At 41.4% G+C, this 576,716-nt stretch overlaps 2 protein-coding genes across 11 annotated transcripts; both read left to right on the top strand.

Moving 5' to 3' along the window:
- The first annotated feature begins 36,822 nt into the window (after positions 1–36,822).
- Positions 36,823–140,804, top strand: CREB3L2 (cAMP responsive element binding protein 3 like 2). Its single transcript, XM_036905516.2, has 12 exons — positions 36,823–37,314; positions 96,958–97,174; positions 112,570–112,745; positions 114,140–114,227; positions 117,800–117,984; positions 118,901–119,047; positions 120,031–120,089; positions 121,269–121,337; positions 131,844–131,943; positions 132,224–132,350; positions 133,719–133,935; positions 135,542–140,804. The coding sequence occupies exons 1-12, from the start codon at positions 37,213–37,215 to the stop codon at positions 135,615–135,617; spliced, it is 1,563 nt and encodes a 520-aa protein (XP_036761411.2). The 5' UTR covers positions 36,823–37,212; the 3' UTR covers positions 135,618–140,804.
- A 24,135-nt stretch (positions 140,805–164,939) lies between these two features.
- Positions 164,940–560,899, top strand: DGKI (diacylglycerol kinase iota). Of its 10 annotated transcripts, none has more exons than XM_057504796.1 (34): positions 164,945–165,527; positions 297,676–297,784; positions 311,289–311,384; positions 336,177–336,251; positions 337,610–337,666; positions 345,789–345,854; positions 363,084–363,155; positions 366,478–366,579; positions 376,908–376,982; positions 377,499–377,594; positions 387,371–387,453; positions 389,321–389,381; positions 398,357–398,470; positions 399,766–399,903; positions 402,900–402,978; positions 407,847–407,902; positions 408,758–408,820; positions 412,519–412,592; positions 414,038–414,149; positions 426,538–426,737; positions 431,946–432,008; positions 452,301–452,401; positions 481,611–481,690; positions 483,903–483,947; positions 494,573–494,642; positions 496,752–496,792; positions 497,759–497,886; positions 499,882–500,004; positions 518,844–518,869; positions 541,021–541,058; positions 544,834–544,954; positions 554,543–554,579; positions 556,218–556,317; positions 560,237–560,899. In XM_057504796.1, exons 1-34 carry the CDS (start codon positions 165,124–165,126, stop codon positions 560,351–560,353), a joined length of 3,222 nt encoding a protein of 1,073 aa, XP_057360779.1. In that variant the 5' UTR covers positions 164,945–165,123; the 3' UTR covers positions 560,354–560,899. The 10 variants fall into 10 exon arrangements, 9 of the variants coding, with proteins under 9 accessions (XP_057360782.1, XP_057360779.1, XP_057360781.1 ...); XM_057504795.1 differs by having other exon boundaries at positions 164,947–165,527; positions 377,496–377,594; XM_057504794.1 differs by having other exon boundaries at positions 164,947–165,527; positions 366,478–366,594.
- The last annotated feature ends 15,817 nt before the right edge of the window (positions 560,900–576,716 follow it).

The following is a 576,716-nucleotide window of genomic DNA, read 5'->3' as shown; positions in this document are numbered from 1 at the left end:
AAATGTAGATGATCAGGTGTGTGCCTGTAGACTATGTGTTAATCCAAGCTAGACAAGGGCAATAAAACATCCACGTATGCAGAAGATTTCTCTCAGAACAGGGGGGGTGAGGTTCTAAGCCTCACCTCTGTTGATCCCCAATTTCTCACCTGATGGCCCCCCTGCGACTGTGCCTGTCTTAGGTTGTTCCTCCCTTGAGGAATCTTACCCGTCTCTGGCTAACCAGTCATCTTCCGGGGCCATACAGGGAAATGTGAAGTTGGTAAGTGAGAGAGAAGCCTTACTGTTTGAAAAGGTTAGCTTTTTACTTCTTTGCATATTAATGCCCTGTGGCTTCTATGCCCTGCATTTGTCTTGAGGTATCTTTACCACTTGGAAGAATTTTGATACTCGGTAACTTTGATATGAGGCACGAATTCTATTTAAGGGTTGTAATTAGGAAGGAAGAAGAAAAGCTATAGAAGTAGCAGGCGGAAGAAAACATGGGAAGATTGATTATTTCTTTGACATATCTTCTTGTAGAGTAACTTCAGCATGTATAGGTTTTAAACTACTAATTAAATTGCGCACACACATTAACATAATAGGAGTATAGTTACATAACCAAAGCATACCTGTAATAACCAGCCATCTCCAGTGAAACCAAGAAAACCAGTTAGGCACCTTAGGCATTTGTGAAAACTTATCTATGATATGGTGGATATTGTCCATCTGAACTTGAACAGTCTGAGAGAAATCAGACAAATTAAAACAACCCATTCCTGGGGAATGTTCACATCCCTTATGTTCTTTTAACAGTAAATAGTCTATAGTTGTAAGATTTTGGAGCGCTACAATTTGCACTTCTCCTAATTCTTGGTTGAGTTCCAACAGTATAGATCCAGTCAAATTTGTTGTTTTACTGTATGCACAGGCCAGCTTAGATATCTCCTTCCTCATTCCCATGGCAAGTCCAGGAGCTGGTGGGATGAGTGCATCTACAGCTGTAGCAGTGCGTGGATCGTTGTTGGGGTTTTTTGATGATCATCTTCTGGCATGAGTCTTCCAGAGAGTGCTGATGTTGGAAGTTCTCTTTCATATCGTATCCTCCATTCTTTATATGCTAGATGTTTTATTCTGTGCTCTTTTGTGTTTCCTTTGACTGCTTTTGTGAGTAGTTGATTTTATTTTTTGCCTTTAATTAGTATTTGGTTGGTTTACTTTCTTTGCTGTGATTTTATTTTCTCTGGTGACATCTATTTAGCCTTAGGAGTGCTCCCATCTAGAGCAGTCCCTCTAAGATACTCTGCAGAGGTGGTTTGTGGGAGGCAAATTCCCTCAACTTTTGCTTGTCTGGGAATTATTTAATCCCTCCTTCATATTTAAATGATAATTGTGTTGGATACAGTATCCTTGGTTCAAGGCCCTTCTGTTTCATCGCATTGAATATATCATGCCATTCTCTTCTGGCCAGTAAGGCTTCTGTTGAGAAGTCTGATGATAGCTTGATGGATTTTCCTTTGTAGGTGACATTTTTCCTCTCTCTAGCTGCCTTTAAAACTCTGTCCTTGTCCTTGATCATTGCCATTTTAGTTATTATGTGTCTTGGTGTTGTCCTCCTTGGGTCCTTTCTGTTTGGAGTTCTGTGTGCTTCCGTGGTCTGAGCGACTATTTCCTCCCCCAGTTTGGGGAAGTTTTCAGCAATTATTTCTTCAAATATACTTTCTATCCCTTTTTCTCTCTCTTCTTCTTCTGGTACCCCTATAATGTGGATATTGTTCCTTTTGGATTGGTCACACAGTTCTCTTAATATTGTTTCATTTCTGGAGATCCTTTTATCTTTCTCTGTGTCAGCTTCTATGCGTTCCTGTTCTCTGGTTTCTATTCCATTAATGGCCTCTTGCATCCTATCCATTCTGCTTTTAAGTCATTCCAGAGATTGTTTTATTTCTGTAGTCTCCCTCCCTACTTTGTCTGTTAGCTCTTTCATTTTTCTCTGCAGCTCCATCAGCATGGTTATGACCTTTATTTTGAATTCTTTTTCAGGAAGATTGGTTAGGTCTATCTCCCCAGGCTCCCTCTTGGGGAGGATGTCTGCATGATTCTGGTCTGGATCAAATTCTTCTGCCTTTTCATGGTGATGGATGTAGTTGTGTGGAGTTGATAAGTGTGTCCGCTGGGAGAACGTCCCTTCTTGATAGTTTGTGGCCTTCCTCTCCTATGCGAATGGCAACCTCTAGTGGCTTTTACTGGGCAGCTGAGTGCAGATGGCATCTCTGATTCTTGACCAGGCTGCTGTGGGCATGGCCGGCCTCAGGCTGCTGCTCCACTGTGGTGGGGCTGTGCCAGAGGGGGAACAGGCAGGAGGCTGTTTATCACTGTAAGGGACCTCTGAGCTGCACTGCCACCCAGGGGGTTAGGTCACCCCGAGTTTCCTGTGATTCCCAGCTGCTGGGCTAAGTGTGCCAGGATGCTTCCATCCAGCTGTGAGGCCCCTGTCCCCTTAAGACTTTCAAAAAGCACTCGCTTTTCTTTTGACCCCAGGTTGCCGGCTGTGGGGACCCGCTAGCAGGTTTTACTGTCCAGTTTCCCTAGTATCCAGCACACCATGCACTGTGTGTCTGCGCTCCCAGTGTGGATGGCTAGGGCTGGGTATTCAGAGGTCCTGGGCTCTCTCTCCCTCCCCACTTGGACTCCTCTCCTCCCGCCAGGGAGCTGAGGTGAGGGATACTTGCGTCCTGCTGGGCTGCAGCTTGTATCTTACCCCCTTCATGAGGTGCTGGGTTCTCACAGATGTAGATGTAGTCTGGCTGTTGTACTGTACCTTCTGTTGTCTCTTTTAGGAATAGTTGTATTTGTTATATTTTCAAAAATACATGTGGTTTTGGGAGGAGATTTCTGCTGCTCTACTCATGCCACCATCTTGACTCCTCCCCCTCTCTATTTTTTTTATTTGTTTATATGGCTTCTGAAGAGAAGTCCAAGGTAATTCTTATGCTTGCTATTCTATAGGTAAGTTTCCCCTTTTCCCAATCTCTGGGGATTCTCTCAAGATTTCCTTTTTATCTTTGATATTTTGTAGTTTGAATACAATATGCCTAAGAGTAGCTTTATTGGTATTTATCTTGCTTGATGTTCTCTGAGCTTCCTAGGTCTATAGTTTGTCATTTGTCATTAACTTTGTGAAACTTTCATTCATTATTCCTTCAAAAATTTTTATCTCCATCTTCATTATATTTTTTGTATTGTCCCATTATTCTTGAATATTCTGTTTTCTGTGTCTTTTTTCCACTTTACATTTCAGTTCTGGAAGTTTCTATCAACATTTCTTCAAACTCACTGATTTTTTTCTTTGCCTGTGTCCAGTCTACTGATGAGCCCATCAAAGACATTCTTCATTCATGTTGCACTGTTTTTGAGTTATAGCATTTCCTTTTATTTTTTTTTAGAGTTTCCATATGTTGTAACTTTGTTAAATGGACATTTGTTAAGTAGAGTCCTGGGGTATTGGGGAGGGTGAGCCATAGTCCAACAAAAGACCACAAAGGAAGGTGAAATACAGAAGTTTTTTACTCATGAGTCCTGGAGGGGGAATACCACATCTCTTTTTGGGACACAGCTCAAGTAGATACATGAGGAGGTCAAGGCAGAGTGCAGGCAGAGAGTGGGATGGGACCTGGAGTACATGCCTTTATTAGGGTCCATGGGTAGAGTGCTTTGGGGTTCCCAGACTAAGGATAGATTGGTCAATTTAAACCAAAAAGAATAAGGATATGGTTAGCTTCACAGGGTCTTATCTGAGGATGCATTAGGGGAGGCCCTGGGAGGCAGGGAGAATGCTTATCACAAAGGGTGGTTGGGGGAGTCATATCAGGGACTTATATTTATTTGTGACTCTACTGGTTTTAATTTGGGCCATGTGCTCTTGGGAGGGACTAGTGTCAGTTCAAGGTGCCTGCTGCCACTTGGTCATACAAAATGGATGCAAAGGCAGCAATATCATGGAGTAGTTTAGCTTAACTCTTTGTGCCATCTCTTTACATACATTACAAACTGGTTCTTCATCTTATACATTTTTCCTTTAGAACATTTAGCATGTTAATCATAGCTGTTTTAAACTCTTGGTTTCATCATTCTCATATCTCTGTCATGTATGATTCTGATGCTTGCTCTGTGCTTTCAAAATGTTTTTTCTCTTTTGTATGCCTTGTAATTATTTGTTTAAATTTGGACATGATGTACTGGGCTAAAGGAATGGAAGTAAGTAGTCTTTTACTGTGAGATTTTAGGTTTATCTGGTTAGGGTCCGACTGTATTTGCTGTTTATTGTACCTGTAGGTGTCCTTGTTTTTGCTTGACCTATTGTATTCTGGGTTCCCTAGATATTTCTCCTTAAATAAAGCCTGAGACTTGCAGTTCAGTTATAATCCTGTTACTAAATAGGAATCCTATTGATGTGTTGATAAGGTGTATGGGACAGGGAAGCATTCAATAGTCTATGAATCTGATCTCAATTTTTTAGTGAGTCTGTGCCCCTGGGCCATGACCTTCAATTGCTTCTCAGTCTTCTCTGGCCCTTCGGTGAGACAGGAAGGCTAGAGGGGACTGGACTTGGGTACTTCCCTTCCCCCAACTCAGCTGGACTCTTGTAAAATCTTAGGCTCTGGTAAAATAGTTTCTTTTGAGGTCAGGCCTTGTTAAGGAGAATAGGCTATCCCCTCTTCCTACCAGAAGCATGAGAACTTGGTTGAGCTCTTGGAGGTAAAACTGGTGAAATTATGGGGACTTCCCTAAGTATCCCCCTCCGCAAAGATTTCATTCTCAAATTTGTCTCTACTGAGCCTCTAGCAATTCATTAGTTACAGTTTTGGTTTTCCTACCCCAGTACTAGTTCCTGAGGAAGTTTTTACTCTGTTAATTTGTGGTTGTCTGTATCTACCTATCAGTTTTTGGGACAGCAGTTTGCCCTGTTACCTATATTCTCTGGATGTAAGAAGAATTGTTAATTTTCAGTTTGTTTAGCTTTTTCTTAGATGGATGAGAATGGGGACTTTTAAGCTCCTTATATGCTGGACTGGAAATGAGAAGGCTCTGTACAATTTTTTACCAAAGTAGAACATTACAGATATTTCAACTAAGCCATGCATACAAAACATATCAAAGTATATAGGATACATTTACAGCAGTGCCAAAAGGGGAAAAAATACCTTTAATACAGTTATTTAAAAGAAGAAATATTTCTAATTAATGATGCAAGCTTCTATTCAAGGAGGGTCTTTCAGTAGTAGAGCAGCTTGGAAAAAAAGTCTGTGTGAAAAAAAGTCAACCTTGATCTCTATATCAGATCATACAGAAAATTTATTTTGAAATGTATTATAGACTTAAATGTGAAAGGTAGAATTATAAGGCTTCTAGAAGAAATAGGAAAATGACTTCATTACCTAGGGGTAAGCAAAGAGATCTTAGATAGGATATAAAAAATGCTAACCCTAAGTGAAAAGGTGACAATGAACTTAACCAAAATTTAAAATTTCCACTGATGACAATTAACCATTAAATAAATGAAAAGGCTAGCCACACACTGGGAGAAAATAGTCACATTGCATGTCACAATACATGCATTTATTGACGAAGGACTTACATGTAGACTATATGAAGTACTCCTATATGTATCAGTAATGGGAAGATAAACATCCCAATTAAAAATGGACAGAAAACTTGAAAAAGTACTTCACAAAGAAATATATGCAAATGGTCAATAAATGTATATGTAACATCATTAATCATTAGGGAAATACAAATTAAAACCACCAGTGCATACCCACCAGGATTAATAGAATTAAAAAGTCTGTCAGTAACAGGTGTTGGTGAAGATGTGAAGCAAGTGAAACTCTTATATTGCTGATTAGAGCATAAAATGGTAAACCACTTTGAAAACTGTTTGTAAGTTTCTAATAAAGCTGATCATGTTCAATAGCACAGTAATTTCATGCCTAGACATATAAATGTGTGTGTATATATATATATATGAGAAATGTGTATATATTCCACAAAACAGCTTGTCCAAGAATGTATGTAGAAGCTTAATTCATAGTATCTTTAATAAGAAAACAACCCCAAATTCCATCTATAGGTGAATAAATAAGCAAATAGTGCTATATATATATACAACAAAATATTGCACAACAATTAAAAAAAACAGTACAGACAAAATTGGTCATTATTTGTGGATTCTGTATTTGAGAACTTTCCTATCTGCTATTGTAAGCCCAAAGTCAGTATGGCATTTGCATGGTCACTCATGGACTTGCGCTGATGAAAATTTTCAATTGCCTGAAGTACATGTTTCCAGTGAGGATAAATAAGGACATGCTCTTCCTTCTTGTTTCAGCTCTTACAGAATAAACATGCATGATTTTTGTGGTCTATTTAGTGCTACATTTTTCATATTTTTATGCCTTCTAATGGTGACTTCACTGTTTAAAATGGCCACCAAGTACAGTGTAAAATGCTCTCTGGTGTTCCGAAGGGCAAGAAGGCTGTGATGAGCCATACAGGGAAAATATGTGTTGGATAAGCTTCTTTCAGGCATGTAGCTCACGAAGTGCTGTTGGCAGTGAGTTAAGTGTTAATGAATCAACAATATATATTTAAGTGTCTTTAAATAGAAACATATAGCAAAGTTTTGATTTTGCTTGTTTACACATATTTGTCAGTTTATATGCATTCACATATAGGTATGTTTTTAAAATTTTTCTTTTAGAGAAGTATAGTTGATATACAACAATACATTGGTTCCAAGTATATAACATAGTAAGTTGACAGTTATATACATTATTAAATGCTCACCCAAGCTAGTTTAGTTACTATATGTCAATATAGAAAGATGTTATAGAACTATTGACTGTATTCTCCATGCTGTACTTTCATCCCTGTGACTAATTTATATTAGAATCAAGATTTTGTGTCTCTTTATCCCCTTTGCCTATTTCACCCACCAACCCCAGCTCCTCTCCCATGGTAACCACCAGTCACTTGGTGTCTATGAGTCTTCTGCTGTTTTGTTCATTTTATTTTGGTTTTAGATTCCACATATAAGTGAAATCATACAGTATTTGTCTTTCTCCACCTGGCTTATTTCACTTAACACAATACCCTCCAAATCCAACCATATTGGTGCAAAGATTTCTTTCTTTTTTTATGGATGAAAAATATTCCATTGTATGTATCTACAACTTCTTTATCCACTCACTTATTGATAAATACTTTGGTTGCTTCCATATCTTGACTATTATAAATAATGCAGCAGTAAACATAGAGCTGCATATTTTGAATCAGAGATTTTTTTTTTTCCTTCAGGCAAATTCCTGGAAGTGGAATTACTTGGTCATATGGCATTTCTATTTTTAGTTTTTTGAGGAACCTCCATACTGCTTTCCATAGTGATTGCACCAATCACATTCCCAACAACAGTGAAGGAATGTTCCCTTTTTTTTTTCACATCTTCACCTATTGTTATTTCTTACCTTTTGGATAGTGGCCATTCTTATTGGTGTGAGGTAATACACCACTATGGTTTTGATTGGCATTTCTCTGATGATTAGGGATGTAGAGAATCTGTTAATGTGCCTAGTGGCCATCTTTATGTCTTTGGAAAATGTCTATTCAGGTACTCCACCGATTTTTTAAAAATTTTTTTATTAAGGTATGATTGATATACACTCTTATGAAGGTTTCACATGAAAAAACAATGTGGTTATTACATTTACCCATATTATCAAGTCCCCACACACACCCCAATGCAGTCACTGTCCATCAGTGCAGCAAGATGCCACAGATCCACTGTGTGCCTTCTGTGTGCTACACTGTTCTCCCAGTGATCCCCCACACCATGTGTACTAAACATAATACCCCTCAATCCCCTTCTCCCTCCCTCCCCACCCACCCTCCCACACCCTTCCCCTTTGGTAACCACTAATCCCTTCTTGGAGTCTCTGAGTCTGCTGCTATTTTATTCCTTCAGTTTTGCTTCACTGTTACACTCCACAAATGAGGAAAATCATTTGGCATTTGTCTTTCTCCACCTGGTTTATCTCACTGGGCATAATATCCTCCAGCTCCATCCATGTTGTTGCAAATGGTAGGATTTGTTTCTTTCTTATGGCTGAATAGTATTCCATTGTGTATATGTACCACATCTTCTTTATCCATTCATTTACTGATGGACACTTAGGTTGCTTCCATATCTTGGCTATTGTAAAAAGTGCTGCAATAAACATAGGGGTGCATATCTTTTTGAATCTAAGAAGTTGTATTCTTTGGGTAAATTCCAAGGTGTAGGATTCCCAGGTCAGATGGTATTTCTATTTTTAGTTTTTTTGAGGAACCTCCATATTGCTTTCCACAGTGGTTGAACTAGCTTACATTCCTACCAGCAGTGTAGGAGTTTTTCCCTCTCTCCTCATCCTCACCAGCATTTGTTGTTCTTTGTCTTTTTGATGCTGGCCATCCTCACTGGTGTGAGGTGACATCTCATTGTGGTTTTAATTTGCATTTCCCTGATGATTAGTGATGTGGAGCATCTTCTCATGTGTCTGTTGGCCATCTGAATTTCTTCTTTGGAGAACTGTCTCTTCATATCCTCTGCCCATTTATTAATCGGGTTGTTTGCTTTTTGGGTTTTGAGGTGTGTAAGTTCTTTATATATTTTGGATGTTAACCCCTTGTTGGATATGTCATTTACAAATATATTCTCCCTTACTGTAGGATGCCTTTTTGTCCTGTTGATGGTGTCCTTTGCCGTACAGAAACTTTTTAGTTTGATGTAGTCCTATGAGTTCATTTTTGTTTTCCTTGCTCGAGGAGATGCGTTCAGGAAGAAGTTGCTCATGCTTATATTCAGGGTATGTTTGCCTATGTTGTCTTCTAAGTGTTTTATGGTTTCGTGACTCACATTCAGGTCTTTGATCCATTTCGAGTTTACTTTTGTGTATGGGGTTAAACAGTAATCCAGTTTCATTATCTTGCATGTAGCCGTCCAGTTTTGCCAACACCAGCTGTTGAAGAGGCTGTACTTTCCCCATTGTATATCCATGGCTCCTTTATCATATATTAATTGACCATATATGGTTGGGTTTATATCAGGGCTCTCTAGTCTGTTTCATTGGTCTGTGGGTCTGTTCTTGTGCCAGTACCAAATTGTCTTGATTACTGTGGCTTTGTAGTAGAGCTTGAAGTTGGGGGGCATAATGCCCCCAGCTTTATTCTTCCTTCTCAAAATTGCTTTGGCTATCCTAAGTCTTTTGTGGTTCCATATGAATTTTAGAATGATTTTCTCTAGTTTGTTGAAGAATGCTGTTGGTATTTTGATAGGAATTGCATTGACTTTATGGATTGCTTTAGGCAGGATGGCCATTTTGACAATATTAATTCTTCCTATCTGTGAGCATGGGATGAGTTTCCATTTATTGGTATCTTCCTTAATTTTTCTTAAGAGTGTCTTGTAGTTTTCAGGGTATAGGTCTTTCACTTCCTTGGTTAGATTTATTCCTAGGTATTTTATTCTTTATGATGCAACTGTGAATGGAATTGTTTTCCTGATTTCTCTCTCTGCTAGTTCATTGTTAGTGTATAGGAATGCCACAGATTACTGTGTATTAATTTTGTATCCTACAACTTTGCTAAATTCAGATATTAGATCTAGTAGTTTTGGAGTGGATTCTTTAGGGGTTTTTATGTACAATATTATGTCATCTGCAAACAGGGATAATTTAACTTCTTCCTTGCCAATCTGAATGCCTTTTATTTCTTAGTGTTGTCTGTTTGCCGTGGCTAGAACCTCCAGTACTATGTTGAATAGAAGCCTCCACTGATTTTTTAATTGGGTTATTTGTTTTTTTTTAGTGTTGAGTTGTATGAGTTCTTTATATACTTTGGATGTTAACCCCTTATTAGATATATCATATGCAAATATATTCTCCCATACTGTAAGCTACCTTTTTGTTTTGCTGATGGTTTCCTTTGCAGTACAGAAGCTTTTTAGTTTAATGTAGTTTCATGTGTATTTTTTTTGCTTTTGTTTCCCTTGCATGCTTAGAAAAAGAATTACTCATGCTTATGTTCAAGAGATTTTTGCCTACATTTTCTTTTAAGAGTTTTATGATTTCATATCTTATATATTCAGATCTTTAATCCAACTCACGTTTACTTTTGTACATGGTGTTAGGATGTAATCCAGTTTCATTCTCTTATGTAGCTTTCCGGTTTTCCCAACACCATTTATTGAAGAGTCTATCTTTTCCCCATTGTATATTCTTGCATCCTTTGTCATATGTTAACTGACCATATATGTGTGGGTTTATTTCTGGGCTCTCTGTTCTGTTCCATTGATCTATGTGTTTGTTCTTATGCCAGTAACATACTGTTTTGATTACCGCAGCTTAGCAGCATAGCTTGAGATCAGGGAGAGCTTTGTTTTTCTTTCTCAAGATTGCTTTGGCTATTTGGGTTCTTTTGTGGTTCATATGAATTTTAGGATTTTTTGCTCTGGTTCATTGAAAAATACCATTGGTATTTTGATACAGATTGCATTGAATCTGTAAATTACTTTGGAAAGGGTGGCCATTTTGATAATATTGACTCTTTCTATCCATGAGTATGAGGTAGATTTCCATTTATTTGTGTCTTCCTTAGTTTCTTTCATCAATGTGCTATAGTTTTTAGAGGACAGGTATTTCACCTCCTTAGTTAGGTTTGTTCCTAGGTATTGTATTCTTTTTGATCCAATTGTAAATGGAATTGTTTCTTTGTTTGTTTTTACTTTTCTTTCTGCTAGTTTGTTGTTAGTGTTGTGCCCCATTTCCTTGAGTCCCCCGTGTGGAGTTGCAGCCACCAGGCTCAGTCACGAGATACAAGAGCAAAACAGGACTTTATTGCTAGTTCGAACTAGGGTCTCAGTGGCCCGTCAGAACACAGGACTCAATCTGAGACCCTGAACAAAGTTCCCTGTTTGCTTTTATACTTTTGGAACAGTTAGGGGCTTTCCAAGGGGGGTGGTTCATTGTGACCTTAGCTGATTGGCTGAGGAGGGTCAGGGTCTTGTTGCACAGGTTGCTGGGCATGGTTTCGGTGGGAATGGGCGTGGCTTGAGTGGGAAACTTCTTACTCAAGATGGAGGACACAGAACAAAATGGAGGCAGGGGTCATGTAGGGGACATAGTTATTCAAGATGGAGGGCACAAAATGGAGGCAGGGGGTCCCACATTCCCCCCTTTTCTTTTGTGCCTGAGTTGGCATTCTTGTCCCACTATGGGTCTGCATTCAGTTGGTGACATTGGTGGCAATGCAGCTTCAGCTTAAGGGGGTTCTGCTGGTGCGCTTTCACTGTCCACTGTTCCTCAGCAGGTGTGGGTGTCTTCTCTGGGTTGGCTCACCAGATGTGTGAGTAATGGATCCACAGCCCAATGCCTTCTACCTTAAGGGCTGTAGGGGTAGTAAGGAGTACAACATAGGGCTTTCCACCTAGGTTCTAAAGTTTTGGAATGGTGACGTTTCACCCACACCTCTTCCCCTGGTTCAGTGTCATATTGTGCTTCCTGGTGGGTGGGGCTCCCCCCAATAGCTTATAAGAGGGTCCACACCTTTCAGTGTACTTCTTGAAGCCTCTTTAAGGCCTCCAGAAGGGCCGGGGGGTCCCAGGGATTCAGGAGTTGGGGCTGAGTGAAGTAGGATAGGAGGGGGGGGCCCAAACATGATCTCAAAAGGGGTCAATCCTAACCGATAAGGCATGTTCCGAGCCTGGAACAGGGTGAAGGGAAGGAGGGTCACCCAATCTCTGCCAGTCTCTAGTGCCAATTTAGTGAAGGTCTCCTTTAAGCTCTGATTCATCCTCTCTACCTGTCCTGAACTCTGGGGGTTGTACTCATAATGCAATTTCCAATCTACCCCCATGTGGGCAGCCACCCTCTGTATAGCCTCTGTGGAGAACGCTGGTCCATTGTCTGATCCTATGGTTGAGGGCAGGCCATACCTAGGCATGATCTCTTCTAGTAATTTCTTACCCATTACTAGTGCTGTTTCTCTTTTGGTGCCCCGGGTTGTGGACTACTGCTACCATCCGGGGTTCATGTACAGCAGCCAGCAGATGGAGGATATCATCTTGGTTCTTGATGTTCTTTCCCTCTGCTGTACGGAACCCCCACTCCTTGTATATGGGCCCATGCACATGGAGGGTCCTGAAGGCATAGTGGTTATTGGTGAAAACTGTCAGTCACTTCCCTCTTCCTCTTTCTAGTGCCTCCACCAGAGCTATTAGTTCTGTTCATTGGGCTGACGTGCCTTGGGGCAGAGTCCCAGACCCCCTCAGTTGCTGTCTTCTCCTGCATACATCACCCAACGTCTAGGGGCCTCTTCAGGTTTTTGCCCTTCTCGCGGGGTGTGAGGACGACGCCGGTGGGGGCACTCATTCTTCCAGTGCCCCATTTCTTTGCAGTAGGCACACTGGGTGGGTCCTAGTTTTCCAGGGAAAGGCCCTACTTTTTCTCTATTCCAAAATAAGCTGCCATTTCCTGGGCAGGTGCAGGAGTAAACCCCTCTTCCTTTCTCCTGTCTCTCTCCCTTTAAGGGGCCCGAGGAGCCGCGGGGCAGACGGCCGACCTGGGCCCCCAAGTGGAAGATGCGGGCTAGTTCCTTTTGATTTTTTCGGTTTTCTTCTACTCTAACTTTCCTCTCTTCCATCAGGATCCTGTCCTCTCTTTCTTCGGGGGTTTCTCAGTTGTTGTAGACCCACTCTGCTATTCAGAGTAGGTCTTGTATAAGTCTGCTCCCTGAGTCTATCTATCTTCTGTGGTTTTCTCCTGATATCAGGGGCGGCCTGGTTAACAAAAGCTAAGACTAAGGCGGCTCTTGTCTCATCTGCTGAAGGGTCTAGGGGAGTGTATTGTCTAAATGCTTCCATTATCCTTTCGATGAAAGCAGCTGGGCTCTCGTGGGGCTCCTGTCTAATGGAATTTACATTGGCCAAATTAGTGGGCTTCCTGGTGGCCTCCCGGAGACCAGCCATCAGAGTCTGGCGGTAGATTCAGAGACACTCCCTACCTTCTGCTGTTTTGAAATCCCAGTCGGGGCATGTTAAGGGGCATCCTTCATCAATGAGGTGAGGCTGTATGGTGGGTCGGCCATCTATGCCTGGCACCAGTTTGCAAGGCTCTGTCAAGGTTCTCTCCCTTTCCTCTTTGGTGAAATCCTCCCAAGTAGGACTGTGGGTAAAGGGGAAAGATTCTACCACGTCAATAAGACTCTGGGGTTTCTTGGAAAAGAAGGGGCATTTTGTGTTTTCCAATTATAGAGATCACAAGAGGAGAAAGGCCAGTATTGATAGTTATGACCCCCATCAGGCCTCCAGAGCCCAATTGCTTGGAGCGGAAGGGCTTGGACGTTGGAGTCATCGAATCTGTGTCCATGGAGGCAGAGGATTTGCTAGTCTGGTGTCTACCCCTGGTGCCAAAAGCCAGCCCCCCAGTAGCCATCCCTGGGTGGAGTGAGCCTGATTGGGCTCAGGGTCTTCTGGAGGCAGACTGCTGGCCCACGGATATGGGGGAGGGAGAGGCGGTAATGCTGGTGCAGTGGGTTGGACTGATTCGGCCTCCAAATCAAGAGCACTACGATAGGGGTCTGACTCTGAGAGGAACTTGGAGCCTGCCAGCTTCTTGTCATCCAAGGTGGTTGCTATCATGGCTCAGACTGCTGGGGGTGGTGGCCCTGGAGGGGTAGGTATCATGGGAGTGGGTGGAAAGAGAAAAGGTTTTAGCCAGCGAGGGGGGTTCTTAACAAGATACTGCCAGGTGAGTATGTAGGGGGCCTGGTTGGGGTGGCCTCCGGGCCCTGGGTCCATGACTCTGTCTCAAACTGCCTGAATCACAGAGAGGGTGAAAGATCCCTCTCGGGGCCATCCCACACCTGAGACGGGCCATTCTGTGGAACAAAAGGTTATGAGTTTGCTCTTCCGGATTTCCAAACTAAGATTGAACTGAGCCTCGGTTCTGAAATCAGAAAAAATGGTCAGTCATGAGGGTCAGTGATGAAGATTGCCCTTGCCCCATAGTTGGATGATGACTGTGAGAGTAAGAGTGATAGAGGGAAAAAGTCAAAACTGGCCAGACAACAACGACAACACAAAACAGGACAATAAGACTAACAAAAGTAAATAATGACAACACAAATCAGGACAATAAGACTAACAAAACCAGCCAAAAAAAAACCCAAAAAACAAATCCTCCCAGAAGTCTGGCAGAAATATCTTTCAGTTAGTCTTCTCTAGAGAAGACTGACCCCAGAGACCCATGAACCATTCGCTATGGTCCTGAGCCTGCAACAGCCTCCCGGCGCATCCGCCGGCCCCGGTCTTACGTTGCCCTGTACCAGACGGAGGCAGATCCTGCTAGGACTTCTGCCCCCTCTATTCCAGCCAGCCTGCGGGGGGCATGACTGATTCAATAAAGACCTTACTCGGTGGCTGGGGCTGCTGCTCCTCACGGAGATCCCGGACGAGCCCCCAAATGTTGTGTCCCGTTTCCTTGAGTCCCCCATGTGGGGCCACAGCCACCAGGCTCAGTCACAAGATGCAAGAGCAAAACAGGACTTTATTGCTAGTTTGAACTAGGGTCTCAGTGGCCCGTCAGAACACAGGACTCGGTCTGAGACCCTGAACAAAGTTCCCTTTTTGCTTTTATACTTTTGGAACAGTTAGGGGCTTTCCAAGGGGGGTGGTTCATTGTGACCTTAGCTGATTGGCTGAGGAGGGTCAGGGTCTTGTTGCACAGGTTGCTGGGCATGGTTTCGGTGGGAATGGGCGTGGCTTGAGTGGGAAACTTCTTACTCAAGATGGAGGACACAGAACAAAATGGAGGCAGGGGTCATGTAGGGGACATAGTTATTCAAGATGGAGGGCACAAAATGGAAGCAGGGGGTCCCACAGTTAGTATATAGGAATGCAACAGATTTCTGTGTATTGATTATGTATCTTGCAGCTTTGCTGAATTCAATTATTAGTTGTAGTAGTTTTTTGGTGCAGTCTTTAGGGTTTTCTATAAACAGTAGCATGTCATCTGCAAATAGTGACAATTTTTCTTCTTTCTTACTAATTTGGGTGACTTTTATCTCTTTTTCTTATTTGATTCCTGTGGCTGGGACTTCCAGTACAATGATGAATAAAAGTGGTGAGAGTGGGAATCCTTGTCTTTTTCCCAATTAGAGGAAAGCTTTCAGTTTTTTGCCATCAAGTATGATGTTAGCTGTAGATTTGTATATGTGGCCTTTATTATGTTGGGATACATCTCTCTATACCCATTTTGTTGAGAATTTTTATTATGAATGGATGCTGAATTTTGTCGAATGCTTTTTTAGCATCTGTTGAGATGGTCATATGGTGTTTATCCTTCCTTTTGTCAATGTGGGATATCACATTGATTGATTTACAAATATTGTACCATCTTTGTGTCCCTGGAATAAATCCCACTTGGTCATGATGGATTATCCTTTTGATGTATTTTTTAATTTAGTTTGCTAATATTGTATTGATAATTTTTGCATCTATATTCATCAGGGATATTAGTCTGTAGTTTTCTTTTATTGTATTGTCTTCATTTAGTAGTTATTAGAGTGATGCTGGTTTATAGAATGAGTTTGGGAGTATTCCCTCCTCTTCTACTTTTTGGAATACTTTAAGAAAGATGGGTATTAGTTCTTTAAATGTTTGGTAGAATTCAGCTGTGAAATCATCTGGTTATAGATTTTTGTTTGGAATTTTTTTATTACAAATTTAATTTCATTGCTGGTAATTCATCTGTTCTAATTTTCTGTTTCTTCCTTGGTCAGTCTTTGAAGATTGTGCATTTCTAGGAATTCATCCCTTTCATCTAGGTTGTCCAATTTATTGGCATGTATTTTTTCATAGAATTCTCTTATAATTCTTTGAATTTCTGTGGTGTCAGTTATAACTTCTCTTTTTTCATGTCTGATTTTGTTTATATGTGTCCTCTTTTTTTCTCAATTAATCTGGCTTGGGGTTTGTCTATTTTGTTTACTTCTCAATTAATGAGCTCTTGGTTTCACTGACATTTTTCTATTGTTCTCTTTTTCTCTATTTTATTTATTCCTGCTCTGATCTTTATTATGTCCTTCCTTCTACTAACTTGGGGCTTTTTTCTTTTTTTAGTTCCTTTAGTTGTGAGGTTAGATTGTTTATTTGGGAGTGTTCTTGTTTCTTGAGGTAGTGTTGCCATGTATGCCAGGCACTTCCCTCTTAAAACAGTTTTTGTTGCCTCCTACATATTTTTACCATTGTGTTTCTGTTTTTATTGTCTCCATGTATTGTTTTATTTCCTCTTGGTTGTGTTCATTGATCCACTGATTGTTTAGAAGCATACTGTTTAGCCTCCATGTTTTGTTGTTGTTGTTTTTTGTTTCTTCATGTAATTGATTTCTAGTTTTATACTATGGTAATTTGAAAAGATGCTCGGTATAGTTGCAATATTTTTTAATTTATTGAGGCTCTTTTTCTGTCCTAATATGTGACCTACTCTGGAGAATGTTCCATGTGCACTTGAGAAAAGTGTGTATCCTGCTGCTCTTGAGTGGAATGTTCTATATGTATATGTTAAGTCCTTCTGGTCTAATGTGTCTTTGAATGCCTCTGTTTCCTTATTTATTTTCTGTGTGGATGATCTGTTGATGTAAGTGGCGTATTTTAAAAAACCCTAATATTGTTGTGTTTCTGTCTATTTCTCCTTTTAGGTCTGTTAGTATTTGTTTTGTATATTTAGGTGCTCCTATGTTGGGTGCATAGATATTTACAATTGTTATATCCTCTTTTGGAATAATCTCCTTATCATTATGTAATATCCTTCTTGGTCTCATTACTTTCTTTGTTTTGAAGTCTATTTTTTCTGATGTAAATACTTTTACTCCTGTTTTTTTTCTCCCTTTTATTTGCATGAGATATCCTTTTTCATCTCTTCACTTTTAGTCTATATATATCTTTGGGTCTGAAATGAGTCTTCTGTAGGCAGCATATACATAGGTCTTGCTTCTTTGTCCAATCTGCGACTCTATGTCTTTTGATTGGTGCGCTTAGTCCATTTACATTTAAGGTGATTATTGATAGGTAATTACCTTTTGCCAATTTAGTAATTGTGTTTTGGTTCTTTTTTTAGTTCCTTTGTGTTCCTTTCTTTCTCATACTTTTGTGATTTAAGGTTTTCTTTAGTGTTATACTTGGATTCTTTAAAAAAAATTTTTTTGCATATCTATTATAGGCTTTAGGTTTGTGATTTAGGTAGGTTTATTTATATGTATTGATAAGTTGATGGATTGTTGATAACAGGGACTTACAAGAACCTGCTCCTGTATTTCTCCTAGGAGCAATGGTTCAGTATTCACTAATGCAGTGTTCGTGGAGACTTAGACCACAACTACTGTGAATAATGAGGATTGGCTGTGTAAGCAACAGCATGGATGAAATGCAAAGACATTGTGAGCCACAGACAAGAGTATGTACTGTAGTTTACCATTTATGTCATGTTCAAAGCAGCCAATCTATTGGAAGTCGGAAAAGTGATGACTTGGGGCATTGATTGGAAAGTTACATTTTTTTTGGTTGATAGAATGTTTATATCTTGACTTGGGAGATGGAAATTTAGATAGAGCAGGAGAACTGGTTCTGTTTAATGACTGCTTAGCTCTTCCAACCTATCACTTTGGGTTTGTTAGCTGCAATGTTCTGAAGCCACTTGGTGGCAGTGTTGTAGAAGTGACCAAAATTCTGAGTGAAACTTAAGTTCCTGTTCTTTGTACTTCAGATGGTTAGTTTCAAGTTATATCTTCCATTCTACTTTAAGTAACTTTGATTTCCACTACTTCTCTTGTAATGTAGTGCAAACAAAATCCTAAGGTGAGGGTCTTCCACTGGTCTGAGGCAAAATTGCGGCATGGCAAAATCTATCCTCTGTCCCTTCCTAATCCCTTCAAGACATTTCAGTTCCCTATTCCTTTCAGTGTTTTACTTCTAACATCCCATCATGACACCCACTAGGTGTCAAATGTAATAGCTGGAGCTTAATTTTCCATTACTGGGAGAAGGTCACCTATAGGGAAATTCAAAAGAGAAAAGCATATTATCTTATGTCATAAAATTGATATTTCTAAAAATAAAATCTGGAAACAGGAAATGTTTGTCATTTAGGGAATAAAAAGTGCTTTATTCCATTAAAGACAAGAAAACAGGCCAAAAATGGAGTTGCTTATACAATCCCCACATTACCAAACCAAGACTTACTATACTTTCAGCTCTCCCAGAAGTGGAGTCTTAAACCAGTCAATCCAGAATCACCTGATTGACACTAGTTAGGTAATCTGTTTGATAAATCCCTGCCATCCTTTAAAGGAAAGTAACTTTGCTATAACCAACCTGCTTTTTGCCTACTATAACTTCTGAATTCCTGCTCCATTCTGCCTTTAAAAGTCTTTCATTTTGAACAGTTCCTTGGATTTCCTCTCTTATCTGCTTGATTGGATGCTACCTGATTTGAGTTGATTTTTTTCTCAAAGAAACTCAAAAAATTTAATGTGCCTCAGTTCATCTTTCAATGGTCCTTTTTTTCAGTCAGTCATTAACAAGAATGCATTACATCTATATTGGAGGACTTGTGGGATTGTCAGGATCTACTGTTAAGTGAGAAAAGCAAAATGCAGGGAAGTATGCGTAATGTAACAATGACCATGCTCCCCCATATTATTTGTGTGCATTTGTATAGAATTTTGTGGGCATAAAGAAAGTACGGAAGGAAAACTCATAAGGTAATGTTGATGATGACTTGATAGGTATGGGTTGAATTATGTCTCCTGAAAAGATACACTGAAGTCAACCCCCAGTACTTGAGAATGTGACCTTATTTGGAAATAGGATCATTACAAATCTAATTAGCTAAGATAAGGCCACACTCAGCAGGGTGGGTCCTTTATTCAATGTGATTGGTATCCCTTAAAAGAAGAGGTGAGAGACCACATGCAAGGAGGAGAATGCCACGTGAAGATATAGACACCTCAGGGGAGGATACCGTGTGATGATGGAGGCAGAGGCTGGACTGATGTTTCTGCAAGCCAAGGAATGCTAAGGATCAATGGCCACCACCAGGAGCTAAAAATGTCTCTGTAGAGTCTCAAAAGGAGTATGGCCCTGCTGACACCTTGGTTTCAGACTTTTGGCTCTAGAACTGTGAGATGATTAATTTCTGTTGTTTTAAGCCATGCAGTTTGTGGTATTTTATTAGGAAATAAACTGGATTGGTCACCCATTTTGTGATGCCATTCTTTCTTGGCCTGTGCCTCCCCCTCACATAGTTCTCACTGTTTGGTGATGGAGACATTTACAAGCCAGTTGCTGCCCAGTCTCACACATATTCTCTGGTCTACAACTTCACTTGTGAAGACTATGTCTTCAAGGCTTGTGTCATGTGTCAGTGTCAGAATATAGCTCTAGGGATGCTTTGGCCTATTATTTTACACAGATTTTTCATGTTGGCTTAGGCAGAATTTTCCTCAAGAACAATGGCAACAGGCTTGCCCTGAGCTTTTATCTCAGTCCCTGGGTTAAATGCACTGAATCTCCTGGAAAGATTCCAGTTGAGGGCAGAGAACCAAGACAATCATATCTTTCTATCACCAACTTCAATTTCCTTGATTGCGATGATACTCATCTACTGTCTAAGCCTTGAAGTCAAAGTTAATCTCTTACACCAAGAAAGCCTGAGAAACACCAGACCGGAACACACCTGACTTTTTGCTGTTGGGTTCCACATCTTCATACCTGAAGTGAGCATGCTATTTTCCTCCCCTAACCATCAGTCTAGGAAAGTGGTGAGTGGCAAGATTCTACTTCTTTATTTAAGAGAGTTTTATATCTCGAAAATGTGGACATAGTGTGTCTGGAATTCACCAGGTTATGTAACAAATCCTGTGGATAAGCTGAAGGAATTGTAGGATATAAACAAGGAAAATGCAGTATGTTAATATTTGTTGAACAGTCAAATCGAACGCATGTGGATGCATGGAGCCATGACATATTTATTGGAAGAGGATTCTGCTTTCATGATTTGGAAATTTGTCCAGTGCCCAGTTCTACATACAATTTGTCTTAATCATTAGGATGAAGTTATAGAAAATATGTGGAGAAAATTTGTATATAGATTGTCACATGGAAAGATAGCAAATAATATCACTCCCAAAATCAGAAAAAGAATATCTTGTTGGCTCATGTATCTGATTTTAGTTTTGGGAAAATATGACCCCCAGTCATGCAGTTGCCATTTATCCAGAACTGACAGGGGAAGGCTCTGGTTCAAGGCAGCAACATACAGGGATCCTGAACTCACCTCCTACTGTGGACACACTGAATTTACAGCTACATACAGAACAATTACTCTGAAAGAAACCCAAAAAGTAACTCAGTGACTCTTCTATATTGGGTGAATGAGAAAAACATCCACATCAAAATGGGTTCCACATCTTCATACCTGAAGTGAACATGCTATTTTCCTCCCCTAACCATCAGTCTAGGAAAATGGTGAGTGGCAAGATTCTACTTCTTTATTTAAGAGAGTTTTATATCTCGAAAATGTGGACATTTCGAGGACAGGCTGAAACACAATCTTGCTGTAAACCCACACCTGATGTGGCAACCCACAATGGAAGTGAAACCATAACCCAAGCTTCTCTCTGAGGAGTGAAAGACTTGAACCCGACACCTGGCACCCCAGTTTTTGAGACCTGAACTGGAGAGAAGAATTCCCCAAACATTTAGCTTTGAAAGTCAATGGGGCTTGCATCCACAAGACCCACAAGGCTATAGCAAACTGTGAAGTGGTTCTTAGATGACTCATATGGACACATCTGGCCATTCTCCAGGGCCCAGTGCAAAAACACCTAACTGAAACACATCAGGTCTTTCTGTGAAAGAGGCCTATTTGCTTATCTTAAAGCTTCGGAATGAGGGGAAGACATTTAAATTAATATACATCTAGGGGCCTACTGAAATACTTTCTAGAGATGGAGGCCAGCAGGCACCATATTTCCATTCTCCCTATGCCTCACTCCAGGTTGCCAGTATCTCCTGCAAAGGAGCTTGTGAATTTGTCTGGCTCCCTAATTTTTGAAGCCAGTGCCCAGGAGACACCTCTTAATCATCTGGCTCTGGTGGCCAGTGGGGCTTATACTCACTGGTCCCACAGGACTATACCAAATGGAGAAAGAGTTCTTAACAGGATAACCACCTTTGCCCACCTACTGCCCCCAAAGAGGGCACAGTGCAAAAACAGTAGACTGAGACACACCTCAGTCTTTCTGTGAAAAAGGCCTAGTTTACCTTCATAGCTGTGACTGAGAAGCAGGTTTTTTTTAATTATGCACATCTAGGAACTTACTACAATCCTCTCCAGAAACCAGGAAGGCCAGTAGTAGTGCCATCTTCATGCTTTCTTCTGCCCCACCCCAGGTTATCAGTGTCTCTGAGCAAGGAGCTTGTGCACATCTGGTGCATTCACTTTTGTGGCTGCTGCCCAGAGAACACATCCCTTGGTAGCCTGGTTCTGGTTGCTAGTGGGGCTTGTGTTCATGGGTTCAGTGGGATGGTAGCAAAGAAACGGTTCTTCACTGGTTATCACACCAGGGCTCAGAGAAGAGGAAACAGAATAAATGCCCATTTCCCAGTTTTTCCATGAAAGCATTGTATTTGCATACTTTAAAAGCTGCTTCCTGAGGACCTGGATATCAGAGACCTTAAATCTAGGTGCTGAGTGGGATCCTCCCCTTTGGAACACTGACAGGTCATGGCACACCATAAAGAATAAAGTACACTGTTTGGACAAAGTTTCAGAGAATACAGAGCTACGGCAGAGTTGAACAACAACCCTCCAGTCCATCAAGACTGGAGAAGTGTTTTGTCTAATGCATAGAAACCAACACAGAGAACCAAGGAAAATGAGGAAGAAGAATATGTTTCAAATGAAAGAATAAGACAAAACCTCAGAAAAAGATCTTAATGAAATGGAGATAAGTGATTTACCTTGCAGAGTTCAAAATAATGTTCATAAGATGATTGCTGAGCTCAGAAGAATGGATGAATGATGTGAGAATTTCAACAAAGTGATAGTATGAAGGTTAAAAAAGCAAATTAGTAAAAATAACCTGAACTACAGTAAATTGCTAATGGATACACAATATTAAAAGATGTAAATTGTGACATCAAAAACATAAATTGTGTGTATGTGTGAGGACTAAAAGTCTAGAGGTCTAGAGTGCATTCAAACTTAAGTTGTTATCAACTTAAAACAGACTATTATAAACACAGGTGTTTTAGGTAAGCATTATAGTGACCACAAAGGAGAAGCCTTATAGTAGATACACAAAAGAGAAAAAGAAAGGAATCTAAGCATAACACTACAGCAAATTATGAAACTATAATGGAAGAGAATAAGAGAAGAAAGGAAAAAAGGAATTACAAAATAACCAAAAAAACAATCAACAAAATGGCAATAAGTACATATGTATCAATAATTACTTTTAGGTGTAGAAGGAATAAATTCTCCTATGAAAAGACATAGAGTGACTGATTGAATACAAAAACATGACCCATTTATATGACCTATCTACACAAGAGACTCACTTCAGATGTAAGGAACAATTATAGGCCGACAAATTGGATAACCAAGAAGTAATGGGCAAATTCCTAGAAACATATAATCTCCCAAGGCTGAATCATAAAGAGAAAATCTGAAAAAGTAGGCCACTAGTAAGGAGACTGAATCAGTAATCAAAACCTCTTAACAAACAGAAGTACAGAACTAGGTGGCTTCATGGTTGACTTCTACTAAACATTTAAATTAGAATTAATGTCAATCCTTAAACTTTTCCAGAGAATAGAAAGGATGGAACACATCCAAAGTCATTTTCCAGGTCAGCATTTCCCTGGTAGGTATCAAAGCCAAACAAGGACACAAGAAAAGAAAATGACAGGCAATATCCCTGAATGAATATAGATGTAGAAATTCTCAATAAAACATTAGCAAACCTTATGAACCAAGATGGCGGCTTGAGTAGAAGGGCGGAAATCTCCTCCCAAAACCATATATATTTTTGAAAATACAACAACTACAACTAATCCTAAAAGAGAGACCAGAAGACACAGGACAACAGCCAGACTACATCCACACCTGTGAGAACCCAGTGCCTGGCAAAGGGGGTAAAATATAAGCCACAGCCTGGTGGGACCCAAGCGCCTCTCACTCCAGCTCCTGGCAGGAGGAGAGGAGTTGGAGCGGGAGGGAGAGGGAGCCCAGGACTGCTAAACACCCAGCCCTAGCCATCCACACTGGAGCGCAGACACACAGAACGTGCATGGGGTGCTGGAAACTAGGGTAACAGGACAGTAAGACCTGTGAGCGGGTCCCCACAGCCGGCACACCCGGGACAAAGAAAAGCAAGTGATTTTTGAAAGTCTTAAAGGGACAGGGACGCCACAGCTGGACAGAAGCGCCCTGGGACACTTAGCCCAGCAGCTGCGAATTCCGGGGAACTCTGGGTGCCCGAACCCCCACAGCATAGCTCGGAGGCCCCTCACCATGATAAACAGCCTCCCACCTGTTCCCCCTCTGACGCGGCTCCGCCATATTGGAGCAGGAGCCTGAGGCCGGCCACGCCCACAGCAACTGCAGAGCTAAATAAACTCCACAGTGGCCAGGCAAGATCAGAAGCCCAGTCTGCACGCAGCTGCCCAGCACAAGCCGCTAGAGGCTGCTGTTCTCCCAGGAGAGGAAGGCCATAAACTGGCAAGAAGAGACTTTCTCTTACCCAACACATGCACCAGCTCCCCACAAATATATCTATCACCATGTAAAGGCAGAAGAAATTGATACAGACCAAGATCACAGAGGCAAACCCTGAGAAGGAGATAGACCTAACCAGTCTTCCTGAAAAAGAATTAAAAATAAAGCTCATAACCATGCTGATGGAGCTGCAGAGAAATATGCAAGAGCAAAGGGATGAAGTCCTGAGGGAGATTACAGACATCTGGAGGGAGATTACAGAAATGAAACAATCTCTGGAAGGATTTATAAAGAGAACGGATAAGATGCAAGAGGCCATTGATGGAATAGAAACCAGAGAACAGGAACACATAGAAGCTGACACAGAGAGAGATAAAAGGATCTCCAGGAATGAAACAATATTAAGAGAACTGTGTGACCAATCCAAAAGGAACAATATCTACATTTTGGGGTACCAGAAGAAGAGAGAAAGGGATAGAAGGAGTATTTGAAGAAATAATTGCTGAAAACTTCCCCAAACTGGGGGAGGAAATAATCGATCAGACCATGGAAGTGTACAGAACTCCCAACAGAAAGGACCCAAGGAGGACAACACCAAGACACATAATAATTAAAATGGCAAAGGTCAAGGACAAGGACAGAGTTTTAAAGGCAGCTACAGAAAGGAAAAAGGTCACCTACAAAGGAAAACCCATCAGGCTATCATCAGACTTCTCAACAGAAACCTTACAGGCCAGAAGAGAATGGCATGATATATTTAATGCAATGAAAGAGAAGAGCCTTGAACCAAGAATACTGTATCCAGCATGACTATCATTTAAATATGAAGGATGGATTAAATAATTCCCAGGCAAGCAAAAGTTGAGGGAATTTGCCTCTCACAAACCACCTCTACAGGATATTTTAGAGGGACTGCTCTAGATGGGAGTACTTCTAAGACTAAATAGATGTCACCAGAGAAAATAAAATTACAGCAAAGAAAGCAGACCAACCAAATACTAACTAAAGGCAAAAAATAAAATCAACTACCCACAAAAGCAGTTAAAGGAAGCACAAAAGAGCACAGAATAAAACAACCAACATATAAAGAATGGAGGAGAAGGGATAAAAATAAAGAATGACCAGACAGTGTTTAAAATAGCTCAATAAGTGAGTTAGGTAGGCAGTAAGATACTAAAGAAGCTAACCTTGAACCTTTGGCAACCACGAATCTAAACCTGCAATGGCAATAATTACATATCTTTCAATAATCACCCTAAATGTAAATAGACTGAATGTACCAATCAAAAGACACAGAATAATAGAATGGATAAAAAAGCAAGACCCATCTCTATGCTGCTTACAAGAAACTCACCTCAAACCCAAAGACTATAGGAACAAAGAAAGACTGAAGGAACAAAACAGCAGCAGAATCATAGAACCTAAGAATGGACTAACAGTTACCAAAGAGAAAGGGACTGGGGAGAAAGGGAGGGAAGGGAGGGATAAGGGTGGGGAAAAAGAAAGGGGACATTACGATTAGCATGTATAATGTGGGGGGCACGGGGAGGGCTGTGCAACACAGAGAAGACAAGTAGTGATTCTATAGCATCTTACTACGCTGATGGGAAGTGACTGTAATGGGGTTTGTGGGGGGGATTTGGTGAAGGGGGGACCCTAGTAAACATAATACTCTTCATGTAATTGTAGATTAATGACAACAAAATAAATAAATTAATTAATTAAAAAAAACATTAGCAAACCAAACGTAACAATATATTAAAAGGATAATATACCATGACCAAGTAAGCTTATTACAGAGATGCTAGGATGGTTCAACAATTATCCACAAATCAATCAATGTAATACATCTCAGTAACAAAATGAAGGATTAAAATCATATAATGATCTCAACAGATGCAGAAAAACATTTGGCAAAACTCAACATCCATTTATGATAAACTCTCAACAAAGTGGATATAGAGGTAATGCACCTCAAAATAATAAAAACCATATATGACAAGTTCACAGCTAAGATCATATTCAATGGTGAAAAGCTGAAGCTTACCCTTTAAGATCAGGAATAAAACAGGGATGCTCACTTTCACTTTTACTCAAAATAGTATTGGAAGTCCTAGCCAGAGCAACAGATAACATGAAAAGAAATAAAAGGCATCCAGCTAAGAAAGGAAGAAGTAAAACTGTCACTATTTGCAGATGACATGATAGTATACATAGAAAACCCTAAAGACTTCAGCAAAAAAAAAATTAAGAGCTAATATATGAATTAAGTAAAGTTGCAAGATACAAAAACCAATATACAAAATCGATTGCATTTCTAAATACTAATAATGCAATATCAGAAAGGGAAATTAAGAAAAGAATCCCATACACATCAAAAAGAATAAAATATTTAGGAATAACAATCCCATACACATAAAAAGAATAAAATACCTAGGAATAAATTTAACCAAGGAAGATAAAGACCTGTACAGTGAAAACTGTATGACACTGATGAAAGAAATAGAAGATACAAATAAATGGAAAGATATTCCATGCTCATGGATCCTAAAATTTATATGGAAGCACAAAAGATCCTAGATAGCCAAAGCAGTCTTGAGAAAGAACAAAGCTGGAGGTATCATGCTTCCAGAGTTTAAGCTACATTAAAAAGGTAAAGTAGGGGTGGAGCCAAGATGGCGGCATGAGTAGTTCAGTGGAAATCTGCTCCCAAAAATATATATATTTATGAAAATACAATAAATACAACTATTCCTAAAAGAGACACCAGTGGATACAGTACAACAGACAGGCTACATCTACATCTGCAAGAACTCAGCATCATATGAAGGGGGTAAGATACAAGCCGCAGCCCAGGGGGGACCCGAACACCACCCCACCCCAGAACCTGGTGGGAAGAAAGGAGTCAGAATGGGGAGGGAGTGAAAGTCCAGGACTGCTAAACAACCAGCTCTAGAAATCCGCACCCAGAGTGCAGACACACGGTGCATGGGGTCTGGATATTAGAGAAATGGAACAGCAAAACCTGTGGGCAGGTCCCCGCAACTGGTGCCCCTGAGACAAAAGAAAAGCAAGTGCTTTTTGCAAGTCTTAAAGAGACAGGGACCCCACAGCTGGATGAAGTCGTCCCGGCACACATAGCCAGCAGCTGGGAATCCCGGGGAAGTTTAGGCACCCTAACCCCTTCTGTGCAGCTCTGAAGCCCCTCATGGCAATAAGCAGCCTGCCAGTCATTCCCCCAACTGGCGTGGACCCCGACACACTGGCTCAGTAGTGGGAGAGCGGCAGCGTGCACTGGGGGCAGCGGCGCCAGAGGAGACCGGGTGCGGCCTGTGTGCACCAGTGGCTGCAGTGCCAGAGGGACCCGGGAGAGGCCCCGCAAGCCCATGGTGGCGGCGACTGAGTGGCCTGGGAGCGGTCCACATGCACCAGTGGCCACGGTGCCAGAGGGGCCCGGAAGCGGTCCTTGCGTGCCAGTGGCAGCAGTGCCATAGGGACACAGGAGAGGCCTGTGCACACCTGCGGTGGCACCAGAGGGACCTGAGTGGGGCCTGTGCACGTCGGCAGTGGCGGCGCCAGAGGGGCTTGGGAGCAGCCCACGGGAGCCGGCGGCTGCGGTGGAGGAACAGCCCAGTAGCAGCCACACCCCCAGCAGCCATCCGGAATCCCAGCCTGATGCACAGCTGCCCGGGCCAGACCCAAAGGCGGCTGCTGGTACACAGCTGCACAGCAGGGGCACTGCTATCACGGAGGAGCGCACCCGGTGTGCCTGACACTCCCTGCAGGGCTCTGTGCTACTCTGATGGAGACCCCACCCACAGAAGCTTAGGGGATTAACCCAGTGGCTGCCCCAGGAGTGGCGGGTAACCGACACAGTCAGTGCAGAAGGGCAAGGCGTCCAGCAAGCAGGAAAGGACTTTCTTCTCCCAGCTGACACACCCACAACCTGCCTACAGCCACTGTTATCACCATGAAAAGGCAGAAGAATTTAGTCCAGTCCAAAATAGTCCAGACAAGCCCTGAGAGAGGACCTGAGGAGATAGACCTAACCAGTCTCCCTGGAAAAGAATTCAAAATAAAAATCATAAACATGCTAATGGATCTGCAGAGAAATATGCAAGAGCTAAAGGAGCAAGTACAGAGGGAGACTACAGAAATAAAACAATCTCTGGAGGGACTTAAAAGCAGAATGGATGGGATGCAAGATGCCATTAATGGAATAGAAACCAGAGAACAGGAACGCATAGAAGCTGATGCAGAGAAAGATAAAAGGATCTCCAGAAATGAAACAATATTAAGAGAACTGTGCAACCAATCCAAAAGAAACAATATCCGCATTATAGGGGTACCAGAAGAAGAAGAGAGAGAAAAAGGGATAGAAAGTGTCTTTGAAAAAATAATTGCTGAAAACTTCCCCAAACTGGGGAAGGAAATAGTTGCTCAGACTACGGAGACACACAGAACTCCTGAGAGACAGGACCCAAAGAGGACAACACCAAGACACATAATAATTAAAATGGCAAAGATCAAGGACAAGGACAGAGTATTAAAGACAGCCAGAGAGAGAAAAAGGATCACATACAAAGGAAAACCCATCAGGCTATCATCAGACTTCTCAACAGAAACCTTACAGGCCAGAAGAGAATGGCTGATATATTTAATGCAATGAAACAGAAGGGCCTTGAATCAAGGATTCTGTATCCAGCACGATTATCATTTAAATATGAAGGAGGGATTAAATAATTCCCAGACAAGCAAAAGTTGAAGGAATTTGCTTCCCACAAACCACTTCTACAGGGTATCTTAGAGGGACTGCTCTAGATGGGAGCACTCCTAAAAAGAGCACAGAACAAAACACACAACATATGAAGAATGGAGGAGGAGGAATAAGAAGGGAGAGAAATAATCATCAGACTGTGTTTATAATAGCTCAATAAGAGAGTTAAGTTAGACAGTAAGGTAGTAAAGAAGCTAACCTTGAACCCTTGGTAACCACGAATCTAAAGCCTGCAGTGGCAATAAGTACATATCTTTCAATAATCACCCTAAATGTAAATGGACTGAATGCACCAATCAAAAGACACAGAGTAATAGAATGGATAAAAAAGCAAGACCCATCTATATGCTGCTTACAAGAGACTCACCTCAAACCCAAAGACATGCACAGACTAAAAGTCAAGGGATGGAAAAAGATATTTCATGCAAACAACAGGGAGAAAAAAGCTCCTGTTGCAATACTAGTATCAGACAAAATAGACTTCAAAACAAAGAAAGTAACAAGAGTAAAGAAGGCTATTACATAATGATAAAGGGCTCAGTCAACAAGATGATATAACCATTATAAACATATATGTACGCAATACAGGAGCACCAACATATGTGAAACAAATACTAACAGAATTAAAGGAGGAAATAGAATGCAATGCATTCATTTTAGGAGACTTCAACACACCACTCACTCCAAAGGACAGATCCACCAGACAGAAAATAAGTAAGCACACTGAGGCACTGAACAACACACTAGAACAGATGGACCTAATAGACATCTATAGAACTCTACATCCAAAAGCAACAGGACACACATTCTTCTCAAGTGCACATGTAACATTCTCCAATATAGACCACATACCAGGCCACAAAAAGAACCTCAGTAAATTCCAAAAGATTGAAATTCTACCAACCAACTTTTCAGACCACAAAGGTATAAAACTAGAAATAAATTGTACAAAGAAAGCAAAAAGGCTCACAAACACATGGAGGCTTAACAACATGCTCCTAAATAATCAATGGATCAATGACCAAATTAAAATGGAGATCCAGCAATATATGGAAACAAATGACAACAACAACACTAAGCCCCAACTTCTGTGGGATGCAGTGAAAGCAGTCTTAAGAGGAAAGTATATAGCAATCCAAGCATATTTAAAGAAGCAAGAAGAATCCCAAATGAATAGTATAATGTCACAATTATCAAAATTGGAAAAAGAAGAACAAATGAGGCCTAAGGTCAGCAGAAGGAGGGACATAATAAAGATCAGAGAAGAAATAAATAAAATTGAGAAGAATAAAACAATAGAAAAAATCAATGGAACCAAGAGCTGGTTCTTTGAGAAAATAAACAAAATAGATAAGCCTCTAGCCAGACTTATTAAGAGAAAAAGAGAATCAACACACCTCAACAGAATCAGAAACGAGAAAGGAAAAATCACAATGGAACCCACAGAAATACAAAGAATTATTAGAGACTACTATGAAAACCTATATGCTAACAAGCTGGAAAACCTAGAAGAAATGGACAACTTCCTAGAAAAATACAACCTTCCAAGGCTGACCCAGAAAGAACAGAAAATCTAAACAGAACCAATTATCAGCAACGAAACTGAAACGGTAATCAAAATCTACCCAAGAACAAAACCCCCAGGCCAGATGGATTTACCTTGGAATTTTATCAGACATACAGAGAAGACATAATACTCATTCTCCTTAAAGTTTTCCAAAAATAGAAGAGGAGGGAATACTCCCAAACTCATTCTATGAAGCCAACATCACCCTAATACCAAAACCAGGCAAAGACCCCACCAAAAAATAAAACTACAGACCAATATCCCTGATGAATGTAGATGCAAAAATACTCAACAAAATATTAGCAAACCGAATTCAAAAATACATCAAAAGGATCATACACCATGGCCAAGTGGGATTCATCCCAGGGATGCAAGGATGGTACAACATTCAAAAATCCATCAACATCATCCACCACATCAACAAAAAGAAGGACAAAAACCACATGATCATCTCCATAGATGCTGAAAAAGCATTTGACAAAATACAACATCCATTCATGATAAAAACTCTCAAGAAAATGGGTATAGAGGGCAAGTACCTAAACATAATAAAGGCCGTATATGATAAACCCACAGCTAACATCATACTGAACAGCGAGAGGCTGAAAGCTTTTCCTCTGAGATTGGAAACAAGACAGGGATGCCCACTCTCGCCACTGTTATTCAACATAGTACTGGAGGTCCGAGCCATGGCAATCAGACAAAACAAAGAAATACAAGGAATCCAGATTGGTAAAGAAGAAGTTAAACTGTCACGATTTGCAGATGACATGATATTGTACCTAAAAAACCCTAAAGAATTCACTCCAAAACTTCTAGAACTAATATCAGTATTCAGCAAACTTGCAGGATACAAAATTAACACACAGAAATCTGTGGCTTTCCTATACACTAACAATGAACTAATAGAAAGTGAAATCAGGAAAACAATTCCATTCACAATAGCATCAAAAAGAATAAAATACGTAGGAATAAACCTAACCAAGGAAGTGAAAGACCTATATACCCTGACAACTACAAGACACTCTTAAGAGAAATTAAAGAGGATGCTAACAAATGGAAACTCATCCCATCTCCTGGCTAGGAAGAATTAATATCGTCAAAATGGCCATCCTGCTCAAAGCAATCTACAGATTCAATGCAATCCCTATCAAATTACCAACAGTATTCTTCAATGAACTGGAACAAATAGTTCAAAAATTCATATGGAAACACCAAAGACCCCGAATAGCCAAAGCAATCCTGAGACGGAAGAATAAAGTAGGGGGGATCTCACTCCCCAACTTCAAGCTCTACTACAAAGCCACAGTAATGAAGACAATTTGCACTGGCACAAGAACAGAGCCACAGACCAGTGGAACAAAATAGAGCCTCCAAACATTAACCCAAACATATATGGTCAATTAATATCCAATAAAGGAGCCATGGACATACAATGGGGAAATGACAGTCTCCTCAACAGATGGAGCTGGCAAAACTGGACAGCTACATGTAAGATAATGAAAATGGACCACTGTCTAACCCCATACACAAAAGTAAATTCGAAATGGATCAAAGACCTGAATGTAAGTCATGAAACCATAAAACTCTTAGAAAAAAACATAGGCAAAAATCTCTTATACATAAACATGAGTGACTTCTTCATGAACATATCTTCCCCAGACAAGGGAAACAAAAGCAAAAATGAACAAGTGGGACTATATCAAGCTGAAAAGCTTCTGTACAGCAAAGGACACCATCAATAGAACCAAAGCCATCCTACAGTATGGGAGAATATATTCATAAATGACAGATCCGATAAAGGGTTGACATCCAAAATATATAAAGAGTTCACACACCTCAACAAACAAAAAGCAAATAATCCAATTAAAAAATGGGCAGAGGAGCTGAATAGACAGCTCTCTAAAGGAGAACTTCAGACGGTTAACAGACACATGAAAAGATGCTTCACATCGCTTGTCATTAGAGAAATGCAAATTAAAACCACAATGAGATATCACCTTACAGCAGCAAGGATCACCACCATCCAAAGGACAAACAATAACAAATGTTGTCAAGGTTGTGGAGAAAGAGGAACCTCCTACCCTGTTGGTGGGAATGTAAATTAGTTCAACCATTGTGTAAAGCAGTATGGAGGTTCCTCAAAATGCATAAAATAGAAATACCATTTGATCCAGGGATTCCACTTCTAGGAATTTACCCTAAGAATGCAGCAGCCCAGTTTGAAAAAGACAGATGCACCCCTGTGTTTATTGCAGCACTATTTACAATAGCCAAGAAATGGAAGCAACCTAAATGTCCATCAGTAGATGAATGGCTAAAGAAGAGGTGGTACATATACACAATGGAATATTATTCAGCCATAAGAAGAAAACAAATCCTACCATTTGCAACAACATGGATGGAGCTAGAGGGTATTATGCTCAGTGAAATAAGCCAGGCGGAGAAAGACAATTACCAAATGATTTCACTCATATGTGGAGGATAAGAACAAAGAAAAACTGAAGGAACAAACAGCAGCAGAATCACAGAACCCACGAATGGACTAACAGCAAAGGGAAAGGGACTGGGGCGGATGGGTGGGAAGGGAGGGATAAATGCGGGGAAAAAGAAAGGGGGCATTACAGTTAGCATGTATAATGTGGGGGTGTATGGGGTAGCCTTACAACACAGAGAAGACAAGTAGTGATTTTAAAACATGTTACTATGCTGATGGACAGTGACTGTGATGGTGTGTGTATGGGGGACTTGGTGAAAGGGGGAGCCTAGTAAACATAATTTTCTTCATGTAATTATAGATTAATGATAGCAAAAAAAAAAAAGGTAAAGTAGTTAAAACAGAACAATATTGGCAGAAAAATGACACACAGATCAATGGAATAGCACATGGAACCCAGACGTACATCCATGCTTATGTAGCCAATAATTTTATGACAAAGGAGTCACAGATATACAATAGGGAAAGGGCTTTCTCTTTAATAAATGGTGTTGGGAAAACTGGACAGCCACATGCAAAAGAGTGAAACTGGACCACTGTCTTATACTGCACACAAAAATGGACTCAAATTGCTTTAAAGCTTTGAGTGTAAGTCCTGAAATCTTTAAACTCCTAGAAGAAAACACAGGCAATAAGCTTCTTGATGTTGGTCTTGGTGATGATTTTTTATATTTAACATGAAAACCACAGGCAACAAAACTAAAAATAAGGCAGATTACATTAAACTAAAAAGCTTTTCTGCAGCAAAGGAAATAATCCACAAAATGAAAAGGCAACCTACCAGTAGTGAGAAAATATTTGCAAATTATATGTCTGACATGGATTTAATATGCAAAATATATAAAGAACTCATATAATTTAATAGCAACAAACCAATTAAAAAACGTGCCATGGATCGGAATAGACATTTTTCCCAAAGAAGACGTACAGATGGCCAACATGTGCATGAAAAGGTGCTCAACATAAGAGATCATGAGGGAAATGCAAGGAAAACTGCAATGAGATATCACCTCACTCTTGTTAGAATGGCTATTATAAAAAAGACAAGAAATAACAAGTTGGTAAGGATGTGGAGAAAAGGGAACCCTTGTGTACTTTGGGTGAGAGTATAAATTGATGTGGCCACCATGAAAAACAGTATGCAGATCCCTAAAAAAAAAAAAGTACCAAATGATGCAGCAATTCCACTTTGGGGTATCTATCTGAAGGAAATGAAAACGCTAAGTCAAAAAGATATCTGCATCCCCATTTTCACTGAAGCATATTTACACTAGACAAGACATGGAAGCAACCTAAGTGTCCATCAATAGATGAATGGATAAAGAAAATGCCCATGCTAATGACATTACGCTAAGTGAAATAAGTGAGACAGAGAGAGACAAATGCTGTATTCTCTGACTTAACACATGGAGTATACAAACAAAAACAAAAAAACTGGACTTGTAGATACAGAGAACAGATGGGTGGTTGCCCGAAGCAGGGAATGGGTAGGTGAGTGAAATGTTGGGGATGAAGGGCATCAAAAGTTAAAAACATCCAGTTATAAAACAACAAAGTCCTGGGGATGTAATGTACAGCATGTTGATTAAAACTAGACATTGTGGTGCTCACTTTGCATTCTATACAAATATCAAATTATGTTGTACCCCTGAAACTAATATAGTGTTAGGTGTCAATTATATCTCAAAAAAGAAAAAAAAAGAACAGACAGGAGAGCAGGTGCTGCTCCTTTTTAAAGGAAGCCAGATGAGCTGGAATAAAAAGACAACTGAATTGCTAAGTCCTCAGAATAAGAGGTGAGGGGACAGACTCTAGACTCAAGGTATAGAAGGAGAAATCTACTGGTGAAGAGTGTTGTGTACGCAGAATGGGAGCCGGATACAGGAAACAAAGGAGGCTGAAGAAACAGCATTAGGGATTGTGACCTTATGATTGGAAGGCAGATAAATTAAGTCAGCATTTAGGGTACCAATTATTACATTATTTATTTTATGAAGGAAAGTCCTAGTGGCTTAAAACAACATACATTAATTACCCTTAGTTTCTGAGGGCCACGAATCTGGGTGCAGCTTAGCTGAGTCCTCTGGCTCCACGTCTGTCCCAGTGCTGCAGTCATCACAGGGCTGGACTTGGGAGGATCTGCTTCCACACTTGCTCACATGGCTATTAGGAGGACTCAGGTGCTAATGGGTTGTTGGACTGAGGGGTTCAGTTCCTTGTTGGCTGTTGGCTGGACACCGTCCTCAGTTCTTTGCTCTATGGGCCTCTCCATGGTGCAGCCCACAGCATGGCAGCCAGTTTTCCTCAGAGCGAGCAAGGAGGAGAGCAAGAGGAAGTCAGGAACCAGAATCTCTTTTGTCGGTTCATCACTTTTCCATATTGTTTGTTAGAAGGAAGTCCCCAAGTCCAGCCCACACTCATGGAGGAAAGCACATGAGGGTGTGTAAACCAGGAGCTAGGATCACTCGCGCCATCTCAGAAACTGCCTATCATATGGGCCATAACCAGTAGCTGACTTTGTCCAGAGCAGAAACGTTTGACAGGTAAATGTTTGTATTTCATTACTCAGGGGGTCTGTGCCTGTTTCTTACCTCACTTGCTCACCTTGAGTGTTATGCTAAAAAAAATAGGAAAGGTCTTTAGACATTGAAAAGGTGACCTAGGAGAAGGGTGTGATGAAGGAGGTAACAGATTGGAAAATAAAAACCAAGGATCAAGAGAAAAATGAGAACCTATTATATGAGGAAAGGTGTGTGTATGTAAATTAGAATTTCTACTTAAGCATTAAAATATTCTCAAAAGACTCAAGAGATAGGATGAGACAAATGGAATTGTTTACATATTATTTTATAAATTTTAAGTTCTGCTTAAATACAACATAGAGTTCCAAGACATCTGACTGACCCTGCCCACCAAAAAATATTTGCGAAGTGGATAAAGTAATAACTAACACCTGAATGTACCATTGTAAGAAACTCCGAGACAATCGCTAAAGACTCTTTTACATTTAAAATGAGCAAACTGTATTTCCAAGGACTTATTTCCTTAAAAAGGAGGAGTCTAAAAGAGGAAGAGAAATCACAATGTTGGGGAAAATACTTCGATGATATCTCCCCTAATCTAGGCAGGCTCCTGCCCCTTTCCCATCACTTACTGCCTGGCACACCATGCTGCCCCGCACTGGTCTCTCCATCAGCCAGCAACACACCACCTCTCCACACCTCATTTCATTCATCAGTGTGCTCAGACGTCACCTTCCCAGAAAGAACACCCCTGACTGCTCTCTAAAATAGCATTGTTCCATCATTTTACCTTCTGTTTTTCTTTACAGCAGTTACAAGTTACCAAAATTATATTATGCCTTTATTTCCTTACTGCTTGATTCCTTCACTGAGATAAAAGCTCTTATGAGTTCAAGGCCTGTAGCTCACTGCTCCAGGACCTGGAAAAGCAAGCATTGGCTGTGCGTAGAGTATGCTGAGTAACAGAAGAAAATAGAATCAGTGAAGCCCATAAAAAACATGTCAACAGGAGAGCGTTAAGAGAGGGCCGAAAACGTGAAGACCTAGCAATGACAATTTGTTAGAATTGTGCTAATGCCAATTCATGCACAATGGGGACTGTTTACATTTGTGTGTAATATGTAATTCATTTTTTAAAAATCCCCAAAGACCCAAACGAGCTAATGTACTTGAAAATATTTAAGGCAGCATATAAACCCGCCCGCACAGCAACTCTCTTCCTCCTGATTTGCACCCTAGTTTCTGTGGCGTCTCAGCAAGGCGACGGAGTTTACCCTCCCCCTTTAATAAAAGTGTATTCTTGTCCCTATCTGATTGGCTGTCTCTCCCAGGTCCCCTTTATCAGTAGTAGAGCCCCCAGTCCATCACGCCTAATCGCAAGCACCCCATTGGTCCGCTGCCTCAGAGATCCGCAGCTGGGCGGGACACGTCCCCCGCTGACGTCAAAGGCGCTCCCCGCCCACATTCCAAAACCTGGCGGGGGGAGTGGGCGGGTTGCCGCGGCTCTTGCCTCTGGGGACGGGACATAGCGGAAAGCAGACTTCTGATTGGGTAGAATGGGCGATGTGCTTATCCGATTGGTCACTGCCCTGGACGGAGGTGGAGTTGTAGCTGGGTCGTGGAGCAGAGCGGAGGAGCTCTGGGGAGTCTCAAAAGTTTGTGTCTGAAGCTGTAGTGGCAAATTGGCTTATTGCGAAGGGATTTTCTTGAGATGAGAGCAGACCTGTCTTTATTTCGGATACACATCCTGCTCTAACCCCTTCACCCGTCGGCCGGATCCCTGGACAGCCTGTCTCCCCCGGAGATTCCCAGATCTCCGAGGACGCCGGACGCGAGCAGTTGGCACCTCTCTCAGGCAGAGCAGCGGACGTTTTCCTTTCCAAGTGTATAAGCTACACGCACACGCACACGCGCCGAGCCAGATCGCGTCTCCGAGGCGGCCGTGCCCCCTACCCTCCCGCCCTCAGCATCCTCGGCCCAGCGCGCCTCGGACCGCCATGGAGGTGCTGGAGAGCGGGGAGCAGAGCGTCCTGCAGTGGGACCGCAAGCTGAGCGAGCTGTCAGAGCCCGGGGACACCGAGGCTCTCCTGTATCACACGGTGAGGACTCGGTGGGGCGGGCAAGGGGCGTCTGGAAAGGGGGAAGCGCTGTCTTCCAAGGAACAGCTTGGGACACGGAACTGGGAAGGGGAAGTGTTTGGGAAGAGGAATGCCTAGAATGAAGAGATTTGGAAAGAGGTGTGGGTTTTTTATCTGAACATGTAGGGGTGGGCAGAAGGCCCTTTTAAACTTTTAATAATAGTAATGACACTTTGCATTTCTTTAGCAACCTGCACTATTTTCCCCCGAGGCCTTTTCACATATATAATACCCTTTCCTATTGCTGTGAGTACTGTAAAGCGGGACAGGGAGTAGGTGTTTGGAGAATAATATTTAGTTTGCTTCTATTTAGTTTGCTAATTTTTGTGGGAAGGTTTTTTAAAAAAGAAACAAAATAATGTAGGATTTTCTGGCCTTCGCTGTCATATTCTCTCTTTCTCCCTTTACTTTCTTATTTATATTTCAAGATAAATATATGCAACCTGCGTGTGCGTGTGTGTATGTGTTGAAAAGGTCCCTTCACATTAGAAGGAAGACTACTTTATTTGGCTTCTTTAACTGTCCAGCCAGGAAATTTGCTTCCTCCCTCTTCAGAGGAAAGATCAGCAGAAGAGTATGGAAAATCTGAGGCAGCTGCATATTTCCGAAAGGCTTTGGCCAAGGTGGGACAGCTCACTGGTTCCTTGTTCAGCTTTATCCTCAGAGACCTGTTTGGGGATTAAGTCATCACAGAGGATACACATCTTTTAAAGTTTCCAATTTCACTTTTTTAATATTAAATTTGCAAAATGAAAGTTTGTTTCCAACAGCCAGCACTGATAATATAAGTTAATGTGAGGTCTCTTTGTTTCTTTTTTATAAATGCAGAAGTTTGTAATTAGGGAGGGAGAGACCACTAAAGAGAAAAGGAGAGGCTTGACTGTTTCCACTTCACGATTCTTTTAATGGGGTTTGTACCAGCATATTTGAAACTTTTGCAAAATGGCCCACAGGCTCCACCTCTTTGGCCTTTCCTCTGGCTGACGTTATTTTATTTTGGGTAAAGGGATGAGGGCCCCCCTGTGTTTCCCACCAAAGTGTTTGCGGTGGCTGAGAATGGCTTGTTTAAAAAAAAAAAAAAAGAGTGCAGGAATGAGAGGGAGTGGTAGTTCATGCTGGGGCAAACGCCAGATGAGTTTTGCGATCTGCCAGGATTTGCAAGCCGGACCTGCTCCCCAGGAGACCGTGTGGGCTGCATTTGGACTGGGGACCAGATGTGTTTCCTGATGTCTGTACAGAACTTAGAGTGTGCTGACCCTCAGTATCTTCTGATAATTGGTGCTCCCGATGTGTCTACCGATGCGGGTTGCATTGAACCATTTGAGAGGGGCAGCTTTTCTCTTTTGTTCCTAACCATACTGTAAAAATGTCACCCAGCAGCTGTACGCCACAGCTTTGGGGTTGTCTTTAATCTGGGGGGATGACTTATGCAAGGGGTCTACATTCCCGTTCTTCGTCCTTGTGACTTGCATTTGCCTGAGATAACGGGCCAGGGTTTCAGATGCTACCTGTGACTCTGACATCAACTCCAGGCAGAACACCTTGGACTGGCTCTAGTTAACATCTTTATACACAGTTTCACTAGCAGAGACCTTCCATTCCTCTTGGTATTAAGGGCTCAGTTCTTCTATGTTATTGATGTGAAGCAGTGATACATGGTTACTTTTCTTCTGATTTTATATTTTTAAGAATAACTTTTATTCTTACCATTTAGGAATGTGTTTTTCTTCTGGGCACTTGCTCATATAAAATGCTACTCATTATTGCTGCAAGACATTGCCAACAAACTGTGTATATGAATTAGCATTGAAAGAGGTATTGGATTTAGTAGCACAGATGATTGGATTATATTCCTTCTAAACTAAGGGGAGTTTTGCAGAGATTTGAAAATAGATAACTTTCCCATCTGGTTCTCGAACTCTGTTGGGTATCCAGTTGCAAAGCTGGTTATTATTGCCATTCTCCCATCATGTGGAATGGTCTGACCTTCAGGTCTAAATATGGATTTAGTTACCACATGCATGACTGCTAATGCCCTGTTTCAGCAAACCTGCCACCTAACTGATTTTAAAAACATAGAAGGTTCAATTTGCCTGAGGCTGGGATTGCAGTGGCTCTCAGCTTCTTTCTGTGAGCCATCAGGAGCAATATTTTTCAGGTTTGGTTAGATATAAAGAAGACTTCTTGGTCCAGAAAAACAAAGGCTTAGAGGAAACAGGTTCAAAGACTACAAAATAATGAGGCCCATATATAGAGTGAATATGGACTTCTCATATGATCCTAAATTGGTAGAGCTTTGAGCTTCTTCTTGAAGCTTAAAAAATAGTTCCCATAAAATGATAAATCTTATTTTAAATCAGTGAATACTGCTTTTATGAAAGCTGTCACTTCTAGAGCAGATACAGGCTAAAAGTGTGTTCAGAAAAGATGGCAGATCTAAAAATGAGGAGTGTGTCTCTTTGGTTTGAAATCATTGTGAGAAACCTTGTCCCTTCCTCTAAACTTTGCCAAATGTTGAACATTTCAAACGTATATGTTGTGTTCCTATAAGATTCTATGCAAATTACATATCTGGGACTTCACTATGGGATTTTGCAATTTAAAGAGCAAAACAGTCTATGAATTTTGTCTGTGTGTACTATATATGCACAGATTATATCTGGAAGGCTGCTCAAGAAATGGGTAATTGTTTCTGGGGGCTTGAGGGACTGGACATCAAGAGAGGGAAGGAGAAAGAGTGAATTACTTACATACTATGTCTTTTGTGTCCCGAATGTATTTAGAAAATGAAAAACTCCAACTTAAAGGCACCATGTAAAACTGGATTAGATGTGATATTAGCCTGAGTTTCCTCGGGGATCAGTGTTTTCTGTTAAAGCTCCACACCACTCCAGTCAGTGGGGCCTCGTGTGAAGAAGGAAAAGCAGGGGGACTCTCAGGGGGGGATTAACAGAGGGTTTGTATATATCGTGATAACTTTCTTACAGTCTTGGTAACTCACTTCAGCAATCTGGAAAATAGGGATGTTTATCAATTTTTGAAACAATTTGATCTTTTTAAAAATATGCAATAGGAACTACTAAGTCTTTGCAACGGTAACAGAAGTTCCTCTTGTTTTCAGTGCTATAGTCATATAAATCCAGTGCTTTGTAAAATTATTTGGTGGTTATGCTACTAAAATTTGATATCCAGTGGTTTTTAAGGTGAAATGACTGATCCCAGACAGTGGTAGGTAGAGAGTTACAGGAATGTTCAGCCAGTCTGGTGCCCTGATGTGAAGGCCATCTGGCTTCTGCATCTATGACTGATTGCCAGATGGAGTTGGCTAGTCGCACAGGTTGATGGTTTGCCTGCCTCCTGGCTGGCGCAGAGACTGATACAGCTCCAACAGGGTGTAGATGCATTTGGGTTGATTGAGCTGCCATTCTACCTTGGCGGCATCTCCTCTTGTCGGACCCTGGCTAGGTTCTGAGGGGAAACCTGGGTTCTTGTGGCTTGAGAATATCGTTACTTATGGTCACCTGACCTCCACAAGTTGAATAAAGGCAATGAGTTCTGGTAGGAGGATTGCACAGTAGAAGATATCTTGTCTGCAAGGCCCTTCCTTCACCTTCTTTCACCTTCATGCTTTTTGTGTTTCCCTTCCTTCTTGGGTTCTTAGTGCTCACTGTAATGATAGTCTCTTTCCAACCCCCGCCCCCTCTTAAATTTTGCTCTCAGGAAAGATTTGATGAGCTTACACCGAAGATTTAATGTTAGTAAGGCTTAACAAATGACCCCTCAATGGGCATTTACATTTAATAATAATTACTTTAGCTCAGAAGGCTGAATCTCTTCAGTGGGGTAAAGCCCTCACTGCCCTTCAAGTGTTCCATACATGTGGCTCTTAAACTTAAGGCGGCCCTGCACAAATGTTGATAATTTATCCATGATCTGAAGGATTGGCTTGGTGAAGTTTATTTGACCCATTAGAGTATTATCTCTGAAGTTGCTCACATGGTATTAACATGGGTTGGGGGAAGGTGGACTTGGGCATGGGTAGTATTATTTGGTACTTGCCCTTTTTCTTGAAAGATCTCTGAATGATAATGTTCTGTGGAAGCAGGGAGGTCTAATATGAAGTTGCTCTTTCAAGAGAAATGAGGTACAGCATTTAGATTAATAATTGAGTTAAATTATAATGTTAGCAGCTGCAAGGAACTGAACACAGACTCAGATTGCTTATACAATAAGTAAATTATTGTGTTGTGTTACAGGAGCCTAGAAGTTTGGCTCCTTGTTTGACTGATTCATCAAGTCCCAGTGTTATCATGGACCTAGATTCCATCCATGTATATACAGAATTTATCTTCAGGTTGGATACAATCTGAAGACCGTTCACCTCCATATGATTTCAGATGTTCAATTCAAAACGACAACATCCAGATGGAGAAGAGAGGTTGTGTCTTCCTGTATCCCTTTTTAAGGTGGAAGGAACTGTTTTTCAGAAGCCCACCAAGCCCATTTCTCTCTGAGTTTTATTGGCAAGGATTGGGTCACATGACCATTTCTAAACCAATGGCAGGAAAGGGATTTACATGCTTGGCTAGTCTTTTGAGAATGGAGAGAGATTGGCGGCTCAACCAGCACAACCATTGCAATGATCAGTAAAACAGTCTAGTTGGCAGTGCTTTCCTAGCCAAAAAGTGTGTTTGTTTAACCAGTGGCCGTTTTTCTCACAACAGTGAACTAGCAAATGGAAGATGTTCTAAAATCCACAGTAATTAGCCTTGGTAGCAAAAGATCAAACCAAGTTCTGTGCCACTTCCAAAGCTCTAAGAGCATTACTTAGTTGTGCTAATAGGACCCAGTGCAGGAAGACTAAAAAGACAGGGATGGCCTCTCTGAAATGCGGGCAAAGGCTAGGAGGGAGGGAGTACTGCTGTGACTCAGCTCACCAGCTAGGAAATGTAGAATTAACTGTATTATCTGATCTCTCTGCATCAGGGTCAAATATCAGGGCTGGAGGTAACTAGCTGAGCCTGTAATCATGCTTCCTGTGCAAGACGAGAATGACTAGTTCCGTTTGAGCTCCACACAATCTCACATCAGCAGGTGGAAAGCTGAGTGTCATTTTTCAAAGAAACTGTTTTTCCAGTTGCATATGGCTATTCAAATATTGATAAGGCCATGTGTGCCTGTTTGCTCTTGAACTGTCAGCCTCAGCCATCCTGGACTCTCTGCTGACTATCTTGGGGTAAATGACCCTAGGCCTAGGTTAGGCATTTGATAGGGTTGAGGCTCTGTGGCTGCAAGACACCTTAATTGTCCAAGTGAGTGATTTTATGAATGAGGGGAGTAATGTCCACATTCCCTTCTCTGTAGAGTCTGGATTGAAAGGAACGATAAGACCAACAGCGTTTGGGTCAGTTTTGACCTACTCCTGATTCTCGCTTCTCATCATGTGCTCTTGGGCTTGAAGTTCTAAGTGACCTGGATTCTACCTGAATCAAATTGTGTAGGTCACCCATGAGGCACATAAGAGGTGACAGTTTGTTTTATCTCTGGAGTATCTGAGGCCTAGGGAGCAATAGAAATTGGATCAGCTGGAACACAAGCTCCTTAAGGCTAAGTGGACATGTATTATCTTTTGTACACTCCCATGATACTTAGCTAAGCCCAGATGCTCAGAAATACATAATAACTGCTCAAAGCATAATTAAGTGGAGGGAGGCAGTCTTGGAGAATGAATAAGCATGATGGCCTTGACCTCTTTTGTTAATATATTTTTTAAACTGGATTCCTCTAAAAGTTTCTGCAAATCAGAAAATTTAGTATGAAAGTGACTTGGGTGATTTGGTATCAATATCTTTTCTTGTTTAGAGAACAAGATGGGAGGGCAGGTGGTTGTACAATAGTCCCAGTTTCCATAGAGTAGAGTTGAAGGCAGCACTGTGGAAGGGGTGGGCAGGGCCCCCGGTTCTCTGGTGACCTTGGGCAAGTTAAGTCACCTCTTTGGGTCCTGGTTTCTCCACGTTGCCTGGCTCACGTAGGTATACTTTCCACTTCTCTTAAGTCAAAAGTCATCTCTCCAGGGAGAGACATCCTAACCTCAGGACTCTGATGTTGCTCAGAAAGCACAGGGGGCCTGTAATTATTCTCTCTCATGCATCTTCATTTCCTCTCTTCCCTAGCTTCTACCTTCTACCTTCTACCTTCCCCTAACTCAGTCTTGCTTCGGCTTCCATGACGCTCTGGCAGACTTAGTTTTCGTCCTCCTCTGGCTTCCATACTATCTGTTAAATCTGAACATTTGGAGCTTGGCCCTCTGTTCTCTCTATGCTCCCCTGAGCTCCTCTATCAACTTCAGTACAGTTGGTTCTCAGATTTTTGTATGTGCTATTTGTTGATGGCAGGTAGGAGCTCCTTGGAGTCTGACCCAAGCTGCTTCTGGGCCCTCATTGGCTATAGAACAGCTCTTGCTGGGCTTGAATCTTCATAGTGTGTTACTCTGTGAGGAACTGGGAACACTCTGATTCCTTTCATCACTGCACCCCATTTATCTCAGGGAATTTTTGGTGACTCAGGTCTCTTGTAGTATAAACCAGTGAAAGCTTATAAGGTTGTTACTGGCACACAGCTGCTTCTAGAGTCTGTGTCACCCACCAGATACAGGCTTTGTTTTGTCTGGGCTTTGGTTTGGGAAACCCTTTGTGGTACTATGTCTGACTTTTTCTAGGACTGTGTGGAAGGTCAATACAACAGTCAGACATAACTTCTTGGATTGTGTAGCATGTATTCGTGTGGTGTGTATAGCTGCTGTCTGCTCAGTTACAATTGCCTCATGTCGAACTGCCCGCCTTTGAATTGCTCTATTCTGGCGTAATTTATTTATCTAAACTTTACTGACATTACTGAAGAGCTTTGAATTTTTTTGAAGAGTTGTGATGGGTTACTCTGAATCACCTAAATTCCTATGCCTGCTTCTTGTTAGAAGTATCAGTGTGGCTCTGAGGAGAAAGCTGTTCTTGGGATCATGCATTTTGTTGCATGAACTCACTGTATTTCAGGTTACTTCACCTCCTCAGTCGCAGTTTATCCAGCTGTAAAGTGCTGTGTTGTATCTCATGGTCCTACAAATTCCTTTTAACTCCATGGTTCCCTGCTGAAGATCATGCTCCTATTCTTGAATGTCTCTCATCCTTAGAAAATGGGTGATTTAAAACAGCAAGAAGATTCAATTAATTGCCTATTTTCATTGGGGCAACTTAATTGACACATGCAGTTTTGCATTTTGTAGCCTCTGTTTTCTGACTTAAAACCTTGCCTCAGTGAAACCCAGACAAAATAAAGAATGGAAAAGCAGAGAGGCACAGAGGTAGGAAACCTTTTTTCAACATCAGGAAAAAAAAAAAAGCTTTTCAGACTTCTTGGCAAATAAGAGGAGTCTAGGGGGAAAAAATCCACAAACAGATTCCTAGTTGTCTGAGTGGAAAATCCTGGTTTTTAACATTTCATATCTTGGAAATGTCTCAATAGTTTTTGTTTAAAGGGAAATTCCTTTGGCTGAGAAAGAACCTGCAGGATTCAAGCTGATAGATGATGTTTTTTAGGGAACTTGGAGGAGATAAGGATTTGTGATGAAAATGCTTTCTCACTGGCCAATTGTGTTAAAAAGAAATTTAAATCCAAGGTTACTGATCCTAGGGTTTTAGAGGTTCAACCATTAACTCCTTCCTTCCCCTTGCTTCCTGTTGCTACATCCTGGGGAAACATGTCTCATAGCTGGTCCTTCCTGCAATTTGAGGAACTTAATGAACTGCTTTTCTAAACCTATGAACGTTGTAGGCAAGAGGATACACATTCTTGGCCTGTCCCAGAAGAGTGGGAAGGAAGATATGTAAACAAGTCATTAATTACAAGTCATTAAATACCTGGTGTGCATTTTGTATTAGAGCTATATTCAGAGTATTTCTGGAGCACAGAGGACCAAAGAACAATTCAGAAGGAGAGGAAGAATTTGGTACTTCACAGAGCAGGTGCTATTTGCAGTGGGTTCCGAAGTATGAATAGGAGTTCTCCAGGCAGTGGCAATAGCAGGTATAGAGTAGGAATGTGTAAAATGTCATGGTTGATAATGGGGAACCCAAGTAGTTTTATGTGGTTTGAGAGTAGGGGGCTCTGTGGGGAGTGTTTGGCAAAATGACAAGGTCATAAAAGGTTTGCATACTTTGTTAACCATTTGGACATTCTTTTGTGCACAGTAGGATGGGAGGCTTTTAAGGCTTTAATAAGAGTGGAGCAGAAGCAGAAAAATGTGTCTTAGAAAGGAAATGCTAGTAGTTGTGAAAGATGGTTTGGAGGGCAGCAAAATGATCAGCTGACTGACTATTTCATCCATGAGGTAGAAAAAGACACTATAAGGGCCTGGAACCTGACAGGGAGCACATGAATGCAAGAGAGGGTGGGGAGACTTGGTGTCAGTGGGGGTGAGAGAGGGATATCGGGGACTTCCTGTCGTGGAAGTGGTAGACTGAGTTGGTGGTGTGGTCATTGACCTAGAAAGGGAATATTTGGAGAGGAATGAGTTTGCTCTGAAAGATAATGACTTCGATTTGGGGCACAGTGATTCTGAAGTATTTGTGGAACATTCAGGAGAGGTACTTAAAAGGTAATTTGGGAGTTTCAGTATGGAATTTGGAGAAAGTTCTGGACTGGAGATGTAGACTGGGCGTTCTGAGTCTAGTGGAGATAAGTGAAGCTGGTCACCCAAGTCAGATAGTCCGGGGCGGCCAGGGTGAGAGTGAGGAGTGAGAGAGATGCTGAGGGTGGAGCCTTGGGGCACTCAAGGGTTGGCAGGGGAAGAGGAATCTGCAGATGGAACTCAGAAAGAATAGGCAGGAAGATGTGGAGAAGGTCCAGGAGAATCCCATCACAGGATCCAAAAGAGGGAAGAGTTGCTGCAGACAGCTCAAGATCAGTAAGGGCTGAGTGTGCTCTTCAGCTGACCCCATGCACACCAAGGACTGTGTGCATATGAGCTCAGCGCACTGCCTGTGTCTTGTAGCCACAGAGGCCTTCCTGTGCTCTGTGCATTTCACTTGCTCTGTGGCGTTGTGCCTTGGAAGTGCAGGCTGCCATGGTGACTGTGCAGCTTATGGGGGTCCTTTCTTCATTCTTCCTCCAGGTTTTGTCCATCTCTCACTGGATATCCTTCTAACTGGGGAGAGGGGTTTGTGCATGAGTCATTTATGTTCTCAGGCTTTGGGGCATGCAAAAGGGTGGTCTGTGGACTCGTTATACCCATACAAGAGCAGTGACATTTATCAAATGCCTCAAAGCTTTGAGCTTTTCCTTTCTTTATTTCTACTGACTCTTCCCCGAGAAAGTCAGGAGGACCCTCTGTATGCCAAAGGTAGTTTTGATCATGGAGACATCAGCAATATGCAGATGGTAGAAAAACCCCATTGGCCCCATTTTTGTGTGACATAATAACAGGGGCAGGGAAGGACAAATGGTTTAGTAATAAGAATATGAGCCTGAGGGATTTCCTTTGGAAGGAACGTTAAAATAAGTGATGTAGCTTCGAAGAAAATGTGCAGCTACAAGCAGTGCGTGAGTTTCAGGACCTTCAAAGGGGACTGTGGCCGGATGCCTGTGCCATCCTGTGTCCCCTGGGGATTGGGGCTGGCTTCTATCCTTGTTGCCTGTTCTTTCCTGCACTGTGTCCGGGGTGCTACTTTCTCGGCTCTAGCCTGCCAGGGAGGTGGGGCACAGGCCGGGAGGAAGGGCCATGCAGCCAGGACTGAAATAGGCCTGAGAGTAGGAATTATGCTCCAATTGCACAGGCTGGAGGCAGGCATCCTTCTCAGCCCAGAGCAGGACAGACGCCCATAAGCAGATGTGGAGTTCGGGATTTGCTGCGCAGTTCGGGGGCAGTGTGCTTTCCATGGATCTCTTGGCTGACGGGGAAACAAATGACTTTTTCTCACACAATTTCAATAATGAAAGGTCTTTTAAGTTAGAAGTTTGAAGGAACCAGGTTAGAAACTTAAAAAAAAAAAAACGGACTTAATTTTTTAGAACAGCTGCTGGTTCATAGCAGAATTGAGGAGAAGGTTACAGGGTTCCCTTACCCGCTCTGCCCTCACCCACCTACCACCTACCCCACTGTCAACATCCTGCTATTACAGACTTTTGCAACATGGATTCATAAGCTGGGGATACCTGTGGTAGCTTTTGGGTTTAATTGTTGTTGTTTTTTTTTAATTCGTCACAGACAAGCTTCATGTTGTAGTACAACAAGAATATGTATCCATACCTATGTAGGCCAACAACAATATATATATGTGAATGTGCAGGCTGTATTTTGTCTTGTCTTAATAGAAACTTACTTCAATCAATTTAGGAGCAGACCTATAGATTTTAGTAGGATACAATTAAACACTTAAAATATGTGATTCCCTCAAAAAAAAAGAGCAAATAATCCAATTAAAAAATGGGCAGAGGACCTGAACAGACAGTTCTCCAAAGAAGAAATTCAGATGGCCAACAGGCACATGAAAAGATGCTCCACATTGCTAATCATCAGGGAAATGTAAATTGAAACCGCAGTGAGATATCACCTCACACCAGTAAGGATCGCCACCATCCGAAAGACAAACAACAACATATGTTGGCGAGGTTGTGGAGAAAGGGGAACCCTCCTGCATTGCTGGTGGGAATGTAAGCTAGTTCAACCATTGTGGAAAGCAGTATGGAGGTTCCTCAGAATGCTCAAAATAGAAATACCATTTGACCCAGGAATTCCACTTCTAGGAATTTACCCTAAGAATGCAGCAGCCCAGTTTGAAAAAGACAGATGCACCCCTATGTTTATCGCACTATTTACAATAGCCAAGAAATGGAAGCAACCTAAGTGTCCATCAGTAGATGAATGGGTACAGAAGATGTAGTACATGTATGCAATGGAATATTATTCAGCCATAAGAAGAAAACAAATCCTGCCATTTGCAACAACATGGATGGAGCTAGAGGGTATTATGCTCAGTGAAATAAGCCAGGCGGAGGAAGTACCAAATTATTTCACTCATATGTGGAGTATAAGAACAAAGAAAAAACTGAAGGAACAAAACAGCAGCAGAATCACAGAACCCAAGAATGGACTAACAGTTACCAAAAGGAAAGGGGTGAGGGATGATGGGTGAGATGGAAGGGATAAGAGGGGGGAGAAAGGGGGCATTACGATTACCATGTATAATGTTGGGGGAGGCATGGGGAGGGCTGTGCAACACAGAGAAGACAAGTAGTGAGTCTACAGCATCTTACTACACTGATGGACAGTGACTGTAATGGGGTTTGTAGGGGCGACTTGGTGAAGGGGGGAGCCTAGTAATGTTCCTCATGTAATTGTAAATTAATGATACAAAAAAAAATATGTGATTCCCACTGCTTTCCATTTACAAATCGCTCAGACCCTGGCCACTCTCCTTTGGAAAGAGTGGGGCAAATACTCTTTATTTTGTAACCAGAGAACCAGAATCCGATCCCTGCAGCTGCAACTTTTAACTTCCTACCCTGAGATGGTATTGGTTTCTGAGGCACTGCCAGGAGTTGCTGTTCTAGTTCTACTCTGGATTTGCAAGTTTTCTTTGCAGGGTCTCCTGCGGCTCATGATTTGGGAGCGCTGGAAGGTCTGGGGCTGTGGGCAGAGGAGGCTGAGGAAGCCACCACCAAAATCAGATGGAGACAAACTTGTTTCCTTGGGGCTCCCGGGCATCATGTTCTAACTGAAGGTGCCCAGTGGCCCAGCATTTTCACATATGCACTTTTGTGTGTGGTGAGAAAGAGGCAGAAAAGTAGCCGCCAGAAAACCATTTGGTTTTTCAGCTGTCTTTACATGTTGGGGGACATGAGGTCGGTGGAAACCCAGTGTTTCCTTTTGATTTAAATACAGACTTATAGGAGGAAACGGAAATTAAGGCTGGCTCAGCAGAGAGGTGGGATGGTTTTCAGCTTTCTTATTCCTAGCCTATCTACTTCTGTTGCGGGATTTCTGAACGTCCTGCTGTCTGCTGATTGCTCAACCACTGGGGGAGAGGGTTGGTAGAAAAGGCAGGGATTTAAAGTCAGCACAGACTTCATAGCCCTTATCACCACCAACAGATTATTTCTTCAGTGCTTCCCAGCTCTGTCGACATGGCACTCATAGAAAATGATGGTATTTGCCCCATGCACTGAAGTGATGGATGAGGCTGGTCCCAGCACAGGGACTTTGTTGGTGCCCGCCTCCCTTGGGGTGCTCCACAAACACACTCACTGGGGAGCTATCAGAACAGTGCCGAGCACATCATAATCATCCAATAAAATATTTCTGAACGACTGAATCTTGGTTTACAATCTGGTTCTGGCACTCCCTACCCTGTGTTCCTTTTGAGGCTGTTTCACAAGGTCATGAGAGAGGATGAATGACATGATGTAATTAAGCATCGCCATGCCCAATACATGACCACCACTTAGGAGATATTATGTTCCTGCCCTCCATTTTTCCACTCCAGTAACTTCAGGGATGCATAGGAAGAAAACCTTTGCTGAATTCTAAACTTGGGGATAAAAATTAGTAAATAGAATAAAGCCTCTCTAATGTGACCTAATTTTTCTGTTCTGTTTATCTTCTCCAGTTTTATTGAGATATAATTGATATTTAACACTGTGTAAGTTTAAGGTATACAACATAATGATTTGATACATGCATATGTTAGAAAATAATCACCACTTTGATACATGCATATTTTACAAAATGATCACCACATTAAGTTTAGTTAACATCCATCAGTTCACATAGTTACACATTTTTTTCCCTTGTGATGAGAACTTTTAAGGTTTGCCCTTTTCGCACTTCCAAATACAAGATACAGTATTGTTAACTATAGTCTCCAAGTTGTATATTATATCCCCAGAACTTATTTTCCTTATAACTGGAAGTTTGTACCTTTTGGCTACCTCCACCCTAATGTGGCCTCATTGTGACCAGACATTTATGGGGGGAAAAAAACCCTAAAAGTTTCTTTACTTCCTACCTGAATCTTTTTTTAGGCTCAAGGCCAGGTTTTGATTTGCATGTCTGAATTCACAGTTCAATTCTTCAGGCACCTGCTCCTACAGAACTGAAATTCTTTTTAGGGTTTGAGGTAGGTTGGTGGCAGGTGTCACCATCAAGGCACAAGATGGAAGGCAAGAAGGGGCCAGCCCATTCCCTGTCCCTGCTGTCCCCCGAAACAGCCACCTGTGACTGGACAGTGAGGCTGTTTACATTGTTTTTCTAATATAGAAAACGTTTCAAGGGCTAATTGTGATTTGCTTAGGAATCTATTAACATGAGGTGAGCGTGCATGGATTGGCGAGCCTGGTGTGGAACAGCCCCAGCGGGGCTCTGTGCACAGCATCAGGGAGAAACCTGAAGGCCTTTTTGTTGCTGAGGCTGCTGCAGCTCAGCCTGGTCCCTGGGCCTTCCTAGCAGAGCAGCCTTGAGATCTGTTGATAAACTGCAGCAAAAGGCATTTAGACCACAGACTCCTTCTGACTCACAGCTGTCACTGTATTCGGCCTTCGACCTTCCAAAGTCGTCGTTGTAAGTAGAGTTCAACAAGAGAATCTCCCCCAAGTCTGCTTTCTTGGGAAGCAGAGTTCTAAGTTGGGCTTCTCTGCTTTTATCTGAACCAACCCACATTCTATCTGACAGATGTTCTGTAGAGATTTTGGCATGTGCAGGTGCCCATTTCCATAATGCTTTGTGATTATTTTGGCAATGTCAGTAGGGCTTTGGGAGGGAGCTGTTATAAATCTGTACCAAGACTCCAGCCCCTCTGGAAGTTACACATTTTTATTTGCAACAGACCCAAAAAAAATCATTGCTGATCATGGGGTTGAATGGAAGCTGTTATAAATCTGTACCCAAGACTCCAGCCCCTCTGGAAGTTACACGTTTTTATTTGCAACAGACCCAAAAAAAATCATTGCTGATCATGGGGTTGAATGGTAAAGAGAAAATCCTTAGGTATAGAGGCTAACAAGTTTGAACAAGTTACCTGATGGTTCTTCTCTGTGGAACTATATTACTGTAAGGCAGCTGGCAATTTGGCTAGCCCTACATAGATTTTGCATGAAATGCAGATGACTTTCACAGAGAAGTTTTTTCTTTGATATCTGTCAACAGAAAGAAAAATATCCTGATTTTTCTCCCTCTTTGCCCTTTTCAGAGCTATTACCTCAGCCAAATTTGCTTTTAGAAAAGTGTATAAATAAAACAAAACCAAGAACAGAAGTTTCAGTATTGTAACTGTATGTCACTTGGCTTCAAAATACAGTATGAACCAAGAATTTCTGAGCTAGGCCTTCCAGGACTGGCGTGGCGGCTGTATGGTGCCAGTGGGGCCCAGGATTGTCCCTCCCATTCCATTCTGCCATATTTAGCAGGTAAACCTTTGTCCTCATGGGCATTGCCTCATGACTGCAAGGTGACTGCTTCACCTCCAGCATCACATCAGCCTCCCTGGCAGGAAAAAAGTGGGAGGGCAAAGCAGAAGTGGGTAGTAACTGTATTAGACAAGTCACGGCTTGCCCTGAGGTCCCCAGCAGAAGCCTTCTTAGGTTTCACTGGCCACCCTCGCTTCAAGAGAGATGTGCAAGGTGAGTGCTTTAGCAACCCTGCATAAGATTGGCATGTTGGATAGTGAGGATTGAGGGCACGACGGATGTTGAGTGGTCAAGTAGCAGTGTCCACTCTACCACAAGACAACATTTTCCCAAACTTATAGGATCCTAGGCCTGGTTAGGACCTTTGAGATGGCCAAGCTCAGCCTCTTCATGTCACAGACAGGGAAACTGTTTTGTTACCTTCTATTTTGGCTCAGTGTGCCAAAACCCCAGTTGCACTTTTTGGCATTCCTGGCCTGGGCTGCTCATCCTGTGATGGGGAAACTGTGCCTGGAACATGAGTGGCTGTGAAGAAGTCTCTTTCACCAGAGAGAAGAGTGAGGGACAGGGTGTTGTGTACATGGGCATCAAAGGTCTGATTATGCTTTTTCAGGAAAAGCAGCTGGCCAACAATAATTACTGGGCTGCCTCTGTGTGCAGAACCTGGAATCCAGCCTCCTGGAATGATCACAAAACCATAGATGACCTAGCCCTGCCCTTGAGGAGCAAAACCCGAGCAGGGCCTCCAGAACAATCACATGTGTGCGACAAAGGCGGGATGCATACAAACAGTAAAGAAAGTCCATGGCAGACCATGTGGCCAGGCCAGGAAGGCAAGTTGGAGGAATTGGCTTTGAGCAGGGATTTGTAAAGGTCTGTTATTTAGTGGAGTGCAATGGTGTATAAAATGCTGGTTTGAGAGTAAGCAGCTTTGCTTGGTTGGAGCTATTTAATAACACCAGCCTGAAGCCTGGTGTGTTTTCTTTAGGAGAGCAGCCTTGAGCCGACAGTGTTTGTGGACTCCTTGCTGTGTGCAGAGGGAGTATTAAGTTAGCCAGATTTATTGGAACATGTCTGAAAGACCACAAGCTCTGTTCAATTTCAGTTTCCCACATTCTCTAGGACTGCCTGATAGCCTGACATTTTGCTTCTGTGCTTGCTTCTGTTTGAGATTCCTTCTTTGGGGACCCAACCATTCTCCTCAGTGCTGGACCTGTGTGCCAGGCTGTGCTCTGGGGGCATTCACCATCTTGCCTCAGTGCCACGTGGTTGAGGAGGCAAAAACGAGGGACCAGTGTCTCAGAGGCTCTTACACCCCACAGTGGACCAGATGGACAGTGTTTGGCATCAAGAGTATCTAGGTGTCTTAGTCAACTCAGGCCTCTATCACAAAGTACCATGGACTGGGCGGCTTAAGGAGCAGACACTTATTTCTCAGTCTGGAGGCTGGGAAGTCCAAGTTGAAGGTGCTGGCAAATTCTGTTCCTGTTGAGGGCCTCTTCCTGGCTTTCTTCTCACTGTGTGCTTACATGCTGGGGAGAGAGCGAGCTCTGGTCTCTCTTTTTCTTATTATCAGTGCCCTGATTCCATCATGGGGCCCCAACCTCATGACCTCATCAAACCCTCATTACCTCCCAAAAGCCCCACCTCCAAATACCATCACACTAGGGGTTAGGACTTCAGCATATGAATTTGGGTGGAGGGACATAATTTAGTCTGTAGCTATGGGGGTTCACTAGAGTTTCATGAGTCTCAAGGGACTAGTGGTGGTGACCAGGGCAATGTAATTTTTGGTAGAAGAAATCTTCAAGAGTCGAAGACCTGTAGAGTTGTGTTTCTTAAGCTGGACCCATGGACTCAAGCAGGTCTGGGCACCCCCTGAAATGCTCTCCAGCATATTGAAGTGTAGTGCACATGTGGATTTCTCATCACATTTTCCAAAGGTATTCATGACCCCCAAAATGTTAAGAGCTGGTGTCTTGGAGATTGACTTCTAAAGGGGAGGCTGAGAGGGATCAGGTCTGGACCCAGCAGTGTCCACCACCAGCATCGAGAAGCACAGACAAGGACCCCCATGGGGGGCATTCTTTGTCTTGCTGCCCATCCCCTAGAGTGTCCCAGAGGTGCCCTGCTCCTCGCTGCTGTGCACTAATTAGACCCTGACTGCTGACAGGCGAGCTTACCACCCAAGCACCAAAGGCAGCACCTCACCTTGAAGCTGCACGGTTTGTCCCCTAAACCTAACCCTTGGCCTTCAGTTTTTGGGGGAATAAACTCTTTTTTTGGGAGAATACATATAAAATGAGTGGATTGCATATAAGCCCAAATGAAAATCTTGCTTATTAAAAAACACTTCATAGTATTCTCTAGATACTTACTCAAAGTAGACAAAAGTTGAACTGTTTAGGACTCTGGCCCACATATTTATCCATAACACCCTTGCGAAAGCATAGCTCACCCCTATTTGTTCTCCTCTACTTCCTGAATTCTCCCACATTGCAAATTCTTCTCTACATCTCTTTTGGATTGTATTTGACCTCATACTATGTTTCCTTTAAGCCATTTAAATCATTTTTTGAAACATGGTAACATAAATCAGTATTAAAAGCAGAGACCCTCCTAGAATGTGAGGGGCTTGGCTGAGGACTGGCTCACTCAGATCTGGGCACCATCCCTGAAGGACGCTGGAGGCATTTGCCTGGATTGCCTCCCTTTTCCCCACCTGGGCTTCCTCTTTCTTTTCTCCTTCCTGTCCCTCCTTTTTTGCTTCTCATGTCCTTTGCTCTCCTCTTTCTCTCACCTGGGTCTTTCCTTTCTTCTGTGACCTTGCTGCAGCTCTGCCACTGTTTCTAGAGCTTTGCTCAGCCCTGACAGTGTAATGACCCAACCTGAAGGTTTGGAATCTGTTCTTAGGTTCTCCTGCCTCACTGCAAGGACTTGTGGTCCCCAGCCAGCGGTGGCATTCTGGAGGTTGTCACATTAAAGGTGTGCATCATTAAGGGTCTTTGGGGAGATTGGAAACTGCAGAACTGACTTTTCAAATATATGGAATAGCTGGGGACCCAGAAGGGGTCACATTGTGGATTTACTGGGCCAACATATAAATTCAGAGCAGGAGTAGCCAGGAGAGGGGTGGACACTCCTGCAGGGCCCAGAGGAATTGTACTGCTGAACGGTGGAAAACTTCTTTCCTACTTTGTCTTTCCTGTCCTTCCCTCCCTTTGAAATACTGAGGACTTCCAGCCTATAGTTGGAAGGTTTGGAGCCTGCACGAGCAAGCCCCGTCATGTATTTTAGGGACCAGTCTGCTGGCTGGGGAGATCTGGATCTAGGTTTGCATTCAAGGTGTCTGTACTGCTTTGGGTAAGCCCTGAGCACCAGCAACCCTTCCCACCCCTTTCCCCCGGCCTAGGGGTGTGGCCCACCAGTCTGAGACCTTCGTACCAGGGCCTCCGGTCACTCCTCGGCTGATCCCACCCCTGAGTGGCTCTGGGCCGGGTGAACCCCCGGGAACTGTGAGGCTTCTGCGGTGGGCGTCCTCGCTGCCCAGAGCAACGGCCTTCAGCTTGGCTCACATTATGATTACCTGGGAGCTTAAGAAATACTGATGCCTGGGTCCCAGCCCCAGAGATTCTGATTTAATTGGTTCCAGGATGAGGCCTGGGTAGCAGGAATTTTTAAAAGCTTGTCTAGTGTTTCCAAAATGGGAATAGCTGGGACTTGGGGAAGCACAGACTCGGTGGGGCCCCAACCGCCTGCATCAGCTGCATCACCTCTGCTGTACTAACCCCCGTGGGCCTCCTTGTCATTCTTCATCACTTGGTGGGGACAGCAGTGAATCGGATCACTTGGCTTCCTGCTCCCCAGTGTCCTGCCTCACCGGCTTCCTCCGTTTTTTTGCCTACTCCCCATTATTTGAAAACAGTGTGACCTGACTTACTAACCTTCAGTGGCATCTTGACCATTACTACCTTCCTGGACCACTGGCCTTCATTTTGGTGTGAACTCAGGAGTCTGGCAGGTGAATGAGTGGAGCTGATCAGGGAGATCTTAGGGAGCAGGAGGGACTGGAGAGCCTGGGAGAGCCGGGACCTGTTCAGAGGAAGCAGTAGCCACTCGGCTCCAACACACTGGTGCCAGGCAGGAATTTGGACCCAGTGCTGGCAGATGATCTGGCTTTAAAATAAGCCAGAAATACGGATTTTGGTGTTAATCTCTTGCTTCTTAAAAGTGACCTCCCTACACTCCGCCAGTACATTAAAGGACAAAACGTAGAGTAGATGTCTTCATAGGCCATTCAGGATAAATCATGGACTCTCTGCGAATTCAAAGAAATCTAACCAGTGCTCCAACCCCTGTAAACTGCATTGAAATCACCCAGCCCCAGGCATGGCTCTCCCAGGTTGTAGTTTATCTACAATTCATAAAAAGAGTGCTAAGAGTGCTGTTACTCCTCCTGTCTGAAATGCTTCTGGAATTGGAGCCAGAAATGGTATCAGGACATTTTATTTGCTTTGTCCTGACTGCTTTTCAGGCTCATCTTTTCCACTGTGAAGTATGTTTTAAAAGGGATTATTCTGACCTTGGCTTCAGTTGTTCTGTAAGGTGCTTTCAGATTATAAAAATATGACCAGAAGCCCAGTCATTTTCATCTTGGGCTCATTGAGCTCCATAGTCTCTGATTTAATTTTATTTTACTTGGCCTCATTTGCTTCCTTAGTAAAGTGGAATAATCATACTTACTGATTTCACAGAGTTGGTATGAGGATTAAAAGAGATTATTCATTTGGAATCACTTTAGAAAAGGTTAAGAGTGCTTCCTAATTGCAAGGCATTTAATTCAAATGAAAGGGCACTGTTGGACTCTGCTTCTGCATTTCTTAAACAAAACAAGGCTTATTGGTGGTGTTACATATTAGGATCAATCAATCTCCTTGTTGTCTTCAACATGAAATGAATGTCCAGACTTTTCTGATATTGTTACTAATTATTTGATTAGGTCCCCAGTAGGGCATACAAAGATTTTTTCTGTAGGTACTGTTTGCTATTCCTTTTTCTGAACTCCACAGTTTTCTGTTGAAATGGTTGCGTCGTCGCACAACCACTTCCCACGTGTGCTCTGGTCTCTGTGAGCAGAAATGGAGACGTTGCTGCTTCATGGAAGCATCCTCCTTCTGGATCATCTTCACCTAAAAATGAGGCAGAGTTTATTGCTAATCCTCTTCTCTGTTTTGCTAGATTTTGAGGCGACCTGGCAGTGGGAGGAGGAGGAACCTACAGGGATGCAGGGACGCATCCGGGCAGGGGCGATGCACTAGTGTGTAAGCAGGCTTTGGCTGAATTTCTCTTGCGGCAGCCTCAGCTCCAAGGGAATGAAGGCCAAGCCTCTCCAACCCCACCCCTGCCTCCCAAGAAGACAGCTGTGCAGGCAGTACCTCTTGTGGCTTTCCTTTGTCTTCCGCCTCTGGCCTCTCCCACTCCCGTGGTCAGAGTTCATTGGAAACAGATACATTCTTGATTTTCCCTTTGTCCACACATTTAAGTTACCTGGGAAGAATTTTTTAAATGCTGATGCCTGAGTCCCACTCAGGACTAAGTAAATCAAAATTTCTGAAGATGGGGCATAAGAATTTTTAAATAGTCCCCACATCAAATTTGTATTTATACGAAGGTCTGTGATTTACTATGTAATGCATAAAAAAATGAAATGGAGTGATGGATGAATAGATCGGTGGATAGATTTATGGCAAGGCAAGAATGATAAAATGTTAATGGCAGACTCTAGGTAGGCACAGAGTATTCATTACAGAATTCTTTCTACGTTACTCTGACATTTTTCAAGTTAGAATATTGTGTTGTTTTAAATTGTCTGATTTTTCTCAAACTATTCAAATTCAGTTAGACAATATCCATCATATCATAGATAAGTTTTCACAAATGCCTAGGGTGCCTAACTGGTTTTCTTGGTTTCACTGGAGATGGCTGGTAATTGTAGGTCTGCTTTGGTTATGTAACTGTATTCCTATTATGTTAATGTGGGTGCGCAATTTAATTAGTAGTTTAAAACCTATACATGCTGAAGTTACTCTACAAGAAGATATGTCAAAGAAATAACCAATCTTCCCATGTTTTCTTCCATCTGCTACTTCTGTAGCTTTTCTTCTTCCTTCCTAATTACAACCCTTAAATAGAATTCGTGCCTCATATTGAATTTACCGAGTATCATAATTCTTCCAAGTGGTAAAGATACCTCAAGACAAATGCTGGACATAAAACCCACAGGGCATAAATCTGCAAAGAAGTAAAAAGCCAACCTTTTCAAACAATATGGCTTCTCTCTCACTTACCAACTTTACATTTCCTTGTATGGCCCCGGAAGATGGCTGGTCAGCCAGAGACGGGTAAGATTCCTCAAGGGAGGAACAACCTAAGACAGGCACAGTCGCAGGGGGGCCATCAGGTGAGAAATTGGGGATCAACAGAGGTGAGGCTTAGAACCTCACCCCCCCTGTTTTGAGAGAAATCATCTGCATCCGTGGATGTTTTGTTGCCCTTGTCTAGCTTGGATTAATACTTAGCCTATAGGCACACACCTGATCATCTACATTTGCTTTCTTACAGCACTAAACTATGTTTTCTACCTTTATCTTGCATCTACCTACCACTTCAGTATTTTATTTAAAAAAAAAAAATAATAATAATAATAAGGGAGAAATGTGGGATTCACATATAAATCAAGTATAAAAATCAAACGAATATTCATATTTGACCTGATTATTTATAGTTCATAATGCATGAGCAAAACCGAAAGTTTCTGTGATGACTGCCCTTGTACTGTTCACCATGTAAGAACTTATTCACTATGTAAGAATTTGTTCACCATGTAAGAACTTGTTCGTTGAGCTTCAGAAGATCGGAGACTGATGAGAATTAGGCTTAGGGTGGATTAATGATTGTGCATCGAGTCCCCTGTACAGAATTTTATTGTTGTTAACTGTTAACAACCATTTGATCAATAAATATGAGAGATGCCCTCTCAAAAAAAAAAAGTTCCCACACTTCTCCAGATGATGTAATCTGGGGTTGGTGCCCTGCAAGGCCTAATGGTTGAGATGAGGGGAGAGAGACTGCATCTGTTTTGTAGGAAAAGAGGGTCAGGTCAGCAGGGCTTAGCGCATGCCTGGCGGCTGGGTGGCTATTGTACATTTAGGAGAGGGACCCTAAGAGGGCTCCAGACAGAAAGTAAGTGACATCAAACTCCTGGCTGATAAAGTGTCCATGTTGAATCCCAGACTTGGTTCCCTGGAATTCTCAGTGCCATGGACTCATATCTTAGCATAGAGAAAATAGATATTTTTGAAAGACACTGACTCTTTCATAGAAACATCTGGTTCTGACCTGTGGGAGCAGAATCTTGGAGCTGGAGATACCCTGAAGGGTCATCTGGCCCAGCCTCCCATGCACTGTCTTTCCCAACAGGCTGAACTGAATTGCACTGGATTTGTGCAGCTGAAAAGAATGACTCGAAGGTCACTGTTTCAAGGGTGAAATCACTTTTAATTCCAGTAAATGGATATCGTTTCAAACAGTTTTCCTAAGAGAATAATGAAAGCTGTTTTGTGCAAGCCTTGCTTGCTTCTCTTTCTTGCTATTTTAAAATTGGGTGTCGAGGCAGCGGGAGATGACGGGGCCTCCGGAGAGAGGCTGTATGCAGTGCTTGCATTTCACTTCTCCCTAAGTCACAGGCCCTGGTGCTCCTGGAATGTGCAGAATACGTCTCTTTCTCACTTGCCTGCTCCCCAACTTTATCCCACTTTTAAGGAGTGCAGAAGCAAAGGCCCTTCTGTTCTGCCTGTGGGGCTGGGGAACAAATGACAAAGGCCCTTTAAGGGAGGGAGAGTCTGCAGATGTGAGGTTACAGCATGTCAGCCTAGCCCCTGGGAGCTGCAGCCGGCTTATTGCAGAGGCCTAAGTAAGGGGACTCATTTGTGGGTTCTCAAAAAGAAATATCCTGCTGCTTATGAGTAACTCCAAGACCCCTGCCAGAGCCTCTTAGGCTCACAGAGAACTCAGTCTGTTCTCCTGGACTTTGTGGAGCTTTGATATGGATTAAACTCCTGCCCAGACCTGTCTTTACACTTCATGGCCTTGTCTAGCTAGAGCTGTAACTTTTCTCTCCATTTTTATACCTATCAGATAAAGTATTAGTCTCCAAGCCTTCTTAGCTTTTATAGTAAATAATTTTTATAATGCTTTACAGTTTATAAGATATGTTCATGCACATTATCTCTTTTGAGTGACAGTCTTCTAAAAGGGTTTGAGAGCTGATGCCATTGCTTCCCACTCTGTAAACTTTTCCTTGGGGCAACTTCTGTCATTTCAGTTACCATCCATGTTATGATAGGCCTATAACTCATATCATTAACCTGGATCCTGCTCTGAGACCTGCCTGTCTAGTTGCCAGCTTGCCTCTCCACTGGGCTATCCCAAAGGTTCCTCAGCGAAATGCGTCAGAGACTGAACTGATGATGCATCTCTCTCCCAGGCTCCAGCCAAACCCTGTTCCCTATTGCAGCGAATGGTGCAGTCATCCATCCATCCAGGCAGCCAGGAGCCATCCTCGATGTCATCTCTCCCTCAGCCTTCATATCTAATCTGTCATGCAGCCTCCTATGAACCTTTCCTCCTAAATGTCTTGACTACCCACTTCTTTCCATCTTCTTGGTAGCCTCCTTAGGACAAAGCTACCCCATTTTTTGCCAGGTTTACAGCAGTAAGCTATTAATAACTCTTCACACATCTATTTTATTCTCTGTCTCCTTCCCAATATCTTCCGATTTAGGATAAATCTTTCCAAAATGCAAATCTGATTGGGTCAGGGTCGTTCCTTAAACCCTTCAGTAGCTTTATATTGCTGTTATGCTTTGAGAAAACCCAGTCCTAACAAAGACTACAGCTCCCTCTGTGGTTTGAACTCTGCATAGCTTTTCCCGGGTAATCTGTGCTTCAGCCGTAAGAATCCCTTCCCCCGTTTTAAGTTCTTTAAATATATTCCTTCCTGCCACAAGGCCTTTGCAAAAAGTAGTCCCTTATCTGGAACACTCCCCCCTCCCCACCCACTACTTTGCCCAGTTAACCGCTGCTTATCCTTTAGACTGAGTTCAAGCCTATGGAAAATCTTCCTGCTCTTAGAAATGTGGATGCTGATGCTTTTATTTCAGAGAGATTATAACATTTTATATTTTCTGTTCATTATTTTGATTGATGGACATCTCTCTCATGAGTGTAAGTTTCAGCAGAGCAAGGAACTGTTTGCTTTTCGTCATCATTGCACCTCAGTACTCAGCCCTCAGAAATATTTGTTCAACGAGTTAACCCAATGGAGCAGGTAGAACAAGTGTTTTACACTTTTTTGTACACAGGAGATTGTTTTTTTTAAAAAGGCAGATGCTTGGCATTGTTGCTTTTTTCCTGATTTTATAATATGGATGGTTCTGCTTCTGCTCAGTTCCTTCTTCCATCACTTCTCATCCCAGGTGGATTCCAGCTTCGCCCCAAGCAGAGTCAGTGATGAGCAATCCTTGGTTTGGAAGTGCTCCTCAGAACGTGACAATGCCAACTCATAAAATGTTTTTAGATTGCTAGGAATCTTGTGAAAACTCACATAATTAACTATTAGAGAATTAAAGCGTTACTAGAGATGATGAAAATGAATACAGAAGTGTGAGAGTCTTTAATTAGAAGCTCTGAATGGCTAATTGATAAAACAATGAAAGTAGGTATTTAAGAGGAGGGTTTTAAGACTGAATTGTAAAGCTGTGGCTGACTTGAGACCCCTCTTACCCTTCTCATTTTTTGCCTGCATGGCATTAGGAAAAGTAACCTGTTACTTCTGGCATCTCAAATATATCATATTAAGACTCTGAGCATTAGTAATGTATCTGGTGCCAGATGGGTCCTGTGCTATTACTTCCTTGACTGTAGGACATCTCCTGTTACCTTTTGCCTCTTACTCCCTCTGAGGGACGTAGTAGACTAACTTACTCTGGCTCTATGTTCTTCTAGCTCCAAGGGCTATGTGGCTGTCCCTTGTGTTCAAAGAGAATAAGGGCTACTGTCAAGGAAACTGCTGAGTGGTTCTCGCTGTAGTACTAAACTGATTTAGTAAAAGCTTATGCACGTTGAACACACACCTACCATGAGCTTGTAGATCCAGAAAATAGCCAGGATCTCCAACTCTGGGGACCCAAGTCTTCTGCACAAGGCAAAAAATGGGACTAGGGCTCTCTGTGACTAAGTCCACCATTAGTTGAGGGATTTCACACCATTTCAGTGTTTCATACTTGTCTATTTCTTCAACTTTCTGGTGCAAGTTCTGGGAATGTATGTGTGTGTGTGTCGTTTTCTCTTGGATAAATATTTTTGCAGAGGCTCTAAAGCTTCTATCCCTGTGTTGACATTTGAGGACATTCCCCAAATCAAACAGGAGGACTTTGTTGCCAGGGTGTCTATAGAGGAACTTGCTAGCATAAAAATACTCGCTGTGTTGTTGGGCCACAGTGTATTTATTGGTGAATGTTATGGGAACCTTAGTGCTTAGTTCCCTTAGATGACTATGGAATTCAAAATAAGAATCTGCTCTTATTCTAGAATCATTGTTTTCCTTTCTTTAATCAAGAAAAACTGTTATTGTTCATTATAAATGAATATTACCCCATTACAGAAAGTGAAAAACAAATAAAAAAGACATCTCTCAAAAACTCATTATCTCCCTAAAACTGCTAATGAATTTGTTACATTATATTTCAGACATTTTTCTATAAACATTTCGTTTACATAGCTCTCATTCCTGTTTTTACATAACTTTTGTGTCATGCTTTTTATGGTCGATGATAAACACTCAATGCTCACCTATCACTTTTTAATGTCTGTGTATTATTCATTCTGTGTATGTTTTGTATTTCTTAACTAATATCGAAGTGTTAGAATTTTGACTTTCTTCCATTTTTTTTCTCCTTTAATTAGGTTGACTTAATTTTTAAATAATACTAATAGAAAGCTGAAAAGAGCCAGAAATACATTTTGGCTTTTCATTGTTCTATGGCTTTTTTGTGATTATCCAGGGAAGTCCACGATTAAGGTCAGATAATGTATGATAAGGGTTTGCCATGGGGAAGGAGACCCAGGGGCTTCTAACTACATAGCCTAAGGACTTGAGTTCTGCAGCATCTATTGCTCCCCTTGGTCTCCTGTATATCAACTCCTATGTCTTCTTCCAAAGCTCTTTTTTTTCTGAATAACTTAAATTCTGGGAATTAGTGGGCAACTTTAGGCTTTGTGTAGACTTGATTATTTTCTTTTCAATTTGTGCGTATTTTGGTATTCTTGCACACTTAACTCGGTGACTGCATTCACAGTGATGATGGAAGCACACCATACTTAAGGCTTTTTAAAAAATAGGGATATTCTGAAGGCTCTCACACTGAGGCACACAGTTATAAAGTAAGTGCGGTATAGGTGGATGTGTGCTGCGTAACTGATCTTCTGTAAGCTGGAGAAATAGCTGGAGGAGAAATCTGTTCTTAGAACAAGGCACATGCTGTTGGTTCCAGACATTTGTGCTGAAGGATACAAAAGTGGTGTTTAACGGCCTCGGGCCCCCCCGCCCACTCTCTAGCCCTAAGGAATGTGCTCTGTCTGGGCCACAGCCCGTTAAGGCAGTTAGTGTGGGGAGGGAAGCCAGCCCTCCAGCTCCGTGGCCTGAGCTTTTCCTGCCAAAAGAAGGGATCTGTTTTGACTTTGGGCTTCCCTCCTAGCTCCTGCCCTGCTCCATGACCTGCTGCTTCCAGACGGAGGCTCTTCTTTCTTTCTTACAGTGGCTGTTACTACACTGCAAGTGCTGCCCCCTGAGTGGAAAGTGAAAAAAGAGTTTATAAGAAACTGGTAGAGAGTTGTCACCCCATTCTCCTATTAAAGACGTGAGACATCAATTCCAGTATCTGTAGGTTTTAGTGCAAGCCATCTTTCTGAGATTGTTCCTCTGTGAGTTACCTAAGAGGAAGAGAGAAAAAAAAATCTAAAACAAAAAATAGTTTATTCTTTAGGATTCTATTTGGGCAACTAAACTGGAGACAATGTTATTCTGTCCTTTCTTATATCAACAATTTCTGTGAATTATCTCATTTAACTTCACAATCACCCCTTGAGTTAGGTACTATTTTTGGCTCCATTTTACAGCTGAGGAAACAGTGGTTTGAAAAGGTTAGGTAAGTAGTGCTGCTAGTCCGTGACAGACAGTATCTTAGTACAGCCAGCGTGAATCCAGAGCTGGGTGAGCCTTTAATCCTTGCACAACACTGCCTTCAAATAGGAGGAATTTACTGGGTAAATGGAAATGTCCCGAGGTTTATGGATGTTTTGTTCTTTAGGTGGGTCTAATTCGTAATTTTTTCCCCTATTCTTTTTATTTTGAGAAAGTTCAAACCTGAGAAAAGTTGTAAAGAAAAGTACAGTGAAGAATATATCCTTCAACTAAATTGACTAGTTTTTAATATTTTACCATATTAGCTTATCTCTCTCTCTACGTATGTATGTATGTGTGATCTTTTTTTGCTGACCCTTTGAAAGTTGGGACATTATGATGTTTCATCTCTAAGTACTTTAGCAGGTATCTTTGAAGAACAAAGGCATACTCCTAAATAACCTAAATGAAAGTCGTATTGCTCAAAAAAAAAAATTAACACGGACACATTGCTGTTTTCTGATATGTCCATATTTACATTGCCCTGGTTGTCCCCAAAATGTCCTTTACTGATGGATTTTTCTCTTATCCAGCATCAGATGAAAGATCACACATTGCTTTTATGTTTTGTGACCTGGATAGCATGCACATTGTATTCTCAGACTAGAGATTGTTTGCTTCGTCTAAACTAGGAAGACCAGGGATCTTGCTGCAGTTCCAGCTTTTTCTGGCCCTCCTGACCAAGCAGCCCCACAGATGTCCTTATCTGACACAAGTTGTTTTACTGGGCACCACATCTTCTTTCTTCTTTCTCACTCTTCTTCTCTATGTTTTCTTGATTCTTTTTCCCCTTCCCTTTCTCTTTTTCCTTCCTCATTTTCTTTTTTTCTTTCCTCTCCTTTCTCCTTTTTTCTCCTGACCCCTGTAATGTATATTAATATACAAGACTTGTTCTTATGCACTATAATTATTTTATGCGTCAACTTGGAAATCGATGATGTGGCAGGTGGGAGCTGCCAGGTTGGATTCATTTATGGGTTGGGGCAGAGACCAGTTGATGGGGTTGAAGGGGCATACCAGGGCACTAATCTAGCTGTAGAACCGGGAGAAGGAGGCTCTGTTGTCTTGGCATAGCACGAGGCTAAGAGGTTGTCAGAGTGGCTAGCTCCAGCCCAGGGAAGCCCAGGGAAGTAGAGGATAGGGAAAGGATGGGGTGTGCCAAGAAGGTAGAAATGGCACTGTGGTGCCTTAGAAAGACTGTGGAATTTGAAGTCAAACAGACAGGTTAAAGTAGCGAGTCTTTACTGACTAGCTGTATGATTTAAGCAAAATATTTAGCTTTCTAAGTCTCATGTTCTTCACCCAAAGATGGGAAGAGTAATATCTGCATTACAGCATTGTATGGAGGATTAGGGATAATGCACATTAAAGCAAAGATCCTGACGCACAGTTGGTGCTCAATAAACAGCAGCTCTTAGGTATTTTACACTATGTCCCTGAAAATGCATGGAACACTGCAGGAAAGGAAATCCCAGGTAGGTGGCGGTTCTAAGTTCATGCAGGTGGCCACTGTGAGGCTGATCTGTCAGTGGAAGAAGGTCCTTTGACTAGAGTTCAGGGTAGGCCTCCTGTTACAGGAAGGGAAACTTGTAAGGCAGGTAACAGTGATCAGAGGCAAAACTCCACTGAGAGCTTAGGATCTGGAAGAGAATCCAAGTGCCACAATCAAGCTGTTCCATCAGGTTTAAGTGTGTAACAAGGGTGACTTGCTGCTGAGCCATCGGGAGCATCTCTTGTTTTGGGTTAGCATTGGGGTGGAACTAGTAGGGGTGGAGCCACTGTGGGGGACGGCTGGTACCCAAGCTAAGCCTGGCATTTATTCTCTTTATGTGTCTGCTATTGGTGTGATGACATCATTCATTACTTCAAAGTCTCTTCTCTTCCTGGGTACTTGGCCTAAAATTAGGTAACTTTTCACTAGGTAGATGATACCTTGGTTATGAGCTCAGAGGTCCACGCTGCTGGGCTGATCTACAATCGCTTCCCTTCTGTCTTAGTCAGCTTGAGTTGCCTTAACAATACCGTAGACTGGATGGCTTAAATACCAGAAGCTCACTTCTCCCAGTTCAGAGAGAAAGACTGAGAGAGAGAGAGATTAAGGTCATGGTGAGCTCTCTGCTTCCTCTTCTCAGGGTATTATATTAATCCCATCATGAGGACCCCACCTTACACTGGGGGTTATGGCTTCAATTTTGGGGGGATACAAATATTCAGTCCATAGCACCCTTCTTCCATACCTCCATCCTCAGACTCTTGAGAATCTGTACATATGAGAGATGTTACCTTGAGGACTGTGCTGCTCATTGGTATTATATGGAAGCAGGAAAATAATTCAGAACCACAGTTCTTGCAGCTTGTCAATAAAAGGCCTTTGCAAGAGAGCTCTAAGTAACTGTCACATTATGTGAGTTCCTCCTTTTTACATCCAATTTTTCTTTTTGTAATTTCCTTATTTTTATTATTTGCATCCTAGAGGCATGAAACTGAGACAAAATATGTTACTGTTTGTTCTTTGTGAAATCTCCAGATTGAACTTTCTATAGCTAAAAGTGAGGCATTCTCCCTCATCTCCCCAAAAGACCAGCTTGTTCTAAGCTTTTCCTCATCTATCTGAGCCATGATTAGACTCAACATACGCTTCTTAAATATTCAGATTCAACACCAAAGATAAAGCTTCTCCTTTCTGCTGAGTATTGGTGCATCAACATAGTTCCAGTTTTCCTTGTTGACTAAGTTTTCTTCGTTTTTACCTGCTTTCTGAAAGAGTATTCAATTATAATCTAAGCTTGGTGGGACATAGTTGTGTTTTTGTTTTGTTAGTATTTTAGCAAGATATACAATGAAAATTGCTTGTAGTCTATTTTACAAATTACAAAGTATTATGCATTAGGATATAACTTAAGAAGATGCAGCTAGTTCTGTTGTCACTTTCTGGAAGAATTCCATGGCTGTTCTTTCCTCTGATCTATGTCTTCTTTGGCTTGCCTGCCTTGATTGTCTGGCACTCCTCCCAACTCCCATTTCCTAAATCCCTCATCACATTGCGAACATCAAGTCCCTTCCCTGGAGAGCAGTGGTTCTCAACATCTGTGTCATGGACCAGGAGCAGCATCTGAGAACTGGAGAGTATTGCATATTCCTGGGCCCCACCTGAGACCTTCTGAATTAAAAACTTCTGAATTAAAAAGATTGAGCCATCTGTGTTTTAATAGACCTTCAGGTGATTCTGATACATGCCTGCACTGGACTGAATGCTTATGTCCCTTGAAATTCGTATATTAAAATCCTAACCCCCAATGTAATGTATTTATGGAGGTAGGTCCTTTGGGAGGTGAATGGGATTTAGTGCCTCTATAAAAGAGACCCCAGAGAGGTCCCTGGTGTTTTCCCAACATGTGAGGACGTAGTGAGAAGGCCCAGTCCAAGAGGAAGATGGCTCTCACTAGATACTGAATCTGCCAGCAGCCTGATGTTGGACTTCCCAGCCTCTAGAACGGTGAGGAGTAAATCTCTGTCGTTTGAAGCCATCAGTCTGTAGTATTTTGTTATAGCAGCTGAACGGACTAAGAGTGCTAAAGTTTAAGAATTCCTGCTCTAGACAAGGAGGCTACGTTCAGTGGATTTATCTCCCAATTGACAATTGTGGCATAAATAACAGCACTTTATTTTGCTCTTCCTCAGATGTAGAGTCAGATAACATGAAGTGTAGATCCCCCTGGTTTGTTCATTTTCCTGCAGAGGAGAGCTTGTGACTTGTGCTGGAGCTTTGCAGATAGTGAGCTGCATTATTCAGATGGGAACTCAGCTTCCTGTTGGGCTTCTTGCTCCTGATGTGGGCCATCTTCCTTCTCTAAGACTGTTTATCAGTGCTTTCTGAGGCTAGGATTCTTGGTTAGGCGACCTGAGGAATATTCCAGAAGAACCACTAGCATTGGCCTAATCACCTGTGGGTTCTCCTAACATTTTACTAATACATTCTAGTATTTCAGATGTAGGCTCCGACAACTCAAAATCAAGTGGCTTTTGTCATGGATTTCATTTAATCTAGAAGAGAAGAAATCATGCATTCACTAGCGGAATTCCACATTTTTCTGTCTTTCATGGCATTTGTTCTCTACTGAGTGTAAATATATTTGTGTGTTTGTGTGTGTATGCATGTTTGAGAGCTAGAGGGAGGAGAACACAATTTCTTTTTATGGGAAAATTGTTAGTTATCTGATGAAGGCATGATTGCTGGAGTTGGCTGCAGTTAGCACAGTTGTGGGGCACCATCCTCCACAGTGTCCCTTGACCTAACTCTGGTTTTGGAGATTACTGGATCTCGAATGTCTTCACATAGGCAGTTTCCTCCTCTATCTTATCTCCCCTATTGTATAATCTCTGTAGTGGAACTGGATTGTACTCACTACTGGTTTGTGATTCTCTGTAATCTGAAAGAAAGGGTAGAATTTGAAGAATTTGGAAGCAGTCAGTTTGTCCCCATAATTTAAATGTCCGACCACCTTGCATATAAGAGCTGCCCGCCTCCTTCCCTCCCAGGTGGGAGGAGGGCCCAAAGAAAGCCTTTACCCCAATGATCTGGTTTTTCTGGGTGGCTTAACGTTCTTTTATTGTTGGGTCCACAGCCTTGGGCACTTCAGCATCTGTGCTAAGTGTGTGGGGAGGATACACACCTGAGGGAAACATTCCCTGCAAAATGCATGATTGATTTGGTTGTGACAAGTGTTTCGGGAGCCGGGGTTTAGATTTGTTGGTAGATTAAGTGAGGGTTTCTTGAGCGTGGTCATTTTAAAAGGGTTTAGGGGGTCTATTTAGACTTTCTAGGAATTTGTGTTGAAAATAGGTCGTGATAAATTCTTACTTAGGTGTTTCATCATTTGTTCACATTCATTTATTCTTTCTTCAACAACTATACCAAACACTGAGCAAAATAGGCTATGAAAACCCACAACACTTCACTGAAACTGAGAGGAGATGGACCGTTTTGACCATTTCTATTTTGTTTATAAAAGCAAATCTAGTAACCCCCGAACATAATAGGGAGGAAGATTTCAAAGGATCCAGGAAAAAATTAGGTAAGCTCCATGGCCAAAGAGTCTAATATAAATATAGGCCATGAAGATGGAAGTCAGAAGGAAATTTAAATTCAATCCATTAAAAAAAATGTACAATAAAACAAGGATGGGGGGTAAGGACACCAGAGAGTGACTATAGAATTTTCTGAGAAGCTCAGATTTCAAAAGAACATATCCAGAAGATAGAAGGATTGATGTTCATTTTAGGACAGATATGGAAGTCAAAGATTGATGTTCATTTTAGAACAAACAGGAAAGTCGCATGGGTTGTTGAAATTCACTATAAAGAATACCAAAGTGAAGTATGAGTTGCCAGAAAACTAGAAAGAGGTGAGTTCAAAATAGATTTTTGAAAAGGGGAAAAAGCTTGACATTAATACCTGGAAAACATCTAAAGCTGGTTATTAAACAGATCCTTTGTGAAGAGGGAGAAAGCAGTGCTGGCTAAGTGGCAGCATAAATTGCTAAGAAGTTGTCAATAGAATGCAGACTTGGGCTAAAGCCACAGGACAGGGGAGTCTTTCTGAGGGCTGTGTCTGTTCATCATTCCTATCAGCAGATTGGAAGATGACATAGGCCATATACTTATCATGACTTTCATTGAGGTAGAAGGTTCTGGATCAGGAAGGGGAGTAAAGGAGGGGTCTGGGAGGGAAGGAAGGAAGGAAGGGGAAGTGGCGGTCAGGGAAGACCTCTGAGACTGTGGCATTTGAGCCTGAAGAAGAAGGGTGAAGGAGGTGGTCTCCCACAGCGGGCGCTGGGCCTGGGGAGCGCTGAGCAGGCCAAGTGTGCCCGGAGCAGAATGGGCAAGGGAAAGGCAGAGCTGCCGCCAGAAGGTGGAGGGCAGAGAAAGGAGGCCTAGGAAGCCAGCTCTTCATCTGGGTGAGATTCAGGATTCTGAGGACAAGAGTGACAGGATCTGAGAATCCATGCTCAGTCCTTCTTTATGACAGTCTTCAGCTAAGATCCAGAAGCTGAACCACGGCCATCCAGTGAAGGTTTTGCAGAGACAGCTTGGGGTTCAGTAAATAACAGCTTAGCTATTCTAGCGCAGCAGCCGCCCGAGCCGCCTGGTGAGGTCTTGGTCTTCAGAAGCGCCGGGCGGGGCGTCCTGGCAGTGAGCCTGGCTTTGATTCTAGAAACCTCAGAACCCCTTTTCAGGGTGAGTGTCTCTGTTTCCTCCCCTGTGGAGGACAAGAGTTCCCCGGCCTTGGCCCTGACTTTCTGTGGGGTGGCAGATGGGGAAGCAGAGCAGCGGCGTGCAGGAGTAGGGCACCAGGACAGCGAGCTGAGGGCTGGCGACAGGCTCCTGGGGCCCAGGGGGCCGTCTGCGTACCTCGGAGAGGGGCTCTGGGTGCACAGAAGTTAGAGAGTCTGGCCGAGGTGGGTGGGCGACTGAGCCGTGGGGCATGAGGAGGGCGTCATCCTAAGATGGGCCGAGACGGACCTGGACGTGGGCGGCAGGGCGGGGGTGGGGGTCCTCCAGGAAGCTGCAGAGGATGACTTGGAGAATTTGCAGGCACAGAGCATAGATTTCCAGGGGTCAAGGTGAGAAAGCAGGTCTGTGAGGTGCGCCCATGGGCACGATTAGGAGAAGCTTCAGTTCTCCAGGGCCCGCTTACTGGAGAGGATGGTAGGACCCCTGGCGTGGAGGGGAGCTGTGGCGACGCGACAAGGGAGTGACTCCGAATCACCGCAGCAGGCAGAGGCCTGGGCCCGGACCGCAGGAGCCCGGAGCAGGGCTTGTTATGGTGAAAAGTGGGAAGCCGGGACCTCCTCCAGAGAAGGCCATGTAGGGAATGGCCTTGAGCCCCAGCTTTGGGGCCCGGGGGCGGGGGTGGGAAGTGGCACTTGCATCACCAGAGAGAATGAGACTCAGCTTTGCTGTGGCTGAGGAGGGGGCGGGCCCCCGTGGTGGTGTTCCTACCCCCGTGTTAATACGGGAGACTTACATGCTTTCCCCCAAACTGCTGCTTAATTATATGCTGGCCTGATCTCAAGGACACTGGACAAATTAATTTAAATTGGGAAAATTGGGGATCATCGAAAATTTTTAAAAATCCTCATCTCTCCTCCCCAGTTTATACATTATCTGGAAGAAAGAAATGAATTTAATGCAGGACTGAAAGATTTAATTTAGAAGTTTAAGTTTCTTACTAAAACAGGTGATTTTATTTTGTAAGGCCACATTTCTTTCTGAGTAAAAGAATAATTTACTTTTAAGTTTAAAATAGTTGATAAATAAGATTGTATTAAATAAAACGTGTTTGACTTTAGTAGTGGTTGTATATTGGCAAACTGTTCTCACAAATATGCACACTTAACTTTTTGTGTTTCTATGAATTTTTAGGTAGTTCCCCTCTTAACGTCTTCCCATATGTATGCCTAAGATTCAGAAATAATTGGTCCAGTGATGTCTGTTATTGGATAGTTCCAGGCTAGCATACCATAACCTTACCGTCACTTATTCCTGCTCCCTTCTTTCTAAGTCATGAAAAGGCTTTGGCCAAAAACAAAAAATTCCACTTTTTTGGCAGAACTGCAGTTTGCAAAGCTACATCTTTCTCATATACTCTTTCTCCCCTACATATATATATTTTGCATTTATTTATAGTCATTGTATTTGAAGGTTGTATTCTCATGAGAAGTTTGTTACAAGCTCAGCACTCATTCCTTAGAAGTGGTATTACATAAGGAAAATTCATGAGCTGTGAAATCACACAAATGGGAGTTTAAGTTCTAGCTTGTGCACCTTCAAACCATGTGACCGTAGCAAGTTACTTAACCTCTCCAAGCGTTGGTTTACTGCTCTGTAAAATGGGTCTAATCATATGTACCTAATGGAGTGACTGTGAGAATTCACAACGTAATGTGTAAAAAGTATCTAGTAAAGTACCTCCATAAGTGGAAGTTACTGCTGTTTTGCTGTTTTGCAGAGGACTGCAATGGGGATATGAAGGAAATGGGAATTATGAAACCTGGAGAAGGGGAACATGGAAGACAAGACTTCTGAGAAATATAGGGAAGGGAGTGAAAGTGAAAAGTTATTGCGATGAGTATTTTACTATTCAATTTCCTGCTGCATTGGCAAGCTCAGTAATAAAGTTGCTTATATCTTCTAAATACTGTACCCACTTCCCTCACTGGAAGATAAAGGATACACTTTACCTAGGATAATTTAATATGGCCTTTATTATTTTGATTTTCCATCATGATTTCATTCACCCTAGTTTATACAATATTTAAGAATTCATTGTTCTGGTTCCCTGCGTTCAAGTTGTTGATTGCCATTTGAACATCCTTCTCTTACAAGAAGTTTTAAAGAATGGTATATGAGTTTTTGTTGTGTAACACATCACCTCACAGATTAGTGACTTCACACAATCATCTATTTAGCCCACAATTATGTGGACTGCAATTGGACACTTGACTTGCATGGATGGTTTTCTGCTAATGTCAGCTCGGCTCGCTTATAAGTCTGTGGTCAGTTGCTGATCTTCTAGCAGCTCTGCTTCTGGGGGATGGTTGGCAATCAGCTGAGGTGACAGAGGAAGGGAGAAGTGAGGATGTTGGGCCTCAGGTTCTCATCATCCGACAGGTTAGCTCTGGCTTGTTGACATGGCATCTCAAGTGTCTGAGGGAGTTTGGAAGTGTCAAAGACTCTCGGGTCCAGTTCTGTCCAGTTTCAGAACTTAAACAATGTCACTTCCACCACATTTTGTTGGCCAAAGCAACTCAAAGGCCATTCTAGAATTGCAGAGTAGAGTAATAGAGACCATCTTTTAATGGATGGAGCAGCAATGTGTTGAGGACATTTTTACAATCCCCTACAGATAAGAACTCTATAATCCTTGGTAAGGCAATTCTAGTTCCTTGGAATCAACAGGAACTTTGACTCCATTAGTCTTGGAGTTAGTCTAAGGTAGTCTTTCTTAAGTCTGCCATAGTGTCTTCTGCTTTAGTGTTCATCCTTCCCCTGCCTACCCCCTCACACTGATTGGTATGCTGAAAACTGAAAAGAGATGCTGAAGTTACTAACTTCCCTTACATTGCAGCCAGAGCTCTAGTTCGTAAAGTGCTGGTGCCGGAAGGTGGACCCTGATCCCACTGGAACTTCCTTTGATTTCATTCCTGACCAGATCCATTCGCCCGTATCTAGGTGGTGGCTAGGCAGAGGGGGAGTCACCGGCTGGGGCCTGCCCAAGTGGCCCTGGCTCGAGAGCAGCCTTTTCACCGTCCTTTGATGCAGAAGGTGTGTGGAGAAAAGAGCGCCCCCACTTAAGTAACTGCATCTCTTGGAACATTTAGACATTGCACTGCAGTAAGTGTTAAGCAGCTATGTTAGTTCCTTAAATGAGGCCATTTTGAACTCTTTCTAATCCATCAGATAATCTCAAGTTGCTGGGTTTGTTTTCAGTAGCTAAGGATTTATTTTCTGACCATTTTGAGGGTGTAGAAATTCCAATCGTTTTCCCCAGACAGCAGATTAGAGATGGCAGTGGTTTAAATCCCAAATTTAATAAGATTCTTTTTTTTTTTTGAAAGTACGCATGCTCTTCTCACTTTACACAATGACTGCTTCTTAATTTCATTTCCACTTACTTATAAGCAGGAAGCAGCTCTATGGATAATTACAAGGACTTTTGGGTCTTCCCTGATTTGAAGTTTTATATTCCTGAGGTAAATATTCTTGGCTGTTCAGTCTTGCTACCAAGTACCTGGTGTCTATTAGCCATTGGTGGCTTCAAAACATGATTCTGGGACTTTAGTTAATGTTTTAAGCATCAAATTTAGAATGTTTTCAAGTGGTTGGAAAGGTACCCAGTGAGAGAAAAGAAATTCTACTTGCAGCAAAGAAAGCTAAGATTTGGAAGGTCCCAGAGACTCTCCCTGCGTAGCCTCAGGAAAGTTATTTAATCTTTCTCTTCTGTCAGTTTCCACCTTCCTGTGATAACCACCTCTTTGGGTGGGGTTCTAGTTCATCTGTAAAAATAAAATGTAAAAATAAAACATTTGTAAACTGTTTGATCTGTTTTATCTACAGTTCTTCCTTGGAAATCTGTGGCCAACAGATTTACATTTAAAAAGTCTGGGTGGTGGGTTTCAGGGGTGTGTAGCATTTCAAAGCATTTCCTAGTTAGAACAAAATTTTAACCACAAATTATAAGTGCAAGTGCCAGGATACTCCCATATTTCTAGGCTCAGTAAGTGTTTGAACCTGATGTTTATGTTGGCTTGAGGGCCTTCCAGGGAGATGAGAGAGCAGATGTGCTGAAGAAGAGGCCGTAAAGTAGCCAGTGTCATGCCTACCGTGTGGCTCTCAGCAAACTGGGATGGGACTTGCTTCTCTCCATCAGGCCTCTGCTGCTTGCTTCTCAAAGCAGACGTCTGAAGAAGGCATGCTTTTTCTATGCTGTTGGATGACTTCTTACTTGATAAAGATGGGAAATGGGCAAGGATTTCTAGCGATGCAGTGGTCATGAATTCACTTTCAAAAGGCTTGCCTGGTGAGAAGTAGAGGTCAGGAGAGTACCTGGTTTAGCATGGCCATTGGTTATTTACCTCTAAACGTGGGTAAAATGGTGGAAAAATGGTGTCCCTGCCAGTCACTGTGTCAGAGGCCTGCTGCCCTTTAGAGCTTATTTGATGCTAAATAAGAACCCAGACCCCAGTGTGGGGAGTAGAGTAGGGGAGCTACAACATCACGGACACTGGCTCAGTGCAGCTAGAGAGCAGGGGCACCCCGGAGCAGCACTTCCCCACTCTGGTTCTCCGTGACTAAGTTGAATGACTAAGTACACCCATGCTTAGGCAATGCCTGTGATTTTCTTTCTGCTCCTTTGTAGCTTGAGCCATTGTCCCCATTTGTCTGGGACTAAAGGATTTTCCTAGATGCAGGACTTCCAGTCCTAAAACCAGGATCTGGGGCAAACTGGGCCCCCCCCCTCCCTTCCAGTCCCCCTGCCATCTCTTCTCTTGCCTAATCTCACTGCTCCACAGGACACCAGCATCCCAAACACTTTTGCTCATTGTTCCAGGTGAACCTTGCACACGGTGGGCCTGGGGAGCTTAGCATTTAATAAAATAAATGATTTTTAAAAATAGGGGTGCACCTTAAGTAGTTTAGACTTAAGTGTTGCTGTCTTTGTAGAGGGTGACACCACCCCACAATGTCCTGGTTATTCCTTTGCAGTGCTTTTCCTTTTGCTTGTAAATAGAAAGCTGTGCCATGGTGGTTAGAGCAGGTAGCAAACGGGCACCTCCGAGATGACCCCAAGCCCACAGTTCCCTCCTGGTTCCAGCCTCACTCCCCCTGGGTAGCACCTTCTGTGCTTACCCGGAGGAGCAGGCATAGGTGCAAGCTCTGGATTGTGTCCCTGGGATTTGATTGTAGTTGTTCAGTGCTGTGGGTCATTTCCCAGTTTTGGTTGTCATTTTGTTTATCCTTCAAGCATAAGTGGAACATATACAACCTGTATCTCAAGATCAAAGGGCAGAAATCCCAGACAGAAGCCCCTGCAGGACGCCTCCCAAGATTTTGATCTCTCTGTTAAGAGTGACTGGATTTTTCTCTCCTCGTGATTCATCAAGAAAGTTCCATTTATCCTGCCATGTTTGCTGCTCACAAACCCTTGCTTCTTTCCCCTCCTGGCCCAAGTTACATGACTGTGTGATATGACCAGGCTTGTGAAAAACCCATGACCATATCAGGCATCCAGCAGTTGCCTAGGAACCATCCTGGAAGCAGAATTAGGTAAAATGTTTTTCTGTATTACAGCTGCTTTCTGATTAAGACGTGATGTCAGAAATCACCCAGTGTATACCCCTTCATGGCCTTAAAACATATAAGTGAAAAAAGAATTTTTCAATGAGATAAAATGATTTCTCCATTGTCACATTTCGAGATGGCCATCACCAACGCAAATTTCCCCTCCTCTGCACCCCCATGCACGCCTCCCTTTCAGGAGGGCCATGTGTTGGGGATTGTTGGCCCTTTTTAAAGAACACGAACGTTAACCAACAGCAAATCTCAGATACCATTACTCACCCATCAGTCTCTCAGACTTCAGCCAGACTGGAGTGTGTGTGGAGAAGTTAGAAGGCTGTGGAAGTAATTTGGTCATGAAGAAGGAATGTGTTATGTGGAGTAGCAATTAATCAACTAAGTGATAAGCAGTTTTTCAACAAAACACCGGCAGGGGCTAATCCCACTTTAAATCAACTGCAATGAGTTAGAACTAAATCTCTAACTCTGAACACGGTTGTCTCCCAGGAAATAAATCGGGATGGAGTCAAGGGCCGTTGAGAAGTGGAAATTGAAAGGACTTCCTAAATGACTGATGAATATTCCTTAACTCCACCTAGAATAAGATAGATAGGTAAATAAATGATGATGGATGCTTTGTGGTCAAAGAAGAAAAAGGAATCACAAAAACTTAAAGGTCAGTAAGTCAGCAAATATTTACGGAGCCCCCGCTATCTGACAGCTGGCCCTTCTAGGTGTGGTGGAGGGTGGGGCAGGGTGAGGTGGCTTTGGAAAAATGAATAACATGGACAGCGTATTCTAGTGAGGGGGCAGGGGTCAGGCAATAAAAGGTGGAACAGATGAATAAACAAGATAATTTCAGATAATGGTAAAATGCCACTAAGGTGATAAAACAGGGTCCCTGACTATAGTTGGAGTCATAGGCACTGCCTTTCTGGGGCGACATTTGAGATGAGGGGCTGAGAATCAGAGGGCCTCAGAGCAATGTCCTAATGGCAGTGAGGAAGTAGGAAAGGAGGCTCAGTACATGGGGGTGAGAAGAGAAATCAGAACACAGAAAGATCCATATTAGGAAGGTCATTTCCAAGTTTCTCAGAAAAGTGAATCAGACCTCACAGTCCTCCAGCTGGTTTTAATTACCTCTGGGGGTGTTGCCTAATGTAGTATTAGTCATAGAATTGGCGATAAGGACTTTGTATTTTTCTCACAGATACTAATGGGGGGAGTTATTTTGCATTTAAAATTTATTATCAGATCATGAAAATAACATATTACTAAAGTTGGAGAAAGAAGAAAATAAAAAATCTATAATTTCACTACCATAGTGGCACTGATATCTATTTTGTATATTCCTTCCCAGTCTTTTTTATGTATAAGGTTTTATATAGTTAAAATGTAGCCCTTTAAAAGCATAGCAGGCATTTCCCCACACTTCTTCAAATTTGTATATTCTCTACTTACAAACTTTAATATAGTCAATTCTTGCTTTAGGATTATGTTCTATAAAGTCGCTGGGAACATTAAAGCAGCAAATCCTGAATCATTGTTCTAGGTGAGAAACAGGGTCAAGTTCCTGGGAGCCTCTGGTCACAACATTTTCACCAACTCATCAATACATAACCTTGCTTTATGTGTGTTTCTGCTTAAAGATACCTTATTTAATATAGTTTGTCAATTCATTAACATTGAATTCCCTGCCTCCTGCCCTGTAACTCATGCCTAAAGAAGGCTTACCTAATGCATGCATTTTTTCCATAGAGCACATCACTGCTTTCTTGCACTTTGAAACACTAGTCAGCACTCTGGGGCCATTTTAAACAGCAAATCATAAGCAAAGAGCACAAAAATGTGAAAAATGTGGCACTAAGTAGATCCTAACAAGGACACGTTCACAGTATGAGAGTTGGAGCAAGAAGGCAGAGCTTTCAGTCTCAACTGAGGACGTGCACTTCAGGAAACTCAGATTTTTGTTGCTCTGCATGTATTTGTGAATGACCATGAAAAGAACCACAAGTATTGATTTTTGGGGTGATGAAGCTATTTTAGCAAGCAGGTATATACGCAAATAAGGAATCTGCATCCAATGAGGATCGGCTGTTTGCCATTCTAGTGACTGGCTAGGTCATGATTAACTGGCATAGGGCAGGTACACGGACATGCCTCGGTTCTGCTGTTTGTGGAGACTCCATAATTCCTCCTCCCTCCCCACCCCAAGCAAATTGAATCCTGAGAAAAACATAACTAGGGAGTAGCTCAGAAGGGTGAGAAGCTACCCTCTGTGTCTCTGTGAGGCATAATGGTACTAATTCCACCTCACATTTATGAGGGCTTTTAGCATTTGCGAAGTTCTTTGATGTGGCTTATGGAATTTGATCTTAATATGACCCAGTGAGGGAAACGGAATTGTTAACTTCATTTTCCCAGAAAAAGACACAAATGTGAATTGATGGTAAGCATATCTGACCTTACTTGTTTTTCTGAAATAACTATCAGGCATTTTACTCTCAGCAGAGGCCCAGAATGTGAGTCTTGATCTTTTCTTTGACCAGTGCCTGCTTGGTGAGAATAGATACCCTGCTGGAAAACATGGTACTCTCGTGGGGCTCATGAATGCAGGACATCCACCCACATTTTCACCAAAGACATCAAGAGGCAGACGATGTTGTGGAAAGAGTGTGGCTTTCGCAATTGGAGGAACTAATTTTGATTTCTTGGATCTGCCCGTTCCTTAGCTGTGCAACTTTGGCCAAGTTACAGACCCTCTCTGAGCTTGCATTTTTCCCACTGGTAAAATAGGCATAATAATATTACCTAAGTCATATGTGTGTTGTGAAGATGTAATGAAATAATTTATTTTACCACTTTCCTCAATATACATCTGATAAGAACTATGTTGACAAGTAGCTTATCAATAGATCCTTAGAGAAAATCAATAAGCAATCTTGACAGTGACCTTTGTTTCCTAGCAACTCTGCCTGGAGATTATCACCCTCCATAGCCCCATTATCTAATCAACAATGTGCATTGGCTTCTGATTCAAGAATTTACACATTCACTAATGTCACTGTTCAGCTTTAATCTCCCATAACACAGTATTTTTTCCCCTAGTGTAAGAAGCATAACTGTTTCAATGTAACTATTAATGAAGTCTCCCTTACACTTTTTACTGAACTGAACTGGGATGTTGACAAGCTTTGTGTGCATGTTGGCTGTTTAAAATAAAGAAGTGGAAGAGGTTTGCTGAGTATAACAGACGCAGGTCAAGCAAGTAGTGTGGGAAGAGGCTGGCGCAAAACAGTGCCTGTTTTATTGATGAGAAAAGTGAAAAATAAGAAAGTGACTTGTGCAGTAAGATCCCCAAACTAGGTAAGGCCTTCCCAAGCAGCCAGTCTTTGAATTAACTAGGGCTGGGGTGAACTGCCCTTTCTCCTGAGAATTTTGGAGTTAAATGAGAGTATGTGGGCCCTCAATAAAAGGTTTTGAGATCTAGTTTATACCCATAGGACACAATTTCCCACGTTTTTTAAACTTCTGTGTGCCATTAGAAGAAGATGAAACCCAACTGGTAGAGTGCTTTTTAAGGTCCCCACAATGTCAGGGATGATGGAGTCAGCAACTCAAATGCTAAACTCCAGTTCCAAGTGGCTATTTGTTTCTGAACTTTGATAGCTGGTATCTGCCTGAGAGAAAATGACATTTCTTTTTGTTGGCTTGGCCTTTGAGATTACCCTGAGACCAGTGATCTCTGGACCCTGATGTGCGCTACAGACTCATTTCTCAAGTCGGCAGAGGGGCACCTTCATGTATATTTTGTCTGGGATTTTTCCTGTTCTTTTGTGAATGTTCCATTATATTTCTGATGATTCATCCACAGCCATCCTGAAGCTTGGGACAGAATAATAAAACTGACACGGGCAATTCCCAGTGATCCTGTGGTTTTCACTGTCACCACCAGACCTCACTGGAACGGCCACTGCCACATTATATTGTACAGATCTGAGAACAAAGACCCCTGAGTGCATTTGATATGTTGATTCACCTTCCAGGAGTTTGCAGTCTAAGGCAGATACATGGATGATAATGATTAGCTTAGTTTCATGAGGTTGTTTTTCAGTAATACATTAATATTTATGTTGGTGGATTGGATGGGCAAATTCAAACTAGGGAATTCTTGGCTGAGCCCAGCACACAACTGAATAGTCAAGAGGGCCCTCTTAGAAGTTAATATCTACCACTACTGATTCACACTGGCCAAGGTGAATCCGTGTTCCATTTCCTTCTGTTACTTGCAAGGGGGATCTGCACGTAACAGTGTAATAGTGAGAAGTCTACTAGGGGGATAGAACTTAGACACCAAAATTCTCTGACATTTGTTGTCTTGCAACTTTGTAGGGTATGCTTATAGAGAGAGAAGCTGCAGGTTAGTTTTGGTGCCCACCATGGTGATCCTCTGGGTACTTGTGAGATGAAGGTTAGGCACTAGCCGAGGAAAATAGGTTGACCATGAATTGAGTTTCAACATAATATAGTACGAGCCTTGGTCACGGACTGGCAGGCATTTGGCCGTTCTATTAGACCTTGAGATGTGTGGCAGAATCTCCATATCCACAGAATTCAGCACAGTTGCCTGACACAGAAGGAATTCTTAATATATCTTAGCTGAATTGAAGCCAAAGAGATCAGAGAAGAGGGTAAGACAGAGAACCACAGAGGTCTAAAGACAGTGAGTGGGGCAAACATGTCAACACCCCCAGTATGTTGAAGGAAGAGGAATTATTGAAGTCAGGCGAGGAAGTGTCTGGTTTATTCAAGGAGCCAGAAACCAGAGCCGGAGGAACCTGGGAGGGAAACTGCAGAGAGGCAGGGCCGTGAGGCTCCAGAGCTGGTAAGGTGCCAACGCAAATGCAGTTTGGGCCAGAGGGAGACTGGCCCAGTGGTAAACCTCCTGCAAAGACAAGGCGGGGGAAGGAGGCTGAGGTGGAGGTGAGTGTTCCAGGAGCTCCACCCACCAAGCCAGGCTGAGACTAGCCTCTAGTTCAGTTAGAGCAAGAAAGGTATCCTAGGTAAATTTATCTACTTCTTACATGTCAGAAGTTCCTCCTCCTTCCTCCTCTTAGCTTTCTTGTAAGTTTCTTTAAAAAAAAAAAAGATAACTCAACTTGCTCTTGGCCAGGACATCAGGAAAAAAGAGATTCATCCCAACCTAAATGTGTGCTTTGGGAGGCCAGGTGTGAAGTCGCCGCAGCCATCCTGGCGCGACTTCCCAGAAGGAACGGGCACAGGAGGTGAGGCAAAGCCCCAGGCTCAGGGGTTGGTGGGGGCGCCTCAGACGAGGGGGTGGTGCAAGACTGTGCTCTCCAGTTTGAGGCTGACTAAAGGCTCACAGAGTCTCCAGCCCTCACATTTATCCTCTGGATTCATTTTTCCTCCACATAAACATCCTCAGAGGGCACACAAGAAGAAAAGAAAGTGTGGGTGAGGGAGTGGACACATACACGGCCAGGCAGTGGGTGTGTTTTCTATTGCTACGTAACAGGTTACCACAAACTTCGTTGCTTCACACAGCAACATGTCTCACAGTTGCCCTGTGCCAGTCTGGACACGGCCTAGCCGGGTCCTCTTCTCGGCCTCTCGCCGACCTACATTCGCGTGTCAGCCGGGACTGCAGGCTCCTCTGAGCTTGTGTCCTCTCTCAGGCTCACGTGACTGTGGGCAGAATTGTTTCCTGCAGCTGCAGGACTCTTGGTGGCCTGCTTCTTCCAGACCAGCAGGAGAATCTCAGACTTCCAGGACTTCTTTACAATGGGTTGATTGCCAGATTAGGTCAGGCCCACTCAAGATAATCTCCTTTTGATGAACTCAAAGTCGACTGAACTGGGGCCTCCATTCCTTCTGCCACCCATCGCCTCTGTGGATTGTACAGGCCACACTCGGGAAGAGGGTTTCACTGGGTGTGCACACCAGGGAGCAGGCATCTTCGGGAGGGGCCTCCTCAGAATTCAGCCTCTGCAGTAGGCAAGCGGGAGTGAGCAGCCAGGGCTCCTCCCTTCTCTCTGCTTAGACTGTAATTTGCGAAGTGGGAGGATTGAAAGTACTATTTTTGGTATTTGTGGCTGTAGGACCATTAAATAGAATCTAAGGGTACAAGCTTAATTCTTGAGGCCCAGGGTGGGAATTCTGACTTAGAAAAGTATGGATAGGGCAATTGTTGGGAGATGTTTCCGGCGCGCCCTGATGAGGGGAGGGTGGATGAAGAGGGCCTCGTTTCCAGCTTGTGCAGTTCTACTGCACAGAGGTCCCGGCTGAGGCTGTTTTGAAAACACACCCTTCACGTTCACTTGTGGGTGACCATGCTTATGGGAGGAAGGCCCAGTTGTACGTCCTAATTGCTCTCGACCGGGAGGACAAAATTAGAGGAGATTTCTGTCCAATTAACATTTAAAGTTTCAGAGGAAAAAACAAACCCTGTGAGTTAGGATATTTTTTATTTGAAGTATAGTTGACAAAATATTAGGATAGTTTCAGGTGTACAACACAGTGATTCAACATTTATATACATTACAACAGGCTCATCATTGATAAGCGTAGTTACCATCTGTCACCACACAGTTATTACAATATTATTGACTGTACTCTCAACACTGTACCTTTCATCCCCATGACTTAATTATTTTATAACTAGAAGTTTGTACCTCTTGATCCGCCCTCACCTATTTTGCCCACCCCTCCTCTCTGGCAACCGTCAGTTTGTTTTCTGTATTTATGAGGCTCCTTCTGGACTTTTGTTTGTTCATTTGTTTTATTTTTTAGATTCCACATGTAAGTGAAATCATATGGTATTTTGTTTTTCTCTGTCTGATTTATTTCACTTAACATAATACCCTCTAGGTATTATTGTCCTGCAGAGTGGCCTGTGTTTTGAGCCTGTGCCTGCCAATGGGTTATTTTTTATCAGGAACAAAATAAAGAAAATCTGTCTTCTGGGCAGAAAATGTTTCTAGTCAGCTGTCCTCAGTGTTACTTGTTCCCTGAGGTTTAATCTGGGTCTCACTTAATTTGATTAAATGGTGTCTGTTTTTAAAAAAAAACAAATGCTTTTTCTCCCTATTATAAACTCACAGTTTTTCATGGTAGAAAACACTGATAAGAAAAATTTTCAAAAATCACATCTGCTGTACCATGCAGAAGAACTGTCGCCATTTCTCCAGATACCCATCTGTACATTTCTACGTCAAGCATGTATAGACAATTCCCAATTCTTTTATAAGAATTGTCTTTTATAGGGAACTCAAGAATCTTTTATAGAGAATGCAGTTTTTGTAATATGTTTTCATTTTGATATGTACTGTGAACTTTTTAAAATGTATTTAACAAATAGCTTTCTACAGTAGCATTTTAACAGTTACTTACACATACCTTGACATTATGACAATCTTATATGAGCTATTTTCAGTTTCAGACGGGAGGAGAGACATCAGTGAGGATTATCCACCTTTGATCAGCAGATTTGTCTCAGCTGTTGTGACCCTATTGTTTTTTTGCCCAGTGTTTACCTTATTTATCTGCCTTTGTTTGGCACTCTAATGTTGATAACAGAGCTTGCAACTTGCAAAGGCAAAACGTGTGCTTTCTGTTTGCTTTTCCCCTGGGCCATTCCTAAGGCTACTTGTAGAGTTTTCAAATACCTCTTTTGTGAGCCAGAAGCCCTAATAAACAAACCACTTTGTTGAGACTGGAGTATTAGCACACTTCGCTAACTTGACTGCACGTTGCCAACATCACGAGTCAGCGACGGGGTCCAGTTGCTCCTTCGCTCCTCTACACACAGACTCTGTGTACAGCTTTGTGAGATGCTGTTTTTCTTTCCCTTTGCCTTCTATATGGGCTGCTGGTGGCAAAAACCCGTTTAAACAAAGGTGAGGAAAGGCTCAGTTTGTTATAAGCATAGACTTTACAAGTTGGAAAATTAACCTATTGGAAACCCGAGACTTACAAATGTTGAGATATTAGGATTACTGGGGAAAGGAGCCTCCATATATTTGTGGGAGGATCATTAGGCAGTGGAAGGGGTACAGTTCAGTTACCCAGATAGTCATCAAGAGAACTTCTGGACGTAGTCCTGCATTTCACACAAGTAGTGAAACTGACCCTTGGAAAGACACAAAATTAACATGTAATCCCTCATGATCCAGCTGAGTCTACATATTGGAAGTTCAGTTCTTTGGCTTTTAGAAATACATGGTAGCATTTTTGTTTGTCATTGTGATGGAGAGGGGGAAGCTACTAGCATTTAATGTTCAGAGCCCTGTAATGTGGACAGCCCCAGTCAGTGAAGGATCCTTCTACCTGAAATACCGACTTAGGCTGGTTGAGAACTGCAGCCTACTTCAGAACTTTTGGTTTCTTTTAAAGGCTGAAGCAGAAAACATGAAGCTATGGGCTTGAACATTTCTGGGGCTTCCTAGAAATTGTCTAGTCACCGCCCCCGTCCTCCCCACCACCGCCCCCTTCTACACTGAGTGGTTCTGCATAGCTGAGGCTAGAAGGACACTGGTCCATGTAAGGGGATATGGGTACAGGGAAAGCAGTACAGCACTTTTTAAGTCTGATATTCTTCTCCATCTATACTTGGCCTGCAGAAATTGAGGCACTTTTCCTGATAAACTCCTGTCTTGTTTGTCTCATAGGCCAGCTGTTCAAAGGCGGAAGTCAGCCAGTTCGGCCCAGCTGTTGGCTCAGCCATCGTCAGGGGGACTAATTCTTTGCCAGGAGTCTCAGAAAAGGCCAGAGAGAGGGAGGTGCAGGGAACAGTGACTCAGGCTTAAGATTTGATTTCAGGCTGTGTTATTCCCTTGGTGAGTGGGAGCAGAGGCAGCTGACATCATAACCGGTCTCAGAATGTCGGAGGTGCAGGGGGCCTGGAGACCAGCTGGTCCTACTCCTTTATTTTGTAACCTAAGAGACCCAGAGAGGTTAAATGACTTGCCTGAGGCCACAGAGACAGCCTGTGACAGAGCTAGGTAGAACCCAAATCTTTTGATTCCAAATAGAGAGTTGTTTCCACTACACTCGCAGCTGCCCCATTGACTTCTTTTATTATTTATTAATGATGTTTCTTTCCGAAATATTACCCTACCCCCTTCACAGCATTGCATCATGAGTATATTCAAACTTTATGTGATTTCTGAGACCATTGGCTTCGTGGGTAACAGAAAAGAACCTTTTATGACCAGAAAGCAAATGCTTCCTATTCATGCTACCTATTCAGTAAGTAGGTTATCTATCGACTGCTGTTCAGTCATGAAAAAAAATGTAAAAGCATTGCTTTACATTGCCTTTTGGGAGAAAAATATTCAATTAAGCTATTTAGCAATGAGTATTAACATGTAGTGTTTGCAGGGACTGCAGAATATCTTCAGTTTGCTCATTCTCATGACAGCCCTGAGATCCTTCGATTCCATCTAGGGTTTTTCTTAGAATACTATGGTCTCTTTTTTCACCTTCCTTAGACTTTCTCCAACTCTTCCAAGGTCAAATGAGGAGGAAGGGCAGGGCTGTAGCTAGGTTCCTGCTGGCAAAAGCACACAGAGGGCTCCCCTTCAGAGCACCTGGACCCCACTTCCAGAGCAAGACTTGAGAACCTGAAAATACCCCTCTTTTGGGAAAGATGTGGCTGGCTGCTGCTTAGAACTAGGGTAGGAATTTCTGGACATTTTCCCACAACCAGGTTGCTTTTCTCTTCCTTCCGGCTCGTGCTCTGTCATATGCTCTCAGTTGCCCACTGGGTGATGAGCTCATTCTCCTTACCGGCTTACTTTGGGTTTGGGGGCCTTTTTTTGTCAGAAAAGCCACCAAAGTGGAAGCTTGATAATCCAGTTGCCTGTCACCAATTCTTTTATAAAAGTTTGAGTGTGAGGTTTGCATAAAAATTATAATTGTTGGTTAAAACAAAAGGGCACTAAAGAAACAGACAGATGTGATCCAAGCATTGTTGGTCTATGGAAGAATGGCTGGGAATTGGGGTGTTTGAGACTGGAGATATGGGGTTGGTTTTCAAAAGGGGAAAAGGAAGACTTATCAATTATGAATTGATGAACTGATCACTGAGCCCTTGGGGAGCAAATAGGCAAACTAAAATCTTGTATGAGATCAGTAAGAATAAATGTTACTTAAGGAGCCTCATAATTTTTTATAGGGCTAATAGGCTGATAGATCAGAGAAATGCTTAATAATTTGTCTCAATTTCAGCAAGGCATGTAGTAGTACTAATGACAATAAAATAGCTAACATTTATTAAGCTCTGTAGTGAAAGGAACTCTTCTAAGTGAATAAATGTCAAATTTTGCTTCTTTTTGGGGGGGAGGTGTGGTTTAGCATCTCTTATCTTCCCCTTCTTCATTTAAAATAATAGAGCTCACCTTTCCAATATCTCTCCAACCTCACTGATTAACAAAAAGCTAACCAGTAGTTCTTCACTTCCCACTCCCAAGTATCCTATCCTAACCAGGCTGTTGAGCTCCTGGATTCTAGTGGCATTTGGAAATAGAAGAGGGTTCATTATCTCAGCTGCTTGGGTTTCATAAGAGGAAGGAACATTCAGGAGCAGACAGCCAGCGGCTGCCATGCTCCCAGTATTTGCCATTGCTAACTGGCTAGTGAAAATAGAGGTAAGGAATAACTATGTGGATGACTGTCAAGTAGCTTTCATGTTCTTGGCCTACTACAGGCTCTCTGCCAATTTGCATTTACCATGGTACCATATTTTATCTGGGTCTGACTATCTGTGAATTCATTTGATCTTTATGATAAATTCAAAAGGCAGATTGTGTTTTTGCTAATTTCAGATGGCGTAGAAAGTGTGCGTGATTTGTCCAAGGTTATTGCTGATGATTACAGAGCTGATCTAGAGAATATGTCTTCTGACTCATGACTCCAGTGTGTAAAACACTCCTTGAGATGGTTAAGATCCTCTGGTATGTTCCAGCAGGCCAGCTTTCCAGAGAGGCGGAGCCTGCATGGGAGATCTGAGAGCAAAAGTCTTAGTGGCATTAAGCCAGAACCTGCCTGGGTCTCCCTGTTTGGCAACTTGTGGGATTCCTGTTGCTCTTATCTGGGGGTAAAGGGGTGTCTCCTGGCAGTGAGTCACTCCCTATGCATTTAAGCAAGGCAGATAGTACCTTGCCCTAATGAAGTTTCCCTCCCAGCAGCATAGCATTCTAGGGATGAGATTATCTCAGTAATTCTGAGGACATATCTGGTTCATACATAAAGGATAGGTTTCAGGGGAGTCTGCCATTATTTCCTGAAAACCTTACAGACCTTTTAATTCTTCATTCTTGATATCTTTGGCATTAGATCTTGACTTGGAGACAGAATCGTCCCATTGCAAAATACATGTCCTATTCAGAGAATTCCTTGGAGGAAGTCTATGGGACTTGCTTCATTATCCGTTTGGTGATCCTTATGTTAGTCATCATCTTTCTTGTTACAGAATCTACAGTGTAAAGAGGTTAACACTCAACTTTTTGATTTCCTGTATTACCCTGGACCTCAGTTTTCTCAAATTAGAATGACCAAATAGGCCCAAATGATCTCCAGCATGTGTTCAGTCTTCATCAGTCAATGATTTAGAGCCTGTTCTCTTAATAGAATTTTTTTCTGGAATGGCAAAGGACCAGATTTTAGTTATTTTAGGGTAGGACTCAAGAGGATACAAACAATGACTATCTGAGCTCATGCCTTCCTTGAAGGATGTGAGGGAATGCCCTGGGTGTTTCCTGGTAAAGACAGGTGTTGATAAGAAGGACTGTGATGGGGTGGTGTGTGTGTGTGTGGGGGGGTGTTTTCTGTTTAAGAGGGTGGAAGGAACCTGAGAGGAGCAGGTGATGCTGGTGGAGAGGGCAGGAGACCCAGTTAGAAGAGACTGACAAAAACAAGCCTCCAAGTATTGATATTTAATGAGAACGTAACAGGGTCGAAACTGCAAAGTGAGGGTAAAGGACAGAAGGAGGAGTATCAGCAAGGGATACAATATGAATTAGGAAGAAACTCTACAGAGAATTTGGGATATGGTGAATAAGACATTTAAGTCAATTTTAACTCTAACTGTGGGTAGTTTGGACTTAGATTGAGTTATGTTGGAGTGTGGTAAGTGTGGGCAGGTTAACAGCAAATGCTGTGTTGGCTTTGGCATATGGGATTGAGCAGGTGGAAGTCCCATTGGGTCTCCAGTGCTGCCACGGAGAGTGTGGAGGTGGATTCCGGACTTAGGGATGGAAGTGGAGACAGGCGAGGCAAGAGTTGGTTGTCACAATGGTTGCCTCTCAACGTGCCGGGTCTCTGTGGCTCCACCCTGGATGGAGACAACAGGATGGCAAATTCCTTACTTCCTCAGCTTTGAATGGTTGTCTTGATCATGATTTTGAAGGGCTTTTATTTATTGGGGGAGATTCAGCTGTCTCTTGTGGCGGAAGGAAGAGGCGAGAGAAGGACTCCAGGGGATATGTGAGTTTCTCAGGACAAATCAAAGAGGACCACTCCCTCTGATGTGGATTGTCTGTCATTTATGGGACTGCTCTGCTGCTCTAAAAGGACCTAGGGATGTCCTCTCAATACCAGGAGGTTGCCATGCTTTCGGGCTTAAATTGCAATTCAAAAAGCACTTGACAATCAGGAATCATATTGCTGAGTTCTCTGTGTGAGTGATCAGACTATGCTGAAAGGACATGGGAGTGGGATCCGGAAACCAGGAATCCTGCCCTGCTCTCTCTACTCCACAGTCTCCAACTCCACTCCCTGGATAAGCCTTCATCTTGTCAAGATCAGATGCAATAATGATGCTGAAGTGTTTTGTCACATGTAAAGCACTGTGAGTTGAACATTGAAGATACTATTATTATTATATTTTCTTATCATTTTTTATTGTGGGGACTAGTAAGATGCTGTTAATTCATAGAAGTAGAAGCCTTCTATCAGGCTAAGGTTGCACATTTTGAGGCATTTATATATATATGTATATACCAAGAAGTAGGCAGATTGAATTTCTTTGTGCCAACTAATTGTGAATCTCTTAGCTGTCCTTTGCCAGCAGGAGCCATCCATAGGGTGTTTCTCCCTTAATCTCATTAACTGATTTGTTTGTATAAAATGAAATAATGAATTTTTTTCACATCAAATGTTAAGCTAAGAAGAGCTATAGACCATTCAGGATTGGAGTGCATTCGGAAAAAGTGCATTATTTGTTTTAATGACAAAAAAGTTGACTAGTTTAAAAGGAATTAGTACATGTTCATGCATCTTCCTTGAAGCACATATCCTATAAAAATTCATATTTAATTGTAAGTAAATAAGGGGTGACTCTTTTTACAAAAAATAAAATATACCCTACCAGTGCACTTACAACTGGGTTCCTTTAAATAAGTATCCCCTAACACTTTGTAATTTGATTAACCTATTTCACATACTTCTTTTAAAAAGAGAGGCACATCTGAATACAAGCCAACATATGTATGTTTTGAAATAGGGCTCTTAAAAGAAGTTTCTGCTACTGCTTGCATAATTTCAGTTAAGCATGTATCACTTCACAAATTACGAAAAACAAAAACACAAAAATCCCCTAAGCCTCTTGTGTAATAAAGGGTTCCAAGGCTCAGCCCCAAATGTCTTTCTGTAGAGAAGTACCTAAATTTTGATACCAGAAAAAAAATTGGATCCCCTTGAAATTTTACTGTAGTAGGGTTTCACTTGCAAGCCATTTTGTGTGTGTGTGGTTATTGACAGAGTCCCCTTTTTTCCTCCTAGCAGGCTTCTGGCCCCGTTCTGTGGGGTATGTGTGCAGGGCACACAAGCTCCAGGTCAGGACTGCTCAGGTCTAAGGAGCTCTGCTTGAGGGCAGCCCCTGGGATGGAAGCGGGGAGGGGGTCTCCTCCTCTGTCCTCCCCACTGCCCACCCCTCCCGCCTCTCTCCTCCTGCTCTGTACAGGCCAAGTCTGTTTTGCCGGAGGGTAACCTGGTCTCTAAAGTGAGTTTGAGGTGTTCCCTTACAATTATTTCTCTGCATTTCTTTGAGGGTTGATGGGTTGTCCCCTTGCCCCTACCATGTCCCTTCCATCCATGGCTCCAGTCTTTGGAGCATTCTGTGCTTGGGGCAAGACTCCTAGCTGGATTTTTCACTAAAAACCCTTTGTCCCCGCCTGAGAGAAGCCTTCAGGCAGAGGCCGGTGGCAAAGGCAGTGGATCCCAGGCAGCAGGCGGAGGACTAGGATGTCTATGGGGTGCAGCTGGAGCCCAGGACAGGCCTGGAGCCTGGGCCTGCACAGTGAGCTGCGGGTGCTGCTTTCCAACAGCCCTCCTGGGCCTGCCTGCGTCACGGCCCCTGGCAGGGTAACCACAAAGCCAAACAAACCCACAAGCAGAAAGAGGACGTTTTCCCTCCTCCTTTTCCTAAGTTGAAAAGCTTTTTCATTTTATATTGCCTGCAGCCCTTTAGCAATTGTAGGGTATTACAGATGGATAGGTTATAGCAATGCCCTTTAACTATTCGTGTGTTGTTACTATTATCCCTGCTGGGGGTTTTCAGCCAGAATCCACAGAATCTTCCTCTCCCATCCATGGGCAGGCTTCAGGGGGTGGGTGGGCCACCAGGACGGTGCGCCTTGTGTGTGTGTGTGTGTGTAGTGCCTGTGGGCGTATTTCTGGCAGGAGGGCTCATTAGATTCTCAAAAGGGCCCACTGATCAAAAAAGGTGAGAAACTACTGAATAAATCCAAAGTCCACTCCATCCCTCCCCCAACCCCAACACACACACACACACACACACACACACACACACACACACACACGGGAAACTGAATCCAGAAGGGATGGAGTGACAACCAGTGAAGTGCATGGCTGGCCTCACAGTCTTCAGTTAGCTCGAGCACAAAGGATGCCTGTTGGGCCACCTCAGGAGGGCAGAACTGCTTGGAACATGCTCTATGGCACGTTGGTCCATAGGCGTGCAGGATATCCGTTTCGGATAACTCGGATTGCACACGGGACCATCCTGTCTTTAAAAGATGCCTTTGTTCATCTTCCTGGCTACCCCCTTGCCCAGAGCAGTGCGGCTCTGAGGAGCCGCTCGCTGTATTTGTTGACAGAGTGAACCTCAGTAGTGAGCAGTACAAGGAAGACAGCTTAGGAGCTTTATGCAACCAGTTATTTGAGCTCAAGAATGATGAATGCTTCTCTTTTCTCCTACTTTACCCCCCCTTCTCACTGCCATGACTTCAGTTCTTGGGGCAATTGTTGACAGCAGGAGGCAGCCCGGATCATAAACCACCCCGTGCTTGCAAGCGCCTTTGATTACTAGTTGATGACCTGCAAACGCAAGTGTTGGTGCTTCAGAGCAATGGTAATTTTTATAAAATAAGTAATTACATGCTGCTAACAATTTCCCCTAATTTATCTGATTTGTAAATTTGGGCATATGTTTTAAGCACTTATTTATAGTTGTTGGGAGCCCTAGGCTGTAATTCAGATTTGTTTACTGTTTGGCTAGGATAGTGTAGGATGGTAATAGACTAAGACAGGTGAGAGCATTTGATCCATGATCTGTACTGGGCTCAGAGGGGGTGGATAAAAATGCTTAGATCTGGGCTATAGAGTTTTATAAGGCTTAACAATAAAAGATTTAAATAAGTTGGCAGTGAAAGGAACATCAAAGAAAAGTAAAAAAGTGTAAAATTAAGAGATCTTGACTCTAATGGGCTATCATTGGTCAGGGAAATATAAGATCAATTCAAGCTGTGTCTGTCTAGGATGACTGTAAAAGAAATAGACATATTTTGTTCTAGGTAGTTTCCTGACTGTTGGAGAGGAAAATGAAAGGATATTCTAGGAAGAGCACTTGGAGAAGCCAGTGTGCAAGTAGAAAATGCCAACATTTTATTGTTTAAATGTTTTAATAGGCTTTTGTTTTTCTAGAGAACATTTTAAAAATTCATTGCTATGCCTAGTGAAGTGTTGGGTACATTACATTATATAATTTAATCCTTACACCAGGAAGTTGGCACTATTGTCACATTCACGTCACAGTAGGAACAAATGAAAATTTAGAGAACTGAAGTAGCTTGCTCAGGCTTGCACTGCTAGGAGCCAGGGTGCAAGTTCAGGGCTGTCTGGTTCCAGAGCTATATCCCTACGATTTCACATGGAGTCTATTTGGGTTGGAATGAAAGAATCATGTATTAGGAAAAAGGGAGACCAGACTTCATAGGAAGGATGAGGTCAGGTTGGAAGATATTAAATGTTGCATCTTTAGATAATGTGGAGACGAGACCTTGACACAGACCCTTACAGGAAGTTACCAAGCATCTTCACTGAAGCAGGTAAGGAACATTCATGTTGTGAGGCAGGAGTTTAACACCATCAAGAGTTTCTTCCAACCCAGAGATGCTAGGGTGAGACTTTGAACCCTTTGGCAGAGCCATGCATTAAGGGCAAGGAGATCTCCCTCATCCTCAGTGCTGAGACCCACGGGAGGGAGACCAGCAGCCTCTCTGTCTAACCTTGGCCTGTCTCCACACTTTGGATGTGGAAGACTATGTGTTCATGGTGCATGAGTGGATGGGTTGCCAGTGTGTATTCTGTTTTTTTTTTTTTAAACTCCAGTTTCCTCTACATGTCAGCTTTAGAGGCTGATGTACACGAGGCAGCATGCTGTGGAAGAAGGTGCATGGGCTTTGGACCTGGCAACCCCAACCGTGGCAACATACCTAACTACCCTGAGCCCCAGTTTTCTCATCTATAAATGGGGACGTGTCTACCTTATAGGGAAGCACCTAGCTCATTTTCTGAAGTCTGATGGATCCAGCACTTAGCCCATCATATGAGCCCAGCACCTGATGATCCTATCAACATCATCATCAATGATCATCATCAACATCATGTTTTGTACTTGCTAGAATTTCTCCGTGTAGTTGGATTGTGAAGCTCAAATACCTCTTTCCTTGGTGAAACAATGTTGGAATATGAGGACTCTAGTTCAAGGCCAAGTCCAAACAGTAGGTGACTGAGATCTTGGACAATGAGTAAAGCCAACTTTGTAGGGTTGCTATGGGCACTAATTGAGGGGAAAGCTGTGAAAGTACTTTGTTGAACCCATAAAGCTTGACTGAACTCTTAGGCAGAATGGTAAACTGCTATGATGCCATGTTTTTGAAAGAATTCGACTGAAATTTCATCACCCTTGGGTTCACATGAGTAGTCCTTTGCTAATATGTTTGCAGGACCCAGAAAGCCTCCCTTTGAGGAGGTTCACTTTGCTCCTTCCTCTGGTTTTTGGCCTCCAAGACCGTGTGCACCTCTCCCACTGGCTAGCATGAATTCCGGGCCTGTGGTCCTGGTACCAGCAGTGGGATGGTGGCCTCTCTGCTGAGCTCTGGAGCCCACAGCTGCCAAGGAGGCTCAGCTGGAGCTACTTTGGTCTGAGTCATGGCCTCTGGTTGGAACAAGTTGGACATATCTTCTCAATCACAAGTATCTCCCTGGGACCTGCTCAGTGCTCACCACTTTGCAAGCTGCCAGGGGTGGGTGGTGGTTCAGAACAGTTAGCCCCTTCTCCCGAGGAGGTTATTTTTCCAGTGGGGAGGTTATCATAATGCATTTCATAACAATGTGAGTTCTTCAGGACTGTCTATCATTTAGGGCTTAATTGATTGCTAACATGATAATTACTATAAAATTCAAAGTAGGGGGAGTTCAGAGATGGTTAGCAGATGTAGAGAAGGTTAATTATTGGTTATTCAGGGGATACTCATGAAAACATTCATTAGTGCTGTTCAGGAGAAAGAAAACAGTGTCAGCAGAGTAGCCCCACCTGGCAACTTCATGGAAAGGACAGGCAATCCAAGAGAGCCTTGCCTCAGGACAGAATGGGCTTTCAGAAGTTCATCTGGGTCAGCACAGATGGCCAAAGTTGACATTGTGTCTCCAAAGACAGAGTTGTGGCTTGGAAACTCAGGGTGTGAATTCAACCTCTTGCTTTTGCATTTTACATTCTGTGTTACGTCTTTCTCTTTTTGTTGCCTTAATTTTGGTCCTGAACTCCATCAGACACATGCAGAATATTCACCATTACCCAACCAGTAAATTTGGGGACACACTAAGGGAATCAGACACCGACCTGAGGAACCCTGGGTTCTAATCTTAGCTTGGCAGTGGTTCTGCTCCTTGTTCTTCAAAGTGTGGTCAGTTGATGAGCAGCATTACCCAGGAGCTGGTAAGAAATCCAGAATCTCAGGCCAACCTAGACTTGTGAATCAGCATATAAGACCCCCAGGTGATTCATATGCACATAAAAGTTTGAGAAGCACTGGCCTAAATGGTAAGCTCTGGGAAGGTAAGGGCTTTTAAAAATCTTCTTAACTTACTATTTTGCATCCTTGGTTTCTATTTGAAGTTTAGCACGTGGTAACTGTAAAATCCATGAATCTTCCTTTGACTTCGGCATATCTGAACTTCTAGGGACTTTTTAAACATCTAGGGACTTAACTGTAAGGTCATGTAGGGACGGGAAGATTTATGGCAATGGGGTTGACCTTCAGTGGTTGAAAGATTGAAGCGAGCATTCGAATTACAGGCGGTGATAGTTTTAACGTAGATGCCTTTGACCAGCTAAGTCAAAATCTCTGACGGTCACAGGATTTCTGTGTTTTTAAAAATTTCCCTTGGTGTTCAAGAATGTTTATTCTAGTGTTATATATAATAATAAAATATTTATCCTGCAAGAGGAAATGGGTAAATACAATGGAATACAATTCAGAAATTTAAATGAATGAAATAGAGCAACATGTATAAACATGAATAAATGTAAAAAAAATTTTGAGAAAATAAAGTTGTAGAAGGATGTATGAGGCATGGTACTCTTTATTTGAAGTTCAAAAACATTCAAACATATGTAATGGAAACACATATGTAATAAAAGCGTGAAGACCTATATGGGAATGAAAAGCACCAAGTTCACGGTAGTAGTTAATGTTGAGAGGGAAGAAGGGGAATGGATGGGGCTTTAACATGGTTTATTTCTTGAAAAGGAAAGAAAGGGTAAAGAAAAAAGGTTGCAGCAGGAAGCATGGAAAAATAAGATATTTTTCAAAGGAATGAATACATAATTATTCATGGTACTATTCTGTATAATTTTTCAGAATGCTTAAAATATTTCACTATAAGATGACTAAAACAAAACTCTCCCAGTAATTGTGGTACAGACCGTTGGCATTTGGGAATTCTTGCCTTATGCTCCTAACGACCTTCCATTTGTATATGTGTCTGCATCCAGAGAACTCTCTCCCAGCCACCCTCTCCAGTTCTCATAGCACCTTCACGGACCCTTCTGTTTAGTGGTAGGACTTACTTATGTGAATCCCGAGAGTTTTCATTGCCTACCCTAAACATTACCATTTCCAATCAGTTCTCTCATCTCTGTATCTGCGTTTGTAACTTCCTTTCTATGCCAGAAGCATCCCTAAAGTTTAATTAGTAAGGATGACACCTGTTAGTCTGTGACCTAGGGAACATTAAGTAGCTCCCACAATTGGTGCCAAAATGGGCTTTTAAATTATATTACATCTTCTTCTTATTATTTTTAATATACTCTATAGTAGTGGTTCTAAACCAAGGATGACTTTTTTTCCCCTAGGGACATTTGGCAGTGTCTGGAGATATTTTTGGTTTTCAAAACTAGGGGAGTGTGACTGGCATTGAGTGGGTAGAGGCCAGGAGGGCTGCTAATCCTGTAGTGCATGGAACTGCCCCACGCGCATAAGAAAGAATTATCCCCAAATGCTCAACATGTCCAGAGGGCTACGGGTGTGAAATGCTATCCTACAGATCTTTGTGCCATTCAGATCCCCTGTCACTGAGTGACAGTGGATGGGCCTGCAGCCAAGGTTGTGAAACGCGATCCTGCAGATCTTCGTGCCGTGCAGATCCCCCATCAGTGAGTGACAGTGAATGGGCCTGAAGCCACGGGTGTGAAATGCTATCCTACAGATCTGCATATCATGCATTTCCCCCATCAATGAGCAAGAGTGGACGGGCCTGCAGCCCCTTTGGAAGGGACAGTGGAACAAGGGATATAGGAATCCTGTGTGTATATGTACAGACCATTCCTATAGCACCTTCATGGCATGCTGGGGGCTAGGGAGTTGGTGATGTTGGAGATGGAGGATGAGAAGGGATTAAGGAGATTAAGGAAAAACCGGAGCCAAACAAAATCCAGGGGGTGGGGAGAATGAAGAGAAGCTGCCTCTGATGCCTTTGAACTTGGCATCTTGCCATCAACAGCACTGCCATGCTATAGAAATACCAGACAGCTCATTTAAAAGTATTCCCAATGTAAAATGCAGTAGACAGTTATAGTGATGGCTCCTAGTGAGTCATGCAATCTCTGTCCACATGCATCTGAAGTGTGGTTTTGCCATTCCTCTCTCAAGAGGTGGAGTCCCTTTTCCCGGCCCGTGACTCTGGGCTGGCCTTGTCACTTGCCTTGACCAAAAGAATGTGGAAGGATGGGTGGTGTGCAACTTCTGAGGCCATTTCATTTTGTTTTTTTCACTCCTGGAACACTTCTGCCATCATGTGAGGAATCCCAGCTTGACAGAGCCTCTCTGAGAAAAAGGCCCCTCGGGCCCCGCCCTCATCAGGCCCCGCCCTCATCAGGCCCCGCCCTCATCAGGCCCCGCCCTCAGGCCCAGCCAGCCTTCCAGCTCATTGCGGCTCGGACCGCAAACTCAGATGAAAATCAGCTCACCCACCCAGCCAACCCATGGAGGAATGACAAATAATAAATTGTTGGGTTTTAAACCACTAAACTTCAGGGTGGTTTGCTACACAGCAACAGATCACTAGACATGGCGCGTCAGTGACTTCATTTAAAGCAGCGGGGGGCGTATTGACCTTAGAATATGTATGTAAATATCAGATCATGGCTGAGAGAAACTGAATTCTTCCTCCTTTGTTTCTTGTAGCACTTCTCAGAACTTCTGGATGAGTTTTCCCAGAACGTCCTGGGTCAGCTCCTGAACGACCCTTTCCTCTCGGAGAAGAGTGTGTCAATGGAGGTGGAACCGTCCCCCACATCCCCGGCGCCTCTCATCCAGGCTGAGCACAGCTACTCCCTGTGTGAGGAGCCACGCGCCCAGTCACCATTTGGCCACGTCACCAGCAGTGACAGCTTCCATGACGGTAAAGTCGGAGCAGGGGCAACACCTGGGGCGGTGGTGCCTTTGACTTGAGCTCCTTGAGGGTGTGGAAGGTGTGCTCTGCCGTCGTCGGCGCCTGCTTTACCCACAGAGCTATTCTGTGTAAAGGCTTGAGTTTGGGCTGCGGGCACAGCACCCCCTCTCTACCCTCGGCTGTGTACTCTGGGAATTTGCTGTAACTGAGTGAGAGTAACTGCTTTCTTTGACCCTGTAGAGAGGGCTGCATGCCATCTTTCTGGCCTATTTGGTTGATAATTCCAGTAGGTCCCTTGTTTCATGGGGTCATGTCTTTTTTTCCGGAGACAGAATTTTCATGACCACTTTCTCCATGGAAGCTTCCTGGGTATCCCCTTTACCCCTTTCCAGCATGCTCCATTCAGCCCGTGTCCTAGACTGTCTTGTCGGTGACCTTTTTGTGCCCCTCGTCGGTGCTGTCAGTGTGGTAGTCGTTGAAGGTCTGGTTTTCCTGACTTTAGAGATGTTCAGGTGTTTTGACCATTACTCTTTAGGCCTTAATTGCTGTATGCTCATCTTCTAAACTCACTAATGTAGATACACCTTCTAAGTTTAATTTTGTGTCTTTTGTTTTCCTAAAGGTATAACCAGCTGTTTGTCTTAGTTCCTTGTGTAAGTTTTTAAAAGCATCTTCTCTAATCCTAGTTTAAGGTTATGCTTTCTTCTCGCTGGAGGCTGTGGTGGGGAATGGTCGCTAACTGGACCTCTTCTGGCATGGCCCCGGGGCCGCGTCCCCTCCTCATGCCACTGAACATGGCTGCATCTTTGGGAGGTGGCCGCCTGCAGAACAAGCTCCCTCAGCCTCCTTTAGCTTAAAGGCAAATGCCTGCACCTTCTTCTTCAAATAGGGCATTAGCTTTGTGGGGTCTGCCTCCTCAGTGGGGTCCTTAGGCCTACTACTGGCCTCTGAAAGAACTAACTGTGGGACCAGTAAAACATCCTGTCTTGGGAGAGAAAAAGCTGTAGAGGTCTGTTGAGAAGCTACGCTCTTCCTGAGAAGAGGTGTGCTGATTGGCAGCCCTGGAAATTTTTCCTGATCTCCTCAGTGAAGCGAATGCTGCGAATCTGTGAGTGGACTCTTCCCTGGCTGGACGCTGTGGAGCCTTATGCTCAGCTTTTTCCTGACAAGAGGTTAGGTGCATGACGACTTAAGCCTTCTCTGTAGTTTGTCTACTTCCTCTGCCTCAGACCAGGAGAACAGGGCAGTGGACGTGTCTGGGGAAGGAAGGGAGGAAACACGCCGAAATAATTTGAGGGTGTGTAGCTGTCAGGAGAGCAAATGATGTGATGTGTTTAAAGAACTTAGGACAGTGCCTGCCACATAGCATTTCAATGAATGGGCTTCTCCTCCTCCTCCTTCTTCTGTTGCTGTGGTGTTGTCACCAGAGCATGGCAGCTGCTTCCCAAAGAGTGAGGTGCAGTGGTAAGCATAGCTGCCTTCCAAAGAGTGAGGCACCCCAGAGACCAAGAAAACGAGGCAGAGGCTGGATAACTTTGTGACCTAACCCTGCAGGTTATTCTGTCGGTCACACAGGCAGTCCGGATTCATTGTGGCAGGAGACCATACAAGGATGTGAATACCAGGAGAGGTCCTTGTAATAATGTCTGTAAAGTAACTTTTCCTCATGTGTGAATTCCTTTATCAAGTATTATCAGTTCCTTACAGTGTAGCCATCCCTTCACCTAGTGGTTCTTAAGTTCACCCACAAGACACTGAAGAAAAATAAAGGAAAAAAATCCTTTTTTCTGCATTGCTCTCACAGACCTTATCAGGTGGGGAACATTAGAAATGTATACAACCAACTGTAAAGTGTCAAACTGGTGCTAAGGGTACTGGTTAAGGTTACTCTTTCTGCAGTCAGAGATTGTTTTATATTCTACTTGCTGACCAGCTATGAGCAAATGACTTAACTTCTCCCAGCCACAGGTTCCTCATGTGTAAAAGGGGGATGATAACAGCACCTGTTTCTTCTCTTGTGAGGATTAAGTATGATAATATATCCCAATATCTAGTCCAGGGCCTGACGAGTAGTAAGCATATTCTTAGCTGCTGTTGCAGTTGTTATTATTAAAAAATAATCGCTGTAAGTGGATGGTTGGACCTTAGGTGATCAGGAAGATTTTGTAGAGAGTTGTTCAACTTCCCAACCATGTTCTGCCATGAAATGTGATAGTGGGTCCCTAGCTGTGAAACTGACTGTTGGATTATTTTGTTGTTAGATTGTTCTTTATATGTCTGTTAGATTCCGTGAATCTGCTTTAGATGACAATCTTCCAGAGGGCAGAGACAAACTGTGAATCCAATGGAGCTAGTTTCTTAGGACCAATGAATGGAAATATTTCTTTGAATAGCAGTTAGGTTCTTATAAAGTCAATACTCCAAGCAATTACATGGGGGTAAAGGTATAGAAAGGTTCAAGAAGACTGCTAGCTATTCGACATTGTTTTTATTAGTTCCCCATTACAAAATCTGAAATAGTTCTCTGTTGTTCTGCAGAATGAAACCCACCTCACACTATGGCTTTTGTGGGCTGAGCCGACCTGCCTTCCCCGCCTGGCCTCATGGCTCCCCGTCTGTGTGGCTCTGCATTGCCTTGTCCGCCCCATGCCTTTTCTTACCCTGTTCTCTACGTTGAGTCCTCATTGCCTTCTCTGCACCATCCGCTCACCCCTACTGGTCAGGTCCCCACCTGTTCCTCAGGACTCAGCTGATGTCACACTGTCCCATCTCGAAGACGTCACCCTTTATGTTTTCATAGTACTGTTTTTTTTTTTTTTTGCCATTTGTGTGGAGACTATTACAGTTATCTTTATATTACCCAGCCATCCATTATTTTCTATTCTTCTCTCTATTTTGAGTTGATGGTGAGCAAGTGCAATTGTGTGTTCTTGGTACCTAGCATTGTGCTTGGCACTTTGAAGGTACCTGGTAGACCCTGACTTCATTGACTAAATTGTGCAGTGAGTTGCTAAGGGAGAAGGTATGGAAGGCTGAAGCATGTTCCTAACCTTTGGTGATGGCATCAGAGACAACACCTGCTCTGCTCTCCTATGCGTTGCCTTCCCTCTAACTGCAGACACACTGGGCTGCATGCATTTGATCAGGTGGTACTCCCTGATTTGGATCAGTTGTCTTGTACAGGCCCAAGCACAGTGCTGAGTTGAAGTAGGTATTTTATAACTACTTTATGATTCATTAAAAAAAATTCATTCCAGAGCTATTTATTCAGTACCTACCTTGTGCTTAACTTGCCAGGGACTATGCTAAACACTGGGGTATAAAGGAGTGACCACAATTTACAAAGATCTCTGCCCTTGTGGAGCAGAGATCTAGGAGTGTACATTCTAGGAGATGGGGCAGAGGGGAAGAAAATAAGAAAAACGAAGTCATATGTATAGCTTATGAGATGGCAATCAGTGATATTTTTAAAAAATCAGAAAAAGGGATAGGGAGCTGCTGGAGGCAGGTTTCTTAGTCTGTCTGGGCTACTAGAACAAAATGCTACAGACTGGGGGGCTTATAAACAACAGGCATTTATTGCTTACATTTCTGGAGGCTGGAAGTTTGAGATCAGGGTGACAGCATGGTAGGTGAGAGCCCACTCTGGTTATACACTCCTCCTTATATCCTCACATGGTGGAGGAGACTGGTGAGCATGTAGGGTCTCTTTATAAGGGCATCATCTCCATTCATGAGGGCCCCACCTTCGTGGCCTAAGCACCTCCCAAAAGCCCACCTCCTAATACCATCCCATGGGGCATTAGGATTTCAACATATGAACTTGGGGGACACAAACATTCCAACCATGGTGGCACGTGAGGGGTGGGTGTTGAAATTTTAAGTCGAATAGATAGGGACAGTCCCTCTTTGAAGTTAACTTTTGGGCAAAGGTCAGCTAGAAATGAGGGAGAGAACTAAATGTCTCAGGAAGACGCTTCTAGGCAGAGGAAACAGCAAATGCAGAGGCCCTGTGGCCAGAGTGTGATAACAATATAGCAATCTTATATTGGATTCAGATAGTTACCGTCTGTGAAGTAGTCAGCCATTCTGCAGCCTTGCAATTCTTGACTATGCAGATGAGAGATGGTCTGAACAATATAGGTACACTAACTTTTCCCTTCAGTTCCACATATGTTTGTTGAACACCTGCTGTGTGTCAGGCACCATCCTAGATTCTTGTGGGACACATAGTAAAATTAGATCTCGCTTATAAGTAACTCAGAGTCTCATGAAAATGCTAGGTACCCCAATACTTTATCAGACAGAATGTGAGCAACATCCTAACAGGAAATTAAACTGTAAATTCAGAGCAGAAAGAGTAAACCCACTGAAGAGCATGGGAAAAGTTGCATGAAGTGAGGCAGAATTTATTGGGACCTTGAAATGTTGAGTAGAGTTGAAACAGTGCCAATGGTTAGAGGAAAGCAGGTGGAGGGCAAAGGGCTAGGCCATCTTTTCTTCTAAAACAAGGTCCCTAGTGAAATGATTGCAAATAAGCAGATTTCTGAAAGTTCAGAGTCTCTTTCTCTTCCATGAGGAAATTCCTCCTTTGTTTTTTTAACTCTAATCAACATAAAGGCAACATACAGGAATTCATGGGGCCACCTATGCCCATAGCTTAGTGTGGGGAGAAGTATTAAGCAGATATTTGCCAGGAAGGCTTTCATATCATTAGGCCAAAACACACACCATTCAGTTCCCACAAATGGTGCCTTGTTCTGTTTATAGATCCTGTGCTACAATAGGCCAGGCTAGTACTTTGCTCAGAACAGGTACGACAGGTCAGATATGTTTTACAAAGACTTTCTGATCCACAGTTCATCTTCAAGTAGCGATTTTTCTCTGAGTAAAAACCACCTTCCAATGCCAGCAAAAGCACTTTTATGAGTAGGGGCTACTGAACATGAATGGCAACCCTTCGGGACATATGCAATCAAAGTTAGTGTGTTGAATGGATGGTGACCTTACCCACAAAAGCTTTGTCTAGGTCTTAGCTTCATTGTTTTTCTGAGTTTTGTGTGGATGCATGAATGTTGGGGACATAATTATTTTATTAATTTGAACCCCACTTTGCATCTGCCTTAGGGAGGATCTGTCTGCAAGGATTCCTCTGCAGCCGAGTACTCAGTCAGACAGATCTCTTTCCTCTTGAAGGAGGGTGACAGTTCTTTAGGCAATAATTAAGCCGTAAGAGGCAGCATTTAAAAATTGCTGTTCACATTAAATTTAATGTTCCTTATCTCTTGCATTGGGAAAAAAACTTAAGTAAACCCAGGAGTCCTTATTTTTGGTGACAGTGAGTCCAATTTCCTTGTACCTGGGAAAGCCAATGATTCAGATTGCCTTGTCCAATTTTACTTAAGTGAAATGCAATTCATCTGTGATTGCTTCTAAGCTTGAAAAAAAAAGTGGTAACAAAGAGTTCGGGTAGAGACTCTTTCCTAGTTTATTAGGATTTTTCTCTTTAATTTTCTTCCTCCTCCTCCCCTTTCTCCTCTTCCCTTCTCTTTCAACCTCTTTCTCTTCTTCCCTCCTTGTCTTTCCCTGCTAACTCGCCCTCCTCCTTTCTCCCTCCTCAAATCTCAGGCTAATTATACAAGGCATGTGTAGGTGTCCTCATCCTATTAACCTCTCATGGACTGCAGATGGACTGCATACCCTTAAAATTGTATACAAAATTTTGGGCTATCTACATTTGTCAGTTTTTCTGCTGTGAGCAGTTACAAGTTTTTTTTAGATCTTCAGAAGAGTCTATGGCCCCCAAAAAGGTTGAGAAACACTGGTCTAAGATTACATAGGAGTCATATATCTTCAGGACCAAATTTGACTTCTCTGAAACACTAGAGCTAAATGAACTTCATGTAGTTCAGTAACCACAAAGCCAGTCCTCAGACTGTGGGCTTGGCCTTCAAAACCACCAGAAAGACATCCTATGTCCAGAGCAATCATTTTCCCCATGATTGAGGCTATTAACCAGTGTCTAAGCAGAGTTTTCTGATCTTACAACAACGAAAAAAAGAGGTTATAAAGAGATAAGCAAAACATCCAAGTAAAATGTCTGTGAGTTTTTTATGCTTTGAGAAATAAAAGTTTAATTTGCATGACCAAGTCTTGCGTCTCACCAAATGGAGGGTATCTTTATGAGTTACTCTACTTTAGTCCTGTTCCTTTGTAATTAAATTGTGATGCTGTGTATTCATTTGCTTTCTTCTTTAATTTCCTTCTTCTTCCTAAAGAAGAAACTTAGCAGTGCTGGTGAAGGCTGTTCAGAGAGAACTAGACATGCGCACACTGTCCTCCCAGATGATACAAGAACAGAATTAGAAAATAAATAAAATATCCATAGACTCAGCATAAAATATACTAAATCAGAAGTGACCTAATACAGTATTGGCATCATGCATGAGCCAAGGTGACCTTACTTTGGGTGGAATCAGGGTCTGCAACTGTGGCTGTTCTGTGTCCAGAGAGGGTGGGGCCAGGAATAGAAATAATAATCATCTTCCTTCTGTTTAAGTTAGTGGGGCTTCTAGAGCTAACAGGGGCAACGGATAGCTAGATAGGCTGGCTTACTATGGAAACTCTTAATTTATGGACCTGTTTTCACAGGTGGTAATGAAAACATAGTCTACCGATGGTCAGGTACTGCTGGTGTGAGGCTGCTTGAGGTAAAATGGGACAGCCTGGAGGAAGGCAAAGACTCGGGGTTTGTTGGGACATAGGATCTTAGGAAAGTGAGATGCTGTTTTTTGGAGACTGTAGGAAGGAAATGATGTCTCATGGCTAAAGATTGCCAAGAGGAGGGAAGAGGTGCATGGTAACCGAGGGAGAAGTGGAAAGACGGGTAATATGCATGGCAAAGAAATCCTGAATTTTGAAATGGTCCAATGAAACCCGCAGCGGGATTAGCGCATGGTTGAGTGTGCTGAGTCGAGGGTAGAGGTGAGTCACAGATGACTGAGGTCTGGTTTGCAGTGTTGATGACATCTTGATGTTGAAATAGTCCAGGGAAGTGGGACCTGGAAGAACTCACAGAAAGGCAGGGAATAGCTGTATCTTCATCACACTTCCTTTGAGCTACTGGCAAGAGCATCAGTCTGAGCCAGTGGTAAAGAGGGTAGATTCAGGGGGTAGAGAAAGATGTGTTTATCATCTGCCTACAGAGAAAAAACTGGATCCTCTGACATGCATGGGCTAAAGAAAGAACCTGATTTCAGTTGGGTTGGACGAACAGGGAAGCAGTTGTCCTCTCCAAATCTGAGCTTGGCCTTGTGGTATATGCTTTTTTGGTATATTCATCACCCTTTTTGGTATTATGTTACTTACTTTTTCTAACAGGTAAAAAGATAAAGATATTTCCCCCTTAAAAAAATGAAATAATGACGTTTTTGTCCGCCTAGCCATTACAATGCTGGAATAGTATAAGAAAGCCATGTGTATATCTATTAGCAATTAAAGTTACTTTGGATGTTCATGAGTGAGAGTCATAATTTCACTTAAGGAAAAAAAGCTTGCAAGAGAGTTTTTTATGTGTGTACTAAATAAGTCTTTTAAAATCAACTGTTTGTTTCACAGTTTATACTCTAAACACAGTATCCTACAGGAAGACCTGAAATGCTAAACATGGAATACCGATAATGTACAGTCAAATCAATCTCTAGAGTCAAATTGCCTTGATTTGAATCTGGGCTCAGCCAGTTGCTAATGGTGTGCTCTTGGGCAAGTTGCTCAACTCCTGTGTCTCACTTTCCTGATCCTTAAAATGAGGATGATAATACTACTTACCTCATACTATTATAGGGATTAAATGAGTTCATACATGTTAAGTATTGAGAACAGTGCCTGGCAATTAGTAAGCACTAAACAAATATTAGCTATTATTATGATTGCCTTTATTCAGATTACTATATGATTAAATACATGATTTACCAACTGGCCACAATATGAATGACTGGAGTGAGGGGAAGGTTCTGTATATACAAGCACAGGAAGAACATGGATGGGATTAGGGGTGATATCTGATAGAAACTGTCTTGATCACAGAAGCTTGTCTAACATACATGAAATGTTTACAACAGTGCCTGGCACACAGTGAACACTCACAGTGTTTTAGCTACTGTTCATTGGTTTTAAACTGGGATTTTTTTCACCTCCATTACATTGGATTAGAAGTCTGTTTAGGCCAAGGCGAGAAATATAGAAAGAACCAATATTGTCCTTTTGGCAATGGATAATTATGGGCTCCTGATAACATCCAAATGCTTGAAGAATAATCACTTTTGACTAGAGAGCTATTTTATCATTGATCTCTTGGAAAGCAATATCCTAGAGCGGCAAAGAGTAGAAGCAGTGGAGCTGGTTTGCCTGACTATGAATCCCAGGTAACTTCAGGTGAGTTATTCAGTCTCTCGACTGAATAAAATGGGTTAGTGTCAGTGCATGCCTTACATGGTTACTCTTAGGCTTAAATTAATGTATGTATGTAAAGCACTTAGAACAATGTTTAGCACATCTCTTAGTTCAGTGTTTGCTATTTTAAATATTTTCAACACCTCTTTATGCCACTCATGAGTGAAGGTTACTTCAGGGTTGAAGCACTCAGGGAGGGGACCACGGGCAGACCGGCCTCTAGCTTCCATACAAGTATGTAGTAGGCTGAGGTTTATATGATTCTGACACATTCAAGTGAACTCTTGCCCCTCTGCCAACCTCCACAACTCAGCCTTGGCATTTTTCCTTTAAGAGATTTTGACATAAAAAATCAGTCAGGATTTACCAGCTCCTTTGAAAAATTTTGAAAGGCCATCACAGTTATCAAATGCTGAGGAATAGAGATGAGGCATACTTACTTAATTTATAAAAATTTCTTTTTCACTTTAGACATGTTACATAAATAGCAGATGGATATATATATGTGTGTGTGTATCATATAAATGGTATTTATTCCTATGTGATTTATTTTTAAGGACATGTGCACACACTGTCTATCTGTACATAATTTGTGTGTGTACATGTATGCCTAACATATTTATAAAGATACTGCCTATTCCCAACTTAGAGTTTCATCTTCTTTTGTTCTTTCCTGGGAATCACCATCTATTCAATGCAGTTATTTATGCAGGACATGCAAAAATGATTGAGGGTCTGCATTTTGGTGTTGGCCTTGATTTTGTGTCTTTTCTTAGCCCCTCTGTCCACGCTGCTGTCGTGGTAATCCTGGTGTCTAGCTCCCTTGCTCATAGCAGCCCCATGCCATCCTTGGAAGGACTTGCTCACTGCCATGAGTCAGTGGCTTGTTCTTGTTTTCTTGCTGATGTTGAGTGGTGATGCTGAGGTCATGTGCCAGCTGAGCCTGCCCTTTGCCTGGAAGCTGTTGAAGTAAAATCAGATGATATGGCTGTTGTTTTTCCTACGCCCCCTAGGATGCACTACTGACCTGACTGGGTTGTGTTTTCTTTTGGAAATGAAACTTAAAAGGCATGTAAACACAATTTAGTGGGGGAAAAAGGCTTTTTCACTCAATATCTGAGCTTCAAGTTTTAGAAATTAGAGGGTGTAGAGTGTGTACTGACTCTTGTTCTTTAGTTTAGCCAAACATCTAAGGATAATTCCAGTTCTACCCATGGTGGCTCTACTGATCATTTTGCCAATGAAATAAAACTGTAAAAATAAGGTCATGTGGAAAAATTGTAATACATGTTCCACTCATTCCTTTTAACTCTATACTTTGTTAACCCTTACCTCATAGGTTACATTTGTCGTTTTGTTTTCTCTGATTTGTTATTTATTTCCTTTGAGAGACAGAGTACAAGCCAGCACTTAGTAATCCAGAATGAAAGTTCTTTTCTCTACTGGCAACTGCCACTGTAATACCGATGTAATAGATTTAATTTCTTGTATATACATTCAACTCTATTGTATAGCTGCATAACAAACCACCCCAAAACTCATCAGCTTTAACAACAATCATTTGTTATTATAGCTTATGTGTCTGTGCCTGGCCGGAGGTTGGCTGATTTAGGTGGGGGGCAGCTAGATTCACTCACATGTCTAAGGCAGAGAGTTGGCTGATCATGGCCAAGCTCATTGGAGGGCAACTCTGTTTTATGTGTCTGTCATTCTCCTGGAATCAGTAGGTTGTTCTGGCATATCCTTCTCATTTCTATGGCAAAAGTACTGTGTATAAGTCCAGTTGTGTAAGCACATTTGAAGACTACTTGTGTTAGGAAGCTAACATCCCTTTCACCAAAGCAAGTTGGATGGCCAATCCCGTGGTGGCGATTAGTCCATGGTGGGAGGGCAAGGCAGAATTATATGGCAGACGACATGGATAGAGGGATGAGTGAAGAACTAGGGCCAGTAATGCAATGTATAACATATGTACTTACTGACTCTTGTGAAGTCAAGGGACTCCAAATGGCCTTCTGTCTGATAATTAGTATCATAAGGTATAAAGCAGAGTAGGCAGAAAAGAATCAGGCCATGTCCATGTGTGATCATCGAGGGACAAAAGATTCCCAATATAGGAAATTTAGAAGTAGTATGAAATTCAAAGAAAAACAAGTCGCTCATATTCTGAATTATTGTCCAGAGATATTTTTACTATTTTGACATATCTCCTTTCAGTCTTTTTTCCTATCACTTTTTTCATTAATAGTTTATAAATTTAAATCCAGTTTTTTTCAATATTCTATCATAAATCTGTACCTTTCTATTAAAAAGGCTTTATACATGTAGTACTACTGGCTGCATACATGTTCTGTTGTACATGTTCTGCATACATGATGCATTAAGCTTGCTCTTTAATGTTTTAGTTACTTTCAGTGCTTTGTGATTATAAATAATGCTCCAGTGAACATATTTTATCTACACAGATCTTTATCTACATTTTTAGTTGTTTCTTTAATGGAAAGAATTCTAAACAGACGTGCAGAGATCTGAGTTCTACCACCAGTTTGCTGTGTGATCTCGACTTGCATGTCAGTTTCCTCATATATGAAAAATGTATTTGAGCTTGATGGCCTTAAACTTCTTTCTAATTCAATAAAGACATCGTTCAAGGTAAAATAATAAATTGCTGTGCTGAAGTGGAAGCATGAAGGTGACACCAAGAAAGCTCAAAGGAGGCGAGAGAGCGTCCTGGGGCTTCTCTCCTGGAAGACTTCAGTTGTCTCTGAGAGAGGTTTTGTTTCCTAGTTCAAGTACTGCCATTTGACCTTCAGCCTCCATCCCTGATACAGCAATGATTATATATGTTTAAAAATTCACAATGAAGTGTAGGACACTGAACATTAAAAATATAAACTATCTTGACCTATTTTATGAATCCATGCACCTTGAGAATGGTTTAGCTACACTGGAAGAAATGATTTCACTACCTGTTTTCATTTTGCCTTGTAATTTATTATTACTTATATTATTTTTATTTTCTCAAATGTACATCACAGTGGTTCAACAGTCCCCCTTGCCCCCACCCCTTCCCACTCCCCTCCCTCTTGGAAACCACTAATCGCTTCTCAGTGTCTGTCTAATGCTGTTTTGTTCCTTCTGTTTTGTTTTTATACTCCACAAGCAAGTGAAACCATATGGTATTTGTCTTTCTCTGCCTGGCTTATTTCACTGAACATAATACCCTCTAGCTCCATCCATGTTGTTGCAAATGGCAGAATTTCTTTTCTTTTTATGGTTGAGTATTCCATTGTGTCTATGTACCACCTCTTCTTTTTCCATTCATCTATTGATGGACACTTACAATCTTGGCTATTGTAAATAATGCAGCAATAAACGTAGGGTGCATATGTCTTTTAGAACCAGGGAGGTTGTTTTCTTCAGGTAAATTCCTAGGAGTGGAATTACTGGGTCAAATGGGATTTCTGCTTTTAGTTTTTTTAAGAACCTTCATACTGCTTTCCACAGCTGTTGCACCAATATGTAGTCCCACCAACAGTGTAGGAGGGTTCCTATTTCTCTGCACCCTCACCAGCATTTGTTATTTCTTGTCTTTTTGATAGTGGCCATTCTAACTGTTGTGAGGTGATATCTCACTGTGGTTTTAATTTGCATTTCCCTGATGATTAGTGATGTGGAACATCTTTTCATGTGCCTGTTGGCCATCTGTATTTCTTCTTTGGAGAAGTGTCTGTTCAAATCCTCTGCCCATTTTTTGATCAGGTTATTTGCTGTTTGGGTGTTGAGGCATATGAGTTCTTTATATATTTTGGATGTTAACCCTTTATCAGATAGTCATTTATGAATGTATTCTCCCATACTGTAGGATGCTGACGGTATCCTTTTCTGTACATAGTTTGATATAGTTCTACTTGTTCATTTTTTATTTTATTTCCCTTGCCCAAGGAGATGGGTTCAGGAAAAAGTTGCTCATGTTTATATTCAAGAGATTTTTGTGCCTGTTTTCTTGTAAGAGTTTTATGGTTTCATGACTTATATTCAGGTCTTTGATCCATTTTGAGTTTCCTTGGGTGTGTGGTGTTAGGCAATAATCCAGTTTTTATCTGGCATGTAGCTGTCCAGTTTTGCCAACACCAGCTGTTGAAGAGGCTGTCTTTTCCCCATTGTATATTCATGGCTCCTTTATCATATATTAATTTACCATAGATGTGTGGGTTTATATCTGGGCTCTCTATTCTGTTCCATTGATCTGTGGGTCTGTTCTTGTGCCGATACCAAATTATTTTGATTACTGTAGTTTTGTAGTAGAGCTTGAAGTCAGGGACCATAATTCCTCAGCTTTATTCTTCCTTCTCAGGATTGCTTTGGCTATCTGGGGTCTTTTGTGATTCCATATGAATTTTAGAACTATTTCTTTTAGTTAATTGAAGAATGCTGTTGGTATTTTGATAGGGATTGCATAGAATCTGAAATTGCTTTGGGGAGAATGGCCATTTTGACAATATTAATTCTTCCTGTCCATGAGCATGGGATAGATCTCCATTCTTTGGTATCTTCTTTAATTTCTCTTAAAAGTGTCTTGTAGTTTTCAGAGTATAGATCCTTCACCTCCTTGGTTAGGTTTATTCCTAGGTCTTTTATTCTTTTTGATGCAATTTTAAATGGAGTTGCTTTCCTGATTTCTCTTTCTGTTAGTTCATTTTTTGTATATAGGAATACAACAGATTTCTGTGTATTAATTTTGTATCCTACAACTTTGCTGAATTTGGTTATTAGTTCTAGTAGTTTTTTCGTGGATTCTTTAGGGTTTTCCATGTATAATATCATGTCATCTGCAAATAGAGTTTAACTTCTTCCTTGCCAATTTAGATGCCTTTTATCTCTTTGTGTTGTGTGATTGCTGTGGCTAGGATGTTCTTGCCTTGTAATTTTGTGTTTGCTTTTTTGTTTTGCCTTTTCTATTTTGGCCTCATGAGTTCATTTCATCACAGCAATCATAACTGCATGATCACGGGTCTGGCCTTATCAGAGGGGTCTTACCTTATCTGTTAATTGTGTATGACTTTTTCCTCAGGGATACCTCCTTACTGTTAATATAGATTGAGGCTGTATTTCATCTTACTCTCTCTCTTCCAGCCTCTGCCAGTGATAAATATTGCCCAGTGTGGACAGGCTGTAAGTGTTGACTTCACAAAGTCAAGGTATCAGCATATCACTGCTGAATGGAGAGAATGTGATTCAGTGTGCCCTCTCTGCTTCTCTAGCCCTTTACTGGATTTGTCCTGGGTGTGTCTTCCTTGCAGGTGACAGTCTTCTAGTTCATAAGCTCCTTTTGGGAGAGGCATTAGAATCTTCTTTGGCTCCTCATCCAGTTGCTTCTCTACACCCGTCTGGCAAGCAGAATTCTCCATACAGTGTGGTTTCTCTCTGGCCACCATCAAAAGGCCCTTTGTTCCCTCCCCCTCCCCCTTGGCAGGATGTGGTGCACACCCATGAATGATGGAAATTCCCCCATCACACCATAGCGCTCAGCAGCTCTATACAACTAGTTCTAAAAGCAAAGCATCGTCAACCAATAGAATTCTGACCTGTCTTTATCTGGCCTCAGGAAACAAGTCAGGGCTGGGATACTTAATCAAGCCAATTATAAATTGGATTTAGGGGGAAAATAATTTTCCTTTGTGAATATAAATCCAGCCTTTTCCTGCGTTTCAAGGAAGTAGCTTATGAGATACAATTTTAATGATTATGAGCTTCAGTTTTTAGCTTCTGTGCCCACCCCCAGCCATTCTGAACGATTTTCACATACCTTTTCTTAAGAAAAACTTGGGTCCAATTTTTTAGCGTGAAATAATTTTGTAATGTGAACAACCTTGCTCCCCTGTTCAGTAATGGTTCATGAAGCATGTGGTGTATGTGTATTTAAACATTTTCAGAAAGCAAGGTGCATAGCTTTACTTTATTTAAGCCTCATTTTAGTAAAACTGGTCTCAGGTAAGGGATGCTGACTTTGGGGCTCCCTGACTTGTTTTTCTTGTTCTGCACCTGTTTGCAATCTTGTCTTTTCCTTTCCTACCCTCCTCCCTCCTGTTCCAGGGCTGTGCTGTGGCACTAGCCCTGAAGGAACTTGGTAAGAAACACACAGTACACAATTTTTTCTAGGCTTCTAGAATGTGTGTTAGGAGAAGAGGTGCTTCTACCTGTCAGATCTATTCTGTCTTATTATTTTGTTGCAACCCCCAGGCCTTGTGATAATTGTGAAAGGCCATGGCAAGTGGAGACCCAGACTTGCCAAGATCTAGCACTTTTCTCTGGATGAGCATATAGTTCATTTCAGACATTTGTTACAAACTCTGAAGTTTCAGGTTTAAGACATAAGGGGTATGTGCCTTATAAGCCAACTTAAGGGGTCATAGGAAGACAAAAAAAGGAGTGAGAAGAAAATAAAAAAGGAAACAACTGTCCATTGGAAGAAGGATGGAGATCACCCACCCATTGTCTACGGTCTTCTTCCCTGAGACGCTGGTCGCCAATCATTTGCTTCTTATTTTTAAATATACTTCTTTATTTATTTTTAAATATATAACACTTTCACTTGGTTTGAAAACTAAAAAGTATAAAGCACCACACATTGAAATTCTCCCTCCAATGCTGTCCCACCCAGCCAGTCTCCTTCCTGCTCCACCCAGGAAGCCAAGTGTCCTCCTCTTGCATGTACTCTTCCTGCGTTCCTTCAGGCGCCCTCACACTCCAGCGAAGGCGAGTATAGGTTCTTACTTTGCCATTCACTGCACTTACTGCCTCTTTTACATCCTTACTTTATGTCCTTTTATTATTCTCTCAGGAATTCTTTGTTAGAGCTGTTTTTGAGGAGAAAGATAGGGGTCATTTGTTTTACTCATGGCTGATGCTCTGACCCAGTTTTCATATGTGTGCTTGCCTTTTTCCCATAGATGAAGTGGAAAGTGAGAAATGGTACCTGTCTACAGACTTCTCATCAACAACCATCAAGACAGAGCCAATTACGGATGAGCCACCCCCAGGACTTGTTCCCTCTGTCACTCTGACCATCACAGCCATCTCCACCCCTTTTGAGAAGGAGGAGCCCGCTCTGGAAATGAATACTGGGGTATACTCAGTTTTCTTTCATCTAAACAGACTTGATCAAAAGATATGTAGCTAGGACAACCAGCATTTAACCTTTTTGGAGCCGGTGGCTGTTTGTGTCACTCTGTCTGTATGTGTCTTTGTATCAAGGAAACATTGATTTGGTGTCAGCATGGATTATATCACTTCCTGTAAAAGCATTGCCCAGAAAAACCAGTAGCAAGTCTGATTTCATTTTTTCTGTGGCTGCTTTTTACAAAGTACAAGAATATAGATGGATATCCATGGTAAAAAAAAAAAAATTCTCCCTGGGATTGACTTTTAAGCCAATGCAAAGGGAGCGGCTAAGATAATGATACAGCCCACGGCTTCAGTGCCATGGCCGTCAGAAATGCTGGTGCCTGTGTGATATTTCGCTTTCTTGTGTGATGCTGAGTTGCCCTGACCCAATCTGGTGATCTCCCCTACCAGTCCTTATTGCATTACCCGTGGAAAACATAAGAAATCGGGATTTCTTCCTTGCTCGATTCCTTACCCATAGCAAGTAGAATTTAGTTTTATTCTACCTTCTCTCTGGGTATTTCCAGTGTCTGGAGATGGCCCAGAGTCATACTCGTACATCTTCTTCCAGATGTTGGGAATCCTAAATTCCCTTAAAGTTCAAAGCCACAGGTTATGAACAATGACTCTATTTTAGCTCAGCTCTCCTCCAAGCACGGTGTGGTCTGCCTGTTCAGGAAAAGGTAGCACAGAAGCAGAAGAGCCAGCACAGCTTCTGTGCACACTTGGGCTTTGTGCTCTTACATTCCATCTACACCAAAGATGAGGGCTTGCAGACAGAACACTCTGAGCTGCCCTCTAGAATTCCTTGATCAAACGCTACCCGACCTGTGTATTGGCATGGGCTCCTGGAGTATGTCTGAGTCTCTTTGCTCCACAGATGGTTAGTTCAGTGGATTTTTAACTCTGTAAAGTCAGGGTCATGGTCTTGCTCCCTGCCCACTGGCCAGATACCATTCTCCTATCTGTCCTGAGTATTTCATGGTTAGATGTTGTCAGTCATCAGGAGGGAATGGATGCCGCTTGGTTCACACGTTCCTCCTGCGGGACAAACTGGCTTTTTAAACAGTTACCAGACTATTTCGTGATAAAATACCATTGCATGACTATAAAAGCAATAGAAAGGAGCCCTGCTAGGTGAGTCCTGGGGTTTAATTTTAGGATGCTGAGGGTTCCATCAGCTGTGCTGCCAGGTTTGGCAAGGCAAGAGAGGTTATTTGCCTGCCTGTCAAAGCAGGAGCCTGTGCTCAGGCGGCGGGGAAGCAGGGCTGCCCCGAGAGGGAGGCGGGACAACCAGCTCCCCCGGGCGTTTTACTGTCACTGGTTTGTAAACAGTGTGTGAAATTCTTCCTTTAGGTTGATTCCTCATGCCAGACGGTTATTCCTAAGATCAAGCTGGAGCCTCATGAAGTGGATCAGTTCCTAAACTTCTCTCCTAAAGAAGGTCTGTCCACTCCCCCTGTGTTCCTTCCAGTCACCAGGTAGCGTCACACAGTCTGAAGAGAAAGGGAAGAAAGTGCTGGGGTTAGTTTGTACCACAGGCGGGCTTGCTTTATGAGATAGCTCCTTCTTCGAAACCTTGATTCTAAATCAAATTTGGAAAGCTAAACTTTACTTCTCCATATATGTTTATGCTTAATTTCCAGCTGAATCTTTTACTTTACTGTCACTCCTTGCCAGGAGAATTTTTCAAACCTTTTACAGGCAGCGATGCCGTGGACACTAACGACTACTGCCCTCGCGCCAGCTCCCTGCACATTGTGACGATCAGTAGAGGCCAGTAAACAAAGATCCACGAAGGCACCTTGCCCGTTTAAAACAGCTCTGGTGTAAACCCTTTGTAAAGTGAATTCACAATGTCTCTGTTTGAGTGATTCAGTGTTTTAAATGTTGATTTTAGATGACAGTAGTTTCACGGAACCTCCTTCCTATGTATGATGTTCATGCCTTTTATTGGGCTTCTTGCCATCCATGTAGAGTAAAAAAGTGTCATACTTGAAATTGTCATACATTCACTTTTCGCTTTCTCTGCGGCAGGCACTTTTTCCCCGACTTCTCATTCTTGTTGGGAATCCTGCACGCAGCTGCCTAAGTGTTGTAGAGTCTAGGAAGCTCTCTGCCTTTTTTGTTGAGATGCCCGTGTATAGGTTCTGCTCTTCTTAATTCTGTGCCATCAGACATGCCATCACCTCCCTTTTTATTTATACTTCAATACAAGGTTCCAAGGATGGTTCACTAGTGTGGTCAATAAAGAAGAAATCGCAATATGCATTTGTCCAAGAAAAGGCATCTGTGCTGTGGCCCATTCTTAATGTGTAGGTGTTACGTGTGAGCAGGTCTGTGGAAGCACTGTCCACCGTCTTTCCATTAGAAACTAATTCAGGATTTGATTTGTGACAATTCAATCAGGGTGGGCATTTGCCTTTGTTATCAGTAAAGAAAGGATTAAAATTTTTAAAGTAACAATATTGACTAGAATCTATATTGAGACAGTATTTCTTTTCACGAGTGGTATGTGTTAGTGCCTTTTTGCTTTATATATATTTTTAAAGTAATTCCTTTCATTTTTATGAAAACTATCAAATACACCTTGCTCTTAATTTATGTTGCAATTTGCTTCCATAGTGTTGTAACAGTGAATCCCTGTAACAATGAGTTCTATAGTGGCTTCAGAGTCTGGGCTCACTGGAGGAGAAATGTTTCAAAAGTAAATGGCAGTCCTTCCTCATTATCCTAGATAAACAGAGAGAAGGAAAGCCAATATCCTTGAAGGCAATGGAACTTCTAAGCAGAGTAGCTGATTGTCTCCAGCCTTTCAGGAACCTAAGGGCGGCATTCAACTGATACTTAGAAACCTGATACCCAGGTACCTGTGGCCAGGTCAGGAGCTCTTAAAAGTAGGAAAGAAGAAATTCAAGTTTACTCCACTTTTCCTGTCACGCCATTTCTGGTTTTGGTTTTTTTGTTTTTTTTTTTTGTGGAACACCTTCCTTCTGGAAAGGACAAAGATATTAGAATAATTCGGACTGTGCTGAGTGAAAGGGACAAGCTGCCGCTTGGCACCCTGGGCTAGTTCTTTAGGATGTTACAGAACAGGGAACAGCAGCCCCTGATGGGTTAGTCTGCTCCTGGGTTTGGTTTTGTCTACCATTGTTAAAAGATAAACTGAGGCACATTAAAAATGTAAAGACTTTCTTTGTGCAAAAATCAATTCGACTTACAGCACCAACCGGGAAGTGGTTAGTAGCACCCCACCTGGGGCTCAGGTAGAGACAGAGAAGCAAAGCAAGGGAGCAACTGGCCACAGCTTAAAGCCCAGTTGGCTGCTTGGGACTGGTTTTCCTTGGGTTTCAGTTTGGGATCCTTGAGGCATTCACAGGCATAGATTTTTGGTTTGTTTACGTGGGCCGCAGGGCATTAGAACCACCGCAGCCAAATGGCCTCTTTGCTTATTCACTGAATGACAGAAAGTGCCAGGTACTCACAGCACCAGGGAAACCCTGGCTGACACTCCCAGACTCCTCCTTTTTAAGCTGCCTGGAATTCTTGGCAGGGGTGTTGGCAATACAGGCATATAGGATTATTGTAGAATATTCTTTAGCTTGAAGAGTACCCATTGACACTCTTAGAAAACCCAGGAAGCTCTTAGGCAAGACTTTGGCAAAGGAGTGGGGGAGGATTTAATGAAAGAAGTATGTAGAAAAAGAGAAAGAGAGGGTTAAAGTGAGAGAAAGAGAGAGATTGTACGAGAGAGAAGAAGCAAACTGTGTGCCGTGACTAGGAGGGAGTGTGGCAGGCGGGAGTGGCCGAGAGGGACATCACCTGTTACTTGGATGTCAGGTATTGCAGAAGGCGAGTCACCTGGCTGCTTCTGGTCTCTTGCAAGAGCAGCTGTGGGTGGGGTCATTTTTCTTAGGTGGGTCACTGTGTCTATGAGGGCCCTTCCCAACTGTACTAGTCAGACGGTCTTTATTTGAAGAGATGAGAAGACTGAGGTTTCCATGGCCCCAAGTGGTCCTCTTGCCCACACGCCCTGGCGTGTGAGGCACCAGGCGCCTGCCCCGTTCAGAGCCACTGCACTAAGGGCTCTGTTGTGCCGGGGGCCCCGGGAGGGATGAAAGGGAGAAAAGTTTACCCAAGGGTTACATCCTTTGGCCCAATAACAGTGGCCAGTTTGCAAGGTATCTCAGCACAACGGAAATGTCTACAGGTCAGAAAAAAGAGTGAGATCCTAGAGCTCTTTGCCATTTTGCCTTCAGGAGCCATCCCTGCTACCCTGGAGTCATGTGCTGGACCTGGGCCCTGGCAGAGGGCGGGCCTCCCTCAGGGAGGTGGGGCGTGGGCTTCTAGATGCTGAGGGACTTTGCAGGAGAAAGCCCTTCCTGCCCACCCCTCCAACCCCCACTTATTTTCCAGGGCCTACTTATCTATCTACAGCTGGTTTTAGGATTTTCTGAATGAAGAATGCCTGGCATCTTGCCTGTGGTCCCTACCATGCACATTCCTCTAGAAACAAATGAGCTTTTCTCAGAGCAGCCACTGGGAACCCTCCTGGGCCCCAGGCCTTGCTTTTTATTTTTTTTTTTGAAGTTTTTAAAGCACTTAATGAATTCACAGAGTTTGCAAGTCAAACTACAGAAACTATATGAAATGAATGCAGTAAAAATTTACTCCAGCGCTATCACTGTCTACCCTACTTTCCCCTGCCCCCGTTAGGTCATCATTTTATGTTTCTTGTATTTTCCAGTGGTGTCTTATGGTGATATAATAAAATATGAATCTGTATTCTCTTTCTTCCCTTTTCTGTACAAAGGGAGGGCTACTCAATATATCTGCTCAGCACCTTGATCATTTCCTCCCTCTTAACAATACTATTATCTTGGAGATCTTTCCATCTAGCACATGAAGATCCCTCATTTTTTTGCGCAGCTGCGCTATATGGATGAATAGCTGTCTAACTTCCCCGCCATCCTGCTTCGTTGCTCTCTGATGAGTGAAATGCTTTCTTTTCTTCAGCCTCCGTGGAACACCTGCACTTACCTCCCACCCCGCCCAGCAGCCACAGCAGTGACTCGGAGGGCAGCCTGAGTCCCAACCCTCGCCTGCACCCCTTCGGCCTGCCTCAGGCCCACAGCCCAGGCAGAGCCGCGGTGCGGGCCCCCTCCGCCCTTTCCAGCTCCCCCCTCCTCACGGCACCTCACGTAAGTATCTGGCTGGCATCTCAGGACATGAGGCCCTCCCGTTCCGTCGCTTGGAGCTTCACCCAGAATTGGTGCCATTCAAGGCCACTTGATTTTTATCCCTGTGATGAGGTTTTTAGTTTTAATTGCTATAACAGGGTGATAACAACCTTAGGGAACATTTTTAAAGAACTGCCTCTGACCTTGTCACGTGAACCCAGCTCTCTTCCTTTCTCCTGTGCACGCTTCCAGTTTTTCTTCACATGTTATGTAGCTGTTCACATGAGAAATAAAACTGTTGTGTCGTTTTTTTCCTCCTCAAAATTGTATCACAGATATTTACCATCAGTTTGGGCGATCTTTATGACCCTCAACAGGAAATCACTTGTTTTCTAAATAAGCAATCTTTGATGAATTAAAAAATCTCTCAGATTAAATGCTTTGCTATCTGACGCTCTGGAATAGAATTTCGCTCTTTTTTTGTCTGCAAGTGGAAGATGGGAAGTGATCCCTGGTGTGTAGAGAGCATCTTGCAAAGCTGCATTTTCAGGAGAGCAACCTAACTCATTTCCACAAATAGGGCTCCCAGTGAATCCTCATCCCTCCAAGGCCAGGAAGGCCTAGGGATGTGGGAATTGAATTTTGCACTTTTACTTTTGGTGTTTTAGCTCATGGTTTACTTTCTGGGAAAAGACAGGTAGAGGTTTCATTACTCTTCCCTTTGAATTGTAATCTGGGGTCATAACACTCACATAAGCGTGTCTTCCCCACCTTGGCTTCCACTTGAAAGTACCCATTTCCTCTCCAGAGCAGATGGGCATCCTTATCTCTTAACCCTGTGGAGGTATTATAACAGGTTCTCCCGCCCTCAGGAGGTCTTTCTCCACTGGGCCCAGTTGTTCTGCTTTGACCCTTTTCTGCTCCTTGGTCTGCACAGAAACTGCAGGGGTCAGGCCCACTGGTCCTGACAGAGGAGGAGAAGAGGACCCTGATCGCCGAGGGCTATCCCATCCCCACCAAATTACCCCTCACAAAGTCAGAGGAGAAGGCCCTGAAGAAAATCCGCAGGAAAATCAAGAATAAGGTGAGCCCTGCAAAATCAGGCACTTCTGTGAGCAGAGACCATGAGCAGAATTGAGCCTCCCTTCCCAGTGGCCTGTGGTGGGGAACAAGGCTCAGCCCTTCCCTTCCCCTTGGCCAGAAGTAGGGCCACAGTCCCCACTCACCCCTGTTGTCCTCCAGTTCCCCCAGCCATCCTCTGGGTCAGTGGACTCCCACACTGGGTGTGCATGCTCCTTGGTGCCCAAGATGGTCCATTCAGGGAGGAAAACATTAGCACTCCTGCTTAAGTTAAATTTTTTGAATCTCAACCTTTAAAACTTCTGTTTTATGATGTATATAATATTTCCCTCTAGTAGCTATATATATAATTTATAAATCAATACATCATGAGTGCTTAATTTTTTTTCTTGATCAGGTTTTTGGTAAAACAAAACAAAAAAAACCTGCAGACCACTGTCCAATACCTGAATTCAGCAGTCTCCTAGTCCTAGGCCCCTACAGTGCAAATCAGGGCAGGTGAGGTTCAGGGTCATGGCTGAGACATGGGCAGAGAAGGAGGGAGGAGGCAAAGGGAAGAAGGTAGAGCTTTGTTAGAACTCTTCGTCTGTGAGCAGAACCAGCGGGAAGTTTATATGTGACCACGCCCACCTGTCTTACGTTATACATTATAGTTGAGCCGGCTGAGGTCCGCAGAGTTGACATCATCTGTGTAAGGCCGTACTGATGGTCTGTGACTCGTGTGTTCCATTCTGACTTCTGTCCCTCTGTCCTTCCTACTGGGGGCCTACTTTGATGGAAAGTAGGTGAGAGCAGAATCTGGTTGAAACCAGGGAGGACAGAAAAAGTGATTAGTAGATAAGCAGCAGTTAAAGAAATGAGGAGTAGCCAAAAAAGGAGGAGGGCTTTGGTGGTTTCTGTGCTAAGGGTGTCCTCCCTAACATTTACACATAATCGGTTTACTGATACAGCTGGAAATTAATCCTTTTTTCTCCCCATATATCTTAGATTTCTGCCCAGGAAAGTAGAAGAAAGAAGAAAGAATACATGGACAGCTTGGAGAAAAAGTAAGCCTCCTGCCGAACTGCTTGTGTTCACTGGGCAATATACACAGAGAAATACGAGAGTGGGAAGCATCTATTGTCCCTGAGAAGCAGATGGAGTCTTCATTCCGGCTGCTATGTTTTGCCTGCCACCTAGCGGTTTTTAGAGGGAAAGCTTAGAAATATGGCAAGAAGCGAAACGTACACTCAGTCTTAGCAGGCTTTGCACCGTTTCCAACCAAGCCCGTGAAGGCGCTTCCTTTCGAACAAATGCAAATATTAACGTTCCTTCACATTTCTAGAACTCCTCAGAGGAGAGGCAGTGCTAATTAATCAGTTCCCACTGGCCACATACCCTCACACCCTAGAGAATACAAATGGAATGAAGTAAGTCAGGTTGACGTTATTGATCTTCTGTCCACTGTAATTAATGGTGAGTGACTTTTCATAAAAACACCTGAAGGCACCTTTTTGTTCTTCCGAATAGTCTGGAATAGCAGGAGAGCTGTAAGAAAACCATTTCTTATGTACAATTTTTTATTTGCCCTAGAAAATAGTTCTCTAGGTGACAAACTAATATCATTCTAAGATGGAATGAGGCCCGAGACCCAGAGATGAGTCTTCATGTGGGTTTGGGGAAAGGAGTGGTTGGTGGACCCTGGCTGGTTCTTGAAGCTCCTGCTGACAGCTTATGTTTCTGCCTCCTGGTTTAGGTATTGGTAATTCAGCATTAAGTAGTCCCATTCTGTTCCGTTATCTTCTGTAGGCATGCGCCCTGCCTCTTGGATTCCTTGTCTCAGGATCTGGGTTGTTTTCCACCCCTCGCACCCCGCCCCGGGCCCTTGGCTTCCTGCCTGTCCTTATGGCCAAGCCTACAGATGTCTGTGGTAGAGGGGGAGAAGTATGAGGGCACTGAGAGCTGTAGGGAGGAAGTGAGGTTGGCGTCAAGGCTGGAGCACCTGAGAGAGGTGTATAGTCAGTACCACCCTCTTCATTTTCCATCACTCGTCACTCATTTCTATTTTTTTTTTCTTTTGTCTTCTCATCCTCCTTGCCAAGTCAGGTGGCCAAGCTCTTCCCTTCACCTCCCTGGAGCAGCCGATTCCCAGTCCTCCTTCTCTGCTCCCCATCTCCCTCCACCCCAGCTCCCCGCTGAGCATTCGCTCTACTGATACGACGAACATTCTTCTTTCTCTTTTGTAGGGTGGAATCTTGTTCAACAGAGAACTTGGAGCTCCGGAAAAAGGTAGAGGTTCTGGAGAGCACCAACAGGTGAGTGTGGCTGGAGGCAGGAGCCGATGGAGGGTGGGGACCGAGTGGGGCCAACCCAGGGCCAGAGCTGGGAGAAAGTGAGGTCATACTGAAGGTGTGGTCATTCCAGGGTGCCGGGGCAGCCACGCTCCACCCACCTGCTCCTGCCACACTCATGTACCTGCACACACGAACACCCCACATGCGTGCTCTTTACTTTTGCTAAAACACTTGGGACTGAGAAAGGGGCTGCTTCTGACAAGGGTTGTGACGGGGGGTTAAGGAACAGGCTTGGAGTAGAACAAGGTACATTAAGTCTGATTCTTCTGAAAATAACATCAAACTCTATAGGGCACCAAGGATGGACTTCATTGTCATTCAAATTTATTAATAACTGATCTTATTTACTGGGAAAAAAAGAGAAAACCAAGGTCATTTTTTAAAACTACTCTTTAAAAAAATTAGTTAATTACATTTCAAACCCATATTAAACACTAACTATAGGACAGAGTGAGTTAACAATTTCCTCTGCCACTTCCTGTGCCAGGCACTGTATTCAGCACTTTACAGATATTAATTCATCTAACCTTTCAGCAACTCCACGGGGTAGTCCTGTTACTGTTCCCTGCACGCAGAGGAGGTAATTGAGACTGAAAAAGGTGAGGTCACACAGTACATGCCAGAGCGGCGTTTGAATGCAGGCAGTCTGGCTCTGGAGCCTCAGTGTGGAGAAACACACTGTGCTTTATCCTGGATCATATGCAAGTGAAGAGGTTAAGGTTTAGGGTTAAGAAATCAGCTTTGGGGAGTTTCACCAGGATGCACATGTTTATGTGTGAACTTGGAGCCCATCTCTGCTTTAAAAGTTAAAATGTTTGTTAGGGGATCCTGCTGCTCTTAGTTGTTATAGATCTGACAATTCAAGCAGAGAAAAGTTTTCTTTTAGGTAAGCAAAATATCACTTAATCATTTTAAGGCTTAGCATTAATGCAAATAACAATTTGGCACTATTAAAGGGTCAGGTTAAATCTATTTGCATGTCATTTGATGGTAATATTAAATTGGGCTCCCGTTTCCTAAATCTTCACGGTTTGTTGCTCAAGTGCAGGCTAACCTGGTCATAAGTTAAAGCCACTATCAATGGGACTATTAGACATTGTGACCCGCTGCGTTTCTGGGAACATGCGCTCAGATAGCGCCTCAAGGGCTCTGTGGACAGATGACCCTTGTAAGTAAACATCCCCTGCTCAGTGTGGTGTCACCTTGATCCCTGAGGAGGAGACGGCTCCAGTTCCACTGCAGGGCTCTGGTTTCACAGTTGTTTTGTCCATGGCTCTCCTGAGGCCTCCTCCCTTTTTACCTGCACCTTCACTGCACCCTCCATCTGCCAGAGTGGTTCTCTGGGTCCTGAACCCCCATCAGAGTCCATGTCCATCTGGTTGGCATCTGGAGCAGATAGCGTTCCCATATTCATCTTGGCAGCTGCTGCCGCAGAAGCCCCGTGTTCATGAGTGGGGCAAATTCAAGCCATGAATTGGTGAAAAGGGGAAATAACTTCTGAGTTTGGTCCGGGTTGAGGCTCGTCTCGGGGCTCTGGTGTCAGGCTCTCCTGCGGCCACACGGGGGCAGCAGAGGCGCAGCACGAGCTCTGATCAGGGCTTCCCGCCACCTACTCTGGGAAAAGGTCTCCCCCACCTCCAGGCCGACATGCTGTATCATATTTTATTAAACTTAAAAAAAAAAACAACCCACACATGTAAATATATGCCCACTGTAGAAAAAAATCAGAAAGTACTTTTTAGAAAGAAAAAAATCACAATCATATCACCCAGAGATATGTTTACATTTTGGAATCTTTTATATGTATGTATTTTTATTATCCATCCTTTTTTATTAAGAACTTTTTCCATTTAACAAAATCCACTGGACAGTAGATATATATCTATTGGTGCATGTAATTCTACAAAATCCTTATTTCTGTCAAATTTTGATTAAAAAGCTACCATCAGAGGACCATTGATATAGGCACATCTGATTCCATATAACAACATTGTGTTCCTCAAATCGCTTTTATCTTTTTAAATAATGGCCTTAGTGATTTACGTCTGATCTTAGTTGTTGTACAATACGAGTTTGGGGACATAAGGCATATTTGGCTTGGGGTCAGCCTATCTCATGTTCTTCCCTGAGAGTCCATGGCGGTTTCCCCTGTCTTCTGTCTTCTTCCGTGACTGCGGGGAACCTTTCCCCAGTCACTCAGCGTCTTGGAACCTACACCGAAACAGAAATCTACCTCGTGCTGTTGGTGCTGTGTCACTTGACTGCCCTGGGTGTCTCCTTCCTCTTCAGGCCTTACCTCCCCTGGTCGACAACCCTTTTGAGGCGGCAATGGCTCATAGCCTATTAATCTGTAATCTTCCCACAGATAATCTTACCAAGGGACTCCTAGGATCATAATTTCTAAGTCCAGTAGCATTTAATGTGTTTTGGCTTGAGAAGTCAGAAACAGAAGCAGAGCTGCCCTTGCTGAGACTGGGAAGGTGGGCCTGCACTACCCCCAGCCTCTTCTTCCCCTATTCTCCTCCGTCCCTGCCCAGGGCCTCCTCTTGCTCAGAGCACAGAGTACCAACCAAAGGGACTGTAATGTAAACCACGGCAGTCTCCTGCCTAACCCAGTCATGAGGAGTTGTTGTTTAGGGCATGTGGTAAGGAGGGACATCCCCTCACGCCACGTGAGTGACCTGGTGTTTGAACCGAGCACAGGGCTGGGCCTAATGAACACACACCTGTGTTTGTGTTCCTGTTCCCACTTCTTGTACTATTGTCTGTTGGCGGTAGCAGACAGAGAGAGAAACAACTGCTCTAAGGGGACAGGATTCTGGGTCACCAGCAGTGGGGTGGGAGGCCTTGGAAGCCATTGCCTCATAAGGCATGACATGACAGGAAGGTCGTTTCATTGTTGGCCAAATTTAAGAAAGATTGTACCTCTTTACCTTTTACCACTTCTGTGCTACTCCCTGCAAGGGACTTATCCATCTATCCAGATGAAAATGAGTGCTCAGGGTATGACTCAATCCTGAATCTTTCGGTTTTTCATGGATTCAGCACCAACCACAGAGCATATCATTGGTTTCTAGGTGAAAAGACCCTTTTATCTAAGCTCAGGAAACTGAAAGAGGATGGAGACAGGAGAGGAGATGATGAGGAAGTCCTCTTAGCTTTCTGCAGCCTTACTTCCCCACTCAGCCCCTCAGAGCAGAGCCAGAGCAGTGTGAAAGCACCTTCACACCTCTTCGCTAAGGTGATCCACTAATTGCATGCATCAGGAAATGTGTGAGATGAGAGAGAGCCAGCTTCCCAGGGGCCCAGTCTTCCTACAGTCCATCAGAAAACACATTTTCACTTACAGAGTCAGGGCAAGGCCCATGTGTGCGTGGCTCCGGGAGGACCCTCCTGGTCCTCACCTATCATTCCCCTCTCTAAACCGCAGGCTCTCCAGATGGCCCTGCCCTTGTCTCATTCCAGGGAAACCTCGGCTTGCCTTCTTTATTGCCCTCTTCAGCACAAGTGATACACACGTGCTGCCCAGCCCAGCAGTTTTAGGTGTTAGTGACAATGCCCCTCTCATTTCTTACTTGGCCCTCCCACCTCTGTAGGGCTGTGAATGCCAGACCCTCTCTTCCAGTCCTGATTTCCAGAGCCTTAGGGGCTTAGACTGGAAATGCATGTTAGAGGTCATCTCATTTAACTGCTAATCAATTCATTTCACAGAAGGGAAAACTGAGGCCTGGTGAAGTTATGATCTTGCAAACATTTAGAGCCACTGGTCCTTACCTTGGTTTCTCTTCTGCGTGCCCCTCTGCCTTTTGAGGGCTGCCGTCTTTCCCTGGCACAGGGCTAACTTTAGACCTGAGCAAAAGGGCCTTGTTTTGGACCTTGTGTTTTTGAGGATCCTGGCTCTCCTCTAGCCACACCTGCCTCTGTGGGATAAATAGTCAGGAGGACCCAGGGGATGCATCTTTCTGGAGCTCTTAACTTACTCCTTCAGAACGTAATGGTACCTGGACCCTGGAATTCCCTGCCTGAGGGCCTTAGCCATTTTCCAGGGCCTGTGTGGAACTCTGTCCCAAGGCTGTTCTCCAGACGGTAGACCAGGCCATCAGAGACCACCCCTTAAGCCAAACGAGCTGGCCAAAGACAGCTCTTTGTGAGGGCTGGGTATGGAGTTTGAATCTTGGTAAGCATATGCCTGCAGTGCCTCACAGTGTGTCCGCTCAGGGATTCAGTTTGATGGATGTCTCAGAAGACGTGAGATTCTTAGGTCAGAGACAAAGGACTTTGTTACTCACAGCACAGCAAGCAGTGTGAGCATCAGAGTATTTGCCTAGGTTCTCCCTGCCCCCAGGCTCTGTCACGGATCTGAGTGGACGCTGTGCTCTTGAGCGGGTTTGTGTCACAGCTAAGGAACCCTGAGCTTGAGGAATCTGCTATTTTTAGATCAAGCAGCAAGTAAGTCTGCTTTTTGCCCGAAGGGAGACATTACCTCATCTCTCAAGGTTGCCATCTTCAGAAACAGCCCATGTTGTGGCTGATGGAGAAGAGTGGTCAGGGCCTGGCAGTCCTGGCCCATCAGTAAAACATGTAGGAGCACAGGAGACTCAAGGAAGACTGTTCACCAGACTGGTGTGGGCCAGAACCAGGCGTGGGAAGAGAAGGTTGCAGGCTGTAGCCTGGGGTAGTTCTGCCCATCCCATCCCATTTTGGCGAGGATTAATGGAGAGCCCAAGAATTCTAACATAAACCTGGCCTTGGAGGGAGTTCCAGGGAGCAGATTTTGGGGGCATCTATGGGCAGAGTCAGCCTGGCTTGGGGTAGGTTGGATGAAGAGAAACCGTAAGATATGTGGTATGTGGGCCTCATCTGTGCTGTCCCCAGACCTCAAGACAGAGGAGACAAGTGTGTCCTGACATGCATCTCTATTCTTATCAGAAATGAAAATTCCTTAATTTTCCTCTTTGAAAATGTCCTAATTTTCCTCTTAGCTCTACAGGCATACCTCAGAGATAGTTCTACTTCTGAGTAAGGTGTGTTACAAGATTTGATGGAAAGTATGTCTAGAGAGGGCCTGATTTAAAGATCCCAGCCCAGCAAGTAATTGGGAACCACCAGTGTATTGTTTATCCCAGGTCCTGGCCACCCACCCTAGAGGGACATTAGGTACCTGAATGTCTGCAGTATAATGTGCAATCACTGCATGATGATTCGCCTTCTCTCGTGCCCTGTCTCTTTCTCATAACTAGAGGAAACCAAAGAAAACAAAATTAAACCAAAGGACAAAGAAAACACATGGGGCTGTTGACACATTTCCCAGTTATTATGAGTGTGTGTCACACTCTTGGCTACTTTTGAATGTTTTGCCCAATTTCTTCTGATACGCCTCCTAAGATACAGAGTGGTTATTTTGGGCAAGGCTGGCGGCTGCCTTCGATTGCTCTTTTGCAGGAAACTATAAGAGGACAGCCACTAAGTTTATTTTTACATCTCGCCACAGGACCAAATCCACATTTTCCATCGAGTGTTGGACACTCCAATTTAACATGTTGTGAAAAATCTCTTGGCCCAAATAAATATGTTTGCTAAGAGTACTCCTTTCTCTAAATCAAGACCTTGCTTCCAGAAGCCCAAGAATCCATTAAGCCATAATTAGCCGTGATAATCACTGATTATTTAAAATACAGTAATAAAGGAGTTTATAGTGAGCTTTGAATGCCCTGTTGGTTGACTCTTTATAGCTTTAGTTAGAAAATAATTCCTCCATTTCATCTAATGGCTGCTTTTCCTTCAGCCAGCCCTTCGTGCAAACAGGGTAACAGCTGCCATCCATGCTCCCAGTGCTGTGGACCAAGGGGTCAGGGAGAGTACCGCATCATCTCAGACCAGCACCAGCTCTGAGATCCCGTAAAGACGGCTGGCTTCATCTGTCGTCCGTGGAAAGCAACAGAAAGCACTCCTCCAAAGGTGTCTTTAATTCAACACACAGACTACCTCAGGAGGGGGCGTTATCTCTTTGTTCTGTTGGCTGATGAGGTCAAAGGGATTGACTTTGATTAGCTGCCTGAACTCAGGACTCGAGTAACTTGAGTAAAGGCATACAGTAGGGGACTGAAATCTAAACTGGAGTTTCTCTGCCTTGGGAATCCCCAGTTCCAGTACCAGCTGAACAATCCCAAAGCCATCTCATCAGCTCCTTTGGTGTCTGAGAGGACAAGTCTGCCTGTTTCCTTTTTCCTAAACAAAGCTCGATTTTTCCGTCACTTGCACTCTGTCTTCAGTATATCCCGAGATGTGCCAGGAAATGCTCACTTGTCGTCACTGTTTTATTTGTATGTTTATCACTGAGACTTCGCTAGGAGGTGTCTCATTGCCACTGGACCGAGTTTTATTGTGGCTCTTCCATCTGTGGCTTGTTCCCTGTTGACAGTAATCTTTTCATATCCAATGGCGGACATATCTCTTGGTCGAGCTGTTGTCAATAGGAAGTTAATGGTATTGGATTTAAGAAAAATCAACTAAGAATTGTATTAATTTTATGAAGTTATAGATTCGGGTACCATATTGTACTGCATTGGAAAATACATGAGCTATGGATTCAAGCTTTGATTTACATCCTTGGTGTTCAACTTACTGGTTATGTATCTTTGGGACAATTACTTAGTCTCTCAGTAGATGAAATTCCTCGAATGCAATCAGTGGGCTCTCACTCCCTGTTAATTTTCTTTCCTTATGATTGAAATGAATGTTTCCATTGGATAAATGTAGATGAATTTCCCAGACTTTATCAGATCATAGAAATCTGTTCGGATTGTAGGGGTGGGTGAGCTAACCCACTCTCCTGGGGTGGAATCACTGTGCAGGTGACTGATGGGACCTTCCGAGAGTCGTCATTTCCGTCACCAACTTTGTTCACCTTCACGAATCCCAGTAGGAGAAACGGCAGTGAACAGCACATCATAAATCACTGGGTTTTTCCACCAAAATTTCAAACTAAAAAAAAACACTATTTTAAATCACATGTTTGTTCATCTTAAAGAGTTATATTATAAACTGTGAGAAATCAGGGACCATTAAACAACCATTTTCATTTACAGCGGATTCAGAGCATAATTATCTTTGAGTTTGGAGAGGATGTGCTGCCGAATGCAGAGTGAAATGCCCCACAGCAGGGAGACTTTCCTGCTGGCCCAGCCAGTCTTAAATGGTGCATCCAACTTGCAGCATGTTGCACCTGTAGCTGAGGGTCCCGACCTGCGCCTGCAGCATTCTACCATTGGGCTTTCTATGCATCTGGCCTGTTAGAGGTCTGTTTTTAGTGGGTCTCCATGGAGCCTCTTCGCCTTAGAAGGGGGTGCCAGGCCCAGTGACCTCAACCAGGAATTTGAAGTGAGCAGTGGTTCTGAGGTTTGTGTGAAATTGGCTTTCTTGGTCATTCATGCTCCAAAGATTTGACAAGGGGCAGGGAATGGGCATGGAGGACGTGTGGCGTGGTTATGGGTACATAAGAACTGTTGGTAAAATATGGATATGGTGGTTTCACTTTAAAAACACCTTAAGACTTTGGAGCAAAAATAAATGGCTTTGGTAACATCTGGAAACTGCAGCCAGAAAGGAGAAATGCCCCCCACTCATGTACAGAGCACAGCTGAACTTCAGCTCTTAGGGCTGCCAGCCTGGGCACAGAGCCACGTGGGAGTTGAGGTGCCCGGCAGAAGTGGTGGCCATCACTTCTCGACAGGGCCCTTCAGCAGGCACCGAGGGACAGGGCGGCCCCTTCCCATAGCTGAGCAGCAGGGAAGCCCTTATTAATCAGCCCCGCGGGAGGAGTCCAGGAGACCAGGAATAAGTGTTCCTGCCCCGGGGTCAAACACCGGCCTTATCTGTGGGCTCACCTGCATATCTGCCCCAGGATTTCCAGAAGTAAGGTGGGGAGAAGCCAGCGAGGGCTTTGGGGCTGGCATTACAGATGGTGGTCAATCAGTGGGTGCTACAGCCAGTCGGATCCCAGCTCCGAGAGAATGAATGCCTCCAGGAAGGGGGTGTGCAGTAGGCCTCGGAGCGCTCAGTTTTGAAAAGGCAGCCATGCCAGCAGGTAAGCAGGGCGTGCTTTTGGGAAGTCCTGGGAGGAGAGAGAAAAAGGTTATGAGGAACAAAACTTGTAGCACTAAATGGGCATTGAGTTGCAAACTTTATTTCCCCAGCTTGACTGAGTGAGGTGTAATTGACAAGATTATAAGATGTTTAAAGTGTACATGATGCTTTGATATACTTCTACCTGGTGAAAGGATTCCTCCTGTCCAGTTAATTAACACATCCATAACCTTCCATGTTTACCTTTTTTTACTTTGGGAGAGTGCATTTAAGTTCTACTCTCTGAGCATATTTCGGTTATACAATGCAGTGTTGCCAACTATAGTCACCATGTTCTACATTAGAAACTCTGATTTGATTCACATAACTGAAAATTTGTACCCTTTTACCAACTTCTCCCTCTTTCCCCAAACTCCCAGTTCCTGGCCACCACTTTTCTACTGTTTCTATGGGTTTGACTTTTTTCTTTTGAGATTCACATACAAGTGATGCCATGAGGTGCTTGTCTTTCTCTGCCTGGTTTATTTCACTTAGCACACTGGCCTCCAAGGTTCCTCCATGTTGTCACAAATGACAGGATCCCTTTAAGCCGAATTTAAAGTGGTCATGCTATCGGTATTTCTCAGGCTTGAGTAACGTACAGAACGGTTAAAGGACATGTTGCTCAGATACACATAAACATAAACCAGGTCTAAACTACATGTGACTATACTTCTAGATAACCATAAAACAAAAAGACACAACTAAGTATTAAAAAGACCTCTTGTTTTGAATTTGAATTTTATTGTTGTTAACAACCATTTGATCAATAAATATGAGAGATGCCCTCTCAAAAAAAAAAAAAAATCAGGCTCATAGTGAAAAAAAAAAAAAGACCTCTGTTTTAATAGAATTTAAATTAATGACACTAATTAATGGGACGAATGATTTTGTTTTGCTTCAGTTAAAATCGCCACACCAGGTAAACATGGCGTAGGTGAGGCCACACAGGGGTTTGTGAGTCCGGAACCCCTTGCTGCGTGTGCGGTGGGCTGCTCTGGTCCTGCCCCACTCCTAGCCATTTAACTGCCGAACGCTGTATCATTCTGTGCCCAACCTGCCCTTAACTGGCTTAGACCCAGAACTCGTTTCATTGGCACTTGTCAGGGGACACTTTGCAAATGCCAGGAAAGCCTGCTAGTCCTTCAGCACTTGAAAGCTATTCAGGAGATAGACTGTGGTGAGAGGCAAGCTCTCTATGGAAGGCCTGAATTCTGGAAATGAGTGATTTGCTAATGTTTTCCAGTTGAACTTCTTTGGCTTTCTAATGTTACATCACAGCATGGCTTTTTTGAAAATCTTTGAGACTGAAGAAAAAGCATCTGTTCATAAAATCTTTCCACTTCGCTGTGTGCATTCGGCTTGGGGAAAAGGGATGAGGTGAGGGGGGGCTTCAGCTCTTCCCGCCACTCACACAGCCTCTACCCCAGAGGCTTTAGCTCAGGAGGGCATCCTGTAAGAGCCTCTTCCATGGCTTGCGCTGTTCCGACTTTGCAAAGAAGTTCACCATCTGCTCTTTCTGTGACCCGATGTCACACAGAGCAGAACAGACTCTTCTCCTCCCAAACCCTTCCTTTTTGAGGGTATGCATAGTTGTCCAATATTAGGGATAGAACAACTGCATTTTCACCCCTCCTCTCTGTCTCTTCCTGGAGAAAGATCAGAGTCTGTAGTAAGGACGGTTTCTGAGACCCCTGGCTCTGAGTGTGTGTCCAGTGCAGCAGGCTTCTCTGCTCTTCCATATTTTGGCTTCATTGCTGGCTGGTGAGCCTTCAGCCCCATGGCTTGAAGAGCCCCTGGCTATCTGCCTCTCTGCTATTCTTGTTTTTTCTCTTTCTCTTCAAATCTGCTCACTCACTGATACTGTTGTTGCCTCCACCTCTGGCCCGCCTTCAGTTCTTGCCCGACAGGCCCTCTCCTCCTTGCCTTTCTCCTCTCTTCCATTGTGTTCAGTGTCTCTTTTCTCTTGGGTGAATGAGTTCTTATGTCACCCTCTCCAGCCAATCGAAATGTTTCTTTTTCCTTTTTGTTTCTTCCTCACTGGCTGACAGACATATCCCTGCATGTCGGAGATCATTCAGGGCGCTCACTTCCTACTCAGAACAGCACAGGAAGTGCACAAGCTGGTCAAGTAGGCTGATTTTGAGCCCCGGGAAGCTCTGCAGCAGTGGTGCTGGGAGGCACTGGTGTCCACGTCTTCCTCCAAAGGGAACATTCCCGTGGTCCTGTGTTCAGTTCAGGCACAAAGCCACAGCAGCGTCCCTGGAGGACGGGGGCAGAGATCACCCGGAAGCTTTCTCTTCTCTCTCAGACTCCCTTCATGTTGAGTTGTTGCATTTGCAGAACTCTCCTGCAGCAACTGCAGAAGCTTCAGACTGTGGTGATGGGCAAAGTTTCTGGTACCTGCAAGCTGGCTGGCACGCAGACTGGCACCTGTCTCATGGTGAGTCCTCAGGACAGCACAATAACTGCCCTGCCCACCTCCAATCCCCAATCTCTCCCCACCTGGTCAAGGCCCAGTGCAGCAGGGCTACAGGAACCGTGCGGCTCACTCTCCCATGGTTTCTGGGCTGCGGTGTTTCAGCGACTGATGGGTAGGTGCAGTTGGCTGGCCTTGATGGAGGGGTGTCTGTCTCCCCTGACCTCCTGGGTGTTGCAGGTCTAGAGGTTTTCTCTGTGGATCTTGGAATTGACGGCTCCCTGTGTCTCTCCTCTTCCTGCAGGTTGTTGTGCTATGCTTTGCGGTGGCATTTGGCAGCTTCTTTCAGGGCTCTGGGCCCTATCCTTCTGCCACCAAGATGGCTCTGCCCAGCCAGGACTCCATACCAGAGCCGTACACAGCCTCCGTCGGTGAGATAATGCCCAGCAACTCGGGAAGCATGTTGTGTCATTGCTGGGCAGCTTTCTGAAGGGTGTCTGGTGGGAAAGTTCAGTTTTTAAAAAGTGGGAGAAGTATGGCTTTTCCACTGAAAGGAGGGACGCGGGAGCTGGAGGGTCTGGTGTCCAGGCTGCTTGGTCTCCTCTTGTGCCCCTGACCCCTGGGCTCAGGCACCGCTGGGAGTTCTCTACAGCTCGACAGAGCAGAGTCCCAGCTGTTGCTCTAGACTGTGTCCCCCTGGCAAATTCTGATGGGTCCCTTCTGAGTTCTGGTAAGGGGGAGGGAGGTGGCTTTTGGGGAGAGGGGCAAGGGGAGCATTAAGCTTCTCGTGACCTTTTAAAGGAATTCCTGTGTCCCTCTACTTCTTCCACTCAGGTTCAAATTCCTGTATGTTATCATCATGAGAATTTATAAAACAGAGTCTGACTCACAAAATATTATGCCCAAGATTTAGAGCATTTGGAGACTCAGGTAGTTAGGTAAGAAGTGTGTGACATTCTCACCTACGTCAGTGATCTCTTCTAAGTGTGTAGAAATAAAGAGGTGGTAGATAGGGGTCATGATATATACACTGACACACATACACACTAATGAGAACAAGTGTGAGTTCGTGGGTACTGGATTTGGGGTAGGCACACTTTTGTAGTTCAGAAAGGTCTGCGGTCTTTACCACCTGCCAGGTTATGACAGAAATGCTAGCATTTTAGCCAAATGATTTCAGTGGTCTCTTGGGGGGGAATTCTTTTTTTCCTTAAGGGGCTGTATCTCTAGACTTCAGTGGGAGCATAGGTTCTGTGTTGGAGAAATTGCTGCGGAGCCATTCAGCTTCACAGCCATCCTGTAAAACAAAAGAGACTCTCCGTTGTTTGATTTCTGGCTTTGGCTTTGTGTCTTCTCTCCAGTTCCTAAATCAAAATGCTCTTTTCTGCCCTTGTACCTTCTCTCCATACAAGACCTACTCATTGCAAATTCTTCTTATTTTAGCTGGGTCTGGTCATCTCCACACATGTGATTTCATTCTCCATGAATTGTTTCCCCCAGATGGTTATGGGTGGGCAAGGAGGGGAGTTTTATTTTCAAAGCAATGGGGGTGGCAGTTTGCTTTGTGTTTATTTGCTTTTCTATTGTTCTCCCAGCACTGTGTAATTGGTATAATTTTTCAATGCACAAAACTCTGAAACCCTGATGCCTTAATGGAAAGCCGGCTCCAGCTGGCACCCTCAGTCCTGGGCAAGAAGAACCCATGAGTTGTCGTGTGCTCTGAACCCTGGATGTGGAATGAGGGGATGTGGGGTGCCCTGGGGTCTCCCCCTGACACTGCCACTTTGCTCTCTCCTCAGTGAGATCCAGGAACCTGCTGATCTATGAGGAGCATTCTCCCCTGGAAGAGCCGGCCAGTCCCGCCTCGGCTGGGGAGCTTGGACACTGGGACAGAGGCCCCTCCCTACTCAGAGCATCAGGGTTGGAGTCCAGGCCAGATGTGGATCTTCCACATTTCATTATCTCAAATGATACCAGCCTGGAGAAGGCCGTGTTGTTGGAGCTGCAGCAGCACTTGTGAGTCAAGTAGACACAGAGTCAACTCCTCTCGTGCGCGGTGACAGTTACGAGCCAGGGACCTGGGATGGGGCTGTGGACTGTGTTAGCTGAGGCCTAGTCCAGCTCCTCAGCTCGTTCAGGACCTATTTCCAGGCCTGGGGACTCTGGAGAGTCAATCGCTTGCCAACAGCTGCCCTTAGCAGACACTGGGGAAAGACGCAGGGTGAGCCCCCCTCCCCAGCCCCCGTGTCAGCAACGTTACTGGGAGCCAGCAGTGGTGGCCCCAAGAAGTGGGGAAAGGGCTTGAGTCCCGTCCTCACTATCTTCATCCTCCCCTCCAAGCCACATAAGTAAAAACACAGCCAAGAACAGCAGTGCACTTTCTATGCAAATGCAGCTTCAAGATACCTTCTCCAACTAGACACACGTCTATGTCATGCTATATGTCAATATATAGTTCCATGATTTATATGTAAATAAACATGCATTAATGACCGCTATATATTTATATTGAGTGATGCTGTTTGAGAGGCACTGTGCATGTCCATGTTTCCATATGAAAATAATATATTTGGCTCCAATTCTCCATGCATTGTTCTCCTTAGATAGTTTTCAGGAAAAGTCCTCTTGTAAACAGAAAGGCTTATGCGCCGGCCAGGTATTCCGCTGGGGAGGTCCCTGGCAAGGAGGACCTGCATCTCGCTCCTGGTTACGGTGGTGTGCTTGGTTATCTAACTGAACTCTGCCCCTGTGACCCCCAGAAATGACACTATCCTCATGTAAGTGGGAGAGAGTCTGTTTCAGATTCTTCAGCTTTCTTCCCCTAATGCTATGGGAGAAGGTTCATAATTATATATACTTATATATATTTCATTATACATGCATATTTAACATTTATTAGCACTCACTATTTTAAGCATTATGCAAATATGATATATAAATCTTTTAAATACTTTAAGAGATTAGCACTATTATTATTCCCATTATAGAGAAACTGTAGAGCTGCCACTGAGAGCTGTTGAAGACCCACCTGCTTAATTACTTGGCTCATGACACAAGTCTTCTCTCCTCTTAGTTCAGCTGTTCAAGGCCAGATTGAAATCCCCCATGTTCTGGAATGTCTCCCTGAAACCAGAGCCCTCACAGCCCTCCTATGAATGCCTATAGACTTTCTAGGCTATTACATGATTAAATAACGTATTTAGATTCTGTTCTATATTTATTCTTAATTCAGGTTCGTTTTTTTTTTAATTTGGATTATTGGCTATTCTAGCCCTAATTCAGCCTTTAGTGTTATTTTCTCCCTCTCAGATCTGACATAGGGATAACCATCCTCAGTAAATACATTAACTTAAAGTGATTTATAACAAATCAGTATCAAACGTGTTTGTCCTGAGTTGGGAGGTTTCCTCTTGGGGGGGATGAAGGTGGGAACATGGCCCAGTGGAGAGGCCGGTAGCTGGAGACTCTGGGGTCAGAATGGCTACAAGGTGGGAGAAAACAAGAACCAGCCTCGGGCCAGCCCGTAAGTTGCAATCGTGGAATGACTCTACTACCAAGTGCAAGAGAATCACAGTTGGTAATCGGCGGCTGAGGCTTCTCTTTCCTTTTGATGCCTTTACAGGGTCAGCACCAAACTGGAGGGAAACGAAACGCTACAAGTTGTAGAAATCGACAGAAGAGTGAACGCCACCTTCTAGAGAGGCTGGCCCCAACTCCCTCTCTCTCTTCGCTCTACTTTTAAGTCCCCAAACCACCTTTGTCGTAAGCTTTTCCTCTTTGCTCCCCGATCTGGGCAAGGACGTGGATGAGCAGTCGTGGCTCTGGCTGGGAGGACAGCCTGGGACTCCCACCAGCGGTGAGAGAGCTCTTCCCTCCACTGCGCGGCCCTCCCCGCAGAAGGAGCCCGGCGTCTCCCCTGCCCTTCGCTTACTGCCGTAGGAAATTACCTGAGGGTCTGGGTGGGACAAGCAGGCTTGCTTCTACTGATAGTGCCAAGAAGATGCTGCCTGATTCTCACTTGTGGGGTGTGACCACGTCTTTGAAGAGGTGACTCTTGTGCATTTGAGACCCCACACGCTAGCCACAAAAGTACCAAGATGCCTGTTGGGATCTGGCAAACCACTGATTCATGTCCTGCTTTTCTCAGCCTGGGTCTCCAGTGTGCCCACCCCCTCCAGCCCCAGAAGTGCTGGGGCCTCCATGAGCACCCCCTGCCCCTCCGCCCTTTATGAGCCCTTGCGGACTGTCCTCCCCGCACTGGAGCGAGGGCTCCCCTTCATATTCTCAGGCCGCAAGTGCAATGCCTGAAAGAGTCAGGCGTTTCTACTCCAGGCGAACCCGCCCCATCTTGTTGCTTGTAGGACTTCCTTCCCCACAACCTGTGGCCCCACATACCCATAGTTCCGCCTCCCCGGCTTCTCCTCCCCACTTGTAAATAGTATTTATTAGCTTGCTGAGGCTTCCCACTAGCAACCACACTGAAGAGATCCGACGCCTCCCTCTAAGCCAGCAAAGTTTTCTGTTGGCCTTTGGAGCTAGGAGGGTACCCCCGCCTCTGGGATCCCCATTCCTCCAGACCACGTTATGTCTGGAGGCCTATAATTATAGTTGGGCAATCCCCTTAAACATGTGTCCTCCTATGCAATGGACTCAGAGGGAAAGACGGAGCAATGCCGTGCTCAGGTCTGTGGCTCTGTGGCCCGATGCCTTTTCTAACCTGTTCTCGTAAGGGAAGCCCTGACAGCAGGAGTCTCGGACAGCCTGGTGTTTCCAACCTGCCCCTGGCCCCTCCTCCCTGCCTCCCCCTACACTTTCTTTACCACCCCCCTTTTCTACTTCAACACGATGGGGGGGCAGGCCTGAGGACTGGGGTTGGAGTAGGGGACTTCGTGTGTCCACAGTCTGACCTTGTGTACTAAGGTTTGGCTACTTTGCAGCTCACCCAAAGAGATACAACCTAACTCCCCAACCTCCTTTTTTTTTTTTGTAAGGATTAAAAGTAACCTTTGTAGCATAAAAAAAAAATCTTTCCTCTTTCATACAAGAAATGGAAATTGCCTTTTTATTGTATAATGCAGAAGATTCCTCTTAAGTATTTTTCCCTAGCTTGTAAAAGATTTTGTGTAAGAAATTTGCTTACATTTTGTATTTTACTTTTTAGTAGTAACTGAAGGGACTTTAGCTTTAACTTCTCCCTCTCCCTCTCTCACCTACATTGTCATTGGCACCTAAGGATTAAGCCCGCACCTGGGCCTTCCATTCCAGACCAGATACGGGCTTTGGTGCCATTAACTTTTGCCATCATAGCTCACGAGCAGATGCTCGCCTTGTCTGCCGAGGTGCGCTGCGCCTAATTCCTCTCTCCGCTCCTGTGATGACAGAGAGTTGCAGACTGGGAGATGGCCACGTTCATTCTCTGGGCGGCCTTGAAGCTGCACCGGGACTGCATGGCAGCCCTGCAGTGGCACAGTCCCCCCCCCCGCAGTCCCTCGCCGTGGCCAGAGAGTGTTGCCAGCATGCCCTCTGCGCCAGCTTCTCTCTGCTCGCTTCTCTCCTCTTCCTCTCTGGATCCTCCTGGGCCTGGCTGGTGTCTCGTCACCATGAGCCACTGCTTACCCATTCTTCTCTTTAAAATGTCACGTAATTATCAGGCACAGGCAGCTGGTGGGGCCTAAGAAGGGCAAATGAATGAACTCCGGTGGTATTTGGATGATGAGGGAAGAAAGGTTTCACATTTAAGGGCCGAAGTGTGAGAATGAGTCAACCTAGCCACCTGCCGCAGCGGAACCAGATCAGGTAGTTCAGGCTCCTGGACTGGCCAGAGTGGAAAACCTGCTCTTCTGAACGGGAAGGGGGAGGGGAAAGGGCAGTGGACCTGAAGCTCCTGTCCCTGGTGCCTTGAGGATTTTATTTCTCCCTGACCTACCCTTGGTTGAATTCACTCTCCAGGCCTCCAGACAGCAAGCCTCTCCCTCTGGAACCCTTCTTCCACAACTGAATCTCTATCAGATTACATGATACATCAGCTTGAGAGCTCAAATGGTCATATGTTAAGGGGGTTCCGAGAACCAGTACGGCCACTGTCTGAGACAGACCTCTGCCCGCCTCTCCCTGCTTGAGAGACTAGAGGCAGCCAACCAGGTGTCCCCTCGGGAGGGTGGAATGAGGTCAAGAGGACAGAGGAGTCGGCTAATAGGTTGGCTCCAAGTCATTAATGTAGGCGTGCACGTTTTGTGTTTGAGGGTCAAGCCTGGAGCGTCAGTCCCGCAGAGAGTTAGTCAGGCCTGCTCAGCCCTGAAGGTGCACAGTGGCAGACGCTGGCTTCCAGACTTCAGTTTTGAAAAATACAAGACAGTGCAATCACAAAGGATAATTATGTTAATTATAAACGTATTAGTTCTATTTTTTATCATGTAAACAGGTTTTCCTCCATTTTTCTGATTACCCTTGTGAAGGAGGTGTCTTGCACATATTCAGAGAACAAACATATTTTACTGGATGAGACCTGAGTAAACCAGACGCCCCAGCATGGCTGTTTTGCCATCTCTCGACTTGGCGCTTAGAAATGGGCACCAGAGATGAAAGGCCTCAGTACCAGCTCTAAGAAAGAATGTCTTTGAAGTGTTAGGACGCGGGAGCCTGGTTCATATAGAGTGTTACGTAAAATTCTGACAGCTGAACTATATTGCTCCCTTTGGGCAGGAGGTAGGGATGAGCTCTGACACCAACCAGCGTGGGCAAAATTAGGTAAGCTTTTTGTACATTTGTAAGTTATTTTGATTTGAGGACCCAATTTAGAGATTATGAAAGCAGCTTTTCGCTCAACTTATATTACAAACCACCATCAATGCCATGTTTTTTCTTCCTAAATCTCTCACATTAGCCTGAATCCCGTGTGCCCACAGAGCTGGGGCATGGAGCTGACTTGTCTTCATTCTAGCAGTCAGTGTTCAGAATTTTGGTCACAATTGTTTTATTAACAATTTTCAGCACTTCTTGCTCAGACCAAGCAAAACCACAAAGACAGAAGCAGAGGCCTTTCAGGGCCAGCTCCCCAAACATACGTGTCACGTGGGGTGGAGACTGCCCGTTCCCTTCTGAGGAAACGGACCATCCATGCTGGCCTTGCTAACGTGGGGTATTGGAGATGGAGAGGAAGTTTTGCAGCCTCTGCATCTGCCACGAGTCACTAATTTGGTTCTGCTGAATCCAGTCTTTGGGAAACATTCATTAAATACACCAGCACTCCTGGGTGTGTGCCGGTGGGGCCTGTTGTTAGCAGGTGGTGCTCTACTGAGACTCATTTATTTTAATGCTTTTCAGCTGAGACAATAAGGGGGCCCTGCTAAGAGGAGCCCCTCTGGGGGCAGAGTGAGCAGAGAGGGGGGCTGGGGGCAAGCCAGCAAGAGTTCAGATGTTTCATCCATCATTCATTCATTCATTCAGCCAGTCAGCCAGTCAGTCCTAGGACTTTTCAGTGTTACTGAGGAAGAGTACTGTATGTGGGCACTTGGGAATATTGGAGAATAAGACAGCTGAGGACATTTCATTAGTAATTATTCAAATGACATAAGTGCTAGGTCTCAGTCTCTGTGTCTCACACACACACACACACACACATATTCACCCCTTGTCTTAGACACTTGTTTGTGCCTTAAATGTGCCTTACATGTGAATCCAGGATGACTGGGGACTGCCTTGTCCCTAGGTGATTTTATATATAGCCTTGTATTAGATCGAAGTGGTTGTGGGGAAAGGACTTTTTCCAAAGGCTCCAAAATGGTTTCCTAATAGTGAGCCGTGATCAGATTTGCACATCAGGGGTAAAGAAATAGGGTTATGTCCATTAGGAAAATCCCATTTTGTGGAAGTGCAATCACATCTAAAAATGGCCAGCTGGGATTAAAGGTATACATTCTCCTCGCAGAATATTTTCCAGGTGCCAAGGACCTGGGCCATTTGAGGATTAACGCTCGATGCCTATGTGGCCAAAGGCTCAGCACTCACCGCAGGGAAAATCTAGGCGTTGTTTCATTCTGTTGTTTGGGGCAACATAAAATTCAGGAATGCTTTATTTTCATCTTGGTTTCAAGAAGGAAGGGAAATAGTACTTCTTGAGCACTTACTAAGTGCTGGGTGCTATACTAAATAGATTTTGTTTTTTAATTTTATAGAGAAAACAAGGGCAACTGGTTACTATAAAATGGATAAACAACTAAATGATGCGGGGAGTTCACTGTGTGGAGTGGGTGGAGCAGATTCCTTTCTGTGAACACAAGTTCTTTGAACAGGAAGCATAGCGTCTGTTCCCTGCGCTAGCTTGGCTGAGCAGTGTCCAGTTTTTTGCGTCAGTTCGTCCAATCTTCTGTGGGTTCCAGCCGGCAGGCTTTGCATCCTGGAAAAGAAAAACTGGGGTTTTAGCTCAGTTTCTCTGCTCCTGTCCTTTACTCCCCAGCTGTGTAAGAATATGAACTTTTTGCACCATGGACCCATGGTCTACACTGCTGAGAAAGTCTCCTTTCAGATAAAATGCTTTATGAGTCTATGGGAAACCAGCCCTCTTTGGCAAATTGTGAGCAACCCTTTTTAAACAACGCTGAGCAGACCCTGGACTATGAGCAACTATAAGCTTTAATGTCTATTTTCCTCTGTTTTTAATAGGTTGTATAGACCAGCAGTGTTTAAGGTTAAATACATTGAGTCTATTATCTGTTGTATTGTCCTGTTTTCTAATGGCTTTTTATTCTTTATCATAGCTAAATAAATACAAAAAAAAATGTTTGTAGGATACTTGAATTTAGTTTGGAAAAAAATGAATTGAAATTACTATGCTTTTGTATTTCCATTTCTTGCAAATAAAAATATGTTTTTCTTAAATAGTAAAATGTTGTCCCGTCTTTAAAATCCTGGTAATCTGGTTTTTGAAGCATTTTGCTTTTTTATGGATGCCTAACCATTCTTTTCTGATTATCTAGTCAAATTGAAAGAAGAACCTCAAACCAGCAATTTGTACATTATCCTGTACCGAATCCAAATCTCAATTGGAGGAATATTGAGAAACGTAATTGTTTTCTCCGTCAGTTACAGGAAGAAAAACAGCATTCTCTAGAGATTTATGCCACCTGACTGCTATTTTCGTTGTCTCCTGCAACTATTTGCTAATGAGGCTTTGGAACTCTGTGGATCTGATTTTGCTCTCTCCGTCTTGGGGTGCTTGAGAATGAAGGTTTGGGCTTGAGCAGAAGTGGAGGCTCCTTCAGAAGGACAGTTGCAGAGGACACCTAACACAGAGTCATGTTCCAAAATTCTGATGAAATGCTTCATAAAGGTCAATGCTATCTCTGCATTCAAATTTAAATTTCTCCACTCAGAGAGAAGGGGGCTTCACTGAGCCTCAGGAGTACCCAGGGCATTAGAGACGAAGGCCATGGACGTGCTCACCTGGAAGGCTATTTTTCTTAGCAACATGGCTAACACTGCTTCGGGCTGGTGGGGGGTGGGCGCAGGGGGCGATTAATCTCTTGCTGCCTCTCCCCTCTGAGCAGCCTGACCTTTTTTTCTTCTGTGCCTACACAAGGGGCCCTTGCCTGTGGAGGCTTTCTGTGAAAACATCTTCTCCTTTTCTTTCTTATATGGAGAGCCTACTATGGATGCCTCCTTCTCAACAAGATGTGTGCTGTGTGCAGGGGGCAGAGTCACTGATGTGAGAACATTCTGTATTAACCCTGCCTTTGTCTTTTCTCTATCACGAATGCGTTGACATCTGGGCTCTTGCTGACCCAGGAGGGCCTGCCCCTCCCAGGACTAGCCAATTGCTAGGGATAGTAAAGGACTTGCCTACAAGCACATCTTTCGAATGCAAACCAATCAATTCAGAGCCCATAGCACCTCCTTTAAGGGCTCACAGGGGCCGCTCTCCCCCTGCCCTAATCACCTGAGGACCGGGTGCCAGACAACTGGGTCCAGTTCCTCTGCCTGGAGCCCACGGGAGTTATTCCAGCTAGACGGTCTGAAGCCTGCTTACCTCGCCTTACTTGTTCCTTCCTGTGGAAACTGCAGTAAAGGCTCTTGCCTCCTTTCCCTCCCTCCTGCTGCCTCCTGCCAGTCCCTCAGCTTCTCTGTGGCCTCCGGGCAAGGCACGCTCCTGCTTCTTGGGAACTGTGAGTAACAAACTGTCCTTTCAATGACAATCATCTCCTGATCTGTTGGCCTTACCATATCTGAATAATAACAAAACCTACATTTAAAAACACATTCCTTGGGCGTAGGAATGTCAAATAAGAGGCTGATCCCAGGTCCCTGGGCCTCCCGGATTTTGTGGATGGCCCCACTGTGATTCAGAGTGCTGTCGCCTAGATTTTTTCTGCCAGGTTAGACTGGTTGTCACTTTTGTTCCAGAGAAGAAAAATGAGACCTATAGAGGGTGGCAGGGCTTGTTCCTGGTGAAAGAGGTACATCAAGGAGCAGGTGTTTAAAATCCTAATCCTGTGCTCAGGTTCCAGGGCAAATCGTACAGTTCTTTTCTGAGGAAGAGCTGTCAAGTGAGGGAACACTGGGATACAAAAGAACCCAGCTGGATCCAGGAAATAAAAGTTATGGGTTCTTAAAAAAAAAAAAGTTATGCGTTCTTGCATGGTTATACCATTAACTTACCGCCCGTGGGGAGAAAAGGAATCATTTACTGAGTGTCTATTACGTACCAGGTAGTTGTCATGTATTAAATATCTTATTTTTTAATAATAAATATGTTTTGTAGTAGTTTTTCATCCAAAAACTTTATGGTGGTTATATAATTACCCCCTTTTACAGTTGAGGAAACAGGCGTTCAAAAAGAGTAAGAAACTTACTCAAAGTTATACAGCAAATTAGCTGCAGATGAGGGATTGGAGGTCTGGTCTTCACTGACTACAAGTATATAGTCTTTGCACTACAATATGCTGTTATTTAGGGGTTGCGGATGTTTACTTGTGAGAATACAGGAGCTAGCCTAGATCAGAGGTTGGAAACCTTCAGCTCCTGCACAGATGTTTCTGATTTGCTCCCATGATGTTTACTGGCTAACCTTTCAACATTCAAAGATTTCTCATAAAACTCCACATTTCCATCTTCTCTTGACCAACTAGAAGATCTGATGATTTCAGGATCTGTGTAGTGGTGGCCCCATAGATGGTGTAGGGCATCTCTGGGTGGCACCTTCCCCATGTCCAGGGTGGTTCACTCATTTATGTCACTTACCTGGTCCTTCTGTCATCTGAACTGATAGACTCTGGGCTAGATGGTGGCTGACTTTCCAGGAATCGTAAGAAAGAGAATAAGGGAAAAAATCCTGTATTGGTGGTGGGAGTAGGAGGTGGGGAGGGTGGTTAGTTTCATCCTGAAGGATGGGACGTGAGCAGCCAGAGCAGGGAGGCGGCTGGGTTGTGAGTGGTGGAGGAGTGTGCACACCAATTGCCCTTCTTTGCACTAGATGAAAACAAAATTTGCAGTCTTTAATCTGTTCTTCTTACTCCTGGAAACAAACCTTCATTAATCTCAAAAATGTTAAAAATCTTTTTAATGATCCTGGTTGTATAAGACCTTGTGCTTTACATTAAGCTCTTTCACATGTCATTCAGTGTACATGCTCATCACCCATAAGGAAGGTGGCACAATCATTATTGTCCCTATTGCTCAGCCAAGGAGATGGGGGCTACAGAGACATGAGTGGCTCTACATTAGGTTCTACTTTGAGTTAGTGCAAGGCAGAATAATGGACCAGCTGTCCTGATTTCCAACCAAGGACACGTTCCATTGGCCATGCCTCATTTGGGCAGGTGACTCTCTAGCTTCAAGTCATTGTGATTCCTGCAGGGATATTGCTTTGCAAGGTGCCACTGCCATACTCATTTTCCTAGAATTTTCAGGACTAAGTTTTAACCTAGGATTTGGGACACCCCCAAAGTCTCCTTCTCTACAGAGAGGGGAAAAAATGGAAGATGGTTCATCTCCGTCATTTCCTACAAAATAATCCAAGTCCCCTTTTGAGAAGTTGGTTCTGCTTGATCCCTCATCATTTGATGAGCCTGGCAGGTTGCACAAGTTGATATTGTCTTCCAATGGGCACAGCTGTTGCTAGATCTTTTGGCAACTACAAAGAAGAGTTCTGGCCCCATGAGGAGCCCATGTGTTCTCCTCCTCCCTCTATGCTGTTGTTTTTAGATGGAGGAACAAAAATATCCATTGAGGAATACCATGAAAAGCTGCCAGAAAGGCTGTTGTGCCCTTCTCCAAGAAGTCTGTTTCAAAATGTTTAATGTTTCTCAAGTGAAAAGTATTTGGGAATCAGGGCTGCCAGAGTGTTCATAACTAATGTCCTTCCCAGTATTTCTGCAAAACAGATGGCAAGTTGAGTTTCCTGATGGGTGCATGAGAGGTTCTATGTGCTGGGGCTGGTTCAAGGAAAAAACCTCCTCCAAAGAAAAAATGTAAACATACAACCACCTACATATTTAGAGACCACCGGGACAGAAAAGGTGCCCTCAATCCCCAAAATGTTTCCTTTCTTGTCTTAGTTATCATTTAGATGATTGACACAGCTTTTTATCATGGTTTGAGACAGTTGAAATTGTAAATGCATACAGAAAGGAAACTACAGTTGAAATGGCATTTGCAATATTGCACACATAATTCCATGGGGTCCTACCCCAGGGGCAGTACTTGGCAGGGGACATAAGTTGAGCTCGGAGGGAAAGTCAGTTAGAGTTAGAGATGCCCATATGGCATAACAGGGAAAAGAGGGAGAAAGTATTACTGGAACCAATGACAAAATTTGCCTGCAATACAATTAAATTTAAAAATACTGTTGCAGTGGTATTGCCCATAGCTAAAAAAAGCTACAGTACTAGAGAGCTTTTGCTAAAAAACAGCAGTCCATTTTTTTGTATTTACTTTAGAAGTAACCATTTTCAATTTCTTCTTGCATTCATCTCTAATTTCTAAATAATGTATTTATGCTGTTAATATTTGATATATTGATTTTAGACATTCACTCTTTTTTTCTTTTTTTATTATCAATATGCATCACAGTGGTTCAACAGACCCCTCCCCCTCCCCCTGCCCCAGCCCACTCCCCTCCCCCTTGGTAACCACCAGTCACTTCCCAGTGTCTATGAATCTAATGCTGTTTTGTTCCTTCTGTTTTGCTTTGTTTTTATATTCCACAAATAAGTGAAATGATATGGTATTTGTCTTTCTCTGCCTGGCTTATTTCACTGAGCATAATACCCTCTAGATGCATCCATGTTGCAAATGGCAGGACTTACTTTCTTTTTTTGGTTGAATAACATTCCATTGTATATATAGACATTTACTCTTAGGACTTTTTATGGTATATGAATTTTACCACCTCCAACACACACACACACATATATGCTTCTCCCATTTTCTCCCCATTTGGTCTCTCTCATATATCAGTTTTCCTCATAAATCTGAATGGCTATTATTGTCCATTCACATGCATCAAAGAACATTAGTGATAAAAAATGATTAGTTATACTAAATTTGAGGGTCAGAGTAAGTGGATGTTCATTTTCCTTTAGCCTAGTGTTCTTTCAACTGTGGGTCAAGGGGTTTCAGAAAATAAATTTAGTGTGTTTTGACCAACATTTAAAAAAGAGAAGCAGGATGGAATGGAATAGAGTAGGATGGAATGGAATGAAATTGTCCAGAATAAAACAGAAAATATCAGAATGCATCTAGTAGAGATGAACACTGTTTCATGTAACTAATTTCAGGCCTGTTGAGTGTGCATAAGTATCATTCTGGATCACAACAAAAGTTATATGTTTCTGAGGATCACAATAAAAATGTTTTAAATTTTCAAAAAAAAAAGAACGTTAATAAACTAATTGAATTCTCTTTCTATAAGGAGATAGAATGACAAGTTAGCTTTTTGTTAGATTTCCCAAAGAGTAACATATGAATATTTGGCATCATTCAAGTTTCTCAAGAGGAGAATGTTTCCATGTTCTGATTAGGAAACGTAGCTGTGCTCGTTTTCTGGGCTCAGGATGGGAATGGCACCAGGGAGAGTCTAATCATTCAGTATGTAGTTAACTCAATCCTCCTCTTTTTGCCCCATGCCTCACTTCTGCTTTCTTGTCTCTGCTGTCATAAACTGTGTTCTATTGGGATTATCTCCATCAAAGAATGTCCAGTAATGGTCCAGATAACTCAGCACTTGCTCTCACCCCACACCGCCTAACTCATGTAGTAAAAGGCTGTCACCAAGGACTAGCGATGAGTCTCTCCCCTGCCTAAACCCATCTCCCTCTGGCATTTAAGCTGGCTGTGGTTCCTGGTGCTGTTTCCCTTGCTTTAGAGGTGCCTGAGTTTCTAGACAAAAGTAAAGTAGCTCTGCAGGTCTAAAAGAGTCAATGTTATGAACAATCAAGAGCTGGAACTTTCAACACAAATTTTTAAAAAATTTCAAGCTGGGATAAAAAATATATTAGAACATGTCCTGGATTAAAAGGGGAGGGGTGTAGATAATATGGCAAAGAGGAGACCTCCCATTAGGACTGTGTGGTATTCACACATCCTTTGTAAATTTTACTTCTTTACTTTCTTGGGTACTTGATTGCAGCAGCCATACAGGCAGAACACAGGTAAAGTGGGTGGTAACAGGTAGAGGCAGAGCACTTGGTGCGTGGAGTGCCTATTTTTAGGCCCCAAACCTTACCTTTCCAATACCAGATTGAGGAAGCTCTGGTTTGGCAATATATCTGGAAGTTTCTGTTGACACATTGGAATGTGACTGTCTTGACATGAGTGCAGAGTTAGAACCTGCCTTAAGTCATAGGAGCAAGAGTACATTCTACCCTGAGTTAGTTGGCTCACGTGTAGTGTCCCTTCAGTTCTGGGTGCCACATTTTGAAACACATATCAGAAAACTTCTTGGGTACTGACAAACTTAATCAAAATGGTTGTGTCAGTTTACACTCCACCAGCAATATATGTGCTCCTGTTTCCCAATACACACACAAATGCTTGATGTTAACTGATTTCAAGTTTTGCCAGTTTATGGGTATAAAATGACTTCTTGTTTGTTATTATTTAAAGTAAAACACACACTATTTTGTTCTTTTGAAACACACTGTTTTTATTCTTTCCGTGTATATTTAACTTACTTGGTCAGTATATTTACTCTCCTGAACACCCTAAGGATTTCAGCAGCTCTTAACTCTGAGTCACTCTCCCATTTTCATGTACCTTCCAAGCAGTATTTTAGTTGTACAGTCAATGTCTGTTATTGGCAAATAGCTTATTTGTGAATTCGCCTGCTCATTAACTTTTGTCTGGAACCCTGAATCGACACTCATAGCTCTTTGACGGTAATCCACGGACTTGCACAAGGCCTGAGCGGCCTGCTATGCACGCTCTCAGGTAAGGTGAAACAAGATGGCACTCTGCCTTCTCATTTCAGCTCTCGTACTGTAAACAAGTGTCCTTTTAGTGATCTATGTGGTGCCATGTTTTCTTCATTTTTGTGCTTTTTGGTGGTGATTTTACTGTTGAAAATGGCCTCTAAGCATAGTGCTGAAGTTCTGCCTAGTATTACTAGGTGCAGAAGAGCTGTTATGTGCCTTATGGAGAAAATATGTGATACATAAGCTTCACTCAGGCATGAGTTATGGTGCTGTTGGCTGTTTGTTCAGTGCTAGTAAGTCAACAATACGAGACATCGAGAAAAAGGAAGAGGAAATCCCAACCTGTACATGAGGCTACTCTGGAGAGTGTTAAAGTGACATTTATAATGAGTAGCAAAGCTATGGAAAAGATGGAAAAGCAGCCAAATTTCTGCATTCATGAGATGAGGATTGATTTTTTAAAAAGTACAGTGGACAGCATTGTTAGGAAGCTAAAAGCCAACGAAATTTATGGTCACATTCCTCAGGCTCAGGATAATGTTAAACAGCTCTCAGCTGGTGCTGGCTGGCTCACACATTTCAAAAAGTGGTAAGGTATGAAAAAAAGAAACCTATGGGAGAGGCAGGTACTGCAGATCAGGAATCCAAGGAAGAATTTTTAAATACCTGCTAAGTGTTATACAAGAAAAGGGTTATGTGAGGGTCTTGTTCGAAGCTTTAATTTGTCTGTAGTTATCTTTTATTCTTTCTAATTCTTAAAAGGTAGTTTTGTTGGGGATACAATTTTATTTTTGTTGAGGTATAATTGACATGTAACATTGTTTAAGTCTAAGATGAAGTGTATTGTTTTGATGTATTTATATATTGCAATATGATTGCCATGTTAGCTAATACCTTCATTATGTCACATAATTCCCATTTCCTTTGACAAATTTAGATTGACAGTCATTCTCTTTCAACGTTTAGATTCCACTGTCTTTAGGATTCCAGTTTTGCTGTTGAGAAATCAGTTTTTCTAGTTCTTGATTATCTGAAGGTTAAGGTTATCTGGCTTTTTCTTCTGGCTACTTTATGATCCTTTTTTTGTCAGATAATAAACTCGATGACGTGTTTATTGCTCTTACTTGAGATTCATTGAATTTCCTTTATCTGAGGATTGGTGTGTTTCAAAAATTTTGGAGATTCTTTGCCATTAAATTTTCAAATATTGCCTCTTCCCCTTTCCCTCTATTAACTCCTTATGGGATTCTGACTACTCTTCTTAGAGATTTTATTGTATCTGCAATGCCTCCCGTGTGCGCTATCACTTTAAATCTATTGTCCAAGTGAAGAGGTCTCCTTACAATTTTATCTAATGTGCCATGTCACCGGTTGCATGTGCTGGAAGCAGACACTAATTCAGTTTGGGGTGTAAGCTTTTTTATTAGGGATCAGATCCTATGAAGAGAAAGAAGAAGAAGCAAGATTGGATGGAAGGAAAGGGCAAATTGCAATGAGTCCCAGCAAAGGCTTGGCTGATCTAGCAGGGAGCGCTGAAGTAAGTATTTCCTTTCAGAATTGTGCTGCATTGGGGTGAAATAGTCAGGGTCTTTGTATCCCTCTCTGCTGCTCTGGTGACCTTGGCAAAGGCAGCTTTTGTCATCTAAGCAAACTGAAGAAGCCGACAGCTGGAGGCTGTCTGTTGACCATACTCTGTACAGTGGGGGAAGTTCTGCTTTGAAGGGGAGTCTTGATGGCACATCTTTGAGTCTACTAAACGTTGTTTAATTTGTCCATTGCATTCCTCATTTCAATTATCAGTGTGTCCTGAAGCTCTACTTGGTTTTTTAGAAAATGCCTCATTGTTTTGATCTTCCATCACACTTTCAATAGCTTTTTCTATTTTTTACACGTTTAACGTATTATTTTATATCCCATATTAATTGTTCCAAGATCTGCATTTTTGGCAAGATGATTCTGTAGTTTGTTTTCCTGTGAATTCTTGTTCATGGTGCCCTGCCTCTTTATGGGTTTGGGATATTAGCTGTGAACTCACCTTCTTTGAAACTTTATCTGTGGAAATTCTTTGAGGTTCAGGTTTGAACAGCGCCCCTCTAAAGAAAATCTGCTTTATTTCACCGGGTGCCAGGACTATTTAACCTGGCACTACTTTAAACTCAGTTTCCAGTTCGTGTTCATATAATTAAGTGTGTTCATATAATTAGTATGAATTTTGACTCCAAATCTTCACAAATGTGATACAATATTTCCTGAGAAGACCTTCTTCCTCCTGTCTCCCCTTCCTCCAGCCTACACCACCACATTCTCGCCCTCCCACTCCGCCGTCTCCTCCTCCCTGTTATTGTATTTTACTGCTCACCAAGCATCTACACTGCAAACAACCCTATCAACTTCTCCAGTGGTTTTTTTCTAGATCTCTCAATGCAGACGCACTGCTTCAGGGATCTTAGCTATGTGTGAGTCTTCAATCCCACTTACTACCCTATTGAGGCTCTCTCACCTGTCCCCCAACACCACAGCCCATTAAACTCTTACGGATCAGCTTAATGAACGACTTTAATGCATGAATCAGACATTCATTAACAAACATGTTTTCTGTATTTTATCCAGAATCACAGGTGGTCTATACCAAGGGAAATGTCTTTCGGCAGCTAGTCCACCATATTGCCAGGAGTGAAGGACATTAGCTGTGCATGCAGCCTTGGAAACCTCTCAGCCATTTGAGCCCTCAGTTTCACCATCTATAAAATGCAGGGGCAATACTAGTTGATTTAAGAGGTCTGGCCAATGCTAACAACCTATAATTGTCGATAAACAAGTTCCTCATATGAAACAGATTTGTTTTCAAAAGGCAAGATTAGAACCCATAAGTAGAGATGGAAAAGAAGAAATGTTTAGCTCAGCCTTTGGAATCATGGATGAATTAAATGGTCTATAATTGGATTCTGCCCCAGAGATATACTAACTTACAGTTACTTAGGGCATAGATCCTAGTGCTGGCCAGCCAGGGTTCAAAGTCCTGGCTCTGCAGTACACTACCTTTATGGTCCTGGGCAAGTCTCTTAACTTCTCTTTCATTCCTTCAAGTATGGAATGGGAATAAAAATAGTACCAACATTACAGATGACTGTGAATATAGAGTTAACATAAATAATATGTTGAGAATTGGCACATAGTATTCACTACTTTAGTGTTAGTTATAATTATTATTATTGTGTATGCAAAAATTCTAAAGATTCCTCACAGAGTAGTAGAACTATACCTATAATTTTAAACTTCCTGTGAATTCCTACTGATGCCACAAAACTTTCCTTAGTGACCCCATCAACCCCACAGAAATCTTTTCCCTCTGGAAACAGCCCTAATACCCTGTGTTTATGGTACAGGACTGTGGGTAATCATGCTACTTTCTCAGGTATTAACATTACTTCATAGCAAGTGCCTGGATTGTTGTGCCCAGGAGAAACCAGCAAGCTTCCAGATCAGTGGTTCTGAAACCTGGCTATATACTAGAATTTCCTGAGAAGTTTTTTCTCAAAAACTGTGATCCCTGGACTCCATTCCAAGAGTCTGAAAAATTTGGTCAGGGCTTGAATTCAACCATCAATGTTTATTGTGCTTCCATTGAGATGCTCACATTTTGAAACATGTCAACATTCTTGACCAGCTTAAAGGCTATACATGCACAAAAGAATGAGCAGATAGGGAAGGGGAAAATTTTTGTTGGTTGGCTTTTGCATGGAAGAATGGTTGGTTGGATAGACAGGTAAACAGCACAAAATAAGCACCAGGAAATGAAAACAGGTGTGTGTTATGGGTGGAACAAGGAATGAGAGAGAAACCAGTCTGTAACTAGAAGTTCCAAGAATTCCTCAAAACCAGTGTAACATTTCTCCAGCATTTCATCAAGCTTTAGGTTCAATTAAGGCTGGGAGATTTGAGGGATATGATGACCTGGGTGCAGGTAATGTTTCTGCTTTTTGTATGGGCAACTCAGCCGTTAAAGTAACCATGGCCAAATTGGAAGGTAGTGGACAGCCTGCCTATGTAGGGTGATCCTTAAACCAGAAAGCTGCAGAGGAGGCCTGCCATCTGCTCGGGTGCCTTGAATAGCCAACTGGTTGAGCCAATGGACTTTTTGGAGAGGTTGAAGAAGTTTGCTGGCTAAGAAGAAAGCTGCTTATCCCTGCTTACTCTGGTGAGAACTCAGCACCAGAGTGGCACTTGGAGACATCCCTTCTTGATCAGCCTTTTTGCTGCAGGCCCTCTGGAGGGAGAAATAATCCCTCCTCAACCTTCTACTGCTGGACTATCCACTTCTATCTGAGACAGCCAACTGCACTGGTGTTAAGGAAAACCACAGGCTGGCTGGTACAAGTAGGCAAAGAAACATCACTAGACAGATGTTTGAAAAAGGGAGTTCAGGCTGATACTCCGATTAGGTGCTTTCTATGGAAGAAATGAAGACAATGTTAATAAAACCATAATGAGAGCTCTTCAGAATATTTGCTCAAAGAACAAATTAGCGTTTCTGGAATCAAAAGACATTCTGATTTAAAAATTTTTTTAAGGGAACACTGAAGTTTTCTTTTTCTTTCTCCCCTGATAATTCCACTGACCTTCCCACAAGATAGTAATTGTCGGCCATTAACTTCCTCCTTTTCAAACTCAAAAAATGTTTCCAATTCATTTCTTTTTTCCCTATTTTAATTTTTTTAGTTCTCTTTTCTCCTTGCCGCTGAACTCTCTTCAGTCTCTCCACATCTCCTTTTAAAGAGTAATGGCAATTTAACCAGCACAGTGGAGCTATTGTGTTCAGTGTGATTACATATCCCTCCAGGAGGGCAGCAGCTTGCCCCTCATCAGCTGTCAGAATAACCCTCTAAAATCAGTCAGCATTCAGATTCAAAGGAAATCACCACGTCCATTTGGCAGTTTCAGGCAGTGGGGAACAAACACGTCACCTTTTGTATGAATTACAACTTTCTGCATCATATGTTCTCCTCCTTCCTACTTAGTTCCATTTCCAAGAACTCGCCAAGATTGGTTTTAATAGTTTCTGTTATTGTTATTTAATGTTTATTGAGCAACGGGGCAGGAAACCCATCAATGAACCCTTGACTACCAGGCTGCTGTCACCCATTAGCTCTGATGAAGTGATCTTTTGGAAATAGCTCAACGTTCAGATTGGCCAACACCCTCATGATATTACTTTCTGAGACAGAAAAACATCAAAAGGATCCATATCTATTCTGGAGAGAAGGCAGCATGTTGGTATCTTTAAGAAGTATCTTTGAAAGCATTCTTGATACTATTCCTCTGTCCTCTCTGATGGTGATAACCAAGGGAAGAAATAAGAGAGGGAGGGGAAGACAGAGAGAGATGCAAGAGAGAAACGGAACAACTGAGCAGTAAGGACATCGTTCAAGCTGCTTGAGGACAACAAAATATATGCCCGTATGGCAGTGTGCCTCAACTCTCCAGTTTCTACCCTGTTCGTGTTACTGGATTCTGGGAGTGAGAACGAATCTTAGAGAATTTCTATTTTAAGTATTTCATTTTATAAATAAGAGAATTATATATTATGGCAATTGGGTGACTTGCTTGAGGCCACACAACTGCTTGGGATAAAGGCAGAGCCAACGGGCCCTGGCTTCCTCACTCAGTGTCCTTTCCACCGCAAAGTCCTCTGGGATGAGGCTTGGACTAGGGAAGGTTGGATATGGGAGGAAGACTTTTCCTTTCTTCCCTCCTAAGTTCTTTGGCTGGACTAATAGTTAAACTGACATAAGACAGATGAACAGGAGAAAAACAAATTGAATTTAGTATATACAGGAGCTCATAAAGAAATAAGACTCAAAAAATGACCAAAAGGCAGCTTCTATAACTTCTAGATGAAGGAACAATAAATTTGAGAGGACAAGACAAAGAAGTTTGGGCTTAGGATAAAAAATTGGTGAAAAAGCAACAGGGTTTGTTTACAAGGCCGCCTCTGCGCTGTATTCCATCTCCGGTGATAAGGATGCCCTTCTACCTCCCAGGGCGGGGAGGGTAACTTTCACATGGGAGATTTATTTCTTGCTTTCAGAGGACAAAGAAGGCTTAGAGTATCCTTCTTGTCCTGGATGATTAAGTTGCTCTGATTTAAAATAATCAATATGCCGAAGTGGCCCGTGGGGGGCAGCTCGCCCTGAACCTCATCAGTTCTAGTTGAATGAAAGTCATGAAGCGCGAAGGCCCAGGTGCTGTGGACTGCGTGCAGGTGGTAGATGGAGTAGTACCTGTGGTGAGTCAGCAGGACTTCTCACATCGCAAAATGGCCCACGTGTGAACTGGACCCATTTCCTGGGCCCAGTAATGATCATACCTGCTTCAACCTCATGAACCGACTGGTATGCACTACGAAACTGTAAATATTCTGGAAACCTCAATCAATCAGCTCAGCACCCTCTGAAGCAAACAAAGAACTGCTCAGTTGTAATTTATGACACTGGGCATAGTTTTATTGGGTGCCATAGGAAAGCCATAGAACCATAGGACTTATGTTGCTGACCCACTAACTGGGCAGAGAGACCAGAAGCAATGAGATACTTAAGTATGAAGTAGATGCTAAGGAAGATGTGTGATTTTCCACTGATTCTGAGAACCGAGGGCTTCCATTACTTTTCTTCAAAATTAAAAGTTTTGTTTTTATTCATACGGTTATCTAAAAAATTAATATGATATTTGTCAATTCTGCACGGCCTAGATTATCCTCTCAATACTAAATGACATTTACACTGATCATCATGTAGCACTATTTTGTGACTGTGGGCTAATGAGTAAAGAATGGAGATGGAATTATTACATAAGTGATGCCTTTGTGGTAAGTAAGGCCCAGTGGGCGGGCTGTGTGAGCAAAGGCCCCACGGTGGTTGCATAGGGAACTATGACCGGAGAGCTGCATGTTCTCAAAGCAGCCATCTCAAAAGAACCTGCTGCACAGCAAACAGGACCATATTCTTGTGGAAGATGATTCAATTTGAGGCAAACACCGTTATCCATCATATATTAATACTGTGATTTTTGAATATTTGCATTATGTACTTTTGTATTGTATTTGAAAATTATCTGGGTTTCATTGCTGTGTAACTAAGGGAGGTCGTTTACACCTTGTTTCGTAAAACACAATTAAAATGGTAATTGAAAGACTTTAAATGAATCTGTGGGAGTCTGTAAGAATTTTTGTTTTCTCCAAGAGAGCTAAGTATGTGAGCGAAGACTGAGAAACAGTATACACTGAATTGAATTAGGAATTCAAATAAATGTAATAGGAAGGGCTTTCAAGTCACTTGGATAGCAGAAGCCGTGTTGGGGAAGGAAGGTTAAATTACCGCAGTTCAGTTAAAGACCGGACTCACTTCAAACAAAAAGGGAAATGCAAATGTGCTGATGTGCGGCTTGCTCGCGGCAGATAGGCCTGGATGCGTATTGCTATTGCACTCTGCTCACTGGAGGAACTTTGAATAATAATAACAACAAAAGCAGTCCTCTGAGCACTCTATTTTGCTGCAAGCAAACTGATCTTAAGAGCATGAGCGTTTGTCCTCAGGGAACTTTTCTCACTCCAGTCAGCATCATCTCAGAGCGGCAAAAAATGGAAAACTCTTTGGCAAGTAATTCCACCTTGTAATTCTGCATTATCTTTGATTCACGAAGAGGGAAGAGTGAACTCCACCATACGGAAAACTGGCGCAGGCATTGGCATCGCAGCTTAGATGGTTCCATCAAGAAATTATTTCTTTCCTTGGGTCTTGCAATTGCCGTTACCTGGCGCCTGCTCATCTGGACCTGTTCTAGGATAATTTATTTTCTTTTGCTCATGGTCTGAGACTTAAAGTCATATTTCAATGATTTGTGGTCTCAGCATAAATTTGTTTTCATTTTTCCCCAGAACATAGATTTCTACCCAGGCTTCAGAGGCTTTCTACAAACTTAAAAAAAAAACTCTTATTGTGATAAAGAAGTATAACGTAACATTTACTATCTTAGCCTAAGTGTACAGTGCAGTAGTGTTAAGTATGCATTGTTGTACAGTCTCCAGAACTTTGTCATCTTGCAAAACACAAACTGTGCCGATTAAACAATAGCTCCTCGTTTCCCCTCCCCCCAGCCTCTGACAACAACCATTCTAGTTCTGTTTCTGAGTTTGACTACTCTGGTACCTCATGTAAGTAGAACCATACAGTATTTGTCTTTGTGTGATGGGCTTATTTTGCTTCACATAGGGTCCTTACGGTTCATCCACATTGGAAGCATGTGTCAGAATTTCCTTCTTTTTAAGGCTGAATAATATTCTGTTATATGTATGTGCCACAACGAGGCAACTTGGGTTGCTTCCGTCTCTTGGCTATTGTGAATAGTGCTGCCACAAAGATGGGTGTACAAATACCTCTTTGAGGTCCTGCTTTCAATTCTTTTGGATATATACCCAGAAGTGGAATTTCTGGGTCACGTGATTATTTTTATTTCTTCAGGAACTGCCACACTGTTTTCCATAGTGTCTACACCATTTCATTTTCCCAACAGCAGTGGACAAAGGTTCCAATTTCTGCACATTTTCACCAACTTATTTCTGGCATTTTGTTTGATAGTGAGACAGGGACTGTGGGTGTTGTCAGAGTGGGGTGAGGGCCTCCAGAAAAGGCAAGGAAGGATATTTACAGTCAGAGCAATGTAACTAACTACATGCAAGGGAACCCCTTACCAAAACTCTGTGTTAAACATTAAGCTCTAGAGTCATTCTTCAGTGAGATCAGTTAATATTCCCCAGGTAAAGAAGTGTAGCACATGTTTTCACAATGCTAATCATTTGTAAGCATGTGTAAGATTCACTTCAGCATGCTAAAAGGCCCAGGCCTATGTGTTGCCTTTCCTCCTTTAGACTTGATGAGGTGATTTGTAATCTGGGCAATTAATAATGGCAAGCAAGCCCAGCCATAAACAACATAATAAAAGGCAGGAAGCATTCCATCTTAAAAATAAGATTGCATTTTAATACCCAGGAAGTTAAGAAGTAAAATTCTTAACTTACTCTCTAGCAAACAGACAATACCTCAGCCCACCTTGGGTTGGGCAGGCGGTCTTGTTTGATATGCTCCCAGACCAAGATGCCAGTATCTCGGGAAGAAATCAGAGCAGGAAGTTCCTTGTGTTGTTAATTCTAAATATTCAGGGACCACTTAAGAAGTCCACACCTCTAAGCCTTTTATCACATTCCCCCAAATCCCCAACTGCCTATAAAACCCCTAGACAACACACAGCTATGGGCTCTTGTCTCCTCCTGGCATAAGCCAGGAGCTCGGTCCTCTCACTTTATCTCTAAATAAAAGGCTCTCTCTGACTCTCCTACCTTGAGTGCTTGCTAAGTTCATTCTTTGACTCTGCAAACAAGAACCTAGCATCAATAGTAGCCATTCTAATGTGTTTGAGGTGATATCCCATTGCAGTTTTGATTTACATTTCCTTAATGATTAGTTAAGTTGAGCATCTTTTTATATGCTTGTTGGCTATTTATATGTCATCTTTGGAGAAATGTCTATTCAGGTCTGTTTTGCCATTTTTTAATCAAGTTAACTTTATTTTATCATTGAGTTGTAAGAGTTATATATTCTGGATATTATCCACTTATCAGATATTTATAAGTAGGTCCTCTCATTCTGTAGGTTGCCTTTTCACTCTGTTGTTATGTTTTATGATGAACAAAAGTGTTACATTTGATACAGTTCAATTTGTCTACTTTTAACTTTTGCCTATATTTGTGGGATCATAGCTTAGGAAATCTTTGCCAAATCCACTGTCATGATGTTTTCCCTATTTTCTTCTAAGAGTTTTATAGTTTCAGGTGTTACGTTTCAGTCTTTGAACCATTTTGAGTTAATTTTTGTATGGTAAGTTGTGTGTTATGGATTAAATGTTTGTCTTCCCCAAACTCATATACTGAAGCCCTAATCACTAGTATGATAGTATTAGGAGGTGAGGACTTGGGAAGGTAATTAGGTTGAGATGAGGTTATGAGGATAAGATCCCCAAGATGGGTTTAGTGCCCTCCTTAAAAGAGAAGGAAGAGACATCAGAGCTTCCTCTTCCTGCAAGTCAAGAGAGGACCCTCACCAAGAACCAAATCGCTGGCCCCTTGACCTTGGACTTCCTAGCCTCCAGAACTGTGAGAAATTAATGCCTGTTATTTAAGTCACCTAGTATATGATATTTTGTTATAGCAATTTGAGCTGAGAGTACAGATTCAGATTCATTCTTTTGCAAGTGTATTTCAATTTTTCCACTACCATTTGGTTCAGAGATTAACCTTCCTTATCATTATAATCAATTCTACAACAAATATCTTCCTTTACTTAGAATCTTCTTACTTGGGGTTTTTACTTAGGGTACATTTCCAGAAGCAGGATGATTTAGTTAAAGAGTAATATTGTTAATTTCAGAGTTAACTTTGGAAATTATTTACAAAAGTACAACTTTGGGGGCTGGAGTTAAGTTACGAATATTTCAATCAAGATATTGTATTTTTTTCTTAATTCACTTGCGCTAATTAAAAAGTTATAAATGCATTTGGTTGCAAACAAGAAAAAAAATAAACCCAATTTACAGTGGCTTAAACAGATTGGAATTTAATTTTCTCTCATTAAAAAAAAAAAATCTATTGGTAGGTGAGGGTCCTAGACTGGCAACTGCTAAAAGAAGTTGTCAAGGACCAAGACCCATTACATCTGACTCGTCCATCCTTAGTAAATGGTTTCTGTCTTCATGGCCGCAAGATGGCTATTACCCCTCTAGGCACTGAACTGAAGAAGGAAGGAAGACAAAGGACTAAAGGGGAATATTGTCTTTCTGTACTAATAAAACAACACCTCAGAAGCCCCATCTGGTTATTTTGGCTTTGATCTCACTGTTCAGAACCAGGTCACATAGTCACACTGCACCACAGGGCAGTTTTGGAAAGAAGAGTATTTTATCTTTTATTTCTTTGTAGTCTAAGAAGATGAGGGAGAAAGGGGACATGAATGGCTTTTGAATAAAAAGACCATGGTGTCTGCCACATGACTTTCATTACTTTCAGTGAAAAAGAGAAGAAATAGTTTTTATTTATTACAATTAAATGATAAACTCTTCAGGGAATTTATTGAATTGTATCCATCTTTGAGTCCTTAGCATTAGCATAGTGTTTGTACAGAAGAGGCTCAACAAATGCTCATAGTATGTTGAAAAAGTAAACATATGATCCCTGGAAATTAGGAGTCGTATTAGTCTTGTTTTCTTTGATAGGGTTTCTTATCTGGTTCTTTGGGGAAATACAATAAAAACAGAGAATTGGACAGAGTCCCTCAACTGAAATTTGTACAAAAATAGAGAAATGTGAATTCAATGAAAGTCCAACTTGATGTTTTAATTTGGGTTTTAATAACTATTCACAAGAGCTATTGATTCACAGAAAACTAGAATGTTTTAATTTGGGTTGTAATAACTATTCACACAAGTTATTGATTAATAGAGCACTAGAATGTTTAGCACCAAGACAGCAGGGTATTTAATTTTACCCTGATACATCACTAGTGCCAAGAACAGTGTATATCACATGTAGACAGTTTCTAACTACTTGTAAAACAAACCACTGTCAACCTGGATTCAGGTTTCTGATATATCTCCACACATTCTGATCCCAACCTGATCCTTTTCAGGAAATTTATCAGTGAATTTGCAGTACATTGCAGATTGGACCTGCTCTTGCTAAGGAACCAAAGGGAGACTGTGAATGCTGACAGACTTCAGATACCAAAGGCTATTGGATGGGTGAATGGTCAAAACACAGCAAGAGGAAATTTAATGTAAATAAATGTTAATTGCTTCAGTTTGGCCCCAAAGCCAGCTGCTCAAATACAGGAATATCATAAATTATGTTATTTATTTATTTTTGAGTACACCAACATTTAGAGTAAGGAATAATAATGGAAAAGGGGGAAGAACTTTATGACATAGCCTGTTGAAAATAGGTGGGTTATCTCAGAGTGCAGAGACTCCCCTCTAACTTCAGTTTTTCAAGGCTAAAAAGGATCATGTGAAGGGAAGATGTGGGAGTACGGTGCATGGATGGAAGGCTAGATTGGATGATCCAAGATCCTCTCCATCCTGGAGATCTAATAGCTCTTCTTTTATTTATATCTAGTTTAGAGACTGCCCACATTAGTGAATTCCTACCAATGCCTTTCAGAACCTAAAAGATTTTTCTCTATTCTAATTTAATGGGCTACCACTACAGTTACACATTTTGTATGGCATGGCTTAAAGCTGAGAATCTTGGGTTCAACACAGTCCTTATGTAGAGCCCTTTGTCCCCTTTTGGTAGGTAAATTTACAATCCCAGTGCCTCCCCAATTTGTCCTCTGATTTTTCTTCTAGGCAAATGAGTGTTGGATAACATTCATTTATTCATTCAGTAAACATTTTTTTGTGTATCTACTACGTGCCTAGTACAGTTTTGTTGAACACATTAGCTAAGATAGAGCTCATGTCCTAATAAGAGGAGAACGACAAAAGTAAAGAGATAATACAATTTAGGCAGTGGGAAGTACTAAGAGGAAAATAAAACCAAGTTATATGGCATCTATGGCTGAGAAGGGCATTTCAGGGCCTGTCAGGGTGGCTTCTCTGACAGTTGATGTGTAAAGTGAGAACTGAATGACGAGAGGAAGCAGAGCATATAGGACTCAGTGTACGTGCCTCTCCAGAATGGCTTGGCTCCACCTGTCCTCCCATCCCCATTTCTTCAATTGCTTAATGGAGATCCCCAACATTGACATAGACACTCCCCATATCCCACCTCTGCCAGCCCTCTCAGTCTCTGCCAAGGAGGGCTGAACTCTGGCCCCCACTGACATGGTACTGGCGGCAGAGTCAACAACGTGGTGCTCAGGCCCAACTAGTCCTCCTGTTACTTCCAGGAAGGGATGAGGAGTCCCGCTGTGGGGCAGGGTTCTGGCTCCCCCAGCAGCAAGAGCCAGTAACACAACCTGGAAGTGAGGGTGAGTTAATTCCCTAAAGGACAAAGTTCAACCAGCAAGAGACAGGAGATGGGAAGAAATGGCCAGAGGAATTCCTCTTCCTCCTAAAGTCAGAATGCTCCCAGATACAATGAAAATATAAGTCCTTTCTGGAAGACATTCTGGTGACCAAGCAACCAGGTGTATTTATTTGTGAGGATGCAGCCATCGCATAACACACCCTTTAAATTTATTTTCCCTCTCTCTCTGCCTTCTGTTTTCCCTTCATAAAGTGCTAGGATTACAATTCCCCATAAAGCCTTGTTTTTTAACTTTGCTTCAGGTTCTGTTTTCTAAGGAACTCATGCAAAAACAAATGCCGTGCAAAAATTCTGGGGCAGAGCCACAGTTTCTGAACTGTGCACACAGGTCTCTGCAATGAATTCACAGGGGCATTAAATGATATTTAAAATTTTTGAATGAAACATAATGATATTCAACATTTGTTAGACACCATGCAAACTACTGTCTCAAGGTGGTTGACAATTTCAGCACTGGGTCATGCTATATTCTTTCAATGCCATCATTATCTTGGCAAAGCTGAGTTTTTAGTGGTTGCTCTAATAAAAAACACCACCATGTGAAAATCAATGAGGAACAGGAAATGAGGGTGGTGGTGTCTATGTGATTCGAAGGTGCGAGAAGTTGTTCTGGGCCCATTACTATCCCATTGACAAATAACTGTGGCTAAGTAAGAATGAAATACAAGCATTATTTTTTCCTTTCAATTTATGTGTTTTATTTTTTTAAACAGCTGCTAAAGTTGTTAAGACATAAATGCTTATTAAATTGTTAGCATTTAACTACCTAATTAACATAATGTAAGGTTCTTCTTTTAGCCTAGAGGTGCTAGGCGAAATTATTACCAAGACCCTGGAGTGTTCTGTGAATTGAGAAAGTTTGGGAACCTCCGAGGTAGAGCACTTCAGGCAGCAAAAGTAGCAGGTGTGAAAGTTGAGAGGCTGGAATAAGCTTGCGCACATGAGCTCGACTCTGGAAACTTCCTTTTCTTTTTTAGTGACCATATTTTCAAAAGCTCTATTATCCTTAGGTTGGTCTATAAATAACTGAGATCCTAAATGTGTGAGTATAGTTCATGTTTGTTACTTGCTTTAAAGAAAAACATGATTCTGTGTTATTTCTTGAAAATTCTTGATCACTACATACATTAAAAAATGCTAGATATGTTCTCTTTATTATTGGTCTTGCAGTCTTGTTTAAACTCTCAAAAGATTTCTTTTTTAACACTTCACGCTTGAAGACTTTTTGATAAGGCTTAGAATTTAGGAGACTCAAATTTGGTATTTAAGACTGAGATACCTGTTTTAGAATGAACAGTAATTAATATCAGAAAGATGAGGTAAGAAGCCCATGGACTGGGGCATGGCTTTGGGTTCAGTGATGGAGACAGAGTCCAGGGCAGGTCTGAGCTGGGAAGTAGTATGTTTCAGCATTCCAAGAAAACCTTATTTTCTTATTACATAGTTATATTACTCAAAATCAAGATGCATTTCTAAACCTGAACATCAGTTTCCTTTTCCTGTGATTGAAATGCTTTTGACCCATTTCCAAGGATTTCACTTTTCAGAGTCAATGTAACTAAGTTGAATGAATAATTACAAGGTTGCTTAGTGACCATTGAAAAACAAAATGGAAAATACATTGTTTAAAAGGATAACTGGCATTTTAAGTAATTTTGCAGAAGGCCACTTCACAACAAGAATTCATTTGTCTTATGCTGGAATTATTTGTTATTCTTTCTTCCTCTGTCTTAAATTTGGGTATATGTTCAACGGCCTTTTTCTTTTTTTACCCTGTTTTCCTTCGTTTAGCGGACCATCTTTATTGATACACTCTTTAGACATGAAAATATATCCCTGATTGGTCTAGCTAGCTTTCCTGTTAGCCTGGGAGACATTCTGTCCCTTCTTGGTATGTACTGATTTAAACAGACAAAAACTCAAGATTCTAGCTATGTTCACTCAACTCAGCCTGTCCTTGTTTTCTTATGTATCTTTCCTGAAATGTATCTATAGCTAATCCTTCTTTTCCTGTAAATAGTAGCATACTAAATACTCTGAACCTTGTTTTTCTTTTTTAGGTAACATATTTTTTAAGTTGTTTTCTATTATATGCACCAATTTGCCTTATTCCTCATTAGTGGCTGCAGAGAATTCCATTGTTTGTAAGAATAGTAATTAATTGGTCCTATGTTAACAAACATTTAAGTAGTGTCAGTCTTAAATTTTTGGCGTACACTGACAATGATATCAGAGGGGAAATTCCTAGAAGTGTGATTGCTAGGTTAATTAGGTTGTGCATTTCAAGTATTGGAGATACTGCCAAACCATACCAACAATTTGACAAGTTCTTTCTTTTTGTATCCCCTCACCAATACCATTTATTATCAAGCTGTTTAAAATGTGGCATCTTATTATAGTTTAAAACTGAATTTCTTTTATAATGAGTGACTGAGCATATGTTTATGGGTTCAAAAACATTTTTCTTTCTAAGTCAATAAACACTTAATGATGGTCTACAATATTCACAGTTGTTCTGCTAAGCACTGGAGATATGGTGATAAACAACATGGAGCCTCCACAGACAGACAAGTGACTAAATGTTACAGTGGTCGAAGTTTAGTATAATGGTGCTACATTCATGCATGTACACTTGGTCTCAATGGAGGCTTCTAGAGAGGAGAGACATGCAAAGTACATTCTAATGGTGGTATAATAGCTAGGTGGACATTAGGGATGGGGATGGGAGGAACATGGAAACGGAGACAGTGGACCCATGCCTGCAAAGATGGGAGCAGAGAGAACAGAGAGTGTCTAGGACTTGTAAATAGTTCAATTCAGAGTGGCACTGTCAGGACAGTATGAAGGGGAAGTGGGCAGGGTTGGCATACCATGCACTAATGTAACCTTGAAATTCAGTTAAAGGGTTACTTGAACTTTGCCCTAAAGACATATGACACAATTAAAAGATCTTTAGGTTGAAGATAACATATTAGAAATGTCTTGGGGGGTTGAGCTGGAGAATTGACTTGAGAAAGTATGGAGAGAAGTTAGAAAGTTGTCCAGTAATTTAACTGCCATTCCCTTGGTCTTAGCAATACACTGGATATTGGTGGATCTCATTTAACATTACTGTTGAAGCATCTAATAATTCTCGCAGTCCCCTCTGAAGTTAGGGCACACTGCACAGGGGTGAAGAGCAATGCCCTATAACCAGACAGCCTGAGGGTGATTGCTGGTTCTGCCAATTTCTAGTTGCATGGCTCCAGCAATGAGGAAGTTACTCACATTTGAGCTGTGAAAATGTAGAGATGGGTGTGTGAAGTGCTTAGTACAGCACTTGCCATATAAAGATGAGGGCTTAATAACCACTAACTGTTTTTATTATTATTACCTTTCCTCACTTTGGTGTGGAAATGCCCTGCCCTTGGGCTTATAATGTGCATAGAAAGAGAATGGCAGAATGTGGGATTTGGGAGAAGTTTGAGGTATCTTGTTCAATCTAATTCTGTTCAGGAGAAAGTAAAGGGAAAGCAATCCTGTTTGGGATTGCACAGGACTGACCTGAAATTCCTCAGTGGTCTGGTTCTTTCACCTCACCTACATGTACATACGTATTTTGGTTACTGCACTTAGCCTGAAGCATGGATGTTCCTCGTGTTTGTTGAAAGCAGTGATTTCTTGGGTGGACACCCCTACTTTTAAAAACAATCTGCTTTACATGCTTTGTAGCACATCATTCAAACCCCTTACAGCTTTTGATAATCTTAGGAACAAAAAGAAGGGGTGAGGTGGGCAGTTAAATCGGCAGAGGCAGCTTGGGTCGTTCCAGCAGCGGGGTCCGAAGTGATGCAAAGCCCCTCCTCGCCTCCTTGCTGGGACGGGGCTCCAGCACCCGGCGCTCCCGTCCTCGCTTCTGCCTCCGGGATTTTCTCAGCCTTTCACTTCCCTGAGGGCCCTGTGATCCCATTCAGTCGAATTCACAGCTGTTTCGGGAGAAGCTGCTCTGTGTTAAGGAAGAGCCTGGGCAGGGGGAATTCGGGGATGAAGGAATCCCAGCCTTCGCCCTGACAGAGCAGGTAGGCGCTTCGCCCCTGTCTTAAAGTTGACCTCCCCCTTTCCCCTTAATTTCCACCGTGCACGAAATCTCCGCTAGGTTGGCCCTGACCATGCTTCTCCATCCCCCAAAGGTTTCCCGCGTCGGCTCTAGCGCTGCCTAACCCGACAGCGGTGCTGGGGAGAATGCTGCCGGGGGCATCGGACATCGGGCGGCTGGAGCGGAGGTGGGCGCTACCCCTGCCCCGCGGACCGCCGGGGCAGGGCACCCCGCGCGTGCTGCTCCCAGCCTCCGCGTGCCCTGACCAGGAGGCGGCACGCTCTCCTGAGTTCCGCGGTCGCGCTCTCCTCTCCTGGAGCCTGCGTTCGCGCCCCGCGCCCCGCGCCCCGCGCCTGGCGGCTCCTCCTCCCCTCCCCTCCGACCCCGCTCCGGCAGCCCGACGCCCCAGCGCAGAGTTCAGGTTCGGCTCCGGCTAGAGCTCCCGATTTAGGAAAAGGCCAGCGGGGCTGGAGGGCGCGGGTGTGCAGGCGGGAGGGAGAGGAGGCGGAGGGAGGTGGCCCCTGATTGGTCGGGGAGGGGGAGTGGAGGCACGGAGTTTCCCACAATGCCCCGGTGCGGTGCAGCCGCGGATGGATGCTGCGGGAAGGGGCTGCCATTTGCTGCCCCTGCCAGCGGCGCGCGGACCTGCTCGCTCTCCTGCAGCGGCGGCCGCCGCCTGCGCCGCCAGCCGGCCCGGCCTCTGCAGCGGCGCCGCCTCTGCTGCCCGCGCGGTCGCCATGAACCTCAGCTCCTCGGCGGGCGAGGAGAAGGGGGCGACGGGCGGCGGCGGCGGCGGCGGCGGCGGCGGAAGCGGCGCCGGGAGCGGCTGCCTGGGCGCCGAGGGCGGCGCGGACCCGCGGGGCGCGGGGGCAGCGGCGGCGGCGGCGGGGGCCGCTGCCCTGGAGGAGCCCGCGGGCGCGGGCGCGAGGGAGAAGGACGAGGCGCTGGAGGAGAAGCTGAGGAACTTAACTTTCCGGAAGCAGGTCTCTTACAGGTAGGCGCGGAGCCCGGCGGCCGGGGGGCAGGTGCCGCCGGCGGCGGAGACCCGCCCGGGCAACTCGGGGGAGTGCAGGGCGCCGGCGCCCGCGCTCCCTCCGCTCTGCCCACTCCCCCTGGGGGATCTGAGTTCTTCCCTTCTCATCCCAGCGTCTGGGCTGGCGGGAAGCTACGTGCGCCTGGCATCCCCCGGAAAAGGAGAGAGGACCGGGTGCCTGAGGTCAGAACAACGACTGTGTGTGTGTGTGTGTGTGTTGCAGACTCAGATAGGGATGCCCAGTTTTCTTGACAGAAGCCCTCAAAGTTGTCCCCAAGTCGATGTCATCCACAACAACTCCCCCTACCTTCCATATTTCACTGGATGAATCTTTGGCGTAAACTTGGTAGCAGAGATCACCCAACAGGCAGAAAAGGGCAAAATTGCACCGAAGAGAAATCCTTAAAAGAGTTGCACCTGCACCAGGATCCATTAAGGAGGGGTCCGTGTGGTAGTAAGTCTGTAGATACGCAACTCGCAACTCCTCACTGGGGCGCACGCCCACGTGCTCTCCGCCTCTCTCCCTCTCTTCTGGGTCTGCCCGGAAGGACGACGTGCGGAGCCCGTTGGCAAGCTAAGGGTGAGGGCGACGGTGGGACCATGCTTGCCCCTGAGGATGGATGTATTTGTGCAATAAAGATAGTGTGGGATAAACGGCCGCCAAGTTATGATAAAGGATTACCCCAAATTGTGTCAGGATCCAAAAATGAGAAATGAAGATTCACTAGGTTCTCTGCCCCCACACCTCACCATCCCTAGGAAAGTATAAAGATATTGAGATGTTTGGGAGTTTGGCGGGCTACTCTTATTGCTTGTTAGTTTTAAAAACCAAGGTGATAAATAAGCATAGAATTAGAAAAATTTGCACCTGCTTTGGGGTATTTCTTGAAAAGGGTGAGTAGAAGCATTCTTGTGACCCTACTCCTTCTGAGTTGGCAGTCCTTTCCAGAAACCTATATAAAGTATAAAGCCTGTCACACCATGTGCTGTTATGTAAGCAAAAGCAGATGACAGAGGTGTGTGGGTTTGTGAGGGTGTGTGTTGTATTTATGAGGATGTGTGTGAGTCATTGGGATCCCCGTAGGCATTGCCTGGACTGGAGGCCCCAGTCACTAGGGCATGTGCTCTGGGTGTCTAAGTGTTGGCTTCCGATGACTCTGAATCGGTCTTCCTGGTGCGGTTGCTTTCCTACATCTCTGCTCCGTGCATCTCGGTTCACTCTGCACTGAGGGAGTTTCCTACCTGACTTGCGCGTTTAGTTACTCACAGAGATCAGGACCAAATGGATCTCTCTTTTTATATTTTTGGTTTCTAAAAATAGGTAGACAGTAGAGAGTGGGGTAGCTCTAGGGAGGTATGCTAGGACACAGGCAGTTCTACTTCCTAGTTATGACGACCTGTCCGGCCCTTAGGGGAGCAGGGACAACATTCAGCCTAATTTAGGAACTGAGTTGGTGCGTGGGGGTTGATTATGTGGAGCACATTGTGGGTCTGGGCTCCTGGGCTGAGAAACTCTCCTGTGCCATTGGTATTCATCACCCTCCCGTGGGTAGGGCTGCAAAGCCAGAGTTTGCAAGGGAAATCCTTTCAGCTTGCCTCTTGGCAGGGGTGGTCCTCTGAGTGTCTCTCCTGGAAATGGATAATGTGTGGGGTCATGGCTTTCTGGATAATGTGTAGGGGGGGTCTCATCATGCTCTCACTCGAGTGTGTAAGTGTGCACACACAAACGAAGCCATGGACCCAGTCACAGCATTTTTCTGTAGAGGAACAATAATACTGTGTCTACTTTCCAATCCATAGAGGCAGATCCTACTTTGTGAACATCAGTTCCTTTTAAATAAAGCCTTAGAGTCTCCTACTCAGTGAGCCACCTGCATCTGCAGCACCTCACGTGGTTGGTTTACCCCAGACTCACAAAATCAAACCCTCTGTGGGTGAGAATTTTTGCAGGTTCCTCAGGCAATGCTTAAGCACACTAATATCTGAGGATTACGGCCCTGTTTTTTTCCCCAAAGGCGTTGATCTTTAGTTCATAAACTGTGCCAGCCAAGCAAGGGCAGGCAGTCCCAAAGTCAGAGGAAAGACAGTGAAAGGGTAGGTGATTTTATCCGGCATATATTTGTTCTGAGTAACCTGGAGAGTGTCTCCCTTTTGATGGTTATTATTATGGTTTCTAGCGTCATGGTGAATGGCCTACCCACTTGCCAGGGCAGCCATTCACGCTGGACTCGGTGGTAGCTGGGCTGACCATTTAGCTGGTGGGTTAACGAATGGATTGTAAGGAAAGAGCAGCTTTTGCCTTAGTGAGGACCACACCACCTCACTTATGTGGGGGGTTAGGGGGGCAGGTAAGGACAGCACCTGGTGGGAGTATTATAATGCGGAGGGGTCAGGAAGTCCTCACAGGATGGAGTCTAAGCGAGATTGTTTGGTGAGAGTGTAAGTATGGCTGCTTGTGTAAGGGGATCATCTGAGGTGGGGAAGAGGAGATTTGTAGGTAGGTCAAAAAATATCTTTTGAAGAACATGGGTATTTGTGGAGTGACACTTGAAAGGAAAGAAGAAGGGGGCTTTGGGAGAAAGTGTGCGTGTGCGTGTGTGTAGGGGGGTCTCATCTGCTCCTCTGGTTGCTAAGGAACATATAAGCTAGATTTTAAAAATAAGTGAGGAGTGGGTGGGCATATGCAGTGACTCCTGTCTTTTTAGGAACTAGAGCCCTTTACAAAAAGCCTTTAAATAACCATTTCTGGAGGCAGATTATTCATTTTGCTTGACTTATACTTTGTTAAGTAAAATAAACTCCTTTTTATACCTCTAGATTTCCCCTCATTATCTTTCCTTTCTTGGCTTTTTTTGGGAACCATTTTCCCATGAGAAATTTTCCTTTATTTCAGATTCTGCTCCCCTAGAGCAAATAGTCTCTGTGGATTGTAAAGCTGAAGGTTTTAGAAGGCAGTGCAAGAGAGCTGGTACTTTTCTCTTAAAATTACTACTTCCTTTTTCTTTGCAAATTATGGTGCTGCAACAGATACGTGTGTGCCAATGACTATATTATATGTAGGAAATTTTTTTTTTTAAATCTCTGTAAGAATTCCCACTTAAGTCAGTAAAATAAAAAAAAATTTTAGAAACACACAAGGAAGAGGAAAGAGAAGGTAGCTGATGTTTGTCTTCTGTGTACCAGGCACTGTACTAGTAGAACAAGTATTACTGTGTATTCCATCTTACTTACTCTCATGACAGTCCTATGATATGACTATGGTTATTTCTAATGTATAGAAAATAAACCTTGGGTATAGAATTTGGGGCAGAGGCAGAATTTAAACCCAGATCTAACTTGAAAGGACATTCTCTTTAGACTGTATCATACTGCCCTAAACATGCCTTTCAATTTTGAACTCTCTCCATGTGTGCGTGTTTGCATGTATGTGTGCAGTGTAAGCTCTCCTCTCATGTAGTAAACATGTCATTGTGTACTACATGTGTCATTATATATTATCTCTTACATACTTTATTCTTTGGACCGTGTCCCCCCTTTGGCTATATAATTTTAAGGAATTCCTTTACTAGTTCAGAAATAAAATTGAATATATATTTATGATCATCAGAAGCTATACTGGTTTTATTTCTGAGAACAAAACCACCTACATGACACCTGCCATCTTTATGAAGATACCTATGTGAGAGATTTATATGCCTTGGAATAAAAAATTACACAGGTGTTGTGTAGGTGATCCTAGATCCAGTGAAGAGCTGGCCTGTGTGTACCTCCCTGAGCAGCAGAGAATAAATGATGACGTGTGATTTGCTTGTAAGAGGCCTGGGCAGTTATAATCACTTAGGACATGTTGAAGCCCATACTTCTGTTTCTCTACTTTTAAACCAGGGTGGTAATACCAGATCCTCCTTAAAGGGAGTTTGGTATGAGATAGAAGGAGCAATAAGGAGTAGTAAACTTTTTAGGTTAGGCAACTGGGTAAAAAAGTATGCCATTCTTTATAGGTTGATGATAAGAACATAGTATTTCCATTTTGTGTTTTGTCCTGCGAAACAAGATTATGTGATTATAAGAAGATGATTGAGATGTTGAAAGCCAAATAGGATAGCAGGGGCATCGTTTTGCCTTGCATGGGTATCAACAGTGTATGGAGGGCAGTTTTCTTCTCTGGAATATCAGAATGCAGCATCCTCCTTGGTAAATCAATTTTATTTATTTTATATTTTTGTCTCTGCTTTGCACATTTGTTCTATATTTAGAGTCTTTAGGATAAGATGAAAACCTTGGCTCTAATTTCATGTTTCCTTCCTCAGTATACTTAGGACCTGGCTAAGTGTAGACTTCCTCAATCAGGACACGCACACCAAGATCGCACTTGAACCGCTGTCCAGGGCACTTGGTCTGCTGTAATTGAGCTTTCAGAGGCTTGCCTTTTGCATGGTAGCATGACAGCATTGGGTTCCGGGGCACCAGGGGGTGGAGACATTACTGGGAGCCTTGCTGGCGTTCATTTCTGCTGTGGCAACTACAGCATTGCCTCATAGGGTCAAATTAAATTAGGCTAGAGCTAGCTCTTTGGAACATTTCACTTTTCTAATCCGAGAAAATGAGGACTCCTGGTGAGGGCCCAGGCTGGCTGCACCTTCCGTGTCCTTCTTGGCTGGGATCTGGGATACATATCCCTGGTGCAACCCTGAGGTGTCCTTTAAGTGGGCTCAGAGATACTCACTCTGGGAGACTAGAGCATCTGGCTACATGTTGGTCCCTGACATCTGCTTTCTTACATGAGTTTGCATTGGTAACACTAATCCTAATTATTTTTTCTGAGCTCTTATAATTGTAGCTTTAGGACAGTGGTTACTGCCAATTAATGGTGATTTATGAGCTTTTCTTATGGTGGATAGCTGAGGAAGGAAAGTAAGGAGAGAAGCAAAATCAAAGCTGTTAGTTTTTTTTTCTTTTCCTTTGAAATTTAATTTGCTCTAGTTAACTATGAAAACGGACTAATTTTAGATTGTTTGAATTGGCTGGAACTGTTTGAACTGGTTGGAACATTATACCTCTTGCAAGGCATAGCGAGCCAATGCAGTGGAGAAGATGAAAGAAAGTAAAACGCCAAGTTATGTCTATTTGCACACAAAGCTCCTGTAATTCATCTCTGGCTTGTTCCCTAGGCAAACTCCTCCTTAGGGCTGAGCTCAAAGGTGTCCACTTTCTGTGATGGGGGTAGGTCTTCCTCTGTCCTCACATGGTATGTTCAATAGCTGTGTTAGGACTGAATTGTAAGTTTCTGTTCAGAGAATTAGACTAGGTTTTGAACCTGGAACTTTCTCGCTGACCTTGGGCATGTTATATAACCCCTTTAAGGCATACTCATCTCTAAATGGGGTACTAGTTAATACCTACCTTAGAGGTTTGTTCTGAGGTTTAAATGAGTTACTTTATGCAAAGGACTCAGTGCAGTGTCTTGCAGAGTTAACTTTTTAAATTATTATTATTCCCTAAGTTGTGAGCTCCTTTGAAGTCAGAAATTGCACCTTATCACTTGAATCTCTGAATCCTATTCTTATTGCTCAGTAGGTGTTGGATAAATATTTATTGAGTGAAGAATTTAATTGCCTTCTTTAAATAAACTACTACTGTTTCCATTCCCTGTCCATCTCAATTGTGATTTTGCTTTCAGCTGAAAGAAAGGTCTGTCTTTTTCTCATTACATTTTGCCCAACAGCCGAGGACTGTGTTTCTGTTTTCAACTTCCTGTGTGAATACCTGCATCAGCCGCTTAGCCAGCTGTGGGAGGCTGGAGGGGGGTGGCAGAGCTCTTACTTAACCAGCTATTTGCAGCTTGTCAAAGAAAGGCCTTAATTTGCCTTCTGAGTAGCACTAATTAGCTCTCTGGCTCTCTTTCTGTCTGTCTCATCCCTTTCCAAGGAGCATCATTGATTTTCTCCTAAGGGAATTTTCTGTTGACTTTTCCTTCTGTGATCAGAACTTAGAAATGCAGAAAGATGGCTACCTTGCGTTCCTGGGCTCTGTCCTGACCGTTGTCCACTAGCCCAAGGTTACCCCACCTTGCTCTGTGGTGTGTTACTTCACTCACTCTCTCCTTCCAACTCACCTGATTGACTTTGGTGGAAAAGTTATTTTAGGAATAATTCCTTAGTCAATGTAGTGACTCTAAACCAGCAGACAGGGGTTTTATTTTGCTTTTAATGGTTAATAGCAAAGTCTTCAAAAAGGTGCCAGAACCTTTTTATTCATGTGACATAGAAAGCACTAAAGATGGGCTGGTGGGTTTCCTGACATCCATAGTGTTCAGAGAGAGGTGGCATGAGAAGTGCTTATTTTAGAGGAAATCAAACCATCCGGCGTGTGGGTGCTGTAGAAGGGACTGTGGGTTTTGAAGGTTTGGCTAGAGGTGGGAAGAAGGGTTTTGCAGATGAATCGTAATGTTCTTTCCTTCCAGCCCTGAGGTTCTGTGGGCCTTTGAAATGGAGCAAATACTGTTTTTTAAAGGCACCGGCTTCTTGACAGTGACTTTTGTAGTTCTTGCATCTAACTTCCATATCTTTTCCTCAAGTGAAGATGTGACTTTAGATTTTCAGATTCATGAATAATGCTCTGATAAGAACTAAATTCTGATTTAAGCTATACCATTAATGGTCTGACTTTTGTTAGATGGAGAGGGAAACAATCAAAGCTTAAAGCAGTAATAGTACAGCTGGAACCAAATTTCATTATGCTTACTCTTCAACTACATGAGAGACAGAGTGGAGTAGCAGCTAAGAACCCTGAGTCTGGAGCCCCACTGCCTGGGTTCATTCCTACCCCTGCTTGCTGTGTGATGTTGGGCAAGTTACTTAACCTCTCTGTGTCTTAATTTCCCCAGCTATAAAACGGTAGTGATAATAGTAACCGCCTCGTGGGATTGTTTGAAAGTTGATACTTGTAATGTTCCGTGTCGATAGTTAAGCACTCTGAGTGTGTTTGTTCTAGTGGTGTCACTCATACTGAAGTCCAGCCAAGGAGCAGATTCATTTCTTATTTTTCAAAATGTTGAACATTGTGTAATGTCTGCTCATGATAAAATTATTCAGACACTATGAAAATAAGATATGCACTTAGGCAATTAAATTGAGAGGTTTTGTTGTTTATTAAGTTACAAAGTATCTACTTTTCCTTTCACAATTTATTAAAAAATAGTTCACTCTTCCTAGAGGCCGTGAAGAGGAGAAAGCTGTTTCTGAGCGCTCTGGAAATTGGAACAGGCAGTAGGCCAAGGCTGGAGACGTCAGGCACGGTCAGCGTGCAGGGGAGTCAGGGAGTAGCGGCCCTCACCCGCAGCTGGTTGTCTGGGACAGGAAGCCAGATGTGGACTTCAGGTAATAGGGGTTTCAGAGCTTTGCAATGTCAGGAATAGATAGGTAGATAAAGACAGGCACTAGACATAAAGTTGTCACCAGGGACTTGGGGAGAGAGGTTATGTGTCTTCTGGCCTGGCTGGCTGATGTCTGCTTTGTGCGTACGGACTATGGCTGGCTGCCGAGTCCTGGCAATCAGAGAAAGAGCTTCCCAGGTGCTACCTGTCCTGGATTACTTCAGAAAAGAAAAGCTCAGCCTTCTGGGATGTTCTATGAGTTATTTTAACCAGGCCAAACAACAGAATTTATTTTTTAACATTGTAGATGATTACTAAGTATTTGTTAAATAAAACTGGCTCAGGACTATGAAATAAGTTTTGAGGAAGTAAATTCTTTTTTTTTTTTTGTCTTCAGAAGGCAAAGAAAAGGCAGTTTGGTTGCTTCTGTGTATCATGTAGATTTTCAGGAAATAGACTCCTTGAAAGGTCCAAGTACATTTTCAAAATGTGTCATTCCTTCATATATGAGAAAGATGTGAAAATTCTATGGAAGAATAAATTTTTGTTTTAAAAACATTTGAAAGCCATTTGTTTAAAGATAAAAAAAAAAGAGTTTTATGTAAGCTTATGTGGAAGCAGTTGGAAAAGTTTCTGCGGGCATTCTTTAGACTGCAAGCACTCATGTGTTGTCAATATCTTCCTTATGTATGTAATAGAGTTTGAGGCAATCTCTCTAAGACAGAGAGCATTCCCTGTAGAGGTTTTTGAGAAAAGAGTCTGATTTAAACAGTTTCTTCCTTTTAAATGGGCCCCCTCTGAATGCGAAGACAAAGTCTCTCCAACTGAAGCACTGTCCCCAGCATCTGAAGAGAGGAAGTAGACAAGCCTTGAACCCCAGACGCTGCAGAGCAGAGTGAACACCCACAAACTGCTTAGCCTTCCTGGCCCCACCCTGCCTGTTCTCAGCAATGGTCAAAAAGCAACGACCTCACAGGGGCCGGGCAGCCGAGGCAGCTGTTTAAACTCCAAAGCTTTTTGGAAAGTGCAGCTAAGAAGAGAAAAAAAGCCTTCCTTCGTTCAAATTTGGATTGCAAGTGTTGACTTTTTACCTATCTACTTGTGAATATTATTATTAATGACCGATTTTATTAAATGAGTTGCTAAACATTCTTTTCAGAGTATTTAATTTAACACTCCCTTAAGTCGGGACTATTTTTATTTCCATTTTACAGATAAAGACATTGAGGCTTAGAATTCAAGCCACTTGCCTGAGGTCACAAAGCTAGTTAAAGGGCAGAGTTAAGCTCTTGTGCCCATATTTGCATATGGTTCCCCCAGTGCTGCTTTTCACTTGGTTCTTTTTTCACCCTTTCCCATTTTCTGTGTGCAAATAGCGATATTTTCACTGTCTCGTGGTTTGTTGGTACCTTTAGAGGAGAGATTTGTATTTTTCAACTTAGTGGACCCAGTCAGTCCTAACCCAGGGCACAGAGGAAGACCTTACTAAAAGTTGGTTGGCTGAGAGAACAAGAATTCCTTTGGTGTCCTAGCCGACTCAGCTCTGTGTAGCTGCGTGGTACTGGCAATTGTAGGGAGGCCAAGATTGAGTTTTCCTTGGTGGTTCTTTTTAAAACTGTATGAATTTTCCACTGCAGGAGCTGGGGAAATAAATCCAGTTTCCTGGGGTCAGAAAATGATTTGCAGGGAATCTAACCCAGTACTTACTGCCCACTTCAAATTCTACCTCCTGTATAAGAAAGACCTTGTGACTTCTTGTAATCAGAGTGGAACTTGAAGGGAGGCAGTACAATGGCTTGGAGCTCAGTAAAGAAGTTAGGACCAATTTATGCACACTTTGTGTGGTTGAAACTTTATGTGGCACAGTGAGCACTATTTGATTAAAAAAAATTCTTAGTAGAGTTGAATCTTTCACCTTGAAAGTGGGGTGGGGTGGGGCTTATTCAGGCTGCAAGTACTTGCAAGATTAGTTTTTCCTTAACAGCATTGTTCAGCATTCCTAAGTATATTCATGTGTACAGTTATAGGCACCTAGAAAGTTCCAAAGGATCATTTAAAAAACCTTAGTCATTCTTTCACATTTGAAGAAAAGCTTCAGAATTTCTTAGCAAAATAAATCTCAAGTTCAAAAATAAACGTCAAAGCTATTTAAAGATTAAAACAGAAGCTTTCTATGAGCCAGTGTGGAATGGTAACAAAATCCAAGGATTTTTTTTTTTTTAAACACAAATTTCTGGAGACTTCTGAAACTGTTAATACTGACTAACTTTAGGTACTTATAAAAAAAAAATGTGTGTGGTGGTTTTAGGGTTTTACCTAAACCCTTTCACATAATTGCTCTAATGTTACCCTCAAAACAGTCCTAGGCAGCAGGTAGAGCAGGTGTTGTTTCCAAGGCCATTGTACAGCTCAGGAGAGGCATGGCCGTAAAGTGACTTTCCTAAAGCCACTTGTCTTGTAAGGGATACTGCTATGCTTAGGCTAATTTTTGGATCTGAAATCCCACTTCTCAGAGCACTGCTTTCACACAACGCTCTATGGAAAGACAGCAACATTTCCCTCCGTTAATTTTATTTACTTGATTTGATCCCAGTTGTTAATCACAGTGGGCAAAGTTGGACTCAGTCACTGACTGGAATACCAGATCCATATGGCACCAAAAAGGAGGATGACCTCATTGTCGTCTTCATTATTCTTCCTGTATATGTGAAAACATAAACCCACTAGTGTGCTGGTATATGCTTAATACTCCTGTTGGGGGAAAAAAAGAAGAGAGAGAGATTTCAGGCTCTTCCTTTGCATTAGTTGCTAAGCAGCAGCCATTTCATTGTAAAGGAGATTCAGTTCAAGTAAAATGACCTAGGTATTCCAAGAATAGCATTTCATTTTTACAGCAACTGCATTCACGTCTATGTACAGCATATGCTCCTGGGCTCAGTGATTTTAGGGGAGGAAATAGGTGCCTTAGCACATTTGTTGAATATATGGAGAACATTCAATATAGCTGATCACCTAACAACCGAACTCCATGTTCTGCAACCAAGAGTGAGCAGCACGCACAGGCTACTTGCTAAGGGTTGGAAGCGTACCCAGAAAATACAACTGCTGAGCAGGTATGTTTGTGAGGCCATATTTGGCAATAACTGCTAACACCTCCACGGAATACTTTAGAAATTTGGAATTCTAAGTTTTTGAAGTGTCTTAGTATAGAAATAAATTTGATTGCAGCCCAGGAGTTGGATTGTGGCCAAGGTTTCATTGTATTGAGATATTGCTGGCAACTGAAGTCTCTTAAAAAAGGACGATAAAGGAAAATACTGTAGTAGGCTAGCACAAGTCACGGAGTCCAGTTTTATCAGGAAAATGGGTATGAGTGTAGAGGAAGACATGTAATATAAGGCATATATGTTTGTAATGTCCCTGTATGTATGTATATAAAAGGGAACATGTCAGATTACAAAGCTGCCAGGTGATAGATTTTTCTGACTGCATTATCATTAATTTCTGAAGGCTGCACGATCCAGGTATGGAAGACCATTGCCCTGCCTTTCAGGGTATTTCCACCTCTGTTCTAGCTTATGTGTGGAACCGAAACTGTTGCAAAACTTACGTGTATTTAAACAAATACATTTTCTTCAGATAACTGCTTCACTGGAGTCATGAAGGGAGCAAGCCTTGTGCTCTAAGAGTGCCCTGCACACCACCACTCCCCGGGGCCCCTGCCTCAGGCCCTTTGAGAGAAAATACCTCTTTCCGGGAGCAGATGGGATGCTTGGAAGCTGGTCTTTAACTTCCCGTAAATGGCCCTCCCGTTTATGGCAAAGTACCTCTTCCAGGAACTAAAAGTAATGTTCAGAAGAACTAATACATGAATGAATCCACAAATGGCAAACAGTTAGTCCCACTGTGATGTTAGGTTCATTAATAGAGTTGTTTTTAGCTTCTCTCCAGCAATTAGTGCTTCTCGTATTTTTCACTGTGCACTTTTTACAATTACTCAGAACAGCTTTAACGAGGCAGTTCTGGTGTTATAGAAACCCATTATCACATGGGGGAAATCAAGTCAAGCAGGCTGGGGAGAAGAGGGGTAAATCCACTTCTGGCCTGGCATGAAACTACAGAGGACCAAGATCCTGAGTGCCTCTCAGAGAAAGCATATCTGGGAAGTGCTCGATGGTACGTCCTCAGCGTGATTAATAATAATATTGGCAATAATGACAGCAACATTTACTGTTTTATCAATTAGTACAAATTAATGAAAAAATTAATATTAATAACCATATGTGCCAGGAACTGTGCTAAGTGCTTTACATATGATTTCAGTTAATTTTTACAACAACTTTATGAGGTAGGTGTTACTACTGTCTACAGTTTTACAGAAGGGGAAAACAAGACACAGGGTAATGAAGTAACGTCTCAGGGCCTCACAGTTAGCAAGCTAGGAGTGTAGGATTTGAATGTCAGAGGAAATCCCTGGTCACACATGTAAGCATTACTCTGTCTCAGGGTAAATGTATAAATATGCCCTGTTTTCCTTTGGGAATTCCCTTTCTCTGTTGTATGCAATCTTGTGGGATGGTTTATCAAGGTGCCTGGCCCTGCACCACAGAAGCCAGTGAGGTCTTTGGAAACTGTCATTGGTGACTTTGGCTTCCTCTCAGCATCCTGATGCTACCTTAGGGCATGTGACCTGAGCTTGGACACTCAGACCCCTTTGGCTTTCGCCCCTTAAAAAGCATCAAAGGGGGTGCCAGTCTGTTCATGTGCATTAGCTGGCCTGGTTCCTGTCTACTCCGAGGCTAGATCACCAGCCTTTCTCCTGACTTGTGAACTCTCCAGCATCTTCCCAATGAACTTTCTTTTTGTTTAAGTTAAGCAGGCTTGGTTTCTGTTGTTTGCAAGTAGAACAAACAAACAAACAAAACATAACTGACAACATATCAGTGGCAAATGGTCCACCGGCCTCTACTGCTGAATATATTCCAGGTCTGGAGTTCTTGGCCACATTTGGGAGAGTGTTGCACCTTTGGTTAGGTTTAATTGTTAGAAAGTTTTTGTTGTAGGAAAAATTAAATTAAAGTATTATCGTTTAGTGACTATTTAACATGAATTAAGTATTTTGTGTCTTCTGTTTTGCTGCTCTCTTGCTTAATTATCATAACAACTCTCTGGGTTATTTCTATTTTATAGATGAGGACACTTAATCTCATAGAGGAAATAATTTGCTTCAAGTCAAAGAGGTGTTAATTGATGGAGTCAGGATTCACACTCAGTTCCAAGTTCCCCCAAATCCACATTTTTTCCTATGATACCATGCTGCCTCCATGAGTACAAAACTGCCTCCTTTAGTTTTTTATCTACTGGTATTACATTCTCACTTCTAGGGGATATTCAGGATAGACCCCTTTTTCTATATGCTAGCTTTTCAGATATTTGAAGTCAGGCATCACATTTTTCTTTGTCCCTCTTTTCTTTAGACTAAACCATCTCTTCTTTTATTCTTTACATATCCTTTTCCTAAAGGTGATTTCCAGTCACCTTCACTTCTCAGGCTATCCCTGATTTGACAGTGTACTGGTTATCCATGCCTTCTTCATAAGTATTAAGCAGTAAACTAAAAATGTGGCCTAACCAGGGCCACTACTAGCACATATGGTGTCTTTGTTTGGGTTAGAAACAGGTCTAACTCTGTCAGCCCAAAGACAGGATCCAGCATGTGGCTGGTGGCACTTAGGCTGGATTTCAGTCTCCACCTGCCCTTGTCCCTGGGCACCCTAGACAGGATACAGCCTTCACACATGTAGGTATGGCTCTGGGGACTTTGGTCCCTTGTTGTGGCCCTTGGCTGCATTCACTATATGCAGTAGCATGAGTGCAAGCCAATTGCTGTAAAATGCTTTCTAAAAGCCACATTTCCAGACTGTCAATTCAACAAATTACCAAAGTTTTGCTTAGGTTGCAGCCATTTCACTTAAGATTTGTCATTTCAGTTTGGCTAAATGTTTATTTGGCGTGTTTCATATTTATTTCAGATACCAAACACTTCTAGAGTGCTCAAGATTCCTCCTCCCTCCCTTTCTCTCTGCTTTCCTAAATAAGAAAGGGCAAGCTCTTTCTTCAGTACTATTTATTATTATCTCTATTTTTCAGACTTATGCCTGTAACACCCTCCCCTTGACCCTACTGCTGATGGAGAAATGCCTGTGGCTGACTCTTCTAAAACTGGCTTAAGCTATTTGTCTGAGTGGTTTTGGCGAATTTTCTCTTAGTGAGCTGTCACAGAGCTGATAAAGAAATCCATCTGTACTTTGGCTAAACCTATATTTGGGGGCCAAGAAGATTCCTTGTTTTGTGGAGGGGTTAGCATTTGACAGTTTCAGGTACTGAGGCTGTCCAGTGTGGTAGACACTAGCCACATGGGCCTATCAAAAGTAATTAAATAAATAAATTCAAAATCCAATTCCTCAGTCACAGCAGCCACACATTAGGTGCTTAATTACATGGGTGGCCAGTAGCCACCATATTAGCACAGATATAGACCATTTTCTTCACTGTAGAAAGTTCTATTGAAGAGTGTGGCTTTGAGGGATTAGTGTCGAGATACTAATTTATCAAACCTACAAAACTCTAACTTGTTATCCTTAAGTGACAACCTTGAATGACACAATTTTTGAATTAAGAAATCTAGCTCCTGAATTGTGAAGTTATATTTTAGAGGTATAACTAGGAGGAAGAGAGCGTTTTCTGTGGGGAAAGGAGAAAGACATTCTTGGTATTCGCCTCCATCCTGCTCATCATGCATTCCTTCCCTCCTCGCTACAGTGACAGCTGATTCCCATAAGGGTCAGGACAGGGCATCTGTCCTCTCTTTTCTTTGCAAACTCCAGCTTTCTCTAAACTGCCAGACATATAGACCTCTGCGCAGGAGGGAGCGTGCTCTATAGCTTTTGGGTGGAACTGGTTGTTTTGCCATAGAAAATACTTAGCTCGGATCGCACTGGTTGCATTTGGGGGTAAAGGGAGGGTGGGAGAAGAGCATTACTACTTCTCCATTGGTAGTGCCTGAAACTGGGCAAGGGCATCGTCTGAGGAGCAGGGTATACACTTGGAGTATGAATGTGTAACTCGAGGTTCTGTCTGGGTCACAGAAATTGCTTATAATGCTCCCCGTTTTATTCTTTAATTCTCATCACACTCAGTAAATATTTATTGTAAATTCAGTAGAAAGGCATGGAAGCAAATGCGTGGATGTAAACCCTTAATGTGGCTCACCTGATACTGGAGGAAAGACTGTAGGAAGCTATGAAAAGAGCTTCAAGGACAAAGCAAAAGCCCCAGGAGAATCCCTGTGTGTTTGTGTGGATTCTCGCTGGTGCTTGAAACTGCCAATATTGCACACAAGGGTGTTCTAAAAATAACCCAAGTAATGTGCATCTTTTGCTGAAGGGAGTGAGATAATTTGTGAGGATGATGAGACATGGAAAAGGAGAGAAGCCTTAGAGGACAATATATGAAATACATGAATCTTGATGGTCTCTGAGGCTCTCCTATGCACCAAGAGCTTTCTTTGAAGTCTTGATATTGAAAATCAGAAGTACTTTAAAAAAAGGGAGAGCCATTGGGTTTTTCTCACCTGTGTTTTAAACCATGAGCATAAAAATGTACCTATTTTATAAGAATTTACCTATTTTGTAAGAACAGTAATGGCATACTCACATGCTACCTGTGCCAAGCACTATTTCAAGCCCTTTGTGAGGAATCCAAAGTTGTATTAATATGTGGTTTCTACGTTAAATTTGATTCAAGTTGCTTATACCTTATTGGGGGAAACAAAAAATGCACTGAGAGCCTAATATGTGCTAAGTACTACATCAGGTGCCAGCAATAAAAGAGAAGTAAGAATCTCCATTATCAACCACTTATGGCTAAGAGAGGGAAAGAAGCAAGGAATTGACATGTAACAACACAGAGTGATAAATACAAAGATGCAGGGGTGTTCAGTGGCACGCAGAGTTGGGGAAGCCAAAGGCAGGGCACTCACATCAGACAAGGAGCAGGAAAAGGCCTTCTGGAGTAAGTAATGGTAAAATGTGCCTTGAAGAAGGAAGTCCTCTTACAGCTAAATGGAGATAGCTAAGTGGGTTCATTCATATCTCTGATTCAATGGAGAAGACAGACCTTAAGTTCTAAATGGCAAACTAGAAACAGAATTTCAGAACATAGTCCATTTACTTCTAATCACTTTTGAGCAGCCCCCAAAATCAATCATTTGAGTATTTTTTGAAGGAGTGGAATCTTTGAACAGGTTCCACTACCTAGAAATCCATGCATAAAGGACCTTTTTTAGGAGTTATATCTATTCTGTAGTTGTTAGATATCAGAAGCTTGGACAGAGGTAAACAGCAGGCATAAAGTGACGCACATGATCATATCAGTTGTAGGAACACAAAAGAGGGGGAGTGAGGTTTGTTCAACTTGGTAGAAGTTTTCTTGGAACACTGAAGGATTGGTAGGATTTTACCAGGGCAATATGGAAAACAATGCAGACAGCAGGAGTTGTATGGGAAAGGATTTGGTGTGTGCAAATGCACAGTGTATTTGAGCAGCAATGTGAATGTGAAATCATTTTTGCTTTGTGCATAGAGATATGCAGTGGAAGATCAGGCAGGGAAGGTAAGTTGATGCTCTATACAGAAGGCCTTGAATGCCATCAGAAGAATTTGAATTTTGTAGTTAAAGAGAGCCATTGGAGGTTTTGGGTCAGAGAGGTGATGCTCTGCACCTAAATGTGGGGAAGGCCTTGTTCTCCCTGGATCCATTGCCTGTTCTTCTGGAGCCACTGTTATTTCTGCAGAAGCCATTGCTGCAGATGTGACACCTCCAACCGACCCTGCCACTGAACATTTCAGAGCAAACAAGGGCATCCCTCCTTCCCCCAGCCCATGAAAAGGGAAGATCCCTGATCTCTCTGCAGTGGCCATGGTGGCTGAGACCCTTGCTCCTCCCACGCTTCTGGGACAATAGGAATCAGGAAGGAGGTGAATCTCAAATCCATGAGTAATTGGGAAAGATAAGTAAGGAGAACCTGCGATGTCCTCAGAGTGTGAACATAAAACTCATTGTTACATAAATCAGTGTAATAAGTGGTTAGAAGGAATGTCATAATTAATACCATGGCTGAACGACATTGTCCTAAGTTCTAAACAGGTAACTACACAGGAAGTTTGGGAATTTGGTATGCCTCTGAGCAGGGGCCTTTCTCTCTAATCTGTTTGGAGAAACTCCCCAAAATTAAATCACTGGAATTTTGTTAATGAAATGGAAAGTCTTTTCTAGATTCCAATACTTAGAAGTCACTGAACAAATTAATAGAGAAATATGTGCTCCGAATTTATTAGAAAATAGTAGCCAGGCAGCTTAACATTGTTCACTGTCAGAGGGCTGTATTACTGCCTAACGCTATTACATGAACAAAGATTGGCTGGACCAGTTAATGGAAATACAGATAATTTTGTAGGTAGGAAAGATTTGCTTTCAGCTGCAAACTGCACACTCTTGTCTGACCTCATCTTCAGTAAATGGAGTGCAGCACTGTGGCGGAAAGTCAGTGTGACCAATTCTGCCCGTTAGCTTTCAATCCTGCTCCTAAAGGATTAGGATGGTGGGCAGCTTATTCTCTGCATTATGAGCATTGCATTACAATGCCTGAGAGCTGGCTCCCCCCCCCCGCATTTTGGAAAATCATAATTTTTCTCATATAAACGGAAAATAGAGAAAAATGTGGTAGAAGAGAGAGCAACTTTGAGATCAAAGTAATATTAATTTAACCCAGAGGGAAGAATAGCATCTTGGTTCCAGGCCACCGGAGAGATGAGCAGTCTTGGGCCCGCAGGCCCACATGACCTGCCTAATGTGGGGATATAGCTTGCAGACTAATTTTGGGATTAAGATGCAATTCTCTATATGTACTTTTCAACCAAATCCAGTTATTAATAATGTAGAGACTACCAAGCAATATCATAATAATATTAAACTCTGAGATGCAAAAGTTCCTCTTTCTTTCCATGTTACTCAATGAAACCATTTTTAAATGAAAAAAATGTGACCCTCATTTTTTTTTTCCTAATAACCTACATTCAAAAATATTTACTCCTCACTGCCCTAGACTGGCAAAGGCATAAACAAAATTAGAAAATAAGCCTGTTAATGTGTCACTGTCCATCCAGTTAGAAAGAACTGCTACCTGCTATGAGTGTGAGGTGGGGAGATGTGAGTGCACTTTGCATAAATGGGGTTTGCTTGTGTGTCACCTGTGTGTCACCTTCATATAGACTCTCCCTGACTCCCAGTGTCCTCATCTGAAAAGTGAATCTACTGCACAGCAAGGTTGTTGAGACTTATTGGAATGATGGATGCACTTTGTAGATTGTAAAACCCTGTGAAAATGCAAGATTTGGCTGTGCCACCTCCATGAGGAATCCTATGTGTGCCGTCTGCTTTGGAGTAAGGTGAAAACCTTGTGAACTTCTCCAGGTCATTAAATTTCTTCGTGATGGCTCTGCAGTGTAGGCTGCTCATGGGACCCCTCCTTTGGACATGTGCAGATGTGGGTATGTGAGGATGAGCCAGCCAACTCTGTTGTAGTTTTTAAATATAATATTTATTTAAATCAAAGTAACACATAGGCATAGCTGAATGCATAGTTCCTGGTTAAGCAGAACCATGGCTTATAACAAAACCCAGCGGGTCCCTTCTCTCTGTCTCTTCCATACTCCTGTTTCCCTGAAGCTGCTATGACCTGTTAGCTGTTCTGGATTCTACATTTATTTATAAATAATAAAACGCTAAGTGCTGTTTTGTAATCTTTCTCACCTGTTTCCTATGAGAAGGTGAGGTTTTCATTCTCTTTTGTCCCATCTGCACGCATCCCTTCATCCATTTTACCAATCTGTTCACATCACGGTTTTATTTAATTGTTCATAAAGGCTTCTATTGTTGACTCTGTAAATCTACGTATAGCTGAGCTACCCAGTGTCCTATTGAAGACACATCCTTCCTTCTATTATTGATCTCACTTAAAATATCATTTTTTATGTGGGCTTATTTCTAATTCTTCTGCAAATTACTTAACAGAGCCAACAATCTTCTATTGCATTTAAGCATATCAAATAATGTATTCATTTTCATTATTTTTCTCGTAGAAAGCCCTCCTGGTTCCTGAGATCTCATGCCTTCTGGACTAGTTTGTAACATAGCTGATTTATCCCCATTTTCTTGATTTCTCATTGCTATTTCCCACAATCAAACACTCCATTTTCTAGATTTCCTAGATTTCTTCTTCGGTTTATGCCTAGTTTGGTGGAACATACCACAGTTTCAAGGGCAACAATTCCACAATCCTGGATGGGTTTTTTTTCCCAGGAACTTTCATCATATTTTTAGATGACTAAGTTGAAAAAGTTTCCCAGGAAATGGGACACATCTTGTGGTAGCTTCCTTGGAAAGGGTGCATAGGAGGTAAATATTTTGAGTCCTCTCGTGTCTGAGAATATCTTTTTTTCTACCTTCACACTTGATTGAGAATTTTGCAGGGTATAGAGTCCCTAGATTGGAAATAATTTTACCTCAGAGTTGTGAAGGCATTTCTCTTTTTCTGCTTTGCTTCCAAAAGTTGCAATTGAGAAGTCCAATTCCATTCTGATTTTTAATAATATTATATTTTTCATTTTATTTGTGTTAAACAAATTTTTTTCTCTTTATATCGCTTAGACATTTAAAAATGGATGCACCTTGGTGTGGGTACATATATTCATGGTGTTGGGAACTTTTTATATCTCTTCATTCTGAAACTTAGAAATTTCCTGGTGTTATTTTCTGGGGGTGAGCGGGGAACATCGGTGTCTCCCCTGTTTTACTTGTTGCTTTTTTCTGGAATTGATATTTTATAGCTCTTATATCTGCTAGACTATTCCTCTTATGTTTTCTTTTCTATTAAAGTTCTCCTCTTATTTGCTTTCTGGGGGATTTCCTCACTGATTTTCCATTCCTTTATTGGATTTTTAATTTCTAAGAGCTCTCTCCTCTCTTGTTTTTCAGAGTTCATTTTTATAGCACTCCATTCTTGTTTCATGCCTTTAATATCCTCTTTTATTTCTCTGAGGATATTAATGATCATTTTTGTATGTTTTATTCACCCCATGAAGAAAACCTCTGTTTTCTTCAAAAGTTTCTCTTCCTCTTTATCTTTATCCTTTTCATCTTGGAGACACTATTCAAATTCTCATGATGCAGTTGTATTTAAGAGAGGGGCCCCCAAAAAGCTGAATGGAAGCTGTGTGTGTGTGTGTGTGTGTGTGACTTAGACATTAAGCTTCACTGTGGAGTGATTGACTGGGGACCTGGTTTGTTTTATTGGAAAACCCTAAACATTAATATCTGTTCAGTCCTCCTAGAAGAATGTTCCACTTTCCTCTTAAGAGGGTTACACCTACCTGTTATTTCTCTGGGACTGGAATTTGTATTACTCAATGTACAGATTTGCAGCTGATCTTTTCTGCTTTGAGTGGAGGGTTTCATACCAGAACCCAGCTGTGATCAGTGTTTCTAATTCTTCTCTGGGGTAGCTTCTTTGGTAACTCAATCCCCAGTCTCCTGGCCATGCCCAGCAGGCTGCTCAGGATGGGGCTCTCATTAGCCTCTGCAAAAACTTCTTCCTATTTCCGACCCCTTCTCCCACCATCCACTTCAGCGATACCTGGTGCCTCCAATTCCAGAGCTTTTCTGGGGCTCTGTGAGGGTGAATCCACCTATTGTTTGCTTAGTGTACTTTATTTCCAGCTTTCTTTGCCCTGCCTACATTCAGTTGCCTCTACTTAGTTCACTCTCCAGCTTCCAAAATCTCATTGTCATCCTTCTGGCTGTCATCTCGCTTGTTTTCTTTTCTCTTTACGTGTTTTACTTCCTTTACTTTCACTTGAGTGGGTGTTTCTGGAGGGAGCTGGGATAAAGGTATGTGTCCAGTCAGTTCTCCACGGTGAACTGGAAGTTTGCTCACTCTGTTCTTCCTCAGGAAGAACAAGAGAAAATTTGACAAGTCAGCGTTAATTTCTTTAGAATTTTTGAACAGACAATAATAATTTTGGCGCATCTTATTTGTAAAGGACTTTTGTTTCATGGGCATGTCACGTGTCCCAACTCTGTGTGTGACACAGCAGGGAATGGGTAATTCTACATCATTTTTCAAGTGTCCAGGGAGAGGAGAATCCTCCTATGACCCTCCTCAGGCTTTCTGCCGCAGTCCCGTTGCATTCATTCAGCTCACCATTTGCCTTGCAGCCATCAGCTCAAGTTTCAAAATATCCCTTGGAGTCCCAGTACTTTCTAACCTTGAACCACTGGCGTCTGCCAGACCCAATGTTCTTTTCTGTCTTCTGTCTGTAGCCTGTGCTCTCCTGGTTTTCTGGAAAGCCCTGAGACTTGTCATTCTCCTAGCAGCTCAGATGCCATTCTCCCCAAACACCCAGAGTTCATTTAGCACCAATGAGGTGCTCAATCTGGGATTTCTAAGGGACTCTCACTAGGGAGAGGCTGTTGCTAATGAGGTGCAAATTGGCAAGAGCTGGAGAGGCGATGTTCTCTCCGGGCTAGGCCCCCAGGGAGGGGTGGATTGCGATGCCACTTTCAGGGAAGGCTGGCTGAGGGCTGGGAAGCCTGATTCCTGGCAAGGGGAGGTCCTTGCGCAGACTGGGAGGCGGGTCTGAGCTCTCACAGCCCCGCCCCGGGAGCTGCTGCCAGCTGGCTAATCTCTTAGTTTTCTTGGCTGGCTTTCCTTGCAAGGAGGAGAGGCTGTGCTCAGTCATGAGGCTTTTCCAAACATTGGAGAGACATCCAGGAAGACCCACAGCCTCCAGAGACACTGTCCTTGGGGTTGATAAGCTAGAAGGTTAAGAGGTTGGAGGTTTAGTGGTAAAACAGTGGTTCCAGTAGCAACTGTTGGGAGAAGGGAACATATCTACCCATCCTGATCATTTGCCCACCAGTCTTGCATGGAAGACACATTCACTAAACTCTTCACCTGAGTGATCCCATCAGCTGTTCTTTTCTGCCCCTGGAAGGTTCAACCTTCTCACAGATGTTCTTACTCCCAAGTATCCCCATCAGAGCTGTGGGTGGGAAACTGTGTTCATAAGCAGCAACTATGTTTGGGTGAAGAGAAAATGGAGGGAACTAGGTGAATGTGGAGGTCCAAATAGATGGCAAGGTGGCCGTGTGCCCCTCGTCTGTGTGACAGGGTATGACTGATCGGGACCCCTGGATGTGGGATCTGTGTCTCCATCTGTGATCTTGAGCAAACCTATTAAATGTTCTGACTCTAGCACCTTCTGTCTTTTCTTCTATTTCTTTTTATCTCATTTCCTCTGACTTTATGAAGAGCTCATAGAGTGGGTGCCAGCCTAGATGCAAAGTTAACAGAAATGAATGAAATACAGCCCCTATCTTCAAGGAACTCACCTTCTAGTGGAAGAAGACATACAAACAACATAGATTTACACATGGTGAGAAATACAGTATGTCAGAGGCATGTAAAAAGTGTCATGGGATGAGGGAGGCGAGGATAATAATGCTCTCTGAAGGGCTCAGAGAATGCCTTACAGTGGTGATGGCATGTGAGCAGGTTGCTGAAGCTTGATTCCCTAAGTAGACTGGGAATGCAAGTGTGCTCTGGAGAGGTCACAGCAGAGTTGTGGAGGTTTGGAAAAGCACAGTATATTCTAGAAGAGGCATATCGTTGATCCCAGGGTACGGGTGCAAAGTGGATTGGCAGGCCCTGGGTCTGGAAATAGATGGGGTCAAGGGATGAAAGGTGCTGCTCACCAGACGAGTTTGGACCTCACCTTACTGGTGATGGAGAGTTGTGGTGGGCTGTGGAGAAGAGAGGTAATTCGCTAAGAGAGGAGGCTGTGCTAGAAAATCTTAAAGATCACTCATAGTCTGAAATTCTTGGATTCTCTGTGTGGGTATGAAGATGTGGGTCTGGGAACACAGCTTCGTTGAGGAGTGTATCTGGTGTAACGTCTGTGAGTAGGTGTTTAAATGTGGGCTGGACTCAGTGCTATAAGAGGTAACATCAAGCAGGGCGTGGAGCACCAGGTTCCGAGGGAAGCTGGGGCTGAAACATCCAAGTGTTGCTTCAGCCTTTGTTCACGATGTTGACCCTGGTGAAAGCACCTGACCTGTCCGTGCCTCACGGTCTAGGACCGCCACTTGTAAAATGGGAAATTTCACTTCTGTGCAATTGGGAATTTTTCTTTTTGAATAGTTTTATTTGATAATGACTTTGCTATGGTTTAGGGATTTGAGGGGAAAAAGTTATTTTAAAGTTTATCACCATTTCTAATTGTATTAGTAATTGTCAGTAAGTTATCTGTGCATGAATTTTGTGTAATACATTTGTGCTGAGGTTTTCCTGAGATTTGACTCATATGTGGAGTAGGAACCTGGTGGGAGTTGGGGTAGGGAGACGAGAATATGTACAGTAAAGAGTGTTGCAGCAGCTAACTTAGTGAACCGTACAGATGCACAAAGCCTTGACTGAATGTTCCAGCTGGGCCATTTGAGGAATGTACTTGTGGGCTGATGACACATGCCTGGACTCCTAAGTGTTAGTTTATGCCTGTTGGACTTTAAACCCCAGGGTATTATTATTTTCTGGAACCACATGATGAACACTTTGGCCTGACTCCAGAGCAATTCCCAATCTCTGAAGTGCCTGTTTGCTTTTGAGTTGGATGTATTTTCTTCAAGTTTGTCCTGAGAGTCTTTAGCTCACTAGCCTGTCCATCTTCTCAGAACATTCTCGTTAGCTCATCTTTGTAACTGAGGGGATTAAATGATTTCTGTGGTTCAGCTGTCACACTCTGAGGCCATGTCACTGATGGTCTCACAACTAAGTATGGGTGAAGCCACGAAGGATGTTCAAAATATGGAACAACTGGCAAAGTATGGGTACAGACACTAGTTGCGGGCAACTGATATTTCACACCAGTGCGCACTGTCTGATGTTAGCCTTGCCTTGGCCAGAGTGGCCTGGAACATACACAGAGGAGTAAAACTTAGTAGATGTGATATATTAAAGAGATTGGGCAAGAAAGGCACCAGGAGGTGCCTTTTAGCACGGGCCTCACTCAGACACACAGCTTGGGCCTCTTGCATCCTTAGAGCTCTTAGCTTTGAAGTAATTCACTGATACCTGGAGGTTGATGTTCCAGTAGGAGTGATGTCAGTATGACCAAAAATATCTTCACATCTGGACTATGAGGCCTTTATTGATCACTAGTGAAATGATGACCATAGTCTGTGACTACAGGACTATACTGGGGGCTAGAGAAGTCACAATTTAATAACATGCAGTATTTAGTTTACTCTATGCAAATGAGTACAATATTCAGTGAACATAATTTTTCTTGAATCTGAATCCTTATAACACTTTGTTGGTATTTCTCTTATGTCACACCATTTTTAGTATTTTTTGAGAGTTTATCTATACATGTTTTATTGGCCTCTAAATGATTGTAATAGCCGTGAGGGTATAGCAATTAATTCATTCAACAGACATTTATTAAGCACCTAGAGTGTATTAAGCATTGAGTGTACATTTTAGGCATCAAGCAGAAATGAGTAAGATGCATTCCTTGACCACAAGAATCTCACAGACTAATAGGGGGAGACAGATAAGTAGGCAAATAGTTTAGTATATACATAAAGTATAAAGTTTTATATGTATATACAAAGTATAGTGATAGAGATATGCATGTGGAATTAGAAAATGAGATATTTGAGTATTAAAGAATGAGAAGGAATTATTCAGTTGAAGAGAGGTGGGAAGGATCTTCCACAAATGTCAAGAGGTCAACATAAGCAAACACATGGAATGAACTTGGTTGTATGGAAAATTAAAAGTGAGCTGATAATCCAGGAATATAAAGTGATAGTTTGGGTCAAGAAATGAGACCAGAATGATAACTGTGTTACCATTGAAAGGGGCGTTTCAGTGTTGTCTGAGGAGGGCAGTTGTGTCATGACTCTGGTGATGCTCTGGCATCTAGTGCTTAGCGGTCAGGGGCACTGATAGGCATCCTGTAGTGCACAGGACAGTCCCTCACATCAACGAATTGTTGGTCCAAAATGTCAACAGTGCCGAGGCTGAGAACCATGCTCTCAATCTTCTCATGTCTGAATTTATTCTTCAAGTCTTAGCTCAAAGCTCAGAGTCTTCTTGAGTCTTTGTGTCTTTTTAGTCCAAGGCCACAGCAGTGGCTGCCTTGCCCACCCCATCTGTCAGAGAAATATTTGTTTTCTCTCCTCTATCTCTTATTATATAACCCTATTTTATTTTCTTTATATCTTTTGATACCAACTGATATAATATTATGTATTTGTTTATTTTCACGATCTGTCTCTCCTCCCTAAAATATAAACACCATGAGATATTTGATTTGTTTGCTGATGCATTCCTAAAATCTAGAATAGTGTGGGGCACATAGGCAAATACATGGAAAAATATGGTCTCTAGGGTTCTAGGTGGGGAATGCTGCAAGTTGGATACAGATTCTTTGGTGCAGGAATAGTGATAGTAGTTGACATTTATTTTTACTGTACATACCAGGCACTGTTCTAAACATTTTACATGTATTAACTCATTTATTACCCACCCCCAAACCACAGGAGGTAGGCATTATGATGAGCCCCATTCTAAGTATAAAGAAACTAACTATTTTTCCTAAGCTTATGATCTAGCAAGTGTCAGTGCTAGGGAGATATAATATGTCATGTGACCTTTGTGTATTCATACATGATCTTTATGGCTGTTAGTTTGAATATGCACTGGGGGCTGGGTAGGGATCTTGTGAATTGTGTTTGAGGAGTTTCAAACAGTATGCCCCCAAAAGAGAGGTGCCAGGCCAGATAGGAATCAGGAGGTGTGTAGTTGGTGGACCAAGAAGGTGTAGTAGTGAAAGGATTGGTGCCTTGCAGAGGATGGAGTGTGCTACCCTGGTGAGGGCATCTGATGACCCAGAGAGGTCAAAGCTGACCAGGCTGCTAGTATTTAAGGGAGCTCTTTGGTTAGGAGGAGAAATATGATGAGCCCTGGCCTCCAAGTCAGTCATGGACTTGGGAAAAATTGTTTCTTATGTCGTGGCCTAATGCTAAACAATGCTCCTGTCATATTCTCATGAGAAGTTTCTAGGCCACTTTCATTGTCAGGAACGAGCCATAGGGATGACTAGGATGACAGGTTGGCTCAGGGGCAACCCCTGGGCACAGTCCTGGTTGGGTGGCAGAGCTGCTTCTCATTGCCATTGGGCTAGTCACCCCTCACCCCTCCAAGGTTTCTGTCCTGGTGGCTTTGGAGTTCTTGGAACTAAGACCACATGGCTGGGTCATTTCATGCTAGTTCCATTTTAGCAGCCCAGCCTATGTTATGTGGAAGGTCATGAACTTAACCTCCACAGATAATGTGCTGGCCTAGTGTAGCACTGCTGGGGTGCTGGGTGGTTGTGAGGAGGTGGGTGTGGAGGGAAGGCTGCTGCATAGGTATCCTTGGGGGCTGGTGGTGTTGGAACATCAAGAGCTTGTGGACCTGTTGTTGAAAGCATCAGTCTCTTCTACATCCAACCAAGAATCGTTCCAAGTAGGCCAACAGGTAGAAGTAGATGAGGGCAAAGAGCCAGAGCTACCATGTTAGGCCTGAACTAAGAAAGAAAGGGTCTTGATGTCTTTTCCTGCATGACAGGGTCTTGAAACTCTTGGCTAAGTGGCTATCAGCTATCTGGAAATGAGGGAGAAACGTGACTGTCCTGTTCCTTCCCCCTCTTCTTTCCTTTTTCCAATGATGGAACCACAAGTTGGAGCTCAGTGAGTCCTGATGTAGACATGTGCCATGGAGAAAAGGGGAGAAGATTTCTGGGTCTTTAGTACATTTTGCTACTGGTGGGAGGGAGCATTGGGTTCAGGGGGCAGAGCAAATTGGGTTCTGAGTTTATAGCTTCTCCACAAGGCAGCTGGATTGCCTGGCACTGGAGGGCACTGTTAGGTTGTGGGGAGGTAGGTGTGGAGAGAAGGCTGCTGCTAGGTATCATTGAGGGCTGGTGGTATTGGAACATCAAGAGCTTGTGGACCTGTTGTTGAAAGCATCAGTCTCTTCTACATCCAACCAAGAATTGTTCCAAGTAGGCCAACAGGTAGATATAGATGAGGGCAGAGAGCCAGAGCTACCATGTTAGGCCTGAACTAAGAAAGAAAGGGTCTTGATGTCTTTTCCTGCATGATAGGATCTTGAAACTCTTGGCTAAGTTGCATTTGCAGATGCTGGAGCTGGCAGGGGACTGGCTGGAACTGATGTCTAGCAGTGGAGGATGCAGCAAGGGAGACTTCCAATCTGAGTTACAAGTACAGCTCTGTCCAGAAGCAAGGGCTTAATCAAACTGAATTTGTTAAACAGATAGGATTGGAAGAGTAGAGTTGGGAGGTAAAACCTGGAAGATTCTTACGAGAAAATTATGCAGAGACAGCGGCTCTTCATGGGGAAGCCCTGGGCTCTGGAGATGATGTTAGGCAGTGAGCCAGTATTGTTGCCATTTTATGGTTAGTATTGGTAGACTGAGAGGGTTTAGATAAAGAAGTGAGTTTTTCAGATTTGTCTTCAATTAGATTATTCAAATGGCTGCACAGAGCATGAATCAAGAGAGACTCTTGTGTCAGTCTAGGTGAAAGAAAATTGGCAAGGGCAGATCTCAGAGATGGAAGGGACGGAGGAAATCTTTAGAATTTAAAACGAAGACGACTTAGTGACTAAGTGGATGTAATTTACTGGGAGTGAAAGAAGAATCAAAGATGCCTTCAGTGTTTCAAATTTGATTGGCTAGTAAATGTAACACATTAGATAGAAGATGATGAGTTATACAGGACGGGGGATATGATGACTTAAATGTCAGTCATATTGCATGAGAGGTACCTGTGCACCAACAGGATGAAAAAGGCCAACATGAAAGGAACTCTGACACTCAGGAGAGCTGTCGAGGTTGGATTTTGCAATGGGAGCTGAACTCGTGAGAGCCAACTTGATCATCTAGTGATGATGTGTAGGATGAGAAGAAAAGAAGACTGAGGGAACACTCCAAAGGCATGTCAGCATGTAAGGAACCATAGAGGAGCCACACAGGAGGCAGGAAGAGCAGGAGAGTCACATTTCAAGAGCTGTGTTAGATGTAAGCTTCGGTCTGAAGTCTGTCTTCCCTCTTACAGAGTTAATTCCTTCTTGCTCTGTTCTACCATATTATTTTTTATTTTCAATGTGATAAGTGATATGATAGAAGCATTTGACAATAGCTAGAGTTATGAGCATCATGCAAGTCTGTAAGGTTCTTTAGATTTAGGTCCTCATTCTTTTTCATATCCATGTCCCTACTATGAACTTCAGTGGCTGACACATGATAGGCTTTCAGTAACTAAGTGAGATGATATTGAATGTGTGAATGAGAAAATATTTATTGAGAGAATGAATGTACCATTTCATTTGAGAATTTCTTTTTAACCCACATGAGAGGAAGAAAAAATTTGTAGACCAAGTAGTTTTATCTCCCCTTCTTTCAGAATAGAGTCAACACCCAACTTCTTAGGCAAACCAGTTAGCTAATTTCTGAAAAGGGAACAGTTAGATCAGTATTGTAGCCATCTGTAGACGCTGGAGCAGCAATTTAAGTAATCTGATTTCCTAAGAAGGATAGGATGTGGTGGCTTCCCAGGTGAGGGGGAGGAGGCTTACACATCCTCCTTGCTCTCAGGCGCCCGCACATTGTGTTCTTGTCTTTTGTTACTGTGGGGCGAGAGAGGGCCACGGCTTTTTGAAAGATTCAATGGAGGGAATGAAGATTCTGTAAATGCCCCAGAAAAGTGATAATAGAACAAGTAATTCTACTTGTATGAACTGAAAGCCAGTGTTATTTAGTGCTGTTCTTTACTGGGAAGCCGAGAGACAGCAAATCTTTTGGGTAATTATAAATATTTCCATGTTTGCAGCAGGATTCAGACTAGCTAAGGAGAAACATCATCTTCTGTTGCCTAATCTTACACAAGTCTTGAGTAATCCAGAGACAGGAAATTCCTGCCCAAGGAGTGTATTTTCTTTTAGTTTATTTACTTATTGGACCTAAAACCAGCATTGCCATTTGTTTTTAAATACATATGATACATCTACCTAGTTCTTTCTGCCTCTGGAATATTTGTCGGCTCAGATTCCTTTATATACTTGCTCTCTAGGGAGGTTTATACTTAGTATATATTTAATCATACTTAGAGAGTCTGGTGCATTTCTTTGCATAGTTCCAAGCCTCAATTTGCATGCCAGGTTGCATGGAACAGCCGAAATCCCCATACGTCAGAGATGCTAGGCGCTGTCAGATGCGCAAGAGTGTAAGAGACTCACACCTTCTAAGGGGGACGAAGTTGGTGATGGAATTTGAAGCTGTCTTGGCATTTCCCTACTTTGTAAGAACACTTGATAGCGCTCTATTCCAGGGCTGAGAAGTTTTTCTCATGTCTTAAACTGAGATCCTTACTATTAGAAAAGGCCCCATGAAGGCCTTTGGTGGGTGTTCTCCTGCTCCGCTGGTGCTTTGCCCTCTCATTCCTCCCCTCCATCCTTCATGTAGTTCTACATCCATCCCTTCGTGCCACCGTGGATGGCCTTTGAGACAGAAGAATTGCAAGGGCAAACCACTGATCAATAGAGGCAGCAAAGCTGCTCTTTGGGCTCTAATAATGTGTTCTGCACTATTTTTATTTTTACCAAAAATCCATTTTGCTTCATTATGAACACATTTTCCCTTGAGGTTTCATTTCTGAAATGAACAAGGGAAATTGCATCCATATATTAGTCTCCTTCGCCCATACCTCATTCAATAACTATTAGAGTTATTAAATAGGTTGAACCAGGAAGTTGTGTTTTGCCAGCATTAAATGCATCTTGAAATTCTAAGATTTGATTTGGAGAAAAATCACTACATTTGAGTGGGTTAGAATCTTGCCAAAAATGCATTTTTCCATCTGTCTCATGGTAAGAGCTGTTTCAGGTTTTGAAATTTACAGCTAAGGACTTTCTGCCATTTTTGCGAAGTGGTCTGGAACTGGCAAGTGTGATAAAGATTGTAGATCCTTGGAAACAGTCCTCATTGTGGAGAATGAGGCTGAATTAGAGGTCAGTTTCTTTCTGCTTTAGCTCCCCAAATGGTAATGTCTTTGATGTCCAACCCTGTAGAGTCAGCACCACACACTCAACACCCCCGTGTTGCTAAAGTGCTCATGTCCACAGCCCTGCAAATCCCAGTCTGACATGACCCAAAGTGGTGACCATGATCACATCTCAACCTTTCCTTCAGACTTGAATCTGCTCTGAGAATACAAGCCCTGGATTCATCCTTACTTACCTACTCGTTACGCATACAAAGGAGACTCAATGTTTGCCAAAGCCAAATAAGAAATCACAGGCCAAGTCAGGAATTGTTTTTCAGCCCCTTAGTAGTGTGGGTCCACATACAGTTGCTCTTGGTCGTCCAAGGTGATGCTCCCGAGGGACCTCCTCTGTCTTAGTAATGCTGGTGGAGCTGTGAGCACTAACCACTCTCTTGCCAGCCCAATAGTCAGTCACCCTGAGTCTGTTCTCCTGTGGCTGGATCCTGCCTTTTAGCACTATCATTGGTTATTTACTTTGCTTAAAAAGAGGGGCTCCTTTCCTTCCCATTGCATGTCAGGTGGTGTCCCCATCATAGTTTCACAGTATCATGGCTTGAGGCTCTTCTATGTTGAGGTCTTGATCATTTTGTCCTCAAAAGTGGTGCTTACCACATTTTCATTCATCATGCAACAACCAGGGAAGCTGCAATGTTTTATTTTATACATATAATACATCCTCAATATTACTATACAACCAACTAAGATTACAAAAAGACAGCATAGATTAGTGGGTAGAGTACAGGGTTTAAGGTCAGGCTTCCTGGGTTTAAATCTTGATTCTACCACTTCCTAGGTGTATGCAGTTGGGTTAGTTATTTAGGCTCTCTTGGCCTTGATTTCCTTATCTATAAAATGGTGACATTAGTAGAATTTGCCACAGAGCATTATTGTGAGTGAGGATTAAGTGAATTAATCACAGGTGAAGAGTTTAGAATAGTATATTTCAGACATTAAGTTGTCAAATTCTAATTATTGAATAATTGAAAGAGCAAGGTTTCTTCATCAGTTATTTTGCTTTGACACTTGACTATTCATTAAGACTCCAGGAGAATCTATGGGAAACTGCGTAAGAGGTTGAGTATAGCCTTTGCTGCAGTCATATGCCTCTTACCTTTATATCATACAGAACCTAGATGATGATGATAGCCAATATTATGGAGCACTATGATGTACTGGGTCCATTATAATCATTATATAGAATCTTATTTATTCATCATAGAAACCATGCGATAGGAGGCTTATCTCCATTTTACAGTTGAGGAAGTTGCAACTTAAAGGCTCGGGGCTGGGTTCATACCCAGGTCTATCTGCCTAGAGTCTGCACTATTAACCATTATTATAAACTGTCTCTTTACAATAGACTGGTTCTCCTCCAAAGCAGAAGGCTGGGGGAATGGGAAGTGAAGGGGATGTTTCTGGGATCCACCGCTTACAAGATGTTGGACCTTGAGTAAGCCACCCAGCGTCCCTGAAGGTTAGAGTTTTCATCTGTGTCCTAAAGAGGAGAATTACTGCATAGGTTGCTGGGAGAGATACAAAATAAAGTAAAATATATAACAAGGCAAGAACAGACAGAGATACTTCAAGAGTTGCTCTCTACCTGGCTTTGCCACGGCAATCAGGAATTGTGATGATTCCATTTCAGCAGCATGTTTAACAGAGACGATGAGGGGACAGTTCATTCTGTGATAAGGCTGCATTTCTCTTCACTATGGAACCAGAGCTCAGTCACCATTAAGCAGCATGACTTGGGGAACAGTTTTGGTCCAAACGGGATGCACGTTACTCTTGTCCTTCACAGTATGATCCATCTGGAAGGCTGTGCCATACACAGCCCTTATGTGAAATCTCAGTCTTTCTCAGTGTCAAAGGATTTACATGACAGATTTCCATTTTTCTTACCTGACTGGCTTTGCAAAAATGCTGGCACTTCTTGGTCTCTCTTAACAGAGTATTTTGTTTTTGTTTTTGCTGCGGTTGATCAGGACCTTTTTTTTGAAACTGGCTTTTGCAGGCTGTGATTTTGGGTGGTGGTGATGGGACTGCTGATTCTGTCAGGTATTAAATCCTTTTTGTCTGTTCTTGGTCAGAAGGGAGCTTAGAATGGATCTTACCATTTGTGAAACCCTATAATGCTCCCAGTGTAATGCCATTAAAGAGCCTCCTGACAGCAGTAGGTAAGGAGTAGCTCAGGGGTGTTACTATTTAATCACTTTAAGCTCAATTACATGTCTTATTACAGATCTACCCCCTGCTTTATCACTTCATCTTTGGATATCACACCATTGCTTCAGGAGCAGAAATTCAGCAACAATTTAGTTTACCTATTGACAAAAAACCACGTTAGATGGTCTGATCAAAGCTGATGCATGAGCTTGAGCTTTGGGATTATGGCCAATTAAATAGGGCCAACTCTGCCACGTGTTTGTGGTAGTCATTGATATGGTTCAACGGATACTCATCTCTTCCCACTCTGGAAGCATGGTGGGTTGTACTTTCTTGCTCCCTTATATTTGGGTGGGGCCACATAGCTAATTTTGGATAATATGTTGTGACTGGAAGTGATGTATGCTATTTTGGGCTGGAATGTATATTTTCAATGTGAGCCAACTCAGGGATCTGTCTCTTTTCTTTCTGCCACAGTTACAGGCAACACTCTTGATCATCAGCCTTGGTCCTAAAGGGCCCAACCCACCCTTTATAGAGGGGCAAATAAATCGTTGTTGTTTTAATAAATAAGACATTTGTTACATGCCTGCAATATATATCCTGCTCCATCCAGACTAATGCAATGATCCAGAGTCAAGGGCTTGCATTTGGTGAGTGGTCAAGATATAACCTTGATGACATATAATTTCTCTGTTTTACCTTTATATATAATAAATATTTTGGGGGCAATCAAGCTTGTTTAGTAGCTTCATAGTCTAGTTTTTTTTCTTCTTCTTAAAAAATTCTTTTTCTTGTATCTCCTTGTCCTAGCCCTTAATGTTTTGCCTGGCACAGAGCAGCCACTCAATAATGAGTGATGAATGAGTTTTTACCTAAATGCATTAATTTGAAGGGAACTTGCCATGAACATTATAGAAGTATTTTGACTCTCTCTGAACTTACTGGTGCCAATTACACTTTTATTAATTCAACTCTAAGTCATATTATTTTCCATTTTCGGGGCTCACCTGATGTTAGACAGCTGCTGCTCTGGCTTATTGACAGATGCAGTGACCTCTCTGAGAGCATGATAGGGCACCCCACTTCTCCCTTTTCTGAGCTCAGTAACCCCAGGAAATGTGTGGGACTCTTGCTCATGAAAGTAGGGGAATCCCTTACTTCTGAATCATTTTTGGCCAAAGCCATTACATCCAAACTGCTGCTGACTATGGAAAATGTTTTTGGCTTTTTCTTTCCCCCCAACTTGTGTGATTTCAACTAAACTGAAACTTCTCTGACACTGGACAAGCTCCCTATCTCCAAATCCTTACCATCAGGAAACACTTAAGATATCTATCCTGTCATTATTAAGTGCTGAGAGGGAAAGGGACAGGGGTTAGGATAGCCTGAGACTGTCTGATATCTAGAGACAAAATATCAATCTTTATAACATTAAGCACATAATCTGCCCAATTAGAGATCTCTCTTGAAGCAATTCCTTCTCTCCATTCCTCCTGACATTGCTGCAGATCAGGCTGTCAGATCTGTTGATTGCACTATTAAATTGGAACAGTGCCTGGGACATCAATAAGTATAAGCTATTATTATCTTTATTACTGCTGTTTTGGCAGCCTCACGTTCTCCCTGTCTCCACGTTTTCTCCATTCCAATCCATACTCTGTGTCTTTTAAAAATAGTGCCAATTCTGTCATATCCCTGTTTCTAGAGCCCCCCGTGCCTCACTGCCTCGGGGGTGAAGCCCCAAACTGGAGCTCATCCCACCTCTTAGCAGTGGTTCTCGCTCGTTCTGAATCACCAGGGTGGCTTGTCAAACTCTCCATTACCAAGCTCTTTGCCGCAGGAGATTCTGATAAGCTTATGGGTAATGGGGAAGGGAGACACACCACATTCCAGGGCTGGGGACCTGCAGTTTGAGAAAGCTCCCCAGGTGATTCTGAGAACACTTTGTCAATAACTAGCCATGCCCACCTCTCCCAAGACAGCCACTGCCCCACACTGCTCTCCCCCATGATGGCATGTGCCCGTGGGTTCCACCCTTCTGGGGTCGCCTCACCTTGCTCATGCTCAGTTGTATCCCCTTGCTTTGCAGGTGCATTCTCCTCCGCTTTATGCCCTTTCTGCTCGGGAACTTGACTTTAATAGTGGTTCATTTAGGGCTCTCCTGGAAGCTGCTAGATTGTTACTGGAGGTCCGTAAATCCATCTGAACTTCCCATGTAGTCTGAAAACTGCATAAACTATGTAGCTTATGCATAAATGTAATATTTCTTTGTTCTAAATGAACCTTGATGCTATTGTGACAAAAGACAAAATTCATTTGGAAGTGTTGTTGATTCCTAGTATCTTTTCATCATTATGCATATTTTTAGCCATTCAAACCCAAAAGAAAACAGCTCTTAGGTAAAGGTTTTGGAAACATGTTATATTAAAAAGAAATCCTAGTATGTGAAAACCAGTATTGGAAACTGATTCACTTTCAGTATTGCATGATACACGATATTTATGGCCCTCACAGAGACTTGGGAAGCAAAAGTGAAATGCATGTCTTCATTACATGGAACATATCACCTAACATATAGCAAGCTATTCCAGGGACCCAGGATTTAGGGGTTTGGCATAGTTTTTACACTTGTATCTTATACTGTATGACTTTTTCTTCCTAGGGTTTATAGGGTAAGCGGAGCAAGCACCTGCATGGCTCTCTTCCTACCCTGTTCCCTGTGCCCTCTGCCACTTTGGCTGGTGGTGGCAATTGGTGTGTGGAGATGGAAATAGAGCCCTTTAGGGGCTCTTCTTGGCCCTGATTAGGTTACTGACTTGAACCATGTCATGCTAAATGGTGGGGAGGGCAGACAAGAAGCCTACCAATCTCAGTCCTGAGCAGGATGCAAAGGTTCGCTCCTGGTTCTTCCCATTTAGGATCGCGTTGACTTTAGAATCAGCAAGACCTGATTCAGATTCTACCTTCATCACTCCGGGCTGCTCACCTGACCGCTCTTGGACTCAGGTTCTTCGCTGGCAAAATGGGGGACAATCATGCTGACTCAGAGAGCTCTCCTAAAAATGAAATGCAAGTTGCACGCCATTTGGCATATACTTGCAATCAGTGAGAGCTACCCCTAGTGTTGTCATTTTCCCTGTTTTCTAAAGGCGTCTCTCTACCTGTCTTTCAAATGGGGACCTTCATCTGGTAAATCAGAATGCAAAGAGAGATGGGCAGGGTAGGTAGCAAAGGGGGCTGACAGTTCTTGTTCACATGATTCATCGCAGATGAGGTCAAGAAGAGCAAATGAAATACCCATCCTCTGGCTCTGAACTCAAGTACAGCTTGTGCTGTCAGCATCACAGAAATTATTTTCTCAAGCTTTGTTTAGCTCAATCTAACTCAGGGCCGCAGTTCTGACGTTGGCTCAGCCTTGGCTGACCTGGTTGAACCCAAATAAATTCTTCACCTTTCTTAGCCTTGGTTTCTTTATCTTTAAAAATGACAGTGTGAACCTTTGTGATCTTGGAGGTATTTCTAATTATAAAATTCTACAAGGTTATTCCCATCTAAGAGCATGTGAATTAATGCTGTGAAGGGGAGCCTTCAAGGGAGAAACACTGGTGATGGGAGCAGGAATAGAAGTGAGTCATTTCAGTTTTTGAGCTCGCAAAATCTTGTAGCAAGTTTTTGTATCTATCTGTCTAGTTATATGCTTTTGAACCACCCTTGTGTGGCTTTGAAGAATGCATTTTTTCATATTGTTTCTGGTGGGGACAGTACCTTATTGTCACACATGATTTTGTCATGTCTGCTTGGGAAAACAACTATGGCTGCTTCTCTTTGGATCCTGGTCCAGGAAGCTCTCAAGCCAGCAGGTCGCCTCAACAAGTCATGATGGCTCTTGGTGGCTCTCTGGCCAGGGACCTGTTCTTCCCAGCCCCTTGGATACCACAGGGGATGGTAGGTATTTTCTCTCCACTCATCCCTTGCAGGAACAGCACTGGGAGTTGTCAGGCAGGTAAGGAGAATGCTGTCATGCTTGACAGAGATGTCATACCCCACATGAGTCAGCATCTGCTTCCCCCAAGCACAGCTGAGAGACAAAGAAACAGATTTACTGGAGATGTACACAAACCAGAACCTATTATGTTCAGAAACATAAATAAAAGGAGGGAAAAGGCATACAGAGTGAAATTATCTTTTTAAGCATCTTGGCAAAATAGCACTCAATACACATCAGTACAATAGTGGAGTCATTGATGTGTGTCAACCTGTAGGTTTTAATGACAGGGATGGATAAACAAATAGGTAATATACAACCCAGCTGCTTCTGGGTTTTCTTAACTCACTCTCTTTGAGAATGAGTTGGTGGAAACACAGCTGAAAACACAGACTTAGAAAATGAGTAATTTAAGTTGAACATAGACAAGGAGATAGGAAGATTTAGAAAGAATAAATTCCATAAGCCTACAAAGTAAGATTAGTCTAAACAAACAGATAGAAATTTACCCTACTTTCAAAGGATAAACACCACTTTCCACTTCTTTCGGTGGGTGGGCAAAGTTATGCTGAAAAGGACATTATATCCTTTCCTTCCCCAGATCCACTCAGCCTCAGTCCAGAGGAGTTCCTCCATGCCCACTTTCAGCCAGTGTCAGTTAAACACCCAACACACAAACACCAAAAAAGTTTAAAGCTTTTAAGTTTTTCTTCAAAGAATTCAACACTGCCCTGAATTTGTTCTTACAGATAATTTATAGTAGCAGATACAGTTTTATTTGTTAAATGGATGTGCAAGAAGTCAAAGGGACTCATTAAAAGGACAGAATGAGTGACGGACTTCTTTTCCAGAAAGGAAAGAGGGCAGAGAGCCAATAATTAAATCTTAGTAAAGCAGAGAAAACTTGCCTTTAGTATATGCCTAGAATATTCCAGAGAACTTCTTATAGGATCTCTTTACAGAAATTGTGAAGTGGTACTTCTCTTCACTTTTGAAAAGGAAGGCAGTGCTCAGACAATTGAACTGCTCCAGCTCCCGTGTCCAGAAGGGGTGGGGGGCAGAGGTGAAAGTCCAAAGGCAGTGTCCCATTGCTTCCTTTTTTGACAACAATTTCAAAGTCAGGCATTGAGCACCTACTGTATGTCAGTCATTTTGCTGGAACGGGAGATACAAAGAGAAAAAGAATGAGGGATGTGCTGTAGAGTGTTTCACAAAGCATTTATTGAGCACTCCCTGCTTGTCAGGTGTTCTCACAAAGGAAATTATCACACTTGAGTCTCAGAGTTGATAATCGGACAAAGGGGACACGCTTCTTAGCTTATTTTTCAGATAGTGAAAAGCACGTGCTCAGACTTTTTGCCTCACAGCTAAGAGCATACAGTGGGTGAGTGTTAGAACTGGGAACTGGACCCAGCTATGTGTGACTCAACCTCAATCCTCGCTCTTTTCCAATTTACATTTTATGCTTCTTCAGTTCTCTAAGATATTCGATATGGACTTAGGATGTTACATCTACAGAAGTACTTGTATTTTAAAAGAAGTTCAGGCCAGTGAAACTGCATTTGTGTAAGAAATTCATAGGAGAGTTAGGTGAATAATTTGGCTCTCCAAGAATGACTTCAAGACTCTTTGAAATAACACTTTATGGTTAAATCTACTAGACACAGACCCATAAATGTGAAAGGTTAATTTAGTTGGTAGACTGCATAGAGGAAAACAACAACATAAAAAAGAAATAAAATATTGTGCAAATAAACTTCTGGTGCTATAAATAGTATATGTAATTCTTGAAAAATATTGAAATTGGTGAGGAGGATTCCTATGAGGATATATTTAATATACTTGGTGATATCAGAATCATAAAGCAAAACTCCAGTCTCAGTCCTTCCTCGTGTGAAAAACTTATGTGGGCCTCTTGTTACAAAAGTCTGGTCTCACCATGACCTGAATTTTGTTCTGTCTCACCTATGTTCCTTTCTCAGCTAGGACCCTGGTATCCTTTATCTCCAAATGTGGAAATGTTCTAAATGCCCACTGACGTCTCCAGGAGGCCTTGGCTGATCTTGCCTTGCTATGAGTCACCTGACCTGCCTTTCCTTTGGTTTCCTGTTTTTGGTGCTGATATTTACCTAGTGATCCTCAGTATGCTTTGTCTTGTATTGATTACTCTTAGTACTTGTCTTTTTTTGCCTCCACAACTGTAAGTTTCTTGTTTTTTTTCTTCTCATCTCTTGTCACATTTGGCACAGTGCTTCTCAAGTTGTGGGAATGAGTATCAGTAGATACCAGTAACATGAAACCCAATGAAGTAAAGGCCAGAGTAAAGTGTGCAGTCGCCAGCAGGGCATCAGACTTGCTCTGACTTGTGGGTAAACTGCTTCCCACCTAGGGAATGAGTTGGAGGAGAGAGGCAGGTCAGAGACGAAGGCAGCTCTGTAACTTGGCACCGATGTGAGATTCACTCTGGATAATTGGCATGTCTCCACACACCACCTTCACCCTTCTCAAGAGGGAGACTATTTCCTCATCAGGCAGGAGCTCACACAAATCAGTGGGCAGATCTCACACCTAAAACCATAACCCTGTTGATGACAGCATGTGGTTACTTAGCAACAATTATGGTATCACAAATAGAGGATTATTATGATTTCAGGTGTGAAAACAACTGGAACAAAGGATTAAAGCCAGCAATGAAAGGGAGAGAGAAATAAATTTAGAGCGAGAGCCGAGTTCCTTCCAAAGAAATATTTTGCCTAAGGGTTCTTGTGCAGCGGTAGGGGGCCCATCCTAACATTGAGCTTTTCCTGCAGAGAGCTGAGGCCTGCTGTTCTTCCAGAGAGCATTTAACCAGCCACAAACCCACATTTATTTATTCCAGAACATTTACTAATCCTTTTCCTCCTCTCTCACCCCCAGTGGGTGCATGCCTGGGCATGTAAACACACTCCTTTCTTTGTCATTGATTAGGAATAATACACGTCATCTGAGAGAGGGATTTCCACATAGGACCCCAATCTCAGCGGGCAGTGGGTGGCAGAGAGGGTGATAGTGTCATGCACTACATAATCAGAATTATTATCTGTTTTGTGGTTGGTGAAACAGAGCTGAATCCTACCATTTGATTCTTTCAAAATCATGTGGCTGGGAACTGGAGGGTCAAAGCTTTCTGGTCCTAGGTCTAACAGACTATGTTTTTGTTGCTGTTTTTGGCATATACTTTATAGCTATAACGATGTTAAGGACATGGTTGTTTCCTTTTTTGGTGTCCAGTCCCCCTTACTTCTTCCAACCTTAATTTATTTTTTCCCTAGCAGCTCATGAGATTCAGAAAAGCTGATGCTATTTCCAATTCTAGGGAGTGGGAAAAGAGGGTAGGACAGGTGGGCTTGGAGATAGGTGGTGGCTTCCTTCATTCTTTTGTTTTCCATCCACCTATCTAACATCTTTCTTTTTCTTCCTTTCCTTCTGCATTCTTTTTTGTGTATTCAAAACATCAATGATAATCTTTGAAGGTTAAGGAAAAGACATCTCCTGGTGAGTGGGAAGGTATGAACATACAAGGGCATAGAGAAGGAAGTTGGATGTTGACTAGAAAGTTGGGAGGCATTTGACCTTCCAGTGCTCTTCTCTTCCTGGTTGCTAGTCATGCCTCATCAGAAGTTTCCCAGGCCCCTGAAGTAAAAATGACAAATCAGTGGATAAGAGTGATGGGAGGGGAGGTACTAGACAGAGTAGAATGAAACACTTTGCAAAATGGAAAATAGCAGAGTCCTGACACTTGTGCTACAGAGAAGGCATCAGCACTGGGGTAGCTGCCAAACAGTATGCCTTTTAGGATGAGACCCTTGAAAGTCTAAGAATATTGTCTGAGGTGAGGAGCAATTCCTTTCTCCAAGTTACATAAGATTTTTGCTTCAGAGTTCAATGGAGTGATTAACTTCCAAACTCCACTGAGTGTATTGCTATTGATCAGCTAGTGGGCACTGGATAGGCATCATGAGCATTGAATGGGGCAGAATACTTAAAAATAGTATGAGGTATCAAAGAGTGTACAATCCAGAAATAAGACTTGAATATCAGTAAGCTTTGAAGCCAGAAAGCCTGAACTGAATCTCTGCTCTGTCAGTCTTGTCTGGACTAGTTTTATACCCATTAAAAATGAACATCAAACTCTTTCAGCCTTCCTGAAACCAGTGGGAAGCCGCCTGGATAGACTATTGCTCCAACTTGTCCTGAGGATTTTTGGTAGGTATTTGCCAATTCTGTTGAGCAACGACCTTGCTTGCATCCTTGCTGTATCTGTGGTCGGGAAGCTGGCATCCTCAGATCTCTTGGGTACCTGAGATTTCTTGTTCCTCTTATAAAGATCCTGGAACTATTTACCTAAAACATCCATGCCCCGTACTTCTGCTTTCTCTGGTATTTTCTTCTTGCTTTATTCTCCACAGTCATCTGGGGATAAACATACTGAAGATTTGAATGAGGTGATTTCTAATGTCATTGAATCCTTAAAATTAATGAACTTATGACTACAGAGGGAAATTTCAAAAATAGTAAAATACATGGTTCCTAATCACTGAATTTAAAAGCTAGGTAAAGATTCAAAGTGGATGCCTCTGGTAGAACAGCAGACAATGCCTATGTTGTATGGGAGGTATTGTAACTAATTTTTCATTTGGTCATTTTTTTATTCAAGCATCCCTTTGAGATGGATGAGGCTGATTGCTGTGCTATTTCAGATTGGACTCCTGTATGTTCTGCTTTAATGCTCGGAGGTTCAGAAATGTATTTTTATCCTTTTTCTTTAGAAAAGAAGTCAATCAACCTCTTAAGCAGTGTAGCCCAAAACTGATGAACCATAATGTCAAAATGATTACTTTTAAAGAAATTTTAGGCAAAATAACTGAACTCAATATGTTCTTATGAGGAGTTGGACTGCTTTTTTTAATCACAACTTTATTGAAATACAATTTACATACCATAAAATTCACCCTTTTGAAATGTGTACTTCAGTAGAATTTAGTATATTCAGAGTTGAACAATCTTCCAAACTATTTTTAGAATATTTTAATTATCTCCCAAAGAAACCCTGTGCCCATTAGCAGTCAGTGTCCATTTCCCTGTTCTCTGTAGCCCTTGCAACTGTTAATGTACTTTCTATGTATTAGCTTATTTTGGGAAATTCAAATAAATGAAATCATATAATATGTGATCTTTTGTGGTTTCCTCCTTTCCTTTCTTCCTGCCTGCCTGCCTTCTTGCCTTCCTTCCTCTCTCTCTCTCTTTCACTTTTATTAATCTTTTCAAAAAACCAACTTTTGATTTTCCAGGTTTTCTCTGTTGTTTGACCATTCCCTATTTTATATATTTCTGCTCCAACTGTTCTTATTTGTTTCTGCATGGCTTGGGTTTATTTTTTATTTTGATTTTTTCTAGTTTCTTAAGGTGGAAGGATAGGTTATTGATTTGTAACCTTTTTCTTTTGTTGTTGTTCTTATATTTCTTCCTTTTTTGTCAAATACTACACATTTCTTTGTGTGCCATTTTATTTACCTCCCTTTTTGAGTATGTATTTTGAGTTATTAGTCATTCCTCTGGGGATTATCTTTGACATATTTTAAGAAATCTAGTTCATATTAATACCAACTCAAAAGTATGCAAAAACTTTGCTTGTATGTAGTGCTATTACTATCATACAAATCACTCTTTGTGCATTATAACCACACCAACACTGTTTATAATTATTGGTTTACACAGTTGACATTTACATATGATAGAAAAAAGGAGTTATGAACAAAAATACATTAATACTCTCTTTTCTATTTGCCTATATGATTACTTTACTGGTGATCTCTATTTTTTTCATGGGCATTTAAGTTACTGTATAACATCCTTTCATTTCAGCCAGGACTCCCTTTAGTATTTCTTGTGGGGCAGGTTTGCTTGTGATGGGTTATCTCAGTGTTCTGTTATCTGGGAATGTCTTAATTTCTCTTCTAATTTGAAGAATAGTTTTGCAGGTCATCCTATGGGCTTGTGGCCTCCGGGTTTTCTGGTAAGTCAGCTGCTAATGTTATTGAGGATGGCTTGCACATGAAGTCATTTTTCTCTTGTTTCTATCAAGATTCTGTTTGTTTTTCTTTGCTTTTGACACTTTAACTATGAGTATCTGGTTGTGGATTCCTAAGTTTATACTACTTGGGGTTTACTGAGCTTCTTGAATGTGTAGATTAATATTTTCCATCATTTGGGGAGTTTTCAAGCATTACTTCTTCAACTCTTCTCTCAGTACTTCTCTCTCCTTTCCTTCTGGATTTGAGGTTGATGTCCCACAGACATCAAAGCTCTCTGAGGCTTTGTTTATTTTTCTTCATTATTTTCTCTTCCTTTTCTTCAAATTGGATAACCTTAGTTGACCTATTTCAACTTTGTTATTTCTTCTGCTTGCTCAGTTGTGCTATAGATCTGAAATGAATTTTACACTTATAGTGGATGGAGACATCCTTAAATTCCTTCAATTAATAAGTCTCCCACCCTTTTGCTGCAGATATATGTGTGTGAGTCTGGCAGTTTACAACTCTACCTTAGCCTTCACTTCCTGCTTGGTCAGCCATCGGTAAGGGATTAGGTTTTTCCTGAGAATGTGCACAGCCCTGCACATGATTTTCAGAGTCCCAGGAACTATGTCAGAGCTTTCCAAAGCTCTTTGTGGGCATCTCATTCCCCAGATTTTTATCAGAGTCCCAGAACTGCGTCAGAGATTTCCAAAGCCCTCTGTGGACATTTCATTTCCAGATTTTATTTTAAGTTTTTTTGTCAGCTGCTTGTTTGACCCAACTGATATCACCACCTTGGCAGCTGTGATGTTAACAATGCCTGATTCTTTTGGAATAACTCTCTATGGATAGGGATTTCCTCACTTAGTCATACCTGAGTTAGGTCAGCTAAAGATAAATCCTGTGAATGGGACTTTCCCAAGAGCTGCCAGGCAACAGTGATAATTCTCTGAGGACAGTGCTTTTGGGGGAGGATTACAGACCTATTCTGCTCTCTCAAATAGCTGGTAGGCTACTGTTTTTCACAGCTACCATGTTTCTAAAGCTTCTGGTTTTCAAAGTTACTGCAGTGCTGGGGAGAGGGAAGTGGGAACAGGGCAAGTTTAAATGCCACAAATCTCACTGTTCTTCTAGAGAGTTTTCCATCTTTCTTATGATCCTTTGGTTAATTTCAGGAGTTCTGACAATGTTGATTTTGACCATTTTTGCCAGTGCTCTTGTTGCTTTTATGGCATGTCATTCTGGAAGTGTTTCTTCCCCCTGGGTGAATTTAGTATCAGGACTGCTTTTGACACACACATTTCAGTCCACAGAGTTATCAGGTGAGTACAGAATCAGAAAAATGGAAATGGGTGTGCTAAAAGGATGCAGCTGGATGGTTATGTCTGGTGCTTGTTTCCACTTAGGGGAGGTAGATATTTATGTCTCCAGGGGAATGTTGTACCTCATCTTTCTGTGTACAAGAGCCACCATGATGAGATATTTCCCTTAAACCTTGAGACCATAAAAAAGGGGGAGGGGCATTTGCTGCCCATAATAAAGTCTGAGTGGAAGCCTCAGTTTGGAACCCTAACTAAGCCAGCAGAATAGGACTGTGGCAGTAGAGCTTTGGGAGTGACTGGCCAATAAGTGAGCTGTTGGCTGGGGACCCTTGAGATATGCTTGCTGTCGACTTGCTGCATGAGGCTTAGGAGCCGCAGTATCAGCACCACCTGAGAGCTTGTTAGAAATGTGGAAGCTCAGATCCCACCCTGGACTCACTGAATCAGAACGTGCATTTTCACAAGGTGATTTATCTGGACATTAAAGTTTGAGAAGTACATGCCTGCAGCATGTTTACATCTTTACGTGGCTGTCCTGCGAGATCCCTGCAATTGGCTAGCCTCTTCTATTACATGTTAATTTTTGTCAACTTGAACCTCAGAAGTAGATGATCTGCTTCCCTAAAATTTCAGAGAATCCCAATCTTTGTACAGTCTTGTCCTTCTTACAGTTACTTAGAGTGAAGATAAAGAGTTGAACTTAAAGAGTATCAGAGAAGGAGAAAATCTCTGTGAGCTGGTGTGGTCCAGAAAGGCATTATTTGAGCTGGACTTTGAGGAAAGGGGAGGAGGTGAGTCCAAATCAGGTAGATAAAAGAATATGGGGACAACCTACAGAGATGGGAATTATTATTTTTTTGTTATTACTAAAGAAAAAGGAATTTAATAATGAAAGTTCATTTTATTGGAATAATATAATAATTATAAAGGTGCCTAACAATAGATCCTCCAGATAAATGAAGCAAATATTGACTCACTTGAAAAATATATAATTCAACAACAATAGGTGAAGACTTCAATACCCAACTCTCAATAATTTATAAAACTACCAGAATATCAGTAATACATGAGACTTAAAACTAGGAATGATATATCTGACATATATGGAACACTCCACCTAACAGCAGAGTATACATGCTTTTCAAGCACGAGTGGAATATTCTCAAGGACTCACCACATGCTAGATCAGAGAAGGGAATTATTTATCATATGCAGTAGTAAAATTTTTAAGGGCAAAGATTATGTCTTGTTCACATATGTATCCTCAGTAACTGGCATAGAAGAGGTACTTTATAAATTCTTTGCAAACTGAACAGTGGGAAGTTTAGCCTAACTGGAGGTAAAGACTTATTTATGTAAGAATTATGGGAATTGATACAGATTGCTTCGGCTATGACCAGAAGAAGGGGACCTTGAAAGCTTAGTAGGGGTTTGTATTTGAATTTGTGGATAATTTTCAATAAGGCATGTGGGGATGGGAAGAGGCATATTTGAGGCTGCTATTAGAAAAATGATTAACAAATTAAATAACCATGTTAAAATTCCAGAAAATAAAGCCCTCCAAAATCTTCTTGGCTCTTGCAGGTAGGTAGACCTTTGCATGAGAATATATTGTAGGAATCACACATAAAAATGGTGTGTGAAAGTGTCCAAAATGCAGCATAATGCTAGGTTGTTTGGAAGGGGAAGAGAATGGAGTCAGGCAGACCAGCTAGAAAATTGTTTTCATAATTAGGAAGGAAAGCAGGTGGACGAAGACCAAGATGATGGCAGGACAGAGGATAGCTGCTACTGGAAGTTCCTGGTATTATAAAGGAGAGAAATCTTACCAAGCAGGTGGGATCTTATATTCAAAAGAATGAAGAAAGGAGAAAGGAGAGAAGCCTCCAGATGCATTGGTAGTAATAATGACAACTATTCTTTACCATTCTCATAAGGCAATGGTTAGAATTAAATAAGCTGATTCTTGTAAGTTGCTGCAATAAACATAGGGGTACATATGTCTTTTTCAAACTGGGCTCCTGCATTCTTAGGGTAAATTCCTAGGAGTGGAATTTCTGAGTCAAATGGTATTTATATTTTTAATTTTTTGAGGAATCTACATACTGCTTTCCACAATGGTTGAACTAACTTACGTTCCCACCAGCAGTGTAGGAGGGTTCCCCTTTCTCCACATCCTCACCAACACTTGTTTGTCTTTTGGATGTTGGCCATCCTAACTGGTGTGAAGTGATATCTCATTGTGGTTTTAATTTGCATTTCTCTGATGATTAGCGATGTGGAGCAACTTTTCATGTGCCTGTTGGCCATCTGAATTTCTTCTTTGAAGAAATGTCTGTTCAGATCCTCTGCCCATTTTTTTTTTTTGGTTTTTATATTTGATTTATTTTAAAAAAATTTTTGTATCATTAATCTACAATTACAGAAAGAACATTATGTTTACTAGGTTCGCCCCTTCACCAAGTCCCCCCGACATACCCCTTCACAGTCACTGTCCATCTGTGTAGTAAGATGCTGTAAAATCACTACTTGTCTTCTCTGTGTTGCGCAGCCCTCCCCGTGTCCCCCACACACTATACATGCTAATCGTAATGCCCTCTTTCTTTTTCCCCGCCCTTATCCCTCCCTACCCACCCATCCTCCCCAGTCTGTTTCCCTTTGGTAACTATTAGTCCATTCTTGGGTTCTGTGATTCTGCTGCTGTTTTGTTCCTTCAGTTTTCCTTTGTTCTTATACTCCACATATGAGTGAAATCATTTGGTACTTGTCCTTCTCCGCTTGGCTTATTTCACTAAGCATAATACTCTCTAGCTCCCTCCATGTTGTTGCAAATGGTAGGATCTGTTTTTTTTTCTTACGGCTGAGTAATATTCCATTGTGTATATGTACCACATCTTCTTTATCCATTCATCTACTGATGGACATTTAGGTTGCTTCCATATCTTGGCTATTGTAAACAGTGCAGCGATAAACATAGGGGTGCATCTGTCTTTTTCAAACTGGAGTGCTGCATTCTTAGGGTAAATTCCTAGAAGTGGAATTCCTGGGTCAAATGGCATTTCTATTTTGAGCTTTTGGAAGAACCTCCATACTGCTTTCCATAATGGTTGAATTAGTTTACATTCCCACCAGCAGTGTAGGAGGGTTCCCCTTTCTCCACAACCTCACCAACATTTGTTGTTGTTTGTCTTTTCGATGATGGCAATCCTAACTGGTGTGAAGTGATATCTCATTGTGGTTTTAATTTGCATTTCTCTGATGATTAGCGATGTGGAGCATCTTTTCATGTGCCTGTTGGCCATCTGGATTTCTTCTTTAGAGAACTGTCTATTCAGCTCCTCTGCCCATTTTTTAATTGGATTATTTGCTTTTTGTTTGTTGAGGCGTGTGAACTCTATATATATTTTGGATGTCAATCCTTTATCGGATCTGTCATTTATGAATATGTTCTCCCATACTGTAGGATACCTTTTTGTTCTATTGATGCTGTCCTTTGCTGTACAGAACCTTTTTAGCTTGATATAGTCCCACTTGTTCATTTTTGCCTTTGTTTTCCTTGCCCGGGGAGATATGTTCATGAAGAAGTCACTCATGTTTATGTCCATGAGATTTTTGCCTATGTTTTTTTCTAAGAGTTTTATGGTTTCATGACTTACATTCAGGTCTTTGATCCATTTGGAGTTTACTTTTGTGTATGGGGTTAGACAGTGATCCAGTTTCATTCTCTTACATGTAGCTGTCCAGTTTTGCCAGCACCATCTGTTGAAGAGACTGTCATTTCCCCATTGTATGTCCATGGCTCCTTTATCAAATATTAATTGGCCATATATGTTTGGGTTAATGTCTGGAGTCTCTATTCTGTTCCACTGGTCTGTGGCTCTGTTCTTGTGCCAGTACCAAATTGTCTTGATTATTGTGCCTCTGCCCATTTTTTAATTGGATTATTTGCTTTTTGTTTGTTGAGGTGCGTGAGCTCTTTATATATTTTGGATGTCAACCCTTTATTGGATATGTCATTTATGAATATATTCTCCCATACTGGAGGATGCCTTTTTGTTCTATTGATGGTCTCCTAAACCAGTGTTTTCTAGACCTATGGCTCACACCTCAAAGAACTGGTATCAGTGAGAAAGACACAGTCTTTTTTCTCCCACATTTAATTCATCTGTTTTAAACCATTCACCTTCTCTGAATGATCACTGAAGTGTTAGGTACAACTAATTTAATGAGTTGTGGCTAGACTCATTTATTTCATGTGGCTGAAATACACTGAACTGCTCATCTGTGCATAAGCCTACATCTAAAATGTTCATGATTATTTGAGAGAAGAATTGAGGTAAGGGGGAAAGGATTGAGTGGTTCATGTTTCACTAATATTTTTTCACTCATCACTAAAATACAGTATTCTCCTGAGCAAAAGTCAGAAACTTTTCCTTCCCCTGTCAGCATGTGACAGCAAGTTGCAGAGTGGAATTAAGATAGAGTTATTTAGCATCTCTTTCCAAGAAACTAAAAGTTCTTTTTCATTCACTACCAAAGAGTCTTTGTGCTAGAAAAGAGAAATTTCCACATATGGTGACAGCTGATTTTCATACTTAAGGATCTTATAGGGTCTTATAACTTATAAGGGACTTACTTTACTTGAAATGGTCTGGAGAAACCTGAAGTCCAGCTCTTCTGATTTCTTTGGGTCCTTCTATTTAAAGTTGGCTTGCTGTTTGCAATTAAGCAAGCCTTTTCTTTAGTGCTTAATAATGATGAGTCTTTTGGAAGAGATTTGCTGCAAAGATTTTTGAACAGAGGTGGAGAATCTTTCTATATCAGGGTCACTGACTCACCAAAAAGATTCATCAGGCATGCTTTCTTTTAATTAAAAGAAAGAGCAACCTAATTTAGGTTGTTCGCGAGGGAATGTGAAACTCCTAAATAAATATAGTTCTGCTCATATCATGGCCAAATGAGGAAAATAAGGGAGGAGATAGAGGGGAAGAAGTAGAATAGATTGGAAGAAGGAAAGAAAGAGAGGAAAGCGTGCACTCAGAGATAGACAGAGGCACATAGACACAGAGAGGGAGAGAGAGAGGGGAGGTTTGTGAGCTCTGGGAAGAGAGAGAGGTGATATGCTTGTCACTTGCTGTTGCTCACTTTAGTCTGGTTCCTGTGCTAATGAATTGCTTCAGCATTACTCATAGCTCTGCTACAGCTATTTGCCAGGAGAGAAAAAATTCTTTGGGCTTTAGCAACAGTGACCCAAGTGATGCTTGTCACTTGTTGTTGCTCACTTTAGTGAACAGCAACCTCTCTTAGAGAACAGATAAAATTAAGCCAAGAGCTGGAGGTTTGCCTGCTCCCTGAAAGGGAGTACTGTTAACATTAATTGAATCCTTTCTTAGTAGCATGTGCTCTTCAGAGGCTATCTAATTTAATCCTCAGTGATTTCAGCAATAGGCCTTGTTATGCCCATTTTACAGATGACAAAACGGTCACGCAGTGATTTGGCAGGAAACACAGCTACTTAGTGCAGGGGCTGACATTCATGCATCATCCATCTCCTGAGTCCTACTTTTTCTGTTACATGAGCTGCATCCAAGTCTCTTTCTAGAACTTTAAGGAACTTCAGAAAATCTTCCAAGTTTGCAAATTGGTTGAAATTGCTCTACATTTCAGACTGATTATAATATTCCTTATTGACTAGGGATGAGTCAGTCAGGCTTCTTATCCATTTAAAGTAGAACAGCATCCAGTGGTTGCAGGGAGCATGGGACCTACCCTTCTTTGAAAGATGGTTTTCTATCTGGATTTTGAAATTTTTATAGGAAGGAAGTCCATAGTTTTTCACACTGGCTTGCTGCCTTCATCCCCTGAGTCTGCCTTGCGATCATCAGTAGGATTATCCCCTTTCCTTCCCTTTGATTGCTGTCTGGTGCCAGCCTGGTTTTCCTGCTGGGCTAAAGATGGTGGAACAGTGTTTCCTGTGATCCATAGAAACTGTGAGTTTACAAGGAACACTGTGAATAAGGAGTCAGCAAGCTATCACTTGCAGCAAGCAGATCTGGCTGGCTGCTTTTATAAATAAAGTTTTATTGAAACAGCTGCGCTTATTCACGTATGTATTGTCTATGACTGCGTTGGTATTACAATGGTCATAGTTTAATAGTTGTGGACAGAGACCATGTGACCTGTAAAGCCGAAAACATTTATTACTGGGCCTTTACAGAACATGTTTGTGATGCCAGCTGCAGAGAATTCTTGAAGGGGAAAGGGAGCATGGACAAAGCAAAGCTTGTCACCTAACTGAATAAGAGCATGAGGATCTGCTACAGATGCTGTTTTCCAAGTGCCCCTTGTTGTGTTTGGGGGAATCCAAAATAGAGAATTCTCTTGCTTACATGTTGAAAGAACTCCTCAGAATAGGGATTGAGAGCTCCTGGTAGAAATGTTTGTTGCTTGTGCATTAAAATTTAGAGTTGTGCTTTTCTGTTCTGACTGTGGTTTTTGTCTGGGCAAGTTTGGAAATGTGACTCCTTGAAGCCATGCTGGAAGTGAAGTATTCTAGCTGATGTTTTGTGATTTCTTTCCCCCTTTGTTTAAAAATAAACTTCATACAACCTTTTTTTTTTTTTTCACATCTCTCTAAATATTCTATTTTGAAACATTTAATTACCCAGGTTATTTATATGGAAAGGTCTGATAATGTTTCTATGCGAGTCTGTTATTTATTTCTTTTGCTAAATTTTATCTTATATTAGGGAAGGGCTGAGGTTGGTTCCCATGGAAACGTTCTCCAAACTGCAACAGTCTTATTACGGATGCTGAAACTATAGTCGTTCTGGTGGGAGGACAGCATGGGTAGTGGGTGGTAGTCTTTTTTTTTTTTATTTTAAGTTTTTAAAGAAAACCTCTTCCATTTCCAACTTGCATTCATTTATTTTAAGCTTTGTGGTGTAGGGTACTGGAATGAGAAATGAAGAGAAAAAAGGGCGCCCTGCCTCTCTCCATTAAATTTTTGTAGCCTTTATCTGCTCCATTTGTAAGGATATCCTTGGTTCCATCTGATCTTTTATTCATTTATGCATTCATTTATTCACCAAACTTATATTGAGGCCTCTTCTGTGTTAAGATGAGTAAGATAGAATCTCTGTTCTCATTTCTTCTTGCAAATTACTAATTCTTTGAAGTCATTAATTCACTTCACTTTAATTCAGTTCAACAAATATTTATGAGCACTTGCTCTGTACCAGGCATCATGCTGGCATACAAAAAAGGCATCTTTGTTAAAGAACATTGTTTTGTTGGGTGACACAGGGAAGGGCAAATAGTTAAGCACTGAGATGATTAAAATAAAATTTAACAAATGCTAACACAGGTACGCAATCCACTTAATTCTCTAGTCTGGAAAGCATAGGACAGTTTTGCAAAGGAGGTGACATTTGGGCTGATTTGAAGACAAATAGGCAATTTCCAGTGAGGGCCGTGGGAGTGGTTAGGGTTTACAAAGCAATTCTGGACCAGCAAAAATAGAAGGATGGTGGTGAGGAAGCCCTTGGCTACGTGCAGGAGATCATTAAAAACATGCACATGAGTGCTGGTCGATTTTTACGCTAGACCCATGAAGAGAAGTTATGCCTAGTGGATTGGGTTTTGGAGTCTCAGCCATTGCAGAATTCAGACAGGGGAGTGACTTGAGTGTTCTGGTTTAGAAAAAAAATCTTTCTCTTGGTGGTGTGTGAGATGCGTAGGTAATGAAGGGAAAGGAGCAGATTGGACTAGGAAGGACATGGAGAATTTTAAAAGATGACAAGGTTCATCTTGGGACACAGTGAGTTTAAGGTAGACTGTCTAGTAGGCAGTTGGAAATATGGGTCCAGAAATGAAGGAAATGTGGCTGGAGGCAGAGGTTTGAGTATCATCAGAGAAGGCTCGTGGAGAGAGGAGCAGCCAGAAGAGGAGCTGCTCATTGTATCTGCACAGTGCCTAACTTAGTGTTTCACTTTTAGGAGATGATTAATAATCAAAAAAGAAAAGATTCTGAAGGATTGATGTGAGCAAAAGAACTAGAGCCGTTAGAGTCAAGATTCACTGTTATGATTACAATGCAGCACTTGGGATAACTGAACACGACTCATGGGACTTAATCATAAAACACCCTTGCTTTCTCCTCTTCTTTCTGTAAACCTGCATGGTGGGGCATGTCCTGACCTGGCTGGGCTGGTCACTGGGAGGTAATAAAAAAAACCCTTTCAATTGCATATTAATTTAGTAACTAAAACTTCCTGAGCTAGGGAACAATAAAAGGTCTAGAGATTTCCTTTAGAACTGAGGCTTCTTCCATCCACCAGCTGGGCCTTCCCAGGCCTGCTGCAGTCAGGGAAGAGGACAGCGTCAGCTTCCGCCTTGCCCTCTGGTGCTCCCCCACCCCTTCTCTCCTTGTGTAGCAGTCACAGACCCCTGGAAAGCTGAAGCTGGGCTGGCAGAGAGGAGGAGGAGGGAGGAAGCAGTTAGGTTCTTCCTTGATGAGTGAGGAGTTGTTTTTCTAGTGTCAGTCCTCTTTCAATCTTTTCAGTTGGCTTCTCTTTGCAGTACCTTTGTGGAATCTTTGCAGACTCCCCTCCCTGCCTCAGTGCTGAAGATCTCATATTTTGAGGTCTCTGAGGCAAGGGCAATGCACTGCTTGCCTGGAAGCAGTATTCTTAGGCTCCTGGTAATGCCTCTAGCTAATCTCCGCTGTGGTCCTTCAGGTGGCAGCTGAGCCAGTCCGGAGATGGCTGTCTCCAGCACATGGCCCACACCTTGTGCCGTGGGGCACACACAAGCATCCCTTGCCTCTGCAAATTCTGGATGTGCAGCCACTTCTAGATTCACCATCAAAGCAGCCAGCAAGCCCATCTGTCCTTCCCGATTTCAGGTGTAAATCAGGTACAAATCTACTGGTCTCCCAAACTTCATGAACCGCTGAGGACAGGTGCTTGCTTGCCTCTTAAAGCCTCTTTCTCTTGACTTGAGATGAACAGACAAGCACTTCCAACCACTATCCTCCTTGGGTGGAGAATGTGGCCTCTCAACATTTCAACAGCCCCCTTGAACCGGTAAAAATGTCCGATTCTTGATCCTTTTATGCCCTTGATGTGGTTAAGGAATTCAGGGTATTATAAACAATTTATAGCCACCTTCTTTGGCCAATTTTGCAAGTGATCTAGCTTCTTTTTTAAAATGTGCTATCTGTTGTTTCTTGATGTCTGAGAGAATGTCATTGAAATGTCATGTTACATATGTATAATTTTTCTCCCTTTGTTTCTTTTATACTTTCCCATCTTGTTGTGGAATTTTGCTACACAGAGGCAGAATTGGCTGCTCCCAGGGTGGATTTTGTGGATGGCAAGGGTGGAACCAGGAGGTTTTTATGGGATTGTGTGCATTCATTCCATGTGGACTGGGCGTCCTTAAATGAGCAGCTGTGCACCTAACGGGAACTCAGTGTCTGATGATGAATCTCTGTTGTACTAATGACTCCCAAATCTCTCTTTGTAGCCCAGACCTCTTTCTGAGATGCAGACCCATATATCTGACAGTTTACTGGCATCTCTGATCAAAATATTATAAACTTAATTCACATCATTACTCTAATCTCTACTCCTCATCCCAAATACCCATTTGTCTTCGTGTAATTTCTCTTTTGTCTTAAACGGCACCTAGAAAATTGACCTAATGGCTCAAGCCAGAAAACAGGGATCATCTGTAGGTTCCTAAACTTTAATGTGCCATGGGAGCCCCTTTCCCCATCTAGGGGTATCTATGAGCACCTTTCAAAGAATGTTTTTAAATATAGAGGACTATTAGGGAGACTAATGACATAGAAATAAAGTTCTCTCATGGATAACTTGGCATCTGTGAATTTTCCCTTTTCTCTCTTCCCTCTCATACTGGTTCAGTACCAATCACCCGTCCCTCCTGTGTAGCAGTCAGATTATTTCATTTTGTTTAACTTCACAGCTCCTTTCTTCATTGAGGCCTTCATTTTCTCTCACTTGAATTACTGCAGTTAAATTTTAAAAAGAATTAATATTGGAAAATTTCAAACATGGACAAAGTGCACAAAATAGTATCATGAACCCCCATGTAGCCATTACTTCACTTTGACAGTTATCAACGTAATACTTTCACCCACTAGTCACTCCCTACTTGGTAATGATGATTTTGTAATTTTTTTTAAAAAGTAAAATTTATACATACTGAAATGCATAAATCTTAGGTGTATAATATGGATACATGAATCCATAACCCATTCTTTATGGTGTAAAACTCACACCTCTTTGAAGATACAGAACATTTCCTTCTTTCCAGAAAGTTCCCCCTTCCTTTTCTGCTTTCTTTCCAGTCAAGCTCTGCCCCTCAAAGGCAGCCATTGTTCTGATCTTTTTTTTAAATTTTTTATTAAGGTATTATTGATATGCACTCTTATGAAGGTTTCACATGAAAAAACAATGTGGTTACTACATTTACCCATATTATCAAGTCCCCCCACCCCCCATACCCCATTGCAGTCACTGTCCATAAGTGTAGTAAGATGCCACAGATTCACTATTTGCCTTCTCTGTGCTACACTATCTTCCCTGTGACCCCCCACACACCATGTGTACTAAACATAATACCCCTCAATCCCCTTCTCCCTCCCTCCCCACCCGCCCTCCCAGAACCCCCCCCCTTTGGTAACCGCTAGTCCCTTCTTGGAGTCTGTGAGTCTGCTGCTGTTTTATTCCTTTAGTTTTCCTTTGTTGTTGTACTCCAAAAATGATGAGGGAAATCATTTGGCATTTGTCTTTCTCTGCCTGGCTTATTTCACTGAGCATAATGTCCTCCAGCTCCATCCATGTTGTTGCAAATGGTAGGATTTGTTTCTTTCTTATGACTAAATAGTAGTTCATTGTGTATATGTACCACATCTCCTTTATCCTTCATCTACTGATGGACACTTAGGTTACTTCCATATCTTGGCTACTGTAAATAGTGCTGTGATAAACATAGGGGTGCATATGTCTTTTTGAATCTGAGAATTTGTATTCTTTGGGTAAATTCCAAGGAGTGGAATTCCTGGGTCAAACGGTATTTCTATTTTGAGTTTTTTGAGGAACCTCCATACTGCTTTCCACAATGGTTGAACTAGCTTACATTCCCACCAGCAGTGTGGGAGGGTTCACCTTTCTCTGCATTCTTGCCAGCATTTGTTGTTCTTAGTCTTTTCGATGCTGGCCATCCTTACTGGTGTGAGGTGATATCTCATTGTGGTTTTAATTTGCATTTCCCTGATGATTAGTGATGTGGAGCATCTTTTCATGTGTGTTCTGATCTTTTTTTAATCTTAGAATTTTATATAAATGAAACCATAAAGTATACTATCTTTTGTGTCCAATATCTTTTACTCAGCAGAATGTGTGTGAGATTCATCCATGTTGTTGCTGGTATTAGTAGTTCATTCCTTATTACTGGTGAATATTATTCTAGTATATGAATAAAGCACAATTTGTTTGTGATTCTCCTGTTGATGGATATTTTAGGTGTTTTGATTTTTTTCTATCATGAAGAAAGCTGCCCTGAACATTCTTGAAGTCTTTTTGTGGGCATAAGTTTAGTTTCTCTTGGATAAATACCTAGCAGAGGAATTTGGGGGGCAAAGGGTATGTATATGTCAACTTTTATAAAAAACAACTGCTCACCCTTTTCCAAAGTACCATTTCATGTCCCATTAGCAAGGTTATAGTTGTTCCACATCCTCACCTACGTTTGTATTGTTGGCTTTTAAATCTGGCCATTTTGGTGGAGGCATACTGGTATCTTGTTGTGGTTTTATCTTGCATTTCACTGGCAACTAATGATGCAAAGCATTAATTCTCATCATACATTCATATATTTTCTTTAGTGAAGTGTCTATGCCTTTTTGAAGGCCTATTTTTAATTAAAAAATTTTTTTGTTAGTGAGTTACAGGATATTTAAAAAATTCTGGATCTAAATCCTTATTAAGTATATATTTGGTGAATGTTTTCTCCTAATCTCATACATACCTATTTACTTTCCTAATCTTATTTTTAATAAGCAGAAAATTTTAATTTTTCTTTAGTGGCATTGCTTTTGATACCCTGTCTGAGAGATCTTTACCCTCCCCTTAGGTTATGAGGATATTCTATGTTTTTCTCTAAAACCTTTGTATGCTAGCTTTCATATTTAGATCTAAGATCCATATTGAATGAGTTTTTGTGCATAGTATAAGATGGGGTTGAGGTTCATTATTTTTTCCGTATGAATATATAGCTGTTCCAGTATAGTATGTTGAAAAGACTCTTCTTTCTTTATTGAATTGTTCAGGTGATTTGGTTAAAGCCAATTGACTATGTAATTATAGATCTATTTCTAGATTCTCTATTCTGTTCTGTTGATCTGTTTGTCCTTCTATGCCAGTTCTCACTCTAGATTAAAGATAAGTCTTAAAGTCATGTAGTATACATTTCCCATCTTTGTTCTTTTTTCAAGATTGTTCTGCTATTCTGGATCCTTTACATTTCCACTTAGACTTTAGAAATAGCATGTCAATTTTTATTTAAAAAGCTGTTCTGGGATTAAGATCAGGCTTGCGTGGACTCAACAGGGGAATTTGCATGCAGACTTCATTGGTTAACCAGGGATTTGGGGGACTTTTTTTGGGCATATTTAGGGCTTTCTCCCTTTGTGACTTCCTTCCAACATTTCCCCCTAACTTCCTGGCAGTTCTGCCTTCCCTGAAATCATCTGACATGTCAGTCAAGTAAGGAAGCTGTGGCTTTCTGTAGCCCCAGCTATGTGCGGACTGTGAGTTCCCTCAGGCAAAAATTTGCAAGCTTGCAAATTTCATCCATTGCAGATTGCCTTTTAATGGTAATCTCTGCTCCAGTTTTTGCCTGACCGTGATAACTTTTCAGTGCTTTTGAGTATTTTTTTTTTTAAGTTTTGTCCAGTTTATCACTGTTATCTGTGGAATGGTTATGCCCAACGTGCTCTGCTGTGAGAAGGCAGAAGTCTCCCTTCAACTGCCAGACTGTGGCTTCCTTGCCTCGTCTTTCACCTCCAGTAATCCACCTATCCGTTGTTCTCAGAGCAATCTTTCAAAAATGCAAATAATGAGCAAACCGTTTCTTGATTAAAGCCCATTGATGGAGCCTCATTACTTTCACTGCCCCTCATTGTTTTCCTATCATCTTCTTTTTCAATATTTTTCCGTACTTATCCCATGTGCTCTCTGTTTTTTTTTAATCATTTGGCATTCCCTAGACATACTATTCCCTTGCAGGTCTCCCCTTTGCCCGAATGATAGCCCCTGCCTGAAATGCCTCTACCTTCTTTGTAGCTTGGCTTACTCAGAAGGTCCTTCAGAAATCAGCTCAAAACATCAACCCTTAAGTGAAACTCCCTCAAACTGGGCTACTCATGCCTTCTTATTTTTCCATTGTTCTTGGTACATTTTAGTATCACAGAGCTTACCAACTTATATTTAATGATCCAATTACTTATTTGTTACTTCAGCTACTGAGGCTGTGAGCTCCTTGAGAGTAGAGTCTAGATCTTATTTACCTCTGCCCATCAACTAGTATTCTTGTTGAAAGAAAGGAAGAAGCATGGAATTCAGAGTCAAATTATAGTTGCATTGTAAACTGCATTGTAGGTATATGACCATCTCCAAATATTTTCCCTCAATCCTCTTGCTCATGGCCCTGGAGATTTGAATTCCAATATGAAATTACGAAGATAAAGTTAGAACTACAGAAATGCCTCAATTATCTTGAGCAAAGCCCTCCAGGAGCCTCAGAAAAGGTAGCAGATCAGGATTTTCAGGAAGAGTCATGAGGTCCATATCATTTAAATCTTTCTCGGGAGTTGTATTAATAATTTTACTCTAGACCAGGTTCCTTTGGCGTTTCATGGTTGTATATGGCGCCCTCTAGTGTCCAGAAGCTCTATTCTGGAGCTGCTCTGTCCCTGAAGCAATGTCGGGGGTCGCAGGGGAGCGGTACTGGTGCCTGGGGGGGCAGGAAAGAGCTGTTCCCTGCCTCCCGGCTGCTGTGCCTGTCTCCACTGCCTGAGCCAGTGGGCCGGTCACACAGGTATAAATTTTTGTCCCAGAGCAGCCGGATATGGATCCCTGCTTTCCACAAGCAGCTGGAATCCCAGTCTCCCCAGGAACTCTGCCTGTATTAACTTTCCAACCCGGTAGTCATGCGAGTCTCATGAAAGCACCATGAAATGTAGGTTTGTGCTCCCAGCGCAGATCTCCGGAGCCAGGTATTCAGCATTCCCAGGCCTTCCACTCCCTCCCTGCTCCGTCTGTCTTCCTCCCCCCGGGGAGCTGGGGTGGGGGAGGGGCTCTGGTCCCGCGGAGCCACAGCTCTGGTACGTTACCCCGTTCGCTGAGGTCTGCTCTTTTCTCCAGGTGTGTGCAGTCTGACGCGTCCTCTTTCCTGTTGCTCTCTCAGGATTAGTTGCGCCAATTAAATTTTCTAATTGTATCCAGTTTTAGGAGGAAGCCTCTGTCTCTCCTCTCACGCCGCCATCTTTAATCTTCCAGGTCAGGATTTTATATGCATAAGAATCCTTAGAATAAAAGATATGCATGAATTGAAAGCAGTGACGAAATAAAGAGCTAATGATGCAAATAGTTCTCTTACTGAGATTTGATGTTTCATGGACACAAAGGAAAAAGCTTATGATGATTTCAAAAATTAAGCAGCTCCTGACGCTTAACCTACAAGAACCAGCAGTGTAACAGGGGAACACCGATGGGAGGCTGACCGTGGCTGTGGCTGTCTGGGGACACACGGAACCAAAAGCCCTGCACACTTCCCTGGACATGTAAACCATTCCTTCTCCTTCCTTCCTCCCTTCCTGCCCTCCCCTCCCCTCCCCTCCCCTTCCTTCCTTCCTTTCTCTCTCTTTCTTTTCTCTTCTCTTTCTGTCCTCTCTCTCTCCCCCTCCCACCCTCTCTTCTCTCCTTACTTCTTTATTTCTCTCTCTTTTTTTTTTTTTTTGACTTTTACATAGTCATGTAGGTATTTCTTACTTTGTACATGGAGTCTTTCTTGGTGGAATCCCAATTTAAAATACTGTTTCTGTGAAAGTCATTAATGGTGAGCAGACAGTGTCTTTTACATTTAAAAAAACTTTTTTTTAATGATACCATAGTACCATCTTGTACCTCAACTAAATTGAAACATTCTCCCAGTTTTTCAAGGGGCTTTCCTTGCAGTGAATGATGATCTCATTGTCCCTTCCTTTCTCTTTCATTTTTCCTTCCTTCTCCCTTAGACTAATCTGTGAACGTACCTTTGAATGTTCATTCCACTTTTGCCTCAAGCCTCCCCGCAGCACACCTGCCCCACGGGGCGCCCCTCCTCTCTCACGGAGGCCGGTCCTTTCTCGCTGCTTTCACACGCCGAGAATCCACTTCCTCCACTAGGTTCCCGGGACTAATCACAGGCGGTTGGGTGCACATTTGTCAGTGTGTATTTGGATGTGTACCCTTTTTAACTTTTAATTAGAAAATAATAAATGTGTTATTTATGTAGAACAGACAGTATAGAGTGAAACTTGAAAGTTTCTCCTTAAAATACCTGCTCCAAATATATGTCTGCCCTCACTTCAGGGAAATGCCTTAACCATTTGCTGTGTTGCACCTTCCATAGTATTTCTAAGCATCTGTAAATACACACATGCTCACATATAGCAAGATGATAATGAAAATATTTACCCACTAGCATGATAATATAAATAAACATATAATTCAGCACTTAAAAATATGTTCTGTTTGCTATGGAAATTTAACTGTATATAGCTAACCTACCAACTGATACAAACTAGAGGCAAATCATTCATCAAATCATTCTGATAATTTCCAAAGTATTTATTGGTTTCTACTTGGAATGGTGCTGTTGTCTCTAGATAGCTCTGTATGAGCTATTCATCTATTCCATTGTTCACTCACTGTGTTGAGAAGCATCAGTCACTGAGCCCAGGGTTTTGTTACAGCCAGAAGGTGGCTGGACATGCACGTGAATGCATGGACATGGAGAGCTGGTGTCTTGGCCCTTAGCAAAATGCCCTCCTGGAAGCTGCCCACTCCACTGTGCCATCAATGCTATGCTCTGGGTGCATCCGTGCTAGCTCTGCTCCCTGGACCAACCAGCTGTCTCTGTGGTCACCAGTGGACGGTGTTATGGACTGATTTGTAAACTCAATAAGCAGAGGATTTTGCTTTACCAATTGATACAGAAGTCTTCAAAAGATTTGACAACTGGTATGTCTGTACCAGTATATAAAATCTGTATAGCAACCTTGTATGTACTCCACACATATTAAATTCATGTGTGTGTGTGTGTGTGTGTGTGTGTGTGTGTGTCTGTGTGTATGTGTGTATGCACACAAACATTTATGCATTCTTAGGCCCCAAATCAAAGCTGTAGCTAGGTAGGCAAGAAGCAGGAATGGCAAAGGTGAAGAGGAAAGATTGCAGGTCCAGAGAAGCATCAGTATCGATCGACCTGCCTGGAATGAATGAATGTCTCTCAGGCTTTGAGAAATGTCTTGAGTATTATTGTTCCCTTATTGTCCTCTTTCTCTGCGCATTTAAGATCACAAAATGCTCTGCTTGACCTTTCAACTGGTCTTCCCTGCTTATATAGGAACTAATCCTCAGGGAAGCAGACATTTCAGGAGTCAAGGAGTTAAAAAAAAAAAAGAAAGAAAGAAGAGAGAAGTGACTCAGAGAGCTTCTGCCGATGTGTCTGAGTCAGCTTAGTGTGTTAAAAAAAAGCTGTGTGCAGAGACCTGCCTGGAAAAACTGCTGAATGGAAAGACTTGAGAATAGCTTGTAGACTTTGATGGCAGATGGAGAATTTTCATGTCTTTTCAGAAATGGTTAGCAGCCACTAATAACGCTTCCATGACATCACAGAAATCTTGACTCTGCTCATCTTTCTCATTCTTGTAAGCCCCTCCCACCCCCTTTTAATATAGAACCTTAGCACAGGGAGCTTAGGAAGAGAAGAGGAGGGATGCTCAGAGGAGGGACTAAGGCAGGGGTGGCTGGTGGTCTCCCTGGCAGGCCTGGTTCTTTCACAAATCAGGTGGGCTTTTTGGTGGAGGTGACATTTGGTAAAGGTGACCTGTGAGCCCTCGGCTACTACCAGCAACTCAGACATGTGGGACCACTGGAAAGAAAAACACCCTTGGATGGGGAGAAGGTTGAGTTCAATTTCATTTTTTATTATGCACATGGAGGGAAGGGTAATGGTAAATGTGTGTGTTGCAGACATATGAACACAGAGCGGAATAGTGGATGTGGTTTTATTACATTCACATACATTAAAGTGAATGTTTTAATTTTATTTACCATCGGGGGAAGAAAACTCTCCAGAGCTGAAGATTTGTTGAGGTGGAAGTTGCATTGAAACTTCCAGTTTCACTCTGTTTTCACAACCATGCAACTTTCTGATAAAAATCTCCATTTGACTGACCTATTTCAAAGTTTGATTTTTAAAAAAGCAATTTGGAAAATTGGAGCTAAAATTAATTCCACCTTTTTAAACAATATAACTGTTTTTAATGTGCATTTCATGTTGCTCTAGATTATGACCATAATTTCTTTTGATTGAATATTGAGTCTGCTGGAGAGTTTAAATGCAGCTCACATACAGGCCTCTATCAAATGCTATTTGTACTTCACTATTTTGTTTTCATAAGCATTGGAATTTGTCTTTTTTACAGTAGTGATTACTGTCCCCTCTGATGTTAGGAAATGGGTCTGCTCTGTGTGCTATGTCAGGCTCTGGGGCATTCCTCACCAGCAGGTCTCTAAGGGGTAGGCAGGCGTCCGTTACACCTGCCCTGCCCTAATGGCAGCTGGTGACACCAGGCCAGGGCATGGGCCCACCAGGCAGCTTACCTACAGACGTGTCCCTAGTACTAAATCACTCTGTAAAGCAAAGTTCATTTTTTAGAACTAAAATTTCAGTTGAATGTCAAGGATCCTCTAACCAGGACCTAGTAGTATTTTAAAACATTGGCCCAAATTAGTCACCCAGGAAATATTATAGGGACCCAGTTAAGAGAGTAAGTTTAAATGACTGAAAATAGTTTGGTAAAGTCTCATGGGGGTTGACCTGCTTACTAGTTTGCAAACCTCAGAGGTATAACCATATGTAACATGTATACATTTAGATATATGATTTTCTTACCTTCTGGACATCTACTTCTTCATGACAGAAAGAACATGGATTTAGAGTCAGACAGTCCTGGATATGGGTGGGCCTCGGTAGGTTATATAAACTCTGCAAGCCTGTTTCCTCATCTACGCAATGAAAATAATGCCTACAGGTTAGTAGTGGAGTGGGAATGAGCTCAGATTAACTTTGTAAAATCTTGGCCCACGTTAAGTGTTTGAAAAACATCAGTTTCTCCATTTTTCTTTCTCCTGGGTTGTCACAGTTTGTTCATTTGTTGTCTTGCTGAGCCTTGCGTCTCTCTTCCCATTAGGAAGAAGGTGATCCCCTGTTAGTTTCTAAATCCAGATTCTATCAACAGAAATTTTCTGAACTGGGTTCTTGTCTTTTCTTGACAAAGGGCTGCCTCTTCAGCCCGGTTGCTGATCAGTATCTTGCTTCTCAGTTCCGTGTGCTCCCGTGGATCCACTGAGGCCCCATCTCAGGGGTGCCAGTTAGCGTCACCATTTCCGGGCTCCAGCGTTTCCTGGGGGTCAGGTCACCTTTTCCGGCTGACTCTCTAAAGTGGTATTCTGTTTCTCTGGCAAAGAGCCCTAATAGCATCCTCTCTGCAAGTTAATCATATTTATTCACTCTGATCAGAGTGAGGATTTTCCCAAACGGTCATGTCATGCCGAGTGTTTCCTACCATTATGAGCTATAAATGTGGCAGGATTTGATACTCCTACTTGTTTTGGGTACTATAAGAGAAATCCCATTGTAAATAATTCCAAAGGATCTTGCAGATTAGTTTACTGGTTCAAAATAAGAGGACCTTTCCCTGGTATGTGGAGCTGCAGGGATAGACGGAGCTTGTAGCTATAAAGTGGGACATAATGTGATTGCCCTGTGGGTTCATCTTGTGCAGCATGGTGCCTGCTGACAGAGTGCAGAAACAGGAGCATATCTCTGCATCTGGCGACTCTCCCCCATCCTGAGGCATTAACTCAGAGCACTTTATCCCATTGTGACACTGACTCACCCTTCCTCTCTCCACCCCCATTGTCTAGTTCTGATGTGCTCTGTCCCCACTAATTGTAGGGTTGTGCTGACTTATGCCTTCTGCATCCTAAGGGGGATAAAAGCTGTCTTTACTAATAAAAGTATGAAAACAGAAATGCCACCACCTTCAGTGTAAACAATATATGTTTGTTGAATGTATGAATACAACCTGGAATAATTGCCAAACCAACAGTGTTTCCAAATATTTTGGGCCCATTTAAGTAAAGAGACATGAATAATTTGAAACTGGCAACCATTGTTTCCTTCTTATTTTGCATTAGCAATAAATGTGATGAAACCTTAAATGCAAATTCTCACAGTTAGGAATGGTCGCCTCTGGGGAGTAGGACCAGGAGCAGATCTAGGGACTTAGGCTGTTAACTGTATGTCATTCTGCATGCTTTCTTGGTTTTTTTTTTTTATACCCTCCTTAAGTAGACATTACTTTGGTTTAAGTAAAGTCCACTGAGTGCCTGTGCCAGCCATTGTGCTGGTCATCTGAGCTCAAGGATGGATAGGGAGTAGCTTTCTTGTGGGTCCAGTCTAGTTGGGGAGACCAAAGACATATTTAAACAGTGTGATGCTGGCTTAAAGAGAGGTAGCCATGGAGTTAAGGATCTCCCTCCCCAGACGTTTTATTCATACTTTCATTTTTAATTTCTATCTTTATGATGAGTGTATCTCAGCAGTGTTTTAATGATCACAATTTTTATTTTTAGTGGGAAAAGAATAGATGAAATTTTATCTTAATTTCCCTAACATAGAAGATTCTGGAATGAGGCAGCTCACTGCAAAGAGAAAAGCATAAAACTAGTGATGAGTTTTCTATTGCTGCTTTCTCTCTGAACATGAGTGAACACAGTAGAGAGCAGCCCCTAAATCACAAATTGGAATAAGGCTGTGTGTGTACCAGGACATTCTTTATTCCCTGAAGCCCACCGCTTCCAATTCTTACGTCCACACCTTCAGGTTTCCACTGTTTACAGTGCTTCTGGAGCACCTGGGAACAATCTCATCTGATTATTAGAAGGTTTTCTACAGCTTGACTTGGAGATAAACCCAGCATCTGTCTTAAGCCCTCAGTCCTGATTTTATGGACAGTCTCCACTTACCCAGGTTCTGTTAGAGATATCTGGGTAAATCTATCCAATTGTTTCATCATTAATGAGGCCACACTTTGCATAAAGAGCAAAGCAGTACCTCTGCATATTTTCAGAGTGCACCAAGTCATTTTTATTTTTAAAATATTATTGAAAAATATCATTGAAATGAAGATTCATGCTTTGCAATGTCTAGTCCTCAATGTGTACAAGAGAAAATTTACATAAATTGGTACAAAAAAGCTTTTTCGGCTTAATGTGATAGGTTTGTGATTATCACAAACTAAAGCTATCTGCACTATGTATGATGCAAGTGAATCTTATTTTCACTAACGAGTAGGTAAATGTTGGAGATTTAAGAAAGTGTTTGGTTTGTGGGAAAATGAATGAACATGATTTCAAAGATAAAACATAAACTCAGACTGGGAAATAAAACACAGATTTATACCAAAATGAAAGTTGATGATCATATAGATTCAATCCTTACTTATTTCATTTAAGGGTAGCTCTAACATTGTAAGTGAAGTAGGTAACTGTTTATGTTTTATCTGTTCACTCCAAGATTATATGATGATGTTAGATTTCTAAGTAAGTAAACAAATCTTAAAAACTCCTAAAATATTGTTTTAAAATCCACTTTTTAAAACTAGTATTTAATTATCAACCAGTGAAGGTACTGGTTTCATCTTCCCTGATGAGAACAGTTCTTTGCAGCTCACTCTAAACCCCTTTCTTTGGCTGACAGAACTTTCACTTCAGCTCCAAATTTTCAGGTACATTGGGTGACAATCTTTTTACAGAACTTTGTCCTTTCTACTGCTGCAGCTGGATGCTACCTCAGCCCAAGGATCTACAGGTTTAATGTGCTCTGGCTTCTCCTGCGTTTGCTCTTGATTTCTCCCTTGAAAGTGGCCGAAGCAGAAAGCACGACTATTATCATGTAGTAGGGCTCCGTAATTGGTGTGATAAGTGCCAACCCAGAAAGGCCACCTTTTCTCAGAATTTCCTGACCCATTTTCCATTTTTTAAGAAGACAAAAATTGCCTTTCTTGCCCTCCTGACTTCTTCAGAAATATCTTATATTAAGTGGTGTTTTTGCCTGCTGGCTCCTCTAACTATTGCAATGTGCCCTTCAGGTAGTAGAATACAGAGTACCTACATTTCATCTTACAGAAGAAATACTTTTTCTGCAAGAGTTAGTTTCTCTGATGACACCACCATATGGACCATTTAATAGAAAGCTCAAAAGACTTGAGAGCATGATTTAACAGCTATTCAGTCAAGCTGAAGCAATTTCTTTTCTCCCTTAGTGTGAAGCTTTGGCTTGGGAGGTGGAAGACAAGAATACAGGGGTGGATCCTGAGGAGGGAGAAACCTCAGGGCACCGCTGTGCACTCAGGCAGAGAGTGATTCTGCCTAGGGGCCTGCACACCACGTCTGGCCCCTCCCATCCCCCTGGAAACATGTCCTTAGCTTACTTTTTGTTTGAAGCAGCGGGAAGGATATTTTTTGCTCTGAGTCAGTGCCTAGCTTTTGAAGAAGCTGCTTCGTGAGAGTCATCTATTGTCATCCTTCTGGGTTTCAGCACAGTGTGATAAGGTTACTTAAATATGTGTCTGTTTTTACATGGTTATGAAAATAAACTCTACACATTAATGTGGCTCCCCCCCTTCCCACAGCCGAGTCCTGCTCTCCCTGGCAGCAACTTTCTATTTTTCTGGCTGCTCCTGCTGGTATTTACCTACCTCTGCATTTCTAAATACTATGCTTATGCTGCTGTTACTTGATTGGTCAAATGTGGACATTATATCCTGTCTTCTCCCTATGAACTATAAGGTTTTAGACTAACATCCTTGTGCCCCTCTAACATATCTTCCTCTCTCTTCCTCATGTATTTACATCCAAGTTTTGCATTAAATTAGTGATTATATTGTTTGTGCTGTAATATTATGTAACACTTTAAATAATAGCTAATATTTATTGGGTATATTCTAGGAGCCAGATACTGTTTAAGAGCTTTAGATGCATATTAACTTATCTTCATAATAGCTATATCAAGTAGGTACTATTATTTTTTCCATTTCGTAGATGTGGACATTGAGACAACCATTAAATAAATTTTTGAAGCCATACAGGTAGTAACTGGGGACCCAGACTTCAAATCAAAGTAAATCTGGCTCTGGAGTCTGCTCTTAACTACTATACTCTTTAAATTACTATGATTTTGTAAATTATTTATAGAGAAGCCATGTGTATACTATCATTTCTTTTTTTTTTCTTTAATTTTCTATCATCTCCTCTTTTTTCCCCACTGTCACTTAATTTTTTCCCCTTTTAGCTGGCAGGTGTATGTCCTGAATTGATCTTCTAATTTTCTTACCTTTGTAACTTCATTATCTTTTGGCCTACATTTTTGGGAGATTGTCTGAACTTTCTCTTTTAACTCTTCTTTCAACTTTTTATTCTGTGATGCTTTTAAATCCCAAGCACTGCCTCTTATTTTTGGCATGTTACTTTGTTATTTTGTGCTTTGGTTCTGTCTTCCATGGTGGCTCTCATCCAGTGTCAGGAGACCTGTGGCCATCAGCTCACCTAGGAGTGAGGCTCTAAGGAGATGAGGGGACACACTTTGAGGGTAGCCCCTGCTTGTCAGTCACTGGGCCTCCTGCCCACTGAGCTGGGATCTGCACATCAGTTGGATGACCCCCAGTTGTCACTATCTGGAAGCGTTTCCCATGGGGAGGCTGGATTACCCAGAATAGAATCTTCCAGACTTGTTCCTGGAAATATGTGCCTGCTGCAGGTGTTGTGGGAGCCAAATTTGGGGCAGAGCACAGAAAGGTCTCATTACGGGTGTTGACTCTCTCAGTTCTCCCTTTTCAGGCTCACACTTACCACCACACCACCCTCACCCCCATGCAAGCTCTCCCCACTGTGTCCCTGGTTCCTGAGGACTGTTCTTTCAACTTCTCTAGAAAGAAGATCTCTCCTCTCCTGTGCCAATGGGGAGGCACGGTCACAGGCTGAGTGGGAAGAAGGAGGGTTCCCTGTAGGTAGCGCAGGGCACTGCTGGTCGTTCCTGTCTGTCTGAGGACCTTCAGCAGGAACTGGCTCGCTCTTGGAGAGTTTTACCTTGCTTTGTTCTAATAGGTCAGTAATGACCTGTTTATTCAATTTTCATCTTCTGAAGACTGTTGACATTTCTTTCTTACCGTTATGACCTGTCCTTTCCTCTTTGTCCTTACAGGATTTTACTTTTGAAATTGAATCACTCCTTACACTGCAGTTTGGGAAGGGAGTGTGGAGATAAACACCATGTTATTAATATGCCATACTTAGTGGAAGTCTGATTGATTGAAAAAATTGTTGTCTGGATTTTGCTTAATTTTCCTGTTAGGCTGGAGAACCCCACAGTAATTATTTCAAGACAGCAGAGAGTGGGTTCACATGTCTTCTATGTGAGTGTAGCAATGTCTACCTTTCTTTCCTTCCTCTCAGGCTTGTGTGCCCCTAACGATCTCTTAGCTCTTTTCTCTCCCATCTCCATCTGTAAGTGAAAGGGACTGAGAGCAGGTTCCAGGACCTAGGTCTGTCATTGAGGGGAACTCGGTGTTCAGCCAGGCTGCTTGGGGCCTTCTCCTTTCAGAAGTATTATCTGAAAACCTTTCTGTATGACACTGAGGAAAAATGTCTGCGATCAGTTTAAAGTATGAGTGTGACTTCTCCTAAGAACATGGATAAGGCTTTGGAGATAAAACTCTACCAGTGAATTTTCTGTTTTTAGCCAGGTGGAAGGTTGGGTTCCTTCCAGGCTTCAGGACCTTCCTGGAAACCTCATTATCACCCTCTGAGTCAGTCTGGGCCTGAGGGCTACTTGGGTGACTTGTTTAGTCATTGGTGTGATTCAGCGCCATCATTTCTACACAGAGTCCCAGGTTCACATCTCATTGCAGAAGCTGAAGTGGGATGGCTTTAACCTTTGAGAAGGGAGTGCTTTCTGCAGGAATGCTCACTGGAAGACTGTGAGGGCACAGACATGACATCATTTTGAGATTCCTAGTTCTTGGACTTGCCCTGGGCAATAGCTTTGCCAGCAGGTTGGAAGAAGGCACAAAAAGTGTGTATATCAAACTTGTAGCAGATACACAGTTGGAAAGAATGGCCAATGCAGTGGATGACCAAAATATGCCTCAAAGAGACCTGGGTATGCTGGAATTCTGGGTTAAAAATAATAAGATGACATTTCCAAGAGATAAATGAAAAATCTTATTTGGGAGTTAAAAAAAATCAATGGTAATGATGAAAAAAAAAATCTACTGGAAGTACTTCTGGTAGAGAAAAGTCATTTAGGTTTTGTTTGACTAAAAGCTCAATGTAAGCTGCTGAATCTGACAAGGCAACTAAAAAGCTGCACTAATAGAACCATCATGTATTGATCCCAGGAAGCTACATGCCCTTCAATGGTTGGACTATACCTGGAGACTTGTGTTCATTGGTGTACCTTTTGTTAGAGAGGGTGAATAAGAGTTGGCCAGGGAAGGGCAATTAGCAAAGGGCCTGAAGGTCTGGAAACAGTGTCTTAGGAGAAACTACTGATGGAGCTGGGTGTGTTTAGATGGAAAAGAAAACTGTCTTCTACTTATTAGCTGTGAAGCTTTAGGCAAGTCAATGCCAGTGCCCCAGTCGCGGTGTGTGTGAAATGGCAAGAGGAGAGCATTTCTGGGTGGTGGGAATAGGAGGCACGTGGCAGAAAGGTATGAACGATGAGACTGTAGGGGCAGGAGGTGTGCAAGAGGCTGTGAGCATCTTTCTATCTCAGGATGGAATTTAAAGTTTATCCTCTAGGTGAATTATATGGTCACCCTATTATCTTACAAACCAGGACATTGAGAGTAAAAGAAGACAACGGGTGTGAAATGGGATGATCGTGAGCACTCCAGGCAAACAGGGAGGAAAGGCCATCCTGGCAATGGGCACTACTGGTAGAGAAAAACTGCCTTTGGGGATGGTAAATGACCTGCCTTTGGAGGTATTTAAGCAGGGCTTGGATGAACTTCTGTTATGGACCAGCATCTCTGCTTTGGATTGGAGTGAACTAAGGGAACTTTAGTTCTGTATTAACTCTACTACAAGTGATTGCAGCATCTTGAGTGATCCTCTCTGTCAGCATTGTATGAAACAATAAAACAGAAACCGTCTGCCCTCCTCAAATGTTTTAGATGTGTATATTTGACAAGAAGAGGTCAGGAAGATCCTTCAGAATTATGAAACTACTTTACAGTGTGAGAGTCTGTTCATCTGGCACAATAATACTAGTGTACTTCAGGGAGCCTCTTAAAAACACTGATTCCCAGGGTGCCCCCCCTGGATGTATGGAGTCATGGGGGTGGGGTGCGTTAAGAAACATGATCTGCTCTTGGATGATGCCATTCACAACTGGGATGAACAGCAAAACACATTCATTAAATATTTCCTGGATCCGTATAGGATCTGATCAAAGTAAACCCAGGAGCCATCAGTCGGCACCTTTAGAGGCTTAAAATAAATGTTACAATGATATGCAAACACTGAGCAAACGCTGAGGCAGTTAGGCAGCCTGTCACTTACTTAGAGCTCTGGTCCTCGGGCCCAGGCTACTCTGTCTTTACTGGTTAGAGGTGTTACAGCATGGTTTTTATCATTATTACAAGAGACTGAAAATTGCTCCATGCAGCATGGACGCCTTCTTGGGGACTAGGGGCAGACGGGCACAGCCTATTATGCTAGCAGTTCACGTGCAGAGGGGCCGCTTCTCTGCAATGGGGTCACACCTGTCTTGCCTTGAGAGGAAAGTATATACACCAAGCAGGCCTCCCTTCTGACCTCTCTTCCCAGTGACCTTTGAAGTCACAACTGTGTACAAGAGACAGACAGTGGGCCTTGTGAATGGTTGGGTGCCCCGTCCAGCAACTCACTTTAAGGAGATACTCAGTGATCTGCTCATTTTCCCATGTGAAAGTGGCTCTTAGGAAGGAAGAAATCTGCACTCTGAGAATGGGTGACACTGGACCTAAGAATTCTGTGCTTTCTAGGTTTCTGAATAGAAGGCTTTTTTTTCTTGTAGCCAAGAAAGAAGTGTGAAAGGAAATTAGAGAAAAAGGTTAAATTTGCTGAAGAAAAAACAAATCCCCATGAAAGGCAAGTCAAAATTCCCAGACTAATTATAATGTAGTTCCTATTTCAGAAGGCTAAAAAAAAGTGGCGCCTTTTTTCTTGAGACCTAAATATATCTCAGCAATTACAGACATGTTGAAAGGTTTAAGAACCGAGGGTCCATCCCATGTAATGGACTGGCAAGTCCTTTCTACATCTCACAGTTTAACTGATTCAGCCCAACTTGGGCTCATTAAGAAATGAAGGTCTGGAAGCCCTGGGCATCTGAATAAGAGCTAAAATACATTTCAGCTATTTCTGTGTCTAAAAACTGAAAGAGAAAGCAAAAATCAAAACAGGATTGAAAGCCAAGAATAATTGGAGCACTTCCCTCACAGATGTTCCTTAGAGCGCCTCCAGGTGTGGGTGGACCAGTGTTTCAGGGCGCACAGCGCTGAGGTGATCATCCCTGATAAAATAAGAACTGGGGATGGCAGTGTTTGCCTGCTACCCCAGGAACTATATACAGCTCACCTGCTCTTTAAACTCTTGACTTCTGGACTCTGAGAGCTCTTAGCAAGATCCGATCCTACGAGGTCTGCTTTGGCCAATGTTTAATTATCTCTATTCTAGGTAGTCTCTGTTTTTTCCTTTTTTGCTTTTTTTCTATAGAGCATACTTGCTTTCCAGTGATGTAAGGGGGCTTCCGTTACTCTTTTAGGCATTCAGTGTGACGATCACGTCAAATATATAAGGAAAGTAAGATCCATGGATAAGTAGTTTTCAGCAGTTCTAGTGGGGAAGTTCTGTGTCAGTGTGCCTGATTGGTTTAACTCTTTGTGCCATTATTCTGGACCCTTTTACATCAGGCATTATATGCTAAAAATTACTCATACAGGTTGAAGAATAGCCTAGGGGCAGTTGCAGTAACAGCAGGCACCATTTATAGGTGCCTTTGTATTAACTCACTGATATCTTGAAGCTGTCCTGACAGATAGCATTAGTTTTCCTTGTTTTGAAAATGAATGAACTGAGGCTCTAGGCCCAATAATAGTAATAATAGTATTAATAGCAATAATAGTATTGCCCAAAGGTGCAATACCCCTGAGTGATAAAGCTTAGACTCTTCCTTTTGGTCTTCCTGACTCCAAAACCTGTGTGTGTGTGTGTGTGTGTGTTTAGTATATGGGAAAATCAACAAGTGATTGATTTGCCCAAGTCTCCGGATATGCCCCTCTCTCTCAATAACCACAGAAGAAAGCTAATCCTGGTCCTTTTTCTCAAATTCTCTCCAGATGAGGAAGTTGTAAGCAAACACCAGCCTGAGCCACATGATTCAAGCCTTTTGGCCTGGGTGAATTACATCCCAGGTCACAGAGGGAAACTATTGAATTGCTACTTAGAATCTTTGGAGAATCATGGATAATAAATGGGACAGGAGCTGGAAAGTTGAGATAGGCAAATGTTTTCTAGGTTTTCAAAAATGGGAAGCCTCTAAATGCAGAGTCTGACATCATTTCCATAAAACCTTCTTGAGCAGTTTATGAAACAGACAATTATAAGTATTAGGATGGGAAAGGAGAGACCCCTAAATGCACACACTGGCTTACTGAGAATGTCTTTCCCAAGTAGCACGATTTTTTTTTCTTCAGGAAATTTGATGTTGAAAAGCCTTAAACAGAGTAAATACAGCAGATATGGGACATCTGGGGTTCAGCAGGGCATTTGATGATGTCTGCTAGGTCACTTCACATCCAAAGCTTCCTTTGGACACATCCAAAGGACAAGATTATAAATATGGTAAATAGTAAAAAGGATAGTCAGAGAGATCATCCCTCTTTGAATGACTTCTCCAGTGTTCTTACACTGAATACAGAGAGATTTCTCATGTGGACTCTGCATAGGGCCCCTGTTTGAGACTTTTTATCATAACTTAGGTGAGGATAAAGAGAACGTGAAAATCAAAATCTTAGGTGATCTGAAGTTGGGAGGGATAATGAGTGCTTTGGATGAGATGATAAGGTTTCAAACAGATATGAATGGTTAAGACGTGAATGGAGCTAGACCCTACTGAGATCATTCTTGTCACTCACTCACTGACATGAAGTTCCCAGCTTGCTGGGAGTTGGACTAGGTGTTGGGATTAAGAAATACACAGCTATAGAAGGGAGAACTAGAAGCAGACAGTATCTTGTAACTGGTGGAGGTGAGCCCAGGATGCTGGAGGAGCATCGATGAAAGGAACCTCGTGGAGGCTTGGGGTGGGTGGGGTTTGTGGGGGCTGCTAACCCAAGCACGTTATCCGGGGGAAGGTACATTTTTGATATTTGAACAGGATGAGGTGAAGTTGGCTATGTAATAGTGTGAGGTTGAAGGTGTTCCACATTCAGCGAGCTGCAGTTCTAATGGTGCAGTGACCAGAAACAGTGGGATGAGGTGTGGGACAACATGGGAAACCAATTTATACTGGCCACCAGCAGGGAACTGGAGCAGAGAGATGGGTTGCCTGTGTTCCTCCCTCTGTTTCCTGCTGCTGGGTTATAGCATGTCACTACTGACTTTCTGGGTGTTTCTGTGAGTGGGTGCTGCTCTGGTTGTTTTGTGTGAGTTGCCTCATTTAATCATTGCAGTAATGTGATGAGGTGGGTACTGTTATTACCTCAGGGAAATAGGAGGAAACTGAGGCAATAGAGGTTGACTACCTGGGTTAAAACCACTCAGCTGATAAATGCCAAGGCCAAGATTGGAACATAGGTAAAAGGACTCTGGATCCCTGTCTGTTAACCACTACAACCATTTGTTGGGAAGTGCAACAGCTGAAAGGCTAAAAAACTGTCCACTGAATTTAGCAACAGGGAAGTTCTTCATCACCTGGTCTCCTCCATGGCACCGGAGGAACTATAGTTCAGGAGGCTGAATGCAGAACACAGAACAGAGACTCAAGGGGAGATGGCTTTCCAGAAAGGACGATGAGTGGGCATTGCTGAGAGGCTGATATGGAGTCAAAGGGGATTTTGTTTTAAGATGGGAAATTATGTTTACATGCTGAAGGGAGAGAGTAAGCAGAAAGAAACTGGCTTAAGATTCAGGAGACAGGAAATTGTGGTAGAATTAGATCCCTAAGAATTCTCACTACAAAAGGGAGAGAAAAGGAAATGAAAAGATGAGAAGGAAAGAAAAGAAAGAAAGAGAGAAAGAGAGAGACAAAGAGAGAGGGAAGGAGGGAGGGAAGAACGGAGGAAGCGGGGAGGGAGGAGGGGAAGATTTTGGTAACTGTGAGTTGATAGATACGATCCTTACCTTGATTGTGGTGACTGTTTCACAATGTGTGTATATATATATATATAAATACATATATATAATTTTTGTTTGTCAATTATATCTCAAGAAAGCTGGAGGAAAAGATCTCTAAGGAGGCAGGAGGTAATAGAATCCAGAGCAGCCTGAAGGTCATCGCCCTGGACTGCAGGAGGGCACTTCATCCCTCTAACCTGGAGGACTGAGGATGCGGTGTCAGGCTGTGAGAGGGGATGAGTGTTGGTCTCTTCAGAATAGGGTGTGAGGCCAGGCTCTGCGGGAGGCTCGCAGGCTGGAGGGACACCAGCCGTCGTCAGCAGGGCCGTCTAACGGCTGTCCCAGACATCGGCCTCTTTTTGCCAACCACAGTAGTTCTCACTGGACTTACCCTTCGGGCTCCCTTTTCTCCTTTTTCCCTCTATTTCTCGAACTTGTGTAGAACCTTTATTTCCAATCACTGGTTGTTTCTGTCATGAATGGTACTTTTCCATTTAAAAACATAAAAGAAACCCTTCTTGATAAGATCTGGCCGACTGGAGGGGTGGGGAGGGAAAAATGATTGTAGCACTTCCCTTGTATTCCTCCGGAAGGAAGGGCATGGGGAGGGGGGCCGTGAAGGGTGGGGTGGGGGTAATCAGGAGGTGGGTTGGAGGTAAGTCAGCATATTTAACAAGCCATGTAGATAAAGAGTAGAGTAACCATGACAACAGGCTACTGGCAGAGGCACTCAGGATTTGGGGAGGAGAGAGGGAGGTGGAAGGAGTTGGCCTGGGTATAAGCCCAGTTTTGGAAAATGCCATTTCTCCGCTCCGGCTCTTGGCTGTTAGAGAAATCACCATGGTCACCAGCAGTGCTGCAAGGGACAGAAAGGGGAGAGGAAGAGCAGGAAGGTTAGCAGGTGAGATGGGTCTAGCTGGTCAAAGAAAGGTTGTAACCCCTGAGGACAACACAGGCCTCTGACTAGAGGTGCAAAGAAGGACGGCAGGTAGTCAGTGGTTGGAGGGGTCGGGGTGGGGGATTGCTCAGTCTACCCCTGTGTCTTCCCATCTCATCATTTACACTGTGGTAGGAAAGGTGCCACAATGAACATGCCTTTTTGTTTTTAGTTTCTCAGAATATTACATTTTTCACACCTTTTTTACAGTGAGGTGTGAGCCTGACAAGACTCTCCTGAGGATGCTCAAAGTGTGTGTGTGTGAGTTCATATTAATGCAGCCACTTCACCCAGTGCAAGGCTGTAATTAGCTGAGAATTTCTTGGAAGTCTTTTGCCCTTGCTGTGTTGCCCACCACTTCCATAGGCTTGGGAATCTCTGTCAATGTAGACTGCAGGTACTTCTTATAAAACATTTGTGAATACAGTTGTTCCTTTCTGAGTAAGCTCAAAATGCCTGAATGGGAAATGTAAGAAATTGTCATGATTACAAGTAAATGATGCTTTTGACGTAAGCATCTCCTGTCACCCAGTGTGATGGCACCAGGAGAGCTGTAGCCCTGTAGCGGAGGCACATAACCCTTCCTCTGCCTAACGTGGAGGGCTTTGGAGACTGGGCTTTGTGAGTCCGCTCCTGCCCTTTCCCAGCAGACTGCCCCACTTCAAACTTCTCTCCATAGAAATAAGTGCTGGGACCTTCACTGGAAGGGGCCTGGTCGGAGGTGCCGAGTGATTCTCGGGGAGATCTGAGCTCAGGCCTCACCCCTGGGCTCTTAGAATCATGTTGGTGCTGGAGGGCTAGGTGTCAGAAACAGCATTGCCAAGATTTTGCGATTTTTAGGGGAGGAGGTGGCGAAGTGGATTTATATCCATTTCCAAGTCTCTTTCCCTCCAAATAATCATATATAGCCCAAGACACAGAAAAGAAAGTTTTTTTGAACCAAGGAAAATTAATACAGGAGGTGCAGGACTTGAGGTCTTTGTTCTAAACTGTCATAAATAACTGTGAGAAGAGAAAATATAAAGAGGGCTTATTTCCCCAGGGCACAGGGGAGATCTTTCTCAAAGCTGGAAGGAGTATGCACAGTTCTCCAGTTTTGCTATAAGACTACAAATTCTTTAAAAAAAAAAAAGGAAACTTCTGCCAGGTGGGTGTAATCGTCTTGTTCTTCTCAGATACATTATAACTCATAAACATGTAGATATGTCCAGCAGTGATGCAAAGAGGTCCCAGTGCCCTGGGGAAAAGCCTCTACATTGACATGTCATTGGTTTAGAGAGATTTCCCTGACATGACTTCAGTCTGGCTTCATGTTGGCAGTACCAGCCAAGGGAAAAAGGACCACATGCAGTGGGAGGTAACTGGCCGAGTGTCTCACATGGAGGGAAACCAAAGGCAGACACAGATATAAAGTGTTGTAAGGTGATCCCTTTTGGGTGAGAACTGCATTAGGAGAAATCAGGAGATCTGGGAGGGAATGGAGAAACGGTTCTACCGTGGAGTATGAAACTCACTGATTTACTCACACTGTCCCCTTGCAATAAACCACCCCATTGTATAGACACACATGCAGATACAAACCCCCACACATGAGCACCCATATGTCAACTAAGATGCAAACAAGAAATTCAGTTTTTATTAGTTCAGTAATTCATCTCATAAGCATTTATTGAGTATTTACTATGGGTGGATACTACACTAGACTGAGAGAAAGAGCACAAAATGGATTAAGACATTGATTCTGCTCTCAAGGAGTTTACAGCTGGTAGGTGAGAAAGCCATAGAAACACATAGTTGTATTACAGGATGGGGGTTGCTATAATAGACAGATGGTTGTACAAGCAACAGGAAAGGATGGTCAACTCCTTCCAGGGTGAAGAGGAGGGGGATTAAGGAAGATGCATTCAACTGCTTAGGCTGCCATAACAAAATACCACAGGTGCTTAAACAACAGATGTTTATTTTCTCAGTTCTGGAAGCTGGAAAGCCCAAGGTTAAGTTTCCAGCAGGGTTTGGTTTCTGATAAGAGCTCTCTTCCTGGCTTGCGGGCAGCCACCTGGCCGTTTCCCAGTGCATGTGTGCAGAGGGAGAGAGAGCTTCCTAGTGTCTCTTATAAGAACACTATCATGGCCCCACCCGTGTAACCTCGTTTAACCCCAGTTACTTCCATAAACGCTCTATCTCCAAATACAGCACTGAGTAGGCATGAAGGTATACTGGGGGTTAGGGTTTCAACCTAATAAGTTTTGGGGGACACAAACTTTCAGTTCAAAACAGAAGGCTTTATGGAACAGATGACAATTGAAATGTATCTCAAAGAATTACCCAGTCAAAAGGGAAGGGGTGTGTGTCTCTCTCCAAAAGGAAGAGCAGACAGGAAGAGATGGAATGGCTTTATGCATTTGGGACACTACAAATAATTTAGGATAGCTAGGACATAGAAAGGGAAAGGGGAATAGGGACCTATCAGAGGGGTGTAGAATTACTTTGCAGTTGATGTGGAGCCATTCATTGATCTGGTGGCTTTGGTGAGAGTTTTCCCTGGAGTGGGGAGGCGGAAACCTGCGGACCTAGGATCAAGGAGATCTGTTCAATGGAGCAGAATAGAATGTGGATACCTGGGAAAGGGAGGTTTGAGGAATCAAAGGACGGCTTTCCTTTGTTTGTGAGATGTTTTTGAGATCCTGGAGAATGTTTATTAATAAACTCCAGAGAAGAAAGTACAAAAGGGAAATATTTAAACAAATAGATTATATATGCAGAAACATATCCCAAATAATGGGGCCCACATGGTTGAGGGACAACAAAGGTAGAGAGATCTATCCAGGTGAGCAGAGGTGAACACTGAAAGGTGGGGGTATTAGGAGAGGGAAGGGAGGGCAGGGCGGGAAAGACGACGAGGCCGTAGCCCTATGAACACTGTATTAATCAACTCTTAAATCTGCTTGACGCAGTCTCGGAGGCAAGTTCATTTTAAAACTGGAATTTAAATTAAAAAACCCAAGTCTAAATACTTAGTCTTTTAGATCCTAGAGATGGATGAAGTTAAATAGCTCTTTTAAGAACAGCACTGCATGGAAAATAACTAGGTTTACCCAGCTAAGTTTAGCATATAAAGCTCTTTACTGAATGGCTTCTTTGTCGACTTCAAGCTGGAGGAGTTCAACTCCTTTTTATTTGGTGAATTCCTTAATTGGATTTTGTTTGCTGATCTTACTTTCTCACATTGTAAGATTTTAATAAATCATTATAATCATTCCCTTATGTCTTGCAAAAATAACCTTTCTGACGGTTCCTGAATGATTTCCCCCCCGGTGTTTGCATCATGGGGTTATTAGTGTAGCTTACAAATGAATCAGAAAAGGGCTGTGCAGCCGAGGGTATATTTCCATCATTTCTAAGGCGTGAACTCCGGGCCCGATAATCAGGAGCCCTGAGGTCACGCTTGGCTGGGAGGGCACAGCAGGTCTTGGCATATTATCTCCTGTCTGGATTATTGATGAGATGCTCTGCTTGGAAACGGGGGAAAGATCGCCTGTCTGCTCGTTTATTAAGGTTATTAAGGCCCCTGCAGGAAACCCGTTTGCTGGTGATCTGTGAACCCTGGTGGTCCTGTTGCATTCTCAGTCCCGATTCTTCTTTATCACTGCTTGTTGATGACCAGGTAAACAGAGACCTTCTTTTGCTTAATTGATGTGCTTGGTGAGTATCTGGCTCAAAATATACCTCCCCTAAGACCCTCCCACCCTGACCTCCTTTTGCATGGTTGAAGGGCCTTTTCAGTCACCCATGTAAGAACTGGACCACAGACCCAAGTCTTTTCCTTCAGATTTCCAGTGTTTTCCAGTTTTCTTCTTTGCTTGGAGATCCCCAACAGACAGCACGTATGCAGTCCATTCCTGCGACGCTGAAAAGCAGTGATTCCTTACAGTGATTGCCACTGGTCATGTCTCTTTCTACGGTTCCTGTCCACTTCTTCCTCGCTCACTGTCCTCCAGAACACAGCTGAGTGGGCACAGGAGAGGGTGACCTTCCCAATGGCAGCACCGCTTTCATAGCTTCCCTGTTGTTCATGGAGCTTTGGGGAAGCTGGGGTTACTTTAGGGGATGGGCAATTACAGGATTTTTCAGCAGAGACTTGTTGATTTGGCAAGTCTGGGCCCTCAGAATTAAGAGCATTCAGATCGATTTGTCACCAGTTTGTTCCAGATGTGAGTAGCTAAGCCAAAGCTCTCAATCTAGACATAGAAGTAATTTTTAAGCCTAAAAGGCTTTTGTTCACTTGGCCTCTGTTCTCTGTCCCTTTTCCCCCTTCTCTTTCTCAAATGAAAGGGAACCATCTCAAACCCAAATGAAAAAGAATAGGCTTGGATGGGAAGGTAATGCCCTTAATTTAATCTTTGCCCTGGACTGGCTCCCTTGTTTGGTGGTAAAGTCTTTGTAGGAGGTATTGAGAAAGGCCTTGAAACATTTTAATTTTCCATTTGTTTTTATATTTTGAATTGGTTTCTGCTACTTGTTAAAAAAAGGACTCCTGAATAATGTCTCATGAGGCTGGCGGCCTTATTTTATTCTCCCTCTTTGTATCTGCTGCGTCTGACATGTACTTCATTTATAGTTTGCCTAGGTGCTAATCACAGATCTGTTTACTTGTGTAAGTGTATGTATGTAAAAGGTTAGACCCAGAAATGCCCTTGAGAGCAAAATGCAGAAATAAAGTACTTCCAACAGAAAAGAGACAAAGATAATATGGAAGAGGCAAACGTTTCACAGCATGTGTTGTTTGAGCTTTGCTGTTGCATCTGTCAAACAAGCCCAAAGTTCCCGCACGTGTGATATTTTTAATTTTGCGCCCATATGAGGAGAGGCGTCCTCTTCCCAGCCCTCCGCTGTTAATTGAAGCTGCTCAACAGGGCTGCGGCTGCCTGTGCGAAGCCAGCTCGCCTGAGGACCCAGGGGGAGCTGTTGCGGCTGCTGTGTCTGCCTCTGCCATTCTTTGCTCAAAAGTTGGCAAATGCTGGTCATGTCGTGGGTCTATTTATAGTAGGCACACGTCTAACCACCTTGTTCTTTTCTTAGCATCCGCTTGACATGCTATCCATTATCCATGAGGTGAATGACAACACTAGGGAAGTTATTTGAGGCAGGTGCCCTGAGGTGAGAGAGAGGGGGTGGAGGTCACACAGGGACAGCCCTGGATGAAAAGGGTACAATAGATACTCCTGGTTGCACCTAAGCCAGCGAATGATTCCAGACAGCTGGGGGTGGGAGGCGAATCCTGAGCTGGCTGCCCAGCAGACCCTGACTCTGCCCTTCTTACCTGTGGCTGCTTACGTTTGAGAAGCCCATTTGAAAAATGCAAGGACGTGAACCTGGTGATCTCCTGCCAGTGGAGGTCATTTTGTTATATTCTCAAGTCAGAGGAGGGGTGGAGGTGAGACTCCCAGTTTGGGAGCTCCTGGGGAGGGAGTGGATGAGGCAGGGGCTCACACCCTCTCCACCTGGCCCATTTCTGGTGGGAGGGAAGCGGCGGCTGGGGGACGGACACAGGTGTGGGTGAGCTCTGTTCGCCCGCCTGCTCTCTGCACACAGCAAAGGGGCTGTCGCTGGCCTGGCCAGGGCATCTCCGCCTCCCTCTCGTCCCTTCCCTCTGCCTTCTGGGATCCCAGACTAGGCTTTTGTGTGTTTGTTTTCCCTGTCCTGCTGCTGCTGTCATTTTTTTGCTTCTCCTCACTGATAATTTAGACTCCAGTTTTGGAAAGAGTTTCTCCTTCTCCTCTTCCTTCTTTTTAAAAAAATATTGTAACAGAAACATTGATCCCCCATTTCAGTGGGACTGGCTGCCCTGGTGTCATCTTATCTTTCCACCATTCATCTGGGGCTGTGTTGTCGAAGCTGGTGGGATTGGGCGGCGGAGCCGTTACAATGATGCTGATGTCACTGGTTTAGCTCCAGGAATTGGATTGCTCATGAAGGTGGTGGAAGAGGGACTTCTCTTTTCTATAACCTCTTAGTATCACCTTCTAGTCCATGTGCTCTGCCCACCTTGACTGAGAGAAAGTCTGAGTTTGAATCAAAGAGAACGAAAAGCAAATTTATTGAACACGCCATCAGCCTTGCCTATGATAGAAGCCGGCTCAGACTTTACACCCCATTCCTCTCTAAATTTTGACTGCCTTCCTCCACTTCCCCTTCTGTTCCTTTTGGCAATACTGCCCCTTGATGGGTGTGCATGCTGACTCCTTGGGACAGGCTGCCTGGGTCCTGAAAAGCCTTGAAATCTTTGCGAGGCTCCTAAATACATGGGGTGGGCTCTCCAACAGCTGCTGGCAGACTCTCCCAGGGATCCTGGCTCCGACTCTAATGCCATCTGCCTAGCTAATCCACTTTCCGGGCCAGTGTCAAGCGCCAGAGAGTGTCTGGGTCTGTGAATATCCTGGTGCCATTTAAACTGACTTCAGGTTCCTGGGGATCAGTTTGTAGCCTTTGTTATCTTTTGGCAGAGCCACCCTGTCTTTTCCTTTCTCATCTTGATAGTCAGACCACTCAAATTTAACTTGGTTTATTATTTAGGGACTTCATGGGGAGGAGAGGAGGTGAGATGACTGCTATGAGCACAGCGTACCAAACTCCTAGGTGGGGTGTGTGTGCGTGTGTGTGTGTGTGTGTGCGCGCTCACACAGGTGAGTGTGGACTCGTGCATAAGTAACACACATGTGAGTCTGTGAGCACTACTGACTGTCTTGGAGAAATGAGTCAGGGGTGGATGGATCTCTTTTGCCGAAGCTGCAGGAACCAAAATAGGCATACAATGCCAGCGTCAGAGGCCTCAGATGGCTGGTAAGTAGAGAGGAACTTCCTCCTTTTTGTTTTTCTCTAAGTTACAGCAAAATCATTTAGTTGATAAATATTAGACCTTTCTGTTTCCTCTTCACAGACTGAAGTTTGTGAACCAGGACCCCCTATTTATACCTGTGCAGGGATTATGAAATCTGATTTTCCTTTTTATTTTTTAAGTGTTGATTTTGTTATTCTTGAGTGATGGAAGTTTACCACCCACAGTTTTGCATTGCTGTTATTTGCCCAGGTCTTCCTCATTGTTTCCCTCAGCTTCTATTATCTAGGGAGAAATATTTTTGGAACAGGTTAGGGGAGGTTTGTTCTGGCCATGGGTTTTGGAAATAGCCAGATTTTTAGTCTGATGGTTATTGTGGCAAGATTTATGATTTCGGGATATATTGACAGATGGTATGTAATCATGTATTTAAATCCAGTCAATCATATGTACATTGTATTTTATATGGTTAAATGACTGGCTATTGCCTCAACATAATCCATATATCGAGAGATGTTGCTTTAGCTTTTCCTTCTGTTGTTATCATGTTATTATTGTTTATTTTCCTAACTTGTTGCTTAAGAGGCCATATAGGATCAAATATTTCTGTGGATCTCATGCCAAATCTTGTTAAGAATGGCAAATGATGATAAATTGTCCTTATGCTTGCGTTTTTGTTCCAAGATTTAATTTAGGAGTTGGAAACTACAGCCCACAGGTTAGTCTGGTCCACTGCCTGTTTTTGTAAATAAAGTTTTTTGAACCACAGACACACTCATATATACGTAAGTATATCGTCTGTGGCTGTTTTTGTGCTACAACTGCTGAGTTAAGTAGTTGTGACTGAAACTCTATGGCCCCCAAATTTCATTTGACACTAAACAGGTATAGGTTGCCACACTCTGGTTTGTTTTACTCTTTTCCTTTGCATACTTTCAAAATACCTACAGTGACACTAAATAGGGGACCTTTAATAGAAGAATGGGCTGTTATCTGCACTCACAGAGATTCTAAACCAATCAGGAAAGGAGAGAGATGTCCAAAACACATATAAGAACACATATCATAAAAATGTATGGAAAAGATACCCACCAGATACTTAGAGGCCACATCAAGTGCAAGGTAGCCTGCCAGGTGTTGTGAGAGATACTCAAGTGAATGGAATACAGTCCTTTTCTCAGAGAGTTAACAGTCTGATAGCTAAAAAATCTGCCATCCTAGGATGTCTGACAGGCTCTAATAGTGGCTATAGAAAAATACACATTGTTATGAGATTCAAAGAAGGTAAAGTGACTTTATAGCCCAGTTTAGCAGGTAGAAAACTTTGGAGTAGAAATTAAGAATGCTAGTAATAATTGCTTCTTAGAACAATAAAGATGATCTTCATCTATAGCTCCCAGATGTTCCCTGAAGTAGACTTTTGCTTCTGTAGTAGGGATGCTTATTTTTTCTAAAGAAAGGACAGAAGGAATCTCAGCCAATTATTTGGCATGAGATTCACATTATGATAGGCTCAGAGATGCCTCATTTCAGGGCATAGAAAGGAACAAAAATATGGTTAAAACAAAAGTTAGCCTGGAGCTAGAAATGACCTTTAGAGATCATCTACTAATATCCCACTCATTTCACAGCTGAAAAAACCGGGGCAAGAGATCTAGCTAGTTGTATAAAATTGTCCCTGGAACCAAGGACTTCTGACTTCTTGGTCTTTACTAAAGTCCACTGAGTTCCCTTCCCAGTTTTCAAATGAGATTCTCAATGGTTGTAGAAAACATCTCAATTATCAGCATAAAGTCTTTCATATCCTTAAAGACTTCCATTAAGATGTGAATCCTTTCCTTGGTCCTCCTGGATCCCCAAGGTCACAGATGGGGGAGTAAAGTATTGGCACAGCCCCTTAGGACTCTACCTGCTCCCAGCTGCCCTGTGGAACTGCTTATGGGGCAGCCCTGTTCAGGCTGGGCTGGGGTGTTCTGCTCTGCAAGAGTAACGTTGATTTTTATACTGTGCTGATTGGTGCTTGGAACACATTGATTTTATTTGGAGGTGGGGGGAGGGGAATAGGAGTGGGTAGATGAGGAAATGACCCACAGGTAATATGGAGAGTGGGAACTTGAACTTCTGTTTAACTGCCAATCACTAATCATTTGTTCACTCAAGAAATATTTATTAAGCACCTACTATGTCTCAGGCTGTGTTCTAGGCACTTTGGATGATCTAAATAGACAAAAATCCTCCCCCTTGTGGGTCTGTTGCTGTGTGCTGAAGCACACACACTATGGGAGAGTGTGTTTTCATGGAGGATCAGCTTGGAATGTGGACAGGTTGAGGTGCTGGCCCTAAGCAGGAAGACCTAGGTCTGAGCTCTGGCCCTGCCTATTTATCAGCTCCACACTCGATGCATCTTGACTCATGTTGCTCCCCTGTAGCCAGATCCTTGTGTCTGCCATGCCTTCACCCAGTTTCCTCTAGGACTGGGGTGTCCTCCCTGCCCCTCACTGAGGCCTGCCTTCTCTCCTGGTTCTCCTAATTCGGCTGGGCCATGAGTTCTGCTGCTACGCTCTCCTTCCTAGGACTCGCTGGTGCTGTGTCTCCTTGTGCTGGCTTCTGTTCTTGCATGATGCCATGCTCTGCTCCACTCTGCTTTCCAGCTCTTACCCACCCCAGTGAGCGTGTCCTGCTCCAGATCCTGGGTCCCACCCTGGGCCCATTGCTCCTCGGGCGGCAGCTCCTCCCCTAGCTGTGTCTGTACTCAGGACTTTGGGCACATGGTTTCGCTTCTGCAATGGCTTTCACTCACATTAATTCACTCATTTAATGATATTTTTGGGGCATGAGTCTAGGAAGAGTCAAATGGTGAAGAAGATGGAGTGCCTATTCTCACAGAGCTTATATTTGCAGATGACGAATCAGGGTTGGGTTTTGGTTGACCTCAGGAACCTGATTCTTCACATGCAAAATGATGAGTTTGGAGTTGATAAACATCACTTTTAGCTGAAACATCCAGTCTATAAAATTTCTCTTTTTGAGTCACTTCTCTCTCCTCTCAGAAAGAACAAGAAAGAGAAAAACAAGAATTGTTTACATCCTAGATAAGATGGGCCAGTGATAGCGAAGTGGGAAGTGACAGCCCTCTGAGGCCTATGAGCTGGAGTTCACCAGTGGTTTGAGTGGTAATGCTGCCTGGGGAAAATTAACAGTGTCTACAGAAAGGAGAGAGGGTGTAACAGCCAAGGAGGGGCGAGGGACAGTGGAGAGCTCCATGGGGCTCACCTTATTTTAGTTCTGTCTTGTATGTTTTGCAAATTGAAATACAAACTGCAGATATTTTATCATTGACAGAAGACAGAGTTGCTGTTTGAGTTTATGTTAGGTGAAGTTAAGAATCTTGTTTTGCTCCTTTTCCAGCTAGAGCTGGAAAATGTGGTTAAATTAATAAATAGTCGATGATCATTCTGTATATGGCAGCTATACGTGCCAATTTCACATAATGTATTCTATTGTCTCCATAAATAACCCTGTAGTCATAACCTCATAACTTGGTTCAGGAAACATAATCACTGGTTGCTATTGTTGTCTGTAAGACATGATACTAAATTATCTTGTCATCCAATGAAATTTTTATTGTTATCTCTTTCACAATTTTTTTGGAAGAAACAGGTAACTTATAAATCATAAGAAGCTAATAACCCCAGTCATAATTTCCTTGCTTTACCTGATGTCTTTAAAATGCTCTCTCTCAATTCTAACTAATACTTTTACAAAGGTTTTTAAAAAATAGATCATAATTTTTAAGAGGGGATTAGGTTGGAAATGGTGGGGTTAAAATTAATTTATATAAAGAGTATATATTAAATACATTTGAAAAAATTGAAAACACAGAAAAGTATACAGAAGGAAATAAAAGTTCCCCATGGTTCCCCTTTGTCAAGAAGTAATACTAGAATGTAAGAAGTCCATGAGGCAGAGACACTGTCTGTCTTATGCTGTTTCTAAGCCTAACATTGCTCTTCACACAGGAGACACACAGTAAGTCTTCATGGAATGAATAAGTGAAGGTTTTGTGTATTGCCTTCAAGTCTTTTTTTCTATATACATATGTATTGATATTATATAACATGATTCCATTTGCATCTTTAAAACATATTCTGTGTATCAGTTTGTATCCCCCTTTTTTCATTCCAACCTTGGAGGTCTTTTAGAAGTTCTTAGAGGAATCAGATGAAAATAGCATATATGGAATGATTTAAAGGGGCTTGGTTTGTATTTCAATTCTCACTATTTGAGAAATCTGAAGGTGTGTTTCCCATTTGGCTCGCAGTTCATCATCTACAGGAGCGTGTTTGTGGAATCAGCCCTTAGGTGCAGATAGTCAGTGTTCCAGGATGATGAGGACCAGGAGGAGGAGATGGTGATAAATACAGTTAAGAGCTCAGATGCTGGAGCCAGAAGAGCCTGAATTTGAATCTTTTCTCTCCCACAGGGCTAGATTGTGTGGCCTTGAACAAATGTCTTACACTTTACAAACCTTATTTCCTTGTTTGTAAAATGGGTTTGCATTTGCTAGGACAGGCTAGCTAGAGAATGGTGTTGCCATAACAAATAAACTCTGGAATCTAACTGGTTTAGGACAACAAAAGAGTATTTATTGCTCACACAAATTCTGAGTCAAGTTAAATCAGTGGGGAGAAAGGCAGGGTTGGAATATTTTCCTCTTCCTCATGACTTGGGATCCAGGTCACCTACTTGTGATGTTGCCATCCCATCTTGGCACGTGATCTTTAATGTCTCTGCAGCAAAGGAGAAGAAAGCCTCGTGATAGCATCCAGCTCATGACTGCCTTGACAACAAAATTATACATTAGATATCATTTCTGCTCACATGTCATCATGCAGATCTAATCCTATAGCCACAGTCAAGTACAGGTGCTTAACGTTTCTGGATACCTGGGAAGTAAAGGAGATGCAGGAACAGGTGAGCACTGGTGGATTTACAACAGAGGCAAATAGTTGTAATTTCAACTAATGTTGGTATAATCCAAACCTTCACCAGCTGTGACAAAAAATTAGATGACACTTTATTTTTTAATCTCACATTATTATGACAAGGAACCCCATCAGCAACAGTGCTGGAAATAAATCTCCCTCAAATTACCTTTCAGTGATTTTGAAGAATTTTCAGGGTCCTGCCTCCTGGGTATTCGCTAAGAGGTCTTCTGGATGTCCCCATTCTGGTCCCCTCATTTTGCCTCTTGGCTACTCTGGCGCTGTAGAGGACTGTGCTCTGCCTTCCTGTCCTCCACTGGTGGCCCCCACTAAGTCCTCCCCGCGTGCTCTCCCTAGTTCCCTTCAGGACAGGTCCCCCAAGGCTCAGTTCACAGAAACATAACGAAGCCTTGAGAATAAAGCAAGACCCAGAGAAAAGCTTAGTCCCATGACCAGACAGACATGTTTGGGCTCATGAGCCCCAGACCTAAGCCTGACTTCAGAGTCCCCTGTTCTGCTAATTCTCGGACTAGTTCAACCCTCTGCATGCTTGCCAGCCCACACCTGAGTGGTCTGAGGAGAGGGCCACCTCCTTGCCCTATTTCAAGGCATTAAAAACAGCAACCCTGGATTACTTTTTCCTGGGATGACTGCCGGTGACAGACTCATCCCCCTCTGGGAGAGATTTCACGGTGTGCCTGGCCCCGTGTTCCTGAACGAATCCTGCAGTAACTGCTAAGGCACGGACCCAAATCTGGATTATTCAGGCTCAGATCATGTCACTGTAGGGTCCAGCAGCCCATCCAGATTGTGCTTTGTTAAATCTGTATCACCTTCCTGTGGCCTTTCCTCCAGGGCTCAGGGGAGGGGAGATGGGGCATTACTTCCCTCCTGAGATTCTTTCTAGCTTCAGCTCCATCTGCTGAGAGCCAGTGCCTTCACGGTATGAGCACAATATCTCAAAAACAAACCAGAACTTAAAGGATTACTCAATTCTAAATTAAGTTTGGAGAAAAAAACAAAAACAGCAAAAAACTATATTATCTCTGCAGTCACAGTCTGTTGGGGTAGCCAAATCCCATTATTAAGTAGATACTTAGTATGTTAGTCTGAAGTTTTTACACTGGATTTCTTCTTTGGATTCAGGCTTTCCCAAGAATGGGAAGGTACTTGCTGCCTTCCATCCTGAGTAAAGGCGCAGCAAAGCAGTCCTTCCTGTAACAAAGACTAAAGCTGCACGAAAGAAAACAAATGCTTCACTTTATCAGGTAGAAACCCACGGATGGATGTTTTTACAGTTTTACAACAATTTGCAAGTCCATTTTCCACCAGAACTCTTTTACATTACGTATTATGGTTATAATGAAACAGCCTTACATTTTCCATTTTTATCTTTCCATGAATTATTTTATGTAATAAACTCTATTGTGTATAAAATTTTAGTCTTGCTTCTGTTACTTGGCCAAGCCCTTCTTACTCACCCATACACTTAGTTTTTCCTTCCCAACTTCGGTTTTTTCTTAGTAACTTACTCTCTTTCTCACGGTAACATTGAGTAAAACATTGGCTATTTATATACCTGGGCTTTGGTTCTGTGAGCTCGTGGTCTGCATATCAACCTCATCACGTGGGCCTGACCCCATCTCTGCCTCGGAAATGACTTCGCGTGTGCAAGGGTCTGTGTGACAAGGTCCTGCGTGTCTGTCGGGGGGCATGGAGGTGATGGGGAGCTCCACTGGGGGGTTCTGGTGCACATCCGGTCATGGCACTGGGGTCTGGGCTGGCTCACTGGCCCTTGTTTCATTCAAAGTCTTTTCTGCCCACAGCAGCTCTCAGGTTCTGCACTGCTGCTCCTAATGCAAGGGACCCTAACTCGGAAGTATTTAAAACTTCTATTTCTTCCTTTTCCATTTTTTTTCTTTTTCCTTTTTGGAGGTCACAGCTCACGCACTGCCGCCAGAGCTGACAGAGTCGGAATGGCAGGAGGTGGGTGAGGCGGGTGCGGGTGGCACGAGGAGTGGCCGTCCTCAGGCTGGGAACAATCTGAGCCGAGCAAGTGCCTTTGGTGTAGAAGAACAGTGTAAGAGAGTGGGTCTCTTTGCCTCGTTGGAAGGAGGTGTGCTATTCCTTCTCAAGCCAGGAACTGTTGGTGGAAGATCATTATTAAGGAGCAGGTATTTGATTTTTCAGTTAGTGTAACCTTGGGGAGACTGTGAGCTGGGCCACCACGAGTTTGCTGTGTGCTGATGGCTTTCCTCCAGCGATCCATAAGGCAAATACTAATTCTTGACAGGAGTCTTTTTAAGAGAATCATGATTATGCTTAAGCATTGTCTTTGTAGGTGAAAAGCACTAACAAACATAGAGTTTTGTTATTAGATGGCACCCCCCATGGTTTTCAGCATTGCTAGAACCAACAGGTTTTGTGTTGACTGTGATTTTCCAATACCGCAAATTCATGAAATTGGAGTGAACATCCAAATTTGTTGAGATAGATACTGAAAGTAGTCCTGAGCCCATGAAGGACTGTCATTCTCAGTGATTCCAATAAATATTTGGGTACAGCTGGTCATGTTCGGCATGCAGGTTCCATGGAGCTCCAGCCCTTGTGGCTTCCTGCTTTTGTCATTCAGACACAGGTGCCTCTTGGAGCACTGCAGTGTTCTTTCAGATGAGATCTTATAAACCCTGACCTGTCATCCTAACAAGAAGGAGTCAGCATATAAAGGGATATGACATGTTAAGAATCAGAAGCTGGGATAAGCCAGAAAGAATCTTGAGGCATCAACTTTCTTCTTTAAGTTGGGGAATGTTTTTTATATGCTCTCTTTTCATCCTCAGCTTTTCACTTGTCCATCTGCATTTTCTCTGAATATTGCAAATGTCAGGTTTGTGTGAACAGGCATCTTTAAAACTATGTTGGAATGAATAATACCTCTGATGTTTATGTACAGAAAAGAGTGCCCATAACAGGCTGACTTTCACATACTTCCTATCTTTTCCTAGTTAAAATCAAGAAGATTGTGCAGTAACACTTTCCATGTGCGCAACACCTGCTGGATTGATTTCTCCTTTCTGATGTTTCTGATAGGGTGGGAGACAAGAAAGATCAGAATGACTGGCAGCAAGCTACAGTGGTGATCCCCCAGCACTCCGGGAAAGGCACTTCATTGGCCTGTTTAAATGTATTTTTCTCAAAATTGTCCTTCAAATAGAGATTATTCGTCGTTTTTCTGGATGAGGAAATAGAGGCTCAGAGAGGTTAACTAATTTGTCCAGGTACACAGAGTGTGACCGATTAGGATTTGGACCCAGAACCACTTCTAGAACCCACTTAACTTCCAGTATTATAGCTGCCTTATAAACAGGGCATGTTGGTATAGCCTAGTCAGCTTTTGCCTGAAAGCAGTCTCATTCCATGTGGATTTAGCTTATGCTGAATAGTTATTTAAAATGATAGCCATAGGCTGAGCATTATGACACCAGCAAGTCCCAGAAGCTTTCCAGAGATGTTCCCTTGGTTAAATGTTTGCACAACTTTTGAACCCACTGAGCAGGCGAGCATGGGGCTGGTTGTGATGGGAGAGAAGGACTGGGCTGGTCCAGGTGACGTCTAGTCTCCATTTCTTTCAGTGAGATGTTCTCTGATTCTCTAGTTTTGTGGCAGGGAGGAGTAACTGCGGCTCATCCCAGGAGACACCTTGATGAATGTTCCCTGCACACCTGCTGCTGCCGAAACGCTTTGGTGGGGGCCAAAGTGGAGACACAGGGCCGCCAGGCTGGTGGCCCAGGGGCATTTGTTATGAAGCCTGACCTCAGGCATCCTCCTGGGGAGAGTCCTCACATCAAACATATTGCATTCATGCCAAGATTCAGTCTTAACTTTTTCCCCAGGATGATATGAATAAAATCAGAGGTGGGAGATAGAGGAAGCTGGTCTTTCACCCAGAATTAATAAGCCAAGATATTTTAAATTTATTTTCCAATAGTTTGGATTTCTGCTGTATGTCTCTCAGGCTGTATAAACAGAATTTGTCCTTTGATTTCTCAAAGGCCCTGATTTCCAATCCTGTTGTAGGACTTTAAGTAGAGGACATACCCAGATTTATACCCAGGAGATCACAGATACTCACTGTGCAATCCTGTGGTGAGCTTCCTCTTTAACTTTATTCCAAAACAAATGATTGGTTGATGTTCTCTATTGTGGGGAGATGTCTCTCCTTTCCTTCTCCAGCCTTCAAAGTTATGGTGGAGCAGAACCACTGGGCAATACCAGGAAGAATAAGTCAAACCTAGGGTATTTCTCACTGAACAGAGAGAGGCCTCAGTGTCAGTCTTACCTGAACTACCAATTCAGTTCTGCAAGTGGCAAACACAGACTGCAAAGCAGGTGTTCACTCTCATATGAGCTATTGACAAATTAGGGGGGAAGGCACTGAGGAGGCATATGAGCAAAACCGACTTCCTCTGGGCAGTCTGGAGGACAAAAGCCCTGGGACGACCTAGCACACACGTACATATAAACATGTAGCCCTTTTACAGTGGCCAGACACTTTCATAGCTATCCTCTCATTGGCCATTCTGACTATGCTGTGTCTTGGGCAGATGGCTTTTGTTCTTCCAGCTGGCAGAGGGGTGAGATCCTGGAGGCAGCCCCTTGGGCAATGAGCAGGACAGCCAGGGCTGGAGGCCCCAGAGGAGTCCTGCCTGAGACCCCCCTGGAGGTCCCCATGATCTCTAGTTCCAGACGTTTGTCTTTCCTTCTTATATCACGCTGCAACTCTGAAAACATCAAGGGAAGACTAAGCTTTCCTTACTTAGAGTCTTAAACATTAGGCTTAGAATTTATTTTGTCTATCTTTTCATTTTAGAGATGAGGAAAATGAGACCTAGAGAGAGAACACTTCCCCAGGGTTGAGTAGTGCTATGGCCCCTGCTACTCTGTAAGATACCTGGTTTGAATTTACAAATATGCGCCACGGGAGAACACAGCTTTCAGGGCACAGGGCTGGGCAGGCTGAGGTGTCTTTGGGCAAAGGAAACTGCACTTCTCTTCAGGTGGACACAGAATCAGGTGGGGCACATGGCTTAGAGGGCTGAGCACTGGCCAGATTTCAGTTCCTCGTCCCCAATTTTTGATACCCTAATTGCACACCGTGTGAAGTGGCTCTCATGGTTACCCCTTTTCATTTAAAAAGATCTGGGTGGAAAATGTTACTGAGCGAGGGAGTAAGCTTTTCATTAGGTAGATGAGGGTGTCCATATGTCTGCTAATTGCCCTCATTTGGCATAAGTCAGTCAGACCTGGGAGACGAGGGATGAATTTTTCTTTTTCACTATAATGGGCTTGACTAATTAGGATGAAACCAGGCCTGTATGTGCTGGTTTGACTGATGATGGACATTTTCAAAATTGTAGCAAAGAAAAGAGACTTAATGAAAGTCTGGCAAACTTCATGATGAGTATCTAGTGAATTGGATGTGAAAAGGAAAGGGAAAACCCCTGTCATCTCAGTGTATTAAAAACTAGTGTTCATGCGAGACAGGGCTGGTAAGTTTGAAGAACTACTTTCCAAGACTACACCATTACAAAAGGTTATTTCCTCTGGGGACCAGAATTTGAAAGGACAAAGGTTGGTGTCAGCAGCTAATGCTAAAAGCTTATAAACATAACTCCCCCACCCCCGTTACTACAAAAGCATTTTACTAATATAGCATTTCAAATTGGAAGGCAAATGTCACTATAACACTGACCATTAGTGAGTACTTCCTTGGTACTGAAAATTGCCCTATATTATGATGACTAGATCCTTCTCGTATAATGTTCTTCAAGTGGCCCAAAGTTCCCCTTTGTATAACTCATTACACTTATAATTAATAACTATTTGTAGATATGCATTTAATGCGTGTTTCCCCCAGTAGACTGGAGTCAGTGTAGCACAGTGGCTAAGGGTTCAGACTTGGAGGTCTGTTTTCAAATTCCACATTTGTTACAATTCATAGCTGTGTGACACTCGTTACTCAATCTCTCCGTGCTTCATCCTGCAACTGTAAAATGGGAATTCTCCTAGGACGTATTTCATAGGGATGTATACTGGGTGTATTAAACAAGATAATCCATGTGATTGTTTAGTACTATCCCTAGGACATGGGAACCCTTGCTTATTATTGGCTACTGTTGTTGATGGACTATGTATAAGGGACTGTTTCCATCTTATTCCTTGTGTTATTCCCAGAGCTTGGAGCACATAGACGAACAAAAAATATTGGTTGAATAAATTAATGGTCCCATTTCATCATAGCTCCAGTGAAGCCTTAGATTGCCAATGATGTTACATGTGAAATTAGCTCCCTTGTGGTTGGGCCTTTTCTTCAGGTTTTCTTATGTATTCTGCCACACTTCGTTTAGCCCCAGATTGATTTGCCCTTCCGTAAAGACAGCAATCTATAGGAGGCTTGGGCTCTGGGTCTTAGCTTCTTAAAAATTGACAGCTATTGTTTCGAGGTATTTCAAAATACAGTATCCAAATAATATATAGAGAAATGGGAAGTGCATTTTGGGGTGATAGGTGCCTAGGGGACCACATCAAGGATTCTGAGTTCCAGTTCCAAGATGATCAGTAATGCGATACTACTTCACCTGCTTAAATTTACCTTTTTGTAAAATGAACGCGTTGGCCTCTATGATCAATAGAGGATTTTTCCTGTTTTTGTGTTTTATAATACTAAGATTTTAAAATGCACTGATACAGATACAACTTCATATAATAGAATGCAGATTCAGTTTCTGCAGATAGCATTTCTTTATATTCCGAGGAATCTTGCTATTCAGAGGAATCCTTCCACGAATACTTCCTGTAAATCAAGAATCTTTTCTAATGCAAATAGTTATCTTCTAATGTCTCTGCTTTGAAAATTTGCATGTATTGTTTGCTCTTAAAATAAGGCACATCTAAATATTTTCAAGTAAATCTGACACCATTTAGTGAGTGTACACATGCCCAGTGTAGGAAACTTAAGTATTTGGGGGTTTACATTTTTTAAAATGCTGTCATGTTTCCTGCCATCTAGTTGTGTTCTCCTCAGTAGTTTTGAGCCCAAGTTTTGGAAACTGATTAGCCTTAATATTTTGGAGCTGGTTCACAGATTGCTCAAACTTCTGATTCATCCTGACGTAGGAAACAAGTAAAGATCATTATTCAAATCCACTATTATTAGTATTGTGAGGGCAGATATTAGAAAAGCTTAAGAAAGGATGCTTATCTCTTCCTGTGGTCCATATGACCTCTGATTAATTTAGCCATAGTTCTGTATCTAAAGTTGAGGGCCTGTCTTCATTGACAAAGTCTGTTTCCTCCTTGTATTCATTCAAACCTCTTGGAAGTTAGGGGTTTCTATGAAATTAATGTGTTTTTTTAACCTACAGAAGATCCCATATGGTCAGTCTCAAGTTTCCTTTGTTCCCAGTGTTTTTCCTAGACGTTGTTTTGCTTAGGATAAACAGGATGCTATTTGTGGTTTTGTTGTTTGACCTCTTATAAAAAAGGCTTTAAGTATTGTTTCTTTCAGTTGGCTATTTTAAAAGTCAAATTCATTGATTGCTAAACACTTTAATGCATTCTCTCATTTATTCTTCACAGCAACCTAATGTGGTAAGGACTACTATTATCCCCTTTTGCCTTTTCAAAAAATAAGCTACAGAGGAACTAAACAATTTTCCCATTGTCACAAAGCTAGTAAGAGGTTATTCCACTTTTGAAATTTAGATTTATTTTTCTCCAAAACCCTTGCCTAAGCCTTAAGATAGGCTGCCTCTTACAAAAACCCAGCTTGAGGGAGATTGTGTGCTGAATATATTCTATTTTGATATTAGAAATTGTTTATTGATGTGTCCCTAGCATTCATATTGGTCAGGTTGCAAAAAATGTTTGGACATTTATGAAGAGAGTGAGGCCAAATTAATGATGTCTTTGAATTTTCCTTTGGCTTATCTGGGGAAAAGAATGAGCTGGGGAGGGAAGAGCTGTGTGGGAAAATTAAACAGGCACTGTGTGCACTAGTGTTGAGTGGCTCTGTGTACAACACAACACATATGATCTGTATGTGAAGCCCTGTTTTGAGAGCTTGAGACACAGCCATCCTCTTGTTTTCAGCCATTGCTCGCTGTGCCTGGCAGCAGGGAGCAGAGAGCATCCAGCATCACTGACACTGTGGACTGCAGCTCGTGTGGGCCACCAGCCTGGACTCCTACTCCTGGTAGCTTCAGTTCTCAGCAGTTGTTGCCTGTCCTGTTGGCTGTGCCTTGGAAGGGCCCACTGGGTCTGTCCCAACCTTCTTAACTTTAAATTTGGAGGACTGAAAGTTGTGGTTTTTATTCTTTCTTCCCAGAATTCCTTCAGGCTTCTTATGCAAATTGAACCGCGAAAGCAGAGTTCTTTTTGTACACTGATACATCCTTAGAACTTAGTAGAGTACATGATGTATCACTGACACTCCACAGTTCTGAAAAGAAGGATAAAAAATTCCAAGGGTAATATACTCAAGGCAAAGGGTGGAGCATCCCAGGTATCCACTGATGGATAAATGGATGACCAAAATGTAGTACGTGCACACAATGGAATATTGTTCAGTCTTAAAAAGGAAGGAGATTCTGATACATGCTATGGTGTGGATGAACCTTGAAGACATTATGCTAAGTGAAAATAAATCATAAAAGGACAGATCAAGTAAAAGGTACTTTGCTTAAGGTACCTAGAGTAATCAAATTCATAGGGGCAGAAAGTAGAATGGAGGTTGTCCTGGGTTGGGAGAAAGGAGGAATGGAGCGGTGGTGTTTAATGGGGACAGAGTTTGAGCTGGGGAAAATGAAAAGTTCTAGAGGTGGATGGTGGCAATGATTGCACAATGTGAATACAGTTAATGCCCCGGAACTGTGAACTTAAAAATGGTTAAAGTGGTATATTTTATGTTACATATACTTTACCACAAAAAAATTTTCTGGAGGTTGTGGAGATCCTAAGATAAAGACCCAGGAATGCCTGTAGGTTTTACCAACACAGAGACCATTGGTGACCTCGGTGAAGCAGGCTCAGTGGATGCTTTTAATAGAGGCTAGATTGCTGCCGTTTGAGGAGTGATTGAGAAGCTACAGGGGTGAGATCTGAGAATGTTTTTAGGCTGGGAATGATAGTGGTAGACAGTTTTGTGCATGTGCCTGTGTTATGGAGAGAATCAATGGGGCTGGGGAGGTCACTTGGATATAGAGCTATTAAATCATAAATGAGCAGTAATACAAAAGGTGAGTTGGGGGAAGTGAATAAAGATCTGAAGCAAGCTTTCATGTCTATTCACATGTACGAACAATGTCTGAAACTTTCCAGAGAGCTAAAGACGTGGTACATGGGGAAGTTGGGAACAAACATTATAATGGTTTTGGATGACTCACACAGTCTGCATCATTCAGACGGGGACTGCCAGGTCCCAGGAACTGGTTGTAAGAGTAAGCTCTACTGCACAGTGGAAAGAGGTCCATGGTCTAGGGCAGTTAAGACCATAAGCTCTAGGACAGTTATCATGGTGAAAGGCACTGGTAGAAGGACCTGAACTATTGGACATTCCTTTAGCATATTATATTTGTGAGAGCCTCTGAATTAGAATAATTGGCTGTAAATGGTGTATGCAAAGTACTCAGGCATTGCGAATCCGGCAAGGTTAGAAATGGCCCAGGATTATGTATAAGAGCTCTATCTATCACACAGATTTTTGCAAAATGAACAAACTCAATTTAATATGTCTTCATTGAATACCTATAAGGCTGCATAGTACAAAAAGCATTCAAAATGTATATTTACAAATATCTGTTGAAAAGTAATTATACCTGCCATGGTGAGGCCAGATCACTATGTGATTTACTATTTGCATAGTTGAGATTAGCATAGTAGCTGCTCCATAGACAAATAAATTGAAATTACAAATGACAGAATTGCAGGTTTTCTGAAGGACTCTGCTTATGTTTTAATATATTGCTGTTGGAAGATGGAAACTTTTACTAAGACACAAAAAATTTGTATGAATTAAAGATTGTTTCATAAACATATATAATCCTTTTAAAGGTATGTGGTCCAACTAGAGCATGAGCAGTTAGTTGTGGGAACGGCCTGACCAGGCAGAGTTTAGGATAGAGACAGATTACTCTACCTTAAGTAAAGTACCTTCTGGATTTATCCCTCAGTCTCACTGTGGGAGACAGATTTTTTAATGTGCTGACAAAGTCTGGTTTCTGAGCCTGTGGGGTTGATGGCTGATGGAGACTTTTGTGACATTAACCAGTTTTTAATTTGGGGAGCAGCAACTCTGGGGTTAATTTTAGTAAAATTCCTGAGGATTGGGTAGACCAAACTCCAAATATAAGGTCTGTGATTTATTCGAAGGTGAGGCCAGATATAAGAAGCAGAGAAAGCAAACTAGTTTCAAAAATCAAGGTCAGGCCAGGTCAAGCACTGGAGGAGAAATGTGAGTTGAGATGATGGCATTGCCAATCAGAATACAGATGTGGGCCTGACTGGGGAGGAAGGGATTTGGTCTACAGTTTCTTTTGGAGTTGGAGACTTACTAGGTATGGTGGCATCAGGACCTATCTGATGATGACCAGGATGACGGTCATACTATGGATGATTACTGCCATTTGTTGGGTCTGTACTATGTGCCCAGCACTGTTAATTGAACAAATATTTATAGTACCTAGTACGTGCCTACTGCTGGAGAAGTAATAAAAAAAATAGATAAAGTCCTTGTTCTCATGAAGCTTATTTTTTAAGTGGAGGGAAACAAATAATAAATATATAAGGCCAATATGTAGGAGTTGGAGTGTTACAAGTTCTTTGGAAAACAGAAGAAGCAGAGTGAATAGAAGAGGGAGAGAAATGGGTATACATTTCACATAGACTGCTCAGAAGGGCCTGGTGTTTTGAACAGAGGTATAGTGTTAGTATGGGAACAAGCCAGGCAACTTGGGGGAAGAATGTTTTGAATAGAGGGGAGAGTGGGTCTTAAGGCCGTTTCCTAGGGAATTGCCTGGCAGGTACGCAGAGCTGCAGTGAGGGGGATCAGTAGTTGATGAGGGCTAGGTCATGCAGAGCCTCTCTCGTGGTCATGTAAGAGCTTTGTCTTTTAATCTAGTGAAATGGAGAGCCATGGGAAGCTGCTTTATGCATTATGAAACGCTTCGGTATCCTCCCCACTCCTGCATGGAACAGGTAATATAATTATCCCCTTTTTATTTAAAAGAGAAAGCTGAGACATGGAGAGCTTAAGTGATGTGGCCAAAGTCGGCTTGAAAGTTTGGGAATGAGGACTTAAATCCAAGTGGTCTGATTTGAGGGCATATTCTGGTCATGTCGGAGGGATTTTGTTGTAATAACCTATTTTTGTAAATTTCTTCCCAAATCAAAGAATTAGTTTTTGTAGATCATCATATTTGCTTCTTAAATCTAGGAAAGTCTTTGGAATCTCTTTGCTAGGAGACTTTGGAGCACAAGGCAGGCACCCTGGTTTCTGGACAACACCTGGAGGCTGGGAAGAGACTACGGGGGTAACAGAGCCATCCCGGGTGGTTCCCCAAGTGCCGGCTCACCAGCCTATGCCCACACCAGACCATCCAGGAATAAACAGGTGTGCATGTTGGGAAGAAAAGTGGGAAAACTGAGGCTACCACTCTAAAGGACACTGCTGTATCCTAAGGCTGTCTTTTTTCCTATATTTGGGTTAAAATATCTTTACGTAGAATTAATAGATATATTTTTCTTTTAAATGCTCTTATTAGCTAAATAAATTGGCAGCTATCAGTCACCTCATTTTTCTTCTAAATGATTTTAATTCCTTATAGACGGCCGCCTTTAAACAACATTTTATCTTTTCTGGGCCAGAATTAATTTGGACAGAGTGAACTAACTAGGATAATGAGATTATTGTTAGTCCTTGGGAGATATGGACATGTGACCTAACCCCCAAGATGTCCAAAATAAAGGACATGAGATTTATCCACTGAAATTAGACTTCAAAATCAGTTATAACAGAGAAATGTACAAAGTCAGCTTAAAGATTCAGAATGGCTTCTCTGCCAGCCAGACTTAACTTTAAAAGTATTAATATATCTCATGGAAGAATGTGTTGTTGATTAGCCATGGGAACATGGAAAAGCCCCTGGGGCAAAGCTGGTGGTACCTGTTTGAACACTGATTAGACAAGAGGGAATCTTGGCACATGGATGCTGTTGGGTATTTGGTCTACACTGGCTAGAACAGATGGGTTCACTGAGCCAGAGAGGCCAGGATATGTGAGCTGATGCCAGCCTTTAGGTTTACTGCACCCAACTCAACTTCCTCTCTTTCTTCCCTCACTCTTTTTTGGCTTTCTAAGTAGGAAGAGAATGCTGTATGGTTTCCCACACAGACTGAGAATTCAAGTCCCATGGTGGATCTTTTGTCAATAGAAATGATTAAACTGGCATTCTGGATTTAACCCTCAGTCTCACTGTGGGAGACAGATTCTTTAATGTGCTGACAAAGTCTGGTTTCTGAGCCTGTGGGGTTGATGGCTGATGGAGACGCTTGTGACATTAACCAGACGCTGAGCCGTGACTTTCCCCAGGTGGGGTGAACTTTGATGTTGTCACTGTTTTGTTTCTCTTTTTTTTTCTCTCCCAACTTTATTGAAGAAAAATTGACAAATTTAATCATATAAGGTGTATGATATGATTATTTGATATTCATATACATTGTGGAAAGTTTACCAAGATCAAGATAATCAACACATCCATTACCTCACATAGTTAACTCGTATGTGTTGAGAATGCTTAAGATGTTATACTCTCAGCAACAAATGTATAATATACAAATCAAATATGGGATACCACAAAACTATAGTCACTATGCTGTACATTAGATCCTCAAAACTTATAACTGAAAGTTTGTATCTTTTGGCCTACATTTCTCCATTTCCCCCTCCCCTTAGCCCCTGGTAACTACCACTGTATTCTCTGTTTCTATGAAATTGGATTTTTTTAAAATTCCACATTTAGGTGATATCATACAATATTTGTCTTTCTCTCCCTGGCTTATTTCACTTGGATAATGCCTTCTATTTTCATTCATGTTGTTGCACATGGCAGGATTACCTTCTTTTTTATGACTGAATAATAATTCCATTGTGTATATGTGCCACATTTTCTTGACCCATTCATCCATCAAAGGACACTTAGGTTGTTTCCAGCTCTTAGCTACTGTGAATAGTGGTGCAGTGAACATGGGGGTGCAGATATCTGTTCAAGGTACTGATAAAGGCAACCCTTATTCACTGTTGGTGGGATGTAAATTGGTGCAGCCACTATGAAAAACACTATGGTGTTTCCTAAAAATACTAAAAAGAGAACTGCCGTATGATCCAATAATCCCACCCCTGGGTATATATCTAAAGGAAACACTGCCACTGTTTTGGTCCACATTGTGATTTGCTATAATTTTTCTTTTAAAGTTTACCCCAAAATTACCATTTTGAAGAAAACACCCAATTAATAGCATGTTTACTGACCAGACATTCTGCAAAAAAAATTGTGTTGAAGAAAAACAGTTGCTATTTTCAATCAGGCAATTTTTAGTAAATTAACTGAGTTTTTTGTTTGTTTGTTTCTTACATGGAGTAGCTCCAACCTTTTGTTACATTTTTTATCCACATAATTTTATTCACACCATTTTGGATTGTCCTGTAATGATAGACCCCAAACCAGTGCCCTTTTCTTTGTCCTTTATCCTCCTATGATGGATTTCTTGTCTTGCAGATCTTGAAAGAGGTGTGTAGAGAAGGGTTTAGTTAGAGCAAGATAGTTTCCTAAGAAACGGGGGTTTCTTACTGCAAACAAAATATTGTTTTAAGTTTTTGCAATGAAAAACTAAATGCAGTTTGTTTTGCAAATTATTTCACTCCTAAAGCTCAAGGCTGTTGACATGACAATGAGCATCTGGGGGGAGTTTCATTTTTTACATTAGTGATTTGAATGTTTGATGTGCAGTTTGAGAAGTTCACACATATTTAAACATTCTGATTCGAGTCATTTGAGTTCTGCCCCTACTTCTTTCCTCTGTTCCTTTGTCATTATGTAAGCAGAGTCCTGCAGAAGGGAGAAAGAGAAATACCTCTTTGCCCAAATACTCTTTCTTTTGCCTTGGATCAGAATGCCAGAATCTTGCCTCTGGGTGTAGTCTGCACTGGGTTTGCAGAGGAGCAGTGGGGTCAAGCTTGGGCTCTCTGGTTGTTGCCTGAGTAGTTTTGCACAAAATTTTCTCTTTTGGATGACAAGTTTTTTGTTTTTGTCGTATGATGTATTTAGCAATGAAAGTAAGATGAAATGTTAACTTGTTGAATAAATGTCTATTCTTTTCCAAGATGAGGGTCATGATCCTCGTGTTCCCCATTGACATAGGAAAGATTGGCTGGTAATTTCTGTCCCTTTTTCTCCCTATTGTATGACTTTAGACACCTGATTATTAATGTGATCTCTGTTAAGGAAAAAAGTACTGTTTCCATGGAAATGGCATTAGGAAGTGGTTTTGGGAGCTAAACATCTCTTCATGAGATTCATTTTGTTTTCTCCATCTTGAAAACAACAGCACTCTTAACACTATGCATGAGTAGATGCTTAGATAAATAAAAGAAACATATAAGAACTATTTCATCAGAGTTTATATCAGACCTGTAATAACAAAGCAGCAAGATCATTTGGAATGAGGAACAGATTCCCAGGGGAAGTCATAAAAGCTCTCCCAGTATGCTTAACGTAAGACCTTTTTGAGGAACCTAAAATGAAAGACATGATGTATTGTCCACATGTTTCATCAATCTGTGTGGCCGATCGCAGAAGTCAATAATGATAATAGCAAGAGCTCTTGAACTGAAAGATACAGTTTTCAATGGGGCAAAGTTTTAGAAATTATTACCTCATTCTTAGCTGACTTCTTTGAGAAGTAAGGGTTGTTGATGTTTTTGCCTCCTATGAGAATCCTTGATCCTTCCATGGAAGAACTCATCGTTAGAGGAAGAAGGCCCATGACATATCATGAGTGAATAATTAAATCAGAACCTGCAATTTTCTGAGTTTCAGAATTCTCAGCTCTTTTTAGCAATTCACATCACAATTCAGTATCATTATGTTTCTCTTTTTCTCTTGCCCAGGATCATTATGTTTTGATGAATGGCTTTGGTCTAGCAGAGTTGTTTTTGGTAACCAAGAAAAGACTTACTTGATTTTATTTGTCAGAATAGTGTCCATGTGAAAAATATTTTGAGATTGGACATGGGTTGGAAGGGGAAACAATAGAAGAGGAGAGGCCAGTCAGGAAGCTTTTGCAATCATCTAGGTGAGGATGATTTGGATCGGTGTGAAGGCAGGGGAGGTGCAGTGAATGGAAGACATACTGTAGAGGTAGAATTGATTGACTTTAGTGATAATTGGTTGTGGAGGTTGAGTCCTTGATGAGGGTCCCCAGTAACTGAGGGTATGAAAGATCATGAGCTGAGATGTGGAAGGACCAACAGTTCAGTTTGGGGCATAGGAGGTATGAGGGATCTTCAAGGTGAGATATTATGCAAGCACCAGGGAGTACCAGCTGGGGCTTAAAAATCTCAGACCACAGGTATGTCATGGTTACAACAGCTAACATTTGATGAGGGTTTGAATATTCTATTAGATAACTAATTTTAGGTAATGTATGACAGCTGTGAAAAATAAAGAGATGATACACTTGATAATGCCCCCCAAAACAGAGTAAAGACATCAGGTCATGTCCAGTAAAAATCTGTCAGTAGACTTAAAGAGAATAAGAGAGTTACACTCAAGGGAAGATTTAAAACTTTCCATTTTGTTCTCTTTTACTTTGATTACATGGACATTTATGTTTGAATGGGAAATAGAGGCTGTTATTAGAATTCAGGAAACAAAAGCACAGGAAGAGAAATAAACATTAGTTTACTGTGACTTTTAGTTTGCTAAGGCTAATTAACTCTATTTAAGTTTTATAAAGAGAAAAATAGCACAAAAGTTATTTTTTAAAAATCATACAATTTTAAAGTTGTTTGAAATAGAAGTGCCTCTCTGTTAGATGATCTTTTTCAAGCTGAGGGCAGGTTTCCCAGCAAGCCCCATGGTTTTATTGTTGTCCCCTAATGTCTCCAGGTCACCTCAGGGTCATGGTGATTTAATAAGGAAAACCAAAGGGAGAATGTGTTAGAGGCCTGAAATCTAATGAATTGGAGGAAGACTGATTGGACTGGGGACAGTGTGGTTATTTTGACCATTTATGAAAGTGGTCCCACTTGTATCTCTGCCCAAAAGAATATATTTCGAGTATTGAGCTGTAGACTCCATAAACAGCAAAAACAAGAGCCGTGATTCCTCTGATTTTTCATGTCTCCTCTAGGTTGAATGTCTTCTGATCAGCAATTTTTTGGCTGCCAAGTGCAAGTGTGTGTGTGTGTGTGTGTGTGTGTGTGTGCGTGTGTATGTGTGTGTGCACACACACACGTTTGGTGCAGCAGAAATGGAGGGAGGAAAGTAGGCATGGAAGAGCCAGCCCAGGCCCTGGTACTAGCAGAATACTGTGATGAGTCCTTCAGGGATCCTTTTCATGCTCTCGCCCCGCCCATCCTCCATCTTACCTGTGTAAATACTTATGCCCCTTCCCAGTCTGATTTCTCCTCCACCACTGGTTGCTCCTTTCAGCCTCTTTTGCTAGAACAATCTTTCCTTTCCAACTTATAACTGTCAGAGCCCCAGGGTGAAGTTTTAGCATCCCTTTTCCTCTCTCTTCCCAGCTGCTCCCCACGGGGACCTCATCTGGCCTAATGATTTATCATTTATGTGCTGAGGACTCCCAAATGTGTATCTCCAGTCCTTACATCTTTACTGAGCTGCAGACTGCCTACTTGACATCTTTGTTTAGATGTCTTACAGGCATCTTAGACTTAATTTGTATAAAACCAAATGCTTGATTTCCCCACCTCCAACCTTTCCAACACTTGGTTCCCCCTCAGTGCTCGCATCTCAGGAAATGGGCTTCCATTTGTCCTGAGACCTTGAGTCATCCTTGGCTTCTCTTTTTTATTCTACCTTTAGTCCATTAGCGAATGACTCTGCTTTCAAGATGTATCTTGGATCTTACCACTTCCTACACCAGAACTGTTACATTCTGATCCAAGCCACCCTTTTCTGGACTATGGCAGTAGCCTCCTAAATGGTTTCTCTGACTATACATATCTCCTTCAGTATGCATTCAGATCTGTTCTCCACACTCCAGCTAATGGAATCCTTTAACACATAATTTCATTCACATTACTTCCTGGCTCAAAAACTCTAATGGTTTCTCTTCACACTCGGAAACTCCAAAGTCCTTGTCCTGGTCTTGGAAGCCAGCATGCTCTGGCCCCACATGCCACCCAGTCTCAGCTCCTGCCACTCTCTCCTTCACTCACTGAGGTCAAGCCTCACTGGCTCATTGCTCCTCCCTGAACAAGACAGAACTCTGAGAGATTTTGCACTCGGAGTTACCTGTGTCTGGAGCCCTCTCACTTCCTCCAAAGGTCGGCTTAAATGTTGCTTCCTCTGAGAGGACTTGGCTAACACCAAATTATCTGGAATAGCATCCCTTACTCCACTCTCATTTGTTTGCCACCACTGCTGTTACAGTTTAATTCTACATTAAAGTGCATTTGTTGTCTGACTCTCCACCCCGCGGTATTCTGTCAGCCAGGAGCTTCGTCAGCTTTCCTGTTTTATGTCTCACATTCAGAAGACTGGCACATGAGTTCCAAGTATTAGCTCTATAAATATTAGCTGACCAAATAGGAAAATCAATAACCTGGGAGATCAGATTTGATTTGTGTGACTTCTTATTTTTATAGCCCTGAGAAAGGCAGCGAGTCTGCCCAATGCTCACAAGTGTCATCGTGCCTGAAGCAGAGTTTGCAGATATAAATACGTGCTGAGTAAGCGAATGAGTGATTAAATGAGTGGATGAAGCCATATTAGTAAGTTAATCACCAGTGCATCCTTATCAGCTTTTTAGACCCATTCATTATGGCTGGGTTATTATGGAATGGTAGATATACAGAGGCCTTATTTACAGGGGTGTGCTTTATAGGACTGTTTGTAGTAGGAAGCAGACAATAGAGTGCAGGGCCTTGCACAACCCCAAGGGTGGCTGTTCACAGAGAAGGTAGTATGGACCAGGAGTTAGTCTATCTATAGAATGAAACCCTAGAAGTGCAGTGATTAATTGGTCCCTCTAAATGACACCATCTATACCTCCCTCTTCCTCACTGAGTCCCTGAGTTCTGTTGATTCTACCCCAAATCTGTATTGCCTCCGCCACCCCGTTAGATCTGATCACTGTGCCCCTTTCTTGGACTATCGCAAGACCTTCCCCCCTGGTCTCCTTGCCTTCCCCCTGTCTGCCTCCCAGCCCACGATCTGAGAGTTCCTGAATTTGTGCATCTGGCAAATTAATTACAGTATGTCCAAACAATAAAATATGAAACAGCAGTTAGAAACTAGGATGCAAGTGTTTATGTACTGGTTAATAATGATTGCTGAGATATATTGTTAAGTAAAAAACAAAAGAGTTCAGAACAGAGAACAGTATGCTGTGATTTATGTTATAAAAATCGATTTGTACATACACATGAACACCGGTAAATTTATAACATAGTTCTGGAAAGATACATAAAATCTTTTCATGTAAAGATTTTACATAAAATTGTAAGAGGATTAGACGATTGGAGATAGTAGTAGTAAGGAAGCTTACTTTTTTTGTATTAACTAATTTTTTTATCTGTATGTATTATTAAAATAATAAAATAAATCATGAAAACTTGATAATGCAAGGACAGTTGAAGGATTAAGAAAATGAGAATAAAACAAACACAGTACTAGTTTATAACTACTTTTCTCTTTAAAAACCTTTGAAACAATACAAATGTAAGCCATAATTATAAATTCTAAGGCAAAATGAAATACAAATTTAATAAATGTGGTTTTGAAATAGTGTGGGAGGGACAGCATATGAAATTCTTGTTAAGCATATGATTAACAAATTATTTAAAAATTTTTAAATATAAAATGTTCGTAATAACATGTAAATGTAATTAATAGATCTTATGGATCATATGCACAGACAGGATTAAGATTTGAAGGAAAAGAGCTGGGTTTAGAAATACCATCACAGAAACTTCAAGTATCTAATAATTTTGCCAAAAGTTCCACCTTGCAAATTACTCTAAGATTTGAGATTCTTTTAAGTGTGAAAATTCTTAAGACAGATGAATTTTAGATTATACTTCCAGTTCTAAGATAACATTAGTTCCTTAAAAAGTGCGAGGAGCTGGGTGTTCTGTGCTAGATAGATAGCTAATAGTACAGCTTTGAGGATTTGCTCTGTTTGCCAGGGAACCGTCTGCAAAATGCATGCACAATATAAGTGAGAATACTGTGAGCAGGTCCAGCAGAGGAGGTTTGAGTTGGCCATTCTGGACTTCTTTATATTCTTATTCTGTGAGTGGATATGGTGTTTTGAGGAGGGGTAGACTTCACCAGACCTTATTTATCCATGCTTCCACAAAAATGCTTTAGGACCAGGTTGGGGACTTTTTTCAAAATATGCCTGGATTCTGGGTGAGCTTGGAATTGAGAAATTTTCTGGTTGCAGTCATAAAGTTTACTATTGGCATTATATGGATGTCAGAAAACCTTAACAATAAGTCTTGAATAAAAGGAATGACTAATTAAAGGCAAATTCCAGTTATAGAATTTTTTTGTCTTCATTCCTTTTCTACCTGGAGTAAACCAGTAACTCAAACAACTGAAAGTACAGTACGTATATATAAATATAAAATAAAAAATATGTCACACTGTGTGATTATCATTCCTGTCTGATCCCCTCAGGGACAAATGCCCTGACACTGTGAGGCCTCGTCAGAGTGCTCAGTGTACTTGTCTCCTAAGAGGATGCTGATTAATGCCATTTTAAATGTGGAGAGATGCCCACATGAGATGTAGGGTCTTTCCTTCCTCTTGTCCCGACAATGAGTCCCAACAGAACACACAAACTTCAAAGTTTCTCTTTTTGCATTCTCACTGTGAGGTTCCTTGCTCTTGGTTGGTCTTGCCCTTGCTGTCTGTTGCCATAGTGGGAGAGCAGTGGTGATGGGTGACATGAGACAGCAGGTAGTGGAAAAATGGTGTTTGGGGTCTGTCTGGTTTCCTGTGAAGGCCAAACAAATAGAAACTTGGTATTTAAGTGACTGCCAAATGTAAAATCCAACAGTCTCTAAGGTATAGAATTCTTAAGTTATCCCCAAATTCAAAGCCCAGTACCTTCGTATAGGTCTCAATGCTTCAACCTATCTCCAGAGTTTGCTATTCATGCTGTAGGGGGCAAGGGTTTGGCTTGGGGATTAGGCATAGACAAACCTGGTTCACAATTCTATTTGTATCTTATTAGGTGGGCGACTTGAGTATGTTATTTCTGTGAGCCTCAGTTTCTGTATGAGTGTGATGAGGACACTAACACTGCTCTCTTCAGAAAGTAGGCTTGAAGGTGGAGTGAGCCAGTGTGTGTGTATATGTATATACACACGTGAAGTGCTCCCAAAGAGTGGGTGTTTTCAGTAAGCGTTCACTGTTACTTTTGGCCACCTCTTTCCCCCCAGGTCAGTGTGGTTTTTAGATGTGGTTTGCAGATGGCTTGCATTAGAACTTCCTGCAGAGTTTATTGAAAATGTAAATTTATGGCCACCTCCTCTCAAAACCACTGGAGCAGAACTCCTGTTGGGAATAGGGAATTTGGGGTTAATAAGCTCTCTAGGTGATTCTGACAGAAGTGGTTTGGGGACCTTGGTGCTGAGGGGTGATGTCTCTTCAACCAGCCTCTGACGAATCTGGCGGAGTACACTGCTCCCCACCCTTTGTACAGTGCCATTCTGCTGGGGGCCTATGGAGGGGTCTGGCTCCACTGGAAAACTCTGGTGGTTTCAGCTTAGAAAACCTTAGATTTGTGTCCAAGAGGAAAATAGACACATATTACTATTCAACTCTCTAACCTACTGATCCCATGCAGCAAGGCTCACCAAAAAAAATCATCTAGTTTGAAGAGCTATGCCTGCAAGAGTTGAGACAGTTGAAACTAATTTTTGGTGGAGGCAGCTGGTGGGCTCCTGCCATGGCGGAGGTCCCGATGGGCAGAGCAGCAGTGTCCCCAGGTCACCCAGGGCGGCTGTAAGCCCAGCAGGGATCTGACAGATACACCTTTTGACGCAGACAGTGTTTAACTGCCAAGAATTCTAGTTGGGCTGCCAACAATAAGTAGATGTCTTAGGGCACATGTGGTGTGAATTCGAGCTTTATGCCCTATTTAAATTTCAGTGGCATCTATCAAAGGTGGTTATAGGATAGCAAATGAACGTACAAAGTCTAGTTGTCCAACACATTTAGATTCATGTGACAAGACCAAGAACCTTCTGCTGACCAAGACGCCGACAAAGAGAAAGCCCACGTCCCTTGGTCCTTTGTCACTGTGATAGCACTTGCGAACGGCAAGACTTTAGCTGATGTTAGCAGACCTTTAACCTTACGTAGTGTGGTCTGTGCATCCAATAGGAGCTTCTTTTCTCCTTCGTTGCTGGGCTGGGGGCACTAGTGGAGTTCTGAGACCACTGTTCTCCCTTGGAGGAGTGACCAGCTTCCTGGAACCGAGGTTCCCTGTTTTCTGTAGTCCTCCCTGGACATCCTGGGTTTTTGGAGGGCTTCTCCTCCCTGTCTGCCAGGGTGCAGCTGCCTCCAGAGAGCCTCATGTGACACTGTGACTGGAGCTGTGTTGGCTGGAACCTGTGTGTCCCGCAGAGAAAGCGCTCAGGTCCCCCCAGACTGGTCCTGAGTCAGAAGTCTTCGGCCCTGTCCCTCCCGGTTCTGCTTCTGGTGCCCCCTCCTTGCTGGCCTTGGCTTCTTTGTCAGCTTTCCCTGCCAACACCCACGTCATACCTCATGGCAGGGGGGCGTCTCTTCTCCAAGTGGCTAGCTACCCTTTGGGTTCAAATCTCAACTCCATCCTTTATGAACTTGTGATTTTTGGCAAGTCACACAATCTCCCTGGGCCTCATCATACTCATCTGTAAAGCTGCTCTACTAATAACAATGTAATGCATAGCATTTGTTTTTTAAAAAAAATCCTCACATATCGTCTGTGCATACCTCAGTTGCTCGCCACTGTTAACCTGCTAGAAGCCATCTAGCTAGTCCATCTGGTTCTCTTTTTAATTCCACTGAGATGCTGAACCATTTGGGAGAGTCACCACTCCTCATTCCAGGTGTGCCGGCACTCTGAGCAAATTCCCAGAAGGCGCATCTTCCAGTGGAGAGAGTAGGCGCATGAGTTCTCCTTCCCTTGGATTGCGTACATTGGGACAGGGATGCTAAGAGGAATTTTAAAGCAATCAGAGATGGTGCATATGGAAACAGTTTGATAAATACACACGGAGATATTTTTCAGGCAGGACTGGCAATTGGGCAACTTTTTTCTATTAGAAGGCTTCATGAGAAGATAAGGTGTGAACCTTCCTTGTTACATTCCCTTGTTAGAATTTCATCTTTTCCTTCTCTATGCCTTATCTCCACCCTCCATAATATTCATCTTTTTGCTAATTTCATGGAAATTTAACCTAATACTTCCAAATATCTGTGTAAAGTATTAAAATCAAAAAATAATAAAAAGTATATGTGAATGAGTGTGTGTACACACACACACACACACACACACACACACACAGTGCTGCTGCTGAGTGGCACCTGCCCTTAATAGTAAATGAACAGACCTATCTTTCAGTCTTGCAGAGGCTCCACAGCATCTTACAAAATGCTGATGTCACTCTTAAAATGTGCTTGTTGACTCTGATTTTATTTCCTTTTTCATTTTCCTGACAACTGTTCCCTGCAGCCAAAAATGCCAACTATTCATTTTGAATAGGGTTCTGATTTCTTCTAAGGTACAGAAAGAATAGAAAGTATAGTCTTTCTTTCCCTTTTCCTTCTTGAGAGCCAAAAAAAGCACATCTGAGCCATGATTAAATAATTGGACCTCCCACATCCCACAGACTATAAACTACCAAATTGAAGAAAGCAACCCTTTGGGAGTTTTTCTGTGTATAGGGCAAAATTTCTTCATGTAGTTCCAATCACATTAACGAATATTGGCCACCAAAAATTTGCTGGTCACTTTGTGGCCCAAAGCAAGACATAGTTCCTGTCCATAAGTATTTGCTAATCTAATCATAAAGGTTAAAAAAGTGAGCTGACTTTATAGTACAAGGGGACAATTGGACAGATTCCATATGAGAAGATAAGAACAGTCTCGAAGGAGAGCGGAAAGTCAGCAGTGAGCAGAAGGATGTTGACAGAACATTCTGCAAGAGGCAGGTGGGAACAGAGTAAAAACAACATTGGTGGAAAATTTGCTTAGGCTGGGAAATGAAGCTGGTTGTGTTTTTTGGAGGGAGAGGCCAAAGATTAGGTCAGTAGTGGTACTGAGATGTGTTTAAATTTGAGAAAAGAAGAGGTAAGGAGGGGCCAACCTCAATCTTTGGGAATTTGCACAATGAGTCTTGCTCAGAGGGGTGGAGATGAAGTTTGGGACTTGAGGAGAGAACCTTTCTGGTCCTTCATAAATGTTCACTCTTGGTGTTCCTTTCAGTCTTCCAACACAGGCTGCGTGTGTTCAAGAGTCTACAATATCATTTACTTTTAAAGATCATTAAGAGAATAATGATTTCTTTTTTAATTACCTCCCTGCTGAGTTTTCCTCCTCTGGCATCTTTTGCTTTATATTTGAGTGAACCTATCCTGGATTCAGCTGTCTTTGGGTTACTGGTGTAAAGCAGAAGTGAGTGGCAGGTTGTTATAGCAACTGAATGTGATAGCAGTTGGGGACACCTGTGGGGACTGATCATGAGCTTGAATAGTGTACAAGTTTTCTTAGGAAATTTTACAGTCATTGAAAGACCTTTCTTGCAGTTTTTATTCTGACAGTGAACCTTTTCATGAGTGTTCAGATTGTCTGAAGATGTTACAAAATTATAATGACAGTTGGAAGAATGTTCCATGGTTCCCTGAGGACTGTAACATTGACCATTAAAGTTGTGAATAAGAGAGAGTTGGCAGAGACTGGAACGGTAAATGGTTCTCTTCTAGAAAAGCTTTGGTGATTCCCATTGTCTATGATCTCCTTAGTAGGCCATTCCAGGCTTGATCCTCTAGCTCCCTGCCATCCAGTTTCATGTTCTTTCCTTCATGCTCCTTATATGTGAGCCACATGAGTGCCTCTGTACCAGCACCAGGCATTCACAGCTACCTCTGGGCCTTTCCTCTCTTCATAGCTAGCTTTGAACCTAGTTCTTCGTCCACTGAAATTCTCACACTGACCTCAAATGCCACCTCCTCGGTGACGCCTTCCCTACTCCCACATCAAGGCAGAATTTACTCCCTTTCTTTGCTCCTTGAAGACTAGTCATGCCGCTAACATAACAAGCTGTGGTTGTATCATAGTTGTGTGGTTAGTCTTTGGGGAGGACAAAGTGTTTCTGAGTAACACGTTTTTCCTAGTTGCTTTCCATGCTCCTTTTCTTACGCACAAAACAGGGCTCTGTTGCATGTGCCCACACTTGCTTGTTCTGTGGGCTTATGCCACCATGAAGCTGAGGATTTAATAATGACACTGTAGGCACCATAAATTACCCAAATGCTTTGGAAGGTATTAAAAGGAGCAGTATTCCTGGACTTTTAAAATGTAAAGGAAAGAGGGCAGTGGCCCTTGTAACCTTACGCTGCTCTCTGCCATCAGACTGACACACTATTTTGGCCTGAGTTTCAGGTTTGGTAAGAACTGTCTAATAATACAAATGCCTGGGCTTCAGAGCTTCTGATTTGGTAGGTCTGTGGATGACTCCTAATTAAGAGAATGTTTCCAAAGTTTGGCTGGTGACTGTGCACAGCTGGACTGAAAACCATTGATTCCACAGTGGCTTGCAACCCTGAATGCACATTAGATTCCCACAGGGAGGTTTTCCAAATATCAAGGCTCTGGTCCTGCCCACCCCGTTTAAATCAGAATCTTTAAAACCACACCACTGATTTAAGCTTTTCTCTTCCTGCCTTCCACCAAGAAACAAGATATAGAAGGGAGCAGGGCAGTAAACAGAGAGGGATAATTATATTATGGGAAATCACAGAGAAGGCTCATTTTTAGTAGTTTTTAGGGTGGCTATTTTAATCTTTCCTTTCTGATAAGGAAGGAAGGATGGAGGATAACAACATGAACAACTAGAAGGTAAGGGCAAGGCCATTTCAGGAGGAAGAATTTGTATTTTGTGAAGGCACAGAAATGAGTAATTTACTTTAGCTCATTAGAAGACCACATATGTGGATTAATGAGGTAGACCCTTGCATGAACGGATGTAGGGATGTGCAGTGAGTGGGGAAACTTAAAAGTCTAGGTGAGGATACAGAGTTATGTTGGAAAAAACAAGGAGTTACTTTGTTTCTAAGCAAGAGCAATGAACTTTGGTTTCTTCCCCATTTTATAAGGACACTAATCCTGTTACAGGAACCCCACACTCATGACCTCATCTAGAACTGATTATCCCCCAAAGGTCCACCTCTAAAGACCATCACATTTGGGGTTAGACTTTCACCATATGAATTGGGCTGGGAGGGAATAGAGGCATTCAGTCTGTAATAGGATGAATTGAAATGCTAACAGTGTCTGGTTTTGTCCAGAACCCACTTGTATGGTAGTTGTGAGCTGCTGGCTGCCTCCTCTTTTGCATATTCAGTTTGATGAACCAAGATCTAACTTAGACTTTGGGCAAACCAAGCCATCTGCCTCTCTTCCCATTCTGGCTTCTCTTGTTTTTTCTGCTTCCTGTCTCCATTTCTATGCTGAATATGGTATCTTCTGTGTAGGGTATATGTCTAAACGTTGGTACAAAGAAATAGAAGAAAGATTAAAAAAGCAGTAGTTATGGGTACTCACATTTTTTGAGATGAAAATTGCCTTAGGACAGTCTGTATTATTTAAAATACATATTTTAATTTTATGTGTTGGTTGTTTTTAACACTTTTGTATCCTTGAAAGAATCCTAAATTCTAAATAAATGATATTAATATTTTAGATCTGTAATGAACATGAACTTTTGCCCAATATTGCTTCAGGTAATTCTGTAAAGGAGAATTATCTTAAAAGTGGGAGAGAGGAATAAATGTTGATATTAGGCAAAAATTCAAGATCAGAAAGAATATATTTAAAAATAACTTACTTTCTTGGAAGAAGGAAGGTTTCCACATTCAAATAAATTATATTACAGATAGTGAGAGATCTTAAAAGTTTGATTCTAGGACCACAGACCAAAATGTCTGAGGAATATTGAAAACGGGAGAGTTTCTGGAAGACAGGTGATCAGAAAATATTCCCATTGTCAAAATTGGGCAGACAAATTCATAGCTTTTTAAGCTTAATGACAACCTGTATAGAATTCCCCTAAGAGTACTTAAACAGATATTTTATGTAGACTTAGAAAAGGGAATCACGAGTTAGCGTGAGTTCCCTAAAAGAAATATATGTAATTAGCCTAATTTCATCCATTGAGTAAGGTTACTATAGTGATAGCATTGGAAAATTGCATAAACTTGAGTCTAGATTTTAGTGACACATTTGATAGTTTTTCATGATTTCCCTATGATCAGGATGGAAACTGTCCCTGTGAATATTGTTGCAAGCTGGAGGCAGGTTTCTGTTTGAGCAGAAAATCTGAACTTGGTCATGTCCTGATTGCTGCTTTCCTTAATGACTTAAATGGATCATACAAGAATACTCATCAACTTAGCAACTTGCACTTCTCCTCTGGGAAAGAGAACTAAAGCACATGATAGAAATAGGATTTAGATATCTATCAAGTGGAACAATGGTCCAATATTAACCCACAGAATATAACAAAAGATGATAAGTTTAGAAAATATGGCAATTAGATTAATGGGTAAGCGTTGTGTGAATCATCACCTGTGCGCTAGGGTGTTTTAGCTAGTTTTGTGTTACTTCCAAACTGTGGCTGGCTGGCCATTTGTCAGGGTTCTTGGCAGAACTAGTTCCTGGGTTGTGAGGAAGGTTGGATTCAATTACTTTGCTAACCCTGAAGGTCTATTATCCTTTGGAATTACTTTGAGAAACTGTTTCATGAAACACACCATCATCTCACTGATCTATCATAGAGTGAAATCACCCGTCTCATCCATCAAGCTTGGTTTCAAATAGCTCATAGCTGTTTAACTAAAAATCTGTCCTCAAAGAATAAGGACTGTCATCATTCAGAATGTTTGAAAGAATGGCTGCACGTTCAGAAGGCATTTTCAAAAAGGAGGAATCCCTGATGTTTTGAACACGAATCTGACATCTCAGTAAAATGCCATTTGTTATTGAAAGAGATTTTGTGTGTATTTTGTAGGGTGTCAGCTTTGAGTGGACATTAGTAACTTGACTAGGTAAAGATTTATGTGCACCTTTTCTGTTTCTTATTTTATAAGACTTAAAAATGTTTTTAATGAAGGGAAAGAAGATAAATTACAACAAAATATTTATAAAATGTTTGTTCATTATAAATAGCCAAGAAATACTGAAATATTCACTACTCAATTTAGTAACAAAGGGTGCTGTCATAGCCGCTGAAATTCATGTAGGTGTCTTCACTGATCCATCCTTTAGCCTCCTCTAATTGCCTGAAATGTTTACTTATTATTTCCTTGCTTTTCTTTATTTTTTTTCACCAAATATTTGTATCATTAATGATAATGGCAGCACAAAACTTTTATATAGTGGTTTCTGTGTGCCAGACACTTAAAGGTGCCATATACTCATTAACCCTGAAACAATCCTTAGAAGTAGGTTGACTAGTATCTCCACCATGCAGATGAAGAAACTGAGGTTAAATAGCTGTCCAGTCATATAAATAAGTGTGGTGACCAGAATGCCAACTCAGGCTGTGGATTTTATGCTATTAACCACTATGCTATGCCACTGCTCAAGAATTTCTTGCAGTCAGTCAAGAAATAGAATTAAAAGACATCCAGATTGAAAAGAAAGAAATAAACTGCCCTTTTCACAGATGATATGATCATTTATGTAGAAAATTTGGTGGAATCCCCAAACAAGCTACTGAGACTAATGAGTTTATCAAGATTGCAGGTTATGAAGCAATGTACAAAAATCAGTTGTATTGCTATGTGCTAGCAATGAACAAGTAGAAATTGAAATGTAAAAAAATCAAGATTTATAATAGTGTGAAAAATATAATGTACTGAGGAATAAATCTGACAAAAAATGTGAAAGACTTATATGCTGACAACTATAAAATGTTACTATGATAAATTAAGGAAGATCTAAATAAGTGGGAATGTATACCTTGTTCACAGGTCAGAAGACTTAATATTGTTAAGATAGCATACTTCTAAAATACAAATTTAATATGGATGCAGTACAATCCCAAAGACATCCCAGCAGGCAAGTGTGTATGTGTGTAAATTGACAAGTTGATTCCAAAATTTCTGTAGAACTTCAAAGGACAGAATAGTCAAAGTAACTCAGAAAAAGATGAACAAAATTGGAGAACTAACATTACCTGATTTCAGGAATTACTCTCAAGCTATAGGAATTTGAAATCAGTCTGGCTTTAACATTAAGGTATACTAATAGATCAACATTAAAGGACTTGTATTCAGAATATATAAATAACTTTCAAACAGTTCATCAATAAGAAACCAAATAATACAATTAGAAACAGGGAAAAGATATGAATGGACCTTTCACGGAAGATATACAGATGGCAAATAAATGAAAAGATGTTCAACATCATTAGCCATTAGAAAATGCAAATTAAAACTATGATATTGATATCACTATACACCTATTAGAACAGTTAAAATAAAAAATAGTGGTAATGCCAAATTCTGGCAAGGATGCTGAAGAAATGGATTTCTCAAGCATTGCTGGTGGTAATGTGTAATATCTCAACCATTCTGGAAAACAGTTGGCCGGTTTTTTTTATATAAAAATAAACATACAATTACCATACAATTCAGTAATTTCATTCTTGGGCACTCATCCCAGGGAAATGAGTTTATGTTTATGCAAAAGCCTTTGCACAAATGTTAATAGCAGCTTTATTTGTCATAGCCCCAAACCAGAAATATGTTAGATGTCTTTCAAAGGGTGAATGGTTAAAGAAACGGTGGTACATCCACACCACAGACTACTACAAAACAATAAAAAGGAACAAGTTATGGATACACCCATAACTTGGAGAGGTCTCAAGAAAATTCTGCTGACTAAAAGAAGCCATTACAAGATCATATTGCATGATCCCATTTAGATGACATTCTTGAAATAACAAAATTACAGAAATGGAGAACAGATAAGTGGTTGCCATAAATTAGGGATTGGGATGGGATGATGGATGAAGGGAGGTAGGTGTGGTTATAAAAGGACAGCGTGAGGGAATCTCCATGGTGATTGAACTGTCCTGTATCTTGACTGTGGTGGACCTACACATCATAAAATTGTACCAAACTAAATATGCACACATACACATGCATGCATGAAGGTAAAAAGAACAAACCAAGACACACAGAAGAATACATACCATAGTTCTGTTTGCATTTTTAAATGTTACATAAATGAAATACATCTGTAGTTTTCTGTAATTCCCTTTCTTCAATCACCACTGCATTCTGAGTTTCCTGTTTTGTTCTGTGGAGTTTTAGTTCATTCATTTTCATTGCTATGAAGTATTATTTCATCGCATGAATAAATTGCAGTGTATTATCCATTCTGCTTTCATTGGACATTTGAGCTATTTCCATATTATTCTAAAATAAACTGTGCTGATATGATGTTGTTGATATCTGTGTATGTACCAGAGATCTCTAGTATCTCTAACTTGGAGTGTAATTGACAATTCTTACACTACGTGCACTTTCAGCAGTCCTGTATGGCACCAGTTGTTTTACAGAGTGGTAGTGCCATATTGTTCTCCTTCCACTGATATATAAATTCTACACCTTTCCAAGAGTTTATATTGTCACACTTTAATTTTTGCCACTCTGTTAGTTTTGAAGAGATAGAAAGAAGAATGGGGTAGGGCAGCGGGAAGAGAGAGAGGATATATTTCCATTTTTCTGCTTTGTAGTGAATGTGAGCATGCTTGTACTACCTTCCCCCACTCCTACTACACACACACAATTTGGGTTTCTCCTTCTATAAAGTATCTGCTCAAATCTTTGGCCCACTTTATGTGTGTGTGGAGGTAGGTAAGAGAGAGGAATTGTTTTTCTTTGTCTTACTGGTTTCTATTCTTTTCTGATCATATTTGTGGAAAATAACTTCTTTATTCTGTGGCTTGTCTTTGCACTCTCTTCATAGTGTATTTGCTGGACAGAATTACTTAATTGAATTGAACTTATAAATTCTCCCTTTTAGGATATCTGCATTTGTATGTGTGTGTTTACTTATTAAATGCTTCCCTCCACTTTTTTTTAAAATACTAAATATTTATTAAATATTAATATGTTGAGTTGAGAGATATCTTAGCTTCTTTCTTTCATTTTTAGGGGATGATATCGGAAAGTGTTGTATAAAAATACACACAAAAGTAACCTAGTCAATAAAATCTCATACAGATTTGTTGTTTCTATAACTGAAAAAAATGCAGTGTTTGGTGTCTTACACTTTATGGATCTTCAAATATTTTAGATAAATATATGAAAATGATGAGTATTCTTTACTTGTATCCATTCCATCTGTTCTTGTCTAGGCAAACATATATATGCATTTTTTTATTTTTAAAAGATGATATATATATAAGATTATAATCTTTTTTCTTTTTGAGAGGGCATCTCTCATATTTACTGATCAAATGGTTGTTAACAACAATAAAATTCTGTATAGGGGACTCAATGCACAATCATTAATCCACCCCAAGCCTAATTCTCATCAATCTCCGATCTTCTGAAACATAACAAACAAGTTCTTACATGGTGAACAAATTCTTACATAGTGAGTAAGTTCTTAAATGGTGAACAGTACAAGGGCAGTCATCACAGAAACTTTCGGTTTTGATCATGCATTATGAACTATAAACAATCAGGTCAAATATGAATATTCGTTTGATTTTATACTTGATTTATATGTGAATCCCACATTTCTCCCTTATTATTATTATTATTATTTTAATAAAATGCTGAAGTGGTAGGTAGATGCAAGATAAAGGTAGAAAACATAGTTTAGTGCTGTAAGAAAGCAAATGTAGATGATCAGGTGTGTGCCTATAGGCTACGTATTAATCTAAGCTAGACAAGGGCAACAGAACATCCACGGATGCAGAAGATTTCTCTCAAAACAGGGGGTGGTGAGGTTCTAAGCCTCACCTCTGTTGATCCCCAGTTTCTCACCTGATGGCTCACCTGCGACTGTGCCTGTCTTAGGTTGTTCCTCCCTTGAGGAATCTTACTGGTCTCTGGCTAACCAGTCATCTTCCGGGGCCATACAACTTCCCTCCACTTTTATAAAAAAGATACTTTCTTATGTTATTTTCTTAGAGTTACATAATTTTGTGTTTCACATTTCCATCTTTAATCTACCTTGGATCAATTTTACATACCCTTGAGGCAGAGAGTCCAGTTTCATTTTTTTCTGTTAAGGATAATATCAATTTTTGTAGGACCACTTATTGAAAAATGTATCTTTCCTCTATATTCTATAATGCTAGTTCTATCATAAATCAAGTTTTCATATATACTTTGGTTTGTTACTGACTTTCTCTTCTCTCTCCTTTTTTGTTTCATTGATCAATTTGTCTATTCCTGTCTCAGTACCACCCTGTACTGTTAATGCTTTATAACAAGTCTTGCTATCTGTTAATGTTAACCCTCTTCCCAACTTTTTTTATCTTCAGGGGTCTTGGCTACTTATGTTTTTTGTTCTTCTATATACATTTTAGAATTAGCCTGTCATGTTCACCCAAAAGTCTATAGAAATTTTCACTGGAATTTTATGAATCCATTGATCATTCAGGGGAGAGCTGACATCTTTAAAATACTGTCTTCCCCCATGTGAACACAGCTCTCCTTTTATTTGGTTGCTTTTAAATGGATCTCTAGGATATCTTTCTGTATCATGTCTGTCCAATTCTCTCACTTCTCTTTCTCAAGCTCTAACAGACATATTAGATTTACTTTTCTCACTGTTCTGCATGCTTCTCAACTTTCTTTCATATTTTCTCTCTCTAATATGTATTCTGGGTAATTTCTTTAGAGCTGCATGGTAGTTTACTAATTTTTCTTTTCTGTTGCTTTCTATATGCTATGTAACAATTTGTTACTTACTTTTAATTACAGTTTTCCTTAGTAAAAGTTGTTTTTATTCTTAAAAATGAAGTTAGTTATTTATAGTCTCTTGCTCTTTAATCTTAATTTTAACACTCTCTTGTTTCTTTAAAGATGTCAGTTATTTTATATTCTATTTATGACAATTTTAGTATTCTGGAATCTGCTGTTTTTTGCTGGTTTCTACTTGTTAAGTGTTTTTTATTCTCCTGTATTTGTGATTTTTGATGGTGATTTCATGTGTCTTGATACTTCTTTGGAATTCTTTAAGACCTAGGTTGGAAGTTGGTTTCTCTAAGGAAGATTTATATTTGCTTCTTAGGCACTCAGAGAAATTTATTAACCCACAACTTCTTTATACTAAATATTTGGGTTGAAGTCTTTGGTCAACCCAGGGAACAAACTCATGTAAAGGCCAGCTTGTTGCCAAATATCCTGGGAAGGTTTTTTAATTTCATCACTTGGTGCCAATTCTTAAGACAGGTGTTTTTTTCTATGGATCCATGAATGGAGTCTTTGAGATTTAACCCCCCTCTTTTTTCTCTGATTTCTTTAGACAATATACCAAAAATGTTTATGTATAAACACTTCCTGGTTGCATCCTGTTTCCTCCTCTCGTGTGCAGAGTTCTGGGACTGTGCGCACAGTGGCCCATACAAGCAAGAGACCCTAAGGTTCAAGCTTCATGAGTTTCAAGAGAAATTCACCTCTGCATAAGAATGAGTGATCATTGTTTTATTATATCAAGTGGACTGGAGCTTTACACATAAATATTTTATTTTATAAACTAGTTTAGAGTCTCATTTTCTGTAAAATATTGTGTTCTGTCTTTTATAGCTGAGGGGAAAAAAAAGCTCAGAGCAAGAACGTGGCTTGCTCAGTTATACACCTAATAAAGATCAAATCTGAGTGTGGTTTTTTTTTTGTCTAGTTCACTTTTAAATGCAAATCCTCTATTTAATGACACCATGTTTTTAAAACCTTTTTTGTGTTTTAGGAAAGTAATAGGAAAAGGTCCCTTTAATATTCTTAACTTAATTGAATCTTCACAACAACCCCATGTGGTATAAATTATTCTTCCTGTTTTACAGATGAAGAAATTGAGTCTAAGAGGCCTTAAGGGCATATTTATTAAGTAAGGGAGCTAGATCTCCAGTCCAGGTTGCTTCAAATCCTATTTTTGTCACCATCTCATACTAGCCTTTCCTAATCACTGTAATTCCCATATTGTTCCCTTCATAGTAGTTATATCTGTCAGCAATAATTCATGTGTTTATTTGCTTATTTATTGTTTTCCTCAAAAGGATCATAAACTCAACAAGAGGGAGGATGTGTGTTTATTTTTGCATAATCAGCCTGAAACACAGCGGGCACTGGATAAAAATACTGAATGCTTAAAAGTCTGATTCTGAAACTCATTTTATTTTTGCAAAATACATGGCCTCCTGCTTTCTTAAAAACTGTATTGAATAGACTTTTTCCTGTTATCTTGGAATTACAGCCAAGTCCCAAAGCTGAAGACCATAACCATACTAAATATCTCACATTCAAAGCTTTGAGAACTGCCTGTGGTTAAGGCCAGACACCTACCGGGGTGGTGGTGGTAGGGGGAGACTAGAAAATTCTTCCATCAAAGCCTTCACCTCCACTCCTGTAAATCCAATGTGTAATAGAAAGGGAAGGATGGGCGAGAAGATGTTGCTCATTCGAAGTACAATGTTAGTAAGGAAAGTTTATTTGCTCCGCTAACTCCGTAGCTGCCACTCGGGTAAGTAATCATACAAGTCATGGGTGTCTGTGAGAAGGCACTACAGGTACTTCAGACCCCACTGGGGCTTATGCTGGTTGGTGGACTTGGCCCCTAGCTCCCCAGTAGAAGACAAGAAATGGTGAAGAGATGGCTTGGTGGAGGACTGCCAAGCAGAAATGGGGCCCAAGTTACGGTTTCCTCGAATTCTTGGTTCCCACAAATTTTGGAAGATGGATCTCACCCATGCTCTCAGGCCCAGGTAGTAAAATTATTTTGGGGGGAGGGTTTGTGTAGTGGGAAGTCCAGTTTTATGAATATCCTCATAAATTTGGATGAGTTGGAGGCAAACCACCACAAAAATCCCTATGCATTAGAAGAAGGTTGCATGAGGCTTGCACCATCTCAAGATCAGCTGGAAGACACAACAAAGCGTTGGTCAGGTTGGTCAGCTTTGAGGGAGCTGCACGGGGTAGCCCCTGGCCAGCGGAGCCTCCTGAAACCACCAGTCCGAGACAGTGAGCTCAGCCCGCCCTAGCGACAGCCGCAGCCTGTACTGTTGCCAACCTCATCCCATCAACTGGTAACTCCCAGAGTTCTGAAAAAAAAATGATTTTGACATTTTTTTTTGCCAGCGTTCTTACTGCTTTTCTGCAGAAGCAGTTTTTCAGAGTTTCCGATTCTGGCAATTCTGCTGCTGACACAGGACTGGGAATGAGTGAGCAGGAGTATGTTTCGATGCTTCTTTTGTTAAGCGGAAGTTTTTATTTTTGATGAAGTCCAGTTTATCAATTTCTTCATTTATGGTTAGAACTTTCCGCCTCCTTTGTCTACTCCAATGTCATGAAGGTATTCTCTTACATTTCTTTCCTAGAAGTTTGATAGTTTTAGCTTTTAGGTTTATATCTGTGATGACTCTTGAGGCATTATTTGTAGACAGTGTGAGATAGGGGTTATGATTAATTTTTTCCAATATGAATAAGCATTTTTCTCAGCATCATTTATGGAAAGAATATTCTTTTCTCTATTGATTTGCTTAGTACCATTTTTGAAGTTGTTCATGTGTAGGTCTATTTCTGGAATCTTTCTTATTTTCCATTGATCTAATTGTCAGTTCTTTTTTCAATATCATATACTCTTGATTTACTTGTTTTTATTGTAAGTCTTGAAGTTGAGTAGTGAAGTCCTCCAACCTTTTCTTCTTTTCCAAGATTATTTGACTATTTCATGTCTTTCTCATTTTTCTCAAATTTTTGAATCAGCTTGGTTTTGATAGGGATTGTGCTGAGTCTATGTATCACTTCCAGAAGACTTGACATCTTAAAAGTATTGTCTTTAAAGTCACAAATATAGTATCTTAATTTATTTACAACCTGTTTAATTTTCCTCAATAAAGGTTTGTAGTATTTAGTGTACAGTCTTACACATATTTTATTAGATTTATCCCTTAATTATTCATGTTTTTGAATGCCATTGTTAATGGTATATTAAATTTTTAAATTTTCATTTATAGTTGCTTATATAGAGAATATGGTTGATTTTTTTTGTTTATGGTTTCTGTATACTTTGATTGCAAATGCACATATTAATTCCAGGAGACTTTTGTAGATTATTGGAGGTTTTGCACAATCATACCATGTTCAAGTAATGAAGTTTTATTTTTCCTTCCCCATCTGTATGCCTTTTTCTTTACTTTATTTTCTCTCTCTCTTACTAAACTGGCTAGAACTTCTAGTAGGATGCTGAACAGAAGAGGGGAGGGCGGACATCTTTGCTTGGTTTCAATCTTAGGAGGAGAGCATTTGGTCTTTTGATATTGTAGATTTTTCATACATATACTTTATCAGGTTGAAGATTTTTTTTTCAGGCTTGTCAAAAAATTTTAACATTCTTTCTTTGAAAGTAGGCCTGCAGAACATATATGAAGCAAGAAAATTTGGGTAGTGTGGAGTCAGCTGCTAGGGAGGCAGAATGAAAAGAACGTGTGCACCTGCAGGCCCAACCAGATAGGCTGGAGGAAGGTCATACAGCGATAATTTAGACACACGGGGCTGGGGTGAAGAGACCTCATTTCTATTCCTGGCTCTGCTACCAACTAGCTACTTGACCTTAAGCAGGTACTTTGCTCCCTGCCTAGCACTCGGAGATATAGCTGAGAGCCAGGTTGGTCTCAGAGGGAATTTAGTAGAGTTGCAAGTGTGACTGAAGTATTTGGAAAATAAAAATGTGAGAAGCGATTTGATATGATTGTACTTCCTTTGTCTGCTGCAGAGAAGGCTGAGATCTAGGTCGGATTCATACTAATTCTGTTTTACTGCACCAGGACAGCCATTTACCTGCTCTCTAATCTCTGGGTTCCTTGGTATCTCTTTTCTTTACCACCACTTGCTCTGCGTTTCTTGAGCTTTATTGTAAGTTTCGAGATCAGGTAGTAGTTAACTCTGCCTTTAAGTAATTCCTTTAAAAAGTCTCTTACCTGAACAATCTGAAGTGAATTCTGTTTTTGTTTTTTTTTTGCCAGGACCTTTCCCTCATTGATGTAAGTTGGAAGTGTCTTCTCAACATGCAGGCACACTCTTGGCTCTCTGTAAAACCTAGTGATAATGCCTAGGGCTGACCTCAAAGTCGGAAGGCAAGTGGGTCTCTGCTTCCAACCCCAGCCCTGCATCCCCCATCAATATTTACAGTATTCTGGATTGTGGCTTAGGACAATTATTTTAACTACTTTGAATGCCATTTAACTCCATTCCTTTGGGTCATGCAGGTTTTTGCATTTTTATGAGTCCCTTTCAAGAATGAAGACACCCTTTTATGGGACATACCCTAAACTGTCTTCAGTTGACAAAATTGTGTTGGGTTATCTATTCAGTGATAACATCAGCTGAGCAAGATTTTTATTGAGGCAGCATAGGTGCCAGAGTGATGGGAAATTGAAGGGGGTAGGAAACAGTGTGCTAGCACCAGAGATTGGGGGAGGAGGGCTCTAAAGTTACACTTTTCTTATTGATAGAATAGTGGGAAGAATCCTCTGAATTCCCAGAGGGCTTATGTTCTTATGGTTATATCTGTTACCAGGTTCATGCTTTTTCTAAATTTATTAAATTTCGGATTATCTTTCTATTCTAGTAGGCAAAGTCTATTCTGGAAGTGTTGACTTAGATATAAAAGTCAGCCTCTTCTTCAATTTCCACATTTGTAAAACCCAACTGTCTTTAAGGCAAGGAGTAGACTTCTTTGCAGATCTAAGTGCAGGTGGGAGATACAGAGGAAGAGACAAAAAGAAATTTCTACCACAGCAATGCAAAAACTTTCAATTGAACATTAGACTGTGTTCTTAAAATGTCCTTCACTCACCGCTACACCAGGGCATTTCACTAGTCATTCCAGTCCGTTGCATGCTCAGGCCTTGACCATCTTGGGGTCCTTCTCTTCCTCTCTGTGCCCTTCCTTCTCCTCTCTCTCCCTTTCAGAGGGAGTGTAGGGTGATCGAGCCTTTGGAGCAGGATGTCTGGGCTCCAATCTTGGCCTTATTACTTATTAGCTGTGCGGCTTATGTACTTTATTCAACCTTTCTAATGTCAGTTGTTCATCAGTAAAATGGATAACAAATGATCCATTTCAGAAGTTTGTCCTGAGTAGCAGAGGTGTGTGGTGGGTGCTGCGGTTCACGCCTGCCTGCCTTCTCAGGACCACGCTGCTCCTTTCTCCCGCCTCCGGGAGTGTTGGCTGCTGATGGTCAGTAGCTGAGCTCTTCCCCAGGGATTGCTCCTGGCTGAAGAGAGTCTCTTTGCCGTGGCCATACTGTCCCAGGGGGCTGTCCACGGCCAGACTGGGTGATGTGGGGGTGCCAAGCCTTGTCTGTGCCTGAAATGAGGGCAGCTCTGAAGGGCCATTCCGGCTCCGGAACTTCATGCGAGGCCCGCGGAGGCTCCTGTCGCTGCTGCACCGCAGTTCGGCCTCTCACTTTGCCACTTTGTTTCTCACTTCCTTCCCTCCCCCCCACCAAACTCTCTAGCAAGCCTGACATTTCTGTCTTAGAATCTGTTTCTAGCCTAAAGGAAAATGGTTAAAAGAATGTCCAGTGCATGTGAGATATCGAATAGATTGTTGCCATTATTGTTTGGAGAGTAAAATAATTTATTTTAAGAGATTTTCCAGAATATTCCAGACACATAGCTACACAAGGAATTGTGTACTTTATTCTCACCATGAGTTGTGAGAATAAAACTATCCCAAATTTTGACACTGGAAAAATGGTTATTTGTTTTTTTAATTTTTTAAATGTATTGTTCAAGTTATTTAACTAGAACCTATTCTAATTAGCCTTCTCCAATAGAATCATAACCTTGTCACTTAGTAACTGACCCTTACCTGATGTGATACTCCTGGGTATTGTAGTTTTGTTGTCTCTGTATATTTGATTAATTATCCAAAACTGATAAGAGGTGCTGACAGTTTATATCCCCATAAAATATAAGAGGCTAAACTGTGAAAAGCTGATGTGTCATGATTCTACAAAGCAAAAGAAAAGTTAATGCCACAGGGATTAAGGCCTTATTAACGTGTAGAAAGTTAACTAGTCTTACACCTGATTTAGCTGTCTTTTTAGGTATTTCTTGCCCAACTGACTGCTGTAAATCTCAGCTTCTCATACACACATTGATCTCGCTTTTGTCATTCTGCTTGTTACCTCATTGACAGGTTAAATTAAACTTTGCCAGATGCTCACTCTTTGTATGAGGATGTTGTTTTTAACAGTGGCTTCTCATAGGAATGTGTTTCTGTTGAATTATTATTAGTTTCTGAAGGGTGGCATGGTGACAGGAAGGTATGCACAGTTTCATGGGGGCAACTGGAAAAGAAAAGTCAACATTTTGATGTGAGCCAAGCCCTGCCATACTCTATCCAAACTTTGGGTCTAGTTCTGAAATATGTGTATCTGCTCGGGTTGTTATAAGAAAGTACCACAGAGCGGCTTAAATAACAGAAACTTGCTGCCTCTCAGTGTTGGAGGCTAGAAGCCTGAGATCCAGGCATCTGCAGGGCTGGCTCCTTCTGAGGGCTGTGCAGAAGAATCTGAGGCCTGTCTCTGCCCCATTGCTGGCACTGTGCTGGCGACCTTCACAGCCCTTGGTTTGTGGTGGCATCGCCCTGACCTCTGCCTTCAGCTCTGCAGGGCCTTCCCACTGTGTGCAGCTCTGTGTCCAAATGTACCCTTTTTATAAGGACACCAGTCACACTGGGTTAGGGACCCATCCTGATGACCTCATTTTAACCTGATGGCCTTTGCTAACACTCTGTCTCCACATACGGTCACATGCTGAGAGGTACTGGAGATGAGGCCTTCAACATATGAATCTGGTGGGGAGGGACCCAGTTCAGCCCATAACAGCATGCTCACTTTTTCTCCATTCCCAAGGATCACGTTGTCCCTCAACTGATGCCTTAAAGAGAAGAGTGTCATTAGCTCCTGAGAGAATCCCAGTTAGGAAATCTCCCCTTGGGTTAAATGAGGTTCATTACCATACCCCACTACAAGCCCATGCCAGCATTGTTTTAGGATGTAGTGATGATGAATTGGGCTGAAATAAATCCTGTCTAACAGATGAGCTCACAAGCTCTCAGGGGGCATTTAGCAGCCAGTCTGCTTTATAGATTAAACAAACAAAAAAATGCCCTTTTTGGGTACTGCATTCATTTACTTGGCTGTAATTTAAAAATTCTAATGACATTTGGATTGCATTTTAAAAAACATGTTGGTAAATTTGTCTGAGGGGAGAGTGTTTTTAATTTTGCATTTAGGGAGGTAGGCAAGTTGGGTGAGGAGAATGATTCCTTTGGCCACCATGGAATTTTTTACCATGACTAGAAGAAGATCTTCTGTTTGAATAACACCTCTGAACTGCCTGACACATAATGGAAGTTTGTTCAATGTTTATTGAATGAACAGAAGGGTCCAGGGAACTTAGACTGTTTGAGAGCAACCAAATAAAAAGCACATATTTATTCAGAGGTTTACCATATACCTTGCTTTGGCCAGATGCTGTGGAGGCTGCCAATATGTGTGAGAGAGTAATAATAGCAGTAAGTATTTATTGTGCTTACTATGTGTCAAGCATCCTGCATATATTAAAAAAAAACTATCTTAGTTAATCTCTGAATTGGGTAATACTGTTATTTTCCATATAAGGAAATGGAGGCTAAAAGAGGTCAAGCAACTTGACTACATAGCTAGTGACTGGTAAGGTTCCTGATCTGTATGCTTTAATGCCTCCCAAACTGGCCTCTTTCCAGAAGCTTATGTCTTTGTTGTGGAGATAGGATGTTTGCAACTGAAGCAATTAGAGAATTGGTATAGTAAGAGTCTAATTGTATTGTTTGTCTCTTCTACTATGTATGTATGTATGTGCTGTCAGCATTCTGTGAAAGCGTGGGGTTGTGTAATGCACAATCTGGAGTTAGATGCCTGAATTTGAATCTCACTTGGACTTCTTCCTATCTGTGTGATCCTGGACATGTAGCTTTACCATTCTGTGCTATCAGTTTTTTAAATTATAAAATCAGGATAATAAAAGTATCTACTTCATGATAGTGAGGAATATGTAAGATAAGTAAAATGTTTCAGTACCTGGCAAAATGTATTTCCTGCTAGAATGCAATCTTCACAGCGGCAGTGATTTGTGTCTGTTTTACTTATTCATGTATCTTACACATGTAGGACACTGCTTGGTGTAAAGCGGACATTCAGTAAATACATTGTGGAATGAATGAATATATTTCAACATGTAAATGCCCGGGCTTAGTCACATTAGCAGACATAATGAAGTAGTTTCACTTTTGCACATATATGTAGAACAGTGGTTCTCAGCCCAGGATCATCTTAGAAATACCTGAAAGGCTTTTACATAGACTGGTTCTCTAGCCTCATCATCAGGCAAAGGTTGAGCATGACTGTGGAGAAACTGTGGAAGTCACAGCTACAAATGTACAGTAATATGGGCTTATCGTACTGAAGATTCAATACCAAAAGCGATTTTCTAGGTGACTTATAACCCTTGGGAGACTAAAAATAACCTCTGTTTCAATAGTAATTACATTCTTGAAGGTTTCAGTATACATTAAAATCATCAAAGACTACTTTGATCTCATATCTAATATGGATTAGGATTTGGACTGAAATAATTATACAAGATCTGTTACCCTAAACAAGTCTCTGATGGGACATTGGGAATTTGTGTGGGGCTTGGAACAATTTTTTTATTGTATGGACTATCCTTAACATTGCAGGCAGCTTGTCTGAATCAACCAACAAGTCTTGTGGGCTGTTTTGAATATAAGCAAATTTAATGCCAATATAGTCTGGGAGGAACCACACCAACACATGCTAAGACCCCTCTTGAGGTGCCTGGGGAATTAACCAAGGCACAGAGTAACTTTTTAGATAGCTGGTTCCTTTGCTAGAAGAACAGGAGATGAGTCTGCCAATCTCCGTTGCATGTCTTAGGAGAATTCCTGGCTAAGGGGAGCTCCTGGTCCTGTGGTGTCTCTCCACTCAGCAAGCCGGATCCTCTCTCTGTTCTTATATGTGGAATCACTTGGAAAGGGAGTTGGCAAGATGGGGATGGATCGAATGGGGAGCCACGTAAGCCTGGAATCAGAGTGAAACCAGAGTGAAGTGAGAGAAATTCACATAATGGTTAATTAGAGGGTATCTTGGTCAAAGAACTGCTTATTTACATCTTGTACCATAAATTAAGGAAATTCTCTTTATAAAGAGTATATGCTGCATGTTTCCTTCAGTAACACATTGTAAAAATGTGAACACTATCATATGCCCTTTATAAATATGTTAGCCATAGGATTCCATTTTAATGTTGATCACAAAGCCATTTTGATGTCTTTGAGGTTTCTTAAAAGTGAATTCTACCTCTATTGGCCTTTATCTTTAAGGAGCTGCTTTGAAGGATTTCAGGCCCTCTCAGGAAAGAAATATCACTGAAATTCAAGGCCTGGGATATAATTCACATTTCCTAATCAGATTTCTCAACCCTTGATCTAATCAGCAAGCTGTTTGGCCTAGCTTCTTGATCAAGTTCATTCATTAACTCAGAATGCATTTATTGAATATATGCTGTGTCTGCCCCTGGGCTAGAATGGAATACGATTAGCAGATGAATTGAGCCCTGTCCTTTAGGAGTTTGTAGTCTTATTGAATGAAGTGAAGGGAATAATAGAATGCTATTTAAAATGTATGATGGCTTTTATACTTTAAATATGTTAGAGGTCTTTCATGGCAGGTAATTGACATTAACTGCGACTTTGTGTGCCTGAAACTGCATTATAAAATATTTTCTTTTCACATCTATTTCAGAGTTAATATCAAAGTTCCTTTCAAATATTTTTTTGCCATTACAGTCATCCCCGGCAAAGTGTTGTTGTAAAATTAATATAAAGAATCATTGGCATTTCACTGTTTCACTGATTGTGGGTTTGGGAGAATTCTGAGCAGAAGGAAAGAATGAGAAGTTGAAACCTCATTAATTTTTTATTGGAGCAAATTGTAACATAAAACCCCTGCCACCCCAACACATACCAGATTCTACCAGACTCTTAAACATCATCTTCTATGACCAAGATGGATCCAAATAGAAAAATAATTGATATTAATTTTATTTGAGGTCTAAGAACTAATGAAACTGTTTTTTTTTTTTAGTTTAGAAGGAAATATGTATTCATTTATGAACTATTGGAAAAAAGGATTTTCTCACATGGTTATTTAGAAGAATGGAAAACTGTAATCAAAAGTTCCCTCCCATCCCCCTGTAGCGCCTGTCTGTGTTTTTCCTATTCTCTTATGTAATGTCCTTTTGTGAGGCCCATTTAAGTTACAAACTGGCAGCCACTTTGATGTTTCTTACTTATTTTCCTCTTAATTAGTGTTTATATGTGTAGTAGATACACAATTTTCTTCTATTAATGTTACAGAAAACTAACCTTAAATTTGCATCCACAATGAGGAGTAAATAATCAACCAAAGCCTTTAATCATTTCTATGCACAGGCTGGAAAAGAGTGAGATTTGGCTGTACTTTCACATCAAGGCTTAGCCAGGGCTGAATGTTTGTATGTCTCCTATCTTATAGCCACGTTGTTCGTATAGACCCATGCATCCTGGGCCTTGTGATATGCTTTTTTCAAACTTTGCTCCTCTGGAAGTCTTAATTAGGAAGACGGGTTTTGGTATTCAGAGTCTACAACTTCTGATGAGTCAAACTCATTTGTCCTGTGGTTTCTACTGTGACTGTACATTTTATTTCCTCTCTTCTTTTTTATTCTGATCACAGCTCTCTGTAACTGTTCATGAAAAGATGAAGGATTTGTATTTGTCTCATTCGTCCAACATTTAGGAATTCTTCAGCTCTTCTAAGGCTTTGTGCTGAGGCTCCATTTGATATTTTTTGTTAGAACACTTAAATTTAAGTTGTATTGTTAAGGAATCAAAGGTGGAGGTGGAACCTATAGATTCTGACTCCACAGAGATCAGATTTTCTTGTGATGAAAATTGTGACTCACAGTCACTGTCCAGAGTCCTTCAAAGCCTGAGAAAAGTCCCAATAAAAATGTTAGAAGAAGTTCCTTGAATTCAGGTGGATGAAAAAACTTTCAGGGGACAAAGGATCACCATATAAGAATTTTCTAGTGTTCTTTTCTAATTGTTCAATGAAATGGAATGTACTTTGGGGTGAGGGACCAAAACTGGTATTTTTCATTATTTGCCTTGATGAATGTGAGGAAAGCAAGTCTTGTATCATCTGCCTACCTTTTTTAAACTGCACACCTGTGATGACTCTTTGGGGGATTATATAAAGAAAGTATAGTGCTTGTTGCCCAATGGGAGCTTCTGAAAGTAGGCTACCAGCAAGCTTGATATGATTGCTTCCAACTGCTGAAGTTTTATCCAGTATTTCTAGGACTTCCTGTGTAGGAATATAAGAGAGGAGGGAAGAAGTGAAGAAAAGAGGGCTGGACGCTTGCTGGGCTCTGTGACTTACTTTGTCATTCATTGGGGGCTGCACACTCCTGGACTCGTTTCTGGATTCTACCCATCCTTTTCTCTGGTTTGGGGGCTGCTGTTGGGTTTTCTCAACTTTACAAATTCCATTTCTGGGTGGAGTTTGCAGAGATCAGTCAACAGTAGAGAGAGATCGTTTGCCTTCTAGAGTCCAATGAGGCTTTTAGGTCCTGCCCATTCTCCTTTCCTGGGAAAGTTCCTTTTCCTTCAGGGGCTCGACCATGATGGGATTTCCCAGGGATCCGGGCATCCCTGCCTGCCGTTTTCTCATCTCGCTGTTGATAGTCTTGTTCCTCTGCCCAGCAAGGTGGGTGAAGGAGTCAGGGTTCTGGGCCTCCCTGGGGGCCTTGTGTGCTCCTAGGCTCAGTGTCAGAGATGGCAGAGACTTCCTGCATTGTCCAAGTCATATAGGACAGGCTGCAGACAGCTCCTGGGATTAAAGTGCACAAGGAAGTTGCTGATGCTTTCCCGCAGAACTCCCCTTCAATGGGTCTTGGTAGTTAGTGCTCCCCCACCTGCCCCACCATACTTGCTCCTGTCAACCTAAATAAAGAGGTAAACTGAGGCAAGCTTGAATGACCAGAAATTGAATTTATTTGGGAATAGCTGAGAAATTGCAATTCAGGATACACTACCTATTCAGGATACACTACCTATAGCAAGGGACAGAAAAGTGAGTTGATGGTTTGGGGTAGGATGTGGGACAAGTTCATTGGCTTAAGGATGGGAAGAGATTCTTGGCAGATGTTCGTTGGTCAAGGGGTAAATTTTGTCTTCTGTAAATTACGCATTTACAGGAAATTAGTCAGTTCTTCAGTTTGGTTTTCCTGATGTCACTTGTGTGAGATTCTCCATTTCATGTCTTTCCATTCCATTTTAAGTAAAATCCCTTTCACATTCCCACAGGGCAATTGGAAAACTTCAGCTCACAGAAGGGAGTGCATGTGTGCATGTGTGAACTGTGTAAATGCAGACTTCTGGGTCTTGTTCTCAGACTGATTCAGGGTCACAAGACCCACCTGATTCTAGTACAGGTAATTCTCAAAGCACACACGGTCACTTCTGTAGAGGGAGAGCCCCTCTCCCTTCTAGGAGCCACTTAGTTAATTCACGAATCAGTTCTCATATTTAAGCTTGATGGAGCTGTTCAGAAATTGAACTTCTATTATTAACAATGATACCACAGGACCTCCCCGTGTGATCCCTGCATTCTTCCTTTATCTTGCTGTTCTTGTCTCTCCCCCATGCTCTTACCTCCCCTCCCTTCCCTGTGTTCAGCAAGAGTCGTATTTGCTGCTGAAGTGGCTCCTCTTATTTCTTATCTTTGCAGACCAAGGTCAGGACTGACTTTCTCAGCCTCTCCTGATCCATGCCCTCCTTTCTGACCTGAATTCTGTTACGATCTTCCACTCACCAAACCTAGTGTAAGCACCGTGTTTCTTTCTTCTTTCCACGGACCTTTTGGTGTGAGTGACATGGCAGATACAAATCAGTCTTTTCCCATTTAGAACCTCAAGCTCTCTGAAGATGCCCTCTGCATGGGTGAGGGAGGATGCTCGTGAGGGGAACAAGAGTAAACTTGGCACTGTGACCAGCTTAGACAATGCTTTGCTGGGAAATGGAGGAATTTCCACGGAAGACCTCATGAGACTACTTTTCTCGCCTTTAGTCTCTGGCAGCTTTCAAGTGGTCTTAAGTATTATGAACCACCAAGGCTCAGGTCTTTTTCTGTAAGCAGAGACACCTGCGTTCTGCCCTCTACCCTGAATAGGGGCTTACGCTTTAGTTTCTGGTCCTGAAACAATATTGCCCCAAATTGGTCCCCTCAACTTTCCTGTCTTGTGAGACCTGCCACCTTCCGTCATGCACTCGAGAGAGCCACATTTCAATACATTTGCGAAGGTTTTCGTATATGGAAGACTAACTCAGGCATTGCTTCTACCCCACGGGAAGACCTTCGCTCCGTATTACTTTCTGATGTTGGTTTTTCTTTGTGTTTTTTTTCTTCTGGCTGCAGGAAAGCAATCTCCCGGGCAGGCCTGCAGCACCTGGCTCCTGCACACCCCCTCAGCCTTCCCGTGGCAAATGGTCCGGCAAAGGAGCCCAGAGCGACTCTGGACTGGAGTGTAGGTGTTGGCTTTTTCATTTCAACATAATTCATTTTGCATGTGCGCCTCTCTCATTCTCAGGATTCCTGTAGCTACAAGCAAGATGTACTTACTAATTCTCATTATTGCTCATTGACCGATATCTAAGCCACATTCCCTTCTCAAATTCCTAGGAACATAGGTCCTTTATATGAAATCTGATGAGTTGAAGACTAAAATAAACACTCATGAATTGTTTGAAGCATGGCTGCCTGAGTTTGTGGCTGTGACACAATCGTACCCCTGTGCATATGCTTCACTGGTTCCTGCCGAGCTGAGGAGGGACAGCGCTTGCCCTTAACAACATCATGGAATCTGTGTTGGATGTTGGGTTTCCTCAACTCAAGCTGCCTTTTCTTTCTTGGTGCCTTTGTTGTTGTTTTTTTTTTTTCCTGACAGAGGATGACCTCACTTTACATTCCAGGCAGTGCATGTCCTCCTGTCTGTTATACTTTGTCCCCTAACTCAGAGGTTGATGGGTCTTATATTAGTGGGTTGGGTATATTAGTCGATTTAAACACTTGAACCAAAAGATATCCATAAAAACTACTAATGTGAGTTGAAGATTGCAGTCTGAAATTAAGTCAGAATACATTTATTGAGAGACTTGAGTGAATCAAGTTCTTGGTCAAAGACAGCTCTAACTGGACAGAAAGGCATTGTCTCTTCCTGAATGAATATGAGGAACAGCATGAAGGTGGGGGGGGGGCTGCTCTGAAATGCCGCCCGTGGATCTGATGATTCTTGTTAACATTTTCAGTTGAGTTGAACAGAAGGGGTAATCCTTGTCCTCCCCTATGTAAGAGCATGGTGGGGTGGTAGAAAGGAGAGGTAATTTTTTTTAGTTACAAAAATTTTAAGCCCATATGCCATTATTTTATATTATAACATTTCTCTCTAGTACACACTTATTAACATTGTTATTTACATTCTGGACACATACCAGCATATGGTGCCTACATTTATGAAGTAGTGGATAAAGGACTGGATTTAACTGAAATGGACTCTTTATGCAGTCCAGGGTGTGCTTAGACACCACCTGAGTGTGTTAACTTGGTGCTTAGGAAGAATGTTCCTTTCCTGATGTTTCCCCTATTCCAGGACATTTACTTAATAAACTCTTAAACTATAATAGAGTATAGAATATATTTAAACCAGTGTTTACATAATTGATGAGAATTAAATGTGTAAGCAAATGGATACAATCAAAGAGGAACATTCATGGACCAATGATGAGAAGGTGTTATGAATCAGGGACCCAAGAAAATTAATGTTTATAGTGTCCCTAACAGTCCTCTGATCTAAAGTTGTAGGACCCTATTTTTGAGGAGAGATTCTAATGAGATAGGTTAAATAATTTAGATAGAAACAGTCATTACATCCTTTTTCTGCTTCTTGAGTAACATTATTCAAGCCATATGACTTCCTGCCACGTCAACATCCTCTTCTGCAGATGGGGACGGTGGTGGCTCCTTTTTAAAGGGACTTCATGGGTGTTATTAGGAACATATGTGGCAGTAAGTATGAATGCTCTTTGTAAATGGGGCAGCTTGCACATTTATCTATTCATAAATAAAATAAGTGATGAATTCATTAAACGTTTGTTGAGTACCTGCTTTGTGCTAGAACCTGTATTGGTACCTTGAGGTTCTGAGGTGGGGAAGACAAGGCTTCTGCCTTCAGGAAGCTTAGAATGAGGTAAGCAGACAAGAGATCAGCAGCTAAGTACAGGTCAGTGACAGCCAGGACAGAGGAGTTCAGAGGGTCATGGAGTGTGAGGAAGGAAGCTCCATCCTATTTGATGTTGGAAATAGACAGAAAATGCTTTTAAAAGGTGTCCTGCTTGAGCTGAAGCTTGACTGTTAGGTATTTTTTTCTTATTCCTGGAGAGAAATATGTGCTCTAATATTTCATCAAAATGGTATTTTTAGCTGGTGGTGAAAGGCTGTGATACCTAGTAGGCGAAGAGCAAATAGGAACTAAATTCTTTTATCTTTCCATTGATTGTGGGCACCCTGTCCTGATGGCCTGGTGACATTAAGGCGTGGCAGGAAACACTTTGGGGATGTTTAACAGTGGAGTGAAAACTGAAAGCTTTGTCTGAAGACACTCCATCTGAGGGCTTATTACAGGTATGATGTGTAAGAAGTTGTAAGATGGGACTTTGGAAAAACCATAATTATGGGCTAATAGTGCTGTTAGCAAAGAGAAGCCCCGCAGTGGCCAGTACTGTAATTCTTTATTATAGTCACGTGAAATGTTTTCTCAGAAGAGAGGAGGAAGCAGATTGTTAACAACATTTCAGTGACCTTTTTTTGTGTGTGTGAAGATTTGCCCTTGCTTCAAAATTTTTGGCTTTCCTAATGAGTGTGGTTTTCACCAATTTCATTTATGCCACTTGAGTTGCCTGTGCGTTCAGGGAACTAAGCCAGGATTTTCTTTGCTCTGTTTAAAGTGTCCGACCCTCCCTCTGTCTTGACCTGCCTCTGCCAATCCCCTCCTCCCGCCTCCTGCTGGCTCCCCGTGAACGGCAGGCCCCCTTGTCCCCCTCCATCAGCCCACTCTTAACTGAAAGCATTAAAATGATCAATCTTAGTCACTGTTACTATTTATTGAGCCACTGATTTGGTTTGGAGCCTTTGTGAGTCTCCCAAATGGGGAGGAAGGTGAGAAGAATTTAAAAAACAGAATACATGGGGTGGATCCTAGTTCCTTGTGTTGGGTGAGGTACAGGGTTCCAGCGGTGCTACATACTGCTTCTGGCAGATCAGGGGTGGGACTGTGGGGACGGGAGTTGCCTTGTTCCCCATCCTTCTGCCTTGGCTCCTGGGCTGAAATTCTCTTTTCTCCATGGGCAGTTGGTTCAGGGGTTGAGGGTCATCTCAAAGGCTTCTGATGATATGACCCTCTGACTTACGTCACTTCCCCTGTCCTCATTTCAGCAGTGAGGCAACAGATACAAATGCTTTTCATGGTGCATCTGCAAGACAAATCAGGACGGACCTGGAATTAGGACTTTGGTCCCCAAGTTTCTGCTTCTTGCAGAACTCCAGAAGGGCGCTGCTCGGACTCTAGCACATGTGCCAGTCTTCAGTTGTTTCCTAAATACCCTTTTTCCAAAGGGCTTTGAGGAGCGGCCTGCGTGTGGGGGTGCCTGAGACTCAGGGGGAGCTCTGACCTGGCCTGTGGGCCCCTGTGCCCTTTGGTGTCAGCTGTACACTATCACAGGGATCAGCTTTTATGCTATTTATTATGTCAATAATGTTTTGTGGTTATTAATGTACTGCTCTTAAGCCTCCTTTGGTTAAATTTATTCCTAAATATTTATTCTCTTGGATGCTCTTGTAAATAGAATTTTATTTCATTTTTGGATTTTTCATTGGTATTGCATAGATATATACTGATTGATGAATGTTTCTCATGAACTGAATAATTTCCTTCAAGTATTTGATTTTCATATTCTCATTTCCTGCTGAGTGATGTACACCACCTCTCTCTTCTTTTTAGCTATTCCTCAAGGTCTAAAAACTCTCCTGCTGTGATTGACTCAAATCGCTTACTGTGACTTACAGGATTCTCTGGCCCACACACTCTCATTTTCTTACTGACTCTGACAGTGGTTCCTCTTGCTGCCTGTGCTCAGGCCTCTCCACCGTGTGTGTCAGGGACTGAGCCCTGAATGTTGACTTGTGGGGGGAGCCAAATTAGTCTTCAGTAGGTTCCAGAGTTCTATCGGCAACAGTAGACAGTCAGCTCCACCCAGTGTGGAAATGCTATGGACCATAGGGGTTTCCTTTTCTGTTCTCTGTGTGCTCATCTTTTCAGTTGAACTAATTCTGTTTATTTTACTCACTTTTTGCTTGGATTCCTCATAGCACGCCCGTAGTATGTCGTCTCACAAACCTTAGAACCAAATTAGTGTTTTTTAGTTGACTTTCTTGTTCTAGGTCCTCAGATTTCAGCCTCCTTGAAGGGAGGAACAATGTTTCCTGCTTATTTTTTCTTCTCAGTGGAGAACACAGCATCATAGGTCTAGTAGCTGACTGGTTACTGGTGCCAGGGAACTAACTGATTACAGTTTTTCTGTTCAACCAGTAAGAAGGGGACATTTTGCTGGGAGCCGACGGTTAGTTAATCTCCAGTTCCTGAAAGGCTTAGTAGACAGGAGTCCAAAGCCTCCTTGAAAAGTAAATGGATTTATGCTATTCGAAGGCCCAACTAACTCTTCTAAAATTTCCTTCCTAATACAATGCATTGTGGTAAGTCTTGAAGCACACACACTGGTTTGATCTCCCCATTCCTCCCAAAGGCATCCTGTCTTTACCTTCATGGTGAGCACCTGGGAGGGGCTGCTCCTGCTGACACCCTGCCTTGTGTGTCAGCCAGGCCAGTTTTGGGGAAAACAAGCTAAATTTGCTAGAAAGGGAGTAATGCTCAAAAAGGAAAAAATATTTTTGTCTCCTGGGCTGGAATCCAAGTTTCCAGCTTAGAGTGAGTTAGCCCTTTTAGAAGCATGTCTGTTGCCTCAATAATATGTGTCTTCTCTTAAATGTCACATGCCATGGAGAATTCATTTGAATTTAGAGATTTCTTCCCTGTTTTTCATATTATAGCAGAGAGCATATGAGGTGGGTCTTATTCTGTCTCCACTGTTTTATAATTTGTTTTTGTCCATAACACTGCCTAAAACAACTCTCAAAGCAATGGTGGAAAAGCCACTGTGATCTTTCTTAAATGGCATGTTGCTTTTTAATCCTACCATCCTTGATTTCAATTCACTTTTTCCTCCTGCATTGGAAAATTTCCTCCAATCCTGAAGGCTATGGAAAACAGAGATTAAACACAAACAAAGCCAGATCCTAAAGCCAGACCACCTCATCTTTCCTCCAGTTGATGATGCTAAGAAAAGAAGTGCTTTTTCCCAGGCAGGCAGATGCCACCTCATTGTTTGGTTCAGGAACAAGATTAGGGAAACAGAGACGTCATGCAGAACTCGTTTAAACTGGGTTATGAAACTAGGTCATTTTATCTTTAGAAACCTTGAATGAAAGCCAGGAGGAGCCAGGTGCGTGCATGCGTGCACACATGAGCACGCACATGTGCGTGCACTTTGCCCATGTTCTCATTTTAGTCTTGTTTCAGATGGCAAGTTGTCACAGACCTGGGCACTCTTCACAAGCTTCAGGCCTTAGTTCTTGCCCCTTCTGTTCGGGTGTCATCACCAGTAATGAGTCCTACCCCAACAGTTTCCCCCACTCCCATCCCCATTTAAAAAAACGTTAAGTCAGTTTAATCAAGATATCAGATGGCTGAGAGGGCATGAGGAACTAACCAGCCATAAACCATGAAGGTCTTGGCCCTGCTTGTGGGACAGATCTAGCATGATTCGTGCATCCTCACTAGTCTTTACTTTTTAGAACTGTGAGTATTTTAAGTAAATCACACTGGCTTCTGGGGGAAATCCTAGAATCCTACACTTTCACAGGCTACTGAGAAGTGTCTATCTAGGTCTAAACTTGTGCCTTCTAAGCAAGTGATTATCTAAACTAACCCTATCCAATAGAAATATATGTGAGCCATAAAGTAATTCTAAATTTTCTACTAGCCACATTTAAAAAAAGAAGAAAATATATAGATAAGATTAATTTTAACACGGTATTTTATTGAACCAAATATATGAGAAATATTACCATTTCAACATGTAGTCAATATACAAATTATCGGTCAGATGGTTTACATTCTTTTTTCATGCTAAGTTTTCAAAGTCTGCTGTGAATTTCGTGTGGACAGCACATCTCAGTTAGTGCTAATGATGTTTCAAAGTAATCAGTAGGCACATTGGAGACCTAAGCTACCCAAGACAAATTTCACCTATTATTATCTTCAGATTTTTCAGGGAGAGAGAGTCAGTTGTTTTTTTCCTTTCTGAATTTGTAAGGACATTTACCTAGGGTACATATTTATATTTTCTTATTGTTTCAAAACATTTTTACAAGCAAATGCCTTCATTTTGTGTAGATTACCGGCTTCTAGTATCAGAGCACTCATCTGTGTTACTCACTTATCTCCCCTCCTCCCTACACATTTATCTTTTGACCTAGACCATTACTAGGAATTCAATAAAATTTGAGAGCAAGCAACCATATCTGTATCTATACATCTATATCTCTATCTGCCTAGGTGGATCTCTACACAGATCAAGCTATATAAACATATGTACATCTGGAGAAACTTGTTTCAGTACTCAGATACAGAAGAAACACTATCTTCATTTAGAAATTGGAGAGCTATTTTTCTGTCTGACACAGATGGATACTCTGAATTGTATACTATTTGAGATGGCATTTCAAGATGTATATGTAAAGAAGAGAGATAGAGGTTCCTAGGGGGTGAATGGAATAAACAAATCATGGCACAAAATATGGCTATATTTAGAGAAGAGTGATGAGGGAGTACAGTGTATGAGGTGAATAAAGAAGGTTAAGGATAGACAGGTGTCATTAATGGAAGGTCTAGTATGTGACATTAAATTTGGATTTTGTTTTATAAATAATTGTAATTATTTAAGCATCCTAAACAAGAAAAAGGCATAATTATAGTTATATTTCAAGAAAACTAATCTTACAGCAGTGTAAAATATCAGAGAATGTCAGAATTAGAGGTCAGAGCAGAAGAAACAGTACTCAGAGATTAGACAGGCTGTTCAGTATATGGTAAGTAAATTGGGGGTAGAGGTAATAGTGAAAGACAATCTAGACAAAAATATGAGCAAAGAAAAGAAGCCTGCATTAGTTGAGGTAGACTAGGCTGCAATAAATAAAAGACTCAAACATGCAGTGATTCTACGGAAGACAAGTTTATTTCTTACACATGAAATAGATCAGGACTGTTCAGGTAGGTTCCGTGGTGGGTGAGCCCTGTTTCACATAGTTATTCAAAAACCCAGACAGATAGTTGCTTTTACATCTTGACAAGATGACTTCTGAAATCATCCCAAAGGTTAGCTTTTCAGGTCTCCAGTATTCCACACAGAGCTTGGAGGAATGCTTGTGGGAGGATGCAATAAGCCAAGTCTAAAAACAGTACCTGTCACTCCTACTAATGTTCCATTGGTTAGAACTTGGTCACATGGCTGCACCTAATTTCAAGGGAGGCTGGATAATAAGGTGGCGTATCTGTGTGTCCAGGAAGAATTAAAAAGTGATTTTGGTGAATGGCTAGCAGTCTTGTATATGAAGACCAAGGAGAGAAACTTGGACAAAGCCAGTATCTATGGATTATGAGGGAAGAAGGAAAACCAGAGAGGTACACCACAATAGTTATAATAAAAACTATATTGAACATCTATGCACTTTTTATTGTATATAGGGCATTGAACTTTATGTATTTTCACAATTAAACATCACTGTGATATTTCTAGGGAAGTACAATTATTTTGACTGTTTTAGTGGTGAGTAAACTGAGGTTTAGTGAAGTTAAAGAGGCTGTAGGTCATACATACACTAGTTGGTGTGAAGTCTACCTCACTCCAAAGGTAATGCTTATTAATACCGAGCTAGAGAAGGATTCATTGGAAATGTAAGAAGAAAACCAAAATAGCTCAATGGTCTATTTTATTCTTGTGTGCATGCCACCCCAGGTGGACATCATTATTCAGAGTTCAGGAATCCTCAAGGCCACTCTCATGTTTGAGAATTCACTCACAGAATTTACTGGAGGCTGTTTTACTCACATTTCTGGCTGATAATAATGAAAGGAAACAGATTCAAGTCAGCCCAGGGAAGAGATGCACAGTGGAGAGTCCAGAAGAGTTCCACACAGGGAACTTCCAGTTGTCCTCTCCCAGTGGATTTGTGGATGGTACCAACTGCTCCCATTAACCAGGTGTGACAATACCTATGGCATACAGCCAAGGAAGCTGATAGGAACCTTGGTGTGGAGAGTTTTAACTGGAGCTCAGTCATGTAGACATGGTTGATTGTACACATGGTTGACCTTAACCTCTAGCCCCTCTGAGGTTGAGCTGATATCACACATAGCTCTAAACCCCAACATAAATCGTTGTTATCTTAGGCTCTGTGGCATGGCCCAAGGTCCCTAGGTAAGCAGAGGTACTCTTATCAGGTAGGACATTCCAAACATTTAGGAAAGCTGAAGGCAAAGTCCAGACCTCTCTTTGGGAAAGGTTACTTCTTTACTGTATGCTTTATTAGGCATCAGACAAGACAGATGTGCAAGGAGAGGATGAAGCATGGGGAAAATGTAGTCTAGCAAAAGGTGTATTTCATCTTTTTTCTTGCATGACTTGTTTTTTCTTGTGTGACTTAAAAAAAAAAGTCTTTTCTTCTCTTTGTGATTTTGAAAGACTGCCATGTCTACTAGGCACCCATGTTTACTTCTCACAGTTTATGACTCCAAACTAATGGATGGATAAAAAAAAAATCCCCCTTCCTACCCTTTGGAGTTGCGTATAACAAGAATGTGCAATCATTCACTTATACACTGATTCTTAGTCTTTCATCTTTTTTGTTTCCAAAATTTATCATTTACTATTTGTCAGGCACTAAGTTAAATGCTGGACACTCAGTGTTTTCATGGAGCTTATAATATAATATAAGAGTGAAACATTAATCAAATAATCATGCCAATGAATGAATAATTGTCTGAGATAAATGATGGAAGGGGAACATGGTTTTATGAGGGAAACTAACAAAATAATGTGACTTAGACTTTGGGCTCAGTGATGGCTTCCTTGAGGAAGTAACTCTTATTCTGATGACCAGAAGGTGAATAGAATTGAACCACATAGAGTCAGAATGGAGAGGAACAAGCAATTTAGATATAGTAAAGAAAATATGCAGTGAACTGTCTTTGATGTGGGGACATTTGAACAGAGGCCTGCATGAAAGGAGGGCACAGTGCACATATTTCCTGTAAACAATTTTTAGTCAGGAAAGAGCAAATTCAATGGATCTGAGGTGAGAGCTTCCTTAGCCTGCTTGAGGAATAGCAAGGAGACCAGTGCAACTGCACGTCAGAGGCTGAGAGGGGAGTGTGACAGAAGACGAGGTGACTGGCACAGGAAATGAGATTGCAGAGTAACAGGGAAAGAAGAGAGGCTTTGAGACTAAGAACTAGTCCAGGGACTAGACGAGTGAGGACTTTTGCATTCTTCTGAGTGTATGGATAGCCACTGAAGAGCCAGATCAGTGCTTTAATCAGATATACATTGGTTTATATTACGTTGGTTGCTCTGTGGAGAACAGACCGTGCAGAAGCTAGAGTGGAGAAGGGACACCAGTTTTGGGGCCACTGGGGTATTCCAAGCTGAAGATGACAGAGGAGCAGGTGGTAAGAAGTGGTGAGAAGTAATTGAGTTTCACATACATTTTGAAACTAGAGTCATAACATTAGCTGCTGGTTAGGCATAGGAAAACTTAGTTGAAGGGTAGCCATGGGAAAGAGAGGTCTAGAATACCCCCAAGTTTTTTTTTTTTTTAATGAATCTGAAGTTCAAAGAGGAGCTTTGTATCATAGGAATAATTTGGGTGGCAGCAAGTGATGGGAGCTAAAGACATGAGAACTGAGTGCAGTGACATGAGGGCTGCACGTCGATGAAGAAGAGTAAGGATCTGAGTGTGAGTGTGGAACATGCTAATAGGAAAGATCCAGAAAAAGAGACTGGCATGGAGTTGCCATTGATGTACAAGGAAAAACAAAGAGTATAGTATTTCCAGGAAGAAAGTGTTCCTAAAGGAAGAGGATGATCATCTGTTGTCAAAGCTATTGGTTAAGATGAAGACTGAGAATTGGCTGTTGGGTTTAGTAATATAGTTACTGACAACTTGACAAAAGTAGTTATAGTGGAATGAGAAGGAAGAAAGCCTGATGGAATCGGGCCAAGAAATCCCAGTAAAGGAGATGAAATTGGGCCAAGAAATCCCAGTAAAGGAGAGCAACAAATGTAGGGAACTAAAAGGGAATGTATGGGCCCCCTGAAAAATTTTATCTATTGATATATTGTAGTTTTTTCAGCCTTTATTTTTATGCAGTTGTAGTTATAATATACAATGCATTCTAAAATGTATGTTTTATTCATCTGACTTCATAGCATACAGTTTTCCATGTGGCCAATCTCCATATTTATGCTCCTTGATTACTTTATAGTATTTCAACTGGCTGTTTCTGAAGTTTCTAATTTTTTATTAATAGGTGGTGGAAATAAACCTCTTAATGTACACAGTTTTTTCTTCCATTAGGATTATTTCCTTAGGGTACATTCTCAAAAGTGAGATTATTAGTAAATAAATGTATGAATGTTGTAATTTATCCTATTGCTTCTTTAAAGGCTGGTGCAAGTTTGTCTCCTTTTCTCTTATCCTCAGCATCTATCTTATGAACTTTGAGCCTGTTCACTGTGTATCTGTGGTTTCACATCGCTTTCCTTAAAAATGTCTCTGCACTACCTATGCCACATCTCTCCTCTTCTCTCACCTTTTTCTCTGGTGACTATACAAGGACAGAGAAGTATCAAGTCTAACAGATCATTCATAAACAAATTCTAGAATATGTTACCTAAAGAGTTTGAAGAGGTAGGGTAGGGTTGGCTAGACTTTTGGGTCTCAGAATGCTGCACATTAGAGTCACCTCAGGAACTTTGAAAACTCCTGGTGTCCAGGTTTCACCTCAGGTGAGTTAAGATAGACTCTCTGAGGATGGAGCCCACATATTATTAAAAACTCACCAGGCCATTTCAATGAGCTCATTTGAGAACCAGTGTGTTAGGAACACTGCGGCAGAAAGCCTTCATCTTTTTTTCTCCCTTTCCTTACAAAGGTCAGTTTTCCTAATCAGATTCCCACTCAAGAGTGAGGTTAGGTAATCCTGGTCCTGTTGTGCCCAACCTGAGGCGGGGCTTTTCAGCAAGCCCCTGAGTGCCTGAGGCGGCAGGTAGTGTGCTGGGGGCATGGCCCAGGTGAAGCCTACCAGCCCAGGGAGTTAGTGATGTGCTTGCAGGTTTCTGAGTCCCTGGGTCTTGCCTGCGCTGCCTGCCTTACTTGACCTACCAGGACTTAGTTTCTGGCCTGGGATTGATATTATCAATGGCTTTGGCTTTTCCCCACTGCAATGTTTTATACTTCACTTTCCAAAATAGTTGGCCAGATTTTTGCTATGTTTTGGTTTCCCTCGTATTTGCTACTATAAATTATTTGTGTAGTTTCCAGGTCCTCTGGTAGATTTCACTCCCTGTGTTACCAACCAACCCAGTGCCTGGCACCAGTGGTGGGGAATGAATGTTTATTGAGTGTAATAAAGAATAAAGAATGAAAAGGGATTTTATTCTATACAGGGTTATAAATTAAAGTCAGATAAGTTCCCAGAGTAGACTATTTAAATTGCTGGGATCAATTTCTTTAGGATAAATAATAAAAGAAGTGCCTATTTATTTATTTAAACATTGCCCTTGTCCACCACTATCTGAAAACTTTTAGAGTCCAAACCTAAAGCTCTTCTCTTGCTTCTGTTGTTTTTCCACATTTTCCCATTGACTCCCATGGACAAAATTGAACATGATTTCCTACAGGGAAAAAGGACCAATAGAGAAGGAAAGGTTTTGGTGAAAAGAGGGCCATCCTTTGACATAGAGAGTTATGCTTTCCTTTTCAGAATGGTCTGAGGCACTCTAAGATGTAGGGCATGCCCCCACTTCGGGGTATCCTTTTGCATGATTCCTGATCCCTCAACACCTACACAACTCCCACATTTCCCCTACCCCTCATGCCTCACTTTCACTGTTACAAGAGTTGGTGTCACCCCTCTTGGACTCCAAAGCATCTATAACTTTTGGTTATTCCTGTCTGAAAATTATTTGAGCCTATGGGCCCTGAAAGGAAAGGTATTGTACCTGAATCTGAAGAAATATGTTTATTTTAAGAAATGGACGATGCTTGGAATTTTTCCCAGCTTCTCTTTGTCGCCTATTTCTGCTTGTCTGTGCTAAGCTTTGGGATTCAGAGGGCTGCCATGTAGGCATTTCTGGAGTGGGTTATAATAAAGGTGACTCACATGTAAGAAGGCCTTCCAGACTGCTTTGTTATTGTGTACAGCTCCTTACTGAAGTCATCCCTTCTATCAGTCAACTCAGGCTGCTAGAACAAAATACCATAGACCGGGTGTCTTAAACAACACGAATTTATTTCTCACATTTCTGGAAGCTGTGAGGTCCAAGATCAAGGTGCCAGTAGATTTGGTTCCTGGTGAGCACCCACTTTCTGTCTCTTTTTCTTGTGTCCTCACATGGCCTTCCTTCAATATTTGCATGGAAGGAGAGTAAGATCTCTAGTATCTTATAAGGGCATTAATCCTAGACATGGGGGCTTTATCCTCATGACTTAATTACATCCCCAAAGCTCCATCTTCAAGTACCATCACATTGGGAGTTAGTGCTTCAAAATACTAATGGGGGAGGGGGAATACAATTTGGTCTATAGCATCTCCCATGGAAAAATAACTACATGCCCTTGTGTTTATGATGAACAAGATGAAAACAAGCAATTTTTCTATAAGACCTGTAGACTTTCTCTCTTTCCTTTATGGTTAACCCAACATAATACTTTCCTTAATAGCTCAGAGCCCTTTTTAAGAAAATGAGCAAAATATGCAATTAATATATAAATCTGTCCTGTTCCTAAGATAGTGTGGCATAAGAAGGAATATGGAATCCTATTCATTATCTGTTTAAGAAAAAGGGATTACATTCCTTGTCACACAACACTGCATGTTTCTGGACATAATACTCTTTTTCACTTTATGCCTTATGTCCTAACAGCTCTCTTTGCCATCAGAAGTATGACTCATTTTAGAAGCAGGGGAATCATTCTATTTGAGAACCAGAATTAAATGGGAAAAGGTCCTACTGAACTAGTAAAATGTTTGAATTACTGGAAATGTATCCTGCTTTGAGTATACAGTGACTTAAACCAATTTTAAGAAGTCTCCAGCTTAGAAGTATAGTTTACCCATTACTGATATGAATATGTTTTCAAACATTCTTTACTTAAAGTACTTTAACACTACTATCCTCCTTCCTAGCTAATGTGCTGAGTAAAGGCAACTTTTAATAGCATCATGGTCTCAATTGTCATATAATCTGCTGTGTCAGGCCTGTAGAAATAAGGCCTTCCATTGCACAATTTGAGCGTTGTTCCTCATTGTTTAGTATATCTTTCAAGTTTACCACATCCATGGATAAAGTATCTATAGACCTAATGTCGATTTGAGTTATGGCTCCAAGTTTTTCCAAACACCCTATTGCATTTCCAGAATTTTGGTAGGATCGATGCTAACTATATTTCAGGGGTAAAGTGAGAACTGTTTAAACTCCATTGGTTCACTAACTTTCTGGCATCCATTATCTACATTTGCAATCTCCCTCCTTTATGCCTAAAAGAAAAGTAAAGTCAGGTGGGTCTTTTCCTTCCAGGAGAATGCCATCAGCGGAGAGCACCTGTGGCTGGAGACCAACGTCTCAGGAGACCTGTGCTACCTGGGAGAAGAGAACTGCCAAGTCAGATTTGCAGTGAGTGTGCTCCTCAGAGCCCTGGGCTCTGACCTTTCATGGGGAGGGCCCCTGAGATGAGTCCGAGGGCAGCAGGGGTCACCATGCCTGAGTTTCCAAGGAGAGGTTTTGAAAGAGTCTGTCTCTTGTGAGGCAGTTGACAGAATTTATCAAGTTACCATAGTCTTCAAGGGATCCGCTGTGATGGGTCAGTGCTTGACTGTGCATACCAGAGCGTGATATAATGTGCTCCTTGGTGACAGTACCAAGGGTCGGTATTTGTGTGTTGGGGGTGTGGGAGAGGGTCAGGGTGCATGGGTGTGTGTGTGTGTAGGGAGGGAGGGTCTCTGTGGGAGATGGCCACTCATTTGGTAGTGGGGAGTGTGTGTGGTAGTGGGCAATCCTAGCAGGTGAAGGTGGGAAGGGGTTTCTGGTGATGGGAGTAGGCTGGCAAATAATTCAGGCCAAGCTCTGGAGGATAAAGCTCTGGAAACTAGGTACACAGTCAATAGTCAGGTACATTGGAATATCCCTTGCTTTTTAAAATTTGCTTTGTGTCCTATTTAGAACAATCTGTTTAAATGTTAAAATTCTCTTTATGTTCTGTGGAAAGAGCATGGTTGCCAGGCAGTAAGTTAGTGGTAAGGAACTAAAATTTTAGTGTTGAGCAGAAGAACTTAAAACCAGGGGATCGTTTAAAATTATCAGTCTAAAAAGAGAATAATAGGAAACTTAGAACAGCAAAGGAGAAGGAAAAGATATGGTCCTTCTCATCTGGGGAAATGGGCATCATAATTTACATAATTTATATTTTTTTCTTGTTCATTAGTTTGTTATGTGAAAGATTTGGGGCAAAATGTAGGACTTTGAAATTGCAAATGCATATGTTTCTCTTAATAACTAATAATGAAGAAACTGAGTTTCCAGCAAATCTTATACAAGAATGTAGCCCCCAGAGACTTTTTTTTAAATTTTTTAATTTCTTAATTTTGTTATCATTAATCTACAATTACATGAAGAACATTATGTTTACTACGCTCTCCCCTACCCAAGAACCCCCCACAAACCCCATTACAGTCACTGTCCATCAGCATAGTAAGATGTTGTAGAATCACTACTTGTCTTCTCTGTGTTGCAAAGCCCTCCCCTTTCCCCCACACCCCACATTATACATGCTAATCATAATACCCCCTTTCTTCTTCCCTGCCCTTATCCCTCCCTACCCTCCCATTCTCCCCAGTCTCCCCATTCTCCCCAGTCCCTTTCCCTTTGGTAACTGTTAGTTCATTCTTGGGTCCTGTGATTCTGCTGCTGTTCTGTTCCTTCAGTTTTTTCCTTTGTTCTTATACTCCACAGATGAGTGAAATCATTTGGTACTTGTCTTTCTCCGCTTGGCTTATTTCACTGAGCATAATACCCTCTAGCTCCATCCATGTTGTTGCAAATGGTAGGATTTGTTTTCTTCTTATGGCTGAGTAATATTCCATTGTGTTTATGTACCACATCTTCTTTATCCATTCATCTACTGATGGACACTTAGGTTGCTTCCATTTCTTGGCTATTGTAAATAGTGCTGCGATAAACATAGGGGTGCATCTGTCTTTTTCAAACTGGAGTGCTGCATCCTTAGGGTAAATTCCTAGAAGTGGAGTTCCTGGGTCAAATGGTATTTCTATTTTGAGCATTTTGAGCAACCTCCATATTGCTTTCCACAATGGTTGAACTAATTTACATTTCCACCAGCAGTGTAGGAGGGTTCCCCTTTCTCCACAACCTCACCAACATTTGTTGTTGTTTGTCTTTTGGAGGGTAGCCATCCTTACTGGTGTGAGGTGATATCTCATTGTGGTTTTAATTTGCATTTCTCTGATGACAAGCGATGTGGAGCATCTTTTCATGTGTCTGTTGGCCATCTGAATTTCTTCTTTGGCTGTCTGTTCCGCTCCTCTGCCCATTTTTTAATTGGATTATTTGCTTTTTGTTTGTTGAGGTGTGTGAGCTCTTTATATATTTTGGATGTCAAGCCTTTATCGGATCTGTCATTTACGAATATATTCTCCTACACTGTAGTGTACCTTTTTGTTCTATTGATGGTGTCCTTTACTGTACAGAAGCTTTTCAGCTTGAAATAGTCCCACTTGTTCATTTTTGCTTTTGTTTTCCTTGCCTGGGGGGATATATTCATGAAGAAGTCACTCATGTTTATGTCCAAGAGATTTTTGCCTATGTTTTTTTCTAAGAGTTTTATGGTTTCATGACTTACGTTCAGGTCTTTGATCCATTTTGAATTTACTTTTGTGTATGGGGTTAGACAGTGATCCAGTTTCATTCTCTTACATATAGCTGTCCAGTTTTGCCAGCACCATCTGTTGAAGAGACTGTCATTTCACCATTGTATGTCCATGGCTCCTTTATCAAATATTAATTGACCATATATGTTTGGGTTAATGTCTGGAGTCTCTAATCTGTTCCACTGGTCTGTGGCTCTATTTTTGTGCCAGTACCAAATTGTCTTGATGACTATGGCTTTGTAGTAGAGCTTGAAGTTAGGGAGTGAGATCCCCGCAACTTTATTCTTTCTCAGGATTGCTTTGGCTATTCGGGGTCTTTGGTGTTTCCATATGAATTTTTGAACTATTTGTTCCAGTTCATTGAAGAATGTTGTTGGTAATTTGATAGGGATTGCATCAAATCTGTATATTGCTTTGGGCAGGATGGCCATTTTAACAATATTAATTCTTCCTAGCCAAGAGCATGGGATGAGTTTCCATTTGTTAGTGTCCTCTTTAATTTCTCTTAAGAGTGTCTTATGGTTTCCAGGGTATAGGTCTTTCACTTCTTTGGTTAGGTTTATTCCTAGGTATTTTATTCTTTTTGATGCAATTGTGAATGAAATTGTTGTCCTGATTTCTCTTTCTATTGGCTCATTGTTAATGTATAGGAAAGCCACAGATTTCTGTGTGTTAATTTTGTATCCTGCAACTTTACTGTATTCCGATATCAGTTCTAGTAGTTTTGGAGTGGAGTCTTTAGGGTTTTTTATGTACAATATCATGTCATCTGCAAATCGTGACAGTTTAACTTCTTCTTTACCAATCTGGATTCCTTGTATTTCTTTGTTTTGTCTGATTGCCATGGCTATCACCTCCAGTACTATGTTAAATAACAGTGGGGAGAGTGGGCATCCCTGTTTTGTTCCCGATCTCAGAGGAAAAGCTTTCAGCTTCTCGCTGTTCAGTATGATGTTGACTGTGGGTTTATTGTATAGGGCCTTTATTATGTTGAGGTACTTGCCCTCTATACCCATTTTGCTGAGAGTTTTTATCATGAATGGATGTTGAATTTTGTCAAATGCTTTTTCAGCATCTATGGAGATGATCATGTGGTTTTTGTCTTTCTTTTTGTTGATGTGGTGGATGATGTTGATGGATTTTCGAATGTTGTGCCACCCTTGCATCCCTGGGTTGAATCCCACTTGGTTGTGGTGTATGATCCTTTTGATATATTTTTGAATTCGGTTTGCTAATATTTTATAGAGTATTTTTGCATGTACGTTCATCAGGGATATTGGTCTGTAATTTTCTTTTTTGGCGGGGTCTTTGCCTGGTTTTGGTATTAGGGTGATGCTGGCTTCATAGAATGAGTTTGGGAGTATTCCCTCCTCTTTTATTTTTTGGAAAATTTTAAGGAGAATGGGTATTGTATCTTCTCTGTATGTCTGATAAAATTCCAAGGTAAATCCATCTGGCCCGGGTGTTTTTTCTTGGGTAGTTTTTTGATTACTGCTTCAATTTCTTTGCTGGTAATTGGTTTGTTTAGATTTTGTGTTTCTTCCTTGGTCAGTTTTGGAAGGTTGTATTTTTCTAGGAAGTTGTCCATTTCTTCTAGGTTTTCCAGCTTCTTAGCATATAGGCTTTCATAGTACTCTCTAATAATTCTTTGTATTTCTGTTGGGTCCGTCTTGATGTTTCCTTTCTCATTTCTGATTCTGTTGATGTGTGTTGATTCTCTTTTTCTCTTAATAAGTCTGGCTAGAGGCTTATCTATTTTGTTTATTTTCTCAAAGAACCAGCTCTTGGTTTCATTGATTTTTGCTATTGTTTTATTCTTCTCAATTTTATTTATTTCTTCTCTGATCTTTATTATGTCCCTCCTTCTGCTGACTTTAGGCCTCATTTGTTCTTCTTTTTCCAATTTCGATAATTGTGACATTAGACTATTCATTTGGGTTTGTTCTTCCTTCTTTAAATATGCCTGGATTGCTATATACTTTCCTCTTAAGACTGCTTTCGCTGCATCCCACAGAAGTTGGGGCTTTGTGTTTTTGTTGTCATTTATTTCCATATATTGCTGGGTCTCCATTTTAATTTGGTCGTTGATCCATTGACTATTTAGAAGCGTGTTGTTAAGCCTCCATGTGTTTGTGAGCCTTTTTGCTTTCTTGGTACAATTTATTTCTAGTTTTATACTTTTGTGGTCTGAAAAGTTGGTTGGTAGGATTTGAGTCTTTTTGTGGCCTAGTATGTGGTCTATTCTGGAGAATGTTCCATGTGCACTTGAGAAGAATGTATATCCTGTTGCTTTTGGGTGTAGAGTTCTATAGATGTCTATTAGGTCCATCTGTTCTAGTGTGTTGTTCAGTGCCTCTGTGTCGTTACTTATTTTCTGTCTGGTGGATCTGTCCTTTGGAGTGAATGGTGTGTTGAAGTCTTCTAAAATGAATGCATAGCAGTCAATTTCCTCCTTTAGTTCTTTTAGTATTTGTTTCACATATGCTGGTGCTCTTGTGTCGGGTGCATATATATTTATAATGGTTATATCCTCTTGTTGGACTGAGCCCTTTATCATTATGTAGTGTCCTTCTTTATGTCTTGTTACTTTCTTTGTTTTGAAGTCTATTTTGTCTGATACTAGTACTGCAACCCCTGCTTTTTTCTCCCTGTTGTTTGCATGAAATATCTTTTTCCATCCCTTGACTTTTAGTCTGTGCATGTCTTTGGATTTAAGGTGAGTCTCTTGTAAGCAGCATATAGATGGGTCTTGTTTTTTTATCCATTCAGTGACTCTATGTCTTTCAATTGGTTCATTCAGTCCATTTACATTTAGGGTGATTATCGATAGGTATGTACTTACTACCATTTCAGGCTTTAGATTCGTGGTTACCAAAGGTTCCAGGTTACTTTCCTTACTATCTAAGAGTCTAACTTAACTCACTTAGTATGCTGTTACAAACACAATATAAAGGTTCTTTTCTATTTCTCCTACTTTTTCTTCCTCCTTCATTCTTTATATATTAGGTATCAAATTCTGTACTTTTTGTCTATCCCTTGATTGACTTTGGGGATAGTCAATTTAGTTTTGCATTTGCCTCACAATCATCTGCTCCACCCTCCCTACCATGGTTTTACTACCTCTCGTGACAGTTATCCAACCCTAGGAACACTTCCATCTATAGCAGTCCCTCAAAAATAGACTGCAGAGATGGTTTGTGGGAGGTAAACTCTCTCAGCTTTTGTTTATCTGGAAATTGTTTAATCCCTCCTTCAAATTTAAATGATAATTTTGCTGGATAAAGTAATCTTGGTTCCAGGCCCTTCTGCTTCGTGGCGTTTAATACATCATGCCACTCCCTTCTGGCCTGTAAGGTTTCTGCTGAGAAGTCTGTTGTTAGTCTGATGGGCTTTCCTTTGTATGTGATCTTATTTCTGCCTCTGGCTGCTTTTAACAGTCTGTCCTTATCCTTGATCTTTCCCATTTTAATTACTATGTTTCTTGGTGTTGTCTTCCTTGGGTCCCTTGTGTTGGGGGATCTGTGGATCTCCATGGCCTGACAGACTATGTCCTTCCCCAGATTGGGGAAGTTTTCAGCAACTACCTCCTCAAAGACACTTTCTATTCCTTTCTCTCTCTCATCGTCTTCTGATGTCCCTATAATGCGAGTATTGTTCCACTTGGATTGGTCACACAGTTCTCTCAATATTCTTTCATTTTTAGAGATCCTTTTTTCTCTCTGTGCCTCAGCTTCTTTGTATTCCTCTTCTCTAGTTTCTATTTCATTTATTGTCTCCTCCACCGTATCCAACCTGCTTTTTATACCCTCCATCGTGTTCTTTAACTATTGGATCTCTGACCTGAATTCATTCCTGAGTTCTTGGATGTCTTTCCCTACCTCCATTAGGATGTTGATGATTTTTATTTTGAACTCCCTTTCAGAAAGAGTCATAGGGTCCATATCACTTAAATCTTTCTCGGGAGTTGTATTAACCATTTTACTCTGGACAAGGTTCCTTTGGCGTTTCATGGTTGTATATGGCGCCCTCTAGTGTCCAGAAGTTCTATTCTGGAGCTGCTCTGTCCCTGAAGCAATGTCCAGGGTCGTAGGGGAGCGGTACTGGTGCCTGGGGGGAGGAAAGAGCTGTTCCCCGCCTGCCCGCTGCTGTGCCTGTCTCCACTGCCTGAGCAGTTTTTGTCCCAGAGCAGCCGGATATGGATCCCTGCTTTCCACAAGCAGTCGGAATCCCAGTCTCCCCAGGAACTCTGCCTGTATTAACTTCCCAACCCAGTAGTCATGCGAGTCTCATGAAAGCACCATGAAATGTAGGTTTGTGCTCCCAGCGCAGATCTCCGGAGCTAGGTATTCAGCAGTCCCAAGCCTTCCACTCCCTCCCTGCTCCGTTTGTCTTCCTCCCGCGGGTGAGCTGGGGTGGGGGAGGGGCTTGGGTCCCAGGAGCCACGACTCTGGTGCGTCACCCCGTTAGCTGAGGTCTGCTCTTTTCTCCAGGTGTGTGCAGTCTGACGCGTCCTCTTTCCTGTTGCTCTCTCAGGATTAGTTGCACCAATTAAATTTTCTAATTGTATCCAGTTTTAGGAGGAAGCCTCTGTCTCTCCTCTCACGCCGCCATCTTTAATCCCTCTCCCCAGAGACTTTTATCAGAATGCCTGGAATTGTAAAGCTTGGGAACCAATACTTTTGGAATTGCATTAGTTGTTTTGATGCCCGGTTTACAGGTTTTATTTGGAAAACTTTAGGAGTGTTTTGGAAGACCAGGGTTTGTCTGAGTGAAATGGGAATAGTTCAATGTCAGTGAAAGCTCTGACTGTGCAGGCTCTAAGTATAAAGTCAGGAATCCTGGATTTGAATCTCAGGGTTACCACTCACTGGGTGACCTTGAGAGCTCCTGACCTTTGGGCGTTGGCTTCCTTCTAGGTAGCAAAAGAGAGTAGAATTAACTTACTTTAAATTTTGCTCAGATCTGTACTTAACTGTGTGCATTTCTTTTAATCTTGTTATAAATTCGACTGATTTTAAGTATCAGGATTTCAACTTTATGCATATGTATTTGTAATTAAAGTATAATTGCATAGAATTTGATTAAATTAACCCAAACAAAGAGAAGCTCAGATGTTTGGACTAAGATGCTATAAATAATGAATTAACATTAGGATCTTAGTTAATTGCATAAATACTGGTCTTGGGCTATCAGATAATATCAAAGAGGAAAAAAACGAAAGCCAACTTTACTTGCATATATACTTTTGAACTTTTTCTACTGAATTGCTGCCCGTTGATGGCCTACAATTCATCATGCAGTTCTGCCTTATCGCCAGGTTATTCCCTTTGATCCTTTTAAGGTCAGCCACATACTACTTCTCTTGGCAAATATATGAGCAGATACCTACACCCTCCTCAAACCCTGGATCCGTAAACAGCATTGCTTTCCACTGACTGATTATAACTAGATCACTCTTACCTCTGGGCCAGAAAAAACAATGTGAATAAATGACATTTTAAGTACAAGTAGGAAGTAACAGAGTTGTGAAAATTCCCAGATTCTTCTGAATCTTCCTCATAATTTTATCCCAAATACTTGGTCCTATTAACTTATTTTGCAAAGTATCTGGAATGAAAAGCTCTCCTCCAAAAAATGGGGATTTAATGAAGGAATCCACCAGCGAGGAAGCTGAAGACCTAATTGGTTTTCTTCACTATAAGTTCCCGAAGTTTCAGTTTCTTCATCTATAAACTGGGGGAAATGATGTTTTGAGCATTAGATGAGATAATGCATTGAAAGAACTTACTTGCCATAGAAACTGATATAATGAATTAAAAGGTAAGATACCCAGAAAGGACAGGAGCAGAAAATTCACAAAAGAACTACCAGTGTAAAAAACATATTTTAAAAGACACCTGAATCAAAACAACTATGAGGAGTCAGCATCATGTGCCTATTAAACTAGTAACAATTTACAAAATGATAATACCTGCTGGTTAGGTCGAAAAGGGCAATCTCATTGTCAGCTAGCTGGTAGGAGTGTAAATTGGTATACTTCAAAGAAGTGTTAGTATGTAGTAAAAGCATTAAAAATCTAGTTCAGTCTCTCACCACCTCATTTGGGTGTCACATTTGGAGGGGACACTGGTGAGCAGAAGACCCAGAGGAGTGTGCCCAAGTTGGTTTGGGGTGGGTAACTTTGTAGTAGGAGGAAGAGTGAAACAATCTGGGTTGCAAAAAGTATGAAGGAGAGAAAAGTAGAAAGAGCTGACATGTTCCGGTGTTTGAAGAGGGGCCATGAAGAAAAGGAAGTACTTTGCTCTCTGTGGTTGAGAAGTGTAACTCCAGGGGGAAAAAAAGGTCCCAGCCTGGGGCAAATTACCTTTGAAGCTGAGATCAGTCAAAGGGAGAAATAAAGTGGGAGAAACCCGTATTTTGCTTATAAGCAGTCTTCCATTTCTGCTCGCCCATGTCTCCTGCTACCCAGCTGTAAAATGGGGCCTCACCAAACGTCTCTGGTCCAGATATACCCTAGCTCCTCCCACCCTTGTGATCCCCTATTGATATGGAAATGGACTATTTCTCTCCATCCCTTGGAAACACCTATTGATATGGAGATGCACCAAGGCCAGGGGAGAGATTCTGGAAATATTGAAATTTTACCCACAGGAAGGTAGCACTGAGTTCTGGGTATAAAATCCACTGACTCTAACAGTAGGTCTTACACTCTGGTCTAATAAACATCACCTGGAAAACAGTTGTTAACAATGTTAACAATGTAGGTTCACGTAGAAACAATGTGCTGTTTCTCTCCTTGTTCCAAATGCCAATTCAGAATGCCTGGAGTTGGACTCGCAAATCTGTGATTTTAACAAGCACCTCAAATAATTATGGTGCAGATGGTCCACAGACTTTTAGAAAAACTGTATTATAAGGGACATCTTTAACAACCAGAGCTGCCCAGCAAGGGAAAGAGGTACCTGGAGAGATGGGTTCAAAGGACATGTTTACGAATCAGCTGTATGGCCAGCTTTGAAAGATACTGTAGAGGGGGATGTGCATCTGCTTTGAGTAAAAGGTTAGGCAAGGAGATCTCCAAGAGAGCCTCCAGTTTAAATGTTCTATTTGTAGTTTTCTTAGAATTGAACAACTGCTTTGTAAGAAAAAAAGCATGCGTAAAGAGATTATTGTCATTTATTTTGATGAACTACCTTTGAAGATAGCCAACCTGTAGAGACAGGGACCAAATGACCATAATCAGTTATTACCTGCCAGCATTTAAACAAAGTGCAGGCAGAGTGCTTGGCGGAGGAGTAAACCCATCAGCAAAGATTGCCTTCCGTGCCTACCCTATTTTAGGAAGGCAAATGTCACAGGTAGAAGTTAAAGAAGAAAGACATCAGTGTGGGTTGAAGTAGACAGAGGCAGCTTCATGGCAGTGGGGCTTGAACACAGTTTTGGAAGATGGGTGAGATTTACATAAGTTACCTCCAAAGAAGAAGAACATTTCAGGCAGGGAGAGGAAATGAGCAAACTCAGAGGCAGGACCTAGGAAGGAGGCAATCATAAGACACGCATGAGCACGCCGAGGGCATGTGGTGGTTAAGGATGGAAACGAGGATCAGTGCAGGTGTGCATGCTTTCATGTTTTCTGGACTGAAACTTGGAGCACATTTATGAAGGTCTGTGTGCTTATGAAGCATGATCATATAATATTTTGTCTCGAGCAATGTAGTTTTGAGGGTGAAAGTGACCGCTGTTAATAATGGCGTCACAACATTAATGGTAAACCAAAACTGCATCAAGGAAACCCAAGCTGGTCACTGTAACGTATGGAGACATTGCAACTGGCTCTTTAAAACCAAAGCTGTCCTGCAAATCCAGGACTCCCTGCTGCCAAATGGATTGATATTTGGGGCTGATGAGATTGGAGGGCATTGAAAGCAAGGCAGTGACATCACATGTCACAAAGGCTTTTGCAGGAGAGTTTGCCCCAAGGCCTCAGGGCGTAGCCAGATGACCTTTAAAATCCTTCCTTGTCTATGTCTCTTTAGAGGCAACACTTCATATTAGACAGTGTCTGGGAGCAGATCAGTAAGGGAATTAAAATTATTCCCAAATCAGTGACAGTCCCCAGATTTGTAACTGTTTCTTTTTCTGGTCTAGAAGGAAAAAGGGATGCAAAAGTAATGAAACTGGAGCAGAAGGATCACTATTTCCTAACAAAATTATGGGGGAAATTGAAATAATATTCCAATCAGGACCACTCTTGTTTTGTACTGTTTTATTAGGTGGACTTTTCTTCATTCATTTATTCTGTGTTTATGGACTGAGTACCAGGTACCAGACACTTTGGCCAGTGTTGAGAATGGCAGTTATCTGTAAGCCACAATCTCTCAGTTAAGTAGGTACACTCTTTGGAAATGGTTCTCATGCTTTGTTGATAGGATAGGCAAAGATGTTCAGCCAAATATTTGTTCCCAAAGAAACTCACGCCTCCACTAATAATCCATAAGCTCATACCAGTGTACATCTGTTTTTATGCCTGAAAGATACTTGCCCACATTGATATATAGATGTACACAACAACCGTAGTTATTTATCAGCAGCCTTCCCAGATACATGTATATGGACAGACAACATGGGTAGAAGGGAGGACATAGAGTTTGTGTGAGACTTGTCTGGGCTTAAAACCCACTGTTTCATCTGTTTACTCAGTGAACTTTGGACATACTGTCTCACATCTTTATGCCTCTGTTTCCTGATCTAAAATATTATCATTAAGATCAGCCTCAGTGATTCTTATTGCTGGATGAGCATTGTGGTCACTTACAAAACCTTAACTTTTATTTGTTTCAAGTGAATGGTTCCCAGCCTCGATCTACCACATCTCTGGTGAGTGACATTGGGCATAAATATTTTTAAAACAAACCAGAAAAAAAACAACAACCCAGCTCTACTGTTGATTCTACGTCCGGCCACACACAGTGCGTACAAAGCCACTGGTCTGCTTCAGAGTGTCAGGACCCAGTGAAGTGGCCTGGTCCTGCACCTGGCGGATAGAGTAGCTGCTATGGGTTGACTTGTGTACCCCCAAAAGATGCTGAGTCCTAGCCCCCTGTACCTTAGGTGTGACCTTATTTGGAAATAATGTTGCAGATGTGATTGGTCAAGGTGAAGACACCCTGGAGTAGAGTGGCCCTAGTGCAGCATGACGTGTGTCCTTACAAGAGAAGGCCCACATGCACAGGAAAGAAGGCTGTGTGGAGCCCGGCAGCAGGAGCCACGTGACAGCAGGTTGCTGGCAGTCAGCAGAAGCTGGGAGAGGCCTGGGCAGATTCTGCCTCGGTGCCCTCGGAAGGGTGTCAGCCCTATTGACACCTTGATTTTCCACTCCAGAACTGTGAGAGAATACATATCTGTTGTTGAGCCACCCAGTCTGTGGTGCTTTGTCAGGGCAGTCCTAGGAAACAAATACGTAGCCATTCAGCAAGGTGAGTTAGCTTACCTGGCCACACAGGCACCTCCACAAGGCTCACAGATGTGCAAACACCCTGAGGAACCTTTACAACGGCCTTGATTAAGGATTCAATTGAGATTTTTATGGCTTTCTGGATAAGTGAGCAGACAGGCAGGTAGGTGGCAGAAGCTGAGAGCTGCTGGGGAGAGAGTAGGTAGATGGTTAGGTGGGTGTGTAGGTTGGTAAGGGAGAAATGGAGCCGTCAGACTTCAGAACGCTGCTGCCAGATTATCGTCTCTATTTTTAAACGTGCTCGTGTCACCATTTTGTGGGCAGACTGACGGGTCCTGCTCTGCTCATTGTCACTGTTTTGTTCGTGTGTTTCGCTGTGATCTTTTCCTAGTGGGTGAAGTTTGCTGAGCATGGCCAACCCTACCTGTAATGCCTGCCCTGAATTCTCAGGTGTCTTCCAGTGTTGTATCTAGCTTCACAAATGCAGTTTTATTGAGTAAATGAATGGATTGCATCAGGGAATCCATGCACTAAGGGAGTGAGAGGATGTGGTGAGTGAGGAAACATGCAGGTGAAGAGACGAACAGATCTGGGAAAAAATCCTACCTCTGCTGTCTTGCATTGTGTTGAGTCTCAGGTTCCTCTGTAAATTGGTGATGATTAGATTTGCCTCTCAGCCTGGCATAAGGATTAAATTAGTTGACAAATATCCTTCCTCCTTCTTTTTTGTTCCTGCTTATATTTCAATGTCATTAAGTTGAATGAGCTAATTAGCAGTTTGGCTCAACTTAGGTTTCCACAAGGCCTTCTGTTTGGGATTATTCTGTCTGTCCCCAGCACTGACTCTGACACTCTCACCTGTCATTTTGCTGCTGTATGTAATATCCATCTTCTCACTAGGTCACAGGAGGGACCGGCTGAGCCTGAGAAATCAAAGGAACCCATCCTGGGACACACAGCACAGGCTGCGTCTTCCTGTTGGTGGGTCAGAAGCCTCATTGTTGTACTTGGGTATCGTAGCATCTGCTCACAAGGATGCTGGCCATGTCACTGGGTCTTTGGAGGTAACTTGTAAGAACAGTGCAAAAGTAGTAGCTCTCTGCCCTGAAAGTCTGAAGGAAACTTTCAGCTCTTTGGTGTTTAGAAGGACAGAAAGCTCCTGAACCTGGTTGCAGCTGGTCTGTTTCATCTCCGGAAGTCGCTCACCAGACAGTGGCCTGTGCAGCCGCAGTTTGCATGCATCATGTGCTGGGGGTGAACAGGCGGGGAATCAGTGCCCGGTGTGCATTACTGGGGGCTTCCTGCCTGGCTGTGATTTCCGGTCTGGCAGGTGTACACTGCAGAGCACCAACATCGGCCGCGAGCTTCCGAATGCACTGAGCTGACCTGCCTGCGGATCCCTTCCATGCTCACTGGTTGTCCAGCATGGCAGACTGACGATCTACACCCACAGATGGCAGCTTGGCTGGGTGGGGTATGGGCTGTCGGAGGGAACCGCGAGTGTGGCAGTAAAGCTCAGGAGGCTGAGCCAGCTGTCTGAGTTGTCTGGGTGCCAGCACTGAAGACGCCATCTCCAGGCAGCTGCCAGGGCGCTTTCTGCCAGCGGCCTCTCCCGCCATGAGAGAGGGAGGGGCTAATAAATCAAGATGGCTCAGGGAGAGCATAGCCATCTCTGATCAGCAGAAATAGTTTTGGGAAACGATTTGCTCAGACAGACTCTCTGCTCCTGGGTGCCTAGTCAGTGGATGGGAGTGACAGAAAGGAGTGGGGTGTTCCCATGGGGGCAAGGGACACTGCCCTGTGCGTCTGGCCAGATGGCAGGCATGTCCATGAGATCATCTGAGTGCACACTTAGAACTGTGTTTGGCACGTGACAGGTCCTCCGTACATGTTAGTCGTTGTTACTATTACAACTACCAGGATTGTTGTTATTAAGTGTAATTGTTTGGCATAGAACGCTGTCCATCTACTTGAGGAGAATACACTACTGATGCTGTCCACTTCAGCAACAGAGTTGGTGATAGGATATGGAAATCAGGGAGCTTTAGGATTCTGTCACTCACTCCTAGGTGACCCTGCATCAATAGTACGATTGTCTATTTGCATAGTTCACTTTTTTTTTAAAACCAGATTGTGTTCTTGAGAGCACTAAATGCAGAAATATGGGGTATTGTTCATTGAAAGAGGCTTGTGATCATATAAGTTAAGAAAACCCTGAATACCTTTAATATACAAATATGTGTTATGAAGCTCTAAGAAGGGCAGAGGTATGCCTTCTTTCCTCAGGGGCAGGGAGATGGTTGAGCCCATTACTTTTTCCCATGTAACAAATATGACATCTTGTGGAATCTGTGTTCAGTGGAAAACTGAGAAATGCTCACACAATGCAGTTTCCTGAGGGCTTTTCCATGTTGGTCACACAGCATCATGCGTGGGGGACCAACCTGTGGGGTGGCCGTTGGAGCGGGCGTACTTCCACTTGAAGGCAAGTCAGAGAACCTTCATCACCATCCAGGGCTTCATCACTCTCCTGTACCTTCGTGCAATTCCTCTGCCTTTATACTAAACTTCAAGCAAGCTGCTCCTGCTTGTGTTATTTATTCTTAAGAATTTGAGCCTCTGAGAATGATTGTCATCTCTTCTGCAGTGATACTTTGATTGAGGCTGCCTTTGCATGCTTGTATGTGAGTATATTTTGTTTTGAGCAGTTCTGTTGTTATTTAGCCTGGTAGAGTTCTGTCACTTAATAAGATAATTTGTATCTGCTTCAGCATAAGGTCTACATATCACCTAGGCAATGCCCAGGTGTACATACATGCTTTCCCTTCTTCCAGAATTCTTAAGTGCTAGGGGTCCAGAGCAATGGATCTTAACTAATATTCTTGGCTGAAGCATTATTTGCATTAGCATTTACCCACAACTACTACTGGCCCCCAAGTTGATATTGTCTCTGTTTTTTAGGAAGTTTTTTTGTTCCCTACCTCAGATACAGATTTCAGAAGCCAAGGCCTTATAAACACAAGGCAATGGAAAAGCCTGCTTTGATGTGTTCACTGGAGGAGGTATGTGGGCTTTGGAATCAAATGACCTGGCTTTGAATGCAGGCTCTGGAATTTTCTAGTTGTGTGACACTAGTCATTGTTTTAACCTCTATCAACCTCAGGTTCACATTTGTAAAATGTGGATAATACCTGCTTCTTAGGGTTCTTGTGAAACTTAGATAATTCATACATAGCAACAGTACAGTAAGTCATAAACACTCCACAGAAAAGATCCACATAGTCATTCTTTCTTGAGTGCAAGTGTTCCCAATGGAATGGTTCCCAATGGATGGCCAAAATGCAATGCCAGAGTATTAACTCTGCAGTGTCTTATAATCATCACCTCTCTCTCACTGAATAAAAGAGATGACAGATCTGGTGAGATGACATGCCTAGCCTAGCTGGCAGGCTGGTTGACTCTGTGGCCCTTCTCCATTCTCCTGATTGTTTACGGCACATATCACCTTCTATCATTAAAAAAATTTAATCCCTTTTTTGCCTATTTCTACCACTAGAACAGAAGCTCCAGTTAGCTTAAGACTGGGCCTGTCTGTGCTCTCCTGGGTCCGCAGCACTGAGATTTCTCAGAATGAAGGAAAGAGTTCAGTGATGGGATTGTTGAGAGAGAGACACACACACACAGACTTGTCACCAGATCAAACCATGCCAGTTAAGTATCATTAGAATCCAGGACATTAGAATTCTTGCCTTATGTATTTATTTTTTTTATTTTGGTATCATTAATCTACAATTACATGAAGAACATTATGTTTACTAGGCTCCCCCCTTCACCAAGTCCCCCCCACATACCCCTTCACAGTCACTGTTCATCAGCATAGTAAGATGCTGTAAAATCACTACTTGTCTTCTCTGTGTTGCACAGCCCTCCCCGTGCCCCCCACGCACTATACATGCTAATCGTAATGTCCCCTTTCTTTTTCCCTGCCCTTGTCCCTCCCTTCCCACCCATCCTCCCCAGTCCCTTTCCCTTTGGTAACTATTAGTCTATTCTTGGGTTCTGTGATTCTGCTGCTGTTTTGTTCCTTCAGTTTTCCTTTGTTCTTATACTCCACATATGAGTGAAATCATTTGGTACTTGTCTTTCTCCACCTGGCTTATTTCACTGAACATAATACCCTCTAGCTGCATCCATGTTGTTGCAAATGGTAGGATCTGTTTTTTTTCTTATGGCTGAGTAATATTCCATTGTGTATATGTACCACATCTTCTTTATCCATTCATCTACTGATGGACATTTAGGTTGCTTCCATATCTTGGCTATTGTAAATAGTGCTGCGATAAACATAGGGGTGCATCTGTCTTTTTCAAACTGGAGTGCTGCATTCTTAGGGTAAATTCCTAAAAGTGGAATTCCTGGGTCAAATGGTATTTCTATTTTGAGCATTTTGAGGAACCTCCATACTGCTTTCCACAATGGTTGAACTAATTTACATTTCCACCAGCAGTGTAGGAGGGTTCCCCTTTCTCCACAACCTCACCAACATTTGTTGTTGATTGTCTTTTTGATGATGGTGATCCTTACTGGTGTGAGGTGATATCTCATTGTGGTTTTAATTTGCATTTCTCTGATGACAAGCGATGTGGAGCATCTTTTCATGTGTCTGTTGGCCATCTGAATTTCTTCTTTAGAGAACTGTCTTTTCAAGAACTGTCCTCCAAGAGTTTTATGTTTTCATGACTTACATTCAGGTCTTTGATCCATTTCGAATTTACTTTCGTGTATGGGGTTAGACAGTGATCCAGTTTCATTCTCTGTAGCTGTCCAGTTTTGCCAGCACCATCTGTTGAGGAGACTGTCATTTTCCCATTGTATGTCCATGGCTCCTTTATCGTGTTTTAATTGGCCATATATGTTTGGGTTAATGTTTGGAGTCTCTGTTCTGTTCCACTGGTCTGTGGCTCTGTTCTTGTGCCAATACCAAATTGTCTTGATTACTGTGGCTTTGTAGTAGAGCTTGAAGTTGGGGAACAAGATCCCCCCCACTTTATTCTTCCTTCTCAGGATTGCTTTGGCTATTCGGGGTCTTTGGTGGTTCCATATGAATTTTTGAACTATTTGTTCCAGTTCATTGAAGAATTCTGTTAGTAATTTGATAGGGATTGCATCAAATCTTTATATTGCTTTGGGCAGTATGGCCATTTTGATGATATTAATTCTTCCTAGCCAGGAGCATGGGATGAGTTTCCATTTGTTAGTGTCCTCTTTAATTTCTCTTAAGAGTGTCTTATAGTTTTCAGGGTATAGGTCTTTCATCCTGCCTTATTTTTAAGACTCTTCACAGGGAGCTTCAACACTCACTACCAGCAGGCTACTGTGGCATTTAAAGCCTCGTTTAGCCAGTGGCATGCTTATAGCAGCTCATCTTGTTTGATTCCCATGGAGGATAGACACTGCTATTTGTCATTCTTGGCACAGGTGGTCATAGTGTGGTTGTCAGCAGTCATCCCCAGGGGACTCTCACGAGCACAGATCATCTAAAGCAGTCATGTCAGATAATGTCTATCTATGTTCATCCATCTTGCTCCCTTAATCCATCACTTGTAAAGAAGGTGAGAGGGAAATAGGAAGTTGTAGGAGAGATGGCTTTGAGTCAGAGAGACCTCGGTCCCACTCCTGGCTAATCTATCTTGGACAAGTTGCTCAATCTCATGGGTCCTCAGTGCCTTAGCCTTGAAGTGGGTGAGTAGCACCCACTGTGCATAGCTGAAGTGAGCTGTGTTTATAGTGCATGTAATGTGTCTATCATATGCCAGTCTCCTGGTAGTTACCCTGTCTGTGGTGATCATATCCTCATTGAAAAATGGTTTGGGTAGGTGTATGTATATGAGTGAAAACCACACTGCCAGTTGGAGATACAGTGTTGGATGAACCACAGCTGAAATGGTGGTCTTCCTGGGCTAGACTGGCTGGAAGACTTTGTCATAAATATGTTGCCAATAGCGTGGAATGTAGGAGACGACAATGGAAAGATAGCTAGCTCACCACAGCATTCATGGCTTCTTAGTTTGTTGTAGTATTCTGTATTAAAGTACATGTATCTAAATTGTTCAGATGTGAACTCAATAAAAACAATTCCTCTATTTCTGCAAAGTAAGCTGATGATGAGAACACGTTAGGATTCATGCTGCAATTAAGATGGTGTATATGGTGCTATCACATCGGGAAGGATTAGGAGGCAAACTTTGGTCTTTTCTAGTTTATATTAAGCCACAGATCTCTGCTGTGGCCATGATATACTACCTTGGGGCTGGAGAGAGCCATTAGGACAAGAGAGACACCGTTTCCTGCTGTCTTGTCCTCATTATGACTGCTGTGTTAGGTCTAGACCACTCTCGCTCATATCTCTTTGCCTGAAACTTGTGAATGTCCATATGTTTGGGTGTGTGGGGCCCTAATTATTAGTGTCTGTGTACTTATAATCATGTTTATGCCCTCTCTATTAATCACTCTTGCAGCCCTGCCTTCTTTTCTGTTCCATTCTTGTCACTGCAGTTCAGGCCCTAAGTACCTGCTTTGTGAATTATAACTGGACTCTTGTTACTTAGTCTCTTCCACAAAAAATTATTAGTGTCTTAACCATGACCTGCACATTGGGGCCTGCCATTGTCATCTGTCCTTGTCTCCACTGGTTTACTCCAGTAACGCTGGCCCCTGTGTCACCACTCAGACATTCCGAGGCCCACATGCCTCTGGGCTTTGCACTTGCTGTTCCTTTTGCCTGGACTGCTTTCCCCCAGGTACCTACATGGCAAACTCCCTCCCTTCCTTCTGGTGTTTCTCAAAATGTATCTTTTCAGTGAGACTTTTACTGGTCAACCTATCTACAACCTCGGGTTTTGCCTATTCCAGTATTTCCTGTACCCTGCTCTCTCTTCAATTTTTCTCTTTAGTACTTATTTCTATCAACATATCACATACTATACTTATCCATCTTGTTTACTGTCTGTCTTTCCCAGAAGAATGTAAGCTCTAAGAGATCAAAAAAAAAGTTTTTTCATGTTTTATTCACTGTCGTATCTCTGCTGTGTCTCCTCCAGTAGCAGCCAGCTTCTCCCAGGGAAGGCAGAGTGTCTTCCTCTGCTTTCTGTCCTGCACTTAGCATTATCTTATACACATAGGGAAGGTTCACATTATTTGTTGATTAAATGTCCATAACCATGCTTTGGAAAAGTCACTGGTTAACAGATTGTTTCAGCCTCAGGAAAAATTCATTTTTGTTGGATACCTCAGAACTCTCATGATTCCAGACAACTGGCATATGCAGACTTAGGTGTTTTGGTATATATTTGAACATGGCATGGGTATTTTGGGGCACTCGTTTACAGGAGCCCCCTGCCCAGCCTCCTGTTGTTCCTGCTTTCTTCTTTCAGATATTCTGAAGTACTTGGGGGATTTTTGGTATCTAGGGTATGGATGGAGAGGGGCAATCTCAGAGGGAGTCAGCCTGCACCAAGCCCTTGTCTGTCCAGAGGGTACCTGGTGGCACAGACACTGGGGCCTTAACTCTCCAGTGTGGGCCAACAGTCCTGAGCCTGGGGCTGGGCCCCTTTAACCCTTAGCCAGGCCTCCCTGCAGCAGACCCCCTGGGAGCTCTCAGATTCCTCTCAGGCCACAGACTGCTCCAGACATGTGGCATCTTTGTTCCTGGGGTCACAAGCATGAAATCCCGTTGTCACAGAGAGACTTGCTGACGTAAGGAGGAGCCGGGACAGGGGTGTGCTGGGACTCCCGCTAGCCGCCTTCCTGGGTTGTCTGAAATGTCCTGGGTTAAGTCTGAGGACAAGAGGAGCCGACATGAGTGGCCATGGAGGCTGTTCTTCGGCCCTGAAATCACAGTCATGGGACTTCCAGATAATGTCATTCTTCAGTTTTCATAATACCGATTTACAGATGCATCCCAGGCTCCCCAGAGAAGCACAACTTGCCAAGTATGCTTGTCGTTTCTTCTAATTAGGTTCTCAAATAAATCAAAGAACCCTTGCTTTCATTTACCTTGGATTATACAGCAACAGTGTCCTTGTTCACGTGGGCCATGGAGCCCCGCTGAAATGGCCCCGCTGAAAGGGTGCCGAGATCCCGACTGCGGAGGCCCAGGAGTGTCCTCCCCTGCCTTACGAGCCTGCCGTTCGCCCCACCGCTGGAGCAACGAGGACGGCCTTGCCTGTGGGCAGGCGCCCCTCCTGCCTCCCCCTCCCACCAATGTGCCCCTGCAGACTGAGCTTTGTGCCTAAAGGGAACAAGGAGCCAGGACATGACTCTCCTCGCCTCACCTGCTGTTTCCCCTTTGCCTGATTCCCAGCCTCCCTTAGCCTCTGTTCCTCGACATCACTCTTGTGATCCTGGGTCAGCGTAGACGCCGAGGAGTCAAGCCAGGAAGCCCGCCTGGGGGCGGGAGCTCCAGGAGAGCCCATCCCCGCAGGCTTGGCCACCCCTCTTCTCCTCCCCTTGCCTTCCCTGGCCATTCATCCATCTATCACTGTGGCCTCATCGTCAGGGTGGGGCTGATGGAAACAGTGACTGCTTGCATGAGGTCTGTGAGCCCAGGGTTGGGAACTGTTGGAGTGAGATGCTGCAAGTCCAAACTTTGTTCGGCCGGCAGAAGGCTCTGGCCTCTGAGGCCTCCTACATGGACACCAAGGAATAATTAGCACGCCGGCTTGGGATTTCCTCCTGCAGCTCCACCTCTGCGCTCCGGTACTTAGACCCAGGGATCTATGGCACACACATGGAGGGGTGTGCATGTGTCTGGAGGTGCATGTATCTTAAAGATACAGCAGGAGAGAGATGGTCAGCAGGCAGGATGGTTGGCCCATCTTCAGGGAGAAGGTTTGGTGTGTGCCTTGTTGGGAAAGGGCACAGCCAGCCTCGCTGTACATGCTTCTTGGGGTCACACTTCAGACAGTTGGGGTGGCAGCTAATTTCAGTCACCTTGGGCAGCAAGGCCCCAACTCCTTCACAGATTCCAGGCTGGGCAGCCAGGTTTCTCTTCCCTTGTCACCCGTCTCCCTCCTTCTCTCTCGTTTTGCCTTTCTATGAAATCCTATTCACTACCACCAGGTATTCATTGCTGCTTAGCAAAAATCACATCTCCGGCTCAAAGGAAGAAACTACAGCTTTCTTGGTTGTACATACAGGTCAGGGACTTATGACCAAGGGAAATGGGTGGGTGGGAGAGGATTAGATATTAAAGTATTTATCAGGGACGATGATATAACTTCTACCACTGCTCACCTCCAATCCTCTGTCCCCAGCCCCAGCCCCAGTGGTCCAAGGCTGTGATGACTTTATTTCCATGCTTGACATGAGCTGAAGTTTGGTGAGGAGCAGCTATTGCTTTGAATGCCAGTGGCGCCTGCAGCGTGGGAAACATGTAGGGCCCAGGTAGAAGGCAGAAGGTTTTCTCTGATAGTCTGTTTTGTCTGCCTATTAGATTACGCCCACCATCCTGAAGGACGGCATGTCGTTGTGTTATTATTACGTTAAGTAAATGTTGATCATGCTGTGATGGGATATGATCTAGATCATGTCCTATATTGTCTTAGTTGTCACAGAAGTCATACATACACACACAGCTATGAGCTAACAGATTTCCTTTGAATAACAATATTGAGAAAAATCAGGAAATGCTTAGGAAGAGCACTGAGTTACTTTTACTCGGTATTTAAACTAGTGATGCCTAATTGGCCTTTAAATTCATTGATGAGAGTGAATTATTAAAATTTTATCATTTTAATTTGTAAACATGTTTGGGTCTCAGGCCATATTAATTTTTTAAATTGTGCTTTTGTGCTTGGTTTCTATAGCAGCTGTGTCCCAATGTGAAAAATAACAGTTAATCTGCTGAATTAACTTTAATGGCTTTTCTTGATTTATCACCTTTCATAGTGAAGGAAGCACTGGCTTAATTAAGAAAAGGTGAATACCTACAATAGTTAGAATATCTAGATTCCCACATTTTACCCTTGTGTTTAGTTTAAATCTTACAAATAAAAATTGTAACATAACCAAGCATAAAATTCCATATGTTTTGAGCAATTGCTGCTTAAAAGCTTATCCAGCTACTTCAAATAACTTTTTTTGCCCAACTGAAGCATAGTCAGAAACCAGGAAGTCAGCAGTTAAGACTTCTTATTTACTGGACCAGTTTTTATCAGTTGAACTAAAATCTGTGTCTTTTACTACTATGAAAAAGACCTGAGGCTTTTACTCAGAATTTGTTCACTTAATTTTGCATTTGTGTAAGCCTTTATTATCTGATTTCACAGATCATATAAATTTTTCAGAAGCTGCCATTTAGGAAACTGAGGGCAACATAAGCAGGCACAGTGACATTGAAAGGATATCTAGTCTCATATAAAGACAAAAATAGAAAAATGACTCTTCTTTGTAGTAAAATGCATCATGATATAGTGTTTATGAAGAGAAATTCAGATTATGGTCTATCTGGGTGCAAAAGGCACAGAAGTATGTAATATCTTTTACGAAGGTCTTTTAACGTTCAGTAGTTTAAGTTTGTTTTATAACTTAAAGCACTTTACTTCATATATTCTCATGTGTAGAACATTGCTCTTGAATCATTCCATATAAATATTGTTGGTATATTTTCACGTTGTCCCAGAAAGCTGAGACATAACATATCTTAATCCAGTGGTGCGCAAACTCTTCTAGTCCGGATCCCTTACTCAAAGAGATTCTGACTTGGAATCCTGACACAGAAAATAAGGAAAGGAAGAGGTATTCTGGTTTCACTCAGTATTCATGGTGAAATGGATATGAGCCTGCCTGGTGCCCTTCCCACAATCCTCGGTGACTTCTTAGGAGCCTCATGGAGTCCCTGCTGCTCTGCAGAACTTAACACGGAGCATGCCGGCCACAAAGCCAGGCTGGGGCAGAAGGCGTTGCTAAGGAAAGAGATTTTTCAGGTGTCCTTAAGTCACAGCCCCTCAGTGGTTGCCTACCATGAGAGGTGCTGCTTTGCTTGTCTGAAGTGTAATCTAGTCGGAGTCAGCAGATAGAGAATTAGGGGTAAGTTAGTGGACAAGGAACAGATGGGAATCAATTCCAGTTCCCTCAGCATCACAATAGCCCTGCTTAGCAATGGGACTCCAAGGGCCCATGCATTTTCTGCCAGCGATGCTACAGTAGTAGTGACTCATACCAGGAGATCTGGAGCAAACAGGAGAACAGCAACAATGTGCTTATGGTTCTTCACTCATGGAAGTTTGCAAACCTGACTTATCGCTGCCTCGAGTGCTGTTCATGCTGCTGCTTGCATCGCTGTTCCCGTCCCTCAGCCCACCCCCCTTTCCCTTTCAGTGGTGGAGCCGAGACACTTTTGGCAGGGTAGCTAGATGCTTGGGTTTCCCTTTTCTTTTGTTATTTACAAAATCAATTGACTGTCAAGCTTATTTAATGTTCCAGACCATGTTCTTCTGTCAGGAGAGGAAAGCCAGGAGTAATGACAGCACCAGTGAACAGGGTCATGAGTGTCTAGGCTGTGAATTCAGCGGCTGTAGCTCTGCAGCGTTCTAGGTACTTGAGGAGGCTGATCCCACTGTGGATACCCCATGTGCAATGAGGAAGACCGTCAAAGAGGCAGGAGGCTCCAGTGGCTTTCCCCATTCCGCTCTTTCCAAGGTGCTTGTTTGCAGTCCTTCCAGTCTCCTTTGGCAGCAGGAATACCACAATTTTGGTCTTGAAAATTATACCTCAGCAGGGGAAGGAGACAGGTAGGCAGCGGTGTATACCAGCACCTTCCTTGAAGAGAGGGATCGGGCTTTCACACTTGAGTAATTCTTCCATTAGACTATTTCATGGATTGGCTTTGTTGTAAGAAGTTTCTTTCAGTGCTTGAACCCCCAAATTGTTCATGTGGGTCCACCTGCGTGTCAGTCCTTTGCAGAGAGGACTGCGCCTACCCCGCTTAGATCTTGGATGGCACTGGCAGTCAGGAATTGGGAGCCCATCCATTCCTCTCTCTCCCTCCTGCTTGTTTTTTTGTTGCTAGAGAAAAGATATACTCGTAAAGTATTTTCCTGTGCACTGAGACTGCGACTGAGTGTCTGAGAGGCCGTGTTGTGTGACGCTTACAAGTCTGAGCTCTGGAGTCAGGCTCCCTGGCTCTGCTGTGCCCTGATCATATGACCTCAGCCACATCACTCCTGAGCCTCAGTTTTCTCATCTGTAAAAGGGGAGAAACAACACTGCCTATTTCTTAGGGCTGTGAGAATGATTCCATGTGAATGATGTTCATATATTTACATGTTGTCCCAGGAAGCTGAGAGATGACAGTTACCATTTGTGAAGATAGATAATAGTTACTATTTGTGAAGTACTTATAAGAGTGCCTGGCATATATCAAGTACTAAATTCATGTTAGCTGCACTAACTGCTGCTGTTGCTGTTATTTATTATTATTGGGTGTAAAAGTTAGGCTTATCTTCTTGCTTTCCTGAAGATCTGGGCAGAAACCCAAGTAGCTTAGTATAGATTCGTGCCCAGGATAGAAGCCTGAAGCCCATTGAAATGTAGACTCTTTGGCAGTGGGGGAAGAATGCGTGTTTTGAATTCAGGCCTAACTCTGGCTGTCAGTCCTGCTGCTTAACTAAAGTAAAAATGTTAAAAGAAAAAAAGGGTATAATTCCTGTATTATTAGGTTTTAACACTTGGAAATAACAGAATGAAAAGCCTGGTTCATATTCTATGTGCAGTAATAGTGCTGTTATGTTTACTGTATTTTGAAGAGAAAATCTAGGCTGCCCTAAGTCACAGGGATTCGAAATACTTCGTGGGCCAAAGAACTGTTGATGAAGTTTACTGCTATTGTGAAGTATATTATGTTATATTTTTATATATTATTATGAAGTTCATCATGTTATAATGCTTAAGATGACTTTTCAAATGTGCATATGTTTGCCTTGTTTACATCTGCTCTCTTCACTACTAGGGAACTCGTCAGAGCAGACTGTTAACGTTTCTTCTTGTATTGTGAATTGAATGTTGTAGAAATCCGCCCTGAGGAGGAAGTGTGCGGTCTGTAAGATCGTCGTCCACACCGTCTGCATCGAACAGCTAGAGAAGGTGAGACAGCGCCACCTGCTGCAGTATTGCTACATTGCAAGTGTTTGGACTTCAAAGATCGGGCATCAATTTCCATTTCCCACTTTTTGAAAACAATGTGCTTAAAAACCGGAAGTCCAGCATTATTACCAGATTAGTAATGGGAAGACAGTGCTTACGGTTAATTCACTCTGTTGTTCACTTGATAACATTCTATGTTGACTTTTGGGACAGAGGGATGTTAAGGTTAGAAACACCTGCTGTGTACCTGACTTCTCACAGTAACAAGCATTGCTATTCACCCATAAGATTTTCCACAAGGTGTTTTTTCTTAAAGAAAGAAGATTAAATAAGCTCCTTAAAAATCATTGTTTTTAAAGTCACAAGGTTGTTTTAAGACCGTTGTGAGTTTACTTCTTCCTAAAGTGGCTTAAGGGAGGGAGCCACGCCAGAAGCAGCAGAGAGTGCCTTTCTTGGAGCAATGTTCCTGCTCGCCCAGTGGGAATGTCTGGGTGGGGATGGAAGGGACCTCCTGGTGTGTCTTGCCTCCAGCAGAAGTGGCTTCTGTGTGGTCCATTCATCTGTTATTTCGGGGATGGGAGATGCTCCAATAATGACTTGTCTGTGATCCTCTTCCCCTTTCATGCCCCTTGCTCCACTTCCATATGTGATCCTCTGGACAATGTCTATGCTCCTGGGCTTCCATGTGGAAATGTGTAGAAGTATTTTAGTCTCCTGAACATTCATTTAGTTTCACTGACACATTACCAAATTTTTGCCAGCTGATGCTTTGTGGGAATGACTACTAACACTTTATTTTTATGTATGTACACACACACACATACCCACATTTACTTACCTCCTTCTTCATTCCTACACTCCTTTCACCTTGTCAAGTAGCTAAAGAAGGTGTACATGTCACTAGCGGACCTCCCCATCTAAAAGAAAGGCGGTACTGAATGTTTAACTAGAGAAAAATTTGGGTGTATGTAAGTAATCATCACTACACTAAAATTTTCTCAAGTTTATACTTTCCTACTTTTAAAATATGAAACAGCTGGAGATTTTAGCCGCCTAATATTTTTCCTTTTACTCTTTATTATGTCTGTTTTTCAGATTTTTGGTGTAAGAGCATTATTGTCTAAAGATTGATTTCATCAATGGGCATGAAGAGACAAGGATAGGAGACAGTCACTTGGGATCTCTGTAGATTATCTAGTGTGACGATATCAAGAGATTAAGAGTGTTAAGCTTTGCTCTTTATCCTTTGGGGGTTTTGTTTTGTAGTCTCAATATGGGTCAGTGTTGGGTTTTTCAGGTAACTCAGTCTAGTCTGATGCTTATCCCTTATATAATACACTTTTCTTTTTAAATGACAGATTAATTTCAGATGTAAACCAACATTTCGAGAAGGGGGCTCAAGATCACCAAGAGAAGTGAGTATTTCAGAGCTCTGTTTCAAAAACCACCTTTTATTTCCTACTCATTCATCGGAGTCATAGATATTCACCAGGGATTAAAAAATAAAGTCTGTTTCCTCCATTCCACATCAGTTTTTTGGTCAATACATCAATAAATACAATCATTAAAATCTCCACTTCTCCCCAGTGTGTGCATTCTGCCCCTCATTCTTCTCATGGACTGTATTGGGGAGCTAGGGTCTTACTGAATGAGCCAGAGTAGATGAGGGGAGATAATGGTGAATTGAAGAGGTAAGAAATAAATAGCATTTTTTAATTGTCTTTTGTTTCATTTTAATTCTGTTTTTCAATTTTGAATGAGTAGAAGCTATTCAAGGGGCAGCATGGTTATTGAGTTCCTGCAAACACTGGGGTCAGACTTTCTCGTTTGAAAACCAGCCTGTGTGATTTGGAGCATCTTACCCGATCTCTTTAAATCTCAATGTTTTTCATCTAAGTAAGTAAGTAGATAGATCAATGGCACTATATTCAGTGCTCAGTTCCTGACCTTACCACCTGGTGGTAAAGACGGGCAGGTACACAGGAAGTATAATGAAGAGCAGCTGCTGCTCTGTTAGTGGTAAGCACGGGTGATGGCATGGGAACAGCTGCCCTTAGACACATTTGTTTGTTCAGCTTTTATTAGAGGAGCCCAAGCACAGTGTGGGGAAAGAGAGGGTGAGACAGTTGGTAGAGGTGTTATCCTGGATAGTCTAGCTCCAGGCCCCAAACTGCATTCTCCAACTGGTAAACGAAAGGCAGCAACCAGCAGTACCCATCCTCCTTAGAACACAGTCTGCGTGCACAGCTGTTACCGTCTCGTGTGGTACTTTCCATCAGAGAAAGCGTGGGAAATAGAATTTTTGTAAAGCATACTTTCTCTGTTCCACTTATATTCTCAGTCAGATTACTTTTACTTTCACATATAGATTTACTTCCTTGGAAACCTTCCCAGCTGGTGCACTCCTCAAACCTGGCTCTGTATATTTGTCTGTGACAAATAAGTGATGGAAGAAAGAGGTCGGAGAAAGGGCTTCCAGGAAGAGGTGGCAATGATACTGAGACCCAGAGGAGTCATCTAAGTGAAGGCCGGGGTTAGTTACGAGATGAATGAGAGCCTTCCACACACAGAGAGCCCATGCATACAAGCACAAAAGTAAGAGAACATAATGAGGAAGACGTGAAGTCCATGAGCTAATCACAGGCTAGATCATGCAGGTCCCCGGAAGCCATTCTACAAGTGGAGTGATTTATCATCAGTAATTTTAAAACTGTTTTAAGTAGAATATGTTTTTCTGGCTACAGTGAGGAGGGACAGCTCAAGAGCAGCAATATCAGAGCCATGGAGAAAATTTAAGGAGTTGTTCTAGTAATTTAGGTGAGAAATAATGGTTATCTGACCTAAGAGTAACATTGAAGATGGAGAAAATTGGTAGATATGAATATGAAAGAAACAAAATTGACAGGGTGTAGTAGATTGGATGTTGGACGTGAAGATGGGGGAACCCAGAATAAGCAAGGTTCTGTCCTGGAAAACTGATGAGATGGTGGAAAATAAGTTGATTTGAGAATGGGGTGGGAAGGTGGTAAGTTTAGTTGTAGAGTTCTCTAGTTTGAGGTGTCCTTAAGATGCCCCATAGAACTGAGTGGGTTTATGAGTTTGGAGTTTATGAAGAAGATCAAGCTACATGTAAGATTCTTGTGCATCATCGGCATACATAGATAGCAATTCAAGCTATGAGAATGGATGACAGGAATAGGTGATGTCTGAGTACAGACAGAATTACTGACATTTTGACAGCAGTCAATGAAAAACGATACCATGAGTCTTGTTGTTACTAGTACAGGGAGATTGGGAGAAAACATGGATAGAGAATAGGCTGGGAGTGGAGGTTGTGCAGAGAGGAAAAACAGTTGTCCCCATCAATTGTCCTGTCGCACTGTGTTTATCCATTGTCTGTTACAGAAAGGTTGTGAGTCATACACAGGCTGGGAAAGTCTAAGGAAAATGGTAGGTTGTGCTTGCCCTTGATGTCCCCTGAGGGCACTCTCCCATCGGCCAGAAGATAACTCCCTGTGAGCTCAAATGGAGGAAAGACTTCATTCAGCACAATAGAAGAATAGTTTTGTGTTTTTAAGATGATCTTTATGAATTTCCAGCCAGGGAATTGATATGTCTACCTTTAGCTCCCTGTCCTTTAATCTCTCTCTTTCTCTCTGGTAGATAATTGTAACTGAATATGCAATTTCCTAATGCAAAGAATTTTTTTAGTCTTTTAGTTTGCAGTAGCTGCGTCACTTCTGTTCTTGGAAGCCAGACCCTCCATAACTGTTTTGAACACCTCTCCTTGTCTTCTATTAAAGACTTCATATTTCTTCTATTCCTACATTTCTAACTCCCCACCTCCATTCTAGATTATTTCCATGACTGTAAACATGTCTGATAGCTTCCATCTTTTAAAAAACAAATGAAAATATTCCTTAACCACTGTATCTTAACTGCCTCTCTGATTCTCAGTTTTGTGTTCACTGCCAAACTTGCAGGTGTTAGCTGTATGAATTGTTCTTAGCATGTCACCTCCTAATCATTTTAATCTGCTCTGATCTGATTTCTACTCCATCCGTTCACTGAAATTTCTGTTCTCAGTGTTCCCAACACCTCCCTGATGCCAAATCCATTATTTTTCTGTTCCTTTCTTACTCAGTCTTCCAAATGTATTCAAAATATTCCTCATTCCATTTTTTGGAAATGTTCTCCTGTTTTGACAACTTTCCTGATATTCTTCTTATTTCACTGGGTGGTCCCTCCCACTCTCTTTCATTGCTCACCCCCTCTGATGTCTCCATATTCCCTGGGACTTGCTATGTGGCCATGCTTGCCCTCTGCCCACTCTTGTTGAAAGATCTCATGCAATTTCAAGACTTTAAATACCATCTCTTGGCAGACAATTCTTAACTTTATATTTCCAGTCCACATTTCCTCTGGGAGTTCCATTTGACATGTCCATTGAATGTATCAGTCATCTCAAATATAATGCATTAAAACTAAACTCTGTATTTCCATCACCATAAAAACTTTATTTTTAAAAATTCTTCTGCACCTCAGAAAACAAGATGGCTATTTATCCAGATCCTCAAACAAGAAATCTGGTGGGGGTGGGGGTCATATTGATTCCTTCTGTCATGTACTCTACACACTAATTCATTTGTCAGCCCTATACATTTTAAACAGAAAATTTATTTCAAACCATCCATTCATCTCCATTTCTATTGCCATTGCCTTAGACTAAGACACCATGGTCTCTTCTGACCACTGCAATAGCTTTTCTATGATTCTTTAGTTTTCCCCTTCAATCCACCATGATTTAAGAGGGTGATCTTTTAAAATGAAAATTGGATTATGTCATTTTCCAGCTTAAAACTCTCCAGTGGTTTCCATAACCTTGTCTCAGCATGAAAAGTCCTGCGTGATCTTGCCCAGCCTACCTCTCTAGACCATGTGGACTTTCTTTCAGTTCTTGAGTCACACATCAAAGTATTCCCCCTTCACATATTCGTGTATTTCATTGTACTGAAATCTCCTTGCATGGCTAGCTGTTTCTTAGAGTTAGGCCCCAGCACAAACGTCATCCCTTCAGAGAACGTCCTTGGTGCCCACCTCTAAATAGGTAGCACATTCTTCTTTATTGAAGCACCTTGTTCTGCCCCTTCAGAGTACTTTGTATATCATAATTATTTATGGGTATTACTCATCTGCTTGCTCTCTGTCATGTTCCTATGGTGAAAGCTTTTGGAAGTTGCACTTAGAATCTGTCCCATACTATTTGTGCCAGGATACAGAGGATGTGATCAGTGAATATCTGTTGACTGAATGCATTTATGAAGGAGTTTAATTTCTTCCCAAATGTTTAAAGACTCTTGATCGAAGAGGACAATTGGAAGAGGACTCTTATAATAGATGATGACCCATTTGAGATTGTAAATTAAGAGACCTTTGGTAGTTTACTGCATGTAAATGAAAGAACAGTCCCTTTCAAATTAGTTTGACCTGGGTTTCCGTGACACCTACGCATCTTTTCCCCAAAGCAGAGATTATGAATCATTGTACCTGCACTTGGTGGCGTATCTGACACATGGAAGTTAGACTCCTCCAGGTTGAATCTTTCTAGACCTCAGTTTTCTTAGACATAAGCTATATGGATTGGGTTATAATTTCTAAGATCTTTTCAAGCACTCCATGAGTAATACTATGGAATTGAACTTGCTGTTTGAAAATAACTGAAAAATTGTGTTAGGCGTTTCTGCTAACAATACTGATTATAAACCCTGGAATAATGTATCACTAGGATTTCAATACCCATAACTAATAGCCCTTTCCTTACCCAGTACTTGAAGATAGTATATGAATTAATCAGAAATTATTGGTGAACAATAAAAAGATGTTATGGTGTTAGAAGCCTTGTTTTGCTATCTTAACTACAGATATGTCAACACTCATATCTGTAGGGTAAGGATGCTGAGTCTAATTTCAATTTAGTAACTTAGGAGATATTAATTAGTTTCAAAAGGAAATAGTGTGAAAAATTAAAGTGCTTGGGAAATAAGAATTAGGAAACAACAGTCATTCTATAGAAATTTTTTTTCCTGATTGATAAGGTAATGACTGATCCTCCAAAATGTTAACTACATGATTAGTTGTCAAAGAAATTAGGTTGAGATTTACATTCAATTCAAAACACATTTATTGGATGTTTACTTTGTTCAAACTATATTTGAGCAGCAGTAGAAGAAATTTCTATCAGGTCTAAGAAGATTTCTGAATAGAAGGATGCTCAAAGAGCAGCAGATTGGAGACCTTTACTCAGTGTCTTCTATGGTAGTGCTTTTGTTTAAGTTACTTTATCTGTGTTTTAATTTCCTGCGTATTTCCTAGGAAGGATGATATGAAAAATATTTAACAACTTACAGATTTATAAAATTAATATTTAAATAAACTATTTTAAAATGTTTCCTTTTATTTCCTAAATAAACTACATGGTATGATAAACCTGCTTACCAAACTATATATGTTGCAGCACAAATGATTCATTAAGTCAGCCTTATAATTTCTAAATGTTGATTTCAGAATTTGTTGGTTTAATCTTTTGGTTGGAGCTGTCACTAGCAAGATTGCACGCAAGTCAGCCATGATTTCGCATAGGTACTTGCATCAAACTATTCCATTTCCCTCCTTAAATTGATATCGTTAGGTGATTTATAATTTTTATAAGTAGAGAATTTCTCTTACTATCAGTGATAATGTTCATTCTCTCAGCTTCTGCTAAACTAACAGTAATTATGGTAAATTTTTCTACTACTCTAATAGTTGTCTGACATTTTTATATATATTCATTATTTTTACTACTGACTGTCATTGAAATCATTTACTGAAGGAGATTAAACCTGAGCTTTCAGAGCAGAGAGGCACAGTGACAGTGGTTAAGAGCATCTGCTACCAGCCTGCCTGGGTTTGAGTCTTTGACCCTTACATTTGAAGTAACTGCTCTATACCTTAATTTTATAATCTGTAAAATGAGGAGGATAATGATAATTCAAATAAAACCCTCTGATAATGCATCCTACAATGATGTGGGTTGGGATATAGTACAATTGGCAGTTGGCCTGAGTCTTCCTCAGCTCTTATTATTAAACAGTAAGTGGGTCCAAGTTCTTAGCACTTGCACGGAGGGAAAGCGGGCGGTCAGCCTCACCCGTGAAGCAGAGTAGCGGAGGGCCCAGTCCCTTCATCCCAGGCAAGTTTTTGCACTGAACCGATGGTACGGACACCGATAGCCGGGCCTGTTCCCGGACTTGTTGCCGTTGTCCTAAAAGCCATGGTCCCAATTCTGGAACCCAGAATTGTTTATGTTGATATTTAAGCTTACCCACACAACCACCATCAAATTAGATACAACCAGTCTCCTGAGTTTACTGAGGGAACCCAATAGCATTGCCTAGGCAACATGATTTGTTTCCAAAAGAGACCTCATTGGAACAGAATCCCGGGGAGCTGTTGTGCCAAAAGTTGTCATTCTAGTTGCTTAACAATGAGGGGGTAGAAATGGTCTCTAATGTTGAGGGGGTGCGGTGGGGTATATGGCAGTTGGGGAAGAGCCAAAGGGTGGGAGGGGAACTAAACTGCAATTTGTCAACCAATATAGAAATATTTCAGTGTTTTAACAACCTATAGGGCTTTCCTGGTACGTATCAACTGAACAGCACCTCTGCTCATGAAAATTAAATTACTACTACAATTAAAGCATTTAACACAGTACTCAACAAATGTTAGCTATTATTATTAGCTTCTTTCTGAGAACTACATAAGAATGGCGTCCTTGTTTTATTAAACTGCCACAGTGGGAAAAACAAGACAAAAATTAGACTAATTAGTGGGATCATTATGCTTCGTTATATCTTATTATAGTGAAGAGACCAGTATTCCCCCAGGATGTTTGTTTAGTTTTAACTTAAATTGACTTGACATTATGAAGAGAGATAGAGCTGGTGGGTTGGCATTGATAATGCTAATGCCTTCTAGAGGTATTTATGTCACTCTGAATTCCATACCTTGATATAACATTTTTTTCCTCAACCATATCTATTTCCTTTAGACCTGTATATTTAGAATAGCGCCTGGTTGATCATAGGCATTTAGTAAGTATTTGTTGAATGACTGATATACATTAAAGGGCCTTTAAAAGGGAAAAAGTGGATTGTGGCATGACAGTAAGGCATGTTAGGGTTGGGTAAAGTGTGTTTTCTCAGAGAAAGGCAAGAGAAAAAGATTAGGAAGTGTTTTTTTTAAATTGAAATATAATTGATACACAGTATTATGTTGGCTTCAGGTGTAAACACAGTGATTTGACAATTATGTACATTACTAAATGCTCACTATGATAAGTGTGTTACCATCTGTCCCCATATAAAGTCATTACAACATTATTGACTATAATCCCTTTGCTGTACTTTTCATCCCCATGACTTATTTATTTTGTAATTTTAAGTTTGTCCCTATTTATCCCCTTTAACTATTTTGCCAATCACCCCACCACCTATGGCATCCACCAGTTTGTTCTCTGTATTTATAAGGCTGTTTCTGTTTTGTTTATTTGTTTTTTAAGATTCTACATGTAAGTGGAATCATATAGTAACAGGTCTGTTAATCTAGGAGGGGTGAGTTGTATGAATGTTGTTAGGATTTTACCTTGCACCATTGGGCCTGAAGACAACGTTCTCTCTTATGTATCCTAACAGCAGTGGGGATGGGTGTTCCATGGCTCTCTGCCCCAGGAGTGGTTGTCTGTTTGGGAAGAAAAGGACTTTCTGTGTTTCCTATGTCTCAAGACAAGAATAGACATTGAAAGCTGATCTAGTTTAGAGGACCCGAGGACCGTTTGAACACAATACCATTGCAAAACTCCATGATATGCCCACATCTCGTCTTTGTCATCTCTTCCCTTCAGCTTTTCTCTTCACTTTCCCTGGTTAGAAGTTCTCACCATCTATGTACTGAATCCAGAGACCGATTTCTTTCTGATCATTTACTTTCCTTAAGTTCTTTCTAGTGTAGATGTTTAGTACAAGACCTGGCTAGTGTATATAAAGCATTAAATACATTATTTGCTTTAAAAAATAGGGTATTGTTGTTCCAGCTTCTCTCCTTCACCTTGTCACTTCTCCGAGGACATTTCTTTTACCTGCCTCAGTTCCCTCCAGCCCAGGGTCCTCTGGCATGCCCCCAGATCTGCACAGCATTCTACCAGGGGGAAAGCAGACGAACAGTATTCCAGTACAGTACAGCTAATTGCCGTTAGGAAGGCATGGGGGGAGGACTTAATATTTTCCACAAATGTGACAGACTCCTGGGAATGGAGAATTAGCTTCATTTTTCTAAGCAAGTTCATGTTTATTGTTAAACAAATCATGTACACATATTTGTTTTTGTGCTAATGTGGCCTTATATTATGGTTTACAGAATGCTCTGTTCTTCAAACCTTTAAAAAACTAATAATGAGGTTTGCAAATTCAAACATATTCACTGAATTTTGTTTTCCCACAGAATTTTGTGCGCCACCACTGGGTGCACAGACGCCGGCAGGAGGGAAAATGTAAGCAGTGTGGTAAGGTAAGGGGCCCCGCAGCCCGCGGTCGTCTCGGCAGGCTCCTCAGGCCTTTGCAAGCACCCGAGGTAGATGAGTTCTGTGACCCGAATCCAGTGTTCAGTATGCCACTCCCTTTCCCAAAGGCCTTATTTCTCCAGGTCCCCTTTCCATAAGAGATGTTCGAGCTGTTCTAGAACTCACTGCAAGAGGCAGGGGTCTTAATACAAGGAATTGGCACATTTTAAGAGAGATGGATACACTTTCATGGTGAATTTGATTGCTGATAAATAACAACAAAAAAATGACACTTCCTATTTTAAAGCTCCCTCCTGAGGACTACTGGCCTATCCTACTTCTTTGATCAGCAAGAGAAGATCAGTGAGTTGTTGAGCAACACTACTTTTGTTGATATATTGTGCTTGAGCAGAACTGTAGAAAAGGACAATGCGGAAGCAATAAGTGGTTGCTCTCCTAGGATATTATCCAGTTTCTGGAAAGAGATGACCTTGTCATGTGTAGATATTCAGGTCTACTCTCTCTCTCAGTATTACTGGTTAAAGGCCCCTCAGGGTGCAGGTCCATTTGGAAAACTGAGGTGGAGTGAGGGGTGGGGTCTCATGGCTGCCTTGTTATGAAACTCCATAGATTCCACATGTCATTGGCCCCTTTTTCAGTATGCAAAGATCTACTTTAGGAATGAAAGGGCCCTCTGGGAAGGTGAAAATGATAGTGAATCAGACACAAAGATTTTTTTTTTTTAATGACATCAATAGTAAGCTGGGCTCAGTAAAGGGAAGCTTTGGTTTGGTAGAGAGCAAGATAATTTGGGAGAGTATATCCTTTATCAATTAATTACTAATTTGTTTATGTATTCATGTACCTCCTTTGGGTTAAGCACTGGGATGAGCTGACCAGTAGAGAATTATTGACATCAGAGGGGTGCAAGGAAATCTTGGCTGCCTGAGGTTGGCATGTCAGGGGTGAGTGAGACTTGAAGAAAGTTTTATTAATTTTGCTCAGTGCCTGGAGAGAAACAGTACTGCAGTCATCTGTTACCAAATTCTTCTTTGAAAGGCTACCCACCTTAGCCTCAAGGGTATGGCCCTCCATTGCAACTGGTATTCAAAGCAGTGATTCTTATTTTGTTCTCTTTTAGCTTGTGAAAAAGACAGACAAAATAGGTTGAAAGGGAGAGAAGGATACAAGAAGAGGAAGAGGAAGGGGGAGTAGTAAGATTCTTGCCAGCTATTTTCTGTCTGGGTTAAAGGAAGTCAGCCCTCTACTCTTGCACGACCTTCCTCCACTAGGTCCATCACCACTGCCTTTCTGGTGCTGCTTTCTTCAGGCTTGTGGATTTTCTCTTACTTGGTGGATTATAGACTATCTGCAGACTTCCCCTTAAGAGTGTGTGTGTGTGTGTGTGTGTGTATAAAAGGCACAGCCAATTTTGAGGGCAGAGATGGGAAGACTTGGAAGGATCTAGATGAACGGGTTTTTCACTTTGAAAAAATATCTTCATGCACAGCCTTGTAGCTGGCACCACCTCAACAAATTCAAAGCATAATAGCTTTGGAGGAATTTTATTAAGAGGAAATCAATAAGCACTATATATTTTGGACAAGTATTCCCCAGTGTTGTGTTGCACTCCATTTCTGGCCGTATCTTTTGTTGGCGTGGTCAGCCAAATGGGAAGAAGTGCCCTGTCTGCCTGTCCCCTGGGCGGCTATGACCATGTCTTCTTTCCCATCCGCTGTTCTCAGGCAGCCCGGGTGGAGTGCTCACAGCTCTGTGCTCATCACACCAGTCAGAGGGGTACTCAGTGATCCCAACCCTTCCCATAATGTTCCTATATAATTATCCTATTATATTAACCTCCTGTGTGTAATTCCGCTGCTTGTGAATTCTCAGAGACACGGGCAGTTATGGGATGGGGTGGTTGTAGATCGGTGTCTCCTTGCTCTATCATAACCTTTCTTTGGATTCTGGCTTCTACCCTGGATTAGAGGAAAGCTAGTGGCTCTGTTTCCATTTATGGATTAAGTGATTGAAAATTCATCTCAACCTTTGGTGCTATGTACATTTTCATCAGTAGGATTGTACATTCTTATATATCCAGAGATTGCTTAACCATTCTCCCCCAACCAACCAACACCCCCCACACACTCACATTCATACCCATAATGCACATTATTCCGGAACTCACCCATTGGTTTTAGGTGAAAATTAATCACTTCATTTAGCAGAACTGTTTTTCCAACTGGTAGTTTACAAACTTCTGGGGTTGTCAGGAGTGTTTCTAGTTAAAGAGCGTTAGTGGTTTCAATTTCTACTCTTTAAATCAGCAATGAAGTAAATCTTTCTGATTTTCTCCTGAGCCTTGGCTAAGTTTGTATGGCATTTGATGGGTATCAGATGAGGGCTCTTGACTCAATTGCTGGCTTGCTTCACACTTGCTGACTGCCAAGGGCTGCCATGCTTATGAGTGTTGTGTAGTTTTACATTGTTTTCATTCACAGTTCTATGTTATGTAGGAGTCAGGATCCAGGCAGGAGCAAGATGGCACATGCACCCTTAAATTATATAATTTGATGAGTATTTAATAAAGAGAATACTGAAAATGTGTGAGCAGAGTATAAGGAAATCACAAGGGGTAGTGAATAATCCTGAAGCTAGCAGTGGCAGGGAGCTGTGTTCACCCCAAGTCTGAAGAGGCAGGGGATGGAGAGGACCCCTTCCCAGGAGCTTTAGCTTTTAGTCATGAGAGTGCCAGCCTGAGGAGACCTACCAGCTGGGGAATAAATACCCCTACTTGACTCATCTTCAATCTCAAGTGGCCAAACCCAATAGAAACCAGAGCACAAGGGACCTGTTGAGGCAAAATCAAGTTTTTACAATGGGACATGGGGTTCAGAAAGAGAGAGATCTGGAGAGGCAGTACGATTGATCTAGCACATAGTTTTGATCCAATCAGTGGTTAAAAGGAGTATGCATACAATTGTATCTTGTACTGATCTTTACCATATCTATACCTTCATTCATTCAGTCAAAATTCACTCAGCACTGAGTTATCCTTAATTCTTAAAAAAATCAATATGATTGTAGCTAATTTGACCTTTTATTTTTGAGGGAACCAAGCATCCAAACCTAGCAGTATAGTAATTGTGGAAATATGCTTGGAAATCACAATTTTTGAAACCTTATTTTTCATTTTTGCATGTAGAAGCATACATAAAAGTCATAAAAATAAATGAGCCAGCCAACTTTTTGAAACTCAAAATTCTAAAATTTCAAACATCAAATCTGGAAAGCAGTTTTGAATACAACAACCCATAGTTCAACTTTGGTCTACATTTTTTTGATGCCTTCTAGTTTCCTAACGAGCCATGACACATGATTATGAATTCTTTGTCTGTAAATCATCTATACTTTCACATGTAATTAGTTTAAGTAAATTAAACAGCTTGTAGCATTTATTAAATGGAAAAACGTCAAAACTACTTTTTATTGTAATGAATATTAATAACTAATTTCAAATGAACTTATGGCATGATATTTAAAATACATACATCTAAAAGAAGCATACTTAATAGCATTTTGTATTGCAAAAGTGACAGCATGATTAAAAACATTCCATGGGGGTGTGGCTGAGATATTATGTGAAAAGTGAAAAAGTACAGAATCTAAAATTAATGGCAATATTGACCTGGAGCCTTTAGGGATGTTCCCTTATTGACTCAAAGCACTATTCTCTATTGATACAAGATGTGCGTGCCCTGGGGGTTAGCTATTAAGAGACCCAGCAACGTCAGAGTCAGGAAGGGAGTACAAGGGTGAGGATGTGTGCAGTGGTTAGGCAGGTTTGGTTATTTGCCTATCTGTGTGTTTGTCCAGCGATAAGAGAGGACTTCTGCCATTAGCCCCGAGAAGGTCCTTGAGGGTGTGTAGTGTGGATGATACAACAAGGGCAAAGAAATCAAGCCTCTCCGTGGGGCCCCTGCCAATGCAGCTGCTGGAGGTCTGGCTTTTCTTTCTGTCCTAGACTGAGTATCAAGAAAGGGGACAAGGGCAGTCACCATTCTACTCTCTGCTTCTATGCATTTGACTATTTTAGATTTTTCATGTAAGTGTTATCAGGCAGTATTTGTCCTTCTGTGCCTGGCTTGTTTCAGTGAGCGTAATGTCTTCCAGATTTATCTGAGGAAGGGGAAGTAGGGAGGTCTTAGTCAAAGGGTACAAAGTTTCAGTTATGCAGGTTGAAGAGCACCTTGAGAGCCTCTGAACAGCCCCGTACCTGTTGTTAGCAATACTGCAGTGTAGACTTAAAGGTTTACTAAGAGAGTAAGATACTATGTTAATCCTATCACACACACAAGAGTAATTAGGACAGGAGGAAACTTCTGGAGATGAAGGGTCTGTTTATGGCATAGATGGTGGTGATGGTTTCACAGGTGTATACTTATCTTCAAACTCATCAAGTTGTACATGTTAAATATGTACAGCTTTTTGTGTGCCAATCATACCTCAATAAAGCGGGTAAAAAAAAAAGGGCAACAAGGGGCTGAGGACTTAGGAAAAGCACTTCCTGCTGTGGTCCCTGGGGAGTAAATCCCTCCCTGTTTGCTGGTGGAGCTCTTTTGCTCCCGCCACTTGTTGGCTGGTCTTTGGCGCGGCCGGTGTTCTCGTGTTACAGCTAATGTGACACTCCTGTCACTCTGGGCGGCTGTTCTTCCCTCACTAGCAGAGGCGCGAGGACTGTGCAGAGGGAGGAGCCGGATTGCACTCTGGCCACAACAGAGGTCTTAGCCAATCCCAGAAGGAGCTCGAGTAGCCCCTCAGAGGTGCCCTGCCTTGACCAGTCATTGGATGTGGGCTCTCCTTGGCCGACGTGACTGTTTTAGGCCCAGGGCAATTCCTAAGGATGGAAAGATGACTCCTATTGAGTGCCATCAGCCTCCAACATGCCTGTCAACTAGGGGAATGAGATGAGTACCTCAGGCCTGAACCACAGTCGCCTGGGTGGGACACCACCACATTCAATACGGTCCATCCCTTGGGCTTCTCAGAATCAATTCATATACTTTTAGAACAGCTCCTTTAGGATTGGGGTTGGCCTATTCCCTGAGGAAACATGTAAAGAGGAAAGTTAGTGAGATAAAGCACAGCCCTCTCTGTGGCAGCTGAACTTAAATCTGCAACTAATCTGTTCCTTATCTCCCTCCTCAGTTACCCATTCTTTATTCACCTCACTCTCAGCTAACACTTCTGGCCTAGGTACCATCTTAGCCTATTAGAAGACCACAGAATGGGTGGCTTAAAAACAACAGAAATTTATTTCTCAAAGTCTGGAGGCTGGGGTTGCAAGATCAAGATGCCTGCAGTTTCATAGATAGTTATAGACAGCCATCCTTACTCACATGGCGTATGGGGCAAGGGAGCTCCCAGAGTCCCTTTTATAAGGCACTAATTCCATATGAGAGCTCCACCCTCATGACCTAATCACCCTCCAAATGTCCCACCTCCAAATATCATCATACTGGGGATTAAGTTTCAACACGTGAATTTTGAGGTGTACAAACATTCAGTCTCAGTGACCTACCTCGTGGGGTGACCAAGGCCTTACCCTGGAGCCCTCTGATCCCATGGTCTTGGATGCTGCACTTGTCCATTTTTCATCAGAATTTTTCAAAGAATTAGAGAGGATGCTCCAGTGGATAACCTGGGTGCCAGGTATATTCTTCCTGCCTCCATTGCCAAATAACAACTACACCTTCACCTAGAGATCAGGATCCGTTACTCTGCCGAGATGGTGGCTCCTTCCTGTGTCTGCCCCTCTTTCGACACAAAGACCCCAAAGTAACTGGCTGCAGTGGTAGTTTAAAGTTTAAGGCCTCCTGTCATGTCTCATGGTGGAGGTGTTCCCATCTGGGATTCAGACACTCAGAGCCCAGAGTTCTGGTGACGGGAAACACAAATTCCCCAAGGATCAAGGAGTATGATAATAGGCAGGGCCATCCTTGGTTCCTGCATCCAGGGATTTTACTATGGAAACAGCACCAAAAATTGATGTTGGATAAAATGTATATACTGAGGTTGGAGGATGTGCTCATAGGGTGTGCTTCAAAGCTGAAACCTATGTTACACCTTCAAAAGTCATTCCATCTCTGTGTTAGGCCTGCAACTTCTGGATGGTGTGAGATGTGATGGGACCAGGGTATCTCATGGCCATGTGCCCACACTTGCACCTCCGTTGTTGTACTGGGGTTCTTCAGCCTGATGTAATGTGCAGGATCCTGTGTTGGTGGGTCAAAAACTCTGTAAGCCCGTGCATAGTTGTGGTGACTGGGGTCTTGCAGAAGGGAAAGGCAAGCCCTATACCCACAATATGTGTTGATTCTAGCAACGGTGAGTTACTGCCCTTTCCAGAGTGGAAGGGGTTCAGTATAGTCAACTTAGCATCAAGTATCTGGCTGTTCCTTTTGTGGGATGGTGCCATATTGGGTACTTGGCTTGGTGTTTTCTGTTGGCAGGTTAGACATTCATCAGTGACAGTGGCTGACTCAGTTTTGCTGAGTGGGAGCCCATGCTTTTGGACTTGTCCTGGCTCCTCGGCTTATGAGTCCATCGTGCGATGGATGGCTTATTACAGAATGTGGTATCTGAGATACTATGTCTAAGTTTTTAGTTCTTATAAAGTGAGTGCTCCTGGTAGGCTTAACATACAATACAATGACCTTCACTCTACTTATTCTCCTATGTTCATCCACATGCTTCTTCCCCAGACCTCCCCATCAACTTCCATGCTCCAGGCCAACAAGCCATTCACCAGTGCCTGTAAGTCATTGCATATTCTTATATCAGGCCACCTATCTTCACATAAAGTGGATGAACACCAACTGCTCTAACGGAAGTTATGCTCATGGGAGGATTTCTTCTCATTTCTATCTCTCAGGACTACTCTGGAGTAGACTTTAGAGGAGTGGTAGTCCACTTCTGGCTTGGACTCATATACCAAGTTTATCTGAGAACCAATCTTAGGGTTTTCCTCCTCTTTCAGGTGGCATTAGGGGACCCCCATATTTCCATAGGCATGAGTTGGATGAGAGACCTGGAACTGTATGGGTGGATGATATGGAGAGCCAGTTACCTGCTCATGCATCGTGTGCTTTTTTGACATGTCTCATGCCAGATTCCAGATGATCCCACTTAATGTAACAGTGGGTTGCACCTGGGCAACCTTATTAAAGATCTGACAGAACCCAGGTCATGACCTCCTGGTGATTTGTGGTCAGATATATCTTCAACAGAGCACAATAGAACAAGAGCTGTTTTTTGAAAGACATGCATTTTGTCCTGAAAATAGCACAACCTTGTTTCAGAATCCTAGAGTTTGTTATGATTCTGCTATTGGTGTTTGTCAAAAATTCCACAAGGCATCTCTTCTTCTCTCTAATATCTCTAATAGCATGAGGTCTTCTGGGTTGTATGGTCCAAGTGACAAGGCCTACATTCACTGCAGACTACACTTGCTTACAGAGCTGTTTCCTGTGCAGGGCTCCCCTCTAAGCTGGAAACGTTTAATGTCATCCAATGACAGTATTCCTAAGCATGGAACCCAAAGAGGCCTACAAAATGCTGTGCTTCATCCTTAGTGGTCAAAAGTGTGAAACGTAATGATTTGTCCTTTAGATTGGACAGGATATTCTAGCATTCTCTGGACCACTGAACCCTAGGAGTTTTACTGATAAGTGGGACCTCTGATTCTTCATAGGGCTTATCTCCCCACCTTCTGTCTCGCTGGACTTCTAGTTATTTCTTGGTCATTCATTTAATATGATGCCACTGATATGTTGAACCAAGTGGTGTTCTGCAGAATGTTATTATGGTTCAGGCCCCTTTGAACTACATTTGGATAAGTTTCAGAAGAGTTAAAAGCCATGTAACAAGGCTCTAAAAGTATACTATTAATTATACCAAGTGAATGCAAACAGTCTTGGATTCTCTTTTCGGAGAGGGATGGAAAAGAATTCATTGCCAAGTCACTGGCCATATGTCATATACTCAAGGCCAAAAGTTGGCACAGTAATGTCAGTTAGAGTTCCCTGGGTTGAATTTGTGGTATTCCAGCATCATTCTGCAGTATAATGTCTGGCTTTGTAGGATTCCATCTGATGAATTAAATGGGGATATTTTGAGGAACACCACCACTGTCTCCTTTAGTCTTTAAGGGTGATGTATAGAAAGGTAATAATTAAAAAATATATATAAACACAATATCATTATCATAATTCTCAAAATTAATCATTCAGTATCACCTAATACCTATTACTTATGAGAATGTGACACTGGTTTTGATGTAGATATGACTGGGAGGGTGGTTTGAGGGTTTCACTTGGGTTTCCTCACTATGTTAGCTCTCACCAATATTGGATTTCTGGTAAATACCAAGTATGTTCACTCCAATTATACAATGAGGGACCAGGGAAATTAACTCTGGTGGGCTCGTGGAGCCAGTAGATCTCTGTAAACCAGTCCTGGCTCAGGGACCTCATGCATTACTTCTCTAATAGGGGGCCATGATACTGCTTTATATCCAGGTCCTTAGGTATACTTATCTACTCGGACTCTTGTCTAACAGTCTTAAAAATATTTGGCCGTTTCTCTCCTCCTAAATGTACGATACCCAAGTAAATGGGTATATGATCTATAACTTGTAGCAGGGAACTTCAGATAAATTAATGGAAAATGCAGAAACTATTTGATGACTGACTACTTCTGATGAACATATTGTAATTACCAACAACATTAGAATGGAGGAATGCAGAATGTTCTACTGAGAAATAATAAAATGTCAATCTCTGCATGTAAGTCAATGATTAACCTGGAATAAGAGTGTATTATGGATGATAAGCGCATTGATAGATTTTCAGAGACTTAAATTAATGCTGTAAAGTATATTATATTTAAACCAGTAGACAAGAATTTAGATTTTTTCAAATATAATTCTCACAAAGTAACTGTAGATTTACATAATTTTCAGCTCTGTCAGGAGTTATAAAGATATTGCTCACTGTAATTCCATTTATAAAGACATTGTTTATTATAATTCAGTTGAGATGACCACATATGTTTACATTTTGAAAATCTCCAATGTTTATAAACATTTTAGATTAAGACCAGTAAAGTAAGTATAGGAAACTTAGGAGGTTCATGTAAATTAGAGTTTCTGTGAGTAAATAAACCCTAATCTTGCTGTCTTGGCAATGGGTTTAAGTCCAGGGCAAGTTCACTATGGATTCAGTGCAACCAAGGAATGACAGTGGAACATTCTTGGGGTGAAAGGGTTTATACTAAACTTTATTCCCATGGTGGCAAGTCAATCACTAGAATCCTGTCCATGCAGAGTGAGTCTGCATGCAGCAAGCCGGTCTCTGCCTCTGGGCCTCTCTACCCCCACAGCCATCTCAAATCTCTGTCCTTGGTGCTGCCACCAATCCAGTCACTGCTCTCTTGCAGCCATGCAGCCATTCCATTGTGTCACCCAGAGCACTGAGTGGAGCTCTTTATATAGAGTCAACAGCTATCTATTGCCCACACGTGTGTAGTGAGCTAGCCGACCAGGGCCAGGTGAGAATCCTGGTCATAGGAGCCTTCCCTTTATCCATACTCCACCCCTCCAGGATTCTTGCCTCTCAATCTATGTGCCCTAGATCTTCTGCATTGGTCCCTGTGTGAGGAAGCTGGAACATTGTAACCAGATTCCATAATAACATAATATACAATAACAATATAATACACAAATAACAAAAATTACAACAAATTATAATAACCCTCAAGCCTGAGGAGATCCATCGCCACCAAGTGGTCATGCTGGTTGTATTCAAACCAGTTCTACTCAAATGAGTTAACCAGAAGGACCATGGGTGGGTCTTACAATAGCCCCCCTTCTCCAGCCTCTCCAGCAGAAAGTCTTGCAGACACACAGGATGGTTTTATTGCTTTGTCTCTGGCTTCTGCTGCTTCTTTCTCAGCCGCTGGAACCGCTGCTCTGGTTTCAGTTGTTGCCGCAGCTCCAGTAAGAGTCTATTTGACTTTCCATCCAATTTCTGTCTGTCTGCTCCTGCCTTTATCAAATCAACCCACATCTAGGTCCTTGTGACCTTCATGGGGCCCTTTAAATTCTTCCTTTGAGTAGCAGACTATATTTCCTTTTGTGCTTTCATTGCTTGGGCCTGAGTATAGGAGCAGAGCATAGAGTGCTCCATGACCTGGGGAGGGAGCTGCACCTCTCCTGGAGGAACCCACGGTTGCTGAGTCTTTATTTTATTTTGGGCTTTCCACCAACTTTCAACTGGGTGGAGTTTCAACCGGGGAGGGGCTGATGCCTCCGGCACCAGCAGGGCCTCCACCCACCTGTTCGTCAGACCTCCGCTCCTCAATTTCTGGGGCTGACGGCTCTAGTACATGCTTCACCTGCCCCGCTGCACCTGGCAGCCTGCACACTTGTGCTGCTTTTTGGGCCACTGCTTCTCAGGCCACTACTTCTTCTCATGCTGCTTCCTCTTGGGTTACCATGACATCCTTTACCATTTCCACAGCACCTCACAGTGATGCCATTTCAGTCACCAACAAATTTTTTTATCTCCTCAACGGCACCTCGCAGCTCACGTTCTCATGCTGCCTTGGCAGACGTCTGCCTTGACAGTGGGTTTCAGCCCCCAGCAAGTTCACTGTGGATTCAGTGTGACCAAAGCAATGACAGTAGAATGTTTCTTTGGGGTGAAAGGGTTTGTTACCCGGCTTGTTGTCCCAGCAGTAGGTCGAGCACTAGCATCTCTGCCTCCACTCTGCTCTCCTGCAGCCTTATAGCTGTGCCACCTTGTCACTCAGACCACTGGGTGGAGCTCTTTCTATAGAGTCAATAACAGCGTAATGCCCGCACGTGTGTAGAGAGCTAGCCGACCAGGGCCAGGTGAGAATCCTGGCCACAGGAACTTTCATTTTATCCACAATGTCTTTCTCCCTCATGGCCTTTTTCATTACTGTGAGAAAAGAACTCCCCACGGGTCCTGCCGGCTCGTGGGAACTCTGTTTCTCTAAGGAATTCCCTGTTTTGCTGAGGGTCAAGTTTCCTGCCTCAGGTGTTGCCTCCACCCCTTCCCAGTCTTGGGGTGGGGCCCAGTCCTCCGGAGGCAAGCCACATCGGACCACATGTGCACTGGGGGACACTCCAAGGTCTCCCCATCTACAGGGGCAGCCCGCTGAAGCACCCCTTCTATAAGGGCAGCCTGTTCTTTTTCTTGGTCAACAATGAATCCTGCCAACTATGCCAGTTGTCTTGCCAATGGGTTTCAGTCCCGAGCAAGTTCACTGTGGGTTCACTGAGACTGAGGAATGACAATGGATCGTTCTTGGGGTGTAAGGGTTTATATTAAACGTTATTCCTGCAGTGGCAGGTAAATCACTAGAACTCCATCCACTCAGAGTGAGTCTGCATACAGCAAGCTGGTCTCTGCATCTGGGCCTCTCTACCCCTGCAGCTGTCTCTGTCTTTGTCCTTGGTGCTGTCACCACTCGTTTCTGCTCTCCTGCAGCTGTGCAGCCATGCAGCTATGTCACTGTGTCACCCAGAGTGCTTGGCGGAGCTCTTTATATAGAGCCAATAGCAATGTATTGCCCACATGTGTGTAGTGAGCTAGCCAATCAGGGCCAGGTGAGAATCTTATTGTAGGAACCTTCACTTTATCCACACTTGCATAACCCAGAATATTAATGTTACCATTTTTACACTGTTATAAAACCAAGGAAAAAGCTATATTATAAACTTGGCCTAATATCCAGTGATATAAATTGCCAGGCAAGGCAATACACATATCAGTGGAACACAGGCCTGAATAGATTGTTGGGGGGAAGAGGTTATATGTATTTAGAAAGGGATTGGTTCATGGTGGCTTTGCTAATTAAAGATTGAAGGTTGTACTCTGAATAGGACAGAATTAGTCCCTAAGTTTGTAGATAGTTGTTTGAAACAAGTGCTATTATTTATTAGCTGGAAAACAGTTTTCAATTAGGGGTGTGTGGGTGTGCACCTGGGTCATTCAAAGGTCAAACAAGTGCTGGTTTTTGTTAGGAAAAAGTTTTCAGTTAGGTTCGTGTGGGTCTGTGTCTGGGGCACTCGCAGGTCTTATGCATTGTTAGCTTCAGCTGGTTGGGACGCATAAACAGCACAGCTGTTTGTCAGCTTTATCTGGTAAAAAGCAGTTGCATTGAAACAGCACAACCAGTGTGAGATCTGGCAAAGTTCTGCTCCAGTTGAAAATACTTCTTTTGCATTAGTGAGTGTCAAATTGCCATGGTATTTATATATCTGGATAAGTTTGCAAGTGTGGCCTAACAGTTGTTTTTTAAAATTTCACTTTTACTTTGGTAGAAGTAGTGAACTTTGTATCTAATTAATCTTATGAATATTTTAGATATTAAATATAAAATGGGTAAAAATAGGTTTTTTCCCAAAAATGACAGGGAGTATATTTGAACTAGAATGTTTGAAGGTCTCTATTTTCAGATAAATATTGTCTTATTTTATAATTCCCTTGAGTTTGACTTTTGTAACACTTTGCAAGCCTTGAACATGCAAGTAGATATTAAGGTCTTTTTGTTTTATTGTTGTTTGAAGTTTTTGAGGCAAGAGCAGTGTCATCTCTGGATAAAAGCAGGGAACCAGGATATGGTTGGGAGATTCCCTTACCCAAACTTCAGTTAAATACAAAAACAATAAAATGATTTGTTGCAAGTAAAGCCCCTTTTTGGGTTACAGCCAAGACTGTAAAACTGTCATCTGGTATGTGACCTAGATTGAAAAAGAAAAAGACAACATATCTTCAGCTGCTCAGAATAAATGTTGCTCAAACTTTATCCCAAGGGCTCAATTTGATTACAAACCTCAAAGAATTTTAAAAAAATGACCTTACCTCTCAAGGTTCTTGGTATTTATAATTCTGAAGTCAGATATAAAGCATCTGACCACACGTCCCCTCTTTTCCTCTCTGAGAGTGATAAGCAAAATAGCCCTTAAAAATCCTGGAGTCAGTTGAAATTCAGTCAGGGCCTCTGTCAGTACCACAGATTTGGGCCAGCATTTAAAAATGGCTAATTAGGAATCTGGCTGTTATTGCTGTGCTGAGATACTAGCCAAAATCTCCCCATGGCAGGTGGTCTGTGGGAATTTGGTCTGCAGAGGCTCTGATGTGGTCTGTTTGTGTCTCTGTGTTAGACAATAACCCTGAAGCCATGGCTATTGTGGCTCTGCCAGGCTAGAATCCAAAGCAGAGCCCTGAGCTGATCACCACCAGGCTCATCTCCCAGGAACCTATCACAGTTTTGCATAAACATGGTGCCCAGCACTGCATTTGTGGCGGGCCTTGTTTCTGGTACCAGTGGACTGGGCTTCTCCCTGAAGGCGGAGACCAGTATTCGGTAGAGGGATGGACTAGTACACTCACTGTGTGTGTTAGAGTGTGCTCGTCACATTCTCAGCACTGGAGGGGCTTGTCAGCAAGGTGGTATGAGAGGTCCTGATGACAGAGTTCAGCAACGTTGATAGATCTTGGCAATAGCAGTACACCTTCATCTGTATACACTGTGTTGTAAAGACCTTTTCAAGTACACAGTCTCATTTGATGCTTATAACAACTTAATGGTGTAAGAGAGATATTTTTATTCCAATTTTCAGGTGAAGGGAGAAAGTGGAGGGTTAAGTGATTGGCCTAAGATCACCCAGCCAATGAGGAGAAGATCCAAGAACTCTTCTCAGCTTTGCCATCTCTCCATCAGCTTCTGTTTGATATGCAATCATCTGATGAGAGAACTGATGCAATAGTGGCTGGGTAGCTGTACATAAGACTGTTCACCAGTACGTCTGATACACAGCAGTAGTTAGGGGACCACCAGTCGCGGCTCCGGCTGCTATCATGCCACCAATTCTATCATATTGATTTTGAACCATGTTGCACATCAGTATCACAGAATTAAAAATGAAAATGAACATCCTAGCACGTTTGCCCTGTCTGCAGGGGTTAGAGGAGGGTGCCGTAGGGAGGGCATGCTTTCAAGTGGTTTGGGTTAGGTGTTTGAAGTCTGGTTGGCATGAAGGTTATAACTGAGTCATGATGTGGTAGCAGGGGCTTTCTTGTTCAATTCATTAGAAACTTCATGCCATGCCTATGATGATGAATGAACTGTGCTAAGTTGTGGGGACCTATAAATGTTATAAGAACCTCTTTCAAAAAGCTTATAATTACGTTGGAGAAAGAATACATGTACACATACAATAACCAGCAAATTAGGCCAGCTGTTCATAAATGCCATGGGAGGTACTGGTGGTAACATTTATGGTATAGAAGGAGAGATCACAGTGATTTGAGATGATCTTGGTAGGCTTTCTTAAATTTTGTAGTGGATGTAAAAGTCAGATTCTGTATGTGAAATAGTGGTAGCCCTTCTAGAGCATGGGTTGGAATAACCATAACAGCAAAAAATTGGTAAAATGGGCAACAAAAATGGAACTATAAGAGAAGAAAGCATGTTGTGGGATATAATTAAATCTATCCCACTATAGATAGGAATTTATAATGGTGTGGAGTGGGAAATCGGTGCAGAAAAATTGTCTGGGAAGATTATGGATGGCCCTGCACACCCGTCTGAATAAGTTATTCTGTGCTCTGGAGGAAAGTAGGCATTTGAGCATATTTAAGAAGCAGCATTTTCCCTGGTGGCAGTATCTGGGATAGAGAGAAGAATAGGGGGAACACAGACTGCCAGTGGAGAGAAAGTGGAGCAGACGTCCAGAAGCCAGGTGAACAGGCTTGACACCTGCTGGGCTGGACCCTTCTGGGGCAGGCGGGCGCCTTGGTGCTCCCGGCTCAGGCCACGCGTCAGCTGGAGCATTCTTGCTCTTGGCTGCTCTTTTCTTGCCTCACACAGCCACAAATTGTTGCTATAGCTCTAAAGAGAAGTTTTATTCATTTTTTTAGAAAACATTTTCTTTTGCCTGGTTCATCAAGAGTGGCATAAGAGATGACGAGGCATTTTCCAAGTGACTCCAATGTGAAGTCATTCCTGCATAGTTGGTGCCGAGTCATTTCATATTGAATCGCTGGCCCGGCGTCTTTGAAAGGACCTGCCTGCCTCACCCCCTGGCCCGCTGGACTGTGTGTTCCCCCTGTTAGCTGTTTCTGCCTGTCGGCTCTAGCTCTCAGACGCTGGGGCCTGCGCGGGCTGTTGCTGGCCGCCACAGCCATAATAAACACGTGGACACCAATAATTCAGTCTGGGCATGTTTTGCAAACAGGGCATGCATCCTTTCCGGGGGAAAATGAGACTGTCGTTGACAGAGGAAGGCACAGCAAGACTTACTGTCTGGGGAAAGATGAGAGTATTAGGGGCCCCCAAGAACACTGCCATTTCAGCAATTTACTAGGAAGGCTCAAAGGACTCAGTACATATTACTCACAGTTATGATTTTATTAGCAATACAAAGCAGAATCAGTAAAGGGGAAGGCACATGGGGCAAAGTCTGGATGAAACCAGGTGCAAACTTCCAAGAGTCCTCTCCTAACAGCCCCACAGGATGTGCTCAGTTCCTCCAACCCTGGTTGTGCCAGTGTGTGTGACATACTGCCCGCCAGTCTCATTAGAGCCTTGGTGTCCAGGGTGTTTATTGGGGGCTGGTTACATAAGCACCCTCTCTGCACAGCACAGACCCACTCCCAGACGCCCGGCAGGAAAGCAGCTGTTCTGCATGAAGCTCGTGGTCTGCATGGACACTTGCCGCACAGTGGGCCATCCGTAACCTCTCTGGGGATCGGGGAGCTCCTCCCGAAACCCAGGTGCCCCAATGCCGGCCGAGAGGCAGGCCTTGCAAACAGGTCTTCGTAGGCATAGCCGGCGTAGGCTTGCTATGGTACCTCCTCTGTGCTGAGAACGGTTCTATTATCCCTTCAGTTGTTTGGAAAGGGATATTGATGGAGAAAATTCTTCCCAAGTCCAGGAGAGTCTGATGTTAAGAAGAGGTCATATTTGTGGAAGTGAGACTTGAGGTTGGGGCAAAAGAGAAGGATTTAAGGAGGGATTGCAGAGCACAAAGGACTGAAACTAGTCCTGGTCGGATGTGCGCATGCGTGAGACTGGAGAAGGGGCTGGAGAGGGAGAGCCGGGATGAGCTTTAGGGAACCGTGGGAGGCGAGAGTCTCAGAAAGGAGGAAATGCTCCATAGCATACACCGTGCTGCGGGCAGGGGGGTATTCCTGGGACTGCAAGATGCCATTGGGACTTCTTTTAATAATGTGTAAATTGATTTTTTTAACTTAAAATGATCTGTGAACACTAAGCAAGACTTACTCATCCAATACCTTAATAGCTTTCCTGCCCATCACATCTTCATTTTCTTTTAACCTCTTTACAAAAGCGCTGTTATAAAATTTTTTTGTCATGGCCCTGCATTATTAGGTTGTTTGGGTTTAGATTTCACAGGCGACAGAAATGGATGAGGTTTGGGAAGGCTGAGAGAAATTCTTCAAGCATTACTGCGTACTTCTTGTAATTATTTAGGGACGTCAGCAGCCAAAAAGCATCTCTTCCATTCTTGATGGAAAAGTAATTCTGTTTGTTCCCTTAAGAGAATTGTGTTTACCATTCCATTAATCTCACTGCTGCTTGCTGAGGAAGAATAAAAGTTGAAAGTTTCTTGTTTTGAGTCATGACATCCCAAGGGAAGAAGGATGACGTGTTTGAATTCTGTCCTGCACCCTTGAACTTCTCCCAGACTCTGACCTCTAGGTCCTAACTCCCTGATCCACAATTTCTCTCTTTGTGGGGGTCTCAGAAATTGAAGTTGTAGAGAACCTCCAAGATGGGTGACCACCATTATGAAGAACCATGTGAACCAAGAGTGGCTTTTCTGATGATAAGAACATATCAGAACCTCATTCATTTGGGGAAAAAAGTCAACTCTTTTTGAGTAGTTAGTGGTACAGCAAATACTGGTGCCTCCCCGCTCCTGCTCCAGCTGATTCAGGAATAGGGAGTTCTTGTGGGGGAAAGGTGGGGAACGTAAGTGATGAACGTGCCATTTGCTGTATAGTGACCTCGAGTCGGGGGAGGAGTTCTGCCTGTGCTCACTTTGGGCTTTAGGAGAGCAAACGCACTCTGTGATTGGCGTGGTTTTAAACTCTCTATCTCTTGTCATAACATCCCAGGGTTTCCAGCAAAAATTCTCCTTCCATAGTAAAGAGATTGTGGCTATCAGCTGTTCCTGGTGCAAGCAGGCGGTAAGTTTGGGGACAAAATGAAACAAAGTGGGCTCATGTTTTCTCAAAACAGACTTCTGTCATTGCTTGGGTTTCCGTAAGCAGAACTTAAGTACTGTTTCTCTCATATAGGATCCTTGGAGCATAGAACAATAGAACTATAGAACTATAGCATGGATGAGCTAGGAAAAACTAGAGAAAAATTAACCCCTTCCTTTACAAACATGAACCCTGGGATCAGAGACGGAAAATCCTCCCCTGGTTCTAACCCTGGGTCTAGAATTGACGACTTCTCACTCCTTGACCACTTTTTTCAACTCAACTACACTAGATTGTTGACAACTTCTCCTACGAAAGGAAGCTGCAACATTAGGAACCAAGCCACATGCAACATTAGATAAGCCCTCTAACACTGGCGTGTAGGTCTGGGTTCTGTTTTTGATGTGGGTGACATTTTTTGTGGAGCTGTTTTAGGATGAGGGTGGTCACGTATCCTCCTTAGGTTGGAAATGCAACTCTTCCTTGCATCTGAACTTACATATTCTTTAGGATCCAATAGTAATTTCTCTGTTTACTTTATAAGTATCCGTTTTCCATTTTTTAACACCTCTGTCACAAGCAGATGGTTCATTTCTCACTTATTTGCCTATATAGCTATTCTTTTTTTAAACCAGACACATATACTCTAACTCATGGGTTGGCAAAGTATGGCCCATAATACTGTTCTGCCTATTTTTGAAAATAAAGTTTTCTGGTGTACAGCCATACCCATCCATTTATGCATTGTCTATGGCCACTTCAACATACAAGGGCAGAGTTGAATAGTTAAAGCGGAAACAGTATGGACCCATAAGGCTAAAATATTTACTGTCTGGGCCTTTATAGAAAATGCTTGTGGACCCCTGCTCCAGTCTTTCAGTTCACCTACTCTTTTGAATGACTATAAAAACGGGGATAAATAGTCCCATCATTGCACAGCCAACCTGAAAAGAGAGGGCTGTGGGGTTTCAGCTAGGTTAAGGGTTTGCAGGACAACTTCAGCACTCTACACACATCAGATTTAACTAGCAAACAAGACGATGGGCAGGAGCAGATGTATTTAGTCGAAATGAAGTTGACATTTTTATGGGTCAAAAACTTCTGAATTACATAGGATTGAATCTAATAATCTCTCTAGCATAGTTTCTCTCGGCCTCCACGTATCAGGAGAAGCTGTGATCCCTAGGGAGGGATGCGTTGGTTGGAAAGCTCAGTGCTTTCTGTGTCACGATCCTGCCACATTTCTTATTCTTGGCATTTCCATCTCCTACCAGTTAATTGTTATACAAGTCATCTTTTTGCTGTGTTTAAGAACACGTTCACAAATATAAGGCCATCTTAGTCCTTGGATGAAACTATACCATCAAGGCAGTATCTCCACCTAGAGAGGAGGAAGCAGATTTGGGGGCCAGGTGTCCCCAGCAGTCTCTCTGCTGCCAGTTTCCCTGATGTGGTCAGACCCCGCTGCTGGGAGGCATCACTGGCGGCATGGTGCTCACATAGGCTGCATCTGCTCCCACCTCCGTAGCTACCAGGCTGTGGGTCGATGGCTCATCCAGGGTCAGTCAATCCTGGTTTACAGTGAACATATGTGCTCTTCCCACTGATCAACAGTCCAGCTGGATCAGTACAAGACAACTTTCACTGGACCACGGTGGCAGACCTTTGGCCAGGGCCTCTCAGTTTACCAGGGTCCCATGTTGTAGAAGTGATTTTGAAGGACTAGAAATACGAAACATTTTAAGAAAATTTACAGTGGTGTTATATTTTAACACTACAGGTAATCCCTTCTAGGGTATCTCATGTCAAACAAGTGCCCTCTATGGGCATTTTCTGCAGCAAAAAAAAAACAAAAACCAGGGTTTGAAAGCTGGGTTTCCTGGGTTCAGGTCCTGACTCCCTCAATTCAAAGTTATGCAGTTTGGGACACACCCATTTGTCTCTCTAGAGTGGATATTCTCAGGTATAAAATGAGGGAGTTGAAATACACAATCTCTTGAGATCGTGACCATTTCAGAAATGCAATGGCCGTACATTTTGGGGATGTTTGAATTGCCAAAAAGAAAGGTCACTTTTTAAATAAGGTACTCAAATCATATTTCTTAGGTATATCTAACTATTTGCAGATCACAAATAAGTGGCAGTAGGGGAATTATTAATTATTTATTTGTATTTCATGCTTAATTGACTTAGTAATTAGCCACTGGATCATGTCAGATGGTGAAGATTTGCAGAAATGAAGACAAAATCGCTCTGCTGTGATAATTGGCGTGGCCATTTTTGCCAGTTTTCCTGAGACAGTCCTAATTTATGTCTGTTTCAACATAATTATTATCTATGCTCCCTTTCACTCTTAAAATTGTTCATTAAGATGATAAATTATGTGGTCACATAAGTATAATCCAAGTAGAAACTAATGTTAAATTTTAAAAAAATCACTGTGATTAAAATTTTAAGACCCATAATTATTGTGAAATGTGGATTTTGTTTTTTAGAAAACAAATGTTACTACACATCATTATTACTTTATAGCTGCACAAAAGGTGATTGAAAATATGATTGCCCTAAGGTCCTTCAGTCTGTTGGGGTATAGAGTTAAACCCCTAATACTGAAGTATTGTTATGATTATTAAGCTGCATTTACTTCCTTTCAAAAATAAAAATCATTTTAGACTTGCCAAGAGTAATGTGGCTATTCTATTATTTTTGCAGCCCTAAACAAACCCAGCAGAAGCCATCTTTTTGTTCTTTGTTACCTCTTGGATTAATTTCTCTCTAGAAGAGACATTTTGCTTTGTCCTGGGTCCCTCAAACCGGAATGACTACCTGGGAAGGATTTACGTCTGTGGCTAGAAAAGGGAGAGGCAGATGGCAGGCACCGCCTTTCCGCTTGCCTACCATGTCTGTGATCAGCGCAAGTCAACTGAAACAAAATAATGTACAAAGTTCAGATTAATAGAACATTCCAGGACACTAACATCTTTATATAAACATCCTATTAAAAGGTTGTGAAGTTGTTGCTGGCCTTGTCCTTTCTTGCTATCAGTTTGTAAAGTGGAATAATTTGGAACCTGGTCTAGAAGCTCCAGGGGCTGGTGTGTGTGTGTGTGTGTGTGTGTGTGTGTGTGTGTGTGTGTGTGTGTGTGTGTGTGTGTGTGTGTGTGTGTGTGTGTGTGTGTGTGTGTGTGTGTGTGTGTGTGTACATGTACTTATTCCTCCGTGTGTGTGTGTGTGTGTGCGTACATGTACTTATTCCTCCTTGTCCTTTGCACAAAATTGTTTATTGGCCTGTTTTTCTCTTCAGTTCCACAATAAGGTGACCTGCTTCATGCTGCACCACATTGAGGAACCCTGCTCCCTGGGGGCTCATGCTGCTGTGATTGTCCCACCCACCTGGATCATTAAGGTGAAGAAACCTCAGGTAACTGCCAGGACCCTGGTGCTGCTGTGCCAGTTGCAGAGAAAAAGTAAATGCTGCTTCCTGCTTTTCTCCCTTACTAGTCTTTGGGTCCTTCCGATCTCTGCTCATCATCCCCACGGCCCCATGCCTAGCTTCCCCAGTTCGTGTCATTAGCCCATCTCTTTACTGTGTTGGGCTCTCTCATGGAACCAACATCCTCTTCCTACAGAAATCAAAGTTCCGCAGCAGGAAGCTTTCCTTCCCACTCACCATACTGTCTTTGATGTGTGTTCTGAGTTCATTAAGTGCTAGTGGTGGCTACAGACGATTCTTATACAGCTCTCTTCTCTTCCGGCCTGGGCGTCCCCAGGGAGTGGATGGTGGTGGTGGTGGTGGTGGGGCAAACTGTGCAAGCCTCATTGTTTGGTTGAGATTACCACCACTACCCACCCGAACAGCAGACTGTGGGTCATGACCTTCCTAAATACCCAACAGCTGCTTAGAGCACAATGCTTTTCTTAAGGCAGAGTAGAATTTGTCCTCTTCCTGTCTAATCTTATTCTGTGTTCAATTCTCATTGTACTTTCTGTCGTAGAGTCTCGCTGCAGTATTCTGGGAAACCTTAGTGTTTTCTCAACAAGGTCAATCTTTGATAGAAAAATTTCTACCTTGTACTACACATCTTAGATAGTTAGCTCCAAATTATGGGATGGCACTTGTTCATGCCATAGGGAGAAAATTATACCTCCCCTAGGGTGCGGGTATCTTAGGAAGTCTTATTAACTGTACTGTCTTTAAAAGGTATGGCTGTACTACTCATGTGGTCTCCAAAACCCTCATGCTGTTTATTATCACTGACTCAATTTTATTTAAAAACTATGGATCAGGGCACTGTATTGCTTTGCATGTTTTATATAAAGCTTAGCCTTTGTTGATGACTAACATTCATTCCAAGTTACAGTCCATGGAATCCCTTGGGAAATCTTTTCCTTAGGCAAGTACAGTATCTCCACATTAAAAAATGGGGAGTCTGTATCTACTGTTAAAAGAATATATGGGATGTGAACAGTTCCCAGGAATGTGTTGTTTTAAATTGTCTGATTTTTCTCAAACTATTCAAATTCAGTTAGACAATATCCATCATATCATATATAAGTTTTCACAAATGCATAGGATGCCTAACTGGTTTTCTTGGTTTCACTGGAGATGGCTGGTAATTACAGGTATGCTTTGGTTATGTAACTGTACTCCTATTATGTTAATGTGTGTGTGCAATTTAATTAGTAGTTTAAAACCTATACATGCTGAAGTTACTCTACAAGAAGATATGTCAAAGAAATAACCAATCTTCCCATGTTTTCTTCTGCCTGCTACTTCTGTAGCTTTTCTTCTTCCTTCCTAATTACAACCCTTAAATAGAATTCATGCGTCATATCGAATTTACTGAGTATCATAATTCTTCCAAGTGGTAAAGATACCTTAAGACAAATGCTGAGCATAAAACCCACAGGGCATAAATCTGCAAAGAAGTAAAAAGCCAACCTTTTCAAACAATATGGCTTCTCTCTCACTTACCAACTTTACATTTCCCTGTATGGCCCCGGAAGATGACTGGTTAGCCAGAGACGGGTAAGATTCCTCAAGGGAGAAACATCTCAAGACAGGCACAGTCGCAGGGGGACCATCAGGTGAGAAATCGGGGATCAACAGAGGTGAGGCTTAGAACCTCACCCCCCCTGTTTTGAGAGAAATCTTCTGCATCCGTGGATGTTTTGTTGCCCTTGTCTAGCTTGGATTAACACTTAGTCTACAGGCACACACCTGATCATCTACATTTGCTCTCTTACAACACTGAACTATGTTTTCTACCTTTATCTTGCATCTACCTACCACTTCAGCATTTTATTAAAAAAAAATAATAATAATAATAATAAGGGAGAAATGTGGGATTCACATATAAGTCAAGTATAAAAATCAAACGAATATTCATATCTGACCTGATTGTTTATAGTTCATAATGCATGATCAAAACCGAAAGTTTCTGTGATGACTGCCCTTGTACTGTTCACCATGTAAGAACTTATTCACTATGTAAGAATTTGTTTACCATGTAAGAACTTGTTCGTTATGCTTCAGAAGATCGGAGACTGATGAGAATTAGGCTTGGGGTGGATTAATGATTGTGCATTGCGTCCCCTGTACAGAATTTCATTGTTGTTAACTGTTAACAACCATTTGATCAATAAATATGAGAGATGCCCTCTCAAAAAAAAAAAGAACAGAAATGGACAAATTTTGTCTTTTTGGCAAATACAAACCTGTAATCCTTGTGTTAACAATATCAATGACCCCAATATACCATTTTCAAACACTGGGATAACAAAAATAATAAAGTTCTGTCAGAAATTAAAAAAAATAAAAAACAAAAAATGGGGAGTCTGGTCCTTTCATCCTGAATTCTAGAGCCAAATGCCAAGAGATGTTAAATGAATTGCCCAAGGTGACATAAAGTTTAATTGTAGTACCGGGTTTGAAATTCAAGTGTACTGATTACCAATTTAATGTTACTTTAAAATCTAACATTTTTACTTCTTTGTGTGTTTTTACCCTAAAATTCAGTAATCTCTCTATGAGCTTTATATTTAATGTTCAGTTAAATTAACCCATTTTCATTGAAAACTTCAATGATGTCAGGAAGGCTACTATTCATTGTGCTATAATACATGAGCCTTGCTCTGAAGACCTGTGTCCAGTTGACCCTTGAACAATGCAGGTATTGGGGGGTGCCAACACCCCCACCCTGCTCCCATGCAGTTGAAAATCCATGTATAACTTTTGACTTCCCCAAAACTTAACTATTAATAGCCTACTGTTGACTGGAAGCTCAATGACATAACCAGTTGATTAATGCATATGTTATATGTATTATGTACTGTATTCTTAAAGTAAGCTAGAGAAAAGGTTTTCTCAAATTGTCACAGATCTTCAATAAATTTTCTAATTTATTTATTGGAAAAAACCCATATATGAGTGAACCCACACAATCCAAACCCATATTGTCCAAGGGTCAACTGTAGTTATCTTGAGAGATCAGAGAGAGCCTCACAAGGGGTTTTATTCTGCATCTTTAAATGTGGATGAGATTTAGTTAGTGGAGAAGAGAAGAAATAGCAGGCAGGAAAATAGCATGAGCAAGTGTACTGTGTCCAGTGTTATGTGAATGGTGCTGTGAGACTAGTTAGAATGCACTGGAAGCTTTGCAAGGGGATGAGCATAAGGTGTGTTTTTCCCCTAAAATTCGGTAATCTCTCTATGAGCTTTATATTAAATATTCAGTTCAAGTAACCCATTTTCATTGAAATCTGGTTTCATATTTGTGGGGAAGGTGGATTTTTGATGCCTATGAACTTTATCCTTTTAAGTAAGGGAATAAGAATAAAAATTTGGAAGGAAACAACTAGTAAAAGTGTGTGGGATAACCTAGAGGTGTGGGATTTGGGAAGACTGGATCTAGACCAGTTTGGAAAATCAGATGACAATACCACTTGGCAGGGAAATTGTAAATTTACCTTTCTAAACTTTAAGAAAATTTTACATTAATGAAATTCCCCAGCAAGTGAAGAGAGAAGATAACAAATTCTCCTGTGACCATGAACTTTTCTGCCATTGTTTTTCATCTATCCCTTGCCACACGATTATTTTCTTTTTTCTTAATTAAATCATTTGAGATTCACATGCAGTTGTAAGAAATAATGGTGAGGGATCCCATGTCCCCTTTACAGATGTTTCCTCCATGGAAATATCTTGCAGTATTACTATGACAAGAAGCATGTTGACACTGACTTGGTCAAGATACTCAACAGTCTGTCCCCACCTGCGTCCCTCATGTTGCCATTTCATAACCACAGCCGTTTTTCTCCTGGCCCCACCCCATGTACTCCGTCTCCCTGGAAGTGGAGGTATTTTTTTTTTTCTTTTGCTAGAGTATTTTAAAGCACATCTTAGCATATCATTTAGTCTGTAAATCCTTCATTTTGCTTCTCTAAAAGGTAACATTTTGGACAACCACGTAGTACTACCTCACCCATCAAAAGTAATCCTTCAAATATCTTCTGACTGTTTCAAATGATCTTTTTTATGGTTATTTTTTCAAATCAGGATCCAGAGTCCACAACTGCCTTTTGGTTGCCATATCTCTTAAGTCTCTTTTATTCTATAACAATCTCCTCTTATTTTTTATAACAATCTCCTCTTATTTTTTATGCCATTTATTTCCTTATTGTGTTTTGAAATGATTTCCATGATTGCCATTTTTTCCTGTAAAATAATCTTTAGCAATATAGACTCAATTAGATTCATGTTTAATTTTTCATCAAAAGGTATTTTTTATGGTGTGGCTTTCAAAGGAACATAATATTGGGTTGTTGATCAATCTGATAAGATTGATCAACGAAGATAATCCAAGTGAAAAAAAAATAGCACCAATAAGTATTTATTTTGCTGATTAAAAGAATTATTCAGCTAAGCAAAAAAACCAAAGATTAATAAATGAGTTTGGGAGCTATCCTCCTAGTCTATCTAACATGAAGGTGCCACCAGCCTTTCATTTATTATTTTATCCATTAAGGATTATTACCTAAATCTATTGCTAGGAGTTGTGAAAGGGTGATTTTCTAGTTCTTATTCTTCATGTTTTAGTTTTGATTTTTCTATAAAGAGACCTTACTCTTATTACCCGCAAGTATATGACAAATGCTTAAACTTTTATCTTTGTAAATTTTCAGAGTAGTAAGTTGGTACTATAGCAGCTTCTTTCAGTGGCTCAGAGTGCTGGTGGTGACATTGGCTTTTGGAAAAATATCATTATGAATGATGAACTTATATCATTATATGTTATAGTATATGTTGTAATACATTATATGTTAAGCACACATATATATGATGTGTTTCAATCCATCAACATCATTCTTCTTCTTATATTCATATTCTATCTTCAGACAGTTAGAACCCCTTCCAAGTGGCTCCTGTCTCCATTTCTCATGAGCCATGAGTGTTTTGGTGGCTTTCTTGGCTTCATGAATAACATGTGCCAGGATCATCTTGTTGCATTTCCTGTCCATACCTGGAGTCAGCCATTTCTCTAAGAAATTTTGGCTACATTTAATGGGAGATGGTATTTATAGATTTATAGTTCATAGTCTGGATGCTGAAGCCCCAGTTTTTTCATCATGCACCTTTTACTGTCTTCCAGGATTCAGGACAATTGTAAGAATAAGGAGAGCTAACATTTATGATGCTTTTATATGCATTAGAAAATATTTTAAGTACTGTACATTCAGTATCTCTTTCTATCACATTACCCTATAAGGCAGATATACTATTACTACCATTTTGCAACTGAGGAAAACAAGGGATAGAGAAGCCAAGTAAATTGTCTAGGGCCATACAGTCATTAAGTAGCTTGAGGTGGTATTTGAACCTAGGAATTATGATTCTGGGAACCAAGCTCTTAATGATATGCCATGCTGCCTAGCTGCCTTGCTGAGTCAGATAGCTTTAAAATTTTGGTGGTCCCTGCTCCTATGGGTTCCAAAACCATTAAGTAATTTAATCAATTTAATTCTGGCATATGATGAGCTTGGGGGACAGCCAATATAGTAGTGGTTAAAACCTCTAGCTTATGAGCCCCACTGCCTGGATTCATAACCTTGCTCTGCTATTTAGTTACTTGTATAATTTTAAACAACTAAGTCTTCTGTTTCAGCTTCTCATCTGCAAAGTATAAATAATGCTAGTACCCAATTCATAGGGCTTTCATGAAGACTAATGAGCTAAAAAAATAACAAAAGCAATAAGTAAAGCAAAAAATAGAACAGTAGTTACCTCATTGTAAACAATAAATGTTAGCTCTTGTTATCTTCCTTTTTGCTGACTTAGAAGTGTAGGTATCAAATAAAGGTTGTACGTCAGCAGATGAGAACACTGGACAGCCATACCTGGGTCAGGACAGAAGTTATTGATCTCTGAGCCATCTGTATAACAATGAAAGAGCGTGGAAAGAGGATGATTCTAAGGGAGAGGGTGGAAAGAGACAGAGTAGGGACCACAACCTGGGGTCTACCTGTGCTCCAAGTACACCTTGAAATACTGCTGAATCTGTTGATATATTTAAAGTCACATATATATTTAAAGATGTCAGCATTTCTCCTCTTGACTAAAAATGTTGGAGGCTAAAATTTTGGTTGTTTAAACAAGTTAAATCTTTAAAGCCTTTTTTACTTAAAAAAAAAGAATCTTGTATGAAAGTAACTGCTATATATATTCCATATTATGGTTATATTACAATTTATTTAGCCAATTCCCTATTGATGGATGTTTATATTATTTCTAACGATCTACGTAAAAACACTGCAGTCACCTCCTTTCTAGCCTGTATGGGCTTTTTTTGTGGTAGTCCTTATTCTTTTTTGATAATCTTAAAATTCTGGAGACCATGACCCCACAATATTGGTGACCAAAAATAGCCCTCAGAGTTGCCAAGCCGTTTCCTTTGGTCGATTCTGAAGGTTAAGGAATACTTGCTGAGATTTAGCCGAATACCTGAGAAGCTGCTGAGACCCTGTCCTTAACTTTTGGAATGTGTTTTCTTTATTTTCTGCTTGACTGTCCCCAAAAAGCTTGGGTGTGGTGCTTCTGGAGCAGGACAGAGGGAGAATGCTCTTTAATAGCCATAGTCCATGACACTCCCTCCTACCATCCATCCGACTTTTGTCCTGTGTATGATGGGGGAGAAGCTTCATTTGGGTGAAGTGAGATATCTTCTCTTTAGATCCGTTGTTATAAGCAGTCCTTTGTGATCCTCTAATGTGGGAAAACCCTGAAGAGTAATACCAGGTAGTTAAGCTTCACTCACAGTTGAGTGATTCACCCACAGGCATTTCCTAACAGCCCAGGAAGGAGCCATAATGATGACAGAGATTTTGTTTATAGGGTATTTCTGTGGCAAGGTGATACTGCCCTGATACCTGGTACAAGAGAACAAAAAGCCTTTATCTTTCCTTGGACAAAAGAATGGGCATAGACTATACAGGGGCATGCTGTTGGAATCAGAAGAATGCGAAAATCCAAACGAGGGTACAGCGTCCCTCTGTTCAGATAGTGTTTAACTTGCAAAGTGAACCCTTTGTATCACTGTGTTGGCTGCCCTTGATAACAGTATGTTTTGTTCTAGAACACAGGACAAGTATGAAAAGTTTCTTGAATACATCACCAGCAATTCTACACAATAGCTTCTTGGTATAATCTTTGCATTCCTGAAAACATGCTATTCTGTTTGACTTTCCCAACAACACCGACCCAGTATTGTTTCAGTGTAGATTCACAAGTCTGCTGACTTGTCTTGTCATGGCTGAAGCACAACCCAGATCTGCCGCTCATCCATCTGTTACTCACTGCATTATGCTGCCATCTAAAAGGGGTTATATATTTAGAGAGATCCACATTTACACGTGGATAGAAGGAAGCCTTGGGAACTGTGAGGCGTGCTGTGAAATTCCGTGCTGCTTATCTTCTGTTTGACTATCCGTAGGGCTGTAAGCTTACTCGGAGCTCCCATAGGAGCGTCCAGGTGCTGTAGGTCAGCCACTGAGTTTGATCTTTCCCTCCTTCTTGTTCTGTGAGATGGAGAGGGCCGCAGAGGCCTTTGGTGTGGTGAGGCTCAGAAGCACCTGTATTTGCTACATCTGTGTTAAAAAAGGCCTTTTCGTGTGTCTGTTTCCTATTTGAGTTCCTTGCCTCCTCTGTCTTCAGACATCAAGACTTAATTTAATGTGTTTTTCTGTTTCCCAGACATGCTTGATCATCAGAAGCATCTCAAAAACTGTGATTTCTATGATCAGGCAAGTTCGGGAAATAATCTTAGCCTGATCCATCAGACCTACCTCTTGGAGTTTATTTATTGAGTCCTGTCAAGTCCAAGGCCCGTAGCGTATTCCTGTGGGCACTTGGCATCCCACATTGCTCTTGGCGGTAAATGAACCTAAACAAAGAAGGTAGGAGACCAGCATTCACTTCCTAAGGATCCTTCCCAGACTCAGGAGAGACTCAGTAAATGTTGTGAATTATACGACTGACTCATTATTTCAACAGTGATTTGAGCATCCTACTATGTGCCGGGCTTCTGTGCTAGGTGCTGGGGATATAGACAGCTGTGAAGGAGGCAGCCAATATTTATGAAGTGGGTTTATCACAGGATGGATACCAAGCTAACTGTTTCACATACCTTTTCTCATTTAAAGTTCACAACTGTCCTGTGAGGTAGGTATTACCACTTTCATTTTAAATTAAGAAACTGTTCTATCAAAAGTCTGACTGACTTGGCCAAGGCCACAGATCTGGTACCAGGGAACCTCCAGAATTCATACCCAGGCTTGTAGATTCCACAAGTCATGCTTGCACCCCATAGTTTTTGGCCTTACCCCAGAATGTAAGCCTCCTCACTTCGCCCTTTTACTTCAAACGGAGGTTCTCAGCCCTGGCTATGCAGTGGAATTGCCTGGGGAGTTTTTAAGAAATATCTTTGCCTGGGCCCCTCCCTGAGAAAATTAAATAAGAATATTTGATGGAGTGCAGGTATCAGCGTTTTTAAAGTGCTCCGAGTGGGGCCAGTGCGCAGCGGTGGTTGAGAACCACTCAGAGCCTCACTAACTGCCGTCAGACAGACGCTGATCCCGCCGGCCTCACGGCTGCCGGCGTTCTTCTTGGAACATCTGACTGAGGAAACATTTGAAAGGTTCCAAGTAATATTTCTTCCCTTTTCAACAAACTGAAAGTAGTCAAAGTATAGCAAATATCTTAACAATGTAAACGTTTCCCCAAAGAGGAACATAACAATAGATCTCTTTAAAAAGGAATTCAGAAACTTGGAGATCTATTGCAGGAGAAGAATAATCTAGAGTGAGTGATGAGAACCTGGGGTCAGGAACCCATGAGCTTCTGGAACTTTTTTCTGGTGAGACTCAGAGAACCTGAATATTCTTTTAATATGATGGAGGAGGAGAATTTTGGAACAAAGGGTAGTTCAAGAAAGTTACCTTCAGCCTTGGTGAGCATAGGCTACATGTCAACTTATTTTCTTCCATGGTCCAAATGAAAGTTTTAAACAGGTAAATAGTTTCAATCTTGCTCATTTGAATGTGTTAAGATATATTCTAGACCAAGGTTATTTTGAATGCTCCAAGAAAAAGTACCCTAAAAAGTAGAAAAATAGTTATCTAAGTTTCTTCTAGCTGTTTGAAACTCTAACTGCTCAAGTAAAGCATGCGTATAGACTTTTATAAACTTTTCAGAATTCTGTATTTCAGGCTCTCAGCACTTTGTTAAATATCTGTGATGTAGTAACATCTTACCTTTGTGAAGAAGGAAGTCTAATTGTTGACTCTCCACTAATAAAATCTGGTTTTGCTTTGTCCTCAACCAGTGAGTTGTGACTGTCCGCAGAGAGAGGTTCTTCTCAAAGCATCTGTATCAAATATTAAGAGTAGATGGCTAGTCGAAGTGATCACAAAGTTGTGGTTCATAAAATCCCTTGAAAGAGAAAGACAAGAAAGTAAATTTGGGGTCACCGTATTTCACAGTGGAGTTGGAGGCATCCGTTAGAGAAGAAAAAAATCAAGGCTACCAGGGGAGGGAAGACTTTTTAAACCAATAGATCTTTAAATAAAGGAAGCAATAACAGCCACTCTACTATTAAAAATTAAGGTGAGTCTTTGTATTTTAAAACTCAGTCATCAATACTGATAGGATAGCTGGATCTTAAAGTTCCATTGGGGTGAGTCATTTTATGCCTATTACTAGAACAGGTCATTACCAAAAGAAAAATAAACAGAAAAAGCAAAAAGAAAAACGTGAAAAATGGCCTCCTTTTTTACATTTCCACATAGGTGATCTCCATACCAGGAGATGAACTTGAACTTGGTTGGGCGGGAGACGGACCTGGTTGGGCGGGAGACTGGAGCCCCTCAGAGAAATTGGGATTCTTCCATTTTTACTGGGAGGGTTGGCAGGTATAACATGTGTTGTTATGTGAGTCCATGAGAGCCTCCAGGCTTCTAATTCCCTGCTTCTCCGTGTGGTGGGGAGTCAGTCGCTCGCTCTGAAGCACTTGACTGGTTGCTGTCTGTGGCTTACCCATGAACGGTGGCTTGGAAGTGTCAAAGCATGAGAAGCATGCAGTCAAACAGCATGTGCTGCGTATCATCTTCCACATGGTTCTGCATGGGAGTGCTCATGGGCTGTTTGCCTCTGAGCTCAGCCGTTTCCTTCTTTCCCTACAGAATTCTCTGAAGGCTTCAAATCGGAAGAAGAAGCGAACAAGCTTTAAAAGAAAAGCCAGCAAAAGAGGAACCGAAGTAAGTGTTTCAGGATTATGTCCTGATGAAATGCATCCTCTCTCCATAGCTGCCTCTGTCTGGCCCCATCTGGTCCGAGCTTACTTTTCTGAAATGTCTTCTACCACTCTTTTTTTCCCTCACTGTACTCTAGCCACACTGGAATTCTTTCTATCTCTTGAAAAGTAAATGAATAAGCTCCTGCCTTTTCAGAGAGCATTTGCATTTGTCTGTGGAAGTGGTATCCCAACGATGATGAAGATAAGATTCTAACATTTCTAGAATGCTTTGAGTGTAGAAGAAAGTCAAAAGCATGGCTTAATTCTGAGGGGCAAATTATAGCTTGAGCTACTGTCATCTCAGCTTTACAGGGAATGTTCAATTTAGAGTTACCTCTGCCCTGTGAAACCAGACGTAGTTTTCTTGGGTGGGGGGAGCCAGGATCAGGGATGGTGCTGGTAGCACTGCCACTGCTTTGGGGCTGTCTCTCAAGTCATGGGTGTGTGCCTCAACGGTGTTGCTCTCTTCCTTCAGCAGGAGAACAAAGGTCGTCCTTTCGTGATAAAACCTATCTCCTCACCTCTCATGAAACCCTTGCTTGTGTTTGTGAACCCCAAGAGTGGAGGCAACCAGGTAAGTCATTTTCCATGAGATTAACTTGGAAGCTTCAGTGCTTTCTTGAAAATACAATTCCACCACCTAGGACCCCAAGCATTGGGAGACCACCAGTTTCTCAGGGACAGGGTTATTATTGCTCTAGTATGGGGTAGCCTTACACATTGCAGGGCTAGGAAAAACCTAGAGGTCTATGATTTATCCCTCTGCTTTCCAGTAAGACTCTACCAACTGCTGACATTTTCCTTACAGATATTCAAAAAAGGTCATCCTAGAATCTCTCTTAGTTAATGTTTCAGGGTTTCTCAACTCTTACAGTTAGGAGAAATCTTACAAACTTAGGTTTCTTTCTTCCTATTGTAAGTTAGACCTGACTATTTTTGTCCCCATCCTCAGAGGACGCAGAGAACAATGACTTTTCATTCACAGTAATCCTCAACATAACAAACATATCACCAATGCTTTAAAAAATATATCACCGGAACAGGCTTCATTTGGCCCTTGCCCAAATCCCCCAGTATAATTAATATTCATCTCATTGGAAGATAAAGAAATAGCCTTAGAAAAGTTAAGCTTAATGACATAGCTAAAGTGACACGATCTTTGAAGGACAGAATTTCTTATAGAATTCAAGTCTTTGTCTCCAAGTCTAATTCTCTTCCCATTTTCTAAGGCTTCGAATATCAACTCTTTTCTGTGGGCTTTGATTTTTCTCTATTTTCATGTAGATTGGATGACAACATATTTTCTCTATCCATTAAATTGTAAATGTCATTTTACATTTTGAGATAAGATTCCTTGAAGTTTCCCAATAAGCAACTAAAGAATCCAAACTGTATATTCACACCATGTAAAGAAGGGAGTCACGTAAGTGGGACTGACCCAGCACTCTGAGATGATGATTTTATTACTAAAGCTACTGGGCATTTTCCCGAATGTGTTCATTACAATAAAGCTTCTTTGATGGGAGCTTGTAATTTAAAGAAAATGCCATTCCTTCTTTCCTCCCTTTCTTAAAAATTTTTGATAGCTTGCTGTATATAAAGATCTCTGTTAACATTGTAGAGAGCAGGGAAAATAAACATGTCATAAGCAGAGAAATAATCTGTTTTCAACATCTTTTTTTTTGAGTTGCTGAGTGATCTTCATATTGTAATGATGGTGACCCTAAGACTGTCACTGGGGAGGGCCTGCAGTGGTCCTTGGTAGTGAGGTTTGATTTGCCCTGACCCTCACCCACTCTCTGAGTCTGGTCTCCTATAGCGTAACGAGGGTTGGGGACCATGGAATGGAGCAAAGCCAATATAATTGGCTCTGTGCTTTTGACCACCAGAGCACTGCATGCTAACTAATGCCAAATATATTTTATCTTGAGTCATTATATAAAATGCATTTATTAAGTCATTATAAGCTTTTTTCCTTAGGGCATTTAGAAACTTGTAGGTGATCCCTGCCTTTAAGGAGTGGATAGTCCAGTTAAAATACTGCCCGTTCCTGTTCCACTTTCTGTGTAAATTAGTAATGATGGGGACTTCGGAGGTCATCTAATGTTACATCCTACTTCACTAAATAGAAAACAGCTCAAGGAAGCTTAAGTGAATTTTCTGAGGACATCTTATTTGTTAATGATACCAAAGGGGTAAATGGGAAAAATAGTTCAAACAACATTAACTGTAAGTTCTAGAGTGGATCAAACTGAAAGTGCTGTGGAATTTGAGAGGCAAGCAGTGACTTGGGAGCACTAAGGAAATGGTGCCAGGGAAGGGGCTAAAGTTGAAGGTGGACATTACTTAGTCCTGCAGGGGAGAGAAAGCTGGAGTAATCTGCTTTGTTTTCTCTACTGTGGCAAATTCCTGTTCATCCTTTAAAGCTCAGTAGCCCCTTTCTGAACCATTTCTGTAAATTAATCACACTGTCCACTAGGCTCCCATAACCATTGGTTCATACCTGTATTATGTGAATTGCATCGTAAGTGCTCTGCGTGTACTGCTAAGATAGAGGCTCTATAATGCCAGGGGCTGCACCTTGGAACTTATGATTTCTAGTACATGGCATATGGTAGTGGAAAAATAATTGTATAAGCAGTGTGAATGGAAGAGTAGATGTGTTGGAAATGACTCATTCTGAGCACAATATGATGAATAGAGCATGCATATTAAGTTTTTAAGAATGGGACTAAAGATTAGAATGAGCCTATGGAGCAATGTCTTAAAACTTGGCTGAGGATTTTGGATTTATTCAGTCGAAAGTCATTTTTTGCTGTTTAAAGTTCTTAATTTTCAAAAAATTTTTTAAACAAAGGAGTAATAATATGATGGAAGCATCTTTAAGAAAGGTTAATTTGAATATATTGAGAATATATGCAAGTAAGGAAACATTCACATAACTTAGGCATAAATTGGATAAACGAGTAGATTCATGGATGGACAGATTCATGAGTGGATGGATGGTGAATGGATAGATGGACTGAAGGATGGAAATGTGGATGGGTAGATAGATGCACAGAGGGATGAATGGAATACATAAAGTACATAAAGGGAAGTAAATTATCATGGTTTTATAGCAGATTATCTGGACAGTGGCTTTGTTATTGATGGTATTCAGGAAAGGGAAGAATTATTTTGGAGAGAGGTTAGGACATATTTGAAGAATTGAGATGACAGTAACATATTCATATAAAAAATGCCCAGTTACTAGAGACAGAAGACTTGATTGACTTCACTCTGATTTTACACATTTTGGCTTGTGAATGTGCTGCTCAAATGATGTTCACTTCCGGAATAGCTAGGATTCTCAGAAGTATGCCTAACCAAATCAAAATGAATGTTACATAACTTCACATTTCTATATACTTCCTCTATAAAATAGGATTCTTTACTAAGCCTAATTCAAAGAACACTGTTTCTAACAAAGTGAAATGTTGAGAAAGCTGTAAAGAAATCCAAACACCTTATGTACACAGTTGAAATCGTGTAAATGGACCTTGGGCTGCGTAGTGTATTTAGGGTTCCATCTTCAGTCTGAGGAAGCAGAGCCTGATCCCACGACGTAGGGAAGAGTTATGGTCGGAGATGACCCGGCTCCTCCGGTAGGGCTGGCCCGCTCCCAAGCCACGGCGGTAATGCGCCCTTTACATGGTAGATGAGGGTAGGTTTAGCTTATAATGGGGAGGCAGAGGATGAATAAGTGACCCTCATTTAACATAATTAGAGCGAGTTTCTCCCATTCCTCGCTCCCTTGAATCTTGTTTCCTCCGTACTTTCCCCCCATCCTTTCTTCCTTGGACCTAAATGAGCCAGAGTTGAGACAAAGTGGCAAAGAAGGACAGAGGGTAGCAGTGAAAACAAGGCAAGTGAACCCAGGAAGGCGAAGCTACGGGCCAAACCCCTTCACACCTGGAGTTTCTCCTTCTGGAGTTTCCTGTGCTCAAACCTTATGCGATATATTCTGTTCAGAGAGGGGAGACCACTCGCTATTACTTACGGACAAGTTCAGAGAATGGTAACATAACCTCTGTATTTACTGACATCCTCAGGTATAAGAACCTTTGAAACAGCCATTCATCAGAATTCTTACTTGGAAATTTTCAGTTTCAGGCAATTTCAGTCCAAAGTTAGTGTTCAGTTCTAGGTAAATGCTATTTGAGCTTGTGACTCTTACTCCCTTGCCAGAGTCCAGTGGGGCAATTTTTGTGTAAATAAAAAACACGAGACAGTTGTTAAAAATGCTGTGCCCTATAAAACCCGATGCAGTGGGTCTGGGGTGAGGCCCAGAAATGCCCACATTCAGTAAGCCTGTCGGGTGGGTCTGTGGCAGGCAGCTTGTGGAGCACACTTAGAGAAAGGTCCTTAGAGTCGTTTCAGGGTGCGTCTGAGGCCTGCGCAGGAAACACAGCAGGGGAGAATTTGAGAGGAGAATTTGTTCCGGAAACAGCCTCTCAGCTTGCCCTTATGATGTCCAAGGCGGCTCCTCTCCGAGCTGAAGCAGTGGTTCTCAGGCCTGGCTGGACATCAGCGTAAGCTGCGCAGCTTTTAGAAGATGGTGGTGTCTTCCCGACACAATACGAATAACTAAGAACCTGGAGGGCCGGACTCCTTCCCGCTAGAACCCTCCTGTTTGTTTTCTCATGTAGCTAATGTTAAGAACCACAGATCTTTTTTTCTCAAGCGCTAATGTGCGTGTATGAATCACTTGGGAAATCCTGTTAGAATGCAGATTCTGAATGAGTGACGGGGTCGGGGTGAGGTGGGGGGCCGAGATCCTGCTTTCCTAACAAGCTGTTAGGAGAGAGCTGCCCAGATGATAAGAAAGGGCTGAATAAAAATTAGTGGAAGAGGTTAAGAAATATTTCAAACTGGTTCCAAACAATCCCAAGGATTGTAACTGTTGGTTCTGCCCAGAGACCACGCTTGGATTAGCAAGGGCTTATTACTGCGCTCAAAACAGAAATACTTTGTGTTGTTAAATCCTGATTTTTGCCGTTTAATCATTTATTTACTTTGTTTATCTGCTTCTAGATATAAAACACTGCCCTTTCCTCCTGAAAGCATGGGCTTCAAACCGTTTTAAACTTGCTTAGGCTTCTGTTCTACAAATAACTAGACTATATCGCCATCTCCTGGTGAGAAAAATGCTCACAGCTTTAAAAAAAATTCAGCATTTTATTTGTGTGGAAAATTTCCAATACCTTCAGAAATATATTGGGATGAAACATTTGGGACTGCCCTATATCCTTCTTTTAAACAATCATTTCTTTTACACAGATGCGTCATAATAACTGTCCCTGTTTTTCCAACATTTAAGGTGGAAATGATGCTGGGTATTTCGGGAGAATTAGAAGTGGGCACACTACAGTTATTGTTGGATCTGAATTGTTTTGAGGAAACAGGCCCTGGAGTCAGGGACCACAATATCAACTTTGAGCATCTCCTGCTGTGGAAAAGAGGTAGTATGTGGGAGAAAAGGTTTATTCCTGCACAGTCCCCACCTCTGTGTGGAGAGACCTGAGGACTTGAGGAATGAGCCCTTGTCTTACATATTTATCTCAGCTCTAACTTCAGAATTTATCATTTTTCTTGGATACCCCCAGCTAATATCTTTCTGAGTCGTACAGACCCTTTTGGTATCGGCAGAGGTTTCCTGCTTTTATCTCTCCCACATGCTCTCTCATGACTTCATCTTCCAGTGACATAGATTATAAACTGAGGGTTAAGCGGGTGCTCTAATCACTGGAGCGATTCTAGCTAGCCAGTCCTGAGAGTTGAGGGTCTGGTCGCTGCCTCCTCACACTGTTCAGTGTGAAATCCCAGGGTTGAGATGTGGCATGAATTGGATCCCTGGACCAGAACTCCCAGGGACCTTATCAGAAGGAAAGGGTGTCCAATGTATGGACAGACTCATGCTGACTGAATTCACATCATGTATGTGGCCAGGCTCCACCCGACTAGGGCTGCCCCTCCTAAATTAGGGGCTTAGTCAGCCAAGGCAGAGAGAAGGAGATAAAAACTTCAAATATTTGAGCACCCATACTGTTTCTAAACACTTAGACAAACAACCTCAGTGAAGATGTTATTTTCTGTGATGCTCAGCCTGAGCATAAATTAAGAATCATTATGTTTAGATTAAATTTTAGGTTCCTAGTGCTTGGAATAAACTGACAGAGGTGCAGCCAGTAGCTGACAGCACATGTCAAAATCCAGTCTCAAAATCTTCTTGTTAAGCCAGCCTCGACGGATGGAACTCAAACAACCCAATAACGAAGCCATGGGAAGTCCCTTTTTCCGAGTCATAATATTGGTGGGCATGTGGGGGCAGCTCTCTCACTCTACTCAGTTGCTATAACAGAATACTATAGCCTAATAACAAACTTCTCACAGTTCTGGAGGCTGGGGAGTCCAAGGTCAAGACACCAGCTGACTTGGTGCCCCATGAGAACTGCTCCTGGTTCACAGAGAGTCGTCATGTCATCCTTAGTGTCCTCACATGTGGAAGGGGTGAGGAGCTCTCTGGGGTCTTTTATGAAGGCATGAGTTCCATCATGAGGGCTGAAACCTCAGGACCTAATCACGTCCCAAAGTCCCCACTTCCAAATACACACTGGGGATTAGGTTTCAAACATATGGATTTGGAGGAATACAAACTTTCAGTCTGTAGCTTCTTTGATAGGTCTAGGGCCTGTACATCTAGCTTCTGAGTTTGGAGCTAGACTGATTAAACAAAATGTCCGTCCAGCTTCCCTGATTAAACCATTTCAGTGGCTCTTTATTTCCTGTAAAATGAAGCCCATGTTCTTCAGCTCGCATGATGTAATCTACAACTTGCTAGGGCCCTTTTGTCTCCCACCACTCCTGCCTCGCAGTTCAAAGACTGAATGCAATGTAGATTTTCCATGACATGTCTTGCTGTTTCACACATCTTGTGGCTTTATTGGAAAATTTCTTCCTCTACTCCATGAGGAGGGAAATGGGATTATCTCTACACATGTTTGAAGGTACAGTTCAGGTGCCAGACATAGGGTGCCTTCACCTAATCCTGAAACCTGGGCTTAGAGTGTCTTTCCTGGCCACTTATACTTGTCCACGGCACCTCTGCCCTAGCGTTTACTAATGTAATTTATTTTGCTTTGGTCTTCGGAGCTCCTGAGTGTACACATGGGTATGGATGAGGAGCCTAATATGTGTTAATTAAGTAAATTAGGTATCCTTGGGATTGTTTGGAACCAGTTTGAAATATTTCTTAACCTCTTCCACTAATTTTTATTCAGCCCTTTCTTATCATCTGGGCAGCTCTCTCCATGATCACAGTAATACCTGCAGCATAAACCAAGGCTTGCTTAGTAACAACTCAATGTTTCAGACTACGCAAGAGTTATAATGCTTGAATGAAGGCTGATATCCTGTTTGAAGAGACCCATTCTTTAATGGGTTTTCCATTCTCCCAAATCATTTTATTTTCTTCTATGCATATCATGTAGAACTTGCTCCAGAGAGTGAATTTTTTTTCTGTTTTGTCCATCTCTCTCTTCCCCCACCTCCAACTGCCTAGCACACAGTAGGTAAATAGATGAATCTTGTTCCTTTCCCTCTAGAACAATCTACTTATTTTCTGGGATGTTGTTCTCTCCTGCTCTCCAACACCGGGAGCTGGAAAATAGTTTTATCACTCTGTAAGAAATACCCACTCTCACAGTATCTTCAAAAGCTCTGATCAAAGAGGTATTACATCTACAGCCAGATGTAAGAGAACCCTCTCCAGAGTGGGTTGGAATTGATGTGTGAGCCAGTTTTTCATTTATAGAAAATGAAAATTCTCTTGCACAACGGTGGTAGCGTTTGCATTTGGCATATAGCATGCAAGGACTGTGAGAGTATTTGGGACTTCTTAGTGAGTAATAGTTGTATAAATGACTGAGCAGATTTAATCCTGCCAGTGAGAAAGAAGTAAATTACTCTTGTCTTGGTGAATTAGTATTTATCAAATTTATTCTATTGAATAAATTACCTCTATTAAAGCCCTCAAGTAGCTTATCCTAGAGGTAACAGCAAGTTAATAGAATTGACTTCAATGTATTAGACCTTTTCTCTCTACCCACCAGCACTGATTTCAAGCAGTGTAATACTTTTTACTCACCATTTTTCCTTATGAATATATTTGAGAAAGATTACTTTTAAAGGAAGTAATTATATCATATTTGAAACATAAACTCTGATAAGGTAGCCATGTGACTATGTAAGTTATTTGTGCACCACTCCAGAGGGCATTATTCCAATGGCTACAGTATAAATGGCGCCTCCCAGAGGTGTACAGTGCAAAACTTGTCAGCCTTAATTAATACCCCTTCCTCAAAAGGGCAAATGTAGAAAATCAGGTGTTCCAACTAACACACATTGAAAATGAGCAAAAACAAAATGGTGGGTTTGCTCAAACCTCTTGGAGAAATTTTATTTGAAGGAAAACAACCTCTAAGTGCTTTTTATTATTTTTTTGAAAGGTTTTAACTAGTATTGTATGCATAAGAGGAGAAGCTGAAATTGAGATGTGTGCTCTGCCATTGCCAAAGGTGGGAAAAAGTAATTAACATTAACAATTCATATTGCTCTCAGAATCTAAAAGTGAAAAATTAATTTGCTAGCAAGTCAGTTGGAAATTTTTTATAAATTTGTTGGCCATTGAAATGACTCTGGGGTTACCTATTAAACATAAAAGATTACTTGAGATAATCCCCAACTAACTTGATAGCAAGGCTAGGCATGGGAAGAAAGAGAATGATCCAGTATTTTGTTAGTATTAATGAGTTTAAATCTATGTCTGTATTTTATAGGAAGCACAGTATGTCATTTGGTGAAACTGCAGGATTAGTTGTAATAATTAAGGATAGAATGTTATTCCTAAATTTATAGCAAGCACATGATAAAGCAGAACTTTTAAATTACAGGTTTGGATGAGACGGGAACAAAAGACCTGCATTGGCCTCTACAACAACTGGCATAGCAATTTGATAATTATGAACTACACTTTAGCCCTCACCCCCTCAAGTGTAATTAAATGAATAGATTAACAAGAGGCAAAAGAGAAAGGGACTAACTTTTACAAAGACCTATTTTGTGCCACATACTGCGTTAGATGCGAAACGCTTGCTGATGCATTTAATTCTCATAATCACCCTGGCAAGTAGATGTTGTCCTCCTATTTTATATGAATTTCTCCAAGATTATAAATGCTCACAATCATCCAGTTAGAACACTCAAGTTCTGACTCAAATACCATGTTATTTCTACTGTACTAGGATGACTCTGAAATAGAGCATAGTAGATATCGAAAATTTGGAATATTTTAAGAAAGAGCCATCATGATATCTAACAAAGGAACCATAGTTATAAGCAACAAATGCTGTCCTATTCATCAAATATTATTTGCTATGGTGGATAATAATCTGAAGTCAGTTACCCTTCTCAGTTGTAAAGCTCTTCTGATATACTCTTAATGAAAAGATCCTTCTTCATTTCTTCTTTGCCCAATTCACTTGAAGAACTGATCTCCAGAACTGCCTTGTGTTTCCCATGATGATCATCTCTGTACATGTCATAATTATTTAAGACACCTCAAAAATGTTCACGTGAGAGAGAAATGTTTGACTTGGACAAACAGACACAGACTTGGGAATTGCAAAATGTCAAAGTAGGATTTGATACCACTGACTTGTTACATACATATAGGCAACTTCTCTGTGTAAGTAATGAGGAGCCTATAATAGTTCTGCTTTGGTTACAAAAAGATTATCTTGATAAAATCAAACTTAGCTAATACTGTCTACATTTCAAATTATGCAAAGATAGTAGTAATCTGCACACTAAAATAAAAACCAGTATTAAATTGCATAGGCTGACTAATAACTTCCCTGTTATTTTCATATGTTAAGTAATGATGGTAAATTAACAGATACTATTCATTGAGCACTTACTGCATACCAAGCACTGTGATGTGCTCCTGAACCATTGCATTTAATCCTTGCAACAAGTTTGTGAGCGAGGCTTTCTTATCTCCATGTTACAGAGAGGGAAGCTGAGCTTAAGGAATCTGAGAAACTTGCCCAGATCACACAGGTTGGACAGAAGTCTTATCTAGATATTCAACCTATGTATAAATGTTGATGGCCAAAGTTCATGATTTTAACAACTTCCGTATGCCATTTATAATTGGATGCTGTTTTAGATAACAGGATTTACTAATTTTTAAATGAGCAGCTAATATTTGGAAATTTCTTCCTGTTATTGTCCTTTTATATTTCCTTCCAGGGAACCAAAGTCCTGCAGATGTTCATGTGGTACCTGAATCCACGGCAGGTCTTTGATCTTTCCCAGGAAGGCCCCAAAGATGCGTAAGTCTGGAAAGACCTTCCATGGTCTGTACTCTTCTAGGCAATGGAGAAGGACTGTCTGCTGTGGAGTCAAGCTTCATTATTTGATTAGCTTGTGAAATATTTTGACCATCTCTCATCTACTGTCTCGGCCCTACTCCCCTCCCTTTGAAATTTCATCTGCTATTCCTCCTCCTATTCATCCTTGGGCTAATTCTTTTCCAAACCATCTTCCTGGTCATTAACTCAGTGAATCCTTCAAGCGCATTTGCTGCCTATGTACATGAAACTGCAAAAGATTAACAAGTCTGTGCATTGAGAAAGGGTCTGTCATTTTTCTATTTATGCACGTACAACTTGGGAGAGGTACGTTAGTGGGAATGTGACTGTACCTTTGTGGAGAGTGCCCATATTTGTAAATGAATATGTTCATGTATTGGAATTAAGGGTCATGTGGGCGTATCTATATCCATTTGAGAGAGATTGAGTAGAACTGTTCATTCTATACCAGAAAGGGGGATATATTTTAATTCCTGCTCAATCCCCTTCCTGAGCTTCTCAGAAACTTAATTGTGTTTTTGTTAAAGTGTTGAAAACAAAGTTTAGGTATAGGTGATGTGTATCCTGTATTTTCCCCTTAATGGAGGGCACATGGTGGCAAAGAGTAGGACATTTCTGCTGCTGTCTGATTCCCTTTTAAAAATCCATCTGTATTAAAATAGTTTGGACTATCATTAGACTATGACTTGCACTAACATTAGAATTTAAGGGGTACTAATTAATTGTAAATAAGTAACAATATCACAGGCAAAGAAAAGCAACTCTGTGAATGTAGAGAAATAATATTCCTATATGAAATGGATAAATTATATATTTTAAGCATTCAGGAGAACATTAAATACAAAATTAATTTTTGCTCTCAGTCCCTTATTCTATGAACTTCTTTGCCACTAGGGTTTGCTAGAAGACTTCTATATTTTCTCTGTTTTTGAATGTACTAAGGCATATCTGTTACCCTGTTTTTTGCCCTTTTAGATGCTTTTCTAAAAATTTTATCACTTTAGTTATTCAACTTTAGGTAGCCACTTCATAGATCATCAGAAAGAACATGGCAGGGCAGGAAATATTTTCAGAAAAACAATTTCATTTAAATTGGTGATGTTTTCTAGAGCAGAGCCATTAATAGCTTCACTGAAGCCAAGTTTTTAGCAGGGGCAGGATCACTGCATTTTCTCAAGTTTCAACAGGAACAATGAAATCTGATTTTATGCAGGCAAATTCAAAATAAAGAGAAATTAGTAAGTCTTCCTTCTTTGGGCTGAGGAGCACAAATGTTGATTGGAGTGTAAGTGCGTGAGTTCAGAGACAGATGAAACCCGGGTGCGGCAGAAATGCTGGAGGGGCATCCTTCCCCTGTCCCTGAAAAGGGTGCTAGGATTAACCATGGGAAGTCTAGGTTTGGAAAAATAAATAGATCCAGGAAAAACCAGTAAAATAAGGAAGAGATATGTAAGGACTATTGATTGCTAATTAACCATGATTTTTCTTTGAGAGAAGGACTCTGGGAAAAGCAAGGAAGTCAAAACTCACTAGGAAAGTAATGTGGGTTGACACACCCATAGGAATTATGGGAAATAAAGCTCTAGGACATCTGAAAATCCCATTCCAACTCTGGCTATTTAAAAATTATTTTTGCTGCCAAACTCTGATGCCGTTGTTGGAGTCAGTTGTCTTATGATGACTTGGTAACAAGTTTTGATGGTTCTGTGATTTTCATGATTATGCATTTTCTGCAGTGGATCCCACCTACCCCTTTGCTGTGTGTTTTCTCTCTACTATGCCCAGGGACGTGCTCTTCTCTTCACTTTCTCTTCTGTTTCCTCTGCAGGCTTGAGCTGTATAGGAAAGTACCAAATCTGCGAATTCTCGCCTGTGGTGGGGACGGAACGGTAGGTCCTTGAAAGAGAATCCAGTTCTCTGCAGTATTTTTCCATCTTGAGTTTTTCCTATGACAGTCCTCTTTGTTTTCCCCTCACCGTCTTTCCAGTCCCCTAACACAGCCCTGTGGGTTAGAAGGGACTTTGTTATTATCTTCATGGAGTCATGCCTGATTTTTCTAAATTATGTTTCATGCCCTTAACTATATCCCTTCCCATTCTACAAGGTAAGGATGTGGTCAGATCATTAGAATGAAGATTATAGATGACTAAATCCTTTTAAATGTACAAACTCATTTATTTCCATTTTTTCTTAATAACTGGTCACAATTATCAAAAAGTATGTGGACACAATTAAATTGTTGCTTTTTTTTTTTAACTAATGGAAATAAAACCTGGAATACTAACATTGGTTTGCCTTAAAGATCATTCAATAGTATTCGTTTTTGAAGAAAAGATGGAATTGGGCTGCAGTTTAGTATTATGTTTGTATTGCCCTCTGTTTCATCTCTTTCTCCATATCCCCTCTACATATGTTGGTATATTTAGCAAAGGCCAAGAATCAGGACATTTAGATTCTACTGTCCAGTGCCTTTTTCTTATGTATCTGGAATCCACTATCAGGGGACCTAGGATTTTACTATGAAGCTATTCTTGGCTTTTCTCTCATCCCCTAATTAGAATGTTTTATTCTCAAAGGTAGCAGCAAAATCTAATTTTCTCTTCATAGCACATGAGCACCTAATGTGGCTTTGAATGTGCATTAGACACTAATAATGCAACTGGAAAGAAATGGAACAGGGGTTCCACTGGTCCCTTAAGATAGTCTCTGCAGAGGAAAACATTTTTCAGTTGGGAAAATTCTATTTACCATTCTTCAAGGTTTGTAATACTCATTATTAGTCTATAAATTCATTATAAAGTCTTGGAGCAAAGAAACCAAACCTATTTCATTTTGTTTAACCCAGTGTTTTCCAAAATTATTTGACCATGGAATTTTTCCCCCAACAATACCAATGAAATTTTGATCAATTGCAGTGTTCTAGGGAGATATATTTTTAGGGATGTGTATGTATGTATGTATGTATGTATGTATGTATACTTAATAAACAGACTTAATTTAATTGAGAATTAATTTAATTCTCACACGCACACATGTACTGTCTTCTTCCTACCTCAGCCTTCCCCTAGATTAGTTATTTTAAATAAAAGGATAAACTCACTATGACTCTTAACTGAAATTATCTTTGTTATTTTTAGAATCTCCTTCTCTTCCTATATGACTTCAGCATCCCACTCACATCTTTTCTCTCCTAAATCTCAGTGGCAACAACAGACAAGTCGAGGATGTGCCTAATGTCCTGAATATTATCTAGTTCTTCTCTTAGGTGACCATGACCTCACATCCACACCATTGTTCCTTCTCCATTTCCCACCTGCTCCATCTCGGTTTCTCGAGGCTTCATCACTGATTGGGTGCTCCGCCTTCTGAACCTCCCGTCATCTGCGAAGTCTCCCATCACCTCTCTCCCCTCTTGCTTCCTCCTTTCCTCTATTCAGACGTATGTGTAGGAAGCACTGTTCTAGATTATGTGGCTTTGAGGCAGTCTCTGCAGTTAGATAAGTATTTGAAAACATGAGATTTCAAAACATAAATGGCAAAGAGAAGAGAGAAGACAACCCAGTCCAGACACTTGAAAACACCTAGAATCATGGAGGCCAAGACAAAGTTAAAAGGAAAATGAGAAAAATAGAAGGACCACTGGTAGTCTATTCTGTCAAATCAACCAATCAAGGTGTTTCAAGAAAGAGGCAATGGTTGTATCCTTAAGGAGGGGCTAGAGAATTATCATTGAATTTGGAGACTAGGATTTGACTGGCAAATTCAAATTCAATTAGCATGTCTGAGACAAAACCCAGAATAATAAGTAAGTGAGACTTGGTACATCCCCAATGAATCCTAGCACCCAGCCCACTTTACAGTGTTGAATGTCTGTGAATACACTCTGGGGCCACTCGTATCACCTTGACACCTAGACTACCTGGTCCTCCAACTTTTCTGATCTGGTCTTTTCAAGCATCTCTTCTTTAAATGTACCACAATTAGTAATCCACAAGGTAAAGTATTACTTTAATGTTCTAGGTACTTTTTCCTCTCAGGGACCTTATCTATGGTCCAAACTTCAGTGTTCATGTGCTTCCCCATAAGTCACAAATGCACTGAGGCATGCCTGTTACAAGGGACCCAAAATAAAAGTAGTGTATTTACCTGAGAGTCAGTGTGTATATGTGAACTAGGTATTTTTGTCTTTAGCCCAGTCATGCAGAATCATAACTCTGCCTATCTCGTACCTTATATAAAACCAGGTTTATTCTACCTCATTAAGGTAAGGTGTTTTGTGAAAGATATATGGGTTTGTGAAATGTTTATCAAGGTATGTGGTTGATATTTTAATTTTATTAGTTTAGAATGTGAAACTTTAAATTTTGAATGGGTTTTGAGTAGTTTTGAATGAACAAGAGGCCTCCTGATGGATTCACAAAGAAAAACTGTTGGCTTTTGGCAAGTGAAGCATAATTCCTGAGAATGCCAGGTATGTATTTGTCATAGGTTTTCAGCCTCTAGTTAGTGAGCATATCTAGCACTGTAGGAGCTGTCAGAATTCTCTCAGTCTAGTAACAAGTTTCCAGAGAGAATCAGAAATGGAATGGTTTTGACTGATTAGGGTGAGGATAGTTAACTCGTAACCACATTAGTTTGTGTATAAATTATTATTTAATATGAAATATTTCATTAATTTGGGAAAAAAAAGGTTCTTAGACTTCAATAATAGTTACTTTAATTTTATGTTCCATCACTCTTCCTCATGCTTTTTACTATCTCCCAGTATTGTACTTGGAGAAGGAAGAGATGGTTCTACCACTATTTCTGTGATCTTTGGCATGTTCCTTAACGTCTTTTGAGAAGTTCTCATTCTGCAGAGGGATGCATTTGGATCCGTAAAGGTCTTCACCATGGTAGCATTATAATAGTACAGAACATTGTTGTTCAAGCCACATTGTTAATTTTAAGTTTTCTAGAAGGCACTTAAAGTAAGAAGCAGGTGAAATTAATTTTATAATGTGTCTTGTTTAAGCCAATATATCCCAAATATTGTCATTTCAATGTGTGATCAGTATAAAAATCACTAATGAGATGCTTTATGTTCGATTCGTGCCGTCTCGTATGTATTTCCACCCGGCGCCTCCGGTTTGCACGAGCCATATCGGAGTGCTCGTCCCCGCTCGTGGCTGGAGGCCAGTAAGCTGCCGCAGTGCGCGGCTCGGGTGTCATCTCTGCCGCTGGTCTGCACATTTCCGAGGTGCTTGTAGGGATCAGATGGGCTGGTCTTACCTCTTACCTTTGATTTCAAGGCTGAGAAAAGTGAGTTAATAAGAATGATCTCAAACCTGCATGTTTACAAACTAGAAATAGTTGCTCTTGGACTGTGATATATTTGTACTCTCCCCCTTCCTTGGGCACATTTCCACCCACCCAGCTCGCTGTGGTTGCCACCTTGCTTAACAATTGAATTGAAGAGAATGTAAACCAAGACACTACACACACGACACACACACACACACACACACACACACACACACACACACACTCACACACACACACACACACACACACACACTCACACACACACACACACACACACACACACACACACACACACACACACCTCACCCTCCCTAAGGCTCCTTGGGCTGTAACATGATCCCTGCTGGGTGGGCCCCGGGGAGCTGGCCTGGATCAGCAGGTCCACCTTTAACCAGGTCAACTACTTTCCAAAGGCCTGCAGTTAACTTGCCTTTCACCACCTACTTGGTTCTTCCTTGTTCACCTGGCTGTCCCAGATGAGGATAGGCCTAAACAGTAGACGCTCCCACACCCTGACTTAAGACAGCCACCACAGGGAACAAAGTAGTGTTTTCCTTTAACTGATGGCAGCTTGCAGGTCTTGCCAAGCCCCTTTTCTCCCAGACCCTCAGCCTGTCTATCTCCTCCCCCCCCACCTCTAGAGGAAGCTCCCAGAACAGCATCAGTGGTAGTCAATGTGAACGAGTGCAGGGGCATCCTAAGTTCTACCTTCTATTTCAAAAAAGCTCATACATAATCTTCTATCTTAATTTCTTTAGGGAGGAATTTAAGCACAGTTGTTTTAACACATGATGAACTCTATAAACCAGTAAGTTTCAAATATAAATTAGAATATTGATAAGCAGAATCATAGTGTATATGTTAGAGACACCCAGGCATTAAATGCTGTCCTAATTATCTTTCAGAGTTCAGAAATGTTGCCCTTGTTTTCTTTTGATTTCTTAATATGTGTATTCTTCACTCTTCCCCCTGAATCTGATACAGGGAAATACAACACAACGTGCATTTGTTCTGTTCAAAGAACATGTCAATTCACTGTCCGCTCCACTCCTCAGCTGGCTGAAACGTTAGTGTACTGCAGGATGAGAATACTGCTCAGAATGCCCTGGGGAGACATTCGGCGGCGCTATAGCTGAGCATGGCCAGGTGGCGGCAGCATTGGCCGCTGCACAGCCGGGCTGCTCAGAGACAAAGCCCAGAACCCCGGAGCTTTAGGTCATCAGCACAGCTCTTCCCAACACAAAAGCAGGAAGGGACACTGCAAACTGGAAAATGATTTCACTCTATCCAGATAGTTTTCTTCACTTGCAGTGGAAAATGCACCAAGTGTCCTGTGTTGCAATTAACTGAATTTAACTGAAGGGGTGTGCATGAGCTGGTGGGGATGATTTGGGGAAGTGTGAAAGGCCCTGCCCACGGACCTGTAGTTTGGATTCCCAGCAGGAACAGGGTCCTGGTTCCTGGGCTGGGAGAGCCCCCCATAACTGCTTTGGGCCTTAAGATCTTCTGTAGAGCTTTTCTTTTATAAGGACAGAGACACAGATTAACACTCCAGATCTGTTATGCCTCCTGCTCTTGGGGGTGTATTTGTTTACAGTGTCTTTTTTCACAGCACCTTTCTGCTGTAGTGGAGCTTGGCTTTTCCTGTTCTGGATAATCTGTGAAAGGGAGAGCATGTCATGTGATGGCAGTCAAAGGTGAGATGGATTTATGAACTTGAGGCTCAACCTGTCTTGAAGTGGAGCAACAGGAAGAGCATTTTGCTTCTAGGAAAGTGGATCTTTATAGGTGAAGTAAAGAAAGAGGAAGAAAAATACAGCTTGATCACAGCCGCTGATGTTGGTTTAGCACGTCCTGCTTGTCAGGCATGTGCTGAGCAAGGGCTACATGTTATTTAATTGATAAAAATAACACTAAGAGGCAGGTATAATTAATTATCCTTTTTTTAACAGATGAAGGAATGTAGATTAAGTGACTTCCTAAAGTTACCTGGCCAGTATGAGCTTCAGACATCACTGGGCTCCCTCCAGCTCTGTGCGCCCTATACCCCTACCTTATGCTGCCCTCTGAAGAAGCTGGTTGTTGGGTGGCAGTGATGTAGATCTTGGATGAGAAAAATTACTCAGGAGCTGTGCAGAGGATCCGGACCTACCTCAGCCAAAGAACTGTTAGTCCAACATCGACTGTATACAGAATTTCATGACAAAAAGGATGTTCTGTGAAAGGCAGGAAGCATTTGGTACTCAAAGGTTAAGTAATGCTGGAATACTAAATTTACCTGTTTGTATTCAGGGGAAATTAAATACTTGATTAACTGAAAAGAGATAGAATATATTTATGCAGTTTTTAAAGCAGAACAGTTGATAAGAGAGGGGAAGTTCCTTTAATTCAAATCAACTGTGTGTTTTCCTTTTCTGTGTCTGCCAAGTGTAAGAGGGAAGGAGAAGGTGAGAAATCAAAGGGCTGTGCCATTTTGTGGAACAGTAGCATCCCGTGGCTAATTGGTTCTCACCTTCTCTGAGAAAACAATAGGCACAGAGCTCAAGAGGGTTTGAATTGTACCCATCAAAAGACTATTAGAAGACACCCCTGCAATTCATGGAAGTTAGGGACACTTACTTCAAAGTCATTTGCACTTACTTTTCAAAGGCATTTGCACATTATTTGCATTTCATGGGCTGCTCATTAGTCCCCTCACCTTCCATCCTTCTAGTGTTCCATTCTTCCTGGGATTTGGAGCTTGTCTTTGCAGGCTCCTCTTCAGCAGGAGGTGCTGTGCTGTGTTTGACTTTTCCCTTCTCTTTGCATCACTTTACTCTGTGTCTTTAACTGGTGGAATGGTTTCAGGAGCCCGTTAGGTGGCCGAGCTCCCGTCCTGGAGTGTCAAAGGAGTCTCAGGATTATCAGCGAGCCAGGGGGATGTTGGGCTACTGTAGAGAGAGGCTCCCCTGCCAGCCCCAGCAGGTCTGCCCCGTCCATTGGGCCTGGCCTCAGGCAGTGGTTCTGCGCCCTTCTCCCTGCCTGTGTCCCCGCCAGGGGGAGCCTGGGTCACATGCAGCCTCCTGCCAGCAGGGGGCACTTTCATTCACCCTTATCAGACAGAAGCCAAACTCCTGGCTTCCTCTGCGTTTTGTGTTTTGTTGAATTCTGGCTCCTGAAGATTATTTTTACTGTTGTTGTGTCTAGAGTGAAAGTGTGGAGTCACAGCGTACCTTTACCAAGAAAGAGACACATATTTCAACTAAACATTAAAAAAAACTTCTAATTTAAATCTACCTAAAAATATAGACTGATTTGTAAGTACATGTCATAAAAGGCAGGCTGAATGATCATCTCTCAGGAGTCTCAAAGAGACTGCCTTCTTTTCCCTGCTTTGTAGGGGACGTTGAATTCGACTTGCACTAAGTTCCATTGTAGTTCCGAGAGAGTGTGGTTCTGCCCAGGGCTGTTTGAACCTGCAGCTATTGATCCCTGATTGTCGGAACTTCTGAGTGTCTGTGTCCTTTTTAATAATCTTAACCCATTTTTTGTAGCTTATTAAAAGTATGTACTTTTCCCGTGCGCAGTCTGTGCTTTTTAGCAGAGCAGATACAGCATCAGGCAGAGTCATCAGAGCTCTTGCGGCGCCTGGCTTTTGTTCCCTTGCCCTTCTCCCGCAGTAGCCGGCTCCGTTAGCGCCGTGTGGGAAAGAAGCGCTGAACCAGCTCCGGTCAGGATCTAAGGCTGTCTCAGAGTAAATTGCCCAGTTTGGGGGGACGGACACTTTTACAGATCTGGAGTTTTAGTTCATCGTGTTGGGTGAATATTGAGGCATGCCTTTCTAGAAGGTAAGCACACAACTTCAGACTTTTTGACAGACAGGCAAACCTTACTTCCTGGGAAGTAATCATGTGGAGAAGAAAGGATTTTGGATGGAAGCCAAGAGACCTGACGTATCTCTGACTGTCATTCTTAATTATTTAGGCTTGAGCAAGTTACATGACCTCTCTGCCCCTCAGTTAATCAATCTGCAAATTAACTGAACTTGATGAAATAATTTCTAGGAATTCTCCAGTGCTCCAAAGATTCCAAAAGTACATGCCATTGTCTCTGGGGCAGTCTGGCCATATCCAGAACTGGGTTTAATTCTTTCTTTAAAGGCTCCCTGCCTTGGGTGTCTGGCACATCTAATTTTAAATTCCATCTCTACTGCATAAATAATATGACATAAGGAGGTCACTGACCCTTCCAAGTCTTGGGTTTCTTATCTATAAGATGAGATGTAAGTTATATCCATCTTATGAATTATTATGAAATCTAATGAGATAATTCATTAGAGAACTTTGCTCAGGGACCAGCACACAGACTGCAACCAGTATGTCACTCTGTTAATTGCAAAATCCTTGAGAGTAGGTAGGCATCTTCCTCTTCTATCTTAATCTAGCATACTTATCATTTTATATCAGTTGCTCAGTTCTGTAGTGTTCGGTAAATGCACTATTAAAGTACAATTTTCAAGGAAATTAAAAACATGACTTTCACATAAATGCAGAATGAATACATGTCAAAAATTTATTTAGCTTCTAATGAAGGAACCAACAAGATGATAAAGTTGATTTATTGGAGGACTAGAAGAAAAGGATTTTACAGTTTATATCAAAATAATTTTCCTATTGTGAAACAAAAATGGTTTATGCCCCTTTAAAGTAATCTTCTATTCTGGACATTTGTATCTGTACAGGGCAGACATCTTCAAAATAACCTACAAAGTCTTAGGTAGGCCTGTGGAGAACTGCTTCTGTACTCTGGCACTGTGAGGATGTGCAAGTCTCCTTTTGCTATTTCCAACTTTTAGATGATTTTTCTAAATAGTTATAGTAAGATTAAACCTCAAGTATTATTTATCTTAGGAAAAGATGAAACAGAAATATGATTCTAGTATGTAAGTATCTATTTTCTGCCTAAACTTATAATAAGTATTAGGTCCACACATAATTATGTTTTCACAATGTTTCATTAAGAGGATTGCAGGGCATTTAGGAAAACACTACTAATTTCAAAGGTGATACCATGGACGGTATCAGGGATTTATGTACATTTTAGTTTATAAAAAATTTGGTGAGATATGCATTATAATCTCTATTTTGAAAATCAGGTGAATGAGCCTCAAGTGAGGTGACATCATTTAATCAAGAACATGTAGCCAACATGAGCCAGACTTGAAATTCAGTCTGATTCTGAGTCTTATATTCCCTCCAGTGACCTGTGTTCTACCTTCCTCAACTTTAAACTCTCCTCAATTTTAAAGTAGATCTGTTGTTAAGCTTACAGATGAATAGGTCTAGTTTTACCTGTAAGATAGAGTATATACAAAGTGTCCTTTTCCATGTAAGAGACTTGCCATTTTGGAACCGCCTGAGAGATGTGGGCTTTCTGTTTCCCTGGCCACTGGAGGGATGTTTTAATGAAAAAATAAAAGGATTCCATTTTGGTCTTTAAAGCCTCTTCCTCCTCTCAGTTTGTCTTCTCTGTAACTTATCTGTCTTTCTTATCTCTCTTCTGGCCCCCAATGTGTCTGTAGGTGGGCTGGATCCTTTCCATTCTGGATGAACTACAGCTGAGCCCCCAGCCTCCCGTCGGGGTTCTCCCTCTGGGGACTGGCAACGACCTGGCTCGGACTCTCAACTGGGGCGGGGTAAGAACGGCCCCTGGGCTGCCCGTGTCGTCAGCGGCAGGGTCCCCGGACCCCCAGATGTTCTCATGGAAGGGGAATATGTCTCCCCTCCGAGGAGTAAGCTGGAGTTGAGAATCGAGGTGCCCACAAACCATGATTGTATCTGGTACCTTCTTCAGTTTAAACTTACAATCAGCTGGAGAAGAAGGGAAAGCATAGTGTAAAAAAAAATGGGGTTAGTACAGGGACCTGGGCTTTTTGCAGTAGCCACTAAAAGACAGCAGGTGGGTTGGCTTTAAGCTTTGATGTAAAGCGATCACACAGACTTGAATTGATCCTGACCCACAGCCCTGGCGTAATAGCAAATCTGGTTCAGACCTTACTTTGGGAGAGTCACTTTTGCTGAGCATTTGGTTTTTCCAGTCAGATTTATCACGGCTTTGGTTTTCCACCATGAGCTGACCGCAGGCCAGCTTAGCGGGTGTAGCTTCCCTGTCATCACCAGATATCTCACTATTTACTTTTTTACAGTACTAAGAGAGTAAGGAGGCACAGTGTGCTGCCTACCAGCTTTTCATCTGCTCATATGAGACCATTGCCTGGTCTCCAGGAAAATTATCATCAAATATTTGCAGATAGTAATTGGGCCTTGGTTGATTAACCTACACAGGTCTTTTTTTATTGTTGTTTTTTTAAGCATAATGTAAATAACTATATTTACATGAAGCCATGTATTGTCAGTGTTAACCCCTGTCATCCAGATCCATGACCTGACTATCCTTAATGCACGATCAGGGGTAAGTAGCTCCCTCACAGGGCTATTCCCCAGTCAGACTTGCTGCAGGTCATGGAAGCAGTGGTGTCCTGCTACCAAGGGTAAGGAGAGGTGAGTGGAGTGGAATGTTAGTATAAGAAATTGTCTGTCAGCTGCTGCCTTGATCATTTTCCCTCTTTTCCACACTTTCTCCATGTATCCCCCAAATTCCTCTAGTAGAGGGTCTGGGGGGTCCTGTTTTCACCCTGATAAAAGCAGCCATCCAGCATGGCCCTCAAATGCCTACCACTGATTATTGGTTCTTTGTGCCGGCAAAAATTATTCTCCAGCCCAAACCGGGTAGAGTTAGTGTTTCTGTGCCCATTAGCTGTGACTATTGTCTTAAGTTCCAAGTACCTTGAGGAAGACGGATTAACCCCGAGCCCTGCGAGAAGCAGAACAAACAGAGCGCTGTAGCAGAAGAGCTCTTCCTTGCATGAAAATACCTTTGGCTCCGGCGCTGCCGCTCCAGACTGCCATGCGTGTGTTTTTGATTCCTTAGGGCTACACGGATGAGCCTGTTTCTAAGATCCTTTGCCAAGTAGAAGATGGGACCATTGTACAGCTCGATCGCTGGAACCTCCATGTGGAAAGAAACCCAGATTTGCCTCCAGAAGAACTTGAAGATGGCGTCTGTAAGGTCAGAGAGTTCTTTCTTCAGTTTAAAGGAGCCCTGGAGCATCTGCCTGAGCCACAGGAAATACAGTTCTGGGTGGAGAATCATGTGCCGATTCTTCCTATGAGATAACAGGATAGCGGTGGAGTTTCTGGCTACGAGGCCTATGAGTGTAACGCTACCCCAGTGATTCTGCCCCCTAGACGTCTAAGGACTTAGATTCCAACCTGCTTCCAGAGCTCAGGGAGCAGTTCTCTGTCCTCAGCTTCCATACCAGAAGGATATGTATGTATTTTCTAATCTTTCAAGTTCATTGTAAACTCATAACCTATGAGAAGATGAAACATGGATGTTCTGAAGCATTAGGCACGTGCTCTTTTCAATAGAAAGATAACCTCCTGAGATTTCTGGTCTGGTATCACATAACATTTATGTTTAGGAAATATTAACTAAGTCATTTTTAACACTTGTATGGAACTTAAAGATTCCTATTTAAATGTTTTTTTTTTAACTTTTTTGACTTAACTGGTTTTCCTTCAGTGATTGAGCTTTTACTTCAACTCAGGACAAACCAAGGGATATAGTTGTAAATATGCTCATGTAGAGCTTCACTGGAACATTTGGGTCTAAGTTTTGGCCTCAATTCAGATAAATTTGACAGGTTGCCAAGTAGCTACTTCCTCCATATTACTTGCTACTTTTCTTCTGTGGTAGTATTTTCAGGTTGTTCTATGCCTAAGAATCTCCAGGTCTGCCTATTAAAAATACAGATTATAAGACCCCAGACTCCAGGGATTCTGATTCACTAAACGCAGGTTAAGGCCCAGGAATCTGTACTTGAAACCTACCCCTGCTATGTTGGATTATCCCATTGACTGAAGCCAAGATTTCATGGATGTTTCAGCCTTAAAACAAACTGAACCCCAGTTATCATTTTAGACCAAACCAACACCCATTTATTCATTAACACCATGATCCTGACCAATTGTGAATACATACTCAAGTTTCTTATTTGGCTAAAATGGATTAAGGCATGTTTTACCTTGTCTTCAAGTTTTGTTTTGTTTTGTTTTTCACCTAAACCATGATCCAGAATTTGTAAGGTTTCCAGTAGATATCATGATTTCTTAATTGATCATGAGTTCATAATGTCACAATGTTTTTTAAACAGCAAGTATTATCTTGGGATATGACGTCTAATGTATTTGACTTACAGAACTTGGATAGAAAACAGCCAAAGTGAAAAGTGTGCCATATGGAAACTGTAAGATTCTTTCCGCACTAAACATAGAATTGTTAGGCCCCCAACTGAAATCTGTATTTGAATCTCTTCCCAACAGCTTAAGAAATGGAAAGACTTCTTGGTGCCGCCAGGGAACAGTAATCTAGATAATTGAAGGGCTTTGAAAATGGATCTTTGAGGAGATGTGTAGGAAATTGGGGCAATTTTTCCTGGAAACTATGATGAAGAACTTAGTAACAGACTAAATCGGGGTATGATTTAGGGGATGGTGACCAGATGTTCCACTAAGTTATCAGTAGATGCTAAGACATGAGTTAGAATTGTTGCCAAAAGAACAAAAATGGTAGAGATGAACGTATCTGTGGTTTTGGCAGGATCCCCAGTCTCTGCTGTCATTACTAAGGACTGGTATTTTGTTTAAGAGCAGGAACTGGACATTCTCAAATATGAAGCCAGGAGAGGGTGTTGTGATGTTGACATTGCTCTGTTTTTAGTTTCTCTCCACATTCTCTGTTGTAACCATTTCTAAAGGATGATTTGACCTCTGAATCATTTTAAGCTCTGACCCAGGACCCTTCATGAAAGGTTCATTCTTTATTTCCATTAGAGACCAAGGCAATCCATTTTCTTTCTTTCTGTATTAATATCTCTCCTTTACTCTCCCTTTCATTCCATTTTGTCCTTAATGGGACAAGGTTCTCACTCTAGTCAAATAGAAAATTGTACTTTGACACATGAAACACTGTAATACACTTACTTTTGGAATAATGAGGGTTAAACACTTATTTCTAATAGAAGAGAAGTGTATTTCTATCTGGAGGATAAACCTGATAATTATCTGGAGACATTATCCAAGCTGAGATAAAATTACCTCTCTATTTACTTTAACATTTATCTTCTACTCTGTGCTGCAGAAAGAAAAGTGGAAGAATCCCCATTTCCCGTCTGGCATTTTCCACGTGCCTTTCTGATGGTTCTAACATTGAATCGAAGCCTTAAAATCACAGCGAAATTTGAGGTTTCAATGCACGATTTTAGGTTTTATAGTTCTCTCCTTTTATTGAGCTTGAAGCGATAATACTCAGGGACCCAGAGGACTCTGGGAAGGAAAGCTAAGACTTGTGTGTGTATCTGTGTGTCTACGTTTGCATATTTCATGGTCATATGAAAGATATGAGGCTTGATAGGCTTAATAGGAACCTGAATCATACCGAGATATATGTACATAGATCAAGAATAGCTGAATGTCTCCCAGTGCCTTATTCCTTATAACTTTTATCAAAATATGTAATTTTTAAAATAGGTGAAGCATAAACAGATTAAATATTATTATTAATTTTAAACTGTAATATTAATATGCTGAACATAAATTCTCAAAGAGTATCCATTGATTCAGTGGATTAGACATGACCTTACAACTGAACTTAGTTTGCTTAGTGAGTCATCCTTTGTAACTTTTGCAAATCTGCATCCCTCAGCTTAATTAGGTTCTCTTAGTAATATCCACAAGAATAGTTCTAATTTAATAATTTGTATTTGTGTCTCTTGTTTTCTATACTACTTAAAATTCTTGGGAGTATTATTTGATTTGAGCTTTCACTAATGAATTAATTTTAAAAATCCTGTCCTTTTTATGTAGACACTCTCTCCCTTGGGTTGTGACTCATCTCTTTCCTAGGGACTGCCCCAGAGGTGGATGTCTGGCTTTAGGGCTTCATTTTTCTCTTTCCTCCTGTTACACACAACTTAACTTCTACCTTTTTGTTCATCGTTGCAGCTTCCTCTGAATGTTTTCAATAATTACTTCAGCCTGGGATTTGATGCCCACGTTACACTGGAGTTCCATGAATCCAGAGGTGAGGACAACGTCCCATTTCCATCTCCCAGGGAGGAAGTTTCCAGCAGGTGTTTTGCATGTTCCCTTTTGTTTGCATATCACTTACGTGTTGATGGTGTGCTTCAGTGTTGTTTCATTTTAACTTTCATGAGGACCCTGGGAACTAGACAAGATAGGAACTTACTACAAATGGGACCCTGAGACTGAATTGTTTAGGGTCTCAAAGATGGGGAAGGGCAGAACTGGAGGTCTGCTCCAGGTATTGGGGCTGCTAATCTTTAAGTATGACTGTAAACTTTGAAGTTAATAAACTACTAGCAAGTGATAGAGATTCTTTCACTGATGTCATTAGGATAGTCATAGCTTCTCAAACCAATCATTCAAGTCTAACACTTCATAACCAGGCCCACTGAAATCTCCTAGCAAAAACATAAAACTCCTCCCCGTGTGCATAAAAGAAACAACACCTTAAAACAATAGAGGGGCCATAGGCGGTTTGGGTTGGAAGAAAAGGATATGATGATGATTGCATTAGGTGTGGAAGGTGCTGGGGATCACCCCCTGAATGGGATAGAAGGGGGATCAATGAAGATGAGAGGGTCAGTTTAAGCAAAGAGATGGATTCAGTACTGGGGAAGCAAAACAAGTTTTGAAAGAGAACAAAGCTGAAATAATGACATACAGTTAGGTAAATTTTATTGAAAATTTCTTATGCCATTCAGAGCTGAGAAAGTTTAGGATTTAGGCTGATGCTTTGAAGCCCCCGTCTTCTACACTTGCTGACTCAGTGTCTCTTAAACTCTCTTTCTCATAAATTCTCTTATTAATGTAATTAGACTAAACATTTGTGTCTATTCCTATATTTGTAACTATATCTGTACCTAGTCTCTTATGAATATGTTAATATATAACCAAAATAATGCTAGGCTCTAGGGTAGTTAAGTAATTTGTGAGACAAAAGTAAAAAAAATGAAGGATTATCTTACTTCTTTTCTTCCAGATTCTTCAAGAGCATAAGTGGTTTTAACTCACTAAAGTTGAAATACAGAGTCTTAAAAGCTAGAATTCAAATGTTCGGATTCCAGTAATAAAGGCCGAGAAAATTCTAATAACACTCCAATGCACTAAAGATGAGTGGAGCTATACAGGGTGAAGACTGTTAGAACACACTAGGGAACCAAAGTTCAAACCTGTAATTCTCTTACTGAATTCAGCAGTTCAGGTAGATTTTGCCTTCCTACTTTCATGAAGTTTTGAGGGTCAAATGCTGTGCCAAATAAAAGCAGTCCTAGTTGAAAAGAGAACCATAGTTTGGCTTTTCTTTCTGATTAGCCAGAAAATCACAGATAGAAAGGTTGGTTGATAACAGAACCACAAATAGCCAAATCAGAAACCAAATCAAATACACCACTACCTCCCCACCTCTGTGCCATAGACAGTTCTTGGAGATAAGGTATTCAGAGGGTCTTACGTTAGGGCAGACATTTATCACCAGTTTGCCCTTCCTGTCTTTAAGGAGACTTAATTTGGGGAAGTAAATGGAGATTTCTTTCTCCATTTCTTACCCCATTTTTTATTTCAGATTCTTCAGGAGATTCCAGATCTGACTTGCTAGTAAAACTCTTAAGTTCATTAGCAAGATTTGTAAAATAACACAGTTGTCACTAATGCATATATCTCCCAAAATAGACAGCCTGGCATGAATGGAGGCCTAAATGAGTTTGTGGCTCACAATGAGCTCATTCAGGGGAGCCTGATATTTATCTAATGAATCTGAAAGTTATCCTACTGATACATTTCCTTGCATTATGATGAACTTCTATGCCTCAGAGTAAGAAAGGAGCAGAAAGAGAGACGTTAAGGTGGAAAGACCAGGCAGACTTCGAAGATAATTCTTGTGGGAAAGTGACTTTCTTTTACTTTAAGCTGTGGGACTCTTTCATTTTAGAGAATACTATGCAAATTGTGGTACATATGTATATATACATAGTTTTATATGTATGTGTGAGATTATAAAACAATTGGATAAAAGATGCCAAGCATTAATCTATGAACAGTTTATTGCTGAGGCTTAGTATAAGTGCTTCCATGAATATGGAATGGAATTGCGAACATTTGTCCTGCAGGTAAACCAGAGCCTTTGAGGAAAAAATTAATTACCTGTAGAAAATCAGCTGAAGAGCTGATAAGGGAGAATTGATGTAGACTGAGAGAAACAGCTGCAACATTTGTGCAGGCGATGTAGAAAGGGCACAAATAAATATCCACAAAATACTGGAACCAGATTTGGTTGATACGCCTAGAGCAAAGGTGGGGACTTTTTAGTATCTGGTAATCTATTCTTTTTGTGTTAAATAAAAATCATGATTTATGATGAAAAGCATAATTATTCAAGTACAAATACTTTAAATATAAAGTATACATATACTTTATAGATGTATATATGTGTGTGTGTGTTTTCTGTCTATTTGGATTTTCCCTGTAGTTTGACTTCAAAGTCAAATATCAAGCTTATATATTATAAGCAAATATCAAGCAAATATATATACACACATATATATATATATATTATATATATATGTATTATATATATATATATTCTGTATTCTGTTTTCTGTTTATTTGGATTTTCCCTTTAGTTTTACCTCAATAATCAAATATCAAGCTCACCAGCAGAAGGAAAAGATAGCCAGGTCACATTTTCAATACAAGTGGACTGACTGACTTGTATTGGTAGATAATGAGTGGCTGTTCTCAAGCCAAGAACGCTCATAGTTGAGACTCTGCAAACTGTTCTCAAACACAGCCACTCACAGCTTGAGACTTGATGACAAAACTTGTATCATTTGCCATAAAATCCTTAGAGAATGACTCCCAGCCTCATGAGAGTCATTATTTTAAAAAATGAGCTTGGGTAGAATAATGCCTGAGGTATTAGCCAAAAAAATGCATAGCACTTTAAATTGGAAATTATGCCAATCCATCTGCATGTGATGAGTAATAAATACAAATCTCACTAAGGCAGACTCTTGAAAAATTTAACTGCGGGAACAGTTTGGGGATAGACCTGAAATAGCCCATCAAACTGACATGCAATGAATGCAGATTTTTGCATTATTACCTGTGTTGTGTTTCTTTTAGAAGGGAAAACGGACATGACATTTCTTTTGAGACAGTTTATTGGTGGTGTTACTATGTAAATGCTTGTAGAATTACCTGTAGAAAATCAAGCAAGGAGTGAAAATAGTCTTAACATTGTGATTTACTTTGTATAGAAAGAATGCAAGCATTTGAATTATTTGGTTTTCTTAATTTGATCAGAAAGGTTATACTTCATTTGATTGGAAAACAGAGATGTTTTCTTATTCTTAAGGTGGCTAAACCCTACGTGGTTGAACTGCTTGTGCATCAGAAAGTGCAGTCATTTGGAACAGAATTTGGAGATGAAATAGAATTGGCCATTTAATTGTCAGTTGGATTCTTGCCCAGTACTTTAATCATTATTGCATTATGACAGTGCCTGAGGAGGTACATTGAAAACATTCCAATCTATTAACATATAGCCACATTAAGAATGATTACGGTTATCAAGTGGCAAAGTTAGGTCTCACTTTGCTGCTGTATGAATTAGATTGTCATTTTTTTGGACACGAAGTATATTAAACACATCCAACTTTTAGTCTGAGACTGGATGCTTAAATTTTACTGCCTCATTGAAGTTACTTATTCAGAGGAGTTGAACCTGATGCTGCAAGGTCAAGGAAATGCAATTATGACTCTAGAGGAGGCAGTATTTAAATTTTATTTAGTATTTACTATTTTCACTGAATATACAGAGACATGCACATCTGCACATTTCAAAGGATTATGAATGTTTCATGATTTGCATGGAGGACAGACAGATTTCTTTAAAAAGGTTAGGACTTGGAGAGGTGCAGCTGAATCAGCCGACTGTCTGATGAGAAGCGACTGGGAGAAAGATCTATCCCCAGAAGGGATAAATGAGCATAAGGGTAAAAGAGCAAAACACTGACAGTGAATTCCTTTGGAATATCTTGGAATTTTATTAGAAAGAATGTAAGGGAATAATAGCTCATTTGGGGATTTTATAATCCCTTGAATTCATGTGACCATTTCTCTGATGCAGATTCTTGTTTAATCTTCTCGTGGTCCTCAACCTGTGCAACACACAAGAGCAAACTCAAAATTAAACGGTTTTTCAGCCAGAGCCTTTGCTGTCCTATGCCTTGAATCCATTCAGTAGTTCATCTGCATAAATATATTTACAGATCTCCACTAAACCAAATGAATTTTTAGGTCTGTTACAAACAGGAGTGCAGATGGTAGTTAGGAATTTTTGCAAAATGTGAAAGCAAACTCCTAGTTTTTATCTGAATTACCCCTATTCAATTACATTTAGGAGCTGTATACATAGTTTATGCAGGAAATGCCCTGTGGAGGCCCAAGCAAATAATCACCCCTACACTTCTTCCCTCTTTGTGCCAACATCCCTGCCCTGTATCCTGCCCACACTCTTTTTTTGAATAGAGTCTAGAGTGTCTCAACTTTTAATGTGCATATGAATCACCTGAAGAGCTTGTGGAACCATGGATTTCTAGATGCCCCTCCTTAAGCATTCTAACCCAGTGGGTCTGGGGTATAAATCCTTATAATTTGCATTTCTAACAAAGCTCCCAGTTGATGCTGCCGGTCTGAGGCTACACATTTGTAGCACTGGCCTGTGTAACCAAGGGCAGGACGATAAGGAAGCTGTTGCGTCTGTTGGGTCTGTGGGAAGGGGAGAGGTGAGAAGGAAGTAGGGGTGCTAATCTAAGTTACTACCTTTATGGAGGTCCCTATAACAAACCTACCTTTTCCCTTTTACAGAAGCAAATCCAGAGAAATTCAATAGTCGTTTTCGAAATAAAATGTTCTATGCAGGGGTAAGTATATATATATCATTTTATAATTATTACATATTATTGAACACTAATTGTTGTTAATAAGGATGCTAACTATATTGAAAATAATTATACATGTTAGATATTTACCTGTATGTCTGTGTATGGTTACTGTTCAGTGTCTTGGTTTAAAGGTTAAAGTAAGAGGTGTTTCTTAGTTGGCAGAAAAGAGAGCTAATGTTCATCTTTTTGGAACTTTAAAGTCCTAAGGCTCAATGTTTTTCTGAGTGGTTAATATTCAAGGAGCGATGTGAAAAACATCAAAGACAGTCTAGAGGATGGAAACATTAGGTAGACTGAAAGATGTATGCAGTGTCTTGGGTAGGAATGTAGTTTTCACAGGGGCATTAATGATTGGATGGGAACTTGGCAGAGCAGGGAAGGTTTCTCATGGAAGCATATATATGAGATTAAAGGGGATCTCCTGTTGCCTTCTCCTTCTTCTCAGGGACATCCCTGGTGGTAGATAGCCAGAAAGGAAAAGAAAAAGAAGGAACACACTCCTAGTGGCAAATTCAAAATAATATCTGCACTCTATGGACAAGTAGGAGGTCAGGAAAGGTAGTCAAAGTGTATCTTCAAACTGACCTTTCACATTGTTTCCTTTTCCACTCTCCTACTGTGATCTTAAAGTTTGTTATAGGTTATAGTCTGAAAACATAGAGAAAGATTTCAACTTGATGGCCACTGTACTACTTTACTTTTGATTCAGCAAAAGGAGAACCTGTTTTGTATTTTTGCATGGTTTAGACATTATTAGGAACTATCTAAAAGATGGAAACAAGGATTTATCATAACCATGTAATTAAGATTTTTTTTTATTTCCTTGTGGCATAGGCAGCTTTTTCTGATTTTCTACAGAGAAGCTCTAGAGATCTATCCAAGCATGTTAAAGTTGTTGTAAGTATTGAATGTGTTAACTCATTTCATTTGAGTGTGACTATGTATGCTACAAAGAATGTACCCCAAATACCAGTTTATGTACTTAGATTAATCAACAGGCTGCATGGGATTTCTGAGATCATTTAGTGTAGGTCATTCAACCAACATTTCTGAGCGTTTAGCTTTGTGTTTGTCACTGCCTTATTTGCTGGGGATGAAGATAAATAAGACAACTAATTTCACTTAAACAAACTTTGCAGTTCAGTCCTGGAGAAGGGCACATAAATCCTTGCAGAACAGTATGATCAATGTTATTATTGGCTTTGTGTATAAAGTGGTGGCACAAAGGGAGAAATGAAAACTGACTATGTGGTGGGATCAGGGAAACTTCATCAAAGAAGTGACGTTGAGTTGATTCTGGAAGTAGAACAGATGCTTGCCAAAGATCTTTATTCCAGGGCTATCTGTGGAGTCTGTTTTAGAAAAAAACGCTCATTTGTTTTGTGATGACTCTCCAACCTGGTTAAGGTGCTTCACCACTGAATGGATTTTTTTTGAGGGGGATGCTCTTTCTTCCTGGGCCTCCATCCCAGGTTTTTCACACACTGCTTGGAGGCTAGAGAGAGGGCAAGGTGTCTTTTCTCTATGTTGTAAAATAGCATATAATTAGTTATTAAGAAAGACATTAACTGTTTCCTTATAGCAACCAAATTCAAAGAAGAAATGAACAGGACTTGGTTGTACCTAATTATATTAGTAAGGAAAAAGAAAACTGAAAACATAAAGATGGGGAAGATGGAATGGGACCATAGCAATGCTTGACTTTATCACGGCTCAGATAAAGAATACAGTGTGTGACAAGAGGGGACAGAACAAAAGATAGACATTAAAATAGAGAAAAAGTAGATATGAGTCTATAGAGGAAAATAGAGGAGCCATGAGAGCATCAAATTAAAATATGTGACCATCAGTAAAGCATATATGATGAGACATGAATCTCCTCCTGAATCAGGTGAAGCGAGAGAGGCCTTTACCACCAGGGTTAACCCTTGGCATCACTTCCAGATTGTTCAGTTCTCATAGCAATGAAAAGCAACATCTTTTAAAAGACAAGACTCTTGAATGCAGAAATATTGCCTTCTTAAAATTAGGTACAAGAAAGACACACGGGCTCTGTGTCTTTATTTTGAATACATGTGCAGATTTTTATTTTGATAAAATTATGGCTATTAAACTTAAGTAGCAGCAGCCTGATGTCAAACTTGCCCTGTTTCTTCAGCTGCTTGCAGCCCAGCCCCAAATCAACTCCCCCTCTCCTTACAGTGCTTGAACATTCAGAGGGAAACACCAGAGCACCTGCCCAGGGCAGTGGCCATGTTGAATGGCGCCCACTGTTGAAGTCAGCTGGGTTGAAATGAGCCTCTGTGTACTTCTCAACCCCGAGGGGGTTTCTCTCCTACATCTGGCTGTCCTCTTGCTGAAAACGGTCTCATGCATAGGTGGCTTACATAGCAGGGATTAAAAGAAGCATTCAGAGAAGCCAAAATGACAGCCAAATAACTAGGAAAGATTTGATATCACCCAATACATGTAATATTCCATCCAGGTGGATTGGTTTATGTAATCATCTCTCTTTTTAGGAGGAGAAAAAAAATAGAAACTAAACGTAAACATCTAGGATTCAGTCCTAGGTGTACCTTTATGAGGTAAATGAATTTGGTGGAAACATTTCACCTCTCAGCAGAGTTTACTGTCCACATTTAAAACAGGCATAACAAGACATGCCTCTGAAGCAACAATTACTGACCATTGTGCTGTGACACAAAGGGACAACCAGTGCATTTCTACAAGGACATCACTGTATGTTTTCTTGATTGTGCAATGGAAAGGATAGAAGGTTAGCTAGAGCAATTAGATGCATCTGTAACAACAGACCATCTTTGCCATGGGGTGGGTGAAGTCAATGTTTCTGAGGTAATAGTTAATAATCTCTCATGTAAATGTAAAATGTTTGTATGAATAGTATACCAAAAAAATCCCAGGACAAAACAGAAACCTACTATGGCATTATTTGCCCTTCGTCCATGTTTTTTTTCTTACTGTTGTTTTGATTTATCACTATGTGAGCTTGCACATAGGAACACCTTTTGTATGCACACATTTTCCTTTGTGTGTGTTTGAAGTAGGGAAAAAGTTGAAAACTGCTGTTCCAAAGAACTGTAAAGTTTAAATGCAATAATATGGAGGAAAACTTTGTAAACCATGATACATTGTAAGGTGCCCATCTTTATATAACTTGATGAATTCCCAGAATCACTGACATGTTTCCCAGGAGGAAATCATCGAAAAGTTAAAAAATGATTTCTGTTCTCAATACAATAATGTTAATTTTTCCCCATAATACAGCAATACTGCTTTCCATGGTATTAACATATCACAACCTGTTTTTTTTTAAGTTTTAGTTGCTTAACAACCCTCAATTTTGATAATTTAAGATGTCCACATTCTTCCTTCATTGATATAGTCATCTGTTAACTCATTCCAAGTCCTTAGATAAATTGAGGGACTTCCTATTTGCTTAGTATCTGAGAGTGTTGTAAAAACACCTTTCATTAATGTCTCGAATTTGATTCCCATTTAAATAATGTTTTTAATACTCTTTATTTAAGACTATAAGATTCCCTGGAAACAGTCTGTGAGAATGCTCATGAAAATTAGGCCACATTAAGATAGCTGGGAAAAGAGTTCAACAGCTTTGACTGCTACTGGGATTATTGTTCTTAAATTGAAACTCCTGCTAAGAAGATTTTAAAAATTCACAGGGAGCTTGAGAGTACTTTACCCTTCCCTCCAAAGGAGAAAATAATGGGCAATGGTGCAAGAAAAGCAAATATAAAAGCAGGATTTGTACCTTTGACATTGAGAAGTCTGCAATCATGTCTTGAGTTTTCCTCTGGACTTTTGTCACCAGTGGGAAATGAGAAGGGAAAATGAAAGCCTTTCCTTTGATTAGTCAGGATGCTCTTGAGGAAAAACACTAACTGATGAAGGAAGCCACGTCCGAAGGTGTCTGCAGCCCTTGAGTCCCACGGTCAGGTTCAGATCCAGTAAAGCTGTCAGAAAACCGGTCAAAGTCTGTAAGAGATTAAATTAAAGAGCAAATAGCTGATCGAGATACTACTAATTTATAATAGATACTTTTTTTTAAAGCTTGCAGTTGATATTCCTTTTAAACAGTTTCAAAATATGTTTAACTTTTTCAAAGTAAAGATTATCTCAAAATATATCAAATCAATCTTTATTCATTATTTGATTCAGATAACCACAGTGGCGATTGCTACTGCCTTAAGGTTTCATTCTCTTTATTCTTTTAAGCACTCATAAATCTTTTTGTGTTGATCTTATAAGCCTAAATATCTAATAATAATCAAGAGTTAAGAAGAACAGTAGTTCCTTAGATTGTGAGACCAGAGAAAAATTATTTTGGTCAAATGGCAGCTTTGTTCTTACAACCAATTAAAGCAAAACCAAGCTCTGAACCCTAAAGCTACAATCAGAATAGATTTTCAATCATAGTAATGGACATTCTCTTAAGCAGAGACGGGGCAAGGAGAAGACCATAGTATATGCTGTTGTCCACCTAGTTATCTCTGATAATGTTTTTAGACTTGTAATTATTTCAAAGCCTTTGTTTTTTTCTGCTTTGATTGTTGCAGTGTGATGGAACAGATCTCACCCCAAAGATTCAGGAACTGAAGTTCCAGTGTATAGTATTTTTAAATATACCCAGGTGAGCTTGTTCATATTGTTTTCTTGGTTTGACGTGAGCTCTTTTTGACTTGAGGTTGTTCTCATTATAGAAAATCTCTAGGCACAAAAATGACCATCAGTTATCTAAACGACTTACTAAGGGTTTACAGGTCTGAATATTTCATTCTCCTACTTGGTTTGTCTAGTCTTCTGTGGTAGGTGGGTTTTTGTGTGATATGGTAATCATGGTCTGTACTTTCCCAGTATTAAGAAACCCAGGTGCCCCTCTTTACTGGAACATCTTCATTTAATCTCAATTACTCATCACTCTCCCCATTCCAAGAATTGTAGACTTGAAAAAAATCCCTGTTCTCAGTTTACCAAAAGCTGTTCGGAAACCATCCAGCCTGATTTTAGTATCAAATTCATTCAAACTTGTTGCCAGATGATTGCTTTGAAAAAGTAGGATCAACTAGAGTAGCATACCCTAGCCAGAATGTCAGCTCTCTTTGGTGCTATTATATACCTCAGGAGAAAGGGATATTTAAGGATAACTAGTCTCAAAATAAGCATGTTATCTCAGTGGCATAAAATTAGATTCTAGGCTCCCAAGCCAAGATTTTGGAAGGGGCAGATCTATGACTCTTTGTTGCTTGCAAATCAGACAACTCAGGTACAAAAATCTGCAAACATGTTCTATTTAGACAGGAATTCAGTTGAAATGAGAATTGTATATAAATCTATGGCTAGGAAAACATGTTACAGTCTCCTGATTACTTTTGGCAGTGATCAGTATAGTCACATACAATCCTATTTCAGAAGAATTTTTGTCTTAGTTGTTCAAGTAGAAGGCCTAGTTTCTCAGGACACATTGACTATTGATTTTTTTCTCTTTTCCTCACCCCACCCCCTTCTTGCTTTTTTTCCTTTCTCTTTTCTGGGCTCCTCATCCTCTGCTTTTCCAATTTCCTTGATTTCTCCTTCCCTTTCTAATCGCGTATCTTTTTCTCACACCTTCTTCACTCTGCTCCTCTTCAGGTACCCTTGCCTTGTCCTGCGGGTGCTCATTCTCTGAGTTACGCACACACTGCTGAGCGCTCACCCACCCGGTTCTCTTTTCCTTTCCTACTGGCATGCGTACATCTCCCTCCAAGACGAAACTCTGAAACCATCCCTTGATAACTCCGGCATATCACTGAAAGCAATCATATTCATTGAAAGATATGAGTTATTGAGTGAGAAATGTTGGTTAGTAGTGAATTGGGAGAAAGTTGGGGACCCCGGGATGCTTTTGTTGTAAAATTGTGCCCATTTTCAGACTGATACTTGGAGATGATAAATCTGTTTTCTCTTGGAAGGTGTGTACCAAGAACAGAAAACTGTTCTATATGAAATAAGCATTGGCTCTAACTATAAATATATCCCTAGTGATAATCACGAGAGGAATGTAATCAGTGTGATTTTGTTTTCAATCTCGTCTTACAGATATTGTGCTGGCACAATGCCCTGGGGGAACCCAGGAGATCACCATGACTTTGAGCCCCAGCGTCATGATGACGGTTATATTGAAGTCATTGGATTCACCATGGCCTCTTTGGTGAGCAACACAACTTACTGAAATGAAGTGAATAAACTCTCTGACTAAAATACATTTCACAGACTTGGTATAACTTTCCCTTCCTGCTTTCCCACTGATAGACTTTATGCAGTATTGAGTTATTGGGGGAAAACAAAAACAAAGTATCATTTATGTCACTAAGAAAATTGATGCACATTTGTTTGCATCAAAAATGAGTGAATATTATTTGTCAATTTTCCTGATTAATTTTCCTCCAGAATGAGATGCAAAGCTTTCATGCTAATTAGAAAGCTTTATGCCACAGACATATCCCAGGACAGATGCAGAAACTTTTCTATTTGATACTTTTTTGGTTCACTAAGGACTTGAGTGTTTAAGTAAAAGGAAACAGATCCTTTGCATTCATCTTCATTTTGCTTTCTTAAGCTAAGGTGGGCATCCCCATTATCACGAAATCATTATCACAAAATACCTGAACATAGAACAACATCATTATTGTGACATTAATGAATATTCAGGTGCCTCAGTATTGAGGTCACCTTGCATTTTAATTTTGTTTGCTTGCATTAAAAAATAAAATTTATAATGAAAGGGCAATTTCAAGCAGGTTTGGCCATGTATATTATTTATTATTGGATAATATGGAAATCAGTTAAAAATTATGCTTACCATTTTCTCTGGTGTAAATCAGTCCACATTATCAGTTTATAAATGTTCACCAGTGCTGTGTGATAGAAGGGTGTTAGAAATGTCTGAGGAGATGTTCCCTTACCTAGGTTTGGGAGGTAAAGGAGAATATTTGACACTTCCCCATTGTTCTTAGGATCAAAATCTAAATCTTGACCTGAAAGGTTGAGTTTCTCTTCAGTTCTCCAGTTTTTCCCACTGCCCTCTTTGCTTCCTAGCTCAAGTAGCCTCTCGAGTCAAGCATAGTTTGCTTCTTTAAGCATCCCTTGCTTCTTTTGTGCCACAGGACCACTGCACATGCTGTCTCTCTCTAAAGTGTTCCTTAATTTCATCTTCTGTAGCTTCTCAGTCCATATCTGTGTCAGGAGGGCAGGAAAGGATAGGGTGCCAGCCAGGAGTGGCAGACAGTGGATATCTATCACTCCAGTGTATCTGGTACACAGCAGAGAGCCTGGCACCTCTAGCTGGCGATGAGTATGTGTGTGAGAATAAATGAATTTTGCCAGCAGAAGAAGAATGTGATTTGGCTTTCTCGAAAAAGGGCAATTTACACACACTTGGAAATATAAGAGCTCATAGTCACCTGTGGAATCTATAATTAGTTTTACATAGTTTAAATGTAGGTTAAAAGTGAGAGGACTGTTGATGCTGGAGAGGTAGGCAGGGGTCACATCATGAAGTGCATTAGAGCATTTATCTATGAGTTTTGACTTTTCCATGGTTACTGGGGAATTAAACTGTGCTTTTTAAATAAATATTTATTATGAGAAAAGTTCAAAATAGAAGTAAGTGGAATAGTGCTCTTAACCCTCATATACCATCACTCAGCTTTTATAATTATCAACTCATGGATAGTTATTTATCTGTCCCCACCTGTGACCCTCCTCCCTTATATTAATTTGAAGCAAATTCCAGACATTATATCCGTTTACCTATAAATATTTCTGAATGTGTTTTTAAAAGATGAGACTTTGTTTTAGGAACACAACCATATTATCTTACTTAAAAAAATTAAAACAGTAGCATCTGATATCACTAAATATATTTATTTACTCGGTGCTCAAATTTATGGTTGTCTTCCAAATATCCTTTGTTTTCTATGCGCTGCTTGTTTGAATCTGGATCTAAAAGAAATTCACTTCTTGTGGTTGATTGATAGGACTTTTAAGAATTTACAGGTCTTCATCTGTCTCTTTACTTTTTCATTTACTCAAAGAAACCAGGCTATTTGTCCTGCAAAGTTTCCCTAAGTCTGAATTGTGCTGATAAGATTCCTGAGGTATCAGTTAATGCGTTCTCCTCTTCACTGTTTTCTCTAATAGCTGGATGTGGATGCATCAGGCACATTTTTCCCCCGAATCTATTTTATAGTCTGTGTTTTTTCCTTCCGAAAGAAAATAGGTAATATCTACTTGTCCTTTTTTCGTTAAGTCTTTGATGATCAGTGTCTATATCCAGAAGTAATTAGGGATAGCAAAGTAGTGATATTCTAATTCGAACCTTCTGCATTTATTAACTGGTACATTTCAATGAAGAGGAATGAATACTATTTGGTTATTGGTTACACAGCTTGTAGAGGAAAAGCAGGTCAAGTGATTCTGTTTCTTTATATGTTTTCAAAATTATAAGTTCACCAGCCTCCTCTGATAGTGACCATGGTTTTAAAACGGTTTTGAAGTTTTGGACACTTACCCATTAAGAGTTTGGATCTTTGTCCCCTCCCCTTGAATATGGGAGGGCTTAAAAATACTTGACAAATCGAAGTGACGCTTGGCAGCTCCTGAGGCTGGATCATTAAAGGCCATCATTAAAGGTCTGGGAGATACGGGCACTAGCAATGGTCAGAACTCATAGGAATTTTGTAAATTCAAGGTAATACTTGTTTAAAATGTCTTGCTGCTTTCATTCATTTAAAATCCATTATAAATGTTCACTGAATGTTTGTGGAATCCACAAATACTTACAGAATCCACTGATGACACTCTGGTGGATAAAATGGTTATGAAAGGGACCAAAAGACAAGCTGTGTCCCCAGGGTGCCCTCGGTCAGTGTTCTGGAGGACACAGAGTTAACAAGCGACTGCAGCCTGCCATAATACGTTCTGGGAGAAAGGCATGTCTGAGGGTACGCAGGACACTGAAAGCAGAGCAGTGTTATAAGATGGGGGTATCAGCAAAGGTTTCCAGAGAAGGCAGGAACAGCCATCCCGGAGACGAATCAGCCTGAGTGTGTGGTCTTGTAGAAGTACTAGTGGTGGCTCAGAGTGACCATACACACAGTGAATGAAGACGTGGATATGGAAAGAACAGGGCAGAAATAGTTGTGGGTGTGTGCTTTAACTTTAATGGGAGATTGAGGGAGGTGGCGTGAGATGAGGTCAGATGTGTGGTTTAGAAAGGCTACCTGGATGTATGTCAGTGTGGAAGGTGACCAGGGTCCCTCCTGCTGGAGGCAGATAGACAAGTCAGTAGCAAAATCCAGGTGAGGAAATGAAGAGACCCAGAAGCCCGAAGTGAGAAAGTGGTAATGAAGACAGAAGTTTAGTGAATTCCAGAGTTATTTGCACTTAGTGGCTTATTGTGAGGGGTGAAAAGGAGGTATAAATGAGTCTCAGGTGGCTGGCACAGGCCTACAGGTAAAGGGTGAATACATTAGAGACATAGAAAGTATAAAGAAAGGTAATATTGCCAATAAATGAATTTTGTTTTATGTAAGTTAACTGTGAAACCCCTGTGATACCTCTGAGGAGATACAGAAACGGGCACTTTGAAATACATGGTTAGAGCTCAGGAGAGCCCTCTAGGTCAGAACAAAGTGCTTTGGGGGTCGGTCAAATCCTTGTCTCTCCCATCCTATTGATGTGGGGCAGGGACCTGGGACAAATATCATGGTTAACTTATCCTGCCTGTGATGAAAGATGCTGATAGAAACAGTATAGTAAGAAGAGTAAGGACTCTATCTTAAGGCTAATATTCCATCTAGAAAACCAGGAGGTTAGGAGGTAAGATTCTTAGAATATTCTTTAGCAAACAGACAATAACCTTGGGGGCAGGGCAGGTGGTCTTGATTGATATGTTCTCAGAGCAAAGCTGCTATCCTGGAGAGGAACTGACCAATTTCTTGTGTTAAGTTAATTTTTCAGAATTACCTTGAGGACTGATAATACAAGAGACTTAATGTCTCTCACCAGAGATAAGTATTTTGAGACCACTTCACAAGCCTTTACTCACTGGCACTTTGAAAAATGCTTAAAAGACAGAAACCTCAGCCTTGCCATGTGCCTCCTCTCTGAGGACGCCCGCACTTTATTTCTCTTTAAGTGCATACCTTTAAATAAAGCTTTCTCACTGCTCAACTTGCTGCATTCTGTCTTTTGGCTATTTCATTCTATTTCTAAGTCTCCATTTTACCCCTCATAAGTAGGGAGGGGCTGCTGAGAGCTCAGATTTGGGCCCGCAAATTCCCATCACCTGGGTGACCGGGACGGAACCGCAGCTGCAGGAGCCTGCCTGAAAATCTCCTTTCTTTGGGAAGCTCTCAGAACACAATCTCACTCCATCCTATGCCCCACATTTCCCCAAATCCCAGGGTGGTGGGGGCTAGCCCCCACGCAGTGCAGATCCAAGCGGATATGGCATCCAAGTGACCCTGGCCTTAAGAGATGGCAAGAAAGTTTCCCTATGTCAAGAAAATGTTAAGCAAAGCTTCTCTTTCCCTCTGCACTTTCCTGTTCTCAGCTGCCTGCAAGGCAACCACCAGTCATTTCTACTCTTGCTCTAATGATTTCCTTCCTTACCTGCACTCATCTGACCTGCTTGAGAATTCTTTACTGATCAGGGTCAAGAACCCTCCCACGTCTAGGTTGAGGTTTCCTGGTTCACAGGGAGAGACCTGCCAGATGCAACTGCTCAGCAACACTATTATTCGTAGGAAAAGGGGAAAAATAGTAGTAGATGGAAGTTGGTGAAGAGAAAATGGAATGCTAAGATTATGTCAATTACTTTTTCTCTTTACATCAAATGAATAATATAATACATGCAAACTAGCTAACATCAAATATGTGATTGAATCTCAGGTTCAAGTGACTTTAGATTTCTTCCAAAATAAAAAATTCTAGCTCAAAAAAACAGAATTAAATGTAGCCTATACTGTATGGTTTTGAACATCCTATGTTCCTTAAATAACATTGGCACATATTTCTCTATTTTCATATGTGTCTTACCTTACTACTCATATAGAAGTACATCATTGTATTTGTTTTTTCATTCCAGAAGAATTTTATTTTCAGTTCTTCAATTTCATATATCTTGAAACTATGATACTGATTGTGTTTCTAAGAAAGTATATTATTTGTAAAGTCCAATATCTGTGTAAGATGATTACATAAACAGAAGAGTGTAGTTATTTGGGTATATGTGTGTGTGTGTTTTTGTGAACTTAAAATATTCAGAATAGTACTTTAAGAGAGACTTGAAATAGAATTACTGGAATGGTAAAAAAAGATTGTGTCTTTTAGACTCTTTATCTTGTAATTGCAAATTTCAAAGCAGAAGTCTTCAATCCATTTTACTGGTTGAAATGCATTCCTACTAATTAAGATGATTATTCACTGGGTGTTTTAACCTGAATACCTTTTTGAATTCTACACAGACCATAATTAGATATTACAATTTGTATTTATTTCTGCCACATTTTCTGCCATTATAGTTGTGAAGGTCCTTTCATATGGAGTCTGTTTCTAAGTAATCTAAAACTTTTTAAGACAGTTCAAAGCATTATTCAAATTGAGGAACTGGTAGTCTCATTTGCTGTGTAGTATGAAATCCAAAAATTTTAGCCACCCAGGCTTTAAAGACAGCATATCCAGCTTTCTTTCTCTTAATGGAAATTAAATATGCAGTCTTTCATATTTATGAATTAGGAAAGCAAAAGGTCATTCAGTGAGAAAAATTATATAGAGAAATTCCCAGCTTTGAAGTTTTACACATCTTTTAGGAAATAATATTAAATGTTTGTTTTGATAATTCACATAAGTATAAGAACTAAAAGTAAAAATGTCAGTCATAATCACATGATTCTTAATTATGTTTTGATTTTTTGCCTTCCAGTTCCTTTATTTCTATGTTTTAAAACACAGGAAATCATTGAAAGTAAAAACCATACTACAAATGGCTACCTACTCTTTTACTGTATATATATATATATATATATATATATATATATATATATGTCTCATTTATATAATAATTATTCCCTTATGAAAAGTTACCTTTGTGAAACTTTTAGGTTTCTGGTGGTATAAATAATTCTGTAATTAATGTAACTGTTCATAAACATCTGTTCACATTTCAAGTTATTTTCTTATGACAAATCCCCAGGAGAGAAATTACTGATTCAGTGACATAAACATTTCAAAGCCTTTTAATACAAATTATAAAACTGCCTTCTAGAAATTTTATACTGTTTACTTGCCTGACAGCCATGTATGAGAATACCTGATGAGAAGTCATTGAAATTTAATGCCCCACAGGTGCTGGAAATGTGTTAATGGATAGACAAAAAGCTATTATTATATTACACTTGAAGAAACAGAATGAGAAATGAGAATAAAATTCATCCCTGGAAAGAAATTAAAGAATTATGTTTTGCTAACCATCAGTTATGTCCTGCTAACCAACAAGAAATGAAATTAAGGACACATTGTTGTTTATATTTTTTGTTACCTTTTGTCTTTTGTTTTTTTTGAAGTGTCTGTGTTTTGCATATTTTAATGGACTGTTTATCTTTATTGTTCAACTGCAGGAGTTATATATTCTGAATATGAGTCTTGACAGATGTATTTAGTGCAAATATATTCTCAGTCTGTTCTTTTTATTTTCTTAATGTTTGTTTTGATGAGCAGAAGTTTAAACATTCTTATAAATTCCAATTTTATGAAGTAAGTTAATTTCATATTAGAGTTTTTTGTGTCTTTAAGAAACTGCTTACTCCAAGAAAGGATAGAAAGTCTCCTATGTTTTCTTCTTGAAGATTTATAGTTTTAGCTTTCATGTGTGTGTGATTCAGCTCAAATTAACTTATGTGTATTGTGCAAAGAAGGTACCAAGATTCATTTTTTAAAAATAGATTTATCAAGGTTTTATCTGGCATTATTTGTTGAATAGACTTTTCTATAGAATTATTTTGGTGCCTTTGCCTTTTGATTGTATGCAGGTTTATTTCTGGACTCTATTCTGTTCCACTGATCTATTTCTTTATGTTTATGCCAAAGCTATGCTTTTTTGATTACTATAACTTTATATTTTGTCTTCAAACTGATTATATGAATCATTTCACTTCCTTCTTCTAAAACTGTTTTGGTTATTCTGTGTCTTTTGTATTTGTACATAAATTTTAAAATCATTTTGAGTGTGACTACAAAATACTGCTGGAATCTTAATTGGGATTGCCTTGAATCTATAGATATATTTAGAGAGAATTGGCATATTAACAATATTGAGTTTTATAAATATGTATTTCTCCAGTTATGCAAATGTTCTTTTATTTCTCACAGGTATGTTTCATAGTTTCAGTGCAATTTTCAGGTTCTTGCACACTCTTTGGTAAATTCATTCCTAATTAGTTTGGGTTTTGATGCTAGTTTAAATAGTATTGTTTTAAGTTTCATATTAAATTATTGCTAAAATGTGGAAATATAATTGATACGTGCATGTGTGTATATACAAGTGTATGTATTTATTGACTTTGTCTTGCAACTTTGCTAAATTCACTTATTAGTTGTAGTAGTTTTTAATAGATTCCTTAGGTTTTTCTACATACACAATCATGCTGTTTATGAGTAAGGACAGTTTTACTATTTCTTTACATGCCTTTTATTTTTCTTGCCTTATTGATATGGCAAGGGTGTTCAGTAATAGGTTGAATAGAAGTGGTAAGAATGAACATGCTTCTCTTGCTCCTGATTATATGGGGAAACTTCCTTATTTCTTCATAAGATATGCTGTTTAGTTTTTGTATTTTTTAATAAATATAATAATAATTATTATATTATAATTATATAATTAGAGAATTTCAGTTTTATTCCTAATATTGAGAATTTTCGATCACAAGTGAGCTGTATATTTCATCACATGTTTTTTGCATCTGTGGAAGTGAAATGATATTCTTCTTTATTTTCTTTATGTCATGAATCCCATTGATTGATTTTTTTAATGTTATATTAACCTTGCATCTCTAGGATAAGCCCTTTTAATGGATGCATTATCCTTTTTTATATTGCTGGATTCAATTTACTAACATTTTGTTAAACATTTTTATGAGTATGATATGGAGGATATTGGTCTATGAATTTCTGTCCTTGTACTATCTGGGTTTTGATATCAAGGTTATACTAGCCCCATAAATGGAGATAGGAAATAATGTTCTGCTCTATTTTCTGAAAAAAAAATTTGTGTAAGATTGGTATTTTTCCTGATGAACCACCCAGCCTTGAGATTTCTTTGAGTCAAGAATTATTGATATTTTCTTTTTCTTCCTGAGCCAATTTTATTAAGTTGAATTTCAAGGAATTTGCCCATTTCATCTAAACCCTGAGTGTATTGGTATGAAGTTCATGGTGTTCTCTTATTATCCTTTTATTGTCTGCAGGATCCCTTCCTCTATTCCTGATACAAGTAATTTGTTACAAATACTTTTCTCTCTTAGAATTCTATTTTTCTCCCTTACTTGCTGGTGTTATTTCCATATATTTTAATTTTATATGTATATAAATCCCCATTTCAAATTAGTATTTTTCATTTAAACAGCTTTTTAAGTAAATTAAGAGATTAAAGAAAAATCAGTAGTCCCTCATCAGTACTCCTGCATCACCATTTCCCATGTTCTTCATTCTTCCTCTCCATCCACGTTTCCATGTGGTATCATTTTGCTTCCAATTAAAGGATTTCCTTTAGCATTTCTTGTAGTGCAGATCTGCTGGCTATAAATACTGTCAAATTATATTTTTCTGAAAATGCCTTTATTGTACCCTCATTTTTTGAACTATGTTTTTATGGTTATAGAATTCTATAGTGACTGGTTTGTTTGTTAGCTTGTTTTAGCACTTTTGATATGTTGTTTCATTTCCTTCTGGCTTCCATGTTTTAGAATGAAGTTAGGTATCATTTGTATCATCATTCCCCTGTATATATATAATATATAATGCATTTATTTTTCTGTTTTGAGATTTTTTTTCTCTGTCTTTAGTTTTAAACCTCCATGTTGTTGTATTACTTTCCTATTATTGCTGTAAGCAAATTACCATAAACAGTGGCTTAGGACAACTTTGCAGGTCTGAAATGGGTCGGTGAGGCCATGTTCCTTCTGGAGACCCTAGGGAAGAATTGGCATCCTTGTCTTTTCCAGATTCTTGTCACTGCTGTGATGTCTGCCTCTGCTTCTAGCTCACATCTTTTCTGACTCTGACTCCCCTGCCTCCCACTTCCCTTTATAAGGGTGTTTGTGATGACACTGTCCATCCCCCAGATAATCCAGTATAATCACTCCATCTCAACATCCTTAATTTAATCACACCAGAAAGGGCCCTTTCACCATGTGGGGTTTTCATAGTTTCTAGGAATGAGAATGTGGTCATCTTTCTGATGGCTGTGTGGTGGGCAATATTCTGCCTTTCACAGTGGTTTTCCTTGTATTTACCCTGTTTAAGGTTCATTGATCTTTTTGGACCTGATGGCTGATTATTTTTCCAACAAATTTGGAATATTTTCATCTTTAGTCTTTGCTCCATTTTCCCTTTCCTTTTGGCATTCAATTACATGAATTTTAGATTGCTGGCTATTGTCTCACAGGTCATGGAAAATATTTTTTTGTCTCTGTTTTTCAGATTAGGCAATTGCTATGGATCTGTTTTCAGGTTCATTGACCCTTTTTCCTGCAGTGTCCAGTTTGCTCTTAAGTTCATCCAGTCATCATCTCAATTTTTTTGTTGTTGTTATGGATCAGATTTTCTTCTTGTATGTCTAAAATGATTGATTACATACATTACATACTGGGTGGATGATACATTGTATAGAGTCTGCATTTTGTTCTATTCAATTCTCTAGTTCTTGCTTCACAAGATACAAAGATAAGTCTAAGGGATAAGTGCTACTAGCCTAGTGTTGATTTTTTTAAGTCAATAGGATATGTTTCTTCCTAGGTTTATTAAAGTCTGTTTTATTCCATTGTTCCAAAATATATTGTTGATTACAACTGTAGTATACTAACTGACAATGATTATAGGTTTCAAAGGATCTGATTGTTTATAAAACTAGCTTTAAACATGGAGGTGAAACTTTTTCAAACTGTACCATTGAATCTCATGCTAGACCTTACTATTGACTGTGAGGCTTAACAGGCCCATTTTATGTTTTTGTTTTTGTTTTTTGTTTGCCTCTCATGAATTTACCCTAGTAGTGACTAGAATCTATTCTGAACAAAAATGAAAGTGAAAAAAGACACATGTATGAATAAACCCAGTGAGGAATACCTAGATTTCTATATCATAAGAATCTTCATTTTTTCATAAAAATGTTATTGACCCATTGGAAGTATTCAATTATTGCTAGATTAAAAAATTTTTTTTAATGATCGGAAGGGAGGTTTTCCAAGTAAAACCCTTTCCTTTTTCCTGTCCTGTACTTCATCGTGGATGCTGGCTGTGCAATAATCCCATAGCTGATTCAGTCAAAGAAAGGAAGAGGATTTTAGATGGGATCAGGCAGAATTTGAGAACATGAAATTACAGGTACAACCTAGAATCATAAAATGCTAGTGCTAAAACAGGCTGTAGCAACACACTGAAATCTCATCACTTTACATATAAAGATACCGAATCTATGGAATTATTTTTACTATAGTTACTCATATGGACAATAAGTATATAATACTACTGTTGATGGCATTGATACTCATACCACATACATTGCAGTAGGACTTTAAAACACTCCTGCGTCCAGAAATCTTGATCCTTGATAGAATGAGAAAAGCAATAAAACTTGATATTTCTTGCAAAAATTTGTAGAGAACAATATGGTTTGGATGATAATGGTGCTACAATAAATTTTTAAACAATAATAAACTTTAGTTTTCTCATCTTAGTGAGTAGGATTAGTATGTCAGAGAGGAAAAATAACCAGTGTGAGATAGTTCACTGGAGGGTATTTAATACAGGAGACTAGTTACAGGATAGTTAGAAGAAGAACTGAAAAGAGGGCAGCCATAGATGGGAATCCCTAGATTAGCAATTGCAGAAATTCTTTACCACCTCCAGGGCTGGAGAGACAAAGGGAAGAGATGGTGTTATTGGTACTCGTGAGCCAGGGCCAATAGACAGTGATGGAAACTTGGAGAAGTGGCCGTGGATAAGCTGTACTCTACTTGTTCCAAAAATAATGTGGCTGTGCTAACAATAATAAAACTCCTTTTTTCCTCTGGAAAGCTAATTACAGTAATTCCTCTTGTGCCTGTGCAGTGATCTTGGATTGGTTCTGGAATGCCCATGAGACTGCCATTGACAGCTATTTATTTCTCCATGTTTGTGGTATTGCCATTGTTCTATTTTTGAAACTGATAAGATGGTTTAAAAGGGCTCTACAGTACTGTGTATACCTTCCAAGACCAAGGGGTTGGGAAGTATTTAAGCCATTTTCAGTCTTGGTAAATTCAGAGGAGTAAGTTCTTACCTGGCAGCTTCTGCATTAGGCCTGATAAACACCAGGGACAGCAGATGATGATGATGATGGTATTTCTGCTCGTGGGTGAAGGAATGCAGTTCTGTCAGATAAATACTGGGCTGAGAAGTACTTGAAGGCAATAAATATATATTGGAAAAGTTTTGGAGATGAGATAGTGGTTCAAATCCATAGATTAACTTAAGTGGATCATTTAAGGACAGCCAGAAAAACTTTCAGCTGGATGACAGAGGATCAGGTAATAGACCAAAAAGAGCTTTAGCAAATTCTCACTGCATTCTCCTCTGCTTTCTTGTTCTGCCACTAATTGAATAAAATTGTATGTAAAGCATACTTTCCATTCTGTGGCCGCCATGGAGAATTGAGCTTTTCCTGTGTTTGATGTTGATCCTCAAAGCTGCTTTACTTTTCAGAATGTTTTTAATTGAGTAATTAATGCTATTTTGCACTTCATTGATGTTATACAGCTTAGAAGTAGCTTGAGGAGGTTTTAGGGAAAAGGGGAAAAAGCCTGTCCAAGTTTGAAAATTAACTAAGGATGGGCTGCATATTTAAATACAAATATATTTAATATATAATATATAACGTGTTATATATTTATATTTAGTATATATTATATATATTATATTTAAACATAGTGTAGAGGCTGTCTTAAACTATGTGCTTTATCTCTTCCATATTCCACTTATTGGTTATTTAATGGGAATAGACAATACAAACTTTCCTATTAAATTTATCTGATGGAATTAAGACTGCAAATACATACAAGCAAAAAGTGTCTACCAATGAGAATTTAGAGTCAAACTCATCAAAAGTTTAGAAATTTTAGTTTGTGTTAATGATTATACAAGATTTTCATTTTACTCATGGCTAATAACTTGGAATGTGTCTATCAAAGGCCTTTTGGGTATATGCATGGAGTGTGGTTTCTAGCTTTCCCATTCCATAAGAACTAACTCACTGCTTCCTTTGGCCCTTGGTTTCACAGGCTGCCCTGCAAGTCGGGGGCCATGGAGAAAGACTCCACCAGTGTCGGGAGGTCATGCTGTTGACTTACAAATCCATCCCCATGCAAGTGGATGGGGAGCCCTGCAGGCTGGCCCCGGCTATGATTCGGATCTCCTTGAGGAATCAGGCCAACATGGTACAGAAGAGCAAGAGGAGAACATCCATGCCTTTACTCAATGAGTGAGTCTGCCCCGTGGGTGCTTTGTGAACACAAAGACCGGGGAGAGAGCGCCGAGCATGTGCATGGTCTGCGGGCCTCACTGTGTTGAAGAAAGGAGCAAAGTCCAGGAAACTCAACAGGCCCTTGGTGTCTCACATATTTTTCTTCATGTTCATTATACAGTGGCCACACCCTTCTTTTAGAAATCATTGTTTGCAAGATAGATAATCCTTCTTCACTGATCACCTTGAACATATACTTTACAGGGACCAGCAGAAAATCATTAAGAGTGATTCTAGGGTTGTAAAATGCATCCAGATAAATGTGTTTCTGCTTTGTTTTCTTCTAAGAAGGTATGCTGTTGGTCTCCTCTTTGCCCAGGTCACTTGGAGACTGTTGATTTCTCCAGCAGCGGGAGGTTGGCAGAGCTGCTTGTGGAGCTTGCCCCTCTCCTGGCTGAATCTCCTTCAGCCTATCAGTGAACTGTCACTTTCTTGAGGCTCCCATTTCGGGGTCCTGTGTACCCTGGTGCTTCAACTCAGTTTTTCCATTCTGGGTGGCATCTTATTGTCTAGATTTAACCTAACCCGTGACTCGATGCCTAAACAAAACATATCTCTTCTAGACCTTTCTTAGGTGTTTTGATAAACTGATTTGAGATAAGGTGATAGTGGCTAGATATTTAGAGTGCATATTCATTTTATAGTGTCCCTTAAACTAATTTTGATAGAAATGTCTATTTGGGGCTGGAGAAGGGAATGGAGAAACATGGGGATTTAGAGTATCTCTTTGAGTATCTTCTCTGTATCATGATCATATGCCACATCTGACTCAAGCTGAAGTCCTTTCAGGGCTCAGCCTCAGGTCATCATTCTCTCACAGTGAGGGACCCTCCAGGGTGCGCCCCATGCCTGTGGCCTGTGATGCATGGTTACTTCTTAGTACTGAATGGCTGGCTTCCTGTAGCGCCTGTGAAGCAAGGGCATGCTTTGCCACGTATTTATTGAGTCCCTATGGCAATCTTTGCAAGTGCCTAGAATAAACCAATGGCACAGGTATCAAAGCTCGCTGCCAGAACTTGACTTCACCTCTTTTCTGAGATGACGCATGTTGAGGAGCAGCATTTGACAGGGCTCTGAAGAGTTTTAGTTTTTGGTGTCTGCTCCTCAGTCTGAAGTTACGGCTAGAGATCCTCTCCTTTCTGTGACTCACCGCCTTTCTCGGCAGCTTTCCTCACTCATTCTGCAGAGGCTGGTTTAGCTGCATTATGTTGCTTACATTTCTCTGCGAGTGCAATGCTTAGCTCATTCCTGATGCTTTCTTTTCTCCCTGATTTACTTCTATTCAGTTATGTAGATATAACTGGTGACTTTATGTTTAAATGTTTAAAAAGATAGAATGTCAGCAGCAGTGTATGACTGATCATATTCCCTCTGGAAATGTTGGAGTTAACCCATGAACCACCGGCTGAGGAGAAAGCACTAAACTACACAATGAAAAGCCATCTCTGAGGTAGTATGGTAATCTGGGCTGTGTTGGATTACTTATAGACAGTCTGTTAAAAAGCTATAACAAAGCTTAAAGTTCTTAATATTTACAGGCAAAGACATCCCATTCTCATGCCTGGTGCTTTCATATATATAATAATCTTATCAAACATGAAATGGTTTTCGGGGATTTAATTTGAAATAGCTCTGGTCCTTGAGTTGAGGTAGCATTTGTATTTGCTCATTTACAATTTTATTAAGAATTCAGTTGGGCTTTCTTCACATATAAAAACAAATATAAATAGTTGTTTTCTTTTTGTACTCATGGCACAAACAACAGATGAAGTGAAGAACCAGCTGAGGTGCTCAAGAGGCAGCCTCAACTCAAAAAGACAGTTACTTCTCACCAGGGGGCAGTGGTGCCTCTGGCTAAGCAGCTGCAGGCCGTGCAAAGACATCTGTGAAATGGCAATAATGTGCTTTTCATTTTTAAAAAGAACACTTATAAAACTGAAAAAATAACAAGACACCTATGACTACCTGTGATGAATAACTATTATAAAACCATATATTTAGAAAATCGATACAGACAGCACATTTTCAAAGGAAAACACCTAGTTACCATGTAATACTTGTTCACTGAACTTTAATTACTCTCACTCACTGCTTTCAGTCACCCTCTGCAAGTAGATTTCTTCTTTGTCTTTTAATAGAAACACTTGTTTTGAAATATGACCTCTTCCACTGGATTTCCAAGTGACGTTTCCAGTTTGAGGGCAGCCTGGCTACTAAAGACCTTCCTCAACAACCTTCGCAGTCTCTCATGCCTTTCCCTGTTTTGGCCTTGGTTATGTGACATTCACTACTGCAGCCAAGGCAGAAAAAGACAGTGGGAAGATACTTATTTTCTTCCTCCCTCCCCTTTTCTTTCTTCCTTTTCCCTTCTCTCATTTTTATCTGTTTCTTCTGTTTCATTTATTTGTCTTCTTTTGGAAGAAAGAGAACCGGTTTAAAATATCTTTCATTTAAGAACCTCTGTGTCTGAGTGGGATGGGGCTAGGGGAGAGAGGTTCACTGTGAATATATGAGATTTAAGCACTGTGGTTCCCTAAGCAGTTGCCTCCCTTGCCGACTTGAAGGCAGCTTCTCATGGCTGTGCCTGTTCTCTGGGAGAGCATGCTGGCACCCCAGGTCTCATCTGTGACTGACATGCTGAAGAACCTCACACCTATGTCTTTACCAGGTTTCCTTCTAAAAACTGAAGACTCCCACCCAGATATCTTAGTTGACACTTCTACCTGGATATCTCATAGCAGCATCAGTCTACCTGCTGAAAATGGACTCATTAAGTCATTATCATCCAGTGAGATTTTCCCATTCACAGTTGTATAAATGGAACCACCATCCACCTGTTCACCACGTCTCTGGCCCTGGAGTCATGACAGTCACCTCTGTTTTTACACATCCAATGTGGTCTTCGAAATCTACCTTCTATTTCTCATACCTTTAACTCTCACACTGTCTAGCTCCTCTGCTAGTAACATGGCCTCAGTTCAAAGGCTAAACTAGTTACCTCTTAGCAGCATTGCTAAACTCTGCTCCGATTTATCTCCTCGCTTCCAGTGTTGCTGTCCTTTGCACAATGTCTTTTCCAGTAGACTAGTTAGAATGGTCTTTCTAAAAATGGAGAGCCTGTATTCCTTAGCACTTCCTTCTGATCCCTGCTTTCATCCTCCTCTTCCTCTGCTGCAGAGATAGTTGCTATTCCTGGAGCAGTAGCCTGTTCTGCGCATCGTCATATTTCTGCATTTCTGCTGCTTCTCTTGCAGCGCCCTCCTCACTTCCTTCCCATCTGCTCTCACTCGAGTTCAAGACTCCGTGGAAGCATCACTTTCCCTGACTATCCTTTTCTACCTACTTCACCCTTTAGCTGTATCTCTCAGTGCTCTTGCAGTGCTCTCAGGTATGACCATCCAGCATTCATCAAAAACAGTATAATCCTTGGCTTGCTTGTCTCCTCCTGGCTCCGTGGGGGCCCTGGGTTCTCCTGGTAGGGTTCCCAGGCTGCCAGAGTGCCTCAGACATAAGGTTATATGTTGAATAGGTGACTCACACATAGGTCCATAATGCTATATCTGCTATGCTTCTCAGAAATTATTTCTAAAATGACATAAATCTAAAATCTCATGAATATAAAGGTAATACAGAAAATGTCTTGATTTTGTGGTATCTGTTTCACACGGATAGCTGGAGGAATTCCTAGGGGAAACAGTTCAATAGTAGGCCTTCATGATACTACTAGGTCTTCATTTATGCAAAAAGAAAAAAATTTTTCTAAAAAAAGAACACTTCTTGACTCATCCCATTTGCTCTTACTATATACAAACTAACGGGCGAGGCCCCATTGTACTCAGTAGCTCCCACCCTCGTGGGCAGAGGAGCGGGGCAGATCTCATTTTACCGTGGCTTATGAATCTACTCAAAATACGAACTCCAGTATTTTCGCCAAAAAAGGAATAGAGGAGATTTATCTAGGTTCACATTTATACACTAGTAACATGACAGCCAGATAAATTTGCTTATGTTCTCTATTTGAAAGGCTCCTTTGAAGAAGATGAGAAATATAAAATTATTCCGGTGTTTAGGGAGATCTTAAACTAGCTGTTTATCCTGAGTTCACTAGTAATTGAATCTACATTGGTAAAGGCGATCATGTTATCCAAGGGCAAGATTTCTAGTTGGCAAACTGAACTGGGCAAGAGTGTCTCATCTTCCCGGGCTGCTGAGGGTATCACTGGTACCAGCTGATGGTCCTTTGAGGGCAGTAGAGAGTTAATTCATGGATGACTGTAGGTGAGAATTTACATACTCAGCAGAAGAGGCTTGGGGAGCTAAGTCCCCTGCAGGTACAGAAACTGTTCAAGTCACTGGAGAGAATAATTATGTACAAGTGACAGGAAATTGTGGGTTTATTTTCTTAAATGCCACATTTTGTCACGCCTAATAGCCATGGAGGACTCTCTCCTTTATACAAAGAAGGGGTAAAAAGGAGGAGTCTGTGGTTTCGCTCTTCTGCCAAGACTGAGAGGCGTCCCGGAGTCACTGTGATGGGCTGAGGCCCCCTGGGTGTCACCTGGGGGGCCTCGGCAGCCTCTGTGTGGCGGGAGGAGGTTGAGTCTCTGCTGAGTCACTCCTTTCAGGATGGTTGTCTTTTGGCGTGAAGATTCCTGCAAAGCCCTGGCATCGGGAGGGCTGTGTTCAAGGCTTCAGTGTGTCTTGGCTCTCAGAGATGAGTTTACTGTGACGCCTACTGTTCTCTAGTGTGCGTGCGTGTGCGTGTGCGTGTGTGTGCATGTGCGTGCACTTACGCGTGTACACTTCCTCCTTGGATGACCTTCCGAATGACCTAGAGCAAGAGGACCTTGGTGACCCTCCCACCTGCAGCCCGGCCTCATCTCGCTCCCGCCTGCACTGGCCCGCGCCCTGCCCGCTCCGGTCCGTGCCATGCGCTGGAGCCAGCCTCTGCCACGTGTCCTGTTGGCTTCGTTGCTACCCCAGCTTTTTGGATTATTTCCGTGGCTGGCTTGATTTTCCTTTTTTTTTTTTTATTCACTGTTTGGTGACGCGCTCATTTACTTTCTGTTTAAATTTTGTGTGTCTCTCTCTTTCTCCTGGCTTGTGCCCTGTCTGTCTACGCTGTTGCGCTGACTGTCCTCGCTGCTCATTCCCTGCTGCCTCTAGCATCCATCAGGTGCAAGCTGCCGACCTGCGGAGAGTGTCCGCCCCCCCTGGCTCCTTCACCATGTGAGTACAAAGCCGGTCAGTTTTTACATTTTGTCTCGTACCCTCGTCTCCTTCTCCAGTTACACACCCTGTGTCCTTGTCCCTCCCAGGCCAGCTTCTCAGACAAGGAGCCTCCTGGCCAGAACTGCCTCTTGCTCCCTCTCTGACTTGAGAGGGAGCTGTGAAGGGCTTTGGCTTCTGTTTGTCTCCGTCCTCTAAGAGTTCACAGTTCAGGTTTTTGATTAGATGCATTCGGACTCATAGTTGCATGGGGTCCTATAAATTCCATTCTAAGCAGTGGTTTTTATGGCAAGCTGGTAATAACCATCAGCCCATTCCATCATCTGTGGCCCAAGGACGATACTGGAGAAGTGCCTGCTGACCTGGATTTGTGGATGGACCTCTGAAATTATGTGTGGAGTTTTGAGTGTATGCACATGCGTCTGTGCATTTTGGGGGCTGAGGATTAATAGTTGTAATAAAAGATCAATGACCCAAAACTATTAATTGGGTTAGCAAAATGCATTTTCTCCATAGTTACTCATTTGTATTTAATGTACTCTGCTTTTATTTTTTTCTGGTGAAAACAGACAAAAAGAAAGTATAGTTTTAGAATTTCACTTCAGGACTTCTTTTTAACTGCTGCCTCTCTTTTGCCTTCTATTTTTCCATCTTACAAATACTTTGCTTTTACTATGATTCAGGTACTGCTACAGGTGCTTTATATACATTAATGAATTCACTGCCCCAAGCGCCCTATGCTACATGTGGTATCCTCTCTTCATTGTGGTACGATGAGAAATATGATGCACAGAGAGGTTAAGTAACTTGTCAAGGTCACACAGCTAATAAGTGGTAGAATGGGATGCAAACTTAGGTGGTCTAGCTCTTAACAATGTATAATCTGCCACCTTTCTTCTGTGAAGATCCTATGTATTTCTCAAGGCCTTGCTGAATGATTGCCTTTTCACAGAATTCTTCCTTGATTCTTGCTGTCAGAATTAATTACATCCTCACGAGTTCACTGTTGATATACTTATTATAATTCTCAAGGTTAAATAAATTAGTATTAATTACATTAACTCTGTGTAAATGTGTATCCCACATGAGCCTTAGGCTACTTGAGATCAATGACCTTATCTTCTTATGAATCTTTGTGTTTCCAGCCCTGATCACAGCTCTTAACACAAAGCATTCTGAACAGAATTGTTGGTTGGCAGAATGAATGAATGAAGGGGTACATGTCTACATTGAACTGTACAATATCTAACATCTAGGGATATGCCTAAGTGATTCCTAAAGTTCAGTCATGCAATCTTACTTTCAACCCTGGCCTTATAGTTATACATTTACTTATTCATTTATTACAGTGTGTTTTTCCAAAAATATTTTGCAGCTGCTCTGTGTCCAACACTGTGCTTGGAATCCAGTGGTGGGCACAGCAGAGCACCGCCTTCATGGAATTGAAAATTGACTGGTCAAAGAATCAATAAGAAAATAACATTTAATGTCCAATTTGGAGGCTATTCCGGGGTGTACTCTATATTCCACATAAGCCCTTTTCAGTAAATTTAATGGAGTTCAAAGAATTCAGACTATCAACACCAAACATGCATGAGATGTTTGTCATATTTCTATCACTGTTTAAGTTTTGGTTGGGTTTGACTTCTGTATAATTTAAGTGAGGCTCTTTTTGTCTAATTCCAGGTGTGTATACTATAGTAAGGTAAACTGTCATGTTTATTTTAATAGGGTATATCAGGCAGGACACCTAGGTGTGGCCACTTGAAAACTTGAATATTGACCTAAAATAGTTTATATCTCTACATGATACAGTAAGTGTAATTTAGAGATTATATTTATATAACTGATGAAGTATTTGTGTAATAGCAATTTATTAACTTAGAATATTATTTTTAAAAATTAGATAACATGACACCGTCAAATAGAGCAAGTAGCCTGGAGAAAAAAGCCAGGCACCACAATGAGTATGTTGTGCGTTTATCTGTTATGGCTGTGTTGATTTAGCTTTGATTCACTCTCGTGTTGCATCAGCCACTCTCTACTCAAAATAACTATTCTTTACAAATGATCTTTGCTTTGGAAGAAGCCTCTCTCTGCTATTCCTGTAGTAAATGTTACTTTCCTAAAGCAACTAGAATGATTTGTACAACCAGGGCACAGAACAGTTCTATCACCCCCCAAAAGCTGTTTTGTAATCTGCCCTCTATGTAGTCACATTCGTTTAATCCCTGCATCTCTTATCCCAACCTCTGGCAACCACTGATCTCTGTAGTTTTGTATTTTTGAGAACACCATATAAATGTAATCATACAGTGTTTAACCCTTTGCAATTGGCTACTTTAACATAACATCTTTGAGATTTGTTAAAGTTGTTGCATATGTTAATCGTGGTTACCTTTTTATTGTTGAGTGGCATTCCATTGTGTGAATGTTTCTGTTTATTTACCCATTTATTCATTGAAGGACATCTGGGTTATTTCCTGTTTGGGACGATTATGAATAGAACTGCTATAGACATTGATAAATGGGTTTTGTGTAAATAAAATTTTCATTTTTCTAGGTTAAACACCTAGGAATGGGATTCCTGGGTCATATGGTAAGTGTATGTTTAACTTAAATAAGAAACGGAAACTATTTTCCAGGATGGCTGTACCATTTTGCATTTCCACTGGCAGTTGAAGAGAGAGTTCCAGCTGTAGCACATCCCTGTCAGCAGTTGGCGTTACTAGTATTTCAAATTTTTAATCACTCTAATATGAGTGTCTTTTCGTGTGATTTTTTGCCATCTATTACATACTGTTTGATGAAGCATCTGCTCAAGTCTGTTAGCCATTTTTAAATTGGGCTCTTTGTTTTGTTGAGTTTTGAGAATTTCGTCATATATTCCGGATCTAAGTCCTTTGTTAGATATATGCTTTGCAATTATTTTCTCCCAGTATATGTCTTATCTTTTCATCCTCTTAACAGTATCTTTTGTAGAGCAAAAGTTTCAATTACTGACAAAGTCCAAATTGTCAATTTTGTCTTTATAGATCTGTGTATTAGGTTCAAGAACTCTGTTTAGTCCCAGGCCACAGATGATTTTTCCTTTGCTTTCTTCTAGAAGTTTTATAGTTTTGACTTACGTTTATGATTTGTTTTGACTTAATTTTGTATAAGATGTGAAGTTTAGGTTGAGTTTAGTGTTTTGTTTACATGAAGGTTTTTCCTGGTTCCAGCACCATTTGATGAAGACTGTCTTTTTCCATTGAATTGCCTTTTTTATCTTTATCAAAAATCAGTTGGGGACATATATGTATATGCTCATATACACATACACACATAGGGAATGATGGATAGATAACAATTTCTCGACTCTGTTCCATTGATCTAAGTATTTGTGCCTTTTTCAAAGCCATATACTTTCGTTATAATAAATCTTAAAATCTAGTGTTATTCTCCCACCTTTATTCTACATTTTGAAAATCATCTTGGCTATTCAACTTTTTTTTCTTTCCATATCAATTTTATGATTAGCTTCCCTGTATCTACAAAACTCTGATTGGAATTGTGTTGAGTCTGTAGATTGAGTTGGGGAACACAGACATCTTTATTATGTTGAGATGTCTAACTGATGAATTCTATATGTTTCTTCATTTATTTATTTTATTCATCATTGTTTTGTAGTTTGCAACATACATATGCAGATTTTGTTATATATATATACTTAAGTATTTCATTTTGGGGAATTATTTTAAATGCTTGGTTTTAAAATGTTGGTTTCCAATTGCTCATTGATAGTATATAGAACTAATGGATTTCTATGTTCTGGCTTGTATTCTATGGCCTTCCTAAATTCCCTTTTTAGTTATAAGAGTTTGATAGCATCCTTAGAATTTTCTACAGTCACACATGTTATCTATGAATAGGAATGGTTTTATTATTCTTTCCAATTTGTATGCCTTTTCTTTTGCTTTATGGCACTGGAAAGCATTTCTAATATGACGATAAATAAGAGTGCTGGAGTGGGCATCCCTGTTTTGCTTCTGTTATTAGGAGGAAATCATTCCATCTTTCACAACTAAGTATGATTTATAGTTGTAGATCTATTTGTTGAAGTACCTATATTGGGACATCTGGGAAAGATTAGGGAGAATTGGAGTTTTCATCCTTTAAGTGTTTGTCAGAATTTGCCAGTGAAACCATCAGGAACCCAAGATTCCTTTTTTTTTTAAGCTATAAATAACCTAGTTTCTTTAGGAGTTATAGGACTACTTAGTTTATTTCTTTCATCGTGGATGAGTTTTCATTTTTTGTAGTTTTTGAAGTTTTTAAGGACTTGGCCCATTTCATCTAAGTTGTTGATTAACATACACATAGATGTACTTACCTTTTTAATGTCCTTGGGAGTCTGTAGTGATAGTTCCCTTTTCTTCCTGTTATTAGTAATTTGTATCTTCTCTCTTTTCTTTTTTGTCTACCTTATAAAGGTTTATCAATTTCACTGATTTTCTTTTTAGGAATCAGCTTTTGATTTCAATGATTTTTTTCTCAATTGTTTTTCTGTTCACTAGCTCATGATTTATGCCCTTATATTTATTATTTCCTTTCTACTTGCTTTGGGTTTCTTTCTCTTTTTTTCTTTACAATAGAAGCTTAGTTATTCATTTGTTTTGTAGACAATTGACTCAACTGAATTCAGGTCATAAGTTTTGACTCACCTTCCAAGGATTGCGGCTATAAGGTTAATTCTGTTTTCAAAGCTTTTGTATTGCTATTCATATCTGTCTGGGGTGTGCACCACCAAGTTGCCATAAGGGACCTGGGTGGGAGGTCTACCCTGTAGTTTCGTTCCTAAAGTCTGTAGTCTAGAGGTTTAGGACCAGATTCACCCGTCTATAGCTTGAGATGAACCTGAGACTTCACAAACATCTTTACGGAGCTGTTTTCCTGAGCTCCTCCTCTCTGTTGTCATCCCTAGGACTTCCTCATTTTCTAGCACTGCCTTTTTCAGTCTTTCAGGGAGAAAGCTCTGCTGTATACGTCCTGCAACTGTGTTCGTGTCCAAGACCAAGCAATGATATGACAGAAAGAGAAAAGGAAGCAATGTTGGTTTTTCTGTCCTTTTAAGATCACAGTTTTTATCAAAAAGGAAGTCTCTTTTCCCTTACAGGCACCTGAGGCCTTTGTCATTGAAGCTGCCAACATGGCAATATTGCCTGAGTATTTCAAATGTGTGCATCTTTGGTATTACAGGTTTGCAGTCCAAGTGTTTTATAAGAAGAATGTCAGAATGACAAACCCCAATTAAAAAGAAATTCTAGTACAACTAAAGAACTTGGGGAGACTTTTAGAAATGTTAGTAGCGGTGTTTGGCCTGTGAAGGAGGGTTTTGGGGAAGGGTCATGCTCAGGCTACAGTGGCTGCATGGCGTTTGTGTTCTTCTCTCAGCAAAGGTAAACCCAGACCACAGCATCTGGTAGTTACGTGAAGGCCTAATATATGTAGGACGCCCTCAACATTTAAAATTATATCTTGTTGCTTCAAAATCTATTTTTAGAAATGAATTATTCATGTCTGCGTAGGTGTAGAAACAGTCTTACAAGTCAGCACTTCTTGTATAGTAAAGGTCACTTCAAAATCGAAGTGGATGTTTGCTCAAGTGTTGTCGGCTTGAGGTGCAGGGCCTGCAGAGGCTATGGCATCAGTGGGCTTCGGGGCTAAAGGGGGAGCTTCCAGGAAGTTTGGGTACAGATATATATTGTATTGGGCGTGACAAAGGATCGAGGAAAATTCATGATTTTCTTTTGTTGGTTTAATCAAAATGGATTTTTAGGAATCAAAATTTTAAAAAAACATGACTTTAGAAATAACATTAGCTCAAATAAAACAACAATAATTTTTTAAGACTGCTTTACATACCTTCACTTTTAGAAAGAGAAATGGAAATTAGGGTCTGAATATCCAGAACAGTGATATCAAGCCAGTAGAGATATATTTCCAAGCTGGGTTAGAATTTTGAGAAGTGAAAAATTAGATTGCTCTCATTCTTCTATTTATCTGTTTGTGAACAATAGTCATAGGACTAAAATAAAATGCATTAGTTTTCTTAGTGTATCTTTGTGGCAGATGTCTGTCCTTAGTTTTTGAATGAAGTACCACAGACTGAGTGGCCTAAGCAATAGAACTTTATTTCCACACAGTTCTGGAAGCCAGAAGTTTGAGAAGTGCTGGCAGTGTCGGTTTCTCCTGAGGCCTCTCCTTGGCCTCTCCTTCCTTGTGTCTTCCTGCTGTGTCCTCACACGGCCTTCCCTCCGTGTATGTCTGGGTCCTGATCTCTTTATCATACACGGATGCCAGTCAGAGTGGATTAGGGTCTGCCCGTATGACCTCACTTTAACTTAATTCCTCTTTACAACACCCTGTCTCCAAATATAGTTACATTCTGAGGTACTGGAGGTTAGGACTTCAGTGTATGTATTTGTGGCTACAACCTATCCCATAACAACCTCCTACTATATAAATTTGAATTTTGTATTTTTCTGTCATCAACTGTGTGAAGATCAGTCTTTGTGTATGTCACTTGTATTGGTAGTTTAATTCTTCAAAATCTTTTTTATTAAATGGTGTGAGAGGGGTTGAAGGGCATTGATCATTTATTTATGGGGGATTGTCAGTATTAATTCTATGGGCACAATAAAATCATTGATGTCTCTGGACCCAATTTAATTCTCTATAAAGTAAGGGGGCTGAACGACCTGAAGAAACTTTTGTCCAGATCTGAATTCCTAAAGCATTATTATAATAAAGACGATTATAGAAACACAGACTATAAATGGAAAGGGTGAGGAGCAATCTAGTATTTGTGAAGAAAATATTTATTTACAAATGGACTCTCCATCTAGAAAAAGAAACCGAACTAAATACTTTAGAAAGCAGTCATTTATAGCTTGAGATAAACCATGACAACTACAATGTTATTAGTGGATTTACTTCAGTCAGAGAGTGAAAACATTTTTAGTTTTTACCCCAGTACTGCAATAATAATTGATATTATATTCTGCCACAGAGTAGGAAAAACATTATCAAAAACAAAAAGTCTAGACATTTGTTTTTGAATATTAAGAGTTTTTTTTTTTTTACTTTTCTGAGGTGGTAATAAACTGAAATGCACATTTCATTTACAGAAGAATTTCAATTTAATTATACCAGTGCAATTTAGTTTTCCTGGTCTGTCATAATATCCTGAAACACTTAAATGAAAAGAAAGTACATTTTTAAAGGCAGAAAAAAAAATAGTTGCTGATGATAGATTTAATTAATCCCCAGAATTCATCATCATATTTTGTGTGAGAAAATGAGATTCTAAAAATGAATTCAGCAGGTTCAGAGTTGTAGCTAAGATACTTGACTAAAATGAAAGTGGCATAGGAAGACTTACAAGTGGACAAAAAGACCAAAGGTTTTCAGCTGTTTACAGAACACTCTGATTATTTTACTTTTCATAATTAATCATTTAGACTACTGCTCTTGAGAAGTGACTTATGTCCTCTTATTGGGACATTAATAAGTCTTTTGGTCTGATAGTATTTTCTTGCCCAGCAAAGTAAAATATGTTTCCTTGAAGAAAGGTTCTTGGCTTATGAAATGGTGGGATATTGAGGAGATTGCCTTTGGTAGAGACTTGATCCACTTTAATATGGTAAGTGAAAGGGCAGAAGGAAAGGGGACAAGCAAATGTACCCCAGGTGAGGATGAGAAACTACTATGATATGCTCAACAGAAACCCTTCTTTTCTTTCTCTCTCATTATTTTCCTTTTAGTATTGGTAGCAGTAACGTATTGATTAGTTAATATATTAACTAGCTATTTTGTGTTTGTTTATTCTTCATCATTCGAGCAATTTATTAGTCTACCATGACATGTGTATCTTAAGGAAGTTTTTGTCCTCAAGTTTACAATCAAATTTTACAGTTATTTTTTTGATATGTAATTATCGTAGTGGTAGAGTTGTATGATTTTTACAAGTTCTGTGTTAGCAATGTGTCTTTATTCTGCCCATTCTTAACACTGACAAGAAGAATGGTTCAAAAAAAAAAATCCCTTAGTCATTGGAACAGAAATTGGAGAATGGAGATGAAAAGTTGCTGCTTAACTGACTAAATTTGCTGAGTTGGAAAGGAGAGCAGGGTTTAGAGGATTCTCTGATTCATTCTTCTTGGGTTTCTGACAAAGAAATAGGGGGTAGTGGAAACCCAGCTGAGCTGCAAGTGAGGGACTTGGCTTTCCACCGGCTGTAGACTGACGAATCAGAGAACTGGAGGAGAGCTGGGAGGCCGTATCTTCCTCCAGAGCCAAATGTAGCCCCACTGAGTGTTCCAGACCTTGGCAAATCATTGTCAACCTGGAGGAAAAGAATGAGTCAAAGTATAACACAATAAAACAGTAATAACCTACTAAGAAAAAATGATTTTGCAAGTATTCTTTCTCTAATACCCAGATTTTAGGAAAGTACCCATGTCCTTTTTAAAAATATTTTATAGAGAAAGCTAAAACCAGTTAAGGAAATGCTATTTCTTACATGTTTCTTATGTAATACCCTCTATTGTCAGGCCAATGCTTATTTTGTATTTTCTTGATATAAAACCAAACATGGGCTCCTCTCCTCACCGGGCCCGTTTCGTAGGGGTGCAGAGCTATACCTCCAACCATTTGCACGGTAGTTTTCAATAGGAACACATCTTGTAATCCATGCATTCAATCCTTCCTGAAGTGGGGTTACATTTCTCCACCCTAAAAGATGGCCATGTTTATTTTCACTCCATTATCACTTCATGCATTTTTGGCTTCTGTTTTGGTTATTTTTATTTACAAAAAATGATAATTAAAAAAATTTTTTACTGTAGGTTTTTAAATGAAACAAGTGTTAAATGTTTTAAAACATTTAATGTACTCTAGGGTTTTTTTGTAAAAATTGTTTTAATGTTACACAGACACCCACTCAAATAACACCTTGATTCATCAAAGTGCATGGGTCAGTAAAAGAGCAAATATGCTCATCATTACAAGCCTCATTTCAGTGGCCTTCATGATATATGTGAAAGGCCACAAGCATTTTCTCTGGTGAAGTGACACTTTTTAAACTATGCAAATCCTAACACTTATCCACACCCCTCTATCCCACATAGAAAGCCAATTTGTTTGTTTTTTTTTCAGAGGGCAGCTCTCATATTTATTAATCATATGGTTGTTAACAACAATAAAGTTCTGTATAGGGGACTCAATGCACAATCATTAATCAACCCCAAGCCTAATTCTCAACAGTCTCCAATCTTCTGAAGCATAATGAACAAGTTTTTACATGGTGAACAAGTTCTTACATAGTGAATAAGTTCTTACATGGTGAACAGTGCAAGGGCAGTCATATCACAGAAACTTTTGGTTTTGATCACGCATCATGAACTATAAACAATCAGGTCAAATATGATTATTCATTTGATTTTTATACTTTATTTATATGTGAATCCCACATTTCTCCCTTATTATTATTATTATTATTTTTTTTAAATAAAATGCTGAAGTGGTAGGTAGATGCAAGATAAAGGTAGAAAACATAGTTTAGTGCTGTAAGAGGGCAAATGTAGATGATCAGGTGTGAGCCTGTAGACTAAGTATTAATCCAAGCTAGCAAGGGCAACAAAACATCCATGGATGCAGAAGATTTCTCTCAAAACAGGGGGGGTGAGGTTCTAAGCCTCACCTCTGTTGATCCCCAATTTCTCACCTGTTGGCCCCCCGCGACTGTGCCTGTCTTAGGTTGTTCCTCCCTTGAGGAATCTTACCCATCTCTGACTAACCAGTCATCTTCCGGGGCCATACAGGAAAGTGTAAAGTTGGTAAGTGAGAGAGAAGCAATATTGTTTGAAAAGGTTGGCTTTTTACTTCTTTGCAGATTTATGCCCTGTGGGTTTTATGCCCAGCATTTGTCTTGAGGTATCTTTACCACTTGGAAGAATTATGATACTCGGTAATTTCGATATGAGGCACGAATTCTACTTAAGGGTTGTAATTAGGCAGGAAGAAGAAAAGCTATAGAAGTAGCAGATGGAAGGAAACATGGGAAGATTGATTATTTCTTTGACATATCTTCTTGTAGTGTAACATAAGCATGTATAGGTTTTAAACTACTACTTAAATTGCGTGCACACATTAACATAATAGGAATACAGCTACATGACCAAAGCAGACCTGCAATTACCAGCCATAGCCAGTGAAACCAAGAAAACCAGTTAGGCACCCTATGCATTTGTGAAAACTTATCAATGATATGATGGATGTTGTCTAACTGAATTTGAATCGTTTGAGAAAAATCAGACAAATTAAAACAACACATTCCTGGGAACTGTTCACATCCCATATGTTCTTTTAACAGTAGATAGTCTATAGTCACAAGATTTTGGAGCACTGCAACTTGCACTTCTCCTAATTCTTGGTTGAGTTCTGACAGTATAGATCCAGTCAAATTTGTTGTTTTACTGTATGCACAGGCCAGCTTAGATATCTCCTTCTTCATTCCAATGGCAAGTCCAGAAACTTGTGGGATGAATGCAGCTACAACTGCAACAGCGCCAAGATCTTTGTTGAAGTTTTTGATGATCATCTTCTGGAATGACTCTTCCAGAGAATGTTGATGTTGGAAGTTCTTCTTCATATCGTATCTTAATTCATTTTCTGGGTAGCCAAATTAGGCTTTGATCCTCCGTATAAACACAAACAAACCCTTTGCCCACACTTTGATATGTCCTTTATACCATTGTGAAGAACTTATTGGAGATCACCACACAGGAGCTGCTTTTTTTTTTTTAAGAGAAAGGAATATTATCAGAAAAATGTACTTCTATAGCTGATCATCTGACACCCTTTAAGTGACCATAATTAAGGATATTTAAAGCATGCATTAATCGGTGATTTGCAGTTAGTTTTATCCTGTCAGGGAGTAATCCCCCTTTTCAGAAAGCTAATTTGTTAGTTGCAAAGAAGAACAGAATATTACAAGCAGCTTTTGATTGCAAATCCAAGGGGAGATTTTTTAGCATTTGAACAGCAAATAAATGTAAGGTTTTCCCTGTGTTTCATACATAGAAATTGAAACCTGAAGGGAAAAGTGTCTTTCCGAGCACTTGAGATCTGAAACCATTTACATGGCTCAAGAGTTAACAACCTATTATGTCTCATTGCCTTCAAGCCCTGTGGTTCCTTACTCCATTGGAGATCGTGATTAATGGTCCTTTCTACTATCAGATCAGCAAAAGAATTCTCCTTGCCATTGCAAGCTATGGTACTAAAACTAGCTCATATTAGTGTTTTATGAGAGCTGCTTCAGTTATTTTTAATAGCCAGGAAGCCTCCATTACAGGGACTTACTTCATAAAGTGGAAATGATTCTAGCCTGCTGCGATGAAAGACAGGGCTTGAGTTCTTTACTTGTTGCCATTCCAACTGTTCTTAACTGTGCGCTCAGCGATTTGAGTTTGCAGTATTCTGCTACAAAAATGTATGTGCCCTCTACCTCTTTCATCCCTCTTTACTTCCTGTTGGAGTTGCTTCCTTTGCCTTTTGTCATATTTCCCCAACTTTTATACTAGTTAAGCATAAGAGTATAAAAAGAGTGTGAATGGGAACTTAAGGTCTAAAGCTCCTCTTCTAAAAGACTTTTGTGAAAGGTCATCATGGAAACCCAAGGGCAGGAGATGCTCATGAGGTTTAAATCTATAGATGGTATCTAATCAGCAGCAGAAATTCTTTTCCATTCCTATTAACCAGAGGCAAGCCAGAGAATCAGCTGCTTACAGGAGGGTTGCACAGCAGTAATGATACCCGAGCATTGAGATTTTCTTGTTCGTTGATTTTAGCAATGGGAATTGTTTCTTCCTTTGAACCAAATCTGTTGAATGGTCCTCCATCTGGTCAATGATGCATATTACATATGACACATGATTAGGAGAGATGAAGAATGTAACCAGTTGCCATGAAAACAGTAGTTATTGTCCTTGTAAAATTAGCAGGTCCAAATGAGGAGCAGTATCTTAACACTTAGAAATGTATAGCTGGGCATCCTGTCCTTGAAGATCTCATGATTTAATGAGGGGAACAAAAGTCATCACACCATGATCATGCTCACACTTCACACTGACTGCTGAGGCTGTAACATCGAGCCCAGGTGCAAGATGGTGGTGGCTTGGTCTGGCGGTGGTGGTGAGGCTCGGTGGGGGGAGGAGGCTCACTGGAGGGGGTAGAGAAGCATACAGATTTGGAGGATATTTAAAGGAAGATGAATTGCCAGGGAGAGAAAGAAGGAGCAGATAGAAATCAGGCTGGGAGATCAGGAGAGTGTTTTGAACTGAAATCCCAAAGAAAAGCCCCTCCAGGAGCAGGGAGCTCTACCCCACATGGAATGCTGCCTGTTCAGGTGAGAATAGACAAGTAAGTTAACGTGCATGGATAGAGAAGGAGGAGGTGAAGAGACTGTGGTCTTACGTAGAGGAAAGTTTGAGGGTCTAAGGGTTAAAAAATGAATCTGTGACTCGGGTACCCAGAAGTTGTAGCATTAAGTGTATGTGGGGTGCTTCCACATAAAAGTCTCAGAATTGGGTGACTGAGTCAGTATTAGCTCTGGCATTCACTGCCACACAAAGAAATGGGTGGTCAGGAGAATTTGAAATATTGATCAAGGCTATTGGCCTGATTGTTGTTTTCCTTAAAAGGAGAAACGAAACTGTCTTTCAAGCTGCTTGCAGTGCTACCAGGGCAAGTCACTACTCGTTCTGTATCTTTGCTTCTCCTTTTAATATTGGGAACATAGCAAAAGAGACAGTCTATAAGAAGCACATGCTTATTTCACTCTAGTGCATATTCATTTATTATAATTTCAGAAGCATAACAATTAGTTACAAATATCAATGGAAGCATGAAAATGTGCATTTTAATGTGTATTTGAAGATCTCCAGAAAATTTAAAAAGTAAGTTTTACTTCAAGGAATGGCATAAAAGTTCTGTAATACTTGGTACTTACAGCCTATTTTTACTGTATCAGCCATCAAGTCAGCAAGTGTTTCTCTGGTATGTGCCTAGCTCTGGTGCTTAAAGATTATGTTCTTTTGCCATTAGTGCCTGTGGCTGATTATCTCAGTGACATAAAACCCAATTCCAGCCCAAGTAGTAGAAGAAAGGCCAGTAAACAAACTGTGGAGAGAGATTTAGATTCTTTAGGAAGAATTTACAAGTGTTTGTAGCAGTCTAAACAAAGTATAGGGCACTTCTGTCCTGTACCTTACTTACTTGATGAAGATAAAGCAGAGACTGAGCAGCCATTTGAAGATGCCATCATAGAGGAATACGGAATCAGGGAACAGCAAATATAAAATTGGATAACATCTAAGTTCTCTCCCAAATCTATAATGCTTTAATTCTGTGATCTTGTTGGCGATCTGGAAGGAGAGTTGTCTCAAATAATTTGTAAGCTCTGACATATTAACAGGCTCACAACTGGATGTCTTAAGAAGCCAGGAACTTATTCAACTTCTGTTGAAAAATAATTAACCTTGAAAAGAATGTTCTCTAGAAAAGCGTATTGGACAGTGGGAGTTCATGATTGACTGCCGCTAATGTGCTTTTGGTTTATCCTTAATTCCAAATTCAAAAACTCCTTTACAGTTTATTTCCACTTCCTGAGGCATTGTTCTCTACTGCAGACAGAAGACAACTGAAGTATTAGAGTTCTGTCTGAACCTGGCAGGTGTCAAAATCCATTTTCAATCTCTGTTCAGAAGCTTGATTCAGTTTGGTTTTACTGTTCAATGTAAAGAGGCCCACTTAGATGTGTTTTTGGTTATTGTCAGTGACAATTTGAAAATGTTCCTGGGTAAATTGCAGCAATTTCTAGGAAGCTGCTAAAAGAAGCCCTTGGGAATAATTATATTTAAATAAGACCCAGCTTGATAGCTGATGAAAGGATGTGGTGGTAGATGTTTCTGGTTCACTGTTACTTAGCTGAAGAACAGGCAGTCCTGAAATGGTTTCCATGCTTTCCTGGCAGGGATAGCTACCATTCGTGTGTTCTTTCCTCTTTGTGTTACCTCTAGAATCCCCTAGAGATAAGATGAAAGGGAGGGAGAGAGCATAATCCAGCACAGGTTTACTTTCAGATCTAGAGAGCTAGGTGGAGAAAGAATGGAAAAGGACAGCCCAGTCAGGGTTTACCTGGGGCTCACAAAAAGAAAGCCACTGGTAGGCAGCTCAGAGATGCTCTGACACCAAACTGTGCTAAAGCCTCAGGGCCATGCGTAGTCCTGGGAATTCAGTTTCCTGCATTCCACTCATTTATTTGTTCAAGAACGTTGTGAACAGCAGGGCCATACTCATTTTAGGTGCTGGACCTGTAAGGGAGAGAAAGTAATAGTGTTTCATGCCATAAATTCACATAGAAATATTTTAATCTAAGTCCACTCATAAAATAAGGGACAGTTCAAATGAAAGATTAGTTAGAAACATTCTTTTATGTCTAGATTATGATCAGATAGAATCTCATGCTTACATTACTTGAAAGGAATTAAATCAGTTTATCACTATTATTATTAAATTAGGCCTCGAAGGAGAAAGGCAGAGTTGTGTTTTTTTGCCTTGTAAAGAAAAACTGTACATGAATAACACATTCTAGTTAAATTATAGTTCATCATAAAAATCAATGAGTCTACATAATGAGTGTTTTAAGGGCCAGTCTTATGCTGAACCATATAAGAAATGTTAATGAAAATAGGACATTTACAGGGTACAAAATGTAGAATAATTATATAACTTTAAGGGTCTCCTCTGTAATATGAATTAGGATTTGTGTTCTTAATATCTTTACGTAGAGTATCTTTAAAACATTCACATTCCCCACTTGCATTTTTGCCCAACAGAATATAGATGGCTGTGTAATCCTGAACCTTGTCTCTGTCCCTGCTTATGTCAACAGACTCTCATCCTGCAAAAATTTGGTATCTATTAACTGCTACTTAAAGCCACAACTCTGGCATCTGCAATGATGTTTTTATCTAGAACTGAATAAAAAAACATAGGGCTTGTGGAAATAGAAGAAGCCTCGGGGTGTTAATAATAGTAACAGTACAACAATACTATGTTTGAACATTTACTTACTAGGTTTGCTGCCTTACAAACATCTTCTCATTCAGTGCTCATCAGATTCCTATTATCAGTCCTATTTTCAAATCAGAAAATGGTTTAGAGAAGGTAACTTCAGAGTGCTCAGTGTCAAGCGTGGATTAAGTGAAAGAATTCAGATCAGAATCCAGATCTTTCTGACTTCCCTGCTTTATGCACTGTGCTGTATTGTCTTAAAAGGGTATTACTTTCAGATGATTCATGTTTCCAGTAAGAAGGAATTATGTGGTATCAATGGTCTGTAAGTGACCCTGGGGAACAAAAGCCCCCAGCTCATCCTCCCCCTCCATGAGGGGTGTCCCTGTGTAGGAGGCTGGCATGAGGGGAGTCTGTTCACAGACTGCGAGAAACTGTGTGGTAAAGCAGCTGATTGAAAGAATGAGGTTTGAAGGCATAGTCATGAGAATTAGGTGTGAGTTGAATGCAGTGAATGCTCAGGAAGTTGTGAGGCACTCTACCTCCCTGTAGACCCTCAGGGTAACAGGTGTGCATTATGTGAATAAGAGAAGGTGCGGTCTGGAGTTTGGAGGCCCATGCAAATGATTTTAATGAGAGGTACTGTTATTATTCTTGAGAAAGTTGTCATGGAACATTGGAGAGTTAAGTTCAGAGCCGTGAACTTCCACTCTGTACAAGGAGCTCGATCTTGACTTTTCAGAAGACATTTGTGGGAAGGTGATAGTTGGAGGTAACTGGCCCAGTTTCTAGAGGAGGTCACAGGTTGCTGAGTCCCTTTAAGGAAACTTGAGAGACTCCATGGGAGTCAGGTTCAGAATCCCTAATACGGAACTTAAACCAGTACAGGGAGCGGCTTGTGATAGATGTTGACATGGAGGCAAATTCAGCTTTACCCAGGTGGTGGTTCTCTTCTATGCTCTACTAACTTTCTTAGAAAAATCTATTTTTAGGAAACTAATGGCAGTGCTATTCCCCAGACACCAAGGAACAGCTTTGTCATCCTCCACCTCCACTCAGCCACTCATGGGACATTAATATGTTTTGACATAAAGGGACACAATTGAATTACTTGGCTTTCATTTCATCTCAGTGTACTTTTTCTCCCCTGTATTCTAGTTGTCTGTTTTCATGTTATTGGTTGGCCTGTAAAATACCAGGTGGGAGATGATCCAGGAGAATCATGACATCAGTCAAGCTGGACAATTTCCCCTCAGAGGCTTGTTAGAAATGTAGAGGGAGACTTCTGTCTCTGGCTCTGAACTTCTTTCAATATCGGGCAGTAGCAGGTGCTATTGTTTATTAGCAGAACCTTATCTAGGAGAGCAATTTTCAGAATAATTACACTGATAATAGCTAGTATATATCGAACACTTGCAATGTGCCAGACAGTTTTCTAAACACATTGTCCATATTGAATTTAATTCTCATAATATCCTGATGAGGGTGGGTCCTGTTGCTATCCTCACATTACCTATAAGGAAACTGAAGCACGGAGTTTCCTGATTAACCAGTAATAAGAAGGAATTTACTTCGAACCAGGCACTCTAACTTGGAGTCTGAGCTCTTAATCACTTTTCTGAGCAGCCTGCTGTTTACAGCAGGATCTAAAATAATTCACAGGGGTTTTCCATCATGGACTCTAATATTGAATGCCCCAAAATTTGCTGATAGGTTTCATCTGAAGCGACACTGCCTAACAGGCCAAGCACCAGGTATCCTACTCAAAAGAGTGGGTTTGAGCAAACTGCCACTGAGGGGAAAAATGGGATGCCCTATAGGTGTGGGAGAAGCTGAGAGCAGGAGAGTGAATGCATAGGAAGGTGGATGGGTGAGAGGGACCAGTGGTTAGTGAAAGTCTCTGTCTTCCTTCTTGCTTAGCTGATTGTTCTGGAGATGAAGTGAGATAACACAGAATTCATTTGGGATCTGGAAAGTTCTATTCAAATGACAGTACTTGTAGTATGTCCACGGTGTGCCACCTGTAAGTCAGGAAGACTGGTGGGAAGCTGTGTTCAGAAGGTAAGAGTGTGTGGGTGGAATGGGTGGGTACAGATGAGAAACTGAGAGGTAGAAGTGCGTGGACAGGGAACAGCACTGAAGGAGTCTGAGAAAGGTGTTAACACACCAGTAAGCCAGTGGAGAGCCCCTGCAGAGAGGGGTACAGTGACTGGCCTCGTCATTCTCTGAATCCTATTTCCCACTATACAGTCACTGCTGGAGCCAGAACTTAGTCTTGATCACCTCCAATCCACTGGAGAAGACTAGAGCTCACTGCTATGAAATCTGTTCTCTCCAAAATTGTTTAGGTAGAGCTTTCTCAATGTCTGCTGTCCGTCATCTTCCATTACAGAGTATGATGGGCCACCTCCTTCTGTGGTTCTAGATTCCTCTTAACTGCTAGGCTTGCAGGAAGTATTTGCTAATTACAGTCTTTGTGGCTCGCGTGGGTGAAGTTGAAAATAAAAAGATCAGACTCCTCTTAGTTTTGTGATAAGCATTTAGTATGAACGTTGTATTTCACTATGTTACCTAAATTCTTTCCTATCTACTAACATTTAATACCTAGCACTCTGTGCTATAATTCTTATTTATGCTCTTGCCCTGAGTCTCCATTTATTTACATATTGGCATAGTTTAAAAATACATTATTTTTCTGAGAATGATGATACTCAATGTAAAATAATCCCCCAATCCTACCATGTAGAGATAACCACTTGGAACAGCTTGTTGAATATTTTCTCCAGACACTTCTCTACATATATACACTCTAAATTCCACAATTTACATGAAGGAGATTATGCCATATATAATTTTCCATGACTTTTTTAACTCAACAGTATGTTGTCAGACTTCCTCCTAAATAAATGTAGATCTACACACTCATTTGTGATATTTTCCCAGTGTTCTCTTGTTTGAAAATACCACAGTTCACTTAGCTATTCTTCTGTCTATTGTTTACTGATGAAGAGTCTGAGTACCACACAGAGATTATCTGACTCTGTTCAGGCTCTATGGCTTTGCTGTCAAATCCCCAGGATTCTTGGCATCATATAGTAGAAGGAGCATGAAACCGATGAGTGAAGAGTCCAAGCTCAGTTCCCAGCTCTGCCACTTAGTGGCTATGTGACCATAAACTCACTTTACCTTCCTGAACCTCGGTTTGCCTATCTATAAACAATGGTGCGTGTATGCATGATATTTAAGGTATGTTCCACTAATTTACAAATATACTGCAGATCATATCACCCATCAAAACAAAAATATGCCAGTTTTGTTTACCAGTACCTGTTCAATGTCCAGCACAATGCCAATACAAAATAGACACATGACAGACGCACTCCTGAGTAGAATAATGCAATGGTTTAATCTGTCTTTCAACTTTCCCTTAAAAGTATTCATCTTGTGGCTTTGTGTTGGCTTAGTTTTTAATCCAGCAGACCTCAGACATTTTTACCTATACACCATCTTTCTTTAGAATTTGGCCACTTAAATTTAAATATCTGGTGTGTGTGTGTGTGTGTGTGTGTGTGTGTGTGTGTGTGTGTGTGTGTGTGTTGGGGGTGAGAACTATGTATGGGTGTGCACATACATATCTATAATTGGATATATGCATGTTATTTAGGGATGAGTAAAGTGGGAGTCTATATGGAGAGAGTAACTATACTTTGCTCTAAAATGAGGTTTTAGACAAGAAAATGAGATTAAATTTTTTTTTTTCACCTCTTCAGAGTTGCAATGAAATTACCTGTGTGTGTGTGTGAGGTGAGGGTGACAGTATCCTGAAAATATTTTAAAAGTATCACTTCCAGCCTCCATCCATCCTTTTCTCTTACCCTTCTTTACTCCCTCTTTCCTTTTGTCTCTTTCTCTTCTTACCTCTTACTTTCCTTGTCTCCCTTCTTTACTGAAATGAACTGAGGAGTAATGCTATTTTGTATGTTAGTCAATGGTGACTTTTACCCAGAATATAAGAAAGGAGAAGCTGCCCTCTGCTTGAAAAAATTCCCTCAATCAAGTATAAGATTATATTCAAAGACAAGGATGTAAGATAAATTCTAGCTGAAATAAGCAGGCGAAGAGAGGCAACAAAGGGCCAGGTAGTTTATTTGAATGCAAATACCCAGGCGAGATTTCCCAGTCTACGGAAATGGAGGCTGGGGAAGTCACGAGAAAGTAGGCAGCGAGTTTTTAAAGAAGGTAGGGGGAGGCAGAGCTTAGATTTACAGCGGTGCGAAGATTGGCTAGCTCAAGGCACATTTTTCAGGCTGGGAGGGGGCAGCAGCCGGGGACTTTGGCACATCATCAGTGTCCGACGTGCTTGCTCCTCCCTCCAGTGCCTCCAGCCTTACAAAGGGGGTTTGTATTATGTTAATATATTGAAGAAATGTATTGACCCATAGTGTTGATGATGAAAATAGTTTCACTCAACTAATGCCCATGATTAAACTATTTTGAAAATGTTACTAACAAACATACAAGGAGTCCAGGTAAAATCAGTCTAAGCATGAACAGAATGCATCAGAAAGTTGGGTATGACCCCTTTTAATTGTTTAATATGTATTCTGAACTAGTTTGAATTGAAATTTTTTAAACAAATTACATATTTTGTTCCCTTCTTAAGAAAGTAGGTTGTGCATATTTTAAAAATCTTTCTTCATTTTGGGATATTCAGAGGCACCATTTATTGTAAGGTGCTTTGACTGAGAGGTGCTCTTAGAGGCTATGGAGGTATGCAGACCACTGATCTCAGTCCTGTGCTTTCGGATTCCTCGTCTGCTTTTGATAATTTTCCTGTCTCTTCTGAGGATCAAGCTGCCAAGTCTGGCTGTTACGAGCCTGTTTGCCGACAGCAGCTCTTCACAGCTCTACACCACTACTCACCATTTCAGATTAGGAGCTTTTTCTGCTTATTTCCATGTTCCTACCTAAACTCCAGAAACCTGCAGTTTCAGGAGAAGTGTTCTTCAGATAATTGCTATATTCTGGTAAAGAATCCAGAATTCTGGTTGGAATGTCAACTTTTTCTTCTAAATAGGAAGAAATGCAACTGCCTTTGGTCCCTCCAAGTGCATACTGACTCCCAACTCCACTCTGTCCTTTATGTCTGACTACTTGGTTCTTGTTTTGCAGTCCCCAGTCTGTTCCAGACCGCCTGAGGATCCGGGTGAACAAAATCAGTTTACAAGACTATGAAGGATTCCACTATGACAAAGAGAAACTCCGGGAAGCTTGTAAGTTGCAAGTGCCTAGTTGATTTCACGTGATCAGCCTATCTTCTTGATCCACCTTGGTCTGATGGAGAGATTCATCTCATGTTGAAAACTATGGTTAGGGAAATGAAGGGAAGCATAGTAACATGTGAACCGTACGTGATGATATATGGGCTGAGGTTACTGGAACCAGAGGAGGAAAGGAGCAGAATAAAATTATTCTGCTGAAGATGCCAAGTTAGGATCTCTTGATTTAACTTGTTTCAGATTTCCCTGATAGGAGAAAGCAGAAATTGGTGATACTACCCAGTGTATAAACATCTAGAAAACTCTTGAGACAGCACAAGTCTCTCCTGGACACTGCATTACTGAATAATATCCTCATTTTTCCACACAGGTGTGACAGTTACCTGTGAACACACATCCAGCACTTTGAGCTATTATTTGTGTCATGTCCAAGGCCCACAGAATATTCAGTGTCATGACAAAGTGATTCACTGAGGAGGTGCCAATGTGTCTGAAATCTTAAATTAAGTCAACTATGAATTACCTCTCAATGTTCATATTTTCCATATTCTTCTTTAAATACATAACTGAGGTTTAGCTCACCTTGTCTGTCATTCACTGTTCATTGGGCACTCTTTATATTCTAGTCACTATTTGAGATTGCTGTCTGGAGGGTGAGATGTGGGGTAACTGGGTAAATAGGCCAGAAGAGGTTTAGATCACAGGTGTGTTAGAATCTAGGGCTCTGGACCCCTCTGTAGCTGTGGAGGCCAATATTCAAGTGCAGTGAAGTCAGACAGGATTGGGGCCAGTGTCTGAGCCAGGCAGGGGTGCCAACAGAAAGAGGAGTTTTATGCAGAATCAGAGATTTTTGAGAACTAAAACCCCAAACTGGCTCCATATGTGGGCCTGCGTGCAGCTGTAGAAGACACAAACAGTACAGCCGGCAGGGACGAATAGGGATGCACTCCTGGTTAAATGACTTCCAAGCTCTGATTCCTGAGCCTGTGGCCTGGAGCGGGCTTTAGGGGATGGAAATCCTGACATCCTGAAACAGTGGCCGGGGGGTGCAGAGCTTTCGGATCTGGTGGTGGCAGTGAGCAAGGATCCGTTTCCCTGGTAGTCCAATCGCTGACCCTACCAGGGACTTCTGTGTGAAATGTCTGCTTTCCAGAATTCTCGCTGCTGCTCCAGCTTCCTCAAGCCTCTCGGTCCTTTTCCTTAACCATCGATACTCTCTGGTTTCTCCCCAGCCTCCTCCCTCTGGGATTTCACTCTCATTTCTCTTGGGGAGGAAAGTTTGAGATGGAGGAAGAGCAAGTCCCTGAACTTCTGCATTTCTACTTTCTAGAAATAACAGATTACATTTTCTAATGTGAATGACATTATGGCAGACTAGCACAAAATCTAATTTTACGTGTAATGTGAGGGACATACATGTTTGCAGTGGGAAGTGTAGCTACAGTGTAAGTTAAACTGGCTTTAAGAGGCTCCTAGTTATAAAGAATAGTGTTGTGCGTTCTTTCTCCTTTCAAACTTCTAAACAAATGACTTTGAAAATTTTTGAAAAAGTTTTGAAAAATAAAAAAAAAGGAGAATGGATCTCAAGTTAGCAATATTTTGCAGCTTACCATTAGCTCCAAAGAAAGTCAGTTTAGAAGTGTAGAAGCATGTGACATTTTTGGCTGACATGAGATTTGAGGCTTATCTGTGGATTTCAGTGATCTGTTCTATCTTTTCTGTCACATTAGCTGTCCACCATTGCTAGAGGTAATTGTGATTTGAGTTTTTAAGAAAAGATGACATTTCCTGGCATGTACTTTACTCATCATATCTTATGTGATAAAACCTCTATGGGAAGCAACTCTTTGTAGCAAACTGGAAGAGGAGACTTGCTATAAATATAAGTCTAATGAATTCAGCAATGTCTTTGGGACCTGAAAGAACAACAAAGCTCTCAAAAAGAGAATAGAGGTGTTACCTCATTCTAAAGATTTGGGTTTGAAAAAAACAATATGTATATGAAGAAGTAAAGGTGGCCAACTCAGTCATTCCACTTTTATGATGATGCTTCTAACCTGTGGTTGTTCAGGAAAGGTTGTCATTTGGGGTTATGAATCTGTGTTACCCTTACTCTGTAGCCTAGTTCCAACTTGTAACTGACTACAGATTCATGGGAAGGATGGCAGAGCGCAAACTGGGTATAAAAGTTCAAGTCCATATGTAATATACGATACCAAATAGATATTATTTCAGATGCATTAATTAAATGACATGCATAGAGCACATGTAGATAAAAGGGATTCTAGGAAAGCACTGTGACCTGTATCCCAGAACAAAGAAAGTGAATACTCTTAGGTCATTCATTTATTGTCAACATCCAAAGTGTAAACTAGAGCAGTACTGCATTACTGGGTTAAAAAAAAGTAATTCCCTTTCTTGTTGATACGCCAAGTGATTCATCCAGGCAGCACGTGGCCATTTGTCATCACTGTTTAATAGAATCTTGCTCGTGTCTGGATCATTATTCATATTAGATTACAAGCTTGAATGTCTGTTGTCTAACAAAGCCCCGTTTCTGTCTGTAAGGCAGGACTCCTTGGTAATTACAGGATGGCAGCCCTTTTAATTGCTTTATTTTAGCATAGAGAAAGGTGACTCTATACTGTTTCAGATACTCCCCATCTCCCATGGAGCCTCAGCTCACCTGGGTGTGGCATTCTCCCTAAAACAAAAGCATGAAGAGGATTAGTCTTTGCTAATCCCTCCTCCTGCTCTTGCTGGTAAATTTGAATATTCTTCACTGGATTTATGAGTTATCAGCCCTCAAGGTAGTGGTCATGATGTCCAACAGAGGAAAGTCTATTCAACTTAAGAGGTAAGATGTGAAGAGAAAGTGGCCATGTTAAAAAAAATTCTTAAAATAAAAACACAATACTGATAGCAGAAATTCACTCCCATAATCTGAGTGTGATATAAATGAGTCCTTAATAAAGCATGTAATCATATACTCTAGGCAAAGGGTAATCAGTTTTTGGAAATCTGTTAATTTCTAAATTCAAAAGAGTTCTTTTGAGTTTTTGAGATAAATTTCTATATCCAGAATAATTTGCTACTGGCCAAGATTTAACTCTATCTCATGTAGACTCACAAAACCTTACTTCAGCACTTTACTCTGCACTTTTGAATTAACCATGGTAATTCCTATGAGTGTAAGGCCTAAAACACAAAAGCAAAAACCAGTTTGGAACTAACTGAAAGCAGATACAGCCTATAAAGGTAGGAGGGGACTAATATTTGTTGTTTATCAAATGCAGTGTTCATACATCATCTCAGTGTAATGGATATCATCGGGATATTCGCGATGTGTATCGATGCAATGGGTAATATATGTTATGTCAGTATATTATTCCCCGGTAAAGACTACTGATATAAGAACTGAGCTCTTGGCAATGGATGTATAATTTCCTTGTCTTTTGTTTACCACCTTTGTAGAAGAGTCAGAAATGTTTGAATCTCAGTTGCAGCCTTGACCAAGTGACTCTCCGATGACCACATCTCCCATCTCTGAGATGAGAGCAGAGTGGCGGCTTCACGGAGTAGTGCCCGTTAAACGCTATCTTGTACGTGAACCCCCCGGCGCACAGTCTGGCGTGTTGCCATGCTCTCCAAACATGGGAGCTGTGACTTGCGGCTGCTGTTGCTGAAGACGCGCTACTGGCACAGCGCCCCTCAGTCTGCAGGTCCAAAAGCCAGGCTCAGGGCAGCTGACCTCTACTGTCATGCACAGCTCTTCCTCCCAAGTACACACACCACCACCCTCCGGCTCACATTCTCCTTTCTGGAAATAGAATTTAAAACACTGATAAATACCCCAGCAAGATTATAGGGAGAAAATAGAATTCATCAATTTACTTCTATTGTGTCTGCTAGTATAATGAGGCTGCTATGATGGCAGCATATTTAAACCTATGAAACCTGTAAACAGTGACTGCCCTATTTGGTGATCTGGCCAGAGAGCTGGAAACTCCCTTGTTTAAGTCCTGATGCAGTTTCATAATCGCATCATTTGGTATACATCAGTGAATTAAAAAAAAAAAAGGAAAACAAAATTTTGCAGGGGCAATAGTTTTAGATTTACAAAAAAGTTGCAAAGATACTGCTTGCTGCTGCAAGTTCCTGCCTACACGTCACCCAGTTGTTCCCATTGTGAAACATCTTCTATTACCTGGTACCTTTGTTACAAAAACTGCTATTGCTTTATTACTGTTAACTAAACTCTGGACTTTCTAACCCAGGATCCGAGCCAGGGCGTACATCGGGTTAGCACGTCCCCCTTCTCTCCTCTGCTGTGTGACAGCTTCTCCGTCTTTCTTTTCTACCCCCCTATAACCTTGATGGTCTGGAGGAATACTGATCAAGTATCCTGTAGATTATCCCCCAGTCTGGCTCTGGCTGTTATTTTACTCATAATTAGACTGGAGTTGGGGGGTCTGCAGAAAAAATACTGCAGAGCCGAAGGGCCCCTCTTGTCCCCTAATGCCAGGGGTTTCCTGATACTCACATGGCATCCCTGGTGATGGTAACCTGTCACTTGGTTAAGGTTGGGTTTTCTTGGCTTCTCCACTGTAAAGTCATCATTTTTTCCTCCCCCTATGCTATTTGTATGTGAGTCCCTAAATCTAACCCATCATCCAATGAGAGGGTGGGTGGAGAGGTGGATCACTGGATTTTTTCACTGTTTTCAGTTTTCATATTTGACCTCAAAATGGTGAAGTCATTCACTCACTGATGCATCCATGCTTCCAAAAACTGTATTTGCATCGATTATATGCTAGTTGCCACACTAGATGCTAGGCATTGAGCGGTGAAACTGGGACGTCTACTGTTACAATAGCACTTAGAACACGTTTATTGAGTGCTTACTCTGAGCAAAGGGTGGGGGAGAAGACACCTCGCCAAAGCAAGCATAAACCTGGTTTGCTGGAGGTTTTTTCTCATGTGAGGAGGATTGGGACAGGGCTCTGGGAACACTAGGTACCTATTTGCCTAGCAAACATCATTTAAATAACTAAGGGAAGGAATGGATGCATATGAAAGAATAAGGAAAGTCTTCTAACACTAATTAGCTGAATGACCTTTGGTAATGCATTTATCCTCTTCAGGATTCCTTGCTTTATCTGCTAAATGCAGCAGTTGAATTATTTATTTCCTAAGAGCATGCTATATTGTAACAAATGTGTAGCCCTATAGAAATTACATAGGATTTAAAGTGTTTCCTCCTTACGGGTCTCCTTTGTGAAGTTTTTAAAGCTCCAGCATCACTCGTTATCGTGAGTGTGAGCGTTAGAAAATTGCACAAGTGCATTTTTCTTCATGAGTTTGCTAAAAACACTGACTTTTTTCTATCAGTTGTTTCATTTAAAACGGAATCTTTCCCCCTCATTTAACAAGTTGACAGCGGACTGTTCAGTGGAGATTAGGCCTTCATTCAGTAGAAGTAGGTGTTGCATTTTGAAATCTGTCTTCTGAAGGGTGTTGTCCATCCGTTTGCGAGTGTGTAGGAGGAGGATTCTAGGCCAAGGAGGGCTTTGGATTTTATCAACATAATGAGAAGGCTCTGGAAGTATTTCAAAAGATGTTTGGTGACATGCCTGCATCTATTCTGATAATTCTAGCTGCCAAGTGGGGAATTGATGGTTGGGCTGCAAAGGTAGAAGAAACAGGACCAGATTCAAGGTGATATTCTGAAGGTTAATGTAGCAGAGTTGGGAAAAAACAGTTGGATTCTGGATATATTTTGGAAGTAATGCTTGTAGGATCAGATGATGGGTTAGCTATACTCTGTAAGAGGAAAAAGTGATTGAAGGATGCTCATGAGGTTTTGGCCTTAGCAACTTGGTAAATAGAGGTAGGGGTGGACCCAAAGGAGCCCAGGATGCAAGAAGCAGCACACAGTGAGCCAGACTAAAACAGGAGAGCTTGTTGGTTGGAAGTCGAGAGAAGAAAAATGTTTTATAAGAGGAGTGATACCTGTGTCATATGCTCCAGAGATGTGGAGTAAGATGCCTGCTAGGAATTAGTGATTGACTTTAGGTGGAAGGTGGTTATTAGTAACATCACAAGGGATTATAGAGTAAAAACGGTGATGGTGAATAGAGTGAGGGCATGTGCAAATGGGAGCAAAGGATGAGATTCCACAGAGATTGCTCTTTTGAGGTGTTTAAATGCAAAGGGGAGAGAAATGGGATGGTGGCTGGAAAGGGATGTGCAATCAAGGAAGGAGTTTTTTTTATACCCTGTAGGATAGTACAGCTATGTGTGCTGGCACGCATATGCTGATGGAGCAATCCACAGAGATTAGAGAGGGAGAACTTGGCTCCAGAGAGCACTCCACTGCAGGAGCTATGCCCCTGAGCAGCGGAGGTGGACCCGTGCTCTGTGGAGGCTGGCCAGGCTCTCGGGCGTCCACAGGGGGAAGGAAGGCAGGTAGACTTGGGGATGTGGTGCTAGGGAGAAGCAGAAGTTCTGTTCAGATTACTTTCATTTCCTCAGTAACCAAGTAGCCTACTAGCTAACAGCAGGGAAGGGGAGGGTATCAGTGTTCAGGTAGAGAGGAGAAAGTTTGAAATAAAGAATTTGAAAAGCGCACCAATGAGTGGCCTGGGAAGAAATGCCGAGCAACGCTTTAGATACGGATCATTGAATTCCTTAGATTTTCCTGAGCTCAGGGGTGCAACTTGTCAGTTCCTGGGGGAACATGAATACACTCTCTGCCTTTCTAACTTCAGAGGTTTGGATGCCAGGGGACTATATTAGGCTGAAAGATGATAATCTTATTTTTAACATAAATCTCTTTGTTATCTAGTGTTGTTTATGATTCAAAGCCTTGCTTTCTTTACAAGAAAATAAGAAGTGCTTCCAGAGCTGGGCTTCACTAGGTGCTAATGATGTGAGGTCTCAGACAAGGATATAGTGAACCCAAAATACTGATAATGATATTTTATCCTTCTTTCATTGTTAAAAGTTAGCCTTTGGTGATATGAGTAACCAATTTCAGGTATATCCTTAAGTCTCTGCCAAAAGGAATGTTTTTCCTTTTCACTGGTTTATTCTATGTGTGCGCACATACACACGCATGCACGCACACACACACACACACACACACACACACAAATAACCAATTCCTACTGCTTATGTACCAACCTAGTCCACTTTGTTGTTTCCTTTCCAGGTTGACAATTGGGATATCGGCTCAGATAGTAGTTAGGTTTCTCTTTAAAGACTTTCTTCTAAGAGCCTTGTATAAAATTTTACTTTTTTATTCATTACGTCAGTGTGTGAGTGGTGTGATGTCAGCCACTGAAGAGTCATGACATCAAATTTAGTAATAAATATAGCACCTAGTGTTTGCAATAGAGCTTCCTTGTTTACAGAGGGCTTTCACATCTCTGTGTGTTATCACAGGGACCCTTACAAAGATTGCCTCACACAGGGTCACATAACTGTGGCAGGATTTTAGTAAGAATTTACATCTTCCCTCTCCTAATCCAGTGTATCTTCTAGTACACAACCCTACTTCTTTGTAAAGACATAGCCGTGCACTTAGAGAAATGTGTTCTCAAGAAAAATTTGGAATCACAGTTCTTGTTAGTGGGTAGGTTCCCTGCGAAATGGACTCTGACTTTTGAGTTTCATGAGTAGGAAGTTGATTGGAAATTCGCCAAGATGAAACAACAGCTGCCAAGAAGGAGGAGAGTAGAGTGGTCAGAGAAAGAACTGACTTGGATGTATTTGCAGCAGAGGACTCTGCCAGGACAGTTGGATCTGGGATGGCCATTTAGAGTTATCCCCATTGAGGCACGAATTACTGGATACAGATCTGGTGGTGGCCTGGGAGGGAGGAGACCTTGAGTAAAGTAGCTTCTTTCCTGGAGGTGGTCTCAGCTTCGAGCTGTCAGCAGAGCCACACTTCCAGCAGCTGAGGGGATGAGAGCCTTAGTCCCGTCCTGGGTCTGGGTGGGGTGCTTCAGCTCTGAAAGCACCATCTTGTCTACTTAGCACCTGATTTTTGAACTAAGGCCAGGAAGGAACCATCCACACACCAAAATTCTTCAGTCCATGAATTCACTTCTTCATTAACAATTATTTATTGAACACCTACCACATATGAAGCACTGTCTGAGATACTGGGGATTAGGTGCATATGTTTCTCTGTTTGTATCTTTTGGCCTGACCTCCTTACTATGGCAAATTCATGGAATTGGAATATAAATTAGTTCCCTGTTTTCTTAGATGTGGCAGAGTTAGCTAAGTGAAACTTGAAATGTTAATGCTGACCTGTTCGTAAAAGTTCTTTTTGGCATGAACTATTGTCAAGCCAAATATTCTCCACTTTAATTTGTGTGATTAAAACTGGACTTGTAAATGCAACACAAACTAAATTTTGGGTTGTTTCTAACAACTCAGGGATAACTCCAGAGTTTGATCTTCAATAAGATGGACATTTCTTCTATATATTTTCTGATTTATTGGTAATGATATTGAACTGAATAGAACCAAGGACAGAAATTTGTATTAGTCTGAAAATACTCTCTTTGCAGACTGACTCAGAACCACAGTTTTAAGTGCTAGTTACATAAGAGCGTTCAGGCCTTTCAAGGTTCACCCTGGTGGAAAGCACTCTCTTAATACTTAGTGGGTTTCCTAAATCACTGACCCACTTCCACCCTTCTAGGTCACTGATAAGCAAAATTAGAGCTTCCTAGGTTGTCAGCTGCAAAAGATGTGCTTGCTTATTAAGACTTCCCTATTTAACATCTCTACATGGCATGGTCTATGTACAGTTTGTTTATTCTTTTTTTTTCCAGAAAGAGACTTAGGACCTTTCAGCAGATTTTAGGAGATGTCTGTATCATTAATTCTCCACATGTGTCCAGTCAACTCAGAAATTCAGAGCTGCATGACTGAATGTTCCCAGCATGTAACAGTTGGTGACCTTACCCATCACCATGCAGTATAATAGACACTGGGATGTTGAAATTATGAAAGAATTGAACAAGCGTCTCTAGCTGTCATTTTGAGTATTTAAGTTCTGGGTATAGTTATGAGTCTTTGATTTGGGACATTTTGTATTTCATCTGACTTTCACATTTATTTGTCTAGTTAGGCCTTGTAGCCAAGATTCCACAAGTTAAGTACTTATCATCTCCCAAATAGTAGAGCACAGCAGTTAATTATCAGTGGTGGTTCTGCCCTGTATCTGGGAATTTTGCAAATATTACCTTCCTGATAAAAGTGCCTGGAAAAAGTTATATTGTTTTCGAATGCCCATTGTCAAGCACCTTCTAGAACCTCACAGTTAAACACTTCTATCACATTTAACACTGGGACTGAACACCAAGGAATTTCATAAAACGTTTTGTTTACTAGAATTTTGTTGCGTGCGACATTAAGAAACCTCACTGAAGTGGAATTCTCTCCGTCAAAAACAGCCGTGTTTATTGTTGTCAGTAACCTTTCACGTTAAGTTGAAAGACGTTTAGAATGGTTTGACCTGGTCCTTTGGTTTCTATTATTTACTGGAAGAGAGTATTGGGCTTTTGCTCATACTTTCCTCTGGATTATCACTGGTAATACATGAACCAAATTTATCAAAAGTAGGAAAAAAGAAAACTCATGCAATTAGAAACATTAGGTAAGATTGGGCTGCATTCTCCACCTGAATCCTTTTATCTTCATTCAGAAGACTGCTTTAACATCTTTTTTTCCTGGGATTCTTCTTTCTCACTTCTCCTTTTCCATTTATCATGTCCTGTATGCTGATAATTAGAAATAGAAAAAAGGATCTGTTACAAACGAATTCCTAGTTCCTGAGGTATTGCAGTCGGGGTTCTGATGGGTGTCTGGGGAGTTAGCAGCATCTCCGTCCCTCCTCCTGACTCCCTCTGCTCTTGGTTTTCAGGCGTGAGAATATTCTTTATTTTTTTTTAATTTTTTTTATTGAAGGGTAGTTGACGCACAGTATTACATTACATTAGTTTCAGGTGTACAACATAGTGATTCAACATTTATATACATGATAATTCTAGGTACCAGCTATCACCATACCAAGCTGTTACAATATCTTGACTGTATTCATTACATCCCGGTTACTTATTATTTTACCATTGGAAGTATATACTTTTTTTTTTTTTTTTTTTTTGTGAAGGCATCTCTCATATTTATTGATCAAATGGTTTTTAACAATAAAATTCTGTATAGGGGAGTCAATGCTCGATGCACAATCATTAATCCACCCCAAGCCTAATTTTCGTCAGTCTCCAATCTTCTGAGGCATAACAGACAAGTTCTTACATGGAGAACAAATTCTTACATAGTGAATAAGTTCTTACATGGTGAACAGTACAAGGGCTGTCATCACAGAAACCTTCGGTTTTGCTCATGCATTATGAACTCTAAACAGTCAGTTCAAATATGAATACTCATTTGATTTTTATACTTGATTTATATGTGGATACCACATTTCTCTCTTTATTATTATTATTTTTAATAATAAAATGCTGAAGTGGTAGGTAGATACAAGATAAAGGTAGAAAACAGAGTTTAGTGTTGTAAGAGAGCAAATGTAGATGATCAGGTGTGTGCCTGTAGACTATGTGTTGATCCAAGCTAGACCAGGGCAATAAAACATCCACGTATGCAGAAGATTTCTCTCAGAACAGGGGGTGTGAGGTTCTAAGCCTCACCTCTGTTGATCCCCAATTTCTCACCTGATGGCCCCCCTGCGACTGTGCCTGTCTTAGGTTGTTCCTCCCTTGAGGAATCTTACCCGTCTCTGGCTAACCAGTCATCTTCCGGGGCCATACAGGGAAATGTGAAGTTGGTAAGTGAGAGGGAAGCCTTATTGTTTGAAAAGGTTAGCTTTTTACTTCTTTGCATATTTATGCCCTGTGGCTTCTATGCCCAGCATTTGTCTTGAGGTGTCTTTACCACTTGGAAGAATTATGATACTCGGTAAATTTGATATGAGGCACGAATTCTATTTAAGGGTTGTAATTAGGAAGGAAGAAGAAAAGCTATAGAAGTAGCAGGCGGCAGAAAACATGGGAAGATTGATTATCTCTTTGACATATCTTCTTGTAGAGTAACTTCAGCATGTATAGGTTTTAAGCTACTACTTAAATTGCGCGCACACATTAACATAATAGGAGTATAGTTACATAACCAAAGCATAACTGTAATTACCAGCCATCTCCAGTGAAACCAAGAAAACCAGAGAATATTCTTAAGAATTCTGCCTGTAACAACATTCCGACTTGGGAGGCCCTCTCAGCCTTTTTAGGAGTTATCAGCTGCCTTTGAGGCATTTATAACTGGCTTTTGTCATCCATCGTTTTTTAATTATTTTCAAAATGCACTCTCCTTCCCTCCTTCTCTCTCTGCCCTGCCGCCTTTATTTCCTTGCTCACTATAGCTTAGCAGGCTCCGTCCCGGTGGTGTCAGGTCACAGGGAGGTTGTCACTGCCCTGGCCACGCGAAACAACTTTGAGTCACCCTCGTTCCTTTTCCTTCTCACCAACCATGATCACGGAGTTGGCTCTGGTTTTAACCTCTCCTACCTACATGTTCCTTTCTTATCTTTACTGCTACTTCCCCGTTGCTCATCTCGTTTACTGGTATAGCTTCCTGATTCCTCTTCCTGCCAACCACCTTGCCTTCCATTAATTTGTCTTCCACACCTCTGCCAACGCTTTTTCTAAAGTGTTGTCAACAAAAATTGCACTGGGCAAATTAAACAGGCAAGGAAGACTATTCAAGGCTGTTGCAATAGGGAAGAGGAAGTGACCTCAACTCTGCTGGAACAAAAGGTGGGAAAATTGTTCAGCACTGGGCTGAGCTAGTAGAAAAGTGGTGGGTAACATGAATGGGGAGGTCAGTCAGTGCTAGTAGGGTGTCTGTGTTACTAATGTTGTAGGTTAGCAGCAATGAGTCCGGCTCCTACCCACCGACTGAGGCCAGGAGATGGGGGCATTATCTTCCTTGAACGCTTGCAGCTTGATTCCAGTTTAGTCAAGCTGAGGGGAATATTGAGGCCTTCCTGGTCAATGTAAACCCGAAACCTTCATCTTCTGTTGGAGACCCTATAGCATCTTCCCTTCCTTTTGAAAATAAAGTCTCAGCTTCTAGGCTTAAAAATACCAAGCTTCTGCCATTGGCCTCATCCTTTTTTCTCTGCAGCCACCAGTCTTCCTAGTGTTGACTTTTGCTTCTTTTCATGCATTGGTTTCTTAGAGTCTGAGGATGGTCCAAGATTTAGAGAATTCCCTTTGTCTGAAAAACTCTTGTCTCTTTTGTCAAACTACTTTATTTTCTTCATTTGGGAAGTAACTCCTCTTGAAAGTATGTCCTGTCTTGGGCAATGTGCAGCTCCTCTGGATCCTAAACACTCTTGGTCTTTGTCTGTCAGAATTCCTATCACAAGGCACGTAATCAGTAGGATGTTTTTATGTCCCTGCCTTCTTTTCCATCTGTGGATAAAATGAAAGTTCCGTGGCCAGAGTTCTCACCTGGCCCTGGTTGGCTAGCTCACTACACATGTGTGAGCAATATGTTGTTATTGACTCTATATAAAGAGCCCCGCCCACTGCTCTGGGTGACAGGGTGGTATGGCTGCAAGGCTGCAGGAGAGCAGAGCAGAGGCTGGAGTGGTGACAGTGCCAGGAACAGAGACCCAGAGACAGAGACCAGCTTGCTGCCTGCAGATTCACTCTGAGTGAACGAGATTTTAGTGATTGACCTGCCACCGTGGAAATAAAGTTGGGTATAACCCTTTCACCCCAAGAACATTCTACTGTCATTTCTTTGGTCACATAGAATCCATAGTGAACTTGCCCAGGGTTGAAACCCATTGGCAAGACACTGTCTGTGACACCTTGAGGGCAGGTTCTGTGTCTCACTCAGTAAATGTCCAACTCCTGGCACTAGAGTTGTTCTGGCATGAGAAAAACCTTGGAACTTGTGTGCTGAATGTTTAAGTGAATGACCTGAAAAATATTTTGGTATAATTTACTGTATATGCAATATATATTTACCAAATTATGTGAAAATGAGTACCAGGAGTTGTTATTTAAGATTATAAATGCCAAAGAATTTAAGAGGATTTATAAAGACATGAGTTGCATGTCCTTCGGGTTGCCTTCTCAGATAGTATACTATCAAAATAAAACACAGAATTTGATCTGTATTTCAAAACCTGGATTTGTAGAGAACCTACTAGTTTCTAGAAAGCACACCTCCAAAATATACCATCACATTGAATGCAATGAAAATTACATAGTTTACTTTTATCTTATGTGTGACATTTTTAAATTGACTGCAGAAAGGATTTTGTTCAAACTATGGAGTTCAAATTCAAGGATCATTTTTAATCACAAGAACCAGGGGCTGTCAAACTGTCCACAGATCCTAGGTGTGGCATGGTGAAGTATAATGTTCTTAGGTTATGTTTCCTTTTGAATGCTAATAAGCCGATTAATTTCCTCTGTTGGTTCCACGTGAGCAGTGGGCAGTTAATGCTGACAGGTTGTGGTAAAATGGGCCTGTAGCCCACGGGGGAAAAACTGGATTGAAATATTGCCAACTCATTCTGTTTGATTATTGTCAGCCATCAAGTTACAATTTCAGTTCCCTGATAACCTTGACACATTTGAAACTAATGAGGCAAAGTGGAAAGATTCACTTGTCCCACCCGGCCTCACCTAGGGCCTTCATGTCCTCCTCGAGTCCCTTGCCTCCCCTCCTCGATTTTTACTTCTAGTCCTTATTCCCGTCATCTGGTGTCTTCCTGAACAGTGTTAACACTATGGCCCAGGAAGTAGGTACCATTTAGTTTTCTATTATGTCAGTGTCCTCTACTATCAGCAAAGTATCTGTCTATAGGAAATTCAGACAATTTTTTTTCTTTTTCTTTTCTGTTTTTTTGAGCAGTTTTAAGTGTACAGAAAAATTAGGTAGAAAGTACAGAATTCCCTATAACCCCTCAGTAACCTCTAGCACTTTGAGCACATGTATTTTCCTGTTATTCACATCTTGCCTTAATGTGGTACATTTGTTTACCACTGATGAACCAATATTAATACATTATTTTCAACCAAAGTCCATGCTCTAGGACTCACTCTGTGTTCTAGAGTTTTCTGGGTCTCCACACGTGTGAAATATATCCACTATGAAAGTGTCACACAGAATACTTTCACTTTCCCAAATACTCCCTGTGCTGTACCTATTCATCCATCCCTCCCCTGAAGCCTCTGGCAGCCACTGACCTTTGTACTGTTTCCAGAGTTTTGCATTTTCCAGAATGCCATATAGTTGGAATCATGCAGTAAGTGTCCTTTTCAGACTAGCTTCTTTCACTTAGCAATGTGCAGTTAAGTTTCCTCCACTGTCTTTTGGGGCTTGAAAACTCATTTCTCTTTGTTGCTGAATAATATTTCATTGTGGGATGACCAGTTTGTTAATCCATCCACCTATTGAAGAACAACTTGGTTGCTTCCAGGTTTTGGCAAGTATGAATAAAGTTGCTATAGACATTCAGATGTAATTTTTTGTGGGGACATAATTTTTGACTCATTTGGGTAAATTCCACAGAATGCAATTGCTGGATCATGTGGTATGAGTTTATTTAGTTTCATAAGAAACTGCCAAGCTATCTTCCAAAGTGGCCGCACTATTTTGCATTCCCACCCACAATGAATGCTAAGTTCCTCTTGTCCCCATTTTCACCAGCATTCAATGCTATCAGTTTTATTTCTTTTTAATTTGAAATTCCCTAATGACATATGATGTTGGGAACCTTTACATACGCTTATTTGCCACCTATAGATCTGAGGTGTCCAGATCTTTTGCCCACTTTTTGATTGACTCTCTTATTGCTAAGTTTTAAGAGTTCTTTGCATATTTTGAATACCAGTCTTTTAACAGATATGTGTTTTGCAAATATTTTTCCCCCCATTTTGTGTCTTGTCTTCATTTTCTTAACAGTGTCTTTAATAGAACACAAGTTTGAATTTCATGAAGTATTAACTTTTTTCTTTCATGGATCATGCTTTTGGTGTTTTATCAAAATATCATTGCCAAACTCAAGCTTATCTAGCTTTTCTCCTGTTATTTTCTGGGGAACAAGTTCTTTTTCAGCTATTGGTTTCTTACAACTGTATAGGTTGATAGAAAATGCATATGTGACATAAACTGTATTGATTTTGTCAATAAATCTAAAATTGATGCTTAAGGGAATGGCAATTTAAAAAAATACATCACTGAATATTAACATAAAATACATGAATTCTAAGATCATTTGTATTTTTGATGGTTTACCATATTGTTTAAAATACTTTCCTGTAGGTGATTCTTTTGCTCTGTGACTATATTTATTTTCAGAAAGTGACAGCCCTTTTATTGAACCTCAGTAGAGCCTCTGCAATTCTCATATTACTATGTATATATTTATTGCCTAAAACCCAGTCTTTACAAACCCTTGCAGTTCCTGAGAAGCTTTTCTCTAAGATCTCACACCTTCTCTTCATGATCCCATTGAAGGTCATGCGTTTGTGATTTGAATAGGTAAACAGCCCCATTCAGGTACAGCGAGGAAGAGGGGACCTCAGCCTCCCCATGTAAGGAAAAGATAGTGCTTTTTTTTAGATGAAGACTCTCAAGAGAGGTAAAAATAGTCTCTGGATTGTTGTCTGGCTTCAAGCAAGGTAATTGAATTCTGGGATGTATTTGTCAGTGCGTTAGGGTGGGTCCTAGCTGTCACGTATGCTTGGAGGGGATGAGCTTTGAATTTTTCTGCTTCACCATGACCTAACTCTTGTCCCAAGACCAGGGTAAGGCAGACCGCACCTAAGGGTGATCTAATGTTGTTCTATATATGTAAGAAATGGGTTCAAACTTGCCTAGGCATCCCATCCGTGGGTTGAACAACAGCACTCCAAGGATTATGAGCATTTTAATGATGACAGCTCTCCACAGATGTGTCTCTCAAGTCACCGTGCTCCAGTGTGTATTGTTTGCAGCCCGATAACACAGCTGTCATCCTAGGGTCTTCTAGCTCCATCCCTCGGAGGTTTCCTTTGCTTCTCTTTGTTGGATTCCCCATTTGTTATATGCCACACACGCCTCATTCCTGTTGCAAACTCATCTTTTGTTGGGGCTAGTACTGCAGTAGCTTCTTGAGAGAGGGTGTGTCCTTTGTTCAGTCCTCCGACTTGTTTGATAGTTTGGATCACGTGTGAAGTCATAGCATTCTGAACACATTGTTCCACTGCCCCCCTGACTAGACCTTTGCCTTTGAGAATTTTAAAACCATCTAATCCCTGATCCTTTGCATACCATCTAGTTTTAGATCCTTTTTACCACCTAGAATTAGTCCTCTCTAGAAATGTGTAGGCTTTTTATCCCCAATATCCTTAAATTACAAAATAAAATTTCTTACTATTGTTTTATTGTTACAGTGCTGGGCATTTGTTGAGTCTATTTGGAAAGCAAATTTCTTCAGTTCTAAGAAATATTCTTGAAATTTTTCTTGTAATCTTTTCTATTTTCTCTGGGTTTTGGAACTCATATTATTTGAATGTTGGCCCACTTGGACGAGTCTTATTTTTCTTAGTTTTTCTGTCCTATTATGTGAATGTGTATGTGTGTATTTATTTTTTGCTATACTTTTGTGGAGGTTTCCCCAGCTTATCTTCTAATCCTTCCATTAGACTCTTATTTATTCTTCTAAGTTTTTATTTTCAAGGATTTTTTTCCCCCTAAATGGTGCTCTTTCTCCTTTTTCTTCTTCACATTTTTGATCTTCTTTTAATATGATCATGTTTGTATATCATGGATGGGATATTTTCTTTTAACTCTCTGAGGATTCCCCAGAGAACCATTACCAAATCTCTTTCCAAGAAGGTAGGATTCTCGCTGTCAGCTTTTGGGGAGCTTAGTGAGGGAAGAAAGCAGGGGCTCTCTGCATTCCGCAGATGGTCAGCTAATCCCCATTTCCCATAAAGTAACTGCACCTGCCAAGAGTGGGTGATGGAATCAAATGATCTAACATCCAGTGCTCCTTATTTTATCTGCCCCCTTTATCCTCAGGTTCTGACGCACGTGATGCTACCAAAAAAATACATTTATGGTCATTTAATAACATTCTGGTGAGAGAGAAGTATGTGTTAAATCTGCCATTTTAGTCTAGAAACTAGCTTGTTCTTTATTGCTTAGTTAGAATGTGTAAATTCCATTTGATACCTGCAGTAAAAATTCCATTATGTAGGTTGAATATTGGCTGTGCTAATGAAAGTCAAATAAAATCTCCAAGACCAAAATAAGATGGATCCTCAAGGTCAGGGAGCGTGATGCTAATGCTTGATGATAAGCACTCTCACTTCTTCTAGTTAAGGTGAAGGAAACTTCAGTGAAGTTTGGCAGGTGGTTGTCAACAGTGTAAAAGGGAGGTGGTAAGTTTTCACAAGTTTCTTTCTCTTCATCATGTAAAGCCCCAAATGGAAGTGTCAGATTACTGACATTTTTTGTACTACAGTACTATATTTTTGTGCTATAGTTATTTTTTCCCATTGCAGGAAGAGCAGATGTTAGTTTTAAGTAAACAAAATTTAACTTAAGGGACTACTACCAGCTAATCCTTACAGTATTAGGATAAATTGAAAGACAGATGATTGAATTAATTCATTTTCTAGCTAAAGATGCTCAAAAGATAGGAAAAGCTATTTTATGTATGGGAAATATGTATGATGTTTTGGTTGTTCATTATTTATTTATTTAGGTATCATTAATGTACAATTAAATGAACAACACTATGGTTACTAGACTGCCCACCACATACCCCATTACAGTCACTGTCCATCAGCGTAGTAAGATGCTGTAAAATCACTACTTGTCTTATCTGTGTTGTACTATCTTCCCCATGTTCCCCCACCCACCCAACATTATGTGTGCTAATCGTAATGCCCCTTTTTCCCCCTTATCGCTCCCTTCCCATCCATGCTCCCCAGTCCGTTTCCCTTTGGTGACTATCAGTCCATTCTTGGGTTCTGTGAGTCTGCTACTGTTTTGTTCCTTCAGTTTTTTCTTTGTTCTTATTCTCCACAGATGAGTGAAATCATTTGGTACTTGTCTTTCTCCACCTGGCTTATTTCACTGAGCATAATACCCTCTAGCTCCATCCATGTTGTTGCAAATGGAGGATTTGTTTTCTTCTTATGGCTAAATAATATTCCATTGTGAATATGTACCACATCTTCTTTATCCATTCATCTACTGATGGACACTTAGGTTGCTTCCATTTCTTGGCTATTGTAAATAGTGCTGCGATAAACATAGGGGTGCATCTGTCTTTTTCAAACTGGGCTTCTGCATTCTTATGTTTATTCATTTTTAAACATAATGTTGCATTTATCCTAGAAGATACCTATTCTAAATACCATAGTCCATGTAGAGTAATTGAGAAACTTGCAGGACCAAACAGCTAACATAATTTGGAAGACTAAAGTAGTACTGGGATTTGAGTCCAACAGAGAATGTAAATCCCTTCTACTATACACTGCTCCCTTCATAAGATAAATTTGACAATAATTATCAGTAATCATGCTGTGAAATTGTGGTAGAGGATGCCTTTTCTGTTTTTTTAGCCCAATGAATAGCTAATACCAATCAAAAGCACTGTTTCTCCTGATCAGCTTCTTGAAAAATAGGCAAAGTTGCCGATTTTATACTCAAGAGTAGAAGTGAATGACACATTTTAGAAAACTTTTTCCCAGCTATTCCTTCTTGATTCCAGGTCTGGACTATCTGATCTCTAATTGTAGTTTAGAATATCTGTTATGAAGCATTTTGAATTTATCACCAGATTAACTCTGAGCATAGATAACAGAAGGAAATCGGAGGTGTTGACATGATTCCTGCATTTCTATAAAATGTGTCTCGTAATTTAAGTAAAGATAAATATTGATTAAATTTTACTTCTCTACACTTGCATATATGAAATTAAGATAAAATATCATTAAGCAAGCTTCTGACATGGGCTGTCATGTTAATTATAGCTGTAGTCTATTTCTACAACCTTGGACTTATTTTCTGGGCCAACGTTGTAGATTTTCCTCCTCCTTCCTCTAGTATTAGAAATCCTTCCTCCTCCCTTACCACAGTAGATCACCTTATTTGGATCTATTTAGCAGTCTAGCTGAGGACAATTACTTCAACCAGTACTTTTAGGGCTCTTCTTATTGAATATCTCTTCCATTCCTCTTAGACATGCATGATTACCATACTGAAGACTTTTTTGATGTCTCTGTTTGTATTCAAAAAGAAGAGAAAAATATTTTTCAGGTTTTTATTCCCTCAGACATGTGACACTTACAGGGTTCCTCACCCTTTTGCTTCCTGGCTTCCTTGTTTAGCTTCTGGAAGAAGAAGCAACTCCACCCCAGCGCATGCTCTCTGTTCCTGCTCAAACCCTTGCTTCTTTGCTACCCTGGAAAGGTGACAGCCCTTAACATGCACTTTCTCTTTCGCACTTGAGCAGGCACTGAGCCTCTTTCTCCATCTTTTTACAAACTTTGAATACCTACCTTTCACTACCAGACACTGGGGTTGTGAAAGTAAAGAAGACTTATCCCTGCTGTGAAACAGTCCACACTCATTCACCGGCTTACATAGCTCTACAAATCGTGGACACAGGACTTGGGAACCCAAATGAATGGGGTGGCGGTATAACTCTCCCTGCTGGAAATCATTCTAGCCGGTATTTAGAGAAAGTTTGCTTTTCTCTAGACTACTCTTGCTTCTCTAACTGAAAGAGCCAGTGGGGCTCCATCTCCTTCAAAGAGCCTGAAATCCATTCTCCAGGCAAGAATTAGTCCCTGTCTCCTTTAGGTTTCAGATGACACATGTTCAGGCATGTGAGATAGCCTATGTTACATTTATTCTTTTTTGTTTATCTGTGTGTCTTGTTCCACTACTTGGTGACTTCCTCAAGATTTTTCCATTCATTTTACATGTATTTTATTCTCTATATGGTTAATTTTTAAAGTCCTAGCGCTTTGCAATTTTCAGATCCATTTATTGATGATGAGTCTTCAAAAATTCAATGAGTGAAAGGTATAAAAAAAAATCTTTAGCAAATGCCACTGTCATATTATCTTCTTGGTAGTTTGTAGTTGGTTAATATAACATTTTGAAATTTTTTTGTTAAATTCTGGATTTAATAGTTATAACTGTACTTTTTTTTTTTTTTTTTTTTTTTTTAATAATTATTTTTTATTGAAGGGTAGTTGACACACAGTATTACATTACATGAGTTTCAAGTGTACAACACAGTGGTAGAACATTTATATACATAATTCTAGGTTCCAGCTATCACCCTACCAAGCTGTTACAATATCTTGACTATATTCCTTATGCTATACATTACATCCTGGTTACTAATTTATTTTACCATTGGAAGTCTGTCCTTTTTTTTTTTTTTTTTTTTGTGAGGGCATCTCTCATATTTATTGATCAAATGGTTGTTAACGACAATAAAATTCTGTATAGGGGAGTCAATGCTCAATGCACAATCATTATTCCACCCCAAGCCTAATTTTTGTCAGTCTCCAATCTTCTGAGGCATAACAAACAAGTTTTTACATGTAGAACAAATTCTTACATAATGAATAAGTTACATAGTGAACAGTACAAGGGCAGTCATCACAGAAACTTTCGGTTTTGCTCATGCATTATGAACTATAAACAGTCAGTTCAAATATGAATACTCATTTGGTTTTTATACTTGATTTATATGTGGATACCACATTTCTCTCTTTATTATTATTATTTTTAATAAAATGCTGAAGTGGTAGGTAGATACAAGATAAAGGTAGAAAACATAGTTTAGTGTTGTAAGAGAGCACATGTAGATGATCAGGTGTGTGCCTGTAGACTATGTGTTAATCCAAGCTAGACCAGGGCAATAAAACATCCACGTATGCAGAGGATTTCTCTCAGAACGGGGGGGTGAGGTTCTAAGCCTCACCTCTGTTGATCCCCAATTTCTCACCTGATGGCCCCCCTGCGACTGTGCCTGTCTTAGGTTGTTCCTCCCTTGAGGAATCTTACCCGTCTCTGGCTAACCAGTCATCTTCCGGGGCCATACAGGGAAATGTGAAGTTGGTAAGTGAGAGAGAAGCCTTATTGTTTGAAAAAGTTAGCTTTTTACTTCTTTGCATATTTATGCCCTGTGGCTTCTATGCCCAGCATTTCTCTTGAGGTATCTTTACCACTTGGAAGAATTATGATACTCGGTAAATTTGATATGAGGCACGAATTCTATTTAAGGGTTGTAATTAGGAAGGAAGAAGAAAAGCTATAGAAGTAGCAGGCGGAAGAAAACATGGGAAGATTGATTATTTCTTTGATATATCTTCTTGTAGAGTAACTTCAGCATGTATAGGTTTTAAGCTTCTACTTAAATTGCACACACATTAACATAATAGGAGTATAGTTACATAACCAAAGCATATCTGTAATTACCAGCCATCTGCAGTGAAACCAAGAAAACCAGTTAGGCACCTTAGGCATTTGTGAAAACTTATCTATGATATGGTGGATATTGTCCAAATGAACTTGAACAGTCTGAGAGAAATCAGACAAATTAAAACAACCCATTCCTGGGGACTGTTCACATGCCATATGTTCTTTTAACAATAAATAGTTTGTAGTTGTAAGACTTTGGAGCGCTACAATTTGCACTTCTCCAAATTCTTGGTTGAGTTCCAACAGTATAGATCCAGTCCAATTTTGTTGTTTTACTGTATGCACAGGCCAGCTTAGATATCTCCTTCCTCATTCCCATGGCAGGTCCAGGAACTGGTGGGATGAGTGCATCTACAGCTGTAGCAGTGCGTGGATCTTTGTTGGGGTTTTTTGATGATCATCTTCTGGCATGAGTCTTCCAGAGGGTGCAGATGTTGGAAGTTCTTTTTCATATCGTATCTTAGTTCATTTTCGGGGTAGCCCAATTAGGCTTTGATCCTCTGTATAAACACAAACAGACCCTTTGCCTACACTTTTATATGCCCTTTATACCCTTGTGTAGAACTCGTTGGAGGTTACCACACAGGAACTGCCCTTTTTTTTTTTTTTTTTTGCTATCACTAATCTACACTTACATGACGAATATTACGTTTACTAGGCTCTCCCCTATAACAGGTCTCCCCTATAAACCCCTTTACAGTCACTGTCCATCAGCATAGCAAAATGTTGTAGAATCACTACTTGCCTTCTCTGTGTTGTACAGCCCTCCCTTTTCTCCTACCCCCCATGCATGTTAATCTTAATACCCCCCTACTTCTCCCCCCCTTATCCCTCCCTACCCACCCATCCTCCCCAGTCCCTTTCCCTTTGGTACCTGTTAGTCCATTCTTGAGTTCTGTGATTCTGCTGCTGTTTTGTTCCTTCAGTTTTTCCTTTGTTCTTATATTCCACAGATAAGTGAAATCATTTGGTATTTCTCTTTCTCCGCTTGGCTTGTTTCACTGAGCATAATACCCTCCAGCTCCATCCATGTTGCTGCAAATGATTGGATTTGCCCTTTTCTTATAGCTGAGTAGTATTCCATTGTGTATATGTACCACATCTTCTTTATCCATTCATCTATTGATGGACATTTAGGTTGCTTCCAATTCTTGGCTATTGTAAATAGTGCTGCAATAAACATAGGGGTGCATCTGTCTTTCTCAAACTTGATTGCTGCATTCTTAGGGTAAATTCCTAGGAGTGGAATTCCTGGGTCAAATGGTAAGTCTGTTTTGAGCATTTTGATGTACCTCCATACTGCTTTCCACAATGGTTGAACTAACTTACATTCCCACCAGCAGTGTAGGAGGGTTCCCCTTTCTCCACAGCCTCGCCAACATTTGTTGTTGTTTGTCTTTTGGATGGCAGCCATCCTTACTGGTGTGAGGTGATACCTCATTGTAGTTTTAATTTGCATTTCTCTGATAATTAGCGATGTGGAGCATCTTTTCATGTGTCTGTTAGCCATCTGTATTTCTTTTTTGGAGAACTGTCTGTTCAGTTCCTCTGCCCATTTTTTAATTGGGTTATTTGTTTTTTGTTTGTTGAGGCGTGAGAGCTCCTTATATATTCTGGACGTCAAGCCTTTATCGGATGTGTCATTTTCAAATATATTCTCCCATACTGTAGGGATCCTTCTTGTTCTATTGATGGTGTCTTTTGCTGTACAGAAGCTTTTCAGCTTAATATAGTCCCACTTACTCATTTTTGCTGTTGTTTTCCTTGCCCGGGGAGATATGTTCAAGAAGAGGTCACTCATGTTTATGTCTAAGAGGTTTTCGCCTATGTTTTCTTCCAGGAGTTTAATGGTTTCATGGCTTACATTCAGGTCTTTGATCCATTTTGAGTTTACTTTTGTATATGGGGTTAGACAATGGTCCAGTTTCATTCTCCTACATGTAGCTGTCCAGTTTTGCCAGCACCACCTGTTGAAGAGACTGTCATTTCGCCATTGTATGTCCATGGCTCCTTTATCAAATATTAATTGACCATATATGTCTGGGTTAATGTCTGGATTCTCTAGTCTGTTCCATTGGTCTGTGGCTCTGCTCTTGTGCCAGTACCAAATTGTCTTGATTACTATGGCTTTATAGTAGAGCTTGAAGTTGGGGAGTGAGATCCCCCCTACTTTATTCTTCTTTCTCAGGATTGCTTTGGCTATTCGGGGTCTTTGGTGTTTCCATATGAATTTTTGAATTATTTGTTCCAGTTCATTGAAGAATGTTGCTGGTAGTTTCATAGGGATTGCATCAAATCTGTATATTGCTTTGGGCAGGATGGCCATTTTAACGATATTAATTCTTCCTAGCCACGAGCATGGGATGAGTTTCCATCTGTTAGTGTCCCCTTTAATTTCTCTTAAGAGTGACTTGTAGTTTTCAGAGTATAAGTCTTTCACTTCTTTGGTTAGGTTTATTCCTAGGTATTTTATTTTTTTTGATGCAATTGTGAATGGAGTTGTTTTCCTGATTTCTCTCTCTGTTGGTTCATTGTTAGTATATAGGAAAGCCACAGATTTCTGTGTGTTGATTTTGTATCCTGCAACTTTGCTGTATTCCGATATCAGTTCTAGTAGTTTTGGGGTGGAGTCTTTAGGGTTTTTTATGTACAGTATCATGTCATCTGCAAATAGTGACAGTTTAACTTCTTCTTTACCAATCTGGATTCCTTGTATTTCTTTATTTTGTCTGATTGCCGTGGCTAGGACCTCCAGTACTATGTTAAATAACAGTGGAGAGAGTGGGCATCCCTGTCTAGTTCCCGATCTCAGAGGAAATGCTTTCAGCTTCTCGCTGTTCAATATAATGTTGGCTGTGGGTTTATCATAGATGGCCTTTATTATGTTGAGGTACTTGCCCTCTATTCCCATTTTGCTGAGAGTTTTTAACATGAATGGATGTTGAACTTTGTCAAATGCTTTTTCAGCATCTATTGAGATGATCATGTGGTTTTTGTCTTTCTTTTTGTTGATGTGGTGGATGATGTTGATGGACTTTCGAATGTTGTACCATCCTTGCATCCCTGGAATGAATCCCACTTGGTCGTGGTGTATGATCCTTTTGATGTATTTTTGAATTCGGTTTGCTAATATTTTGTTGAGTATTTTTGCATCTACGTTCATCAGGGATATTGGTCTGTAGTTTTCTTTTTTGGTGGGGTCTTTGCCTGGTTTTGGTATTAGGGTTATGTTAGCTTCATAGAATGAGTTTGGGAGTATCCCCTCCTCCTCTATTTTTTGGAAGACTTTAAGGAGAATGGGTATTATGTCTTCCCTGTATGTCTGATAAAATTCCGAGGTAAATCCATCTGGCCCGGGGGTTTTGTTCTTTGGTAGTATTTTGATTACCTCTTCAATTTCATTGCTGGTAATTGGTCTGTTTAGATTTTCTGTTTCTTCCTGGGTCAATCTTGGAAGGTTATATTTTTCTAGGAAGTTGTCCATTTCTCCTAGGTTTCCCAGCTTGTTAGCATATAGGTTTTCATAGTATTCTCCAATAATTCTTTGCATTTCCGTGGGGTCTGTCGTGATTTTTCCTTTCTCGTTTCTGATACTGTTGATTTGTGTTGACTCTCTTTTCTTCTTAATAAGTCTGGCTAGAGGCTTATCTATTTTGTTTATTTTCTCGAAGAACCAGCTCTTGGTTTCATTGATTTTTGCTATTGTTTTATTCTTCTCAATTTTATTTATTTCTTCTCTGATCTTTATTATGTCCCTCCTTCTGCTGACCTTAGGCCTCATCTGTTCTTCTTTTTCCAATTTCGATAATTGTGACATTAGACCATTCATTTGGGATTGCTCTTCCTTTTTTAAATATGCTTGGATTGCTATATACTTTCCTCTTAAGACTGCTTTTGCTGTGTCCCACAGAAGTTGGGGCTTAGTGTTGTTGTTGTCATTTGTTTCCATATATTGCTGGATCTCCATTTTGATTTGGTCATTGATCCATTGATTATTTAGGAGCATGTTGTTAAGCCTCCATGTGTTCGTGAGCCTCTTTGCTTTCTTTGTACAGTTTATTTCTAGTTTTATGCCTTTGTGGTCTGAAAAGTTGGTTGGTAGGATTTCAATCTTTTGGAATTTTCTGAGGCTCTTTTTGTGGCCTAGTATGTGGTCTATTCTGGAGAATGTTCCATGTGCACTTGAGAAGAATGTATATCCCGCTGCTTTTGGATGCAGAGTTCTATAGATGTCTATTAGGTCCATCTGCTCTACTGTGTTGTTCAGTGCTTCCGTGTCCTTACTTATTTTCTGCCCAGTGGATCTATCCTTTGGGGTGAGTGGTGTGTTGAAGTCTCCTAGAATGAATGCATTGCAGTCTATATCCCCCTTTAGTTCTGTTAGTATTTGTTTCACATATGCTGGTGCTCCTGTGTTGGGTGCATATATATTTAGAATGGTTATATCCTCTTGTTTGACTGAGCCCTTTATCATTATGTAGTGTCCTTCTTTATCTCTTGTTACTTTCTTTGTTTTGAAGTCTATTTTGTCTGATATTAGTACTGCAACCCCTGCTTTCTTCTCACTGTTGTTTGCTTGAAATATGTTTTTCCATCCCTTGACTTTTAGTCTGTGCATGTCTTTGGGTTTGAGGTGAGTTTCTTGTAAGCAGCATATAGATGGGTCTTGCTTTTTTATCCATTCTGTTACTCTGTGTCTTTTGATTGGTGCATTCAACCCATTAACATTTAGGGTGACTATTGAAAGATATGTACTTATTGCCATTGCAGGCTTTAAATTCGTGGTTACCAAAGGTTCAAGGTTAGCCTCTTTGGTATCTTACTGCCTAACTTAGCTCGCTTATTGAGCTGTTATATACACTGTCTGGAGATTCTTTTCTTCTCTCCCTTCTTGTTCCTCCTCCTCGATTCTTCATATATTGGGTGTTTTGTGCTGTGCTCCTTCTAGGAGTGCTCCCATCTAGAGCAGTCCCTGTAAGATGTTCTGTAGAGGTGGTTTGTGGAAAGCAAATTCCCTCAGCTTTTGTTTGTCTGGGAATTGTTTAATCCCACCGTCATATTTGAATGATAGTCGTGCTGGATACAGTATCCTTGGTTCAAGGCCCTTCTGTTTCATTGTATTAAATATATCATGCCATTCTCTTCTGGCCTGTAGGGTTTCTGTTGAGAAATCTGACGTTAGCCTGATGGGTTTCCCTTTATAGGTGACCTTTTTCTCTCTAGCTGCCTTTAACACTCTTTCCTTGTCCTTGATCTTTGCCATTTTAATTATTATGTGTCTTGGTGTTGCCCTTCTTGGATCCTTTCTTTTGGGGGTTCTGTGTATTTCCGTGGTCTGTTTGATTACTTCCTCCCCCAGTGTGGGGAAGTTTTCAGCAATTATTTCTTCTAAGATACTTTCCATCTCTTTGCCTCTCTCTTCTTCTTCTGGGACCCCTATAATACGGATATTGCTCCTTTTAGATTGGTCACACAGTTCTCTTAATATTGTTTCATTCCTGGAGATCCTTTTGTCTCTCTCTATGTCAGCTTCCATGCGTTCCTGTTCTCTGATTTCAATTCCATCAATGGCCTCTTGCATTCTATCCATTCTGCTTATAAACCCTTCCAGAGTTTGTTTCATTTCTGCGATCTCCTTTCTGGCATCTGTGATCTCTTTCCGGACTTCATCCCATTTCTCTTGCGTATTTCTCTGCATCTCTGTCAGCATGTTTATGATTCTTATTTTGAATTCTTTGTCAGGAAGACTGGTTAGGTCTGTCTCCTTCTCTGGTGTTGTCTCTGTGATCTTTGTCTGCCTGTAGCTTTGCCTTTTCATGGTGATAGGAATAGTCTGCAGAACTGGGACGAGTGACGGCTGGAAGGACTTCCTTTCTTGTTGGTTTGTGGCCCTCCTCTCCTGGGAGAACAGCGGCCTCTAGTGGCTTGTGCTGCGCAGCTGCGCGCAGACAGGGTTTCTGCTTCCTGCCCGGCTGCTATGGAGTTAATCTCCGCTGTTGCTGTGGGCGTGGCCTGGCTCGGGCAGCTACTCCAAAATGGTGGAGTCGCGTTGGAGCAGGAGCTGCTGGGAGGCTATTTATCTCCGTAAGGGGCCTCCCTGCTCCCTGCAGCCCAGGGGTTAGGGTGCCCAGAGGTCCCGGATTCCCTACCTCTGGATTAAGTGGCCCGCCCTGCCCCTTTAAGACTTCCAAAAAGCACCCGCCAAAACAAAACAACGACCACAAAAAAAAACAAGAAAAAAAATTTTTTTAATTAAAAAAAAAAAAAAATTTTTTTTTTTTTAAAAAAAAAAGGTGGTCGTTCGTTTTTCTTTATTCTCCGGTGCCAGCCTCAGGCCTCTGCTCACCGGTCTTTCTGCCCTGTTTCCCTAATATTGGGGTCCCTGTCCCTTTAAGACTTCCAAACAGCGCTCGCCAAAACAAAGCAGCAAAAAAGCAAAAAAAAAAAAAAAAAATGGTCGCGCGCTTTTCTTATGTCCTCTGTCGCCCAGCCTCCAGTGCCTGCTCACTGTTCTTGCTGCCCTGTTTTCCCAGTATCGAGGGCCCTACACTCTGGCCCGGATGGCCGGGGCTGGGTGTTCGGCAGCCCTGGGTTCCGTCTCCCTCCCGCTCTGCCTGCTCTTCTCCCGCCGGGAGCTGGGGGGAGGGGCGCTCGGCTCCCGCGGGGCCGGGGCTTGTATCTTACCCCCTTCGCGAGGCGCTGAGTTCTCTCAGGTGTGGATGTGGTCTGGATATTGTCCTGTGTCCTCTGGTCTTTATTCTAGGAAGGGTTGTCTTTGTTATATTTTCATAGATATATGTTGTTTTGGGAGGAGATTTCCGCTGCTCTACTCACGCCGCCATTTTCCGCCCCACCTCTATAACTGTACTTTTAAAAATCAGAAATATGCACATACATTTTTTGGAGTTTTGAGAAGGAGACTGTTTTTTAGCATTTCACGAACCTTATGGATGTGTCTGAAGTGCGAGGTTCTATCCTCTAGAATTCCTGTGTGACGTTTACCCCCACCTAAGGAGGGTGTTTAAAACACAAGCAGCTGGGCCTTACTGAGGCCGTGCTCCCACCATATTTTTACTGACCACCTTAAGGATAAGATTTTTAAGCTGTGAACCTTCTAGAAGCTTTTTGTTGTTTTAAACATTTCATGCTTATTTAGTTCAGATGTGGGCCCCCAAAAGACAACAGTGCCTTGAGTAGCTTGAGTCTCTTAAACAGTTGCAAACTGATGGAAAGATTGTAGCAGGCATTCAGAAAGGAAAGGGGCAAATGTCCAGAATCATGACTTCTTTTAATTTTCGTCTCTGCTAATTGGCTATAGCAAATGAAGGCATAAAATATTAGCTAGCTGTGAACAGCCTCCCAGTCCTGCCAGTCCTCTGTTTCCATGACATCACACCTCACCCCAGGGCCACTGACAAAATGAAATGAAGGCCGGAGGACAGCTGGCAAGGGGAAACATGGATCATGCAAGGAAAGAATATGTCAATGGCCGAAGTAAAGAGAGATCGTAAGGAAGGTGTAGGGAGAATTTACCAAAATACTGATAATATTTATAAGATGTCTTTTTATCCATGAGAAACATGTTTATGCCAATTGGAAAAATCAGGTATGTCATTTTAGACTTCTCTCTTTCCTTCCCCCACAGCCATTCCTCTGGGTATTCTAGTTGTGCGGGGAGACTGTGATTTGGAGACTTGCCGTATGTATATAGATCGCCTACAGGAGGTGAGTTTCTTTAGCCAATTATTTATTCTGCTCAATTTTCCATTTTTGTTAACAATTACCAGCCATACCTATCTATATCTGAAATGATGCATTTGTTAAGGAAATGGAAATGTGGCCTTGTCTTTTGAAAACTGACTATATCTTCTCCCTCCCACACCCTGCACTGCCATTTTCTCTCTTCAAGGGTTGAAATGGGAAAGGATTGATTGGGTAACTACAGTCTGATGTTGTTCTACTGTGATCCACATCTATAGCTTGGAACTTCTTGTCTTCTTGCCAGGCTACATACCTCTATTTTTTTTGAGCTATACAGAATATCAAACAGCACTATAAGGAAGGAAAACAGAGAATTGGGGTTATTTAATGCTTTTGTGTCTAGCACTGACTTCTGCTGGAGACAGCTAGATTTTTTAAAAAATGCAATTCATACGGGAAAGAAAAAGCCTTCTGTATTTCATAGGAGTTTATGTCAGAACACAAAGGAATAATCTCTTAACCTTTTTTCTCAACCTGGTTTTACCATAGAGAAAGGAAAAGGTCTCATATATGACATTCTCATGAATTTGAACTGCATCATCAAAGCCCTGCATCAACAAACCCATCACTGCAGTGGGTCACTGGTTGTTTTAGCAAAACTTTGAGGGGGAGTAGTCACTGTCTTCACTCTATTAATGGCAAAAAGCATAAATAGCCACTTCTTTATCATTGGTTCTTGATGGAAGATGCACAGTAGAATCACTTTTTGGGAATGTGGTCTAGACATTTGCGTTTTTAAAGTTGTTGGGTGATTTTGATAGATACCCCAAAATAAATGACTGTCTTACAGATAGCACATAATACATAAGTAAGTATCACAAATCAAGAAGATATATAGGGTTTAAAACCCCTTCAAGTTGTAGCCACTTAGCTCTGAACATTAGATTCTATTTCTTTGGTAGCAATACATTCAGATAGTAATGTGAAAAACTGTTAATTTTTCTCTTCAGCATTGTTGAAGATAGAAGTGGAATTGTGAATGCAAAACATTTGAGATAGATAGCAGATTTTGAATACTGGTATGGGTGAGAGATGACAAGTCAAAACATTTTATACTTGCGGCTTCACTTGGCTTTTTTTTTTTACCAAGGATAACTTTAACATGTTAAAATTTGTGAAATTTTTAGCATGTTGCTCAGAACATAATCTTAGAACACAGAGTGTCTTATTTTTCAAAATAATGTTTTTGTCTTATTGTGGAACCTCACTCAAAAAACCTGCAATAAAAAAGTGAATCATACTGGAACTAACCTTTTTCTTTTTAACATTTAGGTTACTTAAGTCTTTGCAATATTATAATACATGACTGATGAATTAACTTTGTTAGAGATCAACTTACTAGCATGCTTATCACACCAATATCCAACTAAAAGTAGGATTCCAAAAATAAATGCACAGAGTAAACTCAAAGAGGAACAGTTTTAGAACTAACTTGGGCACAGAGAGTAAGTTGATAAAGCCCTGTGGGAAGCAGGTATGATGACAAAGGTACCCAGGATTGCTGACATCCATTAATAGTATCACTATACTCATTAACAAGGAAGCCTACAGGACATGATGATGGTGACAACTTAGTTATAAAACTTTATAAGGGCAGCCAGGCTTTCAGAATGTGCCAGTAAAACCTCATTAGTTTCAACCCTGTTAATTTGCACTTCCATGATAATGCTGAGGTGAGCAATGACTTTCTCTTTGCAGTCTGTGAAAACCTGTTTGCCAAGCAACTTATCAGTATAAACACAATTATCATGACAGCACGTATTTGGTCTAAGATACATTAATTCTTTCTAAGTGCTTAAAGGGGCTTTGTTTACAAGCCAAAAGTTCAGGTGCAAATTAAATATGACCCCCATTTATTACAAGAAAATTGCCTGTCTTGTCCTATTGTTTTTTTCTATCCTTGGAATTATACTATACCACTCACCTGTGGACACTATTTAGGATTTATAAGTTTCAGTAGCCAAAGGGCCTTTCTTCTCTCAGTCCAACTTTGGTATGCTTTTATTATTTTTTGTATTATCTTTTTTGTTTAACCCTGGTGAATTTGGGAGTGTTAGATGCTTTCCAGATGAGTTTAGTAATATCAGATTGGAACTTCAGTTGATAGTTGGGAAGAGGCAGGTTGTTCAAACTAATCTTAAGGTTATGGATATTTTTTTTTCTCTTTTCTCATTAGGACCTGCAGTCAGTTTCTTCTGGCTCCCAGCGAGTTCATTACCAGGTAACACATAATTGACTCTCCTTGTTTCTTACCTTCTGGCCAAAAGAAGTCCATCTTTCAATTAAAGTCTTATTTGGATCCGAGTCCACATCCCTAGGGATAGAGTTTAAGAACCAAGTGAAGTCGACATTCTGATTATTTTGCATTTTCCTGGTTTTGGACAGTCATAGTTCAGCAAAAATTTGGATTGTGTATTTTCTCCCAGATCATTTAGGAAAGATTATAGAATGAAGTACTTTCAGTGACAAATACTGGAAAACCCAACTCCAAATAGCTTGACAAGGTAAGAGTCTATTGGTTCACATTGGGAAAAAGGTCAGAATAAGGGTGATGTCATGTACCGTTTGGCTGTGGTTCATGCTCCATTTTTCTGCTGGTCTTCTTGCTCTGTTCTCTTCCTGTCAATTTCATCTCTAGACTAGATGTTTCTCGGTCCAGGATGGCTGTCATTAGCAACCAGGCTACGTATTTCTCCTTCACATCCAGAAAAGCGAATTCCCTGCTTTCCACACAATATCAAGCAAGCATTCTAAAGTGCAGTTTGACTTGCCCATCCTGGTCTTTTGGACAGGATCTAATACACCCAGCCTCGTCCTTTCTTATGACTACATCAAGTTCACAGCAGACCACTCAGATATCCTCGGCCCTAACAATATTTGGGAGTGTGGTTTCTTCCCCTCTCCCTGCTCCTACTCTGCCGCACGGGACTCAGCAGCAGTACTCCTACAAATTAGATTTCTCAGGCATGATTCAGAGGCCAGTGCACAGTATCACCCCAGCCTGCAAGGGACACACACAGAGCCCTGAGTGGTCCCAATAAACCCTTTTCTCTGAGAAGCCAGTAACCTTCCCCCAGGAAGGGGTGTGGGTATCAGAGCACGCCAAGACACCTTGCAGATAAATCTCCTCCTAGACCCTTGTATACCTCTATGTGGGGGAAGGATTTGCAGGTATGGAAATTTGTAAATCCTGGTTTAGCACCTCACTTTAGGTTTTGGTGTTCTCTTTTGCTTCACTTGAAATTTCCAGCTGAATACCCTTTTGCATAAACAACAAAAACAATTTGTAAACACCCTGTACCTTGTAGTCTCTAGGTAGCTTTCTTCCCCTGCCAATAGATGTCCTGCATCCCCAGCCAAATAGCCTAATTATCCTGAGGCTTACTGACAGGAACGGCCTTGGTGTTCCTGTTTGTATGTTTATTTTCCAAATAAAGCACCCCACTCTTCCAGAGTCCTCCTTCCATCTGGCTGCAGTAGAAAAGAGGAGATTTCACTTGAGGGTGGGGGTTGTTTACACTGAGAAAATAAACTCTATTTCTGAGACTGCTTTTCACCAGTCATTGAAAGGCAAATACCCACTTTATTTTTTAAATAAACACAGTATTCCTGACATTGGCTATTTGCATGTTCACTTAAAGCCACCATATAGGTTTAATTTTTTTTAACTATAGTGCTTTTAGAGGCTGGAGCTGATCTCTACTCTAAAAACCGATGTCGGTAGGTACAAGATTTCGAGAGTCTGAGGGTTGTTTTGTTTTGTTTTTAAAATGCTTGTATTCTTGTGGACATTTTCAACATTTCCAGTTTTATCAAAGCATTTCAGGCATTTATTCTAACTAGTTTGATGAAACCAATGCATCTATTTATTACCCTGACTTATTTCATGTAGTCATTTTGTTGTAAGAGTTTTGTTATGTGGATATTTTATACCATGTTTCCTTTAAGCCATGTTTGTAGATATCCACAGAGATCCAGGAATAGTTGAGTCTCTAGAATATGATAAGAGTATTTGTTTCATTTTTTATTTAGTAATAAATACCATCTGACTGTATCAAAATCTTGCTGCATTTTTTGTTTACTTGCAGTCAGGTCCAAACTTGGTGTCAAATCAGCTGCATTATAAATGTCACTTCAAAAGGTTTTGTGCACCGAACCTATAGGATAACTGGTACAGTGAGCAAAGATGAATGTTGGGAGTTATTGCAACTCACACCCGTCCTTGAAGAGTTACAAAAAGCCAAGGCCTTTGGGTATTAAGGAAATACTGGAAGGAAAGAGATTCAGGGAACCCCAGGATCTACTCACTAAACAGGAAACTTGAGTAGAGAGACTGTGTGGGGATTAACATGGCCAGAGAGAAGGGGGAGGGTGGTGAGGAGATGCGCTGAGCAAAGCAGAAGCTGGTTGAGGCAAGGAGTTTGGGGAGATAAACACATTCGGCTGGGATCTTGGGCCCAAGAGAAGGAGGCAGGAGTTAGAGGGATGGTGGTAGAGAGTTCTGTTTTAGCTACACTGATGTTGATATACTTACGAAATCTAAGAGGTTTTGATGACTAGAAAGTTGGATTTATGTATTCATTTTAAAGCTTAGGGAAAAATTCAGTCCTAGAATAGAAGTTTGAAGGTCATTAGCAAACGTGTAGTACTTAAAACCATGCAGCTGGAGAGATTGCCCAGGGCTGATTTTGATAAAAAAGAGGGTCCAATGTCATATCTGTGTCTGTTGATTGGTCAAGAACACAAGTTTGAGAGGATGGTCAGTCAGGAAGACTCATGAGCAGCAGGAAACCTGGAAGCCCGGGAGAAGGCAGTGGAAACCGGGACTTCAGCTGATCGTTGGGGAGGCAGCTTGAAAGCTGCCGTGAAAGCTCAGAGTGAAATATATTTCACAAAAGGATGAATGTGTTAGATGCTGCTGAGAGGCTGAGGTGATGCAGGTGGATAGCTGTTGTTTTCTGAGGATGTATATAAAATACATGGGATACAGGTGCTATTGGTTTTGTGTTGAAAGTGGAAAGTGGCCAAACCAACTGGCAGGAGATTCTATTCTAAATCTTTTGTTTCCTGATGTAGAAACTGATAATATCAGAATCTCTAGTGTGTCCTGGTAGGGGTCGGGGGGTGATATAAGATAAAAACCTGTCTGAAACATGGACAACAAAATGCTTATGTGCTTTTTAATGAGCCTTTTTGTGGATGAGATGGCACTAGATATGCTTGGAGAATTAACTGTGATCGAATAAATAAACTCCAGCAAGTTTAAAAAAAAATTCTTGAAAAATTTTTGTCAGCTCACTAATTTGCAGTTGGGAGAGGAAACCCAGCATTTTGAAAGGTGCACCAGGGCCCACGTCCCCGATGACTGAGCCGTATGGCCATTCCCAACCACCTCTGCATGTCATGCCCTGGCTTCTCCGTTTTCCAGCTTCATGGTGGATTGCCAGCAAAGCACTAAGGCTCAGAAACGACACCTTGCATTAACCTGACGAGGCATTATGGGTTATACAAGAATGTGTTCGATATTTACAGCCTGCTATACGCTATCTCTGAGGTCAAAATACAAAGGCCTCTCCAACCTAATGGCATCTCATGTGACCTGCAGCTGCTCAGTTAAACAAGGAGAATGCAATGTGCTTGCAGCTTCAGGACATACTTGATTTGGCAGATAAACAAGAATCGGTAGAGGAATGGGCCTCTGCCTGTCTTTTCGATGAAGACATTATTTGAGGCCACCCACTGTAAGAGAATTCCTTCTTTGCTCTCGCCCTGGGCTTCATTATATCCCTTCTTAACCCCAACTCATAAAATTACTAAGGAGTAGAGCAGAGTCAGCCTTTCTAATGATTCTTAACTGGGGGAAATTTTGCTTCTCATATGGGACATTCGGCAATTTGGAGTGTGTCGTGCCGGGAATGGTTGTGATCACAGCGCTGGAACCCATCGAGTTGAGGCCAGAGATGCTGCTAAATTTTACAGGGTACAGGACGGTCCCCCACAGCGAGGAATCATCCAGCCCTGAATGCCAGTAGGGAGGAGCTTGAGAAACCCCGAGCCATTCCGAGGGCTCCCAGCACGTGGCCAGGGTCCAAAGGCAGATGTACGTCCTAGATGGGGAGAGGGAAAGGAAAGAGAAAACGTGATGAAGGGAAGTAGGAACAGGCCTCTGCGGATACGGTAGAGTAGAACCAGAGGTAACAGAAGCAAGAACAACAAGGGATTTCTGTAGAAGCTTTGAGTTTCCCCATCCCCCCAATAATGCTGCACGAGGCACTGACTAGTGGGCACACCAGAGTGGGCTTTCCAGAATATAATGAGCTAATAATCAAAACTTCCAATAATACAGTAGGGTTCAATAGTGGGCACAAAAAGGGATCCATACAGATAATTCTTCTGGAAGAATAAACTTTCTTAAAACTATAACTAGAATGGCTGGAATATTTCAAAATAGATACAACATTTTCAGAAAGTTCTTTGATCCTTTAGAGATGTCATTTGCTCCCTTAAGAAAAAACCTCTTAGTCAGACTTGAGTCTAAATCCATGTGTGCACCCTCTGACCTCATTTTTTGTTTTTTGTTTGTGTTTTTCTTATATGCCTACCTGATCTTTGAGGCATAGATATGTGTTGTAGTCTGTCGGAACTCTGTCTCGTCTAGGCAAACAGCATTTGCCCGCAAATATTTGATTTATTCCTCTTCTCTTCGTACTGGCTGTCCTTACCCATTTCTCTCCTTTCTCTGAAATTGCTTCCTTCTTGATTTGTTTTTTGGACTCTGGAAAAGTCTTTCAATGGATGGGCTGAAACAAGTTTAAGGGAATCACCTGGGAATTTATCTTGTCTTAGAGAAGGACAGAGGTTAGCTAGGAACTTTGTAGAATATTGTTCCTTTGGGTTAGATCAAAGCTGTCAGAAATAGATCAAATGAGGAATTAAAATAAGATTTGCCTGGGGCCAGGTCTGTTTGGTGTTACAAGTGAAGGTGCTACTGCTAATACACACAGTTGTCTTTAATGGAGGACTTTCTCACACACAACAAAAGGACTCTTGAAAATGTGAGAATCTCTGTCATTTTCATCTTCTACCACACCATCACTATTTCTTCATCTGTCAAAGCTGGTTTTGGGAAATGGGCATCCCACTTCTGTATTTTTCTGCTGCAGAAATTGTGATAAAGTAGGTTTGAGGAGAAAAAGTTTGACACATAAAAAGAACAGTAGTGAGTCTATTCATTGAGATTCTAGGTGGACATTGATCACATACACACGTATTTCTAACCATCCCTGGTGGATCTATTCACTAAGGACAGAGAGCTATTGGCATACAACTTGTTGATGGAAGGAGAGAAAAAATGTATGAAAAGGTGGGTTGGGTGCAGGAGATGTCAAGGCAGGCAGAGTAAAAATTTGGATGGGTGAACAAGAGAGAAATGTAAAAATAAAGTGACGGTTGACTAGACAATTATTTTTAAATAAAGCAGGGATTCTCAGACCAAAGAGATTTCTGTTTCACCTCTGTTTATATTGTCCCTAAGTTTTATGAAAGAAAAAGAATGTCATTCACAGTGAAGGTATAGTTAAATGTTAGGTGAATATTGCTTACGTGGACAGCCTGCTGGAGTGTGTAATGGGGCTGCTCTGCCTTCATTAAATTATTTGGGCATCAGCTATGAGTAACTGATGTAAATTAAGGGCATGTCAAAAAGTGGCTCAGATCATTTCCTTATATATTACATATAATTCATGCCAGTTGACTTTCAAAAATAGATATGAGAAATAGAAGGTGTACTTTTGTGTGTGTGGCTGTATTTTCAGCCTGAGAAACAGATATTTTCATTAACATATATTAAAAGAGAAAATTCACATTAATAGGGTTTTTTGAAATGACCAGTATTTGTTAATATTACTCATTTAAAGAGCAATCCATTTCAGAGTATTATATTTAAAATAGAAAGGAGCATGGTACCCCCAAGGTTATATCATTCTGCCTATATTATAGAGCAATGACAGTTGCATTCATCTAAATCACCAATTATATGAAGACAAATAACAGATCACGAAATGAGCAAGTCAAGTATCGTATCTCTTGGTTGAATCATTGATTTGACTACGCCATTTGAGATCACTGAGGAGATGAGAAGCCCTGTGTTAGCACCCAAAGTGGTGGATGTGATGGTCAGTGGCCCAGCCTGGGTGATTGTGTGAATACCTCCTGACATGGAGCTGCAGCCACATGACCATGTTACTTAAATGCCTGCATTCCAAGGCTTTTGAAAGGCCCATGTTTTTAAGCTTGGTGTGGGGCTCTGTCAGACACTGGTGTCTGTACATTATTTTAATATGCAGAATTCACAAAGCAAACACGTCTCTGGCCATTCCTGTTTACTGACATGGATGTAGTCACGTCCACCCTACAGGAGCTAAGTTCTGCCTCAAGGCCAGTATTGACCCTCCTGTGAGGGGCTGTTTTGTTTTGCTCACTTTCCCTTCCTGCTCAGGTCTGATTCATGGTCTGCACTGCACTGCTGGTCACACTCCTGCCGCCCCCAAATCCAGGTTTCCTCAATGTCTGGGCCACACACTGCACCTGTGTGCCAGCCCCGCTGTGAGATGCAGTGAGCTGCCGACGTGATGTGAGGTGGATTGCCCACAGCGTGTTAGCTGTGAGAGTCATTCAAACAAAACTATGGCCAATTCACTATTGCTTCTATGCGAACAGGACTATTACTCATTATCTGATTCCTTTTTTAGTAGGAGAGAAAGGGTGTAAATAGACAATATGTAAGAATTACAAGGAATCCTAAGTACATAAGAACCTCGCCACCTGTGTGGTCATTTGTTAAGAGCATCAGAGTGTAAAGAAGCTTATGGACAGTGGCCTAAGCTATGAATTCTTTTTTGACAACCTTCTTCTCTATCCGTGCTCCATTTTTAATCCATCCAAATATGTATTTTACTTTGATATTAAGATAATCAAGGTATTCCCCTTGACTTTCATTAGCTACTTGTGTCATGAAATCTGCCAGGTTTTATAATCTTGGCATATCTTCATTCTTTGATTGTACCATATATGTTTATTTCCTAGTATATTTGTTTTCAGGAAGTGACAGCCCTTTTATTGAACCTCAGTAGAGCCTCTGCAATTCTCATATTGTTGTGTATATGTTTAGAGCTTAAAATCCGTCTTTACAAACTCTTGCAGTTTCTAAGAAGCTTTTCTCTAAGGTCTCACACCTTCTCTTTGTGATCCATTTGAAGACAGTGCTGTTTGTGATTTGAATAGGTAAATGGCCCCATTCAGCTACAGTGCGGGAGAGGGGGGACCTCAGCCTCCCCGTGTAAGGAAAAGATGGTGCTTGTACAATCTGCTTGTTTTTTAACCCCTGACCCAAAGTAGACCTTAGTACAACACCTTTCTGGTATATGCTCTTTAATGCCTTTCTCACATCTGTACAAAGTAACACATATAGACTTACATGGATACACAGGTGAGGTTTTGTTTGTAAATCCATTTTTATTTAAAACATCATTCTTTGCACACTCACTGTACATATTATACCACAATTTATTTTTAATAGTAATTTACCATGGACATTATGTCTTGCTAATGAATGAAGTCCTAACTCAATTTTTTAAAAGTGTTGTTATATTCCATGGTATGTATTTAACCCTATCTCTGTGGATAGACATTTATGTTGTATAGTTTTTGCCACTGTTTTTGTTAACAGTGTTGCAATAAGCATTGTTGTACAGATTTGAAAACAAAGTTGTAACAAATGATAACCATACTAAACAACCTATTAATATTGCTCCTACTCATATAGAGTTTAGAGTTGCAATCACATAATATATACAGCAAAGTTATCTAAACCCTATCAGAATTTTTGTCATGTGAATGTTGTCACAGCTCCTGTCTCCAGTTGTGGCTCACTCTTGTTGTCAGTGATTACCTTATTTCTTTGGGATTCTTGAGCAGACAGGTACCTGGGAGTGGAAAATGCAAAGCAATGTGACCGGAGAATTGGAGGGAGGAAAAAATTCTGAGTTTCTGATAAGAAATAGGGAAGATTAGTTTGACAGCTAATGAAGAGCTGAAACTATAGAAAGGCCTTGAATATGAGCATTGAAGGAAGGTCTTCATAGCTATTAAGATCATTCTAGCTTTTGCTTTATGTTTTTGCTTGAGCTGAGGCAAAATATTAAAAAAACCAAAACAACAACAAAAAATTTATCTCAAACTTAACGTGTATAAATCCCCCACCCCTCATCCTTTAAAATCCCAGGTAATTCTAATTCCTCTAGAAGCCATAAAGCCTGGTATATAAAATCATGGGCTCTGTAATAATAGAGGCCTGTATTTGAATTGCAACTCCACCGCTCCATAGCTGGGTACCTCTGAGTTCACTTCACTTCTCAAAGCTGCAGGTCTTTCGTGGCTCACTTTTAGAGGTGCCAGAGAAGAGATCCAGGAGGAACCGTGAGACAGCAGAGGCGGGAGATGGAGGCTAGCTTATGCCACCTTCTGAATGGCAGAATGAATAAGGCATAGGAATATGGCTTAAAATCAACTACCCAATGAAACTGTAGCCTAGTATTTCCACCCACGCCCAGGAGAATAGCTAGAAGCTCAGAGAGCGTCCATTGTTTGAGGCTACAATCACCAGTAACTTACCTGATCTTGTGAGTCTGAATATTTCCAAGGCATTTTACTCTGTAGAATCTTCCTATTTTGTTGAATTCCCTCTGACCTAAATTTTTTATTATTATTACTTACTTTTTAACCTTTTGGGGGATCTCAGATCACTTTGATAATCTATAGAAAACAGTGGAAAATGCACATTCACAATAGACACACCAAATCTAGCATAAAATTTCAGGGAGTTCAAGAATTGCTGAACCTAACAAGGCCCGTTTGAACCCACTTGAAGTGTTTCAAAGAACTCGATGACAAACAGTGTGTTTTTACAGAGCAAAGTGGTAACATTCTTTTTCAATTAAAACTTCTTTAAAGAAGCTGAGTCACATCAAATGCTGTGTGGATCAAGGTGCAGAGTCAATAAATGAACAGAAAAAAAGCACATGCATAAAACTCTCCAGACATAGACCCTCACACATAAAAGGTATCTAATTATATCAATATTACTTTACCAGCCTGTGGTAAATTAGTCTCTGGCTGAGCAATAACGTAGTCACATTTTATTAAACTAGACTAAATAATACCCAGTGTTCTCTGATTTGAATGTTCTAGCAATAATATTACCAGACTTTATGTTTTGAAACTGATACAACAAGCATTTCTGTATTCTTTCAGAGTTGGTTTTTACACTGACAAATCCTGATCATTTTCTCATAGTAGTTTCTGTAGCACATTCAGCATCAAAATTCAGAAAATATCCTGGTGCTTCAGTCTCTTTACTCTTAGAGAAGACAGATATGATTCTGTTCAATATCTTTTATTAGCTTTCAGAGTTGCCACTTAATATTTCAAACAACTTTCAAGTTTTGTCATTTGTAATTATAGTTCTCACCAAACTGAGACATGTTAGTAACTTTACATGTTTTATGAAAAAATACGTGAAGAACTGTAAATTCTTTTAAAACAAGATATCATGTGTCAAAATATAATTCAGTAATATGTGAAAATTATGTTAAACATAGTTCTCATAAAAATAGATACTGAGCACATGTCAAGATTTCCTTCAGCTCAACTAGCAGGATGGCAAAGCTAATTAAAAAAAAAAAGAATATGTGTTTATCTCTGTATCCGTAGCTACATCAATTCAATATCTGTAAATGTTGGTACCAGTCCTAAGTAAGAACCATTTTTCCTCTATCAATTGATTAATTTGCAGAATTCATATTGAAAACTCTGTATTCTCAACATTTCTAGTAATGGATCCTTTTTGTCCTGGTAACTATAGGCCACTGGTCTTAAAACTTTAGCAGACGACAGACAGGTCTGAAAAGTTTCTGGACTCCACCCCTAGGGTTTCTATAGACCTATGGTGGCAACTGGGAATTTGTGTTTCTAACAAGTTTCCAGCTAACGCTGCTGTTGCTGGGTTCATACTTCGAGAACAATTGATTTAAGCATAGGCTTTGCCTTGAAGATCAAGAGAGGTAGATCAAATCTCCAAAGAAGTCAATGCAACCTCTCATTGGCTCTTATGACTTCTGTGTTCCTCCCATTTCCTTCTCCCATCACCCTCTATACACACAAGGTCATCCACACCCAGCTTCACCCCAGGGTTGCTCCCTACATTTGAACATATCAAATCCCTAATAAGGGTCAAATGCCCAATGTCTTCCCCACGGACACCTGGCCTCCCTCCCCCTTTGTCCCGTTCCTGTCAGTGATTTAAATTTCACTATGAACCAGGGCTGGAATGCTCCAAATCATGTCTTGTAAACTAGAATGTGTTTTTAATTTATTGCAAAATTGTCATTGGCAGAGGTTCTCTTAGTAGGGGAAATTTATATATGTATGTGGAGAACCGAAAAGCAAATTACAGCTAGCTGCCACTAGTTCCTCGGCTTCACAAAGGGAAAGAGATTCCCCAAAGGAAGTAAATGTCCCAGTTGTGTTTTTATGACTATTTAGTAGAATAATTGACAACCTCCTGGAGATTTAATGTGGGAGTGGTTTTAAAAGGGTCTATATGAAATGATTCATTTAAAAGTAGAATCCGTGTTTCCATTTCTAGTACAAATATTTGGTCTCTCACTGGTGCTTTGTTTAGGAAAGTATGCTCACTCTTAGAAATAGGTGGTATGGCGGAATGTGGAGAGAGGAATGCCCCTCAGGTCATTCAAATGGAGCCTTGAAGATGTGTGTGTCTCTTTCCAGGACCATGAGACCTCCTTCCCCAGGGCACTCTCAGCTCAGAGACTCTCCCCACGGTGGTGCTTTCTAGATGGTGAGTGTCTCATGGAGGCATCGGGGCTGGGGCAGCAGGAAGGCAAAGGCAAGCCATGGCTTGAGCATACTCCAGTGTTCCAAAAGATTGTTCAGAAGCCTTTCACGTGACCTCACATGATTGGTATTTGGATCTCAGGTGATGTGGACTTGCTGATGTGCCAAAACACTTTCCTGAAGTCCTTTCCCTCAAAGCAAGTTAGTAACTGGCTGAACCTCTCAAACTGCTTGAGCTGATGCTTTTTTCAGGTCCCCCACCATGCCCCCACCCTGCCTTTCCTAAAACATGTTGAGTGCTTATCTTAAATTCAGATCAATAGTAGATGGATTCAGTTAACATGGGATGGATACTAACTTGTATGTTGGTTGCATATTATGGAACTTTCATATTATTTTCATTAAACCATCATTTAATGGTTTTCATTAAATGATACAAATTTTTGAAAAAGAGTAGAAATTTTCAGTGGTTTCCAAACCTGCTCTGATGAGCATGACATATGGAATGCAAAATAGATCAGTTATTTTCTGATTGGTTGATGAGTCTCTTTTCTATCTCAAGCATCTCTCATTTCCTAGAGGCTGCCGAACCCTACTTTACTATCCAATTACCCATATTACAATACATTCTTGCTTATATACTATCAGTGTATCTACTCCACCTTATGTGCACACGTGGTTTTCATTGTAGACCTTTCTTTAATCTCTGTATGCATCTGAGAGCCTGTAAACATGGATAAGAGTATGACAGGGTGTGTGAGTGTGTGAACAGTATTATGAAGGTGAGCACTTATATCTGCATGAGATCTAACTCATGAGATAGGTTTTCATTAATGGCTTGTCATTTGCCTCTGAAAATAATTTACACTGCTTTTCCTCCAACTCCTTTATTCCCTAGTGATGAGAAACACAATTTATTTGTTTTTCCTGAATCCACTGAGGAACAGCTTATACTTAAGAAAACCATGAAAATTTATATGAATTGTTCTATATACAGTCTGTCCTATATACAGTCCTAGATAAAATGATAAGTGGGGGTAACAGTCCTAAGCCAGATTAGTTTTACTCTATAAATAGTTTCATTAAAAAACCTTTCAAAGACATGGTTAAAAAGAACCAAGTAGAGTCCTCAGGCAGATTTTACTCTCCTGTTGCATTCATAGGGCAGGAATCATGATCATCTTGGTTTTTTTTAGCTCATTCCCTTTGGAGAGAACTTACTCATTAAAGATTTATGATTTTTGAATAGTTATTTGCATTTTGAGTTCTCTGTAGTACTATGTACTTTGTAGACAATCTTTTTATAATATTTGGACTCTGTTAGATTTCATTGAAGAGGAACATAATTCTTTTGAATATTCAGAATAATTTGTAGAAACTCAAAGTTTGTAATTAAGACAAATCACTGATGCAGTCCAATCCCTTTTAGAAATGCTTAAATAATAATATTTTTGCTGTCTTGGCTTTCTTCACACATGGCTTAGGGAATCAAATTTTAAAGTGAAATGCTTCCTTTAATACCAGATGTGGTCCCTGGCATTGCATCTTCAAGCTCTTTTCCAAAATGTGAATCACTTCCTCAGGAAGCCTGGCTACCTATAGCTTTTTTCTAGTTTTATTTATTTAAAAAATACATATGGAGTCCCAGCTCTGGTTAAGGTCCTGGGCCAATGCCTGGAGACATAAAAGGGTAAATGAAACACAGACCTTTAAAGAGGCAGGTATCTTGGTCTCATAGCTATCTGTAAAGATAGTTTCTATAAGAAGTGTAAACAAAATGTAAATGCGTAGAGGAAGGAGCAATGAATTCTGTCTGAGGTGGGGAGGGTGGGACTGAGGAAGGTCTCGCAGAGGAGGTAGCATTTGCATTGGTCCCTAAAAGACAAGTAAAATTTAGATAGACAGATGTAATGGGAAAAAACTTTCCAAACAGTGGGATACTGGTGGCAGAGGCATGGAAGTCCTGAGTTTTTCTACATAGATTTAGGGGCGGGCCAATGGTCCAGCATGACTGGAATGTAAGATTTTTGATTGGCTTAGTAGGAGAGAAGGTCTTAAGTTTGGTGCCACATCACAGGACTCTTTGAATGCCATATACATTTTTTTTCCCTAGCAACATCTGCAGATCGCTTTTATCGAATAGACAGATCTCAGGTAAGTTTTCTTGAGCCCATTGGTGCAAGTGAAAAATTAAAGTTAATATAAAGGTATATGCTTCATATTAACTTTATATATATACACACACACACACACACATATTAAGTTAATATACTTTATTAGTAGCTGATCTCATGAGTTTTTCTAACAGAATCACTGAAACATTTACAAATTTTGGAATGGCACTCATAGCCCAAGCTATGAGCTTTTTATTTGTCCTCACATGTTTTGTGATCTGTAGACTCAAGCTGATAAGGCTTGGCTGCAAGTAATGAGGTTTGTTGCAAATAAGGTCCAGAAAATAAGGAGGCTTGTTGGTATCACCAGCCTGTACTCCAAATTTTCATCCCCACTGCTATTTTTACTGCTTCCTAGCCAAATTCTGTGCCTTTTAAAGTTTACTTCTGGTTAGCAAGATCTCAAGTACGTGTCTGTGCTACTGAGTTTTAATTCATCCCTTCCCAGGGTTCAGTAATGAGGGAAAAAAAATGCTTATGCCCAATGATAACAAGTGCTTCCCTTGTCCAAATTCTCCTGAAAAAAGAAAATATGGTATGGAATCCAGCGATAAAACTGATTGCTAACCATGCCACTTAGCTTTGACCAGATCCTGGGGCTGGAAGTCCAGGTTATCACGCACTCATGCTGGACCAAGTCCCATGTGGGGTGTCACTTCTTTGACAGTATTGGGAAGAAGAGGCAAGACCATCTCTGGTTACACCTAACCAGATCCGGTCAACTAGGAATCCCAAACTAAGAGGGATTCAACTTTCCCCCTTGCCAACCTCTTGCTAACATGTTGCTTCAGGGAAGATGTCCACTAGTCAGGCCACACTGTGGCCATTTGATATGCCACAAAATTTCATTATTGCTCAAGACCAAGAATGGTGTGTTTTATTCCTCTTTAAATGATGGATTTGAGCATCCTGTCAGTCATCTGACATACTTCTTTTTCTTCCTTAGGAACATTTGCATTTTGTGATGGAGATTTCTCAAGATGAGATTTTTATTCTGGACCCAGATATGGTGTTACCCCAGCAGGTGGGGACACCTCCAGGAATGCCTGACCTGGTGGTGGAGCAAGCCTCCGGGTAAGTGTGCTTCTCCTTTAGGGGAGTGGAGGTCAAGTTGGCCACAGGCTGACATGTCTGGTTGGACTTGGCACTTGACATTTCAAGGACATCGAACTGTCTTAAAATATAAGTTTTCTTATCATGTTTCATTAGAGCGTAGTATAGCTGGTTCCATTAGAAGTCCATCTTATGAGAGGCTGTGTAAAATTATTCTTTCCCACCCAGATTAGTATCATGTCTGAGTCTTCTTTACCCACTCCACCCATGCTTCCCACCAAACTAGAAGACATTTGTATTTGCATTTGTGCATACACACCTGCAATGCCTCTATTTTCCAGATAGAAATTGACACACGTGGTTTGACAATTATTTTTCTCCTCTTCCTTCCTTCTCTTTTCCTTTTTCTCTTTTTTTAAATTTGCTATATTCAGGCAGCCTCTAATATAATAACAATAACTATGACATACCCAGCACTTACCTGAGCCACATACTGTGCTAAATGCCTTTCTTATACCCCTCCCAGCACTACATAGTGACTTAACCATCTTAAGTGTTTTGTCCTTACTTCCTCATCTGTAGAAAGGAAATAATATCCACTCACAGAATTATTTGAAAATTAAGTGAATTGGTATGTGTTAAGGGTTTAGGATAATTCTTGGCACTTGACAGACACTCATTAAATATTTTATTATCGAAATCATCATCATCATTTCACAATGACCCTGCAGATTTGGTACTATTATTATCCTAAATCCATAGATAATAAAATAGAGAATTAGAGGGTATGTGTAACTTTACCTGTATTGCACAGCAAAGAAATGGAAAGATTAAGATTCAGTTCCAGGATTTCTAAGAAATGGAAAGATTAAGATTCAGTTCCAGGATTTCTGATGCTAGAGCTTGTACATTTAACCACCACATTGATCCACCAAAATATTAGCATTTATAGGTTATTTCAAAACTTAAAAAATACTTATTTAGAGAGTTTTTTATGTGCCTGGTACTGCTGTAAGCACTTGGGAAACAACAGTGCAAAAATGAAAGCAGACAAAAATCTCTGCCCTGTGAAGTCTAATGACTTCAATGGTTTACTGGTATATGGAAGCTAAATAGTTAAAGTAAGGATTTCCCTGGAAAGGATACACAAATGCACTCAAATAGCATATGCAAATCGTGTACACATGCCTTATACAATATAAACAGACATATTCACTTTGAGGTAACCCTTATGCCTGTTTACCCCTTTTTGTTAATGTATTTGACTATTGCTGCTATTCCTCAGTATTCCCCACTCTGCCAGGGCCAACTGATAGCCGTGGTATATGTCAAGTCGGGGGGAGTCAAGAGAAGGCAGAAGTGACAAGATAGGACACATGTATAGCTTTGTTTAAGAAACCAGAACTAGTGATGCTAAAGCTCTCCTGGCATGAAGGGAAAGCCCACAGGCACAAAAGGTGGCCTGTGTAACCCTGCGAGCCCCAGAAGGTGGTGGAGAAGGCCGTTTTTGCAGTCCACGTACTGTAAATCAAGCCTGTCAGCTGTGGGGGAAAGCAAGTGAGACGCCGTGTCCCACCACAGAAGCAGTAGGTGCCAGAGTCTAGCTAATTCTTCCCCACTGATCTGGGCTGCAGTCTTTGGTTTGATAGAGGGAACCCATTCTTCCAGGCTCACCCTGGTCTTTGCCCTCTCTGTCATTCAAAGAGAAAAGACTTTGTTATTTTCTAATCTGCATTTCTATTTCTGGATCCATTGCTTCTTATTGATGTCATTAAATTAAAATTACTTAATCTTGCAATTCATTTTTCTCATCTGTTAAGAGGGCAGAATCATACAAATTATTCATGATGGTTGAGAAAATTAAATGAAATAATAAATGTGAAGTACCCAGTAAATACCCAATAAAAATTACTTTCCCTTCTCACATTTAGAGACAAGAATCATCTCGAGAAAGAGTAGAATAAGTCCTGTGCTGACTTTGAATGCTTAAATGTGTGGTGCCCTGCTTTCTCCCAGAACGTCAGACTGGTGGAATCCTGCCCTACGGAAGCGCATGCTGAGCGATAGCGGGCTGGGAGTGATAACTCCGCACTATGAAGACTCAGATCTGAAAGATCTCAGCCATTCCCATGTGCTACAGTAAGAGCTCTCTGTTCTTGTCCTGTGGGCCACTGTGACTGCTGGGAGAGGATCACATGGGGTATTCACCTTTTCAGTGTTGTCCAAGCTGTCTCATGACCATGTCATCCTGCGGCTTGACTTTTTATTCACCTTGCTCACCTTTACCTACCCCCAAGCTTCTGATGGAACTTCACTTTGCATTCCTCTTACTCCTGAGCCACACTAGACATTGCATATAGATCTATAAATCTAGTGTTTGCTTTACTGACATTCAGTGTTTACCCCAGATGTCCCTGTGTTCACCACATCATGAAGGCATGCATTAGAGTAATCACAAATAGTTTGGTTGTGACGTACGGTTTTTCATTTGTATGAGCATCTTGACTTACTGTTCCAGCTCTGTTTCATACGTCTCCAGTCCTGAGTTCATCCATACTCCGGATGTGTGCTCTGTGTGACACTGCCAAGTGGTTTTCAGCCAAAGTGAAGGGCTTCTCACATTGTAGTTTCAGTCTCTCTGCATAAACAGTGCATTTGTTCATAGATCAAGGGTAGCTATGCTTTCTTCTGAGGTCTGATCATGATTAGAAAGTAGGACAAATGTTGAAGTTTTGCAACAGTGTTGGTACATTTGTGTCCAGGAATTCTCCTCCCACTATTCCTCCTTGCAGGAGCGGATTCTAGGTTCAGTCTGTGCTCACGGACACACTTTTTCACACACACTATTTGAGTTCAGGCCAATCACCTGGGTTATTATACAAGTTCATTGCAACTAATGAAATTAGGCTGGTTTCCAATCCTATCCAAGGTCCTAATCGAATAGGGACAATGGCCTTGTAACTGTGCAGTCTTACCATTTCTAGAAAATAATAAGATTACTAAGATTCTTAGAGGCCTGGGGTAACTGTAGAAGCAAGATGATGCATTGTTTCTAAAGGAAGACTGGAAGCAATTTTGTTATGACAAAGGGAGGAAAAATTAGAAATCTGAAGCTGATTATTTTACTTGTAAAGGTTCTACCAAGACACCCAAAGGACAAAAGGCGACTTGGGTTTAATTGCTTTTCTGTACTACCTCTCATTTGTTGTGCGAAGAGTGGAAAGGAAAAAGTGAATTACTATGGATTTTCCTTTCTAATTAAACCATATTATTAGTTTCTGATGGCATTTTGATTCTTTACAATTCAGGGTATTTTTCCAATTCTTTTTTATACTGAATTGAGACTTGTGAATCATGGTGAGTCAGCCACTCATTGATGGCTAAAAAAAAAAAGGGTCATCTAGCTGTGGGCAGATTTATTTGAAAATGAGAGTTTAATTAGTCACAGAAATAGAAAATAAGCCTAGGCCAACCAGATGAGTGTTTGAATTGTCCTTAAATGCAGGCTACGTCCTGGTTTCCTCTATGTAGTGTATTAATGTATATATTCTGATATGTGAAGTGATTGTTTCTAAGATGGTAAATGTTCTTCCCAAGAATCACAAATAAATGTGCCACTTTATAAAACAGCCAAGTTCTTAAAAACCTATGTCAAAATCAACTCTTATTTTTTATTTAAATTATATTATCCTTTCAGGGATTTTGTTAATTTTTTATTGCTCTTCACTTGGCCACTATCCATCTCCCTGGTCATTTAGATGACATTAGCTCTTAAATTCACTACAGCAGCCACCTCTTAAAAAAATTTTTTTTTCTGCCAGATCACTTGGAAAGCAAACAAAGTACAATTCAAACCTTCACCCCTAGCCTTTGAGTCTTTCCAGCTGCATCTCCAGACATTGCGGAACAGAGACAAGTTGTCCCTGCTGCGTTCTGGCTGAATCCCTGACTCACAGACTGCATGTGCGTAATAAAATGTTGCTTTAAATCACACAAAAAAGTAAATGCTTTATCCCAATTTGTCTATAAATTCTTTAAATATTTTTATGCATTGTTTATTAATTCCTTAGGAGGAATATATCTTTATTTCCTTCAGAGATCATCTCTGATGCACATAGGTATAATTGCAGTTATAGAACAACACACTTATGTAATAGATATTCTATACATACACCAATGTTCATAATAGCTAATATTGATAGAGTACCTCCTACTTGCTTTGGACCATAGTTAAAGTACCCTTCTTTAAACATAGTTTAGTACCTTTCTAAAGTATTCAACTTTTGAATCCTGCCTTGCTTAGCAGATGAGTAAACTGAGACGTATAGAGTTAAACTATTTATCTTAGGTCACTCAGACAGCAAGTGTAGGAACTGTGATTTGAATGCAGTTGGCTTGACTTCTGACTCCATGTTTTTTCCACCTTACTAGGCTGTCTTCCTGCAGGGCCAGAGCAGGGGCATGGTACCCAGAGCCTCATGGCCCAAGGGAGATTTACTTTGGTTTCTAATTTTTTTTAGTGTTTGTAAAGTTAAAAATTGCATAATATAAGGAGACTATGTGTGTACACTCTAAATGTACATATGACTGCGAATATACCCAAAAGTAAATAGGGTTGAGAATGAATTTTAAAGCCATTTTTCTTGCTTTTAAAAAGATTGAAACAAAAAATAATAGACTTTTATTTAAAAACTATTAAGTATATATTAAATATACCCTAATCTAAATAAGTACAAAACTTATATTAAAGGTACTCATTGCCAACTGAAATATCATGTTGTTTTATGTTGTTATTTGTATTTAGGTCTTTCTTTCAAACAACATACAGCAGCATAAAAATACATATTGTTTTATGTGCTTTTTTGTTTGTTTTACCTTTTAACTCATCAACACCTGTTTTACTATACAATGCATACATTTTTGGAACTTGCCATTTCATTCAACATTACATTTTAAAAATTCATTCATATCGATATATGTAGATTTTAAATCATTTTATTTGGTATAGAGTATTGCATTATAAACATGCCATAACTTATTTCTTCACATTAATATTGATTTCTAATATTATTTTTTAAATGCTGTTAATATCCTGCTACATGTGTCCTTCTGTGTTGCAGGATATATATGCAGTTTCAACCTGGTTCAATATTGAAAATTTACCTTCTCATTAGGAATATTTAAGAATCAGCATGTGAAAAGGGCCTGAAGAATCACTGTAGTATTCTAGGTACAGTTGGCATCTATGGCTTTCAGCTTTAAAGCCCCTTGGAGATAGGAAAAGTTAACTTTTTACCTTCTGTTCACAATGTTAGATAATCCATTATATAAAAAAATCAAAGGGATTGCTTCCATTTCTTGGCTATTGTAAATAGTGCTGCAATAAACATAGGGGTGCAATGTCTTTTTGAATCTGGGATCCTGCATTCTTAGGGTAAATTCCTAGGAGTGGAATTCCTGGGTCAAATGGTATTTCTATTTTTAGTTTTTTGAGGAACCTCCATACTGCTTTCCGCAATGGTTGAACTAATTTACATTCCCACCAGCAGTGTAGGAGGGTTCCCCTTTGTCCACATCCTCGCCAGCATTTGTTGTTTGTCTGGTGGATGTTGGCCATCCTAACTGGTGTGAGGTGGTATCTCTTTGTGGCTTTAATTTGCATTTTCTCTGATGATTAGCGATATGGAACATCTTTTCATGTGCCTATTGGCCCTCTGAATTTCTTCTTTGGAGAAGTGTCTTTTCAGATCCTCTGCCCATTTTTTAATTGGATTACTTGCTTTTTGTTTGTTGAGGCACATGAGCTCTTTATATATTTTGTATGTCAACCCTTTAATGGATATGTCATTTATGAATATATTCTCCCATAGTGTAGGATGCCTTTTTGTTCTACTGATGGTGTCCTTTGCTGTACAGAAGATTTTTAGTTTGATATAGTCCCACTTGTTCATTTTTGCTTTTGTTTCCCTTGCCCAGGGAGATATGCTCATGAAAAAGTTGCTCATGTTTATATAACAAGAGAGTTTTGTCTATGTTTTCTTCTATGAGTTTAATGGTTTCATGACTTACATTCAGGTCTTTGATCCATTCCGAGTTTACTTTTGTGTATGGAGTTAGGCAGTAATCCAGTTTCATTCTCTTACATGGCACAGAGAAGGCAGTATAGCATAGAGAAGACAAGTAGTGACTCTATAGCATCTTACTATGCTGATGGACAGTGACTGTAATGGGGTGTGTGGTGGAGACTTGATAATGGGGGGCATCTAGTAACCACAGTGTTGCTCATGTGATTGCATATTAATGATACCATAATAAAAAAACATCAAAGGGAAATTTTAAATTCATAGAACTGAAAATACTGTTTATCAGAATTTGTATGAAACTACTAATTCACAGAATCACTTATGGCTCTAAATTCATTTGTCAAGAGAAAAATTATTGGATACAAATAAAACATTCAATTTGACAAACTGAAAAAGCAATCGCAGAATAGAAAACAAAGAAACAAGAGGGAAGAAAAACAATAAAGACAGAAATCTATGACAAAAAGAATAAAATCAAATAAATGACTAGCCAAGAATAAAATTTTTAAAAATTGGTTCTTTATACAGGTAAATAGGCAGAATTCTAAGAAGACTGATTTTAAAAAATATATTTATATATAAATACGGAGAACAGGAAGGACTGCAACTACAGTGATTTCCGCAGCTCATCCTTCCTGCATGGCACCCAGTTCGCTTCTGCGCAGCGTGACCCTCTCCCCTCTGAACTCTAACTGACCCCAACCCCTCTGGGGTCTCCTCAGGGCTCTCTCATAGTTTTAACTTTAGCTTCTAAAATCCACCAGCCCTCCCTCCTAGTTGAGAGAGTGTGATGGAATGAACTAATAGACTGACTTAGATTTTACTGGAACTGGTTATATTTATATTGTAATTCCACTTAGGAATATTACAATTTTTTAAGAAAGATTTACATCCATATATATATATATATATGGTCCACTTAGGTCCAGGTCCTCTAGGACAGATTGTAATTCCAAAGAAGGATGTACAACACACATAGGGTCTTTAAAATCTATGAATGTAGTAAAAAAATCTATCTTTAAGAACCAGTTTTGAAATAAATTGGTAAAAGGCAACTGACTTGCATTATTGCTGCTGGGACCATAATTAATTTGTCTTTAAGTTCAAAAAATGTTTTCTGTGTGTAAGGAAGTTCTAGTTACAATAACATAATTCTGGAAACACATTTGCTCTCATCATTAACTGTACCGCTACAAGTAATGAAGTAATGACAAGACTATATTTCATTTTGGTAGAAGATTCACAAGGAAGGAATTACCAAAATTTGAGCAGACAGAATCTGAGTCTTCAGGAAGACTATGATATATATATATATATATATATATATATATATATATGGTGCTGCTTGAGCACTCTGGTATATTATTTCCAATTTACTTTGAGCAAAGGACAGGCTTATCTCTGAGTCAGATGGGGTAAAGGAATACTGGGAGGTATTCTCTAGTTTCTGAATAAGAATAATCTTTTCTAGTTCTCATATTTTGTGGTTTATGCAAAACTCCCAATATTGACTGAAAGAGATGTACTTTTTCATTTTACCTCCAGTCCTATGCCTGAAAAAGCTAAGATGAAAGTCACACAGGTAAAAATAGAGTATCTTACTACCAGACTAAGACACAGGGAAGACAGTGTAGTGAACCACCCGAAGACAGACACTCAATCCAGACATCTGTGACTAGGCAGGTATCTGTTACCAAATCAGCTAAGCAGAGCTAATGCATTTTTATGATTGCCAGAGCATTTCTGTCTCTAACAAGAGATAATGTTATAAAAAATTGAACTATAATGTATCTGATCTGATTTATGATTTCACTGGGATCCTAAGAAATGAGTTGAGCCATTCAGTTAGTCATTCTATTTTTATTGAGCAAATAAATATTGAGCACCTTCTAGATGGGATACACACACAGACACACACACACCTAGGCACTGAAGATATCAACTAAATAAGAAATAATTACTGCCTTTGAAGAACTTGTATTCAAAGGGAATTTTATATAAACCAATTATTATAGTTCCCTCTGGTAAGTGCTCTAATGGACATATGCATGCATAGAGTGTTCTGGAAACTAGAGGAAATAGAATTTGCTGCTTCCTCCAGATTTTACTTAATTTTTATGAAAAGGATGAGTATTTAAAGAATTAATGAAAATAATAGCCCCAAAGAAAAAAGAGGCTTTTAAGGCCCCTCTGCTTATTTTCTTCAACCTTCGACATGAGCAGCAAGCATCAACTTTTCATCATATACCAGAAATGCCCCTCAAACAATGGAATACTATTCAGTGATCTTTTATTAGGACTCCACCTGTTGTGTGCTTAAGGAATTTTTTCAAATGGCAAGTTATTTAGGTATATCTGAAATACCTAATCATACTTTAAGCTGAAAAATTGACCTTTTTTATTTAGTCTACAATTCTGAACTATTATATCAAGAAGATAGCCCTGAAACCTGTCCCTTTCCAAAAACTCTGAAGTTCTGGGCTGATCACAGGAGTAATAGTTTCAGTCCCCTCTTGTCTTCAGCTATTTCCTTCACCCAGCCTCTTCTTGGAACATCAGGTGATAGCTTGACTCTAATAAAAAGGATAATTGTGCTTACTGTCAAAGCTCCAGATTCTCAACAGGCAGGCAGACTATGGGGCAATGATTTGGGTCGTGGAAATATCCTTTGAGCATCACAATCAGATTAGAGGGAGAAAATTAATCTTCTTAGTGGGCTGCAAGTTTTGCAGACTACATCTTAGAGATGGAATCAGTGCTGTCAGGATAGAGACAGTCAGTCCCTTGCATCTGTTTCACTAAGATAGTTGGGTCCTATCCCTGCTTTCCTTTGACTGGTCTAAATCTTGCTCTCTTTGGCTAATCATTCAAGCTGGAAAAACTCCGATTTAGCTGACGGGTATCTTTCTTCTTTCCCTGCTTTACCTCCAGTTGTTACTCTATTTGGTCAAACCTAAAATAATACTCTGTCCCTTTATATGTGCCAATTATTTAACAAGAAATTTTGCTCAATTTTGTTCTATAATAGCTCTTCAGATATGCATATAAGGGACTTAAACCTTTTGCTGGATATGGAGTTCCATTTCCATACCAAGTTCAGTTAGTGGAAAAGCCAGAATAGAATTCCTTATGTACAAGATCCTATTTTGAACAACACTGAAAAAAAAAAGCTTGCTATGGTAAATGAGCTCTAGTATTAAATATCCATCTTATTTAAAATGATACCAAGAAATTCTGCCCTTCCATTTTCATGGCTTCCAAGTTTTGCCAATGATTACAGTATGAAGAAGTATGATTACTGTTAAGTGGCCTTTTTCCTTTGTGAAAGATGGCAGCCTCACCTGCTCACACCTCAGGAATACTGTGAATGTGAGGGCAAGTTGACAGGGTCCTTCTCTCAAGCATACAAGTTCCTTGGAGGGGCAAACTGCGTGTTGCTGTGTATCCATAGCCCTTTGCCCCCTTTCTGGTCTAGCAGGCATTCAGTAAGGATGAATGGGTGAATGTTCCACGTAGGAGAAAGGATGCCCCATCAAACCAGGATAGATTCGTCTATTTGCAGTGGTGTAGTAAACCTGGCTTTAATGACATAAGAATTGTTAAAAAAAGATATATAAATGTTAAACATTTTTGTACACTGTGGCATTCATTTGTGTATTTCAAATTTTAATATGGATCTGTTTGATCAGGCAATTTACATTAAAATGACAAAGACACATTGAATCCCTGACTCAGAGAGATGTTACTGTTTTACAAGTGAGGAAAAGACAAATGTGGTGAGCATAGGAAGTTGTAGGCAGTGCTGATGAGCGCGGTGGCAGGATGGGTGGGGAGGGATGGTCGCTTCTAGAAGCCCTTGCCTGGAGATGTTGGAATGCCTCCCATGTCCTATCTCTGGATTATTTCAGTTGTGGGAGTGAAGTTTAGTCTTTGAAGAGGTTTTGGATATTCTTTGGATGGAGGGGAAGAAACATGGCACATGGGGAACCATAAACCATCAGAACTTCATGGATGGAACAGGGTTCTGGGATTTCCGAAGGTTTCCCACCACAGGAGACAAGGAAAAGCCAGAGCATCGGAAGGATGGGGCAATATGTGCAGATAAACTTTGCTGAGTTCCCTAATAGGCAGGAAGCAGTAGAAAGGGCCTCTCAGGGAGTTATCAGTCTTCTTTAAAAACAAAACAAAGGAGTTTCTCTTTCCTTCCAACAACACGCCCTGCCTTAGGGCCTAAGGAACCCTAGTAGGAAGGTGGCATGATCTTTGTGACAAAACCACTTAAACAACATTCTAAAACTGGGAAAACAATGGCTCCATCTCCTTCTGCTCTCGGAAGTTAGAGCGAGCACTGTTTGCTAAGCTGGTGTAGGACAGGAATGTCTCCTGTTTTCACTGGGTCTGCTGGAAGTGGGGACTTGGGTACATGCGGGATCCCCTCTCTTTCATTTTTCTTGTGTCTCCTGGGAGCAGCCGTGTGCTGGTGGCAGTTGGTCCCCTCTTCCCTGAACTAGTCACTGGACCATCCTTACAGGCTTGCCATGGAAATCTCATCAGTTTGGTGAATGGAGTAGGGATATAGAGTGTGTTGAAAGGGATCTAACCTAAAAAAAAATTGGCATAGATATAGGGGATGTTAGCTCTACAGAATGGTGGCATGTCTCTCCTTGAGGGCCCAGTGTTTCCAAGCACTGGGGTCCAAATTTAGTCAAGAGTGGTAAGAATCCTCTCCAGGACGTGCTGGAACAAGTCCATGCTGTCAGGTAAGCGAGACCTCTGAGGTCGCTCACGGTGATTTTCCTTCCTTTCTGAGAAGGGCAAGCATCCAGAGTTAAGTCTCGTGTCATGTCATTCCTAGTCAGAGGATCCCATCCTGGGGTGTCCCTGTACCCCAGGACCCATGCCATGTCCTGCACTCCCACAGCAGTCCTTTGCAACAGGAGGGCAGGGAGCTCCCTGACTGCCGCTGCATGAAGAAGGGTGCCTGTCAGGATCTGAGCAGGATATTTATTTTCAATTCTAACAGTCAGAGAAGAGGGAAGTGGCCACAGCTTCTCCTGACATGACTTTGGTCCATTTGTCTGTGACATGAAATGTTACGCACGGAAGCCCTCTCTCCTGCCTGTGGGTCCTGGGACCACCCCTCCAAAGGCTGCCGTGTTCCCTGTCCTGCCTCTGAGGGTCCCTGAGGAGTCAGCTCACCGCTGGCTGCCTCTGTTCTGCCTTCCACAGGGAGGGGCAGCGCCCCCAGGGGCACAGGTGAGGAAGTGCTGGGGAGTCGGGCGGCCCTGTGAGCCCCTGGGTCCTGCCCCTCCTGGTCCTGTCCCGGGCCTGTCAATGTCCCAAGGCCTGCTCCAGGTTTCAGCTGCCTCCTGACCACCTGTTCACCTCCGAGATGACCTGCCCATCCTTCTGGGTCTTTCTCAGGCTCCCACCACAGCTTCCTTCTCAGTGCTTCTGCCTTAGAGGAGTACTTTAATTAAAATGATTTAAAGTATGGTGATAATTTTGAAGTCCTTCCCAGAATCCTTGCCTGTGAATCTCAGATTAGAGGGATGTTGACAAGTAATTGCCTGGGATGCTCAGGCATGGAGTCGGCGTTGTGAAGGGGACACCATTTCTTGCCGTTAGGAATGGGGGTGCCTAGAGAGTGTGGGACCTCTCTCAGGAGCGTCTGGATCCTCTGAGCCTGCAGCCCTGAGGAGACCACCACAAGAAGCCTCTACGACATGGAGAAACTACCGAGTCAGGATTCAGGGAGACAGGGACCCCATTTTCCCTTTTCCTAACCTCTGGCTCTTATGCTAATCACCGAGCGTAAGAACAGCACCGTGGCAATAACTGCTTTTCCGTTTCCTCTAGTGCTCTCTTTGATGTCAGTCTCAGTCCTTAACTCCCTTAAAATCTCCTTGAAAGTGAGATGAAATGTTGTAAGTCCAGTATCTTCCACAACTCCTGGAGTGGGGTTAAGCACACAGCAATGCTTAATATTCAAACATTAAATTAATTGAATTATTCTCAAAGATAGTCTGTGGAGCCCATTTTGATGTCTTGTTCTCAGTAGTGCTCTGATATATTTGTATGACTTATCATTCTCTTACAGAGCTCTTTTACTATTTTGAGTTGTTTACAATGAATTACTCAGACACTGTCTTGTCCTTAGACACAGAAGCGTTGGGAGGAGACACACTTTTCAGATTCCATTTCCCATGCCTGTGTCTTGGACATGAATTCCTTCTTCTGAGAAGTCATAGGCAAACTTCTGGAATATATGACATTTATCTTCAGAAGTACCAAAGCAGCTCCCAACTCCACCTGTTTTTTTCTTCCGTTTCCTAAAGCTGTTCAGAAGTCCTTATTTGATTTCGTACAACTAATCGGCTGAGGGTAAGCCCGTGCTCAGTTACCCCACGAGGTAGATGCTGCATACCCTGGATCGGGGGATATGTGAGGTGGTCTTTTGTACAAGTGTCTCAACAGGAGCTACTGGCTGAGGCCCTCAGCGTAAAGACAGCAGCCCTCTAAAAGGTATTCCCCCGACACTCCCTGCTGGCTCTCTGCAGTTATAACTACCTCTGCGGGATTTTAGAACAGCACGCCTTTTCTATTCCTTTACTCCCATTTTAGAAACTGGGCAGGCAACTGTGCTGAACAGACTGATTTCTAATGTGAAGTGTTGCATCTTTTATATATGCATGACTGTACTGTTTCTGATATATACAATTTTTTTCCTGTTTTTCAAAATGCTAAAATGCTTCCCAGGAGTAGTTCACATTGTAGGTAACACAAAGTACATTGGTCGAGTTTTCATGCAGCGTAAACTTGTTTAGTATTAGTCTCTTCAGTGGCGTCTCTTATACTTCTTCTTTGGGTCCACTGCCCACTTTTGCCTATTTCCTCCTCATCTCTAACCACACATTTTAAAGAAACGCCTTTCCATTCATTTTGTTGCAGTTCTTGGGGATGAACGGTAGGTGGCAATACAATTTCAAGCTCAAAGGATGTTTAGGGGCGTCCTCCTCCCTCAGCAAACTCATCAAGGAGAGTGTCTGGGAGAACTCGGACTGTGCAAGCTAGGGCTAAAAGACTGGTGTTTTTGAAATGCCAAATATAACTAAACACAGGAACTTATTTTAAAAAACACAGAAGATAGTTCAAGTAAAGTTCATGTGGGGATCATCTATTTGGGTGGGAAAGTCTTAAAGATGAGGAAATTATGAGCATGAAGAGAATTAGAGATTAGCGTCCAATGAAGAACTCATCAAGCAGCCTTCACTGTTTGAGTTCTGGGACCTTTTCTTACCTCCACACAAATGCCCGTCTCTCTCTCCTTCCTTCCATTTTGCTCTTTCCATGCCCCTCCCCTCTGTTGGTGGTGAGTGTTACCTTTGAGGCTATTTGGCATTCCCTGCATGGGGTTGTGACCACTTGAATAGAGAACGTGTTTGTCTTTCTCTCATTTCAACGCCACTTTGTGTGGTTGCTGCAACTTCCAGGTCTCCCGCTCTCGTTCTCCCTGCCCCCTCTCTTTTACTGTTCATTGTCTTGATAGCCATATTCATCATCGCAGGGAGGAAAAGCAAACAAAGAGGGATTGTGCAGTTAATGGAGATTCTCAGGGCTAAGGGATTTCTGGGTCTGTTTTACCTTTGGAGATGCTGTGGGGCGACAGTAGTGTTAGTAAAGATGTCACCTGGATCTGTGATTTCACTGTTTCTCCCCCAAGCCCTCAAAATGATGTCATAGGCTGGACATAGCAGTCCTCTAGACAGTGCCTGTCCTTGAGGGAAGCTCAAGGGAGAAAAGCAATTGCCCAGAGATGATCATCTACAGCCATGTTTTAAAATCACGTTTAAATCGTCCCTTGGCTTATTTAACAATTTGTGAAGCATCATCGCTTCAAGGTAAAACAGAAGCAAAATACCAATGCTGTTTCTTTAGCAGTGGTGTGGGCTCTTGAAATGTGCTGGGAAGGGGTGTCCAGCTGGGAAATCAGTTTCCCTTTGGGGTATTCCTCAGGAGTTGGTAAACAGGCAAGCAGCAGTTGGTGAATGACTTAGGCAGGGAACAGCATCCTCCCCCGGGAACTCTGCTCAGGTTTGAATGTTCCTGCTGTTCGTTAGCAGAGGAGCCATAGCACATGGTGGGAGGCTGTGTTATGGAGAGACAGGATTCCACTGAAGTGTGAGAGAGGTGGATGGGATAAGCCCAGGGAAGTCATCAGGGCTGCTGAGGAAAGGGAAAAATAAATGAAAGTAAACTGACAAGAGAGAGGGAGAGCAAGAATGTTCAGAGGCCACGTTCAGAGCTAGGAGCCAGAGCCTTCTCTTTCTCTTCCCAAGTGGGGTGGCTGATCCCTGGAGGATGACCGAAAGCAGCATTTCTGTGCGGTCCTCATCTCTGAAGCTGAAGGGCAAGGAGGAAAGGCAGACATAAAAAGAAAGTTGATACAATATGCCTAGAGGGAGTTGCTTTCAGGGTGCGGGTGTGGGCTGCCTTGTCCACGAGGCTTTCCTAGCCAAGGAGTGGTTTATTTGCAGTGTGCCAAGCAGAGTGTAGAGGCTGCACAGCTTCTAGCTCACCCTCTCATTCCTTCTGTTTTCTATTAAAGTTCCCTGATGGTAACAAGGACACAAAGGGAGCTTGGCTCCTCCAGCCAGGCCTGTGAGTTGGTGGGACTACCTCAGAGCTCCCCTGCCCCATCTACAGTCTTGGAGAAATACTCCATTGCTGAATATTTTCAGAACATGGGTCTGGGCTCTTATGCCTGTTCAGACTTGGCTCTTAAACCTGCCTCATATGTTTATTCCAAGCTCGCCCCCATGTGGTAAGCCTATCCCCTGGCCAACTCCGCACCAGCTGATGGTTCAGAAATGCTAAGTAGAGGGTATATGTGTGTTGGGGGTACCCGGGTGGGAGATGACCATCCATTTGTGGATGACACTCTCCAAAAAGTAATGGACCTATGTAATGGTCCCCAATATTCATCTAATCGATATTCAGGAAAGACTATTTAAAATGGACAGTCCGTGGACTTCCTACCTGTCTCAAGAAAGAGATGATACAGACATTCCCAAGAAAAGCCAAGTGGGAAGCCAGCTATTGAATTAAAGCTGTGAGATGAAAAGAAAAGCAAAAATATTATATAGAGGCTTTAAAAAAAAGTAGAAGCAGGGCAGGGTTATTCAAATAAAGAAGATAGTGTGCTAGAAGGAGCTTGTAGGTTTAACACAATTCATGGAAGTTGCTAAGAAAATGCATGTGTCTAAAACATATTGCACAAAATTATACTATATTGCAAAGGCAGCAATAGTCATGATGCCTGTCATCTCAGTTCCAGGTTTATTAACACAATAAAACATCACAAGAAGTGCAGGACTTCTTAAAGACTTTTGCTGTCATAAGTACAACATTCTTTTGCTCTTACGTATTACTTCTTTGCTGGTAGAAAACTGGGCATGTTTTTCAGTGTCCTTAAGCCTTGTAATTGATCTGCTTGAAAGATTAGAGGCCTTGAAGGGATACTGGCTGGTGGGGGGCAATCCAAGTAACAACTTTGAGTTTCTTAGAGATCCCTTGTGTCTCAGTGACTGACCACAAGGGTCTAGCGGCCATGCTGTTCAATACCGCAGCCACTAGCCGGTGTTGGCCTGATGTCTCCTTCCCTCAGATTCTTGGTAGTTGTGGGCACTAATCCGATAAAATGATTTGTTCCAAGATGGTATAGGTAAACTTAGGCAGATGATGTTATGCTTTCAGACCTTTCCTTGGAAACAAACACTCCTATACCGGGGGAAACAAACCCATCTCCTGTGGCCTTGCAGACATTGCCTCCAGCTGACTGTCTCAAACACAGATTGTGGGTGTGAAGCTTATTATTTTAAGAATTCAAGCAATTTTTGCTCTTGGATCCATACTCTGTGCTGATTTCAATATAAAATTACATTTTAATGTTTACCGGTTAAGTTATATAATCCCCCATCAAAAAACACTGTGTTGTTTACCTAGGACTTTCCTTATTTTCAGGTTTCTGTGTGTACCCTAGTTTGAGAAGCACTGCCTTCATTTAAAAGGAGAGAAAAGAACGAATGTTCTACTCAGCAGGGTGAACACTGGGAAGGGGACTTTCATCAGCGAGTCTTCAAATCAAAATTCATAGAAAAGTAAATTAAAGTGAAAGAAAGCAAAACACTTCCACAAAGCAGATGCTTGAATGGATGCATAAATGGATTATTTATTAATATATTTTTGTTATTCACCTCCTCTAAATCTTCTTTTCCTAGTGTGGCGGTGACACAGTGGAAAAAGCCTTCAAGCTTTTTCTGAGACTTATTGGCTCAAAGACTTGCAAACCTTGCTGTTTTCCTCTGCTATAGTCTTATAACTATTTCTCGATCATTGTATTTCTTTAGATTTCTGTTCACAGAGGTTCTATTTCCACCCCTTATCCTTTCCTCCCTTTTTATCTTCTCTCCTTCCTTCCCTTTCACTGTATCTAAGTTTCTTGGAGATCTGTCCCCAGTTTTACCTGCTCCGTGCTGTCATTTTTTGAGTCAGCAGATCCTTGTCCTGCTTTCTTCTTGGGGCTTTTTTTTGTAGATAATCATGTTGATTGCTTTTTGTTCATACTTGTGTTTGCAGTGGATAAGTTCTTCTTAGAGCCACTAGTTCAGAGTGGATAATTAGAGATAGTGGGGTGGATTATTAGGGATAGTGGGGTGGGTAATTAGGGATAGTGGGGTGGATTATTAGGGATAGTGGGATGGATTATTAGGGATAGTGGGGTGGGTAATTAGGGATAGTGGGGTGGATTATTAGGGATAGTGGGATGGATTATTAGGGATAGTGGGGTGGGTAATTAGGGATACTGGGGTGAATAATTAGGGATAGTGAGGTGGATAATTAGGGATACTGGGGTGGATAATTACGGATAGTGGGATAGATAATTAGGGATAGTGGGGTGGGTAATTAGGGATAGGGGGGAGGATTATTAGGGATAGTGGGGTGGATTATTAGGGATAGTGGGCTGGTATTTTTCTGAAAGCTTGACTTTGGGTCTGTCATCCTCAAACTCTCTCTGGGGTTTGGTTGTGTTTCTGACTAGCAGGGCGTCTGGCTCAGAGTGAAAGACTTTGTGTCGTACATTTTGTGGCACATGATGTAGCTTCTGTCTTTTAAGGTGATGAGATAGAAACTCTATCTCCCTGAAACTTGGTCCAATTTTTACTGTATTTGGTAGCTCTTCTTCATATATGGTGATTCCAGTTTACAGTCAGCTTCTAGTTTAGTCAAAGGTGATGCTTCCTTTTCTGCTTCTCATTCTCCCTGTGATTTCCTATGAACTTCAAAAAAGAATTGGAGAGTAGAGAAAGTATTAGTCTTTTACTTGTCTTCTGCCTTTATTCTTGCTCTTTTATAGTCTGCTCTCCACAGTCTGACCGATCAAAAGGACACGTGAGAATGTGTGACTGGTCTCCTTCAGGTCCTTGCTCTGAGTAGCTTAGCAGGTGAATTACAAGCCCTTAGAAATGGCCCCTCAGGCCCTGTGGGAAATGCCCCTGCCTCTTACGTCTCTAGTCGTGATTTTCATTATGTCTTTATAATTTAGCAGCACTGAGTTACTTGCACAACTGATAAGGTATTATGAAATTTCACATCTGTACTGTTCTTCATATACCTGTTGCTTCTACTTGAAATTCTCCTTTCTTATTCACCTAATAAGCTTCTACTTATTCTTCAAAGCCCAGCTCAAATGTTTCTTGCTTTCTGAAGCCTTCTTTCACTTTTTTGGACCAGAATTTTCTCTCTCTCTTCTCTGCTGCCTCTTTACTTCATACACGTTTTGATCATTACACTTTTCCACGACATTATAATCACTTGTTTACATATTTTCTCCTTCACTAGGTTGAGTTCCTTGAAACAATGTCTTATTTATCTTTGTGTTCCCATCGCCAGGCATGGGGCCAGGTATTAAACAGGGTCTCAAATAATAATTATCACCCAGGTTTGAATCAACGCAAACGGAAAGACTCAAACCCAAATAATAATTATTCAGGTTTAATAAAATAGGAGAAAGATTTTTAAATACAGGACTTGAGTTTTTGTTTTTGTTATTTTACTTTGCTGAATTTGAATGAAATGCAAATAAAAATGTAAAAGAAATACCAAAGCAACAAATCAAATACAGATATTCTATAGATTGTAAGAAAAGATGAGGGCTGAGGGAGGAAGTGAGGAGGAGAACTCCAAGTCCTGGAGTTACCTGGGCGCTGTGGTGGTTTGCACTGTGAGAGCAGATGCCATCGCCATGACACTGTGTATATGGAGGCGAGAGAAACACTCTGGCACAAAACCACAGGTCTTTCCAGTGCAGAGGGAGGACTAAGCAGTGAACTTTCATGCATTCCTTAGTGGTCAGGAAGATTATCTGCTCCTGGGGTTCAACCTCTCTGTTTGAAAAATGACTATGTCTATTGCTGATTTCATGACATTTCTTCTCTCCCGAGCTAAGTTCTATACAACTTTTTATGCCCATTTCCAGCAATAATGGATGACATGCATGTCTCTGTTGTCTAATTTAGTGACTCGTTGCAGTGAAATGTGAAATGCTGAGTGAGGATTGAAATACTCCATATGTCTTAAAATTCTACAAACCCAGGCATGGGGGAGACGTTCAGCACAGAAACTCGATATGACTAATCCTCAGAAAACTCTGAAATCAATAGTTCTTCCCCACTGCCTGGCCATACCCCAGAACGCAGCCTCTCGGGACTTCAGCGAAGCCATCTGGAACTTGTCAGACTCAGTGTTAGTGCTTCGCTCCCATGGCAGGCAGCGAGAGCCCTGCTTGGAGAGCCTCCCACCTGACACATTTGATTGTCCACCTTCCTGGATGTTTCCTTCTCCCATGGCTCTGTGAGAAATTAAGTGCAAACAATCCAATACATGCTTTTGCTCACCTCCCATCAGAAAACACCAGCAGTGAAGGTGTTTCTTTGATGCTGGCTCTTTTTTATGCTCTGGGGATCTTACAAAATTATCTCATCTTATTTCAAATACATGTTTCTCTGTAGACACACCTTCCAATCCCATGTCACTTTATTCACACTTGCTCCCCCTCTGTTTTTCCTAATCATGAGGGCAGATGGTGGGTGTACCCATTGCTGGGTGCCTTGGATGGCCCATGTTATCACCAGTCTGGGGCACCAGTCTCATCCCTATACCCTGCCTTCATGCTGGTCTAGTAACTGGCACACTCGTCTTGAACGTAGTTTGAAGGCAACATGATGATTTTCTGAGGGGCTCCAGAATGTGTCCGAGTCTGTGCACCAGTGTGGCGGTGCTGAAATTAATTCAACTCAACAGATTTTCATCAGGGACACCACCCTCTGTTCTAAACAAGGTATGATCCTAGTTCTCAATCTGCTCCCAACCTAGTTGGGAGAAGACTGATGTGTGGACAGTACGAAAGAGAGAAACTCCAAGGAGAGGAGGGATCAGCCCCACTTAGGAGGCCACGTGGCTCTCCTCAAACAGCCGTCCCTGCAGAGATGACTTAGGTCATGGCAGCTTCCCTCTCCCTGCTTCCTGCATCCATCGCCCAGTTGCCAAAGCTGGGACCCTCTGTTGTTGCCTCATGCAAAAGTGTACTTAAAAAGCCCAGTAAGGTTGAAATGAGTTGATACCTTGCCACGAGTGGAAGTTTAAGGCTTTCCCATCACTCCTACTGTGTCTTTATGCTTTACTGTTCACTCACATAAAGGACAGAGACATTACTGGCCAGTAGATAAAGTAAAGCGGTATCCAGTGTCCCAAGGAAGTTGAAATTTTCCTTCAACCATATGCATCCATTAAATGTTTCTTCCCAGCATGGTCATCGTTCCTTACAACTACTAGGGCACTAGTGGGTAGCTGTGTCAGCAAACTCCTGCGTTTGCCTTTGGTCCTCTCCCTGCTCTGAGCCCTAGCAGGCTCATCTTTGAGAGGAGAGGCCTCCTCCCAACTGGTCTCTTGCCCTTCCCTTCAATTCACCTCTGAATGCAGTAATACGCATCTCTCTGTATCCCAAGAAAAGAACAAATTGGTAGTCAAGTCTTTATCTTTCAAGCTTGAAAGGAATTCATCTATAAGGTTATGTCTGTATTGCTCAAAGTAACTCCATTAGTAGTCAGCCGAGGAAGGGAAAATGGTTTTCACTGTGAAGGGGTTAATGATGATACGCCATTTGTATCTTACTACCGTAATTAGAGCTGAACTCCAAATAGTATGCAGAAGTCATCAGGCCTGTGGGACCCCAGTGGTTGTGCTCTTGCCTCATCCTGATTCTCACAGGGTTAAAGATAGAAGGCCGACACATAGAAGGTCTATGTCATGCTCACTTATATATTAAATTCCACAAAGAAAAACAAAAGGCAATAATGGTAAGTTACATGCTGTTTCTTTTATTTATGTCCCATTTTTTACTGTCCAAGTAGATTTCTTTTTACCTATGGACACTGAATCTAGTGCTCATTTGCATCCATGATATTTTCTCTGGAGGCCTGGCCTTGGGCATTTGGTGACATCACAGGATTTCATCCATTACCACATTTCTATGAGGCTCTTTTTGGGTGTGTGTGCAAGAAATCCAGACTTAGCTAAGTTTGTTGCAGTTCTGTGAAACCATGCAGGAGATTGAAACTTTATCACCTCCACCACCCGCCCAACCCAGGTAAGCTTGGGACTTATTGATTGGAATATACCGTAAGAACAACCAATGATTTAAATCATCTACTATATTGAATTTCTTCTTAACTGGATTTTGAGGGTATTATGTCTATGGGATTATTCTTGGTCACCATACTTATCATTATTAATATTATTTACAAAATATTTATAATGTTATTATCTCATTTTTAGGTCACCAGTCTCTTCGGAAGATCACGGTAAGAATCTGTCTTACTTCTACTGATTCAAGATGAAAATCTGAGTTCTGCTCCTGGTATTTCACTGCCAAAGAGAGGAATTATTTAAGAAAATGTTTCTAAGATACTGGCCTTGTGTTTTTTTAGTGTGAAATATCAAGCACGTTAAAAAACTTAATTCAGCCTCACTAAATTTGTTATCTTGTATTATCTTCAAATCTGTTATAATCATTCGACAAGTATTGCAAAGCTTAATGTATTCTGCCTAATTTTTGTCCCATCACCAGATACTTTTTGTGACTTTGGATTAGCCAGGTAACTTCTCTGAATCCCTGATTTTCATGTTTGAAATGGGGAGTTGTAGTAGATATTCCCCCAAATCCCTTCACGATTGGAGATTGGGATTTGCACAGGGTGTTATGAGTCCAAAGTGAAACTAATTGGTAGTGGTGTGAGTTGTTACTCAGCTGAAGTGAGTTATTTGCATTTTAAGTCACAGTTATTTCATTCAAAGGATAAAATACATGGTTTTGTCAAATGCAACACTGGGGATTGTTCATTTATTCAATCTGTCATTCAAAAATGTTCATTAAATGCTCACAGTGGATCAGTTATTCTTTATAATCGCATTACATGAATGTGCTATTAGGGGCTGTATGCAGAGACAGTGTGGGCTGTGACACAGAGCTTTCCCCTTGAGGAGCTTTATGGGTCTGCTGGAGGGGCAGCAGTGGAATGGCACATGCCTCCTGATTAATCTTGTAAAAGAGGGCCAAACCAGGACTCTAGGAGTACCGCTGGCATTCTTCCTGCATCCCCGATTGAGCCAGGGCACCATCGTCCGCTCAGCCAGCCAAGGGGAACACAAGAAAACCTGCTTTAAGGTTCCCTCCCCCTCATTTCTACGTGGTCACTAAATTCGAACTCTGCTTTTTATTATTTATCTCTTTTCTTCTCCATCCCATTGCTTTAGTTTAGGGCGTCTCCTGGTCTTGCTTGTGCTTTTACAATTGTCTTATAACTGATATCCTTATCTTTACATTGCCTTCCTCTAGGTCACTGTATTTAGCTAGCACCACCCTGATTGTTCTGTAGTGAAAATCTGCTCCTGCATTGCTGGCAGGATGAAATCTTTCCAATAGACCAGCACTTGTTTTCACCTTCCCAATATTGTATTTGAACACAAAACAGAAAGTTGTAAATGATGGATCTTTGTCTCCCTCAACTGCTTATTGCTTTTCCGGGGGCATCCTTTTCCCTTTCTCTTCCCCATGCTGTGTGCTCTAGTTATGTGGCACTATGTCTAACCTCAGGAACTCACAGGGTAATCATCTTCCCTGCTTTCATCCACACACAGTTTATGCTCACCATTTGAAACCTTGTTAACCATCTCATCCTCTGGGTAAGATTTCTGACCTGTTTATCACTGCATCAGATAATTTTCTTCATTCCGAAATTTAACACATAAATTTGGAGGTTGATTTATCTGTCTCCTCTGCTAGACTGTGAGCTCTTTGATATAGATTCCAACAAACAGCAAACATTCAAATATTTTTATTAAATAAATGAAGGACGGAGAGTGGGAGTTGTTTTAGGCAGGTCTGTTCTTCCATATAAAATCCTTCCCAATATTGGAATGAAGTTGTATCATGTTCTAGAAGAATCATATGGCAAGTCATGTTCAGGCCCATTAAGTCAGAATTAGTCAATCATCCACCTAATGATGACCTGTTATTGTTATTATTGTATGCCATTTTGCTCATCGTGTTGGTCTGACTAGGTTTTGTTTTGCATATTTAGAAGTCCCTGAAGAGCTTTCAAATTATAAACTATAGAAACTTGTGTTTTGTTTATATTTTGAACTAGGGTTCCCCAGAATGACCTTTGTTTGCTTTGCCTTCCTATCTCAAGGAACTTATCCTCAGTTCTATAAAAAGATGGGGGTGGGACTGCTGAGTGGCAGTTCTATAGTCTGCCAGGAATTCTTAAAGCTATCAGGGAACATTATGTTGGTGACCTTGGAAGTCCTGAAAGGTGGCCACACCAGAGAGAGTTGCTCAGCATTGGCCCTTTGGAACAGATTGTTATAAGAACTGCCATGAGGCTTTATCCAAACTAGATTACTTCTTATATTTTCATGGCTTCAAAACATTTATTACACGTTCATGCCTCTTAGTTTGGTTCTGTAGCTTCAAAAAACTATTTAAATATGTAACGTAAACTTATAATGCTGACTTATCTAATATAATCTTGTTTTTCTCACCTTTTAACCCATGTATCCTTGGGAAAATATTCTCATCTTTTATTACCAAGATTTCCTATTAGAATTCAAAATATGTTTTCTTATGTTTATACACCTTTAAGTGTTCATATTTGCTGTGGTTAGCATAAAACCTCTTGAATAGCATATCTTCAAGCTTACATTTGTGCACAATAATGACATCACAGTGTATTTGTCAAAGAGGTAACAAGTAGCATTTTTGCTTTCTCAACATTATGAATAGAAAAATTAAGGCACATCAGGCAAACGGACTGTAAAATTGCAGTATAAAGCCCTGTGCTTCTTAACTTTCTATTTTGTTTGCTTTCCACCAATGGTCCTACTTCTCTCTAATAACTGCTCAGTCTATTTCCAAAACAGACTTCATTCTTGAGAAAAATCTAACTATCCAAAGTCCAATATCCCTGGCTTTCTCAATTCCCACAGATTATTCCTTCATAGAAGCTATGCTGGAACATCGTGGCTTTGTCGTTTACCCTCTTTCTTGCCATTTCCTTTCTGTAAAGTGGGGCTGGTCATCTACCCTTCCTAAATACTCATGGGATTGCTATGAGTTCAAATGGGAAATCATTTTCCAATCTGTCATAAGCACCCCAAATGTAATGCTAGGACTGTCCGGGCAGTGGATAAGCAAGTGAGTTTACTAGTGATGTTTGCTCAGCATTTTGTGCTGCCTTTGAAAAGTTAAAAGATAGGCTGGGGACAGGAGGTAAGTCAGGTAGAAAATTCTTTTCTTCAACATATCATTCAATATTAGATTTTCATTGGAAACCTTTTTATATTTGGATGAGAAGGAGTAAAATGGTTACTACACAATTTAGCTTGTAGTGACAAAGTAAAGATACAGTTCGTGATTAGATGTGTGGTCCTATAGAATTGACCCTGTAAGGCATAAATGAATGTAAAATGTTTCTATTTACATAATAGAGTATCAGAGCCATTGAAAACGAAGGGTAAAAATTATTGAATGTTTATTATGTGGAGATACTATGATAAAGTCTTTCAACTATGTTATTTCATCTTTAGAACAAATAACACTGCACAGTAGATATATTATGCTCAATGTTTTAGTAGGCAAAACAGGATCATAGCTTAAAATCACACAGGCACTAAGTGCTGGTAATTTTCAAGCCGGGTTCTAACACCTAACTCTTGCTCACTGATCCACCATGTTCCCAGAAAACAAACAAACAAAAAATGATTGTCAGCATTAAGGTGAATTGATAGAATTATAGAGGGAAAAAAAAAATGTTTTCCCTCTAACAAGAGTTTATTTACTGCTGTGTGAGTAATTTCTTTTTAATGACAAAACAAAACAGAACAAAAATAACAACTTCTCCCTCCTGCTGGGAATGATTTGTCCATGTAGAAAGAATAAATACCAATGTCACATGCTCTCGTAATTAGTTAACTGAGTGAAACTGAAGCTTCAGGGAGACCTGGCTGCTAAGTCCCGGGGGAAGCATTACATTTTAATGCTGCATCTGGAAGCTGGAGTTCTCCCCCTTGTCAGAAGATAATCTTGGCAGTGACTGATTGCCCTGTCCTGTGAGTTTCCTCTGCATTTAGTGCCTATCACTTCATCATTTAAATTGCTTCTGGAGCCTCCTCCTGTGCCCAGGCTGCTTCGCCTGCTCCAGCCCGAGTCTTGCTGTCATCCTAGCCTCCTGTTTTATGGCCTCTCTGGATGCCTCTCTGCGGCTGCTGCCTGAGCCAGTGCACTGCCAGAGGGCCATCTTGCAGCTAATGTCTGTTTGCTTACAAAAGAAAAGTCCTTAATTGTTTGACTCTCTTGCATGCAAGGGCCGATAATTGGTTCGATTCCCTCGGGAATGTTCGAAGCAGGTGGCCCTCTCCTGTGCTACCTCCCAGTCCTGGCGGCAGTAACGGCCCTCACATCATGTGGGCGCTCTTCTGTCCCAGCTGTCCCAGCAGTACCACCGCGGACAAAGGACGGGAGTAGGGGTGTCTGGAAATGGAATTGTAACCACCACAATCCTAGCCTAAGCGCCCAAGGATGCATCTGCTGTCATGCTTGGAGGAAGTTTTACCTCGCAGTGGGTTGTGCAAGGAAGTGCCTTGTGGCCTAATGCCCTTTCCTACAGCAATTGCTGTCTCTTGGCTCAGATGCCATAGCTTCATTTTTATGTCTAGTATAAACATGTACATTTCAGTTTTACTGAAATAGGTAACATTCATAAAAATGTACATGACTTACTGGCTCAATTTAAATAAAAACCGAAGGAACTACTGCATCTCCAGTAATAAAACATTCCTTGTAATCTGGAAGCTTGGTGGTTACCTCTCTGATTACTTTCTCTTCCCTCACTTATAGTGAGAACTACTATTTTGATTTTTGTTACGAATTTCCTTGTTTCTCTTTATTATTTTACTACATATATGCATATTCCACATATGAATGTATGTGTGTGTATATATAAATGTTTTCCACATATATGTGTGTGTATGTGAATATGGTTTTGCTTATTTTGAATGTTTATAAATTGAATTCTGTTGTAAATAATTCTTCTGTGATGTGCTTCTTTTGTTCGGAATATTGTTTTTGTGGTTCATCCTTGATGAGTGCCACATTCATTTCATTAATTTTTCATGTTGTATAGTATTCTATTGCATGAATATATGATAATTTATGTAACCAAATTTTGCTGGTGTTTATATAGACACCAGGTGTTTTTTGTTTGGTTGGTTTTGTTTTGCTATCACAGATAATATCATTATGAACAACCTTTTTCATGACTCTTCCTGGTGTCCATGTGTAAGAATTTCTGTAGGGCTTAAACCTGAGGAAGGCATAGTTATGTGGCAAGTTATATACATATTTAACTTACATAACGACAAACTGTTTTCCAATGTGATCATTGTAATTTACACCCCCAACTACACTGGGTAAGAGTTCCTATTGCTCTGCATCCCTGTCAACACTTGATACTAACTTATTGAAAGTTTTTTTTTTTGCTCATTTGGTGGGAGTGTCAAATGGTATCTGGTGATTTTCATATGCATTAAGCGATTCCACCTCAGAGTGAGAATTTGTCATATATTTACAGGCCATTTGTGTTTAGTGTTCTGTTAAATGCCTCTCTTTCTTTGCCTGTCTCCTTCCCCCCAGATTTTCTGTCTTTCCCTTAATGATTTATAAACACTTTAACATATTCTAGGTAAAAGGTTTTGTTGGCTATATATATTGCAAATTTTCTCCAGTTTGTGGTTTATTCTTGCAAACTTTTTAAAGAAGTAGATATTCTTTAATGTAATCCAATCATTAGTATTTTCTCTATGGTTTACACCTTTGGTATATTCTTTAAAGAAACCTTTTCATAGCATAATCATAAAGATACTGTCCTATTATCTCTTCTATAGTTTTTATAGTGTTGCCTTTCAATTGTATCTTTAATATCTTTGAATTGGTTTTGTGGTTTGGTGAGAGGTAAAAGTCCAATTTTATTTTTATTTTTTTCATAAACATAACCAGTCATCATCATTCATTTCCTTCACAGGCTTGAAAAGCCTGTTTTGTCTCTCCATATATGTGGGTTTCTAGATTCTCTTTTCTGTTTCATTGATCCATGTGTCTATTCCTGGACAATACTACATTGTTTTAATTGCCTAACTTTGGTATAAATCTTGGTATCTGGGAGAGCACCTACTCCAAAACGTGCTCTTCTTCAAGACTCTTGGTTATACGTGGACTTTTGTTCTTGTGTATAAATTTTAGAATCAGCTTATCAAGTTTTGTGTGGCAATTTTCATGGAAATTGCTTGAATCTATAAATTGGTATAAAGAGAATTGATATTTGTATGATGGTGAGTCTTTCCATCTCAAACCATCTCTCTTTAAATTTAATCACTTTTTAAAGACTAATTGACCTGTTTAAAATCCTATCAGTAGAGTTTTATAGTTTTCTTCAGGAAAGGTCTGGCCATATTTGTTAAATATATTCATAGGTACTGTACATTTTTTAGTTATATTTCATGTTACATTTTTTAAATTATATTTTCTAAATGATTGTTGGCATGTTAAAATGCAACTGACTTTTAGAATCTTGAATCAAGATACCTTCTTAACTTTTAAATGCATAAACTTTCAAGAGTTTTTTGTGAGGAAAAAATTCTCATAGGCAATATTGTCTGCAAGTAATAACAATTTGTTTCATCCTTTCCACTCACTGTGCTTTGTGTATAAATTTTTGGTCCCTTTTGTGCTGATTAGAACCTTCAGTACAGTATCAAATAGACGTCATCAGCGTCCCGGATCCCAAAGTGGATGCCTTCCACGAGCCACCAGGAAGTGTGAGGCTCACTGAGCAGTGGCCTGGTGCCCATGGTGGTTCCGGTTTGGCAGGTTTTTCTCTTAATTCAAATTGGTTCAATCAGCGGGCATTAAACTTTACCAAATACGTTTTGTGGTACACTTTCATTTTCTGTAGGAAATGTTATTCTGTTCTTCATTCTCTTTTTTTCTTCTAGTGTGAGATCTTACATCATTATTTTTCTTTTGCTCTTTTTATATGTAATTAATTTTTCTGAATTTCAGAAAGAAAAATATTTCCATTAGCCATTCTAACACTGGCGAGCCCATTCTGCTGTTGCTTTTGTGTGCCCTCAGAAATGTGGCAGCTTGTTTTCTCAGACTTCCTGTCTGAAATGCCTGTCCTTGCTTTGATCCAGGCCTCTTTCCTTGACTCCTGTTGGCCTTGCTCTGCTGAATGTGTATTCCAGCCAGAGGTTCACCCTCAGTTTGGGTCCTGTCTGGAAGGAGAGCCCTAAATGGTCAGTTTCAAGAGTTCAGAGGGTCTACAGTGCTCTAGGGACTTCGGTCATTACTGGGGGCCCTAGCACTCATTTGCCATACGAATGGGAAAAGCTTCTGACAGTTTCTGTAGCTCTTCTCATACTGGCCCACTGTACCTTTCAGAGAACACCTATTGGCTATTTTGAGGCTTTCTTATTCTCTGGTCTCTCAGCTGCCCCACTGTTTCCCTGTTTTCCTGCACACACACTGACAGAACTCACGTCTTTGGCTATTGGTGGTTCTCTGCAGCCACTTACAAGTTTGAGGTTTGTAAGTATATTCTTCTTGCTTTAAGAGCTGACCATGTGTTTTTGGTGGTTCTTCCTAGTTTCTCTGTCTCTTTCTGTATGTGGAAATTCAGGAATATTCAAAAAGCCTGCTTGCACCTAGTACTACTATACTTCCTGATTTTTTTTTTTAATCCAGCATTTTGGCTTAAATTGTTAGGGAAGTTCAGTTTATATCTTATTCCCCTAACCATCAAAAAGAGAAACCAATATGCATCTTTATTCAAATTAAAGTTAAACATCTTGAGAGTTATACTTTCTTTAAATGTCTGTAATACCTCCTTAAAGTTGAAAATTTTTTGAAAAGAAAAAACTGATTTTTGAAAAACTAAGGTTGAAGGGATTAATGGTTTGGGTCTTTGTATTTAGCAAAATAATGTCAACCACTCCTTTAAAATTATTTGGTGTAAAATACTCTTATGTGTACTTGAACCTAAATAAATAAATGAATAAATAAATGAATGAATAAATGAATAGATATAGACAGATAGATAGATAGATTGATCAGCACTTACTACAACTTAAGAGGTGCCACGCAGTGTCCTAAGATATGTTCAGTTGAGTTTTAGAGAGGCTAGTTAATTTCTTCAAGGTCACACCAAACTATTACACACTGAACCGATTACTCTAAAAGTTACACATGCATTCAATCTTTACAACAGAGTACTACTATTATTCCCATCTTACAGATGAGGAAACTAAGGCACAAACCTATTAGATAACTTGTCCAAGGCCACATACATAGCTACTTAGGGTTAGAACTACAATTCAGATACGGTCTAGATAATCCAGATCCAGACCCCATTCTTAGCCACTCCTCTCTACAGTCTCACACTAGCACTGATGAGGTTTGAGCTCATGTAATAGGAAATCTTGACTCTTTGTTAAATGCAAAACCTCATAATCATGGGGTGGGAATTGATCGTTAAAAACAAGATTTGTTTGTTTTTTCATATCATGTTCAGTAGCATTGACATAGAGGAACAATTCAAGGATATATTCCTGATCCATTTCTCCTACTTTAATACTTCCATAATCACAGAAATAGGGATTGAATTTCCTGTCAATAGTACTCACTCTTAAAAAGGTGGAAATCTTGAAAGGTAGCTGTTTCCTTAAGGAAATATCACAATAGGAAGTCATTCTGATGACCAGAATAGTAGAGTGGGTTACAAAAATTACATCTTTTCCCCTTTTATTTTCTATAAGTTATTTATTAGTTAATGTGATGTGTAAACTTGGCTGATGATACAGAGGGAAGCATCTGTAGGTCTTCAGTTGCCTTGCTGGTAAGAATTTTCAGTATTGGCCATCACAGTGTCCCACTTCCCAGTGGCATCAGGCTGGCTAAGGCAAAGTTGCTAGAGTGTTTTTCTTTTTTTTGCCTTATACTCAGTTTCTGACTATGGAATCCCCCATTGGCATTTTAATTAGATTCAAACTTTTTAGTGCTCCCCTTTGAGCCTCTTCCTCACCCTGGTTTAGCTCATGTTGCTCAGTGAATTGTTTCTACTCCCCTGCTTGGGGACCCCTTTCCCCATCCCACTCCCTTGTATTCACAGGGCCACATGGTCTATATCACCTTCTGCCATCACTCTGGCAGACCACCTTCATTGTCCTCCATTCAAGATCCTTCTTGGGGCTCATTAATTCCCATGTCTTGGAACCACCCCCGTAGAGTCTAAGGCCAAACAGTGATGAATTTTCCTGGCAACTCAAATGCCTGTGATTTCTCCTTCCCATTCACTCGCTGTGTTTTTGAGTGTATTCCAAATTTTTTCTCCCATGGGTGGTGGTGTCCTTCTTATGTAATTATAAACCCAATGAATAGAGATGTTGCCCTCTTCTATGCCGTGCCCTGGCCAGAACTGATTCTCTGTAGGCAAGTCTCACTGTTACATTTCATGCAGTATGTGGTGTTGGCAAACAGAAACTTTCAGTGCAAATCTTTGAATCCCATTGTAGCCTCATTAGCATTGTTCTCTGTTGAAGAAGATAGGTTAGTCCTGTTCCTTTTCCAAAGAAATTCTGTTACTAATGTGCTGAAAAGATGCCCTTTTATGGTGGTCTCATGGGGTGTTCCCCAAGGACTGTGTGAAAGGGCAGGAATAAAAATGACAGCATGCTTTTTCTTGGCTGGTCTTCTTTCACGTTTCCTAGAAAAACAGACCATCACTGCTGATGAAAAAACAAAATGAAGCAGTACAAGCAAATAAAACAAACCCCCTGGGCTTTCCAAAATCAGTCTACAGTACTTTGTCTGTGTCCTGACCCTACTGCTCTCTCCTATTTCCCTGTATTAAATCTCCCTATTGACTGTGACCATGTAATCCTTTCATCCTTTTGCAGTACTTTCTTGGTGATACTTACATAATTATCTTTTGAAGCCTTCTTACAGGTGTGTGTGTGTGTGTGTGTGTGTGTGTGTGTGTAACAGGAAAAAGGAGAGATTTAGGGAGGAAGGCTAACCTAGTTTCCTTTTAAGTGGACGAGTAGGAAGAGGTCGCCATAGAAGTCTGTGCCATGGATGCTCTGGCGACAAACGGAGCTGTGGTGGATTTCACTCCTAAGATGCGTCGCTTATCCCACAGTTAAGCGTTTAAAAAGGGAATGAGAAATGCTTCACTTGGTCCCTATGAGAGCAGAAATGAAGAATTAAATTAACACTTACTTTTAGAAGTTCATTGTGTTTATTGAAGCTTTTTCCTGTAATGAAACTATATGATCTAGGTTCATTAGCACACATGTTATCAAGGGAGGAGGCAAGGACATGACTGTCATTGTAGACAACCCTTGGGTAAAGAGCACATCACTTCATTTGTCTGTTTCCTACTTGACTAGAAACCCAAATATCCACTGAAAAATTTTCCCCCAGCATGCTCCAGCTGGAACTTTCTCTTTATTTGGATGGCTTCCTCTTGCCAAGCACTGGGTGGGTGCTGGTTTCTCTGAGTCACGGTCTTAGCCTAAGCATGACAAGCAGTTGCAGAACATCAGAGTGCATTGTCTCCTCCAGTCGATTCCTAAGAAGATCAGCTCTGGATGTGTTACAGGAGGCTCCAGTGTGTTGGAAGCATTTTTGCTGTGTGACTGTTTGCCCAGGCTGTCTGTTACAACTACGTAGGCCTATGCCGTCCTAGAGAGGGCTGGGGAAATATCCATCAGTGCAGCTGTTTTTCAAAATAATGAAGCTAACTAAATGCTTCCTCATTTTGCCAGCCTTCTGTGTCCATTCCCATGTTCTGCGTCTCTTTTGGGTGCTCTCAGTTTTAGGGTATGGCTTTCTTAGCTCCATGTGATATCCCTTCTCCCTGTCAACTTAAGCCATGGAACACCTAGAAGCAGCGTGTCCCCACCCCCTTCCCTTTCCCAGCACTGCAACTTTGTTTTCTGTGACCTCAACTCAAACTGCATCCCCCTGGGGCTGCCCAGGGAAACGCTGGGAAGAGGACCTCATTTCACCACCTAATGACACCATAGTACTGTTCAGCAGTCCCCACAGCCAAATTAGGGACAGTGTGGCATGTGGCTGGAGAGAATGGACCCTGATAACAGCCTTTCACGTTGTGAGTTTATGTCCTGGCTAGGCTATGGGTTAGCTGTGTGGTCTTGAGCAAATCACTGAACCTCACTAAGCCTCAGTTTTTTCATCTTTAAAGTGGGGATGATTTTCCTCACTTGTTGTGAGGACTAAGTTAGAGGAGACAGGTCAAGCATTTAGCTCTATGCCTCGCACAGAGTTTATTTGCAAATATTCCCAAAAGAAAGGGATCGAGGAGGAGACTAACAGTGCAAGAGAGAGCAAGAGAAAGTGTCAGTGTCAAATAACCGAAATGGGAATGTATTTGTCTGTAAATAGACCCGATGTGCCACATTTGCAGGAACTTATGACATTGTTCAAGCCTACTAGATTCTAAGTTTACTGGAACTAGACATTTCCTTTAGGTTACAGGCCAATGGGTGGAGAATGACTCGTATCATTCCGGGCAGTGGTCACTAGACATGGTGGCAGCCTCAGGCAAGGGCGAGAGCGAGGTCTTGGAGTGGAAGGCAGTGCCCTGGCTCTGCTCTCTGCCGGCTGGGCAATCTGGGGCAGATCATTCCCCTTAGGCCTCTGCCTCTTCATCCAGCAGGCTGAGCTGGCTGACATCTAAGTCCTCTTCTGTCCCACAGACTCCGAAAGAATACTGGGCAATTAATGACTTGAGGAAAAGCCACAAATGTCATCTTGAATTTTGGAAAGGTGTTTTGGAGACACCTGTGCCCTGCTTTTGATGGGGCATGCATATGGATTTCTGCAGATTAGTGCCAGTCCATTATTTCTGCTGATGACAAACAGCACTGCTATTTTCACACCTCACCACATACCCACCTTCTGAAAGGAAAGAAAATCAACTTTGCAAGTGCATGAACGCTGCAGGCAGCTTTCACACTGGTAGCTCTCTTTAACAAGGTAACGAAATTCATTGCTCCTTAATTATGCAGCTTCCAGCTTTTCTCCTGACAAAGCAAAGCCCCAACACTTATTGAAAAGGGAATTTGTAACCAGCCAGAATCCACTCAGTTTTGTTCAGTCTGGTGTAATTTCCATCCCCTCTTACATCTTTGCAAGTGAAGGCAATTATTTCAGCCACTACAAAAATATTAGAGAGGTGTTTATAAGACGGCAAGAAAGTCATTTCAACAATACAGTTTCTGTAGCTGTGTGCTCCATCTTTGACTGTGTGCCTCTCTGGTCCTTAACCTAACTAATGCTGCAGGCTTCTTCTCACTCTCAAAAAGTGTGGCCCACCCAGACCTCCCTCTTCAGGCATCTCATTTCCCAGTGATCTTTCAGTCTTTTCCTTTGTGTGCGCGCACACACACACACACACACACACACACACACACACACACACACACACACACGTCGAGGAAGAAAAGTGATAATCTAGCCAAGGTTATATTCTGAAAATGGAGCTGCTGAGTGACTCTCGCTGGCCTCACATTACTCTGATTCTTCCAAGGTATCTACAGCACCCCCTTCCTGACTCATTTCTCCCTACCACCATTTCAGACACCCACTTTGTCAAGTGAAACTGCTTTTCACTTGTCCCTCAATGCCTCAGGCCAGCTGGTCTTCTTTGTAGAAAAACCTTCTCCCACATTTTCTGCCAACACAAATCTTACCTTTCTGAGAACAGTAACTTACAACTTCCCTAGTAGGAAATTGTCTCATTCATCAGTTTCTGATGCGATCAGGCGTGTGTTCAGGGTGGTATGGCCGTAGACGTCTCTCAGTTTCTTCAGCCGTCAGGGGCTATGTGTAGATGTAAAATACACATCTGTTATTTCATAGATACTCTTCTTTCTTAAGAGTACATGAATTTCCAAAAGGAATGAAGGTGTAGTTTTCATTTTCTCTTCACAGCAACTGGACAGTAAATCTGCTCTATAATAAATATCATAACAGATTTACTCTTACTGAAGCCTATTCTCTTTTATGTCTTATTTTTTGGGCAAACTTCAGAACTCACCATTTGTAATTCTTGCTTCTAAGATATGCTACTGCTTCATCAATTTAGCATTATGTTGAAGTGAAAGTGAAACCTTATTTTCCATTTCTCTGAAATAAAATGCTTAATTTTTCTTTGCTCACAATATCTGTCATATGCGGATATGGGGAGGGTTCAAAATTAGTGTTTTATTATATCTTAGTTACTAATACAAGTTATCTTGCCTGTCTTTACCCTTGTGAGTGAAGGAAGGCTCTAGAAATTACAGAGTTTTTGCTACATGTGCATTTTGCTGGTATGTGTCCCTGAGTAACCTTTGCTATATTAAGTCCTCCTTGGCTTTACTGTAGTGTCAGTGAGGAGTGCTTGGCTAAACATATTCTTCTCAGTGAAAGGCCTTCATCTTACAGAGTGATCAGTGTGCTGCGAGGCAGTGATAAGGTACTTAGTGTCCATCCCAGTGACCGCATGACCCACACACTTATCATCTTTTTGAGCTCTAGGACGCACTCATTTGTACTTGGAGCCTGGCCTCCAACACCATTTCCCATGCAGTCTCGATGTTTGGTTAAAACCAATAACCATCCATCACTTTCAGGCCGCAACAGATCTGCTTGCAGCTATCACTGAATGAAATATGAGCACACTTTCTCAACCTAAAAGTTCCTTTTAGAGGTCCTCAAGGACACTGCTAAAATCCATCAAACGACTTCAAGGAGACCTATCACAGGAGGAAAGCCGGAGTGACACGGAGGGAAGGGAATGAAGCCAAAAGCTCTGATCCTATCTCCAAGATCCTTGGGAAAAGTTGTTAGGAGTGAAGGCCAGCGGCAGTTCCTCTGCTTGGCACCTTCTTCTCCTCTGTGAGGCGAACAGGACCTTGTTTATTAGTTCTTCCATTTCTCTTACCCTCTCAGGATTATAGTTTTATCATCCAAATGCTGGGAAAGCAAAAATAAACAAAACAAAGTCTGTCCATCTAAATTCTCTCAGCATTCAAGGGATGAGGACTTGTGGAGAATACTAGATTTTTTTTTTAAACCGCTCTTACACTGCTCAAGCAGTTGATAAAGCACTAAGCATTTTAACATGTATTGCTTCATGCAAATGTTAAGAAGGAGAAAGAGTGTCATTATGTACTATAATTACTTCTGGGTTCATGAATTTAGTCAGATGTAGTTAGATTAAAACCCTTTACAGATATGGAAAAAATCCTCCCTATTGGTAAACATTTAATATTTATTGAACAAATTGAACTAAAACAGTTGATGGGGTTCTATAATGTTGATGCTAAAAATGAATTTCTATTTTTCTTGTTTTAATGGAATAGTTGGATATTACTTTAGAAGGTGGCACTATATAAAAAATTGTGTTGACCCCCTACATCCAAAGGTAATACAGAGAAAACATTTATTTGGAGTTATATAGATTCCCACAAAAATACTTGCAAGAGCCTCTCTCATCCCTCTTGTGACTGTTGGCACACAGTTTTACACAACTGGCTGAAAGTAACATACTGTGACTGTGGAAGAGCATGACCTCAATTGGTCCCTTAACCTATGAACTTGTCTTCACTAACCCAGTGCTCAAAGCAAATGAATTAACTCATGAAATTTGTTTTAACACTGATCCAAGGCTTACTACAGATATTCTGGGAAGTAACACATCATTGCTTAGGACAGGACTCTGATTTGACCCATATAAATCTTTCTGGTTTATTCAGATACTTAACAATGGTGTTTCACTACATCTAATAAACACCATTAGATATGAAAATGGTGAAAATATGAAAATTTCTTCAACTCCAAAACTAACTGCTAAGTGTAGCAGGAGCCAGTATAGTGGGCTTTCTTCCATTCCTTAGAATGTCTTCCTTAGTCCGAGTTTGTAGAACATTGAGATGAAAGCAGGCTGGATCATCAGATCACAAGTATCAACCAAGCATTAAGCACTTCAAATATTTCCTGTACTACAGAGTTTGCACTGGAAGATGGAATATGGGTCAAGTGCAAAACACAGTCCCTGTGCTTATGGCTTAATTGCAGAGATGGGACTTGGACATGTGAAATGCCAAAGAACAAGTTCACAGCAACAGATAAACAATTGGGAGGTTTGGGAGATACACCTGCACTGTCTGTAGCCAATTCCAGTGGTGGATAAGAGAATGGAACCAACTGCTTCTGAAGGGGCCACATCCTGGCCCTCTGGCAGCAAGGTGGGAGTTCTCTGCCAGGAGGGAACACTGGATAGGAGCTGTTTTTTCTCCAAATAGGAAACCTCTTATGTGTTAGTGGTAGCTTCAAAAGGATTACTGCAGCAGGTGGAAAGAACCATACACATCCATGCATTAAATTAGCAGAGACTAATTCAATTGAGGATTAGCTCTGTAATTAGAAACAAAACCTATTTATGTCTCCCATCTATGGTTTATACTCTGAGAGGGATTTGGCGCGGGTGGTATCCGAGTATTAGACCGCTGTAGCATTTAATGGCCTTTAGATGCCACTGGTGGGTGGATCCTAACAATGATGAAATGACAAGGCAGGTGAGATGAGTACTCGGCCCCCTCCAGTCCGTATTTAGACAATGGAGGAGAAACTGGTGGGCGGGTGGGCAGGATTGCCTGGCTGGAGGAGGGACGAGAGGAGGGACAGATTCTTCTGTCACATCTGTGTATTAAGGAGAGACTGGGGAGGAGCCACCTGAGATAGAATTCCTAGTCCAGCTCAACAGGTATGTGTGGTCTGCATAGTCTTCTGCTTGCCTTTCCTCTTCCTGCTCCCTTTAAAAGCTGGTCCTTCGGCAAAGCAGTCTGCAGTTTTCTTTTTCTGCTGAGATACTCATGACATAAAGCAGATGGTATTGTACGCAAAATACACTCCCATAGGTGATGCAGGAAAAGGCTATTTTCACGGCCATTTCCCAAACTACTGAGAGTCAGCACCAAGCCTCTCACTCAAAGCATATCACAATGCAAGTGTATGATGTGACAGATGGTGTTTTCCAAAAACAGCCACAGCACTGTCTCCCATCCCACACGTTCCTCCTGCAACATGACTTTGACATTCTTTTCATTGAGGTATGGGGTCTGTGTCTTCACTCCTTGAATATGGGCAAACTTAGGCCTACAACAATGGAAGTGACACTGTGTGATTGCCACGGCAAGGTGACTTCCACCAGGCTCTCTTGGGATGGTTGCTTTTGAAACCCAGTCACCATTTTAGAAGGAAGTCCAAGCAGCCCATGGAAGCCCACATAAAGAAGCAAAGCTCCCCGCTGAAGCCCCACCCAGTTACCAGTCCCATGTGCAATCATCTTGAAAGTGGATCTCTGAGCTCCCAGTGAAGCTGCCCCAATCTGATGCCAGATGGAGCAGAGGCAGTTTCCATTGAACCCTGCCCAAACTGCATATTCTTTAGGAAGAGTTGTATTTGTTGTATTTTCAAAAATATATATGGTTTTAGGAGGAGATTGCTGCTGCTCTACTCATGCTGCCATCTTGGCTCCACCCTCTCCAAACTGCATGTTTTTTAACAAAATAGGTGTGTTTTAAGCCACTGTGTTTTGGGATGGTTTGCTATGCAGCAATAGAGAAGTTGTACAGATGTGTGTGTCATAAGAATAATCTTGAATTTGTCTGATTATAAAAACTCCTCAGTATTTTAGCTATTATTATTAACAACTTAGCACATATTATCAAAACCTCCTCTTGGCCTAGATTAAAATACAGATGGCCTTAGAAATACCTAATTCCTCCTCTCTCTCATCTCATCTTGGAGTTGTTCAGTATCACTATGTAAGATAATATCAAGTACAGTCATTTTCATGGGCTGCTTCTCATTTATGCCTAATTAGCATAATGTACTGTGGTCATCCATACCATTAAATATTTACATTACCTTTACTATGTTTGACAGTTACACTAAATTCCATTTTGGGGAACCAAGCCTTCAGTTTGTTGCTCATGTACCATGCCTGAATGCTTGCAAAGTAGAAAAATTGGACAGAATGTGTCTGATAAGGAAAATCTGTGCAGAAATATGTATTTCAGAAAAGGAGGCTCTTGGGCAGCTGACAGTGCAAGCTTTCTGGTGGCTAAGCAATAAGGAACTTTGAATGAAAGGAAAGTATGAAGACACCAGTAGGCTCCGATCAAGGGAAACATGAACATGGCATACGCCACAGATGTGCTCATTATTCAGTGTCCCCTTTGGCATAAAAAGATCTGGAGCTTAAAGCCATCCATTGACTTGACTTCATTTTGTATGTGATGCATTCATGAGACTTTTACTTGGGGTTGTTTGTTTTAATTCATGCCCACCTCCCTCCAGGTTCAGCAAAGGAGAAGCAGCATGGCGGAAGGAACCCTGACCTAGGGGTCAGAAACAATACAATGAAAAAAAAGTGTAAAAGAAATACACACAAAAACCCCTACAAGTCCCTCCGAGTCTCAGCTGGATTGCTAACAACCTGTGTGACCTTTGAAAAGTCCATTTATTTCTCAAGCCTCTTTCCTCATCAATGAAATGGGAGGGTTAGACCTAACCAAATACAGTTCTGGGAAGTAGAATATGACTGCTTCTGAGGGGATCATTTTCGGTTGTTCTTACTGCTTTGCAGATGAAAATATTTAGGAGTAAAATGTGTGCAGAACTTGGCAAAGCCAGATACATATGATTCTCAGGGAGTCAACTGATTTCCCCCCACTGGGGCTCCACAAGGCATTCTTTGTTTAACAGTTTGGTTTTACTTTTCATTTTTTTTCTTCCACAGTTTTTTCTTCCACATCATTTTGATGACTGCCATCATTATTTAAGTGAAAAATAAACAATTTGGCAATAGCATGTTTATTTAAGAACTGAAAAATACTGCAGAACTTGAGAAATTAAACTTTTTAAATAGACGTAAGTGCTCAGAGTTGACTCTGTTTTATATATAATATAGTTATTTCATTGATTTATTGAGAATCACAAACATATTATGTGGCTTTGCCATGTTCTGTATATTTTCTATTCTTAAATATTTTTGGCTGCAAAGCAAAAATCACTACCTTAAACCACCCCTTTGGAACTAATCACATGCCAGAACATAGAACTGTGATGGCCTTAGTCTAACCTCATCTCCTAGATGAGAAATGGTTCTGTTCCTGTGTAATGGAGTTAAAAATATCAGCATCTCATGCTGTTCTGTAAGAAGACTGTCCTGGTCAGATTCTCTGTTCCTTGAGATTATTGGCAAGGCAGAGTTTCAAAAGAACTGGCTTTTTCTTCAATTTCTTCGTAAGAGAACCAAAGCTTGGTAAACTAGCTTGCCCAAGGTCATAGCTAGTTAGTGGTGCTCACAGAACTTAACCAAGCACTGATTCCTAACTCAATTATAATATATCTCTTCTTAATTTGGACTTCTTACCAAGATGTGAGTTCCCTGAGAGATGGAATTTGTTCTGTACAGTTATATCCCCAAAACCTCAAACAGGGCCTAGCATGGACTTTGTGGACCCCTGGACTGTGCTTGTCCTATCCTGATTCCGGGTGGTAGCCAGTCTCTCCTTCTGTGCACAGACGTCTGAGGATATCCAGACTCTTCGAGATCCAGGTTTAAGAAAGACAGACTGGGAAGGAAGATGGAGCCTCTCAGTTCCAGCTTTCCGTCTTGGGATGTTTACTGGATAGCAATTTCTTGGAAGGAAAAATAAACCATTTCATATGAGCTAATGATTCAACTTGTAACCCCTACAAATGACACACTTCTCAGTTCTCTACCCCTTTACTTCTCTAACTACATAAGTTTATGTGATTTAATTGCCAAGGAGACTAATTATTCATCTAGTCGATAAACTTTATGTCCCATTGCTAATTTGACTTCTCCTGTTTCTTTGAATTTAGGAGCATTATTTCCTTAATATGAAAGATTTTTGGAAAAGGCAAGAGAGCAAGCTCAGAGCTCAAGAAATGATAAAGAATAATACTGTCATTATGACAACTCATTATTTGTTTTTAAGCTTAATTTTTCAGAAGGCTATTATCTGGAGTGGAATACTAATGGATTCAAGCTTTCTTTATGCACAGGAAATCTTTAACAACAGTGTTCATAGGGAAGGGCATTAATCAGGAGAGAGAAGTAGGCCTTGTGCCTAATAATGTTTGCATAATAGCTACCCTTGGGTGTATTGCTTGACTTAAAAATAAATATTCATGCTTACCATCTCCATCCAGTACAATTAGAGATTATTTGTGGTTATGATTCTGTTACGTGATCCTCAAACCTGTTCGTGGGGACTTTAAACTGGGTGGCTGTTGGAAACGAACAAACATAAGTAATAATGCCTGTGAATGACTCCAGGGTGGAAAATCGAAAGAAGCTACAATATGGGCAATCTGGAGAAAAGGAGCTAAAAGCTGGGAATAGAGGGATGAAATCAAACTGGCATGCTTATGGACATTCACGTGCTGCGCTGATGTACCTCTTCTACAGTTTCTCATCACCTGCAGGATAAAATCTGAGTGCCTTATCTTTGACCTAAAAAGCACTCACTCAAGTTGACACCGTGACTCTGCAGGACGTTACCTGAGGCTTGATCATACACAGCTCTCTGCAGCTTCCCGTAGACACCACGACTTGCAACTTCTGTGTCTTTGTTCATATCCTACCTGCATCTTACAAGGATTTTCCAAATCTTCCTTGCCGATTAATCCCACTTATCGTGGAAGAGTTGGCCTAAAGTTTTCCTCCTCCAAGAAATCTTTAAATGCTACAGCTAGCCAGGAAGTTTTCCCCCAGCCTCTCCTATTTTTCTTTCTTTCTTTTCATTTTAGTGCTCCTTAAATACACTGTGTCCTGGGGAATTCCTTCATTGTCTTGATTTATTGCTTACTCGCACCAAATTTTATTACACTGGTACTTTAATGAATTCATTTTTCTTTTCTCTCTCCTTTATATTTTCTCCTTTTTTCCTTTTAATTTTTGGAAATGTTTCAATATGATCTTAAAAACATAGACAGTATGCTGTTTTGTATTTCTGTCTGTGATTTTAAACTCTCATTAAATGCCCCCTGGGGCAATTTCCCTAATCATATTTCATTCCTAATATGGATATTCTGTTGTCTAAAGGTCCAAACTGATTTGTTCTCCCAGACATGTAGTTGGTAATATTTTTTCCTTCCTCTCCCTCCCTGTCCTCTGATGTAAGGTTTCCATCTTGGGGTCAAGCACCATCCCATAACGGCTCCTTCATTTCTGCTTCTCATCTGATGGAGCTGTGTTGACAGATGTGTCTGCTTGACTTCATACACCGACTTTACCCTTATAGCTAGGCTCCTTCTGAAGTGTCTGTCTGTATACCTTTTTTATGCACAGTCACAAAAATACTGAAACTACTCCTTCTGCTAATCTATCTATCAAGCCTATTTTTTGGTTTTATTATTATTAAAGAGAGATGAGCAGGACAGCTGTTAATCTTATTTTGCAATTAAATCTTAAACTTAATTATTTAAAATTTGTATCTGGTAAGTTATAGAGATTAGAAGGAATAAGGTTCCTTCGAGTGCCTTCTTCATAACACTGTAAGCTGGATAACCTATAGAGACAATGTTCTTCCATTTTCTTTGGCCTCATAGAGCCTAGCAGAGCTTTGTACGGTGAGCTCACAAAGGGCATGGACAGAGGCCTGGACTGGACCCGGGGACTTGCATTACGGTGGTGACTGGGCCACTACTGGCTCTGTGTCCCAGGAGAGTCCCCCCCTCCTCTGGACTCCAGCACCCATCTACAATATGAAGAGTGAGACACATGTTTTCTTAGGCTCTTTTGACATATAACATTTTATTAATTGCCTTTCTGCTGTTTTAATCTCTTTCCCGTTCTCCTTTTTTCTCTTCATGTTCTTTTCAATCTATTCAACAAGTAATTGTGCATTGATGATGTACAAAGCAGTGTGTCAGAGCCACCGGGAGATGAAAATAGCGTATTGCTTACTGCTTATTATGCCAAGGGAACATCCTTTCCCCTCCTTCCCACTCTCCTTTCTCCTCCCTTCTCCTCCTGTGTCCTGCCCCTTCCCTTGCTCAGCAGCCCCCAGCATCCCACTTCTGTTGCAGGGCTTCTGCTCGGATCAGAGGAAGGCACTCAGCACTGCACCAGGAACGAGTTTAATGTACCTCTGGTCCTTTGCATCTGGTTATCCAGGGCTCATAAATGCTTGATATAAAAGCTTTGAGGGCTTTGCTCAGTGGCTGTCAAGGGTTCCATGTACTTTGAGACATGATACTGAATTTTTGGCCAACTCTATGAGAGACTAGTCAAACAGGAATAAAATGACACTTTGAAAACTAAATTATTTTCTTCTAGATTTTTGTGACATTGAAGCCTTAAAATCTATTTTTTGAGTAGTTTTTGAATCTAGATATTTGTTTTTCTGAAGGGACAATTTCCAACCTAATGTACGTATTCCCTTTAGGAACCATAATGATCATTAGACGTGTACATATTATTTTTCCTCTTTTATCAGTAGTATTTCCTCATTTCTCTTCTACAAACATGCACTTGCACTTCCCCCTAAGGCTACATATTCTTACAATTAGTTTAGGTTACCTAAGACTTATAGCATCTTTCTGTAAGAGTCACCAATGAATTAGATGTTAAACACATGTTGTTTTCTTCAGAACATAATTAAAATATATGTGTTTTCTCTTCTCTATCTCTGGTCCTCTTCATTTCCATAGCAGTAGGTATTTATTTATCACTACAAAACACACCAACAAAATTACTGGTAATTTTTTGAGCCCCAAGAAGACAAAGAAGGAGCCCAAAAGATGGGAGCGAAAACAGTCATGACTAGGCACCGGCTCCGCATCAGTGAATGAGTTAATAATATTTATATGATTTAATTAATCCTTTTAACAATCCTTCAAGAATTAAGCTTGCTTTGTTACAGATGTGGAAACTGAGGCTCAGAGGGGTTAAATGATTTGCTCAGTGTTCCACAGCTTATAAGTATCAGAGCTAAGATTTGAACCCAATCTGCGTGACTCCACGTTGCATGTTCGCTTTGCTGAACCAGGTCTACAGGGATCTCAAGAAGGCTCTAGAATGATGTATGTGATGGGTGCCTGGGTAGGGAAGGGCTAAAAAGAAGGCCTTAGTCTGTTCCAAGATCCAACCTTTGGCCTGCTTCTCCTTCCCTGGTTCCTTCCCCAAATGTAGACTATGTCTGGGGAAAAAAAATGGATCCAGCCCTTTGTAATATTTTAATGAGAGGGTCTTCTACTAATGGGACATCTCTCTTTTGTCTTTCACAGCAATTTTGCAGGCAGTAATAGCTGGTGATCTTATGAAGGTAAGAAATCTTCCTACCAAAACTCATGGTGATTCCTTCAGAACTTTAAATCCACACCATTCCTCACCAGATTTTCATGATCCTGTATGTCATTTATCATCCCTCTGCCTGTGCTGGCTGAGTAGAAAAAGGAAGGATGCTTTTTTAAGAATTGAGCAGGGAAGATGAGCAGAATATTCCCAGGATTCTCCACATTTCCTGACAGCAAAGGGTTTGTGCAAGGGCACCGTACTGTTTCCTTGTTAAAATGGACTGCATGTCCCAGGATGAAGTGCTCAGTGCCTGGAATTCCTGCCCTCCAGAAGCTGGTATTCAAATTTTAAAGATTTCTTTTCAGACAGGTCTTGAAATGAATGCATCTGTAAGAATTATCTGGACAACACCCAGAAATGCATTCTCCAGTCCAGAGCCTACATTTTCCAACATGATGACAGCTTTGTACTTTGGGGGTCACAGTTAACCAAAAGAAGATACTCTTTCTGATCTGCTTGAACATTTCAATTTGTGCTTATGTTTTCTGCTCAGTTTAGTTCAGAGGGGGGAAGTGGTCCCTGCTGTTTCTAGAGTGAATGCAAATTCTGAAGTCAGACTTCCTGGGTTCAGATCTTGGTTCTGCCATTCACTGTATGTGTGACTTTGTATAATTATTTAATTTCCTCTGTGCCTCAGTTTCCTCACCTGTAGAGTGGAGTCATAGTGTTGCCCCACTCTTTTCTTAATGGTGAGGATTGAATGTAACCCTGCATGTAAAGCTCCTAAGACTGTTCCTGTTACATAGAAGGAACTCTAAAATGTAAGCTGTTGTATTAATGTAGTGATAGTCTGTTTTTTTAATAGATAAATATGGAGGGAATACAAGTATTTGTTATAAAATAAACTATAGTCCACGAGTATTCTAAAAGCTCTATTGGTCCCATATCATTTTGGGGCACTGGGACTTGTGACTGTCCGTATGGATCTTTGTATAACCCACGCCGGTATTGCTTTGATCTATAACTTCAGCAGCTGCCTAGGGGCAGAAGGTCTGCCTTACCCATCAGTCTATGGTGTATGGTGCCTTTGCAGATCATGAAACCAAAAGCCGTAAAGAAAGCTGCAAAGCACTGCCCTTGAATATAACTTCTTTTGAGGTACATCTGCTGAAGAGACTGAGAAACCTCTGTGCTACATTCTGAACAGGTTGCTAGCAGAAAGCAAATGGTGAGAAGGTTGCAAACATCTCAGTTAACTGCCACCTTTAGACACGTATTCCTGCAATCAGTGCTGATGCCACTGTCTAGATCATAGTGTCACTAGGAATTGTTACCCAGAGAAAAGTGCTCTAAGCAGCATGCCTGTGAGTTCAGTGCCGTTTCCTGGATTAAATGCTATCCTCTGTTCCCTGCAAGGCCTTACATGGGAAATAAAGATATGAGTAAGACCTGATTCCTGCCCTTGCCGAGCTTCTAAGCCAGAAAATTTTGCAAACTACCATACTTTCAAAACCTTTTCATTTTATTTTACATATGCTTTTTTTAGTCTAAGGAACAGATTTTCCAGGACCATGGCCTATTACCATGCTTCTTTTGTACTTAGTAGAGAACAATTTGAGATATGGGAAATCACTACATCCAGCCTGTTATCTTATTGCATTTTGTTATAATTATTTTCTAAATGGCTAAGAAATGACTTAATAACACCTTAGTTACTTAGAGATGAAATATAAGGGATATAAGGGCTTAAGTTTTTTTCTTTTTCCCTCTTATTCTTTTCTTTTCCTTCCCAAGTATTTTTCTTCCCCTTTTCTTTCTTCTCCATCTTCTTTAATTCCTCTATTCCATGTAGAAAGCACGATAAATATGAAATATGAAGCTTGCTGTGTGTGCATGTGTGCGTGTGTATGTGTGTAAGAGAGGGAAAGGAGGGGAGAGGGAGCCAGCCAGGGAGGGCCGGTGAGCAGAGAACAGAAGACCCAGGCGCCAGCCCAGCGAGAAGGCCCCTGGGAGTGGCTCCCGTACAGCAGGGCTGCATGAGAGGCCCGCGCCCCCCTTAATGTCACGGTGTCTGCGGACACCACGGAGGCAGACGGGACGCAGCTCCCCGCCTGGGTCTGCGCTGCTCTGCTGAGCCCGAATCCTTTGCTGTTCCGCCCACAGACAGAGGGAGTGTCATTGTAAGCCAGGGCCGTTAGCGGAGCGGGCTTCTCTTAGATTTTTGTGGAGAACTAGGAGCAGCTTCTGTCTCCTGCTCCACAGTTTGGGGGTGGAAGTCCCATATGTTCCCGACTTCCATTCAGCTACTCCTTTTCGATCTGTTTCCTAGGAAGTGTTCGTTCCATGACTTTTTCCATCCCCTACCTGCACTTCCCTGGTGCCCTGTGATAACCTCACCATGTGCCTCCTCCCTTACGGTGTAATTCTTTATACATGTTTGTCTCCCCCATGGACTGTGAGTGACATCTCCGAGGTGAGTGACTGAGTCCTGGTCGTCTTTGCCTGCCTGGCAGCTGGCATAGGGCGGGTCTGTGGTTGTATTGAATGAAAGCGTGAGCTATGAGTTTGTTCTCTTTGACCTTATGAGGTGTTTGATTTTCTAATAAAGTTGTGTCATCTCACCTCTTTTGGTGGCAGCCATGTTCCTTTTCTCCATTACCTGCTGCGTCATTTGATGACTGTTTGTACTAAAACTACCTTTTAGAAGCTCCAGAAAGGCTCTTCTTGCTCTGATATGCTGGAGTTTGGAGAACAGGGACCCATTTACACTGTTTATAATAGTCAGTATTTCATGAACTTAGACCATATCCTCCTTTAGCCACCTCATTCTCAGGCTGCAAATTTCCGTGTGTGTTTTTTTTCCAGTCTGTTCTCATATTTTAGGTATTTTAGGTTTCTGCCATGTCATGTTAACCCTTTTGGTTGCTGCCCCACAGAACCTCTCGAGCCTCATCAGTACGTGCTGGACGGTTAGCAGAAGGCACGTAGGCTGGGCTGCAGAACTAGATGAAGAGAGAGGCCTGTGTGTGCGCTTGTGCGGAGTACGTGCATGGGTGCTGTGGTCTCATGCAGGGCATGTGTGTGCGCTTGTGCGGAGAACGTGCACGGGTGCTGTGGTCTCATGCAGGGCATGTGTGTGCGCTTGGACGGAGAACGTGCACGGGTGCTGTGGTCTCATGCAGGGCATGTGTGTGCGCTTGTGCGGAGTACGTGCACGGGTGCTGTGGTCTCATGCAGGGCATGTGTGTGCGCTTGGACGGAGAACGTGCACGGGTGCTGTGGTCTCATGCAGGGCATGTGTGTGCGCTTGGACGGAGAACGTGCACGGGTGCTGTGGTCTCATGCAGGAAGATGGGAGGCAGCTTCTGTATTAGGTGTTTTCATCAGAGGTTGGGAGAGAACTAAAGGACAGGTCAGGAGCTTAGGTACCAGACACCAAGCTATTCCTGCCATTAGCCTTTAGTCATTCTTTCACTCGAGAGAATGCTGAGCCAACATAGGGGAGTTTCTGTTCTTGTCTCCACTATTTACCCCCTTGGGATAGAGACCAGTGCACAGAAAAGAAGAAAAAGCAGTACCTCAGCATGTTTCAGTTCCCTTGGTCTGTTTCATACCCACATACCTCCTCTGGAGCTCAGTGAGACACTGGCTGTAAACCCACGAACATTAATCTCTGACTTTTCTGTGTGTCCTCTGAGGCTGGAATCATTTGTGGCTGGATACATTATTGCTATTTGATCACTGGTTAGCTGTGTCCCTTGTTCCGGACTCTGCCTGAGCTTCTTCTCATGTCTCTTTTTCAGCTAATAGAAAGCTATAAAAATGGAGGCAGTCTGCTAATTCAGGGACCAGACCACTGTTCACTCCTTCACTACGCAGCTAAAACCGGCAATGGGGAGATTGTGAAATATATCCTTGACCACGGTGAGTAGGCGCAGTGAACCAAGGATCCCTTATCCATGAAATGGGTTGAATTTTCTAAGTTGACATTTGTCCATCTGTCCTCCGAACAGTGGATGTGCTCTTCAGCTCTCAGCTGACCCTCCCTGCTTATTCAAAGCAGCGGGGATTGCAGAGCACAGACACATGTGGGTCACCTTAAGCAAGCAATTTATAGTAATAATTTCCATAACAAGGTCTTTGCAGGGTACTTTTGGGCTGATTCATTAAAAAATAAAAGACAAAAACAAATGCGGAATGGCATAATATGCTTTATTATCTTGGAAAGAGCTTTTATGTTTTGGGAAGTTAACTGGTTGGGACCAGGTTAACTGATTCATATTCATAGCTGATCATTATGAGAATTTAATGGACATCCTTTTTTCATCTTTCTAGTTTCTCATTATGTTTTTGCTGTTTGACTCTCATTCATCTTTTCAACTCCCCACACTTTATCCTCTTTGGAAGTGTCTGGTACTCTCACATCCTCTGTGGTGAGCTCATTTGCTGGAAGCAGCTTATACTAGCATCTTCCTCTGATAGCCCTTTAGAAGCATAAACACATAGGATGAATACCAAATCTTGACCATTACTTTCAGCTTTCCAAATTTATAGTGTTTCTAGGAATAAAGAACAGGAATAAAAGGGGAAAAAATGCCTAGCTTGGCTGTTTTTGAGGGAAGAGTATAATAACCTCTGGCTCTACTGAATATAGGTGCACAGAGATCTGGAAGATTTTCTGTGAGCCCCAGCAGTACCCCTCTTGCATCCAAATTCAGGTTGTGAATACTAAGCATATTAGTACACTCTCATATTCCCTTTTCTCCTTATTTTATTCAATTCAGAAAACGAATCTTATTATATTCATTCATTCATTCATTCAATCATTCAACAAATATTTGTGGACTGCCCAAGAGGAACTACCTGTTATAAACCAGCATACACAAAAAATAAAACACAGTCACTGTTTTTCAAGCAATTGTAGGCTAAAGAAAAAATATAATCATATGCAGAATTAAATTTAAAGCCATCACCTATATATGTTTTAAGTCCTATTGTAAAGCCATGAATAAATACATAGCTACAGTGTAACATAGCCACCATGCCAGATGCTTATACTAAACACATCCTATCATTTAATATTTAGAAGGACGTTGTCAGGTAGGTATTGGACTCTCAGTCACAGTAGACTCACTTTTCTTTGTCTTCAATACCTTCTTGTGAAAAGTTCGCTTGAAACCTTGGCCTGAACTATGGTGGCAAGAGTGGTTGAGCAAGAGGAAAGGGTATTAAAGGAGGGTGGCAGTCATGGGAGTATCTCTTTTCCCTTGGAGGCTGGTTGAATAATTCCAAGCCTGTCTGCCCTAGGAAGCCTCATAGGTAAACTGTGTCTTGGCACTGTATCATCCCATCTCCTCCTCTGACCATCCCACCTCCTGCCAATCAAAACATTCCTTCTGGGGCAAAACTTGCAGAAGCAATGGTGGCATACTTTCTGTGCCATACATGTGACATACATACCTCCACCAAAAAATCTAACAGGTGTTTTCTCTTTCCCAAAATGACTTTTCCAAAAGCTGGTTAAAGGCAGAACCAAATGTTGGGACCTATAAAGTCACAAAGCTTGTGTGATTATTTTTCTCTTACTAGAAAAGATCTCGGTATTTCTACTGTACAAAGTTCAGGTGAGCCTTAGATATATATACTGTCACTTTACTTGCCCTCAGCTTGGGTTGACATACTCACGGTTGCTGTGTTCTTGATCATCCTCAAGCCTTTCTCTCCAGTTTTGCTTGGTCCTATAGATTGAATGTTTGCTTACATACTTTAGGCTGCTCAGTACTCACATACCACTCTGGAGTTAAGTGAGACACTGGCCATCTATCTGAGCGATGACACAATTTAGAAACCCTCCCTTCCCCACACCTCTCCTAAACAATAGTTCTACTGACCCACCCTCAATTCCTAGGATCCTCTGTGTGTCAGTTATCTGCTGGTGTCTCACTTGTTCTCACTCCTGAGGTTGCACCAGGATGGATTGTCACATGTGTGGGGCTCACAGCTGAGATGGCTGCAGTGGCCAGGACACCTGAGTCTTTCTCTACACCTGATCTTTCATCATAGGCTTCTTCATGGCACAATGGTCCTAGGTTCCAGGGGGATGAGAATGGAAGCTTCCAGACCATCTGGGGCCAGGCTGGGAAGTTCTGCATCATCTCTGCAGCATCTGTTAACTAAAGAAAGTCACACAACTGGCCCCAACTCAAGGGATGGGGAATAGACCCCAGGGCTTCATGGAAGGAGCAGCAGAGAATTTGTGGATGGATTTCACCTACCACCTTTCCTTACATTCAGTATTCTTCAGTTGAAAATGATGACCCTACCTTCTCAATATTGAACTCCTCCCTCTCCTGGGAACCCCAGAGCTCTGCTTATGTGTTTTCCTTTGGTTCTGGGTCTTAAATTTGCTTAAGAAAAACGATTTAACTTTGCAAGTTCTTGAACAACAACAATTTGCTATTTTCTAGCATTAAGTATACCCCATGCAATATTTGAGACATAATAGAAACAAACCCCCAAAGGCCTGTCTCCTGTTGAGTCTCCCCGGAGGTATGAGTGGTGAGGCATGCCCTCTGTTACTCTAACACCATAGGTTTTCAGTCCCCTGCCACTTCTGTTTCAGCTGCCTTGAATTATAGAGCCTCTGAAAGCCCCTGTAGTTCAACCTCACAGGGCTTGGAGTTTCTAACCTTAGGTGCAGATGGGTGCGCATCTGAAATTCAGCCAGCACGTTAGTCTCCTGGTGAGTGACCAAAGCCTGACATTCCAATACTGCACTAGTTTCTTGTCCATCCCCAGTGACTTTAGCAAAGATGAGCCACACTGTATTGTGGAGACTGAAAGAACTGCAGGATGCAAAGGAATTTTCTAATTTCTTGAGGGAAGGGTGCTATGTTTCCAGTTGTTCTTGGCTAGATGTTGTAGGTTTAATATTTATGCTGATGAAAAAAAAAACCCTTGAGATTCTTGTGATCACCTCTACTTCACTCACAGGCAACCAGTCCCAGGGCCACAGAAAGCATCCTATATATACTCCCTGCCTCAGTAAGACCCTAACTGGCCGGCAGGCACCTGAGACAAAGGCTGTGGAGATAGTGACGTACAATCCAGCTCTCTTTTGTTTGAAAATAAAATCTTATGCTCTGTGATCCCAGGATCACCATATTTTTGATGGATGGCAATCTTTAACCTTTTAATACTATAATGGATGCTAAATTGCAGTTGATTTTTATTGAAATTAGTATTTATCAACCTGATAGGCATTGTCAGTTTCATTCTTAACATTGACCTGGTTATTTCTGTTTATTCAGGAATGTGGATGTAAAAGCTTCTGACATAACCAGCCTAATTCACCTGGTTCCTTAAGAGCTAAGAACTCTGCTCAACCATTTTTATTGTTGTTTTTAAAATATATCTTTAGTTACTGAGGTGTTAACCTGTGTATTTGGGGATTGAAACTATCTTTGCAGGACCATTCATCTCTTTTAAAATTAGAGAAACCCCTTTCAGTGATAGTATTCTTGAAGACAGGGACAAGTACATGGAAAGCATGACCCTCTCCTCTGAAATCATCTTCTTAGTGTGATCGCTGCCCAGTGAAATAGTCTCTCCTAATTTAATAATGATGATGATTCTGGAGTTCACCCAGTCTGAGAAGGAAAATTGCCTTTTCCAAGAGGCCTCCGTGAGGCTGGGATTTGGGGATGTACATCTGACTAGGGCGTTGTATTTATAAATTAGCATCAGATTTTCAGTAGATAGGACTGATCATTTTGAACTCATGAAGAAGAGAATGAAAACTTTGTACCGGGCCAAAGATGGAGGGATCCTCCCTAATCTCAAATGCTGCATGTCTCTTAAAGTTTTCATTTTTTATGTATTTTTTTAAACTTCGTTCAAGTCTTTCCTGTGGCTTCATGTGAGAGAAATCCTAAAAACTGTTCAAAAGATTTGGCTGTTAAAGGTGCGTTTAACGACAAGGGTTCCCAGAAGTCAGCGGGCCCTTTCCAAGGTGCAGGCTAAAATTGCATGCGGCTTCCTTGCGCCTGCACCCTTCCCCAAGCATGCGCCTCTCTCCTCTGCTGGGGCCTCTCCACTGGTTATTTATGGTGAGCAGTGGGGTCCACAAGCAGGAGGACCCCCGTGAGCAGAGGTCGTGAGAGATTAGTTATTCTCCCAGACACCACAATCAACAATGTATTTCTCTTCTGAGGGTCTTTGAAAACCAGGCTTGAGAGCTGGGGACATGGGGTGTGTGATATGCTCTGAAAAGCACAGGAGGCTTGGATTTTTCTCATCCTGCATCTTCTTTGGGAATTCTTCTCTCAAATACACAACCTGCTGCTTTCCTTTGTGAAAAACTGGAATTTGGGCGTTTGGAGGGTTGAAAAGAGAATGGAGGAGGAAGGGAGCTAACAATTCCATGGGGACCGGGTGGAGCGGGAAGGCTGTGGAGGGATCCCAGCTGGGATCCCCCAGTGGTTCCTGCTTTTCAGCTCCTTTCAACCATCCTTTTTGCCTGCACCCCCCTCCCCTGCTGTACTCCCCCAGAGACTTTCGTGTTGTTCGGTCTTTTACCACCCTGCACATTTTGCTCTTTTGTTTTTATTCTCCCCACTCCCACCCCTTTGCCCCCTACCGTGTTTCCTGATAGAAATCTTACTCATGCATTTCCTTTTTGCTTTCAATGGCTTATTTTGTCTTCTCTCTTTTTCTGCCTTAAGTCTTTCTTTTTTTTTAACCCCCACCCCCTTTTTTGCCTCTGGGCCCCAGAGAAACGACCACCATCCCGCTGGGATGGGATGACGGTGCTCTGAGAGTTCCCAGTGCCAGCTCTCCCCACATCTGTGCAGCTTTTGTCCTGGGGCAGAGGAGGATTTGGAATGGTCTGCTGGCAGCGTCAGGGAGACTAATGGGAAATGAGATCTGAAGAGAAAGGCCACCGGGAGGTGCAAGGAAGAGCTAAGGAGATCGGATGCCTTGGTGCTGGAAGCGAATTACAAGATGCACATGACAAAAGACCCAACATATATAACAGAAGTCCGACACCGATGAAGTTGCGTCGGCCGGAAGTGGGGTCTCCTATGGAGCGAGCCCCGGACAGCAAGCTGCGCTTCGAAGGGCTTGACTACCTACCAGCTGTTCATGTTCTCTTGTTGGGAGATTTGTGACATTGGGCCTCCTTTTTGATTCCCTTGCCTTCACCCCAAATACGGATGTGTGTATCCTCTCAACGTATTATTTCTTTCCCTCATTCTAAAGACAATTTCCCCTATGGGACAGTCTTTTGAATCCATGTTCCATTTATGGATCTTTCTTTGAGAATAAATATGATACTGGCTGGGATCCACACCAATTTTATAAGGTCTCTTATTCATGCAGTCAGTAAAAAATTAATTCTGCCCCAGGCACTTTTGAGAAAAGATGGCCTAGTAATAGTCACTCCTAAAGGTTATTGTTTGAAGTGCTTTCTGTGTATGAATGCATTTCTTCTGACAGCAGCGCCACACGCACAGTACACTCTCTTATATCCATTGGACAGGTAGTGAACCCTGAAGTACAGTGAGGTTAGGTTACTTGCCAAAACTCATACACAAATGAAGATGTGGTCTCTGCCCTCTCCATTCCTACAAGCCCAGCAAGGGAGACGAAACATGGACGAACAACCACAGAGTAAGGTAGTCTGATAGGAGTGTCATGTGCAGGGATCCAGGGACAGCTGGTACAGGGCTGCGCTGATGGTGATCATCTTCCTCTGAGAATTTCATGAGAAAATTTGCAGCCATGTCCCTTGTAGGGACATATCACTTGTTTCTGGTGCAGGTTAGTGGCAGGACAGAGTGTGAACATCGTAATGAGTCCTGGGAGACAGGGAGCCGAGACTTCCCTTTACATTCAGGGAGCCATCATGAGCTCACTGGGGACATTGTAGTGGAATTCCTTCAAATTCCTTAGGGGAGAGGGCATGGCATCTACCATCAGGACATATGTATATGTAAAATATAAAATAAGCCTAAGCCCAAATATTCACCATTGATCAATATATTGAAAGAATTCTATCATCTTTGTTTTTTCATTCTCCTGTTCTCTCCCTAACTAGTAAGACTCAAATTAACTTTCCAAAAATCATAGATGCCATTTTCAAGTACTTTTTCTTTCGAGAGAATTTTTGTGGCCGTTGTTGATTATTCTTATTTCTCTAGCTGCCCACCTCCAAATCTTAACACGAGTGCTTCTAACCTGCAGAGGATACTGTTAAACAGCACAATGTACCATTAAAGATGGAGCTCGCTACTGCTGTGGGGACTCAGCCGGCTGCCACCCCTGCCGGCTCAGTGGCTACCTGCCTGCCAGTATTCAAAACATTCTGTTCTTCTGTGGCAATGTGATTTAATGGGAGGATAAAGAAGGTCTGGGTTAAGTCAGTCTATCATTCTCGAGCCATCCCTGAAACCTTTAACTAGACTTTCTTTAGATATTAATTAAGAGCAAAAGGATCTGGTCTGAGTATCAGCACCTGTCTCTCACTTCTGTCAGCAGCAGAGGATTAAAGGGAGAGAAGAGTGATCAGCAGCTACACCAGCTGGATAGTCAGCTCTGGAATGTTCTGGGTGGGCTGCATTTATCAGTGATTCTTATCAGACACTACTTTCAGAGTGTGAAGCAATTGCTGTTTGAGCGCAGACTAAACTGCTTCAGTCTGCCTGGAGGCTGGGACCCTAGAGACCCCCCATGGGCACAGCTCTAAGAGTGCTGAATAAAGGAGGAAATGGGTCAAGGCCTCTGTTACCTAAATATTTGTGCAGTGAGCAACAATGATGGGAAGAGCGCTACCAGTGAGGCCAGGCTACTGGGGGTTATGGAAATCCTTTCAAAATGAAACACTCGAAAGGTTTGCTGAAGGTGACAGGAGCTCTTTAAATGGACCACTGGGCATGGTGAGCCCTCTTGCTCCTGACCTTGTGGAGAATGGCCTGTTAGCAGCTGAACAGGCCTGGAGGACATGGTTCTCAGGACAAACAGTTTGAGCCAACAAGTGGCTTCAAATGAAAGTCAGAGTGAAGTGGTCCTTTGATGTCTCTTTCCTTCACTAATTTCCGAGCATCTTGACTTTGTGCCCCCTGCTATATTATGTCAGAGAATCGGACACCTAATAATGCCTAAACTTTAGGCATCATGTGTCGTGTGCCAGCTATTGTTTTAAGCACATAACTTTAACTTACTGCTTTAGCTAACACAACAATCCTGTGAGATAAATATTATCAACCTTATTTTGCATATGCAGCAATCAAGGGACATCAAGATTAAATGAACTTGGTTAACATGCAGTAAGCGGCTGGTAGAGCTGATTTTGTAGCTGGGAGATTCAGCTCTAGGATCCTCATTCCTAATCACTACACTGTACTGCTTTGCATTCTTTTAGATGTGTGCTGGGGAGATTATCATTCATGTGTCCTTAGAACCACAGGAACAAAATGAATGAGTTCACCCTTTGTTGAATCCTTAATATAGGGTAGATGCTAAAGGGCTATGAAAAATAAAAGTATTCTTATACACAAGCAATTTAGAATAATTTATTTAAAGAGGCAAGGCATGCAACCAAAAAGCAAATGCACAATGCAAGGGTCGACCCAGGTAAGTGTTATGAGAGTTCAGAGGATAGATTCCTCCTGTCAGAGGCAGTCTTTTCAGAGGAATCTGTTGCAGACTGGGCTGTGAAGGACTTTGTAAAATTTAGGTAAATGGCTGGAAAAGGGAAGGCTCTTCTGGGAGAATGGAGAGAACAAATTCTGAGAGCTGGGAGAGCCTGAGAAATGTGGTGATGGCACAGTTACCAGTTTAGCATACATGAAAAAATGGAACCCCAGGAATAAATTGCAGAAGGGAAGTTCCAAGTGAAAGACTGTGAACTTCAGTGTTTCTATACTTGGGAGTATGCAGTAAGTATGATGATTGGAAACATGAAAAGTCTAAATGATCAAAGACCTTTTCATTTTTCTTAGTAACTGTTGCTGCAGCGAATAATGTTGCAGGCAGAGACCTATTAGGGGGCCTGTATGTCTAATAGGACAAATAGGAGTGACAAGTAAGACAGACATTGCAAGGGAAGATTCACCTGGCCTTGATGACCAGTAGATGTGAAAGAGGAGGCCAGGACGATGCGTTTGCTCCTGGATGATCTGGAGGATTGTGATGGTCCCATAACAGCTCAGTCATCTTCTTGGCCAGTGACTTTCATGGATGGAAAATCCTAACCTCTTTTTCCCCTTCTTCTTCTTCTTATATAATAATTAATCACATAAGAAAATTTTCAGTGATAATGATACTCAACAATATAGACAACAGATCAACAGGATCATATTTCTAAAGGCTGAAATGCTCAATATCTAGAACCGTGTTTGGCATTTTCAAACACATTTATTCACTCATTCAACCAACACATAAGCATCTGCTTGACACTGGCCTCTATGCTGGGCACCAAGGAAGGACACAGTGGTGGAGAAGGTATAGGCTACAACTTCGAGGGGTTTACCAGAGTCCAGTTATGGAGAGAGACAAATCACCAGGTGATTTTCAATATGGTTTAAGTTTCATGATCAATAGGTGATTATGACAAGGTGGTCCCCACTTGTCTGGGATAGTTTCCATTTGCATGATAAATTCTTTTACCTTCCCAGTTGTTGGACGTTGGGTTAGTACACAATGTGAGGAACATTTAATGCAATTTTTGGAATGGGTCATAGAGGGATTTAAGGAAGAAATTCTCAGCTGATACCTGCAGACTGACTAGGGCAAGGGATTTGCAGGGAGGGTGGGGGAGAGGCAGTGGTCCTGAAGCTGGAAAGGTGGACATTCCAAGCAGTGTTTTCAGGTTGAATGAATTGATTAGTAAACAGATAAAACATTGTGAATGCACAAACTCACAGAACATTTCAATTCCTAATGAAATATCTGTAATCATTTGGTGTGCATACATAATATTTCTTCCAGATGTTAGAAAGGAAATTTTATAAAAAATAGAATTTTGCCCTATCGCTAAAATAAGGGGATCAGACTGGATAATAACTGGTCTCTTGTACTTTAACATTTTACCCCACCAGACCCCATTTCAAATAATCTGCACTAGAGAATGAGAAACAATTTTTAAATCCCGCCTGATTGTCACCTTTTTCCCAAGGTAGCCTCTCAATTATTTCTCACTTCGAGTTTCTCTAGTTCAGTTGATTTTATTTCTTCAACTTGACTGGGAGCTTCTTGAAGGCAGAGGCTGTATCATTCTTTTGAAGCTTCCATTCTGCACATTTTGGCTGATGGAAATTGGGAGATTGGTGAGAGGGAAGCAGAGGAATCCTTCCTTTTAGGGGGTGGGAGGTTGTCTTATTATTCCTGTCACCAATAGCTCTTTTTTATTCAGCTTTTCAAGGCAGTTTACTTCTGTGACTAGAGATTTTTTGTTAATGGTTAGTTTTTGAAACTTATTTTTGATGGGTATCTTGCTTTCCTCTTATTTAGGACCTTCTGAATTGTTGGATATGGCAGACAGCGAAACGTGAGTGTTGCCTTTCATTACATAGTCAAGATTATTTTCTTTAGAACATATCTAGGAGAGGAATGTAGTCTATAGGTCATACAAGAGATAATTTTATTGTTAGTTTTAAAAAGTCTACTTTCAGTTGTATTTATAAGTGTGCAGGGCCATTCAAAATCAAACTACACAATGAAAGTGGATGACAAGTGTCATAATAACTTGTATGCACAGGCATTGCTGTTCATCATGTAGAGCTTCCTGCAGTCAAGGTACTGCTGCACTGGTGCATCTTGAACTACTGAGAAGACTAAATAAGTACACTGACCTTTATATTTACTCTGTCTTAACTGGAGTTTGTAAGAAAATGAAACACTAATGCCCCAATGATGCTTTGTGTTTAAGGAAACCTCTCTGCTGAGTCTAGGAACAAGTTGTGTACAACCACTGGAGAACTGCGAACATAGTAACTCCTGTCATTTTCTTGTTCCATATGTAGTTCAGATGAGGAGCCAGAGTGAGAAAGCCCACCTTTCTGGGGTGGTCCCCAAACTGATAATGTTTGTTTCCAATTTTCTTATTCATAGGGCAAAAATAGCTACTACTCCCCAAACAGGAACAAAGAAGGCGAAACACACAACCCTGAGAACCAGATAGAGCCATTAGCGAAGTTCAAGGAAGTTCAAAACAGGGATGAAGATGGGAAGGAAGGGGCTACGTAGGCATGGAGGAGGAAGAGTGGAGGATGAGCGGGTGCGGGGGTAGCTGGGAGTCCTGGGCGGGGAAGAGCCCGCGGCTCTGGAGAGCTTGTCCGCATGCCATACGTCCCCTTGGCAAGGGTCTCGCCTACCCCATCTGCCTTCACTCAGGACTGCATCTCATTTCCATGAGATGCTTGACATTAAGCACCTTTGCCATTTCGGACCCAGAGGGGACACCCTCCTCCCGACACTACCTTCCTTGCCCTCTCCCATGTGCAGTGGCTGGCCTGCTGCCTTTGGGTGCGTGGCCCTGGCTCCTGAACTCTCCCGGGGTCTCACTGAGAGACCGAAGAGCCTCTGTGGCTGCCCCCCCCGCCCCCACTTACCCGGCGGCAGGAGTCTGTGCTGGCCTGATTCTTTCAAGCTGAGTTCCCAGGAGGTATTCCTCCAAGGGCCAGATGGCCCATCGAGCCCTGTGTGCTCTGCCTGAAGGGCCCCGTATTCTCCATCGCCGCTCCCTGTGAGCTTCGTCTCGTGGCCCTCAAGCTCTCCCCAAATGTGCCCACAGAGAATGACTCCACAGGGTCCAGACACACCTGCATCCATCAGTGCATTAAATAGTGCCCTGGAGTGTTGCCTAAATCGGATGTCAGTAGTCAAAAATAAAATCACTCAGCCTAGTTAACCCACACTGTTTAGAAAAGAAGCTAGAGTCATGTATTATGATTAATTGAGGACTAACTCAACATAGTTTCAGACACCCCCCACCACCCCCCGTGCACTGCGCCAGAATGTGCCCAGGACCGTGGCTGGCCTCAGCCGCAGATAGGGGAAGAGGCCTGGAACAGGGAACCTCAGCAGCAGAGAACCTCCCCTCACCCCCTCCCTGCTGCTGCCACCCCACTCCCAGCCCTGCCCCCCACGCCTTTATGGGTGGCTTCCCATTTCATCTTTGATTTAGGGGTGAGACCGCACTGCACAAGGCTGCCTGCCAGCGGAACCGGGCTGTGTGCCAGCTTCTCGTGGACGCGGGAGCATCTCTGAGAAAGACGGACTCCAAGGTAACTTGACGAGCGGGGGCAAACATCCTGCCACTGGGCAGGACCGCCAGCACCAGCGCCTTCCCCTGTGCCCAGAGCAAAGGCATCCTTTCTGTGCTTATGGAAGTGCCCGGGGCTTTGGAAAAAGGAGGAAAAAATAAAGTGCTTCATTTAGAGGAACTGTAGTTTAAATGTATAAGCACAAAGGGAGGGTGTGTGCTTGCCTATGGGACTCTATAAAGCTCGGAACGTGCGGCCGTGGGACTTCGGGGCTGTCCTCTTGCTGCCTGTCAGCAGCCGAGTTGCAGGGAGGGAGGTTGGAAGCCCTAGGAGGAGGGCAGGACAATGCTCAAAAGACACTGGCCTGGCTACAGAGAGCCCCTTTGGGATTTCTCCTTCAGCTACTTTAATGTAGCTTAAAATCTAAGGTTTATGTGGCTTCCTATATTGGTGCCTAAGTGAATACCAATCATTCCCAGGACAGTGGGCCCTGATTTTGAGATGATTATGATCTTATAATCTGGTGCATTATATTGGCTTTTTATTTTTAAAAGTTTCTTTCTATTTGTCTTCTTATATTTTCCCCTAAAAGTTCATCTGAAAAGTCAGTGTGGGAATTATTCTCATTGATGTAAGAACTGAAACCAAAAGAAAGTTCTCTGCCCCTAGATGAGTCACTGAGCCCAAATTCAACTCCTTTAACTCCCAGCACAGGGTTGTCTCAGCAGGTCCGCTGTTCTCATTTGGGGGCAGGACACCCCACTGACCCAACAGGGTGGAGGGTGACGACAGGGGGCAGAGTTGGGTTTCTCGTGTGATTTGTATGATCTGCACAGTGATACCTATGGCATCTGGCTTGAAAGGTGGCTGGTTCCCCCACAGCAAACATTATGTAAATCTGGATTCAAAGTCTGTTACTATCTTAACAAGAGGGCAGTGAGGCCACAAACTGAGCATGTGACAGGTATGGCAACCCTGATCAGAAAATGCCCACAGGTAGAGGTGAGACAGCAGGAGAGACCGGCTGTGCCACGTCCACTCTGGTTGAGAGAGCGCCCATGGAAGAGGGGAAAGCTGGGCAAAAGGAGGAGCCGTAGCCTCATCATGTCCACCTAGGGCTGCAGCCCACGGGAGGGAGAGCAGTTAACTCAGAAGGTGAAGGCCATGGAGGAGCCTGGTGGGCTCTGGGCATTGGAAAGAGCCTCCATGGACTCCCAGAAAAGACAGACCGCTTAACCACGGTGGGCTGCCGGGAGGAATTTTAATACATACAGCTGAAGACTTCATTAAGCAGCTACCAAGTCACCTGAGTTTTGGGCCAATGAATGTGGCCAAGAAACATAGACACATGACTCAGACCACTAGTAATGGCTAAAGCCCCATCAGCCTTATTCAGTGATGAGCTCCTACTTATGTGCAGTTTTCACTAGGGGTTCCCTCTGACTGCAGTGCCCATAGGCAAACCCCTTCCTCTCTTGTGTGGGCCTCTCTTTCCTTTCTGAGCTGGGGGATTGTACTGCGTGACTGTCCACTTCCCCTGCCACCCTCCAGCCCCCTGCTCGCTGGCTCCGGCCCCTGGCTGCCTCAGTTCCTCCCTAGGCTAGCAAACACAGGAGGCTGCATCCTGGTCTTTAGCTGGTCTCATACCAGCATGGTCAGTAAATTGGGTATATAATTTCAAATGGCACACAGTTCTCAGTGATATTCTTCTCAGAAGATATTTGCACATCAGTATTTTGATGGATAACCTGACTGAGAAACACAGACAGCAGAGGCACGATCAGTGGAGGCTGTGATCTGAGCTAGAGGTGGCCTTGCAGAACCACTCAGACCACTGCAGGGCGGCTGCCTGTTCCCCACACAGAAGGCTCCCCATGCACTCAACTCAGAGGATGAAAAGAAAGGGAAAAGCAGCATGAAGCAGAGGGACAAACCGCAGACAGGGTGGGAGATCTGGCTCCTGAGCAGATTGCTCTTGTTTTTATCTTTCTAAGTTTCTGAGTCAGATAAATGGATACAATGATCCTTGACATTTCTCCCCATTTTGTCTGATGTATGTGTGTGTGTGTGTGTTTCAAAACATAAGCAACTTGATTACTTTTATAACTATAGTACACCCTCACATATACTAGCAATGCAAAAAATATCAGAAAGGGTAAAAATCCCTAGAAATCCCACAGTCTTGACCTATAAACTGTTAAAATTGTCATGATCTCAATTCACACATGGGTATGTCTGTTTTTGTCTCTCATCTTTAAGTAGATAAACTTGGTCTATACATGCTATGGTATAACATGTTTTCACCCAACGTTATGTGTAGAAGTGTTAACATATGAAGTAATGTAGCTGTGCTTCTTTTCGGGGATCCTTTAATTCTTCCATTCTGTAATTTGATGTCAGGTGAAAGCTGAATATGGTCATGACGACTGGCTTTTCTGGAATTCTTTAGTGAGAAGCAATATCAGGAGAAATTTTCTTAATAGAGAACAGTTCCTTTAAAATCAACCTACAGGCCCACCCCAGTCCATCTCTCTGAACATTTAGAAGCTAGGAATTCCAAGCTTGTTGCTGTTCAAGTAGATTCAACATTAATCTCCTAAAGACAAGATAGTCTGCTAGTCCTGAAAACAAATTGAGTAAAGTTATTACAGGAACTTTAAGTCCCACTGAGTAAGTAAAAATTTTAGTAGGAGTTCAAAGCCATTGTTAGTTCCCTTTTGCCTTCTACCCCATGTACCCTTGGAAAATACATGGAGCAAGTTTAACTTAACTTGACACTATCCATTGTGATCACTGAGCTGGAGGCTAAGAAGTCTTTGATCATTTTTGTAATATGTGCATTTACACATGGAACTTTCTTTGGCAGAATGATCATGCTTCTATCCGTTCCTTACCTTTAAATACATAAAACTATATCATTGAACAAAAATCAGAAGTTTCAAGGGGTATTAACTTATAATCTATAAGCATTCAAAATAATGGAGACCCTCCCTCTTTTTACTGTTTTTATTCACTGGCCTTATTTCTAAAACACTTTATGTGTGTGTATGTGTGTGTGTGTGTGTTTGTGTGTGTAGCTACAAATATACATTACAGTAGGATGCAAGAAATTATAATCATTTAAAATGATGTGGAAGAACATTTAATGATACAAAGTTTGATATATTAGTAAGTAAAAGCACATTATACTACAGTATATAAGCAAAGTATGTTTTTATTTTTATAAAAATAATTATGTATAGAGCTATTGAAAAAAACAAAATAGTTATTCATGGAGGGTTAAGAGTTATTAGTGTAGTGGAATTATTGGTGATTTTCATTTTCTTCTCTATGCTTCTCTACTTTCCCAAGATTTCTCTAATCACCATCCATCACTTTTGTAGTAAGAAATTAGCTCACATTTTTGGAGAGATGAGATAGTTCTGAACTGGGGAGAACTTAACTGAACACTTTGAAATCAGCAAAGAAACCCCTTTAGATTGTTTACAACCCTCCCTTCCTCTCAGTTTCTGCTTGTTGCTTCCCAGAATTTGGGGCTCACAAAAAGAGCCCCAAAGTAGAAATTGCGATGTCTGTTTCCCTACTTTCCTATTCGGTGATTTCTGTCTCCCTTCTTCCCAAAAGTATCTGGGTTCAAAACCGACTGCGCCACATTGCCTCCTGAGGTGGACTCAGTCACTCCGCACCTCTGCTTCCTTAGATGTGAGCCCCACCTGTCCAAAGTGATAGCCTCTTTCTCTTTAACTCAACCTGTCACACCTGCTGGGTGAGCTGCATATGGCAGATAATAGGTTTGAAGTGTCCCATGAACTCTGAAATAGTAAACACAGAAACGTGCTTGTTAGTGAGTAACCTTTGAGTAACTCTGTTTCTGTGCTTTAAAAAAAAAAAGTCTCATCCCAATTATTTGTATCTCTTTCCTTTTTATTGTTACGTGTAGGGTAAGACACCGCAAGACAGAGCACAGCAGGCTGGAGACCCAGATTTGGCTGCTTACCTAGAGAGCCGCCAGAACTATAAGATCATTGGCCACGAAGACCTGGAAACTGCCGTGTGACCCTGGTAGACGGGCGAAGAGAACCTGGCAAGCGTATCACCTGTGCCCTCCCGGCGGCTGGGCAGCTCCCCAGGAAGAAGCTGATGGAAACCGTGAATCTCTCTCTCTCCTGCAAGAATCTATCGGAGACCACGCCACCAGTTGTTAAGGGCTACCCAGATGTACAACAGTCCATGATAGCCCACTGAGGATGAGGCAGGATATCTGGAGATGTGTGGAAGACAGATTCCACAAAATGTGGTCCTTATTGCTTCCAGCAAGTAGCATGAACTGTTTTCACCTGTATAATGTATTTTAAAGATTCAAAGGATGTTTGTATAAATGGCACTGCTCCTCCCCCCAGGCACTCATCTTTCCCCTGCTCCGCACAATTCTGCTGTAACTACCCATCAGTTTAAAAATATGATATGATCCGTTCTCTTTACATTCAGTCTTTGAGGACCACAAGACTGTCTGAAGGTCTCTTAAAACCCTCTGGATGTCCTGGAGAAATATAACTGTAAAACCACTTCCATTTCCAAGGTGAAATATACCAAGATGACTTAGTGGCTTCTTGCATGTCTCCCTCCACCCCCAAACCCTTTTCATCATGTAGGAGCTGGGAAGTGCCACCTGGATAATGTCAGCCTGTGCACCTTGTCTCTGAGGTGTGGCAAGGTGGCATGGGAGCTGTCTGTGCTCAGAGGTGCCTCAGAGAGGCACCCAGAGGTCGGCCCAGGTTGCGGGGCTGTTGCGTACAGCCGTGAAGCTTGGGCTGTTGGTACAGCTCCATACTGCCTATGGGTAGCCATCTTTGCCTTTTGCTGCAATAGAGATGAGCAATGGATTTAAAAAAAGCCCGTAGCTAGTTTGCAAAACCACTCAGTTGTCAGTGCTGTTTAAATTGCAGAGCAGAAAACTGTGCGTGGGAACTGTGGTTACAGGAAGTGGAGTGCTATGACAGCATTTATTTCTAGACTTTTTTGAGTGATAATAGAAGGCAGCTAATTGACTTGAAATAAAACAGAAGCAAAAGTAGCAACATATGTCAAAATAACTCACTTAAGCAAGAAAACAGTCACTGGAATGTTGCACAGAGACTAATTGGTACAGACCCTGTGTACAGTGGTGAGAGGGGGCCCATCTTAAGTTTCCCTTCTAAGCTTTTGGTTTTCATTACCCTGAGTAAGCCTTGTTCCTGGGACAAGGTTTTGTTTTATGTGTTCCACTGCCAGATTTCCAGCTTGCCCGGATCCTTCTGATGGATGCCTCACCTATTACTTGTCAGGCCCCAAGGTCATACCTGATAATACCATCACCCCATTTTTCATGGACTGGGTAATCTAATATATATTTTTCGCTATTTTCCCCTACCAGAAAGTTCCACTTTGGGAGCCTAGCAGAAATGTCTCTCTGGCAGTGGAACCACAACTTCTGATCTTGCCGCAGATCAAGTTGGTACTTCAGGCTTCTCTATTAGGGACTCTGTGATAACTAAAGTATCAGAAGGAAAAGTCTTCTAACTTTCAGTGAAAATACAGTCAGAAATGCAAACAGGCGATCGTGGGGTTTGCTTCTGACTAAAACTGATGTCTTTAGAGCTTTCTTCCATGTTGCTCTTAGACACAGCAAAGTGCTCCCCCAGTGTTTCTGCATGTGAGCATAAACGATCATTTTTCTACACTAAATTTCATGGTCCAGTGGTGATACATTGCTTATGTGAATCACATCTTGGTCACATATCATTTTGAAAGCACAGATATGATAGCATTGAGTTAAGTAGGAATAGCTTCTCAGTAGATGGGAACTAAATCTCTCCTTAGCCATTTCAAAGTCAAATTGTTGGCATTATTTCCAGCTGTGAGAAAATGGGTTGGTTGTGAGTAATGTGTTTCCATAGATCAGTCTTGGAAATGGAACTATCTTTTGGGTTTTATGGTGAGGGAAGGAAAGATGGCAGGAGATTATTTCCAGAAGCTGGAAAAAATACACTCCAGGAGAATTTAATTACTGGGCTTCTGCTGGGAGTTTTTCAGTTGGTGGGACTGTCAAGGAGATGCTGTGATGACAGAAATATAATCCTTGAAGCAGACTGGAAGCTGGCTTTGAATGGTGCCTTCTATTCCCTAGATTGAGCCAAACATTTGGCCATGCAGTCAGTTACCCAGAGACCATGCTGGGACGAAGAACTCTTATTTTCATCAACTACCATCTCATATTTCTCTGTGAGGCTTCAGAACAGCCCAGAGAAAATTTAGGGTACAAGTGGCGATGGGCCAATTCAAACAACTCCGACTGAAGTCACTAAATCCCTGGTATGAAAACAGAGGAGATACTGACTACCGTAGGCGTTCTGGCACATTTGGAAATTGTCCCGAACAACAACAGAAAAGCATTAGAGCTCTGCATTATTGATGAAGAACTGTATATGGCTGAGGCAAATATCTCTTTGAAAATGCAAACAGCCCTAGGACTTGGGATTTCCAAAAATAGAACATCGAAAATGAACAGAACAGTTATGTGCTTCCTGGCTTCCACATTAAATCTACCTCCTATGGCATTTTTTAAGAATTGATCACTGCGTGTGACAGTCCTAAGCTTTAGGGAGAGCTGAGGCCATATGCTTCAGGAGTTTTCAGCTCAGGTTAGGTATAGTGTCCCCTTTAGTGGCCCATCAGGAAGTATGGAAGCAAATGGTCTGGCCCTGGTCTGAAAACCCACATGACTTTAAAAGACATAAAACTATAAACCTATGGAAATATCATTTTCTACAAAACCCACTGAGGCAGGCCTGCAGGGTGGCTGGCCTACCTGATGTGCCCCTGGGTCGGGCTCAGAAGAGCTCTTTATGCTGTGGCACTGGCTCCTCTGGGATTCCATTGTTAGATTAGGCTGACAGAGAGATGAGGAGTAGGGAATTACTAAAAGACAACATTATATAATCTTCAAGGCAGACATTTTTGTAATTATATTCCAGGATTGCACATTTAATGACATAGAACCCAGTTAAGCTGTGCTTTATCACATTCAAGAACTTGATAAAAAACAGAGGCCAAGAGGGGAATAAACACCCTGGTTGGAAATTTCCCTTTGAGAATTCTGGTTACCTCTATAGAGGTTGTAATTTAAAACCAATGCAATTCTGAAAAATTAAACTGGCAAGTACGCCCCCATGAAATTAATGATGACTGAAGTCTCCCATCCCCATTTGCTTCCTCTCCTTTCATAACAGCTCAGGCGGATCAGTTGGCATTGAGAGATACTCAACAGGTAGTTTGTTCCCATTGGGACCTAGTAACCACTTCTTTGCCTAAAGCATTTCTGAAATTTATTTATAGACTCTTCATAATATCAATGTCTTAGAAAATGTGGGCAGCAGCTTTATTTTTTTTACATGCCAATTTCACTTAGATCTTGTAATTGTAAAAGTAGGACATGCTTTCCACAAAAAGTTCTAATATCACACACGCGCATCGCACGCCAAGTCACAGTGTTCCTCTGTGCTGGTATAATGTCCTCAGTCCTTCTCCCTGTAGACACACGTGTTAACGCTGATAAACACTGTTGCTTGTAGGTTACGTCAGAAATGCTCTGTGCACACCGAAGCTCCCCCACATGTACAGAAATAAATTTATTTGCATACCTATATGTTTATGTATACTACACACACATACATCACACAGGTTTACAAGAGAACATTTAGAAGCATGCGAATCATCTGTACCTGTAAAGTTAGCAGACAAAGGTAAGAACAAAATTTTCATTCTTTGTAGATTCTGCTATTACTAAGCTTAGTTCTATTACTACAGCATTCCAGTTGTACATGGCATTTGCTCTCATCCGTGGCATAGAATCCATGACCGAGAGGTCTTGTGATTGTTTATGTTACCTCCCACGAAGCATGAAATCTGCCTGAGCCCAGAGACTTGTCTGTGCTGCTTCGGGATCCTGAGCAGAGAGCTCCTCTCTGTGATGCATGCACTTTGCAAGGCTGAGTCTACAGGACCAGCACTAGGTAGGTTGCCTAATGGGATTTAATTAGAGCAACTACTGCCAGGCAGGTGGAGTAAACTGGATGTGGGCTGGGGTCTGAGGAGCTTGGTTTTTCTCCCAGTAGGAGTAACTAATGAAATCCCTGAGAACAGCGTAATATTTTATTCAATTATGCTATTGAAAAATAAAATTGATCATTGTTAAAATGGCTCATCATAAGCATCAAATAAAATTACTAATTGCTCTACTTAAATGGATTATTTTCATTTTAGGGGGAAAAAAGGAATATTCAATTAGAGAGTTTCTTAATTGATCTTTAACATTTATTTCATATAAAATAGCTTCTGCCTAGGTTTTTAATAAAACCACTTCAGAATCTCCCCACTTTCTCATTCTTTGAATCCCATACCGACTGACGTATAAATCCTAGTTTTTTCTCTGCCAAGCCTCTCAGATTGACTTTGGCCCCATCCCTTTTCTGTGTCCTGGTCACACTCGTCTCTAGTCCCTCGAATTTCTGACCATGGACTTTCTGCCACTAACTTCAATAACTTTGTCGTATGCATGATGCCCAAATCTTCCCCAGATATTATGCTGAATATGGATCAAAATGAAATTGCCCCCTGGGACAAGTATCCATTTTGCCGGAAGGACAAATAGATGTTCACTGACCTTGATCGTCTTTTACAATTACAAAAAGCCTTATTCTGAGAAGTCATCTGCCAGCCTGGTTTAGCAAATTTCTGTCTTAGTAACAGTCCACAGTGACAGTACACAATTGTGGCAGCTTGTTTCACATCCCATGAAATAAACAATGTGCTCCCTTGAGGTCACCTGGGTTGTATGTGTGTTTTACTCCTACTGGCCATCTATGGATTTTAGGCTGCCTCCCCACAGTTCGATGAGAAAGCTAAAACTCAGAACTAAGCAAGCAGCGGTGCCTCTGGACAGATTGCTCTCCCGGGACACTTGAGAGTCACTGAACTGGCCCTGAAAAGGAAGCAGGAAAGAATAATTCTTAGGCTGTTGAAGCATTACATTTTAAAGTAGAGATCTGAATATTAGATGGTATCCTCGGTGGACAGTTTCCAGATGTTTTCAGTCATTCTGCATGCAATCATATGTTCATGAATTAATCATAGATTCATGTGTTTAATCATTTATTTAAAAAATATGTCACTCTGATGCAGGCACTGTACTAAGGATAGAAGACTGAATGCAAGAGACAAAACTCTTGACTTCACGGAGCAAGAAGTCTAGGAGAAAAGACAAATTCCAGTGTGATAAGTGCTGTGGAGGAGAGAACGCGAGGTACTAGGGGGGCATGCATTGGGGGCCAGTCAGGCCTCTTCTGGGCCAGCCACTCTTCTGCCAGCAATGTTTTAGTTCTGTGAAATATGAAATGAGAATCTGAATGTGAAAGAGAGATTTTTCGTTTTCTTTTCATGGAGCCTTGGTACTATTTTTAAAAGTGTATTTGAACCGAGACTTGGAGATGAGACTTGGAAACACTACTAGAAAGAGAGTTAACTCATTTATCCTATTTCCCAAGGACAGAATTAGGAACAATAAGCTACATTTACAGTGGCTTTTGACTAAATATAAAGCTGAAGTATAAATATTGTCAAACATTGGAGTGGGCGCCCTTACGGAGTTACATACTTACAGCCACTGGGGCTCTTTAAACATGACCACCTGCAGAGATGCTGTGATTTCAGACGTGCATCTGAGGGGATGGAATTAGATTCAGTGCATTTTTAGATTTTAAATGACTGTGTTTAATGGCAGGATTTCATTTTATAAATGTATGAAAATCTTGACTCCTGATGTTTAAAACATCGCTTTGTAAGTGAGAGGCTTTAAAATCTTGGGGAGAATGACCTTAAGTTACCACTTAAAAATGTCTAAACCAATGAAGTATGAATTTTAAAGCTAGTGAAAAGAAAATATATAAGAGTAATAACTTAGTCTAAAATACTTCTGGAAGCATTACAGATTGTGGTGAATATTCTGAAGCATTCTTAAAGGCCTACTAGAAATCTGTTTTACTGTCTGTTCAATATAAAAAAAGTACTGTGATTTGATATTCTCAGAATTAAGTGTAATCTAATATAACCATAGAAGGAAATTCTGCCTAAAAGATGTTTAGGATCCAGGCAAGTGTACATGAAAGGTAATCATGGGAAATGCCTCGGCTTCTGTTACTGGCATGGTGATTATAAGGGCGAGCTTACCCATGGAAATGAGAAAGTGATGATTCTGAACATCTACCACAGTTTCAATATTTTGAGCCAAATGGCTTCTGAAATGGGAGCCTCTGGTAGTGGAAACAACTGAAACTATCTTTTTTCTCAACCCTTCAAGTGAAATACAGATAGCTTTCAATAGAAAACAGCTTGAACAACTCAAATCTATACTGCTTACTAAGAACAATTTCAGTAATTTTTTAAAAGTTAGTGCTTTAGCATTTTGATGAATTTCTGACACCTCTGAGCTTCAATACAAGCCCATGAGGTGGATAATGCAGATAATGCATTTAGAATGAATAAACCAAATCTCAGAGCAGTGAACTCATCTGCACAGGTCCATATAGTGGTAGAAATACAGTTACAACAAAGATCTTTAGATATTCCAGACTATCATGTCCACAGCAGATGTTGTCTAAGCAAATAATTTTCTGCCATGGCCTTCAGTGCTGTTTTACATCAATCATTCACATTTCTGTAATTTAAAAAACACCCCCTTGAAGACATACATACCTAAGATTTCACAGCCAGAGTTAGAATAGAGGGAGGAAATGAAGTTAAAAATTCAAGAGTTTTTGCTATCAGACAGAGGCTCATCAGCTTGGACATATTTCAAGGGAGGATAAGATCAAATATTTTGGTACCAGGGTGGATTTTAGGAGAAGAAATTAATGCTGAGGGTGACTGACTGGCCTCTTTATTTTGTTTCTCAGCATTTAAAAATGTTAATAAGATTTTATTTTCTGGGAAGTCTCTCTTGGAATAACATTTCAAAATGTTGCACCAAAAAATGTTGAAAACGGTCTTGCCATTCAAGATTCCATTGCCCTAAGCCCATGGGTGAGTGTCAAAGCTAAGTCTGCCGTCACGCGCATAGAGGTCTGACACACTTACAGGAACTTACATTGCATTCAAGTCAGAAGAACCAACAGGCCTGCGATGGTCTTCAATTCCAAATTTCATATTTTACAAGGCACCTCTGTGTGCAGAGTTGTGAACATATATACAGAAGGAGAGTTGGCAGGTATGGTGAGACGACAAAATTGGATCATGGTGAAGAATGTTAGGAGGAGATAGGTTAAGGAGGACTGAGACTGAATTTCTGGAGGGCAGATTATTTGCAGAATAAAACAAGGACTGAAGAGATCAGAAACAGACATGAAAGAAGGTAGCTTTATTACTTATGTAAGCATTTATTTTTTCCTAAACATTACACCCAGAAAAATGGATTGGGTTTTCTAAAAAACAAAGTGACCTGACTGCAGCTAGTGTTTCTTCTAGTAATTAAGTGAAAATTGAGCAACTAATCAGGGGTCACATAAAAGCTAATTCCTTAATTGTGAGAGAGCTTGGACTAAAAGATTTCTGTGATATTTTCCAGGATTAGATTTCTGTGATTTTAGACTGCAACAGAATTCAATTACAGGGCCCCTCCCTCCTTTTCCAGGTTCCTACCATATAGATGGCAATTAAAGCACTTTTCAAGAAACACCAGACATTGAAAATATACTCCAGATCCTTTAGAAGCAGGTATTTCATGACCCTAAAAAAATTTGCTTTGTCTACAACATACACACACTTTGTCCCTTGGTAGCCAATTCCCAAATCTCCTGTATATAAGTTATATTTCTACTATGAACAGTCACAAGCTCAAGAATTAAAGTGAAAACAAAGAATCTAGTGTTCATTTTCCTACTTTCTACCCATCTGTGGCCTGGCATGTGCAGTTGGGACTGGGGCTTGGAAAATTGTATGTTTTCTGGGAAAAAGAGACGCGAGGGCAATTTCTATACTATTGTCATTAAAAAGGACTTAATCTCATAACACTTGACTAATGTTTGTACCATGTTTCTGTTGATGAATTTTAATTGCCCATCTTCCCCTCTGAAATAACAAGGCCTGAGTTCCCAGATTCCAAGTTGGCTAGGTGGGCTCTTGAAACAGTCTTTAAAAATGGGCCTATATCTGGAGTCTTGCTCAGAGAACTACCCCTAAGCAGCCACCTTCTCCCCAACCCCACTGCTTGCCCCTGGCTCGGGAAGGTGAAGAAAAGAAGAGCAGAATTATAGGGAAAGGAGAAAAGATTCTCAAAGTACACTAATAAGTCTCTAGTCTTAAGACAAGTTGTCTTGGCAACCTGCAAATAATATCTACTCTCAGCAAACTTTGTTGCTCGTGAAAAGCAAATTCAGGAGTTAGAGAAGACTAAAGTGTTCAGAGTGGCTTCAAGGAGTGTCATTATGAAAATTTCAATTGGTGCAGCTTAGAAGAATTAAATTGTGTGTGGAATTTAGAGGAAAACAAGACTCTGCTAATAGAACTTTCTAGTAGAGTTTTCCAAAGCACTGGGTTGTTTTTCGAAGGAATTTCTCTAAGTGCTCCTAGAAGGCTGGACTTGTCTGCAGACTTGTGCTATGGTAAAATTTGAGATAAATAAGGACAATTTAGGGAGTTTTCACAAAACTAATTACATTCAAATCCTTACAGATTCAGACTATGACTCTCTTATTTTAGGGCTTACAATTTTAGGGTTCTTTATTTGGAGCATACAAATAACTTTTCTTCTTAAAAATCATAGCAATAGAAGATGTTTACAAATTGTCTTTACTTGCAAAAAATAAACAGATGACAGCCCTAAATTGGTTTACCCTATTTTTTGTTTTAAATGCATGAATTCTCTCAAATATGTTGGGGGAGATTTATCACTTTCAAGGTGCCTTCTAGCTTTGATATTTACTGCACCTTGTGTAATGAATCTGAATGGTTCCTGATCTTTTGGGTTTTATCAACACTACAATGCTGTTCCCCTCTCCCATTGGTTCAACTGAGGCTCTGACCACATACATAATTTCCAGTGCAACTAGAACTTAGATTGATGTTTGCTAACTTCCTGATTATGGGCTGGGAGTGTGGGGTTCCTGCCATCCTGGAGAATGAGATTTAGAACTTTTATAGACAATATTCTAGCACAATAGAATATTTTGCAAAACACATCTTTGAGAAGTTAGGATCTAAATTAGTCTCCGTAGAGGTTAGCTAGGCTGTTCTTTTTTTTTTTTAATTACCAGTGGTTACATGGGCAACTGTGAATCTGAATATTGTATGTACCATAGCTGATTTTCAGTGAAGAAAACCATTCCCGTAAAGAATCAAGGAACAGAGAACGATCTCAGTTCCATAAGAACGAGCATGTTTCATTTGCTTTCTGAGCGGGAAAAGGTTCCTGGACAGTCAGAGAACCCTGGGCTGGGGGTACTCCGCTCTCAAAGGCTGCATATGTGTGAAGAGCTGCAGTCACATTATAAAGGGCTCTTTCCTGACTTCTGATTCTGCCCTATCACATCCCAGAGCCATGTTTTTGCAAAGCTGCCAGCTGGCAAGTGGAATCCAAAACTTAGGATCAGCTGTGGTAGTAGGATGATGAAATTTTATTTCCAGGTAAAGTGGGATCCAGATAATATGAAATGGAGGGAGGGAGGGTGGGTGGGAAGGGTGGGCAGGGAAGGGAAGGATGGAGTTTTTTGTAACAAAGTCATAAAGTATTTTTCCTTAATTTTCTTGCATTTCCTATTTATACAAAGTATCTTGATCACTGTGTTGCTCTACAGAGATTTTCAACAGAATTCATTTGGGAGACTGAACTAATCTCTGAAAAAGAAATTGACTCTTTACAGTTACTTTTTGGACACTTTTTCTGTATTGTGAATTGTGTGGAAATGTACAGAATAAAAATCAAGAAATATAATTAGTTTCTCTTCTTCTGTTACTGGCTGCTAGAGATAGTTAATGTGAATACTGTTTTTAATGGTAGTTAAGTCAGATTTTCAAAAGCAGGAGGTAAGCAGAGTTGGCTGTTCGGGAAGGCAGAAACTAAGTCATCCCTGATAAGGCAGACATTTTTTTTTATAAAAGACTGCTGCTTTCAGGATGGACTTATGAAGGCCAGATGTACGCCTCCCATTTGAAAAAATATTTACATATAAAATAATGATCATTAAGACACTGGACCTCAAGCAAAAAAAAGACAGTTGATCCCAGGAGGGTAATTCAGGCAGAGCCTGGCTGAGTTCTGAGCTGGAGAGACAGCTGAGAGTTGGGAAGCCCAAGGCAGCTGGAGCCCACAGTGCAGGGTGTCAGAGAGGAGACAGCTGCGCAGAGAAGTAACCCCACAGATCTGCAGAGACTGCCCCCACGCCACCCAGTAAGTATTCAGTAAAGTGCCTCACCGCGTGCATGCGAGGAAGCTGTCTGAACCTGGAGGAAGAGCCATCCAAGAGAAGGAGCCGGACCAGCGCTCACACGGCTGGGAGCGATGCCTGCTGCCCCTAGCACGCTGCATGCTTAGCATCCACCCACAGCTGTTATTAACCAAACACTACCATCTCCTGTGTTGTTCCACTCTGGTCCCATCTTCTGCCTCCAGTCAAGGCAATCAAAACCTACGACGCTGTCATGTGACTCTTCACCCATCCCTATCTTCTCTCCCCTCTTCCTCTTCTCTGTTTCTGTTAATGCGCTCTGTTGCAAATGTAAGCTTTTCGACTTTATTTTATACTGATATTGAAAGTTCTACGTGTTGTCCATTGTGTTTATTCTAACAGCTGAAATCCAAGAACGTGGGGTGTCCTCAGTGCGGCACGTTGATAATGTGTACGGTAGAGGCAAAAAGTGTGCTTCAATGTTTCTCTGAAACTTTTCAAGGCTATGGCCCTGATACCGGTGAAAGACAGTCTCCTGCCGGCCAGGTCAAAACATGTCTTACCTTTAGTTTATTTTTTGCATTGCTCTGCTTCATGTTGAGACCCTTTGATACAATTTTTATGAATTTCTTTTTTTGGTACTGGTTATCTTTGTTCTTACTGAAGGATAAAACACACACACATGCACACACATAATTTTTTCAATGTGTGGCTAGCATCATGTAGCTCCCTAATCATTCTTGGACTCTATTCTAGTCTTTCTCCTGACAGCCTTCTTCTCAGAGTCCAGAGTCCCTTCAGCCAGCATCCAGTGACTTCTTGTGATTTTCATGTACGGTTCCCTAGGCATGCAGTACAATTATGTCCTTAGGACTACTTCTTTGGACTTCTGCCTTTGTCCTTTGTCTTCTTGACTCTCACATATTATTTCTAAATTTGCTGGAGTAGAGTCACCAGTTAATCTTTAAATTCATTTAAGGAGTAATATTCTCTGAGTTCTCACTCGTCTGAAAACATCTATTACGTTCTGTGCATAGAGTTCATCTTTGCAATTTTGGTTCCCACATCATTTTCCATTAGAAATTCAGAGAATCTTAATGAGGAAAAGTATCCTCTGTGAGAAGTAGAAGTTAATTCACAAATAGGTTAAAATCACAGTCACATGTTATGAGAGCAAAATGACCCTAGAAATCATGTCAAATAACTTCATTTTGCAGAGGAGAAACCATGGTTCAAAGAGGTTAAAACACTGCTCAAGATCACACAACTGCCAAGTGTCAGGGAGACTGTACGAAAGCTCAGGGACTATAGTGCAGCTTTTATCCCAATGTCCTGTTTAAATGCTACAGACGCCACCAGAAGGCACTCTTAGGATGAAACCAGTAAGTGGCAGAAGAAAATAGCTCAATTCCAGCCCCAGTTCTGTTCCTGAGGAGTTGCGTATGTTTCGTGTCTGGGGCCCAAATTTCCTCGTCTGTAAAACAAGATGATACAACTAATGGTCTGCAGGTGTCTGTCTTCTCTCAAGTGGTGGGATACTCTGAGGGGGCTCTTCTAATAGAAGACTCATTACAAAGATGGGTAAAGCTCTAATACGATCTCCATTCAAAGTCCTCCCTTTGAACACGTCCACTAAAACCATCCCCCAAACACACTGCCTGAGCAGTATTTGCCGTAGAATTTGTAATTAGTTAGCATTTTCTAAAATTCGAAGTGCCTTTTTAATAAGATATCTGACTTCAGTGCTTGGAGAATCTTGTGTGTGTGTTTATTTTCAGGGACCAGTACAGTAAACCACACGTTGCCAGCTCCCTGGCTCTGTAGCCTGTCACTTCAAAGGCATAAACATAATTAGTTCAGCTTCATACACATGGAAAGGACTGAAACTAACATAGAGCACAGATGCTTACTAACTGTTGTGTGTCACAGCTACACGGAGGCTAGGGCAATGGTAATGAAGAAGGGTGTTTCGACACCACTGATCAGTGTGACTACATCATGGGGTTTCTTTTCGCTCCAGCATTTTCTGAATCAGTGCGGACAGCCTAAACTAGCTGAACTTGGTCTTGTAACACATTCTTTCTGAGCCTCAGTTTCCTCATCAGAAATATGGAAAACAATACCTCCAACTTAAGTGGAGTTTTTGTGGACATTAAATGAGATATTGACTGAAAAAACACTTAGAACAATGCTTTTCACAAAGTAATAAATGCCCAATAAATCGTAGATATAAAACTGTGTCAGGGATGATGACATTGATGAAATGCTCATCATATTTTTTGCACTGCGGGCAGGGGACAGGCCAAGGGAGAGGGGTCAGAATGCTCTCACCTTAGACTCTAAGATTACTTAATCCTTTTTGCTCTGACATTGAAATCCTAACCTCAATCTTGCCCCAATCCTTTTAATACACTCTAGCTTGTAAAAATGTCTTCAAAAATGAACAATATGCAAACTCCAACAGTGATAAGCAAGGTACCACTCTGAAAACTTAGGTTGAGAGAAAGTGTGAAATAAATACACCCAAAAGTTTGAAATGAAAATGGAAAAAAAAAATTCATCATCCTGTCTTAAGTCTGGGGTCATATTATGTAAGTCTGTGAGCATTGCTGGGCTGCTCCTTCTGAGACATGTGCACACATCGCCCCTATTGACGACTTCGCTTTAAAAGTCTTTGGGTAGTTTTCTCACTTTAACCTTGCCTGTTTTAAAAGAATTTTCATTCTTTTGAGAATCACCCAATTTCCAGCTCAGATGGTGTACAGGTAGACTCTTGAAGATTCTTTCATAACATTAAGGTGTCTGACAGTATTTAAGCTGCAGGGATCTTCTGTGTGTACTCCAGACATCCCATAAGTTCAGTTTCGGTGTCTGTCTAGTCCCATTGTTTGAAGCCTCTCTTTAAATTTCCTCTATCCAAAATTTTTCAATTCAGCCTTAAAATTACATTTGTCCTGGCCCCTCTGAATTTAGTTGTATTGTTTTCTTGTCGTTCTGCCACAGATAGGAAAATGCTTCTTCAGCTAAAACCTAAGGTTTGCAAAGAGGACCACAATATACTCACATGAATTAAGACCTTTTCATTGTTACTGATGATGGGTATGAAATGTGAGCATATGAGCTGTTTTCAATTATCTGTATAGAAAAATCAATGGTGGCAGTTTGTGCCGGCTCCACGAGCTGCTGGCCATTGAAGGAAGAGGTTGCAGCTGCCCTGCCTGCCAATGACGCTCTCAGTCCTCTGACAGAGGCCGTCAGGTGTGGGATTCTCAACCCCGTTAGCAGTAGTCTCTGGTAAAGAGTATTACTTAATTGCCAAACATGAAATGGTCATTTAGGTTGTTGACAGAAGGGTGATACTGAAGGGTTGGAATTTTGTAGTGCTAACCCAAACTCAGCTCATATTCTCATATTTTCCATTCTATTTATCTTGTCTAAAAAGAAGTAGGGAGTGAAAGGTTGGATGAGCAACACATACTAAATATCATCCATGTGGTTTGTGGTAGAATAAAGTGCTAGTCATTTGATTTAATAGGTCCACTCAGGCAAAATGAATCTCTCAGAGATTTATTAGTTCTATTGTTATTTTTATTTTCAAAGAACCAAGTGCAGGCCATAGGTCCTGGGTTAGAAGCTGTTCCAGTGTTCTCACTGGTATAAACTGTTTGAACCAGAAATCTCGTGTAAGCATCTCTGGCTGACTTGTTATTTTATGGCCCCAATGCGCCTTGCCTCCTGATACTAACGTCCTGTATAGTCCCTTCCTGCACTGACTTTGGGTTTTCCCTTTAGCTAATGGGACTTGCACTGCTCTGTGAACCAAGTTTGATGGGCATTTGCCCACTGGGACTTGTCCTCTTGATCTGCTCCTTCTTGGGACCCAGCAGCATTATGAAAAGTTTCAAGTTATATTCAGTGTGCACATGGAGGGTGCATAGAGAGAGGAAGATGTCAAGCCAGCCCCCATCTGTAGCAGCCACCCCCACAGAGGCATCCATCAGACATGTGATTAAAGATGACGTTTTGGGCGTTCCAGTCCCAGTATGTGGCAGAACAGAACTGCCCTGTCCAATCTGCAGAATCATGAGCAAATAAGTGATTCCTGATTTTGAAAGCCCTCAGTTTGGGGTGGTTGGTAGTACGGCCACAGATAATTGGATCAGTCTCACTATCTGAAAAGAGCCCAGTTGGCTTGATCGTTTGTGATCCATTCCCTGTGTTAGTTGGGACATGGAAGGGAATGTTATGCAATTATTTTTAGCCCAACCAGTAATTAAATTTGTGGCACTGGAATGGCCCATCCTACACTATAGAATTGCAGAATTATGGAGTTGGAGAGTCCTCACAAAGCATTTTTCATCTTTTTCAAATGCTCCACTTTGAAATTTTTTCAAAAAACTGGAGTCTGGAAAAGTTAAGCTAGGAATAGAATTCAAGTCTCCTGATCCTTCTAGTGTCTGTACCACGTTAACTCCAGTGGTCTCTGACACTTCCATGGATGTGGACCACTATTAACAGCATCTGGAACATAGTAATTACCAAATGTGTATCACTTAGTTTTCATTACTGTACTTTTTCTTCCAGTGTTAACCTAAAACTGCCAAATATGTGGCTGTACTCATATCAGAGGACATAGTATATGCCAATAACCAAGTCTCTGAGAAGAAAAGGGGGGATGTGAAGGACTAAGAATATATCAGCAGGAAAATGGCTCCCAGCCACTTTCTCTCCTCATAAAGAAGCAGCTGCATGAGCAGTTGCTCCTTGATACAGAATATTTCAGCCTCAGGAAGCCCTGATTTGAGAACTCTGCTTCAAGTCCTGATGGACATTGAAGGAGCTGCTGTCTCAGGCTTTGAGGGCTTTTGGACAACAGTTTGTACTTTCTTTCCCCTTCTCTCCTTCCCTCCCTCCCTCCCTTCCTTCTTATAGAGACCAGTCACTCAGTGACTTGAAGGAGTTTCAGGCTTCTAATGAAGAGCTAGTTTAGGCTGTTTGGAGAGATGGCGCACACCATGCATTTGTGAGTTTTGAAAATTCCAGGTATGCCATTCTGATAAATCTCTATGGGGTCACAAGGAATCACAGAATTTGAGGTTAGATAAGCTACTAAAAATGATTTCAAAGTTAGAAAAATGTTCATGACATATTTTATCAAGTTCCCAATAATTTTAAACTTAAGGTAACATCCTCATTATTGAAGTCATCATTTTTCAAGTCCCTGTGGTTGCAAAGACATACAGTAATCAAAAGTTGTCATGGCATAGGACCATCAACTTTTGAACACACTGCTGATAAAATTAGCCTGTACTCAAGAGCCTTCTTTTCCCAGCTCTAGCATCTGTCCTCAACTATTCAAACAAGGTATTATTGGACAGTCTCTCACTGATTTTTAAAATGCTGTAATGTCATAATAATGTGATGTGATGTGAGGAAAATAAATTGTAGAAAAAATCATAGATTTTTTTTTAAAAGATAGACTACAATGACAGGGTAATCTTTGGAAATGAGAATAATAATTGAATAGTACAGAATAAGAGAGAATCTTGGACAATTGATGAAAGCTTTATATATTATGAATATACTCATGCTGCAGAATTAAAACGAAATGAGGCATAATATATTGTCTTATACAATTTTGTTGGAAAAATGGAAACAAAATATCATGAATAAATTAACACTTGCTTTATTATTTGGGTTAATAATTAGTGTTTATTTTCAATTAAATCTAAGTTTGTTAAAAAAATACAATTTCTTTTTATGCTTCATGTAAAAATCCCACTTACTATGAAATTTGGTCCCTTATCTAAAAATATATTTTCCAGGTTCTAATTATCCTCAATGAGGCCCACCTGTATTTGCCAACTGACCTTTGCGTATGATTCAGTTTCTGATACAAGGACAGAGATGACTTTGAATGTCTTATGTTCTGTGATCTTTTCTGAG

This window comes from Manis pentadactyla, chromosome 7, assembly GCF_030020395.1.
Source record: "Manis pentadactyla isolate mManPen7 chromosome 7, mManPen7.hap1, whole genome shotgun sequence".
In the NCBI taxonomy this organism is placed as follows: Eukaryota; Metazoa; Chordata; class Mammalia; order Pholidota; family Manidae; genus Manis; species Manis pentadactyla.
Note: the sequence above shows the minus strand (reverse complement) of the source record. Positions and strands in the feature narration are given on the sequence as shown.

What these genes read in the sequence shown, in the direction of transcription:
- CREB3L2 (XM_036905516.2), top strand. Translation starts at nt 37,213, where the DNA reads ATGGAGGTGCTGGAGAGCGGGGAGCAGAGCGTCCTGCAGTGGGACCGC. An exon ending in AAACTTCTCTCCTAAAGAAG is followed by an intron (nt 114,228 to 117,799) that starts GTCTGTCCACTC and finishes TCTTTTCTTCAG; the next exon opens with CCTCCGTGGAACACCTGCAC. An exon ending in TTGGAGCTGCAGCAGCACTT is followed by an intron (nt 133,936 to 135,541) that starts GTGAGTCAAGTA and finishes ATGCCTTTACAG; the next exon opens with GGTCAGCACCAAACTGGAGG.
- DGKI (XM_036905517.2), top strand. Translation starts at nt 165,124, where the DNA reads ATGGATGCTGCGGGAAGGGGCTGCCATTTGCTGCCCCTGCCAGCGGCG. An exon ending in GAGCGACTCTGGACTGGAGT is followed by an intron (nt 297,785 to 311,288) that starts GTAGGTGTTGGC and finishes TTTTCCTTCCAG; the next exon opens with GAGAATGCCATCAGCGGAGA. An exon ending in CAGGAAGGCCCCAAAGATGC is followed by an intron (nt 387,454 to 389,320) that starts GTAAGTCTGGAA and finishes TTTCCTCTGCAG; the next exon opens with GCTTGAGCTGTATAGGAAAG.